The sequence below is a fragment of the Pseudophryne corroboree genome, chromosome 6 (genome assembly GCF_028390025.1).
Source record: "Pseudophryne corroboree isolate aPseCor3 chromosome 6, aPseCor3.hap2, whole genome shotgun sequence".
NCBI lineage: Eukaryota > Metazoa > Chordata > Amphibia > Anura > Myobatrachidae > Pseudophryne > Pseudophryne corroboree.
In genome coordinates, this window is record NC_086449.1 from 91965458 (window position 1) to 92500219 (window position 534762).

Genomic DNA, 534762 nt, shown 5'->3' on the forward strand with positions numbered 1-534762 from the left:
TAGGAATGTGTGGGTACTGCCGAAACTGGATCCCAGGGTTCTCCATACTGGCTTTACCTTTGCAAGAGATGGTCTCTTCAAACAAACCAGATCGGATTTCGCACATAGATGAGTCCAAACTGGTATTTGAGAGACTCAAACAGTGCCTATCACAGGCACCTGCATTAGGTATGCCAGATTATGGGAAACCCTTTGAATTGTACGGTACAGAGAGTGCTGGGTGTGCGGCAGGTGTTTTAACACAGAAACATGGTGATGCCAGCAGACCAGTAGCATACTACAGTGCACAATTGGACACTGTAGCACGGTCTCTCCCCACATGCTTGCGAAGTGTTGCAGCGATAGCTTTGCTAGTGAGTAAGAGCGAAGACGTAGTGTTAGGACACAACCTGACCATCCATACACCTCATGCAGTATCAGCCTTACTGAACTCCGCCCAAACCAGACATGTCTCATCGGCACGATTTACAAAGTGGGAATTAGCACTAATGGCCCCTGTAAACATCACTATAAATAGATGCAGCGCACTAAATCCTGCAACTTATCTGCCAAGTGTGCCTGGACAGGCACAAAGGGTGGAGGATGAGAATGATGGTGAAGGAGGACTTAGTGCATACACTGATACGCATGATTGTATGGAATATCTGAACCAGACTTTCACTGCGAGACCTGACATTAGTGACAACCCACTGGAAAACGTAGATTTTACCTTTTACACTGACGGTAGTTGCCACAGACAGACGGACACGGGAGACCTGTGCACTGGGTACGCAGTTGTAGACAACAGAAGTATCATAGAAGCTGAGCCCCTGGGCCCACCGCACTCAGCACAAGTGGCTGAGCTGGTCGCCCTAACCAGAGCGTGTGAATTGGCCAAGGGTAAGTCAGCTAATATATACACAGATTCTAGGTATGCCTTTGGAGTGGTACATGATTTCGGGGCCCTATGGCGCCTCAGAAATTTCATGACAGCAGCTGGCACACCCGTGGCGCATGCGACCCACATCAAAAGATTGCTATCAGCAATACAAGACCCCGACAGAGTGGCTGTTATCAAGTGCAAAGCCCACACTTACAGTCAAGACCCAGTGTCGCTTGGTAACAGCCGGGCAGATGAAGCTGCCAAGGCAGCAGCAAGCCACACTAACCAACATCACACCACTGATGACATTTAACACAATAAGCACACAACAACTCATTGAACTGCAAGATTTGTGTTCCCTGCAGGAGAAGTCCGTCTGGAAGGCGAAGGGATATGGAAGAGAGTCTTCGGGCCTCTGGACAGATGGGCACGGTAAGCCAGTGGCTCCCAGAGCATATCTTCCAAGCTTAGCTGAAGCGGCACACGGTCTGACTCATCTAGGTACAGAGGGTATGTGTAAGCTGGTGAGAGCCTACTGGTGTGCGCCAGGATTCTCTTCTCATGCGGGTAAGAGAGCAATGACATGTCTTACTTGCTTGAGGAAGAATATTGGAAAGTCAATACCAACAGAACCATCCCATATCCCTCCGACAGACGACCCTTTTCAGGTAATACAAATTGACTTCATACAGTTACCACCCTGTAGGAATTTAAAATATGTATTAGTCTGTATTGATGTGTTTTCCAACTGGGTAGAAGCGTTCCCTGCTGCCACAAATACTGCTACGTTCACTGCAAAGAAAATTGTGCAGGAATTTGTGTGTAGATATGGTATCCCTAGAATTATTGAAAGTGATAGGGGTACCCATTTTACAGGTGAAATCTTTCAGGTCATGTGCAAACTGATGGGTATTAATAGCAAGCTACATACTCCGTACCGGCCACAGGCGAGCGCAAAGGTGGAGAGAATGAATAGCACTATTAAGAACAAGCTTAGCAAAGTGATGGTTGAAACTGGATTGTTGTGGCCAGAGGCATTGCCACTAGTGTTGTACAGCATCAGAACCACATCCAGGTCACCACTTAACCTATCACCTTTTAAAGTTCTTTTTGGGCGACAACCTCACGTAATGATTGACCCCCAGGATGATTTGAAATGTAATAACGAAGTGACTGTGCAATATTTGGTTAGGATGAGCCAGCAGCTCAGAAATCAACAAAGAAATCTAAAGCTGGTGATTCCTGACCTACCAAACAGTAATTGTCATGACATTGAACCTGGGGATTATGTGATGATTCAAAATTTCTTACGCTCAGGTTGCCTCATAGACAGGTGGGAAGGACCATACCAAGTTTTGTTAACCAGCACAACAGCATTGAAGGTTGCCGAGAGAGAGACTTGGGTCCACTCGTCCCATTGCAAGAAGGTCGCTGACCCGGAGAAGACTCGTGACAAAGAGCAGGTGGAAGAGAACCTCGTATCACTAGAGTGCTTGTTCCGGGAAAATTGAAAGGCAGGACTGTTGAAAGGTATCTGAGCACGGAGAGTAACGAGAGTTAGAACGGTTGTCGTACCATTTTCTTTTTTCACCTCCCCCTGCATTTTTCCTTTCTTTTCTCCTTCTTATTTTCATCCTTTCCCCTAACGAAATGGATCGGTTACAAGAGACTGCGTTTCGGGTTCTGTTAGAGACTTTGGTTTTAATAAGGACAACTTGTTTTTGTGAGGGTCCCAGAGAGGTGGAGCAAGGATCTGGAGTGAGTTCTGATGGAGAGTATGGGTTGGTAGGACCCCAGGATCAGCGTATCACTTTCACCAAGGCTAGCATCAGAAAAAGGAAATCCACAAACCGGAACCCAACTCATCAATCACCAAAAATGTCATTTTATTGTTGTATGTACCGTTACATGTCTTCTGTTCATCTCTGTAGGGCTAGGTTAGTGAAACACACATAGTCATTAGATAATAGGGACACATAATTGCTCACACATATGGATCCCCACGATGTATCATCAGATAAATGTGCTCCCCATTTATCATATAGCTCGGTGGAGTTTGTTGGACCATGTACAGACCCTTAATACGGGATGAGAAGGAATATAATGAATACTTTGCAAAGCCTAGAAGCTAGTGATGCACGATGATACATCCCCCTCAGGCAGTTACTCATACATACACGTTTTTCCTATCACACTAGGCCATCCATTTCTCACCTATGACCTTTTCTCCCTCTTCCAAGGTACATACTCGCCCATTGTAAGGGTGGACTGTCGAAGTCGGAAAATATTGCAATACACACACCACATGCAAACACCACACAGATGGCATCCATATATGTACTTAGTCTGGCGTGCGTGCAGCATACTCGCAAATTGCGTACAATCACCTCCCACGGGAGTGCGCGTACGGGCGTGGTATGAGCAATTACAGAAAGATTCTTACTTGCAATGGAAATTAATGCAGTACATGCCACAGCCTGTGTCGAGTCACTGTTCACACACACACTAATCTAACCAAACATGCACATCTTTCCAACACAATGTCTTGGTATTCCAATGTTTGAACAGACCCCCTGGTCTGTGAAGAAAGATACACACAAACCAAACTGTCATTGTTTAATGGAAACCAGAACAATGGGAGACAAATATCCCAAATAGATACACACAAGCTTGTGGTTACAAATTATTAACTACAGGCAGCCTGCAGTAACACTTGTGTGTGTGTATATATATATATATATATATATTTATTTTTGTGTGTATCTTGAGAATGGATGGTCATTTTATGTGTAGGATCATGTTGCTTGAAGATAGCATGACAGGGTAATCTAATGAACATGAAAATATCTGTTACACATTGCATGTTTCCCAAACTTGGTGCACACATTGCACATAGTCTGCCCTTTCCCCTCATGCAACTTTTACTTATTTGCAAGGCACAACAAGGGAATTATACACCTTTACAGTATACAAGGGGACAGTAACTGATCAGAGCATCATGCATGGTATCTATGTGTTCGGATAATTATGAGTAATAATCCGGTGTTGGTTTGGAGAAGATCGCATGTCGTTGCGAATAGTTATTCGCAATGGCAGATTAAAGGTATATTTGTGTTTATTATGTACTTGGTATGCGGCTGGAATCCAGAGCTACACACCCCTGGATCAAGGCATCGCCCATCTCTTCAAACCGACCAATGACCTCTCCAGTACTGTAAACGACCATCCCTCCAACCAATCAGTGGAGAGCATACAACCCCATTGTATTGTATTTTGGGCAAGGGTATATAAACCTTGCACCTGGGCCGGTCGCTCTCTCTCTGCTTTTTAAAAGACTCATAGGTCATCTTGCCAGATCGACTAGAGGACCGGATCCGGGTTGCGCAGGCGAACAAAGCGTACGTATCATTGGGTGTGACTCTCTCTCTGTGATTGAATTGTATTGTGTTGTACCATTATATTTTAACTTATTGTAAACCCCTTTTACAAATATATTATTACTTGTTGCTGCTTTGGACCACAACATACAATCAAATACTGGTGTCGCATTCAGTTTCTGTTGAGCGTTTGTATAGTATAATTGCCACACCTAGAGCTGCCTCGTGCTCTCAGCGTGTCGGTCTGTGTGTATGCACTGAGTGTAAGCTGCACGGCTATTCCGGCGTGTGTACGCTAACTGGGGACAGAGTATTTATTACAGCAGCCGCAGCGGCTTCAGTTACAGTGTGCAATAGGGGTTAGTGGCTGTTTTTCCAAGAAGTCTATCGAACTTCTCAGTCCTCAGCATGACGGTGGACTGCAAAGCCTGGACGAAGGTCAGGTGGGAGCAAGACTCCGGCATTTCAGCAACGTCTGGGTGTCGTCTGGCCTGGACCCCTGGATACAGGATATTGGGTCCCGGGGGTACAGGCTGGAGTTTCAAACTCTCCCACCTCACAGATTCTTCAAAATCCGAAAATTGATAGTGTCCGCGGTCATTGTTCCAATTCACCTCATCAGTTGACCAAAGGTTACTATTCGAACCTTTTTGTGGTACCGAAGCCGAATGGTTCAGTAAGGCCAATTCTGAACTTGAAATCTTTGAACCCTTATCTCAGGGACTTCAAATTCAAGATGGAGTCTCTGAGGGCAGTTATCTCAGGACTGACGGAGGGGGAGTTCTTGGTGTCCCTGGACATCAAGGATGCGTTCCTCCCCATTCCCATTTGGTCACCGCATCAGGCTTATCTCAGGTTTGCACTGTTAGACGATCACTATCAGTTTCGGGCACTGCCGTTCGGTCTCTCTATGGCACTCTCATGGCACCGAGGGTCTTCACCAAGGTGATGGCAGAGATGATGGTTCTCCTCCGCAAGTAGGGGGTGAACATAATTCCATATCTGAATGATCTGCTGATCAAGGCATCATCCAAGGAGAAGTTGTTAAGATCCATTGCTCTCACAACGCATCTGCTCAAGGAGCACGGTTGGATTCTGATTCTTCCAATGTCTCATCTGGAGCCAACAAGGAGGCTTTCTTTCCTAGGGATGATCCTCGACACGGAGGTGCACAGGGAGTTCTACCGGTGGAGAAAGCATTGGTGATTCAAACTATGATCAGGGATGTCTTGAAGCCTGCCAGGGTCTTGGTTCATCAGTGTATCCGCCCAGTGGTGGAACCAGCGAGCGGTGGGCCCATGTGCGACAAAATGGCTTGCCCCCCCCCCCCCCCCATCCCATCCAAGTCCACCCCCTCAGCCCTGGAGAGGATCTGGTGAGGGGAACCTGCTCAGGGAAGTGGATACCTAGCAACAGTGCCGTAACTAGACATTTTAGCACTGTGTGCAAGAAACGGCATTGGAGCCCCACCCCTGCATGGAAAACGGGCAGTGCGCGCCGTAGGCGCGCGCAAAAATACATAGTGGCGTGGCTTCGTGGGGATGGGATGTGGCCACAAAATAATACCAATTCATAAAACGGTGCACAGTAGTCTCCATTATTCAAATTACGCCGCACAGTAGCACCACTACACCAGGTAGAGACCCTTTTACATGTTACGGCGGACAGATTCCTCTTTTTACACATTACAGCAGACAGCGTCCCCTTTTTACACATTACGGCAGACAGCGTCCCCCTTTTTTACACATAACGGCAGACAGCGTGCCCTTTTTACACATAACGGCAGACAGCGTGCCCTTGTTAAACATAGCGGCAGACAGCGTACACTTTTTTCACATAACGGCAGACAGCGTGCCCTTGTTACACATTACGGCAGGCAGATTCCCCCTTTTTACACATTGCGGCAGACAGCGTGTCCTTGTTACACATAGCGGCAGACAGCGTACACTTTTTTCACATAACGGCAGACAGCGTGCCCTTGTTAAACATAGCGGCAGACAGCGTACACTTTTTTCACATAACGGCAGACAGCATGCCCTTGTTACACATTACGGCAGGCAGATTCCCCCTTTTTACACATTGCGGCAGACAGCGTGTCCTTGTTACACATAGCGGCAGGCAGATTCCCCCTTTTTACACATTGCGGCAGGCAGATTCCCCATTTTTACACATAGCGGCAGGCAGATTCCCCATTTTTACACATTGCGGCAGGCAGATTCCTCCTTTTTACACATTGCGGCAGGCAGATTCCCCATTTTTACACATAGCGGCAGGCAGATTCCCCGTTTTTACACATTACGGCAGGCAGATTCCCCATTTTTACACATAGCGGCAGGCAGATTCCCCATTTTTACACATTGCGGCAGGCAGATTCCCCCTTTTTACACATTGCGGCAGGCAGATTCCCCATTTTTACACATAGCGGCAGGCAGATTCCCCGTTTTTACACATTACGGCAGGCAGATTCCCCATTTTTACACATTGCGGCAGGCAGATTCCCCGTTTTTACACATTGCGGCAGGCAGATTCCCCATTTTTACACATTGCGGCAAGCAGATTCACCATTTTTACACATTGCGGCAGGCAGATTCCCCATTTTTACACATTGCGGCAGGCAGATTCCCCGTTTTTACACATTGCGGCACACAGTCCCCCTTTTTTGTAGGAAAGAAAGAAAAAGAGAAAGAAAGAAAGAAAGACAGAAAGAAGAATTATACTTACCCTCTCCGCTGGCTCAGGCTCCTCGGTGCAGCGTCAGACGATTCCCGGGCAGTAGAGAATGAGGAGGAGGGAGGTGGAGGAGGGAACCGCAGCAGCGCTGTGTCATTGGTGGAGGTGCTGCTGCTGCTGCCCCTCTGCTTCACTATAGGCTGTTCTCGGAAGACAGCCTATAGTGAAGCAGAGGGGCAGCAGCAGCAGCGCCTCCACCAGTAACAAAGCGCTGCTGCGGCTCCCTCCTCCACCTCCCTTCTCCTCCTTCCCCCGTCCGTGCCGCTGCTCCTCTCCTCTGTGGGCGGCTGTGCGCTGCGGGCAGTGGTTGCCCGCAGCGCACAGCGGCATGTAATGAGTCAATTTGACTCATTACATGCTTGGGCCCCTGGACAGAGGCGGGCCCCAGTGCAACGCACTGCTTGCACTGGCGGTAGTTCCGCCTCTGTATCTGCCTTCTGAGGAAGATGGTTGCCTCCTACGAGGCTCTGCAGCAGGCCCGGCGCTACCCGCTCAGCGAAGGGATGCAGTGCAGGGAGGCGCTGGGAGGAAGAGGCGCTCCCCCTGCTCTGCATTCCTTCCCTGCGCTGCGCCGTCCTGACACCCGTGCTGCTGCTGCTGCCAGCTGCTGTGCGGCTCTGGCAGCATGAAAAGCCCACTCCCCCCCTCCCCTCACTTGTGTGTCAGTGGCTCGGTAAGTATCAAAGGAGGGGGCGGAGCTACACGGACCGGAATGGGCGGAGCTAAACGGGACAGAAGGGGCGGAGCTACACTGACCAGGCTGCTGCAGTGCTGTACTGAGGGAGACAGTGGCTTAGGTAAGTGGAGGGTGACAGAGAAATGTGTGTGTGTGTGTGTGTGTGTGTGTGTGTGTGTGTGTGTGTGTGTGTGTGTGTGTGTGTGTGTGTATATATGGTGGGTGTGTATGTGTGTGTCTATGTGTGTGAATTGTGTGTGTGCGCACACGTTTTATGGACGCTACTACTGGGGGGGTGCATTACGTGTAAGGACGCAACTACAGGGGGGGCATTACATATAATGACGCTACTACTACTACTACTGGGGGGCATTACGTATAACGACTCTACTACTACTGGGGGGCATCACATGTAAGGACGCTACTACTACTGGGGGGGCCATTACGTGTAAGGACGCTACTACTACTGGGGGGGCATTACGTATAAGGATGCTACTACTACTGGGGGGGCCATTACGTGAAAGGACGCTACTACTACTACTGGGGGGGGCATTACATATAAGGACGTTACTACAACTGGGGGGCATTACGTATAAGGATGCTACTACTACTGGGGGGGCATTACGTATAAGGATGCTACTACTACTGGGGGGGCATTACGTATAAGGACGCTACTACTACTGGGGGGGCATTACGTATAAGGACGCTACTACTACTGGGGGGTGCATTACGTATAAGGACGCTACTACTACTGGGGGGCCATTACGTATAAGGACGCTACTACTACTGGGGGGGCATTACGTATAAGGACGCTACTACTACTGGGGAGGCATTATGTATAAGGACGCTACTACTACTTGGAGTGCACTACGTATAAGGACGCTACTACTACTGGGGGGTGCATTACGTATAAGGACGCTACTACTACTGGGGGGCCATTACGTATAAGGACGCTACTACTACTGGAAGGGGCATTATGTATAAGGACGCTACTACTACTGGGGGGGCATTATGTATAAGGACGCTACTACTACTGGGGGAGGCATTACATATAAGGACGCTACTACTACTGGGGGAGGCATTACGTATAAGGACGCTACTACTACTGGGGGGTGCATTACATATAAGGACGCTACTACTACTGGGGGGCCATTACGTATAAGGACGCTACTACTACTGGAAGGGGCATTATGTATAAGGACGCTACTACTACTGGGGGGGCATTATGTATAAGGACGCTACTACTACTGGGGGAGGCATTACGTATAAGGACGCTACTACTACTGGGGAGGCATTATGTATAAGGATGCTACTACTACTGGGGGTGCATTATGTATAAGTAAGCTACTACTACTGGGGAGGCATTATGTATAAGTAAGCTACTACTACTGGGGAGGCATTATGTATAAGGACGCTACTACTACTGGGGGGGCATTATGTATAAGGACGCTACTACTACTGGGGGGGCATTATGTATAAGGACGCTACTACTACTGGGGGGGCATTATGTATAAGGACGCTACTACTACTGGGGAGGCATTATGTATAAGGACGCTACTACTACTGGGGAGGCATTATGTATAAGGACGCTACTACTACTGGGGGGGCATTATGTATAAGGACGCTACTACTACTGGGGGGGCATTATGTATAAGGACGCTACTACTACTGGGGGGGCATTATGTATAAGGACGCTACTACTACTGGGGAGGCATTATGTATAAGGACGCTACTACTACTGGGGAGGCATTATGTATAAGGACGCTACTACTACTGGGGGAGCATTACGTATAAGGACGCTACTATTACTGGGGAGGCATTATGCATAAGGACGCTAATACTACTGGGGGGGGCATTATGTATAAGGACGCTACTACTACGGGTGGGGCATTATGCATAAGGACGCTAATACTACGGGTGGGGCATTATGCATAAGGACGCTAATACTACGGGTGGGGCATTACGTATAAGATAAATAAGATTGTGCTACATTTTGGCGTAATTTTAAATGAGGTTACTATTGTGTTGCCATGCCCCTTACTTGTGAGACCACACCCCTTTTCCCGGCGCGCGCCAAAGGATTATGGGAGGGCGCAAATTTATAGTTTGCAGGGGGGCGCCGAACACCCTAGCACCGGCCCTGCTCTGCAGTATGGAAGGTTTCATGCTTGATCCTTTCAACTGGATCTCTTGGACCAGTGGTTGGGATCTTACCTACACATGCACCAGAGGATACGTCTGTCTCTGAAAGCCAGGATTTCGCACCTCTGATGGCTACAACTACCACACCTTCTGGAGGGCCGAAGGTTTGGAGTTCAGGACTGGATCCTTCTAACCACGGATGCAAGTCTAAGAGGTTCGGGAGCAGTCGCTCAAGGGGAGACCTTCCAAGGAAGGTGGTCGAGTCAGGAGTCCCTTCTTCCAATAAACATCCTGGAACTAAGAGCCTTATTCAATGACCTTCTTCAAGCAGCACACCTTCTACAGGATCGGGCTGTTCATGTGCAGTCGGACAAAGTGACCACAGTGGACTTCATAAACCGACAAGGCGGAACGAAGAGCAGGGCTGCAATGTCAGAGGTGACAAAAATCCTCCTCTGGGCAGACAGGCACGCTGTAGCGATGTCAGCAATCTTCATTCTGGGAGTAGACAACTGGGAAGCGGACTTCCTCAGCAGACACGATCTCCATCCAGTAGAGTGGGGCCTCCACCCAGAGGTGTTCGAGGAGGTAACCGGTTGGTAGGGGGTTCCTCACATAGACATGATGGTCTCCAGCCTCAACAAGAAGCTGTGGAGGTACTGTTCCAGGTCGAGGGACTCACAGGCAGTGGCGGTGGATGCACTAGTAATGCCGTGCGTGTTCACGTCAGTGTATGTTTTCCCTCCACTTCCTCTAATTCCAAGAGCTCTACAACTCCAGGGCCCCTATCTCTTTGGGAGGATCTTCTACTGCAGGTGCCGTTCGCTTATCAAGACTTACAATGGCTACGAATTATGGCATGGCGGTTAAGCGCCAGATCTTAGCTCGGAAGGGTATTCCGAACGAGGTTAATCCTACCCTGATACAGGCTAGGAAGGGGGTAACATCTAAACATTACCATCGTGTTTGGAAAAAATATGTTTCTTGGTGTGAATCCAAGAAATTTCCTGCTGCAAGCAGATGTGGATATGGGCCTGAGATTGGGCTCCATCAAGGTCCAGATCTCAACTTTGTCCATATTCATCCAGAAACAATTGGCTGTCCTCCCTGAGGTTCAGACCTTTTTGAAAGGGGTTCTGCACATCCAGCCTCCCTTTGTGGTGCCAACGGCACCCTGGGATCTTGATGTGGTGTTACATTTCCTGCAATCGGATTGGTTTGAGCCTCTACAGGAGGCTGAAATCAAGTTTCTCACGTGGAAGGCGGTAACTTTGTTGGCCCTGGCTTCGGCTCGATGTGTGTCGGAATTGGGGGCTTTGACCTGTAAAAGTCCCTATCTGGTCTTCCATGAAGATAGGGCAGAACTCAGGACTCGTCAACAGTTCCTTCCTAAGGTTGTGTCGGCTTTTCATATCAACCAACCTATTGTGGTGCCAGTGGCTACTGACTCCTCAATTGCTTCAAAGGTCTTGGATGTTGTGAGGGGTTTGAAGATTTATATGAAGAGGACGGCACGTCACAGAAAATCTGACTCTCTGTTTGTCCTCTATGATCCCAAGAAAATTGGGTGTCCTGCTTCTAAGCAGTCGATTTCCCGCTGGATAAGGTTCACTATCCAGCATACATATTCTACGGCAGTATTGCCGTGTCCAAAATCTGTTAAGGCCCACTCTAGTCGTAAGGTGGGTTCTTCCTGGGCAGCTGCCCGGGGTGTCTCGGCTGTACAGCTTTGCCGAGCAGCTACTTGGTCTGGATCGAACAAGTTTTACAAGTTCGATACTTTGGCCTCTGATGACCTCAAGTTTGGTCAAGCAGTTCTGCAGGAACCTGCGCTCTCTCTCTCTCCTGTTCTGGGAGCTTTGGTACATCCTTATAGTACTAGTATGGACCCCAGCATCCTCTAGGACGTAAGAGAAAATAGGATTTTAATTAACTACCGGTAAATCCTTTTCTCGTAGTCTGTAGAGGATGCTGGGTGCCCGCCCTGCGCTTCTTTATCCTGCAGTGGTTGTTTGGTTCAGTACTGCCTGGTTCCTAGGTAAGTTCTGCGTTCTTTACTGTTTCAGTACTGTTTCAGCTGTTTGCTGATTTTTCCGGTGTGTTGGCCGGATTTGCCTTGTTGTGTGCTGGTATGAATCCCGCCACTATCTGTGTATTTCTTTCTCTCAAAGTATGTCGTCTCCTTGGGCACAGTTTCTAGACTGAGTCTGGTAGGAGGGGCATAGAGGGAGGAGCCTGCCCACACTGTTAAACTCTTAAAGTGCCAATGGCTCCTGGTGGACCCATCTATACCCCATGGTACTAATATGGACCCCAGCTTCCTCTACGGACTACGAAAAAAGGATTTACCAGTAGGTAATTAAAATCCTTTTTTTTTTTTTTTTTTTTTTACCTGTATCAAAGGAACTAAATACCCTGTTTGAAGAACCGTGGGTTAATCCTGATAGGAAATTTCAAATCCCTAAAAGGTTGATATCATCTTTTCCTTTTCCTCCAGAGGATAGGAAAAAATGGAAAAATCCACTGATAGTGGATGCATCAGTATCCAGGCTATCATGGAAAATTGTATTGCCTGTCCCGGGTGCAGCCTCCCTAAAAGACATGGATGATCGTAGAATTGAGAATACACTCAAATCTTTGTATACAGCTGCTGGGGTGGCCCAGAGACCCACTATAGCATGTGGGTGGATTACTAAGGCCATTGCCAAATGGTCGGGTAACCTAATTGAGGGGTTAGGTACCTTGCCTCAGGGGAAGATTATTTTACTCCTGCAACATATACAGGACTCTGCGAATTTTATGATGGAAGCAATAAAAGAAATAGGCTAGCTTAATGCAAGCGCCACTGCTATGGTAGTGTAAGCACACAGAGGTTTATAGCTATGCCAGTGAACTGCTGACGCGGACTCCAGGAAAGGCGTGAAAGGCCTACCCTTCACAGGAGAGAACTTATTTGGAGATGAACTGGACAAATGGGTCTCTAAAGCTACTGCAGGTAAGTCCACGTATATTCCTTCTGCAGCTCCCCCAGCCAGAAAGGCCTACTCAGGACCTAATCTACAGTCCTTTCAGACTGCCAAATTTAAGGGTAAATCCAGAGGTTCTTCTACAGCCACCAGAGGTGCTAGAGGTAAACCACAAAAACCAGCCACTGCCGGTTCACAGGAACAGAGCTCAGGCTCTGCTTCCTCAAAGCCTTCAGCATAACGGTGGACCGCGATGCCTGGAGGACTGGCAGGTTGGAGCCCGGCTGAAATTTTTCAGTCACATCTGGACAACATTATGCCAGGATCCCTGGATAATAGATCTTATTTCCCAGGGCTATAGACTGGAGTTTCAGGAGCTCCCACCTAACAGATTCTTCAAATCAGGCTTACCAGTTTCACAGGAAGCAAGTATAACTTTGCAGGTCACCATTCAAAAACTGGTACAGACTCAGGTCATCGTTCCAGTTCCACCTCATCTGCAACACAAGGGATATTATTCCAACTTGTTTGTAGTACCAAAACCGGATGGTTCGGTAAGACTGATTTTGAACCTCAAGTCGTTGAACCCGTACTTACGAGTGTTCAAATTCAAGATGGAGTCTCTGAGAGCGGTGATCTCAGGTCTGGAGGAGGCGGAATTCCTAGTGTCTCTGGATATCAAAGATGCGTACCTTCATATTACGATCTGGCCGCCTCATCAGGCTTATCTATGGTTTGCACTGCAGGACTGCCACTACCAGTTCCAGGCCCTGCCATTTGGTCTCTCCACTGCGCCGAGAGTGTTCACCAAAGTGATAGCAGAGCTGATGTTTCTTCTCCGCAGACAGGGAGTGAACATAATTCTGTACCTGGATGATCTTCTGATAAAGGCACCGTCCAGGGAGCGGCTGTTGCACAACATTCACCTCTCAACAGGATTGCTTCTGAATCACAGGTGGATTCTTACCTTACCATAATCTCACCTGGAATCGACGCAGAGCCGTCGGTTCCTGGGAATGATACTCAACACAGAGTCTCAGAGAGTGTTCCTTCCCTTGGAAAAGGCAATGGTAATCCAGTCAATGGTTTGGGTTGTCCTCAAGCCAACCCGGATATCGGTGCATCTGCGCATTCGTCTTCTGGGGAAAATGATGGCCTCTTACAAGGCAATTTAGTACGGAAGGTTTCATGCAAGGCCCTTCCAGCTGGATCTGTTGGACAAATGGTCTGGATAGCATCTTCACATGCACCTGAGGATCCGTCTGTCACCAAAACCCAGGATCTCCTTTCTGTGGTGGCTACAGATTTCTCACCTAGTCAAGGGTTGAAGGTTCGGGATTCAGAATTGGATTCTGCTAACCACAGTCGCTAGCCTCAGAGGTTGGGGAGCAGTCACCCAGGGGGTGCAGCTTCAGGGAAGATGGTCAAGTCAAGAAGTCATCCTTCCAATCAACATACTGGAACTCAGGGCTATATACAACTCCCTTCTGCAAGCCTCATCTCTTCTTCAGAATCAGGCCATTCTGGTCCAGTCGCACAATGTAACGGTGGTGACGTACATAAACCGACAGTGCAGAATGAAAAGCAGAGCCGCAATGTCAGAGGTGTCAAGAATTCTCCTCTGGGCGGAAAACACGCTGTGGCATTGACGGCAGTCTTCATTCCGGGAGTAGCCAACTGGGAAGCAGACCTCCTCAGCAGACACGACCTGCACCCGGGGGAGTGAATCCTTCACTCGGAAATGTTCAGGTGCTTGACACGTCGATGGGGATATCCACAAATCGATATGATGGCCTCTCGTCTCAACAAGAAGCTCAAGAGGTATTGTTCCAGGTCGAGAGACCCACAGTCAGTGACGGTAGATGCTCTGATGACTCCATGGGTCTACCAGATAGTATACCTGTTTCCTCCACTTCCTCTGATCCCAAGAATTCTAAAAAGAATAAGAAGGGAAAAGGTTCAAGCAATACTCATTGCTCCGGACTGGCCAAGAAGGGACTGGTACGTGGGCCTTCTGGGGATGCTCCTCGAAGATCCGTGGCCTCTGCCTCTTCATGAGGATCTTCTGCAACAGGGCCCATTTATCTATTAAGACTTACCGTGGCTACGTTTAACGGCATGGAGGTTAAACGGCTGATTCTAGCCAGGAGAGGGATTCCTGACAAGGTCATCCTGACTATGATCCAAGCCAGGAAAGGGGTAACGTCTAAACATTACCACCATATGTGGAAGAAGTACATCTCCTGGTGTGAGAGCAGACAATATTCCACGGTGGAATTTCATCTGGGACATCGCCTGCTTTTACTGCAGTCAGGAGTGGATGTGGGCCTATGCCTAGGCTCCATTAAAAGCCAAATTTCGGCCTTGTCTATTTACTTTTAGAAACAATTGGCTTCTCTCCCTGAGGTCCAGACGTTCTTGAAAGGTGTTTTGCACATCCAGCCTCCCTTTGTGCCTCCCACGGCACCTTGGGATCTCAATTTGGTGCTGCAGTTCCTTCAATCAGACTGGTTTGAACCGTTACAGGAGGTTGACGTAAAGTACCTTACGTGGAAGACCATCATACTGTTGGCCTTGGCTTCAGCAAGATGTATGTCGGAGCTAGTGGCGTTGTCTTACAAGAGTCCCTACTTAATTTTCCATGAGGACAGAGCTGTTTCTTCCTAAGGTTGTGTCCGCTTTTCACATCAACCAACCTATTGTGGTTTCGGCTGTGACGGACACCTCTGCTTCTTCAAAGTCTTTGGATGTTGTGAGGACTTTGAAGGTGTATGTAAAGAGAACAGCTCGTCACAGAAAATCCGACTCGCAGTCTATTGCACGCTGGATCAGGCTCACTATCCAGCATGCTTATTCCTTATTAATCTTTATACAAATAAATACGTATATACAGTTACATGGCACCAACATGAGTAGGTACACCCAGGTACCAGGGTACCACATATGAACTGCTGGCATGCTCCCAATCCCTTTGTTACCTGTGAATAGACGGGTGTCTATTCACTGCGGAGCTCCTAGTAATAAGGGGCCTACCAACTGATCCCCCTCCCCCCCCCCCCCGCCACCAAACACCACCACCCACTGTGGGGCAGTGCGGCCCGCTGGTGGGACAGTTGCAAAAAAATGGTACTGCCTTTTTTATGAACATCAGGATGATTTTGAGGAAATATTTTTTTCGCTGCATCCCTAACTTGTTTTTGCGAATAGCGTCCGTGAGTCTCTTCCTGCACTTTTTTCCGCTCTTTTGTTTTCATGCGGTCTGAGCTGCAGGAACAGTGTCATCACACCTGAGATCAGCTGGCAGAGCAGGGCCAGGTTGATTAAGCACGGAGATGGACTGACACAGTTCTGACGGGGGGAGGGACTAAGGAGTACGGGCATGGTTCACATTCCATAGGCTCACTTGTGGTAGGATGTTATTGAGAACTGGTAACATCAAAGTGTACCTCCATGAAACCGCCTGAGAACACAACTAAACAATAAACAGATTTTATTGTACGGGAATCTGTAGTCTCTTTTCTGTACAATGGGATATACCCAAAGTTAGTTTATCACAGAAGATCAGCAATTACACTTACAACAGGAAATGCTCCGCCTGCTGCTGCCAATCTTTATCAGGTGCTGATGTTTAGGTCAAGTGACAGGTTAACCTATGATAATTGGACACTATCCTCTCCTGACTGGAAATAGGTTGGTTAAGTACTTATATCTGACATCTATATATATAAAAGGCAAATAGCACTGACATCACAAAATTTCCTGAACCAAGGGCCTAATTCAGACCTGATCGCTAGGGTGGGTTTTTTTGCATCCCTGTGATCAGGCAGTCCCTGCCTACAGGGGGAGGGGGAATGCTGGTGTGCGATCGCATGTGTAGAGAGCTGCACAAACAAAAGTTTATGCAGTCACTGCACAGCCCAGGACTTACTCAGCTGCTGCGATGATCGGGACCGGAGCTAACGTCAGAAACCCTCCTTCGAAATGCCTGGATCCTCCTGCGTTTTTCTGGACACTCCTCTAAAACGTTCAGTTGCCACCCACAAATGGCCTCTTCCTGTCAGTCATCTTGCGATCGCCCGTGCGATCGCTTTGATCATACCATCCTGCCTCTTCCTGGTGCTCCCCGTAACTGCAGACCAACGCACCTGCGCATTGCAGTGCATATGCATGCGCAGTTCAGACCTGAGTGCCCATTGTGCGAAAATGCACAGCAGCGATCGTGTCTGAATTATTCCCTGTAAGGCTGGACTTTCTTGCTAGTGGCAGTTGCAGAGCAGTCCATTATTCAAATAGGGGAGCCACACCCAGCGATGTTTGACAGTGTTTAGTGGTGGCAGTTGATGTGTCTCCCCTATTTGAATAATGGACTGCTCTGCAACTGCCACTGGTAAGGAAGTCCAGGAACAGAGCATTGTGTCCGCTCCCTCTGCGACTTGGTATCGCCGGCACCATGCATTCTTTATTAGTGATGAGCGGATTCGGTTTTACTCGGTTCTCAAAACGGCATCTTATTGGCTCACGGATGTCACGTGTTTTGGATAGCCAATAAGATGCCGTTTTGAGAACCGAGTAAAACCGAATCCGCTCATCACTATTCTTTATAGCCCTGGCTGGGTGGGCTGTCTTAGCTCTCCTCTGTGAGGGGGGATTCCCAATAATCATCTCACCCCTTTTAACACCTTTGTGGGTGGATTTTAGAAAAATCCCTTCTTAGTGGGTGCCTAAATTACAAAAGCAAGCTACTGTCCAAATCTCAAGTTCCTAGTCCTTATGATTCAGGAGATTTTGTGATGAGTCAGTGGTATTTGCCTTTTATATATATATAGATACATACAGGGCTGCCAAGAGAAATCCTGGGCCCCGGTACAGTAACCTCCCGGGGGGCCCCCTGCAGGGGGTGTGGCCACACCCTGTTATTTGCATGGCTGCACCACTCTAGGGGCATGTCTAGCACGAGATGTCCCCACTCACATACCCCCAACATGACCCTCTCCAGGAGGGAGAAAATGCTCTACTTCTGGACTTAATTTATGATTGCCGGCACCTGTGTTGAACAGGTAATGGATAAGAAAGGTGTTTCACTACAGGTGCAGGCAATCATACAGTAAGAAGGAAGTCCAGAAGCAGAGCATTCCTGGAGAGGGTCATGTTGGGAGGTACAGTATGCACTCACAGGAGCATGACATACCTCCCACCAGTTTGGACAAAAATGTTCACTATTAGGATGGTGGGACAGTCACATAAAAGCTGCAATGGTTGCAGAGCGGATTCCCTGGAACACCATCAGTTTGTGAAAATGGATAATCCATTGTAATTTTGGGATAAAGGATGTGATATAGCATGTAAGTCATACTTGCCTACCTGACCCTCTCCATGAGGGAGAAAATGCTCTGTTCCTGGACTTTCCTGGTAATGTATGCCTGCATTAAAGGATACCCGGTTGCTCCCTAGCTACAGGAGAGGGAAAAGTATTGCAGTTTTCAAAGTTCCATCAGAAATCGAAATCTCAACATCCAAAAAATGTACAGAGACTTCATCCAACTGATAGGTAAATTTAACTACACTATCTGTGTTATTATGAGTGTCAATCAACTGTTGCAACAATTGAGGAGGGCCATTCCAGAAAATCAAAAGGTCGTCTATGTACCTTCTGTAGAAATACAGAAAGGTACCGTTGTGGCTGTCAAATAATTCTCCTTCAATTTTAGACATAAAGGCATTAGCGTACGATGGGGCCACTGGGGACCCCATCGCACAGCCCGCTTGTTGCAGATACAAAGAACCATTAAAGGAAAAATAATTGCGTGTAAGCACCAGCGTTAACAACTGTATAAAGAAATCAATTGCCGGACCATGGTAAAGGGGATTATTAGTTATCAATTGTCTAACAGCCTCCACACTTGCATCATGCGGGATGCAGGTGTAGAGGCTGGTGACATCAGCACTACACAACACAAGCCCAGTAGGTACATTTGTTAGCTGACACAAATCATTAAGTAATGCTGTAGTATCCCGTAAATAGGATGAAAGACCCTGAATACAGGGATTTAAATAAATATCCAAAAAAACAGATACAGGATAATACAACGAATTTCTGGCCGACACAATTGGTCGGCCAGGCGGCTTCAGCAAAGACTTGTGAACCTTCGGCAGTGTATAAAATAAAGGAACCGTAGGAAAGTCCACAGTCATAGCCCTCAATTGTGCTTCAGAAATAATGCCACTATTCATAGCTGACAATAACAAGCTATCTAACTCTGCTTTAAATTTGACAGTCGGATCATTAGGTAACAACACATAAGTACTTGCGTCACTGAGTTGTCTTCTGCATTCACTCATGTAATCGGACAAGTCCTGAACTACAATGGCGCCGCCTTTGTCGGCATTGCGAATTATCAGGTCAGTCCGTTTGGATAAATCATTCAATGCTGTTAATTCAGAGCCAGTAAGATTATTATGATGATAAGAGGGAACAGCTGATTGATAATTATGTTCCATTAGACGAGAGAACGTCCGAACGGAGGAGTTCCTGGTGACCGGATCAAACCTGGAGCGGGGAGTCAATTTCCTCAATTTTTCAGGTAACAGGATTGCCGTAGATGAATTCTCTTGTGTTCCAAAATATTCCTTAAGATGTAAAGTCCTGTTAAATTTATAAAGTTCCACTTTAGACTGAAAGGGATCTGCTCTCACTGTTGGCACAAAAGTTAATCCCTTTGATAGAACACTAAGTTCAGAATCAGTAAGTGGTGATGATGATAAATTAAAGACAAGATCTGTTACCGTCGAGGTGGCCGCCGTACGTAGTTCCCTTTTATTCTGCCCCGACCTCCTCGTCCGCGGCCGGACGTTGGTTGGTGTGATGAACTGGTGGTTACCCCTAAAGGGTAAGATCCTGCAGTGGTATTAATAGAAGATGACTGATCAGATTCACTGACCGATGAGCTGGAGGCAGTGTTCTCATGAAAACGCCTACGGGATCGCTGTCTCCTGGCATGTTGGTGGACGTCATTGTTGGTATTGGTATTGTTCAACCATGAATAAACACGTCTCTGTTGGTAATCAAGCTGTACCTTATATAATTTTTCTTTTTTAAACTTAATGAGATCACGCTTATATTGATCCATTTGGACAGATAATTTATCAAACCAATTGGTACTAGTGTCCTGAGACAATGTTGAACGATGTAGTGTTTCAAATGAAGCCAATTGCTCCTTAACAAGGTTCAACTCACGAGTGGACTCCTCTACCACTAGAAGTAACAAATCCATGGAACATTTGTTCATGATCGCAACCCACCGGCGACAGAACGGTATGCTGTACCGCCCTATCGTCAGTGTGTTGCAAATCCTGAACCCTCGAGGTATTTGATTATTGCGATAATAGTCAGACAGACTAATTCCATGATAAGTAAAATCACATTCACGTTGTTTAAGCCTCAACCATTGACGGTATAGTTCCTCTGAAGTAGACACGGCTGCATCATCATCTAATTTTCGTGTAATTAATATAGCCTGTGCCTCTGCATGCGAAAAGCGAAACCGTTCACGGGCATCTTGCTGGGCCAACTCCCATGCTGCATCCATATCTAAACCACCTTCAGCCATGGTAGTAAATATTAAGTGTCATTCAATGATTATAGAAATGTAAATTCCAGATATCCACACAGTGCAAATAAAAAACAAAAAATTATGAAAAGATGTTTGTCCTGAGATACGACTTGAAACACTTCCTTAGGTGCCTTGGCTAGAAAGACTGTGTTTCCCCATAGCAGTGGGCGACAACACAAGCTTCAAAATATGCATACCAAAGAACCCGGCACTCACTGTGGGGAATTCCAATTAAGGGCTGCGGTGCCTTCCATAAGTCCTCAATAGACCCAAATACAAGTAGCGGTAATGGCGGCACTCCACAGACTTCAAGTAAGTTTAAAACAGCTTGTACTTTATTGCGTCCTACGCCGTTTCGGGTAACAACCCGTCGTCAGGGACAATCGTACACAGAATAACAAACATTTACAAGGAATATATACCTCACCAAACAATCAATGCATCACCGCATATCAACTGTCACCCGGCGCCGCTGACGCTCAGCCGTCGTCTCTATACTCAAGACGCGGAATAAAGACGTCAGTATTCGGAGCCCGAGACAGGTGGATCAATTAAGGAGGTGAATTAACCAATTCCTAAAACATACTAAACATACAGGTGTATCAATAAAATAATAAAAACCTCCTACCAAATACAAAGAAAAAACATACAACATACATAACTGGAATATCATGTATAACAATACAGCATTAAATATCAATAAATCATATTAGTGAGCAGCATGAAGAGAATCCCTTTCTAATATCAGTGCAGTGATATGTTACTATTTATTATAGGAAGTCAACATTTCAGTTTATTCAACTTTAATCATAGTAAGTCCTGAAAGTTGTGTGGTATTTCTGCATATACTATATGTGTGTGTGTGTGTGTGTGTGTGTGTGTGTGTGTGTGTGTGTGTGTGTATTAGAGATGAGCGGGTTCGGTTCCTCGGAATCCGAACCCGCCCGAACTTCAGTTTTTTTTACACGGGTCCGAGCGACTCGGATCTTCCCGCCTTGCTCGGTTAACCCGAGCGCGCCCGAACGTCATCATCACGCTGTCGGATTCTCGCGAGGCTCGGATTCTATCACGAGACTCGGATTCTATATAAGGAGCCACGCGTCGCCGCCATTTTCACACGTGCATTGAGATTCATAGGGAGAGGACGTGGCTGGCGTCCTCTCCGTTTATAGAGATTCGAGAAGAGAGTGAGACAGAGAGAGACACAGTAGTAATTTTGGGGAGCATTAGGAGGAGTACTACTACTACTAGTACTTGCTGAAGTGATAGAGATAGTGTGATTGTATTATCTGACTTGTGGGGGAGACACTGACAGTGGGGAGCAGTTAGAGTCTGAGAGCAGGACTCAGGACTCAGGAGTACATATAACGTACAGTGCACACTTTTGCTGCCAGAGTGCCACACTGCCATTGTTTGTGACCACACTGACCACCAGTATAATATATATTGTGATTGTCTGCTTAGGACTCAGGAGTACTACTTGCAAGTTGCTGATAGTGTGACCAGTGACCTGACCACCAGTTTAATAATCACCACCAGTTTATGAGTTTAATATATATATATATATATATATATAATTGTATATAATATATATATATATAATATTGTATACCACCTAGCACCTACCCGTGTTTTTTTTTTCTTCTTTATACATACTACTATAGTAGCTTACTGTAGCAGTCTGCGGTGCTGCTGAGCTGACAGTGTCCAGCAGGTCCGTCATCAGTCATTACATAATAAATATATATACCTGTCCGGCTGCAGTACTAGTGATATTATATAATTATATATATATATATATATATATTGATTTCATCTCATTATCATCCAGTCTATATTATCAGCAGACACAGTACGTTAGTCCACGGCTGTAGCTACCTCTGTGTCGGCACTCGGCAGTCCATCCATAATTGTATACCACCTACCCGTGGTTTTTTTTTTTCTTTCTTCTTTATACATACTACTATAGTAGCTTACTGTAGCAGTCTGCGGTGCTGCTGAGCTGACAGTGTCCAGCAGGTCCGTCATCAGTCATTACATAATAAATATATATACCTGTCCGGCTGCAGTACTAGTGATATTATATATACATATATATTGATTTCATCTCATTATCATCCAGTCTATATTATCAGCAGACACAGTACGGTAGTCCACGGCTGTAGCTACCTCTGTGTCGGCACTCGGCAGTCCATCCATAATTGTATACCACCTACCCGTGGTTTTTTTTTTTCTTTCTTCTTTATACATACTACTATAGTAGCTTACTGTAGCAGTCTGCGGTGCTGCTGAGCTGACAGTGTCCAGCAGGTCCGTCATCAGTCATTACATAATAAATATATATACCTGTCCGGCTGCAGTACTAGTGATATTATATATACATATATATTGATTTCATCTCATTATCATCCAGTCTATATTATCAGCAGACACAGTACGGTAGTCCACGGCTGTAGCTACCTCTGTGTCGGCACTCGGCAGTCCATCCATAATTGTATACCACCTACCCGTGGTTTTTTTTTTTCTTTCTTCTTTATACATACTACTATAGTAGCTTACTGTAGCAGTCTGCGGTGCTGCTGAGCTGACAGTGTCCAGCAGGTCCGTCATCAGTCATTACATAATAAATATATATACCTGTCCGGCTGCAGTACTAGTGATATTATATATACATATATATTGATTTCATCTCATTATCATCCAGTCTATATTAGCAGCAGACACAGTATGGTAGTCCACGGCTGTAGCTACCTCTGTGTCGGCAGTCGCTCGTCCATCCATAATTGTATACCACCTACCCGTGGGTTTTTTTTTTCTTTCTTCTTTATACATACTACTATAGTAGCTTACTGTAGCAGTCTGCGGTGCTGCTGAGCTGACTGTGTCCAGCAGGTCCGTCATCAGTCATTACATAATAAATATATCTACCTGTCCGGCTGCAGTACTAGTGTGATATAATATATATTGATTTCATCTCATTATCATCCAGTCTATATTAGCAGCAGACACAGTACGGTAGTCCACGGCTGTAGCTACCTCTGTGTCGGCAGTCGCTCGTCCATCCATAATTGTATACCACCTACCCGTGGTTTTTTTTTTCCTTTCTTCTTTATACATACTACTATAGTAGCTTACTGTAGCAGTCTGTGGTGCTGCTGAGCTGACAGTGTCCAGCAGGTCCGTCATCAGTCATTACATAATAAATATATCTACCTGTCCGGCTGCAGTACTAGTGTGATATAATATATATTGATTTCATCTCATTATCATCCAGTCTATATTAGCAGCAGACACAGTACGGTAGTCCACGGCTGTAGCTACCTCTGTGTCGGCAGTCGCTCGTCCATCCATAAGTATACTAGTATCCATCCATCTCCATTGTTTACCTGAGGTGCCTTTTAGTTGTGCCTATTAAAATATGGAGAACAAAAATGTTGAGGTTCCAAAATTAGGGAAAGATCAAGATCCACTTCCACCTCGTGCTGAAGCTGCTGCCACTAGTCATGGCCGAGACGATGAAATGCCAGCAACGTCGTCTGCCAAGGCCGATGCCCAATGTCATAGTACAGAGCATGTAAAATCCAAAACACCAAATATCAGTAAAAAAAGGACTCCAAAATCTAAAATAAAATTGTCGGAGGAGAAGCGTAAACTTGCCAATATGCCATTTACCACACGGAGTGGCAAGGAACGGCTGAGGCCCTGGCCTATGTTCATGGCTAGTGGTTCAGCTTCACATGAGGATGGAAGCACTCAGCCTCTCGCTAGAAAAATGAAAAGACTCAAGCTGGCAAAAGCACCGCAAAGAACTGTGCGTTCTTCGAAATCCCAAATCCACAAGGAGAGTCCAATTGTGTCGGTTGCGATGCCTGACCTTCCCAACACTGGACGTGAAGAGCATGCGCCTTCCACCATTTGCACGCCCCCTGCAAGTGCTGGAAGGAGCACCCGCAGTCCAGTTCCTGATAGTCAGATTTAAGATGTCAGTGTTGAAGTACACCAGGATGAGGAGGATATGGGTATTGCTGGCGCTGGGGAGGAAATTGACAAGGAGGATTCTGATGGTGAGGTGGTTTGTTTAAGTCAGGCACCCGGGGAGACACCTGTTGTCCGTGGGAGGAATATGGCCGTTGACATGCCTGGTGAAAATACCAAAAAAATCAGCTCTTCGGTGTGGAAGTATTTCAACAGAAATGCGGACAACATTTGTCAAGCCGTGTGTTGCCTTTGTCAAGCTGTAATAAGTAGGGGTAAGGACGTTAACCACCTCAGAACATCCTCCCTTATACGTCACCTGCAGCGCATTCATAATAAGTCAGTGACAAGTTCAAAAACTTTGGGCGACAGCGGAAGCAGTCCACTGACCAGTAAATCCCTTCCTCTTGTAACCAAGCTCACGCAAACCACCCCACCAACTCCCTCAGTGTCAATTTCCTCCTTCCCCAGGAATGCCAATAGTCCTGCAGGCCATGTCACTGGCAATTCTGACGATTCCTCTCCTGCCTGGGATTCCTCCGATGCATCCTTGCGTGTAACGCCTACTGCTGCTGGCGCTGCTGTTGTTGCTGCTGGGAGTCGATGGTCATCCCAGAGGGGAAATCGTAAGACCACTTTTACTACTTCCACCAAGCAATTGACTGTCCAACAGTCCTTTGTGAGGAAGATGAAATATCACAGCAGTCATCCTGCTGCAAAGCGGATAACTGAGGCCTTGGCATCCTGGGTGGTGAGAAACGTGGTTCCGGTATCCACATTACTGCAGAGCCAACTAGAGACTTGTTGGAGGTACTGTGTCCCCGGTACCAAATACCATCTAGGTTCCATTTCTCTAGGCAGGCGATACCGAAAATGTACACAGACCTCAGAAAAAGAGTCACCAGTGTCCTAAAAAATGCAGCTGTACCCAATGTCCACTTAACCACGGACATGTGGACAAGTGGAGCAGGGCAGGGTCAGGACTATATGACTGTGACAGCCCACTGGGTAGATGTATGGACTCCCGCTGCAAGAACAGCAGCGGCGGCACCAGTAGCAGCATCTCGCAAACGCCAACTCTTTCCTAGGCAGGCTACGCTTTGTATCACCGGTTTCCAGAATACGCACACAGCTGAAAACCTCTTACGGCAACTGAGGAAGATCATCGCGGAATGGCTTACCCCAATTGGACTCTCCTGTGGATTTGTGGCATCGGACAACGCCAGCAATATTGTGTGTGCATTAAATATGGGCAAATTCCAGCACGTCCCATGTTTTGCACATACCTTGAATTTGGTGGTGCAGAATTTTTTAAAAAACGACAGGGGCGTGCAAGAGATGCTGTCGGTGGCCAGAAGAATTGCGGGACACTTTCGGCGTACAGGCACCACGTACAGAAGACTGGAGCAACACCAAAAACGCCTGAACCTGCCCTGCCATCATCTGAAGCAAGAAGTGGTAACGAGGTGGAATTCAACCCTATATATGCTTCAGAGGTTGGAGGAGCAGCAAAAGGCCATTCAAGCCTATACAATTCAGCACGATATAGGAGGTGGAATGCACCTGTCTCAAGCGCAGTGGAGAATGATTTCAACATTGTGCAAGGTTCTGCTGCCCTTTGAACTTGCCACACGTGAAGTCAGTTCAGACACTGCCAGCCTGAGTCAGGTCATTCCCCTCATCAGGCTTTTGCAGAAGAAGCTGGAGACATTGAAGGAGGAGCTAACACGGAGCGATTCCGCTAGGCATGTGGGACTTGTGGATGGAGCCCTTAATTCGCTTAACAAGGATTCACGGGTGGTCAATCTGTTGAAATCAGAGCACTACATTTTGGCCACCGTGCTCGATCCTAGATTTAAAACCTACCTTGGATCTCTCTTTCCGGCAGACACAAGTCTGCTGGGGTTCAAAGACCTGCTGGTGAGAAAATTGTCAAGTCAAGCGGAACGCGACCTGTCAACATCTCCTCCTTCACATTCTCCCGCAACTGGGGGTGCGAGGAAAAGGCTCAGAATTCCGAGCCCACCCGCTGGCGGTGATGCAGGGCAGTCTGGAGCGACTGCTGATGCTGACATCTGGTCCGGACTGAAGGACCTGTCAACGATTACGGACATGTCGTCTACTGTCACTGCATATGATTCTCTCCCCATTGAAAGAATGGTGGAGGATTATATGAGTGACCGCATCCAAGTAGGCACGTCACACAGTCCGTACTTATACTGGCAGGAAAAAGAGGCAATTTGGAGGCCCTTGCACAAATTGGCTTTATTCTACCTAAGTTGCCCTCCCACAAGTGTGTACTCCGAAAGAGTGTTTAGTGCCGCCGCTCACCTTGTCAGCAATCGGCGTACGAGGTTACTTCCAGAAAATGTGGAGAAGATGATGTTCATTAAAATGAATTATAATCAATTCCTCCGTGGAGACATTGACCAGCAGCAATTGCCTCCACAAAGTACACAGGAAGCTGAGATGGTGGATTCCAGTGGGGACGAATTGATAATCTGTGAGGAGGGGGATGTACACGGTGATATATCGGAGGATGATGATGAGGTGGACATCTTGCCTCTGTAGAGCCAGTTTGTGCAAGGAGAGATTAATTGCTTCTTTTTCGGTGGGGGTCCAAACCAACCCGTCATTTCAGTCACAGTCGTGTGGCAGACCCTGTCACTGAAATGATGGGTTGGTTAAAGTGTGCATGTCCTGTTTATACAACATAAGGGTGGGTGGGAGGGCCCAAGGACAATTCCATCTTGCACCTCTTTTTTCTTTAATTTTTCTTTTCGTCATGTGCTGTTTGGGGATTGATTTTTGGAAGGGCCATCCTGCGTGACATTGCAGTGCCACTCCTAGATGGGCCAGGTGTTTGTGTCGGCCACTAGGGTCGCTTATCTTACTCACACAGCTACCTCATTGCGCCTCTTTTTTTCTTTGCGTCATGTGCTGTTTGGGGAGTGTTTTTTGGAAGGGCCATCCTGCGTGACACTGCAGTGCCACTCCTAGATGGGCCCGGTGTTTGTGTCGGCCACTAGGGTCGCTTATCTTACTCACACAGCTACCTCGGTGCAAATTTTAGGACTAAAAATAATATTGTGAGGTGTGAGGTATTCAGAATAGACTGAAAATGAGTGGAAATTATGGTTTTTGAGGTTAATAATACTTTGGGATCAAAATGACCCCCAAATTCTATGATTTAAGCAGTTTTTTAGGGTTTTTTGAAAAAAACACCCGAATCCAAAACACACCCGAATCCGACAAAAAAAATTCGGTGAGGTTTTGCCAAAACGCGGTCGAACCCAAAACACGGCCGCGGAACCGAACCCAAAACCAAAACACAAAACCCGAAAAATTTCAAGTGCACATCTCTAGTGTGTATACAGTGCTTGCACTTACATCATACTTGCCTACCTGATCCTCTCCATGAGGGAGAAAATGCTCTGGTCCTGGACTTTCCTGGTAATGTATGATTGCCATCACCCGTGGTGAAACACCCTTCTTATCAATTAACTAGCTCACCACAGGTGATGGCAATCATACATTACCAGGAAAGTCCAGGAACAGAGCATTTTCTCCCTCATGGAGAGGGTCAGGTAGGCAAGTATGATGTAAGTGCAAGCACTGTATACACACACATATATAAACACACACACACACACCCACACACACACACACACACACACACACACACACACACACACACACACACACACACACACACACACACACACACATATATAGTATATGCAGAAATACCACACAACTTTCAGGACTTACTATGATTAAAGTTGAATAAACTGAAATGTTGACTTGCACATTAGTGGTCATCAGCAGGATATATTGTTACATTAGTAAGTTCTGAGAGTGCCACAGTATTTCTACTTATACTACCTGTCATCCCACTAAGGGCACCCAGGAAATTGCGCAGTATTTTGGACAGAGTGCCAACCCTGGGGTACATTTACTAAGAATCGTATTTTCCAGAATCATGTCCAAGTTCAATCACGAATGACATCGACAGTGTAAAATTGCAACTTTTTGAATTGATTACGATGGATTTACTAAGCTGTCGTATTCGGGTTTTTCTTTTCTTCCGATGTCGATGTCATTCGTGGTTTTTTACCTATTTTTACGGCAGTGATTAGCAAAACACTGCCGACTTTTTTTACAATCAATCTCGGCCGGATCTGTGTGATCCGTGCTGGGGTTTTTTTTTTTTTTTAAATTAAACACTGTAAAATCATTAAAAAAAATGCGTGGGGTCCCCCCTCCTAAGCATAACCAGCCTCGGGCTCTTTGAGCCGATCCTGGTTGCAAAAATATGGGGAAAAAAATGACAGGGGTTCCCCCATATTTAAGCAACCAGCATCGGGCTCTGCGCCTGGTCCTGGTCCCAAAAATACGGGGGACAAAAAGAGTAGGGGTCCCCCGTATTTTTAAAACCAGCACCGGGCTCCACTAGCTGGACAGATAATGCCACAGCCGGGGGTCACTTTTATATAGTGCCCTGCGGCCGTGGCATCAAAAATCCAACTAGTCACCCCTGGCCGGGGTACCCTGGGGGAGTGGGGACCCCTTCAATCAAGGGGTCCCCCCCCCCCAGCCACCCAAGGGCCAGGGGTGAAGCCCGAGGCTGTCCCCCCCCATCCAATGGGCTGCGGATGGGGGGGCTGATAGCCTTTGATGTTAAAGAAAAGATATTGTTTTTAGTAGCAGTACTACAAGTCCCAGCAAGCCTCCCCCGCATGCTGGTACTTGGAGAACCACAAGTACCAGCATGCGGCGGAAAAACTGGCCCGCTGGTACCTGTAGTACTACTACTAAAAAAATACCCAAAAAAAGACAAGACACACACACCGTGAAAGTATAATTTTATTACATACATACACACATACATACATACTTACCTTAAGTTCCCACGCAGGTCGGTCCTCTTCTCCAGTAGAATCCAAGGGGTACCTGTTGAAGAAATTATACTCACGAGATCCAGGGGTCCAGGCTCCTCGGCAAATCCAGGGTTAATCCACGTACTTGAAAAAAAAAAAAAACCGGTGTCCCGACCACGAACTGAAAGGGGACCCATGTTTGCACATGGGTCACCTTTCCACGAATGCCAGAAACCCACTTTGACTTCTGTCTAAGTGGGTTTCTGCAGCCAATCAGGGAGCGCCACGTTGTAGCACTCTCCTGATCAGCTGTGTGCTCTTGTCCTCACTGACAGGCAGCACACGGCAGTGTTACAATGTAGCGCCTATGCGCTACATTGTAACCAATGATGGGAACTTTCAGCTCAGCGGTGACGTCACTTTAGGTCAACCGCAGGGCAGAAAGTTCCCATCATTGGTTACAATGTAGCGCATAGGCGCTACATTGTAACACTGCCGTGTGCTGCCTGTCAGTGAGGACAAGAGCACACAGCTGATCAGGAGAGTGCTACAACGTGGCGCTCCCTGATTGGCTGCAGAAACCCACTTAGACAGAAGTCAAAGTGGGTTTCTGGCATTCGTGGAAAGGTGACCCATGTGCAAACATGGGTCCCCTTTCAGTTCGTGGTCGGGACACCGGTTTTTTTTTTTTTCAAGTACGTGGATTAACCCTGGATTTGCCGAGGAGCCTGGACCCCTGGATCTCGTGAGTATAATTTCTTCAACAGGTACCCCTTGGATTCTACTGGAGAAGAGGACCGACCTGCGTGAGAACTTAAGGTAAGTATGTATGTATGTGTGTATGTATGTAATAAAATTATACTTTCACGGTGTGTGTGTCTTGTCTTTTTTTGGGTATTTTTTTAGTAGTAGTACTACAGGTACCAGCGGGCCCGTTTTTCCGTCGCATGCTGGTACTTGTGGTTCTCCAAGTACCAGCATGCGGGGGAGGCTTGCTGGGCCTTGTAGTACTGCTACTAAAAACAATATCTTTTCTTTTACAACAAAGGCTATCAGCCTCCCCATCCGCAGCCCATTGGATGGGGGGGGACAGCCTCGGGCTTCACCCCTGGCCCTTGGGTGGCTGGGGGGGGGACCCCTTGATTGAAGGGGTCCCCACTCCCCCAGGGTACCCCGGCCAGGAGTGACTAGTTGGATTTTTGATGCCACGGCCGCAGGGCACTATATAAAAGTGACCCCCGGCTGTGGCATTATCTGTCCAGCTAGTGGAGCCCGGTGCTGGTTTTAAAAATACGGGGGACCCCTACTCTTTTTGTCCCCCGTATTTTTGGGACCAGGACCAGGCGCAGAGCCCGATGCTGGTTGCTTAAATATGGGGGAACCCCTGTCATTTTTTCCCCCATATTTCTGCAACCAGGATCGGCTCAAAGAGCCCGAGGCTGGTTATGCTTAGGAGGGGGGACCCCACGCATTTTTTTTTAATAAAATAACAACTTTCCCACCCCTTCCCACTGATATACATGCACGGATCTCATGGATCCCTGCATGCCTATCCAATCACGGAAAAAAAAAGTAGGTCTGTTTTTTTTTAGCACTTTTTTACGAGTTGTAATTTTTCACGGCAGTGTTTGTTTGTTTTTTGCTTTGCACTTCTTAGTAAATGACCGAGATTCATACTTAAACAGCCGCGTTTTGACCGATGGTGTATTCATTCGTAATTTTTTACCTGAACTTGCAAAAAATTACGAATGCCCTCATCACTGCCGTGATTAGTGCTTAGTAAATTACCGAGATGACACTTTGATGAAAAAACGGCATCTCGGTCAAAATCGGGAGCTTAGTAAATTTCCCCCCATGAGATTATATATATATATATATATATATAAAAGAAACGGGGGGATAGGGGTACCGGCGACAAGTGTGGCTAAAAACACTGGTTTTATATGCTTTAAAAACGCCAAAAGATGTTATAAAATTATAAAAGTAAGTTTTTAATATATACGAGAGTAAAAGCAGTTTCAAAAAATGATTTTTAAAATACAAGAAAAAATTCTTCCCAAATAAAACTACTGAGAAATAAAAGGATAGGAATTCAAACTTAACTTGAGAACAGTGGGTGGTCAGTACAGGCCCAACGCGTTTCGTCTCAGCAGACTTCTTCAAGGGGTACATATAGATAGATAGATTTTGAAAAAATACCCCCAAAATTTTATTTTAAGCACCACCATGACCACACTCCAGCCTAGCAGTCAGCAGCGTGTGCTAGGCTTAGGAGAAGAGCTGTAGCTGCTGCTGCCAGTTAAGGGGGAGGAAGCCCGGGGTCTTCACTGGGCCCCTCCATCAGACCTGGGCCCGGGTAATTTGTACCCTCTTCCCCCCTCTCTCGGCACCACTGGATATATACAGTATACTGTATATAGTATCTATTGTCTTTGTTTCTGCATGTGGCCCTCACATCCATACACACACTCTCATCTAGGCATAAACAACAAAGGGACAATTGCATCCACATTCAGGAGTAAATCGCAGTAAATATTTTCCATTTATATAAAACGCTGAAAATGGTATTTTCTAAGTTTTGCATGCATTTTCAGTCTTAGAACATCCCACCCACAATATGGTGATGCATTATGTTTGGGACTCTGCTAGAAAAAACCAAATGTTGGTGTATCATATGACGTTAATGTGTGATACATAAGGTGTTGTACCTTTACCACTTAACTGACTCATTATTTTTTAAACTGTTCAGAAATTGTTTTTTTTTTTATAAGTGAAAAAAGTGAAAAAATTTGTTTTTGCGATTTGTATAATAATCGGTTTCTTACAAACATCGGAACATCGGTTGGCACCATCAGAACATCAGAAACATTGCAACCATCGCAACTTTCATTATAGCATCCGCGCAGCCACCATGTACACTTGGGGTGTTAAATTACACTTCCCCAGTGGTTGCTACTGCCTGCAGCCGCCGGGTGGGGCGTCCTGTAGTGCTGACCAATCAGCAGTGATTGGCAGCACTGCAAACATGTCCTGAGAGATTTAGATTTGGTGGGGCGTATTCAAACTGAAATCTAAATTGCAGTGTAGAAATTAAGCAGCCAATATTTACCCTGCATAGAAACAATATAACCCACCCAAATCTAACTCTCTCTGCACATGTTACATCTGCCCCACCTGCAGTGCAACATTGTTTTGCCTAATTGCTGACTCTTTTGGTTAAACTTGAATAACCCCTACTGTCTACCTGACTGGTCGCATCCTGTCTGACCAGATCCAATGAGGCACTTGCTAGTGTGGTCGGACCATGCATTCCAGGCAAGTGGTTAAAGGTCACCTGGCCGACACTTTGTGTGGTGGCCTGAAATTAATAACCTGTGGCCCTAGTGATGGGGTCTGAAAGCTGTTTAAAGTGCGCCTCCCACTGCTCCTTGCCAACTAATTCATATCAAATTTACCAGTCCATTTATACCCCTTTCACACCGCAAAAATAACCCGGTATTGACCCAGTATATTGTCAGGCCGCTTTGCGGTGTGAAAGGGGCCATGGACTAATTCCCGGGTCGCCTCACCTGTTAATTCAACCCAGTACGTGAATTTGCCACCTGTGCGCTACTGCTAAAGTGCAGATTATCCACTGCACACTAGGCACATGAAGTCACAATATCCCCCTTCCAATAAAGAGGGGACGGAATAGTATGATAGAGGTGGAGACTTACGTTCAGCCCTGAGCTTGTTGGGTGGGAGGTATCTCCCCGTCCCGCTGCTTATACTATGAGATGTTTAACATTACCCCACCCCACAAGCTCAGGGCTGAACGTAAGTCTCCACCTCTGTCATACTATCACAGGTGGCAAATTCACGTACTTTGATACATACCCTTGTACTCAGGAGGATCACTTGTACACTGTGCGCTCAGATTAATTTTATGCTAGATCAGCTTGTGCGAATAAGAGGTTAAAATGCGCTCCCTGTAAGCCACTGGTGTATTATAACATCCTCTCTTTATGTATTGATTCATTCATTGATTTATTCCTATGATCCACTTATGTGGAATGAGCCACTACTGTGAAGCCACAAAGTTACATAGCATATCACAAGTGTAACTACCATCTTTTTTTTTTTACAAACCTGCTCCTTGGTAAACAATTTTGTTACATATTCATGCTTGGCTGAGACTGTCAATATTTGGATAGTTTACTCTTTATTTAAGGGCAACAATTGTTACAAACAGATTTCATCAGTACTACAGACCGATCTGCATACAGCAAATTCATATATTCCTGATTTATAGGAACGGGGGCGCCACCTTTGGAGCACACCCACCTTTCTGATTCCCGACTCTCATTGGTGATTTGGGGGACGCTCTCCCATGGCAGTTTTTCAACTGGTGGGACATTTGGTCACCATCTAACACCAACAGCAGATCCCCTTTTTCTCCATTCTTTGAATACTTCCTTCTGAACTCTCATCAATGATTCGGGAGACGGACGCATGTACATACTCATAACCTACTATCATACCTCACTGCTTGTGCCCAATCTCGTCTGATCTTGGAAGCTAAACAGTAGAGGGCTGGGTCAGTACCTGGTGGGTGACTACCAGGGAAGACTCGGTGCAGTAGGTTGAAACTCTAGGAACAACTCGGTGGCAAACGCAGGATTTCTAGAGGGGGGTTTCCAAATGCAGTACACAGTCTCCCACTCTGCGGAACATTGGAGCAGGAGTCTGAGGGGCGTGGTAGAAGAACCTAGTAACGACTCTGGACATTAATGTAACCATTGGTCTTTGTATACACTGGATACTGTATGGAATACAGGATTAATATTTAATATATTGTGTATAGTATATGCTGTATCAAACATATTTAAATCATATAAATAAGATAAGTGGTCAGGAAAAGGTTAAACATGCTATAATAAATAGATAAATACACAAACATAAAAGAACCAGTACTGCACTTTCTAAGCACACATTCTCCCTCCTCATGGTAAGGCTCCTGTCTCTTCTTCCTAGCAGCTATTCTCGGGTCCAGTGCACTGAGTGAGGACTCAGATCCACACACACAGCAAACTTGGTAGAAGTTGCTACCACTGGACATGTGCATCAGCTCTGCTCTCTTCCTTAAACTGCATGATGTGGCGACAGTTCTAGTATTCGTATTACAGTATATACCATTGCTATTGTTTTCATAATTTGAGCCACTTGCCAAGAGGAGGGGGGTCTCTGGGCAACCAGAAACCCCCCTGCGTTTGCCTATGCAACTCCAGTCTAACATTGAAAGTAGAATCATACTTTTTCTTTTATTTGTTCTCTGTGACTCCCGTTAGCCTATCACTTATCAGTCCTACTAATTTATAGTGGTGCTAATACACAGCTCATATCTGGTCCCTTATTCACACTTTTTACGGGGCCTCTTCCCGCCGGGATCTCCCAATCACTAGGGAACAGACACTTCGGACGATTTACAGTCCTACCGCCAATCGCCTTTTTAACCACTGTTGTGTTATGTGTATGTTATGTCCATGTGTTGTAGGAGATTTATATTTTAAGCAACTTTATTAAAAGTGAAGTTTTAATTTTCTTATCTTCATATCCAAGCCCACAAAGAAGTCTTCTTTCTTCTTTATGCTAAAAGTGTTATGAACCACAAGTAGTGGTTCATTCCTATTCTATGTTTATAGTTGTCTTGCAGGCCAGGATTTCCCGTTGCTCTGGTTTGAGAAGACTCTTGTTTGCTGCCGGTGGTGAGTCTGTGTGATTGCAGCTTGTTCCCATGTGTTCAGCCTAACCTGTCTGTTGATTGCACCTCTCAGTTGTGCAGCAGGGCAGCTGCACGACATAATTAATTAAGACTCTCTGTTATATTCTGGCTCAGTGCAATTCACAGACGCTGGTGATATTTCCAGAATTCCAGAGTTCTTGAGTTCTGAGCTAGTCCCTGCCAGTTCCTGAGCTCCTGTCTAGCAGTGTCTGTCTAGCTGGTTCCAGTGTCGGTTCCAGTGTCTGATCCCGTGTCCTGCCGTGAAGCGTTCCTGTCCAGAAGTCCTGTGGCTTTGTCTGTGCCTGGTCGAGTATCTGGCTTCTTGGTGTCCACCGGTCTGTCGTTTGGGATTCTGCCTGTCCTCCGGTTCTGAGAGTCTGTGTCGGCTACATTGGGGGTTCTTGTCCGTTTGCCAGTATTGGTACCGGTTCCGTGAGTAGCGGCTTTGCCGCGTCCGTCTGCCTAGGCCGCAGTATTCTTTGGTTATATTTTGTTACTGGTGTTTTGCAGAGGGTTCTGCTTATGCTGTCACCGCCGGTACACAACAGTATTGTGTCGGCGAGTGGACAGCATTTTCTTTGTTGTTCTTTTCCTTTGGCGGCGTGCCGCACATATATTTAGTTTTAGGGTTGTTAGTAGCCCCTAGCCTTCTGTTTGCTTTAGTTAGAGGTCCCCTTGTTATTATCCTGTCTCGGTTCACGCCTTGTCTCACTCTAAGACCTGGGGGCATCGAAGTTGGGCAGACCTAATCCGCCCTTCAAACGCGGAAGCCGTGGGCCCAAGAAACCATAGTCACTCAGGCGTGAACTGACCACACGGGTGAAACAATGGAGGTAGGGTGCTAGGGGCTATTTCCACACCACACCTTATTTCAGCATCACGTTCTGGTGCTCTGGACTCACTACGCAACATCTCCCTTGTTCTGAGCACCAGGAACCTAACAAAAAGGTGTACAGTAATTTATTACTGACTTCTGGGTGCACCACCAGTTCAATTTAATATGGCACTCTGCCAAGACATCTAAGATACACTGGTAATAGTATCGTTTGTAGTGATTATACACCTGTGCGGAATTAAATCCAGTTCTCTAGTATTATACACCTTATAAGTTGCTCTGTTTCTCTATTACCCATGACACTTCTTCTCTATTACCCATGACACTCCAGGGGTATAAGTACTAAAGGTCAATTTTCATAAATTTATATTGATTTAAATCAGTGGAAATCTATCTAAATGTTGTGCTTCAAGGGCTAAAACACACATTTACTAACAGATATTTCTTTTTTAAATTCTAAATATTAGTGAATGTGTGTTTTAGCCCCTGAGACACAACATCAATTTACATAGATATGCAAAACGACCTTGAGGAAATATACCCCCAAGTATCTTAAGTTTCTTTAGTTGCGATCAATTGCATATAGGACAGCCAATTGTTCGAAGAGTTAACATGTTACAATATAAAGCACTTTCATTTCTTTTAATTCACCATCTTTACTTAACCACTTGCCTGGCATGGTCGCATCAGATGTGACCATGCCTGCAAGTGCTTTATCTGACCTGGTCGCACAGGATGCGTCCAGTCAGATAAACTGTGTTAGCAGCGGCAGGGAAGGGAAACTTCCCTCCGCTGCTGCTGTCAGAGGGACCAGAAGGTCCCTTTGCATCCCTGCACTCTCCCCTACCGATTGCTGTGCTGCTAATCATTGCTGATCGGTCAGCACGGCAGGATCCCCAACCCCCAGTGGCTGCAGACAATAGCAGCTGCTGGTAAGTGTAAATCATCGTCCCCAAGCCGCCCCTGTGTACCTGTCAGCTGTCGGGGCTCTAAAAACTAAAGTCACGATGGTCGCGATGTTACCAATGTTCCGATGGTCATGATGTTCCCAATCGATGTTCCAATATTTGGGGGGGGGGGGGGGGGGGTTATAATTTTTTTTATTACTAAAATTATTTTGGATATGGTTAAATTCATGTTCATTATCTGATTCACATTAAAAAAAACCAACACTTTCTGAGCAGTTTTTGGGAAAAAAAAGTCAGTTAAAAGGTCTATAATCAATAGGTAGACCACTAATGGTAGACATGTAAAAGGTCAACAGGGTCAAAAGGCGTAAAGGGTCAAAAGGTCGACATGTAAAAGGTTCACAGGGTCAAAAGGTCGACATGGCAATGATCAATGCACATATGGTCCACACAAGTTTTTTTAAATTATTACATTTTTTCAGCTTTTTCATACTTTATCATCCATGTGGACTACCATTGGGAATAATAACCTGTGCCGAGCGCAGTGGTAGCGGAGCGAGGCACCTTGTCTGAAGCATGTACACTAATGGGGCTTGTTTGTGGCAGAGAAGTGCCAAACCCCCCCCCCCCCCCCCCCAAAAAAAAAATAGTGTCTACTTTTTTTGTGTTGACCATTTTCATGTCAACCTTTTCTACTATCTATTCCATGTCGACCTTTTGACCCGTCAACCTAATGCATGTCTACCATTAGTGGTCTACCTATTGACTGTAGACCAGAGCTGGCCAAACCAGTCCTCGAGATTTACCAACAGTTCACATTTTCCAGATCACCTAGCTGGTGCACAGGTGTAGTCATTACTAATTAAGATGTGCTGCATTCATTCCTAACTGACAATTCTACAGATCTCCAGGAGGCCTTGAAAACATGAACTGTTGGTAGATCTCAAGGATCGGTTTGGCCAGCCCTGCTGTAGACCTTTTTAGTGTAGCTCTAATAATCCATACCCACTTATGCACATGTGACTTAAAAGTCTGCCTATACAAGCGCCATCTTGTGGTGCCAGAATATAAGGCAACTTTAAAAAAAATATAAATCATCCTTTATAGATAACATACCACAAGTACTTTATTGCAGTGGATTGCCATGGAAGTCCTGAAGATGAAATTCACTTACTCTGAGAAAATTGTCACATTGAAGACAATTTTCACCTGAACTGGGTTACCCAGGTAAATCCGCAGTGATAACATATGGCACTGCATTATCAGGACAGTGCATTAAACACTTCACTACAGCCCAGTTTTGCCCAGCTACTAAAGGGTTAGAGGGGAGGTTCATCAACATATTTAATCTGTCCATCAAGTAAGTCCATGGATCATGATCACATCATGCAACATAAAATAGATAATTTCCTAATTGCTAACTGGAATGCATATCATGCTACTACTGGTCAACCCCCACCAGTGCTATTTGTTAACAGGTCCTTAAGACCACATTGGGACTTATTAGAATCCAATGTAATCAAGAGAGTTCATAATAACTCAAATCGATAAATATCAAAACTAGAGATGAGCGGGTTCGGATTTACTCGGTTCATAACGCCAGAATTATCGCCATTTCTTATTTTCTGGATTTTTCTTATTGGCTAACCAAAACACATGACGTCCGATAGCCAATAAGGAGATTCGGGTAAATCTGAGTAAAACTGAACCCGCTCATCTCTAATCAAAACCCGCTAGAATTATTGTGTGTGGCCAAGGTGTTTGGTCTGTGATTATTGGGACAATAAATGGCAGCTGGGTAATATAACATTCAGGTCGGAACCTCAAATGTACATGATGGCTGTTCAAGGCAGTGTGTACACCAAATTCTATTTGTTCAATGGAAAACAACTGCAGTTCCAAAGCCAAAACCACTTTCTGAACAAGACGTGGTCATTGGAACACCCACAAGATATTATGATACAGACTGTCTCCCAACCGGGTACCCTCAGAAAGGCATCAGTTACTCAATAGACCACTTAGAGTCAGGGCCATCTTAACAGCAGTGTAGGCCCCTGGGCAAAGCAATGCACTGTGGCCCCTACCCATCCTGCAGCAGTAGGGGTGGGAGTTGCTATCAGTGGCAGCTTTGATGTCCTGTGGGTGGTAGGGGGTGTTCTGTCTTCCGCTAAGCATGTAGAACCTGGAGCAGTAATTTCTGCTAATTACTCTTTTACTGCACAGATGATGGGGTGGGAGGGAGAACATGAAACTGTAGAAGGGGCATTGGGCTTAATGAAGGGGCCCCGATACATAACTTACAGGTTGGTAGGGCAGGGTTTAATACACAGGGGAGGGATGTATAGTGGAGTGGGCTTAATATTCATCATTTTCTGGTGGGAGGGCAGCTTGCTTGACTGCAGATATCTCCAGTTCCTGGAAATAGATTTCTTATCTTTCAATGCGGTAAAACACTAGAGAGAGTCCCACCTTTCAGGAGGTAATGGGGACTTGGGATCAGAGTTCAGGAGCCATAGCAATCCACTGATGAAAATATAAAACTCCATACCAGGCGTGTGGAGCTGGAACAGGGACCAGCTGCTGGAAGTCTGATATGTCTGGTTCTGGGCATAGTAGAGAAAAGCTGCCAGTGTCCACCGAAGGGGGAGAGTCCCAACTTTTGTAGTATACCTTCAGAAAAACTCAAATAGAAACTGAGATATCTGGCTGAGAAGATCAATTAAGAGGCTTGGATTGGGACCACTGCTTAGAAGTTGGATATCTCAGGTTCCCTAGGGCCGATTTGAAAACATCTAGTACCCCTGAAAAGAGGGGACCCTCCACTATCAGCATAGGGCCATTAGTCTCCTAGAGCCCTTGGGCAAGTGCCCATTAAGCCCATACGAAAAGACGGCCCTGAGTCAAAGAGTCTGTAGCAGTGACTGGCGAGAGTCGCGCCTGAGGGTTGAGGTGGATCTGGGGATGCCTCAGGTGTAGGGGCTGATGTGTATATGAACCTGGTTGGCAGTATGGGATTCCTGGACATGCAGGGTACCCTTAGCACAGGCGCCCGAAGGCGTGACCAAGACGACAGAGGATTAAAAGTAAGTTCTTTATTTTGCACACAGTTCAATAATCACAACGGCAGTGTGGAGAAAGGATCAATGCTCAGCAGTTAGAATTCACAGTGTAATTATAGCAGCACAGTTCCTCAGATACGGTAGTAGCAAATATGCTGTTTGGTGTAGTACGATATTAATATACTGTAGGCACAGTCTTGGAAGACACTGAGATGGTATTGTCCATAGATGTTAACAGCTAACTACTGTACTGATGAGATGAAATTATACTGACCAGAGGATGACGCACTGGAAGCTGGAGTCAATGGCAGAGCACCGAGGTAGGCTGTGAGCTGGAGGACTGCCGAGGATGCTGAGTGGAACTGGCACAGGTGGTGAGAATACAGTGGAACTCACCGATGTTGATAGAGTTCGATGCTGAGACACCGATGATGATAGAGTTCTATGTTGGGGCACCGATGGTGATCTGAAGGTGATGTAGGAACACCGCTGGTGACTGGAAACGATGTAGGAACACCGCTGGTGACGAGATGATGTAGGAACACCGCTAGTGACTGGAAACGATGTAGGAACACCGCTGGCAACAGGAAGCCTTGGTTCAGGTTACTTATATCTGCTGGGAAGCAGGGATTGTTGTAGCAATCGGAGAGGATTCTGTGTGCAGCGAATTGGCTGTGGAAAGTCATGTGATTGACACAAACATGGCTGCACCCATGTTTGGCTCTGGAGGGAATAGTTTGTTTATAAACAGCGTGTAGACGCTTATAGTAATGGTGGTGGAGGCCGTGGAGAGCAGGAGACACCATCCACTAGGACAGGAGGAACATGCTGGATAGCTGTCATGTCAGGGTCGACGGCATCACTGAGGAGAGACCGTGGAGATGCCGTGCAGTGTGCTGCACACAGACAGCGCAGATGGAAACCAGGCTTGGAGCGCAGGGACAGTCTCAGAAAGCACTTGGATGGTGAGTGTGTTTATTTACCCGGATCGTGAAAGCGAGGCCTGAACCACTTAATTGGCTAATATTTAAAAACAAAACATAAATTGTACATTTTTTTAATGACTGAATTAGGTTAAAACATTGATTTCAAATATATCCAGCATGATTTTATTTAAAAAAATCAAGTTTAAACATTTTTGTAAACATCTGTTTTAATCATCAATGACAGACATATAGGTCCACTAATGATTGGAACATTGCGAATTTACATTTTCCTGGCATCTGCTCTTTTCTGCAGCTGTTGGACGAACACAGGGAAGGCAAGGGCTGCATTTTACATTTTCCCAACAGCTGCTAATATCTGCAGCCGCAGGGTGGGCTGTGCCACCGAGCTGCTGGAACAGCAGTGATCGACTGCATGGCAGCCACTGGGGGAGGGAACCAGGAAGGGAGAGAACGGGAGGTCTCTCTGAGAGTGACAGCTGCTGGAAGAAGGTGTTCCAGCAGCCTCACAGAAGGCGTTACTGACTGGTCACATCTTATGCGACCATTCCAGGTAGGTGGTTATGAGTGTGCAGTTTCAACATGAGGTGACTTGTCAATATGGGTCCTACAAGCGTCATCCCAGAAGGTGTGGTATTAAAGATCTACGGCTATTAGATAGTAGGTTGACATGCATTAGGTCGACAGGATCAAAAGTTCAACATGAAAATGGTCAAAACAAAAAAGGTCAACACAAGTTTTTAATGTTTTTTTGGTGTCATTTTGTATGTTTCAGCATCTGTGACCCAATAAGTGGTAACGTAGACCCTCGCTTCGCTTGCCATGCTCAGGCAAGGTTTCTATTCCCAATCAAAGTTCACATGGAAGATATACAGTACCAAGCAAAAGTTGAACAAAATGTGAAAGCCGCCCCTAAAAAATATTGTGCCAACCATTGCCATGTCGACCTTTTGTGCCTGTTGACCTGGCTACCTTTTGACCCTGCTGACCTAATGCCTGTTGACCATATGGTGATGACCTAATGACCATTTAGACAGTGTCTATCCATAGTCCGGAATCCATCCCAGAGAGGCATCGAAGGCCATCCCAGAGACTAGGCTGGTTATTTTGTGGGTTAAACTTACAGCTAAATATCTGCATTTATGATTATTTAATATCTTATGTTGATTATCCATGTCTTGTCTAAGAAGGGAGGAGTGTATTGTATTGTGTACTATATGGCTGCTGAAGTGGTTGTCACATACTCTATCTGTGATCTTCCCATTTGGTTGATTAGGAACTACATAGGTTACGGAGTGATAGGCAACATGATATCCCTCAAAAGGGCTGCACATCACTTTTAAGGGAAAATGTATCAAGCCTTGGAGGGAGATAAAATGGAGATGTTGCCCATAGCAACCAATCACCTTCTACCTGTCATTTCATAAAATGTGATAGATGAATGGTAGATGTAAGCGGATTGGTTGCTATGGGCAACTTCTTCACTTTATCTCTTAAAGGTTTGATACATCTCCCCTATAGACTAAGTGATATATTTAAGCAAACAAAGAGACAATTGTCTATTACAATATATCAGCAGACATGTTAAACAAGTGTTACAAGCTATGGACAAACAAATCTGGCAATAAAGCAGGAAAGAGCTGGGGCCACAGCTGAAGGTTCGGAGGGCGGCATGTGGGCTATGGGTGTCTGATGTCCATCACAGGGGTAGTAGGTTCTGTGTCATCCACTATGAAATTCTGATGCTATCTTTTGTCTCACACTAACCTCTCACTAGTGTGGTGTCTTGGGACGGTTGGCCTGTGATGACTTGGGGGGTCCGGTGCCCTGATCATGAACCTTAGTGTTAGATGAGGTCACCTGGTCGTGGTTGGTGAGCCCATATATTTTTGCCCAAAAATGATGCAAAGTACTTCAATTTTGTTCAGAGTTTATTATAATCATTCTGATTAGCAGTGCTTAGTACCATAGTGTGCATCTTGTTACTTTTTGCCACAGCAGAAGTAATCTCCATGCAGCACACACCACTGAAAGCCCATGCAACACAATAAAATGAATATCACACCTTGGTTTAAAATCCTTTTTTATTCTTATAATACAGTTTTGGTATAATCGTTCTAGCACCATATAAAACTTTTGTTTTATTTATAAAAAATAAACAACCAAAATTGTTGTATTTTGCTCAGTACCTAGTAGCAACATATTTAAACACAAGACTAGATATAACAGTGGTCTATGTCCTGTTCTATACCAGACAGCAGCACCAATCACAGTGCTAGCTTTTAGCATCATGTGACCTAGCGACAGCAAATTTAGAGCCTGGTTTCACTTAAAGGGGAACTATCACTATTTTTTTTTATTCACTCAAACCAAGGGAAGCAAATAGTCAGGATCCCATCCCTGAGGTGCCTGAAGAAATCAAAATGTATTTAATCTTTCTTCTTAGACACTCTTACCCAAAAAGGTCAAAGTGTTGAGAACTCAAGTTGCAGAGGGTGGAAGAATTGGCTATTGTGAGGTCTCTGGGTAACTTCTATGTAATATAGAAAGACATAGTGATAACTCCTCCTTTAAATAAAATTGAAGATACAATGTAAATAGTTGCCATTCGGTCCACTTAAAGAAAACTGTTACTAAAGTATTCATGTGAAGACCCTACAGCCACTGGTTTCAGCCAATCACCCAAGGATCAATGCAGCTTGAACATAAAAACGCAGGGAGTAATGATCCCCATGGTAAACAAATAAAACAATCCACCTTTCTTTTTTGCAAATGTACTATTTTACAAATGTTGCTCCTTGTGTCTTGAGTTTACAGTTACCATAAGGCTCAACGGCCCCTATGTTTCCATCAATGCAAATTACATTATAATGTGGTGAAGACTGGTGAGCTCTTCAGCTAAACACCACTGATTTATCAGCTCCAAACTTTACAATAATATAGGTAAACTTGATTAGAAATCGTAAAATATATCTGTTTTTGATTTGGAGGGAAACCATTGCTTCTCTGAGCAACAGGTATATCTTCACGTTTCCAGGAGGGTGAGGTGCGAAACTCTTAGCCATTGAATATTGGCATCTGCAGTTATTCATTCTTTTCTAAGTGTTTCCCTACAAGGTCAATGAACATTTTAGACGTAGTTTTCCTATACATAAAGCCAGACTTCTGTTTTATATAAGAGCACCGTTGCTGGGGACATAAACTAGGCAGCAGTTTCTTCCTCATCCACAGTTCTGTGTCTCCATTTGTTACACATATTGCATTTGCTCACACCCTGCTTCATAATTGTATTCAATGACAGTGTGCTGATAGCAAAACACTGTGTCGGCAGCCATTTTGTGAGGCTTAGAGAATATTCACAGGAATGTGGCCTATCAATCAACTCCAATCCAGAGCCACAAGATGGCTGCTCCGAGCCCTCTATCAGTAGTGTGTTATGTATATATGGTGACAATTTCCATAGGTTTCATAATCATACTTATAATAATCAAATCAAACAGATGCGTAAAATACATGCAATTTTAATACATATAATATTAGATGGACAAACACCTACTCTTCTCCTCACTTACTCTTTGGACGGTTTTGCATTTATCTTAATTAGAATTATGTTGTTGTTTTTTTATTGACTTTTGAGGTTGGGTTGCTAAACTGCTCCTTTAGAACTTCCCAAAGACCCTTCGATCCAGGGATGAAATGATACTTCAATCTTCTATCAGCTGGCACCCCTTTAGTACTTTTATTCACACCTGTAAAACTAAGTTATGGGTTAAAAATCTGAAGGGACATGGTTCTATCTAGATATTAAGCTCATAAAATAGTTTTTGGGTAGAAATTGGTTGAGGCATTGAGATGTTCAGCTGCTGAGATAGCTAATGGCTATACTATAGGGATCCGGTCTTTAGGTAGACAGTAAGTAGGTTGACACTGTCTAGGTCGACCACTATTGGTCGACATGGTTTCTAGGTTGACAGGGACTCAAGGTCGACATGTTCTAGGTCGACACGACAAAAGGTCAACGTGAGTTTTTTAAAAAAAAAAACATTTTTTTCAACTTTTTCATACTTTAAGATCCACGTGGACAATTGGGAACGGTAACCTGTGCCAAGCGCAGCTGTAGCGGAGCGAGGCACCTTGCCCGAAGATGCAAGGGACACTGTGCACTAACTAGAAACCACGTCAACCAATAGTGGTCTACCTAGACACTGTCAACCTAAGTCTAATCTACCTAACATACCACACCCATACTATAAATGCGTCTGTATATTAGTCTGCTGTGAAATACTCTGAAGTCATTGGAGAATTTATGAGGAGCAATTATATTGTGGGGGATAATTAGGGCAATACGTGGCTTTCCAGAGGGATGAAAGACTATTAGGAACATTAAAATGGTACGTAACATTATAGAACATAATGATGGATGCTAGGAAGATTTAAGAGGTGTTAAATGGATAAATATAATTTAATTTGTCCTTTACTTTTATAGAGCCCATTTTCAAGATTAATAGGGAATTTGAAAATCTATACACATACAATATACAGTACACTTATATCAGTGTAGTTAGTGACACTATTCTCTCCACTGATAACCGAGAGTCTCAATACAAGACAATCTCTTTTATTTGAGGTAGGTGTCACTAACTTATTATACCTTTGCAAATCGAGGGTCTTGGTTTGCAGATACATAATGAGTGTTTAACATTCAAATATAACATTTTTACAATCAGAGTAAGGGGGAGGCAATGTTCAGTGTATGGCTGAGGATGGCTTAAGCCAATCAGAGCACTTTGTTTCAGCAAATCCCATGAGTGGGGCACCAAAAGAAACATCCTGATTGGACAGTTATGCTCCAGTGCAAAATCAGGAGTGCTTCCAATTTCGGGGACAGAGAATCCTGTGTAATGAGTAGATCTAACCACACACACCAGAGACGACCACAGCTTTCTTAGCAACTGCATAAAGACCATCATACCTCAGACCTTTTCCACTTTAGAGACGGTGACATGTACACCGGACAAGCGAGATCTCCAGTGCCATAATTATCCCCTAATGAAACCCTACAAGGGTGGGCACTCATTGGAAACACAAATCAAAAATCCCCTGCAGTAGACAAAAAAAAAAAAAGTAAAAATAAAAAATATTTATAACAAAAAAAAACGTAAATAAATCTTTGCCAATGATGACCAGTGGAAGTTGCTTAGTCCGTTAAACCATGAAACTCAAGTTCTTTTTGTTTTCTTGAATAGCAAGATGATTTAGGAGTCTTTTATTTAAGTGTTTCTCTAGCCATTAAAGCAGATTGGCCCCAGCTCAAACCCAAACTTCTGGTTGCTGTCTCCAAAGTCGCTGACGGCTAGGTCCCTGAGGGGTAGATGTTCCACCTTGTAGGTGTTGATCTCAAGCACCGTTCGTTCTACACCCTTTCGAAGCTGTTGAAATTGAGAGGGAGAATAAATGATAAGTTACAATGACTTTTGGGTGAATATAAACAGTAACCTGTCCTGTTCTTCATCCGTTATCGTCTTTATTATTGCCTAATGCCACGGCCATTCTATGGTATAATCAGATGCTCTTCTATTACATGTTTTATTGTCCAATATCCAGTTCTGGTTTAGGCTATATATGTACTTGTTTAGGCTAAATAGGCTGTGGGGTCAATTTACTAAGATGGGAGTTCTATTTAAGATGGGATGTTATCCATATCAACCAATCAGATTCTACGTCTCATTTATCTAGCACCTTCTAGAAGATAATATATGGAATCTGATTGGTTGCTATGGGCAACATCCCATCTTAAATAGAACTCCCATCTTAGTAAATTTACACATGTATGTTAATCAGTGTTGTTAAAAAATGTCATAACATGAAATGTAACTAAAAAGTAACAATACAAATAAACAAATAGGTAGACTATAGACAGGCCATGTCGACCAGTGCTTCTCAAATCCAGTCCTCAGAAACTCAAACAGGCCATGTTTTCCAGGCCTCCTCACAGAATCAGATATGAAATACTTACAACCATCTGTTGATCAGTCAGTAATGACTACACCGGTGCTCTAGCAAAGAGATATAGGAATCATGCATTGTTAGCATGTCCTGGGGACTGGATTTGAGAATCACTTATGTAGAAGATAGAGTATTTAAAACATTTCTTGATACTTAAACTATTCTTCCTGAAATCATTCAATGAATACTCAGAATGACACTGCCTGGGTCCGAATATAGATCTGTCACTTGAGTCTCCGTCTGCTTGGAGAGGAGAGATGGACGAGGTAAGAAAATATCGAACATAGGCTGAGTACAGAAAGGGCATGTTCACGTCACTGCGGCAGACCTACATGGAGATGCTATTATGTCTATCAATAGCCGTCTCAGTTGCATATGACTGAAGGTACACTCTAGTGATGATAATGACCACTGCAAGCTCGTAGTAGCTTCTGATTGACTAATCACAGGTTCACATCTGAAGCTGATCGTGTGTACGTTATTTGTACACAGGGGTCAGGGTCAGTGTACCAGAGATGCGCTTCTTACAGTTAGGATTCCACTCCCTGTAGCAGCCTTGTTGCATCCTCATTCTCAGCTACTCCAAGAGATTATATATACAATTATGCCTAACACAGGGGAATAAATATATTATCTTTGGGTACAGACTATAAGCAAATCTAGGGGTTTACCACTAGTCACTACATCCCACGTAATGATGAAGGTTCATGCTACCAATTAGGAAGAGATTAGGGGGCTGTTGGACTGAGACAAAAACAGCGGCATGCTACTGAATGTTCTGTAGGCTCTTCTAGCAGGCTTAAAGTATCATTTTACATAGTTACATAGTGAGTGAGGTTGAAAAGAAGCAAAATGACCATCGGGTACAACCTGTATTCTGTGTTAAGCTGTGCATATTATAATGCACCTGCCGAAGTAACGGTTTAGTATCAATTGACAACTATGGTTCTTACCAATCCCAGATATATAATGTCACTATGTTAAGAGCTGGATACTTTTTCCAGTTAGAAATTTGTCCAATTTGCTTTTAAATTTATTACAGAGTCCGCCATTATTACCTGTTCCGGCAGGGAGTTCCAAATCTTTATTGCCCTTACCGTGAAGAACCCTTTCCTATGTTGTGTATGGAATTTTCTCTCCTCTAGCCTCAGTGGGTGCCCATGTATCCTATTCAGAGTTCTTTTAGTAAACAAATCCCCTGCTAACTTCTTATAGTGACCCTTTACATATTTGAAGATATTAATAATGTCTTTCCTCGTACTCCAGAGTCTCTAACCCTTTAATCAATTAAGTAGCTCACCTTTGAACTCTGTCTAGCTCCCCTATATTTTTTTTATAATATGTTGCCCAAAATTGAACACAATATTCCAGGTGGGGACGCACCAAAGATTTGTACAGCGGCAGGATTACATCCTCGTCCCTCATCTCAATGCCCCGTTTTATGCACGCAAGCACTTTAGTTGCCTTCTTTGCTGCATTTTGACATTGTGTACTGTTGTTAAGCCTATTATCTATGAGCACCCCCAAATCTTTTTCCGCCACAGTTACCCTATATTTTCCCCATTTAGAGTGTAGGATGCAAATGTGTTTTTTAACCCAAAATGCATAACTTTGCATTTCTCTATATTGAACTTCATTCTCCATTTAGACGCCCAGGTTTCAAGTCTAAATAAGTCATTTTGTAGAGAATCCACATCACTTTCTGAATTAACTTGCACAGTTTAGTATCATCTGCAAAGATTGACACTGTGCTTTCCAGGCCTATTCCTAGATCATTGATAAATATATTGAACAGTAGCGGGCCAAGTATGGACCCTTGCGGTATTCCGCTGACTACTGGTGCCCAGCTAGAGAACATCCCATTGACCACTACACGTTGTACTTTGTTATCCAGCCAGTTACTTATCCATGTACAAATAATATATCCTAGGCCAAGTTCCCTTAATTTGATGATCAGTCTCCCGTGAGACACTGTATCGAAGGCTTTTGCAAAATCTAAATAGACCACATCCACTGCTTTTCCCTGGTCAAGCTTCTCGCTCACTTCCTCGAAGAAGCTAATTAAGTTAATCTGACATGATCTGCCCCTTAAAAACCCATGCTGACTTTTGCTAATAATTTTAGTAGTATGCAGATAATTCTCTATGCTATGCCTCAAAATTCCTTTCAATATTTTACCCACTATAGAGGTTAAACTAACTGGTCTATAGTTACCAGGATTATTTTTAGTTCCCTTTTTAAATAAGGGCACTACCTCAGCTATGCGCCAATCCTTTGGTACCATGGCCTGATCTAATAGAACTATAGAAAATCAAGTATAGGGGTTTTGCTAGCTGTGACCTAAGCTCCATAATAACCCTCGGATGAATGCCATCTGGCCTGGTGATTTATTAATCTTTATTTTGCTTAATCTCTCCAGGACTACTTCCTCACTTAAAAGAATATCAAGCCTAGGGTCATTATCTTCACTATTGTTATGCACTACTCTCACCGTCTGATCCTCCCTGGTGAATACGGAGGGAAAAAAATTGTTCAGTATTTCCGATTTTATTTTGTCATCGTTTATCAAAACTCCCAGTTCATTTTTTAATGGGCCTACCCTCTCCTTCTTTAGCCTTTTACTGTATATGTACTTATAAAAAATTTTAGGGTTGGTTTTACTCTCTATGGCGATTTGCTTTTCGTTTACAATTTTAGCGGCTCTTATTTCCTTTTTGCATCTTTTGTTGCATTCCTTATAATACAGGAATGACTCCTCCCCACCATTGGATTTAAATGTTGAAAGCACGCCTCTTTTTAGCCGTTGCTAATTTGACCTCCTTGTTAAGCCACATTGGTTTGTGTTTAGTACTCCTGCGTTTACTGCTCATGGGAATGAATTTGTGAATATTGCTATCAAGCAACCCTTTTAAAGCATCCCGTTGTGTCTTAATAATTTTTTTTAGATATTAGTCAATGCCCCTTATTTACACCCCCCCCCCATCTCTTGGCCTTGTCTCCTGCTCTTGTCTTTTACATAACATAGTAACATCGTTTCTGAGGTTGAAAAAAGACAATTTGTCCATCAAGTTCAACCTATATGTGGTCTCCTATGCTGTATTATTTTTTAAGACTAATTTCGTCTGTTTCAAAGTCGGCCATTATGTTTATTCCTTATTCCTCTTTTTTAATAACTATAGTGTGTGACTACGCACCATAACCCTGTATATCCTTATCCATTAGGAATTTATCTAGCCCATTCTTAAAAGTGTTGACTGAGTCCGCCATTACTACTCTCTCAGGCATGGAATTCCAAACATGTATTGTCCTTACTGTGCAAAAACCTTTTTTGCCTCTCTGTGCAAAATCTCCTCTCCTTTAACCTAAGCATGTGTCCACGTGTCCTCGGTGCTGATCTTACAAAAAACAGGTCCTCTGCAAGATCTGTGTATTATCCCCTTTTATATTTGTAAATGTTGATCATGTTCCCTCTTAGTCTCCTCTTTTCCAGTGTGAACATGCCTAGCCTTGCAAGCCTTTCCTCATATTCCAGCATCTCCATCCCCCTAATTAGTTTGGTCGCCCGCCTCTGAACCTTTTCTAGTTCCAGGATATCCTTTTTGTAGTATGTTGCCCAAAATTGTGCACAGTATTCAAGATGTGCACAATTTTGGGCACCATACTACAAAAAGGATATCCTGGAACTTTTTGCACCACTCTCGACTGATAACATTTGAGGTCTCAGTGAGTTCCTATTGACTCTGGGCTCACTAGCATTGGGTATGAATGGAGTGATGAAAAGAGCTGGAGGCAGTACCACTACCCACACAATCACAAGCACTTTGCTAGGGCTGGCAACCATCATATTCATCCAATAATTGGCACCCACAAATAATATGGCTTTCTCAGGCATATATGCCTCTGTATTCCAGTCTGCATGTTTGTGCAATTGTGTCATTGACAGTACTCAGCATATGTTGGATGGCCCCCTTGTCCTGCCCCTGGTCTTCCCTTCCATGCACAATTAGGTGTAATTGCAAGACTATGAAAACTGGTGAACTTTCCCCCTACATGCCCTATCGGCCTGTTTCTGAGTCGCACACACAGTAATGCATTTGAAATTCCCAATGACTACAGCGATTGTAAGTTCTATGCGATTATTCTGAGCCATACAAATCTTTGCACTTGCAGCATCCCCAGCTCTCTATCGGTGAGAGCATCACTATCAGAGGCACTTGCACCATGTATATACTGTACTAGGTGTATACTCATGTCTCAGAATAGGATGTAACTCTGGCAGCAGTGCATGCCCACACAGGGCTGCCATCATAAATTGTGGGGCCCAAGACTGACAAAATAGACAGGGCCCCTCCCTCCCGAAAGAAAAATATTCTGCAGTATTGCTCCACCCCTATGTGATGTCATACATTGTGATGTTAAATATAGGTGGAGTGTTGCAGAACTGCAGGAACGGTTTACAGAGAGCTGATACTCAGCTAAGTCTTGTTTTAAGAAGTCCTCCTTGCGCATCATCCTGCTGTTGATTCACAGATTGGTGTAACTCTACAGGTATTGGTGGTAGGAGCCAGGGGTGGGCCCCTCTCTCTGTAAGGGCCCAGGACACCAGTCCCCACAGTATCCCCCTGATGGCTGCCCTGTGCCCACAACACACCCTCAGAATGTTTCAACATGGGAATGTCCCAGTGCTGCCCAGTTGCCACCCAGTAATGACCATTTAGCATTGCAGAGAAAAGTTTAATATGTATATGAGTCAGAATCGCTCATAAGTGCTTAAACGTTGCAAATACAGCCTACACCCCATGCGGATTGCTAACAATTACTAGTTGTAGCCTCATTCAGATATGTGTACGACTTGGAATCAGGCCCTAGGTGGGAGCAATCACCAAATTCACCTGGTTCCATAGGAGGACAAAACAAACACTATGTTTGCCATGCTTATGGAGAAGACATTAGTCCTGCTATAGATCTTATGTACTTACTTCACACCCATCATATAATGCCTTTAGTTCGGGTGTACGGCTGTAGGAGAGAACTTCCTCATTGTCTGCTCGGAACTTTATCGACCGGTCGTGGTTTCCTTTTGACAAATCATACCAAGCCAATGACTGCTGGCAATTATAGGTGAAGTTCTGCCGGCCTACAGCACTCAGCAGTTTCAAAAATGTCATCTGCACCACGTGGACGGGGTTACCATCGGCGTCAATGTACTGGAACTGTAAGGATCACAGGGGTTCAAATTTATTCTCCAAGACAAATATTACTGCAATGCTCAAAGGGCTGGTGCTACAGGAGAGGTGTGTCCTTTGCTGTGCTCTGTGTGGTACACATTTTTCATAGTAAGGGACTGTTACATGAAGCCAAGCAGCTCACAAGAAGGAGTATAGGGAGTGGAAATTCTCAGCTTCAGGTAACGGGGGGGTCGCAATAGTGATTGAGACGCACGGTCTCAGAAATGTATTGGAAGTGTACTGGGAGGTGACTATTCAGATGTATAGATATGTGTTGTTTTATGGGAGTGTCGTGGGCATGTCGCATAACTGGTTGCAAACTTGGACAGTTAATCTCTTACATTGGGGGTCTGACTATGGAGATTGTGCCCCTAGCATGGGGCAGGTGCACTTTTTGATGGTGAGTCTGATGGTAGTATCTGGAAACTCACCCTGCGGGATTATTGTGTCTAAAGTACACTTGCCAACTGTCACATGCTGCGGTTGAGCCGGATGACAGGACGTTGGGACTTCAAGTTGAATACATACTGTTCATTTGAATGTGTGTGTTCACACACTGCGGCTATTGAAATCACGTTGTGGCACTGGCTGGATCCTGTCTGTGGCAGAATAGGAGCCATGTGAACACAAAACCCTCCTACCCAGGGGCGTATTAAGCGAGGAGGGGGCCTGTGTGCAGACTCCGGGTGGGCCCCCTCCTCTCCATGGCGCTGTAGGCTCCAACACTGCGCCGGAGCCTACTGTGCATGCGCAGGTCTCCGGAAACATGGCGCCCGCCATGTTCCGGAGACAAAATTTAAAGTGTGCATGCGCTGCGGCCATTTTGGAGTGGGTTTTGTGCTCGACGGAGGCGACTGCAGCGTCCGACGCTGGACTCCGGAGAGGTGAGTACTAAAATATGGGTGCAATGTGTGCGGTGTGGGGCCCGTGTGCACCGCACACATTGCACTCATTATAGAAACGCCAATGCTCCTACCTGCCAAGCGGGTCCCGCTGAACGGGACCTGCTAAAATGCTTAGTGTGTCCTCAGCCTAAAAGTCCAAACCCACAGGTGGTCATAATGTAGATGCAGCATTAATGATTAGTTATTCTAATGTGAATTGCCTGTATGCTGGCCATGTAGCTTTTAGAAGGTAAGCAGACTATCGTGGTAAGACAGCTCCCCCCCAGCTCTTAGGGGGAGATGTACTAAGCCTGAAAAGTGATACATTTCACGGTGATAAAATGCTAGCCAATCAGCTCTTAACTGCCATGTCACTGGGTGTGTGTCTGAAAAATGACAGGAGGAGGGGCGCCAGAATGGTTTGAGGTTGGGGGGGGGGGGCAGAAAAACATACATATTGGCGCTCCTCTTAATCCCCATCCCCAGTGCGGGGGGAGGGTGCTTACCTCTGATACCCGCGGTGACTTGTCCTTTAAACAGCCTGCTGCCGCACAGCTGTGCGCTGTCCAAGCCGGCTCTTCACTGATGCATTACTGGGAGGAGGCGTGGCCATGCTGAGCCTGCTGGAACATCCACGCCTCCTCTTCGTAATGCACCAGTGAAGAGCCGGCTATGACAGCGCACAGCATAGCACGCTGCGGCTGTGCGGCAGCAGATTGTTTAAAGGACAAGTTACCGCGGGTATCGGAGGTTATCGCTCCCCCTCCCCACCTGCGCCTTTGTCATATATTATTCTGGCGACACTGGTTAGGAGCCGATTGGCTGGTACTTTATCAGTGTGATATTTATCACTTCTCAAGGCTTAGTACATCAGTGAGAACTGCAATGTACTGTATTGCGACTGTAAACATACAAATACTGAGAAATGCATGTTGTGAGTAATTGTTTATAGACCTATTCAGTCTAGGAACAGGATTCATTTACCTTCTTTCCTCTTTTAAAAGAGCTGTACCAATCTCCTGGGGCTTCTTTGTTCCACGCTGCAACTTTAACCTAGTGATATAAGCAAACATTAGTAAGATCACTTCAGAGTGAGAGCTCAATTTCTTATTATTACACATATGGTAATATCAGCGGCATGGAGAGAGGGGGGTGGGGGTAATCTGGGGGCTTCGCTGGGCCTGCACCTGTTAGGGGTGTCATGGCCCCCTTAGCATGCGCCACAGATTTTTGGTAGTCTACTGAGGTTCCACCATAACAAAGGAACGTACTTCAACCCACTTCTAGTACCGGGCCTAGCCAATCTCTTGGTGGCCACCATATGACATAAGATAGATTCTCTGCACAAAAATGCATCAAACTTTACTTATACTCATCCTACTGTATAAAACCAGGCACACTGTGTGTATATATATATATAATATATTATTATGTTGACCCTTATATTCTACACCTTTGTATAAATTGGGATATATATATATATATATATATATATATCCCAATTTATACAAAGGTGTAGAATATAAGGGTCAACATAATAATAACAATAAAAGCAAAAATAGAACAATAAAACTAACAATAGGACAATGAAATAATACCAGTAATAAAGAAGGATAAGAAAGAAAAAATAAGGAAGAAGTAGAAGAAGAAGATACACAAATGAAACAAGACTACAGTAGAAGAGTCACTGATTCAGATATTAATTAAACACAAAGCGGGGAGTTCAATTCCCAAAATCAATGCTGTGCGATGTTCTGCCGGCAGCGCAAGTTTTCCTTCGCACCCCATGGAGGTACTTAAGTGTGTGGTATGTATACAGTGATACACATCATGTTGAATTGAATTTCCCCCAAAGCAAAAGATTAAAACATAATCCCACTTTGAATGGTCCCCAAACTTCTTAATGCTAGATATTGAACCGTATAAATCTTACCAAGCATAGTGGAAAATGTAGTTAGAAGATGCCAGATACTGTATCTGCTGAGGTGAGCAGTTATCTTATACCCACACACAGACCACAGCTGGGAAACTAATGGCTGCTGCCCCAGGAGATAAATGGGCAGATAACGTTTGATTTCACCAACCATGCATGGCCAATATGTAAGATGACCCAAGAATTGGGACTGGATGTAGACGATGACATAGGAAAATTCACACCTCTATTTTGTTATACTGACCGACTCAAACTTTTTGTCTGGGAATAGACAGGTTTCCCCACCAGCTGTAAAATTGCAGAAGACTTTGAAGGCATCTCTGTTACAGCCCTGGTTTGGATCGATCCAGTAGTCTCCTAAAATGTAAATAAAGAATATACAATGACACAAATTTCTCCTATTAACTCATCATATAGCTAAATATATAACTCCATATAAATCTTTCCCTATAACTGCTCGAATTAATAATTAATAATAACAATTTTATTTATATAACACTCTTTTTCCAACAGGACTCATATAACCTATCCCTACAACTCCTATTACTCCATGTAAGCTTTCCCTATATCTACTCCTATTACTCCATATAACCTCTCCCTACACCTCCTCCATAACCTCTCCCTATATCTACTCCTATTACTCCATGTAACCTCTCCCTATATATATCTCCTCTTATTACTCTAGATACCCTATCCCTTTATCTACTCCTATTACTCCATATAAGCTCTACCTATATCTCCATATTACTCCATATAACCTCTCCCTATATCTCCTCCTATTACTCCATATAGCCTCTCCCTATAGCTCCTCCATAATCTCTCCCTATATCTCCTCCCATTATTCCATATAACCTCTACCTTTATCTACTCCTATTACTCCATATAACCTCTCCCTATATCTCCTCCTATTACTCCATATAACCTCTCCCTATACCTACTCATATTACTCCATATAACCTCTCCTTATTGTATATCTCCTCCTATTACTCCATATAACCTCTCCCTATATCTACACCTATTACTCCATATAACCTCTCCCTGTATCTCCTCCTATTACTCCATATAACCTCTCCCTATATCTCCTCCTATCAATCCATATAACCTCTCCTTATTGTATATCTCCTCCTATTACTTCATATAACCTCTCCCAATATCTCCTCCTATTACGCCATATAACCTATCCCTATATCTCCTCCTATTACTCCATGTAACCTCTCCCTATATCTCCTCCTATTACTCCATATAATCTCTCCCTATAACTCCTCCTATTACCCAGAGCTGGCCTTAGCTATAGGCAGGCTAGGCATTTGCCTAGGGCATCCAAGCATGTCTAGGGGCAACCAATCATGTCCCTGCAGTATTTCATGTTGGGAAGGACTGTCTGCAAACTATTTCATACTTTCTAAATGTATTCAATCAGTACTTGTATACACTGCTGTTTACATTTGTCAAATAGAATGCACACTGTCACTTGAACTCCCTCCGACATGCTTGAACTCCCCTGACTTGTGAGATCTTAGACAGCAGAAGCCCAGTAGTAACTGCAATTCCTGGACCTGTGACATTTTCACTGACTATATAAGGTTATGGCTCCTTATGATACCACATGTGTATTGTGGAAGACTGCTCCACATATATCTGACATTACCTATACTGCTTGTGCACATGGGGGAGGGGGACCCTGCTATCCTGTGTCCCTTATCCCTGTGCAAACCCCAGGTGTCTCCAGGGCAGTGTTCTCCCCACACTTTATTTCTCAGTCAGTCCATGCCATAAAATTTCCTTGCCATCCAGCACTGTAACGTGGTCAGTGAGTTGCATTGCGCTATTTCTATATGAAATGTCAGTGCAGTTACGTGCGGTGAGGGTCAATGGCTGGGGAGGCACTGCCTTCTCCAGTACATCCCCAGCAGCAAAAGAATACAAACCTCCAGGCCTACTAGCACCCTGAGCGAGATCTTTTGCTCCTAGGAAAGTGAACATGGCCTTGCAACTTGATATTGTATTATCAAATTACAAATATATATACCGTATTATCACCCTCCCCAACACACACACAATTGGCAGTCTTACACATAATGTCCACAGTAGTGCTCCTTACACCTAATGCCCCCAGTATGGTGCCAGATAAACGTAATGCCCCAACTATAGTGCAAGTTGCACATAATTCTCCTTGTAGTGCCAGTTACAAGTTATGCCCCCTGTAGTGCCAGTTACACAAAATTCTCCTTGTAGTGCCAGTTACAAGTAATGCCCCCTGTAGTGCCAGTTACACATAATTATCCTTGTAGTGCCAGTTACAAGTAATGCCCCCTGTAGTGCCAGTTAAACATAATTCTCCTTGTAGTGCCAGTTACACATAATTATCCTTGTAGTGCCAGTTACAAGTAATGCCCCTGTAGTGCCAGTTACACATAATTCTCCTTGTAGTGCCAGTTACAAGTAATGCCCCCTGTAGTGCCAGTTACAAGTAATGCCCCCCCATAGTGCCAGTTACAAGTAATGCCCCCCATAGTGCCAGTTACACATAATTCTCCTTGTAGTGCCAGTTACAAGTAATGCCCCCTGTAGTGTCAGTTACACATAATTCTCCTTGTAGTGCCAGTTACAAGTAATGCCCCCTGTAGTGCCAGTTACACATAATTTTCTTTGTAGTGCCAGTTACACATGATTATCCTTGTAGTGCCAGTAACAAGTAATGGCCCCTGTAGTGCCAGTTACACATAATTCTCCTTGTAGTGCCAGTTACACATGATTATCCTTGTAGTGCCAGTAACAAGTAATGGCCCCTGTAGTGCCAGTTACACATAATTCTCCTTGTAGTGCCAGTTACACATGATGCTCCTTGTAGTGCCAGTTACACATAATTCTCCTTGTAGTGCCAGTTACAAGTAATGCCCCCTGTAGTGTCAGTTACACATAATTCTCCTTGTAGTGCCAGTTACAAGTAATGCCCCCTGTAGTGCCAGTTACACATAATGTTCTTTGTAGTGCCAGTTACACATGATTATCCTTGTAGTGCCAGTAACAAGTAATGGCCCCTGTAGTGCCAGTTACACATAATTCTCCTTGTAGTGCCAGTTACACATGATTGTCCTTGTAGTGCCAGTAACAAGTAATGGCCCCTGTAGTGCCAGTTACACATAATTCTCCTTGTAGTGCCAGTTACACATGATGCTCCTTGTAGTGCCAGTTACACATAATTCTCCTTGTAGTGTCAGTTACAAGTAATGCACCGCCATAGTGCCAGTTACAAGTAATGCCCCCCGTAGTGCCAGTTACAAGTAACGCCCTGCGAGGTCACATCCCTTGTAGAGATGAGCGCCTGAAATTTTTCGGGTTTTGTGTTTTGGTTTTGGGTTCGGTTCCGCGGCCGTGTTTTGGGTTCGAACGCGTTTTGGCAAAACCTCACCGAATTATTTTTGTCGGATTCGGGTGTGTTTTGGATTCGGGTGTTTTTTTCCAAAAACACTAAAAAACAGCTTAAATCATAGAATTTGGGGGTCATTTTGATCCCAAAGTATTATTAACCTCAAAAACCATAATTTACACTCATTTTCAGTCTATTCTGAATACCTCACACCTCACAATATTATTTTTAGTCCTAAAATTTGCACAGAGGTCGCTGTGTGAGTAAGATAAGCGACCCTAGTGGCCGACACAAACACCGGGCCCATCTAGGAGTGGCACTGCAGTGTCACGCAGGATGTCCCTTCCAAAAAACCCTCCCCAAACAGCACATGACGCAAAGAAAAAAAGAGGCGCAATGAGGTAGCTGTGTGAGTAAGATTAGCGACCCTAGTGGCCGACACAAACACCGGGCCCATCTAGGAGTGGCACTGCAGTGTCACGCAGGATGGCCCTTCCAAAAAACCCTCCCCAAACAGCACATGACGCAAAGAAAAAAAGAGGCGCAATGAGGTAGCTGACTGTGTGAGTAAGATTAGCGACCCTAGTGGCCGACACAAACACCGGGCACATCTAGGAGTGGCACTGCAGTGTCACGCAGGATGTCCCTTCCAAAAAACCCTCCCCAAACAGCACATGACGCAAAGAAAAAAAGAGGCGCAATGAGGTAGCTGTGTGAGTAAGATTAGCGACCCTAGTGGCCGACACAAACACCGGGCCCATCTAGGAGTGGCACTGCAGTGTCACGCAGGATGTCCCTTCCAAAAAACCCTCCCCAATCAGCACATGGTGCAAAGAAAAAGAAAAGAAAAAAGAGGTGCAAGATGGAATTATCCTTGGGCCCTCCCACCCACCCTTATGTTGTATAAACAAAACAGGACATGCACACTTTAACCAACCCATCATTTCAGTGACAGGGTCTGCCACACGACTGTGACTGATATGACGGGTTGGTTTGGACCCCCCCCAAAAAAGAAGCAATTAATCTCTCCTTGCACAAACTGGCTCTACAGAGGCAAGATGTCCACCTCATCTTCACCCTCCGATATATCACCGTGTACATCCCCCTCCTCACAGATTATCAATTCGTCCCCACTGGAATCCACCATCTCAGCTCCCTGTGTACTTTGTGGAGGCAATTGCTGCTGGTCAATGTCTCCGCGGAGGAATTGATTATAATTCATTTTAATGAACATCATCTTCTCCACATTTTCTGGATGTAACCTCGTACGCCGATTGCTGACAAGGTGAGCGGCGGCACTAAACACTCTTTCGGAGTACACACTTGTGGGAGGGCAACTTAGGTAGAATAAAGCCAGTTTGTGCAAGGGCCTCCAAATTGCCTCTTTTTCCTGCCAGTATAAGTACGGACTGTGTGACGTGCCTACTTGGATGCGGTCACTCATATAATCCTCCACCATTCTATCAATGTTGAGAGAATCATATGCAGTGACAGTAGACGACATGTCCGTAATCGTTGTCAGGTCCTTCAGTCCGGACCAGATGTCAGCATCAGCAGTCGCTCCAGACTGCCCTGCATCACCGCCAGCGGGTGGGCTCGGAATTCTGAGCCTTTTCCTCGCACCCCCAGTTGCGGGAGAATGTGAAGGAGGAGATGTTGACAGGTCGCGTTCCGCTTGACTTGACAATTTTGTCACCAGCAGGTCTTTCAACCCCAGCAGACCTGTGTCTGCCGGAAAGAGAGATCCAAGGTAGGCTTTAAATCTAGGATCGAGCACGGTGGCCAAAATGTAGTGCTCTGATTTCAACAGATTGACCACCCGTGAATCCTTGTTAAGCGAATTAAGGGCTGCATCCACAAGTCCCACATGCCTAGCGGAATCGCTCCGTGTTAGCTCCTTCTTCAATGCCTCCAGCTTCTTCTGCAAAAGCCTGATGAGGGGAATGACCTGACTCAGGCTGGCAGTGTCTGAACTGACTTCACGTGTGGCAAGTTCAAAGGGCATCAGAACCTTGCACAACGTTGAAATCATTCTCCACTGCACTTGAGACAGGTGCATTCCATCTCCTATATCGTGCTCAATTGTATAGGCTTGAATGGCCTTTTGCTGCTCCTCCAACCTCTGAAGCATATAGAGGGTTGAATTCCACCTCGTTACCACTTCTTGCTTCAGATGATGGCAGGGCAGGTTCAGTAGTTTTTGGTGGTGCTCCAGTCTTCTGTACGTGGTGCCTGTACGCCGAAAGTGTCCCGCAATTTTTCTGGCCACCGACAGCATCTCTTGCACGCCCCTGTCGTTTTTTAAAAAATTATGCACCACCAAATTCAAGGTATGTGCAAAACATGGGACGTGCTGGAATTTGCCCATATTTAATGCACACACAATATTGCTGGCGTTGTCCGATGCCACAAATCCACAGGAGAGTCCAATTGGGGTAAGCCATTCCGCGATGATCTTCCTCAGTTGCCGTAAGAGGTTTTCAGCTGTGTGCGTATTCTGGAAAGCGGTGATACAAAGCGTAGCCTGCCTAGGAAAGAGTTGGCGTTTGCGAGATGCTGCTACTGGTGCCGCCGCTGCTGTTCTTGCGGCGGGAGTCCATACATCTACCCAGTGGGCTGTCACAGTCATATAGTCCTGACCCTGCCCTGCTCCACTTGTCCACATGTCCGTGGTTAAGTGGACATTGGGTACAACTGCATTTTTTAGGACACTGGTGAGTCTTTTTCTGACGTCCGTGTACATTCTCGGTATCGCCTGCCTAGAGAAGTGGAACCTAGATGGTATTTGGTAACGGGGGCACACTGCCTCAATAAATTGTCTAGTTCCCTGTGAACTAACGGCGGATACCGGACGCACGTCTAACACCAACATAGTTGTCAAGGACTCAGTTATCCGCTTTGCAGTAGGATGACTGCTGTGATATTTCATCTTCCTCGCAAAGGACTGTTGAACAGTCAATTGCTTACTGGAAGTAGTACAAGTGGGCTTACGACTTCCCCTCTGGGATGACCATCGACTCCCAGCGGCAACAACAGCAGCGCCAGCAGCAGTAGGCGTTACACGCAAGGATGCATCGGAGGAATCCCAGGCAGGAGAGGACTCGTCAGACTTGCCAGTGACATGGCCTGCAGGACTATTGGCATTCCTGGGGAAGGAGGAAATTGACACTGAGGGAGTTGGTGGGGTGGTTTGCGTGAGCTTGGTTACAAGAGGAAGGGATTTACTGGTCAGTGGACTGCTTCCGCTGTCACCCAAAGTTTTTGAACTTGTCACTGACTTATTATGAATGCGCTGCAGGTGACGTATAAGGGAGGATGTTCCGAGGTGGTTAACGTCCTTACCCCTACTTATTACAGCTTGACAAAGGGAACACACGGCTTGACACCTGTTGTCCGCATTTCTGGTGAAATACCTCCACACCGAAGAGCTGATTTTTTTGGTATTTTCACCTGGCATGTCAACGGCCATATTCCTCCCACGGACAACAGGTGTCTCCCCGGGTGCCTGACTTAAACAAACCACCTCACCATCAGAATCCTTCTGGTCAATTTCCTCCCCAGCGCCAGCAACACCCATATCCTCCTCATCCTGGTGTACTTCAACACTGACATCTTCAATCTGACTATCAGGAACTGGACTGCGGGTGCTCCTTCCAGCACTTGCAGGGGGCATGCAAATAGTGGAAGGCGCATGCTCTTCACGTCCAGTGTTGGGAAGGTCAGGCATCGCAAACGACACAATTGGACTCTCCTTGTGGATTTGGGATTTCAAAGAACGCACAGTTCTTTGCGGTGCTTTTGCCAGCTTGAGTCTTTTCAGTTTTCTAGCGAGAGGCTGAGTGCTTCCATCCTCATGTGAAGCTGAACCACTAGCCATGAACATAGGCCAGGGCCTCAGCCGTTCCTTGCCACTCCGTGTGGTAAATGGCATATTGGCAAGTTTACGCTTCTCCTCCGACAATTTTATTTTAGGTTTTGGAGTCCTTTTTTTTCTGATATTTGGTGTTTTGGATTTGACATGCTCTGTACTATGACATTGGGCATCGGCCTTGGCAGACGACGTTGCTGGCATTTCATCGTCTCGGCCATGACTAGTGGCAGCAGCTTCAGCACGAGGTGGAAGTGGATCTTGATCTTTCCCTAATTTTGGAACCTCAACTTTTTTGTTCTCCATATTTTATAGGCAGAACTAAAAGGCACCTCAGGTAAACAATGGAGATGGATGGATTGGATACTAGTATACAATTATGGACGGACTGCCACGGTTAGGTGGTATAAAAAAACCACGGTTAGGTGGTATATATTGTAATACAATTATGGATGGACGGACTGCCTGCCGAGTGCCGACACAGAGGTAGCCACAGCCGTGAACTACCGCACTGTACACTGGTTGATAAAGAGATAGTAGTATACTCGTAACAACTAGTATGACTGACTATGACGGTATAAAGAATGAAAAAAAAACCAAGGTTAGGTGGTATATATTATAATACAATTATGGATGGACGGACTGCCTGCCGACTGCCGACACAGAGGTAGCCACAGCCGTGAACTACCGCACTGTACACTGGTTGATAAAGAGATAGTAGTATACTCGTAACAACTAGTATGACACTATGACGGTATAAAGAATGAAAAAAAAACCACGGTTAGGTGGTATATATTATAATAATACAATTATGGATGGACGGACTGCCTGCCGAGTTCCGACACAGAGGTAGCCACAGCCGTGAACTACCGCACTGTACACTGGTTGATAAAGAGATAGTAGTATACTCGTAACAACTAGTATGACTGACTATGACGGTATAAAGAATGAAAAAAAAACCACGGTTAGGTGGTATATATTGTAATACAATTATGGATGGACGGACTGCCTGCCGAGTTCCGACACAGAGGTAGCCACAGCCGTGAACTACCGCACTGTACACTGGTTGATAAAGAGATAGTAGTATACTCGTAACAACTAGTATGACTGACTATGACGGTATAAAGAATGAAAAAAAAACCACGGTTAGGTGGTATATATTATAATACAATTATGGATGGACGGACTGCCTGCCGACTGCCGACACAGAGGTAGCCACAGCCGTGAACTACCGCACTGTACACTGGTTGATAAAGAGATAGTAGTATACTCGTAACAACTAGTATGACACTATGACGGTATAAAGAATGAAAAAAAAACCACGGTTAGGTGGTATATATTATAATAATACAATTATGGATGGACGGACTGCCTGCCGAGTTCCGACACAGAGGTAGCCACAGCCGTGAACTACCGCACTGTACACTGGTTGATAAAGAGATAGTAGTATACTCGTAACAACTAGTATGACTGACTATGACGGTATAAAGAATGAAAAAAAAACCACGGTTAGGTGGTATATATTGTAATACAATTATGGATGGACGGACTGCCTGCCGAGTTCCGACACAGAGGTAGCCACAGCCGTGAACTACCGCACTGTACACTGGTTGATAAAGAGATAGTAGTATACTCGTAACAACTAGTATGACTGACTATGACGGTATAAAGAATGAAAAAAAAACCACGGTTAGGTGGTATATATTATAATACAATTATGGATGGACGGACTGCCTGCCGACTGCCGACACAGAGGTAGCCACAGCCGTGAACTACCGCACTGTACACTGGTTGATAAAGAGATAGTAGTATACTCGTAACAACTAGTATGACACTATGACGGTATAAAGAATGAAAAAAAAACCACGGTTAGGTGGTATATATTATAATAATACAATTATGGATGGACGGACTGCCTGCCGAGTTCCGACACAGAGGTAGCCACAGCCGTGAACTACCGCACTGTACACTGGTTGATAAAGAGATAGTAGTATACTCGTAACAACTAGTATGACTGACTATGACGGTATAAAGAATGAAAAAAAAACCACGGTTAGGTGGTATATATTGTAATACAATTATGGATGGACGGACTGCCTGCCGAGTTCCGACACAGAGGTAGCCACAGCCGTGAACTACCGCACTGTACACTGGTTGATAAAGAGATAGTAGTATACTCGTAACAACTAGTATGACTGACTATGACGGTATAAAGAATGAAAAAAAAACCACGGTTAGGTGGTATATATTATAATACAATTATGGATGGACGGACTGCCTGCCGACTGCCGACACAGAGGTAGCCACAGCCGTGAACTACCGCACTGTACACTGGTTGATAAAGAGATAGTAGTATACTCGTAACAACTAGTATGACACTATGACGGTATAAAGAATGAAAAAAAAACCACGGTTAGGTGGTATATATTATAATACAATTATGGATGGACGGACTGCCTGCCGACTGCCGACACAGAGGTAGCCACAGCCGTGAACTACCGCACTGTACACTGGTTGATAAAGAGATAGTAGTATACTCGTAACAACTAGTATGACACTATGACGGTATAAAGAATGAAAAAAAAACCACGGTTAGGTGGTATATATTATAATAATACAATTATGGATGGACGGACTGCCTGCCGACTGCCGACACAGAGGTAGCCACAGCCGTGAACTACCGCACTGTACACTGGTTGATAAAGAGATAGTAGTATACTCGTAACAACTAGTATGACTATGACGACGGTATAAAGAAAGAAAAAAAAATACCACGGTTAGGTGGTATATAATTATACAATTATGGATGGACGGACTGCCTGCCGAGTGCCGACTGCCGACACAGAGGTAGCCACAGCCGTGAACTACCGCACTGTACTGTGTCTGCTGCTAATATAGACTGGTTGATAAAGAGATAGTATACAACAATATACTACTATACTGGTGGTCAGGCACTGGTCACCACTAGTCACACTGGCAGTGGCACTCCTGCAGCAAAAGTGTGCACTGTTTAATTTTAAATTAATATAATATTATGTACTCCTGGCTCCTGCTATAACAACCTGCAGTGCTCCCCAGTCTCCCCCACAATTATTATAAGCTTTTATACATTGATGTGCAGCACACTGGGCTGAGCTGAGTGCACACAGACTGAGTCACACTGTGTGACTGCTGTGTATCGTTTTTTTCAGGCAGAGAACGGATATAGCAGAGAACGGATATATTAAATAAAAGTTAACTTAACAACAACTGCACTGGTCACTGTGGTAAACTCTGTCTGCACAATCTCTCTCTCTCTCTCTCTCTCTTCTAATCTATTCTAATGGAGAGGACGCCAGCCACGTCCTCTCCCTATCAATCTCAATGCACGTGTGAAAATGGCGGCGACGCGCGGCTCCTTATATAGAATCCGAGTCTCGCGAGAATCCGACAGCGTCATGATGACGTTCGGGCGCGCTCGGGTTAACCGAGCAAGGCGGGAAGATCCGAGTCGCTCGGACCCGTGAAAATAAAGTGAAGTTCGTGCGGGTTCGGATTCAAAGAAACCGAACCCGCTCATCTCTAATCCCTTGTACAGGTGCCCTCACCCATCCTGCCACCCCAATCTCACAAAATGCAATCACGGATCTAGGGAGCTGCATGGGCGCACACACTGACTGCAAGCACACCAGCAAGCAAAAGTAAGTTTTATAAAAAATAAAAAAAAGCTACTAGCATTACTAATGTGGGGCATGTATGTAAGGTGCATTACTGTGTGGAATTATGTGTATTATGGGCATTACTAATGTAAGGCATACTGTATGTGTAAGGTGCATTACTGTGTGGAATTATGTGTATTATGGGCATTACTGTTGGGCATTTTGCAGGGTTGAACTGGCCCACAGGTGCACAGGGTAACACCCCGGTGGGCCCCACTGCCTGAGTGTTGCTGGGTCAGATGCAGAACTAGCGACGGTGCCTGGGGGCACCAGACAAAATTTTGCCTAGGGCATCAAATTGGCTAGGGCCGGCTCTGCTATTACCCCATAAAACCTCTCCCTATATCTCCTCCTATTACTCCACATACCCTCTCTCTATACAGGTTGAGTATCCCATATCCAAATATTCCGAAATACGGAATATTCCGAAATACGGACTTTTTTGAGTGAGAGTGAGATAGTGAAACCTTTGTTTTTTGATGGCTCAATGTACACAAACTTTGTTTAATACACCAAGTTATTAAATATATTGTATTAAATGACCTTCGGGCTGTGTGTATAAGGTGTATATGAAACATAAATGAATTGTGTGAATGTAGACACACTTTGTTTAATGCACATAGTTATAAAAAAATATTGGCTAAAATGACCTTTAGGCTGTGTGTATAAGGTGTATATGAAACATAAATGTATTCTGTGCTTAAATTTAGGTCCCATCGCCATGATATCTCATTATGGTATGCAATTATTCCAAAATACGGAAAAATCCGATATCCAAAATACCTCTGGTCCCAAGCATTTTGGATAAGGGATACTCAACCTGTATCTCCTCCTATTACTCCATATACCCTCTCCCTATATCTCCTCCTATGCCGGGGAGTGGGAGGTCATCGTACGCGGAATGGGGGGGGGGGTACGATGTGGCGGCGGCGGTAAGAAGCCCATAGGCTTCTATAGGGTATCGCCATAAAAAGATGGCGATACCCTAAGGGACGAAAACGCAGGGGCCGGGGGCTAGTACATATGAAAATGCAGGAAAACGGGGGTTTTACCGCATTTTCCCTTTAGTACATCCTGCCCTATATCTCCTCCATAATCTCTCCCTATATCTCCTCCCATTATTCCATATAACCTCTCCCTATTCCGCCTTCTATTACTCCTCTTCCTATACATCCTCCTATTACTCCATATACCCTCTCCCTATAGCTCCTCCTATTACCCATATACCCTCTCCCTATATTTCCTCCTATTACTCCATATTAGATATCCCTATAACTCCTCTTAATCCAATCTCTCATTTAACCCTTATACAAGACAGTCTATGATGTTACTTACCATCTTTGTAAGTGGGGTGACACAGTTGGAGTTCTTTACATGATCTTCCTGGGCTGTCTTTGGACCCCACAGGCCATCTCATCTGATCCACCTCCACTTTAAGAGACCCTAGTGTGGCATAAACTTCTTCCATTCCATCTGCCATATAATCAGGTGATGCTTCATCAGCTTGTAGACCGTCAGAGTATCGGCGCCTTTTCCTGGTTGGTTCAAATGTGTTGTATGGGTTAGGCTCTACCATTTGAGCTGGGCGACCCTGGTTTGAGTTGTACAGTGCAAACAGTTAAAAGATGTTTCATTACAAATAAACAATAATTTCACTCCTGTAAAACGTCCGACCGATACCATAAGACAGAACTTCAACACTTGTGAAAATGTATTTGAAACAAAACAAGGCTAATGTTTCTGATGAGTTATCACACTATGCGGATCAATTTAATAAATATGAAACATTATAGGGATTTTACTGTACTTCTGGCCAACCTCATTGATATAATCTATTCCCCATGTATGAAATAAAGAGGTGTTCTCTAGAAGATGTCAGCCACTGTTGACCTTCCGTCAGCTGATCTAATGCCCATAATATACCAGGCAAAAAGTAAGAAACTCAAGAGTCCATATTTGAGGGAGGTGGGAGACTCTTCATCACAACTAACTTGAAATTACAGGTTACACTGGACTGCTCTGTGAGATAGGTAGTGGCGGATATAATGTGAAACTATTGAAGCTTAAGATTCAGGGCCCCTAATCCCAGTGGGGCCCTGAAGCAACTTTTTTTATTGAGTGAATTTTTCAATGAAATCGATGGAGATTATTAAGTGTGTGTTATTAAAATTAGGTTATTCGAGTGATAGAATCATCACTTGTCTCGCTTGTGCATTTTAACACCAAAAATCAAATTTTCACCTCTTGTTTTTATGTACTGTATCGTCACCAATAACATCATCACAACCAGGCTTCTAGTATAGCATAGCTGTTATTACAGCTTGGATGCGCGTTACTTAGTACCATGGGAGCTACTGGGAGTTGTAGTCTAGCTCTGTAAATAGCGTGAAACATGTAACTGTTTTAAACTACAATTCATAACAGCTTGCAGAACCTATCTTTGTGACAGTCCCAGGATTAGCAGAGCCTGAGAGGGCCCGTCCTAGAAAGGAGGCTGGGAGCAATGAAAGGTGAGAAGGAGCCCAGGACAAGGAGGCATCTAATACGGTGCTTTTGCTGACACTGAGTGGTGTGTGCAGTCCTTGCAAGGGCAGCAATGCCCTTTGGACCTTGCTGGTTGTTGCCCTATTGTTGCTAGTTGCGGAGGGGCCCCCCATGACAGTTCAAGCTTTAGGGCCCCAAAAATGTAGATCCGCCACTGGAGATAGGGTAGGCCCACCAAACGCACCTGAGCTACTGTAGCTGCTGATAAGAAGTCCATCTGTTTGGGACAGTGGCAACTGGTAAAGTTGCACTCACTATGTGTATATCTTCTGTGCAGGTTTGGCCACTGTATGTGCTGTCTCATATTTTAAGGTGGAGAACTTTTTTCAGCTTTTTAAAAAAGTTTACTGACTACCTGCGCTGCAGTACCCATGGTAACCTGCTAACCTAGTCCCATATAAAGGTCCAGCTATATACCTACACCAAAAAATATTAGTTATATAACTTACCGGTGGCCCAGGAGGTCCTGCTGGTCCTGTATCTCCTCTAATTCCGATTCCCCCCTGGAGAAAGAACACCAATTAGCAGTGGTTAGAATTTATTTTGTTCTAGGAAATGTGAATAAATCCTAAAAGCCAGGTATCCTTTGTCCCAAAATCTAAACTGCTATCACCCAGCTCCTTACAAGATCCAGCTGACTCCTAGCCTATCCAATTGACTCGCTATTTACACAAGTTTTTGTCAAACCTGCTCCAGGATACACTTTGATATTAATTTAATTATAAATGTGCCCCTTATTTCCATGGAGTCAATTGTAGAAGATTAATGATGCAACTTTCCACCTGATGACCAGGCAGTGCCCATGGTGGGTTTTGTATTTCTAGCCCAGTAAATCATCTTGGTGGGACCAATCATATGCAATCTTATTTCCAAGGACATGTCAAGGCTTTGAGCATTTAACTTGTAAATCTATGTTCTAGGCAATGTTAATATTACAAGAATGCCTACACGCATAGAACCACTTCTATTGTTATCTGACCAATTCATACTGGGTATATAAATCTTCTAAATCTATAAAAGGTAGACTGCCTATATATACTTAAATACAACTTACCGTGTTACCTTTTGATCCTTTTTGCCCTGCAGGACCCTGTAAAACGAATCAAGAATTACTAATATAATTTACTACATGATCTAATTTCCTGTTATGTCTACATCTAATCTAAATCCAAATACTAATGCAAGCTTCTTAGATCACTTCATGTACTGTAACTCTTAGTTATTGGTCTACCATTGTGTCCACCCATATATTCTGGTAGCCTCAGATCTAAAGTTAATGAACATCCATACCTATCTTAGTAATAAAACATCAAAACCACATTCTAAACATTCTTTTACCATTTATACGTCTAGAAGTGTACAAATTTAACCCTCCCACCCTCACATCTGTCTTTTTAGCTGCCAGAATGCCCTGTTTATACAATAAACCAAATGCCTCTCTGTCTGCTCCACCCAATAACTGGACATTACCGATAGGCCGCTGGGTCCAGGTGGTCCATTTGTTCCTAATGGTCCCGCCATGCCCTTGAAAAAGCAAGAGGAACAAGTTATTTTTGTTTCCAATAAGTTAGGTTATGTAAATAGATGTGTTAATGGGTTCTGTTATCATCATCATCATCATCATCATCATGTGATACGTACACTGTCTCCCTTAGGTCCTTGTACACCTTGGATTCCGGCTGGCCCTCTATCTCCTTTCTCTCCCATCTCTCCTGGAGGTCCGATTAAGCCAATAAGTCCAGCATGGCCCTTGAGTGAGGGAAATATGTTAATATGTGCTACATTCCTGTTTTCAAAAAAGCCCATTTAGCAATAAGATTATTAGGGCAGGACATGTTCTGTTTTTGCCTGAGTCTCATAGTGGTGCCAGCAAAAATTGAGGGAAATTTCCCCCCAGTAATATTTAACTCAAACTGTCCTTGGTTTTAGAACTTGAGGAGAACGTCAGTGACGCTATGTCTACTAAACCACACATGAAACCTTACTAAACCACACATGAAACCTGTAGATGCATATTGTGTACAAGTTGCTACATCCCAGGATAAATGTCCAACATTTCACACTCAAAGAAACAGTAGCATGGTGGATTTGTATAATGTACTATTGGATTTATTAACATGGATTTATTGATATGGAATACAGTATTAATATTTAACACTATAGATTGTCTATAGTATAGGCTGTATGAAATATATTTAAATCATATAAATAAGTATTTAGGAAAAGGTTAAACATACCATAATAAATAAATAAATAAATAAATACACAAACATAATAGAACCAGTACTGCACTTTCTAAGCACACATTCTCCCACCTCATGGTATTGCTCCTGTCTCTTCTTCCTGGTAGCTACTCTCTGGTCCATTGCACTGATTGAGGACTCAGAGCCACACACAGTGCAAACTTGGTAGAAGAAGAAGCTACCACCACTGGGTATGTGCAGCAGCTCTGCTCTGTCCCTTACACTGTATGATGTGGAGGCAGTTCTAATAATCATATACCATTGCTATTGTTGTCATAATTTGAGCCATTTGCCAAAAGGAGGGGGGTTTCCAGGCAACCCCCTCCTGGGTAAAATATATCTCCCTACCGTAAATAGCCGGAAGCTGGAAAATGCGGACTGCTGATGGCAGCTCATTCTGATTTGAATCTGCCCCTTAGTTTAGTAAACACTCAAGTTATTTCAGTAATATTATTTCATCAGTACTACTCCCATAGATTAATGTCCAGTAGTGCCTCTTTGCTATTTTGGTATGCCTCTTAATCCTGTTAGTTTGTGTCTATCCACTAATTTGTGCTCTCAGTGATGTCATAAGTATGTAGTGAAATGATAGCCTGAGTATTAATTCAGCCTATAAAATAAGGATTCCACTTTAACTGAGTTTCAAGTGCTAGAATTAATAACTGTATTACAGCTATATATCTCAGGGAGTTCTGGGAACGCCCCCTGAGTGATAAAAACAGGGGTGTGTCACAAGGCCACGTCTCTTCCTCCGGAAGCCTTGACCCCTTATTTGGAGCGGCCATGCCTTCGGTGCATGCTGATTTGCACTGAGTGACACCACTGCTTCTTGTTCACAATGGCCCTCATTCCGAGTTGATCGCTAGCTGCTTTCGTTTGCAGCTCGGTGATTAGTAAAAAAAGCGGCACTTCTGCGCATGCGTATGGGGTGCAGTAAGCACGCGCGACGTACTTTCACAAAAGCCGATTCAGTTTCACACAAGGTCTAGCAACGCTTTTCAGTCGCACTGCTGGCCGCAGAGTGATTGGCAGGAAGTGGGTGTTTCTGGGTGTCAACTGACTGTTTTCAGAGAGTGTGTGTAAAAACGCAGGCGTGTCGGATAAAAACGCAAGAGTGGCTGGGCAAACGTAGGCGTGGCTGGCCGAACGCAGAGTGTGTTTGTGACGTCAAAACAGGAACTAAATAGTCTGAAGTGATCGCTAGCTAGGAGTAAGTCTCGAGCTACTCAGAAACTGCACAATCTTTTTTTGTAGCAATGCTGCGATCCTTTCGGTCGCACTTCTGCTAAGCTAAGATACACTCCCAGAGGGTGGCGGCCTAGCGTTTGCACTGCTGCTAAAAGCAGCTAGCGAGCAAACAATTCGGAATGAGGGCCAATGTGGGAATCATAATGGAAATGCCATGGGCTTAACTAAACAAAACTCCTCGTACACAAAGCTGATAGCATAAAGAAGCCTAGCTAAACTAAGGTACACTCCTCCTACACACAGCGGGAAGCAGAAAGGAGCCTAGCTGAACTAAGGTGCACTCCTCCTACACACAGCGGGAAGCAGAAAGGAGCCTAGCTGAACTAAGGAACACTCCTCCTACACACAGCGGGAAGCAGAAAGGAGCCTAGCTGAACTAAGGTGCACTCCTCCTACGCACAGCTGGAAGCAGAGAGGAGCCTAGCTGAACTAAGGTGCACTCCTCCTACACACAGCGGGAAGCAGAAAGGAGCCTAGCTGAACTAAGGTGCACTCCTCCTACACACAGCGGGAAGCAGAAAGGAGCCTAGCTGAACTAAGGTGCACTCCTACACACAGCGGGAAGCAGAAAGGAGCCTAGCTGAACTAAGGTACACTCCTCCTACACACAGCGGGTAGCAGAGAGAAGCCTAGCTGAACTAAGGTACACTCCTACACACATTGGGAAGCAGAAAGGAGCCTAGCTGAACTAAGGTACACTCCTCCTACACACAGCGGGAAGCAGAGAGGAGCCTAGCTGAACTAAGGTGCACTACTCCTACACACAGCAGGAAGCAGAAAGGAGCCTAGCTGAACTAAGGTACACTCCTCCTACACACAGCGGGAAGTAGAAAAGAGCCTAGCTGAACTAAGGTACACTCCTCCTACACACAGCGGGAAGTAGAGAGGAGCCTAGCTGAACTAAGGTACACTCCTCCTACACACATCTAGAAGCAGAAAGGAGCCTAGCTGAACTAAGGTACACTCCTCCTACACACAACGGGAAGCAGAAAGGAGCTAAGCTGAACTAAGGTACACTCCTCCTACACACAGCAGGAAGCACAAAGATGCCTAGCTGAACTAAGGTACACTCCTCCTACACACAGCAGGAAGCAGAGAGGAGCCTAGCTGAACTAAGGTACACTCCTCCTACACACAGCAGGAAGCAGAAAGGTGCCTAGCTGAACTAAGGTGCACTCCTCCTACACACAGCGGGAAGCAGAAAGGAGCCTAGCTGAACTAAGGTACACTCCTCCTACACACAGTGGGAAGCAGAAAGGTGCTTAGCTGAACTAAGGTGCACTCCTCCTACACACAGCGGGAAGCAGAAAAGAATCTATCTGAACTAAGGTGCACTCCTCCTACACACAGCGGGAAGCAGAAAAGAATCTAGCTGAACTAAGGTACACTCCTCCTACACACAGTGGGAAGCAGAAAGGTGCCTAGCTGAACTAAGGTACACTCCTCCTACACACAGCGGGAAGCAGAAAAGAATCTAGCTGAACTAAGGTACACTCCTCCTACACACAGCGGGAAGCAGAGAGAAGCCTAGCTGAACTAAGGTACACTCCTACACACATCGGGAAGCAGAAAGGAGCCTAGCTGAACTAAGGTACATTCCTCCTACACACAGTGGGAAGCAGAGAGAAGCCTAGCTGAACTAAGGTACACTCCTCCTACACACATCGGGAAGCAGAAAGGAGCCTAGCTGAACTTAGGTACAGTCCTCCTACACACAACGGGAAGCAGAAAGGAGCTTAGCTGAACTAAGGTATACTCCTCCTACACACAGCAGGAAGCAGAAAGGTGCCTAACTGAACTAAGGTGCACTCCTACACACAGCGGGAAGCAGAAAGGAGCCTAGCTGAACTAAGGTACACTCCTCCTACACACAGCAGGAAGCAGAAAGGAGCCTAGCTGAACTAAGGTACACTCCTACACACATCGGGAAGCAGAGAGGAGCCTAGTTGAACTAAGGTACACTCCTCCTACACACAGCGGGAAGCAGAGAGGAGCCTAGCTGAACTAAGGTGCACTCCTCCTACACACAGCGGGAAGCAGAAAGGAGCCTAGCTGAACTAAGGTACACTCCTCCTACACACATCGGGAAGCAGAAAGGAGCCTAGCTGAACTAAGGTACACTCCTCCTACACACAACGGGAAGCAGAAAGGAGCCTAACTGAACTAAGGTGCACTCCTCCTACACACAGCGGGAAGCAGAAAGGAGCCTAGCTGAACTAAGGTACACTCCTCCTACACACATCGGGAAGCAGAAAGGAGCCTAGCTAAACTAAGGTACACTCCTCCTACACACAACGGGAAGCAGAAAGGAGCCTAACTGAACTAAGGTACACTCCTCCTACACAGCGGGAAGCAGAAAGGAGCCTAGCTGAACTATAGTACACTCCTCCTACACACAGCGGGAAGCAGAAAGGTGCCTAGCTGAACTAAGGTGCACTCCTCGTACACACAGCGGGAAGCAGAAAGGAGCCTAGCTGAACTAAGGTACACTCCTCCTACACACAGCGGGAAGCAGAAAGGTGCCTAGCTGAACTAAGGTACACTCCTCCTACACACAGCGGGAAGCAGAAAGGAGCCTAGCTGAACTAAGGTGCACTCCTCCTACACACAGCGGGAAGCAGAAAAGAATCTAGCTGAACTAATGTGCACTCCTCCTACACACAGCGGGAAGCAGAAAAGAATCTAGCTGAACTAAGGTACACTCCTCCTACACACAGCGGGAAGCAGAAAGGTGCCTAGCTGAACTAAGGTACACTCCTCCTACACACAGCGGGAAGCAGAAAAGAATCTAGCTGAACTAAAGTACACTCCTCCAACACACAGCAGGAAGCAGAAAGGAGCCTAGCCGAACTAAGGTGCACTCCTCCTACACACAGCGGGAAGCAGAAAAGAGCCTAGCTGAACTAAGGTGCACTCCTCCTACACACAGCAGGAAGCAGGAAGGAGCCTAGCTGAACTAAGGTGCACTCCTCCTATACACAGCGGGAAGCAGAAAGGAGCCTAGCTGAACTAAGGTACACTCCTCCTACACACAGCAGGAAGCAGAAAGGAGCCTAGCTGAACTAAGGTACACTCCTCCTACACACAACGGGAAGCAGAAAGGAGCCTAACTGAACTAAGGTGCACTCCTCCTACACACAGCGGGAAGCAGAAAGGAGCCTAGCTGAACTAAGGTACACTCCTCCTACACACATCGGGAAGCAGAAAGGAGCCTAGCTAAACTAAGGTACACTCCTCCTACACACAACGGGAAGCAGAAAGGAGCCTAACTGAACTAAGGTGCACTCCTCCTACACACAGCGGGAAGCAGAAAGGAGCATAGCTGAACTAAGGTACACTCCTCCTACACACAGCAGGAAGCAGAAAGGAGCCTAGCTGAACTAAGGTACACTCCTCCTACACAGCGGGAAGCAGAAAGGAGCCTAGCTGAACTAAGGTACACTCCTCCTACACACAGCGGGAAGCAGAAAGGTGCCTAGCTGAACTAAGGTGCACTCCTCCAACACACAGCGGGAAGCAGAAAGGAGCCTAGCTGAACTAAGGTACACTCCTCCTACACACAGCGGGAAGCAGAAAGGTGCCTAGCTGAACTAAGGTACACTCCTCCTACACACAGCGGGAAGCAGAAAGGAGCCTAGCTGAACTAAGGTGCACTCCTCCTACACACAGCGGGAAGCAGAAAAGAATCTAGCTGAACTAATGTGCACTCCTCCTACACACAGCGGGAAGCAGAAAAGAATCTAGCTGAACTAAGGTACACTCCTCCTACACACATCGGGAAGCAGAAAGGAGCCTAACTGAACTAAGGTGCACTCCTCCTACACACAGCGGGAAGCAGAAAGGAGCCTAGCTGAACTAAGGTGCACTCCTCCTACACACAGCAGGAAGCAGAAAGGAGCCTAGCTGAACTAAGGTACACTCCTCCTACACAGCGGGAAGCAGAAAGGAGCCTAGCTGAACTAAGGTACACTCCTCCTACACACATCGGGAAGCAGAAAGGAGCCTAACTGAACTAAGGTGCACTCCTCCTACACACAGCGGGAAGCAGAAAGGAGCATAGCTGAACTAAGGTACACTCCTCCTACACAGCAGGAAGCAGAAAGGAGCCTAGCTGAACTAAGGTACACTCCTCCTACACAGCGGGAAGCAGAAAGGAGCCTAGCTGAACTATAGTACACTCCTCCTACACACAGCGGGAAGCAGAAAGGTGCCTAGCTGAACTAAGGTGCACTCCTCCTACACACAGCGGGAAGCAGAAAGGAGCCTAGCTGAACTAAGGTACACTCCTCATACACACAGCGGGAAGCAGAAAGGTGCCTAGCTGAACTAAGGTACACTCCTCCTACACACAGCGGGAAGCAGAAAGGAGCCTAGCTGAACTAAGGTGCACTCCTCCTACACACAGCGGGAAGCAGAAAAGAATCTAGCTGAACTAATGTGCACTCCTCCTACACACAGCGGGAAGCAGAAAAGAATCTAGCTGAACTAAGGTACACTCCTCCTACACACAGCGGGAAGCAGAAAGGTGCCTAGCTGAACTAAGGTACACTCCTCCTACACACAGCGGGAAGCAGAAAAGAATCTAGCTGAACTAAAGTACACTCCTCCAACACACAGCAGGAAGCAGAAAGGAGCCTAGCCGAACTAAGGTGCACTCCTCCTACACACAGCGGGAAGCAGAAAAGAGCCTAGCTGAACTAAGGTGCACTCCTCCTATACACAGCGGGAAGCAGAAAGGAGCCTAGCTGAACTAAGGTACACTCCTCCTACACACAGCAGGAAGTAGAAAGGAACCTAGCTGAACTAAGGTGCACTCCTCCTACACACAGCGGGAAGCAGAAAAGAACCTAGCTGAACTAAGGTGCACTCCTCCTACACACAGCAGGAAGCATAGAGGAGCCTAGCTGAACTAAGGTACACTCCTCCTACACACAGCGGGAAGCAGAAAGGAGCCTAGCTGAACTAAGGTACACTCCTCCTACACACAGCGGGAAGCAGAAAGGAGCCTAGCTGAACTAAGGTACACTCCTCCTACACACAGCGGGAAGCAGAAAGGAGCCTAGCTAAACTAAGGTGCACTCCTCCTACACACAGCGGGAAGCAGAAAAGAATCTAGCTGAACTAATGTGCACTCCTACACACAGCGGGAAGCAGAAAAGAATCTAGCTGAACTAAGGTACACTCCTCCTACACACAGCGGGAAGCAGAAAGGTGCCTAGCTGAACTAAGGTACACTCCTCCTACACACAGCGGGAAGCAGAAAGGAGCATAGCTGAACTAAGGTACACTCCTCCTACACAGCAGGAAGCAGAAAGGAGCCTAGCTGAACTAAGGTACACTCCTCCTACACAGCGGGAAGCAGAAAGGAGCCTAGCTGAACTATAGTACACTCCTCCTACACACAGCGGGAAGCAGAAAGGTGCCTAGCTGAACTAAGGTGCACTCCTCCTACACACAGCGGGAAGCAGAAAGGAGCCTAGCTGAACTAAGGTACACTCCTCATACACACAGCGGGAAGCAGAAAGGTGCCTAGCTGAACTAAGGTACACTCCTCCTACACACAGCGGGAAGCAGAAAGGAGCCTAGCTGAACTAAGGTGCACTCCTCCTACACACAGCGGGAAGCAGAAAAGAATCTAGCTGAACTAATGTGCACTCCTCCTACACACAGCGGGAAGCAGAAAAGAATCTAGCTGAACTAAGGTACACTCCTCCTACACACAGCGGGAAGCAGAAAGGTGCCTAGCTGAACTAAGGTACACTCCTCCTACACACAGCGGGAAGCAGAAAAGAATCTAGCTGAACTAAAGTACACTCCTCCAACACACAGCAGGAAGCAGAAAGGAGCCTAGCCGAACTAAGGTGCACTCCTCCTACACACAGCGGGAAGCAGAAAAGAGCCTAGCTGAACTAAGGTGCACTCCTCCTACACACAGCAGGAAGCAGAAAGGAGCCTAGCTGAAATAAGGTGCACTCCTCCTATACACAGCGGGAAGCAGAAAGGAGCCTAGCTGAACTAAGGTACACTCCTCCTACACACAGCAGGAAGTAGAAAGGAACCTAGCTGAACTAAGGTGCACTCCTCCTACACACAGCGGGAAGCAGAAAAGAACCTAGCTGAACTAAGGTGCACTCCTCCTACACACAGCAGGAAGCATAGAGGAGCCTAGCTGAACTAAGGTACACTCCTCCTACACACAGCGGGAAGCAGAAAGGAGCCTAGCTGAACTAAGGTACACTCCTCCTACACACAGCGGGAAGCAGAAAGGAGCCTAGCTGAACTAAGGTACACTCCTCCTACACACAGCGGGAAGCAGAAAGGAGCCTAGCTAAACTAAGGTGCACTCCTCCTACACACAGCGGGAAGCAGAAAAGAATCTAGCTGAACTAATGTGCACTCCTACACACAGCGGGAAGCAGAAAAGAATCTAGCTGAACTAAGGTACACTCCTCCTACACACAGCGGGAAGCAGAAAGGTGCCTAGCTGAACTAAGGTACACTCCTCCTACACACAGCGGGAAGCAGAAAAGAATCTAGCTGAACTAAAGTACACTCCTCCAACACATAGCAGGAAGCAGAAAGGAGCCTAGCCGAACTAAGGTGCACTCCTCCTACACACAGCGGGAAGCAGAAAAGAGCCTAGCTGAACTAAGGTGCACTCCTCCTACACACAGCAGGAAGCAGAAAGGAGCCTAGCTGAACTAAGGTGCACTCCTCCTATACACAGCGGGAAGCAGAAAGGAGCCTAGCTGAACTAAGGTACACTCCTCCTACACACAGCAGGAAGTAGAAAGGAACCTAGCTGAACTAAGGTGCACTCCTCCTACACACAGCGGGAAGCAGAAAAGAACCTAGCTGAACTAAGGTGCACTCCTCCTACACACAGCAGGAAGCATAGAGGAGCCTAGCTGAACTAAGGTACACTCCTCCTACACATAGCGGGAAGCAGAAAGGAGCCTAGCTGAACTAAGGTACACTCCTCCTACACACAGCGGGAAGCAGAAAGGAGCCTAGCTGAACTAAGGTACACTCCTCCTACACACAGCGGGAAGCAGAAAGGAGCCTAGCTGAACTAAGGTACACTCCTCCTACACACAGCAGGAAGCATAGAGGAGCCTAGCTGAACTAAGGTACACTCCTCCTACACACAGCGGGAAGCAGAAAGGTGCCTAGCTGAACTAAGGTACACTCCTCCTACACACAGTGGGAAGCAGAAAGGAGCCTAGCTGAACTAAGGTGCACTCCTACACACAGCGGGAAGCAGAAAAGAATCTAGCTGAACTAAGGTGCACTCCTCCTACACACAGCGGGAAGCATAAAAGAATCTAGCTGAACTAAGGTACACTCCTCCTACACACAGCGGGAAGCAGAAAGGTGCCTAGCTGAACTAAGGTACACTCCTCCTACACACAGCGGGAAGCAGAAAAGAATCTAGCTGAACTAAGGTACACTCCTCCTACACAGCGGGAAGCAGAAAAGAGCCTAGCTGAACTAAGGTGCACTCCTCCTACACACAGTAGGAAGCAGAAAGGAGCCTAGCTGAACTAAGGTGCACTCCTCCTACACACAGCGGGAAGCAGAAAGGAGCCTAGCTGAACTAAGGTACACTCCTCCTACACATAGCGGGAAGCAGAAAGGAGCCTAGCTGAACTAAGGTGCACTTCTCCTACACACAGCGGGAAGCAGAAAAGAACCTAGCTGAAATAAGGTGCACTCCTCCTACACACAGAAGGAAGCATAGAGGAGCCTAGCTGAACTAAGGTACTCTCCTCCTACACACAGCGGGAAGCAGAAAGGAGCCTTGCTGAACTAAGGTACACTCCTCCTACACACAGCGGGAAGCAGAAAGGAGCCTAGCTGAACTAAGGTACACTCCTCCTACACACAGCGGGAAGCAGAAAGGAGCCTAGCTGAACTAAGGTACACTCCTCCTACACACAGCAGGAAGCATAGAGGAGCCTAGCTGAACTAAGGTACACTCCTCCTACACACAGCGGGAAGCAGAAAGGAGCCTAGCTGAACTAAGGTACACTCCTCCTACACACAGCAGGAAGCATAGAGGAGCCTAGCTGAACTAAGGTACACTCCTCCTACACACAGCAGGAAGCAGAAAGGAGCCTAGCTGAACTAAGGTACACTCCTCCTACACACAGTGGGAAGCAGAAAGGTGCTTAGGTGAACTAAGGTGCACTCCTCCTACACACAGCGGGAAGCAGAAAGGAGCCTAGCTGAACTAAGGTGCACTCCTCCTACACACAGCGGGAAGCAGAAAGGAGACTAGCTGAACTAAGGTGCACTCCTCCTACACACAGCGGGAAGCAGAAAGGAGCCTAGCTGAACTAAGGTGCACTCCTCCTACACACAGCGGGAAGCAGAAAGGAGCCTAGCTGAACTAAGGTACACTCCTCCTACACACAGCGGGAAGCAGAAAGGTGCCTAGCTGAACTAAGGTGCACTCCTCCTACACAGAGCAGGAAGCAGTAAGGTGCCTAGCTGAACTAAGGTACACTCCTCCTACACACAGCAGGAAGCAGAAAGGAGCCTAGCTGAACTATAGTACACTCCTCCTACACACAGCGGGAAGCAGAAAGGTGCCTAGCTGAACTAAAGTGCACTCCTCCTACACACAACGGGAAGCAGAAAGGAGCCTAGCTGAACTAAGGTACACTCCTCCTACACACAGCGGGAAGCAGAAAGGAGCCTAGCTGAACTAAGGTACACTCCTCCTACACACAGCGGGAAGCAGAAAGGAGCCTAGCTGAACTAAGGTGCACTCCTCCTACACACAGCGGGAAGCAGAAAATAATCTAGCTGAACTAATGTGCACTCCTCCTACACACAGCGGGAAGCAGAAAATAATCTAGCTGAACTAAGGTACACTCCTCCTACACACAGCGGGAAGCAGAAAGGTGCCTAGCTGAACTAAGGTACACGCCTCCTACACACAGCGGGAAGCAGAAAAGAATCTAGCTGAACTAAAGTACACTCCTCCAACACACAGCAGGAAGCAGAAAGTAGCCTAGCCGAACTAAGGTGCACTCCTCCTACACACAGCGGGAAGCAGAAAAGAGCCTAGCTGAACTAAGGTGCACTCCTCCTACACACAGCAGGAAGCATAAAGGAGCCTAGCTGAACTAAGGTGCACTCCTCCTATACACAGCGGGAAGCAGAAAGGAGCCTAGCTGAACTAAGGTACACTCCTCCTACACACAGCAGGAAGTAGAAAGGAACCTAGCTGAACTATGGTGCACTCCTCCTACACACAGCAGGAAGCATAGAGGAGCCTAGCTGAACTAAGGTGCACTCCTCCTACACACAGCGGGAAGCAGAAAAGAGCCTAGCTGAACTAAGGTGCACTCCTCCTACACACAGCAGGAAGCATAAAGGAGCCTAGCTGAACTAAGGTGCACTCCTCCTATACACAGCGGGAAGCAGAAAGGAGCCTAGCTGAACTAAGGTACACTCCTCCTACACACAGCAGGAAGTAGAAAGGAACCTAGCTGAACTAAGGTGCACTCCTCCTACACACAGCAGGAAGCATAGAGGAGCCTAGCTGAACTAAGGTACACTCCTCCTACACACAGCGGGAAGCAGAAAGGAGCCTAGCTGAACTAAGGTGCACTCCTCCTACACACAGCGGGAAGCAGAAAAGAATCTAGCTGAACTAATGTGCACTCCTACACACAGCGGGAAGCAGAAAAGAATCTAGCTGAACTAAGGTACACTCCTCCTACACACAGCGGGAAGCAGAAAAGAATCTAGCTGAACTAAGGTACACTCCTCCTACACACAGCGGGAAGCAGAAAAGAATCTAGCTGAACTAAAGTACACTCCTCCAACACACAGCAGGAAGCAGAAAGGAGCCTAGCCGAACTAAGGTGCACTCCTCCTTCACACAGCAGGAAGCAGAAAGGAGCCTAGCTGAGCTAAGGTGCACTCCTCCTATACACAGCGGGAAGCAAAAGGAGCCTAGCTGAACTAAGGTACACTCCTCCTACACACAGCAGGAAGTAGAAAGGAACCTAGCTGAACTAAGGTGCACTCCTCCTACACACAGCGGGAAGCAGAAAAGAACCTAGCTGAACTAAGGTGCACTCCTCCTACACACAGCAGGAAGCATAGAGGAGCCTAGCTGAACTAAGGTACACTCCTCCTACACACAGCGGGAAGCAGAAAGGAGCCTAGCTGAACTAAGGTACACTCCTCCTACACACAGCGGGAAGCAGAAAGGAGCCTAGCTGAACTAAGGTACACTCCTCCTACACACAGCGGGAAGCAGAAAGGAGCCTAGCTGAACTAAGGTACACTCCTCCTACACACAGCAGGAAGCATAGAGGAGCCTAGCTGAACTAAGGTACACTCCTCCTACACACAGCGGGAAGCAGAAAGGTGCCTAGCTGAACTAAGGTACACTCCTCCTACACACAGCGGGAAGCAGAAAGGAGCCTAGCTGAACTAAGGTGCACTCCTACACACAGCGGGAAGCAGAAAAGAATCTAGCTGAACTAAGGTGCACTCCTCCTACACACAGCGGGAAGCATAAAAGAATCTAGCTGAACTAAGGTACACTCCTCCTACACACAGCGGGAAGCAGAAAGGTGCCTAGCTGAACTAAGGTACACTCCTCCTACACACAGCGGGAAGCAGAAAAGAATCTAGCTGAACTAAGGTACACTCCTCCTACACACAGCGGGAAGCAGAAAAGAGCCTAGCTGAACTAAGGTGCACTCCTCCTACACACAGTAGGAAGCAGAAAGGAGCCTAGCTGAACTAAGGTGCACGCCTCCTACACACAGCGGGAAGCAGAAAGGAGCCTAGCTGAACTAAGGTACACTCCTCCTACACATAGCGGGAAGCAGAAAGGAGCCTAGCTGAACTAAGGTGCACTCCTCCTACACACAGCGGGAAGCAGAAAAGAACCTAGCTGAAATAAGGTGCACTCCTCCTACACACAGCAGGAAGCATAGAGGAGCCTAGCTGAACTAAGGTACACTCCTCCTACACACAGCGGGAAGCAGAAAGGAGCCTTGCTGAACTAAGGTACACTCCTCCTACACACAGCGGGAAGCAGAAAGGAGCCTAGCTGAACTAAGGTACACTCCTCCTACACACAGCGGGAAGCAGAAAGGAGCCTAGCTGAACTAAGGTACACTCCTCCTACACACAGCGGGAAGCATAGAGGAGCCTAGCTGAACTAAGGTACACTCCTCCTACACACAGCGGGAAGCAGAAAGGAGCCTAGCTGAACTAAGGTACACTCCTCCTACACACAGCAGGAAGCATAGAGGAGCCTAGCTGAACTAAGGTACACTCCTCCTACACACAGCGGGAAGCAGAAAGGAGCCTAGCTGAACTAAGGTACACTCCTCCTACACACAGTGGGAAGCAGAAAGGTGCTTAGGTGAACTAAGGTGCACTCCTCCTACACACAGCGGGAAGCAGAAAGGAGCTTAGCTGAACTAAGGTGCACTCCTCCTACACACAGCGGGAAGCAGAAAGGAGCCTAGCTGAACTAAGGTGCACTCCTCCTACACACAGCGGGAAGCAGAAAGGAGCCTAGCTGAACTAAGGTACACTCCTCCTACACACAGCGGGAAGCAGAAAGGTGCCTAGCTGAACTAAGGTGCACTCCTCCTACACAGAGCAGGAAGCAGTAAGGAGCCTAGCTGAACTAAGGTACACTCCTCCTACACACAGCAGGAAGCAGAAAGGAGCCTAGCTGAACTATAGTACACTCCTCCTACACACAGCGGGAAGCAGAAAGGTGCCTAGCTGAACTAAAGTGCACTCCTCCTACACACAACGGGAAGCAGAAAGGAGCCTAGCTGAACTAAGGTACACTCCTCCTACACAGCGGGAAGCAGAAAGGAGCCTAGCTGAACTAAGGTGCACTCCTCCTACACACAGCGGGAAGCAGAAAATAATCTAGCTGAACTAATGTGCACTCCTCCTACACACAGCGGGAAGCAGAAAATAATCTAGCTGAACTAAGGTACACTCCTCCTACACACAGCGGGAAGCAGAAAGGTGCCTAGCTGAACTAAGGTACACGCCTCCTACACACAGCGGGAAGCAGAAAAGAATCTAGCTGAACTAAAGTACACTCCTCCTACACACAGCAGGAAGCAGAAAGTAGCCTAGCCGAACTAAGGTGCACTCCTCCTACACACAGCGGGAAGCAGAAAAGAGCCTAGCTGAACTAAGGTGCACTCCTCCTACACACAGCAGGAAGCATAAAGGAGCCTAGCTGAACTAAGGTGCACTCCTCCTATACACAGCGGGAAGCAGAAAGGAGCCTAGCTGAACTAAGGTACACTCCTCCTACACACAGCAGGAAGTAGAAAGGAACCTAGCTGAACTAAGGTGCACTCCTCCTACACACAGCAGGAAGCATAGAGGAGCCTAGCTGAACTAAGGTACACTCCTCCTATACACAGCGGGAAGCAGAAAGGAGCCTAGCTGAACTAAGGTACACTCCTCCTACACACAGCGGGAAGCAGAAAGGAGCCTAGCTGAACTAAGGTACACTCCTCCTACACACAGCGGGAAGCAGAAAGGAGCCTAGCTGAACTAAGGTACACTCCTCCTACACACAGCGGGAAGCAGAAAGGAGCCTAGCTGAACTAAGGTACACTCCTCCTACACACAGCAGGAAGTAGAAAGGAACCTAGCTGAACTAAGGTGCACTCCTCCTACACACAGCAGGAAGCATAGAGGAGCCTAGCTGAACTAAGGTACACTCCTCCTACACACAGCGGGAAGCAGAAAGGAGCCTAGCTGAACTAAGGTGCACTCCTCCTACACACAGCGGGAAGCAGAAAAGAATCTAGCTGAACTAATGTGCACTCCTACACACAGCGGGAAGCAGAAAAGAATCTAGCTGAACTAAGGTACACTCCTCCTACACACAGCGGGAAGCAGAAAAGAATCTAGCTGAACTAAGGTACACTCCTCCTACACACAGCGGGAAGCAGAAAAGAATCTAGCTGAACTAAAGTACACTCCTCCAACACACAGCAGGAAGCAGAAAGGAGCCTAGCCGAACTAAGGTGCACTCCTCCTTCACACAGCAGGAAGCAGAAAGGAGCCTAGCTGAGCTAAGGTGCACTCCTCCTATACACAGCGGGAAGCAAAAGGAGCCTAGCTGAACTAAGGTACACTCCTCCTACACACAGCAGGAAGTAGAAAGGAACCTAGCTGAACTAAGGTGCACTCCTCCTACACACAGCGGGAAGCAGAAAAGAACCTAGCTGAACTAAGGTGCACTCCTCCTACACACAGCAGGAAGCATAGAGGAGCCTAGCTGAACTAAGGTACACTCCTCCTACACACAGCGGGAAGCAGAAAGGAGCCTAGCTGAACTAAGGTACACTCCTCCTACACACAGCGGGAAGCAGAAAGGAGCCTAGCTGAACTAAGGTACACTCCTCCTACACACAGCGGGAAGCAGAAAGGAGCCTAGCTGAACTAAGGTACACTCCTCCTACACACAGCAGGAAGCATAGAGGAGCCTAGCTGAACTAAGGTACACTCCTCCTACACACAGCGGGAAGCAGAAAGGTGCCTAGCTGAACTAAGGTACACTCCTCCTACACACAGCGGGAAGCAGAAAGGAGCCTAGCTGAACTAAGGTGCACTCCTACACACAGCGGGAAGCAGAAAAGAATCTAGCTGAACTAAGGTGCACTCCTCCTACACACAGCGGGAAGCATAAAAGAATCTAGCTGAACTAAGGTACACTCCTCCTACACACAGCGGGAAGCAGAAAGGTGCCTAGCTGAACTAAGGTACACTCCTCCTACACACAGCGGGAAGCAGAAAAGAATCTAGCTGAACTAAGGTACACTCCTCCTACACACAGCGGGAAGCAGAAAAGAGCCTAGCTGAACTAAGGTGCACTCCTCCTACACACAGTAGGAAGCAGAAAGGAGCCTAGCTGAACTAAGGTGCACGCCTCCTACACACAGCGGGAAGCAGAAAGGAGCCTAGCTGAACTAAGGTACACTCCTCCTACACATAGCGGGAAGCAGAAAGGAGCCTAGCTGAACTAAGGTGCACTCCTCCTACACACAGCGGGAAGCAGAAAAGAACCTAGCTGAAATAAGGTGCACTCCTCCTACACACAGCAGGAAGCATAGAGGAGCCTAGCTGAACTAAGGTACACTCCTCCTACACACAGCGGGAAGCAGAAAGGAGCCTTGCTGAACTAAGGTACACTCCTCCTACACACAGCGGGAAGCAGAAAGGAGCCTAGCTGAACTAAGGTACACTCCTCCTACACACAGCGGGAAGCAGAAAGGAGCCTAGCTGAACTAAGGTACACTCCTCCTACACACAGCGGGAAGCATAGAGGAGCCTAGCTGAACTAAGGTACACTCCTCCTACACACAGCGGGAAGCAGAAAGGAGCCTAGCTGAACTAAGGTACACTCCTCCTACACACAGCAGGAAGCATAGAGGAGCCTAGCTGAACTAAGGTACACTCCTCCTACACACAGCGGGAAGCAGAAAGGAGCCTAGCTGAACTAAGGTACACTCCTCCTACACACAGTGGGAAGCAGAAAGGTGCTTAGGTGAACTAAGGTGCACTCCTCCTACACACAGCGGGAAGCAGAAAGGAGCTTAGCTGAACTAAGGTGCACTCCTCCTACACACAGCGGGAAGCAGAAAGGAGCCTAGCTGAACTAAGGTGCACTCCTCCTACACACAGCGGGAAGCAGAAAGGAGCCTAGCTGAACTAAGGTACACTCCTCCTACACACAGCGGGAAGCAGAAAGGTGCCTAGCTGAACTAAGGTGCACTCCTCCTACACAGAGCAGGAAGCAGTAAGGAGCCTAGCTGAACTAAGGTACACTCCTCCTACACACAGCAGGAAGCAGAAAGGAGCCTAGCTGAACTATAGTACACTCCTCCTACACACAGCGGGAAGCAGAAAGGTGCCTAGCTGAACTAAAGTGCACTCCTCCTACACACAACGGGAAGCAGAAAGGAGCCTAGCTGAACTAAGGTACACTCCTCCTACACAGCGGGAAGCAGAAAGGAGCCTAGCTGAACTAAGGTGCACTCCTCCTACACACAGCGGGAAGCAGAAAATAATCTAGCTGAACTAATGTGCACTCCTCCTACACACAGCGGGAAGCAGAAAATAATCTAGCTGAACTAAGGTACACTCCTCCTACACACAGCGGGAAGCAGAAAGGTGCCTAGCTGAACTAAGGTACACGCCTCCTACACACAGCGGGAAGCAGAAAAGAATCTAGCTGAACTAAAGTACACTCCTCCTACACACAGCAGGAAGCAGAAAGTAGCCTAGCCGAACTAAGGTGCACTCCTCCTACACACAGCGGGAAGCAGAAAAGAGCCTAGCTGAACTAAGGTGCACTCCTCCTACACACAGCAGGAAGCATAAAGGAGCCTAGCTGAACTAAGGTGCACTCCTCCTATACACAGCGGGAAGCAGAAAGGAGCCTAGCTGAACTAAGGTACACTCCTCCTACACACAGCAGGAAGTAGAAAGGAACCTAGCTGAACTAAGGTGCACTCCTCCTACACACAGCAGGAAGCATAGAGGAGCCTAGCTGAACTAAGGTACACTCCTCCTATACACAGCGGGAAGCAGAAAGGAGCCTAGCTGAACTAAGGTACACTCCTCCTACACACAGCGGGAAGCAGAAAGGAGCCTAGCTGAACTAAGGTACACTCCTCCTACACACAGCGGGAAGCAGAAAGGAGCCTAGCTGAACTAAGGTACACTCCTCCTACACACAGCAGGAAGCATAGAGGAGCCTAGCTGAACTAAGGTACACTCCTCCTACACACAGCGGGAAGCAGAAAGGTGCCTAGCTGAACTAAGGTACACTCCTCCTACACGCAGCGGGTAACAGAAAGGAGCCTAGCTGAACTAAGGTGCACTTCTACACACAGCGGGAAGCAGAAAAGAATCTAGCTGAACTAAGGTGCACTCCTCCTACACACAGCGGGAAGTAGAAAAGAACCTAGCTGAACTAAGGTACACTCCTCCTACACACAGCAGGAAGCAGAAAGGTGCCTAGCTGAACTAAGGTACACTCCTCCTACACACAGCGGGAAGCAGAAAAGAATCTAGCTGAACTAAGGTACACTCCTCCTACACACAGCGGGAAGCAGAAAAGAGCCTAGCTGAACTAAGGTGCACTCCTACACACAGCAGGAAGCAGAAAGGAGCCTAGCTGAACTAAGGTGCACTCCTCCTACACACAGCGGGAAGCAGAAAGGAGCCTAGCTGAACTAAGGTACACTCCTCCTACACACAGCGGGAAGCAGAAAGGAGCCTAGCTGAACTAAGGTGCACTCCTCCTACACACAGTGGGAAGCAGAAAAGAACCTAGCTGAAATAAGGTGCACTCCTCCTACACACAGCAGGAATCATAGAGGAGCCTAGCTGAACTAAGGTACACTCCTCCTACACACAGCGGGAAGCAGAAAGGAGCCTTGCTGAACTAAGGTACACTCCTCCTACACACAGCGGGAAGCAGAAAGGAGCCTAGCTGAACTAAGGTACACTCCTCCTACACACAGCGGGAAGCAGAAAGGAGCCTAGCTGAACTAAGGTACACTCCTCCAACACACAGCAGGAAGCATAGAGGAGCCTAGCTGAACTAAGGTACACTCCTCCTACACACAGCGGGAAGCAGAAAGGAGCCTAGCTGAACTAAGGTACACTCCTCCTACACACAGCAGGAAGCATAGAGGAGCCTAGCTGAACTAAGATACACTCCTCCTACACACAGCGGGAAGCAGAAAGGAGCCTAGCTGAACTAAGGTGCACTCCTCCTACACACAGTGGGAAGCAGAAAGGTGCTTAGCTGAACTAAGGTGCACTCCTCCTACACACAGCGGGAAGCAGAAAGGAGCCTAGCTGAACTAAGGTGCACTCCTCCTACACACAGCGGGAAGCAGAAAGGAGCCTAGCTGAACTAAGGTGCACTCCTCCTACACACAGCGGGAAGCAGAAAGGAGCCTAGCTGAACTAAGGTACACTCCTCCTACACACAGTGGGAAGCAGAAAGGTGCTTAGCTGAACTAAGGTGCACTCCTCCTACACACAGCGGGAAGCAGAAAGGAGCCTAGCTGAACTAAGGTGCACTCCTCCTACACACAGCGGGAAGCAGAAAGGAGCCTAGCTGAACTAAGGTGCACTCCTCCTACACACAGCGGGAAGCAGAAAGGAGCCTAGCTGAACTAAGGTACACTCCTCCTACACACAGCGGGAAGCAGAGAGGTGCCTAGCTGAACTAAGGTGCACTCATCCTACACAGAGCAGGAAGCAGTAAGGAGCCTAGCTGAACTAAGGTACACTCCTCCTACACACAGCAGGAAGCAGAAAGGAGCCTAGCTGAACTATAGTACACTCCTCCTACACACAGCGGGAAGCAGAAAGGTGCCTAGCTGAACTAAAGTGCACTCCTCCTACACACAGCGGGAAGCAGAAAGGAGCCTAGCTTAACTAAGGTACACTCCTCCTACACACAGCGGGAAGCAGAAAGGTGCCTAGCTGAACTAAGGTACACTCCTCCTACACACAGCGGGAAGCAGAAAGGAGCCTAGCTGAACTAAGGTGCACTCCTCCTACACACAGCGGGAAGCAGAAAAGAACCTAGCTGAACTAAGGTGCACTCCTCCTACACACAGCGGGAAGCAGAAAAGAATCTAGCTGAACTAAGGTGCACTGCTCCTACACACACACACAGCAGGAAGCATAGAGGAGCCTAGCTGAACTTAGGTACACGCCTCCTACACACAGCGGGAAGCAGAAAGGAGCCTAGCTGAACTAAGGTACACTCTTCCTACACACAGCAGGAAGCAGAAAGGAGCCTAGCTGAACTAAAGTACACTGCTCCTACACACAGCGGGAAGCAAAAAGGAAATTCCATAGTGAATTGAATAGTAATTACATTAGTTTGACAAAATTCCAATAATGGTCAAAAATATAAAAAGGCCCCCAATTTAAAAACTTCCCTGGTTAATAGTTATATACCCCCCAAGAAAAGAGACGGTATGTTTTTAACTCAAGGTTTCCATCGCTGTGGTATGTGTATCTGTTGTAGAGAAGTACCAAGCGATGGGATGAAAAAACTTGAATCCGTGTATATTAATGGAAAAAATTTCAGAATTAGGGATTTTATCACTTATGTAATGTTAAAAATGTTATTTATTTTATTGATCGTAAATGTCACCTTTTTTATATAGGTCGAACCACCAGACCCCTTAAAATACGTTTAAGTGAACACTGCAGTAACATTAAGAAAAGTTTGGAGTCTCATGCCCTGTCGAACCATTTTAAAATGCATCACAAGAGCTCCACAGGAGGGATAGCTAGATTTGGAGCTATTAAGGTGGTGAAATGTGGGCCCCAACACCGGGACATTGCCACACTGTTAGCTAAAAGTGAGATGCAGTTTATTTATGAATTTAACACTTTACACCCTATGGGTCTTAACAATGATTTCGAACTGAAGTGGTTCATGTAGGGTTTTTAATTCAGTTTGTTTCATATTTGTATTTTAGATTGTATAGTGTGTTTTATTTTATGTATTTTTCTATTTTAGAATCATTTATACAATTTTGTTAACTACATATTATTGGGACCACCAGATGTATATGCTGGATGAATGTTTCGAATTATAAGGGACCAAAACTAAACACTCGTAGCCGTCTACAACGGGTTTGTTGACAGCGTAACCATGGCAGTGTGCACTGGAACGTGCTTCCAAGAGAGACGGGCTGTGCGGCTAGTCGTTATGACAACTTGACCAAGGACGCCGGAACCGGAAGTGACGTTCCGCTGGATCCAGTTACCATGGAGACAGAATCACAAACTCCGGGGGCGGAAGTGACGGAGAGGAACTCCCGGTTGCTATGGGAACCCGGCGGCGTGTATACGCGACGACAGGTGAAACCTGTTAAGAAGCTGTCTGTGATTGGCTATAGAAACATTTAAAATCCGGATGATGTGTGTGCAGCTAATATCCAGCCTTGAAAAAGACTCCAGGAACAGGAGTTTAAACGCGTCGGCGTATTCCATCTGTGGTCAGCGCCTACGGTGGTCTGCATTTTCAAAAACCAGAGGACTTTCCAGCTCCTGCCCGGGTGGATTTTGGAAATTAAAGAACTTGTTTGAGAACTTTTTTCGGGTTCTCGGACGCTCTGGTAATTGCTCTGCATATCTCCTTGTGGCTGTCACACTTGGAAAATTTTATTATTCTGCACATTTTATTGTGACCCTGTATTGTGATTGTCCATGTCTCTTGTATGTGTGTATATGTTATTAAATTACTGTACTGCACATGTGGTTTCCCTCTCCCCTCTGTTTTACATGCTATCACATTAAGAGGAGGAAGTGTGAGGAGCGGGAACTGGACTTTCACGTCGACCTTAAGGGTTGTATATTTGTTTTTGGTTTTATACATTCTGCATGTAAGTACTTTGACACTTATTGTACTTAGGCGCCTGATGGTACCCGTAGCCAAAATTTTTCTTTGTTTAGTAATGGTCAAAAATAAGACCACAGCAAGAAAATAAATAATAATAAGCTTAATACACAGCATCAGGGAAGAATTAGTCAACAGTGCTACAATTTTTTCATCATGGAGTCCTCACACTTTTTATAGGTGTAACAAGCTGGCAGTCTTGATGTTCTTGGCACTGCCATTTGCAGACCAAAACGAAGCATCTGATGTAAAGTGTGGAGTCCATTGTGTACAGTCAAATCACATAGAAAGGAAATTGATACTTTCACAGAGCAGAAAGGAGACTGCCACTGAGATTACCAATATTTGTTATAGAGAGCTGAAGTCTAGAAGTACATCTCTGACAACTAGAGGCATGGTTACTGTACATGAGAGCTGGGCCCTGTTCCATATTTATTATTCTCTAATGATAGAACATGAGGTTCTTACCTTATCCCCCTTAAATCCAGGATCACCTTTAAGGCCAGGTAGTCCGGCAGGGCCCTAGGGAGACAAGAGAATCATTTATGTCTGCAGTAGAATTCCAGCTTATTTGGTAGCACAGAAAAATTATTTTGTATCACAAAATAATTTAAACAATGCAAAATATATTTTATTCTACAATCTATCTGGCAATAACAAAAATGGTGTTTTGTGAAATACAGTTTGTAACACCAAATTCTTCATTTTGTATTACAAAAGTATTTAGTAAAAAATAAATTAAAAAAAAGGTAAATTCCCTTCTCTAAGCTCTACATGGAGGACCATACGCATGGACCTAAAAGTGTGTGTTTGTGCAGTGTGTGTGTGTGTGTGTGTGTTTATGTGTACGTGTGCGTGTGTGTATGTGTTGTACAGCACAGCTTAACTCCACACCTGCTATATTTTATATCTGCTGATACTTACCATAGGCCCAGGAGGTCCTGTCTGACCAGGTGGCCCAAGAAGTCCTGGTTCCCCCTGTATTGATAAAGATAAATTGGATTGAATACATGTATACAAACAATGCTGTGTACAGTATATAGAAGCCAGGCCAGGACCTAAATACCAACATGGTTTATATTACAGATGAGAAAACTATTTGTAACATGATTAACTTAGCTCACTGGAAATGCTGTTTTTGAGGTGAATTTCCATATAAAACTGATTTTACAGTACACAAAGTGATAGGCTACATTCTCATTGTTAGGTGGCCATATGAGTGGAGATTGGGGTCACCACAAATTGCTACACATGTACGTAAACCAACCATCTCCTGACCAACATTTCATGAGGGTAGACCAGGTCAATGAAGACTGCAGTTGGACAACTTGCCTGAGTGCCCTATTTGGTCCCAAGTGGTGACAACTAAATGTGTCCAATTTGGAAACACTCACAGCTCTGGTCATTTGAAGCCAGAGGTCAGAGATATCAGTGTATGAGCAGTATAACAGTATATCACCAGTATAGGTCATTCTGATTACATAATAACTCTATGGTCACTTACAGCAGGTCCTGGAATGCCCCTGAGACCCTGAGAACCATGTTTCCCAGGTGATCCTTGTGGTCCCACTGGCCCTGTCTTTCCTATGAATCCTTCAGTTCCAGGCTCCCCCTGTTAAACATAAAATGTAATGAATATTCATTAAAAATAACAATGGTGCTACTGTGTGTTATAAAATGTCATTGTGGTTCTAGTCATACCTTTGCTCCTTTTTCACCCTGCCGACCTTCTTTGCCTGCTTGCCCCAATTGGCCCTGAACAAAATAAGGCATTCAGCATATTCGGACAGAGAAAGAGGCATCTAGACACAGGACTAATGACACCGGGACTTACCCTTCTCCCAGGTGGACCAGGTGGTCCAGGTTCTCCCGAGGGTCCAGCAGGTCCCTGTAGTAAACAGAATATGAAATTGTAGTATTACCCCAAATGAGTCAGCTTGTCGTCTAGTCAGTAAGCCTGCCTTCCAGTAAGTGACATTAACTTACAGTCAGTGGAATTTCCACTAAATGAATGAGTCTGCCTTTAGTGGGCGACAATGTACTAAAGTGTAAAGGACTTCCAATGACTGGCATTGTATGCTAATGAATGAGCCCACCTTCCAATCAGTGGCACTGTATGCTAATGAATGAGCCTGTATTCCAATTCGTGGCATTGCATGCTAATTAAACAGTTTGCCTTCCAATGAGTGGCACTGTATGCTAATGAATGAGCTTGCAGTCCAATGAGTGGCATTTTATGCTAATGAGCCAGAATACCTTCCAATTGGTGGCACTGTATGCTAATGAATGAGCCTGCCTTCTAATGACTGGCATTGTATGATAATGAATGAGTCTGACTTCCGATGACTGCATTGTATGCTAATGAATGAGCCTGCAGTCCAATGAGTGGCATTATATGCTAATGAGTCAGTATGCCTTCCAATGAGTGGCACTGTATGCTAATGCATGAGCCTGCCTTCCAAAGTGTGGCATTGTATGCTAATGCATGAGCTTGCCTTCAAATGACTGTCATTGTATGCTAATGGCTAAGCCTGCTTTCCACTTAATGGTATTGTAATTTGATTATTGAGGGTAAATGTTAGTGAATGGCTTTGTCTTCTGTTAAGTAAGACTGTCTTCCATACTAATAAGTGAAACAATTCTAAGTGAGACTGTTTGTTATTGAGCATAAGAAATGTCAAATAAGTTAGTTTGATTTTCATCGAATGACATTGCTAAGTGATGTTATCATGTTGGCATACATACTCACAGGATTGCCACTTTCCCCAGAATCCCCTTTCGCTCCAGGTATTCCATCAACTCCCTGAGTAGAAAGCAAAATTCTTGCTACACCACTCACATAGTATAACAGAGTAAGTACACACCAGTCTACTGTCCATTGACTTCAACAGAACGAACAAAGTCTTACCGGTGCACCAGCCTCTCCTCGTGGTCCAGCGTCTCCCGGAAAACCAATAGGTCCCTAAAATGAATAGACATGTCCATCAACCAAAGAGAGATTAGTGTTTATTAAGCAAGATGTAATAGATGCGCAAAATCATGGCTTCTTTTAAACAAGCAAACATGTTTGACGAATGAGGGTCTTTCAAGGGTTTGATGTTCTCTTAGTGATAATGGCTGTCACCAGGGCTCATCATGGTATGAAATACAGTAAATAGCACTAGTCTAGTCACATACACATACTGTACCCCATATACATACAACCCACATGGGATTAGAGGTATCAGGTATATGGCAGAAACCAAGCAGTGAGAACCCCAAGTGGTTGAGGTGAGTTCTCATATGAACCTATTCTTGTGCACCTATGGAACTCACCGGATTTCCTTTGGGTCCATCTTCTCCTGGACGTCCCTTTTTACCAGGTGTACCAGCTGCACCAGAGGATCCAGATTCCCCCTTCTCACCACCATCACCTTTGCTTCCCTAGAAGAGTCACAGCATTTAGCTATTTTGATGTAGAAAGCCAAACAAATGTTATACTGTATGTTGTCTTCCTCTTATACTGTATGTTTTCACCTTATATTGTATGTCTTCCTCTTATACTGTATGTTTTCACCTTATATTGTATGTCTTCCTCTTATACTGTATGTTTTCACCTTATATTGTATGTCTTCCTCTTATACTGTATGTTTTCACCTTATATTGTATGTCTTCCTCTTATACTGTATGTTTTCACCTTATATTGTATGTCTTCCTCTTATACTGTATGTCCTCCTCTATTGCTGTACAGTATCTCCTTATTTTATAAATTATGTTCTCTTATATTGTATGTCTTCCTCGTATACTGTATGTCTTGCTCTTATACTGTATGTTTTCACCTTATAGTGTATGTCTTCATCTCATACTGTAATGTATGTACTCCTCTTATACTGTATGTCCTCATCATATACTGTATGTATTCCTCTTATACTGTATCTCCTCATCTTATACTGTATGTCTTCATCTTACACTGTATGTCCTCCTCTTATACTGTACTGTATGTCCTCCTCTTATACTATATATCTTCATCTTGATTATTATTATTTTTTTTACAAATAACTTTAATACATTTATAAGGTCTTCTTGAAATACAACCAAGGTAATTCCAAGATGCACAAAAGCCAGTGTTATTCAACTGAATTCCTGTCCTATTTTCTAAGTTTTTAAGGTCATTTACAAAGCATACTGTTGTGCAAATATATGAAATATGTTACTTCTTATATGAAATATGTAGTTATGCTCATATGTCTGTAGTGCAATCAAATGACTGATGAATGGCTGGATGATAAGGTCTCAGTGATTGTATGATGTGCAAGCTACTAAAAAAAGGCGGTCGACCAATGAGTGGAGAGGTTGCACGGTTGACAGCTGCAGTGGTAGTAAGAAGCAGGCTGATGAGTGGGCTGGCTGATTGTATAGATGACAGGGGAATGCAATTATTCTATAAAATACACCAACTTATCAGTGTGCCGATCATCGACCCTGTTGTAGATGGTCAGTAGTGTGTTCCTAAAGGAATAGTGAGGTGTAGACATATAAACATCAATATCAGCTTGTGTACCTGTTAAGTCTGTCTATTATATATATGACATATGCCATAATAACCCTCCATTCATCATCTTACTCTCCCACCTACTCACCGGGGGACCTGATTCTCCTGGTTGGCCTGGATCTCCGCCCTCCCCAGCTTCTCCCTGCATGAACCAAACAAGAGATGCTCAGTAGATCATGAAGAAAGACATATAATAATTCATGTCATAGTTTTAAGCAATGGGTCCCTGACTGGCATTATTATGAGTACCATACATGATGGCACCATCATTAATACAACTGGATGAATTCATTTACCTTTGTGAACTTTTTGTTGCAGATTTCACAATGGCTGACATTGATAGACGATGCGATAGTTGGGGGCTGTACTTATGCAGAGGGCTACATGCAATCCAGGCATGAGGAAAAGGTTCAGATCCAAGAGACAATAGATACACTCTACTAGAGAATGTACCTATCCGATGAAAGGGAATGCTGTATATTCTTCATATTCATCTACACTTTCCATAGGTCCTTTGTATATGCTTTGTATCGCTCTACACATCTGACAGCTTATTGTCTACATTGTTTAAATGATTCCAGAGACCATTATATACATTTTTCAGATTGTTCTGCACATTCTTCATATCACCCTACATATTCTTTAGATGGCTGTATCCACTGTATATGTTGCTCTCTATATTCTTGTTATTTTTTAAAGTCAGTGTATTGCATACTGTTCATATAGTATAGATTCCATAGGTGGCTCTGTACATTCTTCATATTGTCCTACACATTATTAAAATTGTTGCATTCATTGCATTGGTGCCTTTACACATTCTCCTGCTTGTGCAGATTCCTTAGACCACCCTGCATATTGTTTATATTGCCCTAAACCAGGGGTGGAGAACCTCCGGCCCGCGGGCCGTATAAGGCCCGCGAAGCCGTTTACTCCGGCCCACCCGCTTCTGTCAGTGAGACACGCCACTGCTCAGTCCGGCGGCAGCGTGTCTCAGCTGTCAGGACAGGGAGAAGAGCGCGGCGATGTTGGATGACGGCGGCGGCGTGTAGGACTTCAAACTAGCCGCCGCTTCGTGAGCCAATCAGAGCTCGTGGACCGGCAGCCAATCAGGAGCCGCGGCTGCCGGCCCGCGAGCTCTGATTGGCTCTCGCACCGGCGGCTGGTTTGAAGTCCTACACGCCGCCGCAACCCGACATAGCCGTGCTCTCCTCCCTGTCAGCAAGCAGCGGTAAGCAGCACGGGGGGGGCATCTGTATACCTGGAACTGTGGGGGCATCTGTATAGCTGGCACTGTGGGGGCATCTGTACAGCTGGCACTGTGGGGGCATCTGTATAGCTGGCACTGTGGGGACATCTGTATAGCTGGCACTGTAGGGGTATCTGTGTACCTGGCACTGTGGGGGCATCTGTATAGCTGGCACTGTGGGGGCATCTGTATAGCTGGCACTGTGGGGGCATCTGTATACCTGGCGCTGTGGGGGGCATCTGTATACCTGGCACTGTGGGGGCATCTGTATACCTGGCACTGTGGGGGCATCTATATACCTGGCACGGTGAGGGGCATATGTATACCTGGCACGGTGAGGGGCATTTGTATACCTGGCATGGTGAGGGGCATTTGTATACCTGGCACGGTGAGGGGCATTTGTATACCTGGCACTGTGGGGGGCATTTGTATACCTGGCACTGTGGGGGCATCTGTATACCTGGCACGGTGGGGGGCATATGTATACCTGGCACGGTGAGGGGAATATGTATACCTGGCACGGTGAGGGACATTTGTATACCTGGCACTGTGAGGGGCATTTGTATACCTGGCACTGTGGGGGCAATTGTGGATCTGGCACTGCACTATTGGGGGCATATGTGTATCACGTCCCATTTTAACTGGCCATACCCATTTTTTTTGGGCGCGCACGCGCCTTCGGCGCGCACACACAGTACCTCTAAGGGGCAGGGTAATTTTTTTTAAATTGAGAATTTTTGTATGGCCCCCGAAGGATTTTATAAATATCCAAATGGCCCTCGCTAGAAAAAAGGTTCCCCACCCCTGCCCTAAACAATCCATGGATCATGCTGTACATTCTTTATATTGTACTATGTATTCCATCAGTCTGTACAGGCTTCATATTGTCCAATACATTTCATAAGTTATTCTGTGCCTTCATTATATTGTCCTACACATTCCATATGTAGGTCGTTCCGTGCATATTGTCCTACTTAGGATACTTACTGTGTATATTCTTCATATTGTCATACACATTCCCATTTATTATACTGTCCTACACATTCCTTCAGTCGTTCTGTACATTTTCCATATTGTCCTATACTGTACATTCCTGGATCGCTCTATGCATTCTTCACATTGTCCTACTCATTCCATAGATTGAACTGTATATTCTTGATCTTATCCTACACATTTCAAAGATCGATCTATACATTTTTGATATTGTCCTATACATTCTATAGATCACTCTGTACATTCAATATATTGTCCTACATCTTCCATAGATCATTCTATGCAGTCTCATATTATCTGATATATTCTATAGATTGCTCTGTACATTCTTCTCATTATCCTATAAATTCCATATCTGTTAGGAACTCTAGTGCTATTTGTGTGAGACCCCTAGAGCTGGTGAGAGGGTTTTCTGCCCCCCGCTGTTCCCTCAGTACACGATGCTTACACAGGTACTTAGGTTGCCGCCTTGACTTAAAACTCTAGCAGTAGGGGCTCACACAACAGCCTAGAGACCACAAGTAACAGACTGGGGTACACTCACAGGAGCACAGTAAGGTCAGATATGGGTCGGGATCTCAGCCAGGACAGGTGAGGCACTGCGTGATGGAAGACAGTACTGAGTAGATGACTTGCAGGCACTATACTGATGGTAAGCGGACACATTGCAGTTGGTATATCTCCACAGGTTGAGAGCAGGTACACTGGAGTGTTAGGAAAGGGGTTAACACACTAGGATTGAAGGTGGACACAGGCAGGGCAAGGGCTTGGACACGTTTAAGTAACAAATCCGTCAGAGTATCCACAGCACAGGCAAGGTCTGCGACAGGGACCAGCAGCTTATATAGGCAGGCACAAGCTATAACCAGCACTAGAGAGCTGGGTAAAGTGTCTTATAACAGTTACCTAAACCAATGGAAAGTGCTGATCTGGGACTGTCAAACTAATTACAAATACCATGCAGCTGCAGCGATACACGTAGGCAGGACGGCTGTGTTGCTCGGCAACCTGAAATGCACTAGCTGAGTGGTGCCCCGGTTGCCTGGTGACGGACAGGGACCGGCAGCCCTTTCGGCTGGAAGACGTGACATCCCCGGTGGCCAGGCAACAACCGGGACTCGCAAGGGGAACATGCCGTTCGGCAGCTTGTGACAATATCTCACTCTTTACATTCATTATATAGTCCAACACATTTCACAGACCACTCTGTACATTCATTTTATTGTCCTACATATTTTATAGATTATTCTGTAAATTTTTCAAACTGTCAATATTATGCAGGAGATTATCCTGACACCAAACACCAACCTTTTCTCCCACAGCTCCCGGCTGCCCCACGCCACCTGGATTTCCTTGGGGTCCCTGAAAAAGTGAAACACAAGAGGTCGGCCTGGTGTAATTTCACTCATTTATTATCTAAAAAGTAAGACAATACACTTACATCACCACCATTGGGACCCATGGGACCTCTAGGGCCTACTGTTCCAGGGGGACCCTGTAATGAGATAATAACATTTATGTTAAACTCTGTTAGTTAAAAAGATACTTTATCCTGTATCTATATACAGTAATGCACATACCATTGGTCCAACATATCCACTCTCCCCCTTCTCTCCAGGAGGTCCAGGCATACCCTGTAATGAGACAGGTGTGGTAATGTTAAAGTGGATGGAAACACAAACCATAGTCCTTCTGTCTCATCATGAACCAGTTTTGTCAACCCTTAATGACTTTTATTTTAGTAAAAGACAATGAATTAAATAAGTCACTCACCTGCAACCCTCTTGGACCAGTTACACCAGGAACACCTCTGTGACCTTCATCTCCCTTTTGCCCTTGCATTCCCGGTTGACCTCTACGCCCAGGTTCTCCATCTTGACCCTGTGCAGAACCATAAGCAATGACATCTTCAAACTCAACACTTTGAGAGAAGCATTCTCATGATAACAGATACTCTTATCACGAGGCAACATTCAGAGACCACTTCAACAGAGTGCTTATCAAAGTGGAAGTTACAAAATTTCTAAAGGTACTTATAAGTTTCTGTGGTATCTCTGGGTGAGAGGGTGGTGTTCTTCTCCGCAGAGTGACTGTTAGTGAGTGCCCGACAGTAAGTGGAGTGTTTAATTTTTTTTTAAAGTTAGGGTAAAGAAGAAAGGAAGATGGATGAGGTAGACAATACTTACTGCTTGTCCAGGGTGCCCTATTGGACCTTGGATACCAGTAGATCCTGGGGGTCCCTATGAAGAGAACAGACAAAAAATTTAGTTTTGTTTAAATAAATAAATAAATACCTTCATTAAAGTTTCTTCCTCATTAAGGTTTCCCATATGCAGCCTTTCCATAGCCTCTCCCATGACTATCTGAAGCCTTTTCTATGTGTCTCATTCACAAACTTTTAAAGGTATCACTTCTGCAATATATCCCATAAATTCTATCCAGATTCTCCCATTTCTCCTATTTGTAGCCTCTCCCATGTCTCCCATCTGTAGCCTCTACCATGCCTCCCATCTGTTTCCTCTCCAATGGAAAAGGAGAGGAGACATGGTAGAGGCTACAGAAAAGTTTAAAGGATCTTTCTATGAACAGTGATGATTTCTTCATGTACCATCTTCATACCATCCTCTTCCATGCCTCCCATCTGTATCCTCTCCCATGTCTCCCACCAGTATCCTCTCCCTTGTCTCCCGTCTGTATCCTCGCCGATGTTTCCCATCTTTAGCCTGTCCCATGTCATTTATCTGTAGCGTCTCCCATCAGTAGATTCTCCCATGTCTCCCATCAGTAGCTTTTGTCTCATGCCTCCTATCTGTATCCTCTCCCGTCATTAGCTTCTCCTATGTCTCCCATCTATAGCCTATCCTATGTCTCCAATCTTTAGCCTCTCCCATGTATCACGAGTAGTTTCTCCCATGTGTCACACCAGTACTTTCGCCTATGTCTCCCATCCGTCTCCTCTCCCATGTCTCCCATCTATAGTCTCTCTCATGTCTCCCATTAGTAGCTTCACCTATGTCTCTATTCAGTAGCCTCTTCCACGTCTCCCATCAGTAGCCTCTCCCAAGTCTCCCATATTTAACCTCTAACACATCTCCCCCATGTGACATATCTGTACCCTCTCCCATGTCTCCATCTGTAGTCTCTCCCATGTCTCCTATCTATGGCCTCTAACATGTCACTTATCTGTATCCTCTTCCATGTGTCCCATCAGTAGCCTATCCCATCAGTAGCCTCTCCCATGTCTCCCATCAGTAGCCTCTCCCACATCTCCCATCTGTAGCCTCTCCCATGTCAAATATCTTTATCCCCTCCTGTGTCTCCTATCTGTAGCCTCTCCCATGTGTCCCATCAGTAGCCTCTCCCGTGCCTCCCTTCACTAGCCACTTCAATGTGTCCTATCAGTTGTCTCTCCCATGATTCCCATCTTAGTCACTATGTCTCCCATCTATGGCCTCTCCCATGTAACTTATATGTATCCTCTCCCATGTGTCCCATCAGTAGCCACTCCCATCAGTAGCCTCTTTAATGTCTCTAATCAATAGCATCTCCCATCAGTAGACTGTCCCATGTCTCCTATCAGTAGTCTCTCCCATGTCTCCCATCAGTAGCTTCTTCCATGTCTCCCATCAGTCGACTGTGCCATTACTCCCATCTGTAGCCTCTCCAATGTGTCCCATCAGTTGCCTCTTCCATGTGTCCCATCAGTACTGTCCTATGTCTCCAATCAGTAGCCTCTCCCATGTCTCCCATCAGTAGACTGTCTAATGTCTCCAGTCAGTAGCATCTTCCAGGTCTCCCATAAGTAGTATTTCCCATGTATCCTATTAGTGTCTCCCATCAGTAGCCTCTCCCATGTCGCTTAATTTTATCCTCTCTCATTTCTTACATAGTTCTTATTTCACACATACAAAGACCCCACCACATATATCATATAAACTTCCTTTACTGCTAGGTTTGGTGAGGGCAGTATATACACATATACTTACTGATTCTCCCTTGTCTCCTTTGCTTCCTTTCTGTCCAGGCCCGCCAACTTCTCCCTAATAAGAAACAAAAATTAATTGAGGTAGCAATTGTGTATAAGATATGTTCTTATAGAAATTATGCAGATAGTTGCTGGCATGTTAGTTTGTATCTCCAGTCTGGTTACTTTTATATACAGTGGAAAATATGCATCTTCCTACATACCTTATCTCCATCATCCCCGGCTGGCCCTGGGGGACCAGCAGGTCCAGGAGGTCCAAGGCTTCCCTGAGAGCCATCCTGGCCAGCTCCTCCCACAGGTCCTTTCTCACCCTGTGTGATTATACAGAAGATGAGATTAGTCACATGAAGGTTTTATTCATAGCCCGGTGTTCTATGCAATTGGCATAATCCACCTGTTCTGTCATTAGCATCAGTCTGATGAGACCTTTTTTCACTTTTGCTATTCAGATTTAAACTGGAGATATGCCCAAAATGTCACTTTGCTATTCAATTACTTACTGGATTCCCCTTCTCGCCACTTGGCCCCGGGGGTCCCTGTGCCCCAGGACGTCCTGGAAGGCCAATTCCCCCAGCCGCTCCGGAAGGACCCCTCTCTCCTGGTGGACCCTGTGAATAGTATAAAGGTGACATTGTAAAAAGGATATAGAGAAAGCAGTGGCTGAAGACACAGGCAGTGGACATATGGATGACTGGCGTAGAATGAATGATAAGTTGTACTATAGGCAAATGAGGCAACATGAAGCAGGAGGCTACACCAGAAGTGGTCTGGCGGGCTCTTGGGTAGTGTTATAGGAAGAAGAACGCATATGACTAATAATAGAAGGTATTACAGCAATTATTGAATAACTATATACCACACAATAGTATTCTGTGGCTACATACCGTAGAACCTGGCAAACCAACTGGACCTTCTCCTCCTTTCAAACCAGCAGGACCCTATAAAGAACAAGACAAAGTGAATGCAGAAGCTATAACTTATAATATATATTGTTACTGGGTAACAATAAGACTCATAATTATTCCAATGGTTAAGCAGTGATCTTCTCTCAAAATACCATTTAAAAACAATAAAGCTGTAACCAAGGACATGTCTATCAAATAAATACTTTTTCAATAGCCCAATAATATTCTTGCTGTGATGTGAGACCAGTAATTCACCTGTGATATGGAGCAGTTATTAGATATGAGGGAAGCAGGCAATTCTATTGCAATCAAGTTTCAGAAACTTCATATAATGTAACGTTCAAGTGCTTTATGACTGCAGAGCGTACTGTACATTATGGTATAGAAGCGGATGAGGAGGCATCTCTTAATTATTACAGCTGATTGCCGACTGCTAAAGTTTTCTGTTCCGTTACTTTTACATTTATTTCTGAGATATTATCTATTTCTGCCGCCTCGTACTCCTGGCCCTGTCACCAGAATGCCCCTATCACAACCTAATGAATCTAACACTTATGTTTTCACAGCAAAATGGTGCACTGTCTGTAGATGCTTCACCCCAGGTTTATCTTTCCAGTGGTTTCAAACTATCTTAACTTCATTTGGCTTCAAATACAAATCAAATGCTTGGGTGGAAGACAGGCTAAATCCTTTTGATAGGTTTGTTCCCCATGTACGGCTGAATTAAATAAAATGCCAACTTTGAGAAAGATGTTGGGAAGATGTCCTTATCCCACTGCATTGTCCTTACAAGATTAATTCCTTAACTCAGTGGTTCTCAAACTGTGCGCCGTGGCACCCTGGGGTGCCTCAGGATACTTGTAGGGGTGCATTGGATTGATGGTCCAGGACCAATTTTAATTATTTATGGTCAATATACAGTAATAGGCACAACCGGTGCTGTTGGCTGTCAATCATAAAATATATGGACAAGCAGAAGCAAATCCTGACCCTCACCACAGAATTGAAACCAAGGATAAACACAATTTACTTAACTTAATATTTCTTTCTAAATTTCTCAATAAGAAACTTTTGGCCTAGGGGTGCCGTGAAAAAAATTCTGATACTCTACGGTGCCATGACTCAAAAAAGTTTGGGAACCACTGACATAACTGTATGTGACTGAATTTGGGGAGGCATCCAAGTTTTGTTAAGTGTACTTTACGTTTGATTACCACTCACTAAACCCTGATCTAGAATCTTGTACTTTCCTGCACTCTCCCTTCCTCCTCCTCATCTTTACCATACACCCCATTCTACAGTTTATTGTGTTGCTTGCAAGGAAAAGGTTTCAGCAAAATGAGTATGTAGACATAAAAGGAAATGCTATGTGTAACTGGTGTGCACTGCACACTAACAACAAACAGAGAGCTGGAAATATGTAAATGAGTCTTACCCCTTCCCCACCAATACCCCTTGCTCCGGGAAATCCTCGTAAGCCCTGAGGCCCGGCTTTACCGGGAATGCCGGAAGGACCAGGATCACCCTATAATGGAAATTCATAGTTGATACTGTTAACAGGTTGGTCATATTAAAATAGTACAAAAAAAAAAAGAAGAAAAACGTAATTACAAATATTATAAGCATATGGAAATAGGGTCTACCAAAATAAGTAATAGTCGCATCTATCAAGGTCTGTTACATTTTTTAGCACTGCTAGGTGTTGTTAATCAGATTAGTATTATCTTGTTAGTAGAGTTCTTATACTTTGAGTGTTTACGTTTTAGAGACTTAAAAAACACAAAAACAACATTTAGCCATAAACAGTAATGTAATAGGAAATTATACTGCTGCAGGCTAGACATGGGGTATCTACACTTTGCCATCCAGGCAGAATTAACACTGAACAGGTTCGCTTGTGGAATGCTAATTTCCAGCAAGGTTTTCTCTTGACAACTGTCTCTCGTGATGTTACGATTTTATGATGTACTGTCTCAGGTGACATTAACTATCACACATGGTAAGGATGAAGGGTGGCACTCTCACATATCAATCTGCACCTTCTACTGCAAGAGACACCACGACAGGCAATGCATAGTTATTTTTTTCAGATTGTCTGTTATAGGTGAGGAATGACAATGAAAAGAGTTAGACTTGGTACACACTTATAGGCCCCTACACACTGGCCGATATTCTGAAAGATATGAACGATCTTGTTCATAAATGAACGAGAACTCGTTCATATCTTTCAGTGTGGAAACTCCAGCGATGAACGATGTGCGGCCCCGCGCTCGTTCATCGCTGGTCTCCCGTCGGCTGTGCATGCAGGCCAATATGGACGATCCATATTTGCCTGCACTTCAATGCAGCCGCGTGACGGGGGGAGTAAAGAAACTTCACTCCCCCCGTCACTGCCCCCCCCCCCCCCCCCCCGCCGCCGGGTCGCTCGTCGGCCGTATCGGCCGTCGGGCACCTCGGCGGCGCATCGGGAAATGAGTAGGGCCCAAAAGCCGATATCGGCACGATTTGTCGTTCCAATACTGATCATCTAATGTGTACCCGTGATTGCGCGCTCCCATTGGTTGTGTGCGACATCTTCCGGTTGGCCGGGCTGCATGGAGAGCTAGAAGATATTGTGTGCAACCCGGTGCAGTGTAATAAAGCAGTGGTTCTCAACCTCGGTCCTCAAGTACCCCCAACAGTTAATGTTTTCCAGGTCACCTAGCTAGTGCACAGGTGTATTCATTACTCACTAACACATTTTAAAAGACCCACAGGTGGAGCAAATTATTTCACTTGCAATCCTGTGAGGAGACCTTGAAAACATGAACTGTTGGGGGTACTGGAGTTGAGAACCACTGTAATAAAGGACAGAAATAGATGTAATTCTGCCATTCATTATATCGCTAGTGTGAACCAACAAGCTGGCATGGTGCGGTGTGAAGGGAAATTGCCCCAACCATCGGCCCCATCATCTAAGTGCGTACCCAAACCTTAGAGAGAGCTTTAATCTGCTCTGTAGTCACCTCCATGTCTTTATTAGCCATACAGGCTGTCAAGGTCATGTGCCTTGGAGGTCTCCTGATTGGGGGCAGCTCTGGTGATCCCCCATATCAGAACAGATTAGAAATGGACAAGAAGAGATAAGTCAGACGTGTGTTCTACTTTATGAGCAAAATAATTGCCTTTAATTTTTTCATGAGAATGGAATCTAGGGTGGAGAGAACACGGTCACAGGGCCAGATGCATTATCGCTTGGAAAGTGATAAAATGGAGGGTGAAAAAGTGCCAGCCAATCAGGTCCTAACTGTCATTTTTTAAACACAGCCTGTGACATGGCAGTTAGGACCTGATTGGCTGGCACTTTTTCTTTCTCCATTTTATCACTCTCCAAGTGATGATGCATCTAGCCCTGGTCTTGAATGGGGTTTTATTTCCTATTACAGAGATTAAACACCAATGTACCACAATATGGAGGGTGTGACTACTCAGATTTGCCGACAGCAACATTAGCTCTATATACAGAGCTGGCCCAATCTGTAAGAAGCATGTTCTGTGCTATAAGCATGAGTAAAGACAACTACCATGACTATACTGTCACTCAGCACAACACCAAATAAAGGTTTTTAAACCATCACGTAGGGCCGGATGTAATAAAGTCTGCATTGGCTGACAGTGCGGGTTCTTGGTCGAATTTAGATGTTTTTTTAAAGCGGCAATCATTTACAAGGAATAGTATTGCCTTGAACATGATTGCCGCTTTAAAAAAATGTCAGAGTTCATCTGGGAACCCGCATCTCTGGCCAATTCAGACTTTATTACATTCGGCCCATAATGCTTGTCTCTGCAACTTTGTCTTAAAAATATCAGGAACTTTGGCAATCACCTATCTCTACTGTAGGAAATACAGAAACTGTCAGAGAACATCTTTCTTTGTAAGTTACTTGAACCACTGCTGAATCTGCCTCTTGTCTCCTCTTTGCATAAAATGTGATATGCATAGGAAAGGGAGGTGATAGATGGAAAAAAAAGAGAATAACTTTAATGATAACTAACTCTACTGTGTTGGCCTAGCGTTCATCTGTAGGTCGCCTCCCAGCAATAGAGGTGACCTACATAAAAACCCATAATGGTATAAAGTAGCTACATGCTTCTCAATATACTGATATTGTATTACGAAGTTCGAGTTGGCCGGGGGTGCGGGTACCTGGCCGAACTTGGACGTTTTTTTAAAGCAGCAATCATTTACAAAACATGGTTTTGCATTGAACATGATTGCCGCTTTAAAAAAAACCCCATCAGAGTTCGGCCGTGATCCCGCACCTCTGGCCAACTCAGACTTTATTACATTCGGCCCATAATGCTTATCTCTGTAACTTTGTCTTAAAAAGTTCAGGAACTTTGGCAATCACCTATCTCTACTCTAGGAAAGACAGAAACTGTCAGAGAACATCTCTTTTTTTTTTGTAAATTACTTGAATGACTGCTGAATCTGCCTCCTGTCTCTTCTTTGCATGAAACGTGATATGCATAGGAAAGGAAGGTGACAGATGAAAAAAAAAAAGAGAATAACTTGTAGGTCGCCTCCCAGCAACAGAGGTGACAAAAATAAAACCCATAATGGTATAAAGTAGCTACACACTTCTCAATATACTGATATTGTATCATGAAGACTACAGGTAATCTTATCTAAATGTATCGCTTGCTAGAGTTTAGCAAACAAATCTATACTCCAGAAACCCTCCTGGTTCACACTTTGGATCATACCTTGGCACCTTCTCGCCCAGCTGCCCCAGGCAATCCGTGTTCCCCTGGTGATCCCGGTGATCCTGGATGACCCCGCTCTCCCATAGGGCCTGTTTCCCCAGAATTGCCCTATATATGGAGAAAACATAAAATGACAGGCCGGTGGGTTTCATGAGACAAAGAAAATCCTTTGATAATGTAATATATACATAGCTTGTTACCTATCCCTTTATTATATTGATATAGAAACTGTAGTTTTTCAACCTTCCAATATATACCTTGGAGAAAAATGTATTTCTACGACTGAAATTGGATTAAATAATTTTTTTGCCATTTTGCAAAAAATAAAATAAATGTGTATTCCACTTCATCACATCAAAACAGAGCTTAGAAATTCCCTCCTCCAAATGTCACTATACTGTACCTACTCTCACCTATACAGTGCACACTAGTACACCCTTGCACATCCGTACCAGAGCCTACACTACTCTCACCCATACAGTGCACACTAGTACACCCTTGCACATCCGTACCAGAGCCTACCCTACTCTCACCTATACAATGCACACTAGTACACCCTTGCACATCCGTACCAGAGCCTACCCTACTCTCACCTATACAGTGCACACTAGAACACACTTGCATATCTGTACTAGAGCCTACCCTACTCTCACCTATACAGTGCACACTAGAACACACTTGCATATCTGTACTAGAGCCTACCCTATTCTCACCTATACAGTGCACACTAGTACACCCTTGCATATCTGTACTAGAGCCTACCCTACTCTCACCTATACAGTGCACACTAGTACAACCTTGCACATCTGTACTAGAGCCTACCCTACTCTCACCTATACAATGCACACTAGTACACCCTTGCACATCTGTACTAGAGCCTACCCTACTCTCACCTATACAGTGCACACTAGTACAACCTTGCATATCTGTACTAGAGCCTACCCTACTCTCACCTATACAGTGCACACTAGTACACCCTTGCACATCTTTACTAGAGCCTACCCTACTCTCACCTATACAGTGCACACTAGTACACCCTTGCATATCTGTACTAGAGCCTACCCTACTCTCACCTATACAGTGCACACTAGTACACCCTTGCATATCTGTACTAGAGCCTACCCTACTCTCACCTATACAATGCACACTAGTACAACCTTGCACATCTGTACTAGAGCCTACCCTACTCTCACCTATACAATGCACACTAGTACACCCTTGCACATCTGTACTAGAGCCTACCCTACTCTCACCTATACAGTGCACACTAGTACAACCTTGCACATCTGTACTAGAGCCTACCCTACTCTCACCTATACAGCGCACACTAGTACAACCTTGCATATCTGTACTAGAGCCTACCCTACTCTCACCTATACAGTGCACACTAGTACAACCTTGCATATCTGTACTAGAGCCTACCCTACTCTCACCTATACAGTGCACACTAGTACAACCTTGCATATCTGTACTAGAGCCTACCCTACTCTCACCTATACAGTGCACACTAGTACAACCTTGCACATCCGTACCAGAGCCTACACTACTCTCACCCATACAGTGCACACTAGTGCACCCTTGCATATCTGTACTAGAGCCCACCCTATTCTCACCTATACAGTGCACACTAGTACAACCTTGCACATCTGTACCAGAGCCTACCCTACTCTCACCTATACAGTATACACTAGTACACCCTTGCATATCTGTACTAGAGCCTACCCTACTCTCACCTATACAGTGCACACTAGTACACCCTTGCACATCCGTACCAGAGCCTACCCTATTCTCACCTATACAGTGCACACTAGAACACACTTGCACATCTGTACTAGAGCCTACCCTATTCTCACCTATACAATGCACACTAGTACACCATTGCACATCTGTACTAGAGCCTACCCTACTCTCACCTATACAGTGCACACTAGTACACCCTTGCACATCCGTACCAGAGCCTACCCTATTCTCACCTATACAGTGCACACTAGAACACACTTGCACATCTGTACTAGAGCCTACCCTATTCTCACCTATACAATGCACACTAGTACACCCTTGCACATCTGTACTAGAGCCTACCCTACTCTCACTTATACAATGCACACTAGTACAACCTTGCACATCTGTACTAGAGCCTACCCTACTCTCACCTATACAGTGCACACTAGTACAACCTTGCACATCTGTACTAGAGCCTACCCTACTCTCACCTATACAATGCACACTAGTTAACCCTTGCATATCTGTACTAGAGCCTACCCTACTCTCACCTATACAATGCACACTAGTACAACCTTGCACATCTGTACTAGAGCCTACCCTACTCTCACCTATACAGTGCACACTAGTACAACCTTGCATATCTGTACTAGAGCCTACCCTACTCTCACCTATACAGTGCACACTAGTACAACCTTGCACATCCGTACCAGAGCCTACACTACTCTCACCCATACAGTGCACACTAGTACACCCTTGCATATCTGTACTAGAGCCCACCCTATTCTCACCTATACAGTGCACACTAGTACAACCTTGCACATCTGTACCAGAGCCTACCCTACTCTCACCTATACAGTACACACTAGTACACCCTTGCATATGTGTACTAGAGCCTACCCTACTCTCACCTATACAATGCACACTAGTACACCCTTGCATATCTGTACTAGAGCCCACCCTATTCTCACCTATACAGTGCACACTAGTACAACCTTGCACATCTGTACCAGAGCCTACCCTACTCTCACCTATACAGTACACACTAGTACACCCTTGCATATGTGTACTAGAGCCTACCCTACTCTCACCTATACAATGCACACTAGTACACCCTTGCATATCTGTACTAGAGCCTACCCTACTCTCACCTATACAGTGCACACTAGTACACCCTTGCACATCTGTACTAGAGCCTACCCTACTCTCACCTATACAGTGCACACTAGTACACCCTTGCACATCCGTACCAGAGCCTACCCTATTCTCACCTATACAGTGCACACTAGAACACACTTGCACATCTGTACTAGAGCCTACCCTATTCTCACCTATACAATGCACACTAGTACACCCTTGCACATCTGTACTAGAGCCTACCCTACTCTCACTTATACAATGCACACTAGTACAACCTTGCATATCTGTACTAGAGCCTACCCTACTCTCACCTATACAGTGCACACTAGTACAACCTTGCACATCTGTACTAGAGCCTACCCTACTCTCACCTATACAATGCACACTAGTTAACCCTTGCATATCTGTACTAGAGCCTACCCTACTCTCACCTATACAATGCACACTAGTACAACCTTGCACATCCGTACCAGAGCCTACACTACTCTCACCCATACAGTGCACACTAGTACACCCTTGCATATCTGTACTAGAGCCCACCCTATTCTCACCTATACAGTGCACACTAGTACAACCTTGCACATCTGTACCAGAGCCTACCCTACTCTCACCTATACAGTACACACTAGTACACCCTTGCATATCTGTACTAGAGCCTACCCTACTCTCACCTATACAGTGCACACTAGTACAACCTTGCATATCTGTACTAGAGCCTACCCTACTCTCACCTATACAATGCACACTAGTACACCCTTGCACATCTGTACTAGAGCCTACCCTACTCTCACCTATACAGTGCACACTAGTACACCCTTGCATATCTGTACTAGAGCCTACCCTATTCTCACCTATACAGTGCACACTAGTACACCCTTGCACATCCGTACCAGAGCCTACCCTACTCTCACCTATACAGTGCACACTAGTACACCCTTGCATATCTGTACTAGAGCCTACCCTACTCTCACCTATACAGTGCACACTAGTACACCCTTGCATATCTGTACTAGAGCCTACCCTATTCTCACCTATACAATGCACACTAGTACACCCTTGCACATCTGTACTAGAGCCTACCCTACTCTCACCTATACAATGCACACTAGTACACCCTTGCACATCTGTACTAGAGCCTACCCTACTCTCACCTATACAGTGCATAGTAGTACAACCTTGCACATCTGTCCCGATATCCACTCTGAGGACCATTCACTACTCTTGCCAGTGTCACATATCTTCTCATATCCCTCTACATTGCAAGCTCTCTCTCTCTCTCTCCCTCTCTCACTGTGTCTATGTATCTGCATTATTTAGTCTACATAGTACAGTATGTTTTATATATGCCCTGTTTTCCTGCCTGCTGCTATGAAACACTATTGGACAAAGCCATAACTAGAAATTTCAGTGCCTGGTGCAAGAAGGAAAACTGAAGCACCCCATGTCCTCATTTGTAACCATATGATTCTAAAATATGAATTCCCAGAGCTTCCCCTGAGATTTGTACCCTGGAGTTCACCCTTCATGCAAAGCTCAACTTACAGCCCTGCTATGAGGCCTAACAAATCACCATCAATAATGATGCTCACTGCTAGTTCTAGAAAAATGAATTCCTCAGCAAAGAGATATTACTTCTACAAATACATTAACACACCTGTGGTATTCTCTCTACAGTGGACATCAAATATGGTTGGTGAAGTTCTTCTGTAATGTTTCATCACAGCTTATCTGTACTCTCGGAGTACAATGTAAATACTATTAAATTTGTTTCTTTATATAGCAGACATACCTGTGGTCCCACAACTCCAGCTGGCCCCGGAAGACCTGTTTTGCCTTGAAAACCCTGTTAAGTAGAATATAAAAGAAGGATGTTGATGGAAGAGAAGAGGAAATTTGATCGGCACTGAGAAATCCTACATTAGAAATCCCCGAGGATGGGGCTGCCTTAGGACAATGACCATAATGTTATGCTTGAGTGCTTACAAGGAGAACCCAATTATCAAAGCTACCACATGGGGAGGATACATGGACCAGCAAAGGTTTTATCACAGAATTAATCAATTATATCTGACTCATTTTGATAAAACATTTAACAGAAGAATATTTTTAGACCACAGGAAGCAGGAGGCAGCACATAGTTTATCCCAGACATCCCTCTCCTCTAGATTTGTACCACAACGCTTTCCGATATGACTACACACATAGGTGACCAAACTGGACAAGATCTGACCACCTGGTAGTTAACGATCTTCTTCCTGTCATATTTGCCAATATGTCTGATAATGATCCAGTTTCCTTTGGATCGGATTATGATCAGGCATGGATATTGTTTTGTGTCCAGAAAATCTGCAGTGTCTGACCGAATGCCCAATATCAGCTGGAATACTGTAGCACATTCTCTCGGTATTAGACTGTAAGTTCATGGGCAGAGTGACATCCACCCTCTGTTTCATTTGTGGGCCAAATGATCCCCTTAATGTACAGCACTGCGGTATGTGCTGGCGTTTCACAAATACTAATAATGTAATACTGCTACTACTATATTGTCATAACAATAATATTACTTTAAGATACAAATCCTCAATGTGTAATGCAGGTGCGCCACCAACTATAAACAACTTCTCAAGTGAAGCCATTCCATACATTGATTTCTGCATCATGGACATTATTATTGTAACTATGTTAAAAATCTTATCATTAAAAATCTAAAATGCTTTAACCCAGAAGATTGAGCAGGGAAAAAAAATTCAGACTGATTTCTCCTTAAATCAATCACTACAGAAGAAGATTTCAGGTTGGAAACAAATTAATGATCTTACTGGCTCTCCTCGCTGGCCGGCATGTCCAGGTAAGCCGTCTTTCCCCGAAGGACCCTGATGAGAAAACATAGACATCACATCACGTGTTAGGGAAAAAGAGGGTGAATAACTGTAACGTTATATAAAAAAATCAAAATAGACATAGAACAGACAATATTATCACAACACAGTGGGCCTTTAATGCAGATACTATGTAGACCCTGATTGCACTGAGCTGTATAGTTATACTGAGTATCTGTAGACTGATAACGATGACTCGTAATGATAGTAAGCTAAGAAGATGAGCCGGGAGGCACTCGATATCCTGGCTGAGCCCATAGTGGTAACGTCATCTAACTGCTAGGTACTATGTTGTCCAGATTCAAAGTAGCCTCCACTTACATTTGGTCCTTTAGGTCCTGCAAAGCCGACTGGTCCGATAGGCCCCATTGGTCCCTGGGAATAAAAATAAATAAATAAATAAATACATAATAATAATAATAACAAACTAATGCAAAAACAATAAATATATAAATACATCTGCAGAAGCAATTCTTACGGTGCATACGCACGGAGCGATTTTGACTGAGCGATTTACCTTGAACTGGCAGTAGGCGATTTTGACTATCCTTACCAACGATTTTGACTATGGGCGATTTTGACTAACTCATTTAAATAGGGGGATGCTTTTACTTTTCCAGCGACATAGTCAAAATTGACTTGCCTCCACAGTCTATTTTTCCTAGCGATAGCGACCTAGTGGGGATGCGCATCACTATCGCTCGCTGTGTACATACGGAGCGATATTCACTAACTTTCTTAGCGCTTTTGACTATATAGTAAAAATCACTGAGCCATATCGCTCTGTGTGTACACACCTTTACACAATGGAGAGAAGAATTTCTGCAGGTTTACCTTTGGAAACCCCTCGGGTGAGGTTAATGTCCCATGGACCTGACTTTGAGTTGTACACAAAGTAGAGATGAGCGGGTTCGGTTTCTTTGAATCCGAACCCGCACGAACTTCACTTTTTTTTTCACGGGTCCGAGCGACTCGGATCTTCCCGCCTTGCTCGGTTAACCCGAGCGCGCCCGAACGTCATCATGACGCTGTCGGATTCTCGCGAGACTCGGATTCTATATAAGGAGCCGCGCGTCGCCGCCATTTTCACACGTGCATTGAGATTGATAGGGAGAGGACGTGGCTGGCGTCCTCTCCATTAGAATAGATTAGAAGAGAGAGAGAGAGAGAGAGATTGTGCAGACAGAGTTTACCACAGTGACCAGTGCAGTTGTTGTTAAGTTAACTTTTATTTAATATATCCGTTCTCTGCTATATCCGTTCTCTGCCTGAAAAAAACGATACACAGCAGTCACACAGTGTGACTCAGTCTGTGTGCACTCAGCTCAGCCCAGTGTGCTGCACATCAATGTATAAAAGCTTATAATAATTGTGGGGGAGACTGGGGAGCACTGCAGGTTGTTATAGCAGGAGCCAGGAGTACATAATATTATATTAATTTAAAATTAAACAGTGCACACTTTTGCTGCAGGAGTGCCACTGCCAGTGTGACTAGTGGTGACCAGTGCCTGACCACCAGTATAGTAGTATATTGTTGTATACTATCTCTTTATCAACCAGTCTATATTAGCAGCAGACACAGTACAGTGCGGTAGTTCACGGCTGTGGCTACCTCTGTGTCGGCAGTCGGCACTCGGCAGGCAGTCCGTCCATCCATAATTGTATAATTATATACCACCTAACCGTGGTATTTTTTTTTCTTTCTTTATACCGTCGTCATAGTCATACTAGTTGTTACGAGTATACTACTATCTCTTTATCAACCAGTGTACAGTGCGGTAGTTCACGGCTGTGGCTACCTCTGTGTCGGCAGTCGGCAGGCAGTCCGTCCATCCATAATTGTATTATTATAATATATACCACCTAACCGTGGTTTTTTTTTCATTCTTTATACCGTCATAGTGTCATACTAGTTGTTACGAGTATACTACTATCTCTTTATCAACCAGTGTACAGTGCGGTAGTTCACGGCTGTGGCTACCTCTGTGTCGGCAGTCGGCAGGCAGTCCGTCCATCCATAATTGTATTATAATATATACCACCTAACCGTGGTTTTTTTTTCATTCTTTATACCGTCATAGTGTCATACTAGTTGTTACGAGTATACTACTATCTCTTTATCAACCAGTGTACAGTGCGGTAGTTCACGGCTGTGGCTACCTCTGTGTCGGCAGTCGGCAGGCAGTCCGTCCATCCATAATTGTATTATAATATATACCACCTAACCGTGGTTTTTTTTTCATTCTTTATACCGTCATAGTCAGTCATACTAGTTGTTACGAGTATACTACTATCTCTTTATCAACCAGTGTACAGTGCGGTAGTTCACGGCTGTGGCTACCTCTGTGTCGGCACTCGGCAGGCAGTCCGTCCATCCATAATTGTATTATAATATATACCACCTAACCGTGGTTTTTTTTTCATTCTTTATACCGTCATAGTGTCATACTAGTTGTTACGAGTATACTACTATCTCTTTATCAACCAGTGTACAGTGCGGTAGTTCACGGCTGTGGCTACCTCTGTGTCGGCAGTCGGCAGGCAGTCCGTCCATCCATAATTGTATTATAATATATACCACCTAACCGTGGTTTTTTTTTCATTCTTTATACCGTCATAGTGTCATACTAGTTGTTACGAGTATACTACTATCTCTTTATCAACCAGTGTACAGTGCGGTAGTTCACGGCTGTGGCTACCTCTGTGTCGGCAGTCGGCAGGCAGTCCGTCCATCCATAATTGTATTATAATATATACCACCTAACCGTGGTTTTTTTTTCATTCTTTATACCGTCATAGTCAGTCATACTAGTTGTTACGAGTATACTACTATCTCTTTATCAACCAGTGTACAGTGCGGTAGTTCACGGCTGTGGCTACCTCTGTGTCGGAACTCGGCAGGCAGTCCGTCCATCCATAATTGTATTACAATATATACCACCTAACCGTGGTTTTTTTTTCATTCTTTATACCGTCATAGTCAGTCATACTAGTTGTTACGAGTATACTACTATCTCTTTATCAACCAGTGTACAGTGCGGTAGTTCACGGCTGTGGCTACCTCAGTGTCGGAACTCGGCAGGCAGTCCGTCCATCCATAATTGTATTATTATAATATATACCACCTAACCGTGGTTTTTTTTTCATTCTTTATACCGTCATAGTGTCATACTAGTTGTTACGAGTATACTACTATCTCTTTATCAACCAGTGTACAGTGCGGTAGTTCACGGCTGTGGCTACCTCTGTGTCGGCAGTCGGCAGGCAGTCCGTCCATCCATAATTGTATTATAATATATACCACCTAACCGTGTTTTTTTTTTTCATTCTTTATACCGTCATAGTCAGTCATACTAGTTGTTACGAGTATACTACTATCTCTTTATCAACCAGTGTACAGTGCGGTAGTTCACGGCTGTGGCTACCTCTGTGTCGGAACTCGGCAGGCAGTCCGTCCATCCATAATTGTATTACAATATATACCACCTAACCTTGGTTTTTTTTTCATTCTTTATACCGTCATAGTCAGTCATACTAGTTGTTACGAGTATACTACTATCTCTTTATCAACCAGTGTACAGTGCGGTAGTTCACGGCTGTGGCTACCTCTGTGTCGGAACTCGGCAGGCAGTCCGTCCATCCATAATTGTATTATTATAATATATACCACCTAACCGTGGTTTTTTTTTCATTCTTTATACCGTCATAGTGTCATACTAGTTGTTACGAGTATACTACTATCTCTTTATCAACCAGTGTACAGTGCGGTAGTTCACGGCTGTGGCTACCTCTGTGTCGGCAGTCGGCAGGCAGTCCGTCCATCCATAATTGTATTATAATATATACCACCTAACCGTGGTTTTTTTTTCATTCTTTATACCGTCATAGTCAGTCATACTAGTTGTTACGAGTATACTACTATCTCTTTATCAACCAGTGTACAGTGCGGTAGTTCACGGCTGTGGCTACCTCTGTGTCGGAACTCGGCAGGCAGTCCGTCCATCCATAATTGTATTACAATATATACCACCTAACCGTGGTTTTTTTTTCATTCTTTATACCGTCATAGTCAGTCATACTAGTTGTTACGAGTATACTACTATCTCTTTATCAACCAGTGTACAGTGCGGTAGTTCACGGCTGTGGCTACCTCTGTGTCGGCACTCGGCAGGCAGTCCGTCCATCCATAATTGTATTACAATATATACCACCTAACCGTGGTTTTTTTATACCACCTAACCGTGGCAGTCCGTCCATAATTGTATACTAGTATCCAATCCATCCATCTCCATTGTTTACCTGAGGTGCCTTTTAGTTCTGCCTATAAAATATGGAGAACAAAAAAGTTGAGGTTCCAAAATTAGGGAAAGATCAAGATCCACTTCCACCTCGTGCTGAAGCTGCTGCCACTAGTCATGGCCGAGACGATGAAATGCCAGCAACGTCGTCTGCCAAGGCCGATGCCCAATGTCATAGTACAGAGCATGTCAAATCCAAAACACCAAATATCAGAAAAAAAAGGACTCCAAAACCTAAAATAAAATTGTCGGAGGAGAAGCGTAAACTTGCCAATATGCCATTTACCACACGGAGTGGCAAGGAACGGCTGAGGCCCTGGCCTATGTTCATGGCTAGTGGTTCAGCTTCACATGAGGATGGAAGCACTCAGCCTCTCGCTAGAAAACTGAAAAGACTCAAGCTGGCAAAAGCACCGCAAAGAACTGTGCGTTCTTTGAAATCCCAAATCCACAAGGAGAGTCCAATTGTGTCGTTTGCGATGCCTGACCTTCCCAACACTGGACGTGAAGAGCATGCGCCTTCCACTATTTGCATGCCCCCTGCAAGTGCTGGAAGGAGCACCCGCAGTCCAGTTCCTGATAGTCAGATTGAAGATGTCAGTGTTGAAGTACACCAGGATGAGGAGGATATGGGTGTTGCTGGCGCTGGGGAGGAAATTGACCAGAAGGATTCTGATGGTGAGGTGGTTTGTTTAAGTCAGGCACCCGGGGAGACACCTGTTGTCCGTGGGAGGAATATGGCCGTTGACATGCCAGGTGAAAATACCAAAAAAATCAGCTCTTCGGTGTGGAGGTATTTCACCAGAAATGCGGACAACAGGTGTCAAGCCGTGTGTTCCCTTTGTCAAGCTGTAATAAGTAGGGGTAAGGACGTTAACCACCTCGGAACATCCTCCTTTATACGTCACCTGCAGCGCATTCATAATAAGTCAGTGACAAGTTCAAAAACTTTGGGTGACAGCGGAAGCAGTCCACTGACCAGTAAATCCCTTCCTCTTGTAACCAAGCTCACGCAAACCACCCCACCAACTCCCTCAGTGTCAATTTCCTCCTTCCCCAGGAATGCCAATAGTCCTGCAGGCCATGTCACTGGCAAGTCTGACGAGTCCTCTCCTGCCTGGGATTCCTCCGATGCATCCTTGCGTGTAACGCCTACTGCTGCTGGCGCTGCTGTTGTTGCTGCTGGGAGTCGATGGTCATCCCAGAGGGGAAGTCGTAAGCCCACTTGTACTACTTCCAGTAAGCAATTGACTGTTCAACAGTCCTTTGCGAGGAAGATGAAATATCACAGCAGTCATCCTACTGCAAAGCGGATAACTGAGTCCTTGACAACTATGTTGGTGTTAGACGTGCGTCCGGTATCCGCCGTTAGTTCACAGGGAACTAGACAATTTATTGAGGCAGTGTGCCCCCGTTACCAAATACCATCTAGGTTCCACTTCTCTAGGCAGGCGATACCGAGAATGTACACGGACGTCAGAAAAAGACTCACCAGTGTCCTAAAAAATGCAGTTGTACCCAATGTCCACTTAACCACGGACATGTGGACAAGTGGAGCAGGGCAGGGTCAGGACTATATGACTGTGACAGCCCACTGGGTAGATGTATGGACTCCCGCCGCAAGAACAGCAGCGGCGGCACCAGTAGCAGCATCTCGCAAACGCCAACTCTTTCCTAGGCAGGCTACGCTTTGTATCACCGCTTTCCAGAATACGCACACAGCTGAAAACCTCTTACGGCAACTGAGGAAGATCATCGCGGAATGGCTTACCCCAATTGGACTCTCCTGTGGATTTGTGGCATCGGACAACGCCAGCAATATTGTGTGTGCATTAAATATGGGCAAATTCCAGCACGTCCCATGTTTTGCACATACCTTGAATTTGGTGGTGCAGAATTTTTTAAAAAACGACAGGGGCGTGCAAGAGATGCTGTCGGTGGCCAGAAAAATTGCGGGACACTTTCGGCGTACAGGCACCACGTACAGAAGACTGGAGCACCACCAAAAACTACTGAACCTGCCCTGCCATCATCTGAAGCAAGAAGTGGTAACGAGGTGGAATTCAACCCTCTATATGCTTCAGAGGTTGGAGGAGCAGCAAAAGGCCATTCAAGCCTATACAATTGAGCACGATATAGGAGATGGAATGCACCTGTCTCAAGTGCAGTGGAGAATGATTTCAACGTTGTGCAAGGTTCTGATGCCCTTTGAACTTGCCACACGTGAAGTCAGTTCAGACACTGCCAGCCTGAGTCAGGTCATTCCCCTCATCAGGCTTTTGCAGAAGAAGCTGGAGGCATTGAAGAAGGAGCTAACACGGAGCGATTCCGCTAGGCATGTGGGACTTGTGGATGCAGCCCTTAATTCGCTTAACAAGGATTCACGGGTGGTCAATCTGTTGAAATCAGAGCACTACATTTTGGCCACCGTGCTCGATCCTAGATTTAAAGCCTACCTTGGATCTCTCTTTCCGGCAGACACAGGTCTGCTGGGGTTGAAAGACCTGCTGGTGACAAAATTGTCAAGTCAAGCGGAACGCGACCTGTCAACATCTCCTCCTTCACATTCTCCCGCAACTGGGGGTGCGAGGAAAAGGCTCAGAATTCCGAGCCCACCCGCTGGCGGTGATGCAGGGCAGTCTGGAGCGACTGCTGATGCTGACATCTGGTCCGGACTGAAGGACCTGACAACGATTACGGACATGTCGTCTACTGTCACTGCATATGATTCTCTCAACATTGATAGAATGGTGGAGGATTATATGAGTGACCGCATCCAAGTAGGCACGTCACACAGTCCGTACTTATACTGGCAGGAAAAAGAGGCAATTTGGAGGCCCTTGCACAAACTGGCTTTATTCTACCTAAGTTGCCCTCCCACAAGTGTGTACTCCGAAAGAGTGTTTAGTGCCGCCGCTCACCTTGTCAGCAATCGGCGTACGAGGTTACATCCAGAAAATGTGGAGAAGATGATGTTCATTAAAATGAATTATAATCAATTCCTCCGCGGAGACATTGACCAGCAGCAATTGCCTCCACAAAGTACACAGGGAGCTGAGATGGTGGATTCCAGTGGGGACGAATTGATAATCTGTGAGGAGGGGGATGTACACGGTGATATATCGGAGGGTGAAGATGAGGTGGACATCTTGCCTCTGTAGAGCCAGTTTGTGCAAGGAGAGATTAATTGCTTCTTTTTTTGGGGGGGTCCAAACCAACCCGTCATATCAGTCACAGTCGTGTGGCAGACCCTGTCACTGAAATGATGGGTTGGTTAAAGTGTGCATGTCCTGTTTTGTTTATACAACATAAGGGTGGGTGGGAGGGCCCAAGGATAATTCCATCTTGCACCTCTTTTTTCTTTTCTTTTTCTTTGCATCATGTGCTGATTGGGGAGGGTTTTTTGGAAGGGACATCCTGCGTGACACTGCAGTGCCACTCCTAGATGGGCCCGGTGTTTGTGTCGGCCACTAGGGTCGCTAATCTTACTCACACAGCTACCTCATTGCGCCTCTTTTTTTCTTTGCGTCATGTGCTGTTTGGGGAGGGTTTTTTGGAAGGGACATCCTGCGTGACACTGCAGTGCCACTCCTAGATGTGCCCGGTGTTTGTGTCGGCCACTAGGGTCGCTAATCTTACTCACACAGTCAGCTACCTCATTGCGCCTCTTTTTTTCTTTGCGTCATGTGCTGTTTGGGGAGGGTTTTTTGGAAGGGCCATCCTGCGTGACACTGCAGTGCCACTCCTAGATGGGCCCGGTGTTTGTGTCGGCCACTAGGGTCGCTAATCTTACTCACACAGCTACCTCATTGCGCCTCTTTTTTTCTTTGCGTCATGTGCTGTTTGGGGAGGGTTTTTTGGAAGGGACATCCTGCGTGACACTGCAGTGCCACTCCTAGATGGGCCCGGTGTTTGTGTCGGCCACTAGGGTCGCTTATCTTACTCACACAGCGACCTCGGTGCAAATTTTAGGACTAAAAATAATATTGTGAGGTGTGAGGTATTCAGAATAGACTGAAAATGAGTGTAAATTATGGTTTTTGAGGTTAATAATACTTTGGGATCAAAATGACCCCCAAATTCTATGATTTAAGCTGTTTTTTAGTGTTTTTGGAAAAAAACACCCGAATCCAAAACACACCCGAATCCGACAAAAATAATTCGGTGAGGTTTTGCCAAAACGCGTTCGAACCCAAAACACGGCCGCGGAACCGAACCCAAAACCAAAACACAAAACCCGAAAAATTTCAGGCGCTCATCTCTAACACAAAGCCATTTGTGCAATGTAAAAATGGGATGTGTAAAATGTGCCTCACTGGGAGGCTCAGAAAGTGCTCCTGTATTGTGAGTTGAGCGTTATCGCCCGCTCCTGTGTTGTGTTACTGTAAGCATCTTGTGCTTGGAGCGGTCGTTAGGCTGTTCACGTGTAAGTGTAGTAGAGTGTAGAGATGGGTCATCCATGGCTTTTAGAGGTGCATCAGATATTTATTTACATGTCTCTGTAAGACACAGCTTGTGTGGTATATCATGTTGTGCCTAAGGCAACTGATCCAGTTGGTATTGATGATTATACCCACATGTTTGTGCCTCTATATGCTGGATTTTAAGTTGCACTTATATTAAGATTACTCAAGATACAGCCCCAGATATCTAAACTTACAGACCCATTTTCCGTTTAGCTCCACAACTAAATATTTTTCAGGTGTTCTGCAGGCATCACACGTTGCTGTGAGGACACATTACAAGAAGAATGGTCAATGCTGAATAGTGAACAACGCACAGACCAAAGTACAGGAGTTTATATGTACTGCCTGTTTTTGTGTCGGTGTCCCTATAGTCACCATTCTGATCATTTCATTGGCTACAGGTTCAATCAGAGCGGCTACCCCCCAGCCTGCAACCAGACAGTGACTGCTGATTGGTGGATAGCTAGAACCGTAGGAGGGTGTAAGTTGTAATTTTTTATTTATTCCCGTGAATGGGTGGATGTGAGTTGTTGCTGTTTCATATATTGTTTTAAGGGCTACTGATGTGAGAATAGAGGCTCTTTTAGATGTTCAGAAATGTTCTTTTGCAGCCGCTTTCACATGTAGGATTATGATTCCAGCCATATTGCATTTAACCCATTCCATTTGCTAACAGAATATCATCATGCCTAAAGGATCTTGGTGCCTGTGAACAGGACCACCCATATAAATTACAGGCCACCTGACAAATTTTGATCCTTGTGCCACCTCTCCTTGATAGATGAGTTTCAAAATGTTTGATCTCAATCTCAATATCTAATTAATAAAATTACATTTAGAGCAATCATCCTAAAGAATATTGGAGCGGTTAAAAAAAATAAGAGGTTGGTTATTAAAACACAGGCAAAGTTTCTTAACAATGTAAACTTCATGCAGTAATAGTTATAGAGATCTTTTTTATTTGCTTAAATGCCCCCAAATCTTCCTCTACTGGGTAAAACCATGTGGACTGCGGGTGGGGGGGAGGGGCAGATAGAACATGTACAGCGAGAGTTAGATTTGGGTGGGGTGTGTTCAAACTGAAATCTAAATTGCAGTGTAAAAAATAAAGCAGCCAGTATTTACCCTGCACAGAAACAAAATAATCCACCCAAATCTAACTCTCTCTGCACATGTTATATCTGCCCCACCTGCAGTGCACATGGTTTTACCCATTAGAGGAAAATATTGTTTTGCAATCAACCTTGAATTAAGCCCTATGTGGACATGTAGGCCACATTTACTCAGATGTCTCAGTAATGATATTACATCCCATTTTATACAATTATTCTCCTGAGATGTAACCTCTCCTGGGATCAGCAGTTAATGTACTGTAAGTAATTCACTCAATGGATGAAATGAATTGACTGAAGCTCATGTGAGGTGAATAAATTACAACGTGGGATGATTAAACAAGATCATTACACTGTCCAGGAATTAAACATTACTTGTATAACACAATCATTTGGATGTTTAGACACAAAATGAGTGACAACTGTTAGGACACTAAAGATTAACACTAACAAAAAGCCATCCTTGTATGATACACATTGTATCTGTACTCCAGGGAGTTCACTGTCTCCTCTATGACTATTCTATAACATATTTTTAGCTTTAGACCTCCTGGACTTGTCATGCACACAGTAATATTTTCATCCACCGGCAATTATAGAATTTCCACTACTCTCCCTGTAGTGTGTGTCCTGATGTCACTGCTATGTGAGTGCATTGTCATACATGAGTAAAGGTGCATACACACGGTGTGATACTGACTATGCATGATTTTGACTATGCGATATAGGTAATGTGCGATTTTGACTATACTTTAGTACTAGATAGTCAAAATTGACTTCATAGGCTGTATTTTCTTGCGATACTGATCCCGCAGGACCGCACATCGGTATTGCAAGCTGTGTACACATGGGTGGTCATTCCGAGTTGATCGCTAGCTGCATTCGTTCGCTGCGCAGCGATCAGGCAAAAAAACTGCACTTCTGCGCATGCGCGACGTACTATTACAACTAACGATGTAGTTTCACACAGGGTCTAGCGAAGCTTTTCAGTCGCACTGCTGGCCGCAGAGTGATTGACAGGAAGAGGGCGTTTCTGGGTGTCAACTGACCGTTTTCAGGGAGTGTTTGGAAAAACACAGGTGTGCCAGAAAAAATGCAGGCGTGGCTGGGCGAACGCAGGGCGTGTTTGTGACGTCAAAACAGGAACTGAAAAGTCTGAAGTGATCGCAAGTGATGAGTAGGTCTGGAGCTGCTCTAAAACTGCACACAAAAACTTTGTAGCCGTTCTGCGATCCTTTCGTTCGCACTTCTGCTAAGCTAAAATGCACTCCCAGTGGGAGGTGGCATAGCGTTTGCACGGCTGCTAAAAACAGCTAGCGAGCGATCAACTCGGAATAACCACCATGGTGCGATATGTGCTAACGTTTCTTGGGATTTTGACTACATAGTCAAAATTGCAAGGATATATCGCACCGTGTGTATACAATTTAAGATGAGCAGGTGGCCTGTGGGGAGAGACGATGAGCATAAAATAGGGTACTGAATTCTAGGCTCAGACAGAATTACTTAGTAACACTTCAATGAAAGCTAGTAAAATTTGTTGGGCTGCCTGGTAATGAGTATGAATATGCACCAATTAGTGCTGCTTCCTGGTAATTTATTTTTTTATAGTTTCTTATAAAGCACAGCATATTCCGTTGCACTTTACCATTAGAAATGAGTATGAATATGCAGTAATTAGTGCTGCTGCTTGGACTTGCATGTTGATGCCTGGAACTGCAGTTTCTTCAATGTGTGAATACAGTAGAAGACAATGTGCATGCAGGCTGACCTCAGATATATGCTATACGTGGTCGGATACATATAGGATACAACCAGAACGGGACTCACCTTCTCACCAATAGCTCCTGCTACACCATCATGGCCAGCGTCTCCCTGCACAAAGAGCAAATGGTCAGTGGATTCCCGTACAGAGTGCTAGGCATCCCTGCCCAATATCTGTCATTAACTGAAGATTCAAGTATCCACTTATACTATTTATAATTCCACTAATGCTGACAGTGACATGATCATGACAGAGCTAGCTTGAATAATGTTCTCCTGTTTTCCATGCAGATACAATATCTTCCATCAGGTACCCTCCAGTGTTTCTTCCCATGAGACTCTTTAAGTTTCATTGCACCTCACTTGTAAGACAGTAATGAGCCTGTCTGTAGCAACAATCGTGACCATTTAATGGGCTAACATATCTCAAAGAATAAGAACTAGTTTGTTATGGATCACTAATGGTTTCTAGCAGAGTAGCCTCAGATACTGTCTGATCCCAGACAGTGACCAGCCACAGACGGTGACCGTCTTCAGATTGTGACTGGCCTCTGATAGTGACCAGCCTCAGATAGTGACTGGCCTCATTCAGTGACTGGCCCCATTGATCGGCCTCAGGCAGTGACCAGCTTCACACAGTGACCGCCCCCAGACAGTGACTGGCCCCAGTGACTGGTCTCAGACAGTGACTGACCACAGTAATCGGCTTCAGATAGTGATGGGCCTCAGACAGTCACTGGACACAGAAAATGCCCGGCCTAACATATGAGACCATACTCAGATAGTGATCAGCCTCAGATACATACCTCCCAACATGACCCTCTCTAGGAGGGACAGAATGCTCTGCTCCTGGACTTCCCTCTTAATTTAAGACTGCCATCACCTTTCTTATCCCTTAGCCTGTTCAACACAGGTGCTGGCAATTATACATTAAGAGAAAAGTCCAGAAGCAGAGCATGCTGTCCCTCCTGGAGAGGGTCATGTTGGGAGGTATGCAGATATGAGACCAACCTCAGACAGTCACCGGCCTCAGATATGAGTCCAGCCTCCAATAGTGACTGGCCTCAGATATGAGACCAGCCTCAGATGGTGACCGGCCTCAGATATGAGACCAGCCTCAGATGGTGACCGGCCTCAGATATGAGACCAACATTAGATAATGACCGGCTTCATATATGAGACCAGCCTCAGTTAATCACTGGCGTCAGATATGAGACCAGCCTCAGATAGTGACCAGTCTCAGATATGAGACCATCCTCAGATAGTGACCAGCCTCATATATGAGACCAGCCTCAGATAGTGACTGTTCTTCAGACAGTGATTTGACACAGGAGCAGAGCAAGGTAATCCATTAGCTAAGGGAGGGACTGTGGGACCCAGATTACTCTAACTTGTATTTGCTGAGGGGCTAAGAAGGCTCAAACCAGTATCTTCGCTATGGTCTGCTGGATTTTTAATGGGGCTCTTCACAGAATATGGGCTGTGATGTACAGTATGTAATATGTCTATTAAGGCAATTATTAGGATATAGCTGTCTAATACTTGCCTGCATTGTAAAAATATCAGACATGTGAAGGTAACGCAGAAAATGTGCTTGAAATGCTGGAACTTCCAAGAATAGTGCATAGTCTTCCAACGCTGCAATCATGGTAGACAGAAACACAGGAATGGGGGAACACTCACCTTTAGCCCTGGTTTTCCAGTTGGGCCTCTCTGACCTCTTTCTCCTCTTGTGCCCTATACAGAAAAAAACGATAAACAGAATTGTAATTAGGAACTGTGACTGGCAATCTGTAGGCACATTGTGTCAGTGTGTGTGTGTGGTACTATTGGTTCAGCTGGCAATATGTTCCCCACTCTATATCATTGTTATCATAAATGTTCTTATAATAATACCCTGCAATGAATAAAACACATATCAATATATTTCAACTCTCACAACACATTTACCCATGCACATCCCCCCATTTCCCAAATGTAACCAGACACCTACAGTAAAACTACTGACTCCCCCAAAGAAGTCCATTCAGTTAGCAGCTTGGCCGCAAAGCGCCGTTCCAGTATAGCACATTGGGGATGGCAATATTGCTAATCTTTCCTTGCATCCCATAGACGTGCTCAGGAAAAGTCGTAATGCTAAGTCTAACGTAATTGACAGATGTGGGCGCAACCAGCCATTGTAGGATGTTCAAACGGCACATCACCACTAACTGAATCAGTCCACTACAATTATGTTATATAAGAGTATAGACCCTGCTGGGCACAGTGCTATAGTGGTCATGCCGCAGGGTAGGCATCATGTCATCCATGCCTATGTTCTAACAAACTAAGACACTTCTCTCTTTTTTCCACTTGCATTAATACCATTAGTTTCATATCTACCTTCATTTGTAATAATACATAGTATAAGATCTGCTTACCGAGGGTCCCCGCTGCCCGGCTGTTCCAGGCTGCCCGCCTCTTCCCTGAAGAATGAAACATAACATTATAGTAACAGTACACTGTGTTTATAAGGGACATATTACTCAGGCCTACACAATTGTCACTGAAATTCTCTGTCATTTGATGGCTTATTCTTATGGGTTTTGGCATGCTGATTTCAAGTATGACCACCAAATTTCTCCATCACCCAAGGTTTTTTGTTACACAGTGACTGCAAAAATATGGGGAAATAGGCAATAGCACAATAATACGTATTCTGGTTAAAACATATTTGTAAAAAAAAAATTGTATAATGCACATTTACAATTCCTTTCTCACAAAGCTTCTTTTGGTACTTTTTCTCTTGTAGACAGCTTTCGTCTTTGTGCAGCATCCAACAGAAGTCCACAATCATGTTGACGTTCCACCTAACCTGGCATCATCAATATCTTGATGAAATCTTTCCCCTGTTCTTCATTTACAGCACCAAGATTATGGGGAGATAGTCTAAATGCGAATTCAGGAAGTGTCCCTTTAAATTCACTGAGCAACCCCTCCTCCTATTACCCTTCTTTGCTCCTTCTTCAAAACTTGATCAAATTTTAGCATAAAAATGTTCTCATAGCGCTATAATTACATTTTTGTTTTAAAGCTTAATATAGTAATTCTGGAAACACTGAAATAAAAATGTGAGTTTTGAGGAAAGATGGTACATGATGGAAATTTTTTATTATGTTTTTTGAAAATAGCACCCAAAAACCTTAGAAAATCAACTATTGTTTTTAGACAACTTTTACATTGCAGGCCTGTGTTATTGGTGTACTGTTTATTATACAGGTTGAGTATCCCATATCCAACTATTCCAAAATACAGAATATTCCGAAATGCAGAATTTTTTGAGTGGAGTGAGATAGTGAAATCTTTGTTTTCTGATGGCTCAATGTACACAAACTTTATTTAATACACAAAGTTATTAAAAATATTGTATTAAATGACCTTCAGGCTGTGTGTATAAGGTTTAAATGAAACATAAATGAATTGTGTGAATGTACACACACTTTGTTTAATGCACAAAGTTATTAAAAATATTGTATTAAATAACCTTCAGGATGTGTGTATAAGGTGTATATGAGACATAAATGCATTCTGTGCTTAGACTTAGGTCCCATCACCATGATATCTCATTATGGTATGCAATTATTCCAAAATACGGAAAAATCCGATATCCAAAATACCTCTGGTCCCAAGCATTTTGGATAAGGGATACTCAACCTGTACCATCCAAAGTAGGAAATGTAACAACAACAAAATTAAGAAATATTCTTAAGGAAATCATAGGTGATGTCCACACAAATAAAGGATAGCACCCCCTCTTTATAATGTCCATTTTACCATGCCAATATTACATCACTAGATATATTGTTAACCAACAGGGCAGCAGACAAGTAGAGTGGTTTGGAGACAGATGGGGACATGTACTAAGCAGTGATAAAAGTAGATAAGTGAGCCAGTGGAGAAGCTGCCCATGGCAACCAATCAGCAGCTCTGTATACTTTTACAGTATGCAAATTATGTTACGTCAATGCTGATTGGTTGCCATGGGCAACTTCTCCACTGGCTCACTTCTCCAGTTTTATCACTGCTTAGTACACGTCCTCCAGAGTTTCTATATTAAAGACTGTTCCCCCAACTGCAGCCTCTTTTCCAAGACATTCCTTCCCTCCTTCTTTTGTCTGTGTTTAGGTGGCGTGAGTCAGCATCTGATCAGAAACCATGCTGTGCCAGCAGCGGTATACTCTCCTCTTCAGAAGGCCATTAGCTGATTTCCACCATGTACGTAGGTCAGCAGCACCACTTTGCCAGGTGGGTCATTCGGAATGATAAGAAAGAGTAGGCAGAAACCATTTGTTGGCACCTGTTTGGGTGAAAGTGTGGCCGCAGCTGGATTGCAGGCCCTCAGTGCAAGAGCGTGATCTGCCTGCTTTCTCCTTGCCACCATACGAGTTGCAAGTAGTAATGTTAGCAATAAATTGATGACCAAATTTAACGCCAGCCCTTGTCGTCTGTGTGATTATTTATTAGAGTTTATACTTGTATGACACTGTCTAGTAAATACATAGACAGCACATGCCTTTATAGTGTTTAATCATCTTGCTAACAGATAAGCAGTGTCGGTCTGGGGCATGAAGGAACCACCAGGGAATGCAGTGGTAGGGGCCCAAGTTTAAGGGCTGCGGGCAGCCACCAGAGGGTGCACGTCCAGCCACCACAGAGGGACTTGGCCAACCATTAGAGCGGACATGCAAAGAACAGGGCCCCATTAAACGGAAGGGGCAGGGGTGTGTCAGAAATCTGATTGGCAGGAGGGCTAATCTTAGTGTAGTTTCCATAGAAACAAACCAAGCTCCCAAATTTATCAATGAACCTGCTTCACCTCTAGAGGAGGGGGTTGGGCCCTCAGGCAGCGGAGCCTACAGGGGGTTTCCCCTCTACACCTGTCATCCAGTCTGACCCTGCAGATAAGTCTCTTTTATTAGCTTTCTACATAGAAATCCTCTTGTCATTAGGGGCAGATGCAATCACCCATTCTGTTCCCTGGCACACAATAAACTGCAATCTGCTGGAAATACTGACAAATTACCAGTATTGCGGGGTGAACTTTGAACGGCAAGCTGGGGAAATAGGTTTAACATTAAATACAGTCAATGTTACAGACTAAAGAATAGAAGCCGATCAGTATGAAATATTAACTGGAAAAAGACAGGACCTGGGGAAGAAAATCTGCTGAGGTTGGTCATAGATTAATAGAGGCATCTACAAAGGAAAGTGTAATGCATAACAGCCAGCCGGGCAGTGTACTCAGATTCCTCTGCAGCACATCTGTCCACAGGACTCCTGCACAGGAAATAGGCACAGTCTTACTACTGTCTGCTAGCTACTGTATAACGCCACTTGTACACAGCATTAACATAGAATTTGACGGCAGATAAGAACCACTTGGCCCATCTAGTCTGCCCCTTTTTTTTAACCTTTAGGTAATCTCAACCCTTTTTGAACCTTAATTCTTTGTAAGGATATTTATATGCCTATCCCAAGCATGTTTAAATTGCTCTACAGTCTTAGCCTCTACCACCTCTGATGGGAGGCTATTCCACTTATCCACTACCCTTTCTGTGAAGTAATTTTTCCTTAAATTTCCCCTGAACCTGCCTCCCTCCAGTTTCAGTGTATGTCCTCGAGTTCTAATACTTCTCTTCCTTTGAAGAATGTTTCCCTCCTGAACTTTGTTAAAACCTTTGGTATATTTGAAAGTTTCTATCATGTCTCCACTTTCCCTTCTCTGCTCCATACTATACATGTTAAGATCTTTTAGCCTTTCCGGGTAAGTTTTGTGATGTAGGCCATGCACCATTTTAGTTGCCCTTCTTTGTACACTACACTCTCTAATGTATTTATATCCTTCTGGAGATATGGTCTCCAGAACTGGACACAGTATTCCAGATGAGGCCGCACCAATGACCTATACAGTGGCATTATTACTTCTCTTTTTCTGCTACTGATTCCTCTTCCTATGCAACCAAGCATCTGACTTGCCTTTCTCATTGCTTTGTTGCATTGCTTTCCTGCCTTTAAGTCACTTGAAATAGTGACTCCTAAATCCCTTTCCTCCTCAGTAGTTTCCATTATAGTACCCTTGATACTATATTTAGCCTTTGGGTTTTTAAGACCCAAGTGCATGATTTTGCATTTTTTAGCATTAAACTGTAGTTGCCATGTTCTTGACCATTTTTCAAGTCTAGCTAGGTCATCAAACATTTGTTTTACCCCTCCTGGTGTGTCTACCCTGTTGCATATCTTTGTATCATCTGCAAAAAGGCATACTTTCCCTTCAATACCATTTGCGATGTCGCCAACAAAGATATTAAAGAGAACTGGTCCGAGTACAGATCCCTGGGGTACTCCACTGGTAACATTTGCCTCCATAGATTGCACTCCATTTACTACAACTGTCTGTTTCCTATCCTGCAACCAGTTTCTTATCATTTTAACTATTTTATAATCCACCCCCACACTTTCAAGTTTATTTATCAGTCTGCGATGTGGGACAGTGTCAAATGCCTTACTAAAGTCTAGATATGCTACATCTACAGCTCCCCCTTGATCTATTTTTTTCATCACAGAGTCAAAAAAGTCAATAAGATTTGTTTGGCATTATCTCCCACCAGTAAATCCATGCTGTTTTGGATCCTGTAAGTTGTTTGAATTAAGATATTCCACAACTCTTTCTTTTAGTAGTTTTTCCATTACTTTCCCTACTACTGATGTAAGGCTTACTGGTAGTTACTTGCTTCTTCCTTGCTTCCACTTTTGTACAGTGGAACTACATTTGCTCTTTTCCAGTCCTCTGGAATGGCACCTGTATTTAGTGACTTGTTAAATAATTCGGTTAATGGTGCCACCAGCACATCTTTTAGCTCTTTTAGTATCCTTGGGTGTATCCCATCTGGCCCCATTGATTTATCCACTTTTAGTTTTGAAAGTTCAGTTAGGACCTTCTCCTCTGTAAATGTACTTTCATCTACCTTATTTTTATGAATGTCCTTGCAACTTAACTCTGGCCCCTTCCCTTCTCCTTCTGTAGTAAATACTGAGCAAAAATAATGATTTAGGTGATCTGCTATTGCCTTGTCTCCCTCCACCAAATTCTCACTCTCTGGCCAGTATTTACTAAAAATCCAAGTTTGTCTGATTTGTGTTTTTTTTTCTAAGTCCCAATCCGGGAATTCACTAAGCACCAATCTCGGCAGTGTTTGGACTATTCGTAATGGTTTGAATGACAACGTTCAGAAATACGAATGAATAGACCATCGGTCAAACACGGCTGTTATTTCATAGAATACGGGCATTCACTATTCATTCGTATTTGGGTGTTAGTTTCTGAGTGCTCAAGTGCGGGTCTGTTTTTTTTCGATTCGTTAAAAAAAGCAGCAAAAAAATAGACCTGCTTTTTCCAGTCGAGTTTGGATAACCATGCACGGATCAGTGAGATCTGTGCATGGTTATCTATGGGAAAGGGTCTGTTTAGTGTAGAAACTGGGAAAAAAAAATTGCGTAGGGTCCCCCCTCCTAAGCACAACCAGCCTCGGGCTCTTTGAGCCGGTCCTGGTTGAAAAAATATGGGGTGAAAAATGACAGGGGTTCCCCCATATTTAATCAACCAGCACCGGGCTCTGCGCCTGGTCCTGGTTCCAAAAATACGGGGGACAAAAAGCGTAGGGGTCCCCCGTATTTTTGAAACCAGCACCGGGCTCCACTAGCCAGGTACATAATGCCACAGCCGGGGGACACTTTTATACTGGTCCCTGCGGCCCTGGCATTACATACTCAACTAGTCACCCCTGGCCGGGGTACCCTGGAGGAGTGGGAACCCCTTAAATCAAGGGGTCCCCCCTCCAGCCACCCAAGGGCCAGGGGTGAAGCCCGAGGCTGTCCCCCCATCCAAGGGCGGCGGATGGGGGGCTGATAACCTTGTGAAAAAATGTGAATATTGTTTTTAGTAGCAGTACTACAAGTCCCAGCAAGCCTCCCCCGCAAGCTGGTACTTGGAGAACCACAAGTACCAGCATGCGGTTGAAAACCGGGCCCGCTGGTACCTGTAGTACTACTACTAAAAAAATACCCCCCAAAAAACAGGACACACACACCGTGAAAGTATAATTTTATTACATACATGCACACCTACATGCACACCTCCATACACACATACTTACCTATGTTCCCACGAGGCTCGGTCCTCTTCTCCATGTAGAATCCTTGGGGTACCTGTGAAAAAAATTATACTCACATAATCCAGTGTAGAATCAGACCTTTGTATAATCCACGTACTTGGCAAAATAATAAAATGGAAACCCGACCACGCACTGAAAGGGGCCCCATGTTTACACATGGGACCCCTTTCCCCGACTGCAAGGACCCCCCCTGACTCCTGTCAAAGAGGGTCCCTTCAGCCAATCAGGGAGCGCCACGACGTGGCACTCCCTGATTGGCTGAAGGGACCCCCTTTGACAGGAGTCAGGGGGGGTCCTGGCAGTCGGGGAAAGGGGTCCCATGTGTAAACATGGGGCCCCTTTCAGTGCGTGGTCGGGTTTCCGTTTTATTATTTTGCCAAGTACGTGGATTATACAAAGGTCTGATTCTACACTGGATTATGTGAGTATAATTTTTTTCACAGGTACCCCAAGGATTCTACATGGAGAAGAGGACCGAGCCTCGTGGGAACATAGGTAAGTATGTGTGTATGGAGGTGTGCATGTATGTAATAAAATTATACTTTCACGGTGTGTGTGTCCTGTTTTTTGGGGGGTATTTTTTTAGTAGTAGTACTACAGGTACCAGCGGGCCCGGTTTTCAACCGCATGCTGGTACTTGTGGTTCTCCAAGTACCAGCTTGCGGGGGCGGCTTGTTGGGACTTGTAGTACTGCTACTAAAAAACAATATTCACATTTTTTCACAAGGCTATCAGCCCCCCATCCGCCGCCCTTGGATGGGGGGGACAGCCTCGGGCTTCACCCCTGGCCCTTGGGTGGCTGGAGGGGGGGACCCCTTGATTTAAGGGGTTCCCACTCCTCCAGGGTACCCCGGCCAGGGGTGACTAGTTGGGTATGTAATGCCAGGGCCGCAGGGACCAGTATAAAAGTGTCCCCTGGCTGTGGCATTATGTACCTGGCTAGTGGAGCCCGGTGCTGGTTTAAAAAATACGGGGGACCCCTACGCTTTTTGTCCCCCGTATTTTTGGAACCAGGACCAGGTGCAGAGCCCGGTGCTGGTTGATTAAATATGGGGGAACCCCTGTCATTTCTTCCCCCATATTTTTTCAACCAGGACCGGCTCAAAGAGCCTAAGGCTGGTTGTGCTTAGGAGGGGGGATTTTTTTCAGAATTTTTAAGACTTTAATCAACTTTTTAAGGTACACAATGAAGCCCTGCACGGATCTCACTGATCCGGCTGGGATTCCTTGTGTTTTGTCAGGCAGTGTTTTACTCATCACTCCCATAAAACACTGCCTGATATTATGAATCACATCGACATCGGAAAAAACAATTGTGCAAAACTCGGCAGCTTAGTGAATGATCGTATCAGGATTCAAAAAGTTGCAGTAAAATGCACCCGATACCATTCGAGTTCAAACACCCTTCAAAACGGCCAAAACACGAATCTTTGTAAATATACCCCTCTGTCTTAAGTCTTATTATTCCTCCATTTGATTTTCTCCTTTCATTTATATACTTAAAAAAAGTTTTGCCCCCTTTATCTACTGACTGAGCCATTTTCTCCTAGGCTTCTGCCTTTGCACGTCTGATCACTTTCTTAGCATCCTTCCGTCTGTCAAGATACACCTCTTTGTCATTATTATTTTGGGTCTGTTTGTATTTCCTAAAAGCCATCTTTTTTGCTTTCACACTAGTTGATACTTCTTTTGTGAACCACACTGGCTTCCTTTTCCTGGTGCTTTTCCTAACCCTTTTGATACAAAGGTCTGTTGCCCTTAGTATTGCACTTTTCAGTTTTTCCCAGCTCTCCTGCACCCCTTCCAAGTTCCTCCAGTCCACCAATGAATCACTTAAACATCTCACCATTTTGCAAAGTCAGCATTTCTAAAATCCAACACCTTTGTTTTTGTGTGACAGGAGTTGGACCCTGTCTTTATACTAAACCATACTGCTTGATGATCACTGGATCCCAGGTGCTCACCCACATATATGTCTGATATCCTGTCACCATTTGTAAGAATTAAATCTAATATTGAGTCTTTGCGAGTGGGCTCCCTCACCAATTGCTTGAGAGATGCTCCCTGTAAGGAATTTAGAAATTTGCCACTTGTAGCTGAACTTGCAAAGGACCCCTCCCAATTTACATCAGGTAAATTAAAGTCTCCCATGATTATGACTTCTCCCTTTAAAGCCATTTTAGAGATGTCCAACAATAGGTTCCTGTCCAAATCCTGCCCCTGGCCTGGTGGTCTATAGATCACCCCAATGCGAATAATGTCCTTCTCCCCGGTTTCTGTGGTGACCCAAAAAGCCTCAGTTTTGTCCTCAACATTTTGTATTAAAGTAGCATTTATGCTTTTTTTCACATACATTGCTATCCCTCTTCCTATTCTTCCCATTCTTTCCTTCCTAAATAAATTGTATCCTGGTATAGCTATATCCCAGTCATGATTCTCATTGCACCATGACTCAGTAATTGCGACAATATCCAGGTTATCCCTTGTCATTATCGCAATTAGCTCTGGAATTTTGTCTCCTACGCTCCTAGCATTTGCACACATAGCTTTAAGAATTTTTTCTGTGCATCTGTTATTAGTAGCCATGTCCAGACAGTACAAAATAAATGTCAAGTTTAAAGTTGAAATTACCTGTTTGGTGATATTGTTCAGTGTTTGGTTTTTTTTTTTTTTCACTAATCAGGAATCACACTCTGTCCTTTACACCACGACTACAACTCACTATATGTAAAGATATAGTACACCTGTCCACAATGGCCAAATGGCCAAAGGAGGTAAACACCAGATAGCATGCAGTAATAAACTGTTTCACTGAACAACTTCCCCACACATGCAATGCCAATTACAAGCAAATCATTACATCAAAAACATACATGAGTTTGCATAAGAGAGAACTGTAGTGAGCAGATTGGGGCTGTCTTTTCTTGGTTTTAAAGACATATAATATGCATAAGATGAATTACATACTTTTGAGGCATTAAGGCAGTCCACATGTCATAGTTTTGGTGTGTTGTTGTTTCCCCTCTGTTTTCCTTCGGTTTAACGCATTGTACCCCTGTCGGGATTTCAGCGTCAGTATTCCGACCGCCGGAATCCCGAGGGGCGGTATTTTAAACACATACCGTACAGAACTACTGTGTTTGCATGTAGATATTTTTACCATGCAAAACTCTGAAAACTGCCCCTTAGCAGACATACAGTAGCAGCAGTGACATCTGCAGGCAATAAGCAAGTACTACATACTAAGAAAAGCTGTACCCCAACAAAACACATATTATCAATCGCAAGTGTACACAACTTATTAGAACTCATACAATGCCTGGCAGATAGTCCTCCCTGACAGGTGTTTGTGCCCCTCTGTTTAATGCCGGTGTTTTATTCTGCTCTCTACAAACATTTCCATCCAAAGGAAAGACTTATGGGAACTCACCCGCTTGCCTTTTTCACCAATCAAACCAATTGGACCAGTGAATCCTGTTGAGCCCTGTAACAAGATATTGTTAGTCAGCACCATGTCATCCCAACACCCTTCCAATGGCCGCAGACATGAAGGGTCTTTATGATGCCCCAACATCCTGGCCACTGTATACTGCATGTTACCCATATAAATTATGTAATATAATAATTTAAAACAATTTCTTTATGTGCTGCTTGCCAGTCATGGTATAAACACTGGCATACAAAATAACAGAACCTCTATAGGAAATGTCTTCATCCATTAGAGCTACGAGATGTAACTCTGCTTAGGCGTGCCATGCATGAGAAGGCTGCTTGGGCACATTTACAGTACTTAGGTAGTTTCTCCCCTGCCCGCATGAGCAGACATTACACTACAGCCCCAATGCTGGCCTGCCAGGGTGTTTGGCCTCATTGACCTATCTCAAGTACATACTGTATGACCCAAAGTACATCTGTTTTGTAGTTACAATGTATCCATATTTATTCTATTTGTTAAGAAATTATAATTACTCTGCACTGTAATAAAAAAACAGTGATGTATATTATATGACCATTACTTGGTTTGTTTCATTTGTTTATTTATCTCAAACAAATGATAAACTGGGTGATTTAAACACAAGTTAAGGCTTTCAGAGAACCACTAGCCACCAACTCAAAAAAACTAAAAATAAATAATGATAATAATAATAATAATAATAATAAAAATAACAGGAATCATTGATAAGCAGGCAAACAGCTTCATAAACTTACCAGCCAAATGCAAAGACCCTCTGCTTAAATCTGTTATACCTTATTTGAAACTCACTTCAATTAGTCAATCTCCAAAGTATTATATTCCACCGCATCCCCAACATCTGTTTAAACTACTTTGAACTATAGACCTGAAAGTTGAAGCTTCTATGTGGTCAAAGTCACATTAAATATGTTACATTCCCCGCTGAGGTAGAGACATGCAACCTATCTAGGTCAGGGGTGAATGGGATCCATATGAAAAGACACACTTACTTTTCCACCTTGACGGCCAGGATATCCGGGTAGACCTGGAACTCCCAACTTTCCCTAGTGACAGAAAATACACAGTGTGTCATCATCAACATAACACCATTGGGTGTACACTGTAACAGGGATGGCAGCTGCTTGGGGTTATGTAAGATTGAAAAGAACTAAGGATTATTGAATAGAAAGAGTCTACTTCCCTCATTGGGGTATACCAACTACATCCTAGGGTCATGCCAATTGTATTCTGGGGCTATGCCAATTATATCCTTATGTCAATATACACAAAGGAATTATGGATGGACAGGACAGAGTAGTGGATCAAGGTCATTGATTTCTTTGTCATTCTTGCAGGACCACTGCGTATACATGATCTTGGCATGCTCATATCTATAAAGTGCAACTGAAGAGGCAAACGGATAAAGGGTTTATAAAAGATAATAAACTCATTATATCAGGTGCAAATCCTATAAAAATGATATGCTGATCATTTACAAATAGAAACTTTTTGTATGCATAAAGGTGTTATATAACAATTCTTTGAAAAATTAGTTTTTTATGAACTAGGGATCATAGTAACAATGGTATTTTAAATGTTGGTAGTCTATTACTGAGATATTTTGTGGATACAAGGTCTATGTCAAATTCTTAAGTTCTAATTGATCTTTAATAGTAAATATCTCAGTTTCAATTAAATGTAACATAACTCTGTCATCCACTCGCCCCTACAATTCTCAAATGTGATTACACCATATAGGTGCAAACATCATATATATGGTCTGGTTCTGTGAATTAGCCAACCTTTTCTCCAGGATTGCCCAATCCGCCAAGCTCTCCCAAGGGCCCAGATTGGCCCTTTGGCCCTTCGGGACCATCCTCTCCACGCACTCCAAGAACTCCGGGATCCCCCTACAAATGGCAGCAATAGGAAGACACATGGATGAAATGGGAACGGTATTAAAAACAAGTAAAGAGAAAATGAATAAACTGATCAGTGTATCATGAAGACTTCTGTTACCCGGTGTCTACTGGCCACATCACTCATCTCTCAGCAAGTCCCCTTTCTGGAGTTCACTATTGTGTAACCTATGTTGTTCAAAGTCCTCTATCTCCACCCACCCTAGAGATTGGGCAGTAGGGTAGTTGTGCACTGGCACTTGCTGTACCCAGAACCTGGCATTCCCTGCTTATCAAGCTAAATGCTCTGGCAGTATAAAAGTGGCTGTGTACTAGCAGCTTTATAAATGAATGTTGAATATTAGTGGCCTGAAACCACTCACTATTGTGAGCAACCACAGTGCTTTTTTATCTATGGAGCAACATATGCAGCTGAAATTTCATCCATACAGCTCAGTCTGCCTTAATGCCAGTGATACAGACAAGAGAGGACTGGAAATGTCCTACCAGCACATCAGCATCAGAGAGTGACTTAATGCATAGTGTTCAATGTAAGCTTTCTATACACAAGTATTGTATGAATTTATCAATGCTCCTTCCTTTCTCACTCGAGTTTACATGAGTTTCCTGGAATAACAGTCCAAATGAGTAACTAATGGATGGTGATTAGGTGAACAGAGTGTCAGAGACGGGCTGGCATGCTGGCTAGGTGTACATCCCAATAACCGATCCACCGATACCCGGACATACCCGGACAGAGACAGACAGACAGACTCACAGACGGACAACCCTGCCCCTCATCTAATTATCTTACTCTGTCTCCTTTGATCCCAACATCTCCCTTGAAGCCAGGGAATCCATCTTCTCCCTGTAACAGAGTAAGTAGTACAGTCATTTAGAGGTCCCTTTTATAATGATATTAACTGGGCAGAGGGTTCTTCTTGGTGGGGCAGGTGTCAGGGTGCCACAGAGCAGGCATCTGCCTGGAGCCCCCGACATACAAGGGGCTCCACAGACCAAAATCTGCTCTGCTCCCGGGGTAAATGCCACATGTAATAAGCCACTTTATTTACCTTGATTTTATTATTTCTTTTGAATATTACATACATGTATGATATGCACACATGAATATAGTGTTACACATATAAATACAACAAGATGCAGAACAGAAACACCACTTATTAACAGTTTGCCTTCATTTTCAGGATGGCAGACATCTTGCAGAAACAAACAATTTCTCCTTGGCAATCCCTATCACTAGTCTACCAGAGGTCACCTCTCCATTACACCAGTCACCCTGACCAGTGATCGCTCCATCTACAGGAACCAGCACCTTTATAAAACCTAAACTCCAACCCAGCTCTATCTCAATTGGCTGACCTATTTCTTTTCTCTGAGTCTGGCAGTTCCCTATTTCCCTATATAACGCTGATAAGCTCAGGTGTCCTGTTAGACTTTTTTGAATTCAGTCCCGCCCTGAAGTCTGCCAGCAGGAGTGAGAGTAGAATCTCCTCCATATACCTGTGATAAGTCCCTTACTTTGCCACATGGGAAAGAACAAGGGAGGTCATTCCGAGTTGATCGCTAGCTGCATTTGTTCGCAGTGCAGCGATCAGGCTAAAAAACGGCAGTTCTGTGGTGCAACGCGCACGCGTGGCATACGGGCACAACGAACAATGTAGTTTTACACAGGATCTAGCGATGCATTTCAGTCGCACTGGTGGCCGCAGAGTGATTGACATGAAGTGGGCGTTTCTGGGTGGCAACTGACCGTTTTCAGGGAGTGTGTGGAAAAACGCAGGCGTGCCAGGAAAAATGCAGGCGTGGCTGGGCGAACGCTGGGCGGGTTTGTGACGTCAAATCCAGAACTGAACAGTCTGAAGTGATCGCAAGCGCTGAGTAGGTTTTGAGCTACTCTGAAATTACACAAACATTTTTTGTAGCCGCTCTGCGATACAACCGTTCGCACTTCTGCTAAGCTAAAATACACTCCCAGTGGGCGGCGGCATAGCGTTTGCACGGCTGCTAAAAACTGCTAGCGAGCGATCAACTCGGAATGACCCCCAAAGCTCCTTGTAAGTGTGAGAGAAAAGATTAGTTGCTGCATAATACATACGTCAAAGTGTGTATTTGGAAGACTCATACTGGGAAATTAATTTGTCAATAGCTAAAAAAACAGATGGAGTTAGCAGTCCTATCATATGTAGCTGATGGCTGAGACAATAAGGAATATGAATATAATGAATGCTTTAGATTCACAGAATTTAAGTCAGTCCTGTGAAACCTGATCATAAATGATCTGGCCACTGGTGGCGAGCCATATACAGTCTTCATAAGACTAATGATGGAAACCCAACAGGGTGAGAGAAAACATCCTGTAGGGCTGCTCCTCTCCCAAATGAAAAACTTCCACAAAGTAATTTGGAAATTGTAGCATTTGGTGGCAAATCCATTGATCTCAGGGCACAACTATGTAAGATGGAAACATTTCCATGGTGTACTTTACTGGGTTCCAGGTTTTAGTTTTTACTTATCTGAAGGTTTGAGGCCTCAAACTGTTCCCTGGCTGCACCGTACTTCCTGGACCACCCACTGACTGACGGGCATCAGAGCATCATACAAAGTGCAATCCATAGGTCAGCCCCAAGCACTAGGGAATTGTTCATGTACTTTATTTGGTGTTTTGCATGTAATGGCAATTTTAGTGGAACCAGTCAGAACAGCAGAGAAGTGAGAGAGAGCACAAAGATTAACGATCCCTATACATTCTCAATTTGCAGAGCACTTTGGTCATATCAGGGAATGCAGCATGAGAAGATTCCTGCAATACGCTTATCTGGACCAGCCCATAAAGTAGTATGTGTTAGAGGGGTTGTTTGCTTGAAAAGATAATTTTACTACATAGAGCAGATGGATTAAGGAGAAAGCTGAGCAAAGAATGGTGGATAAATCCAAGACACGTCCAAACTCTAAAGGGATAAGTAGCAAATGTTGGTAGCCACAGTGAGGGACACCCACCAAAGCTCTCTTATAAGGAAGTAGAGGGCTGTTTAGATGCAGTGAATACCACTTTATCATATTACTCTCTGTTCTTTCCTAATGTTTAGTAATATGCATTTTCCTCCTGGGTACTCGATTCCCTGCTCATACTCCGGCTGCTTCCTCCTGTGCTTTCTTTTTGGTCTTTCCGGACCATCTATAAAGCAGAATATAATAATCTCATCTAGTCGACTTACCTTCTCTCCTTTGCTTCCCTTTACCCCTCTCACACCGAATGCTCCCTGAAAAATAAAAGTCAGACAGCAACATCAATTTACTAAGATATCCCACATGAACAAATGTAGGAAGCAGACCTATTTCTCACAGGGCGAAGAGCCTCACTGTGGGCATATTATTTCACTGATGAGAAGCGATGAATTAGAGATGTGCGCCAACCCCCTTGTTTTGGTTTTAATTCTAATTCATCATCGTGTTTTGGTTTTGGCAAACGCAAGTGTTTTGGTTGCGATTCAGTTTTTGGTTCAGTTAAAAATCGATAATCATTGATAAAAATCGATAAAAACAGGTAAAATTATGTAATTTTGCAATCCAAAAATCCGAATTCTGAACTGCAGGAAGATTTGAACCAGGATTCAGCTTGGATCGGATCTTCTCAGGAGAACCTGATTGAGTTTTGGTTTGGCTCGGATCCATAAAATTTGGTTGGATTCAGATTTCTGGAGAACTGAACTGCACATCTCTGCAATTAATTTGCCTCTCTTATGTTACTTGTTAAAACATACTAGCTCAGGTGTTACAGTAACTGTCGATTACAATCAACATGTCTAAATCAATCTTGAGTGATGAAATGGACAATTAAAACATATTCCATGGGATATTACACTGCCTGTGATAACAGCTGCCTCATTATCAGTGGCAAAGATGTACATATATATAATAGAGATGAGCGGGTTCGGTTCGTTGAGATCCAAACCCCCCAGAACTTCACCTATTTTACACGGTTCCGAGGCAGCCTCGGATCTTCCCGCCTTGCTCGGTTTAGCCGAGCGCGCCCGAACGTCATCATCCCGCTGTCGTATTCTCGCGAGATTCGTATTGCATATAAAGAGCCGCACGTCGCCGCCATTTTCACTCGTGCATTGGAAATGATAGCGAGAGGACGTGGCTGCGTTCTCTCAGTTTCTGTATTCAGTGTGCTGCAAATATCTGTGCTCAGTGTGCGCAAATATCTGTGCTCAGTGTGCTGCAAATATCTGTGCTCAGTGTGCTGCAAATATCTACGTTCTCTGCATGAAAACGCTCCATATCTGTGCTGCATTGTAGTATATAGTAGGAGGACAGTGCAGAATTTTGCTGACCACCAGTATATATATATAGCAGTACGGTACAGTAGTCCATTGCTCTACCTCTGTGTCGTCAAGTATACTATCCATCCATATCTGTGCTGCATTGTAGTTGTGCGCAGTATATAGTAGGAGGACAGTGCAGAATTTTGCTGACCACCAGTATATTTAGCAGTACGGTACATTAGTCCATTGCTCTACCTCTGTGTCGTCAAGTATACTATCCATCCATATCTGTGCTGCATTGTAGTTGTGCGCAGTATATAGTAGGAGGACAGTGCAGAATTTAGCTGACCACCAGTATATATATAGCAGTACGGTACATTAGTCCATTGCTCTACCTCTGTGTCGTCAAGTATACTATCCATCCATATCTGTGCTGCATTGTAGTTTTGCGCAGTATATAGTAGGAGGACAGTGCAGAATTTTGCTGACCACCAGTATAGAATTTTGCTGACCACCAGTACGGTACAGTAGTCCATTGCTCTACCTCTGTGTCGTCAAGTATACTATCCATATCTGTGCTGCATTGTAGTTGTGCGCAGTATTATAGTAGGAGGACAGTGCAGAATTTTGCTGACCACCAGTATATATATATATTTATCTCTGCATCATGTGCTGTTTGGGGACTATTTTTTTAAGTGCCATCCTATCTGACACTGCAGTGCCACTCCTAGATGGGCCAGGTGTTTGTGTTGGCCACTTGGGTTGCTTAGCTTAGCCATCCAGCGACCTTGGTGCACCTCTTTTTTTCTTTGCATCATGTGCTGTTTGGGGACTATTTGTTTAAGTGCCATCCTGTCTGACACTGCAGTGCCACTCCTAGATGGGCCAGGTGTTTGTGCCGGCCACTTGGGTCGCTTAGCTTAGTCATCCAGCGACCTCGGTGCAAATTTTAGGACTAAAAATAATATTGTGAGGTGTTCAGAATAGACTGGAAATGAGTGGAAATTATGGTTATTGAGGTTAATAATACCATGGGATCAAAATGATAGAGATGAGCGCCTGAAATTTTTCGGGTTTTGTGTTTTGGTTTTGGGTTCGGTTCCGCGGCCGTGTTTTGGGTTCGACCGCGTTTTGGCAAAACCTCACCGAATTTTTTTTGTCGGATTCGGGTGTGTTTTGGATTCGGGTGTTTTTAAAAAAAAAACACTAAAAAACAGCTTAAATCATAGAATTTGGGGGTCATTTTGATCCCATATTATTATTAACCTCAAAAACCATAATTTCCACTCATTTTCAGTCTATTCGGAATACCTCACACCTCACAATATTATTTTTAGTCCTAAAATTTGCACCAAGGTCGCTGGATGACTAAGCTAAGCGACACTAGTGGCCGACACAAACACCTGGCCCATCTAGGAGTGGCACTGCAGTGTCACGCAGGATGTCCCTTCCAAAAAACCCTCCCCAATCAGCACATGACGCAAAGAAAAAAAGAGGCGCAATGAGGTAGCTGACTGTGTGAGTAAGATAAGCGACCCTAGTGGCCGACACAAACACCGGGCCCATTTAGGAGTGGCACTGCAGTGTCACGCAGGATGTCCCTTCCAAAAAACCCTCCCCAATCAGCACATGACGCAAAGAAAAAAAGAGGCGCAATGAGGTAGCTGACTGTGTGAGTAAGATTAGCGACCCTAGTGGCCGACACAAACACCGGGCCCATTTAGGAGTGGCACTGCAGTGTCACGCAGGATGTCCCTTCCAAAAAACCCTCCCCAATCAGCACATGACGCAAAGAAAAAAAGAGGCGCAATGAGGTAGCTGACTGTGTGAGTAAGATTAGCGACCCTAGTGGCCGACACAAACACCGGGCCCATTTAGGAGTGGCACTGCAGTGTCACGCAGGATGTCCCTTCCAAAAAACCCTCCCCAATCAGCACATGACGCAAAGAAAAAAAGAGGCGCAATGAGGTAGCTGACTGTGTGAGTAAGATTAGCGACCCTAGTGGCCGACACAAACACCGGGCCCATTTAGGAGTGGCACTGCAGTGTCACGCAGGATGTCCCTTCCAAAAAACCCTCCCCAAACAGCACATGACGCAAAGAAAAATAAAAGAAAAAAGAGGTGCAAGATGGAATTGTCCTTGGGCCCTCCCACCCACCCTTATGTTGTATAAACAAAACAGGACATGCACACTTTAACCAACCCATCATTTCAGTGACAGGGTCTGCCACACGACTGTGACTGATATGACGGGTTGGTTTGGACCCCCCCCAAAAAAGAAGCAATTAATCTCTCCTTGCACAAACTGGCTCTACAGAGGCAAGATGTCCACCTCATCATCACCCTCCGATATATCACCGTGTACATCCCCCTCCTCACAGATTATCAATTCGTCCCCACTGGAATCCACCATCTCAGCTCCCTGTGTACTTTGTGGAGGCAATTGCTGCTGGTCAATGTCTCCGCGGAGGAATTGATTATAATTCATTTTAATGAACATCATCTTCTCCACATTTTCTGGATGTAACCTCGTACGCCGATTGCTGACAAGGTGAGCGGCGGCACTAAACACTCTTTCGGAGTACACACTTGTGGGAGGGCAACTTAGGTAGAATAAAGCCAGTTTGTGCAATGGCCTCCAAATTGCCTCTTTTTCCTGCCAGTATAAGTATGGACTGTGTGACGTGCCTACTTGGATGCGGTCACTCATATAATCCTCCACCATTCTTTCAATGGTGAGAGAATCATATGCAGTGACAGTAGACGACATGTCCGTAATCGTTGTCAGGTCCTTCAGTCCGGACCAGATGTCAGCATCAGCAGTCGCTCCAGACTGCCCTGCATCACCGCCAGCGGGTGGGCTCGGAATTCTGAGCCTTTTCCTCGCACCCCCAGTTGCGGGAGAATGTGAAGGAGGAGATGTTGACAGGTCGCGTTCCGCTTGACTTGACAATTTTCTCACCAGCAGGTCTTTCAACCCCAGCAGACTTGTGTCTGCCGGAAAGAGAGATCCAAGGTAGGCTTTAAATCTAGGATCGAGCACGGTGGCCAAAATGTAGTGCTCTGATTTCAACAGATTGACCACCCGTGAATCCTTGTTAAGCGAATTAAGGGCTCCATCCACAAGTCCCACATGCCTAGCGGAATCGCTCCGTGTTAGCTCCTCCTTCAATGTCTCCAGCTTCTTCTGCAAAAGCCTGATGAGGGGAATGACCTGACTCAGGCTGGCAGTGTCTGAACTGACTTCACGTGTGGCAAGTTCAAAGGGCATCAGAACCTTGCACAACGTTGAAATCATTCTCCACTGCGCTTGAGACAGGTGCATTCCACCTCCTATATCGTGCTCAATTGTATAGGCTTGAATGGCCTTTTGCTGCTCCTCCAACCTCTGAAGCATATAGAGGGTTGAATTCCACCTCGTTACCACTTCTTGCTTCAGATGATGGCAGGGCAGGTTCAGTAGTTTTTGGTGGTGCTCCAGTCTTCTGTACGTGGTGCCTGTACGCCGAAAGTGTCCCGCAATTTTTCTGGCCACCGACAGCATCTCTTGCACGCCCCTGTCGTTTTTTAAATAATTCTGCACCACCAAATTCAAGGTATGTGCAAAACATGGGACGTGCTGGAATTTGCCCATATTTAATGCACACACAATATTGCTGGCGTTGTCCGATGCCACAAATCCACAGGAGAGTCCAATTGGGGTAAGCCATTCCGCGATGATCTTCCTCAGTTGCCGTAAGAGGTTTTCAGCTGTGTGCGTATTCTGGAAACCGGTGATACAAAGCGTAGCCTGCCTAGGAAAGAGTTGGCGTTTGCGAGATGCTGCTACTGGTGCCGCCGCTGCTGTTCTTGCGGCGGGAGTCCATACATCTACCCAGTGGGCTGTCACAGTCATATAGTCCTGACCCTGCCCTGCTCCACTTGTCCACATGTCCGTGGTTAAGTGGACATTGGGTACAACTGCATTTTTTAGGACACTGGTGAGTCTTTTTCTGACGTCCGTGTACATTCTCGGTATCGCCTGCCTAGAGAAGTGGAACCTAGATGGTATTTGGTAACGGGAGCACACTGCCTCAATAAATTGTCTAGTTCCCTGTGAACTAACGGCGGATACCGGACGCACGTCTAACACCAACATAGTTGTCAAGGCCTCAGATATCCGCTTTGCAGCAGGATGACTGCTGTGATATTTCATCTTCCTCGCAAAGGACTGTTGAACAGTCAATTGCTTACTGGAAGTAGTACAAGTGGGCTTACGACTTCCCCTCTGGGATGACCATCGACTCCCAGCAGCAACAACAGCAGCGCCAGCAGCAGTAGGCGTTACACGCAAGGATGCATCGGAGGAATGCCAGGCAGGAGAGGACTCGTCAGAATTGCCAGTGACATTGCCTGCAGGACTATTGGCATTCCTGGGGAAGGAGGAAATTGACACTGAGGGAGTTGGTGGGGTGGTTTGCGTGAGCTTGGTTACAAGAGGAAGGGATTTACTGGTCAGTGGACTGCTTCCGCTGTCACCCAAAGTTTTTGAACTTGTCACTGACTTATTATGAATGCGCTGCAGGTGACGTATAAGGGAGGATGTTCCGAGGTGGTTAACGTCCTTACCCCTACTTATTACAGCTTGACAAAGGGAACACACGGCTTGACACCTGTTGTCCGCATTTCTGTTGAAATAGTTCCACACCGAAGAGCTGATTTTTTTGGTATTTTCACCAGGCATGTCAACGGCCATATTCCTCCCACGGACAACAGGTGTCTCCCCGGGTGCCTGACTTAAACAAACCACCCCACCATCAGAATCCTCCTGGTCAATTTCCTCCCCAGCGCCAGCAACACCCATATCCTCCTCATCCTGGTGTACTTCAACACTGACATCTTCAATCTGACTATCAGGAACTGGACTGCGGGTGCTCCTTCCAGCACTTGCAGGGGGCGTGCAAATGGTGGAAGGCGCATGCTCTTCACGTCCAGTGTTGGGAAGGTCAGGCATCGCAACCGACACAATTGGACTCTCCTTGTGGATTTGGGATTTCGAAGAACGCACAGTTCTTTGCGGTGCTACTGCTTTTGCCAGCTTGAGTCTTTTCATTTTTCTAGCGAGAGGCTGAGTGCCTCCATCCTCATGTGAAGCTGAACCACTAGCCATGAACATAGGCCAGGGCCTCAGCCGTTCCTTGCCACTCCGTGTGGTAAATGGCATATTGGCAAGTTTACGCTTCTCCTCCGACAATTTTATTTTAGGTTTTGGAGTCCTTTTTTTTACTGATATTTGGTGTTTTGGATTTGACATGCTCTGTACTATGACATTGGGCATCGGCCTTGGCAGACGACGTTGCTGGCATTTCATCGTCTCGGCCATGACTAGTGGCAGCAGCTTCAGCACGAGGTGGAAGTGGATCTTGATCTTTCCCTAATTTTGGAACCTCAACATTTTTGTTCTCCATATTTTAATAGGCACAACTAAAAGGCACCTCAGGTAAACAATGGAGATGGATGGATACTAGTATACAATTATGGACGGACTGCCGAGTGCCGACACAGAGGTAGCTACAGCCGTGAACTACCGTACTGTGTCTGCTGCTAATATAGACTGGTTGATAAAGAGATGTCGTAGTATGTATGTATGAAGAAGAAAGAAAAAAAAACCACGGTTAGGTGGTATACAATTATGGACGGACTGCCGAGTGCCGACACAGAGGTAGCCACAGCCGTGAACTACCGTACTGTACTGTGTCTGCTGCTAATATAGACTGGTTGATAAAGAGATGTCGTAGTATGTATGTATGAAGAAGAAAGAAAAAAAAACCACGGGTAGGTGGTATACAATTATGGACGGACTGCCGAGTGCCGACACAGAGGTAGCCACAGCCGTGAACTACCGTACTGTACTGTGTCTGCTGCTAATATAGACTGGTTGATAAAGAGATGTCGTAGTATGTATGTATGAAGAAGAAAGAAAAAAAAACCACGGTTAGGTGGTATACAATTATGGACGGACTGCCGAGTGCCGACACAGAGGTAGCCACAGCCGTGAACTACCGTACTGTACTGTGTCTGCTGCTAATATAGACTGGTTGATAAAGAGATGTCGTAGTATGTATGTATAAAGAAGAAAGAAAAAAAAACCACGGTTAGGTGGTATACAATTATGGACGGACTGCCGAGTGCCGACACAGAGGTAGCCACAGCCGTGAACTACCGTACTGTACTGTGTCTGCTGCTAATATAGACTGGTTGATAAAGAGATGTCGTAGTATGTATGTATGAAGAAGAAAGAAAAAAAAACCACGGTTAGGTGGTATACAATTATGGACGGACTGCCGAGTGCCGACACAGAGGTAGCCACAGCCGTGAACTACCGTACTGTACTGTGTCTGCTGCTAATATAGACTGGTTGATAAAGAGATGTCGTAGTATGTATGTATAAAGAAGAAAGAAAAAAAAACCACGGTTAGGTGGTATACAATTATGGACGGACTGCCGAGTGCCGACACAGAGGTAGCCACAGCCGTGAACTACCGTACTGTACTGTGTCTGCTGCTAATATAGACTGGTTGATAAAGAGATGTAGTAGTATGTATGTATAAAGAAGAAAGAAAAAAAAACCACGGGTAGGTGGTATACAATTATGGATGGACTGCCGAGTGCCGACACAGAGGTAGCTACAGCCGTGAACTACCGTACTGTGTCTGCTGCGACTGGATGATAAATAATGATATAAAAAATATATATATATCACTACTGCAGCCGGACAGGTATATATATTATATAATGACGGACCTGCTGGACACTGTCTGTCAGCAGAATGAGTTTTTTATAGAATAAAAAAAAAAAACACCACACAAGTGAAGTCACACGACGAGTGTTTAACTTTTTCAGGCAATCACAATATAGTATACTACTAACTATACTGGTGGTCAGTGTGGTCAGGTCACTGGTCAGTCACACTGGCAGTGGCACTCCTGCAGCAAAAGTGTGCACTGTTTAATTTTAATATAATATGTACTCCTGGCTCCTGCTATAACCTATAACTGGCACTGCAGTGCTCCCCAGTCTCCCCCACAATTATAAGCTGTGTGAGCTGAGCACAGTCAGATATATAATATATACATAGATGATGCAGCACACTGGGCTGAGCAGTGCACACAGATATGGTATGTGACTGTCTTGTACTCCAGGCTCCTGCTATAACCTATAACTGGCACTGCAGTGCTCCCCAGTCTCCCCCACAATTATAAGCTGTGTGAGCTGAGCACAGTCAGATATATAATATATACATAGATGATGCAGGCATGCAGCACACTGGGCTGAGCAGTGCACACAGATATGGTATGTGACTGAGTCACTGTGTGTACCGTTTTTTTTCAGGCAGAGAACGGATATATTAAATAAAACAACTGCACTGCTGGTGGTCACTGTGGTCAGTCACTAAACTCTGCACTCTCTTCTACAGTATCAGCCTCAGGTCAATCTCTCTCTCTCTCTCCTAATCTAAATGGAGAGGACGCCAGCCACGTCCTCTCCCTATCAATCTCAATGCACGTGTGAAAATGGCGGCGACGCGCGGCTCCTTATATAGAATCCGAGTCTCGCGAGAATCCGACAGCGTCATGATGACGTTCGGGCGCGCTCGGGTTAACCGAGCAAGGCGGGAAGATCCGAGTCGCTCGGACCCGTGAAAAAAAACATGAAGTTCGTGCGGGTTCGGATTCAGAGAAACCGAACCCGCTCATCTCTACAAAATGACCCCCAAATTCTATGATTTAAGCTGTTTTTGAAAAAAACACCTGAATCCAAAACACACCCGAATCCGACAAAAAATTTCCAGGTAGGTTTAGCCAAAACGCGTCCGAATCCAATACACGGCCACGGAACCGAATCCAAAACCAAAACACAAAACCCGAAAAATGTCCGGTGCACATCACTAGTATATAATACATGTCTCCACTTACCTTAACACCGCGAGTTCCTGGATATCCAATAGGACCTGGAGAGCCAGGAAGACCCTAGTAGCAAGAGAGGGAAAATAGATGTGTATTTTGTCTTTAAGTAAATAAAAAACTTTTTGTTATCTGGAGCTAGTCACAGACACAGGACTGCTACTTCCACCCCCCAATTTTTTTTAGAAATATAATACCTGATCTCAATTCTTAAGCTCAATCAGCCAGCAACACCAACATTATGTTTCCTAATGACTATTCCAATAGCTGGGAGCATTAAAAGCGTGTACCAAAACGTAGTTACCCAAAGCACAGAGCCCAAACAGACAGCTCCCCAAAGTTACACAACCATCCAACACCTTAGAGCAACTAAACATCTCCAGATGTAACGACTCGAACTTCCAATCAAAATCCTTTATCTGTAAGGATGTGAGAGTCAACTGCTGACCTCACTTATGAAGAACATTAGCTGCTCCCCATAATTAGCTTTGGTTGCCTCCACTGAAGCTGCATGGACTGTACAGTGCATATTAGTTGGGTGATTACTCTTTGCTCCTGGGTGTTGACAGTACTCTGAGGCAGAAACAAAGACGGGTTGGGGTTAAAATGCTGGCATTCTGATCAGTGTCTGGATTCCGGCATCAGTCTTTTGACAGCCGGGATCCCGACCACCAGGGGATCCTGACCGGATTCCCCTGTTTACACATACCTGGGATGAAACCTTGACTGACTCAGAAATCACCTGAAAATGTCCCCATAATACAGTGAGCAACTGAAGATTGCCAAAGCATTCTATTAAAACCATAGGATGAGGGCCTATGTCTACCAGCTCAGAGCCGGTATAATTGCCAGGCCTGATTTGGTAAAACAAGAAATGTCCCTATGAATGGGACCTCTTCAACCCTGTATGTAATTTCTATAACTTCACTAATATTATTTTTGCTCTGCTACTCCAAACAATGTGTCCCCTCTGCCCATCTGATGCAAACTTTTACTTCTCCACAAACACCACCACCTTCTCCTGCTGACCCATCTATACGCACAACACCACCAAATATAAGGTGTGCTGGGCCTCGGCCACTTGATCCTTCATACATGAGACCATGTACATGTTATACCTTTATTTCAATATTTTACCAACTTTATGAAAGTCTCTCCAACTTGAATACTCACTTGAATCCCCTTTTCCCCAGCAGGTCCTTCTCTTCCGGGATGTCCCTAAGAACAAGTGACAGTAACATAAGCATTGACTACATAAGCAGTGGCTAAAGCTACAATGACTGCTCACATGCTCATTCTGTAATACTAAGCTAATTCTAAAAGCAAGACCTAAAAAGGACATTTTGACGCACAGTCACACAATTTGGCATCAGTGAACGTTGTTTCCTCCATCCTTAGGTTAAGTTGTGGATTATTTGTTTGGACGTCTCTGTAGGCATCTTTTCCATCGGCAAGACATCTGTTGGTTGCTATGGGGCTCACAGAGGCACCACCTCATATACAGTAGCTACTGTATATACTGCAGCCTTACAGCCATTAAGAACATCTTCTGGTAATAACTACATTAACACAACTGAGTATACGCCACAAATAAGTATTTTTTTGTGTTTTATTTGGCTGTTGTTCCTCATGGAATATGTATTAGATCTATTTGGAACACATCTCCTTGATGACTGACACCTAATTCTTTTCATGGTTCTAATACTATATATCTACTAAAGCTTCTAAAAATGAAAAGTGGTGGCGTTGCCCATAGCAACCAATCAGAGTCTGTCTATGATTTTCAAGGATGCAAAAGAGAAGATAAACAGAATCTGATTGGTTGCCCATCACCACTTTTCATTTTTAGAAGCTATAGTAAATATACCCCTTAGCATCCTAGTTGGGAGTGCAGAATGATGTCCTGTATTTACAGAAGAACCTAGGCCAAGTTGGGCCAATGCACAGTAGGTGCCAGTAGCATCTGCCAAAAGGCTGACACCTCTGCTCTGAAAATACGAATATGAGATCAACATGACTGTGTCCTTCCTAAAATAGAAAGCGTGACTCTTTGTCATACTGTTTGGTCTCTGTGTGCTAGGCCTCTCATTACCTCATTCCCGGGTGATGATCCATTGCAGCACATTAAAAATAAATGATTACAAATAATGTGTATTTGATGAAGCTTGGAATGAAGTCAGCGTGGGTAACACATGACCACATGCAATGAGACATAAAGTACATGATGCAGAATATCAATCAGACACACGCAAGGCGAATACACAGCATTTGGTACATTTAGAGGTTTATTACAAAATTGTTTCATATAGAAACTAGCACCACAAAACCAGAACCTAAAGATATCCACATGTAACCTTTATCCTCTGTGCATTGTGCTGACTAACCTACAGTATATACAGTATCAGTGTATGACGCAACACAGGCCTTACAAACCAGACTTAGAATTCCGGCCTCTTCTCACCCATTGGCGTATGCAGCACATTTCATTAGAGTGTGCACCCAGGCAAATCCAGAGAGGGGTACTCTGCACCAAGAGGCAAGCCTGGCACCACCCATGGGTGGGTCTTGTACTATATTCATGTCATCGATCCCCCTCTCATCAACGTGTCCCTCTAATCTCCCCCTATATCATGTCTCTCCCAATATATCCTCATATCTTCATATCCCCATTAACTCTGTCACCTCACTTACCTATGTCCATAGCAGGGAATGAAGATCAGAGGCTCCACTATGTTCCTTTGTACTGTGGGTTACTGAGTGACTTACCCACTGACACTATTATATCATCTGACTGCTGATGGCACAGAGACAGCGTCCAAACACAGCCCACACCCTACATGTGCCTGCCTAAGTACTCACCGGAGGCCCTTCCGATCCGGCCAGACCTGATATGCCCTGCTTTCCTGGCGGACCCTGCACAGAGAGAGACGATAGAGACATTGATTGTGTTTTCTTTAATGGTTATCACCAGTTATTGAAGGAGAAAGTGTATATTATTCCATAGCTACATATCACACTGTCATTCTTCCCTGCACCCCGTTCATTTTATACATATCACTCCACTACAGGATCCCTGTCAGTTTTCAGGTTTATTTTACTCATCTCCACTCCATTTATTTTTTTTGCAATTTCTCTCTTGTTCATCGACTTTTCTGATCCTTTATAAATCCTCCATTAACTGATTTTTACAACAAGTACCCGGTACAGTAAAATCCATGTCTTGTTGTAATCCATCTGGGGGACTCTGCTGACTCTGGATATAGAGTCTGGACACTGGAACAGGCACTTAAATAGTTACCTAAACTGAACTGAAGCTTCTCCCCCTCTATACCATCCCACCTACAACACAGCATTAGTTTTTATTTAATTGCAGGGCACACAGCCTTAGAAATACCATTGAAAACTGTTATAGGTCTCTCATCATTACTGAAAATACATCCCCATACAGAATGTATTACTTTGTTTTAGCATCGACATACAGGGAAGACTGTATGGTGACCAGCACATGTAACACTTCAATAACATAACATGGAGGATTAACAAACAAGAGTGTACAAGTAGAGCTCATAGAGAAAACCACTCAGTGATGGCTTAGGATACACTGCCACCTACTGTTCCTCCGGAATAGCTTCTCAGGTCATTCTCAGCCTGCAGCTGTTGCTAAATGCCAACACAGCCTTCTTATGTATCCATCAGTCAAACCTTTATAATGTACCTCTTCACAGTGACAAAAAAGAACTAAGATGTATAGATAATATGTATAAGTGTTTGGACTTACCTTCTCTCCTGGCATTCCGATAGGACCCTGAGATCCTGGTAAACCCTGCAATGACATTATTGAAATAAGGAGCTGTTTACCACACAAAATATACTTTTTATGTTGTCTACATAGTCTAAATGGATTTTGATCTGTATGCCAAGGCAGCTGCACAATGGAGAATTATTAAACTAAAGAGAGAAGTAATGGATTTTTTTATATGTAGTTCCTCACCCAAGTTACTCCCATACTTATATAACGTGGTGATGTCATGAAGTGGGCGTAACTTTGCTGTACAGCATTCAACATATTTAGAAGTGAAGTATTACAGGTTGAGTATCCCATATCCAAATATTACGAAATACGGAATATTCCGAAATACAGAATTTTTGAGTGAGAGTGCGATAGTGAAATCTTTGTTTTCTGATGGTTTAAAATACCTCTGGTCCCAAGCATTTTGGATAAGGGATACTCAACCTGTATATTATAAAACACGGATGTATTTTATTTATCTCATCATTACAGATCTACCAGTTTCCTTTACTTAATGATGGCAAATATCCCCCCAGATAAGCTCTTCAGTTGGTCTTCAGTTGGGTTTGTAGTTACTCACATGAGGTCCCGGGTTTCCCTGCTGTCCATTTGGCCCACTCTCTCCTTGAATACCCTGATTGATAAAACAACACACAGTATACGTAAGACAGGTTTGCTAATCAGCATAGGGAGTGAGTAATCATACATTATACAATGTAGTTTATGTAGGACATGATGTGAGGAGGTATATTTCCTTATGCTTGCCAGAAAATATGTCACATTAGCCATCTACTACGGCACACCTCTTATAGCAGGGCCGCAACTAGGGGGGTGGGCGGGGGGCGCATGCCCCGGGTGCCGGACTCTAGGGGGCGACCTAAAGCTTAATTAAAACTTCTGCTCCACTTTCTGTCCGCCCGCTGGTAATCACGGACGAGAGGAGCTGCGCACATACAAGCTACAGTTGCACACTGACAGACTACGGAGTTGTCAGCATGCCGCACCTCCCTCCCTCCACCCGCCGGCCGGGACCCTACACTTCCGGCCAGAGACCACGGTGACTATGGAGACTCCAATCCCTCCCCCCACACACACACGCTGGCTGGGAAACTGCACTTCAGGCTGCCTCTGCACGTCCATCAGATAGGTGCAGTCAGTCAGCCCACACACTGCAGCCAGATAAGGTACTTTATTATCACCTCACTGTCCCTGAGGTCAGTGAAGCATCAAGCTGCTGCCATTAACTGTTGCATTACATTTTATGGGGACACTGTGTTTAATATAAGTTGGGGACACTATGGCATAATATTGGGATGCTGTGTGGCATATGTGGGGACACTGTGTTCCATAATATGGGGATGCTGTGTGGCATTATATGTGGGGACACTGTGCGGCATTATATGTGGAGACACTGTGTGACATTATATGGGATTGCGGTGTGACATAATGTGGGGACACTGTGGCATTATGTGGGGACACTGTGTGCCATAATATGGGAATGCTGTGTGGCCTTATATGTGGAGACACTGTGCGGCATTATATGTGGAGACACTATGTGACATTATATGGGAACGCTGTGTGACATAATGTGGGGACACTGTGGCATTATGTGGGGACACTGTGTGCCATAATTTGGGAATGCTGTGTGGCCTTATATGTGGGGACACTGTGCGGCCTTATATGTGGGGACACTGTGCGGAATTATATGTGGGGACACTGTGTGACATTATATGTGGGGACACTGTGTGACATTATATGTGGGGACACTGTGTGACATTATATGGGGACTCTGTGTGACATAATGTGGGGACACTGTGTGGCATTATATGGGGATGCTGTGTGGCATTATATGTGGTGACACTGTGTGGCATTATATGGGGACACTGTGTGACATAATTTGGGGACACTGTGGCATTATGTGGGGACGCTGTGTGCCATAAGTTGGGGATGTTGTGTGGCATAATGTAGGGACACTGTGTGGCATTGTATGGGAACATTCTGTGCCATAATGTAGGGACGCTGTGTGGCATAATGTGGAGATGTTGTGTGCTATAATGTGGGGACACTGTGTGGCATTATATGGGTACGCTATGTGCAATAATATGGGGGTGCTGTGTGCCATTATATGGGGACGTTGTGTGCCATAATGTGGGGACACTGTCTGCATAATGTGGGGTGACCTTGTGTGGGATATTATGTGGGAACACTGGCATAATATTGGGACACTATGGCATAATATAGGGACACTGTGATGTATGGGGTACCCTATGTGGCATAATGTAATATTTAATGAAAAGTCACAGTCTGTAGTTATGCCGCGGGGGTGGGGGGCGCCAAGTTACTGCCTTGCCCCGGGTAACAAAAATCCTAGTTTTGGCCCTGCTTATAGTGTAAGCTCTACTGGGCAGGGTCATTGTTACTTTGTTATATGCCATAGTATGCCACGTATTTGTATCTTGAACCCCTGAATGTACAATGCTGTGTAATGTGATGCCACTTTATAAATAAAGAGAAGTAATGATGTACTTACTTGATTTCCCTTTGCTCCTGGAGCTCCATCAATACCACTCACACCTTGTTGCCCAGGTGGGCCGGGAGGCCCCCGGGGACCCACCAAGCCACGTGCACCCTGTAATGAAAGGTGCATCATATTAACTACTTGGATATATTAATATGAACGTAAAACCTATGGCAATGTGGCATAGACAAGTGAATTGTCCATGCTTTTACATTTATTCAAATAAGTGGGGGCAGCCATATTGTTAGCTCTAATATCATGTATAGATGCATACTTGCCTACCTGACCCTCTCCATGAGGGAGAAAATGCTCTGTTCCTGGACTTTCCTGGTAATGTATGATTGCCATCACCTGTGGTGAGCAAGTTAATTGATAAGAAAGGTGTTTCACCACAGGTGATGGCAATCATACATTACCAGGAAAGTCCAGGAACAGAGCATTTTCTCCCTCATGGAGAGGGTCAGGTAGGCAAGTATGATAGATGTCAGGGGAACACTACCACAGAGACTAAATGACATTTACACACCAGAAATTGGGGAATAGTGGTTTATCCACTGCAGTGTAATGTCACCAGTCTTAGCATGTTATGCTGCCCACAGGCATACTGCATACCTCCCAGCATGACCCTCTCCAGGAGGGACACAATGCTCTGCATAGGTGCTGGCAATCATTCATTATGAGGGAAGTCCAGAAGCAGAGCATTGTGTCCCTCCTGGAGAGGGTCATGTTGGGAGGTATGATACTGAGACTTGTCCTGTCCATGAAGTCTTACTATAGAAGAAGTGGCATAACTGATAATATGAGACCGGGGAGGAGGTATTCCAGATATGCCCTATGGCTGGGAATACTGAGTAACTCCAGCTTACATGCTTATGTTCTCTCACACAATAGATCTCTATAAGAACTGATTAGTGTTGGGGACGGTTGTCTCTTGCAGCTGACAGTCACAGAGTCTCTTCTAGGCAAAGTAAGTAGTGTCACCCCCTGCAGGTGTCAGTTATGTTCATAGTTCTCACATCAAAAGATCACCTAGCTATAAATGTAATAGAAAGACCACTTACTGCCTCTCCAGGGGAACCGGCCGGTCCAGATGGTCCATCAGAACCCTGAGAACACAGGAGAACATCAACACATTGGAACACTACAATACTGTAAATTAAGTATTTTGAATAGTAGTTATGATAGTTAATCATCTAGACCAGGGGTTCTCAAACTCGGTCCTCAGGACCCCACACAGTGCATGTTTTGCAGGTAACCCAGCAAGTGCACAGGTGTATTAATTACTCACTGACACATTTTAAAAGGTCCACAGGTGGAGCTAATTATTTCACTTGTGATTCTGTGGGGAGACCTGCAAAACATGCACTGTGTGGGGTCCTGAGGACCGAGTTTGAGAACCTGTGATCTAGACCATAGGTTCTCAAACTTGGTTCCCGAAACAGTGCATGTTTTCCAGGTATCCTCAAAGAATCACAAGTGAAATAATTAGCTCCACCTGTGGATCTTTTAAAATGTGTCAGTGAGTAATGAGTACACCTGTGCACCTGCTTGGTGATCTGGGTAATGTGTCAGTGAGTAATGAGTATACCTGTGCTCCTGCTGGTTGACCAGGGAAATATGTAAGTGAGTAATGAGTACACCTGTGCACCTGCTGTGTGACCTGTCAGTGAGTAATTAGTACACCTGTGCACCTGCTAGTTGACCAGGGAAATAATAATAATTATATTTATATAGCGCTCTTCTCCAATGGGACTTAAGGCAAAATATGTAAGTGAGTAATGAGTACACCTGTGCTCCTGCTGGTTGACCAGGGAAATCAGTAAGTGAGTAATGAGTACACCTGTGCAGCTGCTGGGTGACCTGCCAGTGAGTAATGAGTACACCTGTGCACCTTCTCGTTGACCAGGGAAATATGTGAGTAATGAGTACACCTGTGCACCTGCTGGGTGATCTGTGTAATGTGTCAGTAAATAATAAGTACACCTGTGCACCTGCTGGTTGACCAGGGAAATATGTCAGTGAGTAATGAATACACATGTGCACCTGCAAGGTGACCTGGGAAACATGTCAGTGAGTAATAAGTACACCTGTGAAGCTGCTGGGTGACCTGGGAAATGTGTCAGTGAGTAATGAGTACACCTGTGCATCTGCTGGGTGACCTGGGTAATGTGTCAGTGAGAATGAGTACACCTGTGCACTTACTAGGTGACCTGGGAAACGTGAGCTATCCGGGGTCCTGAGGACTGAGTTTGAGACTACACTGTAAGGGCATGCATTGCTTCATAGCAGTCTGCGTAAAGTTCAACCAAAAAAGCTAAACATTTTGTACCATATATAAAATCACAACTAAAAATAAAAAACTGTGGATGATCTATAATTCTAAAATAAAATTCTTACTTAAATCATGCTATTAAGATTTAAGATCTCATAGGTGTAATTTGTTCTAGAATGATACACGCTACTGCACAGGTTCTCAAACTCGGTCCTCAGGACCCCACACAGTGCATGTTTTGCAGGTAACCCAGCAGGTGCACAGGTGTATTAATTACTCACTGACACATTGTAAAAGGTCCACAGGTGGAGCTAATTATTTCACTGGTGATTCTGTGAGGAGACCTGCAAAACATGCACTGTGTGGGGTCCTGAGGACCGAGTTTGAGAACCACTGCGCTACTGAAATAGTTTACTGGTTACTATGGGTTACAGAGTTCATGTACCTAAGTATATATGTCTTACAGTTTATATGTCTTTCATTGTGTTACATACATTGGGACTTCAATGAAAACTGGTGCATGAGTAACCAATCAGATACTTGCTGTCATTTTCCAGTACATTTTGGAAGGTTAAAGCAAATGAATGAATTGTTACTATGGTTATAGCATCTCTCTTGCTCAGGTACCAGTCCACAATTACAGTATTTAGAAATGTGCGGACCACTCCTACGGACACCCCCCCCCCCTCCCCATTTCTTCCTGTATTGTACTGGCAGCAATTGCCTTTCATTTGCATTTTCCAACATGCGTCATGTTTGTTTAAAACCAAGGGCGCTGGGAGGGGGTGGGGCAGGTACTGATTACCCAGGCCTGGACTTGTTTGGGGGGACCAGGGCTACCCACAGAAGTGGAGTGTGAACAATCTTTAGAGTCGATCTTTTTCCAAGTGAACGTGGTCATGCCCACAATTGGCTAGGACTCCTTTGGAAGCAATCAGCTGGAATGAGGGATATGTGACCTGTACCTCTTCCCAGGATGCAGGGATAATATTTACAGGAGTTTATACATACATAAACCTCACTTGTACATTATACAGTGATTAGGGCTTAGTAGCGAACACTCAGACATCTAACTATAAAATCTGTAAATATACATCCAAATGCCCCTGAAGACATACAGGTGATACTTCTTTATATTATTATATAACACATAACCCAAAATGGATTTTACCTTTTCACCATTACTTCCAGTTTGACCAGGAGGCCCCTGATTTCCCAGGTCTCCCTGTGGTAGAGAAAAGAAAAAATGGTATCAGAACTCACGGCAGGACATCGCAGCCTAAAATCAGGACACACAGAGTCTCATGATGTTTCCATGGGCAGACCATCGCATATTCTGGGATAAAACTGCTTCATCCGCCATGTAGTTGCAGATATGATGTCATTTCCTCCACAAACTTCAGGATGGGAGGCCAGAGACAGATTTATTCAGCACCAAGCTCTTAAATTCTTATAGTGCCCATGGCTCCTAGTGGACCCGTTTATACCCCATGGTACTAAATGGATCCCAGTATCCTCTAGGACGTAAGTGAAATACCATTAATCCTCTATACTTACCCTGTGTCCCTTGTCGCCTGGAAGTCCCGGCAAGCCATCAAATCCACGATCACCCTAGACCAAGAAGAACAGTGATGAATCTCTGATATAAATGCAATCTGTCCTTTCATGATCATCAACATAGAGAAGTGCATCTTCTGCCTACATACTGCGTACAGGAAGTCCTGGGAATTCTCACTTTTGGTTCAGCCTCAATCACCACATCCCCAGGGACTTTTTTCTACATGAATAGTGGTGGGGCAGGCAGAAATGATGCACTATTATAGCCAACATCTACCTCCTTTGCCCGCAGCTGCCAGCCTTTCTCTGAATAATACACAGACCAGAGAGGCACTTCTAGAGATGGTGGTCCCCAGATCCTCCTCACATTCAGCAGGCACCTGGAAGTTCCAGGACAGTCACACACTGTAGCCACCAGCTGTTGACCACCTTCATGAATAGGTATGTGAATGGGGGTGAGGGGAGTGTGAAATTTAGCTGCAGCTCTGTGCAATGTGGCCAAGTGTCCATCCAGTGAGGTTGAGCACTGTAAAATGTGCCTGGGATCTATGTAATATAGCTGGTGGTCTTAGCAATGCACCTGGGGTCTGCACAAAGTGATTCTTCTTAGACATTGCAGTGGTACTACCAAAGTGGGAGTAATGACGGCTGGTGAAATGTGATGCACTGGCTACTACAACATGGGGGGGAGTGGGGGTCTAAGATGATTATAGAATGGGGACAATGAGTGCTAGTACTATGGAAGTAACTAAATGCTGATACAATTCAGGGGGAGCTTATTGTTGCTACAATCTGGGGAAAGCTAACTGCTGGTACAATGGTTCAGTGTCAGCATAAGGCAGAGAACATTAATTCCTATAGGGGGAGATGTATCCAGCCTAATAAAGAGTGGAGGAATGAAAAAGTTGCCCATAGCAACCAATCTCCTGCATAGTATTTATATATATATAAAATATAAAATATTATAAAATATTATTTTACTAGAGCTGTGGTCACCAGATGCAGTATAAGGAAAGCAACTCCTGCCCATGCAGCAGCCTTTTCTACTAGGGGAGAGATTTATCAAAGACTGAAGAGAGAAAAATTGTAGAGAGATAAAGTACCAGCCAATCAGCTTTGTCATTTTTCAAACAGCCAGTAAAATGACAGTCAGAAGATGATTGGTTAGTCTGCTGTGTGTGTAGAGCTAAGCGTGCAATCAGCACACCAGACCAGAGAGCAGCAGCCAGCAATAAGAGACAGGGGTCTTAATATGGGGTGGGAGAATGTAAGCTTAGAAAGCTCAGTTCACACTTCTACTGGTTACATAATGTATGTATAATTATCATGGGAAGTTTAACCTTTTCCTCAACACTTATGCTTTTTATTTTAAATAAAAAATTATAGTTGCTGCAAGTACAGGGTTTTTTTTTATTATACAGTAGACCAGCTACAATGTAAATTATTAGTATTGCATTACATACACTATATATTTATGTGTGTGTGCTTGTGTTTGTGTGTACAGGGTCAATGCTAGGTTCTTTTGCTGTTCTCCCAGACTCCAGTACTTGCAGAGCAGGGTATTTGGATATTGCCTGCAATTTACAATAAACTGGTCTGCACAAGTACACTGCTAAGATTTGCGCCTACCTTGATTCCAGTTTCCCCAGGTAAACCACGGCCGCCATCTGCTCCTCCGCGCCCCTGAGAGACAACAAAGAGAAGATGAACGCGGCCAGTCTGAGAAAACTAGTATTTAATACAGAATGTAGGATGAGGGGAAAGAAGAAGACGCAAAGGCAGGAGTGACTGAGAGAGGCAGAATGGAATGGGGGATAAGAGAATGAGAGAGAAGGAGGTGGGAGCAACAGGGATATTTAAGTGATAGGCAAAAGAAATGAACATGGAGGTGATGATATTAATATACATAGAATGTAAGAGCAAGATTGACACTTACTCTTTTACCAATCTTTCCAGGGGGTCCAATGATGCCTTGAAAACCACGTGGGCCCTGGAACCATAAAGTAATAATTCAAATACTTTCAAAAAGGGACAATATGCAATGGAGTTATCTTCCCACCATAATACTGAAGACCACCCGATACAAGCAGTATAAAGCTATGCAATGTGGCAGACAGGGGGCACTGTGCACATGTGCATTGTACCTGGGGTCTGTCTGTGCAGTGGTGGTCTATGCTGGGAGTATGGGTGAGAGAAACCTCTAATAGAAAACATTTCTCTTGCCATGCGGGAGACAGGTGGCACTGTGCAGTGTTTACGAACACCTGTGTAATGCACCTCAGGGTCTGCAGGGTTATGTAATGAGGCTCGGTGCCTATACTCCCTCCAATAGGTGATAATGGCTGGATAATGACTTATTGCCACAATTTAACCAAAAATATATGTGAGAATGGCCCAGAACGGTAATTATTAACCTTAAGGGGTCAATTCAATTTGGTGCGAGTTGGTGCTAGTCGGCTTGGGGAAGCCGTTTTCATGGCAAATTCGCAATATGAATTGCATTTGCAATCCAATTCCAAACTCGTATTGTGTTTTTTAAGAAAATTCAAATTTTTTTGTGCTCATTCCCCTGAGGGTGTGAAAAGGTAAGCAAAATCTTTATTGTAAGGTAAAAATGTTGGGACTTGCTTCAGAACACGTAATGACTAAGGGGTCTATTCATGAAGCAGTGAAAAGAGTGGAGAAGTGAGCCTGTCGAGCATCTTTTTTTCTACTTTTTTAATTTTTAATTTACTTCCTTTGTTATGAAATAAAATTATTTTGCTTTTTATAAATTTTTTACTTTAAAAAAAATGCAAAAATCAGCCATTTGACATCTTCATGGCCACTAACCGCCTTCTTCTATATTATTCTGTTAACTAAGTTGTCACTTTTTGGGGGTCCAGGAAGCTCTCCCCACTTTATCATGCACTTCTCCCAGATCACATTTAGTTGAAAATTTGCATCCCCTGGCCGCGACTACCGAAGTGCGAAGACCGCGGATTTTGTGAAACAAACTCACATTCGCAGACTCGCACTTAATTGGACTGACCCCAAGGTATCTCTTCCAACAAAAACAGGCCTAAGGACATGGATACTCTCACTCCTACAGCCATTTGATATAACAAAACAAGGACTATACAGATTCTCACCTCCAGTCCTCAAGCACCAACAGCAGACCATGGAGGTCATTCCGAGTTGTTCGCTCGTTGTCGATTTTCGCTATACTGCGATTAGTCGCTTACTGCGCATGCGCAAGGTTCACAGAGCGCATGCGCTTAGTTATTTTACACAAAAGTTAGGTATTTTACTCACGGCATAACAAAGCTTTTTCATCGCTGTGCTGATCGGAGTGTGATTGACAGGAAGTGGGTGTTTCTGGGCGGAAACTGGCCGTTTTATGGGAGTGTGTGGAAAAACGCAGACGTTCGAGTTCCAAAACGCGGGAGTGTCTGGAGAAACGGGGGAGTGGCTGGGCGAACGCTGGGTGTGTTTGTGACGTCAAACCAGGAACAAAAAGGACTGAGCTGGTCGCAATGGCTGAGTAAGTCTGGAGCTACTCAGAAACTGCAGGGTAATCGTTACGAGAAAATTAGCAGAGCTTTCGTTCGCAATTCTGCTATGCTAAGATACACTCCCAGTAGGCGGCGGCTTAGCGTGTGCAATGCTGCTAAAAGCAGCTAGCGAGCGAACAACTCAGAATCACCCCCCATGTTTCCATTACTTATGCACAGTTCAGTTAACTTATACCCCTTTTAGACCTCCAGAGGCGGGTCGCGCCCGGGTGTTTCCAAGATGCGACCCGCCTCAGTCCCCTCGCCGTTGCTGTTCCTAACTTGGCATATTGCCGGGTTGGTGACATCAGCGGTGACGGTGCTTAGAGATCACATGACCTCCAAGCGCCACCCCTCTACACAGCGTGAATAGGAAACGGGTTGGCGCAACACGGCTCCCCGTTTACACAGCACAGCCAGCCAGGTCGAACACGTGTTCAACACTGCTCTCTACCCGAGTTGGAATACCGGGTCACTCAACCTGGATTATTCCAACCAGGCCCTTTTAGACCGCACAGCAACACGGGTTATGTGCGCTCATATGCAATAACCCGTGTTAGAAGCTGGCGGTCTAAAAGGGGTACTATTTTGCTGGGTCAGTTTTTATCCCACCTGTTCCCACAGACAGCAATCTCAAAACATGACTTGTTGGGGTACTTGAGGGTTGAATGTTAGAACTACTGCCCTAAAGTAAGAAATGTAAGAAAGCTGAAATCACTTACCGGAGGTCCTGATTCCCCGAAATCACCCTTCAGACCTTGTGAACCAGGAGCACCCTGGAATATAAGCACACATTACAAGCTTTCAGTTGTTTCTCAGTTCTGGCTCTTCTGTAATTATTAATAAACAGAAGGAACACAAATATTAATATGAGATGAAAGGAAACATCATTACAACCCCTCATAAACATACTTACAAGAGGACCTGACCGTCCCGTCATCCCTAGTGGCCCAGGTGGACCTTTCATAGCCATCTGACAATGGAAACAATGACATTAATCAGTAATACGCATGGATGCAGCTTTTAGGAAAAATCCTTCAACCCAAAAAATTCTCCCCAGGACACGGCACCTTGGCTTGCTGCAGGATGGACTGCGCCTGTGCTTCCTGAAATGACACCGTCTGTCCTCTGCCATCACCACCGCCATACTGGAACTATACAAGAGATAAGCGTCACATTATATGTTACGTTGTATTTGGTTATTATAGTGCAACATAAATTTCATGTTCAGATCTTTATGTTCTTGGCCCCCGTGCTAAATAGAACGAATATGAAAAGGAGATACAGCATGTGGCCAGCAGTCAGCAGGACCTATGGCACCACTATTCTTTAGCAAACCACATGTGGGAGTGATAACCTTGTCCCCTACAAGTAATGGAGGATGAGAACTGCCCTTATTGTCTCCAAAGGCAATTGGTGACCGCTTATCTCTCCTCACATATCGAACGTATTACATATGGCGACCTGAGATTGGTTTACACACTTCTCCGATGTTCTCTAAACTGTGCATGTGCCTGATTCACAGAACGTGGCCACTTGGGTGTAAGGAATGGGCAGCGATGACCAGTGTTCCTGAGAATGGGAGGGTGTTAGCCCCGTTTTCTGGAAGTGGTGAAGCCAATGCATCTTCTCTTGCAGATTTACTGGCCCAGGCTACGGAGCGGAAACGGCCATTGTGAGCAGCCTTAGTCTCACTCAGATGGTCGATGCCACGACCGATGGTCATGTAGGTGATCCGATGCTGCGTCTTTGGAAGCACTTGTATCTGTGATACCAGCAGTGGGTGTTTTTTGTCTGTAGATGACTAATGCAGCATTTATATGTTTTTGCATTGCAGCTGCATCCAAAGATGCAGCAGCAGATGCAAAGAGCATCCAACTCCGAATCAGGCCGTACGGCAGCTGTAACGTTACTGGCCTGATGCTATGGGGCCCATTTATCAACGAGTTTTAGCTATTTAAAACTCATTGCATATGATAAATGGTGCTTCAGCCAATCGGCTCCTGTCATGTTTGAAAAATGACAGTTGGAAGCTTATACTGTATGTACTATAACGCTTCACAGATGGCAACTGCTCTGGTGTAACTCCATAGAGTTTGCAGCCAAAATACATGGGTCCTGCCATTACTGTAGATTAATACAAAGGAATCCACAAAGCAATGAGAGCGCTTTCTCCAACAACTTCAGATCTACAGAGTATTTATTTATTTGTTTTGTAATAAATTATGTATTTGTTCTTCATTATGTCCCAGTGAGTGACTATGAAATCACTGTATAATTAATAATCTCATTAAGGCAATTCACAGAGGGGAGATTTATCATCATTGCCTTGTGCAGCACATTTCATTAGGGTGTGCACCCAGTGAAATCTAGAAGGACTCTATAGGGAGGGCCATTGATCATCAACGGTTCTCTTATAACAATTGATGGTTTGTAGCAGATTTCTTTGCCATCAATAAGGAAAGTCCAATGCCTCCCACTGGCAGCAGAGGTCCAATGCATGAGTTGCATCCTGTGCGGCCACCAACCACCAATGGTTCAGTCATCAATGAATTCCTACTGATGGTTAAAAAGTATCAATCATCGATGGTGTGCGCCTGGATGAACAACCCTAAGATACTGGGTGGGATGTACTAAAGTGAAAATGCGGTCGAAAACCCCATTTTCTGAGTTTTTACCGGATTTTCGTATGTACTTAACTCCGTCCGCCAGGTCTCTGCCGTGCAGGGTAATGCCAGCTTTTGCTGGCGTTACCCTGTAGAAGCCTATGGGGCTTCTTCATCAATGCAATGTGGAGAGGGGTCCATAGGGATGGCCATAGACCATCGATGATTTGAAATAATCGATGATCTATGACTGATGTTGAATACTTTTACCATCAATGGGGGAGAACCAGATGGTTTCCCGTTATCGATGGTTCAATGCTACCAATTGTTTTCTCTCTCAAAGTGTCAGGGCACGGGGCTTAGCCACTCCCCTTGACCCTCACAAAGCCATGCCCCCGGGCTCTGATTGGACCACATTTCATTGTACAGTAATGCAGGGGTGACCATCAGATGTTTTTTTACACCATCAAGGTTATTCATCAATGGCACCATTGATAGTGACCATCAATGGATAACCCACCGATAGCCATCCCTAGGTTTCCGTCATGGAACCCTCCCAGCATACCCTGCAGCCGCCACTGGTCTGCACATGGGCAGGTGGACTCCCGGGTCATAAACCCGGAAGTCCAGCAGCCGCAGCGCATCGCAGCTCTGATTGCAAGAGCTGTCCTTCGCAACACTAATCAAATATGTTAGTGCATATGCGATTAGTGTCAGCGCGGTGTGTAGCAGGATGTACCACAAAAGGTTGGTACATCCCGCCCACTGTCCACAGCAGGGGTGTGTTTTACACGACCCAGAGGCAAGCACTGTTTTAATTTCACCATCGCGTTTCCCAATCTCCCCCATACTGTATCCCACATGAATCCCACCAACTCGGTCACTTACTTATCTATAACTATATAATGTCACACAATACTGTCCCTAATTCAGATTATGCCAAATAGGACTGTATGGTGCATTTTATATAGTATAACTCACTGCACTGCTCCAGTCTCTGCTCTTCTGGGGGTGGGAATAAGTATGGCGTGAAATGAAAGAGAGAACGTCGTTACATCTTGTAAGTCACTGAGAGGAGATGTATCAAACCTTGGAGAGAGAGAGAAAAAGTACCAACCAATAAGCTTCTAACTGCCATGTTACAGGCTGTATTTAAAATATATGACATGAGCTGATTGGTTGGTACTTTATCTCTCTCTCTGCTTTATCTCTCTCCACGGATTGATAGATATCCTCCTAAGTGACTTATTTGCTGACACGGCCATCTTATCAAAATGCCAGCGGCATCGGTGACTGAACCGACAAGCACAAAAACAGGATCCGACATTAGGGTGGTCACAACCTAGATCCTATGTGTGTACATATACTGTATGTGCCATGTTAGTTACACGTAAACCTCTGCAGTGAGTGTGAAAAATACCAGCTGTCCAATTTATTACCCAGAATCCCACAGCATCAGGTTCTACTTACAGGCAGCATCACTGTGTTCCCAGGTGGCCCTAGGATTCCGTCAGCTCCATTGAGGCCAGGTCGCCCTGGAGGACCCTGTAAAAACAGAAAAAAAAGACGGGTAGGCTGTCAGTCACGGGAAGAGTGTGGAGAAGTCGGCATCATGTACTGACATGCAGAGTGGTGTGGTGCTGGAGGGTAAGTAAGTGAGGATAAAGGAGCACTGCACACATAGCTCACATTACATGACATCACCATGTAGAATCCTCTCTCAGCTGAAGACCATACATCACTCAGATATGTCTCGGTTCTAGTCCTCACTACAAGGAGTGTCATTTACTGGCATGTTACGCTGGAGTAAAGCCTTCTGTTCTCCAGAACACATGGCTGTTTTGTTTATGGCCCCATGTGACTGGTTGGATCTCTGCAGTTCCAGGAGATGTATACTGTAGGTGTGTTTGACCTCAGATGATTCCTTTTCAGACAATGTGCATGCTTCATATCCACAAACCATACAGTACAGTACTTGTAGTTGCACATACCCCATTCACACCAAATGTATAACCCGGCTATTGCTGGGGCAACCCAGGTCCAGGTGTGGTGTGAAAGAGTCTACCCAGGTGTGACTTTATGCTTATTGGACCTTCCCTCCTGGATCTCCCATAGAGAGGGCGAGGGATGATGCAAATCATGTAATTATGCTGCAATTTTCTAGGCGAGTCGGCGTGGTCCCTGAAATTTTGTGGGTCTACAAGGCGTGCCGAGAGAGTAGTCGAGGGCGGTATAAAGACTTTTAATGCAGCATGGATTTATTTTACCGCTGCGATTTAGAGTTGAGACCTTGTAGCTTCCTTCTCCATATCCACAGGTTTTACATTTGTCCCACGGGCTGCAACATGGTTTTGCCAATCTGCAATGTTGCACCTTTGGATTTTCTCCTAACTTTAAATGAGGCCCATTGTACATATTTGACCATCTTACTTGATAACACAATCATGCCCATCTCTTTATATACCTGTCGTCTGAAACGTAGGTATGACTAATAGGGATATAAGGATTGGGAATAAAGAAAGAAAGACGACCCTGGGCCTGATTCCGAGACAGACTTTAGCAGCTGCACATGGGTCATGACCGAGACCCCGTATGATTCAGAGTCATATCTCACTTGTGGCTGCATGAACATAACTGGGGGCAATGGGGCATTCACATGTAGGCTAAGAAAGCTATTCACAGTTGTCACATGCAGAGATTTAGCTGATTTCAGACGGTTCTCTTGAACCAGCTATAGGCCGGGTGGTGTAAACCCGCACTGACGGTGATGGCCACTACTTCCACAAGTGGAGGGCAGGAGCGATGCGTCTGCAAAAATGCATGCCACTCTGCTTATGTATCAACATCCTGCACACGGGCCCACATCCTGCACACGGACCAACATCCTGCACACGGGCCAACATCCTGAACACGGACCCACATCCTGCACACGGACCCACATCCTGCACACGGACCCACATCCTGCACACGGACCCACATCCTTAACACGGACCCACTTCCTGCACACGGACCAACATCCTGAACACGGACCCACATCCTGCACACGGACCCACATCCTGCACACGGACCCACATCCTGAACACGGACCCACATCCTCTACACGGACCAACATCCTGCATACGGACCAACATCCTGAACACGGACCCACATCCTGCACACGGACCAACATCCTGCACACGGACCCACATCCTGCACACGGACCCACATCCTATACACGGACCAACATCCTACACACGGACCAGCATCCTGAACACGGACCCACATCCTCTACACGGACCAACATCCTGCACACGGACCAACATCCTGCACACGGACCAACATCCTGCACACGGACGCAAATCCTGCACACGGACGCACATCCTGCGCATGGATTAACATCCTGCATACGACAAACATCTTGCACACAAGACAATATCCTCATGTATTTCGAAGCATGTAATGCGACCACATCTATGGTGGTGCAACTCTGAATCATACATTCTGTGGCAGCTGTATCAAGTCTTGGAGAAGTGGAGAAGATGGGCAAAGTACCCAACTAGCTTTTTAGCTTACATTTATCTAGCACACACTGAAGCTGATTGGTTACTTTGGGCAGCCGCTCTACTTTATATCTCTCCAAGGCTTGATACATCCGTAATTATGTGTCTATGACCAAAACAGCAATGGATTTTGGACATACACGGTTTCAGTAAATAAAACAAGTACAAATATGCTGCAACCCTGTGTTTCCAAAACTCGTGCCTCTATGCTCTTCTTGCTTCTCCTCTTACCGAGGTGACGTCACCATCTCAGCCGCTGTTGTGGGAGGGGGGAGTGCAAACTCCTCCCTCCATCAATCCCTGCCATTGCCACAGTGCATCAGCCTAGTGCTAGCCTAGTGCTGATGGGCTGTGTGTCACCTCTCGGCCGGCTCCACTGTGCATGCCCGGGATCTCGTATCCACTGTGAGATTTCCAGTGTGCAGCCCGGCTCCAACCAGCCGCTGCAGGTATGTACACATACCGCCAGGTAAATCCCTGCCGATTGTAAGCAGCAAAAGTGTGCTTATCATTTTCTAATACATCTGAAAGATTTTCTGTTGCCAACTTGCCATACAATAGTACGGTGATGGCGAAATTGTTAAATGTTTGCAGATAACATAGAAAAAGGAGATTTTTCTCTACATTATCTGCTTCATACACACAGGGGTTAGTTGTGTCAGATAGCGCTCCTTATAGCACATGTGACACTTACGCCCTTCTTACAGTACTTCTAAGTCCTCTTCCTCTATCAGTCTCATACTTGTTTCCAATCACACATGAAACTCTGCTAACCAGTCTCTTCCATACCTGGACAGCTCTAGAGGATTCATCCGCAACAGCCATCCAACAATACCCCTCTGACGCCGAGAATGAGCAGAAGTTGGGCCACTGGTGATCATTAGGGATGGCGATCATTAGGTCAACATGAGTTAGGTTGACATGCATTAGGTCGACCTGATCACTAGGTCAACATGGTCATTAGGTCGACACGTTCTAGGTCAGCATGGAAAAAGGTTGACATGAGTTTTTCACAATTTTTTTCATTTTTTGACCTTTTTCATACTTAACGATCCACGGGGTAAATTTACTAAGATGGGAGTTCTATTTAAGATGGGATGTTGCCCATAGCAACCAATCAGAGTCCAGGTATTATATTCTAGAAGGTGCTAGATAAATGAGAAGTGGAATCTGATTGGTTGCTATGGGCAACTTCCTATCTTAAATAGAACTCCCATCTTAGTAAATTTACTCCCACGTGGACTACAATTAGAAATGGCAACTTTGCCGAAGCATGGCGAGCACACTAATTGGAATTAACAGTCACTTTACGAAGAAAATGACACCAGAAAAAGTTAAACTTGTGTCAACCTTTTTCCATGTCGACCTAATGACCATGTCGACCCAATGAATGTCGACCAAACTCATGTCGACCTAATGAACCACACCCGATCATTGGTTGGAAGGCTTTTGAGTCTGAACCATTTCCAGCTGCCATGGAGGGAACACATTGCTGACCTGGGGACGGGGGAAGGGTCTGGGTCTATCATGGGTCCCTAACATGGAGCTCACACATTTCTACATGGCGTGAGGAGTGTGCTTTTACTTTGTAAATATAACGATCACTTCTCTACATCTCCACTCTGTAGAAAACGTGACACATCTCCCCCTATATCTACTGGGTCACACTGTAAACAATGTTTTCACAACAATTGCAATAGGGAAATATGTTGTTGTCAAGCATTACAGTGGATGTTCTTGCTATTGTATTACATAGACTAATTGCACTCAGGGCCGTCTTAACAGGAGTGTGGACCCCTGGGCACAGCAATGCACTGGGGTCCCTACCAATCCTCCATGGGTGGGGGTGCTATCAGCGGCAGCTTTGATGTCCCGTGGGAGGTGGGGGTGTTCTATATTCCGCTCAGCATGTAGGACCTGGAGCAGTAATTTCTGCTAATCACTCCTTTACTGCACAGATAGAAGGTGGGAGATGGGACGGGAGGGAGAACACTAAACTGTAGAAGGAGGCATTGGGCTGAATGAAGGGGCCCAGGTACATGACTTACAGGGTGGTAGGGGGTGTTTAATACATAAGGGAGGGGTCGATAGTGGAGTGGGCTTAAATTTCATCATTTTCTGGTAGGAGGGCAGCTTGCTTGACTGCAGATATCTCAAGTTCCTGGAAAAAGAATTATCAGCTTTGAATGGGATAAAAACCCACCTGTCAGGATGTACTGGGGACTTGAGTATCAGAGCTCAGGAGCCAGAGCAATCCACCAACAAATATATAAAACTTGATATTAGGTGTGTGGAGCTTGAGCAGGTACCAGCTGCATGAAGGCTGATATCTCTTGTTCTGGGCATAGTAGAGACAAGCTGCTAGTGTCTACCGAAAGTGGAGAGTTCTAGCTTTTGAAATTTACCCTCAGAAAAACTCTAAGTCATACAGAGCCTGAGATATCTGGCTGGGAAGAGCAATTAACAGGCTTGGATGGGGACCACTGGTTCTCTAGGACCGATTTCAAAAATCTGGTACCCCTGGAAAGAGGGGACCCTCAGCTATCAGCCTAGGGCCCTTATACTCCTGGGGCCCTTGGGCAAGAGCCCATTGAGCCCATACGAAAAGACGGCCCTGATTGCACTAAATAGCCTTGATGGGGGACTCATTTTAACAATACACATGGGAACCCCTATGAATGCAGATAGTAATGTACAAGTTCTCCTCTCCACACCATTACACATATGGCCACAATGCACTTTTATATTATTGTCATGTGACTTTTAAAGCTCCTATGAGACTATGAGACTTGTGTACTCTTAGGTCCAAAACATGGTGAAGAGTCCTATTGTTTAGTGTCATTTATTGCGGCCAACAATTCAGTGAACAGAACAGTGGGGGTAATTCAGACCTGATCGTAGCGGCAAAATTTTTAGCTTTTGGGCAAAACCATGGGCCTAATTCAGACCTGATCGTAGCCCTGCAAAATTTTGCAGGGCTACGATCACGCACACTGACATGCGGCGGGACACCCAGCACAGGGCTAGTCCGCCCTGCATGTCAGGCCTGCAAAAGTACTAAAGCATCGCACAATGCATGCTGGCCGGGAGCTACCCGTCGCTGCCTGGGTCGCAGCGGGTGTGTGTGACGTCACGCAGCCGCTGCAGCACGCCCCCACGCGGTCCGGCCATGCCTGCGTTGGCCACACCGCGCACACAAAATGGCGGCCAAACACCGCCGTGCCGCCCCCTTCCGCCCATGAACACCTCTGCCTGTCAATCAGGCAGAGGCGATCGCTAGGCAATGACAGCTGTCGTCTGTCAGCCATGCGCCGGCGCACTGCAGCGCCGGCACATGCGCACTTCTGACCTGATCGCTGCGATGAACGGCAGCATGCGATCAGGTCAGAATTACCCCCCCCCATGTGCACTGCAGGAGGGGCAGATATAACATCTACAGAGAGAGTTAGATTTGGGTGGGGTGTGTTCAGACTGAAATCTAAATTGCAGTGTAAAAATAAAGCAGCCAGTATTTACCCTGCACAGAAACAATGTAACCCACCCAAATCTAACTCTCTCTACACATGTTATATATGCCCCCCCTGCAGTGCACATGGGGGTCATTCCGAGTTGATCGCTACCTGAAAATGTTCGCTGCGCTGCGATTAAGTAAAAAAATGGCACTTCTGCGCATGCGTATGTGCCGCAGTGCGCACACGCGACGTACTTTCACAACGGCAGATGTATTTTCATACAAGGTCTAGCGAAGCTTTTCAGTCGCAATGGCCGCCGCAGAGTGATTGACATGAAGTGGGCGTTTCTGGGTGTCAACTGACCGTTTTCAGGGAGTGCTCGAAAAAACGCAGGCATGCCAGGAAAAACGCAGACGTGGCTGGGCGAACGCAGGGCGTGTTTGTGACGTCAAATCCGGAACTGAATGGTCTGAAGTGATCGCAAGCGCTGAGTAGGTCTGAAGCTATTCAGAAACTGCATAATATTTTTTTGTAGCCATTCTGCGATGCATTCGTTCGTACTTCTGCTAAGCTAACATACACTCCCGGAGGGCGGCGGCTTAGCGTTTGCACGGCTGCTAAAAACTGCTAGCGAGCGATCAACTCGGAATGACTCCCATGGTTTTGCCCAACTGCTAACAAATTTGCTGCTACGATCAGGTCTGAATTACCCCCAGTAACTATAAAATCTCCAACCACAAGGCGGTGCTGTTTCATAAAGTCACAACAAGCAGCTGATGAATGGAAAAATTAGTTCTGTATGCAGTTAAGCACTATTGCATTCTGAGCGTTCAGTCTCACCTATTGTCCTATCTTATAGCCCCTTTGTAAAGGTCAATGCCTACTATGTATTTTACTGTATTATAATAATAATAATAATAATAATTACAACAACAATAATGAAATGCCTGATCTGATCTATTGCTGTACATGCTGCACACACAGGCCAGGAATTGCACAGTATAAGTTGTGCTCAGTCTATGTCCAGCAGCGTGACTGGCAGACTGACAGCTGGGACTGTATCAACCAATCACACGGCAGGAAAGCAGCCGTATAGAGTTTAATCTGTCCCTATCCCAGATGCAGCAGCTGTTAACAGCTATGGACCAGACCCTGCAATTACAGAAAAAAAGCAGGCAGGAGGTTGTTATTATTGCTATGCATGTCCTATCAGCGAAAAAGAAATTAATTCAAGCTGTGTTTGTCTTTAACACAGTCCCATATTGAAAATATCCATTTGGCGTGTTATGTGAGCCTTGTGCTCGGGGATGTCAGACCAGCTCTGTAAATGCGTGAGTTACCTTCCTAGACTACATGGCAGCACTGTAATGCGTTCATATATAAACTGCATGTAAATGCCATCTATCCTATGGGGCACGTATGTGAACCAATTTATAGTATGACCACTATATCTATTGTATGGCTGATCAGCAGGGCCGGTGCATGGTCTCTCTACACCCTAGGCAAAGCTTCAGCCTAGCGCCCCCTAATCTGCAAAAAAAAAAAAAAAAAAACCCCAACGCACACCACCTCATCCCAGGGGGGAGATGTAGATAGCCACTAGGTGGGCTGGGGTGAATTGCATCATTATACATATACAGGGAAAGGGGACAACACTTTTAGTGTTAAAATATATTGTAAACAAAATCACACAATATACTTTCACTTTACAGTAGTTGAGTGCCGTCTATTCTTTATATATTGTATAATACTATATATGGGGTGTGGTGGGGATATTTAAATAGGGATGGGTATGGGATGCCACCAGTCAGATCCCGAGACGGCATCCCAACAACCATAATCCTGACCTTTTGAATGAAATGAATAAACCTTCCCTTAACCCTCCCTCCCCACAGCATAACCCTAACCAGGGCCGGATTAAGGTCTGTGGGGGACCCTGGGCAACAAATTTGTGGGGCCCTCACACACTGTCCTCCCAACTGCAAAAAAAACATCAGAGTAGGAGTACAGCATTTACCTGTCTCCTCTCCGTCCTCCTCGGTAGCTGAGTTGTTCCTTTACAGCTGTGGCCGCCGAGGAGCTTCACTCACTGCAGTGTGAAGTCTCGCGAGATAATGTCAAATCTCGCGAGACTTCACACTGCAGTGAGTGAAGCTCCTCGGCGGCCGAAGCTGTAATGGAACGTCTCAGCTGCCGAGGAGGACGGAGAGGAGACAGGTAAATGCTGTACTCCTACTCTGATGTTTTTTTTGCAGTTGTGAGGACAGTGTGTGGGGGCCCCGGGACAACCGCCTCTTCCACCCCGCCGTTAATCCGGCTCTGACCCTAACCCTCCCTGGAATACTAACACCAGCTGTCGGGATTCCAGCTTAGGCATTCTGACAGGTGTCGGGATTCCAGCAACCAGCATCCCATCCACCGGGGTGCCAACTACATCCTTTTAATTGTATAGGTATACATACATATATACGCACAGACATTAATATATTTGTATGCTCCTTGTTGTGTTCCATCCCCTATTTGTAATTTCATTACTGATGAGTATACAGAGACATTCTTCAGTTTTTTGCTGGATGAATTCAGCGGTGCCCTCCAGTGGCTGGCGCCCCTAGACAGCCACCTAAAGCTGCCTAGTGGTAGAGCCGGCCCTGCTGATCAGGTGATCCTACTGGTGATTACTAATATAAAAGGGACAGTTGATGCTTTTGCTCTTTGTCAGCAAGAAATAGAAGGTACCAGCCTCGTATCTGCCGCAATGAAAGCCGACCTTTTAAAATTATTGCGAGTGCTAACATTAGGTCCACCTTATGACTTAAAAATCCTATGCATAGACATGACAGCAGGCGCCAAAAATATCGGGGGTGCTCGAGGACCGACATCGCCCACACAGCTGGCTCCTATGTCTGCTGTCATTGACTAGTGTTGCAGGGATGAAGCTCCTGTGTGATCACAGTCAGCACAAGCTGCGATTATGTAAAGCAAGATAGACCTATTATAGAAGAGTTATCATATCTTTCTTATAACATATTTAATATGTAAAATATATATTGTCTGGGTGGGCACTTACCCTCTCACCAGGGTCTCCAGGTGGTCCAGGGGGGCCCAGAGGTCCGGCTGATCCTGGTTCCCCCTAGATAAGGGACATATAAATATATATATGCATAAAAGAATGACACATGGTAAACGTCCAGAAAATAGAGGACAGACTATGATAAAGGCTACTGTATAACATGTACACATGGAAAAGATTTCAGGTTTTCACGCAGATTTAAATAACTGAAACGTTGTGCATGGATTCTAAACAGCCGATATTTAGACGTTTTAATTCTCCTACTTTCCTCAGCTTTTTGTCAAAGTAAGGAACTCAAGGTGTTTGGTTTTATTACCTTGATCCCAGTAGATAATAACAGAATTAGTGAATTACCATTCACATTTTTTTCTTTTGCCTCCAGCTGGTACAATACATGTATTTTAGAATTGCATCTAATTATTTACTCTTGAGCTGGAATTCTCACATGAGGTGTATACAGTACAGTATGTTTAGTTTTGGGAAGATGCAAGTCTGAGTTCAAAGCCCCCTTCCCCTTCCCCACCTTTCCTATTCATTAAAAATAAAAACTGGCAAGCCAGGATTACTTTTTCAAGAGCAAAACAAAAATGCAGTAACTTTGTATCTGGAACAAACTATGCTGCAATACAGGTGGGGAAAATAAATTTCATTTCTCTCTTTCTTTTTTGCTCTTTTTTTTTGCATGCAGGGTAGATACCGGCTACTTTTGCATGCAGGTCACAAATACCGGGCAGTTTTATTGTTACACAGCAATTTTGATCAGGATTTGGACACGCCCCTCTCACATCTACATTTCTCTGCACATGGTCCACCTGCCCCCCCCCTGCAGTGCAGCATGGTTTTTGTCAACCTGCAAAGCTACTTGCTCTTTTATGCTGAATCAGACTCATTGCATTTAATATCATGTCTAATACAAGATGTAAATGGATGCAAAAATAAAAATTATTGTACCAAATGAAAGTGTACATATTTTAGTTTTTTGCATGCATTTAGCTTATGTTGCCTCTGTTGTGTACCCTTGTTATTCAATTCCAGTGTATCTGTATAATTAATTATCTGAATAAAAGTGGATGAAAAATGCCATAAAATGCACTAAGAAAAGTTTCCACATGCACTTGGCTTGAACGAGACAACAACCTGTCAGTTACAGGTGTACAGAGTTGGTCTGTAGATAACCACCCGCCTGTTACAGGTGCACAGAGTTGGTCTGCAGACATCAACCCGCCTGGTACAGGTGCACAGAGTTGGTCTATAGACAACCACCCACCTGTTACAGGTGCACAGAGTTGGTCTGTAGACAACCACCTGCCTATTACAGGTGCACAGAGTTGGCCTGTAGACAACCACCCACCATTACAGGTGCACAGAGTTGGTCTGTAGACAACCACCCATCTGTCACAGGTGCACAGAGTTGGTCTGTAGATAACCACCCGCCTGTTACAGGTGCACAGAGTTGGTCTGCAGACATCAACCCGCCTGTTGCAGGTGCACAGAGTTGGTCTATAGACAACCACTCACCTGTTACAGGTGCACAGAGTTGGTCTGTAGACAACCACCGACCATTACAGGTGCACAGAGTAGGTCTGTAGACAACCACCCATCTGTCACAGGTGCACAGAGTTGGTCTGTAGACAACCACCCGCCTGTCACAGGTGCACAGAGTTGGTCTGTAGACAACCACCCGCCATTACAGGTGCACAGAGTTGGTCTGTAGACAACCACCCATCTGTCACAGGTGCACAGAGTTGGTCTGTAGACAACCACCCACCTGTCACAGGTGCACAGAGTTGGTCTGTAGACAACCACCCGCCTTTTACAGGTGCATGTTTAAATAATACCAATTGACTACAATGGTAAAAACATCTAAATGCAAATTAAACATGCACAGAAGTGAAATGGAAGTTTAAGTGCACTTTTACTTGATTTACATTAAACAGCATTGAGACCACCACTGCCCAGTGCCTACATAGCCTTAGTGCTGCAGAGAGGCTATAACCAGATGGCTGTTACCTACGGCGGTTATCTAATAGCTTCCAAGATTATGGAAGCAGTGTGATTTTGGCGAGTTCTAAATTTAAAAAGGCAGTTAGTTATATGGAAAACCCACCACTATAACTGATTGCCACTTTAAATCTAGCGGCAAATTTGCCAAACTTTCATTGGTTTTGTAAGCTTGGACCCTATTGCATAACCTCTATGCCTTGCTGTAGAAACATTTTATTTATTTATTTAAGAATCCTATTAAAGTGAATGGAGATGTGTTCTGTGGGGCATACGTGAAGCAGTGTGAATTGGCATACTAGAAAGGCCCTTGCCTCTTTTGGAAATGTTATATTAGTATGCATTGTGCTGATTAATTAATTCATCCTGATATTGGTTGGCTGGTTGGTTGGTTGGTTGGTTGGTTGGTTGGTTGGTTGGTTGGGTTTTCAAAAACTGTTTTCAAAGAATCTTATTATAATTATAAGGATATGATACTAAAGCAATTTGAGTATTTCCTTGATAATAATTTATTCATTTACAGCAAACTAAAGGGGGAAATGTATCAACCATTCTAAGGAGAATGTGGAGGTGTTGCCCACAGCAACCAACCAGATTCTAGCTATCATTTATCTAGTACATTCTATAAAATGACAGCTAGAATCTGATTGGTTGGTTTGGGTAAAACCTTCACTCACCATCTATAGAAAGTTTGATAAATCTCCCCCTAAGAGAGCAGTACAGTGAGAGAACAAGGCAGCAGTTTAAAGTTCCACTGAGTATATAACATCCAGAACGATAGATGTTTTTCAACTTTTCATAATGAAATATATATGAATAGAGGTACTGCAGGATACTGCATTATATTTTTCAAGGATAATAGCAAATATTTGCATGCAGTTTTTATAATGTATAATTCCTATGTAAACATTTATCAGGCGCTGGTTATTCCATTATTCGCTGGAGAGCACTTTATTTTACTTACGGAATATCCAGGGTATCCTGATGGGCCCTCGATCTGTGTGCCCTGTAATAATCGTAAAACCATTTTCAATATTAAGTACATATATAAATGTATTCTGTAGTCATATTGCCTCTTACGAATCTCTACTCACCGGTTCTATTATAGCTGGTTCTCCTTTCTCTCCCTTTAGACTCTGACCTTCCTAGAATGGAACCAGAAGTGAAATTGAATGCGGTCAATAGACACATGGCAAGCTATACACCTATGCGGAGTGATGGTCTAATTTGGGAGGGCTTTGCATTGAATGTCTGAAGAGCACATTGTGGTTTGGATTAATATATGAAACAGAAGGATGGAGTTGGTTCCTTTGCTCCATACGTAAAGAGGAGCAACCTCAGTAGCTGCCCAATCTATCTTTCTCCAAACACAGCACATACAAGGTCTAAAAGGGCAAACATTGCCCTGATGAGACAGTAGAACTTCTAGACATATTGTAAATTGGTTTTATGACTTTTAAAGGATTTTAGCAGACAAAAAATAATCTAATTACCAACTTTCCTCTACTCCCAACTACCTGTACTGAATTGTGCATATATCATCATTTCAGATATTGCAGTTTGGGATAACTTGCCCCTTTCAGCCAAGCATGGGGTCTTATCTCAATGTTAACAACAATGGGTAGAGGAGATGCAATTAGAGTCATGGCCAGGATGTACTAACAGCAAAATGCGGATTGACAGCATTGGGGGTACATATGGGGGGCGCCAAGCTCTGGAAAGGAGAATTTTACGGAGCTTGTTCCTGATAGGTAACACCATTTATAGATGACATTATTACTTATAGAAACCTACGGGCTTCTTCTGCGTTATTCCTTGAGAGGGATCCAATAGGACCTTTCCCCGTGTCACCCATGTCTTGAGCATGCGCTGATCCACGACCGTGCAAGTGTAGTAGGACTCCTGGGTCATAAATCCAGATGTCTTCTCAATGAAAAGGACATCACTTATCGGAAGAGCTGTCCTTTGCAAAAATAATTCTAAATCTACATGTATGTGGTGTTAATAAACCCTGATATGCATGAGGTAAGTGGCGGGATGTATTGAATTTAAAATGTGATGCTTGATACATCCCGTCATATAAATCTAACACAGTGTTATTTTCTTATCTGTTCTCAGGATGGAGGGAAGTTCTATAGGGTGTTTAGCTTTGTAGGGTGCTCGTTGTTTTCTGTCATGGGACCCTATAATTCTACTAGGTGGGAGGATGTTAAGTGGTGACTAAATACTTACTGTGTGTGGGTAATCATATCCTCTAAGAATTACTATGTGCAATAACAATTTTAGTAATATAATTTTCATATACAGTGCATCCAGAAAGTATTCACAGCGCTTCACTTTTTCCGCATTTTGTTATGTTACAGCCTTATTCCAAAAAAGGAATAAATTAATTCTTTTCCCTCAAAATTCTACACACAATACCCCAAAATGACAACGTGAAAAAATATTTTTTTTTTAGATTTTTGCAAATTTATTAAAAATTAAAAAAACTAAGAAATCACATGTACATTAGTATTCACAGCCTTTGCTCAATACTTTGTTGATGCACCTTTGGCAGCAATTACAGCCTCAAGTCTTTTTGAATATGATGCCACAAGCTTGGCACACCTATCTTTGGGCAGTTTCGCCCATTCCTCTTTGTAGCACCTCTCAAGCTCCATCAGGTTGGATGGGAAGCGTCGGTGCATAGCCATTTTGAGATATCTCCAGAGATGTTCAATCGGATTCAAGTCTGGGCACTGGTTGGGCCACTCAAGGACATTCATAGAGTTGTCCTGAAGCCACTCCTTTGATATCTGGGCTGTGTGCTTAGGGTCATTGTCCTGCTGAAAGATGAACCACCGCCCCAATCTGAGGTCAAGAGCGCTCTGGAGCAGGTTTTCATCCAGGATGTCTCTGTACATTGCTGTATTCATCTTTCCCTCTATCCTGACTAGTCTCCCAGTTCTTGCCGCTGAAAAACATCCCCACAGCATGATTCTGCCACCACCATGCTTCACTGTAGGGATGGTATTAGCCTGGGGACGAGCAGTGCTTGGTTTCCTCCAAACATGATGCCTGGCATTCACGCCAAAGAGTTCAATATTTGTCTCATCAGACCAGAGAATTTTGTTTCTCATGGTCTGAGAGTCCTTCAGATGCATTTTGGCAAAATCCAGGTGAGCTGCCATGTGCTTTTTACTAGGGAGTGGCTTCCGTCTGGCCACTCTACCATACAGGCCTGATTGGTGGATTGCTGCAGAGATGGTTGTCCTCTGGAAGGTTCTCCTCTCTCCACAGAGGAATGCTGTAGCTCTGACAGGGTGACCATCGGGTTCTTGGTCACCTCCCTCACAAGGGCCCTTCTCCCCCGATCACTCAGTTTAGACGGACGGCCAGCCCTAGGAAGAGTCCTGGTGGTTATGAACTTCTTCCATTTACGGATGCTGGAGGCCACTGTGCTCATTGGGACCTTAAAAGCAGCAGATATTTTTCTTTACCCTTCCCCTGATTTGTGCCTTGAGACAATCCCGTCTCGGAGGTCTACAGACAATTCCTTTGACTTCATGCTTAGTTTGTGCTCAGACATGCACTGTCAAGTGTGGGACCTTATATAGACAGGTGTGTACCTTTCCATATCATGTCCAATCAACTGAATTTACCACAGGTGGACTCCAATTAAGCTGTAGGAACATCACAAGGATGATCAATGGAAACAGGATGCACCTGAGCTCAATTTTGAGCTTCATTGCAAAGGCTGTGAATACTTATGTACATGTGATTTCTTAGTTTTTTTATTTTTAATAAATTTGCATTAATCTCAAAAAAACTTTTTTCACATTGTCATTATGGGGTATTCACCCAAAGAAGGCTTACTTTGTGGTGCACTCTTTTTTAATAAAATGTGTTAATGTTATAATATTAAAACTTAACATTTATTGAGAATATTAAAATAAAGTAGTCAAAAAATTAGGACACACAAACAGAGCAGGTTCATCATAATATGGTTTACACCTGCTATAACAAAAAATATAGTCAAGGTATATAGATAATCAATTCATAATAAAGATAGCTTATAATTAATTTCGTAGTGGGAATGACCCATACAATAGTGATTGCAAAAATGTGAAAAAAGTGAAATATCAATGAAATAATATTACGGGTTACTCCAAATTTCCAGAGATCTTTTTTGTTAGATAATTAGATCTCATCCTGAGAATGTATACCCGTTGTGGCGGCCTCTGTCTATTTTATTAGTGTACAAACCCTTTTTAGAGAGAGTAATGGTCCTCCAAGAGGACAGGAATGGCTCAAATACACGATCCAGCAATCTATAATAGTTGATATTGCACCTACTACATCAAAAAAATAAAAAAATCAATCAAGGGATAATAAAATAACAATTGTATCTTAATAAACAATACACGTTTGTAAATCAGTTTCTTGATTGTCCAGGTTGTAATTGCATTTACATCTCCCAATTACATGTAGTGACTGCTGTCACTAATACAGAACTAACATAGTAACAATTCATTGAAAAACATCAGATGTTAAATCTGTTAGTAGTACCAACATTGTTTCATAGTGATATATATCTTATTGCGAGTAAGTAGGCTGCTCACTCTTTTAAGATCGTATAGAAAAAGTAAACAGATCCCGGCACTATGGAGCTTATTCCCCTTTCTGCTTTCGTCTCATGTGCAATTGGTGCAGTGAATGAGATCGATGAGAGTTCGGGTCATATAGTGTGCCGGGGTAGAAGAAAGAAGTGCGAGTTGCTTCTGCTGTCCCAAAGAGAACCCCTATCCCCCTGTTGTGTCGCCACAGTGCAGGAGCAATAGGAGAACCGATGTGGATGAGAGAGCCGCTCTGAAATTTGAAGGATGCGTGCATGTATCACCTTATTTGTATGCACGTTCAAATACAGAGAGCCGCTTACGCGACCAGACTTCGGGTCGGGCTGAGAATTCCACAGCCCCGGAGACAGTGTATATCTGGTGTACCAATTAAGTGATCTAATCAATAGGTGTACATGACCTATAATAACAGGGGTTATGATGTGATTAAATAATTCAGCAATCAGTAACAAATGGCATCAAAATAGCATCAAAGAGATCAATCAAACAATAATCAATTAATAATCAATATCTTTATAATCAAAAACATATGTCCATTTATCGATTTGTTAATTATAGTCCTGTTACCGGATTGCATGGGGTTTTCTATCACATCTCTGATTGTGACCCATTCAAGGTTAACTTAATAACAATTTTTCAAAGAAACAACCAGTGATATTATATTTGTTGGTACCAACAGTGTTAAATAGTATGGTTAATCCTGCTGTAAAACAGTAAGCTGCTAGTTCATATAGATATCAATAAGTAGGAGATATACAGGTCCCAGCACTGTCAGACTACTTCCCCTTTCTGCTTTCGTTTCATGTGCAATAAATTGCAGTGAATGAAACCGATGAGAGTTCAGGTAACGTCTTGTGCCAGGATAGAAGAAAGAGGTGCGAGTTGCTTCTGCTGTCCCAAAAAGAGCCCCTACTCACCTGTTGTGCCGCCACAGTGCAGGGGCAGTAGGGGGACTAGTGTGGATGAGAGAGCCGCTCTGAAAATTTAAAGGAGCGTGTGTGAGCCACCATTACAATGTACAATCAGATGCAGAGAGCCGCTCACGTGACCAGACGTCGGGTCGGGCTGAGGATTCCACACCCCCGGAAACAGTGTGCGTCTGGGTATGCCGATGACGTACGTTTCACTAAGGCTTGTTCACATCGTTATTAAAAAAGAGTGCACCACAAAGTAAGCCTTCTTTGGGTGACGACCGTCTATGATCGTCCTTCCCTTTTGTCCCTTCTCAGATTATATTTGCTTACTGGTGCACCTCCAGCCCAATTTAATTGGAATGAAGGTATCCAATCCTTTCAATTGTTTTTCTTAACTTGGCTGGTTACTATCTAATTAATTAATTGTATATCCTTAAATTAATACTGTTTAATAGCCTGTGCATGGCCCCTTGAGACTATACGTCTCTTTCTCCCTCTTTTGAACATTATGGGGTATTGTATGTAGAATTTTGAGGGGGAAAATTTATTTATTCCATTATGGAATAAGGCTGTAACATAACAAAATGTGGAAAAAGTGAAGCGCTGTGAATACTTTCCGGATGCACTGTATACAGGTATATAGAGGCCAAATGTTGTTATTTCCATGGCTTTAAATAGTAAAGTAGAAAGAAATAGAATGTGACGTAAAGAGGACATAGGAAATGATAAACTGTAGTTATGTGACAATTAAAAATGATGGGGTATGAAATAATTTTTTTACCTCAGATCCTGCCCTTTTGGTGTCCACCTCTCCACGCGCTACAGGGCCATACCTCTCCCGCCTCTCCTCATCATCCTCATCATCGTACTCCCTCATCTCATAGTCATCATCTTTTCGGCCATCTTCTTCTCCAGGTACATACTCTTCGATCAGCTCCTGTGTGGAGCAGTGATTGGATCATTTTTATATATATATATATATATATATATATATATATATATATAATGCGTATATTCTTATGGAGGCGGACCTTGTTACGCACCTCATAGTCTGTGGCATTGGTGCTAACATTCACAGTTGACATTATAATCTCTTCTTCAGGGGATGGTGTGTAGTAGTAGTCAGGGAAGTCGTATTCTGAGAACAGTGGGTCATCTGTAGGACGTTCCCTTTTTTCCTTGATGATATAATGAACATAGTAAGTTAGTATTATTGCTTTAGGGGCAGTAAAAGCTGAGCAATTTCTAGAAGGAACACTGAGGACATCTCAAGGTCACCTCCTGTAAAAATGATTATATATGGGAACTGGGCAAATCAACTAATGGGATATAGAAACTTGGTAGTTGTAACATTATAACCCCCACAAAAAATTAAATGTGTACTTAGAATGCTATTATTGCCTGGGAGCTGGCAAAAAACCCAGCTCCCGGGCAGTGTTTATCTCAGTTTCAGTGGTAGCCTAATGATGCCGGGGAGGAGCTTCAGTAATATGCAACCAAAGGCTGTCGGAGTAGAACCCTAATGGTCCATCGCCAAAAAACATCAAAAATTTAGTATATAGACTACGACAACTAACACAATCTAGAGATGGTGATGTTAACTAATGGGGACAACTTCTAGTAAGTAGGGCCAGATACACTGAGAATAAGGCGGCCTGCAGCCTGCAGTGTTATTTAGCAGGGGATCTATGATATCTCCTACATTAGACTTGTTAAAAGACTCTGAAACCCAAATCATAAGGAAACAGATTTACGGTAAAAGGGGCTTGATTTATAGGCCCCTTAGTCTTTCATACTGTAGCTACACATTTTCTTAACTGGGTACAACTATGATAAATGAATGTTAGTGGGATAGTTAATCTCTGTTTATTGCAGGAAGAAATGAAAGTCCCTAAATTACCACTTTTGTCAGTGATGTCAGCTATTTTACATGAAGAAGAATGCCTATATGGGCAGATCCTATAACCTAAGGAGCCTGCCCAGATGGAACAATAAAAAATGGGCAATGATTCCTGCCCGCCCCCTATAACCCAATGGTACTGCCCAGATGGGCATATAACAAATGGTCCATGCTTCCTGCCCAGATGGGCATATTAGTAATGGTCCATGTTTCCTGCTGAGATTCTATAACCTAATGGTCTTACTCAGATGGGCATATAAGAAATGGCCCATGCTTCCTGCCCAGTTCCTATAACCTAATGGTCCTGCCCAGATAGGTATATAAGAAATGGCCCATGCTTCCTGCCCAGATCCTATAAGACAATGGACCTGCCCAGATGGGCATATAACAAATGGCCCATGCTTCCTTCTCCGATGGGCATATTAGAAATGGTCCATGCTCCCTGCTGAGATTCTATATCCTAATGGTCCTGCCCAGATGGTCATTTAATAAATGTCCCATGCTTCCTGCCCAGATCATGTAACCCACTGGTCCTGCCCAGATGGGACATATAAGAAATGACCCATGTTTCCATAACAGATCCTATAACCCATTGATCCTGCCTAGATAGGCATATAAGAAATGGCACTTGCTATTCAGTATTCAGTATTATTATTTTGAGTGCAAATAAGTGACATGGGCCCTCATTCCGAGTTGTTCGCTCGCTAGCTGCTTTTAGCAGCATTGCACGCGCTAAGCCGCCACCTACTGGGAGTGAATTTTAGCTTTCCAGAATTGCGAACGAAAGATTAGCAGATTTGCAAATAGAAATTTCTTTGCAGTTTCTGAGTAGCTCGAGACTTACTCTGCCACTGCGTTCAGCTCAGTCAGTTTCGTTCCTGGTTTGACGTCACAAACACACCCAGCGTTCGCCCAGACACTCCCCCGTCTCTTCAGACACTCCCTCGTTTTTCCCAGAAACGGCAGCGTTTTTTCGCACACACCCATAAAACGGCCAGTTTCCGCCTAGAAACACCCACTTCCTGTCAATCACACTCCGATCACCAGAACGATGAAAAATCTTCGTTAGGCCGTGAGTAAAATAACAAACTTTTGTGCTAATTTACTTGGCGCAGACGCACTGCGAACATTGCGCATGCGCAGTTTGCGACTAATCGCACCGATGCGAAGAAAAATAACGAGCGAACAACTCGGAATGAGGGCCATTATTAGGTCAGTTTGGTTGAAAATGACCAAATTGCGCAGACAAAATGAGTGCGCCCATGGATATCTTCGATATATTCTACTATTGTTACTGTAACTATGCTCCGCTAGAATATTGGTGATTCAGCTCGTCCTCTCCCAAGTCTCCCTCCACTCTACTGAACTAACTACATCCTATAATGAATGCCCATTACTTATGGTGTACAGGATCACTGCACAGTTCTCTCCCACCATCGTCGTGTCGCTGCGGGAGGTGAGAACAGCAATTTCAGCCATTATGACTAATTGTATGTTACTAAGATTATTTTCTTTTTATTTCAAACTTGTCATTACTTCAGTGGAAAATGTGCACCAGCCCATTATAAATGAGTTGCCCAGTGAGGCCAAACTGAGATGTCCTTGGTTACAGTGCCTTGCTGAAATGGCTTAGCCCATACGACAAGTTACAGACACGTCAACGGATGAGTGGTGAGATGAGATGGATCTTGGCGGATGACATGGGAATTCTCATGCTTCTTTAGAATAGTTAGTGCCAGGATGGGAATGTGGAAAACAGATGTCAAACATTGTGAAGAAAAAGCAATGTTATAAATCTCATTTGGGCGAAAGCTGTGAAAACAAATCACTGATTGGTCAGTTCCATTGAGCTACCCCAGATTAACCCTCAAAGGTGACCTATGAATATCACAAAGAGGTTGCACCTCCATTGGTGCTCATTGTGGCTTCCTACAGAAGCCCTTGTCCTTTATCTTGCACTGATCAGCTTTGAAAAGGACAAACAAGGAGCGATATACGAGTTCCCTCTATGGTTAATTAAGTAATGTTTAATTGCGTGGGTGGTGTATGCTCCACTGCTTTCTGTGCACTATGTATTAGAACAAATTATTGGCTACATGCAGTTATTTCTCTATGTTCCCTGTAATTATTTTATGTTGCTACACAAGGCATCCAGAATGCCATTACTGACCCATAATACATGTCTCTGACCTGCATCAGAAGACTCACATGAGGTGTATATTGTGTGTATTTGAATCCACATTACTATTCCAGCTATCACATATGGAGCACTATTCCTTTTATAAACTAAAAGGTTATTAGAAGTCACCAGACAGGTCACGAAGGTCCATGGTAATGTCCCATATCATAGATTACACCATAGTATACTTCCTATAATACCAAACAGTATGATGATGTCCTCCCTGTCATATTATAATAGGTTTAAGGGGAAGATATATCAAAACATGGAGAGAAATAAAGTGGAGAGAGATAAAGTACCAAATGTCATATATATATTTTAAACACAGCCTGTAACATGGCAGTTAGGAACTGATTGGCTGGTACTTTATCTCTCGCTGAGATTTGATAACCCCCTCCCTCCCTCTTTTTTTTTTTTTTGACGGGGTGACTGGTGTGATTACCGTCTGCAAAATCAGGATTTATCAGTGGATGAAGTTAGTATTGGATGAGGTGAAATGGAGACTGTACTAATGGTGTCATACTGTTAATGATTAATAAAAGCCATTTTCATATCGCCCATTCAGGACATCTGGTGGGCTGTAGCTGCAGACTCCAGACACTGACAAGCATACCAGGGGTACGGTTACCACGTGGTGAGTGACCGTCTGCGGTATGGATGAGGTAGTATATCCTTGTGTTGGGCTAATGACAGTACTGGGCATTGGCTGTGTCTGCTCAGCTACAGATTTTTTCTTCTTCTTTTTGCCCTTTCTATCCTTCTTTTTACCTTTCCTGCCCTTTTTTCCAGGGGCAGATTCCTGGACACTCTGTGGGGCCAAGAGAAGCATCAGCAAGAACAATGAAGAAAAAGAGAGTTATACACCGAATGTAAGATAAGTCCTGCAAGCATTGTACTGGAAAAGAGAGGTCAGCTGATCACCAACAGGAGGAGCTATAGCAATAAATTCATACAGGAAATTTTTGAAGAGTTATACAAACCATATATTTTTGACTTCCTGGCTGTCACCTCTGTGACAGGGCAGCGAGGTGGGAAGTGCAGGGACCAAGTGGGTGGTGCAGGTAAGTGAGTGGATTAGGGGGGGGGGGCAGGGCCGGTGCAAGGTTTCTCAGCACCCTAGGCATTTCTGCCTGCTGCCCATTCCCCCTAACCGCCCTTCAGGTGAAAGGCATGCTGCTGGTCTCCCCCACCCCCGGTCTGTTGCATGGCTGCTCTCTTCTCCCCATCTCCCCAGTCTGTATGGGTGCCTGCAGCTCTCACCCCCCCTACACTCTGTTAAATGTCTGCTGTTCTATCTCCCCCACCATCTGTGTGCATGCCCCCCCCCCCCCCCAGACTGCTGCTCTCCCCCTCTTTCCTTATCAAATGCAGAAAGCGCGCTGTACAGCCAACTTACCTGCAAGCTGCGATGCAGAGTGGTCTGTGAAAGAGCCTGGAATGAAGAGCAGCACCACGTCACCCCCAGCCAGGACATCAGAGCTGTGAAAGTTACTGCCTGTGCCGGGTGAAGATGGAGCTGGAGGCTGCAATACGGGAGCTTGGCAGTTGCGGCTACTGTAAGATATGACTGCCGCGGGGATTGTGGCGGCTGTGAGAGGTAGGACCATGCTACTTTTTCCAGGCAGCTGTAGCAGGCCGCCCCCTCAGGTTCCGGCGCCCCTAGGCAGCTGCCTAAAGCTGCCTAGTGGAAGCTCCGGCCCTGGGGGGGGGGGGGGGGGGACATAGCACCATGATTGCATCATCGTGACCCTGCTACACGATTTCCTGTCCTTGTAAAGCAGGGGCCGATTGTGTCATCAAGCTGGTGTCAAGGGGACCCATTCAAGATTTAGGTGTCTCCCAGACGTTCCGGATGGCTAGGCAAGTATGCTACAAAGAGGCTATGGAGTAATAGGAAAAGGCTATAATATAGGTACTAATAAGATAAGATATTAGGGGTAGTTATATGAAGTAAATCACGGATTATACTGTAGGTAGAAGTTATATGAAAAAGGAGATATAGGGAGATATTACATAGCGTCATAGGAGGAGATATTACGGGCATATTATGTGGAGTAATAGGAGGAGATACAGGGAGAGGGTATATGGAGTAATAGGGGAATATAGGGAGAGGGTGTATGGAGTATTAGGAGATATAAGGAGAGGGTATATGGAGTAATAGGGGGATATCGGGAGAGGGTATATGGAGTAATAGGAGGATATAGGGAGAGGGTATATGGAGTAATAGGAGGATATAGGGAGAGGTTACATGGAGTATTAGGAGATATAAGGAGAGGGTATATGGAGTAATAGGGGGATATAGGGAGAGGGTATATGGAGTAATAGGAGGATATAGGGAGAGGGTATGTGGAGTAATAGGGGGATATAGGGAGAGGGTATATGGAGTAATAGGAGGATATAGGGAGAGGGTATATGGAGTAATAGGAGGATATAGGTTGAGGGTATATGGAGTAGTAGGACTAGTTGTATATATTAAGTATCAGGAAGAGCTATGGTAAAATGTGTTGAGCCTTAGAACTAATGACAATACATGAAGCATAGAAGTTACAGTATGTGCGCTGTGTATGCGGCGCTGACAGCAGGGGACAGAAAGTGTTGGCTGTCTCTGGATCTCCGGCCAGGGATTGGCCTTGTGTGATTCCTGGCACAGGGGACTCCCCAGTGGATGTGTAGCAGCGCGTTAAGCTGAGAAGGAGGGAAAGCTCTTGCTCTGTGGCAGATACCCAGCAGGTGCAGAGAGGGAGAGTGACCTTAGCAGAGTGTGACCGATCCCCCTGGCTGCCATCCAAATGCTCTTACACTGAAGGGTGGGAATCTGTGTTCCCAGTATACTGTATACTAAACATCTACTACAGCAATATTTATGCTGCTCCCTTCTACATTATATTACTATTTTGTATTATTAAATATGTGACATAGTATTCAGGTATTTTTGGAGGATAACTGCGAGATAGAAGAAATATCAGATCACACAGATAAATGCATAAGGCCCAGATATAGAGAGGGGACAGTGATATACAGCACTATCACTATATCTATAGCCACAGAGTGAGGAGCTTCTAGGTGGCACTTACTGACAATACAGACGTATACCCACTGTAGCTGTGCAGGCTGGGTATGAGATTCTGGTGAACGGGATGCTGGCTGTCAGGATACCGACGCCGGCATCCCGATGTTAAAGATGCCGACAGTGATGAGTTAAGGCTTCTAACTCCCCAGCCTACCCCCCAACCCTCCAACCGCAGCCTAACCCTAAACCTCCCCCTTTTATGCCTAACCCCAACCTCCCCACTTACCGCAGCCTAACCCTAACACCCCCCTCCACTTAGTGGTTAAACCTAACACCCCCTGATGGTAAATAACCCTAACCCTCCCCCTTCCCCGCAGCCTAACCCTAAACTCCCACCCCCTGCAGCCTATCCCTACCCCCCCCGGGTGCGCCTGAAGCTACCACCCCCCCCACCCACCCCCATCGCAGCCTAACCCTAACCATCCCAGCTATGCTTACCTTCGGGATTCGGGATTCCGGCATCTGTGTTCTGACAGCTGTCGGTATTTCGGCTTCGGTATTTCCGCTGCCAGGATCCAGACAGCCGGGATCTTGAACGTAGCCCAGCTGTACAACCCATAGACAGGACTGCAGGGGGTAATGCCCGTGAGCCCTCTCACCTAATAAATGTTGGTTGAAATCTCCAACTCATACGTAAGTAGGTGAGATACAACTTTAATACAGTATGGGGTATATTTATTAAATGTCAGTTTTTATTTATGTTTATTTCTAATCTATGAAAATAGATCTAAATCGACGTTGTGTATTAGGGGCTGAAACACGCATTTACTAACATTTAAAAACCAATTGCAAAAATCATCTGTTAGTAAATGTTAGTTAGTTAGTAAATGTGTTTTAGCTGCTAAAAACACAACATAGATTTAGATTTGTGTTTTACCGATTTAAAATACCGTATATACTCGAGTATAAGCCGACTTTTTCAGCACTTTTTTTTGTGCTGAAAAAGCCACCTCGGCTTATACTCGAGTCAGTGCAGGCAGAGGCAGAGCAGTGTGAAGGAGGGACATGGAGCGCACAGCGCGCGGCGCTCCTGTGTCCCTCCTGCATCTCCGGCGGCAGCAGCGGCGGTTCTATTACAGGAAATACCCGTTCGTGACCTCTGATCACGAACCGGCACTTCCTATAATAGACCCGCCGCGGCCGCCGAAGATGCAGGAGGGACACAGGAGAGCCGCGCACGCTGTGTGCTTCGTGTCCCTCCAGAAGACAGCGCGGGATCGACGGAGGGGTAAGTAACAGCACTGTGGGGCATACCTGGCACTTGGGGAGGGAACGTATCTGGCAGCACTGTGGGGGCATATCTGGCAGCACTGTGGGGGCATATCTGGCAGCACTGTGGGGGCATAACTGGCAGCACTGTGGGGGCATAACTGGCAGCACTGTGGGGGCATATCTGGCAGCACTGTGGGGGCATATCTGGCAGCACTGTGGGGGCATATCTGGCAGCACTGTGGGGGCATATCTGGCAGCACTGTGGGGGCATATCTGGCAGCACTGTGGGGGCATATCTGGCAGCACTGTGGGGGCATATCTGGCAGCACTGTGGGGGCATATCTGGCAGCACTGTGGGGGCATAACTGGCAGCACTGTGGGGGCATATCTGGCAGCACTGTGGGGGCATATCTGGCAGCACTGTGGGGGCATATCTGGCAGCACTGTGGGGGCATATCTGGCAGCACTGTGGGGGCATATCTGGCAGCACTGTGGGGGCATATCTGGCAGCACTGTGGGGGCATATCTGGCAGCACTGTGGGGGCATATCTGGCAGCACTGTGGGGGCATATCTGGCAGCACTGTGGGGGCATATCTGGCAGCACTGTGGGGGCATATCTGGCACTATGAGGGCATATCTGGCACTGAGGGCTGTGTACGGCTAGAGCTGCATTTCCCACCCTAGGCTTATACTCGAGTCAATAAGTTTTCCCAGGTTTTTGTGGTAGAATTAGGTGCCTCGGCTTATATTCGGGTCGACTTATACTCGAGTATATACGGTAGATGAAAATCAATGAAAATTTACCCTTAATAAATATTGGTATGGATAACAGGGTCAACCCTAATTAAGTCAACAGTTATTAGGTCGACCACTATTGGTCGACATGGCAAAGGTCGACATGATGAAAAGATCAACATGGTCAACAGGTTGACACTGGGAAAAGTTGACGGACAAAAGATCTACACTGGAAAAGGTCAACAGGGACAAAAGATTGACAGTGGAAAAGGTTGAAATTATAAACAGTCGACACAAAAAAGGTCAACACACCATTTTTTCATTATTTTGGTGTCGTTTTCACCGTCACAGCACATGGAACCTTAATTAGTGTACTGCGTCCACTTGCTTGGCTCGCTTCACTTGCAAAGCTTCGGGCAGAGGTTACTATTCCCAATTGTAGTCCAAGTGGATGGTAAAATATGAAAAAGTTGGAAAATGCCCCCACAAAAAAAAGCTGTGTTGACCATGTGCATCGATTATTTGTACCTGTCAACCTTTTGTACCTGTCGACCATAAGCACTGTTGACTTTTTATGTGTCGACTTAATGACCATATCGTCCTTTTGTCCATGTTGACCTAACGCATGTTGACCATTAGTGGTTGACCTATTGATTGTCGACCTATTTAAAGTCGACCTATCATCCTGACACTAATAAATGTACCCAGATATGTCCATTGTATAAGATAAATGTAGCAGAGGAATATGGGTCTGAGAACTGAAGTCATGCAGCTCAGTGTTGTGTGGCCGCCACTATTATCTCTCATTATTTAATTACAGGTGATATAAATCTAATAATTGTTCAGAGCATCCTGGGTGAAAAGGGTATGATCCTGGAACTGTTTATGAGATGGAAACAGCACATTTGTGAGAGGTGCTGTTTCCATCTCATCTCATGAAATGACGGGGTTGAGCTGACATGCAACCCGTCAATGTCAGACTGAGCTGCTTGTTTGGGAATGCCGGCGGTGACATCACTGAACGTTATCATTGAATGATAACGTTCAGTGTGTACGAACTATATTTTGTTAAAATTATATCGTTCAACGATATAGTCGTCCATCGCTGGCAATTCCGAATAGCCTAGTGTGTACCTGCATATAGATAGATAGGTATCAACAGATAGATAGATAGATAGATAGATAGATAGATAGATAGATAGATAGATAGATAGATAGATAGGAGATGAAGAAAGAGACAGGTAAAGGGCATGAAGATGAAGAAGGACACTTTTCCGCAGCCTACTGCCTGGGCGCCATACACATCCACTTTCGGTACATTAAACGGAGTAATTGAAATAAATTATTTTACAATAGAGCTAATACCAGTAAACATTTCTCCCATCCATATCATTAGCAGGGAAGGAAGAAACCTGGGAAGGGTAGACATAAGTTAACATTCCCTACATTGTGTTCTGATATGGGAGATGTTACAAAAACATTCATTCTGATTGTATTCATAGCGGAAGTACAAATAATCTTTCTTGTAACCTATCCCTGAATGTATGTCTGTACATAAAGCAATTATTCCATTCATTTGTGATTTCATTCACGGGCCTCAGTCTCCGAGCACTCTTTCCATGCTGCTGAGCTGTGAGACAGAGGCTCTGCTCCCCTGGGTCCCCATGACACATCTGCCAGGCCTACTTTCCTCATTGCCTCCCAGCAGTACATGCCAGTGTCCTGACTCAGACGTGTGTGAATGAGATACAGCCAGACCCAGCCCTGTAGTCCAGCTGTTACCATTCCATCTGGGGCGGCCCGGACATCCCATCTGCTTAATGAAAACCCTGGCTCAGTGTTCAGGGGCTACTCCTGCCAAAAACCTTTCCATTTCACGCCTACTTGGACTGGTGGGAACTGAAACGTCTTCGCTGCTTATCCAGTCGTGTGTAGGTTGGTGACTTATAGATAATCCATTGCCAAATAATTGTCTGTTCCCAAAAGTTTTCACTTAACTTTTGATTTACAAATGAACCGATGTTTCTATTCACTTGCATGCCAAATAAATATTGCTGCAGTATTTCAATGTGTGTTTGTATAATATATACATATATATATTGCTTATTATGTAGTAGATCAGACCGATACCACAGGAGATTACAATGTACCTATGAGAAACCTGCTGGTGATGTGCTGAGGGGGTTTCTCAGCCCCCGGCATTCTTACCTGGTCAGGGAATTGTGGGTCCTGAGCTTGTACGGCGTAGATGAGGGCAGCGTCACAGCTGGGCATGTAAGTACTGCAATAATCATAGGCTGCTCTGGGGTCATCAACGATCAGCAGCTGTTGGATGTCGCCCTGCAAAGATAACAGCGAGAATCCATGTGTGAAATACAGACACTGGGGTCAATTTACTAAGGTGGGAGTTTTTATAGAACTGGTTATGTTACTTATAGCAACCAATCAGTTTCTACTTAACATTTATCTAGCTGCTTCTAGAAGATAATAGAATCTAATTGGTTGCTATGGGCAACATCACCAGTTCTAAAAAAAACTCCCACCTTAGTACCCTACTGATTCTGGGAGTAAACCAGGGCACAATACACACAATGCAGTATAACAAAAACTAACTCAGGATCAACGCACAAAAACATACATAAAAATAACTATTGCAAACTTTTTGTGCATTTATTTGTAAAAGCAAGCTGAACTGTACTGTCTTACCCTTCCTTCAATGTGGGCACAGGTCTGTTTACTAAAACAAAGTAAGTTTGTAGTTGATCTCTCATTGCTTCCATATTGCTATGAAAGTCCATCCCACATCCATATACAGGTTGAGTATCCCATATCCATATATTCCGAAATACAGAATATTCCGAAATACGGACTTTTTTGAGTGAGATAGTGAAACCTTTGTTTTTTGATGGCTCAATGTACACAAACTTTGTTTAATACACAAAGTTATTAATAAAATCGTATTAAATGACCTTCAGGCTGTGTGTATAAGGTGTATATGAAACATAAATGAATTGTGTGTATGTACACACACTTTGTTTAATGCACAAAGTTATAAAAAATATTGGCTAAAATTAACTTCAGGCTGTTTGTATAAGGTGTATATGATACATAAATGCATTCTGTGCTTAGATTTAGGTCCCATCACCATGATATCTCATTATGGTATCTAATTATTCCAAAATACGGAAAAATCCGATATCCAAAATACCTCTGGTCCCAAGCATTTTGGATAAGGGATACTCAACCTGTACTGTATAATCATAGTATAAAATAAAGTCAGCGGTTGGCATCTGTCTGTTTGTTCGGGCTAATCTCGAGAGCTATTGGATTTTGATGTGGTTTTAACAATTCTATAGAGCATTTGTCAAGGAAGGTTTAGGTGTATAAAACATTAATCTATGACAGAACAAAGGGTGCCGAGCAGTGACCATTTTATTGAAGTAAGTCAAATTATAAACAACTGTTGTCTTACGCTGCCTAAACCATTAAAGATATATCAGAACGATGTAGAGATTGAAACGTATTATCCAGTTTCTCCAGAAAAACTGATGTAAGTCCTGTTTAGTAAATGACTTGGTGCTCTCCAAATTCAGTGCCCAAATACAAATGTATTATTGAGTAGACAGAGTAGTGAATAGTGAAGAAGCCGTTCATTACCCAACAGAATTTCTAAATTCTTTACAAACTTCCAGCATGCCACCACACAAACTGATTTTAAAATTGGGGGATCCTAATATATTATTACGTAATCTAAACCCGCCTAAATTATGCAATAGTGATTTATATAATCTGCCCAGTGTGTAGTAATACATGTTACAGCCAGTAGCGTCTCTTGCCACAGGCAAGCAAGATTTTTGCCCGGGACGCAGCTGTCCCAAGGGCGCCGGCGTCGTGACAAGAGCTGCTACTAACTGGGGTGGCGGCGGCGGTGGTTAAGAAAAGGTCCACTCCACGAAGGGAAACTAGACGCCAAGTGAGGTAGCGTCTAGTTCCCGCTACTGGTGCCTGCCGTGCGGTGCGCCTGACGTCATCACACACCGCACAGCATTGTGGGAGCGGCCGGAGATGGAGGGAAGCAGCGGTCGGTAAGCAGGAGCAGGGCTGGTATTTTTTATTTTTGGTAAGCGGCGCTACTAGGGGCACAGCTACTGGCGGGCACAGTAATGGGGGCAAAACTAATGGGGGCACAACTACTGAGGGTGCAGTACTGGGGGCAAAACTACTGGAGGCACAACTAATGGGGGCACAGCTGCAGGGGGCACAACAGCTACTGGAGGCACAACAGCTACAGGGGGCACAACTCTACAGGGGGGCAAAACTACAGGGGGCAAAACTGTGACCATGCCCCTTCCCTATGAAGCCACGCACCTATCTTTGACGCGTGCCGCAGTCACTCACTAACCCTATTTGGGTGGGGTGGGGTTTGGGGGCACCAAAGGAAACTTTCGCCCTGTGTGCCACAAGGTCTAGAACCGGCCCTGGTTACAGCTGTAGTATGGCTACTATTTGTCAGTTTACGTACAGTATTAGCCTTTTTTACACATCAGAAAACCAGAGCATGTCTAGAGTCAAAGTATTTCTGTTATTAAGGGAATGATGTATCAAGCAGTGGAAAAAAAGAGTGGATCAGTGGAGAAGTTGCCGTATCAACCAATCAGCAGCTACCTAAAGCCATTCAGCAGCTACCTATCATTTTATAGAATGTACTTGATAAATGCTCAAAAAAAAAAGTCAAAAGCTTTGGTCCACGCCTCCACTCTTTTCACTGTTTAATACATCAAATAAATCTTTATCACTACACACAACCGGCCACCTCCAGAGAAACACTGTGTGACTTTATTGTACAGATTGACAGATGTGTCTACATACACGTATACTCAAATTGTGCCAAATAGCCCCATTTGGGGTGCCACAGACTGGTGACAACGCCACTCCATGCCTCTCACCACAGGTGTCTTCACAAAATATGCATCTTAGGGGTCTATTCATGAAGCAGTGAAAAGAGTGGAGAAATAGACCAGTGGAGAAGTTGCCATGACAACCAATAAGCATCTCCTTTACATTTTATAGAATGTACTTGATAAAGGCTTCCTTCAAAGCTGATTGGTTGCCACTCCACTGGTCCATTTCTCCACTCTGTTCACTGCTTCATGAATAGACCCCTACATCACATCACTAATGCAACAAAATGACAACTCTTGGGTACCCTGGTCCCTGGTGTTGGCCCTTCATGCAGTTGCTGTGTGCAACCCAGTCACCAGCATCTAAGTTGCACCAAGTGTCTCTCAAACCGATCGCAACAGCACCCTTGTGCGTACACTCTGTGCAATACATGCATCGCAGTTGCAAATAACAGCAACAACAAGAACATCGGCATTGGATGCGGCACAGCATGCGGGTTATGCCCCCCTGAGCTGGCTCCAAGTGGGATAGCAAAGAGAAGTCAGCAAGCTGGGAGAGGTAATAGAGCAGAACCGCCAGTGCCATAACCTCTGGCACTGGCGGGAGGGACGCTCAGGTCACGGTCACTAGCCAAGGAAAATAAGGAGCATACAAAGCTGAGTAACTTTCTGTGGCCAGGACAACGCACCAATAGCGACAGCATTGATCACATGATTGCAGGTATAAGTAGCAGGGGCCCTCATTCAGTATGGAATGCAGGAGCGATCCTCAGCGCAGTTTCCTGATACTCAGGAAACTGCGCATGCTATAAGCTATAGAGGGGAAGTAAGCTTGCCTTACCAATTGTCACAATAAAAACATAAAAAAAAACACCTGATCATTTAAAGTTAAAAATATAGAGAAAAATCGGCAGGAAAAAGTCCTACAAAATAATAAACAATAATGACCAAATCATTAGAAACAGTAATGAGCTGTCCCTAAATACAAGTACATTTGGAAATGCTCCAGAAATCTGCATCCACTTGAATTTTGTGGATTCCAGTCCGAATCTTCTGAGGAGATCTAAACTGAGTACTGGCTCAGATCTTCCCGTGGTCCAGAATTCAAATTTTAAATTAAAATTTTGGGTTTTATATTGCAAAAATCAAATGATTTTAGCTGTTTTTATTGATTTTTATCAATGATTATCAATTTTTTTAATCAATTTAAAACTGAACTGAAATCCGAATCCAAGAGAGTGGTTTTGCCAAAACTAAAACCAAAACATGTAGATGAATTAGAACCAAAACACGGGGGTCCGAGCACATCTCTAGTTTATTCACTCCTGTATAACATCATGTGACTTTTCCGAATATATTGCTTCATCTTTCCGTCTTTCTTATTAGATTTTTTCAGCCATTACTTTATGTAAGATGGTGAATTTGTTAATTTTCTTGTGTGCATTATGGCCCTCATTCCGAGTTGATCACTCGCTAGGTACTTTTAGCAGCCGTGCAAACGCATAGTCGCCGCCCACGGGGGAGTGTATTTTCACTTTGCAAGAGTGCGAACGCGTGTGCAGCCGAGCGGTACAAAAACATTTTGTGCAAAACAAGACCAGCCCTGTAGTTACTTATTCTGTGCGATGATTGCTGCGATGAAGGTCCCGGAATTGACGTCAGATACCCGCCCAGCAAATGCCCGGCCACGCCTGCATTTTTCCAAACACTCACAGAAAACGGTCAGTTGACACCCATAAACGCCCTCGTCCTGTCAATCTCCTTGCATTCGGCTGTGCGAATGGAATCATCGCTAGAAGCAGTGCAAAACAACGATGCTCTTTGTACCCGTACGATGCGCGTGCACATTGCGGCTCATACGCATGCGTAGTTTTGCCATTTTTTTAAATGAACGCTACGCAGCGAACAACAGCAGCTAGCGATCAACTCGGAATGAGGGCCTATGTTAGATGCAATTGTATACTAAAAGCAGCTTTGTATTATCACAGGTTAGTGAAAATAAACAGGTTAGTGAAAATAAACTCTGCCTGATGAACGCAGAAGGACAAAGCTATATGTTTGGTAAAAGTTGCAGGCAGATATGTACAAACCAATATATTAAAGTCGTCACAAGGTGGGAACCGTCTTCTGGATCCTGTAGACGTATAAGACCTGAAACTATCTTTCTAACTGAGTTTTCATCACCAACATTTTCTTTGTTGTAATAGCAGTGGGCCTGCTTCTGCTGACTAAGTGCATAAGATCTTCAGAAATCAGCTTCCTTTCTCCATATGCACGTCTCATACTAACACGGAAGCCTGGCTACAGTACATACCCACCACATATCCATGAGACAAAGCTTTTTTATAGGGATGCCTTTCAGTGGGTTAACCATCAATGGTAATCATCGATGGTACCATTAATGGTTTACCACAATGGTGCAAAATTGTTCCTCAACCACCCACTGATGGTCATCCCTGATTTTCTCTTTACTGGGCTGCAGGCCAATCAGAGCCATGTGCCAGGGCTGTGCTCCGTGTCCTGGCATCTTGTAGAAAAAAAAACCAACCATAAGTGGTTTTATACCATTGATTGTCGGAAGACATTCTGGTTCTCCCCCATCAATGGTAAAAGTATTCTCCATTGGGTATAGATCATTAATGATTTTGAATCATTTATGGTCTACTTTTCTGTGGGTTTGTAAGATAGCTGCCAAGTTGCCATCCAGAAAAAACAATTTACCTGAGAGATTCGGCCACGCATGGTGTGGAAAGAGCCAAAAAATGAGATAAAACAGAAGTTAAATCATTTTAGACGGGAATCAAAAATTTTATTTTTGTAAATGTCTTTATAAATGTTTTTTTCGTTCTTTCTCTGAATGGCACCACTTTCAGCATGTGTGAGGAGCTGAGGTCATGTTACAGCACATGTGATAGGCTGAGGTCATACAGCACATGTGATAGGCTGAGGTCATACAGCACATGTGATAGGCTGAGGTCATATATCCCAACATTTTCATGTCACTCTCTGGAAGAGTTCCTGGAAGGGAAATGCACGTGTCATTCTTGGGGGCGGAGCTGAATGGTTTGTACTGAGTAGAGGGGGCGGGAGTAAGGTGACGCAAATCTCTAAGAAACCGCCATAGCTCCTCTCATCCCGCCCATTTCACTAGGAAGTAGCGGGATGCTGGAGGGTTACACACTCTCCCCAGAGTACATGGGGACTCAGGGAAATTCTGTACCCCCCAGACGTTGCATCCAAGTAGGCAGGCATGGCTCTGGACCTCAGGTAACTGTATAATTAGGCTTGCCATTCCATACCTTTAAACCGGGACACTCATGAATTACACAGGTTCTGTAGTTGGCTGACTTCAAGCCTCCATTTCACCTGGTTTTAATCAGCTACAGAACCTATGTAATCCATGAGTGTCCTGGTTTAAAGGGATCGTATGGTAAGTCTACGTATAATGGTCCTTTACGTGGTGGCTGAGCGGTACACAGTCTCTTTTACAGTAACCTCTGACACAGTTTCCAGAAAAGTTCCCAAAGTCTCTACAGTCAGAATTTGGTGTCATTTTAAAAACTGTGTAATTTGTAACATCATAGATCCAAGGCCTATTGTACTCTACTGTTACAGAACCAGCCCCCCTTGTAACACTACATACTTACATACTGCAGATGTACAGTAGAAGCAGCACTGATAGTATATACTACAGATGAGCCTCTCGTCACATTCCCCCCCCTCCCCCCTTATCCTGTATGATCTCCAGGTCTTGCTGATCCTTATGTGCTGTTCCCATACACCACAGCTGCAGCTGACAAATAGCACTGATTCGCCGTGGGCATTAAATAAAAATAAAAAAAAGGGCCGGAAAATAGGAAATGCATCCAGGCTGGACCTCAGCCACAGGAACATCTGAGACTTTTCTCATTAACCCCAGCCTTAGCCAGAGAGGTCCACTTGTCAGTAATCGGCTTTGCTCCTCCACTTGTGGCAGCGCCAATCACAGACACAGAAAGTGGCAAGTGCCGTCTGTTAATACACGTTGGTCTCTTCTTTACATAATAATGGAATTTATATTTTTATGTCATAGGGCCTGATTCAAAGCTGGAACCAAAATGCTGTGGTAGCTGCCATTCAGTACACAGCCGCTGTGCGTATATATGCAAATGCCGCAGCCACCGAGATCTGTGCTAAGACGGCCAATGAAGGGGTCTGTAAGAAGATGCATATCAGTCTATAATCAATCGTCCTAACCCTATAGGCTGGCAGAATGGCTGTTGCTAGTTAGAAGTTGGAGCATTTATAACTGCGTACGAGATTGTCACAGCAGACTGTGATACGCCCCTTAAACACGCTTGCGTGTGAGTGGCCAACTCCCACTGCAACTCACAAAGGCTCCCTGACTACAATCACTTGCAGATAAATCCTCGCTGCACAGGACCAACCTGGCACATGCACAGTACGGATGATGTAATGGTTAGCATTACTGCCTCACAGCACTGAGGTTGTGGGTTCAATTCCCACCACAGCCCTAACTGTGTGGAGTTTGTATGTTCCCCCTGTGCTTGCATGGGTTTCCTCCAGGTACTCTGGTTTCCTCCTACAATCCAAAAATATACTGGTAGGTTAATTGTCTCCCTGTCAAAAATGATCCCTACTGTGTGTGTACATGTGATAGGGGACATAGAATGTATCCTCCACCGGGGCAGGGACAGATATGAATGGTCAAATATTCTCTGTAAAGCGCTGTGGAATATGTGTACGCTATTTAAATAGCTTGTAATAAATAAATAAATGCGCAGTGTGACTTAGGTGCATGCTCCACTACATCCAACATTGCATACATTTTTGAATCAGGCCCATGGTAAATAACTGCTCTTTGCTGATGGTTTTGTTGGAACCCTACTCTGAACTTTAGGACTCTGCAATCTCCCCATTTTGAGCTATCTCTTCTAGGGGTGGACTATTTCACCCTGGGTAGTCCTACGCAGTGCGCCCAAGATGGCTGTCGCACCTGGTACCTTGTGAGGGTGGAAAATACAACCCTTGGAAGTTATTACCGAAAATGCCTACACCCATCCTGCATTATACTTTCTGTGTGCTTAAGGTTTTCTTTTATGTCTGTGTGGCTTATCTATTGCTGTATTACTTAAATCTTCTGTATTATGTGCCTTGTTTTTGATGTCTGTAAAGCGCTTTGAGTCCTGTTGGAGAAAGAGCGCTATATAAATAACATTATTATTATTATTATTATTATTATTATTATTATTATTATTATTATTATTATTATTAGGTCTTCATTCGTCTTGTATCCCTATGACGAGACTATTTTCTAAATATTAGTCTTGTCCGGCACGCTTGGACCTTATAGCACTGCCAGATAAATGATAAATTAATATTCCTTTTATGTATTTACTGTACATTAGCTGCCAAAATCTTCCTAAAAGGGGAACACAGTTGCCAAGGCAACCGAGGATGCTACATATAAATTAAAAGTAATTAAAATTGGCGCTATGTGCAACTGATAAAAAAGAAAAAAAAAAGTTACATAGGTATTTACAGCACTCAGATGCTGCCCAAACAATAACAAGACCTGGAGTCTTGGAACAAATACAGAATATAAGAATACAGTGCTGTTATTGAGTTGCTATATAAAAACATATGTATGTATATTTATTAATATTAATCACCATAAAAATACAATTACAAACATTACAAGGTCCATAAACACAGAAACGTGAGAATAAATGAATAATAAAGATTATTGCTTATTAAGTTTCTGTGTTTCTGTGTTTGTCATTGTATTTTTACGGCTATTGATATTAATAAATAGACATACTGTATGTGTTATATAGCAACTCAATAGCTGCGCCTAATTCCTTTATATTATGCAACATAAAGACAGGCAAATGGAAGACAGTTGCTGACTGCCAGCATCACATGTCACGAGCACAGAAGGGGTAAAAGCCGCATCAATAGGGAACTAAGGGGCAGATGCATCAAGCCTGGAGAAGAGATAAAGATGTGATAAAGCAGTGATTAGCGCAGGGTGATAACGCACCAGCCAATCATTATGAATTTGAAAAATGACAGTTAGGAGCTGATTGGCTGGTGCGTTATAACCTTGCACTTATCACTTCTTTATCCCATCACCAAACTTTATACAGCTGACCCATCACGCTTATTTCCTATTAAACCAAAAATTTATAAGGTGAGCTGGAATCCTAATTCTGACTGTTCTAACGGCTATAAATAAACACACGTGTGAATTCATAAAAATGATATATTTACTTATATACTGTAAAAACAGCCCATAATATAAATGCAACGTATACAGACACTAGACTGCATAGATGCCATGGGTCTAATAAAACCTGACATACAGCTTAATGATATATTGCAACCTGAGGTTACCAATTTAAAAACATCTGTCTGCTGTTGCATCCAAAAGTAGTATGTCCAATAAATCCTCCAGTTAGAGGTAACAGATGTCTAATTTTTCATCAGCATAAGCATTAAGGACCCTTTATATTACGTTTAGATTATACAGTTCGGATGGTGTAATGGTTAGCGTTACTGCCTCACAGCACTGAGGTCATGGCCTCAAGAGCCACCATGGTCCTGACTGTGTGGAGTTTGTATATTCTCCCCATAGTTGTGTGAGTTTCCTCCCACAATTCAAAAATACACTGGTAGGTTAATTGGCGCCCCGCAAAAATGAACCCTAGTGTGTAAGTGTTCACATGTGTTTAGGGCCAAGTGGGTCTTCTCCGCTGTCAAATTCTTTGGGGTCATTTTACTAAGATGGGAGTTCTATTTAAGATGGGATGTTGCCCATATCGACCAATCAGATTCTACTTCTCATTTATCTAGCAACTTTTAGAAGATAATACCTGGAATCTGATTGGTTGCTGTGGGCAACATCCCATCTTAAATAGAACTCCCATCTTAGTAAATTTACCCCGATGTTTCTCAGTGATCTCAAGATCTCAGTTAGTCATAAGTGATTGAGGTGGAGATGTATCAAACCTTTGAATGAAATAAAGTGAAGTTTCTCTTACTAACCATTCAGCTTGTAGCTCTCATTTATTTAGCACAGTCTAAGATGTCAGAAGCTGATTAGTTGATATGAAACATGTCCACCTGTTCCGCTTACAAGGTGCAGGATAGTAGCATATGTGTAGCTGACACATGCCCCCAGGTCAGTCCTCCTTATGGCCCCCATATATCAGGTGGTCTATTTCTCCAACTCCCTAATCTACATGATAGCAGATTATTAAGGGGGACATGTACTAAGCAGTGATAAAAGTGGAGAAGTGAGCCAGTGGAGAAGTTGCCCATGGCAACCAATCAGCATTGATGTAACATTTATAATTTGCATACTATAAAAGTATACAGAGCAACTGATTGGTTGCCATGGGCAACTTCTCCACTGGCACACTTCTCCACTTTTATCACTGCTTAGTACATGTCCCCCTTAGTCTACAAAAGCTGTACTCCTCCTGCCAAATGAAGGTATTGAAGGCTCACTCAAAAAATGGCAAAGGATGAGAGGTCCAGGCAGCATAATGACAGTCAGGTGATCACACAGCTATAAATCTGACGTGTTTCTCTAGAGTCTAGTAAACCTTGTGATCTTAACTCATAGTTCATGACCTGGGTGTCATGATGATGGGACCAAATGACTTTCCCGACCTATACACTACTCACTAACAAACTCATTATCAATCTTCATTTAAAGAAGAGCAACAGTCAGTTTCTGAATATCTTTACTCCAAAATCTTTTTATGGCCTAAAGCTAATAAAACGTTTTCTACATTATCCAATATATGTAGCCTGTAGAATACGTCACTAAATAGGGCTGTCACGGCATTTCTGATGGATGAGCTGCAGCAATCAGCGATTCTCCCATTGAAATTTGCCTCAACAACCTGTTAAACCCCCTCTCATTTCGAACATCTTCCATACTGCCCTTGTACATAGAAACAAGGACGTAGCTACCATAGGTGCAGTGAGTGCAGCAGCTATGGGGCCCAGAGCTGAGAGGGGCCCATGTTCCCTGTCAACGTTACCTGTGTTATATACATTTTTTTTTACCATAGGGTGGTACACAGGGCAAGGACGTCCCTTACGTAGTGAACTACTCGGTGCAGCACCAGCAGAAAAGCGGCGTGGCTTCCAGGAAGTGGGCGTGACTTCACACGAGGAGCGGGGCTTTGCGTTCTGACCCTGTTTTCCGTCACTTGGGGGATTTGGGAGGTGCGGTCTGCCTCCCGCAAAGTGCTGTTTCTGCGGTGACGGCTCCTACATAGTGACAGGAGCCAAGTGCTGCATATAATGTAACAGTGCAGCACTCGGCTTCTGTCACTGAGCCGGCATTTTGGTGTCACCCCTCAGTGGGTGACACCTGGTTGCAGGCCACACCCCCCGCACCCTCCTTGTGACGCCACTGACACAGGGGGACTTACAACTTTTGCAATATATCATCTAGTTACCTAGTGGACCTGCTGATTGTAATGTGTTATAAAATGAACAGGAGGGCATTATAATGTTACATAATATGAACTGCGGCACTGTAATGTGGCACAGTATGAACGGGGAGCACTATAGTGTGGAGTAATATGAACTAGAGGAACTGTGAATTGGGGTACTGTGTTGCAATGTATACTGGTGACCATACAATGTGAAATAATGTGAACCAAGGCACCTCTATGGTTCAGAAAATGAACTAGGGCACTATTATAGGGCATACAAGTTAGCAATTGCTGCGGAGAGGTGTCTTTCTAGAAGCATTGGGTCAGGGGCCCCTTCAAAATGTTGCTATGGGGCCCACAACATTCTGGCTACGCCCCTGCATAGAGACATTACCTCCTCCTGGACTTAGGGAGAGATGTACTAAGCCTTGAAAAGTGATACCTTTCACAGTGATAAAGTACCAGCCAACCAGCTCCAAACTGTCATTTTCCAAACCCAGTCTGTAACATGGCAGTTAGGAGCTGATTGGTTGGTACTTTATCACTGTGTAATTTATCACTTTTCAGGGCTTGGTACATCTCCCCCTTAGTAATGTAATAACCTCGGTGGGTCCTGGGGAAAGCACCCACATAGTGTTACTAGTTGTCCCGCTGCTGTATGCTGAGGCCTATTATTCCCAAGTCCCTTCTATATAGCCATACTTGCCTACTCTCCCAAAATGTAGGTAAGTCTGTATATAGCTAGTACCAGAGGAAGGCTGTTTGTGATTATTATTGCCCTGCCTAGACCAGCCTGTGAACACCCTCTGGGTGATTGTAGCCCTTTCTTCAGGGTAATTGTATTCTATTCAGCAGGGGAAGCATGGAATAGGAGTGTGGTTCCAAAGGGCTGGTTCGGGGAGAGATAAAGGAGAGTTGTAGCTTTATCCCAAGGAACCAGCCTCTGGCCACACGGGGCTGGAGTTCCTGTAGTCTTTGGACCCGCTGGATAGGAGTTTCTGTCCTTACTGACTGGATTTGCATGTTTTGTGTGCAGGCCCCACTGAATGCATTTACCTCAGAGGTGTGATTGATGCTGGGGATTACAGGGTCTAATGGACCGAGCACCGAAAAGCCACAGCAGGTGAGCTAGAAAAAGCCCAGAGTTGACATGGCCAAGATTTTGCAAAGTGAGGCCACAAAGGATTGTTAGATGTATTGGATTATAAAGGACTCTGCAGAATTTGTGAATCTGCCAGTATTCACACCGTTTCCTTTAGGCTTACTCTATGTACTAGTGCAGGCATGTCCAAACTGCGGCCCTCCAGCTGTTGAGAAACTACACATCCCAGCATGCCCTGACACAGCTTTAGCATTCACTGACAGCAAAACTGTGTCAGGGCATGCTGGGATATGTAGTTTCACAACAGCTGGAGGGCCGCAGTTTGGACATGCCTGTACTAGTGCATTGTTTATATGGACACTACATAGCCACGTGAGAGCCTAAGCAGTCAGTATCATATATAGGGGTCTATTCATGAAGCAGTGAAAAGAGTGGAGAAAAGAACCAGTGGAAAAGATGCCTATGGCAACCAGTCAGCTTTGAAGGAAGCCTTTATCAAGTACTTTCTACAAAATGTAAGGAAGGTGCTGATTGGTTGCCATGGGCAACTTCTCTACTTGTCTGTTTCTCCACTGTTTTCACTGCTTCATGAATAGACCAAAGAGTCAGTTGTGAGTATGGGGTCTATTCATGAAGCAGTGAAAAGTGTGGAGAAGTGAGCCAGTGGAGAAGTTGCCCATGGCAACCAATCAGCATTGAAGTACCATTCATAATTTGCATACCATACAATTGTATGGAGCAGCTGATTGGTTGCCATGGGCAACTTCTCCACAGGCTTACTTCTCCACTATTTTCAATTCTTCATGAATAGACCCCTCTGTCGTACTATATATATTTCCATATTTAACTGTTTTTTTCCAGTTCTTGTAGCCACTAAAATTGCACCAAGACTGTGTATTTATTTCTCTATTCTGTCTTCATGTATATTATTTACACCAGTGCCTTGTCCATATAGACCGTTGAGCGTACCTGTGAGTACATATGGAACATTTATTTCTTCTCCAAGCCTAATTGGGCAGAAAATCACTACCCGCCCTCACCTCAGAGGTGCAAGTTTTCCTTGGATATTACATTGTGTTGGAACAAACTGCCCTTAAATCACTTGATATCATGCAAGTTTGATATTTTGTTCCTCGGCTAGATGTGAGTGAAGTTAATGTTCAGTATCGCTAATTGAGAACATTTGTCACATCTGACACAGTTCCATCTTACTGGACAAAAGTAAACTTAAAACAGGAGATGTTGTTTACACCAGATTTGTATCCAAAGCAAAAGCTGCATCCCAGCCAAAGCAGAATAAGATGCTTTATACTATAAAAGCCAGACAACAATATTATGTAGAACTGGATATGCGTAAGGTGCATACACACTAGGCGATAATAGTAAACAACATCGATCATTCTGCCCTTCCTGAGAGATGTCGTTTACTATATTGGCCAGTGTGTATGCCGCCCCCGAGCGATGTGCGGCCCCGCGGGTTGTTAATGACCCTTGCAGTCAGCCGTGCATGCAGCACAATTTGGTCTGTCGTCCGAAAGCTGAATGCACAGCCCAGCCGCGGCGTGATGTCACTGAGCGAGATTGTTGTCATATCGCTCAGTGTGTAAGCATTGACGCTGACCACCCCGACAGGGAAGGGAACACATTAGGCAACATCACTCATAGAGCACATCGCCTAGTGTGTACCCATGTTTAGACCAGTGGTGGGCTACCTGGTGCTTGCCTACAGCTATGAAACTATAAGTCCCAGCATGACCTCTCAAACAATAGATCCTTCTGTAGCTGCTGTGGAAAAAGTCTCACCTCCCAACTGTCCCGATCTCTGAGGCTTAGTAATGAACTGAGGGGGTATCCCACTGTTTTTATAATCAGGTCTTTTAAGTTGAGTGGCGGGACTGTTGGGAGGTAGTGGATTCTGCTTGTATCATGAGTGTTTTTAGGGGGCCAGCACACCAGAATGTGATGTATCCGGCCCTCATTTTTGTGTACGCCCCACCATTTCTTAGTGTACACACATAGGGCCTGATGTAGACATATTGGAAACTGGAAAAAAAATAATCACATTTTGCACAGTATATAAAACGAATGAGGGTTTGTGTTGTGCGGAGGAGAATTTATTTCAAATAAAGAAAAAATTATGTGTGTGTGTGTGTGTGTGTGTGTGTGTGTGTGTGTGTGTGTGTGTGTGTGTGTTTTTGCAGCAATTTTACATTGGGCACTACATGTCCCAGCAAACCCTGGATACCAAATCCTGGCCCTTGTAGTTCTGCAAGCTCTTTCAGCCATGAGTATGCTGGCACTTTACAAAAGTACAACTAGCAGCATTCCTAAGCACTTCAAGGCTGCCAGGAATTGCTGGGCCATGTAGTGTACAAATGTAAAAATTATTTAATATACTTTTTTTACTTATATCACGACTTCACACACATAGGAGTAAATTTACTAAGGTGGGAGGTTTTTTTTTTAGAACTGGTGATGTTTCCCATAGCAACCAATCAGATTCTATTGTCTTCTAGAAGCAGCTAGATAAATGTTAAGTAGTATCTGATTGGTTGCTATGAGCAACATCACCAGTTCTTAAAAAAACTCCCACCTTAGTAAATTTACCCCATACTGTTTACAGAAATAAAAGCACAATACAGTACAGACAGGTTGCGCTGATGAATACAGAACGTGTCAATGTAGACAACCTAAAAGTAGGATTGTTAGGTACCTGTGCAAGCAGATGAGTTTATCTTACATATTGCATCTTGACCGCATCCCATACTGGTATGGCAATCTGAATAATGTGAAGCTCCATTATGTATGACCATGTGAAAGAAATCTAGAGTAAGGTTTGCTGACTTAAAATCTCTCACGCCACTCCCTGCACGCTGGCTCTGCAGCCTGACAATGGTGTGCAAGGAGTCATGCGTCAGACAGAGTTTTGTTTTCCCCATGTGAACCAAAGTATTTAGAAGAAAGGAGCGGGGAGAGAGAGAGGAGAGAACGGATACAGGATTAGTAGTCGGTGTTTAGACTTCTTTCCTGCAGTGTAGAGCGGCTGTATAGAGATATCTGTCAGCAATAGAGGTGTAAGTGGAACACAGGGTTATGATGAGTAAACAGTAAATCAAAGGGACATCTGAAAGTTTCTTAACCAAGAATTAATTAGGAGAGAGAGAAAGAGAGAGAGAGAAAAAGAGAGAGATGGAGGGAGAGAGAGAGAGAGAGAGAGAGAGAGAGAGAGAGAGAGAGAGAGAGAGAGAGAGAGAGAGAGGAGAGAGAGAGAGTTCGTGGCATATATGTAACATGTTATATTGTTTGGGGATTGGTGATGAAACCTATTTCCCGTTTAGTTTGTCAGGGCTCAGATTTAGTGCTGCTACTCTGGGACCCAGCAGCTGTGGTAGTTGCTGATGTAAGCAAACAATAAAAAAAGCTTTGTACTATATACAGTGTCACAACAGATATAAATCCGCACAGTAGTTATCATTGATGGTTAGGCTTATTCACATTACACCACATTATATGGGGCAGATGTATTGAGCCTCGAGAAGAGATAAAGAAGCGATAAAGCAGTGATAAGTGCAAGGTGATAATGCACCAGCCAATCAGCTCCAATATGTAAATTCACAGTTAAGAGCTGATTGACTGGTGCATTATCACCTTGCACTTATCACTGCTTTATCACTTCTTTATGCCTTCTTCAGGCTTCATACATCTGCCCCTATTTTCTGCATTCTTGCCCATAATAATCAACAGTTGTAAACTTTTCTTTCTGTCTGCCCTTTGTGTAACGATTTCTAGAGTTCTCTGTGTGTGCGTGCTTGGAAAGATGTCAGCTGAAGCCAGGTGAAAATTAAGTAAAGTTTATTGTGGAAAAAGTGGTGGTAAAAATAAATATAAACTGGATGCTTGATTACATGGAACAAAACACGATAAATGGAATATTTCAGGTTAAACATAGATGCAAAATAAACATGAAGAAATCCGGGTTTAAATCAAGCAGGGGAAAAATAACATACCAAAAATGAAGTGATCAGGCAGGAATGGAAACAAACTGCAAATAATAGTCCAGAAATGTAGATGTTGAACTGGCAGGGTAAGAAGTCCAGAAGCAAGGCACATGCGTTTTAGCAAACTGCAGGGAAGTCTCCAAGAAGCAAATAAGGCAGAATCTGGACAGGGTTACTGGAGAGAGCCCAGTCTCACTCCATACAGAACCGCAATGATCTGCAACTAAGTGCCTGTGAGCTGGAGTTAAATAGCAGCAGGGTGTTGGGCTCCAGGTGCACACAATCAGGTAATTACCCTGCAGAGGCAGTGTGCAACTGCCATTCAGACCTGAGGCAACAAGTGAGACCCCTAGAGGCAGGAATGAGGTAATGCAAGGCAAAACAAAACACAAATATTCCTAACATTATCCCCCCCTTAAACAGGCGGATTCCAGACGCCTCAAAGTTCACCTTCTCTTCTTTTTTCCTTTTTTCTTTCTGGGTTGCCTAACCCTATTTGAAGGTGTCACAAAGACACTATTAGGCAATACAGGTCCATCAAAAACGAGTCTCGGATCATCCAGAAGCTCACTCTCAGAGTCGGAGCCACCACCCAGCGGTAGAACTGACCTCTTATTTTCCTGGATGGAATCAAGAGCGGATGGTAAACTTGTAGATGTTAAACTTGCCGAGCAATCTGCGTGAACACCTAGAGATACCTGCCCACATCTGAAAAACTGAGGGTGCTCCCCAGACTGCAAAGGCAGGTTCTCAGAGGGGCACACCTTAGTAGATTCATCTAGGAGCGTGAGGACAGTTGGTGGACTGAATCTTTCGGTCACAGCCTTGAGGAAACCGGGCAAATCTTGTAACACTGGATCTCCCTTATCTATAAGACCATTTACCCACTTCAAGGCCCTCCCTCTGAATCTCATACATACGTTAGCAATGATATCAATAGGGGACAAGTCATCAAAACTCAGATAATATCTGAAGAGAGCTAAACAGTGAGAGATATTTCCATAAAAGTAAGGCAGATCCTCGGGCAAATCTTGGATCTCGGGCATGGCAGGCACCTCTATCTGGTGTTGGACAGGCGGAACCCCCTCCTGGGGCTGGGCAGGCGGAACCCCCTCCTGGGGCTGGGCAGGCGGAACCCCCTCCTGGGGCTGGGCAGGCGGAACCCCCTCCTGGGGCTGGACAGGCGGAACCCCCTCCTGGGGCTGGGCAGGCGGAACCCCCTCCTGGGGCTGGACAGGCAGAACCCCCTCCTGGGGCTGGACAGGCAGAACCCCCTCCTGGGGCTGGACAGGCAGAACCCCCTCCTGGGGCTGGACAGGCAGAGCCCCCTCCTGGGGCTGGACAGGCAGAGCCCCCTCCTGGGGCTGGACAGGCCTTGGCCGGACCTCTGGCAAGGTGGACACCTCTCGGACCTCTGGCAAGGCGGGCACCTCTCGGACCTCTGGCAAGGCGTGGACCTCTGGCAAGGCGGGCACCTCTCGGACCTCTGGCAAGGCGAGCACCTCTCAGACCTCTGGCAAGGCGTGGACCTCTGGCAAGGCGGGCACCTCTCGGACCTCTGGCGAAGCGGGCACCTCTCGGACCTCTGGCGAAGCGGGCACCTCTCGGACCTCTGGCGAAGCGGGCACCTCTCGGACCTCTGGCGAAGCGGGCACCTCTCGGACCTCTGGCGAAGCGGGCACCTCTCAGACCTCTGGCGAAGCGGGCACCTCTCGGACCTCATGCCGTGAGGCAAGGGCAACGGGGACCTCATGCCGTGAGGCAAGGGCAACGGGGACCTCATGCCGTGAGGCAAGGGCAACGGGGACCTCATGCCGTGAGGCAAGGGCAACGGGGACCTCATGCCGTGAGGCAAGGGCAACGGGGACCTCATGCCGTGAGGCAAGGGCAACGGGGACCTCATGCCGTGAGGCAAGGGCAACGGGGACCTCATGCCGTGAGGCAAGGGCAACGGGGACCTCATGCCGTGAGGCAAGGGCAGCGGGGACCTCATGCCGTGAGGCAAGGGCAGCGGGGACCTCATGCCGTGAGGCAAGGGCAGCAGGGACCTCATGCCGTGAGGCAAGGGCAGCAGGGACCTCATGCCGTGAGGCAAGGGCAGCAGGGACCTCATGCCGTGAGGCAAGGGCAGCAGGGACCTCATGCCGTGAGGCAAGGGCAGCAGGGACCTCATGCCGTGAGGCAAGGGCAGCAGGGACCTCATGCCCGAAGGCAAGGGCAGCAGGGACCTCATGCCCGAAGGCAAGGGCAGCAGGGACCTCATGCCCGAAGGCAAGGGCAGCAGGGACCTCATGCCCGAAGGCAAGAGCAGCAGGGACCTCATGCCCGAAGGCAAGGGCAGCAGGGACCTCATGCCCAAAGGCAAGGGCAGCAGGGACCTCATGCCCAAAGGCAAGGGCAGCAGGGACCTCATGCCCAAAGGCAAGGGCAGCAGGGACCTCATGCCCAAAGGCAAGGGCAGCAGGGACCGACACCCCTCCTGGAGTCGCTGGGCCGGACACCCCTCCTGGAGTCGCTGGGCCGGACACCCCTCCTGGAGTCGCTGGGCCGGACACCCCTCCTGGAGTCGCTGGGCCGGACACCCCTCCTGGAGTCGCTGGGCCGGACACCCCTCCTGGAGTCGCTGGGCCGGACACCCCTCCTGGAGTCGCTGGGCCGGACACCCCTCCTGGGGTCGCTGGGCCGGACACCCCTCCTGGGGTCGCTTGGCCGGACACCCCTCCTGGGGTCGCTTGGCCGGACACCCCTCCTTTCGAAATTTGAGCACCACAGTGGCATAACTGAGCAGAATTTGGCACTATGGCAGAATGAGGAAAGCTCTTTTTATGTTTGCGAGCAGGACATAACTGAATAAAATGTCCCGACCTGCCGCAATAAAAACAGAGCTTCTTATCCCTTCTATGTCTCCTTTCTTCCTCAGAGAGACTGGGTCGTGGAAAACTCCAAAACTTGCCTTTGCTTACGCTAGAAAAACAGCAGCCAGAATTGAGTACCAGACTGATCTTTTCCCCTTTTTTCCTGCGTCTCCTTAAAGGGAGCAGGTAACCTTACTGAATCTTCAGGCAGAGCAGACAGTATCTCTGAAGATAGGATTTGAATACCCTCCAGTTTCTCTCTGAAATCCACCAGCAATGCAGAACTCAAAAACGGCAAAAACTTGAGAGGCAGGGAACCTTTCTGAAGTGAAGCCATTTTATGAGACTCAGCTGAATCAAAACAAAACTCCTGCACACGTTTATTTTTGCAGATCATTCTGTAACGATTTCTAGAGTTCTCTGTGTGTGCGTGCTTGGAAAGATGTCAGCTGAAGCCAGGTGAAAATTAAGTAAAGTTTATTGTGGAAAAAGTGGTGGTAAAAATAAATATAAACTGGATGCTTGATTACATGGAACAAAACACGATAAATGGAATATTTCAGGTTAAACATAGATGCAAAATAAACATGAAGAAATCCGGGTTTAAATCAAGCAGGGGAAAAATAACATACCAAAAATGAAGTGATCAGGCAGGAATGGAAACAAACTGCAAATAATAGTCCAGAAATGTAGATGTTGAACTGGCAGGGTAAGAAGTCCAGAAGCAAGGCACATGCGTTTTAGCAAACTGCAGGGAAGTCTCCAAGAAGCAAATAAGGCAGAATCTGGACAGGGTTACTGGAGAGAGCCCAGTCTCACTCCATACGGAACCGCAATGATCTGCAACTAAGTGCCTGTGAGCTGGAGTTAAATAGCAGCAGGGTGTTGGGCTCCAGGTGCACACAATCAGGTAATTACCCTGCAGAGGCAGTGTGCAACTGCCATTCAGACCTGAGGCAACAAGTGAGACCCCTAGAGGCAGGAATGAGGTAATGCAAGGCAAAACAAAACACAAATATTCCTAACACTTTGTTCCAAATGTTGCAAGCAATTGGCTGATATTTGGACCACTGACACATGAGAAACAGGTTACAACAAAAACCAAAATTCTAAATGCCCAAATCAAGTCATTCATTTTTTTTTCAATGTGCCTTATAGGTGGTAGTGACTAAAAAGTGCATTGATAGCAGAACTAGCCCATAATATAGTATTGGTAAGCTGTGAACAAGCCCTTCTGAGGTGCAAGCTGTCTCAAGATTTAAAATAATTAATTGGAATAAATCACACATGTCGGGATCCGGAACACCGGGATTCTGAGCAGATCCCCTCCTTAATCCCATCTGTTTCTGAATAAACCCCACCCATATCTGAATAAACCCCACCCATATCTGAATAATGCCTGCCAATATCTGAATAAACCCCATCCATATCTGAATAAACCAACCCTGCTTCTGGTTTTCCTACCTGTTTAGGAATAAGTCATACCCTTATCTGCAGAAACCAGGTCCGTATTTGAATAAAGCACACCAATATTTGAAGACAGCACATCCATATATACATAACCTGTGAACAATGCTGTAATATCTGTTCCCACTAACCAGATTGTACTTTTGTGGCCTAAGCTTGGAAGTGATTAAGGGTGGGATGTAGTAACATGCAGTCATGACCATATTCCCCATATACATATCAAGCTCAGATAAAGCAGAACGTTCCTGAGCTTGTACCAAATAGGCAATGCCCATGGGCTTTTCTCCACATACTTCCCCGAGAGGGTTCTCATAGGTTTGGACGGATAATGGGTGTCGAGTCTTCCAGATGTGAATGCTGGCAGGGATGGTTTTGGCTGGATGTCTTTGTCACTTTGTGGGTGGACAGCATTAACCTTTATGAGACAATTATATTGGGGTGCAAGGGAATATCCTACAGTATGTATTTCATTTTATCATTAGTTGCAAATCAAGGCAAAACTGCATAAACATGAAGAGTAGAGTTTATTTCCTTACAAACACAACTAAATTACCACAACAAAGTTTAGCCAAATCAGGTTTAACGGTGGAACAGGCCACTTAGTGGGACGTGACATTCTGGCAAAGTAGTCCGAGTCTCGCTTTTACCTCACATGACATTCTGTGAGAACAGTGGCAATAAAGCAATCACTTGTAGTATGCATTTACCAAAAAATCTATAGCTGTGGAATCTTAGGATCACTTAACTGTCCCATGAAACTGGTCGGAACAATAATAGTTAGTTTTCCATTTTATTAATCTCCATTGCTTGTAGCATACTTGGGATGGGTTGGCGGCTGGTAAACATCAATATATTTAACTTTATTTTACACACTTAATGAATGTAATGTGTACAGCACTAAATAAAAAAGTTAGAGATGAGCGGATTCGGTTTTACTCGGATTTACTCGGTTCTCAAAACGGCATCTTATTGGCTCACGGATGTCACGTGTTTTGGATAGCCAATCAGATGCCGTTTTGAGAACCGAGTAAATCCGAGTAAAACCGAAACCGCTCATCTCTAAAAAAAATGCTTTAATACTTTTGTTCTGATTATTCCATCCCTAGATGGCGTTTACAGAAAAGGTATCACAGTGGTATAAGTACTGTCATAATACTTAATAAGTCCCCCATATGCAAAGATGCACAGACTGAGCTACAGTAACTCCATTGAGAGAGCAATTTAATAACTAGTCCTGTTCCATAAGACCCTTAAGTCTGGGATCTGTCATTTAATGTAACACGTTATAGGTAGAGACCTTGACCCAGGGTATTCTGAGAGTAACAACCACAAACAATAGCCTAAGTTGTTACAAAAAGGCACAAAATACAGTACAGTCAAAACAGATATACTGTAATATATCTTCTGTGCCCCACACAGGAAAGTACAGCTCAATATAGATGTGATAATCACCAATCACAGAGATGCACAATACATACAAATATAAATATAATATTAGGTGCTCTTTCACTAGGGTAAAATCCAACCTGTAGTTATCTAAAAAGTCCAAATATACTGTAGATGAGACCCCCTATAATGAAATAATGGTCACTTTATACAAGATCCAATCGTATAGTCACTTAAATAGTCTACAGTGTATTCAGGCTTTTTAGATGACTACATGTTGTATTTTACGATAGTGAAAGAGTGCATAATATTATATATATTTTTATACAAAATACAGTATACAAAAACTCAATACATAAAAACTAAATCAAAATTAAAATATATTAAATATGAAACCTCCTGTAATTATGACTTGTGTTTCCTTAGCGTAAAGATATCTGCACAATTTTTATTTTTTTTAAATGTTGTTTTGAGTCACCAGTATTGAAGCTCCTATTAAAAAGTTTTGATTTTGCAGTTTCATGCAGTTACCACGCCAGCCACAGTCACATGGCACATAGGGCGCTTAATACATCAGCATGTGCATCTCTATGATGTGGTGGTCGCAAGGTGCTATAGAAGCATTTAAAACTCTGGCACATTTCGGTGATTGTCGGCAATTGAATACCTCACATAATGTAGTTAGCAGGGAGTCTCTGAAGGCAATCCTCCTATTTCTTTTGGCATCAGGTGACCACCAAGGAGTTCTATGACTGACTGGCTCTCACGCAGAGATCTAGTTAAACTATCCCTCTAAAGAGCAGAAACCAATGCTTCCTAGTGTGAGATAGGTATTTTTGGATTGACAACCATCTATAAAGCGGCCATCGAACTTGGAAAAATGATAATCAGCTTCGTGTTACCAGTGTCACGATCCGGGTATCTGGACGCCATTACTTGCCTTTTAGATGCCTTCTGAAGCTGGCTCAGCATTCCAGGGCCGGATCTCATCTGTGTTCCTGATGTCCACACTCTGCATATCCCTCCTGTCACTCTGAGACGCTGTCACAGCGGCGCCATGTTTAAACCTAGTGTGGCGTCTCCCGTCCTCCGCGGCCTCCGCCGCCGCTCCTGTGTTCCAGTATGCAGGTTGTCAGAGTGGTGCTCCATGCCTGCCGCGGCCTCCGCTGTCATCCATGTGTCTCAGTGTGCAGTTGTCAGTTTGGCGTCTCCTGTCCTCCGCGGCCGGCGCCGCCATTGCTGCTATGTTTCCACATGGTTTTCCAAACCAACTTTCCCTCCAGTACTAACATGGGCGCAGCCATGTTTGTTCCAGTCACATGTTCAATCTCCACCAATCCGCTGCACTATGAATCTGCATGATTGGCCAGCCAATGCCTGCCCTGCAGCAGGTATAAGTATCCTGTGCCTGAACCAGGGGATGGTCAGTGCTTTGAATGTCAAACCTTGTTCCAGTCTCTCTCTCCTGTGGTTGTTTCTCCAGGTTCCAGCTCCTGTCTCCAGCATCCACTACGAGACCCGCACCTGCCTTCCATCCTGCGGTGCAGCCTGACTCTGCAGCCCTCCGTGGCTATTCCAGCTTCCAGCTATTAATCCATCTGCTTCCAGCGGTCAGCTTCCAGCAGTATCCCGTTTCTTTAAAGTGCCGGTGTTATTCCAGCGGATCCCTACTTCCCAGCAGTATCCACTACCACCGGTAACCTCTTGTCTACTCTTCTGTTTCCACGCTCCCTAGCATCTTACAGTATCCTCTCCGTGTCTTCAATAGCTGGCTGGTTCCATCCAGCATCCACTCCGTGTCTTCATCACCTGGCTGGTTCCATCCAGCATACACTCCGTGTCTTCATCACCTGGCTGATTCCATTCAGCATCTACTCCGTGTCTCTACCACCTGGCTGGTTCCATCCAGTATCCACAACAGTCTGTTCAAGTTACCAACTACATCTATACTTCTACTGGCGTGTTCCTCGGCTATCTTCACTACTACAGCCAGGCCTGGTAAGGTTATTCCATCAAAGGACTTTAACATCTATTTCTCAACCTACCAGTGCTCTGTGATACCTCTCATGGTTATAACTGATCCAGGAACTGTATTATTTGCCATTTGCTTTTATCAACTGTGAATACTGTTGTTTCTACACGGAGTCTGTTAATAAAACTTTTATTGACTTTTAACCTGGTTGTCATGGTCACACCTTCGGGTAATCCTTCTACACTTACATGTCCAGGGGTCTGATTAAACCTCCCAAATTTAATTCCATTTCAGCCCCTACAACTGAGGCTTCCTCCTGTCAGCCTAAACCCTCAGTTGTGACAGTAAGCACTGACCGTATGAATCCAGTAGGAGACCAGGATCAAGCGGCCAGGCCGATGCAAGAACTGGCAGCCAGACTCGAACATCAGGAGGCTGCACAAGGCCACATCATCCGCTGTCTCCAGGATCTCTCTACCCGACTGGATGGGATTCAAACGAACCTCCGTGGACCTGGCACATCCGGTGCATCCACCACAGTGACACCAGCTGTAACCCCACCCACCTTACCCATTTCTACTCCACGTCTTCATCTTCCAACGCCAGCGAAATTTGACGGATCTCCAAGATTCTGCAGGGGATTTCTCAACCAATGTGAAATCCATTTTGAGCTACAACCTGGCAATTTCTCCAGTGACCGTACTAAAATTGCCTATATTATTTCCCTTCTCAGTGGCTCAGCCCTTGACTGGGCATCACCTTTATGGGAGAAGTCTGATACCCTGTTGTCTTCCTATACTGATTTTATAGCTACATTCAGGCGCATCTTCGACGAGCCAGGCCGGGTAACCTCTGCTTCATCGGAGATTCTCCGTTTACGCCAGGGAACACGTGCTGTGGGACAGTATCTCATACAGTTCAAGATCCTGGCATCCGAACTGGCATGGAACGACGAGGCCCTGTATGCTGCATTCTGGCATGGCTTATCAGAACGCATCAAGGATGAATTAGCTACCAGAGACTTGCCTTCTAAGTTGGATGAGCTAATTTCACTATGCACAAAGGTTGATCTTCGTTTTAGAGAAAGAGCAACTGAGCGAGGAAGATCATCTATTCCAAAGTCTTCTGCTCCTCCTCCTCGTCAACCGTCTCCATCCAAAGATGAGCCCATGCAAATTGTCCGTTCCCGTCTATCTCCCGCTGAGCGCCGAAGACGTCTCTCTGAGTCAGCTCCGTCTCACGCTATCAATGCTTGTCCCAAACGTCCGGGAAACTCCAAATCCTAGCTCGCCAAGGAGAGGGCCGGCTAGGAGTAATGATCTCCTCTCCATCTCCTCATGATTGTAATCTCCCAGTCTCGCTTCAAATTGCGCAACGTTATAGGAACGTCATTGGCCTCCTTGATTCCGGAGCAGCTGGGAATTTCATGACCGAAGCTTATGTTAAACGGTGGTCCCTAGCCACCGAGAGACTTCCTACGTCTATTTCCTTGACTGCCATGGATGGCAGTAAGATTTTTGACGCAGTTATTTCTTTAAGGACTCTACCAGTTCGTCTGAGAGTAGGAGTTCTTCATTCAGAATTTATTTCCTTTCTAGTGATTCCAAGAGCCACACATCCAGTGGTTTTGGGCCTTCCATGGCTCTGTCTTCACAATCCATCGATTGACTGGATGACTACGCAGATACTAGCATGGGGTCCCTCCTGTGCTGAGACCTTTTTGTCCAAAGTGCTTCCTGTTTGTTCTTCCTCCCCCAGGTCGTCTGATGTTCCACCTGCTCCATATCAAGACTACACAGATGTGTTCAGTAAAGCCTCCGCTGATATTCTTCCTCCTCATAGAGAATGGGACTGTCCAATTGATCTCATCCCAGGGAAGGTTCCACCTCGAGGCCGAACTTATCCGTTGTCCCTTCCAGAGACGCATTCCATGGAGGAGTACATCAAGGAGAACCTGGCGAAGGGTTTTATTCGACCTTCCTCTTCTCCAGCTGGCGCAGGCTTATTTTTCGTTAAGAAGAAGGACGGTGGCCTGCGGCCGTGCATCGACTACAGAGGTTTGAACGACATTACCGTTAAGAACCGTTATCCTTTATCCTTGATTACAGAGCTCTTCGATAGAGTTAGCGGAGCAACCATCTTTACAAAGTTGGATTTGAGGGGTGCCTACAATCTCATCCGGATCCGTGAGGGTGACGAGTGGAAGACCGCCTTTAACACCCGGGATGGACATTATGAGTACCTCGTCATGCCCTTCGGATTGAGCAACGCTCCAGCTGTTTTCCAGCATTTCGTAAATGAAATCTTCAGAGACATCCTGTACCGCCATGTCGTGGTTTATCTAGATGATATCCTTATCTTTGCCAATAATCTAGAGGAACATCGCTTCTGGGTAAAGGAGGTTCTGTCCCGTCTCCGTGTCAATCATCTCTATTGCAAATTAGAGAAATGTGTTTTTGAAGTCAAATCCATTCCGTTTCTAGGTTACATTGTGTCCGGTTCCGGACTAGAGATGGATCCTGAGAAACTACAAGCAATCCAGAATTGGCCGATACCCCTAACCCTCAAAGGGGTCCAGAGGTTCTTAGGGTTCGCCAATTACTACAGAAAGTTTATACGAGACTTTTCCACCATTGTGGTGCCTATCACTGCTTTTACCAAGAAGGGTGCTAACCCGTCCAAGTGGTCTGAAGAAGCTACGCAAGCTTTTCATCTATTAAAGCAACGGTTCATCTCTGCACCAGTTCTGAAACAGCCCGACATCGACTCTCCTTTCATCCTTGAGGTGGATGCCTCCTCCATTGGAGTAGGAGCGGTGTTATCCCAGAGGGCTACAGATGGTCATCTGCATCCTTGCAGTTTCTTCTCCCGGAAGTTCTCCCCAGCTGAGCGCAACTATGCCATTGGCGACCAGGAGTTGCTAGCCATCAAGCTCGCTCTGGAACATTGGAGATATCTGTTGGAGGGAGCTTCCCATTCAGTCACTATACTTACCGACCACAAGAATCTTTTATATCTGAAAAGCGCACAATGTCTTAACCCTCGTCAAGCCAGATGGGCACTTTTCTTTTCCAGGTTCGACTTTAAACTCCAGTTCTGTCCGGGTTCTCAGAATCGCAAGGCTGATGCCCTTTCCCGCTCATGGGAGCAAGAAAATGAGTCAGAGTCTTCGGACAAGCATCCTATTATTAATCCGTTGGCATTCTCCACGGTAGGGATGGACTCTACGCCTCCACCAGGGAAAAGTTTTGTGAAGCCGGTGTTAAGGAAGAAGCTCATGCATTGGGCCCATGCTTCCCGTTTTGCCGGACATACAGGCATCCAGAAAACCCTTGAGTTTATCTCTAGGTCCTAATGGTGGCCAACTCTGAAGAAGGACGTCATGGAGTTTATTGCCTCTTGCCCAAAGTGTGCCCAACACAAAGTCTCCCGCCAGTCGCCTGCTGGGCAATTGGTTCCATTATCTGTTCCCCGTCGACCGTGGACCCATTTGTCGATGGACTTCGTTACAGACCTGCCTATGTGCAACAAGTTTAATACCATCTGGGTGGTAGTTGACCAGTTCACCAAGATGGCACATTTCATACCTCTCACCGGTCTTCCGTCAGCTTCCAAGCTGGCTCAAGTGTTTATTCAAGAGATCTTCCGACTTCACGGTCTTCCTGAAGAGATCATCTCTGATCGTGGTGTACAATTTGTAGCCAAGTTTTGGCGAAGTTTATGTCAAGCCCTCCAAGTCAAGTTAAAGTTTTCTACAGCTTATCATCCTCAGACCAATGGTCAAACCGAGAGGGTGAATCAGGACTTGGAGGCCTTCCTCCGCATTTATGTGTCTTCCTCTCAAGATGACTGGGTTCAACTCCTTCCTTGGGCCGAGTTCAGCCACAACAATCAATACCATTCCTCATCTTCTTCAACACCATTCTTCATCAACTATGGATTCCACCCTAAAGTTCCAGAATTCCAACCGCTTCCAGCAACTTCTGTTCCAGCAGTGGATGTCACCTTGCGTCAGTTTTCTAACAACTGGAAGAGTGTGCGAGCGGCCCTGCTCAAAGCCTCGTTCAGGTACAAGAAGTTTGCTGATAGAAAGCATAGAGCGGTTCCTGCTCTCAAGGTGGGTGATCGTGTGTGGTTGTCCACCAAGAATTTGAGGTTGAGAGTTCCCAGCATGAAGTTTGCACCTCGTTACATCGGTCCTTCAAAATTGAACAAGTCATCAATCCTGTTGCCTACAAACTCCAGTTACCTCCCTTCCTGAAGATACCCAGGACATTCCATGTTTCCCTGTTGAAACCACTGATCCTGAATCGGTTTCATTCTGCACTTCCTCCAGCTCCGAAAGTCCAAACTCAACGGGGAGTTGAGTATGAAGTGGCCAAGATTCTGGATTCACGTTTCCGTTACGGTCAATTGCAGTATCTTATTGACTGGAAGGGCTATGGTCCTGAAGAACGCTCTTGGACCAATGCTTCAGATGTCCATGCTCCTGCCTTGGTCCGGAATTTCCACTCTAAGTTTCCTCAAAAGCCGAAGAAGTGTCCTGGGGCCACTCCTAAAGGGGGGGGGGGTGCTGTCACGATCCGGGTATCTGCTGGACGCCATTACTTGCCTTTTAGATGCCTTCTGAAGCTGGCTCAGCGTTCCAGGGCCGGATCTCATCTGTGTTCCTGATGTCCACACTCTGCATATCCCTCCTGTCACTCTGAGATGCTGTCACAGCGGCGCCATGTTTGAACCTAGTGTGGCGTCTCCCGTCCTCCGCGGCCTCCGCCGCCGCTCCTGTGTTCCAGTATGCAGGTTGTCAGAGTGGTGCTCCATGCCTGCCGCGGCCTCCGCTGTCATCCATGTGTCTCAGTGTCCAGTTGTCAGTATGGCGTCTCCTGTCCTCCGCGGCCGGCGCCGCCATTGCTGCTATGTTTCCACATGGTTTTCCAAACCAACTTTCCCTACAGTACTAACATGGGCGCAGCCATGTTTGTTCCAGTCACATGTTCAATCTCCACCAATCCGCTGCACTATGAATCTGCATGATTGGCCAGCCAATGCCTGCCCTGCAGCAGGTATAAGTATCCTGTGCCTGAACCAGGGGATGGTCAGTGCTTTGAATGTCAAACCTTGTTCCAGTCTCTCTCTCCTGTGGTTGTTTCTCCAGGTTCCAGCTCCTGTCTCCAGCATCCACTACGAGACCCGCACCTGCCTTCCATCCTGCGGTGCAGCCTGACTCTGCAGCCCTCCGTGGCTATTCCAGCTTCCAGCTATTAATCCATCTGCTTCCAGCGGTCAGATTCCAGCAGTATCCCGTTTCTTTAAAGTGCCGGTGTTATTCCAGCGGATCCCTACTTCCCAGCAGTATCCACTACCACCGGTAACCTCTTGTCAACTCTTCTGTTTCCACGCTCCCTAGCATCTTACAGTATCCTCTCCGTGTCTTCATTACCTGGCTGGTTCCATCCAGCATCCACTCCGTGTCTTCATCACCTGGCTGGTTCCATCCAGCATACACTCCGTGTCTTCATCACCTGGCTGATTCCATTCAGCATCTACTCCGTGTCTCTACCACCTGGCTGGTTCCATCCAGTATCTACAACAGTCTGTTCAAGTTACCAACTACATCTATACTTCTACTGGCGTGTTCCTCGGCTATCTTCACTACTACAGCCAGGCCTGGTAAGGTTATTCCATCAAAGGACTTTAACATCTATTTCTCAACCTACCAGTGCTCTGTGATACCTCTCATGGTTATAACTGATCCAGGAACTGTATTATTTGCCATTTGCTTTTATCAACTGTGAATACTGTTGTTTCTACACGGAGTCTGTTAATAAAACTTTTATTGACTTTTAACCTGGTTGTCATGGTCACACCTTGGGGTAATCCTTCTACACTTACATGTCCAGGGGTCTGATTAAACCTCCCAAGTTTAATTTCATTTCAGCCCCTACAACTGAGGCTTCCTCCTGTCAGCCTAAACCCTCAGTTGTGACAACCAGTACAAGATACAAAACTCACCGTTTAAGAAAAACTGCCTTTGGAATTTTACATTTAACATTCAATATTAGAAATCTATTAATCTTGGAATGTAAACACACCACCGGGGACTTGAGTGGAATGTGCTTTCTCTGAGCTAAGGCACCGTGGAGGAAGCAGGATAGTATTGTGGTTTTATACGATGAACATGAGGAATTTTGAATAATGGAACTTGATACTCTAAATCTCTTTTAAACATTTTAATACAATTAATAAAATTAACTAGCAGATGTTTTTTTTTTTTTTTTTGGCTTCTATGTCACTGAAATATCTAGCATGTTGCTGATTTGTTTCTTAATTATGTACAGTTTCCTTTGAAACACCCTACTGAAAAGTTTAAAAGTTTGATAGAATAGAACTGGTTTGATGGCCACAAACATGTTTGAGAGGTACACATTTCTATGGGAATACAGCATCCCCCTCAATGGATCCTGATTCGACTTTGCAGTTGAAAAGTAGCAGCTTGTGTTTGCCGTTCGTGTTTATATTAGTATTTACAAACTTATGTATCTTTAAATACTATATAAAATATATTGTTTTAAACAATAAAAAAGTGTTCGTTGTTCAAATTGCACAGTCGCTGAGGTTTGTCATTCACGCTCAGAAACAGATAAAAGGTGTCAGTTTCTGCCAGAACTGGATCAAATATGCTTCAGCTTGTTTAATTTGCTGGAATTTTGCATACTATTTTTAATAAATATAATTAACAAAAAAATCTGCTTTTTATTTATTATAGATTCAATGGACCAGTTTGAGAAACAGTTTGCTGCTGGTTGAAGCATCTCTACCTACGGGCAAGGTGTATTTTTTTTTATATAGAAGAAATCAAAATGAAAACCAGCAACATGAGTAAATCAGCTGACAAATGTCATTCATGCATCACCCCGGTATTGCAGAAGTCTGGGCATTCAAAACTGATATGGCATGGGAGGCAATATTGTGTGTCTGAGGGACATTATATTTCTATACAGCTTGGGGAAGTGGCAGTGTACAGTATACATTATGGTAGGTAATAGTAGGAATAAAGGGTCACTAATGCTCTCTGATTATATATCAGTCACTGTGAAATACACTGTATTATATGGCGGTCACTGATATTCTCTGTATTATATGGCGGTCACTGATGCTCTGTGCATTATATGGCAGTCATTGATACACTCTCTATTATATGGTGCTCTCTGTTATATGGTGGTTACTGATGCTCTCTGCGTTATATAACAGTCGCTGATGCTGTCTGTAGTATATGACGATCACTGATGCGCTCTGCATTATATGGTGGTCACTGATGCTTTCTGTATATTATTATTTATATGGCGCCACAAGGTATCCGCAGTGCCCAATTACAGTGTACATAAACAAAATATTAAAACAGGAAAATAGTGACTTACAGTTGAAGATAATATAGGACAAGTACAGGTTAAATAAACATAGCTACAGTAGCAGATGTTATATGGTAATTACTGTGATGCTCTCTGTATTATATGGCCATCGCTAGTGTTTTCTGTATTATATATATATGGGTGCAACTGTGATGCTGTCTGCATTATATGATGGTCGTATACTGGAGGTAGAGGATGACTGCTATTTCCTTGTGAGGAAAGGAGTTGGCAATCTGATTTTTTTTCCCTGAGTAAGAGAAAGCCTAGTTTCATCTTTGTTTAAACCCATATTTAATTAAAAGAATCAGGAGACATTTTTAGAACTGAAGGAAAAATTATGTTCACACTTCACACTTTATCTGTACCTCACAACATTTATCTCTCTTGGAAATCCTGATAAATTAGGCTGCGTCCCACCCAAATCATTCCCTGAACTGCACATTCCGTGACTATTTTCTACAAGGAATCGCCCCTTTTCTGAAAGTTTCCTTTTGACCTCTATCAAGACTGACCTGCAAAAATCTGATCTGTTGGGAGGTACGATTAATGTGATATAGAACAGATGAGAAGGAATAAGCAGCATTATATGGAAAAGAGCATCCGAGAGGCACAGGCCACACACAGCCACCGCAAGCGTTACCTGAATGGCTGCATTACTAACCAATGTGCCACAAGCTTCTAGCAAACCATATGTCAGGAAAATTATTCAGCTCGTAAGAGGTTCCAATGTTGACATTAAATCGCCAGAACCAGTTTATCTCTAACCACAACTGTTCTTTGGTCTTGGCTCTAATCCTATGTGTAGATCATGTTTTCCTGGGACTTACTTTGCATAAAGCAGGCCAAACATCACCAGGCTTCATCAGTGATTAGATCAGATCTGCTGATAAAAAAGAATAATTGCCAGGCATTGATGATCAGCGATCCATTGAGGAATCTGTGAAAATTCTGCATGTATAAAATTCCAGATTTGCTGATCCCAATTATTTTTTGGTCGGGATTGGCAAATCGGGGAAATCCAACATGTTGGATTACCCCGATTCCCCATCTCTGGCGTCGGTGGATCAGGGAATTGACTCAATCCGCCACTGATGTATGGTGCTGCAGGGCCACACTTAGGTGTGTGCAGAGTGTGCTCCGCACATAACGCTGCAGGATGGGGGGCACTGTTGGCAGCACTTTGTTTATTTAATTATTACCAGTTTTTTATATAGCGCAGCAAATTCCGTTGCGCTTTACAACTGGACACAGAAGATAAAACTGGGTAAAAACAAACTTATGAATTATCTAATTACTTTCAATTGCAGATTCCCCCCTTTTTGAAGCCCAGCATCTCCTGACAGCGCCTATCTTTTACCCCCACCCCTTTTATCACTAATACCTATACAGCATTCATGGATTTTACTTGATATCTCTTTGTTGTGCAGTCGCACTGTCCTTTGTTACATTTCGGGATGCTGATATGCCCGGGATTTTAACCCGTAGCATATGACATTACAGCCAGACACTTTATTAATTGAACTATCTGCCCATGCATAGAATGCTAGAGAATTCCAAGTTGGAGAGTTTTAGCTATTTGAAGCTTACCTTGTACTGTGTGAAGGGGTGATCAGCGTTATGGCTGGGCAGATCTATTTAGTGTGTTGCTGCAAGGAATTGGATATGTGGCTGCACACTGCATGGATCTGCTCGATTATGGCTCTGGTTATTTTTTTTTTACAGGTAAAGGTAGCTTCATATAGTTAGAAATCTCATAGCTTTTATGCAGGATAAAGTAGCTCGGTGGGAGGGGTGTTTGGCTGTAATAGAGAAGGTTGTGGGTTTGAGTCCTGGGGGTGGCAGTGTATTGAAATGTGTTATTTACTGAGGAGTATTGTGACTGAATGTGGTAAGCTCTCGGGTTGAGTGCATGAATGTGGTATAAAGAGGATTTGTTTACAAATCCACTTTCTTGCAGTGTTCTATAAATGTGCGTGTGTGAGTGTGTGTGAAAGGGCATCATAGCTTGGGCTTTTATTGGAATCAATTTTGTCATGCCCCTTCCCTGCGAGGCATGCGCCCTATGTTCCTATTGAAAAAATGGGGGCGGGGTGTGTGTGTATGTGTGGTGCTGCTTATAACACTTTGCTGATGGCCTGTGCCAGTTGTGTCTGGTTTTGATTTTTTTTCCTGTGATCTGTTGCTCTCACTGTAAAAACAGCAAATTGAGCTTTTCCATTGTATGCAATATGGTAATATGGTATCCTAGTCTGCAGAGTATTCCATAGAATTCAGTGCAGGCAATTTAGACAAATATCTTGATAATTAAATTTTAAAATTACAGTAATTAAAAAGCCAGTAAAGGCTAAAGAGCTGAGAGATTGAAGAGCCTGTCACTAACCTGTTCAAACTGGATGTATTATATCTGAGATTTGCGTCACCTGTCTTTGCTAACAAGTTAACCCCATATCTGATGGGGGTGCGGTCATGTGACCGCTCCTCGGGATCCCGACGGTCACTATGTCGACACTGGAATCCCGAGCGTTCACAATGCCGCACGATGGAATGCCGACACACAGGGTCTACTCCCACTCATGGGTGTCCACGACACCCATAGATTGGGAATCAGTGTTTTAGATGTTTGTTACATGCTTATTGTTGGTCCTAAAGGTACCCTATCATTACCTGACTGTGACATCATAAGGTACAGTGTGTGGGATGTGGTTGTTTCTCTCATTAATACAGCCTTGGTGAACAGTGGGTGTCATACAGTGTGTCTGGAAGATACATAACTTGTAGATACTTAAACCTTAAACAGCTCAGTGTAAAACATTGCTACTTTACAACTATAATTCAGCAGAAGATACATCTCACACTAGGGACCAGAAGCCTTTTGAAGAAGCTCAGTCCCAAACTGTTCACTTTGCATAATAATATCGACTATAAAATAATGAAACAGAATATCACTCAGACTGGAGTCAAACCATTATTTAACTCATCTGGATTAAAGTGTTAGGATTAGGGATTAAATTGATTGATTATACTGTGTGCTCAAGCTGGGATATCCTTAAAACTTGGATTGTTAAGGTGACTTGAGGACCAAGTTTGAGAAACCCTGTGCTATATAATAAAACACTCGTTGTATAAAGGTTCTGAACTTAATTTGATGTAATTATTCTAGAATAAAGTAATAATCCATCATTTGCAAATATACTTATCCTAAAGTAATGAAATCAAATAAAGTCCAAAGCCTTTTTTACTACATTTATTTGATTGTTCCGCCTACTATATATAGTATACTGTATGTATATAAGTTTTGTGATAATAAAGAGGCATTTATTGTTTTAGTTTTTTGTGCAGTACCTTTGGCATGAATGTACTGTATATAATCATATATAAAACACTGCAAATGAATATAAAAAATGTGATATAATTGAAATGCAGAGCAGGTTTGTTTGTGATTTATTGGCAGTTATTTATTTAGCGCACACATTTTACGCAGCGCCCCACGCAGATTATTCTGCTGAATACAGAGCCCTATTTCTCCAGGAAACACAACTCTTGACGCAGTGGATCCTGTGAAGATAGAGACCCTCTGGCCAGCTGGAGCTCTGACCTCTGACCACAGAGATGTTTAGGATCCCAGCCCGATAGCTTCTGCCAATATCAACAGTTCTGGAGAGGAATCGGATACAGGAAGATGAGAGATTTGAGGTTTAGGCTGATATATGAGAAGTAATAAGTGACTATAGTAAAAGCAGTTATGTGGAGTAATAGGATGGATTACAGGCAGTGTAGGGGCCCATGTTTAGGGGTGTAGCCAGTCTCCAGAGGGGGTGTGGCCAGTTGCCAGAGAGATTTGGCTAACCATTAGAGAGTGCATAGCTTGGGCCCCTTGATAAATATATATAGTAATTAGTGCTAGTGCATGCATGATAATGTACACTATAATCTTCTGCAGTATAAGGTAACATATGTATAATATGTAATTCAAGTGCACAGTCTGGAACCCGATACAGTACCTAGAGGAAGAGGTGCGGGGCCCAGACAGTCCCACTGGGGTTTCCCCTGTGGCCCAGTCCGACCCTGGTTACAGGCACCAGTTATGTGAAGCAATAGACAGAGTAGGAAGAAAATGGCATGTAAAGGAATAAGGAGAACTTCTGGGATCCTTACAAACCAGAGAGAGACGTCCCAGACTGGCAAATAAGTCACAGTCTTCCCGAAGGGGCATTTGCCTGTCTGTAAGGTGTGTGGGGGTGTCTCATGATTACACAGATTGCACCATTAAGCACTTCTCACCACTGTGGAGGTAATTATAATAAAGGTCAAAGCCACCTGGGACCCTTTCTCATCGGGAATAATGCTGATGGCACTTCCTCTAAGATTCTTAGATAATGTGATGTTATGTTACTGGCCCTGTAGGGAGAGGGCCAATAACCAGCCACCCCCACCCCCACAAGTGAGTTAAGGGCCATTAACTACTACTAGTTGGTCAGGGGTCTCCCCCAGCCAGTGAACTACTGCCTGGGGGAGACCCCTGACCAACATATGAAAACAATAAATAAACTTAATTTAAAAAAGAACAACAAATCTTAAAGAAAAATCTGTGTAGAAAAAAAACAATCCATAAACCAGCACTGTCAGACGCTTAAGTCTAAAAACAGGAAACCCCTGTGACCCCCCCCCCCCCCCTTCACAGCTGACCAATCACAAGCATTTTCCCACATTGGCTGATAATGATTGGCTGCTGGTGGAGGGGTATTGTAGGAATTCCCAGGCTTGGTTATTGCTGTGGTATGTGGTAGTATATGGCTGAGATTTTATAATACTGATGCAATTTGGACATTGACAGATCAAGCAACAAGAGCAGGTTATATTTTATATTTAATAAAATGTAAATGCAGGTTTGGGAAGGGATGGACTGAATTAAATATTATTTAAAACTACACGTGTGGTTTTAGTGTATTGTTTTTACTGTTTTGCTATATCGACCATTATTCAGAGACCACTCAGGGGGATAAGATGCTACGATTACACAGATTTTCTGTGGCTCTAATGGCCCATACACACGGTGAGATTCGGGCTAAGCCCGACTCTCACTATGCAACAGGGGCTAGGTCGGCATCGCAAGCACATGCGTGTGCTTGCGATACTGACTATGTGCGATTTTGGCTAAGTGTCAATTTTAACTATCTCTTCTATAGAGATAGTCAAAATTGACTTGCCTGCACAGTCTATCTAGGCTTGCGATGCCGACCGCGTGGGACCGCGCATCGGCATCGAATCGGGATCGCAAGGTAACTTTCACCTTGCGATCTGCACTATTTTTTTCTTACGATTTTGACTATATAGTCAAAATCGTAAGAAAATATCTCACCGTGTGTACACACCATAAGAGGCAAATAAGTTTGTTTATAAATATTTAAAGAGGAAAAAACGATTTGGGGTGGTATCCAGTTAGCCGTGGCTAATTGACTCGCCCCAGACTATCCTATTAGCCCCGAAGCCAGCGCTTATAGGGAAGTTCGTTTCAACTATCCATTTTTTACCCAATTGCAGCCATAAAAATGCACAGGCTTTTCACAGATCCTACGTATTTTCTTGTGATATAGGATAATTTGATGCACCAAAATTTTTGGGCTCTAATTGAATAGCACGAATAGACCATTGTATGGCAAATTAGGTGTGGATTATTAGATCTCCACTATAAAGGTCTATAGTCAATAGGTCAACCACTAATGGTAGACAGGCATTAGGTCGACAGGGTCAACAGGTCGATGGGGTCAAAAGGTCGACATAGAATGAGTAGACAGTAGGAAAGGTCAATAGGGTCAAAAGGTCAACATGTAAATGGTTGACATTAGAGATGAGCGCCTGAAATTTTTCGGGTTTTGTGTTTTGGTTTTGGGTTCGGTTCCGCGGCCGTGTTTTGGGTTCGAACGCGTTTTGGCAAAACCTCACCGAATTATTTTTGTCGGATTCGGGTGTGTTTTGGATTCGGGTGTTTTTTTCAAAAAACCCTAAAAAACAGCTTAAATCATAGAATTTGGGGGTAATTTTGATCCCAAAGTATTATTAACCTCAAAAAACATAATTTACACTCATTTTCAGCCTATTCTGAACACATCACACCTCACAATATTATTTTTAGTCCTAAAATTTGCACCGAGGTCGCTGTGTGAGTAAGATAAGCGACCCTAGTGGCCGCCACAAACACCGGGCCCATCTAGGAGTGGCACTGCAGTGTCACGCAGGATGTCCCTTCCAAAAAACCCTCCCCAAACAGCACATGACACAAAGAAAAAAAGAGGCGCAATGAGGTAGCTGTGTGAGTAAGATTAGCGACCCTAGTGGCCGACACAAACACCGGGCCCATCTAGGAGTGGCACTGCAGTGTCACGCAGGATGGCCCTTCCAAAAAACCCTCCCCAAACAGCACATGACGCAAAGAAAAAAAGAGGCGCAATGAGGTAGCTGTGTGAGTAAGATTAGCGACCCTAGTGGCCGACACAAACACCGGGCCCATCTAGGAGTGGCACTGCAGTGTCACGCAGGATGGCCCTTCCAAAAAACCCTCCCCAAACAGCACATGACGCAAAGAAAAAAAGAGGCGCAATGAGGTAGCTGACTGTGTGAGTAAGATTAGCGACCCTAGTGGCCGACACAAACACCGGGCACATCTAGGAGTGGCACTGCAGTGTCACGCAGGATGTCCCTTCCAAAAAACCCTCCCCAAACAGCACATGACGCAAAGAAAAAAAGAGGCGCAATGAGGTAGCTGTGTGAGTAAGATTAGCGACCCTAGTGGCCGACACAAACACCGGGCCCATCTAGGAGTGGCACTGCAGTGTCACGCAGGATGTCCCTTCCAAAAAACCCTCCCCAATCAGCACATGATGCAAAGAAAAAGAAAAGAAAAAAGAGGTGCAAGATGGAATTATCCTTGGGCCCTCCCACCCACCCTTATGTTGTATAAACAAAACAGGACATGCACACTTTAACCAACCCATCATTTCAGTGACAGGGTCTGCCACACGACTGTGACTGATATGACGGGTTGGTTTGGACCCCCCCCAAAAAAGAAGCAATTAATCTCTCCTTGCACAAACTGGCTCTACAGAGGCAAGATGTCCACCTCATCTTCACCCTCCGATATATCACCGTGTACATCCCCCTCCTCACAGATTATCAATTCGTCCCCACTGGAATCCACCATCTCAGCTCCCTGTGTACTTTGTGGAGGCAATTGCTGCTGGTCAATGTCTCCGCGGAGGAATTGATTATAATTCATTTTAATGAACATCATCTTCTCCACATTTTCTGGATGTAACCTCGTACGCCGATTGCTGACAAGGTGAGCGGCGGCACTAAACACTCTTTCGGAGTACACACTTGTGGGAGGGCAACTTAGGTAGAATAAAGCCAGTTTGTGCAAGGGCCTCCAAATTGCCTCTTTTTCCTGCCAGTATAAGTACGGACTGTGTGACGTGCCTACTTGGATGCGGTCACTCATATAATCCTCCACCATTCTATCAATGTTGAGAGAATCATATGCAGTGACAGTAGACGACATGTCCGTAATCGTTGTCAGGTCCTTCAGTCCGGACCAGATGTCAGCATCAGCAGTCGCTCCAGACTGCCCTGCATCACCGCCAGCGGGTGGGCTCGGAATTCTGAGCCTTTTCCTCGCACCCCCAGTTGCGGGAGAATGTGAAGGAGGAGATGTTGACAGGTCGCGTTCCGCTTGACTTGACAATTTTGTCACCAGCAGGTCTTTCAACCCCAGCAGACCTGTGTCTGCCGGAAAGAGAGATCCAAGGTAGGCTTTAAATCTAGGATCGAGCACGGTGGCCAAAATGTAGTGCTCTGATTTCAACAGATTGACCACCCGTGAATCCTTGTTAAGCGAATTAAGGGCTGCATCCACAAGTCCCACATGCCTAGCGGAATCGCTCCGTGTTAGCTCCTTCTTCAATGCCTCCAGCTTCTTCTGCAAAAGCCTGATGAGGGGAATGACCTGACTCAGGCTGGCAGTGTCTGAACTGACTTCACGTGTGGCAAGTTCAAAGGGCATCAGAACCTTGCACAACGTTGAAATCATTCTCCACTGCACTTGAGACAGGTGCATTCCATCTCCTATATCGTGCTCAATTGTATAGGCTTGAATGGCCTTTTGCTGCTCCTCCAACCTCTGAAGCATATAGAGGGTTGAATTCCACCTCGTTACCACTTCTTGCTTCAGATGATGGCAGGGCAGGTTCAGTAGTTTTTGGTGGTGCTCCAGTCTTCTGTACGTGGTGCCTGTACGCCGAAAGTGTCCCGCAATTTTTCTGGCCACCGACAGCATCTCTTGCACGCCCCTGTCGTTTTTTAAAAAATTCTGCACCACCAAATTCAAGGTATGTGCAAAACATGGGACGTGCTGGAATTTGCCCATATTTAATGCACACACAATATTGCTGGCGTTGTCCGATGCCACAAATCCACAGGAGAGTCCAATTGGGGTAAGCCATTCCGCGATGATCTTCCTCAGTTGCCGTAAGAGGTTTTCAGCTGTGTGCGTATTCTGGAAAGCGGTGATACAAAGCGTAGCCTGCCTAGGAAAGAGTTGGCGTTTGCGAGATGCTGCTACTGGTGCCGCCGCTGCTGTTCTTGCGGCGGGAGTCCATACATCTACCCAGTGGGCTGTCACAGTCATATAGTCCTGACCCTGCCCTGCTCCACTTGTCCACATGTCCGTGGTTAAGTGGACATTGGGTACAACTGCATTTTTTAGGACACTGGTGAGTCTTTTTCTGACGTCCGTGTACATTCTCGGTATCGCCTGCCTAGAGAAGTGGAACCTAGATGGTATTTGGTAATGGGGGCACACTGCCTCAATAAATTGTCTAGTTCCCTGTGAACTAACGGCGGATACCGGACGCACGTCTAACACCAACATAGTTGTCAAGGACTCAGTTATCCGCTTTGCAGTAGGATGACTGCTGTGATATTTCATCTTCCTCGCAAAGGACTGTTGAACAGTCAATTGCTTACTGGAAGTAGTACAAGTGGGCTTACGACTTCCCCTCTGGGATGACCATCGACTCCCAGCGGCAACAACAGCAGCGCCAGCAGCAGTAGGCGTTACACGCAAGGATGCATCGGAGGAATCCCAGGCAGGAAAGGACTCGTCAGACTTGCCAGTGACATGGCCTGCAGGACTATTGGCATTCCTGGGGAAGGAGGAAATTGACACTGAGGGAGTTGGTGGGGTGGTTTGCGTGAGCTTGGTTACAAGAGGAAGGGATTTACTGGTCAGTGGACTGCTTCCGCTGTCACCCAAAGTTTTTGAACTTGTCACTGACTTATTATGAATGCGCTGCAGGTGACGTATAAGGGAGGATGTTCCGAGGTGGTTAACGTCCTTACCCCTACTTATTACAGCTTGACAAAGGGAACACACGGCTTGACACCTGTTGTCCGCATTTCTGGTGAAATACCTCCACACCGAAGAGCTGATTTTTTTGGTATTTTCACCTGGCATGTCAACGGCCATATTCCTCCCACGGACAACAGGTGTCTCCCCGGGTGCCTGACTTAAACAAACCACCTCACCATCAGAATCCTCCTGGTCAATTTCCTCCCCAGCGCCAGCAACACCCATATCCTCCTCATCCTGGTGTACTTCAACACTGACATCTTCAATCTGACTATCAGGAACTGGACTGCGGGTGCTCCTTCCAGCACTTGCAGGGGGCATGCAAATAGTGGAAGGCGCATGCTCTTCACGTCCAGTGTTGGGAAGGTCAGGCATCGCAAACGACACAATTGGACTCTCCTTGTGGATTTGGGATTTCAAAGAACGCACAGTTCTTTGCGGTGCTTTTGCCAGCTTGAGTCTTTTCAGTTTTCTAGCGAGAGGCTGAGTGCTTCCATCCTCATGTGAAGCTGAACCACTAGCCATGAACATAGGCCAGGGCCTCAGCCGTTCCTTGCCACTCCGTGTGGTAAATGGCATATTGGCAAGTTTACGCTTCTCCTCCGACAATTTTATTTTAGGTTTTGGAGTCCTTTTTTTTCTGATATTTGGTGTTTTGGATTTGACATGCTCTGTACTATGACATTGGGCATCGGCCTTGGCAGACGACGTTGCTGGCATTTCATCGTCTCGGCCATGACTAGTGGCAGCAGCTTCAGCACGAGGTGGAAGTGGATCTTGATCTTTCCCTAATTTTGGAACCTCAACTTTTTTGTTCTCCATATTTTATAGGCAGAACTAAAAGGCACCTCAGGTAAACAATGGAGATGGATGGATTGGATAGTTTACTAGTATACAATTATGGACGGACTGCCACGGTTAGGTGGTATAAAAAAACCACGGTTAGGTGGTATATATTATAATAATAATACAATTATGGATGGACGGACTGCCTGCCGACTGCCGACACAGAGGTAGCCACAGCCGTGAACTACCGCACTGTACACTGGTTGATAAAGAGATAGTAGTATACTCGTAACAACTAGTATGACACTATGACGACGGTATAAAGAATGGAAAAAAAACCACGGTTAGGTGGTATATATTATAATAATAATACAATTATGGATGGACGGACTGCCTGCCGACTGCCGACACAGAGGTAGCCACAGCCGTGAACTACCGCACTGTACACTGGTTGATAAAGAGATAGTAGTATACTCGTAACAACTAGTATGACACTATGACGACGGTATAAAGAATGGAAAAAAAACCACGGTTAGGTGGTATATATTATAATAATAATACAATTATGGATGGACGGACTGCCTGCCGACTGCCGACACAGAGGTAGCCACAGCCGTGAACTACCGCACTGTACACTGGTTGATAAAGAGATAGTAGTATACTCGTAACAACTAGTATAAAGAAATATATAAAGTATAAAGTATAAAGTATAAAGAAAGAAAAAAAAATACCACGGTTAGGTGGTATATATTGTAATACAATTATGGATGGACGGACTGCCTGCCGAGTTCCGACTGCCGACACAGAGGTAGCCACAGCCGTGAACTACCGCACTGTACTGTGTCTGCTGCTAATATAGACTGGTTGATAAAGAGATAGTATACAATACATACAACAATGAATATACTACTATACTGGTGGTCAGGCACTGGTCACCACTAGTCACACTGGCAGTGGCACTCCTGCAGCAAAAGTGTGCACTGTTTAATTTTAAATTAATATAATATTATGTACTCCTGGGGGCTCCTGCTATAACAACCTGCAGTGCTCCCCAGTCTCCCCCACAATTATTATAAGCTTTGCCTTTTATACATTGATGTGCAGCACACTGGGCTGAGCTGAGTGCACACAGACTGAGTCACACTGTGTGACTGGCTGCTGCTGTGTATCGTTTTTTTTCAGGCAGAGAACGGATATAGCAGAGAACGGATATATATTAAAATAAATAAAAGTTAACTAACAACAACTGCACTGGTCACTGTGGTAAACTCTGTCTGACTCTGCACAATCTCTCTCTCTCTTCTAATCTAATTTCTAATGGAGAGGACGCCAGCCACGTCCTCTCCCTATCAATCTCAATGCACGTGTGAAAATGGCGGCGACGCGCGGCTCCTTATATAGAATCCGAGTCTCGCGAGAATCCGACAGCGTCATGATGACGTTCGGGCGCGCTCGGGTTAACCGAGCAAGGCGGGAGGATCCGAGTCTGCTCGGACCCGTGAAAAAAACATGAAGTTCGTGCGGGTTCGGTTTCAGAGAAACCGAACCCGCTCATCTCTAGTTGACATAAAAAAGGTAGACACCCTTATTTTTGTTTTTTGGGTGTTTTTTCACTTTTCTGCCACAAACAAGCCTCATTAGTGTACCACGTCTCGAAGCGCGCCACGCTTTGGGCACGGTGCCTTGCTCCGCTCCCGCTGCGCTCGGCACAGGTTACTATTCCCAATCACAGTCCACGTGGATTGTAAAATATGAAAAAGTTTTAAAAAATTTATTTAAAAACGGTCGATCATTTGACCCTGTTGACCTTTTGACTCTGTCGACCTAATGCATGTCTACCATTAGTGGTAGACCTATTGATTGTAGACCTTTTTAGTGTAGATCTATAGTCCGGATACCCTCCACAAGTGGGGTGGGACAAATGTGACTATCTATTCTCCAGGACAATCACTAACCTGGCTCAAAAGATTTTTTAAACCTGTGCAGAGGCATCCTAATCTCTCGTCTAGGTATAAAAGGTCGACAGGTTGAAAAGTTTGATATGACAATGGTCGACCAACACACATGGTCAACATATATTTTTAGGGCTTTTTACATGTTTTCCCAACATTTGCTTGATTCACTATCCACGAGGACTATGACTGGGAATGGTAACCTGCCCAAAACGTGGCGAGCGAAGCGATCTGGCAAGGGTACACGTTTCTACTGATGGTGGTCACATACTACACATACAAGATTTGACCTAAACAATTTAAAACATTTGTGTCGACCATTTATGTGTTGAACATTGTCATGTTGACCTTTTGACCCTGTTGACCATTTGCCCCTGTCGACCTTAATCAATGTTGACCTTTTATCTGTTGACATTTTGTACCTGTAGACCTATTGGCCAGGATGTAATGAAGTCTAAGTTGGGGCGGCCGTGCGGGATGCCATCCAAACTCTGACTGCTTTTTTAAAGGGGCAATCATGTACAAGCCTAAACCTTGCCTTGTATAGGATTGCCCCTTTAAAAAAAATGTCCATGTTTGGTCATCCCAGCCACTGTACCTGTCGACCTAATGCATGTCGACCATTTGTTTTTGACCTAATGACTGTCACTCTAAATACTGTAGATCTTTTATACGACACCCAACATGCTTTGTTACACATACAGTTACTTGTTTTGTTTTTTAAACTTTACTCCCAAGTCACAATCCAGCTAAATAAAGAATGTGAGGCTATTATTATAGTAAAAATGGATTAGGGGTTAGTTAATAAGTTTGGAATGTTTGGACTTCCAGCCGCTGATATGTGTATATCTTTTAATTGCAGCTGCAGACTGAAGCTGAATAGCACAGGACCACTTATAACAATCACCTAACTTTATATTACCTAAACTCTTTGTTCTGTGATCATTCCCCGAAGCCTGTCTCATTTGTCCTGTCACTCACTCCACTTCCTTTCTTTCCATCCTAATCGCCTTTATTAAGTACCAGAAAATGTACAAGTCCAGGCAGATGTCCGTGGTAATTCCTATCCCACGCCTTTCCCCAGTGAGACGCCCCCTCACACACTGCTGAACACTGTCTGCACCACAACAAAAACGCAGTGCATGGGAAACAAACATAACACAGCTCCGCATTGCTGGATCTCACTGGGGATTCAATGGCTGATGCTGCTGAATGTTTGTTTCCGAGCTTACAGAAACTGCTGACCATTCTAAGATAGATGTTCTCTGATTGCTATGTGGTTACAACTGAATGTCCCAAGTCCTGGGACACTTTTATCTGCAGAGAAAGCCTAGACATGGTACTGTCCCACGGTTGTATCATCCTCCCCTCTCTCACAATGTGGATATCTTAGTTAAGCTAATAGCAGGGCAGGAGTTATGAAACATATCTGTTTAATCTAACCACAGACAGAACAAACAGAATGAAAAGCTTACAGTCAGCATTCGGGAACATTTCAGGTTACATTATATCCCTATCACGTAATCTTAGGAAAGAGGTAGCCTTCAAGCTCTGTGCTGTGGGCCTGATTCTTGTTTGTAAGTAAAGGGGAAACAAAAGCAAATTCCTTTGTGTCTGGAACAAACCATGTTGGCATGCAAGTGGAGCAAATACATTTATATTGTTTCTGTGCAGGGTAAATAAATATTGGCTCCTTTTGTATGTAGCCAAAAAAAAAAGCTGTTGCATTGCAACATGGTTTTGCCCAGTTGCTTCCTTTTTTGCTTTATTTACAAACATAATTCAGGCCTGTAGTGAGCACAACTGTATAATGCAGTGACGTGTGGTGAGATAAAATGGCTGCGGAGGCAGGGCCAGATTAACAATGGGGCGTATGGAGCTCCACAGATAAAAGTAGGCCCCTCATCCTGGCAGCAGGATGATGACCAGCTGCATGGCCGACCAAACAACCAATTATAAATCATAAGTATTAAAGTATTGTTTTTGTATTAGGGAGACAGTGGGGCTAATGGTGTATAGGGTGTTGTCGAACTCAGAAAATATTACAGTACACACACCACGTACAAACACCACACAGATGGCCTCCGCGCGCGTACTTGTTCTGCCGTGCGTGCACATATTCGCAAATTGCGTACGGCCGCTCACGCGGTCGTGCGTGTTAGAGCGTGGTATGAGTAATTACGGTAGCATTTGTACTAGCATGGAAAAGCCACAAAAACATATCATATATTAAATCCACATAGTGCACAATGTACACATAGCCCACATGCACCGCACCAGCTATTTATACTTGTTTAAATGGAACAGCAACAAAGGGATTCACCTTTACAGGATATGAGGGGACTGCATTAGGTTATAAGGTGGTGTTTCGTATCCAACTGTAGGGTATTTTAAGGGCAACATTCCGGTAGCAGTTTGCAGAAGATAGCGTGCTCCTGCGCATAAATATGTGCAGGAACAGAATATTACTATTATACTGTATTTACTGTATTCTGATATTCGGCGGGAACCCAGTGGAGACCAACTGCAATCACACCTGGAACGGACATCGCCCACCTTTTCATATCAACCTATGACCCCTCCTGTACTGTAAACGCCCAACCCTTTGACCTATGGATGAAGAGGTTACAGTTTCTATTGTATTGTGTTTAGACCAAATGTATAAAAGCCAAAGCAGCCTAGCCGGTCACTCTCTCTCTGAAGGGTCATCATGCCTGATTGATCTGAGCACCGGGACCGCATGGCGCTGGCAAAACCAAACGTATGTACCCAGGGGTGGATTGGGAACAAAAAGCGGCCCTGGAAAAATTTGTACTAGTGGCCCCACATGGGCAGCACCAGAGGTGTAAGGTGTAGCCATGGGCCATGGCAGCAGCACCCTCCCCCCAATAATTTCCAGATAGTGGGCTTGTCCAGCATCAAGGGGGAAGTTAAAAAGAAATAAAATTAAATATTATGAGCACATTATATGATACATCTTCAGAATTTAGGGAACTATATAATTCTTTAGAAAGATATATTTTTATGCTTATTACACCAACCGTATCCCAATCACTATTCACTCAATCTTATATGTCAGCCAAGCAGGCAGACAGAGCATACACTAGATCATCTGCAATCACAGGCTAAGTGGCAACGTAATTTTCATATATGCAAATTATTTTGCATCTTATTCATTATGTCTATAAAAAGGACCACATGTTCTCAAACAAAACAGTCTCCACGGGTGTATCGGCCCACCGGGAATCTTCCCTGTGAACCCTATGGCCAATCCGCCTCTGTATGTACCATTGCATTGTAGCCTCTTTTCTGTTAGTATGATTGTATTGTTGTTGTAACCGCCTTTTATCAATTATATGTTGGTGGATCGGATCCCAACATCTTAAATACAATTGGTGTCGTGTCTCCTCCCTGCTAAGGTTATAAGTGTACTTCAGGCACACGTGTAGCTGCATTGTGCTCACGGCGTGTCGGTGTGTGTGTACGCTAAGTTAGTAAAAAGTACGTATGTTAAAGATTACATCCAGCAGCCACAGCTGCTCGAATTTCAGTGTAAAAGGTATTGTTTTTTTCTGTCCTGTATCCAGCAGCCACAGCTGCTCGAATTTCAGTGTAAAAGGTATAGCTTTTTGTCCTATATGCAAATCAGCATTCACAATTGGGGGCGCGTCCGGTTCACTACATAATCACAGACTTGCAGCTAACAAAACAGACTTTGATCTATCAACAAAGGGTGGGGACGCATCTTAAGATAAACCTTTTTCTGGTTGCTTGGGTGTTCCTAAACCCTATTATTCTGTGTTGTTAGATCACGTCTGTACTGCAGTCTTAAGGGATGCTAGTGTGAAACCTGGACACAGGAAAATAGCCGTTTATTATCTCAGTGTAATAAAGCGTACACAGGGCGTACCGATACTTTGCATACCCTCTCATATTGTTGCCACAGGTATAGTTTATTAGGTCATTTTAGACCTGTGTGAAATCGGATACATTTGCTATATAGATAAATTTGAAGTAAATGTATTTAAGGGAGTAAATATAAAAACACAAAACGCAGTTCTGGCCCAGTCGTAAAGGGTTATACGGAACAAGTGTGGGTTGTGTTTGTGAGCGGTTATAGTTTGTAATGCTCACATTTATAGAGACTGTGTGGTTTGTTTTATTGCGGACGCACATTTGTACACGTGGTCCGGACAAAGTACAGGAGAGCGTCGTAGCGTAAAAGGCACGCTGGTCGCGTGTTTACGCAAGGTTGCGTAGGAGTACGGACGCTAAGTACAAAGCACATGATATTTATTCAATTAAAGGTGGGATAGTATACATTTAATACAATCGCACATAACTATCCGATTTCAAAAGGCAGGTTACCTTAAATAATTTAGTTTAAAAACTGTGAGCACCTCTGGGGTAAAGTTGCTGACCTGAGGGAGTAAAAAAATTTCTGTACAGAAAAGAAAAACAAGGTGTATTTGAGTGAGTGAAAGTGGAGTGAGAAGATTTGAACCCCGGAAATTCGGGTCCCGTGGGTACACCAAGTAAGTAGAGACTTGGTGCGTGAGGCGGCTGACTTACGTTAATAAAGGTAGAGATAATACACAAATCGTGAGGTGATTTGTAGAGGGACGTGATATAGAATTGTGCATTGTGCAGAAGTATAGAAATTGTGAATTGAAGTTTAAAGGTTTTGTATTACGCTCCGGCTGAGGATCGCAGCTTGTGTCTTCGATTCCAGTAGTCGTAGGGCGGATAGGTAACAAGTACCTATACGCTGTGCGATTGGACCTCATGTTTGTGGGTGCGATACATAGCGCAACTTGATACCCCTTTACGAGCTTTTGCGTAAAATCGCTTTATCATTAGCGCTGTGTAGAGCATACGCAGGTGTGATTTGTGTACGTCAAAAAAAGGGAAGTTTTCGCTGGTCTCTATCAGGAAAATCTTCAACAGCTGATATTCACTTGAAAAGGTAAGTTACTCCACAAAATTTCCAGTGAATAGAAGCTAGTTAGGGCCTCACTGGGTACGCGGTGGTCACTATTAGAGTGAGTCGTGGTACGTCAGCGGAGAAGGAGCGAGTGAAAGCGCTAGGTGTCTTTCACCGTCTATTTGCGGTGTGCATTGGGGATTGCGTTTATTGGCAAAAAGTCTGCGATGGGATCCAATTGCACAAGTAGTGGGCGTTTGGTAGCTAGGGTATAGGCTGAAGAAGTGGGACCGAGAAGGTCAGAAGTGCGGCCGAGAGGGTCAGCAAGGTTTATTATGTGTGAAAAATATGGTTCACACACGGAGGCTTTTTGCAATGAATGGTTACGTATGACTGCGGAAGATAAAACCCCATTTCCAAGGGTTGGCAGCTTTGAATCAGAGGTGTTACAGAACATAAGGATTAAAATATGTCTGATTAAATCCAGAAAACAAAGGGTCAGACATACAAACTGTTTAAACCTGTGGCAGCAAGAGGGGGAGGTGCAGAAGGAACTGGCTCGCACAGCAAGTTCCAAACCTAGCGGGAAAGCAATTGCGAGCGCACCAGCACCATATATTGATGGGGAGAAATTGGCTACAAGCAATGGTACATCAGTAAAAGATAGGAAAGTGATTGATAAATGTGTTAACCCTAACTCTAACCCTTGCCAGTTGTATCCCATTCTAAACTTTCCCCAGGATTGTGAGCAGGAAGATGAGCCCAGCACGATATAGGCACTCTCTCTAGCAGCCACCATACAGGACACCCAGGTGGGCACGACCCAACCACCAAGAGCAGTAGCGATGCCCCCCAGTGGAGGGGTGAGTGAGGTTCTGTCCACTGGTAAGTACGGTACCACACACTATGCAGAGACGATAGCTCCCCGCATTGTAGAAACAAGTCAAAATGATATAGTTGAACTAAATCCTGTCAGGGTGATTGCAGTCCCCAACGGGAAGACTGACAGTGAGGGAGTGACTCCCATCAGGAACATTGCCATGCATTGTCCTTGGTCCCGAGCAGAGTTGAGGTCAATTAAGTCAGAATTCCCCGATCCCAGAAAAGATCTAGTCGGATGCCAGAGATTCATTAAAGAGTTAGGTAACGCCCACTAAACCACAAATAAAGAATGGCGAACAGTGCTACGGGTGTGTTTACCCTCAAATATTGACATCGTGAAATTCATAACGGATTGTAACTTAGATGCAGAGGTACCTCTCACTGATGAATACAATCAGGAGAATGTACGGCAAATCAACCTGCAATTAGGAGTGTATTTCCCTACTATTGTTAAATGGAATAAAATCTTCTCCATAAGACAAAAAGAAGGTGAAATGGCATCCGAATATTTCTATCGAGCACTGCAGGAAATAGCTAGATACACTGGGATCGAGGATATTAAGGATAATGCACATCACAGGGAGGTAGCTGTCTCTGTGATAATGGACGGTTTAAAGGAGGCACTAAGGACAAGGGTGCAAACCTCTCTACCTAATTGGAGAGGTATCTCGTGGCTGCATTGAGAGAGTCCGCTATCGAGCACGATCGGAACATCAGTAAACACAGGGAGTCGCAAGGGGATAAGCTGATGATGGTAAGTATACAGGCTCCTAAAGCAAAACCCAATCAGCAAAAACCCCAGACCCCTGATGGTAAGTCTCGTCCAATAATATGTTTTTATTGTAATAAGGAAGGACATTTTGCAAGGGACTGTAGGAATATAGGGACACATAATGTATACAGACCCCCTAGACCTGAATACGAACCACATTACAATTCACATAATTGGGATCAGGGACCATATAGAAGAGATTACGAGCCACATAGAGGGGAAACAAGGAGGCACCCACCAAGGAGGGACTGGCAGGTCTCTGAAAAATCACAGCTACCCCCTCACATATTGTAGCTGCCAATGCGCTGCGGGAGGGTCCCATTACACAATAGGGGTTGGGCCACACCTGTAGTCTGCAGCCAGTGAAGTTGATTGCTAGCCTTGGTAGTGAACCTGAGGTCACGGTTGATGTAGCTGGTGTACCATTACCTTTCCTTGTAGATACAGGGGCGGCCAGGTCAGTGTTGAATTCCACAACAGGTGTAAAAACCACGGGTAAAACAATTTCGGCAATGGGAGTAACAGGAACAGTGCAACAATACCCTTTGAGTAGACCTGCAGAGATTACGATAGGGCCCTTGCAGACAAAACATTCCTTCCTGCTGACTGCATCGGCTCCGACTAATCTACTTGGCAGAGACTTATTGTGTAAAATGCGGTGTGTCATATACTGTACTCCTGAGGGTGTCTTCTTGGATATACCCGAGAACCATGCTCAAGAAGTACAAGATATATTAGACACCCCTCAAAGACTAATGTCGCACTCTACTGTTATAGACACGTGTCCATCGCAGGTAGAGGAAATGATCTCACAAATACCGGGTTCCCTATGGACCAAAGATGGACAAGACACTGGATTGATGGCGAATGTAGCTCCAGTAGTAGTACAAGTAAAAGATGGCAGGATAGCTCCAAAAATCCCTCAGTATCCTCTGAAGCCAGAGGTAGAGTTAGGAGTGTACCCTGTCATAGAGCGACTGTTACAACAAGGCATCCTAGTCAGGACGTCCAGCACAGCCAATAGTCCCATCTTCCCTGTGAAAAAGAGTGAGGGGAGGGGTTACAGGGTAGTGCAGGATCTAAGGGGGATAAACAAAATAGTTGAGAGCCAATTCCCCATAGTGCCCAATCCAGCTGTCATCCTTATGCAAATTCCCTCTACCGCAAAATTCTTCACTGTCATTGACCCCTGTTCTGCTTTCTTTTCTGTCCCTCTTCACCCTGACAGCCAATACCTCTTTACCTTTACTTACAGGGGAGTACAGTACACCTGGACTCGTCTCCCCCAAGGTTTCATTTACAGCCCGAGTATTTTCTCCCAGGCCTTGCATGACTGTTTGCAATCCTTTCAACCTGAGAGTGGATCAGTGCTAATACAATATGTTGATGACCTGTTGTTGTGTTCTGACTTACTCGAGTCGTCCTTGTCAGACACTAAACAGCTTCTGTTTCATCTTTCCCAGACAGGACACATGGTTTCAAAGGATAAGCTGCAGTTGTGCCAGACCAGGGTTAAATACTTGGGACATTGCTTGACACAAGGACTTAGGCATCTGACCGCTGATAGGATACAGGCGATTTGCAACATGACTCTGCCACAAACTCAATAACAGATCCGCACGTTCCTCGGAATGTGTGGGTACTGTCGGAACTGGATTCCGGGGTTCTCCATACTGGCATTACCTTTGCAGGAGACGGTCTCTTCGAACAAACCAGAACGGGTCTCCCACACAGAGGAGTCCGAACTGGCGTTTGAGAGACTAAAACAGTGCTTATCACAAGCACCTGCATTGGGTATGCCAGATTATGAAAAGCACTTTGAATTGTACGGTACTGAAAGTGCGCGGCAGGCGTTTTAACAGAGAGACATGGTGATGCCAGCAGACCGGTAGCCTACTACAGTGCACAGTTGGACACTGTAGCACGGTCTCTCCCCACTTGCTTGCGAAGTGTTGCAGCGATAGCTTTGCTGGTAAGTAAAAGCGAAGACGTACTGTTAGGACATGACTTGACCATTCATACACCTCATGCAGTATCAGCCTTGCTAAACTCCGCCCAAACCAGACATGTCTCATCTGCTCGGTTTACAAAGTGGGAATTAGCACTGATGGCCCCTGTAAACATCACCATTAAGAGATGCAGCTCACTAAATCCTGCAACTTACTTGCCAAGTGTGCCTGGACAGGCACAAAGGGTGGAGGATGAGAAAGATGGTGAAGGAGGATTTAGTGCAGATACTGATACGCATGATTGTATGGAATACTTGAACCAAACTTTCACTGTGAGACCTGACATTATTGACAGCCCACTGGAAGGAGTAGACTTTACCTTCTACACTGACTGTAGTTGCCACAGACAGACAGAATCGGGAGACATGTGCACCGGTTATGCAGATGTAGATGACGAAGGTATCAGAGAGGCTGAACCCCTTGGCCCACCACACTCAGCACAAGTTGCTGAGTTGGTCACCCTGACCAGAGCATGTGAGTTGGCCAAAGGTAAATCAGCTAATATATACACGGACTCTAGGTACGCCTTTGGAGTGGTGCATGATTTTGGGGCCCTGTGGTGCCTCAGAAATTTCATGACGGCAGCTAGCACACCTGTAGTGCATGCGTCCCACATCAAAAGACTTCTGACAGCAATACAGGAACCAGAGTGGCTGTTATCAAGTGTAAAGCACACACTTACAACCAAGACCCAATCTCACTTGGTAACAGCCGAGCAGACGAAGCTGCTAAATCAGCAGCAAGCACAACCACACGAACTAACATCACATCACTGATGACATTTGAAACAGTTAAGATGAAACAGTTAATTGAAATGCAAAATTTGTGTTCCCTACAGGAAAAGGCAGTCTGTAAGGCGAAGGGGTATGGTCAGGAGTCCTCAGGACTTTGGACAGATGGACACGGTAAGCCAGTGGCCCCCAGAGCATATCTCCCAAGCCTAGCTGAGGCGGCACACGGTCTTACTCATCTAGGAAAAGAAGGTATGTGCAAGCTGGTAAGAGCCTACTGGAGTGCACCAGGATTCTCTTCTCATGCAGGTGGGAAAGCAATGACATGTCTTACTTGCTTGAGGAAGAATATTGGTAAGGCAATACCAACAGAGCCATCCCATATCTCTCCTACAGACGGACCTTTTCAGGTAATACAAATCGACTTCATACAGTTACCACCCTGTAGGAATTTGAAATATGTGTTAGTATGTATTGATGTGTTTTCCAACTGGGTAGAAGCATTCCCCGCTGCCACAAATACTGCTGTGTTCACTGCAAATAAAATCGTGCAGGAATTTGTGTGCAGATATGGTATCCCTAGAATGATTGAAAGTGATAGGGGTACCCATTTTACAGGTGAAGTTTTTCAGGTCATGTGCAAACTGATGGGAATTAATAGCAAGCTGCACACTCTGTACTGACCACAGGCGAGTGCGAAGGTAGAGAGAGTGAACAGCACTATTAAGAATAAGCTGAGCAAAGTGATGGCTGAAACTGGACTGCTGTGGCCAGAAGCTTTGCCACTAGTGTTGTACAGCATTAGAACCACACCCAGGTGACCGCTTAGCTTATCACCCTTTGAAATTCTTTTTGGTCGACAACCACATGTAATGATAGACCCCCCAGGATGATTTGAAATGCAATAATGAAATAACTGTGCAATACTTGGTTAGGATGAGCCAGTAGCTGAGAAATCAACAAACAAATCTAAAACTGGTGATTCCAGACCTACCGAACAGTAATTGTCATGACATAGAGCCTGGGGATTATGTGATGATTCAAAAAATTTTACGCTCAGGTTTCCTCACAGACAGGTGGGAAGGACCGCACCAAGGCCCTCATTCCGAGTTGTTCGCTCGTTAGATTTTTTCGCAACGGAGCGATTGGTCGCAAACTGCGCATGCGCAATGTTCGCAGTGCGCCTGCGCCAAGTAAATTAGCACAAAAGTTTGGTATTTTACTCACGGCCTAACGAAGATTTTTAATCGTTCAGGTGATCGGAGAGTGATTGACAGGAAGTGGGTGTTTCTGGGCGGAAACTGGCCGTTTTATGTGTGTGTGCGAAAAAAACGCTGCCATTTCTGGAAAAAACGCGGGAGTGTCTGAAGAAACGGGGGAGTGTCTGGGCGAACGCTGGGTGCGTTTGTGACGTCAAACCAGGAACGAAACTGACTGTACAGATCGCAGTGTAGGAGTAAGTCTCGAGCTACTCAGAAACTGCTAAGAAATTTCTATTTGCAATTCTGCTAATCTTTCGTCTGCTATGCTAAGATACACTCCCAGAGGGCGGCGGCAGCGTGTGCAATGCTGCTAAAAGCAGCTAGCGAGCGAACAACTCGGAATGAGGGCCCAAGACTTGTTAACCAGCACGACAACACTAAAGGTCGACGAAAGAGAGACTTGGGTCCACTCGTCCCACTGCAAAAAGGTCACTGACCCGGAGAAAATTTGTGACAAAGAGCAAGGTGAAGAGAACCTTGTATCACTAGAGTGTTTGTTCCGGGAAAGCTGAGAGGCAGGACTGTTGAGACGGCACCTGAGCATTTAGAACAGCAAGATCAAAGGCGGTTGTCGTACCAGTTTTCTTTTTTCACCTCCCACTGCATTTCCCCCTTTCTCCTCCTTCTTATCTCCCTTCTCTCCCCCTAACGAAATGGATCTACCCCAAGAGGCTGCGTCTTGGGTTCTGCTAGTAATCCTGTTTTTAACCAGGACAATCTGTTTTGGTGAGGGTCCCAGAGAGGTCAAGCAAGGATCTGGAATGGGTTCTGATGGCGAGTACGGATTTGTAGGGTCTCAGGAGCAGCACATCACTCGAGTAAAGGCTGGTATCAGTAAGCGCTCTGGTAGTCATAAAGCTTGGAGGCAATGTGAGGGGTTATTGTCTGACGAATATTGTATTTGTAGAAATTGTGAGAACATAGTCGAAGATGGGTGCATCCAGAGATGCCAGTCCAACATTAATATCGACATGGACCGCCATCCGTTGAGTGATTACCACTCACTAGTGGGTAAGGTCTTAAACCAGACAGAATGCTGGGTGTGCTCACAGGTACCTCAAGGACAGAGTAAATCAAGATTAGTACCATACCCTTTAGCAATAGATGAGGTTCTCGAATTACGGGGTGGGAGACCGGTGGACAAGAAATTCAATATATCTAGGCCCCCTAGCTTGAAGCTCCACCAGTATCATGTAGATAGGTCCCTGTTGTGTTTTAATATTTCGAATTTCCAAAAACAAGGAAATTGCGAAGTGACATGGAATAACCAGACAATGACCTTTTCGCACAGAGCTGATAGGATACCTATTGACTCTGAACTTGTACGCAAGATAGCCAACAGTGGGAGGTATTTTCGGTATCGGTATACATGTGGAAGCAAGACCATGTGGGTTGGAAAAGTATCGCAGGGGTATTGTGCCCATATCATCCAGCCCGATCCTTGTACTGAGCAAATGAGAGAACTAGGGATTGGTTTCTTTGCATGGAAAGTTTGCAATATGGTGATGTTACATTTTGTCCCCTACATTCTCCCAGATGATGCCTATTTTATATGTGGGAGGAAAGCGTACAAGTGGCTCACTCCGAGCTCTGAGGGATTGTGTTATATTGGGAGAGTACTACCAGAGGTCATGACCATAACCCACAACAAAATGAAAGACGTTCACCGCGGCGCTCAGACTCCTTATACTCATACTCACTATGAACACATCATCAAGAGACACCTCATAGATAGGGCAGGGCATGCAGACTCTGATTTGATCCATGAATCCACTGGGATTCAGTTCCTCTTCGCATTAGATATCACCTGTACTGCCAGAGGAACTATAAATTATAGGTACATCCATGCGCTAGCGAACTTGATAGATAATATCACTGAGATGTATGATGACACCTTCAGGTATACGAGAAGGGAGTTACAAGCCTACAAGAAGGAACTGATCCAGCACAGGATGGTCCTTAATTACGTTACAGCCGTGACAGGTGGGTATTGTGTTACCCTGGCAACTCAATACGGCGTGAAGTGTTGTACGTATATCACGAATAGCACTGATGACCCCACGGAGATCATCGATCACAAGGTGGATGAGATCTTACAGTTGAAGTGGGAGTTCAGGAGGAAGCACAACCTTACCTTAGCGACTGTGGGTAATGAACTGACCAGCTGGGGCTCATGGTTGAACCCACACAAATGGTTCTCAGGGTTAGGTGAGTGGGCTCAAAATGTCATTATGAGTGTGGGAAAGTTTCTCCTTTGTATCCTGGGAGTCATCATAATTATTGGTCTGATATTCAGGTGTGTTCGAATTCTAGCGCGGCGCAAACATGGCACAAATTTGATGAGTCTAAGGAGCGAGAGCGCTGTTACAGCAGCAGATTTAATTTATGACCCCTCTATAGAAACTGTGATATGATAAGGATTGTAAAATTAATTTCATGGCCTGTTTCTTTCACCAGTTTTTCTCTGTCTCCCCCTCTGCCCAGATACATCCAACCGGAAAAGACGTCAATCCTACCCAAATGTTTATGTGAATGTATATATATATATATATATATATATATATATATATGTATGTCTTTTCTTCATCTCTGCAACCCTCAGTTAAATGGCACACATAGTCGACAGGTGTTATCCACATATAATAGCATTCACATATGTTCCCCCTCCATGTATCATCAACTAAATGTGCTCCCCATTTGTTGGAATAAGAAGCCGAAAAGAGCTCGGTAGTGTTTGTTTGTCCATTTACAGAACCTTAATACGGGATAAGAAGGATTTAATGTATACTTCGCAATACCTCGAAGCTTACTTAGAACATATACGGCATGATTTTACATGCCCCTCAGACATGGGTTCATACATACATGCTTTTTACTATCCCACTAGGCTATACATTTCCCACCTACAACTCTCCCCGATCATCCAAGCTTTTGTATATATTGTATTGTATTAGGTAATATTTTTCTGTTTATTAGTTAAGAGTGGCAGTTATTGATGACTGCCAAAGGGTGGACTGTCAAAGTCAGAAAATATTACAGTACACACACTACGTACAAACACCACACAGATGGCCTCCATGTGCGTACTTCTTCTGCCATGCGAGCACATATTCTCAAATTGTGTTCGACCGCTCTCGCACAATGTACACATAGCCCACATGCACCGCACCAGCAATTTATACTTGTTTAAATGGAACAGCAACAAAGGGATTCACCTTTACAGGATATGAGGGGACAGCATTAGGTTATAAGGTGGTGTTTGGTATCCAACTGTAGGGTATTTTAAGGGCAACATTCCGGTAGCAGTTTGCAGAAGATAGCGTGCTCCTGCGCATAAATATGTGCAGGATCAGAATATTACTATTATACTGTATTTACTGTATTCTGATATTTGGCGGGAACCCAGTGGAGACCAACTGCAATCACACCTGGAACGGACATCGCCCACCTTTTCAAATCAACCTGTGACCCCTCCGGGATCCGGATTGAAAGTCGACAGTAACTAGGTCGACAATGTCTAGGTCGACCACTATTGGTCGACAGTAACTAGGTCGACAGGGTGTCTAGGTCGACAGGGTCTTTAGGTCGACAGGTCAAAAGGTCGACATGAGTTTTTCACAATTTTTTTCTTTTTTTTAACCTTTTCATACTTAACGATCCACGTGGACTACGATTGGAACGGTAATCTGTGCTGAGCGAAGCGGTAGCGGAGCGAAGGCACCATGCGAGGGGACGCGGTGCACTAATTGGGGTTCCCGGTCACTCTACGAAGAAAACGACACCAAAATAACATTAAAAACTCATGTCAACCTTTTGACCTGTCAACCTAGAACATGTCGACCTAAAGACCCTGTCGACCTAGACACCCTGTCGACCTAGCTACTGTCGACCAATAGTGGTCGACCTAGACATTGTCGACCTAGTTACTGTCGACTTTCAATACCACACCCGACCCCTCCTGTACTGTAATCGACCAACCCTTTGACCTATGGATGAAGAGGTTACAGTTTCTATTGTATTGTGTTTTGACCAAATGTATAAAAGCCAAAGCAGCCTAGCCAGTCACTCTCTCTCTGAAGGGTCATCATGCCTGATTGATCTGAGCACCGGCACCGCGTGGCGCTGGCCAAACCAAACATATGTACCATTGCATTGTAGCCTCTTTTCTGTTAGTATGATTGTATTGTTGTTGTAACCCCCTTTTATCAATTAAATGTTGGTGGGTCGGATCCCAACATCTTAAATACAATTGGTGTTGTGTCTCCTCCCTGCTAAGGTTATAAGTGTACTTCAGGCACACGTGTAGCTGCATTGTGCTCACGGCGTGTCGGTGTGTATGTACGCTAAATTAGTGAAAAGTAAAAGATTACATCCAGCAGCCACAGCTGCTCGAATTTCAGTGTAAAAGGTATTGTTTTTTTCTGTCCTGTATCCATCAGCCACAGCTGCTCGAATTTCAGTGTAAAACGTATAGCTTTTTGTCCTGTATGCAAATCAGCATTCACAGTGTACATGCCCACATGGCTCTGACCACATTCACACAGCACTGGTCACTGCTCCTTCGCTTCTCAGTATAGGCCCTTGCACATTTTCAGCTCCAGGCCCATGTGGCCCTTAATCCGGCACTGTGCGGAGGCATTGGCTAGTATCAGAGCCAGATTAACACACTATATATGAGCCCAAGGGTTCATCTATGCATTATACAAAGATGCAGCAGTATACACTGCTGGAAATTTGGTGAGTTTTGATTATCTGTCATAGACCAGTATACTCCAGAGTTTTTGCTATAAAAAATATTAGAATAATACAAAGATGATATTTATAATTTATCCTTATATTTCTGCAAATGGAGGTGGGGATTTGGTCAGGATTAATGGTGTCCTCAATTCTGAGAAATACAGGCAGGTACTTATCCATCATGCAATAAGATCAGGGAAGCGTCCAATTGGCTCCAAATTTATTCTGCAGCAGGACAACGACCCCAAACATACAGCCAATGGCATTTAGAACTATCTTAAGCATAAAGAAGAATGAGGAGTCCAGGAAGTGATGATAGGGTCCCCACAGAGACGTGATCTCAACATCATTGAATCTGTCTGGGATTACATGAAGAGACAGAAGGATTTGAGCATGCCTTCATCTACAGAAGATCTGTGGTTAGTTCCTCAAGATGTTTGGATCAACCTCCCTGCCGAGTTCCTTCAAAAACTGTATGCAAGTGTACCTAGAAGAATTGATGCTGTTTTGAAGGCGAAGGCTGGTCTCACCAAATATTAATTTGATTTAGATTTGTCTTTGAAGTTTGCTAATTGATAAAAACTATTAACACTTCTATTTTTGAAAGCAATCTTACTTTGCAGCATTTTTCCCACACCTGGCTACAACTTGACAAGTACTGTATATATATATATATATATATATATATATATATATATATATTTATCAATTTTAGCGATTTTAAAGGAATCCAAAACTGAACCAAAAACCAAATCCGAGTCAAAACACTGGAGTGTGGTTTTGCCAAAACCAAAACACGATGATGAATTTGAACCAAAACCAAAATACGAGGTTTGCACACATCTCTAGTTTTAAGGTGTTTATTTATGAAGCAGAGATAATCTCTTTTTCTGCATTTTTATAACTGATTCTCCCCATTTTAGAGAAAACATACTGTAGAGCTATTACTGATTTATTTTTCTTTTGCAGTCCCACTATTTTCACGGTGTACAGCGTCGCTATAGTCTACTATGGGGACTGGAGATTCTGATCAATTTATCTAAATATGGCATTACCCTATACCAGAGGCGTCACTTACTTGTAAAACACCCGGTGCAGTCGCGGGTAAAAAAGGGGGCGTGGCTTCACAGAAGGGGCGCGGCTTCGCATCCCAACCCCCGTTATCGGCACATTGTGGGTTCGGAGGATGCGGACTTCCCCCAGAGACGGATGAATCTGCAGTTCTGGCTTCTGCACTGTGACAGGAGCCGGGTTGCAGCACGTTATGATCTAGTGCAGCATCCGGGTCCTGCCACTGAGGAGCCGGTACTTTGGTGTCACCCCCCAGAGGGTAACAACCGGGTGCGGCCCGCACCCCCCGCACCCACCTTGTGATGCCACTGCCCTATACCCTACAATGTGGGACCGCAAAACTAGAGAGGGTTATGTCTCACTATAAATGCGAGACCAGCACATATTCCTTGACTCCACACTGGTAGGGGCATAAGTAAAGGTATTTAGAAGTGTAGATGTTGCCCATAGCAATTAGATCATCCTAGAAGATAATGGACTAGATGCATCATCGCTTGGAAAGTGATAAAATGGAGAGTGAAAAAGTGCCAGACAATCAGCTCCTAACTGCCATTTTTCAAACACAGCCTGTGACATGGCAGGTAGGAGCTGATTGGCTGCAACTTTATCACTCTCCATTTTATCACTTTCGAAGCAATGATGCATCTAGCCCAATAGCTAGAATTTGATTGGTTGCTATGGGCAATATCTCCACTTCTAAAAACTTGTACTTTAGTAAATATACCACGTAGTGTTAGGCTGCCAGTTAGGGGCAGAAAAATACCAGATTGATATATTACGTAGAGAGGTATTTAGCAAAGCATGGACCAACCAATCAACTTCTAACTTTCATTGTACAGGCTGTGTTTGAAAAATGGCGGTCAGGAGCTGCCAGCAGTTACTAAACAAAATAAAGCCAAAGTAGCAGAACAACACTTCCTAGAGGGATAAAAAAAAATTTAATCATACAGACATCTTTAAAAAAAAAAAAAAAAAAATGAAATAGTGGTAAACAATATTGCATTTTAGAATGTTTTATTCAAAGATGAAGACATATTTTGATATTTTTTCGCATGTAACTGCCATCCTGAGACAGAACATGTATCGTCACAGGAAGTCGTCGCTTTGTGGTAAACCAATCTGTATTGGGCAAAGCTATAACACACATGGATTATGACACCCAAGCGGGAAGTCATTTGATATAGCTTTGATATTGCTGATAGTTACTGGTAACATCCAGATCTGCTTAGCAGCTGAATTCAAGTAATATATGATGTATTGTAAAACTCTTGAACCATAACTCAGTAAGTGGAGATTATAAGTCACAAGAGAAAGAAAATGCAAAGCTCCACTGATGTCTCTCCTGAAATTCCCCTCTCATAAATAGTATAATTAGAGGATGTGCCCAGGTTCAGACACGCCCACGAGTGTACAAGAAAAATTCCTGGTGGGAACACATTGCCTGAGGGTCCCTCCCTCTTCTCTAAGGGTCAGGTTCCAGACCGTGCACTCATCGTACATTGGGGGTAATTCCAAATTGATCGCAGCAGGATTTTTGTTAGCAGTTGAGCAAAACTATGTGCACTGCAGGGGAGGCAGATATAACGTGCAGAAAGAGTTAGATTTGGGTGGGTTATTTTGTTTCTGTGCATGGTAAATACTGGCTGCTTTATTTGTACACTGCAAATTAGATTGCAGATTGAACACACCACACCCAAATCTAACTCTCTCTGCACATGTTAAATCTGCCTCCCCTGCAGTGCACATGGTTTTGCCCAACTGCTAACAAAAATCCTGCTGCGATCAACTTGGAATTACCCCCATTATTACTCTACTAGAGGGCCAGTAACTTGGTGGACAAGGACCATGGATGAACTTGGGTGATTGGTATGTTTCTATAGATATGCCCTCATGCCATTCAAAGTGGGCGGCCCAGACTCATTTCTATCCTGTCCATTATAAAGGGGTACTGTTCTTTGCAAGCTTAATATATTCCCTCGCTCTAATGGTTGGCCAACTCCCTCTGTGGTGACTAGTGACAGCCCAGCTGGTGGCTGGTCATACCCCTTAAGCTTGGGTCCCTACCAGTGCCTACCCTGGTGGACCTATCATGCCCTAGTCCATCATTGGACATGCCTGCCTTCCTTTTATATATAGAAGATAATGGACCTGCTTCCGAGTTCCATGTACTGTAGTCGGAATGTGGACGCATGTCATGATATTTAGCAGTGACATGGGGGGAGCCATATCAAAAGGCTTCTATTTTGCCAAGATTTGAACAATAGAGAACTGGATCCGAAATTATACACCAAAAAATCTGAATCCGAAATGATGTCAGCTTTCAACACAGGTGCATATGCAGGACAGAGCTGATACAGTGCTGTGTGATCATACCCTTCATCAAGGCCTGGACCAGAAGCCTTTGCTGCAGTAGTGGGAGACAGGTTTTATGAACAGGCCGACGCAGTAGAGGGAGAGTGGTTCAAAATTGTATTTTGGCTGAAATGTATTTAAGATTTCAGATTTTCCTCAGTTTAGATAACATTTACTAAGTCTAAAACATTTAATAATAATTATATGGCATATACAATTTGCAGAATAAGAAAATTAGGTTGTGAGGGGAAACACCTGACAAAATGGTTGCTAATCCTGACGATTTACCTCAAACACCTCCTCGTCAAGTAGTCGTGTCCCAAAGAGGGTAACGCCATCTGTGCTAATGATGGGATTGTCCCCTCGGTCCAGGAAATGGGTCTGTCTCTTCTCACAATCAAGTAGCATGGTCACATTTTTTCCTTCAACGCTTAGTGCAATCCGATGCCACCTATAGGAAAGGATCAGACAGGGACCTCACAATTTATACAAGTTTAATATGTACAACTGAATGGATTTATTCTCAGGCATTTTAGATGACAGACCAACAGCTAGCGCAGATAAATCTATTGTAGGGAAATATAATGGATAAACAAAGAGTTGCGTCAATGTTTCCATAATGTCTGCTGTTAGAATTTTTTTTTATGATAATCTCCTGATAGTAGGCAACCAATATAGCGGCTGCCGCTTAGCTATACACAGAGATCATGGCTGCATATAATATCATTTGCTGACATACTGAAATAATCAATAAAGGCAAATAAAATACTGTTTATAAAGGTACCATATAGGCTAGATAAAACAATCTTAATAAAAAAAAAATACAGGTGCAGGATTTGGTCACATGACCACTGAAAGGCTCATTCTGAAGAAAGAGTGCCAGGGTACAATTTTACATTTTAAAAGGACAAATTAAAATAACTTTGAAGTTTAAAGATAAAAAGGCAGATGTGACGGACCATCTGGTCGTTACCCACAAAGGAAAGCCTATTAGCAGTTATAATGTCTATTATCCTAATGTAATGCATAACACCCCTAAGTCAGACTGTTAGCATGCAGCTACTTGTCATGCATAGTTCTAGTAATCGTATTATTAATGGAGATACTATTAATTGGTGGACAAAACAGGTTACTTTCAGGTGGGTGTGAAGCCCTGTTGCATAGGGGGAGATGTATCAAACCTTGGAGAGATATAAAGTACAAACCAATTAGCTTCTAAGTGCTGTGTTACAGGCTGTGTTTTAAAAATGACTGTTAGGAGATGATTGGTTGTTACTGAATCTCTCTCCAAGCTATGATAATAAATCACCCCTTATTGAGGTTACTAGTGCCTAATGATAAGTGGCAACATTCCCACCAACAAAACGGCTGCTGACACTGTGTAGCCAAAAGAGACACTTATTTTCTTCCCGGGACCACAGAGATTTATATACTCCTGTCATTTTTTAAACACATGATAGTTAGGAGCTGATTAGTTGGAGCACGATGATTTAAGATTAGTAACAAGTTATAACAAGAATATCACTCGTTGTTAAATCTGCACCTTAAAGTTAAAAATGTTCAAAAGAAGAAACACTAAATAATTGTGGTATAATACAATCTATGGGGGTCATTCTGACCCGTTCGCACGCTGCTGTTTGTTGCAGCGGTGCGAACGAGTCAGTTCTGTGCATGTGCGCTGACCACAATGCACACACGTGTCATTGCCCGGTGATGGGCAACGACAGGAATAACGACGAAAGCGATCGCTGCCGCGATCGCTAGAAGAGTGCCAGGCGGAAGGCATTCCGGGGTGTCAACTGACCGTTTTCTGGGAGTGGAGCAGCAAACGCATAATTTCAGTGATCCTGCCGTATAATTGCAGTGGTACTGGCGTATAAGTCCAGTGATCCTGCTGTATAATTCCAGTGGTACTGGCGTATAAGTCCAGTCCAGTGATACTGCCGCATATGTCCAGCGGTACTGCCGTATAAATCCAGTGACCCTGCCGTATAATTCCAGTGATCCTGCCATATAATTCCAGTGATACTGCCGTATATGTCCAGTGGTACTGCCGTATAAATCCAGTGATACTGCCGTATATGTCCAGTGGTACTGCCATATAATTCCAGTGATACTGCCGTATATATATACCCTGTTGCAAAGCGGATTACTGAGGCCATATCAACTAAGCTGGTGTTAGACATGCGTCCGGTATCCGCCATTAGTGCAGTGGGACTACAGTGCCACTCCTAGATGGGCCAGGTGTTTGTGCCGCACACTTGTGTCGCTTAGCTTAGTCCTACAGCTACCTCATTGCACCTCTTTTTCTTCTTTGCATGATGTGCTGTTTGGGGACTAGTTTTTTTAAGTGCCATCCTGTCTGCCATTGCAGTGCCACTCCTAGATGGGCCAGGTGTTTGTGCCTCACACTTGTGTCGCTTAGCTTCGCCATCCAGCTACCTCATTGCACCTCTTTTTCTTCTTTGCATCATGTGCTGTTTGGGGCCTATTTTTTTATCTGCTATTCTGTCTGCCACTGCAGTGCCACTCCTAGATGGGCCAGGTGTTTGTGCCGCACACTTGTGTCGCTTAGCTTAGTCATACAGCCACCTCGGTGCAACCTTTTGGCCTAAAAACAATATTGTGAGGTGTGAGGTGTCCAGAATAGACTGGAAATGTGTGGAAATTAATGGTATTGAGGTTAATACAGGGGGATACGGAGCTCTCGGATGCGGCAGCGTCTTGGTGAGGACGGCTAAATCAAGTTCCCCGTGTACCGCAGCACTGCTCTCCATCTATCGCTGAGGCTCTGGTGTTCAACATCTCCCTGGCTAACGGGACAGCACCAGGGAGCAGGAATCGAAAGCTCCTGACCAGTGATAACAGGTGCACTTATTTTCATTCATTATAACATTTGCTCACATTGGCTGAACAACGCATTTTAACCCGGGTCACGGGTAACAACCTGTGGGCACGCCACTGTGAGCTAGTTATTTGCAAAATATCCTGCAGTTGCACATTCTAGTGTGTATATATTGTTCTCTGCTCAAACCTGAGACTCCCGTGTTAACATTGGTAATTGAACCTTCATTATACGTTTCCAACTGGTGCTCTAATCAAACACCAGGTGTCTAGATATACCACATTGTGTATTAATACTATTGTGATGTTTTAATATTGTATCACACCCCCGGGAGGTTGTTGCATTGTATTTTATGTGTATTTTTATTAAATGTTTCATACTACATGATTGTTAAGCGCCACTTGGTCTTCTTTGGTATTTTTGTGTATTAAGGGATTGGCTGCTGACAATCATATTGCAGTTTTACTCACCTAAGTGCTCAGTGTACTCCCTTTTTTCTTACCCAGGATCAAAGTTAACCCCAAATTCTGTGATTTTAGCTGTTTTTTTTGTTTGTTTTTCAAAAATCATCCAGATCCAAAACCAAAACCAAAACACGAAAGGGTGGTTTTGGCAAAACCAATCCAGATCCAAAACACAAGCATGGAACAGAACCAAAACCAAAACACGAAAAGTGCCCGCCGCACATCTCTAAATTCATAATAAGTTATCTTATTGATGGGACCCAAGACTAAACTCACAATGTATTTATGTTTCATATATACCTTGTACCCATAGCCTGCAGAAATTTCATACAATATTTCTAATAATTTTGAACATGAAACAAAGTTTGTGTACATGAAACCATTAGAAAGCAAAGGTGTGCTCTTAGTTGTGCTCCAAATTTTTTTGATTTCAGAATATTTTGAATATCGGAATTTCAGATATGGGAGACTCAACCTGTATATATCTATATATTAACAGCAGATTGATGACTTTTATGAGTGACATTTTCTATGATGTTGTTGTCTGAGCAGAGACAAATTAAACCACTTGGTCCACAGATTTGTAGAATTATATTGGCACTGTAATTGGTTGCTTCGTTTCGGAGTTATGGCAAAACATCCACCTGCCATTTAGAATGCATCACCATTGTGCTCTGGAAAATGTGACAGTTGGTGAACTCTCCCTGTACCCCTGCTGGAGGACCTGGAACATGTGACCTTCTGGTTGGTCTGGAAACTGTGACAGTTATTTGCAGCCACCCAGTAAGCAGGGATTTTTAGACTCCGAAGGGATGGAAAGGGGTAAAATGTTCCACCCACCAAACCTTTGCCCAGTTGAAAGTGGGCACATCAGCTAGTTACTTTTATTTCCTAGACAAGCAATCACAGAGCTGCTCTAAGATAAAGACTTGTGTTTCTCTGTAAAATGCTGCAGAGTTTGGGGTCGGTGCTGACTATATATAAGGCCAGTAGCGGATCTTGCCACGGGCAAGCAGGACTTTTGCCCGGGGCGCCGCCTTCCAGAGGGCGCTGGCGCCATCCGGAGGGCGCTGCACCGTGGCAAGATCCGCCACTGCTGCCCGCTGTGTCCCCCGTCCGCCTCCGCTGCCCGCTGCCGTCCCCGTCCGCCTCCTGTGAAGGCAACTAGACGCTATGCATCTAGTTTCCCTTCGTGGAGAGTAACTTTGCTGAGCGGTGCGCGATGACGTCATCGCGCACCGCACAGCAAAGGTCCTCTCCACGAAGGAAACTAGACGCATAGCGTCTAGTTTCCCTTCGTGGAGAGGACCTTTTGCTGTGCGGTGCACGATGACGTCATCGCGCACCGCTCAGCATTCAAGCGGCGCTAGCAATGTACAGGGGGCGTAACTGACCACGCCCCCTGTATTAGGTCACGCCCCTTTTCCTGCCCGGGGCGCAGAGCGCCCTTGAACCGGCCCTGTATAAGGCCCACCTCTTGGGTGTATTGTGGACAGCATAACCTCTTTAATAAATAAGGGGTGAATTCAGTTGTGCCCGTATAATGTCCTGCCAAGAAAAAAGGGCTTTATCACAATTTTTTTCCATATGGTTTTCTTCAGGCAATTCAAGCCTGCTATGTTTGCCTGAAAAAAATCTTGTTTTTTGTGTGAAAACACATAGGATCCTGATGTTTCATGACTGTGGTTGTGGAAAAACTGCACTTATTGTAGATTTTGGGCATAATTCAGACCTGATTGCTGCTGTGTGCAGGGCCGGATTAACAATGGGGCGGGTGGAGCTGCAGCTCCAGGCCCGCCCATGAAAATAGGCCCACAGGACTCCCTGCTGTGCAGCCAGTGTTGACAGGTGATAACAATATCCTGTCACTGACTCTCCACTAACGGCAACAGCCTAGCTCACCTGCCAGTCCCAGGGCCGGATTAACAATGGGGCGGATGGAGCTGCAGCTCCAGGCCCCCTCTTCAAAATAGGCCCACAGGATCCCCTGCAGATGGAAACAGGAAAAAAATGTTTTCCTGATCAGTAGCCGTCTGATGTCCCGCCCCCTTGAGATAAGGCACAAGCGCCGGCCAGCGTGCAAGACAGCAGCAGCCAGTAGCGGACTTGCCTGCCTGGAAGTCGGGTGACTTTCTCTGCCGAGACCGGCTCCTGCTGCTTGCTGAATGTTAGGATTTTTTTTTATCTCAAAGGGGCGTGGTTACGGACCCGTGATTAGGCCACGCCCCCGACTGTGCCTGGTCTGTCTTTATGCACCCCTGCTTTCTTCTTCTGTGTCCCGCTTGCTCAGTAACGGGGTGGGTGAGGGGCGAGCAGTGTGTGTGCATACGTATGATGCCTGGAGGGGGTAGGCTGGCTTTGTGTGTAGGGGGGGGGGGGAGAACAGGCTGTGTGTGTGGAGGGACTTGGGGGGGGGGGCGCAAGCTGTGTATGTGTGTGTGTAGGGACTGGGGAGGGGGACAGGCTGTGTATGTGTAGGGACTGGGGGGGTGAACAGAGTGTGTGTAGGGACTAGGAAGGGGGACAGGCTGTGTATGTGTAGGGACTGGGGGGGGGGGGTGAACAGAGTGTGTGTAGGGACTGGGGGGAACAGACTGTGTGTGTGTGTGTGTGTGTAGGGACTGGGGGAACAGGCTGTGTGTGTGTGTAGGGACTGGGGGGGAGGGACAGGCTGTGTATGTGTGTGTAGGGACGACAGGCTGTGTATGTGTGTGTGTGTAGGGATGGGGGGAAACAGGCTGTGTATGTGTAGGGACTGGGGGGGCAGGATGTGTGTGTGTAGGGACTGGGGGGGAACAGGGTGTGTGTGTGTGTGTGTGTGTGTGTGTGTGTGTGTGTGTGTAGGGACTGGGGGGGGACAGGCTGTGTGTGTGTAGGGACTGGGGGGGCAGGCTGTGTGTAGGGACTGGGGGGGGTGGGACAGGCTGTGTGTGTGTGTGTGTGTGTGTGTGTGTGTGTGTGTGTGTGTGTGTGTGTGTGTGTGTGTAGGGCATAGGTGCCGATTCCGTGGATGCTCGGGCCCAGTAGCACCCACGGAAAATGATGAGCATCCAGTGCCGGCGCTCAGGGCAGCAGGCCCAGGGCACCGTACTGCACGGACAGCACAGCGGCAGCAGCACACTACAGCCCTGGGAGCTGCCTGTATTCCCGGATGTGGCTCCCAATCCCCACTGCCCTGGAGCAAAGGTGACGGAGAATAGGCACGGACCAGTTAACATCCTAGGTGCGGATTGGCCAAGGCTCCTCACTGGGAAGATTTTGGCATTTGGCCCCGTCCCCCTGTTTGATCACTCTCGTTAGATGGACATTTACTACCTGCCGTCGGCTCTGCACCTCCTGCTATGGGATGGGAAACTGGAGGAAAATCCTGTAAATCTTCTGGGGGTATGTCTCAGCCGTTTACTAGGTACTGTGTAAGCAGTTGTGGGGTGCCATGTTGGGGTGCCATGTTGACTATGTTTATACAAATATGGGGTTTTGTTATTAATGTGTACAGTCTTTTGTTGCAAGGCATATGTGAGACCCATAGTTGTTCTTGTTTAATTTTTCATTTCAATTTACCCTCCCTCTAAGCGTCCCTCCCTCTTAGCGTCCCTGCCCTCACCCTCCCTCCAACTCCCCCTCAGCGTCCCTGCCCTCACCCTTCCTATAACTCTCCCTCAGCGTCCCTGCCCTCACCTTCCCTGTAAGTCCCCCTTCAGACCCCCTGCCCTCAGCCTCCCTCCAACTCCCCCTCAGCGTCCCTGCACTCACCCTCCCTCCAACTCATCCTCAGCGTCCCTGCCCTCACCTTCCCTGTAAGTCCCCCTTCAGAGCCCCTGCCCTCAGCCTCCCTCCAACTCCCCCTCAGCGTCCCTGCACTCACCCTCCCTCCAACTCATCCTCAGCGTCCCTGCCCTCACCCTCCTTGTAACTCTCAGCGTTCCTGCCTTCACCCTCCCTGTAAGTCCCCCTTCAGAGCCCCTGCCCTCAGCCTCCCTCTAACTCCCCCTCATCGTCACTGCCCTCACACTCAGCCGAAGAGGGGGTGGGGGGGTGGGGTTGATTTTGCTGGGTGTTGGATGCCACGCTTCAAGGTGCTGGCGCCGCTGTTTGTCATAGTGTGATAGGCGCAGCGGCAGCCGACAGAAACAGAGCAAGGAGAGCGCCTCTCCCATCCGGCGCCTCCCTGCTTTTGCAGAACCTGCTGAGCGGCTTGCACCAGGCCTGACAGCGTGTATATATAGATAGATATAGATAGATATAGAGTGAGAGAGAGAGAAGAAAGAATGGAAGTGTAATACCACCAGAAAAATGTATAACCTGCATCACATGCTGTAGTAAAGGCTAGGGCATGGGTCTTCAACCTGCGGCCCTCCGGGTGCTGTGAAACTACACATCCCAGCATGCCCTGCCACAGTTTTGCTATTAAGGCATGCTAAAACTGAGGCAGGGCATGCTGGGATGTATAGTTCCACAGCAGCTGGAGGGCCGCAGGTTGAAGACCCATGGGCTAGGGTGTGGATCATAGGGTCGACCACACTTAGGTTGACCACTATTAGTAGACAGCGACTAGGTCGACACCCGAAATAGGTAGACGCGGTCATTAGGTCGACATGGAAAAAGGTCGACATGAGTTTTAATTAAAAAATTGCTATCGTTTTCTTCGTAAAAGTGACCGGGAACCCCAGTTAGTGCACCGTGTCCCCTCGCATGGCTGACAAGGTGCCTCGCTCCGCTACCGCACGGGTTACTATTCCCAGTCGTAGTCCACGTGGATCGTAACATATGAAAAAGTTTAAAAAATAATTAAAAAAAACCCTCATGTCGACCTTTATCCATGTCGACCTAGTGACCATGTCGACCGAATGCACGTCGACCTAATTACTGTCAACCTAAGTGTGGCTGACGTACAGACCGGATACCGAAGGCTATGAATTATATATTCACCTAAAGTGTCAATGCTTTGATGCCGTTCTGGAACAATTTCAAGACCACCAACAATCACACAAGCCGCTCTCAAAGCAGAAAGTACCGGCATTTACTTGTCGGCTTGAGATCGGCTGCACTAATTATCGGCAGTCTTGAAAATGGTCCGGAAGGGGACTGAAACATTGATGCCGACATTGTGAACATGTAAATATTCTGCAGAAGCTGACATAGTCCATGCTGACATTTCAAAAATGTTGACATCATAACTTCTGACATTGAAATTGTTGACATGCTGACTGCATCCCATAAATACAATACCACACTTAAGTGCACAAATCATTATACACAACACAGCTGCAGTGATGCGTCGCAACCAAAATGTTGCCTTTAAAATTAAAACGTGCCATACTCTGTAATCAGCAAATGTGATTCCGCGCCTCTGCTTACCTGCTACAGCACGCAGACACTAGGGGCATTTACTAAGGGTTCTAACAATGAAAAGTGGTGAAGTTGCCCATAGCAACCAATCAGATTCTGACTATCATTTATCTGGGATGCATTAGAGAAACGATAGACAGAATTTGAATGGTTACTATGGGCAACATCACCAATTTTCATTTTTAGAACCTTTAGTAAATGAACCACTAGGACCCAGGATGGCTTTGACTCAGGCAAAGAACAATGGTGGTCATTCAGAGTTGTTTGCTAGCTGTTTTCGGTCGCAGCGCAGCGTTTAGTCAAAAAAGCGGCACTTCTGCTCATGTGTAAGTGCCGCAATGCGCATGTGCGACGTACTTTCACAACAGCCGATGTAGTTTCACACAAGGTCTAGCGACGCTTTTCAGTCGCACTGCTGACCGCAGAGTGATTGACAGGAAGTGGGTGTTTCTGGGTGGTAACAGGGTGGTAACTGACTGTTTTCGGGGAGTGTGTGGAAAAACGCAGGCGTGTCAGATACAAACGTAGGCGTGCCTGGGGTAACGCAGGCGTGGCTGGGCATACGCAGAGCGTGTTCGTGACGTCAAAACAGGAACTAAATAGTCTGAAGTGATCGCAAGCGCTGAGTAGGTCTGGAGCTGCTCAGAAACTGCACAATCTTTTTTTTGTTGCCGCTCTGCGATCCTTTCGTTTGCACTTCTGCTAAGCTAATATACACTCCCAGAGGGCGGCGGCTTAGCATTTGCACGGCTGCTAAAAACTGCTAGCGAGCGAACAACTCGGAATGAGGGCCAATGTGTGGCGGGCCCTGCATGAGTCACAAACCCGCTGTTGCTGGTCACAACCCCTGCGGCGGTACACAATAGGCCCTTCATAAATTTCAGCTCCAGGCCCATGTGGTCCTTAATCTGGCACTGGCCAGTCCGCACCCTCCCCTCCTCACTCCCCGATCAGCAGGAGAAACATGAGAAATCCACGGAGCAATCTGAAGCCCCGCCCCCGACTACCGAAGCCCCGCCCCCACCCTGACGAAACTCCGCCCCCTGTCCGCCTCTGTTGCTGGACCGAACACCCTTTTCCCCTGCTAGCTTAGGCTGCGGACACTATACCCCCACGGCCAACACACACTCTCCAGAGGCTGCCACCACGGACACTAGCACCCTCCTCCCTGCTGAAGGCTGCAGCTGTGGACTATATAACTCCTGCCTGCTGCACAGAGCTACAGCCCAGTGACGTTTGAAGATACTGGGGAGAGGCATTTTCGGACTCTGTGCTCCTGATGTCATGAGGCTGCCAGAAGACAGCAGCCCTGGAGTCAGTCACACCTGCACCTTTCTGTGTTGGCTCCACCTTCTAAAAGTGATCTCTGCTTTCTTACTCAGTGCGGATCCCACTCACAGCTTAGGTAAGTGTGCACACAGTAGCCTGCACTTTTCCTTTATCCCCCCACTTACACCCCTCACTTCAAGTGTGTGTTTTGTGGCCATTCCCCAACTTCTACTTGATCCAGTGCTGCTCTCTCCCCTCCCTTTCTCTCTATATTCCCTATCCCTCCCCCCCCCCACTCCCCCCTCCACTCCCCCCTCTCCCCTTCCCCTCTTTCCCCTTCCCCTCTCTCCCCCCTCTCTCTCCTTGTATCTCCCTCGCTCTGTCTCCCTCTCCCTGTCTTTCTCTCTTCCTCTATCTCTCTTTTTGTTTTGTTTTTTATCCACGCCTATTTTTCGGTTGTAAAACATCAGGAATGGCGTATCGGAATCTCTGCGGCCTGCCCTGCTGCTGCCGCTTCCTGTGACTGAGGGGAGGAGAGCGCAGAGCGCATCTCTCCTGCCTCTCACTGTGTCCCAGTCTCTGGCAGCCACTTAAAATTAGCTAGGCTGTCAGCCAAGCAGAGCTCTCTGACCAGCAGCGGCAGCTCCTGATTGGCTTACAAGCTGGTGCCATATTTCAGATGGCTGCCAGAGATGTGACACACTGACTCAGTGAGAGGCACGAGAGACACGCACTGCGCTCTCCTCTCCTCCCCTCCCCTCCTCCCACACGGGAATCGGTGGCAGCAGCAGCGGAGGTAAGCACTATACGGGACGCATTGTGTATCCGGCACTACTGGGAGCATTGTGTATCCGGCACTACAGGGAGCATTGTGTATCCGGCACTACTGGGAGCATTGTATAACGCACTACTGGGAGCATTGTGTATCCGGCACTACTTGGAGCATTGTGTATCCGGCACTACTGGGAGCATTGTGTATCCGGCACTACTGGGAGCATTGTGTATCCGGCACTACTGGGAGCATTGTGTATCCGGCACTACTGGGAGCATTGTGTATCCGGCACTAGTGGGAGCATTGTGTATCCGGCACTACTGGGAGCATAGTGTATCCGGCACTACTGGGAGCATTGTGTAACGCACTACTGGGAGCATTGTGTATTCGGCACTACTGGGAGCATAGTGTATCCGGCACTACTGGGAGCATTGTGTAACCGGCACTACTGGGAGCATTGTGTAACCGGCACTACTCGGAGCATAGTGTATCCGGCACTACTGGGAGCATTGTGTATCCGGCACTACTGGGAGCATAGTGTATCCGGCACTACTGGGAGCATTGTGTAACCGGCACTACTGGGAGCATTGTGTAACCGGCACTACTGGGAGCATTGTGTAACCGGCACTACTGGGAGCATTGTGTAACCGGCACTACTGGGAGCATAGTGTATCCGGCACTACTGGGAGCATAGTGTATCCGGCACTACTGGGAGCATTGTGTAACCGGCACTACTGAGAGCATTGTGTAACCGGCACTACTGGGAGCATTTTGTAACCGGCACTACTCGGAGCATAGTGTATCCGGCACTACTGGGAGCACTGTGAATCCGGCACTACTGGGAGCACAGTGTATCCGGCACTACTGGGAGCATAGTGTATCCGGCACTACTGGGAGCATTGTGTATTTGTTTATCTGACACTACTGGGAGCATTGTGTATCCGGCACTACTGGGAGGATTGTGTAACCGACACTACAGGGAGCATTGTGTAACCGGCACTACTGGGACCATTGTGTATCCGGCACTACTGGGAGCACCGTGTATCCGGCACTACTGGGAACATTGTGTAACTGGCACAAGTGGGAGCATTGTGTAATCAGCACTGCTGGGGGCATTGTGTATCCGGCACTACTGGGAGTATTGTGTAACTAGAACTACTAGGGACATTGTGTATCTGGCACTGCTGGAGGCAGGGCCGGATTAAGGATGGTGGGGGCTCAGGGCAATGGAGGTTGTGAGGGCCCCCACTATGTACATTGCTGGCAAAGCCCAGCTCCCACCTCGGCTGCTCGCCCGCAAGAGACACTAACCCCCCCCCCCCTCGGCTGCCCGCAAAGCACACCCCGTCTGCCTGCAAGAGACACTAACCCCCCCCCCCCCCCCAGGACACCCGCGGTAGGCTGCCCGCTCGCACGAAACACTAACAACCCCCTCGGCCATACCTCCCAACATGACCCTCTCCAGGAGGGACACCACGCTCTGCTCCTGGACTTTTCTCTACATTTAGAATTGCCGGCACCTGTGCTGATGCTGAACAGGTTAATGAACAAGAAAGCTGTTTCAGCATAGGTGAGGGCAATTATAGATTAAGAGGGAAGTCCAGGAGCAGAGCATTCTGTCCCTCCTGGAGAGGGTCATGTTGGGAGGTATGCCCCTCGGCTGCCCTGCAAGGGGGCACCCCCACGCTGGGAGTGAACTGCAGCGTCGTGATGAATGAAGGGTGATGATGGTCAATAATCATCACCAGTGGCGTAAGTTCGTCACAGTCGCCCGGAGGCAAGATAAATATTGGTGCTCCCCTATTTCCTATATTAAGATAAATATATGTATAATTGTGTGCGTGTGTATGTGTGTGTGTGTGTATATGCAGTGTTCTGAAAAAAAATTATATACTGTTTTAATACATTTAATTGTCTTTTATTTTAAATCACAAATTTCTTAGCAGTCATACCCATGACCTGTTACACTAACATCAGACACTTACTGATGGAGCTATTTGCTCCTGTATGGGAAGCATGAGAATTCTTACTATATGACGCAGGGCCGGTTCAAGGCCGCTCTGCGCCCCGGGCAGGAAACGGGGCGTGGCCTAATACAGGGGGCGTGGCCAGTTACGCCTCCTGTACATTACTAGCGCCGCTTGAATGCTGAGCGGTGCGCGATGACGTCATCGCGCATCGCACAGCAAAAGGTCCTCTCCACGAAGGGAAACTAGACGCGTAGCGTCTAGTTCCCTTCGTGGAGAGGACCTTTGCTGTGCGGTGCGCGATGACGTCATCGCGCACCGCTCAGCAAAGGTACTCTCCACGAAGGGAAACTAGACGCGTAGCGTCTAATTCCCTTCACAGGAGGCGGGGACACAGCGGGCCGGGCAGCGGAGGCGGACGGGGGACACAGCGGGCAGCAGTGGCGGATCTTGCCACGGTGCGGCGCCCTCCGGATGGCGCCAGCGCCCTCCGGAAGGCGGCGCCCCGGGCAAAAGTCCTGCTTGCCCGTGGCAAGATCCGCTACTGATATGACGTTACGTGTAATTGTCAGAGAAGTATCTTCATATAGTTAAAATTCTCATATTTCCTATACAGGAGCAAACAGCTTCATCAGTAAGGTGTCTGCTTCCAGTGTAATAGGTCGTGGTTTCTAATCCTGGGTGTGACCCTTGTTAAATGTGTATATTCAGTATAATAAAGAGGGTGTGAATTGTAAGGTGCAGGGACCAGTGAGGAAGTCGGCCAATGAGAAGACAGCGGCAGCTATCAAATCAATTCAATGGTGTCACAGAATGGGAGGAGAGGTGCCCCCTTCAGAGCAGGAGCCCGGCGGCAGATGGCTCCGTTGCCTCCCAGAGTTCTGCCTCTGATCATCACTCTTCAGCGGTGCCGTGGATAGTACATCTTCTCCACTGTCTCTGGTTCACACAATATAAAGGGAGCCAGGTGGACATAGGCGGGAGTAAAGAACAGAGAAGGGAGGCTTGTGGCCGAGCTGTGCCTTGTGTGGTGTTTACCCAGGAATTCTTCCAGTATGGTGCCTGACCAGGGCTTCTGCCAGAGCCCAGCACTGAACAGTGTGAATCCCAATAAGTTCTGATTATAGATTAATACCATAGATATACTTGCTGTCTGTTTTATTTCATTCTACAGGTCATGTTGTGTAGCTGTGACGTTGTCTGTATTTTATGGTGGTAGTTGGAGTTCTCTCTTTTATGTGGGACTTATTACAATGTTCTTTGTATTGTATGGAGGTCATTTGGGTGCTTGGTGTATAACATGACAGGCACTACGGTGCTCTCTGTTTTATCAACGGCCACTGATGCTCTGCTCTCAGTATTATCTAGCAGTCACTGTAATGCATTCTATATTATACAGTATTCACTTCAGTGTTCTCTGTATAATATGGCTGCTACTGCAATGCTCTCTGTATTACACGGTGACTGTAATTATCTCTGCATTACAGTGGCTAGGTATGCAGGATGAACACTAACAGAAACATGGAGAAATGACAACACAGGCCACGCCCATATATCACTAGTCATACCGCCACACGCATGTCATACCGCTGCAGCGGCACACAATAGGCCCTTCCTGAGTTTCAGCTCCAGGCCCATGTGGACCTTAATCTGGCACTGGCTGTGTGTTTTCGCAGGCATGCCCAGACCGTGCGGGGGGCGGGCCACGGCGGCTGTGTGACATCACACGCAGCCGCTGCAACCCAGACAGCGACGGGTAGCTCCCTGCCAGCGCGCAGGTGCTGCGCAGGTATGGAGCTACTCGTCAAGTAAAAAAGCATCGCCACTGTGCAATGCTTTTGTACTTGTGCGGGGGAGTTGGTAGGGCCAGACATGCGGGGCGGACTAGCCCTGTGCTGGGCGTCCCCCTGCATGTCTGAGTATATGATCATAGCCGTGCAAAATTTTGCACGGCTACGATCAATTCTTAATTAGGCCCTTTGTTTTGGGACATCAGAGGGGCCTGAAAAAAATGCCCAATAAATGCCAGTTTCAGGACTAATTGGATAGCCCCCCTAAGATGCAGATGTAGCAATAGAGGCGGACTGGGTTCTGTATGGGTTAGTGTGAGATATATTGTTATCTTTGTCATTCTCTGACACTATTAGATCCCCAATAATAAGAATTAATTTTATAATTTTTTAGTTACCATTACTCATTTATGCTGTAGTAGTAGTACTACTATTACCACTGAGCTGCCTACCAATACAGTACATATATTGCTACCGCAGCACCCTCTTGCCAAGGGTTAGGCACCATCGGGTGGGTGGTTAGGTTTAGGCACTGATTGGGGAGGATTAGAGTTAGCCTGCAGAAAGGGGGGGTTAAGTTTAAGCACTAAGGGGGGCCTAATGTTAGGCACTAAAGGGCGAGGTTAGGGCTAGGCTGCGGTAAGGGAGGGTTAGTGTTAGGGGGGAGGGAGGTGGGGGGTTTCAACACCTACTTCACCCCTGTCGGGATCTTGACCAGAGGGATGTCGGCGTCAGTATTCTGACCACCAGCATCCCGTCCGCCAGGATCGCATACCGATCCCATGTGGGCTGAGCAAAATGATGCAAAAACTGCAGGAGGCATCTTCAGTAAAATGTAGCCAATTGCTGGCATGAGCCATCTTAACATATAGGCACACTGGCAGCTGCCCAGGGCCCCACAATCCTAGGGGCCTTTTTCAGCAGAAGCAGGTGGTGGTCACACAATCAGAGCTGTGCGGTAACATTCTCTACCTTCCTCCCAGCCTGCAGCCAGACAGTGAATGACTGTCAGCATGCTGATTGGTGGATGGCTGGAGCTATCCACCAGTCAGAGTGCTGACAGCCATACACTGTATGGAAGCAGGTTGAGAGACTTACTCGCAGGAGGAGGTAAGTTATGATTTTTTATTGATGGGTCGGTAGAGACCCCAGTGCATTGCTTTGCCCAGAGCCTACAATGCTATTATGACGGCCCTGCACCCGATTATCTGCGTGAACATCGGACATCTGAGTAACCCCTCAATTTACTCAGGATGTTCTGTGAAATCACGCTGTCGGGGGCAATGAAGCTTTGGCACACTGAGAAAACTGGGGAGAGTAAAGAAATTGTCCATAGCAACCAATCAGTCATTTTAAAGACTGTGGGGTCTATTTACTAAGCCTTGGAGAGAAAGCACTGTGGACAGTATACACAGGTGAGCAGTATATACTGCTGGATATTTGGTGAGTTTTGATCAGAAATGTGCCTCACCTGTCATAGGCCAGTGTACTCCAGAGTTTTCACTATATAAAATGAATAGATAATACAAAGAAGATCAGTTTAATATCTTCTTTGTATTATTCTAATAATTTCTATAGTAAAACCTTTGGAGTATACTGGCCTCACCTGCCTCACCTGACCGCACGTCACTGACTAAAGATGGCTAATAGGTTGCTATCAAATATAGGTTTCCACTTTAAATACCCTATGTTCTCAATAATTCCCTCCCTTCCCCATGGTAGTATTTGGTGAGGTCCTGCACCATGAGCTACAAGAATTTCCCCTACTAAGCAGCATCCCAGAATTAACATACAGTATGCTTACTAATGCAGCCACCAATGTTGAAGGTGTTGGCCAAGCCCCCTGCTGTGTCTAAGTGCCAAGATAAACAGATTGAATGGCGGGGAATTCTGGGGAAAGGAATCACTTGAAAAATATACTATTATTGGGAATGGAGGGGATTCATTGTAAGGTACATTTTCCAATTTCAGAAACTGGATTCCTCAATCCCAATAACTGTGTGTATGGTCTCTCCACCTGGAGCTCCCTTCTTCTATGCTGGAAGTGGTGGCTTGTATATCACTACATGTGCAGAGGTGGATAGAGTCGAACATTCCAGGGGATCCCCCCTATGCAATGTCATGTCGGCAATGTAAGTCCAACAGCGGAAACTATTTGGTGAGAGATTGTCTGATTCCAGTTGAATAAAGTGGTGGTATGATGACTATGTTGGGAAGGAGGTGGACCTGACAGATGTTTCTGCAGACTGTGTCCTGTATTAGAGGGATGTGTTATTAGAGGTTTCCTAGGTTAAAGGGGAGATGCCATCATTATACAGTTACAGGAATGGACCATACATTTATTTATAAAGAACCTCTATCCATTTCCATTACAATATCCTCTGTTTCCTTTCACAAGTAATTCCTATGTTTCTAAGAACCCTTCATAGTAAGTCAAACATCAGATGGTTAGAAGGGTGCATTCCCAAAGCCAGTGTGATGAAGGGGTGGATTATTAGATCTACACTAAAAAGGTCTACAGTCAATAGTTCTACCACTAATGGTAGACATGCATTAGGTTGACAGGGTCAAAAAGTTGACATAGAAAAGGTAGACAGTATAAAAGGTTGCCAGGGTCAAAAGGTCGATGTGGAAATGGTTGACACAAAAAAGGTAGACACAAATTTTGTGGGGTATGTTTTGTCACTTTTCTGCCAAAAACAAGCCCCATTAGAGTACCACATCCCCTCGCATGGCTCACTTCGCTCGCCATGCTTCATGCAAGGAAACTATTCCCAATTGTAGTCCACGTAGATGGTAGAGTATTAAAAAGTAAAAAAAAATGTGTTGACCATATGTGTTTCGACCATTGTCATGTCGACATTTTGACCCTGTCAACCTTTTAAATTTTCTACCTTTTTACATGTCAGCCTTTTGACCCTGTTGACCTAATGCATGGCTACCATTTATGGTCGACCTATTGACTGTAGATCCTTTTAGTGTATATATATTGCCCGGACACCGTGATGAAGTATGGTGGCATCTCACACAACCAGCCAGTAGTCATGGATTTACCTGATTATTTTACTGCGTGAACACTTCAAAATGTATGTAGCATGCATGTAAAATGGATAGCATTGCAGCAATTTAAAGCCCCAGGACAAAAAAAACCCACCAGTTGGCGCCCCTGAGATAGCAAACCATCAAATTGTACAAGACGGAAGATCAACAATTCCCAGCAACATTTACAATTGGGAGTCCAGCATGCTAATAGTGCAGATGAATACTCACTTGCCATCGGCCAGGTTGATCTTCTTAAAAAAAGGGTAGTTTTCAGGAGTTGGATGTCCATGTTGATCTTCATACACAAAGACGGGGGAGCGCCCAATCTCCACACCCAGTTGCTGCACACCCTTTTCATTGTAAATGGAGAGTAGGAAGAACTGTGCTCCCTTTTTTACTTTGAGAGTGATAAGAATGGAGAAATCTTCTGGGAATGGGTTATCTGTACCAATGGAAGAGATGAGGTTCAAAGCAAGAAAAAGAAGGTACAACAACCTCTGGCATTACAGTAAATAATGTCATAGTAAACAATCATGGACATGCAGATCTTATACAGACAAACTTATTCTTCCTCTTCTTTCTATAAATCTTCAACATCACTATTATTATGCACCTGAAGGATGGAGAGAAGCCCACCTCCAATTTTGTGTTTATATTTATTACACAGTGTAACCTTCAAAGTGCGCCCAACATGGCTGCCTCATCTGGAACGCTTGTGGATGGGATGAAAAATACATAGACCTGGTGGTTTTGTTGGTACCTTACTCTGAACTTTATTACTCTGAAATAACCCCCATTTTGTGTCATCTCTTCTAGGGGTAGACTATTCCACCATGGGTAATCCTACTCTGTGCGCCCAAGATGGCTGACGCACCTGGTACCTTGTGAGGGTTGAATACACAATCCTTGGAAGTTATTACCCAAAATGCCTACACCAATCATGCATTATGCTTTCTTTGTGCTTAAGGTTCTCTTTCGTGTCTGTGTGGCTGATCTATTGCTGTATTACTCAAATTTTCTGTATTATGTGCATTGTTTTGATGTCTCTAAAGCGTCCTGCTGGAGAAAGAGCGCTATATGAATAAAATTATTATTATTATTATTATTATTATTATTATTATTATTATTTTCTAAATAGAAATACAGACTATTAGATGAGTTAAGAGGTTACATTCTGGCTGTCTCTATGTTACACTGAATCATTTAAAAAGTATGTAATAGTGATTAGGAGATGAATGGGGACCATGGATTTAGGATTTACTGTACACCTTCCGTCTATGGCATTGTACACTAGACATAAATACTAGTATAACCCACCTGGGTATAACTGTTTGGTTGGGGCACTAAAGTGAGTTCTGTTCTCCAATTGGAAAGCGATGTCCGTCTCCTCAATTCCTTGCCTCTGCGTACAAAGTCCAGCTGCTAACGCAACTCCTTCAATTTCTTCATTGAGTTCCAGAGCTTTTAAGACGTCAACCGGAGATTCTAGTAGAGTAAAAGTAATAAAGCTATCAAATAACAACAATATTGGACTGATTGCAAAATGTATACATAAAAGTCTTACATTTTCCTGATATATGTTATAGCTAAAGTCAAAACAGCTAAACTGTAACATAGTTCTTAAATTGCCCCATGTAGTACAATTAAATGTTCAATAGTACGGTCACTGTTGGATGATAAAGTGCAGAATGGCATGGTATGTTCCTCTTGCTGACCTCTGTTACTATGGACTGTGAGACATTAAATTGTAGCAGTTGGTCACATAAAACTGGTGCAAAGTAGAGATCTACTTATTGGAAAAAGAATACAGGTTAATTCTAAGGGTGGCTCATTACTTAATGTTATCCTACAGGTTTAAGCCATATTTTGTGGAAGTTGGTATGGTATTTGTTTAATCAGTGTAACCACAGACAGTAACAGTGGCAAATCCTAGAGCTATTGAGAGCTGAATGTAAATTGGGGATCATTGTCTCTCCAAGATGCACTTGTTTCACCCATCCTCACAAAACTCTCACTTGATATTGACGCCCTATTAACCACATCTTTACCTTTCTCCTCCCTTTTTTCTCCAAGTTCCTTGAGAGGACTGTTCATTCATGACTCTGAGTTGATTTCTTTATTCCCACTCCCTTCTTGACCCTACTCAATTTGGCTTCTGTCCTCTCCACTCTACTGAACTGACCTCACTAAACTCACCAATGACCTGTTCGCTGCCAAAACGGTCACTTTTCCATTCCCATTCTTCTTGACCTACTGTATCTGCTGCTTTTGACATTACATCACTCTGTGAATCTCATGGATCGTTCCTTTTCTGTCCTTTCCTGTCTCAACCTCAACTTCCACATCCCACCTCTTCCTCTACCTGTTAGCATCCCCCAAGTCTCTTAACCTTGGGCCATCCCTCTTGTCACTGTACACCTCCTCCCTTGAAAACTCATGAGCTTCTTCAGGCTCCAATACCACATTTTATGCCAATGATATTCAAATCTAACGTCCCTTCCATGGCCTCTCTACCTCTGTTCTCCCTCATGTCTATTCCTGCCTCTCATCTATCTCATCCTGGATGTACCAGTGTTCTCAAAATAAATATGGTCAAATCTGAACTCATTCTCTTCCCCCATTCCAGGGAGCCATCATTTCACTCTCTTGCCATTAGTGTGCTTACTTGGCGAGCATAAGAGCACCCTAATAAATACTGTATCTGAACTGAATTCTGTCTAGACTCCCTCCTAGTCCCTGCACTCCTCCTGTGATTGCTCCACAACTTCTCGCTGGTTACATCCTCTCATGCTCATTTCCAAAACTTCTCTTGCTCAGCAGCATTTCTCTTGGAACTCACCTGTTGCCAAGCTTGCCTGCCCTCAATCTTGCCAGCTTCAAATGGGCACTGAAAACACACCTCTTCATCAGTGTCTACCATCACCTCCTTCTAATTCTCACCTACTCCCTTATTTCCTGCCTTATGCCTCTCCCATTTCACCCTCAAAATATGGACTGCTACCCTTAGCATGTAAGCTCTCACGGGCACGGCCCTCCTTCCACGTTACATCCATAGCACTATCATTGCTTCCTGTGGTCTTTGTCTCTTGTCTCCTAGTGCCTTTCAGCAACTCTTACTCTCTGTTCTTGCCCTTTTACTGGGCACATTTTCACTGAGTGATGAACTTTTGCTTTGTGTCATTCCAAGATCATCTATTTGTACAATGTACTGACAATGTATGTCATGTTGCAGTTACTCTACCATTGTTATGTCAGTTTCTCTGTTTTTGCATTTTCCCGGCATGGTGCTGCAGAAACTAAATAAAAGATAATAATAATAATGTTCCTGGTTTAGAGACCAGCCACCTGCTGGGGTGGGATAATGGAGCCACGTTGTATATTATATATATTCCATTGCACTTTACTCGAGAGAAATAAAACTAGACAGGGTAATAACTAGTGATGTGCACCGGAAATTTTTCGGGTTTTGTGTTTTGGTTTTGGATTCGGTTCCGCGGCCATGTTTTGGATACGGACTCATTTTGGCAAAACCTCCCAGAAAATTTTTTGTCGGATTCGGGTGTGTTTTGGATTCGGGTGTTTTTTTACAAAAACCCCTCAAAAACAGCTTAAATCATAGAATTTGGGGGTCATTTTGATCCCATAGTATTATTAACCTCAATAACCATAATTTCCACTAATTTCCAGTCTATTCTGAACACCTCACATCTCACAATATTATTTTTAGTACTAAAATTTGCACCGAGGTCACTGGATGGCTAAGCTAAGCGACACAAGTGGCCGACACAAACACCTGGCCCATCTAGGAGTGGCACTGCAGTGTCAGGCAGGATGGCAGATTTAAAAAATAGTCCCCAAACAGCACATGATGCAAAGAAAAAAAGAGGTGCAATGAGGTAGCTGTGTGACTAAGCTAAGCGACCCAAGTGGCCTACACAAACACCTGGCCCATCTAGGAGTGGCACTGCAGTGTCAGACAGGATGGCAGATTTAAAAAATAGTCCCCAAACAGCACATGATGCAAAGAAAAAAAGAGGTGCAATGAGGTAGCTGTGTGACTAAGCTATGCGACCCAAGTGGCCGACACAAACACCTGGCCCATCTAGGAGTGTGAGGTAGCTGTGTGACTAAGCTAAGCGACCCAAGTGGCCGACACAAACACCTGGCCCATCTAGGAGTGGCACTGCAGTGTCAGACAGGATGGCAGATTTAAAAAATAGTCCCCAAACAGCACATGATGCAAAGAAAAAAAGAGGTGCAATGAGGTAGCTGTGTGACTAAGCAAAGCGACCCAAGTGGCCGACACAAACACCTGGCCCATCTAGGAGTGGCACTGCAGTTTTCTAGCGAGAGGATGAGTGCTTCCATCCTCATGTGAATCTGAACCACTAGCCATGAACATAGGCCAGGGCCTCAGCCGTTCCTTGCCACTCCGTGTCGTAAATGGCATATTGGCAAGTTTACGCTTCTCATCAGACGCTTTTAATTTTGATTTTTGGGTAATTTTACTGAACTTTTGTAGTATACTTGACGACACAGAGGTAGGTAGAGCAGTGGACTACTGTACCGTACTGCTATATATATACTGGTGGTCACAGCATCATTCTGCACTGTCCCCTCCTACTATATACTGCGCACAACTAAAATGCAGCACAGGTATGGATGCATAGTATACTTGACGACACAGAGGTAGGTGAGCAGTGGACTACTGTACCTTACTGCAATATATATATATATATATATATATATACTGGTGGTCACAGCAACATTCTGCACTGTCCCCTCCTACTATATCCTGCGCACAACTAAAATGCAGCACAGGTATGGATGCATAGTACACTTGACAACACAGAGGTAGGTAGAGCAGTGGACTACTGTACCGTACTGCTATATATATATATATATACTGGTGCTCACAGCAACATTCTGCACTGTCCCCTCCTACTATACTGCGCACAACTAAAATGCAGCACAGGTATGGATGCATAGTATACTTGACGACACAGAGGTAGGTAGAGCAGTGGACTACTGTACCGTACTGCTATATATATATATACTGGTGGTCACAGCAACATTCTGCACTGTCCCCTCCTACTATACTGCGCACAACTAAAATGCAGCATAGGTATGGATGCGTAGTATAGTTGACGACACAGAGGTAGGTAGAGCAGTGGACTACTGTACCGTACTGCTATATATATATATACTGGTGGTCACAGCAACATTCTGCACTATCCCCTCCTACTATACTGCGCACAACTAAAATGCAGCACAGGTATGGATGCATAGTATACTTGACGACACAGAGGTAGGTAGAGCAGTGGACTACTGTACCGTACTGCTATATATATATATACTGGTGGTCACAGCAACATTCTGCACTGTCCCCTCCTACTATATACTGCGCACAACTAAAATGCAGCACAAGTATCGATGCATAGTATACTTGACGACACAGAGGTAGGTAGAGCAGTGGACTACTGTACCATATTGCGATATATATATATATATATATATATATATACTGGTGGTCACAGCAACATTCTGCACTGTCCCCTCCTACTATACTGCGCACAACTAAAATGCAGCACAGGTATGGATGCATAGTATACTTGACGACACAGAGGTAGGTAGAGCAGTGGACTACTGTACCGTACTGCTATATATATACTGCTATATATATATATACTGGTGGTCACAGCAACATTCTGCACTGTCCCCTCCTACTATACTGCGCACAACTAAAATGCAGCACAGGTATGGATGCATAGTATACTTGACGACACAGAGGTAGGTAGAGCAGTGGACTACTGTACCATACTGCGATATATATATATACTGGTGGTCACAGCAACATTCTGCACTGTCCCCTCCTACTATACTGTGCACAACTAAAATGCAGCACAGGTATGGATGCATAGTATACTTGACGACACAGAGGTAGGTAGAGCAGTGGACTACTGTACCGTACTGCTATATATATATACTGGTGGTCACAGCATCATGCTGCACTGTCCCCTCCTACTATATACTGCGCACAACTAAAATGCAGCACAGGTATGGATGCATAGTATACTTGACGACACAGAGGTAGGTAGAGCGGTGGACTACTGTACCGTACTGCTATATTTATACTGGTGGTCACAGCAAAATTCTGCACTGTCCTCCTACTATATACTACAATGCAGCATAGATATGGAGCGTTTTTCAGGCAGAGAACGTAGATATTTTCAGCACACTGAGCACAGATATTTGCAGCACACTGAGCACAGATATTTGCAAGCACACGGAGCACAGATATTTGCAGCACACTGAACACAGAAACTGAGAGAACGCTGCACGTCCTCTCGCTATCATCTCCAATGCACGAGTGAAAATGGCGGCGACGCGCGGCTCCTTATATAGAATACAAATTTTGCGAGAATCCGACAGCGGGATGATGACATTCGGGCGCGCTCAGGTTAACCGAGCAAGGCGGGAAGATCCGAGTCTGTCTCGGAACCGTGTAAAATGGGTGAAGTTCGGGGGGGGGGGGGGGGTTCGGATCCTGAGGATCCGAACCCGCTCATCACTAGTAATAACAGACAAAGAGGTAAGAGGGCCGTGATCACAAGCTTACAATCTGAAGTAAATGGGAATTGATACACAATGATAAGTGCTGTATGTTGCATAATGGTCCATCCAGACTGGAGCGGTTATTGGTATGATCCAGTCTCTCAGGAGTGTGGGCCTGGGGACAACAGCAGGATGTGCAAGTGAGTGAAGAGAAAGTACGTACTGTAAAGTGATGTGTGGACTGTATAGAGGCAGTGCAATTGGGTAGCACTGCTTATGGAGGTTATGTGGGTAGTTCCGGAATATGATAAGCTCCCAGAAGAGGTGAGTTATTAGGGAACAGATGAAGGTTTGGAGACTACAGGAAAGTTGTATTGCGCATGGGATGGCATTCCTGAGAATGGGTGCAGCCATAAAAAAATTCTTGTAACTGTTGAATATACAGTATAGATCTAGTAATTGCCACAAATTAGGTGAGCATCTATGTAGAATACGAGTTTAGAAAATTATAATTTGATATTTTTATTAAATTGTTTGGTCATAAAGTAATCACAATTGTTCTCTTTTGCTTGTAGCCTTCTTAAATTGGCCTGCATTATTTTTATATTGGAACATCTCTCCGTACACACCCAATCGTGTTCTTGCATTTTATATACAGATAATTATAGCAATTCCCTCATAGACTGTCATTATGGCCTCAGTACTGTAAATAACTGACCCGCCACTCCTGTTCAGGAGAAAACACCTCTGGGAAGTATCATTTCCATACAAGCCCTAAATAAGTTTTATCACTTCACAACTGAGATTTACAGCACATCTTTTACTGAGACAACATTTATATATGAGTGCAATTCATCTTTGTTATTACAGGATATGGTATGGCTACAGAAACATCCTGCTGAATGTGAGCTGAACTTATTCATATCAACACTATGGGGAATAGATAACAAGGAATCTATTACCACTACCGGTATATATAATACGGGTGTGGTATGGAGGGTCGACAGTAATTAGGTCGACAGTGTCTAGGTCGACCACTATTGGTCGACAGTAATTAGGTCACCAGGGAAGCTAGGTCGACAGGGTCTGTAGGTCAGGATGATCTAGGTCGACAGGTCAAAAGGTCAACATGAGTTTTTAATGTTTTTTAGGTGTCGTTTTCTCCGTACAGTGACTGGGAACCCCAATTAGTGCACCGTGTCCCCTCGCATGACTCACGTTCGGGCAAGGTGCCTCGCTCCGCTACCATGGCGCTCGGCACAGGTTACTATTCCCAATCGTGGGCCGCGTGGATCGTTAAGTATGAAAAAGTTCAAAAAAAGAAAAACTCAAGTCGATCTTTTGACCTGTCAACCTAGAATGTGTCGACCTATAGTGGTCAACCTAGATGCTGTGAACCTAGTTACTGTCAACATAGAGACCGGATACCATATAATACACAGCGACGCTGTCCCGCACCGATTGAAAGAGTAAAAAATTTACATGATACCAAAACATTAATTATTCAAAAGTCAGTAAATGCTTTAATTCATTAAAGAAATAATTATTCCTCTACTGCACCTTGCTGTTACCATCCTGATATGGTGATAGTGATCAAACTGTAGGATCAGCGCTGCAATCCCTATGCTTTGCATAAAGAAGCTATCGCCAAAAGCGTTCGGCAAGGCATGGTAAATAAGGTGACGCCCCTATCTCAAACAAAAACACATTTTGTTGGATTTATTAGTCTTCTCCCTTTGATAATTACACTCCTAGCTGCATTATAATAATGGACAGCTACTGAAGACTTTCTGTAAAGTGACCTAAATAAGATACTGGAACTGGCAGTGCCGTAACTAGACATTTTGATGCCCTGTGCCAGAAAAGAAATTGGTGCCCCCTCCCCCCATATTCGAAACAGGAAGATCGCATGCCACAGGTGCGCTCCAAAAATAAAGGGGTATGACTTCATGTGGAAGGGGAGTAGCCACAGAATAGTTACCATTTCACATTACATCATACAGTATTGTCCGTTATACCCATTACACCATACAGTAGTTTCCTTATACATATTACACCACACAGTAGTGTCCCTTATATACGTTACACAACACAGTAGTACCACTCAGACACATGACACTGCACCAGAGTGCTCCTTATACACATTGCACTGCACAGCAGTGCTCCTTATACACATTACAATGCACAGTAGTGTCCCTTATACACGTTACACCACACAGTAGTGTTTCTTTTGTACATTACTCCACACAGTAGTGTCCCTTATACAGATTACACCATGCTTGAACTGAAAAGGAAAACACCTGCGCCACATCTCTGCCTCAATTAGGTTCCTCTGCAGAGCAGTCACTTTAAGTCGGGTTCCGTTGCATAACTTGGGCATGATCAGAATGCCAGCTTTCAGTATGCCAAGTGTCAAGCATGTATTTTTTTTTCTTTATTGCTCCTCTCCCTGAAGTCACATCGAGATCATACATACCTCAGTTTCTTTCTAGGTCACTAAGCTACACAGTAGTGAAAACACAATCCACTTTCATCCACTAATTTTTGCATGATGCCGAAATGAACAGACAGACATAGTTCATAAACAGTCCCTGGAAGTATATTCTCAAAAGAATTGCTATGTGCAGACACAACCCTTACATGAGCTATATTATATGTATAAATTCAGCAGTTACAGTTGACAAACATTGTTTATTGAAGGATGAAAAGGAAAGCCAACAGAGATGCAATATCAGCTCACTACAACACAGTGATAGGGAGAGACAGTATAAAGTACAACCAGGGAAGAGTCCGAATCAGCTCCACCAACATAGCGCTAGGGACTAGGAAGTGACTGGGTAATGCACATTCAAGGGTCAACTCCATTACTTCTGCCTACGGCTGTATGGCAAGTTTGTGTAGGTGCCAACTATAATTGCTATTTGCATCCAAGTGATTTTAAAGTTGGCTGGGCTACAATCAGCCCCTAGCCATTCAGAAGAGTAGAGCGTTGACAGGTCTATACCAAGGGCGTAGCTACCATAGGTGCAGGCAGTGCAGCTGCTATGGGGCCCAGAGCTAAGAGGGGCCCACCTTTCCTGTCACAGTTCCATGTGTTATATACATTTTTCGCCATTGGGTGGTCCTTTCAAACTTTTTCCTTGGGGCCTGCAATATTTCTAGGTATGCCCCTGGACCTGCTCATTGTAGTGTGGTGTATGATAATGTTATATAATATGAAAAGGGGCACTGTAATGAGGCACAATATGAACGAGGAGCACTATATATCATAGTGTGAATTGGGGGTACTGTGCAGTTACAGTATAATGTGTACTGGCAGCTCTGAAATGTGACATGGGGTGAACTTAACCACTACTGCGATTCATAAAGAAACTAGGGCACTACTATGGGGCATAGCATTAAATAAGGCTCTTCTATGGTTCAGAAAATGGACTAGGGCACTATTATAGGGCATAAAATTAACAACTGCTGCAGAGAAGTGTCTCTCTGGAAGCATTGGGATGGGGGCCCTTCAAAATGTTGCTATGGGGCCCACAAAGTTCTGGCTACGCCCCTGGTCTAGACCAAGCTTTAGCCAATCAAATCATTAAATCATATACACAGCTACATATCACTCGGATAACTTGTACAGACTACGGCTCACCGTATTGCCGCACCATTTAAAAAAGTTTTTAGAACTTGGAAAATATAAACATCCAGATACAATCTTTTCTGACATCTAAACAGAGGAGAACATTCTGTGGTCTCCATAAAAACATATAATACACAATCGTCTCGTTGCGCCAATAACATTGTAAATAACAGCCTTTTCCCACGCTAACTAGAGATTATTCTAAGAAAAAGTCCAAATAGATACAAAACAGTCATTATAATGGATCTTGAATGGTTTTGTGTACAGTGGTTATTAACAGCATCATTGGTTTGATAATTCAACTAACGAGCACCAGAAGGAGGCACCTGCCATTTATATCAGCCAACATTTATACATAGGTACGGCAATAGAAATGTATATAAATAAATCTACAGAGCCGTAATGGTGTGAAAGAGGAATGGTGACGTGCAAAGAACGACCCCACACACAGTGCACCATCTGCTCAAGTAAAACAGGCTTAAATGTAGGCAAGCCACAGCCAATAACATGTAATTCACAAAAGCCTAGATGGGCCCCAGTGTTGCTGAGAGGGTGGAGAGGGAGCAGGCACTATTTACCCTGGCCCAGGGCAGATTGGGGGTCCCAGTGGGGTCCCAAGTATTCCCCCCCCCCCTACTTGGTAGCTGCAGCTGCAGCTCTCCTCCTCAGGCTAGCTTATGCTGCTGTGTGCTGGGCTGCAGTGTGACCTGGGAAGCACTAAAAGTACAATTATTTTCTAAGGGTGCAGGGCCACACCTCCCGTGGTTAGGCCATGCCCTCTAAAAAGTACGTGGGCCCACCCAGGCTCTCTGCCAACCCATCACCAACAAGTCAAGGCCTAGATGGTAGCCAACTGCCATCCCAACACCAACAACTCAAGGTCCATATGGGAGCCAACTTCCAGACTATCATCAACAACAAAATGCTTAGATGGAGCAAACTGCCATCCCATCACCAACAACTCACGACCTAGATGGAGCCAACTGCCAGCCTATCACCAACAACTCAAGGCCTAGATGGAGCCAACTGCCAGCCTATCACCAACAACTCAAGGCCTAGATGGAGCCAACTGCCAGCCTATCACCAACAACTCAAGGCCTAGATGGAGCCAACTGCCAGCCTATCACCAACAACTCAAGGCTTAGATGGGAGCCACCTGCCAACCCATCACCAACAACTCAAGTCCTAGATGGTGGCCAACTGCCATCCCAACACCAACTCAAGAACCATATGGGAGCCAACTGCCAGCCTATCAACAACAACTCAAGGCTTAGATGGAGCAAACTGCCATCCCATCACCAACAACTCAAGGCCTAGATGGAGCCAACTGCCAGCCCATCACCAACAACTCAAGGTCTAGATGGAGCCAACTGCCAGCCTATCACCAACAACTCAAGGCCTAGATGGAGCCAACTGCCAGCCCATCACCAACAACTCAAGGCTTAGATGGGAGTCACGTGCCAGCCCATTACCAACAACTCAAGGCCTAGATGGAGCCAACTGCCAGCCCATCACCAACAAGTCATGTCGCAAAACAGAATGAAAAGTAAATAATGACAGTTGCTCAATGATAACCTAATATACAGATACAACTCATCAAGTGTCTTCTCTTATACCCAGAGGCGTAACTAACGGAGAGTCAAGCAGGGCACGTGCCCTGGGCGCCTTGGCAGGCCCAGCAGGGGGGCCGGCGCTGCTGGCAGCCAAGGCATCATGCCCACTGGCCCCCGCTAGTATTGCTTTGCCCCGGGCCATCTCCCATCCCGCTGCTATGTGAGGGGAGGAGAGCGCAGCGCCTCTCCTGACCCTCAATGTGCTCAGTGTCTGGCTAACAAGATACCCGCCGCCGGAGACCGGACTTCATAGAAACATAGAATTTGACAGCAGATAAGAACCACTTGGCCCATCTAGTCTGCCCTTTTTTTAACCATATTTTTATCTAAAAACTTATATGATCCTTATTTCTTTGTAAGGATATCCTTATGTCTATCCCATGCATGTTTAAATTGCTCTACTGTCTTAGCCTCTACCATCTCTGATGGGAGGCTATTCATGGAGCCTTGAGGGGCAGGAGTGGCGCTGCGCTGCACTCTCCTCCCCTCACATAGCAGATAGCAGCAATGAGCGGGGGGGACGGTTAATATGTATCTAGCACTGTGGGGCTATGTGTATCTGGCACTGTGGGGCAATGTGTATCTGGCACTGTGGGGGCAATGTGTATCTGGTACTGTGGGGTAATATGTATCTGGCACTGTGGGGTAATATGTATCTGGCACTGTGGGGTAATATGTATCTGGCACTGTGGGGCATTTGTGTATCTAGCAATGTGGGGCAATGTGTATCTGGCACTGTGGGGCAATGTGTATCTGGCACTGTGGGGCTATGTGTATCTGGCACTGTGGGGCATCTGTGTATCTGGCACTGTGGGGCAATGTGTATCTGGCACTATGGGGCAATGTGTATCTGGCACTGTGGGGCAATGTGTATCTGGCACTGTGGGGAAATGTGTATCTGGCACTGTGGGGAAATGTGTATCTGGCACTGTGAGGCAATGTGTATCTGGCACTGAGGGGCAATGTGTATCTGGCACTGTGTGTACTGTGTAAAAAGGGGACTCTGCCTGCGTACTGTGTAAATAGGGAACTCTACTGCCGTAATGTGCAAAAGTTGAATGAAGGTAGGTGATAGTGTGCTGACAGACGACACAAGGGGTAGGTGATAGTGTGCTGAGAGACGATGTGGGGGTAGGTGATAGTCATGTTGGCACGCCCCATTTTCAGTGGCCATGCCCCTTCTGGTATGTGACCACGCCTCTTCTGGTATGTGACAACGCCCCTTCTAATGCGTGGTCACGCCCATTTTTCTGGGCACGCACACATAGTTGATTTTATGGGTATTTTTTTGGGGGGGGCGGCGCCACTCATCATCCTGCCCTGGGTTTCAAAAACCTTAGTTATGCCACTGGTTATACCTCTTTCAGACAGAAACTGAAATTACCAGGTGAAGCAGTTCTACCCGGTAATTTAATGAAAAGTACAGGTCCTTTTTCTGTGTGAAAGGTTCAATAAACGTTGAAATTCCCGGGACTTCGACCCTGGAACTTCGACCCGGGTTGACCCTTTCACACAGACAAAATACCTGTGGTGATCCACAAATGACCCGGTAATTTGCTTGTCTGTGTGAAAGTTGGGGGGTCAGTTAGAGACTAGCAACACGACCCGGCACTGAAATGCCGGCTAATTGCTGGGTTTTCTGTCTGAAAGTGGTATTAAAGTCACTGTGAGGAGCAATAAGCCCTGTAATGAGGAACCGGGGTCTCATGGTGCATTCTGGGTAATAGATTCTACAGCTGTACATGTTTCTAGCAAGAAATATAATTGCTACTACTGCAGAGTTTGTTCTCTGTTGTTGTTATTATAAAGTTATCTAACAGCCTGGGTATATTGCAGTGTATGATGTGTCTGAGAGATGATGCATTGTTAGGGGATTAGTGATTACAGATTTACACTTATTACTGGTGTTAAAGGATTATATAACAGTCATAATACCTGGATGGTGTTAAAACTACAACTGCAGAATTAGTTATTTATATCAGCACAGTGATCATTTGTGGCATAAAATGTTAATTAACAACAGTTTCACCTAGCAAAAAATTTAATTACAGAACATTCATTTCTAGGTTTATCTCGCACGTAAACCAGTGCAATCAAAAAACATGTAAAACAAAAAAATGACTGATTTATTCATAGTTGCAGATATTTTTATAGTGTCCTCTTGCAGGCACAACTGTGAGGTGCCGGGGGCACGGCGTGTATTGCATCACTGTAACCCTAGCACTGTTACTCGGTGCCATGATTCACATATTTGGGCAATGTGGGTGGGGCCATGATGATGGAAATAACTGCAATCACGTCATCAAGTCCTCAAACTGCTCAATTCATTAAGGAAGTTCATCAAACTGAGAGAAAAGTCATACAGTGCATTCATCCTATGGCGAGCGCGCATAGAGACACAAAACGGATGGAGAAGCACAGTCTCAGAAATGCATACCTCCCAACTTTTATTGGATGAGATTAGGGAGACTCCATTGTGAGGTGAAAGGGGCGTGGCTTCATGGCAACGCCGCGACCACCTGCCACGCCTCCTGTTTTTGTCACAGTGGAAGCATGGCCAGCGCTCTGCGAGCTGCTGGCATGTCCCCAGTCCCTTTGTCACCTTTTCACAGCTGCTTTACAGCAGAGTGGTGAGTAACAGGAGCCTCCCAACTGCCCCACCACCACCGTGGGACACTGCGGCATGCGGGTGGGACAGCGGGACAGTCCCCAAAAAACGGGACTGTTCTGCGAAAATCGGGACAGTTGGGAGGTATGAGAAATGTATTGTAGACGTATTGGGTGTTTGGGGCAGTGACTGGTGGGTACAGACATACCCTGTCTTATGTGGGGATACGGACATTAGGGCGACAACACTTAGGTCGACAGTCATTAGGTCGACCACTATTAATTGACATGCATTAGGTCGACATGAGTTTTTAACTTTTTTCCCATTTTTTGAACTTTTTCATACTTTACGATCCACGTGGACTACGATTAGGAACAGTAACCTGTGCCGAGTGCAGCGGTAGTGGAGCCAGGCACCTTGCCCGAAGCATGCGAGGGGACACGGAGGACTAATTGGGGTTCCCCGTCACTTTACGAAGAAAACAACACCACAAAAAGTAAAACAATTTTTTCCAAGTCGACCTAATACATGTCGACCTAGTAACCATATTGACCTAATGCATGTTGACCAATAGTGGTCGACATAATGACTGTCGACCTATGTGTATTCGACCTCTTGACCCATACCCCCTTATGGGCGTGTTATGGGAGTGTAGTGGGTGTATCACAGAGGTGGTTGCAAACTCAAATGCTTAATCGCTCACGTTAGCAGCCAAACTCTGACTGAGAATCTGCACCTAGCATGGGGATCATGCAAAATACAATCTGTATTGAGAATTTTTAGCCCCTAAGGTAGGATGTGTTATATTATGTATTATTCAGAATGTTGACATCACATGGTCTGAATAGTGGGCCTAATTCTGTGTTGATCGCAGCAGCAATTTTGTGAGCAGTTGGGCAAAACCATGTGCACTGCAGGGGGGGGGGGGGGGGGCAGATATAACATGTGCAGAGAGAGTTAGATTTGGGTGGGGTGTGTTCAATCTGCAATCTGATTTGCAGTGTAAAATAAAGCAGCAAGTATTTACCCTGCACAGAAATAAAATAACCCACCCAAATCTAACTCTCTCTGCAAATGTTATATCTGCCCCCCCCCCCCCCCCCTGCAGTGCACATGCTTTTGCCCAATTGCTAACAAACTTGCTGCTGCGATCAACTCAGAATTACCCCCATTGACATAATTTCAACATTGCCAGAATGGCAACATTGTGAATGTCGTAAAAAAAATCGGCATTTTGACCATTCAATTTTGCATTCACTTAGCCCTAATCCTAACTCTAACCTTAACCACAGCCTAACCTTAACCCTAACCCTAAAATCAACTACTGACATTCTGAATGTCGGCATTGTGACTCCACACTATGGGGTTGATGTATCAAGCAATGAAAAGATTGGAGAAGTTGCCTATAGCGACCAATCAGAATCTACCTATATATAGAAAATACCAGTATATAAAATGGAAAAAACAAAACGTGCTGACTTTGTGTGGAGTAAGACAGGCGTAAACGCTGAATGTATGAATTAGTACAATACAGTACGTGTGAAACATTCAGCAATATGGAAAGGCCAGTCCAGTGGTTCCCAAAGTTAGGAGTATATGTATCAAGCAGTGAAAATAATGAAGAAGTTACCTATAGTAACTAATGAACTTCCACCAATAATTTTGTAGAATGTACTTGATAAATGATTCCTCAGAGCTTATTGGTTGCTATGGGCAACTGCTGCACTGGTCCACTTCTCCACTGCTTGATATACACCAACCCCTATATTTGTAACAGCATAGATTGCATTGGGAATAGGAACCAAAGAGCCTTATGGAGATCTAACTAATATGGCTTATTTGTTATCTTGGTTCATGCACAAATGGGTTGTGATAGTAACCAATAGAAAGTAACTGCCAGATTCTAACGTGCTGGTTGCTCCGTGTTACAGCACATTTGTACATATTGCACAAATCAGCACCTGCTGCTCATAGCGCTTTCTGACTACACCCAGGACAGGATTATGAGGGGCACTAGGGAAGCTATCTTGTGGGGGCCCTTACTGACATGCTTGCTTTGTTATTAAAAAGTATATTGTGCAAATACTGCCAGCACCACAAATGTAGTGCCCCCAGTTCACATTATCGACATGATTTAGAGGTGCACGTGCTGTAAGTCGCATGCAATGCCGATATAAACATGGCTGAACGATTATTTGTACATCAAATTCAGAAACCCCCTATGGCGCATAATTACTCAGAGTGTCCACACAAAGGCGCTGTTACACTCGGAAGAAATGGGATCAGAGACCCCTATGGCGCATAATTACACAGAGTGTCCACACAAAGGCGCTGTTACACTCGGAAGAGACGGATCAGAGACCCCTATGGTGCATGCATTACACAGAGTGTCCACACAATGGCGCTGTTACAATTGGGTGATAGAGAATCAGAACCCCCTATGGCACATACATTACACAGAGTGTCCACACAAAGACGCTGTTACACTCGGGTGGGACGGAATCAGAAAACCCCCTATGGTGCATGCATTACACAGAGTGTCCACACAAAGGCGCTGTTACACTCGGGTGGGAAGGGATCAGAAACCCCCTATGGCGCATACATTACACAGAGTGTCCACACAAAGACGCTGTTACACTCGGAAGAAATGGGATCAGAGACCCCTATGGCGCATAATTACACAGAGTGTCCACACAATGGCGCTGTTACACTCGGAAGAGACGGATCAGAGACCCCTATGGTGCATGCATTACACAGAGTGTCCACACAAAGGCGCTGTTACACTCGGAAGAAATGGGATCAGAGACCCCTATGGTGCATGCATTACACAGCGTGTCCACACAATGGCGCTGTTACAATTGGGTGATAGAGAATCAGAACCCCCTATGGCACATACATTACACAGAGTGTCCACACAAAGACGCTGTTACACTCGGGTGGGACGGAATCAGAAACCCCCCATGGTGCATGCATTACACAGAGTGTCCACACAAAGGCGCTGTTACACTCGGAAGAGACGGATCAGAGACCCCTATGGTGCATGCATTACACAGAGTGTCCACACAAAGGCGCTGTTACACTCGGAAGAAATGGGATCAGAGACCCCTATGGTGCATGCATTACACAGCGTGTCCACACAATGGCGCTGTTACAATTGGGTGATAGAGAATCAGAACCCCCTATGGCACATACATTACACAGAGTGTCCACACAAAGACGCTGTTACACTCGGGTGGGACGGAATCAGAAACCCCCCATGGTGCATGCATTACACAGAGTGTCCACACAAAGGCGCTGTTACACTCGGGTGGGAAGGGATCAGAAACCCCCTATGGTGCATGCATTACACAGAGTGTCCACACAAAGGCACTGTTACACTCGGGTGGGAAGGGATCAGAAACCCCCTATGGTGCATGCATTACACAGAGTGTCCACACAAAGGCGCTGCTGCACTCGGGTGGGAAGGGATCAGAAACCCCCTATGGTGCATGCATTACACAGCGTGTCCACACAAAGGCGCTGTTGCACTCGGGTGGGAAGGGATCAGAAACCCCCTATGGTGCATGCATTACACAGAGTGTCCACACAAAGGTGCTGTTGCACTTAGGAGAGACAGGGTCAGAAATGGGGTAGAAATGTGATGGCCATTCCTGGGCAGTGACCTGTACCATCTCATGGGCGTGCTAAGGGAGTGTTGTGTACGTGTCAGTGAGTGCAGCTGCCATCCCAGATGCACAGCCACAGCCATAGGAGGCCGTGGTCACACAGAGCAACTGCACTTGTCATAGGCTTGGTACAATTGTGGATGGTACAACCAATGGCGGCGGTGTTACATCATGCGGAGAAGGTGACAGTGGGCATCTCAGTGCTTGCAGGCACAGGCATCTACACCAGGGGAGGCTGATACACGCATTTACTTATCATCACAGCCATGACACCGACAACATGCGCAAGAGCGGAGAAAGCAGCATCCACCTCTGGCTCAGACCCTATTCCACACAGAAACCCCACTTCACATGCACCACATGCCCCCATGCTGCTGATGTAGCTGTATGTGAGATTCCGCCCTAACCTCCCTGTTGTAAATCTACTTCTGAATATACCATAGCAGCAAACTGGTCACCTGTCTTGTGTTCATGGTCCACAACAGTATGAATACCGTGTATACCAGTGACCCCTTATTTCATATGGTTTGTATGTGAGACTTCCAGTCATTTCTAGTTGTAGACGAGACAGGGCCTGGTTCTGTACTGTACATGGCTGAATTCAAAGAGAAATAAAGCAGACTTAAGGGCAGATGTATCAAAGCTTGGAGAGAGAAAGTGGAGAGATAAAGTACCAGCCAATCAGCTGCTAATTGTCATGTTGCAGGCTGTGTTTGAAAATTGAAAGGAGCTGACTGGCTCGTACTTTATCTCTCTCCACTTTCTCTCTCCAAGCTTTGATGAATCTCCCCCCCTATTGTTTTAGAAATATAAGTAAAACAATTGCTAATGTAGCTTATACACGCACAAAAGAAACTGTAAAATAATGGGCACTGCTGGAAGGACCCCGGCTCTGTAGGAAGTACAAAGCTGGCTCTATGGAAACGCACATTGCTTTTAGTGACTGACCAAGGAGTATTTGTGTGAATGTCTCCTTCTTGTCTGGGTATGTGCCTGAGAGATAATGCGATGCCTCAGCGCTGTGATAAGGTACAAGTGACCTACATTACAGCTTCTGTGGAGACGCTTCTTTTTCCTTATGACTGGAGTTAGGAATGTAACAATAGTGGGCGTAGGGAGAGCCATTACTATCGGACCCAAGGCTTGCTGCATCAGCACAGAAAGGCGGAGTAAGAACAGGTGACTCTGTATTCATTACAGAAAGCAACAGTCTACAAGCTATTCCCCACATTATTAGTGCATTTAATACAATGTATTTAATACACTAGTATTGTGGCAAGTAGTTTGTGGATTGTCCCTTTCTATCAGCACACTTCCTCGCAGTGGATCATGTGCAGCAGATTCAGTGTGCAGAGCACCATGGGAAAAAGAGAGGCAGAGGTCAGGAGCGCTGTAAGAATGAGCTTGCCAGCGTCAACTAGAAGCACTCTGTGCAAAATATGAACTGGAGGCACTGTGTGACATAATGTGAGGTGGAGAAACTGTGTGACATATTGTGAACTGGAGGCACTGTGTGACATAATGTTAGGTGGAGGCACTGTGTGACAGATTGTGAACTGGAGTCACTGTGACATAACGGGAAGTGGAAGCACTGTGTGACATAATGTGAGGTGGAGGCACTGTGTGACATATTGTGAACTGGAGACACTGTGTGACAATGTTAGGTGGAGGCACTGTGTGACAGATTGTGAACTGCAGGCACTGTGTGACATAATGTGAGGTGGAGAAACTGTGTGACATAATGTGAACTGGAGACACTATGTTACAAAATGTGACGTGGAGGAACTGTGTCATAATGTGAACTGGAGTCACTGTTACAAAATGGGAAGTGGAAGCACTGTGTGACATAATGTTAGGTGGAGGCACTGTGTGACATATTGTGAACTGGAAGCACTGTGTGACATGATGTGAGGTGGAGGCACGGTGTGACATAATGTGAAGTGGAAGCACTGTGCTACATAATGTGAAGTGAGGCAATGTGTGACATAATGTGAAGTAGAAGCACTGTTTGACATAACGTGAAGTGGAGGCAATGTGTGACATAATATGAAGTGAACTGTGTAACATAATGTGAAGTTGAAGCACTGAGTAACATAATGTGAGGTGGAGGCACTGTGTGACATATTGTGAACTGGAAGCACTGTGTGACATGATGTGAGGTGGAAGCACGGTGTGACATAATGTAAAGTGGAGTCACTGTGTGACATAATGTGAAGTGGAAGCACTGTGTTACATAATGTGAAGTGAGGCAATGTGTGACATGGGGGGTAATTCCAAGTTGATCGCAGCAGGAATTTTGTTAGCAGTTGGGCAAAACCATGTGCAATGCAGGGGAGGCAGATATAACTTGTGCAGAGCGAGTTAGATTTGGGTGGGTTATTTTTTTTCTGTGCAGGGTAAATACTGTCTGCTTTATTTTTACACTGCAATTTAGATTGCAGATTGAACACACCACACCCAAATCTAACTCTCTCTGCACATGTTAAATCTGCATCCCCTGCAGTGCACGTGGGGGTCATTCCGAGTTGTTCGCTCGCAAGCTGCTTTTAGCAGCTTTGCACACGCTAAGCCGCCGCCTACTGGGAGTGAATCTTAGCATATTAAAATTGCGAACGAACGATTAGCAGAATTGCGAATAGACACTTCTTAGCAGTTTCTGAGTAGCTCCAGACTTACTCGGCATCTGCGATCAGTTCAGTGCTTGTCGTTTCTGGTTTGACGTCACAAACACACCCAGCGTTCGCCCAGGCACTCCTCCGTTTCTCCAGCCACTCCCGCGTTTTTCCCAGAAACGGTAGCGTTTTTTCACACACACCCATAAAACGGCCAGTTTCCGCCCAGAAACACCCACTTCCTGTCAATCACATTACGATCACCAGAACGAAGAAAAAACCTCGTAATGCCGTGAGTAAAATTCCTAACTGCATAGCAAATTTACTTGGCGCAGTCGCACTGCGGACATTGCGCATGTGCATTAGCGACTAATCGCTCCGTTGCGACAAAAAAATAACGAGCGAACAACTCGGAATGACCCCCATAGTTTTGCCCAATTGCTAACAAACTTGCTGCTGCGATCAACTCAGAATTACCCCCATAATGTGAAGTGGAAGCACTGTTTGACATAACGTGAAGTGGAGGCAATGTGTGACATAATATGAAGTGGGGACACTGTGTGACATAATGTGAAATGAAGGCACTGTGTGGCATAATGTGAAGTAGAGTCACTATGTGACATAATGTGAAGTGGAGACAATGTTTGACATAATGTGAAGTGGAGAGAATGTGTGACATTATATGAAGTGGGGGCACTGTGTGACATAATGTCACCAGGACGCACTGTGTGACATAATGTGACCTGGAAGCACTGTATGAAATAATGTGAAGTAAGGGATCTCTGACATAATTGTTACCTGGGGACACTCTGTGCCATAACATAAAGTTTGGGCACTATGCAGCATAATGTGACCTGAAGCCACTATGGAGCATAAAATGAACAACCCCGATGACGAGAGTTGTCTCACTAGAAGTACTGGTGTCCCTTTTAGGAACATCAAAAAGAAATATGAACTTGTCAAAAGAGTGATACATCTCGAATGTAATAATATAACATAATATATAATATACTCTGTATCTTCAAGTAGTGTCTGCATTCACAGCAAATACAATATTTTCCTGGGGTATCACACAATATAATGGCTTGGAAGCATTTTATTCTTGTCAAAAATACATATAAAAAATGGGGATGCACTCACCATAGAAGTTTGTCTTTATTGTAGCATAGCAGCAAATAGAAAAATACCAATGTTTCTATCCCCACGGGACCTTTGACAAAATGTTGGTGTTTCCCTATTTGCTGCTGTGCTACAATAATTAATCATTTATATAGTACAATTGGTGAGTGAACCCCCATTTTTTCTATCTATCTATCTATCTATCTATCTATCTATCTATCTATCTATCTATCTATCTATCTATCTATCTAATATTGTTTTTAATTTTTTAATTTTCCCACCAAGAATTCCAAGAAACTTTTTTTTAATTATTTCACAGATGTCAAAAAAGTAAAGAAAAAAGAATGGAATAAAAAGCCATAAACACTGAAATAGGATCTGCTCAGTTGTCATAAAATGTTAGGAGTTTACGTGCCAAAGTGAGTGTTAGATTTGTTTAACTCTGAACTTATATAACAATACTGTAGCTTAGTAAGATTGGCAGTGATGTAAATGGGTTTGAACAATGTTACTAAGAATACAAAGACAACTTAAGTTATATCAAGTCCAAAACTGTCAGACCGCCTCACTCCCTGATGAGGTGGCCTCACTCCATGATAAGGTGGCCTGACACCCGATGAGGTAGCCTGACACCCCGATGAGGTGACCTCACTCCCTGGGGAGGTGGCCTGACTCTCAGATGAGGTGGCCTCACTCCCCAATGAGGTGTTCACTCCCCTATGAGGTGGTCTCACTCCCCCATGAGGTGGCCTCACTTCCTGATAAGGCGGACTCACTCCCCTATGAGGTGGTCTGCAGATAAACAGTTGTAATAAGCTGTGACTGACACAACTCAATGCCTGCTCTTTGGCAACGTTCAGGAGACAACTAAATCCTGAGGAGCTATATTGGACTCGGTATCCAGTCTCTAGGTCGACCACACTTAGATCGACAGTCATTAGGATGACCACTATTAGTCGACATGCATTAGGTTGACACGGTTTCTATGTTGACATGACAAAAGATCGACATGAGTTTTTCACAATTTTTGAACTTTTTCATATTTTACAATCCATGTAGACTACGATTGCGAACGGTAACCTGTGCCGAGTGCAGCGGTAGCCTGAAGCATGGAGAGCGAAGTGAGCCATGCGAGGGGACACGGTGCACTAACTAGGGTTTCCAGTCACTTTACGAAGAAAACGACACCAATTTTTTTAATGTCGACCTTTTGTCATGTCGACCATGTTCATGTCGACCTAATGCTGGTGTCAACCTATTTTGGGTGTCGACTTAGTTACTGTCAACCAATAGTGGTCGACCTAGTCACTGTCGACCTAAGTGTGGTCGATCCTATGAACCACACCCATTGGACTCATAGAAGAATAGATCAGACTCCTGGGTGAATATTTGTGGTGGGTTTGATCATATCCATGTTCTGATCATTAGAGCTCTCCCATTCTCCCTTATGGCAGTGCCCGCTTAGTGACATGCCATTTGTGATGGCATCTCTATGGAGAAGACTTCCATGTTTTGTTTTGTTTTTGCCAAGTACCAGGATGCCTACGTTGGACCGAAGAGGAGCTGTCCTGTTTTGTTGTTTTTTTTGTGTGGGAGGGTTTTGTATTTTTGTGGTGTAAAAACAGGTGCCAAGACATGTTTGCTCTAGTGGTTCTCCAAGTGCTGGCATGCCCTGTCTTTTATTTTGGGCTCCAAGTCATGCTGGTAACTGTAGTGCATCAAGGACAAAATTTATTTATTGTATTTGATCACATTATTAGTCTGGTCACCGATACAGGATGCTTTTGGCACTAGGCTGGGTATACCCTGGTGCCAAGTGGCCTTGGTCTAGCCTAGATGAATTTATGGTTGGAGGATCCCAACACTGCAGGTCCACCCCAGCCATGTTTCCACCAGCCCTGACTGCTAAAGCTAGGTCCTACTGTTGTGTGTGCCTACCCCCACATCCCTAGTTATTTCACAGCCGACCTAGGCTTGAAGGCCTAGATCTGGTTAGCAATTTTGGGGAGTGGGAAGACTCACACGTCTTTTTTTTTTCCAGGAATGTACAGCAGTGTATAGTACCGTGCTTGTAAACAGCAATTCATTTGTATCAGCATTGTGGTGGAATAGGGGTTTAAAAACTAATGGGGAATCATTGGGGATTGATGATGGGTTCTTTTTAGAATTTCAACTCATTAAATTACTTCTTAGTGGCCTCGCCCCCAGCTGCAGAATGGCGCTAATTACAGCATTGTACATGGGGAAGCAGGACCGAAGGCAAACTGCGACTCCATGTCCCCTGCACCACTCACCTGGATGTCCCCCCAAGGTGCGTGGTCCCTTGCAGAGCTGTTGGCTTTTTGATTGTAATCTTAGCTCTTTTTCCGATGTGTTAATAACTCCAGTCAGACTCAGTACAGATGTATTAATTCAACTTTTACTAAACTCGGGGTTCAGTGCACTTTATATGCTGTTTTCAGCAAATTACAGCACATGCATTATTGTTTCTAGTACCCGGGAGGTTTCAGTTCACGGGATATGACCTATAAGTGAGTTCCCATGGTGTATGGGGTGGGTCACCATGTTCCTCATTTGCAAAACTATATTGTTCAACCAATTAATGAGCTAATTATAAGTGTCGTTACGCAATATTATATTGAGAATATTCCTGTTTTGTGTCAGCTGTAGTGTAATAAACATAGGTTACTAATCATTTTATCAAGATATATTAATTACAGGACTTTATGAGCCGTAATATACACCAGTGCATTATTAAGAATCTTCATCATCAGCGTTTTCAACCCTATCTACAGGCTTTATTATGCTCTTTTTAGTGGACATTTTTTGGGTGTAATTTACACCTAATATGTTCCTGTACTACTCTTCATCAATGGCCAACCCCAATGATTTTTTTCTCTTTTTCAGTCATAATAAGGTGAGAAATTGAGTGATAAATCCATACAGTATCTCTGTCTGTGATTCACATAATAGGCGTAAGTCTGGTCTTGCCTGGTGAAGCGCTGGGCTGTTCCTAGACCCCTTCCCTTATAAACAGCTCTTGAAGGCCGCATGCACCTGCCTCTGAGGTACATATAGCACAGCAGGGGTCTCCATCACACATCTCTCAAATGTCTGGGAACTGTAACAAAAGTTCTGATGGGGCGATCCTTTGAAATTGACGCCCTCCCACTGTATCGGGGCAGCTAATAGGTATGTTATAGGCATAACTCCTGCTAATCCTAATTTTGGTCAGACGTGGGCTCCACAGCAATGTGAGTAGATTGAGGATTGTCCTGAATTTGCACTTTGAAAAGTACAGTATAAGTTTTATCACTCCCCAGAAATGTGAGATTATTATAACCAGATGTGGAAGATTTATAAAAGAAAGACAGGTTCCTTATCTCTCTGTAAGGCCTCCAGTGTGAAGATAGGCTGCACGTTAATTTATTTGGTTCAGGCCGGAAAAGGTCTTCCTTCACCGTGGACAGAGGAACACGGCGGAGGAAATGTAATAGGGTGTGAGAATCAGAAAGTTACAGTTTTTTGGGAGAATTCTCCTGTTTTTTTAAAGTAGCAATTATTTACATGGCAAAACCAGGTTGATTTTGCCATGTAAATGATTGGCACTTAAAAAATACAAAAAAAAAAAAAAAACAGGACAGGAGAACTCTCCCAAAGTCTCTCACTTTCTGGTTCTCATTAGAGATGAGCGCCGGAAATTTTTCGGGTTTTGTGTTTTGGTTTTGGGTTCGGTTCCGCGGCCGTGTTTTGGGTTTGACCGCGTTTTGGCAAAACCTCACCGAATTTTTTTTGTCGGATTCGGGTGTGTTTTGGATTCGAGTGTTTTTTTCAAAAAACACTAAAAAACAGCTTAAATCATAGAATTTGGGGGTCATTTTGATCCCAAAGTATTATTAACCTCAAAAACCATAATTTACACTCATTTTCAGTCTATTCTGAATACCTCACACCTCACAATATTATTTTTAGTCCTAAAATTTGCACCTAGGTCGCTGGATGACTAAGCTAAGCGACCCTAGTGGCCGACACAAACACCGGGCCCATCTAGGAGTGTCACTGCAGTGTCACGCAGGATGTCCCTTCCAAAAAACCCTCCCCAAACAGCACATGACGCAAAGAAAAAAAGAGGCGCAATGAGGTAGCTGTGTGAGTTAACATAAGCGACCCTAGTGGCCGACACAAACACCGGGTCCATCTAGGAGTGTCACTGCAGTGTCACGCAGGATGTCCCTTCCAAAAAACCCTCCCCAAACAGCACATGACGCAAAGAAAAAAAGAGGCGCAATGAGGTAGCTGTGTGAGTAAGATAAGCGACCCTAGTGGCCGACACAAACACCGGGCCCATCTAGGAGTGTCACTGCAGTGTCACGCAGGATGTCCCTTCCAAAAAACCCTCCCCAAACAGCACATGACGCAAAGAAAAAAAGAGGCGCAATGAGGTAGCTGTGTGAGTAAGATAAGCGACCCTAGTGGCCGACACAAACACCGGGCCCATCTAGGAGTGTCACTGCAGTGTCACGCAGGATGTCCCTTCCAAAAAACCCTCCCCAAACAGCACATGACGCAAAGAAAAAAAGAGGCGCAATGAGGTAGCTGTGTGAGTAAGATAAGCGACCCTAGTGGCCGACACAAACACCGGGCCCATCTAGGAGTGTCACTGCAGTGTCACGCAGGATGTCCCTTCCAAAAAACCCTCCCCAAACAGCACATGACGCAAAGAAAAATTAAAGAAAAAAGAGGTGCAAGATGGAATTGTCCTTGGGCCCTCCCACCCACCCTTATGTTGTATAAACAGGACATGCACACTTTAACCAACCCATCATTTCAGTGACAGGGTCTGCCACACGACTGTGACTGAAATGACGGGTTGGTTTGGACCCCCACCAAAAAAGAAGCAATTAATCTCTCCTTGCACAAACTGGCTCTACAGAGGCAAGATGTCCACCTCATCATCATCCTCCGATATATCACCGTGTACATCCCCCTCCTCACAGATTATCAATTCGTCCCCACTGGAATCCACCATCTCAGCTCCCTGTGTGTTTTGTGGAGGCAATTGCTGCTGGTCAATGTCTCCACGGAGGAATTGATTATAATTCATTTTAATGAACATCATCTTCTCCACATTTTCTGGATGTAACCTCGTACGCCGATTGCTGACAAGGTGAGCGGCGGCACTAAACACTCTTTCGGAGTACACACTTGTGGGAGGGCAACTTAGGTAGAATAAAGCCAGTTTGTGCAAGGGCCTCCAAATTGCCTCTTTTTCCTGCCAGTATAAGTACGGACTGTCTGACGTGCCTACTTGGATGCGGTCACTCATATAATACTCCACCATTCTTTCAATGGTGAGAGAATCATATGCAGTGACAGTAGACGACATGTCCGTAATCGTTGTCAGGTCCTTCAGTCCGGACCAGATGTCAGCATCAGCAGTCGCTCCAGACTGCCCTGCATCACCGCCAGCGGGTGGGCTCGGAATTCTGAGCCTTTTCCTCGCACCCCCAGTTGCGGGAGAATGTGAAGGAGGAGATGTTGACAGGTCGCGTTCCGCTTGACTTGACAATTTTCTCACCAGCAGGTCTTTCAACCCCAGCAGACTTGTGTCTGCCGGAAAGAGAGATCCAAGGTAGGCTTTAAATCTAGGATCGAGCACGGTGGCCAAAATGTAGTGCTCTGATTTCAACAGATTGACCACCCGTGAATCCTTGTTAAGCGAATTAAGGGCTCCATCCACAAGTCCCACATGCCTAGCGGAATCGCTCCGTGTTAGCTCCTCCTTCAATGTCTCCAGCTTCTTCTGCAAAAGCCTGATGAGGGGAATGACCTGACTCAGGCTGGCAGTGTCTGAACTGACTTCACGTGTGGCAAGTTCAAAGGGCATCAGAACCTTGCACAACGTTGAAATCATTCTCCACTGCTCTTGAGACAGGTGCATTCCACCTCCTATATCGTGCTCAATTGTATAGGCTTGAATGGCCTTTTGCTGCTCCTCCAACCTCTGAAGCATATAGAGGGTTGAATTCCACCTCGTTACCACTTCTTGCCTCAGATGATGGCAGGGCAGGTTCAGTAGTTTTTGGTGGTGCTCCAGTCTTCTGTACGTGGTGCCTGTACGCCGAAAGTGTCCCGCAATTCTTCTGGCCACCGACAGCATCTCTTGCACGCCCCTGTCGTTTTTTTAAAAAATTCTGCACCACCAAATTCAAGGTATGTGCAAAACATGGGACGTGCTGGAATTTGCCCATATTTAATGCACACACAATATTGCTGGCGTTGTCCGATGCCACAAATCCACAGGAGAGTCCAATTGGGGTAAGCCATTCCGCGATGATCTTCCTCAGTTGCCGTAAGAGGTTTTCAGCTGTGTGCGTATTCTGGAAAGCGGTGATACAAAGCGTAGCCTGCCTAGGAAAGAGTTGGCGTTTGCGAGATGCTGCTACTGGTGCCGCCGCTGCTGTTCTTGCGGCGGGAGTCCATACATCTACCCAGTGGGCTGTCACAGTCATATAGTCCTGACCCTGCCCTGCTCCACTTGTCCACATGTCCGTGGTTAAGTGGACATTGGGTACAACTGCATTTTTTAGGACACTGGTGAGTCTTTTTCTGACGTCCGTGTACATTCTCGGTATCGCCTGCCTAGAGAAGTGGAACCTAGATGGTATTTGGTAACGGGGGCACACTGCCTCAATAAATTGTCTAGTTCCCTGTGAACTAACGGCGGATACCGGACGCACGTCTAACACCAACATAGTTGACAAGGCCTCAGTTATCCGCTTTGCAGCCGGATGACTGCTGTGATATTTCATCTTCCTCGCAAAGGACTGTTGGACAGTCAATTGCTTACTGGAAGTAGTACAAGTGGGCTTACGACTTCCCCTCTGGGATGACCATCGACTCCCAGCAGCAACAACAGCAGCGCCAGCAGCAGTAGGCGTTACACGCAAGGATGCATCGGAGGAATCCCAGGCAGGAGAGGACTCGTCAGAATTGCCAGTGACATGGCCTGCAGGACTATTGGCATTCCTGGGGAAGGAGGAAATTGACACTGAGGGAGTTGGTGGGGTGGTTTGCGTGAGCTTGGTTACAAGAGGAAGGGATTTACTGGTCAGTGGACTGCTTCCGCTGTCGCCCAAAGTTTTTGAACTTGTCACTGACTTATTATGAATGCGCTGCAGGTGACGTATAAGGGAGGATGTTCCGAGGTGGTTAACGTCCTTACCCCTACTTATTACAGCTTGACAAAGGCAACACACGGCTTGACACCTGTTGTCCGCTTTTCTGTTGAAATACCTCCACACTGAAGAGCTGATTTTTTTGGTATTTTCACCAGGCATGTCAACGGCCATATTCCTCCCACGGACAACAGGTGTCTCCCCGGGTGCCTGACTTAAACAAACCACCTCACCATCAGAATCCTCCTGGTCAATTTCCTCCCCAGCGCCAGCAACACCCATATCCTCCTCATCCTGGTGTACTTCAACACTGACATCTTCAATCTGACTATCAGGAACTGGACTGCGGGTGCTCCTTCCAGCACTTGCAGGGGGCGTGCAAATGGTGGAAGGCGCATGCTCTTCACGTCCAGTGTTGGGAAGGTCAGGCATCGCAACCGACACAATTGGACTCTCCTTGTGGATTTGGGATTTCGAAGAACGCACAGTTCTTTGCGGTGCTTTTGCCAGCTTGAGTCTTTTCAGTTTTCTAGCGAGAGGCTGAGTGCTTCCATCCTCATGTGAAGCTGAACCACTAGCCATGAACATAGGCCAGGGCCTCAGCCGTTCCTTGCCACTCCGTGTGGTAAATGGCATATTGGCAAGTTTACGCTTCTCCTCCGACAATTTTATTTTAGGTTTTGGAGTCCTTTTTTTACTGATATTTGGTGTTTTGGATTTGACATGCTCTGTACTATGACATTGGGCATCGGCCTTGGCAGACGACGTTGCTGGCATTTCATCGTCTCGGCCATGACTAGTGGCAGCAGCTTCAGCACGAGGTGGAAGTGGATCTTGATCTTTCCCTAATTTTGGAACCTCAACATTTTTGTTCTCCATATTTTAATAGGCACAACTAAAAGGCACCTCAGGTAAACAATGGAGATGGATGGATACTAGTATACTTATGGATGGACTGCCGAGTGCCGACACAGAGGTAGCTACAGCCGTGGACTAACGTACTGTGTCTGCTGCTAATATAGACTGGATGATTGATAATGAGATGAAATCAATATATATATGTATGTATATATAATATCACTAGTACTGCAGCCGGACAGGTAGATAATATATTTATTAGGTAATGATGACTGATGACGGACCTGCTGGACATTGTCAGTTCAGCAGCACCGCAGACTGCTACAGTAAGCTACTATACTATAGTAGTATGTACAAAGAAGAAAGAAAAAAAAAAAAAACACGGGTAGGTGGTATACAATTATGGATGGACTGCTGAGTGCCGACACAGAGGTAGCTACAGCCGTGGACTAACGTACTGTGTCTGCTGCTAATATAGACTGGATGATTGATAATGAGATGAAATCAATATATATATGTATGTATATATAATATCACTAGTACTGCAGCCGGACAGGTAGATAATATATTTATTAGGTAATGATGACTGATGACGGACCTGCTGGACACTGTCAGCTCAGCAGCACCGCAGACTGCTACAGTAAGCTACTATACTATAGTAGTATGTTCAAAGAAGAAAGAAAAAAAAAAAACCACGGGTAGGTGGTATACAATTATGGATGGACTGCTGAGTGCCGACACAGAGGTAGCTACAGCCGTGGACTAACGTACTGTGTCTGCTGCTAATATAGACTGGATGATTGATAATGAGATGAAATCAATATATATATGTATGTATATATAATATCACTAGTACTGCAGCCGGACAGGTAGATAATATATTTATTAGGTAATGATGACTGATGACGGACCTGCTGGACACTGTCAGCTCAGCAGCACCGCAGACTGCTACAGTAAGCTACTATACTCTATAGTAGTATGTACAAAGAAGAAAGAAAAAAAAAAACCACGGGTAGGTGGTATACAATTATGGATGGACTGCCGAGTGCCGACACAGAGGTAGCTACAGCCGTGGACTAACGTACTGTGTCTGCTGCTAATATAGAGTCTAGACTGGATGATAAATTATTGATAATGAGATGAAATCAATATAATATCACTAGTACTGCAGCCGGACAGGTACTATATATACTTATTATGTAATGACTGATGACGGACCTGCTGGACACTGTCAGGTCAGCACAGCACCGCAGACTGCTACAGTAAGCTACTATAGTAGTATGTATAAAGAAGAATGAAAAAAAAAAAACCACGGGTAGGTGGTATACAATATTATATATATATATATATATATATATTATATACAATTATATATATATATATATATATATATATATATATATATATTAAACTGGTGGTGATTGATTATTAAACTGGTGGTCACTTCAGGACAGGTCACGTTGCAACTTGCAACTAGTACTCCGAGGCCTAAGCAGACAATCACAAAATATATTTTTATACTGGTGGTCAGTGTGGTCACAACAATGGCAGTGTGGCACTGACTCTGGCAGCAAAAGTGTGCACTGTACGTTATATGTACTCCTGAGTCCTGCTCTCAGACTCTAACTGCTCCCCACTGTCAGTGTCTCCCCCACAAGTCAGATAATACACTTACAGTCACACTATCTAATCTATAAATATCACTTCAGCAAGTAGTATAGTAGTATACAGTAGTACTCCTCCTAATAATGCTCCCCGAAAATACTGTGTCTCTCTCTTCTCTAAACGGAGAGGACGCCAGCCACGTCCTCTCCCTATGACTCTCAATGCACGTGTGAAAATGGCGGCGACGCGCGGCTCCTTATATAGAATCCGAGTCTCGCGATAGAATCCGAGCCTCGCGAGAATCCGACAGCGTGATGATGACGTTCGGGCGCGCTCGGGTTAGCCGAGCAAGGCGGGAAGATCCGAGCCTGCTTGGACCCGTGTAAAAAACCTGAAGTTCGGGCGGGTTCGGATTCAGAGGAACCGAACCCGCTCATCTCTAGTTCTCATACCCTATTACATTCTCCCCGGGTAAGTCTGTCTGAGGGGACCACATCACTGGTGCACCTTACCATATACTTGCCGACCAGGCTGCCCCCTCCTCCAGGAGCAACCTGGCCGATGTATAGGGGGCATGGCTGACAGGGCTGTGGGCTGCAGGGGGTGGAGCCTTGAGGATGCATCATTGTGACTCTGCCCCCGCTCTACAGTGCCCAGAAATCAGGCACTGTACAGCAGGGGGGGGGGGGGGGTTGGGGGGGGTGCGAATCGTGTCCTCGCCTTCCCCCCTGTACTGCCCACTTCCACTAACAGCAGAAGCGGAGTGCAGGGGTGCATCTAAATCTGGGGCACTTGCCTGCCTTTCCGGGGGGCTGGGAGGGTCACCTGATTTTCGGGAGCCTCCCAGTCGTACTGGTAGGATAGGCAAGTTTGCTTAGCAGCCTACCCAGTCTTCACTCTCATGAATTAGGTTCAGTCCACAAAACTGTTGCCTGTGTGCAGGTGACTCGGTGACTGACACTTTAATTTCTAGGGGAGAAAATGACAGTGAACTATTGTGCTCAGTGGCGTCTGCAGATCACTTGTAGCCCAATGATGGCACTGTGCATTAGGGCTACAGAGATTGTTGTCTATCAGCTGCGGGCTCACCCCACACCTTCACTGTGCAGCATCCTACATACACTTCACAGATGAGAGGAGCATAGAGGTCGGCAGAGAAGGGGTAAACCATTCCTGCGCTGCCGTCTCCTCTAACGCTCTGTAGTTCTGCATTGTGTAAAGCACAGAACATGTTGTGACTTCTCTGAACCTTGACCCACAATAGCATGCTTTTGTGTCTTTAGAGAAATAAAGAAATCTGGTAATAAGCATTGGATCTTCTTCTGAAAGCCAGCACACTGCATGTATTGTTACTGGTTTCCAGTTACCGCCTGCAGCGTTCAATGCTCTCCTGAGTGAGACGCCCATTGTTACAGCTAAAACTGCTGTAACTGTATATACCAGCGAGAGCCAATGATGCAATGTATTTTCATTGGTTACACAGTTACCACCAATCCCAGGCATTAAGGCCAATTATGTTAAGAAAAAGCAGGTTCTATGTAATACAAATATATATATATATATATAGATATATATATATATATATATATATATAGGGCTTTTCGGGCCTGGTCCTAAGTCAGATGCACCCATGGCTGTGTCTGCACCTTTTGCCAGTCGCGTGTCTGGTGCTACAAAGCCATCCCTGGTGTACATGCGAATGTGCAAGGACTGAGACGTCCACAGTCAGCGTCCATATACGCACCATCAGTGGCCCCAGCGGGCTAGTCCGACACTGCGCACCATTGAAACTTGCACCTGCCCTACAACATCTCAGTGCATCTGCGTACCCTCCTACCTGCCACCATCCTGGAATACAGGGGTCTATTCATGAAGCAGTGAAAAGAGTGGAGAAGTGAGCCATTGGAGAAGTTGCCCATGGCAACCAATCAGCTGCTCCGTACAATTGTATAGTATGCAAATTATAAATGTTACTACAATGCTGATTGGTTGCCGTGGGCAACTTCTCCACTGGCTCACTTCTCCACACTTTTCACTGCTTTATGAATAGACCCCCCCTGAAACATTTCTGAGACCACTTGTCTGTAATTTAGACGCATGCACAGAAGACAAAAATTGCTCCACTGAGCTCGGCATCACCGCTGCCTCCAACGTAGTATCAGGCCCTGTCAGTGAATATGGGAGTTTTAACAATTTTGTTTCGCCCAATACAAGAAAGGGATTACTGGCACAGATAGCATTGTCATAGCCCTGATGGCTTCCTCCGGTGAAGGCTTCTACATACTGTACCTTTGCATGTAGAGCTCTACTTAATAAATATCACCATAGTAAAAGTACCGTCCTGGTTATTTTTTCAGGATTTTATTTAATGATTTATTGGTACAATATATTTCTTTATTAATATACTGTTTTTAATACCTAAAATAAAAATATTACGGATGTTGTAATGGTTAGCATTACTGCCTCACAGCACTGAGGTCATGGGTTCGATTCCCACCATGGCCCTAACTGTGCAGAGTTTGTATATTCTCCCCGTACTTGTGTCGGTTTCCTCCCACACTCCAAAAATATACTGGTAGGTTAATTGGCTCCCAACAAAATTAAGCCTAGCATGAATGTGTGTGCGTGTACATATAATAGGGAATATAGATTGTAAGCTCCACTGGGGCACGGACTGATGTGAATGGCCAAATATTCTCTGTAAAGCGCTGTGGAATATGTGTGCACTATATACATAACTAATAATAATAATAATAAAATATTTAGTAAACCTCTACTGAGCATACATTGTCCACATTAGTGGAACTGAGAGTCAGATCTGGGCTTCCAGTTACAGTGCGCAGGTGTACACCTCTAGGGATTAGCCCAGCCAAGCAATAAGGTAGCCACTAGTCCTGGGCAGTATCACTGAGGTATTTGCCTCAATGACATTTTCTCCATAAATTATGGTGCTAAATTATTTTTTATTTTAGAGGAATTTTTTTAACTGAAATAAAAAACCTTACTTATTACCGCTACCATGGAGCTCACATTGGCCTGTTTATTAACAAGAGGTTATATGACTTATGATCATGATAGAAAACCTCATCTTGCCCTTCATTTATTGATGAATGGTTGCCACAGCGGCAGAGTGATTACCCCTTGCCTCGGCGATGCTAACTGGCAGCAGTAAATGTTAATAAAGTACTTTGCCAGGCCAGTATCTGGAGATATGCCTTGCATGTGAGTGAATCAAGTAGGGCTTTTCTTCATTTGATAAATAAGAATCTTTAATGATAAATAGGCCTCCAGTTACTAACATGAGCGATAGTAATACTGAATTCACCAGGTTCACTTCCTAGGCACTAATTCCAGAATTTCAGACTAAAGGTCTGAGCTGGATAAAGCCAATGGGGACGGCCAGGGCAGCCAGATCTGCTACTACCTCATGATAATGAGAGTATCAGAACAACTTCATGTACTGTATACACAGTAGTCGCACCGGCCAGCATGTTGCATCTGCAAGCGCAGTTATAATTATTATTATTATCATCATCATTTACAAAAGCCCCATGCTGTGTGCAAAAGAACCATCAAATTCAGATGCCCCTTTCGTCGCATGCAGAACTCTGCCTACAGGTCCTAGGCTGACGTGCTGTGGAGGCTTCCAGGGATGGACGGAGGGGGGAGTTTTCACGCCCCTACTCCAGAAAACAAGATGCTCATACATCTTGTTGCTATTGTGCCTGTATAATACATCCACCCCTGATTTCTGACTGAAGAAGTGTTATCAAAGCGTACCCCTCCAATGCATAACGTAGTCCTTAGGCTGCTCCTCCATCCCCCTGCCCCATGCCTTGGACATCTCTGCTTTGCTCACATACCACCATCAGGCTTCTACCTGCTTGCTTGCACCTCATGTCATCTGTCTGTTGCCCCTCCCCACTAGATTGTTAGCTCTTCAGAGCAGGGCCCTCTTTCCTCTTGTCTAAGCCCTCTTCTTGACACATTTCACTCAGCGACCATCTTTACCTGCTTTTTCTCCTGCTGGTAAATGGCCCCTCTCTATCTATGGCTGCCAGCCCCAAGTAATACAATGATTACTCCTTCGCTACTTACATCTAAGCTGTATTATGTTTTGAGAATTGTGCTGCTCTTTGTTACCTGCACTCCATTTTTGTTATTTATTTACTGTTATGTTAAGTTTTGTCTCCCTGTACTGTCCTTTGTACGGCGCTGCGAAACACTTGTGGCGCCCTATAAATAAAATGTAATAATAATAATAATAATAATAATATGCAGCATTCATGTGACACTACCCTACTAGACTAAACATATATTGTCTTGGACTGCTGGGTAGAAGACACATGTACCTACGTTTTCATTGTGTATAACAGAAACTTTTATAACTAGTAACCAGAGCCGTATTAATGTCTGAGGTTTGGATAACCTCTGCCCGACAGAGGTGAGCTGGACGAGGTGGGCAGGCCAGTATTTTTGGCCAAAAATATGCAAACAACCTCTTATATTTAATTGTAATAGATATTTCAATGTTGAGTAGTGCATCTGGGATCAGTATGAGATCTCGGTGGTCAGGATCCCAGTGGTCAGGAGACCGACACCGTGATGCTGACAGCCGGGATCCCGACGGTGAGTGCAGCGTGTCCCCTCGCGGGCTGGTTGTGCTCGCCACACTTCGGGCTCGGTGACGACCCCTCATGTGGTGGCTTGAACCACCACCCAAGTGGGGGAACCAGCCGGCGATAGGTTCTCCTACCGCTGGTATTGCAGCTTGTGTCGAGATTCCGGCGTCGGTATATTGACCGCCGGGATCCCGTCTGGTGGTCAATTGACTGCCTCCCATGCATCTGCACCCATTTTCTCTACTGATAAGAGAGGACCCACCACAGGCACACCTTGGGATTTGTGCATGGTGTGTGGTATGGTTCCCCCTTTTCCCAGATGCCTGTGTGCACTACACATCCTGCACCCATCATAGATACAACACTGCTTGTAACCTGTTTAAGAGAAAGGACCTAGAACAAAACTGTTCCCAATACTGAACTTGCAAAGGTCGATGTCTTATCTCTACTATAACTGTATTTATCATGCAGAGGTTTGTGTATGTCTGGTCTTAGATAATGGACTGGATGCTGTTGGAGAAAGTGACATCATATAATAAATGCTACTGTATATGGATGATCCACATTCTGCCCTACTTAGCTATTAAGGCAACATGCCAATTAATGACTTCATGACAACTATGAGCTCATTAGTGACATTTCACAGAGAAAAGATGACACATGGCTAGTGCAGAGAAGGGGCAGTGTGTGACTGGCCACCAGCGCACTGGGGCAGCTCCAGAAGCTATTTCCTTCAGCTAGACAACTATTTTAAGAGATCACGTTTACTAGGGGGAAAATGAAATAATGTAAATGGTATTTATTCAGCAATTTGGACCTGCATATTTAAAAGCACTTTCTCCACACCCTGCTGAACTGACCCCACTGCAAATAAACATAACATAATATACTACTAAAGGACTAGTATTATATTATATTATATTAAAAAGGATAATATTACAGATTCATATAAGCCAAATGTAAAAATCTTTCACTTCACTGGGGCAGCCATTTTGTGGGCTGAACCTGTTGGAAATAAGTGTGTATAAGCATGAGGATATAGCAAAGTGTCTGTACACACTAATGAATGCCTTCAAACTACGAACAGCCCAGTTACTTAACCAGTGGAGTGGTTTTATGCACTATAAAACAGGTACAGCCGTACTCACTGTTATACACACTGTTAGATTTATGACACCATGCTCCGCTCAAGCTCTGCTCAATCTACCAGTGTGTATGGGTGTGGTATAATAGATAGTGTCTAGTTAGACAGTCAGTAGATAGACACCACATGTTAGACAGTCAAGAGGTCGACAGGGTCAAAAGGTAGACATGAAAAAAGTAGTCAGTACAAAAGGTCAACAGGGTCAAAAGGAAGACAGGGTTAAACGGTCGACATGAAAATGGTTGACACCATATTTTGTTTTGCATTTTTGGGGTTTGTGTGGATAGTTTTGTCATCTGGGACCCTAATTGTAGAAAGTCATGCCCTCGCAGGGTTCGATTCGCTCGCCATGCTTCAGGCTCGGTGGCCTGCTGCACTCGTCACAAGGTTTATAACCAACTCTATGCCGACATGGATGGAGAAGGTATGAAAAAGTCCAAAAACATGTAAAAATAAAGTGTCTACCTTTCTCATGTCGACCATTTTCAAGTTGACCTTTTGACCTGTATACCTTTTGACCCTGTCGACCTTTGGTACAGTCTACCTTTTTTCATATCGACATTTTGATCCTGTCAAAATAATGTCTGTCTAACATATGGTGTCTATCTATTGATTGTCTAACCAGACACTGTCTATCTATCATCCGGAAACCTTACTGGAAACCAGTGAATGAGACACACCTCTCATTCCTTCAGAATTGATAGTCTGCCATCCCATGACTGGTTCAGTCTGCATTTATAGGCCTTATTCTCATATATATATTCTGCCAACAAAAGCCTTGCTATCCATTATTCACACTACCTGTGCACTTTAAGGGTTATCGCTTCTGTGATTTTACTTCTTTTTTCCCCCCTTACAATTAGATTGCTTTGCTGCCGGAGGCACCCTATTGAAGCCCGTTTCTGCAAGGCCATGACGAGCCCAGACCTGCAACAGATTAGCAGCTGAGGAGAAAGCTCTGCTCTAAGATCAAACCATCCATCCCTTCTAATAAATACATCTTTTCATGTTGGAAATTCCTCTTTCACCTCAGTTTTCCCACTCTCTTTTCCTCAATAATCCTTTGTTTAATATCATAGAAATACCAAATGCCAGTGTTTCATTTGTGGCTGTCAGATGCATTGTTTGGAGGCCGTGTGCCAAGATGTGATCACATGTGCGGTATGCAGGAAATGACCACACTGCCTTTGCTGACAACCATTATATGGAAAGGACAGTTACAGGATGTTCAAACATGACCCTGGGAACTGAACCAAAGCAAGATTCTCCATGACCCAAGTAACACTTAGTTCTGTGATAAGATATGCCAAAGTTTCTGTGGAGCCATCACTTACAGTGGAGTCTCTCATCCACAATGCAATTTGTACTTAGCTGGATAATGACTCATTAATTATTCATAATTTTGCTCACAACATACAGTTCTAAATAACATTTAAAAATTACCACAGGCTTTCCCTATATTCCCCCTGCTATATACCTACATATGACAACTCTCAGAGCTGATCATAGATGTGCGAAAGAACGCACATCTACGATCACAATTTCTGACATGCGGGGGGGGGGACGCCGAGCACAGGGCTAGTCCACCCCGTATGCCAGCCAGGCCCTACACCCCAGCACACGTGTGAAAGCATCGCACAGCGGTGGTGCTTTCGCACCTGGCGAGTAGCTCCCTGCCTACACAGCCTAGCTGCAAAGGCAGGCGGCTACCCCCAATGTTTTTGACCACAGATGCCATGTTTTTGCCGTCATGCAGCCACCATGGTCCGTCCCACAAATGGTCTGGACACGCCTGCCTTATCCAGACCGCACGCCTCCAATGCTGCCATTATGCCCCGCCAACAACGCCGACACACCCCTCAACCGCCTTTGCCTGTCAATCAGACAGAGGTGATTGCACCAGTGAAATGCCATCGCATGTCATTTGTGCGCACGTGCGCACGCGTAGTGCGACTTCTGCACATACGCACACCTAGCCGGACACCAGACTGCGAGTGCTGCTGCAGTGTTCCTGTCTGAATCACCCCCTATGCTCTGGGAGAATCTCAGAGAAGCATCAAGGTGGAAAGAGTGTGTGTGTGTGTGTGTGTGTGTGTGTGTGTGTGTGTGTGTGTGTGCGTGTGTGTGTTTGTGGAGGGGGGGAGGAGATGGTGCTCTAATCCCATTATCACGGGGCCCCACCTCCTGCTGTACAATGCTGTGTTTTGCTGCATTGTACAATGGGTGGGCTGGGTCTCAATGACATGAGTCGATGCAGATCACGTCATCAAGCTACCGGTCTCAGCATCATGCTGGAGACTACTCTACTTTCTCAATAGTCCGGGAGAACCCCACCAATCTCCTGAGAGTCTGCCAGACATTCCCAGGGTGTAGGCAAGCACAGTACGTAAGAGCCCAGGACCCCAGTCCCCACAGTCCCCCCATGATGGCTGCCCTGGATACCCATATGGGGTATGGTGCTCTAATCCCATCATCACAGGGCCCCAACTACTGCTGTACAATGCTGTGTTTCGCTGCATTGTACAATGGGTTGGGTCTAAATGACATGAGTCGACGCAGATCACGTCATCAAGCTCCTGGACTGGGCATCATGTGGGAGACTACTCTACTTTCTCGATAGTCTGGAAGAACCCCCACCCCTCAAACCTGAAACTCCTGAGAGCCTGCCAGACATTCCCAGGGTGTAGGTAAGCACAGTACGTATATATATATATATACAATACCTCCTACATAAACTGTTTAGCAGTGCTCCTCCCAGTGACTTTAGGAGGATGTGGTAGTTATGCCTCTGTATATTGTATTATCAACAAACATCGGCAGCTATGTCATCTCTGTCCTTTTCGTGATCTGAATGAAGGGTTTCCAGTCAATTCCTCCAGCCAGCTACTGTATACAGCGTTTTCAGAAATGAAGCATTTGGATGTGACAGGGAAAGAACATTTTCCTGTGTGTCACTGATGGAGAATGTCACCAATTCATTAGTAGCATTGTGACTTCCCCCAAGAATCATGCCACACTGTGGAACTTTGCAATGACCCCAGCATTACGTATGCTGCCCATTCATGTGTGTCCAAAATGACCATCAGTGATAGACATGTTATTGGGATGGATGAGATGTCAGTTAGGGCTGGCAGAACATGAGGCTGCATGATGACCATGATCCGTGATCACAAAATGATCTAATGCAAATCAGTCATTGATGCCACAGGCCATGACTGTGTGGCTGTTGGGCACTGGATAAGCCATGACTTATGAATGATCCAGAATCAGAGCACATACCCAGATATCAGAAGACGTGCTGGTGTACATGCATAGCTCAGAAAGCAGATCATGATAATTCTACATTCTCAACATGGCAGGTGCACATACAGTACTGTATACTTGTTCATGCATAGAGAATGTATAAGGAGAAACAGAATTACATACAGGACACAAAATATCAATTGTAGCGCCAACCACAACAGGGATCATTTACACAACATACTCAACAACACAATACTCAACAACTCATTTACACAACAACACAAAATGCTTCAGTGCTCCACTCAGCCCTCATCAACAAAGTGGCAGACTACCTGTTACCCACCCATATGCCATGCTACCCACTCATACCCTCTGCCAACCACCCATAAGCCCTGATAACCACTCATACTCTCTGCTACACACCCATACGCCCTGCTACACACTCATACCCTCTGATACACACCGATATGCCCTGCTACCCACTCATACCCTCTGCTATCCACCTATAAGCCCTGCTACCCACTCATACCCTCTGCTACACACCAATAAGCCCTGATACCCACTCATACCCTCTGCTACAGACCCATATGCCCTGCTACCTAACCATACTCTCTGCTACCAACCCATATGCCCTGCTACCCACTCATACCCTCTGCTACCCACCCATAAGCCCTGCTACCCACTCATACCCTCTGCTACAGACCCATATGCATTGCTACCTACCCATACTCTCTGCTACCCACCCATATGCCCTGCTACTTACCCATACTCTCAGCTACCCATACTCTCTGCTACCCATACATATACTCTGCTATCTACCCATACTCTCTGCTACTCATACATATGCTCTGCTACCTACCCATACTCTCTGCTACCCCTACATAAGCTCTGCTACCTACCCATACTCTCTGCTACCCATACATATGCTCTGCTACCTACCCATACTCTCTGCTACTCATACATATGCTCTGCTACCTACCCATACTCTCTGCTACCCATACATAAGCTCTGCTACCCATCCTTACTTCCTGCTACCCATACATATGCTCTGCTACCTACCCATACTCTCTGCTACCCATACATATGCTCTGCTACCAACCCTTACTTACTGCTACTCACCCATACTCTCCACTACCCACCCATACTCTCTGCTCCCCACCCATACTCTCTGCTCCCCATACATATGTTCTGCTACCTATCCATATGCTCTGCTACCCATACATATGCTGTGCTACCCACCCTTACTTCCTGCTACCCATACATATGCTCTGCTACCCACACTTACTTGCTGCTGCTCACCCATACTCTCCACTACCCACCCATACTCTCTGCTCCCCACCCATACTCTCTGCTCCCCATACATATGCTCTGCTACCTATCCATATGCCCTGCTACTGCACCTACTTTCTGCTCCTGGGTGAGTCCTCTGCACACCAGATGTGCCCCACGGTGTGCAGAGAGGTGGGAAAATCTGAAGGAAAATGTAAGTGTAATATTTATGTATGGTATGTATAGGGGACCGCAGCTAATATCAGCCGCAAAAGCAGCCCCCATAGATTTTTGTGGGGGCCATTAAAATGCCAAATTTACCAGGCTCTGAAGGATCTTTGACAATGGCCGTTTGCACATGGACAGACTGATAACGACATGTGCAGTAGTGTGTTCGGGTCTCAAATCTGGAAGTAGTGATCACATTAATGATCACTTTACTTCTAACACATCACAGGGATGGGCTCCTGTTGGACCCCTGTCCCTACATTTATTTAATGGTACATTGGGGTGATACTTATTTTCTTATTGCCACAATTAAATTTAATTGATTGCTAATTCATCAAGATTAAATATGCTCCTTATTAACTCAATTAAGAATGTAACTTGTATGAAGAAAAAAATAATAATAATAATCTGAAAAACGTCACAAAAGCTAAAGCAGTGGTTTTGTAGAGATTAGTCAAACAATTTGGGACATTGGCAGATTCTGGTTGGCATCGCCTCGCAGAATTAAATAATAAGCTGTTTTTACAAATCGCTTGCACATCAAACAGAATAGGGAACATACTGTTAAGGAAAATGTAACCCAGGCAGCACAATACCACGCAGTTCAGATTACAGATAGTGCCTTAGCTCCTAGTTCTCCGTCACCTACAACCTTCTAAACAGGTGCCAAGAAAATTCCCAAAGGAAAAAAACTTTCCTCTGTGACTTAGCCACACCCCATCATGATGCAATCATTTCCCCGGCACTATATTGCTATGGCTCTGCCCTGATTCCTAAAATGGTGTTGTTGGGAGGTATAGTTTAGTCAGTGTTACTATTAGTAGTACCACCCTTGTATATTAGTAATATATAAGGCTTAGTCAGCGGTGCAAGTATGCGGGTACGCTCGGGTACGGAGTACCTTTAAGAATTTTACAGCGGCTATGCAGTACCACCTGCCACACACTTTGCCATTACCACAATTATAATGTGCCACAAAGCAACAAGACCATGGTGCTTGGCAGCATGATGGCTCCTCCCACTTTATCAGGGTTACTGGGAGTGCGACAGTGGCTGTATTTTCTTGTTATAATGGAGGCATTACTACTGTATATATTGTTATTAAATTGGGGGCATTACTATATATTTCTATTATACTGGAGGTATCTCACTATATATTTCTATTATACTGGAGGCATTACTATAAATTTTTAGCCTTGCCTCTAGAATCCACCCAAAAAAGGGGCTGTGTCACATGGACACGCCGCTAGTGTCATGTAGCCACTCCCACTAGCAGCATGTGGCCACGCCCCTTCACAACACATGACCACACCCATTTTACAGCACTCAGTACCACTAAGAAAATATTTCTACTTGCACCACTGGGCTTAGTGGAGTAGCTAAGGCTATAACTGTATACAGTGAGACTTGTTACAGTATATTGAGTGCAGAGAAAGAGCTGTCCTGGGAAAAGGATTCAAACTGCTGGGGGTAAGTAGTGAAAAGGCCACCTGATTGGACAGGAGCTGTGGCCAATAGCATTAGGTGCTACATTCACGCCATATGTCCCGTCCTAGCAGACTGAATTCTTAGAAGGGGATCAATCCACCATTGCTGACAGCTTTTCTCCATCTGCAGACAAATGTGGTTAGTGTACTTCAACAGACTAGTTCAGCTTAAAAAAAGGGCCAACTTATGCCCTAACAGACAATAAAATAATAATTTTAAATTGTTACATTTTCTGATGGAGGAAGAATTGCGTACTATTTTGTCAATGCTGGGCCCCATAATTCCTGTTCATGTTTAGAGGAGTAGGACACAATATATTCTATTAGTCAAATGGTAGAGACAAGGCGCCGGATGTAATGCCATCGAGTTGGCCGAAGTTGCGGGTTCCAGCCGAACTATTACTTTTTTTTTAAAGCGGCAATCATTTACGGGGCATAATGCCTTGTAAATGATTCCTGCTCTAAAAAAGTCAGCGTTCTGCTGGGAACCCGCACCTCCGGCCAACTTGGATGTCATTACATCAAGCCCAAGTACTCAGAAACCAATTATAGAGAGGAATCATAGTAATTCAAAACTATGTGAGCAAATTTGGCTGCATTCCTCCAAACGCCAAGCCTAACACTACTTCAGTTTGATCATGAACCTTCGATTTCGATTAGAGTTGTTTCTTTGATCATTTAATTTCCCTCCCACCCCCCTCCCCCAATACCACAGAAAAGCTACATCCCATCAATATCACTTCTTGGGTGAAAAAAAAATCAAACACAAGAAATAAGTACATGAGTGATTCAAAGGCTCTAGAATGTTCTAGAACTTTAGGAATTCATAAAGCAGTCAACCAGTCCTACAGAACATTGATGACAACTAAATGTACAGAGTTATTCCTTAACATATTTATCTCCAGATAAGCGTTTAAATGTATTTATTTATTAACAGTTTCTTATATAGCGCAGCAAATTCCGTTGCGCTTTACAGCCGAACACAATGACAAGACAAAACTGGGTAATAACAAACAGTCAGTGGTAGGAAGGCCCTGCTCGCAAGCTTTCAATGGGGAAATAGATATTGATACACAAGGATAGATGCTATCTATTGCATTGTTGTCCACCAGATTGAAAAGGGTCTTGGTGGGCTGCATGATCTCACAACACAGCAATGATGAACCAGGGTCAGGAGGAAGGCAAAGTGAAGAAAGAGAAAATATATAGAGGATATGTGTGGACTGTACTGTGGGGATATAATTGGATAGGAAAGCTTATGAAGGTAATGTGAGTGGTTCTGGAATTTGGTAAGCGTGTCTGAATAGGTGAGTTTTCAGGGAATGCTTGAAGGTTTGGTGACTAGAGGAGAGTCTTATTGAACGCGGTAGGGCATTCCACAGAGTGGGTGCAGCCCGAAGAAAGTCCTGCAATCGTGCACGGGAGAGAGTAATGAGTGTGGATGAGAGACATAGATCTTGTGAAGAGCAAAGGGGACTGTACTTAAATGGGTACTGTACTGTATATCACCATCCTCGGAATGTCCAAAAATATTTTGTTGTATGCACAGTCCTCTTGCACTTCTTATCGGACTGTCATCTTGTCCACAATCTCTGGTTACAAATCAGTAGTCATACTGAAACTCATTTGACCAAATACATACTTGTTAGTTCGGAAAGGGCATGTTAGGCGTTCTCCCTTATGCATAATGAATACCGTGAGTTCCATAGATCAAAAACCATGCTCTAGCCCTAGATATGACCTACTGTCCTGGTACGTCAAATATGTAAAGAAAAATTGGACTGGGTGGACACTATTGTAAAAGCAAATTCAGGGCCGTTCTTTGAAGTGTGGGAAAGTTACATTGGCATTCTTCCTAAAACTATACAAACTCAACTCCACAATTCTCTGAAACATACTTCAAGTAACTTAAGTTAAGGGGCAGTGACCCACTGAATCCCATTTGAGCATATAATTGATCCTTCCCTCAGGAAATAGAGGGAGTTGCCGCAAATGAAATGTGGCCACCACATGCCATAGGCAGTTAAATAAGGGCTGGACACTACAACGCAGTGCCTAATGCCCAGCTCCTCTGTGTACCCAGCATTTTTTTTTCTTTATGAGGCAAACTGTGTCTAACAAGTGATATTGCTGACAGAACAGTTACAATAGCTTTAAAATAGACAATATACAGCAACTCATTATTTTTAGAAATCCCTGTACCAAGCAGAGTTGGATGTAAACACACTTTTTCAGCACAGGATGCTTCCTTTCACACTACTTATGTAAGAGCCGTATGGCAAATGTAATGGCTTATATTACAGTTTTCTATTACCGGGAGTCATAAGTGTCAGACAAACTGCTCTTACTCAGTGATACTTTGAAGTGGGCCGCTTTGTAGTGTTGTCTCGTTTTTTTTCACCACACAGCAGACATGCAAATAGTCCCATTCCCAACACAATAATGGACAGAATCAATTCTGGGACTCTGTAACTTTGCAGTTATGTTCCGTAAGTCTTTTCAGAATTAGGTATATAAACACAGTCAAACCTGACCACTTCTCTAATATAATTAAGGTACTATAATAAAGGATTTCTATAAACTGTAATATATTAATATTGTTAACCCTCTTTTCATCTATTTCATAGTTACTACTAGCCCACGTAATATCTGTTATCCCCACTATCTGCTTAGAACTACTTACTAACAATACTTAACAATGTAAGACATATTGGCCCTCATTCCGAGTTGTTCGCTTGCAAGCTGCTTTTAGCAGCATTGCACACGCTAAGCCGCCGCCTACTGGGAGTGAATCTTAGCTTAGCAAAATTGCGAACGAAAGATTCTCTAAATTGCAATTAGAAATTTCTTTGCAGTTTCTGAGTAGCTCGAGACTTACTCTGCCACTGCGATCAGTTCAGTCAGTTTCGTTCCTGGTTTGACGTCACAAACACACCCAGCGTTCGCCCAGTCACTCCCCCGTTTCTCCAGCCACTCCCGCGTTTTTCCCAGAAACGGCAGCGTTTTTTCACACACTCCCATAAAACGGCCAGTTTCCGCCCAGAAACACCCACTTCCTGTCAATCACATTACGATCACCAGAACGAAGAAAAAACCTCGTAATGCCGTGAGTAAAATACCAAACTTCTTAGCAAATTTACTTGGCGCAGTCGCAGTGCGAACATTGCGCATGCGCAATTAGCGGAAAATCGCTGCGATGCAAAGAAAAATACAGAGCGAACAACTCGGAATGAGGGCCATTGTTCACACGAAATACAGCTATTGTCAGATTATTAATGTTACTCAACTACAACACTAATAAAGTCCATTGAGCAGGCCTTTGAAACGTTGGTGCACTTATTTGACATGTCTGCGGAAAACCCGGGTTTTATTATTAAATTCAACAACTAATGATAGATTTCAAGTCTCAATTCTAGGTCCAAAGGGCTGGATACATAATACAATATATGGTCACAGGAGCAGTTCAACTCACACTGTACAATAGCCCTGGCTACCTAGTCTTTTGAGTAATGTTTCCTTTTTTGGTGACGGGGAGTTAACCAGCGATAGCTTTGAGGGGTATCACGATTTTTTGCCACAATCTATTAGCCAATGGTGCAAAGACAGTTTACAGGATGACTGCAACCGGCAAGATAAGAATTTGCTTTGCCTCAGACATACAGGTACATATTCTTTTAGCGGTTACTGGTATTGGCCGCCTATAAATATACATATAACGACACAGAAAATTATATCAGATCATGTGGTGTCCTGCTAAGGATGGGTTCATTTTATTAACAGGTATAATATATATATAGGCACAAACCTCCCTGTATTTGATAACCCAGGTGCACAGTAAAAACACAACATAAGTAGTGTTTGTATAGAAAAAGAAAAAATTCAGTCACTCAAAAGGGACTTGACAAAAAGAATAAAGTGAAGGTTCAGCAACAACGTCCCTTAGTCAGACCAACTGCTCCAGTGCCCTTTGGGTTCAAATAAGTACAAACCCACATACACACAGCTGTGTGTATGTGGGATTGTATATATATATATATATATATATATATATATATATATACAGAGAGAGAGAGAGAGAGTCAATAATTATGCAGTTATATATATGTATGCACAACAGAACGACGGCACTCCGGACTAACGAACAGACTCAGACCAGCGTAATTTCAATCAACATGTCAGCACCTTTTATGCGCTTTTGTCAAGACCAGCATATATACAGTGTAATGAATTGTCTATATAATCTTATGGGTTAGCGAAATGAGAGCTCCTTTTCTCTCTTTAGGTTGAGTAGTAAATGTCTGCTATAGAAACGTCTTATGTATGATGACTGAATTCTCTTCACTGTTCTGTGGTGTGATTGATGGATGAACACCAACCAGCCTCTTAATCCACAAGCAGATGTACTTCTGTGCAGCACTGGACAGCTCCCAGACACCCAGCAGCAGGTTCAGTCTCTCCTGTAGCATGTGCTGTAGCGCAGTGCACGGTATCAGCTGCAATACCTCGCATAGCGGGGTATTATACTCATATGTTCCAAACTGCCATATACATGCAGAGGCCGAGAAGGGATAAGGCACACCGTAGATGGAGACAAAACACAGTAATAACATCTTTATGTAAAAGGAGAACTGAATTGTAGAATAATTATACAGAGGTTAAAACCTCAAGGCTGGGGGGTGTCTTGTGGGGCATCGTGTGGTTAAATTTGCCCTAGGGTGTGTCTGTATGTGTTTCCTATTTAAGGCTATGGCCGACTGGGCCAAAGACTCGTTGTTGCTGTCTTCCTATACACCCTCCCTCCCCCATTATGGGCTTACAGCAGTCGACTTGAGTGCTACATACTTTGGAAGGTAGATGCTAGAATAAAGAGGGCTGAAGGACCTCTGATGTCAGGGGGAGGAGTTAGGCCACCAGGATAGTTCTTTCACTATCTACGCCACCGACTACTCCCTTTAGTAACCTGGTTACTAGCTCAAGCCTCAAGCGTGGCAAGCAAAGCGAGCCCACAAGGGTACATTTCGGGTACCCTGATCAGGTCTAGCTCCTCCCCCTGGTGACATCAGAGGTCCTTTCTCCAACTTGGTTTTAGCCATAACCCTTTGGTAATGGCAGCGGGCTGGACTCTGCTGTTATTGGCTGGTAATGGCAGTGAACAGGACTCTCCTGTCATTGGTTAGGCAAATCACTGTCTTGAACTTTCTGCCAATAACAGAGCTCCTGTCAGAACATAAGCTCCACCATATTGGCAGAAAGTTCAGGGCACTGAAGTGCCCAATCACAACAGAGTGCGGCAGTTGCGACACTGTCCACTACCAGTGCCCGATCCGTGTGGGACAATAGCTGTGCATCATGGCCCTCATTCCGAGTTGTTCGCTCGCAAGCTGCTTTTAGCAGCTTTGCACACGCTAAGCCGCCGCCTACTGGGAGTGAATCTTAGCATAGTAAAATTGCGAACGAAAGATTAGCAAAATTGCGAATAGATACTTCTTAGCAGTTTCTGAGTAGCTCCGCACTTACTCGGCAACTGCGATCAGTTCAGTGCTTGTCGTTCGTGGTTTGACGTCACAAACACACCCAGCGTTCGGCCAGACAATCCTCCATTTCTCCAGCCACTCCCGCGTTTTTCCCAGAAACGGTAGCGTTTTTTCGCACACACCCATAAAACGGCCAGTTTCCGCCCAGAAACACCCACTTCCTGTCAATCACATTACGATCACCAGAACGAAGAAAAAACCTCGTAACGCCGTGAGTAAAATACCTAACTGCATAGCAAATTTACTTGGCGCAGTCGCACTGCGGACATTGCGCATGCGCATTAGCGACTAATCGCTCCGTGGCGAGAAAAAAATAACGAGCGAACAAATCGGAATGAGGGCCCATGTGTAAATCTGGTGTGCCATTTGAGTGTCAGATGTACTGCAATGTGGAAACAACCAGTGTAATCCTGCCCACAATCAAGTCGTCTGTACCCTTGGCCACTGGAATGTGTCCTTTATGAACCAGTACAGTATGAGAGGGAGATTGTGGTCTGGCCACCAAAAACAAATAAAAAAAGAATAAAAAAGAATGTTGCGCAGAAAAGACATTGCCCAGCTGATGCAACTCTCCTTCCATATCTCAGTTATCACTTACATTTGTCTTAGCCTATGCTGCACCATTAGACCGTTGAATCACACACTAAGACATATGGCTGTAAGAGATCAGAGATTACACTGAAGATGCTTTTTGCTGTCAAAGAAAGAATGAATGGTAACTACAGCTAATCCTGGATTTCCTGATTCATATAAGAAGTTAGTTTTACTCTGACTTATTACAGATGATCTTGGCAAGACAACAAGAACTTGGAGCTGTCTTCCGCATTCTTACAATCCATAACTTCCTTTAGAGCCATGGGGTTTTACACTGCAGATCAGGTACTAGAACCAATAATGCAGCACCTACGACAATGGAGTTTTGCAACCAATGCTACTAATCCATGTACAAAATGTGCCAGGGCACTATTACCAAATGATAGGCCTGCCTATGGTCCTTCTCTCTGGATAGACTCCAATAACTCTTACTGTTCAGTTTTGAATGTCAGGGAGACAGGGAGATAAGATCTTAATTGAATGACCAGAGAGGTTAGTTCTCTCTTTTATTGAGCACCTACTACCATGGGAACAGGAGTAGCGATGCCCAGGGACTAACAAGAGACTGTTAGAGTTGAAAGGACTGGCTGGTGACTAACTATCAATTATCAAGCCCGGATAGAATGATCCATAGAAAACTCAATGGGGGGAATTAAAATGTTTGAAAAGTCAGTTGGGTGTCTTTTTTTCCCTATCTAATAGACAGAAAAAAACAGACACCCAACCGACTTTTCAAACAATTGAATATCCCCCAATGACTCTATACCTCTGCTCTTATGTGCGCCTGAGTCGTAAACTTGCTATTTTCATTTGTGCAGAGAGCCACAATAAGCCCGGTGTTGTGACAAGGCCAACCACTAGAATGGCCTATGGTAGTTTGTGAACTTCCTTCTGGAGGTTCTCATCTTCATCTAGAGCTGGGCGTCCAAGGCTGAAACTACTGTATTCAAATAACCTATGAGCAATTTTTGGTAATGAAGCAAATAACAGCCTGACACAGGTCCAAGATCACCAATGATGATCTCTTTCTTGATATAATAATTTACTGTGGAATTTGGTTTCATAACCAAACATCTGTTTGAAAATATTATCATGTTTCATGCCACTCCAAATGTCACTAAAGCTGGGTACACACCTTCCACAGTACACACTGGGTGGATTTGAGGGTACACACGATGCAATGGTTGTAGCGATCTGTTGTGGAGTACTGGGCATGCCCCCAACATGCTGAAAGATGGGAGTTTGATGTGCAGACATGCCCCCTTACTGCAACGCCATGCTCCCCTGCCGCATGATGCAATTTTCTACTACTTTCCTCCATCCCGTCCACTCAGACCTTCATCCCCATGAACCTAGTATATGCCAGCATTCAAAATTGGACAAGTAATAAGCTACATGGTGCTCAGTGGTCAAGGGATGAACCAATCTCCGTCATTTTGACTACCAAGTGCCTATGCACAGAGGTGCCGAGAGAGGGGGGGAGAGGGTACAAATTACCTGGGCCCAAGTCTGATGGAGGGGCCCAGTGGGTGCCCAGGTTCCCACTCCCATCTCATCTAGAAGCAGTAGCTGCAGCTCTTCTTCTCAGCCCAGCACACACTGCTGTATGCTGGGCTGCAGTGTGGCCAGGGAAGTGCTTAAAATAAAATTTGTTTCTGTATTTTTTACTAAGGGTGCATGGCCACGCCTTCTGTGATTAAGCCATACCCCCTAAAAAGTACCTGGGCCCTGCCAGGCTCTCTACTGCCCTGGCTGGGAGGCATGCCATGCTCCTTTGAGTGAGTGCTTCTCATGTGCTAGACACGCCCCCCCAAAGAGGTGTGGCCCTGCCCCCAGCATGCTGTGGCCCCTCCCTCCAGGGGTGGCGTGGGGGCCCAGGAAGTTGTTGTACCGGGGCCCAGGATTTCTCTTGGCAGCCCTGCCTACGCATAGCACTGCCTTGGGTTCTTAATATTCATCTTCTACTTTCTCTGTAAGAAAACCTAATCACTGATCTCTAAACACGCACTAAAAAACTGCATTGCTGAGAGATAAATTACATAGTTTTCCTGGTGACCCCCACAATGACTCCCAGACAATATTTATGTATTGTGATATGCAGTAAAACAGCCAAACTTCAAGACAATCAGTGTTGGCAAAGAGCCGAACCACCGACTGAACAGGTCTTGGACAAATCAGGCAATTTGGTGGAATTTTTTTAATCCATTGCAGACTCATTTGTGAAACACTACACCTCCCTAAAGGCCATACACCATGAACGTGCACATTAATCACAAATAAATAAATGTGGATTGAATTGCTCCAATGCGTGATATAAGGAGCTTTCTCCTTTATTTCCACAGAACAGGAAATTTCTCATCACTCCTTGGTCCAGTGCATATATATATCTCTTGGGTCATAAATTGTTAGATAAGGATCCTGACGAGACTTCAAAATTTGTTCTATAGAACATTTAAAATAGATCCTAGTTGGTGTTTTCTGCTAACAGAGAAACGTCCTTCCTATTAAATAGTCGTGAGGGAAACGTTACCATTACAATGTATGACGTAAGTATAGATGCAGAGATTTCTCAGGCTATATAGCTATTGTGTTACTACAGTGCACTGTGACCGGGACAGTTTTCCTGCCTAGTTAGCATCTAGATACAAAACATTTGGGGTAATTTTGAGTTAATCGCAGCAGCAAGTTTGTTAGCAATTGGGTAAAACCATGGGGGTAGGGAGGCCAATCCCGGGATCGGGATCGTCGGGATCCCGGGATTTGGACCCCAAAATGCCGGGATTTGAATCCCGGGATTGGAGCATCCAATCCCGGGATTCACGGGATTATACTGCGCATGCGCGGCGGCGGGAGGGTGGGTGTGTAAGTAATAGTACTTACTAACATTAGGCGGGCGGCAGCCATGAATAAGTTGAACGCGGCGGCACTACAAATGTAGCGCCGGCCGCCAGCCAATCAGAGCTGGCGGACCGGCAGCCAATCAGGGAAGCTGCAGCGGCAGCCAATCAGGAGCGACTGCTGCGGCCGCTTCCCTAATTGGCTGCCGGTCCGCCAGCTCTGGTTGGCTGGCGGCCGGCGCTTCATTTGAAATGCCACCGCGTTCAGTGTGTTAATGGTTGCCGCCCGTCTAATAGTAAGCACTATTACTTACACCCACCCTCTCTCCCTCCCTCCGTGCATTCAGTGGTGCTCCCTACAGCCTTCCTCCCTCCCGCGCCGCTACCAACCCTCCCTGCCGTGACCTACACCCTCCCTTCTGAGTCCCGCACCGCTACCTACACCCTCCCTACCTCCCGCACCGCTACCTACACCCTCCCTACCTCCCGCACCACTACCTACACCCTCCCTACCTCCCACGCGGCTACCTACACCCTCCCTACCTCCCGCACCGCTACCTACACCCTCTCCCTCCAGCGCTGCTCCCTACACCCTCCCTCCTGAGTCCCGCACCGCTACCTACACCCTCCTGACCTCCCGCACCGCTACCTACACCCTCCCTCCAGCGCTGCTCCCTACAACTTTCTCTGATCCCTACTGCAATCCCGGGATCCCGGGAATCCCGGGATTGACCGTTTTTCAATCCCGAATCCCGGGATTGAAAAAACGGCCCGGGATTGGCCTCCCTACATGGGGGTGATTCTGAGTTGTTCGCTCGCTAGCTGCTTTTAGCAGCATTGCACACGCTAAACCGCCGCCCTCTGGGAGTGTATCTTAGCTTAGCAGAATTGCGAATGAAAGATTAGCAGAATTGCGAATAGAAATTTCTTAGCAGTTTTTGAGTAGCTCCAGACTTACTCAGCCATTGCGATCAGCTCAGTCCTTTTCGTTCCTGGTTTGACGTCACAAACACCCCCCCGTTTCTCCAGCCACTCCTGCGTTTTGCAACTCGAACGCCTGCGTTTTTCGGCACACTCCCATAAAACGGCCAGTTTCCGCCCAGAAACACCCACTTCCTGTCAATCACACTACGATCAGCACAGCGATGAAAAAGCTTCGTTATGCCGTGAATACCTAACTTTTGTGTAAAATAACTAAGCGCATGCGCTCTGCAAACATTGCGCATGCACAGTTAGCAAATAATCGCAGTATAGTGAAAATCGGCAACGAGCGAACAACTCGGAATCACCCCCCATGTGCACTGCCGGGGGCGCTGATATAAAATTTGCAGAGAGAGTAAGATTTGGGTGGGTTATTTGTTTCTGTGCAGGGTAAATACTGGCTGCTTTATTTTTACACTGCAATTTAGATTTCAGTTTGAACACACCCCACCCAAATCTCTGCACATGTTACACCTCCCCCCCCTGCAGTGCACATGGTTTTGCCCAATTGCTATCAAAAATCTTGCTGTGATCAACTTGGAATTACCCCCATGGTTTTGCCCCACTGCTAACAAAGTTGCTGCTGCGATCAACTCAGAATTAGGCCCTTTGTTACCCTTATAACACAATGCAGATCAATCAGATTTCTTTTAGGCAGACCTGGGCACATGCTGAATAACATTATTTCCTATGATCACCAGAATAAGGACACATGTACTAAGCCAGCTTGGAGAGAGATAAAGCGGAGAGAGAAAAGTATCAGCCAATCAGCTCCTAACTGCCGTGTTACAGACTGTGTTTGAAAAATGAGTTAGGAGCTAATTGGCTGGTACGTTATCTCTCTCCACCTTATCACTCTCCAAGGCTTAGTAAATAGACCCATAAATCCCCTGTCCTGATACCGGGCTTAGCTGCTGAGGAGCTTTAAAAGTCATATATGGGAAACATGATTCTCCAGTTCCATTGATCCCCTTCCCTGCTGAGGGGCTTTCTCAACCCTGTGCTGAGCCTACGGTGTCATTTTAACACTTTGTGTCAGATTTCAACATCAATGTCATTTTTTATAGCCTATGATTATACCTTGTTTTTATCAGACGTTAGGAAAAATGAAAATACCATTATATTTTAACCATTATACCTCCTCACGCAACCCATAAACTAGTAAGTGGCTGCGTTATTTGAAGGAGGGGACCCTTCTGTAGTGTAGCTGAGCGCTGTCATGCTAAGTGACACCACTGTGTCTGTGTGACTCCGGCTCCCCACCAGTGGAGCACATGTCAGTAATATTGGTATTTTTTTAAGTGCTTAGTGGGACTCATCATCCACAGTACTGCTGTTTATGCGGAGGCCGAGTCAGTCCCACTCAGCAAGGGGATTTAAAAACTAATTTCTCAAATCTGTTAAAGACTTATAATCATTCCCATATGGAGCCATTACAAAGGCAGGCTCTGTGCCCGATGCCGAGTTGGATGTAAAGTGGTCACATGTGCTCCTGCACTGTGCGCACAGACAAATACATACATCCGCCCCTCTGCAGAGCTGTACTCATCGTGTAGTGCGTCTGCCCCCTATCTGTGTGCTTCATATGGCACTAGCCATCACCATTAGTGTACCTGCCCCCTATCTGTGTGCTTCATATGGCACTAACCATCACCATTAGTGTGTCTGCCCCCTCTCTGTGTGCTTCATATAGCACTAACCATCATCATTAGTGTACCTGCCCCCTATCTGTGTGCTTCATATGGCACTAGCCATCACCATTAGTGTGTCTGCCCCCTATCTGTGTGCTTCATATGGCACTAGCCATCACCATTAGTGTGTCTGCCCCCTATCTGTGTGCTTCATATGGCACTAGCCATCACCATTAGTGTGTCTGCCCCCTATCTGTGCTTCATATGGCACTAGCCATCACCATTAGTGTGCCTGCCCCCCATCTGTGTTCTTCATATGGCACTAGCCATCACCATTAGTGTGCCTGCCCCCCATCTGTGTGCTTCATATGGAGCTACCCATCACCATTAGTGTACCTGCCCCCTATCTGTGTGCTTCATATGGCACTAGCCATCACCATTGGTGTGCCTGCCCCCTATCTGTGTGCTTCATATGGCACTAGCCATCACCACTAGTGTGCCTGCCCCCTATCTGTGTGCTTCATATGGCACTAGCCATCACCATTGGTGTGCTTGCCCCCTATCTGTGTGCTTCATATGGCGCTAGCCATCACCATTGGTGTGCTTGCCCCCTATCTGTGTGCTTCATATGGCGCTAGCCATCACCATTGGTGTGCCTGCCCCCTATCTGTGTTCTTCATATGGCACTAGCCATCACCATTAGTGTGCCTGCCCCCCATCTGTGTGCTTCATATGGCGCTACCCATCACCATTAGTGTACCTGCCCCCTATCTGTGTGCTTCATATGGCACTAGCCATCACCATTGGTGTGCCTGCCCCCTATCTGTGTGCTTCATATGGCACTAGCCATCACCATTAGTGTGCCTGCCCCCTATCTGTGTGCTTCATATGGCACTAGCCATCACCATTGGTGTGCTTGCCCCCTATCTGTGTGCTTCATATGGCGCTAGCCATCACCATTGGTGTGCTTGCCCCCTATCTGTGTGCTTCATATGGCGCTAGCCATCACCATTGGTGTGCCTGCCCCCTATCTGTGTGCTTCATATGGCACTAGCCATCATCATTAGTGTACCTGCCCCCTATCTGTGTGCTTCATATGGCGCTAGCCATCACCATTGGTGTGCTTGCCCCCTATCTGTGTGCTTCATATGGCGCTAGCCATCACCATTAGTGTGCCTGCCCCCTATCTGTGTGCTTCATATGGCGCTAGCCATCACCATTGGTGTGCTTGCCCCCTATCTGTGTGCTTCATATGGCGCTAGCCATCACCATTAGTGTGCCTGCCCCCTATCTGTGTGCTTCATATGGCGCTAGCCATCACCATTAGTGTGCCTGCCCCCTATCTGTGTGCTTCATATGGCGCTAGCCATCACCATTGGTGTGCTTGCCCCCTATCTGTGTGCTTCATAAGGCGCTAGCCATCACCATTAGTGTGCCTGCCCCCTATCTGCTTCATATGGCACTAACCATCACCATTAGTGTGCCTGCCCCCTATCTGCTTCATATGGCACTAGCCATCACCATTAGTGTGCTTGCCCCCTATCTGTGCTTCATATGGCACTAGCCATCACTCTTAGTGTGCTTGCCCCCTATCTGTGTGCTTCATATGGCACTAGCCATCACCATTGGTGTGCCTGCCCCCTATCTGTGCTTCATATGGCGCTAGCCATCACCATTAGTGTGCCTGTCCCCTATCTGTGCTTCATATGGCGCTAGCCATCACCATTGTTGTGCCTGCCCCCTATCTGTGTGCTTCATATGGCACTAGCCATCACTATTATGCTGCTTTCACATCGCAAAACCTGCTTTTGAAATGGTATTTGAAACGGTTCTTAAAACGGGTCTGAGCAGTTAAACCCCTTTCACATCTCATGTTGTAACCAGTAAATTACCATTTCATTACCGTTTTGGTACTTTTCACACTGAACCCGTTTCACCCATAGAAAACAGTGGTTGTCATTATAAATGGACTTTTCTGGCCCACACATTATTAATAATCATTAGTTAATTCATTATTAATAATTTGGATAGTCGTACGATGGAACCCAGCAGCTTGAAGCATTTTTGCTATGTTTTTATATATGAGGGTATCCTTGACTGTCCCAGTAATTTGGCAGCAGATTTCCTCATCCCCTCTGATCCTAAAGCAGCTCCCTCACCTCTTCATCACTCCAATTAGACATTTTATAATGGCTTTGCAGTCTAAACGTTTATAAAGCCACTCTCACATGTGTCTCCTGTGTTTTCCAAGCTGTTTCCTGGTTGTGGCTGCTGACATCACACATGGAGACAGCCTATGACCTGCTGGGGCTTGCAAATACCGTTTCAGACCCTTTCACACTGCACAGTGAAATGGGACTGAAACGGGTAGGACCCTTCTTTTTTACCGTTTCAAAATACAGGTATTTTGAAAACGGTAAATTGAAGGGGACCCTTTCACATCGCAGCTTGACCCATTTAGGAAGCCAGTTAAAACGGCAAAATACCGGGTACAAGCTGCGGTGTGAAAGGGGTATTAGTGTGTCTGCCCCCTATCTGTGTGCTTAGATTCGCACTAGCCATCATTAGTGCACCTGCATCAGCCTACACTGGATGTGAAGGCTACACCTGGAAACAGATGCATCTATGCTTTAGTCCAACTCTATGTAGTCTTTAGTTTCATTGACATGCCCTCGCTGACCTTAGCCTATGTCAAATCAGCCCATTACAGCCCAGTAATGCCTCATCAGTCATAATATGAGATGCCTCTGAAACACCCTGCACTTTTACTTGTGTGCAGTCACTTCCAGAACATATGCAGTGTGCAAACAGCCAAACACACAAGACACACTCCACAGTCAGGCATACATTCAGCTCTGTCTCCTTTACCTCTAACACGTCTGACATTACAGGCGATTACAGGGCAGCCCACTCTCCCCAGTGACTCTTGCTCTGGCTGCTGAACCTATGACACAAAGCAATCAGATGTGACCCCGAGGTGACAGGAGTCTGCATTAGGAGGGACACACAAAATGTACCTCTTTACTGTCATTATCTGTCCTAACAGAGCCCTCGCCGTCCCTCACAGCACTGCACATTACATACAGCAATATAGTAATGCTTCCTATTATAAAAACTAACCATTACATCTGATACACCGCCCATGCAAATTCCCAGGATATCATCACAAGCTTACGCTCACAGTTTCACCATAGCTAGCACCTAGAAGCCATAACAGAGCCTCATATATACACGTTATCCGGACTATAGGTCGGCCATGAAAAAGGTAGACCACTAATGGTCGATATACATTAAGTCAGCTTGGTCAAAAGGCTGACATGTAAGAGTTGGACAGTGGTTATGGTAAACAGGTACAAACGGTTGACAGGTTGAAATGGTTGACACGCATATGGTCAACACACCTTTTTGGATTTTTTTTAGCAATGGAATCAACTTTTTCATACTTTACCATCCACGTGGACTATAATTGGGAATAGTAACCTGTAGGCACCTTGCCCGAAGCATGGCGAGCAAAGCTAGCCATGCGAGGGGACGCAGTACACTAACTGGGGTTTCATGTGCTTTGACGACGAAAACGACACCCGAAAAACATAAAAATGCTGCATCAAACTTTTTTCCGTTAACCTTTTGATGATGTCGACCTTTTCATGTGTCGAACTATTGGCTATGTCGACCTGTTCTTCTGTCTACCTTTTTTATGTCGACCCTGTCAAACTTTTGACCCTTTTGACTTAATGCATGTCGACCATTAGTGGTCAAACTAATGACTGTAGACCTTTTGCTTGTAGATCTAATGATCCACACCCAGTATACACCACATATTCATTCCTCTCTAAATAAATCCCATTGTGCCCTTCTCAGACAGACATTAAACAAATCACCTGATACGTTGATATTAAGTGGCCGATTCAATTGTTGCTGGTGCCCTCTGCTGGGTGTCTATGCTGATGGGTGTCTTTTGGAGCTATTCAATTGTGTCTCTGATAGACGCCCAGTTAATGCGCCTGACCCTTTGTACCACAGTTTCATTATTTATCTTGTACATTAACACTTCCAATCGGCATACAGTGCAAATGTGCCAAGGTAAAAGTCATAGGGACAAATGTAATAATATGTCCTCAGCGTTACTATGAGACATCTTATATCTCGCTTATTGCAGTGATGCAGGATGTCTTAGTGCTGAAATGTATTACATAAAGAGTCACCGGAGAGGTGTTACAGTAACTCATCTGTGACCTCTCTCCAGCTGACACGACATGGAATGACTCCCAACACTCAAGGGAGATGTACTAAGAAGCGATAAGAGTGGAGAAGTGAGCCAGTGGACGTATCAGCATTGACGTAACATTTATTATTTGCATACTATAAAATTATACAGAGCTGCTGATTGGTTGCCATGGGTAACTACTCCCCTGGCTCACTTCTTCACTCTTTTTACTGCTTAATACATATCCCCCTAGTCTCTGGCAGAGAACTGGATATGAGCGATGATATCGGAAGGGACGGCGAGATAGGTAACACATAGTGACAACATCAGGTGGCTTGGTAACAAGCGATGGAAAGCTCTGCTTTCTGATGCATAGTAAGTGCCTATAACGTGGCATTATTAGCAAACACCTACTGTGCCACTGAAGTAACATATGTTCTGTCTACCATCTGCCTCTTCATACAACTCGGAGAAGCAGCGATAATCCCTTTTTCAGGAAAAATACCAAAAACATTGGTGGTCTATGCTTCATACATTCGCTCCATAGAATCTTAAGAACATAAGGGTGACTGAGCAGTGCTGCGGTGGATATATAAGCCGGTCATACAGCACCAATACTCAATCAGCTGCAAATGACGGGCTCTCAGGACACATTTCACATTCAACTCTAAATGAGGCCCAGAAAATCAGTTTAAACATGGGTGCATGCTCTACGCCCATGATTGCCAAGCATTAAACCAGATAAGCACATTTTCCTCTATGAGACAGCAGTTGCCAGGTTTCTATGAAATCTATGTGAAAGTTTGTGATAGAGTAGGACTTGCGGTGAAATGGGGTCCCGTGGAGTGGGCCGCAAGCTTACATGCATTGTACAATTCATAAACCAAAACCCCATTGTTTATTTAGATGTATATTAAAGCATTAAGGTGAATGAAGCTGCTTAGGAGAGTGCTGGGTTCTCTGTTTGGTATATTTGAGTTCGGTGGTCACAGCCCACCGCACCCCAACCCCTGGGAATGGCGAGTGCAGTGGTTCCTCGTGTTTATATATATATATATATATATACATATATATACTGAGTATCCCATATCTATACTATGTGGGGACCCCAGGGTGGCAGCCCCTGTTGTCCTTACCTTAATCCTTTAGCCAGGCTTGTGTTTTCTGTGTAAAAAAAAAAAAACCCTCTGCGTGTTTTTTCCCCCTGGTTTGGCTAGTATACACACTCTGGCAGCTGCAGGGCATGCCCCCAGTCTCTCTCTTCCACGAACAGATGTCACATGAGCAGCGGGTGAGTGGACCTTTGTAGCAGGGGCATAGCTAGGGTGGAGCACATGGAGTGGCGGTGATAGAAGGTGCTGCAAAGGGCTAGCTGCTGCACCAGGGCCGGCCCTGGCAGTACGCCAGGTACAACACTGAGGAGGTGCTAGCTTTCTGTAACAGCTGGGACTCAGGGGTCTATTATACTAAGCCTTGAAGAGAGACAAAGTAGACGGAGATAAAGTACCAACCAGTCAGCTCCTAACTGTCTTTTTTCAAGCACAGGCTGTAACAGGGCAGTTAGGAGCTGATTGCCTGGTACTTTATATCTCTCAACTTTATTTCTCTCCATGGCTTAGTACATAGAAGCGAGGCACTTTGCCCGAAGCATGGCGAGCGAAGCGAACCATGCGAGGGGACGTGGTACACTAATGGGGCTTACTGTGGCAGAAAAGTGACAAAACACCCCAAAAATAATAATTAAAAATGTCTACCTTTTTGTGTCGACCATTTACATGTCGACCTTTTGACCCTGTCAACCTTTTGACCTGGTTGATCTTTCCTACTATCTACCTATTCTATGTCGACCTTTTGACCCTGTCGGCCTAATGCATGTCTACCATTAGTGGGAGACCTATTGACTTTAGACCTTTTTACTGTAGATCTAATAATCCACACCCACTAACCCCAACCCCATCCAGGTAGCTGGTGTGTACATTAAAACCTGTAGCTAGCTAAACATCATACGTTTAGGAGTCATTGCTTGTCGGCAGACGGGGAACATAGGATCCAATCAGGCCACCTTAACAGACTTGGACAAGCAATGCACTGCGGCCTCTATCCACCCATTCACAGGAATACATAAAACAAATCATAACTTGTCCCTCCTGCAGTCCCGCGCCGTCTCTCAGCATGCCTCCATACAGTGCATGACTGTCAGCAATGTGGTGGATAATTCCAGCCATCCACCGGTCAGCATGCTGACAGTGTTACTGTGATGCTACTGATCAGTATTGTGTGTTCACACGTTTAATGACATTAACACGGACATGCCATGGGTATGTATCCTATTCTAAGCTCAGCATATGCAGACATTCATCGGGGCAGTGTCGGACTGGGGAATGAAGGGCCCACCGGGGAAATGCAGTGGTAGGGGCCCATGCTTAGGGGTGTGGCATTTCCAGAGTTGGTGTGGCCAGCCGACACAGAGGCTTGGCTAACCATTAGAGAGTGCATGGTCTGAGCCCCTTGATAAATATACATAGTAAGTACTGCTAGTGCATGCATTATAATGTACCAGATTAATAACAGCAATGCACTGTAGAAAATACACCACAGTCATATGTAGAATAAGGTAACATACAGTATGTATAATTCAAGTGCACAGTCTGGAACCTGATCCTTAGAGCAGGAGGTGGGGCCCCCAGGCAGTGGGGCCCACCGGTGGTTTCCCCTGTACCCCTGTGGCCCAGTCTAACCCTGCATCAGGGTCAGTTGCATTTCTTCCATCAAGGTCAGGGCTGGTGCAAATGCTGCCGATAGTGAGAATGGCTGCTCTCAATGTCAGCAAATGTGTGCATGGGATTCTGGAATTAAGACTGCATTATTTGTGACTCAGAATCAAGCCCTATATATATATATATATATATATATATATATATAGGTATGACAGTATCTAGGTATGACATTAAATTAATAAGACAGTAGAAATGTGTGATTGTATAGTGATATGACAGTATATATGTATGACAGCATAGTATGACAATATAGTGGTATGATAGTATATAGGTATCACAGTATAGTAACAAGACAGTATTAAGGTAACATAGTAACATAGTCAACGAGGCTGAAAAAAAGACAAAATGTCCATCGAGCTCAACCTGTATTATATTTCTTACACTAATCTGTATGTCATTATAGTATAACTATAGTGACCCAAATGAAGTTATGTTTTAAGTCTAAATAACTACTATAAATTGTGCATTTTATAAAAAATACTCTTCCCTTAAATGCTACTGTATATACTTCAATATTTCTTTCAGCTATAAATTTATCTAATCCATTTCTGAACATATTGACTGAGTCCACCACTACTACCTCCTCTGGCAGAGAGTTCCAAATTTCACTGCCCTTACTGTGAAGAACCCTTTCCTTCATTGGGTATGAATTTTTTTCTCCTCTAAACTCAGAGGGTATGACAGTATATACTGTAGATATGACTCTCTAAACATAATGTGCTGTAGATCACAAAAATAATCATTTACCACAACCAGCAGAAGCATGGGGTTTTATACACATCTTCAGCACTGTGGGGTCCCATGCCCATGTATACATGGGGGCATCATGCCTCTACACTATTCTTCTCTCCATAACTCTGTGGGTCCCATGCCTATAGAACATGGATGTACCATACCTGGCTACAGAACTCCATGGTTTATGTGCAGTACTGTGCGGCCCATGTTCAATACTGGGGTAGTGGGGTTAGGGGTCATAACTGGAGATGATGCAGCTCATGCACTTGCCTATGGAAGCACTGACACCCTGGTAACAGCAAGTAAGGAGGTGTAAGACACAGCACACAGCTCTGTTTTATATCAAAGACTGGAGGATGTCAAGAAGGGTTCTGTTCTTGCACTAAGGGACTGATTTATCATATACTGCATTAGGGGGTGATTCAGCATCAGCCGCAGAAGTGCGGAAATCGCTATTTGCCGATTTCCGCAGTTCTGCGCATGGGCACACGGGCGGCACACTGCATGCTAGTGAAAAGAGTTGGAGTTTTGCTACTTTTAGCAAAACTCCAACTCACGCTGAATTAGGCCCTAAATAATCTGTGGTTATGATAATACTGAGTACATTTTCAGCTGGTAGCAGAAGGGACAGTTTACACAATCTCTCTGCTTCCGTCTGCACTTCCAACGGCCTGGGCATGTATCTTGGGGGGCAGATGGAGTGATCTGGATGGTTCCTCTCTAAATGAATTGCTGATACAGTAGCCCATAGGCTACCATGAGCTAACATCTCTAGGGGCTCCGAAAATGCCTAAATATATCCCGCAAATACTCTTTAATAAATATTCCCCTAAATGCTAAAATTTGGAGTTAAGTCTATAATATAGGGATAACTGATAAAGGACAGCACTGATTTGTCAAGGATTTATCAATGAGTATGTGGGGTGATTGCTACTTGGTACTACATACCAGACAGGAAGTCCAGGGTGGGTAAGCAGGGAGGAGTGATGACTTGATTTGTGTCATTATGCCATACTTGCCTACTCTTCCGGAATGGGCGGGAGGCTCCCGAAAATCGGGTGACCCTCCCGCCCCCCCCGGAAGAGCAGGCAAGTCTCCCGATTTTTTAGGGGCCCCCCTGCCCGGCCGCCCACTTAGTGAGTAAAGTGGGCGGTCCGGGCAGTCGATGACGCGATTCTTGCTGAATCGCGTCATCATAGCATCGCCCCCTGCTGTATAATGCCGGTAATCGCGGCATTACATAGCAGGGGGCGTGGCTTAAATTAAGTGCCGCGATAACCCCTCCCCTGTTCCGCCTCCATCCGCCCCATTTTTCCTCTGCCCCGCCCCATATCTGTGTCATAACCCCGCCCCACCCCCCTGCTGAGCCGACCTGGCTGCTCTCTCCCGGAGAGAGCAGCCAGGATGTCGGCATGTATGCATTATGCCCCGCCCATCACAGAGCAATGATGGAGTATGAGAAGTGGGATCCAGGAAGGGAGCCTACTTCCTGAAATTCAGGGGTTTCCCGGACATTCCGGGAATGCAGGAGTGTGTATTCTCCTATAATTTTTGAGTAAGCGAACCCCTTTTATGTGGACTTGCCATCTACACATAGTAGGGGCAGCTGAATCAACACTCATCAGCGTGCAGCCTATCGTCTCACTAGGAAATTCCCATGCCCCATTTGTAGAAACCAAGGAATACAGGACCTTATTCAGCTTCAGTTGCAGTTTTGCTAATTTAGCTTAGCTGCTTGCACTTGCATGCTGGGCGCCATCCAAGAACACAAGGCAAGGCCACCCAGCATGCTAATGGATGTCAGAGATGCGATCACAGTTAAAAAGCGATCGCATTGCAGACCCCGTAAAACAAGGGATGCGGCAGGCACAGCACAGACGTCTTTCCCATTGCAGTGGCCTCCTGAACGGGTGTGGATCATTAGATTGACAGTGTCTAGGTCGACAATGTTTAGGTCGACCACTATAGGTCGACAGGGTTGGAAGGTCGACAGGGTTCCTAGGTCGACAGGTCAAAAGGTCGACATGAGTTTTTTGTGTGTGTCGTTTTCTTCATAGAGTGACCGGGAACCCCAATTAATGCACTGTGTCCCCTCGCATGGCGAGCGAGCTTTGGGCAAGATTACAGTTCCAATCGTTGTCCACGTGGATCGTTAAGTATGAAAAAGTTCAAAAAAGATAAAAAAAAAACAAAAACTCATGTCGACCTTTTGACCTGTCGACCTAGCACATGTTGACCTAGAAACCCTGTCGACCTTCCAACCCTGTCGACCTATAGTGGTCGACCTAAACATTGTCGACCTAGACAGTGTCGATCTTCAGACCGGATCCCTCGTGAACGGCCCGTCCCCGTTTTCAATCAGGCAGAGACGTTCACATCAATGTGATGCGATTGCATTTCCTGGCCTGTGTAGTGGCAAGAAAATCAGGAGAAGGAAATCGCATTGCATGAGCCATGCTTTCCGAATGAGAGCCACAGTTGGAAGTTGCAAAGTGTGTACCTGACAGATAATACTCCTGTGGAACCCTGATCTGTGTAGGGGACTATACAGATGGATTTATTACCTATCCTTATTCCTGTTTGCATTGCACGATTGATTTATTGCTGCTAATGTCAGGCAGACTGAAGTCGGGCAAGATCTTTCATGCATTTCCTGAAATGAACAACTGGATTTTTTTCTCTAGAAATACATTAAAGGGAAAATGCTCACTACAGGCTTCAGTCATGATTCATGGGGATAGAATTGCCCCAAGTGCTCTACAAAAAGCTCTCTGTCCGACAGCTTTTTATGTATGGAGACATATGTTCTAGTGATTCCTTTTATTTTAATGTTCTTTTTTTCTGACATTCATGAAATGCGAGAATATATATTTCAATCTCACTTGTTTCTGTATCAACCAAAATGCCACATAGGCCTGTCAGACTTTTTGTTAAGGTTTTAAAAAAATCCAACAACCTTTTCTATGAATCATGGTAATCAATGATGCTGTATTGGTCCACTAGCCCTTGAAGCATCTGTGGGTGATCGAGGGCCCCCAATATTTGTGCTGCTAGCAGTCATGTCTCTTGGAACCAGTTTTTATCCATATGGTGGATATGTGAGAATCTGCAGTCATTTAAAATGACTTGCCTCACTTGCCTTGAGGTACCCAAGCAAGCAGTGATCCTATGTTGAGCATGCAGAATAAAGATAATTCTTAATTATGATTGGACACTCACATGCAGGGTTGGACTGGCCCACAGGGGTACATGGGGGAAACCCCCGGTGGGCCCTACTGCCTGGGAGCCCATCTCCTCATCTAGAGGTCAGATTCCAGACTGTGTATTTGAATTATAAGGTACATATGTTATCTTATACTGCACAGGACTATGGTGTATTTTCTACAGTGCACTGCTGTTATTAATCTGATACATTATCATACATGCACTAGCAGTATTTACTATATATATATATATATATATATATATATATATATATATATATTTATCTATCAAGGGGCACAGCCCATGCAGAATCTAATGGTTAGGCAAACCAATATGGAGGCTACAGCCCAAAACATGGGCACTTACCAATGCTTTCCCCCTGGTGGTCCCTTCATGCCCCAGTCAGATACTTCTCACATGGTGATATATCTTGGTAGCACGGAAGATGTAATGGTTAGTATTTTTACCTCACAGGAGTGAGGCAGGGACTGATGTGAATGCCAAATATTCTCTGTAAAGTGCTACGGCATATGTATGCACTACAGTGGCAAACGCAGGATTTCTAGAGGGGGGTTTCCAAATGCAATCCATAATCTCCCACTCTCCGGAGCAAGTGCAGGAGTCTGGGGGAGCGGTAGAAGAACCTAGTAATGACCCTGAGCATTGGTACTTTTTATACATTTGATACTGTATGGAATACAGTATTAATATTTAACGCTATAGATTGTCTGTAGTATAGGCAGTATCAAACATATTTAAACAATATAAATAAGCTAAGTGGTCAGGAAAAGGTTAATCATGCCATACTATATAAATAAACAAACAAACAAACAAACAAACAAACATAATAGAACCAGTAGTAGACAGAAGTACACTTTCTAAGCACAGATTCTCCCACCTCATGGAAAGGCTCCTGTCTCTTCTTCCTGGCAGCTACCCTCATATTATATACCATTGCTATTGTTATAATTTGAGCCACTTGCCAAGAGGAGGGAGGTTTACAGGCAACCAGAAACCCCCCCCCCCCCTGTGTTTGCCTATGCACTATATAAATAACTGATAATAAATAATATTGCCGCTCACAAGCATTTTCTACTTGAGAAATCTTTTATACAAAAAAAAAAATGTCTGCTATACACATAATAATTGTAAGAGTGCATAAAATATGATCGCATCTTGTAGAAAACCCTTGCATGTGGAGGAATCTTAAAACAGACTCCAAATTGTAACAATAAATGTGTGGAAAGATTTCTGCACTAAGTAATTATCCTCTAGATTTCGTCTTCTTCTACTCTGCAGCTGTCATGTGTAGACCTGACTGTCTATGTTCTTATAGGAAGAGCTAGCCTACACCACTGTCACTAACACGCTACAGCAGAAAATTAATCTGTAACAGATGAGACCATATCATAGTGCAGAAAACTCAAATATCTACAAAAGTTTGAGCAAAATCATCAGAATGTACAGTATGAATGGGATGTCCCTATAACACACACAGGTGACAAAGGAGCTGGGAAACTAACAGGTGGCGAATATTTAACTGTTGCTAAACTAAAACGTAACTGCTGTTAATGGTGTTGTAAAGCAATAATGAGCGCTCGTTCTAAAGCTACAGGTCACATTGCCCAATGCAAGTTTACAAAACACTTTCTGCTTCTGGAACTAGCCTGCAGTGTTGTAGGATTATTCCCCTGGTGTTCTCAGTGTGGCTATACTGCTCTGTGACTACTGTATGTGGAAAGTTATTTATTGTAGTGCAAACTGTATTCGCCGTATAGTCCTGGAGGAGACAACATCTTTTAAAATAACCTCTGGCCTCAGATCCGGGTGTAGTTATGATGTTGACATTTGACATGGAGCTTACAGTCTGAATTCCCTAAAACATAATCGTACACACCCATACACACTAGTATTTATTTTTCAGAATCCAATTACCTACATTGACATACTGTATCCAATTAGTATTTTTTTTGGGGATATAATGGGCGGGTTTCAAATCTTCTATTGCCCCCGATCTCCCGTCTAAAGTGACGGGAGATCGCGGGGTGATATTCTAATTACTCCCGTTTTCGATCTGACGCTCCCATAAGAGACGGGTTTAGCCGCGTAAAGCAGACATGGACGCGATCGTGAAAAGTCCCGTTTGGACGTCCAAATGGGTCACTTTTCACGCATTTCAGCTCGCCACCCTTAGTGATCCGAGCTGCGTCTTACGTCAGAACATCTCAACCGAGGACGCTCGGTTGTACCAGCCCACGAGAGAGCTAAAAACTACTGCATTTAACACTGGATTCTCTAGATTGGCACTGGGAACACTGATCTCCATTTGTGGAACTGAATATTACGTCTGCATTGCAATAGTGAGTGGATTATCCTTACACACACAATCCATCTACGGCAGAGGTTCTCAAACTCGGTCCTCAGGACCCCACACAGTGCATGTTTTGCAGGTAACCCTGCAGGTGCACAGGTGTATTTATTACTCACTGACACATTTTAAAAGGTCCACAGGTGGAGCTAATTATTTCACTTGCGATTCTGTGAGGAGACCTGCAAAACATGCACTGTGTGGGGTCCTGAGGACCGAGTTTGAGAACCTCTGATCTACGGTCTTGAAAAGTACTCATGTCCAGGACACATTGTAACTTATTATAGTTACAACCACCACAATTTGCAACAGTTGCTGCTCTCTCAGACACTATTATCTGTTTTAATATCAAGCCATATAATTATTCCACGATCTGTTTTTTTTTTCACCAATATATATGGTTTCTGTTGACTCATAGGGGGTAATTCCAAGTTGATCGCAGCAGGAAATATTTTAGCAGTTGGGCAAAACCATGTGCACTGCAGGTGGGGCAGATATAACATGTGCAGAGAGAGATAGATTTGGGTGTGGTGAGTTCAATCTGCAATCTAAATTGCAGTGTAAAAATAAAGCAGCCAGTATTTACCCTGCACAGAAACAAAATAACCCACCCAAATCTAACTCTCTCTGCAAATGTTATATCTGGCCCCCCTGCAGTGCACATGGTTTTGCCCAACTGCTAAAAAATTTCCTGCTGCGATCAACTTGGAATTACCCCCATAATAACCAATGGCAATTCAGTGTATTAAGCATATTATATATATATATATATATATATATATGTTTTTAATTCATTGTGGATCCTCTTTGTTTTAAATGAAAGCTATCATTAAATTATATAGTTATGTCAGCTCTTCATTCGTATATTTGTTCCCACTCCCATAGCACAGCCGTTTTTTTATTCCTTTACTTTGCTCACAATTCAAAGGCATACACACTGTGCCTTTACGGTAGCACATAGCGGAAGTGGAACATCATTTATTTATTATTATTTCTCACAGAGGCGCTATTCAGCAGTGATTTGTTCTTCTTGTTTTGTTAACGTGCTGTGTAACGCATGCGCCGTACGAGTTTTTAGGAATTTATGCGCACATGCAGGATTCCAAAATCACACAACTACATAAACACCAGCATTGCGTGCGAGTCTGATTCAGGCTCAGAGACAGAAACATCCACGGCCACTTTTCCGTATAGCCACTGTGGACTATTTACTAGATTATGAATGTATATGTCCCTGCCTGCATGCTTTACGCAGGCAGCTGTGACTCCGCCCACAGCTGCAGCTGTGAACATTAGTATTGGGATTTATATCCAATACACACTGGGTGCAAAGGATCCATCAGGAGACCGACGGCTACATCCCGGCCTCTCTAAATCCCGACAGTTGGCATGCCAACTAACCGGGACTATTCCCACTTGTGGGTGTCCACGACACATATAGAGTGTGAATAGAACATGTGGTGAGCGCAGCTCGCCACCGAGCTCGTTGTGCTCGTCCCACCCCCTCCGCCGGCATTCTACTCCTCGGGATCCCAAGCGCCGGTCACCCATACCCAACCCATCTGAAACACAGCGGGTGCTGTTTCTCATGGTTTATTGTTTATTGAGTTATAGATCCTCACACGTACCGTACATTTGAACCATGAATCCTCTTGTTCTTCATTCTAGCTGTCTGAGGCCCCACCACATCTGCTATTATGTTTTAAAACGTAGGTGTTTTATAAAAGAAAAAAGGGACAAGAAATGCAATTAAGACCTAAAATTACAGCTAAAAAATGTGTTTTACATATTTTTGTGTTGCTTGGACCTGCAAAGCACAGAGGTATTTCCACCCCGGAGCACTGAATGCTACAGGAGGAATTACAGCGGTGGTGTCAGCCGCACAAGCCTGCGAGATATTGCATTTTGTAAACAATATGACAGGCCGCTCGGCTGCTTTACATTAATCTAACCATGTTGGAATAAAAAGGACTTAACATTTCTCTGGAAACCAATTTAACTTCTAAACATCAAGGCAGAGTCTGAAAGGAGGATTTGTCTGTGTAAGCCTTTGTGCTACACAATGATCAGACAGTGCAGGCTCTGGAAATCCGTTTATATCACATCACCCTTTATGAGCTAAATAATGTTTCATGAGATTGAATTATACGTGTCCGATAGGAAGTTCTCTGCTGTAAGGCATTTCAGACTCATTAACGTTATGCCACCCAGAACTGTATTTACCAACCAGGCAAAATAGTCCCATACCCAGGACCAGATTATTGGAAGGCTACATAGAAAGGGCTTTGAGCTAGTCAGTAAATGGCGACTTTTGCACGCTACCTATTTCCGACCGGCGTGGCCCCAATAATATTAAATGCAAGGCATGCATTGACTTCTCTTGAACTTTATTGCTCTTTAGAATGTAAGCTTTCATGAGCAGGTCTCTCAACCCTCATCTGCTTATCCTTCTCTTACTTAAACCCCCTCGATGGCATCGAATCCCGCGGTTTTTGCCACTCTGATACTTTTGTCAGTGTTAGTCACCCTGTACTTGTCCTATATTATATTCAACTGTAAATCAACTGTAAATGTCCCGTTTTGATTTTTCTTTTATGTACCATGTAATTGGGCGCTGCGGATCCCTTGTTGCGCAATATAAATAAAGGATAATAATAATAATAATAATAATACATTTCGGCATCAAAAACAACAGTGCTACTGCCAAGTCCTGGAAAACCACCTGTTTATCCAATTATAAGCTAATTTAGAACAAGGTATGATATTGAGAAGCACACGCATGTATCATGCAGAAGTTAATTTAGCATGTACAGGTTGAGTATCCCTTATCCAAAATGCTTGGGACCAGAGGTATTTTGGATATCGGATATTTCCGTATTTTGGAATAATTGCATACCATAATGAGATATCATGGTGATGGGACCTAGAGTGCATTTATGTTTCATATATTCCTTATACACACAGCCTGAAGGTCATTTTAGCCAATATTTTTTGTAACTTTGTGCATTGAACAAAGTGTATCTATAGTCACACAATTCATTTATGTTTCATATACACCTTATACACACAGCCTGAAGGTCATTTAATACAATATTTTTAATAACTGTGTGTATTAAACAAAGTTTGTGTACATTGAGACATCAAAAAACAAAGGTTTCACTTTCTCACTCTCACTCAAAAAAGTCTGTATTTCGGAATATTCCGTATTTCGGAATATTTGGATATGGGATACTCAACCTGTAATAATGTTGTCTGGCGCAATATCACCTGTAAAATGTGCCCAGATTGCACCACATTTTCTCTCTTATGAGTGAGGTGATAAGAGAGGAATGTGGAGAGAGGCAGGTTTGTTTTTCTTTACCAGGTGGAGTGGGTCATGTTGAGGGTCAGCGTTCCTAAATGTCCCTGTTGGCAACAACATTTTAAACTTGTCACTAACATTGCTCTTTGACCCCAGGTCAGTCTACCCTCTGTACATGTTACAACCATATGGTCGTAGGCCTGTGATCTCAGGAGAGACTGAGCCTATGACACAGGTCACTGTCAGTTATACTTTGAAAGTCTTTAGGTATTTATATCTGTTTCTTCCATTGCTTTTTAGATTTATCGATTTTTGTCTCTTCCATCTTGACATGTCTGCCTAGCTGCAGTGCACATGAAACAACCTTGCACACACGTGTTGATTTAAATGCAATCACATGGGCAACGATTGGATTTATGGATAGATTTATCAATGGGAAATATTCCCTTTTTCCAGTGTAAATGGATGTTTTAACCAAAGTTATACCCTCCACGGAGAAACTATTCGCCAGGCATGTGGCACTGCAATCCTCTGATCGCTATCACCGTCTAGGATGGAAATAGTAGGGCTGGATGGTAGAACAAAATGCTTTGTTTAAATAAAGCTTTGGTAAAAAAAAAAAAAATCTATTTTGTACCATTTTATTTGGTTATGGCCTTATTCTTATAACTTTTTTGTTCCTTTCACACACATATGCATCTAGACGTGCCAGTAAAGTGAAAAGCTCAGCCATGCAGCTGTAGCCAGTATAATCCGGGAGGCGGGTATCACTCAGCTACCCATGCAAAATGTTCATAGTAAATTAATGTTATGGAAATCCTATTCAAGAAAGCCTAATAGATTAATAAATATGCCTTTTAGTACTATAAATGCATTGCAGATATGCCTTCGAGGTCCAACTGATTCTTTGTAGGTAAAAAACATGGCTGTGTAGACAATATTCTTGAAAGAACATTCCCGCAAGTAACTGAGTAGCAAAATAGCTGCAGGAAAAAAATGAATTCAAGAAAAATATGTATATACAAATCTGCTTCAATGAGGCCAAATTTAATTATGATCACATCCAAATGTTACCACCAGGGACGACGACGGGGGGGTCAAAGGGGACACCTGTACCAGGCCCCAAGGAACAGAGGGGCCCCAAGGATATGCTGCCTAGTGTCCTGCGTGGATGTGAGCCGTCTTGTCCAAATAGGGCATCAAGGTATATATAGGTGGTGTTGGCGCATCCTCAGAGTGACAGGAGCCTCTCACACACAGTGACTGTGCGGCACGAGTGTGTACCCGCTCTTCCGGGTCCAGCTCTATTGCAGGCAGTTACGGGACATGGCAGCAGCTGGCCGGTATTCCCATGCTCCGAGCCGGACTCTTCCGATGGGGTCTGTTGTACAGTATTCGGGTCTGGGTACTGGGGAGTGCAGCGCAGGTGAGTCTCTCCCTGGGGTAAGAGTGGCTTGGTTAGGGGATACAGGGCTTTGGGATGGGGTGAGTGAACTGGGCATGTAGCATGGAGTCATTGGGGAAAGACTGTGGTGTGTGTGGGGGAGGAAGGAGAGATATACATATTTATATATATAAATAAATAAATATACACATATATATTTATTTATTAACAGTTTCTTATATACAGTAGCGCAGCAAATCTCGTTGCGCTTTAAAATCTATCTATCTATCTATCTATCTATCTATCTATCTATCTATCTATCTATCTAATCTGAGTTATCACTGTACCGGGCTCCAATATTTCTGTTGCCGGACCTGGTTACCACAGTTATTCTATCAAAATTGATTCCTGTTGTCCGAGGTAAGTGATTGTTGTTATATGAAAGCTTGTTGCACATTTGAGCCATGGACTTTACTTTGTTTATTTGTACATTACACAACCATCCTTTACTGTTCTGCCCACTGCCCCTACTGGGAATTTCCTTCTGTGTCCTGTAGCCGTGGCTCTGGTTGTGTGATCTGTGTCTCTCCTTTGCCATTTCTCTTTCTTGTGTTATTCTCATTGTTTTTGCTTCATGTCACTGAAAATGTTAAATCTACAGAGGGTTCCCTCTTCTTTTCTCACGGGTGATCCCTCACAGACCAATGACGTCCACCACCTCCCCTTCAGAATGTGACTGTGAAACCTGGGCAATTAGCCAACTGCTAAACAAGTCAGCTAGGGAGGAATAGGGATGGTCTATGGGGAATGAGGGCTCTGTGAGGATTAGGTCAGTTTGATAAGAAATATAGATGAAAGAAGAAGACAGTGTGGTAAGAAACAGCGCAGAATGGTGAGAGAAAGCACAGTTGTAGTAAAGAATAGGTCAGAATGGTGCAGCAAAGGGCTAGAGGTGGTGGAAGAGGCAAGGTGGTGAGGGTTAAGTGCAAGCATATCAATAAGCCAGAATGGTGAGGGAAAGGACTAATGTGGTAAGGAATAGGCCAGAGGTTGAGGGTAAGGGCAAGCATATCAATAAGCCAGAATGGTGAGGGAAAGGGCTAATGTGGTAAGGAATAGGCCAGAGGGTGAGGGTAAGGGCAAGCATATCAATAAGCCAGAATGGTGAGGGAAAGGGCTAATGTGGTAAGGAATAGGCCAGAGGGTGAGGGTAAGGGCACGCATATCAACAAGCCAGAATAGTGAGGGAAAGGGCTAATGTGGTAAGGAATAGGCCAGAGGGTGAGGGTAAGGGCAAGCATATCAATATGCCAGAATGGTGAGGGAAAGGGCTAATGTGGTAAGGAATAGGCCAGAGGGTGAGGGTAAGGGCACGCATACCAATAATCCAGAATGGTGAGGGAAAGGGCTAATTTGGTAAGGAATAGGCCAGAGGGTGAGGGTAAGGGCACGCATACCAATAAGCCAGAATGGTGAGGGAAAGGACTAATGTGGTAAGGAATAGGCCAGAGGGCGAGGGTAAGGGCACGCATACCAATAAGCCAGAATGGTGAGGGAAAGAGCTAGTGTGGTAAGGAATAGGCCAGAGGGTAAGGGTAAGCATATCAATAAGCCAGAATGGTGAGGGAAAGAGCAAGTGTGGTAAGGAATAGGCCAGACGGTGAGGGTAAGGGCAAGCATATCAATAAGCCAGAATGGTGAGGGAAAGAGCTAGTGTGGTAAGGAATAGGCCAGAGGGTGAGGGTAAGGGCAAGCATATCAATAAGCCAGACTGGTGAGGGAAAGAGCTAGTGTGGTAAGGAATAGGCCAGAGGGTGAGGGTAAGGGCAAGCATATCAACAAGCCAGAATAGTGAGTGAAAGGACAAGTTTGGTAATTAATAGGTCAGAATGTTGAGGGTAAGGATGTGTAGTAAAGAATAGGCCAGAATAGTGAGGGAAAGGATGGGTGATAAGGGGTCAAAATGGAGATGGAAAGGGTCAGAAAGACAAGGGAATGGGACAGTGGGGTGATGAGTAGGTCAGTAAGATGAGGAAATGGGATAGTGCAGCGAAGGTAGGTTAGTAAGATGAGTGAATGGGACAGTGGGGCAAGGGGTAAGTCAGTAAGATGAGGTAATGGGACAGTGACCGAGGGGTAGGTCAGTAAGATGAGGGAATGGTACAGTGGGGCGAGGGAAAGGTAGCATTTGTATGATGAGAGATCCAAAAAGTATACATGAAAAGCAGGAAATTACCATAGAAGGAAAAGAAAGAGTATAGTGAAATCTACAATAATAAAGGAGTATGGCTGTGTACAAATGGCAAAATGTATCAAACTTTCTAAAGAGTGGAGAAGTTGCCCACAGCAACCAATCAGCATCTAGCTAGAATTTATCAAGTACATTCCATAAAATTATAGGTAAAAGTTGATTGGTTACTGTGGTCAACCTCTTCTCTGAAATTCTTCGTCAATAAATAGGACTTGCATGAATAGATGAGACTGAGTTATTTCCAACCATGACTCAAAGGTTCACTTAAACTATAGTAACTAATCAGCAATTAGCTTGTATCTGCCAGGCACAGGTTAGACATGGAAAGCAAATTTCTGATGGTTTTATATCTGATTTGCACCACTGAGCAATGTTTGTCTATAACCTTGACTGCCTGAGATGAATAAGAGAACTGCAGAGGTGTGTATAGTTTAATCTTCGCATACTTGGCAGTATTTTCTAACAATTTCCTGGGACATATTGCTTCCAGGCATGTGAGCCTGTACATGTTGTATGCAGAGACTTCTATGCATATAGTATTGCTACCTAACATGACCTGACCGCTGGCCATAGTCATATTATACACTATTACATTCTATACCGACATGAAATTGCAGCATCTAATATAACCTGACCATTGCTCATAGTCATGATATACAGTATTACACTCTATACTGACATATAACACTGCACCAGCTAATATAATCTGACTGCTGGCCATCGGTAGCGGCTAGAACCCCTTCTGGTAATGTAACCTCTGACCTCATCAGACCACGTGAACCATGGGACATACCATGTGACCTGCGATGGCAAAGTTGGTGGGCTAGCAGTTTTACTATCCACGTCAACGTCTAACCCAAAGCGTAGTGAGTGAAGCGAGCTCGCAAGGGTACACTTTGGGTCCCATGTTCTAAACCTTGCTCCTCTCCCTGCCGTCACGGTTCATATGGTATTTCCCATGGGTCATGTGGTCTGATTTCGTCTGAGGCTACATTAACTGTAGGGGATATAGACACAATCCCTGGACATAGGGGGTTAATCAGAGTTGTTAGCAAACCAGAAAAGTTAGTAATTGGGCAAAACCATGTTGCATTGCAGGTGGGTAGGTGTAACATGTGCAGAGAGATTTAGATTTGTGTGGGTTATATTGTTTCTGTGCATGGTAAATACTGGCTGCTTTATTTTTACATTGCAATTTAGATTTCAGTTTGAACACACCCACCTAAATCTAACTCTCTCTGCACATGTTACATCTGCACCACCTGCACTGCAACATGGTTTTGCCAAATTGCCAACTTTTTTGGTATGCTAACAACTCTGAATAACCCCCATAGTCATAATATATTACATTCTAGACAGACATGTGACACTAAACCATCTAATATAACCTGACTGTTGGCCATAGTCGTAATAATATATTACACTCTATATAGACATGTGACACTACGCCATCTAACCACTGGACATAATTATAATACACTTCTAGTACATGCTGTAAAGACAGAAGTCCCTGCACCATCTAACATGACCTGACTACTGGACATCATCACAATACAATTCTATTTTACTCTACAGAGAACATGATGACACTATCCTATCTAACATAACTTGACCACTGGACATATTAATCATAATATATTTCTATTACACCCTATAGAGACACGTGACACTGCACAATCCAATATTACTGGACCACTGGATATTGGGCCTAATATATATTTGTAAGTAAAGCAAATGATCAAGCAACTGGGCAAAACCATGCTGCACTGCAGGTGGGGCAGATTTAGGTGTGGTGTGTTCAAACTAAAATCTAAATTGCAGCGTAAAAATAAAGAAGCCAGTATTTACCCTGCACAGAAACAATATAACAGTCTGAAAGGGGTATAAGCCAAATACCGGGTTGATTCTGCAGTGCTGGGTGTTATTTCACATCGGGGCTAATGTGTTTTCAAGATTTTGCTATGAGGCCCCCAAAGTTCTACTTATGCCCCTGAATATAAGCCACCCAAATCTAAATCTCTCTGCACATGTTACATCTGTCCCATCCGCACTCCGCAGTGCAGCATGGTTTTGCCCATTAGTGTGCTTTTTTTGCTTTACTTACAAACATAAATCAAGCCCATAATTACAATACAATCGTGTGCAAACTGAGGACCTGATCCGGATTTGTGCGCAAACTCGATGATTTACGTACAAATCCAAAGGTTAGTCGTCTGCACATGCAGCATTTTGGGGGTGGACTTGCTTTGGCATCTGGCACCATTCTTCAAAACGGGGGAGTGGCACCCCCATTTTGTAGGCATGCTGGGGCCAAGGTTGCGATGGTGATCCGATACTGCGTCCTCAGACTCAGCACTCGGATCTCGCAGATGCATGCAGGAGGCTGCTATCACCTACAGACGCCTCCTGCTACATTCACATTTTATTTGTACGGAATTGCACAGCCACAGGGAAACAACTGTACAATTCCATAGAAATCAAAATCAGATCTTGAGTTACTCAGTGGAATAGGCAAAGGTGCAACTTTAGACACAACTCTTTGAGTTCCAGTTTTGCTTTACCATTCGTACCATGTGGGCGACAGTCAGCTCATTCTGCTGCATGGTCTGACTGGGTTAGGACCAGAAACAAGTATGGACAAATTCTGCCCACGGAATGTTGACATTTCACAGCCAAATGCAGAATAAGGGGAATATTTTGAGGAAAATGTAGAAAATTATGCTTATCTCAGCAGTTATGTAGCGGGTACGGGTGTGGTTCATTGCGTCGACCCTAACTAGGTCGACAGTCATGAGGTGGACCACTATTGGCCGACAGTGACTAAGCCGACGGTTAACATGGTCATCAGTCGTTTTCTCCATAAAGTGACCGGGAACCCCAATTAGTGCACCGTGTCCCCTTGCTTGACGATTGGCTCGCCATGCTTCGCCGCACTTGACACAGGTTACTATATTCCCAATCGTAGTCCACGTGGATCGTAAAGTATGAAAAAGTGAAAAAAATTGTAAAAATTGTGAAAACTCATGTCGACCTACTGACCATGTTGACCTAAAGACCATGGGGGTTATTCCGAGTTGATTGCTAGCTGCCGTTGTTTGCAGCGCAGCGATCAAGCTAAAAATCGGCATATCTGCGCATGCGTATGCACCGCAATGCGCACGTGCGATGTACGGGCACAAAGTCCTTTGTGGTTTTGCACAGGTTCTAGCGAAGCTTTCAGTTGCACGGCACAACGCAGGATGATTGACATGAAGTGGGCGTTTCTGGGTGTCAACCGACCGTTTTTAGGGAGTGCTTCGAAAAACGCAGGCGTGTCAGGGAAAACGCAGGCGTGGCTGGGTGAACGCTGGGCGGATGTGTGATGTCAAAAGCCGTCCCTCCGTCGTTAGAAACAACGCACACGAAGAGTAAGTCCAGGGATGGTCTTGTTTTGCACAAAATGTTTTTGCATGCGCTGTTCTGCACAAGCGTTCGCACTACTGCAAAGCGAAAATACACTCACCGGTGGGCGGCGACAATGTGTTTGCACGGCTGCTAAAAACTGCTAGCAAGCGATCAACTCGGAATGACCCCCCCATGTCGACCTAAAGCATGTCGACCAATAGTGGTCGACCGAATGACTGTCGGCCTATGACCGATACCAGCTGGTACACTATCCCATTGTATATTTATCACAGTGCCAAATGGTTTTATATATTCCACTTTGTTCTCAATTATGGTGATGCCAGTGAAAAAAAAAACAAATACTGTACACAGGCCAATAGGGAACCACACAGGGTGACTCGGTACCAATTCAGTAGGGGGCCCCATTGCCCTCAGTACTGCTAATGTTACAGCATTTCCCTGGGGTCTCCATGGAGATAGAGGCTATAGGTCTCAAGCCAGTCTCAGTTATAAATTCAAGCAGCATCTTCGCTTAGCAACATGGAATTCAACTAAATTAAAAAGCACTTAGCAATTCAACATATTTAACTTTGGTATTTTTCACAGGGCAAATATCCCAGTGGACTGGATTAGTCTGTTATTAACATCATTCCAAGCTTTAATCACGCACATGTAAACAGAACTTGTCATAAATTTATTGACCATAGAAAATTGATAGAGACACGGGTAATGTTCCAAATGTTTGTGCTACTCTATGACATTTATATACAAAGCTCACAATTTGTTCCATATTTTCAGTTCACGTCTGTCACCTATTCATAGTGTAGGCAGCCATTTTGTAGACTTAACAGATGTTTTACAAATAAATAACTATAACATTGGAGATGCAGGCATGAAATCGTAATTGACAACAATTTATGATGTTGACATGGCTAAAATGTCGACATCTGAAAAATGTTGACATGAACAGAATGTCGACATGTGAAATGTTCACATTTGTATTAGAGATAATGGGCCTAATTAAGACCTGATCAGATCAGCAAATTTCTTCTCCAATGGGCAATACCATGTGCACTGCAGGGAGGGGGGCAGATATAACATGTGCAGAGAGAGTTAGATTTGGGTGGGGTGTGATCAAACTGAAATCTAAATTGCAGTGTAAAAATAAAGCAGCCAGTATTTACCCTGCACAGAAACAATATAACCCACCCAAATCTAACTCTCTCTGCACATGTTATATCTCCCCCCCCCCCGCAGTGCACATGGTTTTGCCCATTAGAGAACAAATTTGCTGCTGCGATCAGGTCTGAATTAGGCGCAGTGTTAGCTTTAGTGTAAGCATTTGGGTTACTGCTAGGGTTAGCGTTATTGTTAGCATTGTTGATATGTAGTTAAATGGTTAACTGTGATGTGCTGTCTCTTAACTGTGTGTATTGTGCATGACTCATCTGTCTAAATAACATCATGACTGAGATAATATTTTCACTAAACTTAAATGTCAGACTGTCTAGACTGCAGGTGCAGGACTTGTTTACATGCCTCTATAAAAGTATCTGCATGTGCACAAGTCTGTCACTGTGTTATTGGAGCACCAAAGTGCTGTATGGCTGTACAGTTCTTAGCCCAAAAGAGATTGATACCTTATCGTATTGACTGCTGTTTGTCTTCTATCACCTGTATCCAGTTATCTTCAAGAGAAGCTACTCTGGTTTGTAATAAATGTGTGGACTAACCTTCTTGCTCACATACACTATGCACCTACCAACTTCTAGGCATCTACCAATAAGCGGTAGCCTCATGCCTCAGCAATGGCACTATTTAGCTGAATGAATACATAAGAAATATAATCCTTGATTTGCTAGAAACAGCTCTGGTCATCACCTCTCATTAAATTATGCATGTTTATGTAAACCAAATACTAGAACTGCAGAGTTCTTAATTTGTTTTAATTGGATGTTGTTTCAGGGACAAGTGCACTTTTGTAAAGTCCAGTCAACTAAGAGAAGAGCCATGATTTACCCAAGAGAAGAGCAATGGTTACTTCAGCATACTAATTGAGCTGGTTAGTATGCTAATTGACCCAGTTAATATTTTAATAGTGGCTTTGGCTATTCCTCTGCTCAGTGCTCTGCACAAGGGAGTAATGTAGCAAAGAGCAAGGTGCTGTTAGGAGACTGAGGCCCCTATTTAATTAGTGTCGGATTTGCTGAATAGTCAGAAAAACTGCACTTTTTGACTTTTTTTGGTCAAATTTCAATTCAACCTATTCAATTAAAGTGCCGTTTTTCTGACTGTCGGAAAATCTGACAGTTGTCGAAAAACACGTGGATCAGCGATTTACTGTTGAAACCACGTGTTTGTCGAATTTGCGGCCAAATTCAACAGTTTTTCTGTCTGTTTTCGACACAACTAATAAAAAAAAAACTGTAAAGGCATGTCAAAAACGGATCCAAAAACTGTTGAATTCAGAGGCAAAACTGTCGAATTCTGCTGCAATTGAATGGGGGGTGTCGAATTAGTACCATTTATCCGACGAGTCTGAAAAATCGGCACAAATTGAATAGACCCCATAGAAGGAATTATTCTAGTGTTGTGAGTAGGGAATATGAGCATCAAGACAATGGTCTTTCTAAAATCCTTTGAAACACGTCACTTGAAATCTCCAGCTAAGAAGTAGATGGACTACAAAAAAAAAGTAGACAATTTGAAGGCTGCAGAAAAGTATATCACGATAATATTTTATTAGCAACCAAGAAATATTTCAAGTTCAGTTTAATTGTATAAAACGAGTGCTTGACTTCACTTTGCCCAGAAGCAATGTCTCTTCTAAAAATAATGTTCTTTCCTTCCTTTTGTTATGGCTACAGTATTTTGCCATTTTCTCCCTTTTGATGGATAAAGTGTTGACATGTAGTTCTTACAATATGTTGTGATGCCTGTCCAAACATATATTTTATAAAACGTAAACTAAAAATATATGGGGTAATGCACCTTGTGAATTTTAAGTATATTTATTATCATGTAAAAAATAAATAAAAGAAACAGCGCTATATCCAATTTCAACTGATTAACTGATATGTCACAAAGTGATCTAAAACAATTTTAATAAAGAATTTATAACCGTTATTCCAGTAAAATTGTCTCAAGATAAAATCAATGTATATAAAGCATATATCTCATGATGATATGTCAAGGCAGCAAAAATAGAAACATCAATGGATGCAAAGCAAAATTGCAATACTTATTTTACACCCCCTTTGTGGTCATATTATGTGGGTTCACAAATAAAGTCCTGTATATAAAATCCGTGTGTAACTTGACTGGGATCATAGATACTGTCCAAAGGTGAATATAGTTACCGGTCCATGAGGTATTTGTAAAGGGAAAAGTCCACTTAGCGTAAATCCTGTTCGATGGCAAGAAGGAGGCGCATTTGTTGGGGTCCCTTAACCTTCAGTACTTGGGCCGTACACAATAAGAAATCCACCGTCGGAATCCCGTAATCGTATAGAGTCCTTTTAGTGGCCCACTGACCAGGGGTAATGCAGATCCTTTACCACAATATTTATTATCATCTTCATCAACGTGATTAATTTATAGGGCACCAAAGATTTTGTAGTGTCAGCCAATCATTTATAGATATAACGTACATGAATCACACTTACCTACTTAACTTACCTACTTTTTAAATCTTCTCTCTGGGAGAAGCCCAGAAAGGAGACGCTGCTTGACCCTTCAGGGGGTTGGCCCAGATTGTCATTTCCCTAGTCTCTGCTCCCAAAAGGCAGCGATATGCAAGTCTGCTGGAAGAGGCAGGGCTAAATTATGTGAACTCTCATCTTTTTTCGTCTAAGGACCCGAATCCGCTCATCACTTTTAGCCTCGCCCCCTCCATTCGCCGCCAGGATTCCTTTGTTAATCTCCTTATACTGCTCGCTTCACCAGGAAGCAGGTGGGATGTGGGAGATGCGACCACTCTTCCGTGGGTGTGGGGGATTGCCCAAAAAATTGGGAGTCTCCCGCAACTTGCGGGAGAATAGGGATGTGTGACATAAATATAATAAACACAGTACAGATGCATGAATACAGTTAAGCAGAATAGCACATACATAGAAAGTCAGGAGCTAGCTCAAATACAGGTGCTGTATATCCATCATGTGAGTAAAGAAACAGCTGAAGGTTTAGCTTAAAATATGAAATAAGGGATGTACGAGGTGGACAGACATGACATACGGGGTAGAGTACACTATATTCCAGAGGGAGGGGGTACTGATAGACAGTAGCGGCTCTTGCCAGGGGCAAGCAGGACTTTTGCCCGGGGCGCCGCTGTCCCAGGGGCGCCGCCGCCGTGACAAGAGCCGCTACTAACTGGATGGTGGCGGCGGGTTTGAAAAGGTCCTCTCCGCAAAGGGAATCTAGACGCACAGTGAGGTAGCGTCTAGTTTCCCTTCGCGGAGAGGACCTTTCTGTGCAGCGCTATGGGAGAGACGTCATGACGTCTCCCCCATAGATCAGAGGAGCGACGACGGCGACTGAGACAGTGCCGTGGTCGGGAACAGGAACGGGGCTGGTAAGTTTTTTTTATACAACTAATGGGGGCACAGCTGCAGGGGGCACAACTAATGGGGGCACAGCTGCAGGGGGCACAGCTGCAGGGGCACAACTATTGGGGCCACAACTAATGGGGGCACAGCTGCAGGGGCACAACTAATGGGGGCACAGCTGCACGGGACACAACTAATGGGGGCACAACTGCAGGGGGCACAACTAATGGGGGCACAGCTGCAGGGGCACAACTAATGGGGGCACAGCTGCAGGGGGCACACTAAGGGGGGCACAACTTCTGGGGCCACAACTAATGGGGGCACAGCTGCAGGGGGCACAACTACTTGGGCCACAACTAATGGGGGCATAGCTGCAGGGGGCACAACTATTGGGGCCACAACTTATGGGGGCACAGCTGCAGGGGGCACAACTAATGGGGGTACAGCTGCAGGGTGCACACTAAGGGGGGCACAACTACTGGGGCAACAACTAATGGGGGCACAGCAGCTACTGGGGGCACAACAGCTACTGGAGGCACAGCTGCAGGGGGCACAACAGCTGCAGAGGGCACAACACAGAGACTGTCGGCACAGCTCTACAGGGTGCCCAACGCTACAGAGGGCAAAACTACAGGGATCAAAACTGACAACGCCCCTTTCCTATGAAAGGGCGCCACAAGGTCTAGAACCGGCCCTGCTGAGAGACATACAGTAGGTGCAAATAGGACATGAGGTTGGAGAGAGAAGAGGAAGCGGACATTAGGGTCTAGAGGTAAGGTAAGCAAGAAAGATGAGGTGAGTTAGGGGGAGCATTTCAAGTATTGTAGGTTGGAGCAGTGTGAGACAAGTTTTGGACACAGGAGTGGAGGAGGTTATAAGATTCAAAAGGGCCTATTTATCAAGACATATTTGCGGGATATCCCCTAAAAACATGCATTCCCCATTTTAGACTGAAAAATAAGAGCTCTTAGGGTTCTTTGCCTAATGGCTGAATTTACCAAGCTCCAGAATGCAAAGCATCTAGCCCAATACATTTAGGTAATTTAATTGTTATTGCTATAATAAGGTACATTACACAATTCTAATTATCAGGTTTAAACCCCACTAATTAATAAATATTCCCCAAAGAGAGTCAGAGGTGGACTAAGGGGCTGAGCTGGGGTGTATCTCATGACAAGGTAGATATATATGGAGGAGTAGCATTAATAAGGAACTTTTAGGTGTCAGTCAGCAGCTTTAACTGAATTCTGGAACAAATAGTGGAGAGTGACAGAAGCAGGACAGCCGATAAAGAGTAGCGAGAGACAATGGTAGAGAGAGTTACAGAAGTAGGACAGCCAATAAGGAGTATCAAGAGACAATGGTGCAGAGAGTTACAGAAGTAGGACAGCCGATGAGGAGCAACGAGAGGCAATGTTGGAGAAAGTTACAAAAGTAGGACAGCCGATGAGGAGTAGTGAAGACAATGGTAGAAAGAGTTACAGAAGTAATACAACCGATGAGGAGCAGCAGGAGACAATGGTGGAGAGAGTTACAGAAGCAGTACAGCCGATGAGGAGTGCCGAGAGACAATGGTGAATGGTGGAGAGAGTTACAGAAGCAGGACAACCGATGAGTAGCGAGAGATAATAATAGAGAGTTACATAAGTAGGACAGCCAATAAGTAGTAGCAAGTGACAATGACGGAGAGCATTACAGAAGTGAGACAGCCGACGAGGAGCAGTGAGAGACAATGGTGGAGAGAGTTACAGAAGTAGGACAGCCGATAAGGAGTAGCGAGAGACAATGATAAAGAGCGTAACAGTATTAGGACTGCCGATGAGGAGCAGTGAGAGGCAATGGTAGAGAGAGTTACAAAAGTAGGACAGCTGATGAGGAGTAGTGAGAGACAATGGTAGAAAGGGTTACAGAAGTAGTACAGCTGATAAGGAGTAGCAAGAGACAATGGTGGAGAGAGGAACAGAACCAGGACAGTCGATAAGGAGTATCAAGAGACAATGGTAGAGAGAGTTGCATAAGTAGAACAGTTGATGAGGAGCAGAGAGAGATAATGGTGGAGTGAGTTACAGAAGCAGGACAGCCAATAAGGAGTAGCAAGAGACAATGGTGGAGAGAGTTACAGAAGTAGAACAGCCAATAGGGAGTAGCGGGAGACAATGGTGGAGAGAGTTACAGAAGTAGGACAGCCGATGAGGAGTAGTGAGAGCCAATGGTAGAAAGAGTAACAGAAGTAGTACAGCTGATGAGGAGTAGCAAGAGACAATGGTGGAGAAAGTTACAGAACCAGGACAGCCAATAAGGCGTAGCGAGAGACAATGCTGGAGAGTGACAGAAGTAGGACAGCTGATGAGGAGCAGTGAGAGGCAATGGTGGAGAGAGTTACAGAAGTAGGACAGCTGATGAGGAGCAGTGAGAGGCAATGGTGGAGAGGGTTACAGAAGTAGGACAGCTAATGAAGAGCAGCAAGAGGCAATGGTGGAGAAAGTTACAAAAGTAGGACAGCTGATGAGGAGTAGCAAGAGACAATTGTGGCGAGAGTTCCAGAAGTAGGACAGCTGATGAGGAGAAGCGAAAGACAATGGTGGAGAGAGTTACAGAAGCAGGAAAGCCAATAAGGAGTAGCGAGAGACAATGGTAGAGAGAGTTACAGAAGTAGGACAGCCAATAAGCAGTAGTGAGAGATAATGGTGGAGAGAGTTACAGAAGTAGTACAGACGATGAGGAGTAGCAAGAGACAATGGTGGTGAGAGTTACAGAACTAGGACAGCCGATGAGGAGCAGCAAGAGAAAATGGTGGAAAGAATTACAGAAGCAGAACAGCCGATAAGGAGTAGCGAGAGACAATGGTCGAGAGAGTTACAGAAGTAGGACAGCCAATAAGGAGTAGCAAGAGACAATGGTGGAGAGAGGTACAGAACCAAGACAGCCAATAAGGAGTAGCGAGAGACAATGGTGGAGAGTGACAGAAGTAGGACAGCTGATGAGGAGCAGTGAGAGGCAATGGTGGAGAGAGTTACAGAAGTAGGACAGCTGATGAGGAGCAGCAAGAGGCAATGGTGGAGAGAGTTACAAAAGTAGGACAGCCGATGAGGAGTAGTGACAGACAATGGTAGAATGAGTTACAGAAGTAGTACTGACAATGAGGAGTAGCAAGAGACAATTGTGGCGAGAGTTCCAGAAGTAGGACAGCTGATGAGGAGCAGCGAAAGACAATGGTGGAGAGAGTTACAGAAGTAGGACAGCCAATAAGGAGTAGCAAGAGACAATGGTGGAGAGAGGTACAGAACCAGGACAGCCAATAAGGAGTAGCGAGAGACAATGGTGGAGAGTGACAGAAGTAGGACAGCTGATGAGGAGCAGCGAGAGACAATGGTGGAGAAAGTTACAGAAATAGGACAGCTGATGAGAAGCAGCGAAAGACAATGGTGGAGAGAGTTACAGAAGCAGGACAGCCAATAAGGAGCAGCGAGAGACAATGGTGGAGAGAGTTACAGAATTAGGACAACCGATGATGAGCAACGAGAGGCAATGGTGAATGATGGATAGAGTTACAGAAGTAGGACAGCCGATGAGGAGTAGTGAGAGACAATGGTTTAAAGAGTTACAGAAGTAGGAAAGCCAATGAGGAGCAGTGAGAGACAATGGTGGAGAGAGTTACAGAAGTAGGACAGTCTATGACGAGTAGTGAGAGACAATGGTAGAAAGAGTTACAGAAGTAGGACAGCCGATGAAGAGCGAGAGACAATGGTGGAGAGAGTTACAGAAGTAGAACAGCCGATGAGGAGTAGCGAGAGACAATGGTAGAAAGAGTTACAGAAGTAGGACAGCTAATGAAGAGCGAGAGGCTATGGTGGAGAGAGTTACGGAAATAGGACAGCCTATGAGAAGTAGCGAGAGACAATGGTAGAAAGAGTTACAGAAGTAGGACAGCCAACGAAGAGCGAGAGGCTATGGTGGAGAGAGTTACGGAAATAGGACAGCCTATGAGAAGTAGCGAGAGACAATGGTAGAAAGAGTTACAGAAGTAGGACAGCCAACGAAGAGCGAGAGGCTATGGTGGAGAGAGTTATGGAAATAGGACAGCCTATGAGGAGTAGTGAGAGACAATGGTAGAGTTACAGAAGTAGAACAGCCGATGAGGATTAGCGAGAGACAATGGTAGAAAGAGTTACAGAAGTAGGACAGCTGATGAAGAGCGAGAGGCTATGGTGGAGAGAGTTACGGAAATAGGACAGCCTATGAGGAGTAGTGAGAGACAATGGTAGAGTTACAGAATTAGGACAGCTGATGAGGAGTAGTGAGAGACAATGGTAGAAAGAGTTACAGAATTAGGACAGCTGATGAGGAGTAACAAGAGGCTTGTTATGAGCATAAGGCCACACACAGATCTCTAAGGTGACTTAGAGGCTTATTTATGCGGTATTTCCCCCAGAAAATATGTGTTTTCTGGGGGCATCTGTAAATTATTAGGATCCCCAAGACGTAACAAGGACAAACTGCAGCACATATTTTAAATAGCTGCCACGATACCTTCATTTCCAATAGCAGAAGCAGCCCTCATAGATTAACAAAGCTCTGCAATGTAAATCATTCAACAATTTGTCCCTGGTAGCTAAAGCCTTCTCCAGATGACATTAACTGACAGAGTTCAGTAGGAACGCTCGCTGATAATGACTACCACACATATACAGTCAGCAAACAGCACATGCGCAATAGTGCGCCAGGGTCTCGGGAGAGAAGTTACATGATCACATTAACCCATACTTGCCGATATTTCAACTCTCCTCTCCGGGAGATGACCGGACAGGAGAAGCAGGTGGGCGGTGATGAGGGAGGGGCCAAGCTGATTACATCAGTAGGCCCCGCCCACCCACCGGGAAAAGTCTGTAATTGGGTAAAATTTACGTAGGGGTGGGACTACAATGGCGCGATTAGCATATGATCGCATCATTAGGCTCCGCCCCTCCACCGGGTCCGTGATTTTGCTGTGTTATTCTCCCTGTTTTTCTCACTTCACTAGGAAGTGGGCAGAATGCGGGAGGGGTGGCCACTCTTCCGGGGGCTGCGGGGGACTACCCCGAAAACCGGGTGTCTCCCGCAGAATCCGGGAGAGTAGGTAAGTATGCATTAACCCTTTATAGTCTTATGTGTCACTTTTCTTTACTTTAAATGTACAATAACTTTTTTCTTTTTGTACAGGTGTGCCCTCGTACAACTAACCTTAATATACCATACAGCGAGATGCACAACACAACTGACCCACTCCAATAGAGTTGAGAAGCATTTGTTTCCTTGAATGTTGCATCTTATTTGCATCGCAGACACAACAAGCACCGCTCACAGTGTACCAGAGATGCTGCAACCTCAACCACACAGGAAGTAGTTTTAAATATGTATAAAGTTGTACATGAAGCACAATGGAACTTGGCGCGAGAAAAAGAGAGATGGATAAAAAGTACCAACCAATCAGCTTCTGTCATTTTACAGCCTGTGTTTAAAATATAACAGTTTGGAACGGATTGTTATCTTCCTTCTTTCTAATCTCTCTAAAGTTTGATACATCTCCACCACAGTATTATTATAAACCAAGCAGACATAGGGGTCTATTTACTAAGCCTTGGATGGAGATAAAGTGAACAGAGATAACTTACCAGCCAATCAGCTCCTAACTGCCATTTTTCAAACGCAGCCTGTGACATGGCTTATAGGGCAGATGTATTAAGCCTGGAGAAGTGATAAAGAAGTGATAAGTGGAAGGTGATAACACACCAGCCAATCAACTCCTAACTGTCATTATTTACAACCATGTTTGGCTTGTGCGTTATCACCTTCCACTTATCACTTTTTTATCACTTCTCCAGGCTTAATACATCTGCCCCTGTGTGTTGTGAAACCAGCAGTCCTACATATGTTTATTAAATTTTTCTATAACACTAGGGGCCAGATGTACTAAGCCTGAAAAGTGATAAATATCACAGTGATAAAGTACCAGCCAATCGGCTCCTAACTGTCATTTTTCAAACACAGCCTGTAACATGGCAGTTAGGAGCCGATTGGCTGGTGCTTTATCACAGTAATATTTATCACTTTTGAGGGTTAGTACATCTCCCCCTAGAACTGCTGACGGGACATTCTTGTCCCATTTCAAAAGTTAAACACCTGTCTCTCTTCTAATTATTTTCGAGGGAAGGTAGGGGTTTTGAATAAAAAATAATTGCTCTCAAATGCATAGTTTCTGGGGGAAAAAACCCTAATACCTAAAACTGCAGACGGGGAGTTTTTTGTCCCATATATAAAAATTCAGCCCTATTGGTCGTTATACATCGTTAGTGGTCGTTAGTTTTGTCATACAAAGAACATGATTGGTGAGCCGTACGTCAACTTCTTACCTTAATCATTTTGTTGATTTTACGTTTTCTACATGTTACGGGCCTACATGGGGGGTCATTCTGACCCGTTCGCACGCAGCGGTTTGCCGCTGCGGTGCGAACAGGTCCGGAATACGCATGTGCGGCGGCCGCACTGCACACGCACGTCGCGGACAATGTAGAAAGCGGTCGCAGAGACGACCGCAAGAAGATTGACAGAAAGAAGGCGTTCCTGGGCGTCTCCGGACCGTTGGCAGCTGTTTTCGGGGAGTGGAGAAGAAAACGCAGGCGTGTCCAGGAGAACGGAGGGCGGATGTCTGACGTCAATGCTGGCCCCAGCATCACAGAGATCGTCGCACAGGGTAAGTATGTCCAGGGCTAGTCTTGATCTGTGACATTTTTTTAGCTTAGCAGGGCTGCACAAGCGATCGCAGCCCTGCTAAGCTAAAATACACTCCCCCATAGGCGTGGACTAGTTGTTTGCAGCAGCAAAAAGTTGCTGGCTGCGGTCAACTCGGAATGACCACCATAGTCCAAACAGAGCACCATCTAACACTATTTAGCACTGTAACTTTCTGAGATGACTCTACTTTATGTTTAAAGTAAAAATCAAAAATATGTTATTCGATCATCAGAGGTTCTCTACCTTGCAAAAGACACCCTTCTCTTACATACAAAAGATGAGTAACTGGCCCAACACATGTGTGATTACAGGTGGGATGTTTTTGTCACGGCGGCGGTATTCAGGGGTTCGCAAAGTGATAAAAATGAAGTATCTTTTAAATCTGCATATAACAGTAATTTAATTTAGCTGTCCTTTTACAAATCATTGTCTCCTTTTCAAAATCTCTCTGGAGGTTGCACAAAAGGTACGGCTGCTAGTAGTTATAGGCTCACACATATCAGCATGTCATGTAACTGCAGAGGGTGGAGGATGAGGGAGAGGACTATACAGCAGACAGAGCTCAGGTGGGCTTTCCATAATGTGGCATTTGCTCTCAGAAATCAATGTGACTTTCTGCAGTATTTAGAGCTGGGTTGAACCGCTACTATCCATCTCCTTGTGAAAGTAGCTGTCATTACTATCAGTGCACATTTACCCCAGTCCTATCTTTGGTGCAAGAGATCCGACTGGAGCCAGATGGATCTCTGCGTATGCATGCATAACTGTGTACAGCCTACAATTCTGTCGCCATGCCCATGCCACACCTATCCTATGTGCAAATGTCCAGTTGTGGCCTGGTTATACCAATTAAGCCACAATTGAAGATTGCTGTTATGGTGCCTTGAGGTTGATGCATCAGTCAGTGAAAAGAGTGGGAAAGTCGACCAGGAGAGCAGTTGCCTATAGCAACCAATAAGCTTCGCAATAACATTTATCAAGTACATTCTACAAAGTCATTGGTAGAAGCTGATTAGTTGCTATGGGCAACTTCTCCATTATTTTCACTGCTTGATACATCAACCCCTAAATTTGGGAACCACTGGACTGGACTTTCCATATTGCTGAATGTTTCACACATAGTGGGGTATTCAATTAGTGCCGTTTTTTCAACCAGTCGAATATAATGACACTTTTTGCCCGTTTTTAGGTCGAATTTACATTTACGTCGACTGGTTGAAAAATCTGCACGGGCGAAAACCACATGGATCGGCGGATTTGTCCCCAATCCACATGTTGTGTCGATAAGCAGGAGTTTTCAAAAGTTTTTAGGTCCGTTTGGGGCCTATGCCGATTCGCCCCCCCCAAAAAAAAACGAGAAGCATGGGCGAAAATGTGCGCTATTGAATACACTGAGGTTGAATTAGTGCAGATTTTCCGACTGTTGGAAAATAGGTACTAATTGAATATATCCCATACAGTATTGCCCTAATTCATACATTTAACATTTATGCCTGTTTTTACTCCACACAAAGTCAGCACGTTTGTTTTTTTCCATTTGCTATAGTATATGTAATACCGCTTTCAGATCGCAATGCCGCGTCCCACCCGGAAATTGGAAATGGGTCTTTCCCGGGTGGGACCCAGCATTGGAAACTACACACCGCGATCCCGACCCAGCAATATGCCGAGTTGGGTTGCCACCTGGGGGCGGGACAGAGCCGGCATCGGGGGCGGGTGCGGAGGTGGCACTGCGAGATAACATCATCTCCGCGCCGCCTCTCCCTATGCAGGGAACGGGTCCCGGGTCGCATCGTCCTGGGTATCACAGCAATATCACATGGCAGTTGGGTAAAACTTCTATTCCATAAAATAACTTTCAGCATATTATTTAACCAGGAACGTGGCTCACAGGGACTCACATCAATGTTTTATTATAACTAAATTACTTACAGAAGATAAGCAGTTAACACCTGCACTGGGCTCACATTACCTGGGAATATCAATCAGTGATTACTGTTAAACAGTGACAAGCCGAAAAATGTTCCTGCCTGGATAGTGGATAGTGCCGGTCTCTGGATTCTATGTTCTGTTAACTCTGCTCAATCAAAGGTCTTCTTAAAATGAGAACTTGCGTCCCTGTCACTCAGACTTTACCTCACTGAGAACTGCTGTGTAATAATAGCGCTAGGAGGAATTAGCAACGACACATACTGTAGAAAACAAACGTCTTCATAAATCCCCTGGTATTCTCCCTCTGGACCAGTGCTGTCCACATTTTTTCATGGAAAGGGCTGTATATCTGTCATACATGTTTGCACGCATATGCCATTAAATTATGATGTCATGCAGTACAGTATATTGGGATTCCTATAATATACAGACTAAAGCATACCTCCCAACTTCTGAAGCTGGAAAGGAGAGACACCTTTGGCTGAAATTAGGGGGCGTGGCTTAATGGCTGGGGCGTGGCCTTGTTGGTAGGGGCGTGGTCACGCGGCAAGTGCCGCGGTTGCAGGCCACGACCCTGTTTCCATCAGTATGGGGGCATGAACAGCGCTCACTGAGCTGCTGGCCATGCCCCCTGTCCCTCTGTGTCGGGAAATAGACGCTGTGCGCATGCTCAAAATCCCAACATGAGTTTTCATGTTTTGTGTGTGTCAGTGTTGACATAGATCGATATGGACACCGTCTAAGTGTACTGCGTCCCCTCGCATGGCTCGCTGCACTCCTCACACTATTATATTCCCCCACCAGGTCAGCTGGGATGGTAAAGTATGAACAAGTATGTTTTGGGCAAAAATTGCTTAAAAACGCGTGTCGGCATTTTAACATGCCGGTATTCTGACTATGTCGGCATTTTGAATGTGTCAGCATAATGAATGCCGGTATTTTGACCGTTGTAGTATTTTGACTGTCGGCCAATGGCGGTCGGGATTATGACTGTCGGCATTGTGTCCGTCTGTATATCCACTGCTACCCATAGGAGGTGCTACATCAGATATCGAAGACGCGCATTAGACCGGCCAGGCCTAAGCAGAGTTATAGTGTGCACAGAGCTTCCAGCTCTTATCAGAGCCCATTCCCCGGCAAGAGAATATGGCTAAATTCAAACCAAAATATAATTCTCACATTGCAGATGTAATCGTTATTGTCATATCCACACTGCATTAGACATTGTAGCATATGATAAATAGGCCCATTAGTAAAAAACTAAATATACATTATATATTAAAGCCAAGGGAATTAAAATAGATGACAAGAATTGCATATATGGGGAATAATACTATGCAGTTGGTCAATATGAAAAGTAGAGACAATTCCAGTAATTATAAATCTCCAGGTAAAAAACTTTAAAAGCTGGGAGTCTCCCTGGAAATCAGGGCCTATTGGCGACTGTGATTGTAGTACCAGACAGCAGGAGGGGTGGTCTTCTGTTTGCCGGCGGTCGGGCTCCCGGCGCTCAGTATACCGGCGCCGGGAGCCCGACAGCTGGAATACCGACAATCATTTTCCCTCGTGGGGGTCCACGACCCCCATAGAGGGAGAATAAAATAGTGTGGCGCGCTTAGCGCGCCACCGTGCCCGTAGCGTGGCGAGCGCAGCGAGCCCGCAAGGGGCTCATTTGCGCTCGCCAAGCTGTCGGTAAGCCGGCGGTCGGGCTCCCGGCGCCGGGATGCTGGTCGCCGGGAGCCCGACCGCCGGCCAGCCGTAGTGAACCCCAGCAGGAGAGCGGCAGGTTTTCCGTCCCAGGATAAATAATACCAAATGCTCATATTGTCACCACCTATTACATGAACAATACCTGGTGTAGTATGAAATGGGTGTGGATCGTAGGGTCGGCAGTACCTAGGTCGAAAGTCATTAGGTCGACCACTATTGGTAGACAGTGATGAGGTCGACACCTGAAATATGTCGACACGGCCATTAGGTTGACATGGACAATGTCGACATGAAAAAATTTCGAAATGAGATAAAAAAAAAATAATTGGCGTTGTTTTCTTCGTAAAGTGACCTGAACCCCAATTAGTGCACCATGGGGGTTATTCCGAGTTGATCGCAGGCTGCAGTGCTAAATTTAGCACAGCTACGATCATCTTCCCTGACATGTGGGGGGGCGCCCAGCACAGGGCTACTCCGCCCCGCATGTCAGTGCTGCATCCCCCCCCCCCCCCCCCCGCACAAATACAAAAGCATTGCACAGTGGTGATGCTTTTGTATTTCAGGAGTAACTTGTTGCTGCGCCGTGGCCCGCTCCCCCCAACGGTCCGGCCACGACTGCGTTGGCCGGACCGCGCCTCCTAAACGGCGGCTTAACGCCGCCGTTCAGCCCCCTCCCGCCCAGCGACCACCTCTGTCTCAGAGGCAATTGCTAGGCAGCAACGACTGCCATGCGCCGGCGCAATGCGGCGCCGGCGCGTGCGCAGTTCCGACTCGATTGATGTGCTGCGACAAACTGCAGCGAGCGATCGGGTCGGAATGACCCCCCATATCTCCTCGCTCGCCATGCTTCGGGCAAGGTGCCTCGCTCTGCTACTGCTGCGCTCGGCACATGTTATTATTCCCAATCGTAGTCCACGTGAATCGTAAAGTGTGAAAATGTAAAAAAAAAAAATTCTAAAATTTTCAAAACTCATGTTGACCTTGTCCATGTCGACCTAGTGACCATGTCGACCAATAGTGGTTGACCTAATGAGTGTCGACCTAAGTGCTGTCGACCTAAAGAACGGATACCGTATGAAACAAATTGTGGAATAACATACTGTGCAATCTCTGAGACAGAAACTCCCTCAGATTCTCCTAGTTGATTAAACAGGAAACAGATACAGATGTACAGTAGTGCTTCACTAGCAGGAGTGCCCTGTGATCAGCGACCCCTGGTGACTTCAGAGCACGCACTACCCGTGTGTCTGCTGCTCCAATAGGGCTCCCACACTAGGGGGGTCATTCCGAGTTGATCGGTAGCTGCCGTTGTTTGCAGCGCAAGCGATCAGGCTAAAAATCGGCATATCTGCGCATGCGTATGCACCGCAATGCGCAGGCGCGTCGTACAGGTACAATGAGCATCGTGGGTTTGCACAGAGTCTAACGAACATTCCTGTCGCACGGCCGAACGCAGGAAGATTGACATGAAGTGGTCGTTTCTGGGTGGCAACTGGCCGTTTTCAGGGAGTGTTTGGCAAAACGCAGGCGTGGCTGAAAAAACGCAGGCATGGCTGGGCGTTCGCTGGGCAAAGCGAAAATACACTCCCCGGTGGGCAGGGACAATGCATTTGCACGGCTGCTAAAAACTGCTAGTGAGCGATCAACTCGGAATGACCCCCTATGGGTATGGGTTGTTGGGTCGACCCAACTTAGGTCGACCACTGAGGGTTGACATTGCCATTAGGTCGACATGCATTAGGATGACATGGTCATTAGGTCGACCTGTAGTAGGTCGACAGGTCAAAAGGTCGACATGAGGTCTTTGACTGTTTTTGGTGTTGTTTACTCCGTAAAGTGATGGGGAACCCAAATTAGTGCAAAGTGTTCACTCGCCATGCTTCGGGCAAGGTGCCATGCTCCGCTACCGCTTCGCTCGGCACAGTTTACCGTTCCAGTCGTAGTCCACGTGGATCGATAAGCATGTAAAAAAATAGAAAAAAATATTTTTTGGGGGGGAAAAACTCATGTTGACCTTTTGACCTGTCGACCTAGTACATGTCGACCTAACGCACATGTCGACCTATTGCCAATGTCGACATTCAGTGGTCGACCTAATGAGTGTCAACCTAAGTTGTGTCGACCTAACGACCGTAACCACACAGTATGGAGCTGCTGTTCTGTCTTCTGACACCAGTTCTGTATGACTGGCTGATAGCACCAGGACATGCAGCAGCTGGTATAGCTGGTCCCATAAGTGTCATCAGGTAGAAGAGGAGCAGGCCAGTGGATGATCTCAGGGCAGGGTCATAATGTAGCCCTAACCAGTTGTCAGAAATGCCACATAAAAACACTCAGACCCCTGGTGGCTAGGTTGCAAAATGGATGATTTGGGTATGCACTGCACATGTGAACAGTTTGCACCATTAGGGTGCCCACACACGGCACGATATAGCTGCCAATCTGATGAATTGGAACAATATAGCGGCTATATCGTGCTGTGTGTGGGCATGATTTCGTTGGTGCGTGGTATTGTCCGCCTGCGTCGCTGATCTTTCTGCATGTTCAAAAGATCAGCGATGCTGACGGACAATCCCATGCATCGCTATGCGTAGGAGGGCCGGCATAGCAGGCAGTTCGCCCCGTGTGTGGGGACCACCCGTTATATCGGCCTTCGGACGCTCCGTAGAATCGGCTCCACATGACGCTTCGTGTGTGGGCACCCTTATATTTAAATTGTGCTTACGACATCAGCATGCGGGGAGCTGAGTGGTGAGTCAAGGGCATCATATGTTGTATATCTGTAGAGTTGCTGTTCAGAGTCACATCTCCGTGTGCCCATGAGCCAGCTAATGGCTGCCATGTCTTCTCAGCAGAAGCATCAGCATGCGGGGAGCTGAGTGGTGAGTCAAGGGCATCATATGTTGTATATCTGTAGAGTTGCTGTTCAGAGTCACATCTCTGTGTGTCCATGAGCCAGCTATGGCTGCCATGTCTTTGCAGCAGAAGCATCAGCATGCTTTATGTTGGTAGCACATAAGGTATCCTGAGATCATACTTGCTGAATTTGGGGAAATCCCCAGAACTTCCAGGAGAGCAAGATTACCTCCCGCACCCCGCCCACTCCTTAGTGAGGTAGGCAGGACAGGGGGCAAGATGACGCCATTCTCAGCAAATAGCTTCACCACAGCCCTGCGCCCTCTGTGTGAAGCTACGCTTTGCAGCACTGTGCCACGGAGGAGCGGGCCCAAAATTAAGCCATGCCACCCAGTGACCACCCACATCTACCCTCTGGGAAATTTCCTGCAGGTGAAAGGAAAAAAATGTTGGTATGTCTGACATACGTGCAACTAAAACTACAGATGTGGCTGCGTCTCTGTTCATATACCTACTTATTGACATGCAACGCTACATGAAGCCTTGTGTGTGATACCACACACGGGATATTTGTCTGCAGTCTAGCATATAACACAGGCAGCTACAACTGCACATAATAAGAGTGTAACAGACTTTTCCTTTCCATCCTGAAACATGTTACACATGCTTCACATTTCTCCCCATTCATTGCAACCTGTCTGTACAACGTGGATAATTGGGGCTTCTGCTGGGAGGCTTTAAATGTGTCCACTCAACTTTCTCTACAGTCTCATAGTACTTCTCCTGTGTCAGGCTGGGGCATAAAGGGCCCACAACTGGAATGCAGTGGTCTGGGCCCCTTGATAAATATCTATAGTAAATACTGCTAGTGCATGCACGACAATGTATCAGATTAAGAACAGTAATGCTCTGTAGAAAATACACCATAGTCCTGTGTAGCATAATGTAACATGTATAATGTATAATTGAAGAGCACAATCTGGAACCTGATTTCTAGAGGAAGGGATGGGCCCCAATGCAGTGCGGCCCATTAGGGCTTACCCCTGTACTCCTGTGGGCCAGTCCGACCCCGTACCTCTCTATCTTCTGGCTTCCTATAGTGAACACTTCAGTGTGTTTAGAGTTGCTCTTACTGACAATGTGGTACATTAATATAAACAGTTACACCAAAGTACTCTACAAAAACCACTTACCATCAAATGAATGGGCCAAAATGCCCCGTACTCAGTATACTGCACCGAGAGACATTATAGATGCCCCACAAACAGGGCCAAGCTCTTATTCTACACCATGTCTGACCAGATGTAGTGCACTATCAATGTCAGTGTTCTAGCTATGATATGGAAAATTGGAAATGTGTGTACTAATACTAGTCTTTGGAGCTCACCAGAGATCTGCAGAGCATTGCATTATTCCATCTCTCTGTAACATTCTGCAGAACATTTCATGCACAGGATACAGGAATACAGTATTTCATTTCAACAGGCATGTTGCTCTCCAGCTGTTGGGGAACTAGAAGTCCAAGCATTGAATGCCAGACAAATGCTGGATTCCTTTCAGGGTGGATTTGTGCTGAGCAGAGGCAGTTCACACCTGGCTTCCCAGCTATAGAAACATGCTGGGACTAGTAGTTCCTCAACAGCTGGAGAACCACAAGTCATTCGGACTGATTGTGACCTCTAACTTCCTGAACTTCTGCAATTGGCAAGGGATCTCTGTTCCTGCATATCACTGCATACATGATCCCTTCTCATGCCCCTTACATATCACATAAATACCTGACATTGGCATCCTATAGATCTGCACCATAACTCATTAGAACATATGTGTTGCTGTTATCAGAACTTTTAAACAACGACATGTGTGTCAGTATGTAGACTTATAGAACTGCATACAACTTGTAATTGGACTATACAGTACTTAAGCTGCAGAGAATTCTCTTTTGCAAGTCTCCCAGGTCTGTAGTGCATTGTGCCTTGTATTACACATCTGGATAATGCCAGATCTGTGCCCCCCACCCATTAGACAGTATGCAATGTCATTTACCAATTGCTGCACATAGTTCATTTGATTTCTACACCACATGCAATCCAGCACTTTCCCTTACATGACAAGGCATCAGCACTGTACCTGTTCTCACTGAGTGGTATCCCTGCAGGATCAGGAGCACTAAGGACACTTTCCAGCAATCCCACCTTAGAATCCACCTTGCCATAGCGCAGAAGGTAAAGCACGTCTCTTCCTACTAGTACACACGGGGCATGGGAATGTAATCCGGAGTCACACAGTTATGTATCCATGTGTGTGGAGGGAAGGGAGAGAGATGAGTGCTGGGCTTTGGTTTGATTCTCTCTCTGTGGTATCAGTTTTCTCCCAGTAAGTGCTGTCTGGCTGTGTGTCCTCTTCTGTCTGTCCCTCCCTCTCACTCGCTCTCACCCCCTCCTTCTTTTCTCACTATTCATCTGGTGCAGACTTTCTTCAGTCCCCCCAATCTTTCACCCTTTTCTTTTGTCACCTTATTGTTTTATCCTTCCTTCTTCTCCCTGCTAATCTGTCTGCCCTCACATATTTCATCTCTTTAGTGTCACCTCACATCCAATCTCCCACTGTCTCCCCGTCCTCATCCTCGTCTCTGGGTTTATTTACGGATTGGATCAGCTATTGGTGGTCATTCTGAGTTGATCGCTAGCTGCATTCGTTCGTTGTGCAGCGATGAGGCTAAAAAACGGCATTTCTGCGCATGCGTATGCATCGCAATGCGCACACGCGACATACTATTACAACGAACGATGTAGTTTCACACAGGGTCTAGCGAAGCTTTTCAGTCGCACTGCTGGGCGCAGAGTGATTGACATGAAGGGGGTGTTTCTGGGTGTCAACTGACCGTTTTCAGGGAGTGTTCAAAAAAACGCAGGCTTGCCAGGAAAAACGCAGGCGTGGCTGGGCGAACGCAGGGCGTGTTTGTGACGTCAAAACAGGAACTGAACGGTCTGAAGTGATTGCAAGCGCTGAGTAAGTATTGTGCTACTTTAAAACTGCACAAAAATTTTTTGCCGCCGCTCTGCAATCCTTTTGTTCGCACTTCTGCTAAGCTAAAATACACTCCCAGTGGGCGGCAGGATAGCGTTTGCACGGCTGCTAAAAACAGGTAGCGAGCAAACAACTCGGAATGACCACCATTATTATAGGTGCTTTCTTTCGATGGGAAATAGCGCCAGCACTCAGAAGAAAAAGAGCCGGTACTCACCTGAAGTTACAAGTTGATACAAGAATTATAGCAGCTTTCACACTCTGGATAAGTGCACAGATGCTTAATTCTATTTATTTCTGATGTGAATTCTTTCATTTCTTCCTGTTTCTGGAATTATTCAATATTAGACCCACTACGAGGTGGCGGCACCGCACCCCTGCCGCGTATCACCACAAATAAAGCCATGATTATTATTGCTATTACATTTTATTAATAAGTTGTCAGAAGTGTTCCTTTGCCCCATATATAGGGGACAGAACGAACAACAAGCGTAATTAGTACATACTGCGGATGAGCTGTACATTGCTCCACAACATGAAAACTCTGGTATAAGACAAGTGCTCCCATGAGTCATCATTTTACCAGGACGTTTCATTAATAGTTTTTGTATATTTGGCAGCGAAGTTGAAGAAAGTGATAGCAAGTAAGTACCATGGTAGGCACTGTCGGGGTTATTATTATTATTACATTTTATTTACAGGGCGCCATAATTGTTTCGCAGCGCCGTACAAAGGACAGTACAGGGAGACAAAACTTAGCATTACAGTAAATAAATAACAAAAATAGAGTGCAGGTGACAAAGAGCACCACAATTCTCAAGACATAATACAGTTTAGATGTAAGTAGCGAGGGAGTAATCATCGTACTACTTGGGGCTGGTGGCCATAGATAGAGATGAGTCTTTACCAGCAGGAGAAAAAGCGGGTAAAGATGGTCGCTGAGTAGGAGAGAGCTGCGAGTGAAATGTGTTGAGAAGAGGGCTTTGACAACAAGAGGAAAGAGGGCCCTGCTCTGAAGAGCTGACTATCTAGTGGGAAGGGGCGACAGATAGATGACATGAGATGCAAGCAAGCAGGAGGTAGCCTGATGGCAGCATGTAAGCAAAGCAGAGATGTTCAAGGCAGGGGGATGGAGGAGCAGCCTCAGGACTAGGTTATGCATCGGAGGGGTACGCTTCCATGGATAGGTGGGTTTTCAGTGCCCGTTTGAAGCTTTGCAAGGTAGGGGAGTCTAATGGAGCGGGGGAGCGCATTTCACTGAAGGGGTGCAGCACGGGCAAATATTTCCTCTGGTCCAGTACAGATACGGGTGTATCAATCTAACTCATATCCTCAATGGTTGGAAATAAGACACTAGTTCAGGACTTAGGGGGAGATGTACTGAGCCTTGGAAAAAGATGGAGAAAGTTAAAGTACCAACCAATTAGCTCCAAACTGTAATTTTCACACAGCCTGTAACATGGCAGTTAGGTGCTGATTGGTTGGTACTTTATCTCTCTCCAGTTTATCACTCTCCAAAGCTTAGTAAATCTGCCCCTTAAGCTTTAAGTAAAGTGATCGATTTAGAACCTCATTAATAATCTGCACCTTAATTACTGCAGTACTAATATTTAGATAGAGAGGAACAGAATCCTATTAGTAATGATTCTCCCAAATTCCAATGCAGTGTTACAATCTCGTCTCGCTCAGTTTTTTAAATTGTTGCCTGTTTTTGGAAAGCAATGCGACCGTTTGTGACAGTAGCTGTCATCACTATCCGCGAGCATTTGCTCCATCCTTGGTGCTAGAGAGCCCTCCAAAATCAGATGGATCTCTGCGTATCCTGACACACCCACAACACGCCCACTGAACATGTGACCGTTACCACTGTATACAGCCACTTAGCTGCAGGTGAAGATGTGTGCTGAGTCGCGTACTACTGCTAATCTGTACGTGGTCAAAGTTGCGGATGCAGACTCAGTTGTTAAAAATGGCGATATACGCAGGCAAAGCTACTCTGCATCAGCTGTAGTAAGGACGGCCTTCTCTCGGCCCAACTTCTCCCATGCCACCATGTTGCCCAGCACAGTCAGACACTCTGGCACAAAACTAGTGCCACTCCAGGTTAGGGATGGCCATCGGTTCACTCACCATCAATGGCTGTCATCGATGGTGAAGCTGTGAGTGACCATTGATGGTAACCAACTGTACCATGGGAGTCCATCGATGGTTTAACCCACCAATGGTCATCCCTGTTCTTTCAGTGACTGGCTAATGGCCTTGCAAAAAAAAAAAAGAAAAAAAAAATATTTGTTTATGCTGTGCCATCGATGAAGGGAAATCATCTGGTTCTCTCCCATCAATGGCAAAAGTATTCGACATTGACCATAAACCATCGATGATTATGAATCATCGATAGTTGATGGCCATCCCTACTCCGGGTGTCACCAAAGAGGAGCTTGCACTATGTGACCGTAATTTTGCACATTGTAAATCCCCTTCTAGGTGTTGATATCGACATACAGTATACAGTAGCGAGAATACTCTGCTGAAAATTAAACACAGGCAGATACATTTCTATTTTATCATGTACAATAATATATCTGGCAAGCCACATGCAAACACGTTTTCTGTTGAGTGCACATGTTACATTTCTCCAAATCAGCCCTGCACTGGAAATGGTTTACATAGCACATTTCTTGAGCATGAAATAAACCTTCAGATAATACAGCAGAATATAGGCAGGAAACTGTTTACATGGCAAACGTTGAATTGCACAAGTATGGAAGTTGGGAGTACTATAGGACAAATCCGCTACGATTCCACCCTTTTAGAACTATACATTGTAGAATTTGGTGGTTGTCCAATAAAAACAAACAACTGCATTATTCCCTGAATACAGAGTTCTGTGCATCGTAAATAGATGTTCTCTCTCCCTGGGCTGAGGTTTTGGTGACAGTTGCTGAATCTTCTTCCCATGAAATTAGATTTCTGTGCATTCATCATCTCTTTCCCTGGGAGAGAGTTTCGGTGACAGTTGCTGACTTCTGTTACTGCTGACATGAGGTCGCTGTACACACTCCAATGCATATTCTCTCTGACATGTATCTTTTTCTCCCTGTAACTGAGCAGTTTTTGTGAGCAGTTTTTTGGCATTGCGCAAGCATTGATTCTCTTTCAGATGCTGCCAGGAACTGCCTCTGTTTTCCATTTGTAGTGACTCTACAGATTGATGACACAATGGATCACCTGTGTGTTTTCCCACATGGATGGTGTAAGCAACTTAGCAACAATGCTGGAAACAATAGTGTTTTGTTGTAGCTGGTGGGTTGCAGTAATCGGGTACAATGTGTAAGAAGGAAGGGAAAGGATATAACAGGCAGCAGATGGCCACCTGTGGCACTCCAGGATGTCCTGTTGCAGTTTTGCTGTTAGGGCATGATTAAGCTGTGGCAGGGCCATGGTTGCCGACTTCTGGTCTGTCCCCTCCAGGTGACAATGCTGCTGAGCCTAATGGCATTGTGATCCGTGGTGTGGGCCAAGGTGATGCGATTATTACCATCCACTTCACTCAGGGAAGTGGGCAAGGGCAGGCGGCCATGGACAAACCGCGGGAGACTTGCCTGACCCAGAGCACCACCTGAGATTTTGGAGTCTCTCCGACTTTCCAGGAGAGTAGGCAAAAATGGGCAGGGTGTGTTGGAATGTGTGGCATGGATTGTGTATACTTAACGCAATGGTGTATATTAGATTTTAACTAATAAGTTAATAATGCTGGGGTGCTATTTATAGCTCCACCTAATTGAGAGACAACTATTTTATAAGGTTTACCTGTATTGGTACAAAGACAACTTAAACTTAAGGTACACATAAAAAAAATAATATATAATTTATCTTGTCACATGCAAGAACAGCAGCAGCCTCTGTACTACTTACACCAGGGACGTGCAGTCAGGGGAGGCAGGGGAGGCAGTGCCTCCCCTGTCATTAATGATTAAGATAATACAAAGAAGATGCATATGACACATATTCTGTGTCATATGTATCCTCTTAATATTATTCTTATCATTGCTCCTCTCTTTATGTGTTTGGGAGGCACCGATCGTGGTGCCTCCCGTTGTCACTGGGGAAAGGTATGGGAGCGGGGGGGCGGGGGCGGGCGGGACTAGCCATGGGCAGTAAAAGCCCATTGAAAATATATGGGAAAGTGGCACCATTAGAGGTGCCGCTTTCATACAGGGACGTGCTTTCAACCTATGAAAGCACTTCTCTGTCAGTGAGGCCACAGTGATTGGCCAGCGGATCCGTCACTGGATCCGCTGTCAATCACTGTGTGGGCGACGCTGGCGGAGGAGGTGCGGGCGGCGGGATGCGGCGGTGGTACGGGCGGCAGGATGCAGTGGTGGTGCGGGCGGCAGTGGTGCGGGCGGCGGGGGTGCGGGCGGCGGAAGTTTACCTTTAGCCTGCAGAGTTTGGCAGCGGAGCGGTACCAGTTTCAAAAATGGCGCCTCAGCGTAATTTTTGAAATTCAAGATGGCCGCCGCGAGCCAATCACGGCTCGCCGCGTCATCGCCCCGCCCCCTCCGGATGACTTATATAAGTCAGCGCGAGGCAGAGGAGCGTCAGTCCGACGGCGGAGGAGGAGCTGTGAAGAGCTCCTGAAGAAAGAAGACACCGAAAGTCCTGGATGGGCGGCGGCTATGCAAAAGAGCTTAGCAGCCGCCGCCCACCAGGTGAAGACGCTGGAAGCCCTGGGGATGTGGCGCCCCCCAGGTGAAGACGCAGGAAGCCCTGGGAAGGCGGCGGCCACGCAAAAGAGCTTAAAGGCTGCCGCCCCAGGTGAAGATCCAGTTTAATAAAACTTATTTTTAAGACGTGTGGTGTTTTATTTTAATATTTTCTTCACAGGTGGACTACAGGTGCCAGCGGGCCCTTTATGTCCGGGCATGCTGGCACTTGTGGTTCTCCAAGTGCCAGAATGCTGGGGCAGGCTTGCTGGGACCTGTAGGCCACCTGTAAAGAACAATATTAACATACAATGAACCCCACAACCACTGGCACCAGGGGTGCGGGGCATAGCACTGGGCTATCAGCCCAGTGCTGTTTATTGCTTGGGAGGGGGGACCCCATTTTTATTTTTTGGGGTTCCCACTTTCCGAGGAATTCCAACCCTGGGCTGACTGGCTCGGGGGGATGATTAATGTTATGGCAGGTGGACCCCACACTGAGTGTCTCCCCTGCTATGGCATTACTCCCCCTGGCTGGTTCTGCCTAGTGCTGGTTTTACTGATGTGTCGGGGGACCACACTTTTTTTTTCCGGGGGGGGGGGGGGGAGGCTTGTTAGCTGCCAGTGCCTCCCCAACCAGTGACCTCACCGCATGTCACTGACTTACACACTGGGACAGGATGCCTGGAGGACTGCCTGGTTCTGCTGCTGCACAAGAGGGAGACCTAGTGATGTCATTGTGCTCTGGCTGCGGGACCCTCTGACAGATGGTGGCCCATGGTACAGTATCGTCTGCACCACCCCCTTATTCTGGCCTGAGGTCTCTGTAAGCTCACATAAATCAATTTTCTAGTTTCCCCGCTGGTTTTCTCTAATGCTTCCTACCCTATTACAACTTCTCTCTTGGGGGCATATTTACTAATTATCGTCCTAGTAATTGCTATTTGCAGCAAAAACAAATTGAGTTCTGCCGAGATGCAGGCATCCCAGCAAATTGTAAAAGTATAGTGATCATTTTACTTTCCGTTCCCGGCAGCCGCCACACTACTGTGCATGTGCTTTCTGCTGTTCTCTTTGCGATATGTAGCCTATAGGCAGGGCCGGTGCAAGGTTTCTCGGCACCCTAGGCAAAACTTTTGCCTACTGCCCCTTCCCCCTACCCACCCTTCAGATGAAAGGCATGCTGCGGCTCTCCCCCACCCCCAGTTTGTTGCATGGCTGCTCTCTTCTCCCCATCTCCCCAGTCTGTGTGGGTGCCTGCAACTCTCACCCCCCCGCCCCACTCTGTTAAAAGTCTGCTGTCCTATCCCCTCCACCATCTGTATGCATGCTGCTGCTCATCCCCCCCAAACTGTGTGCATGCCTGCTGCTCATCTCCTCCCCCCCCCCCCCCTCAGTGGACTCAAATGCAGAGAGTACACTGTGCAGCCACTACCTGCAGGCTGCGATGCAGAGTTGGGACTGAGTAGTCTGTGAAAGAGCCTGAAATGAAGAGCAGTGCTGCATGTCACCCCCAGCCAGGACTCCAGGAGCTGTCACAGTTACTGCCTGTGCCGGGTGGAGGTGGAGCTGGAGGCTGCAATACAGGAGCTTAGCAGTCACGGCTACTGTAAGATACGAGTCCTGGGAGGATTGCAGCGGCTGTGAAATATAGGACCACGCTACCTTTTTCATGTAGCTGTAGCTGGCCGCCCCCTCAGGTCCCGGCGCCCCTAGGCAGCTGCCTAAAGCTGCCTAGTGGAAGCTCCGGCACTGCCTATAGGCCACAATAGATAACGCAAACTTCAGAAAAGATATCCCGCAAATAATAATTGATAACAAGGCCCCTTTCTCTTTCATCTTTACTGTGGCATTCTTCATCGCTTTTTGTGTGCCATATCCACTTTTCATCCACTAATTTCTGGGAGAAATTCTAATTCATTCATCTTTCCGATACAAGATTTATTCACTGACCGTTCCAGCTGTCTCATCTGTCATCTTAAGCTCTCTCATAACCCCCTGGGTTTATTTGTTCTATCTCTCCTTCTGTTGTCCACCTCTCCTGTGCCATTTGTGGTCTCATTCACTTGCCTTCCTTTTTTCACTTCTGATTCTGTCACTAAACTGTCATATATGGTTTCTTCATTCATCTTTCCTATTATGTTTATTTCATGTATTCCTGCCCTTCATCTGCTATACCACTTACTTGTGGTCTGACTCTCTGTCATTCATTCATCTTTCCTATTCTGGTTCTTTCATGTACTTCTGCCCTTCATCTGCTATACCACTCACCTGTGGTCTGACTCTCTGTCATTCATTTACCTCTCCTATTCTGGTTCTCTTTCATTCACGTACTGTATGTTTCATCTGGTATTTGGTTCTCGCCTTTAAAATATTATAATCTCACTCGGTATAAACCTACCTAAGTGCAATATCAGTATTTAGTGTATTATATCCTGCAATGATCACGTGTATCTATTTGTCCCTGTAGAACAACCGTTATTGCCAGTTTACAGCAGAAAGCTGTATTAGAACAACAGCTGCAAACACTTTGCAAGCAGCACATTTTTTATTCAAGGATTATGCGCCATCTATAGGATTCCACTGGATTTATAAAGGTGCTTAAAATATGTTACATGCAGCAATTCTGCATCTCCTATATAATAGCCCAGAGTGACTGTGTGTATAATGCTGGGCGTGGCTAGGAACTCTCATTGGGTTAGCAGCAGGTCTATCATACCCAGTCCACAGCTGATTGGGCAAGAAATGCCCTCCCAAACATGTTGCATCCAATGGGAGGCTCTGCCCTTTGGCTGCTGTGTGTACCCAGAGCAGGATCAACAATGGTGCTGCTGGAGCTGCAGCTCCAGGTCCACACCCCAAAATAGGCCCACTGCATCTGCAGCAACATACCCTCCAACAATTTACACATAAAACATACCTCCCAACTGTCCCGATTTTGGCGGGACAGTCCCGTTTTTCACGGTCTGTCCCGCTGTCCGACCCGCGGGTCACAGTGTCCCGTGAGTGGGGGGGCAGTTGGAAGATCCCTCCCTGTCACTCACTGCTCTGAGGAGAGCAGTGGTGAATAGACGCAGTGCGCATGCGCACAGTGTCTATTCCTGGCAGAGAGGGACAGGGGGCATGGCCAGCAGCTCTTACAGCGCTGTCCATGCCCCCATAATGATGAAAACGGGGCGTGGCTTGCGGCACTTGCCGTGAGGCCACACCCCCTGTTCGGTAAGCCATGCCCTCTAATTTCGGGTGTGCGCCTTCGGCGCGCACTGATGTCCATCCTCGGATGCCGGCAAAGTTGGGAGGTATGCATAAAAATCAGTACAAATTAGAAAAAGGGCATGGCCACGGTTAAAGTGGAGTGGCCATGCCCCTTTTCCTATACTGTCAATGAAAGTTTGGAGAGCCGCCACCGCCGCCGCCCTCTGGGAGTGTATCTTAGCTTAGCAGAATAGCGAACGAAAGATTAGCAGAATTGCGAATAGAAAATTCTTAGCAGTTTCTGAGTAGCTCGAGACTTACTCCTACACTGCGATCAGCTCAGCCCGTTTCGTTCCTGTTTTGACGTCACAAACACGCCCTGCGTTCGGCCAGCCACTACCCCGTTTCTCCAGACACTCCCACGTTTTATCCTGGCATGCCTGCGTTTTTCCGCACACTCCCTGAAAACGGCCAGTTTCCGCCCAGAAACACCCACTTCCTGTCAATCACACTCCGACTTCAACAATGAAAATTCTTTGTTCGGACGTGAGTAAATCTACTAAGTTTTGTGCTAAAATACTTAGCGCATGCAGGACTATTGGCTTTCCTGTCTAAGGAGGAAATTGACACTGAGGGAGTTGGTGGTGTGCTTTGCAGGAGCTTGGTTACAAGAGGAAGGGATTTAGTGGTCAGTGGACTGCTTCCGTTGTCACCCAAAGTTTTTGAAGTTGTCAATGACTTCTGATGAATGCGCTCCAGGTGACGTATAAGGGAGGATGTTCCTAGGTGGTTAACGTCCTTACCCCTACTTATTACAGCTTGACAAAGGCAACACGGCTTGACACCTGTTGTCCGCATTTCTGTTAAAATAATTCCACACCGAAGAGGTGATTTTTTTTTGGAATTTGACCAGGCATGTCAATGGCCATATTCGTCCCACGGACAACAGGTGTCTCCCCGTGTGCCTGACTTAAACAAACCACCTCACCATCAGAATCCTCCTGGTCAATTTCCTCCTCAGCGCCAGCAACACCCATATCCTCATCCTGGTGTACTTCAACAGTGACATCTTCAATTTGACTATCAGGAACTGGACTGCGGGTGCTCCTTTGAGCACTTGCAGGGGACGTGCAAATGGTGGAAGGCGCCACCTCTTCCCGTTAGTGATGAGGGGGTTCGGTTCCTCGGAACCCGAACCCCCCCGAACTTCACCCATTTTACACGGTTCCGAGGCGGACTCGAATCTTTACGCCTTGCTTGGTTAACCCGAGCGCGCCCGAACGTCATCATCCCGCTGTCGGATTCTCGCGAGATTCGTATTCTATATAAGGAGCCGCGCGTCGCCGGCATTTTTCACTCGTGCATTGGAGATGGTAGTGAGAGGACGTGGCTGGCGTTCTCTCAGTTTCTTTGTTCAGTGTGCTGCAAATATCTGTGCTCAGTGTGCTGCAAATATCTGTGCTCAGTGTGCTGCAAATATCTACGTTCTCTGCCTGAAAAACGCTCCATATCTGTGCTCAGTGTGCTGCAAATATCTGTGCTCAGTGTGCTTTATTGTGGGGACTGGGGACCACCAGTATTATATAGTAGGAGGACAGTGCAGAGTTTTGCTGACCAGTGACCACCAGTATTATACTGTCACAATCCTGACTGTAGGTTTTATATTTGGTGACTTACCCCTGCCATCTGTCCTGGATCCTGTGTCTTTTCACTCACGGAGTTAAACAGCTTGTCAGTTTTCCTGAGTTCTCTGCCTGAGAGGTAATAGTTAATTAGCTCCACCTGTGGTGATCTCCTGTGTGAGGCTGAATTCAGTAATCTAAAAGCAAGCATCCTGTGTTTTGCAGAAGTCCAGGCTTCAGTGTTCTCTTGGCCTGCTAGGCCTCATTCTACATCACAGCCTTGGCTAGAGTAGTCACATGACAGTGACATCACCTAATCCTGCCCACCAATCATCAAGGACCAGGAAGTATAAATCAGGAGGCTGAGTTGGAATCTGGGCCAGTTCCTTGTGTCACATACAGCCTTGTGTGGGTCTTAAGCTGAGCTCTCTAAAGGTAACCTTTGTACCTAAGTTCCTGTGGAAACTCTGTTCCCTTGTTACCGTTTGGTTTATTTGTGTGTTGCCATTTGATTTCACCATTTCCCTGAGTCTCAATGTAAAGGTACAGCTGCAATGTTTCGTCTTAAAGGCACAGTACTGAATTCCGTGTTCTCCACTGAAAACCACAGCTGTCGTGTTTCAGTTTTACTACTGTTGTAGTTGGGATCTCCAGGGCTCAGTACCTCGTGCCTCAGCATCTCCGTGCTTCCAGCATCTCCGTGCCTCAGCATCTCCGTGCCTCAGCACCTCCGTGCTTCCAGCACCTCAGTATCTCTGTGCCTCAGCATCTCCGTGCCTCAGCACCTCAGTGCCTCAGCATCTCCGTGCCTCAGTACCTCCGTGCTTCCAGCACCTCCGTGCCACAGCACCTCCGTGCCACAGCACCTCCGTGCCTCAGCACCTCAGTACCTCCGTGCCTCAGTACCTCCGTGCCTCAGTACCTCCGTGCTTCCAGCACCTCAGCATCTCCGTGCCTCAGCACCTCAGTGCCTCAGCATCTCCGTGCCTCAGTGCCTCAGTACCTCCGTGCTTCCAGCACCTCCGTGCTTCCAGCACCTCCGTGCCACAGCACCTCCGTGCCTCAGTACCTCCGTGCCACAGCATCTCCGTGCTTCCAGCACCTCCGTGCCTCAGCACCCCTACGCACCCCAGTGTCTCTACGCACCCCAGTGTCTCTACGCACCTCAGTGCCTCCACGCACCTCAGTGCCTCCACGCACCTCAGTGCCTCCAAGCACTTCAGTGTCTCCAAGCACCTCAGTGTCTCCAAGCACCTCAGTGTCTCCAAGCACCTCAGTGTCTCCAAGCACCTCAGTGTCTCCAAGCACCTCAGTGTCCGCAAGCACCTCAGTGTCCGCAAGCACCTCAGTGTCTCCAAGCACCCCGTGCCCTTTAGCACAATTATACCTGGTATTCTTCACTGATTCATCAGTGCCTTTCCAGTTCTGTCTTTCAGGAGACCTTCAGCATGCCTCCTGTCTGCCGACCTAATCCTGCATGAGGAGAACCTAGATTCGGCCATCTCTGCTGCGGTTCCTCTTCCCAGTCTCCGGAGGAAACCCAGAGTCCACGGCATTTCCAAACCAGGTCAGTGGTAGTATTCACATAATCCTCCAGTCGCCCGCACAGACTTCACTACACCGGGTTCACAAAAACCTCAGTCATGACAGTAGGAACTGGCCACATGGACCCGGCCGAAAGTGTTAGTCTGACGCATGACCTCCTAAGCAATATTGCAGGACGCTTGGAAGGCCTGGAGTCGACTCAGCATCGATTGGCACAGTGTCTGCAGCGGAATTCGTCCTCCAGAGATTCTATGACCTTCTGCTCTAAGACTCCTGACCAACTGCAGATTTTCTACCAGATGTTACTACAGTTACAAGAACTTTTGTCTAGTATTCTCTCTGTGATGCCTGATCTCCTCAGGAATACTACCAACGTTGTTGATCCTGTTTTGTCCCATCCAGTTAATAGAGTCTCTTCCTCTGCGCAAGGGAAAGTTTTTCATCAGAGCTATCCACGGCCCAAGCTCTCTGAAGCTGAACGTCAGCGGCGTAAGGAGCTACATCTCTGTCTTTACTGTGGAAATTCTGGTCATTTTGTTAAAGACTGCATTCTTCGCAAGCCAGGTAATAGTGACAAATCTCAGTATCATAGTGCTTATGTCTACAAGTCATCCACAGTATCCGATTCTTCTGCTGCTGACGGGGGTATCAAGAAGGCTACTCTTCTGAGAGAGACTCAAATTTATGACTGGGGTCCGGTGGTTAAAAGACCTTATCCCAAGTTGGGTGTCCAGAGAAGAATGTTCAAGCCATTTACAGTCATAGAGGAGTCCGTGTCCACAGACCCAGGAGGGGCGTTTTCAGAGCGTCCAGCCCCAGGAGGGGCGTCTTCAGAGCGTCCAGCCCCAGGAGGGGCGTCTTCAGAGCGTCCAGCCCCAGAGAGTCTTCAGAGTGCTTCCCAGCCAGTGAGTCTTCAGAGTGCTGCCCAGCCAGTGAGTCTTCAGAGTGCTGCCCAGCCAGAGATTCTACAGAGTGCTGCCCAGCCAGAGATTCTACAGAGTGCTGCCCAGCCAGAGATTCTACAGAGTGCTGCCCAGCCAGAGATTCTACAGAGTGCTGCCCAGCCAGAGATTCTACAGAGTGCTGCCCAGCCCCGTGAAGAGGGGGCTCTTGCCTCAGCCCAGCCCCGTGAAGAGGGGGCTCTTGCCTCAGCCCAGCCCCGTGAAGAGGGGGCTCTTGCCTCAGCCCAGCCCCGTGAAGAGGGGGCTCTTGCCTCAGCCCAGCCCCGTGAAGAGGGGGCTCTTGCCTCAGCCCAGCCCCGTGAAGAGGGGGCTCTTGCCTCAGCCCAGCCCCGTGAAGTGGGGGCTCTTGCCTCAGCCCAGCCCTGTGAAGAAAGGGCTCAGCCCGTCCCGGTTCCAGCCGGTCCAGCAATACTCCAGGCCCTGCCTGGTCAGTCCGTCCCGGTTCCAGCCGGTCCAGCAATACTCCAGGCCCAGCCTGGTCAGTCCGTCCCGGTTCCAGCCGGTCCAGCAATACTCCAGGCTCCGCCTGGTCAGTCCGTCCCGGTTCCAGCCGGTCCATCAATACTCCAGGCTCCGCCTGGTCAGTCCGTCCCGGTTCCAGCCGGTCCAGCAATACTCCAGGCCCAGCTTGGCCAGTCCGTTCCGGTTCCAGCCGGTCCAGCAATACTCCAGGACCAGCCTGGTCCGTCTCCTTTGGCTCCAGCCAATTCAAGTATCCTTGGATCCAATCCAGTCCTACTCGTCCAGCCAAAGCTTTCTTCAGTTTCATCCTCTAAGCTTTCGTCTGATGGTTTTCCACCTATTTACTTTGATGGAGATTTATTGCAATATGCCGCTCTGGTTGAACAATTTCTCTCTCGGATGGAGTCTGATCCTTCAGGTGCAGTAACTCTTTCCAACGTTACTCGATATCTGTTCCTGGCATTCAGAGGAAGAGCTTTGGAGTGGGCCAACATGCTCTTTGAGAGTAATGATCCTGTGTTCCATGACTTACAGACTTTCAGTAACGCTGTAGTTAAAGAATTTAGTCCTAAACCTTTGGAATCTGCATCAACGAAGGTCCTAAATTCTTCTGTATGAATTTCTCAAGTTCCTCTAAGATTCAAGATGGGTGTCCGGAGTCCACCCTTGAAGAGGGGGATACTGTCACAATCCTGACTGTAGGTTTTATATTTGGTGACTTACCCCTGCCATCTGTCCTGGATCCTGTGTCTTTTCACTCACGGAGTTAAACAGCTTGTCAGTTTTCCTGAGTTCTCTGCCTGAGAGGTAATAGTTAATTAGCTCCACCTGTGGTGATCTCCTGTGTGAGGCTGAATTCAGTAATCTAAAAGCAAGCATCCTGTGTTTTGCAGAAGTCCAGGCTTCAGTGTTCTCTTGGCCTGCTAGGCCTCATTCTACATCACAGCCTTGGCTAGAGTAGTCACATGACAGTGACATCACCTAATCCTGCCCACCAATCATCAAGGACCAGGAAGTATAAATCAGGAGGCTGAGTTGGAATCTGGGCCAGTTCCTTGTGTCACATACAGCCTTGTGTGGGTCTTAAGCTGAGCTCTCTAAAGGTAACCTTTGTACCTAAGTTCCTGTGGAAACTCTGTTCCCTTGTTACCGTTTGGTTTATTTGTGTGTTGCCATTTGATTTCACCATTTCCCTGAGTCTCAATGTAAAGGTACAGCTGCAATGTTTCGTCTTAAAGGCACAGTACTGAATTCCGTGTTCTCCACTGAAAACCACAGCTGTCGTGTTTCAGTTTTACTACTGTTGTAGTTGGGATCTCCAGGGCTCAGTACCTCGTGCCTCAGCATCTCCGTGCTTCCAGCATCTCCGTGCCTCAGCATCTCCGTGCCTCAGCACCTCCGTGCTTCCAGCACCTCAGTATCTCCGTGCCTCAGCATCTCCGTGCCTCAGCACCTCAGTGCCTCAGCATCTCCGTGCCTCAGTGCCTCAGTACCTCCGTGCTTCCAGCACCTCCGTGCCACAGCACCTCCGTGCCTCAGCACCTCAGTACCTCCGTGCCTCAGTACCTCCGTGCCTCAGTACCTCCGTGCTTCCAGCACCTCAGCACCTCCGTGACTCAGCATCTCCGTGACTCAGCATCTCCGTGCCTCAGCACCTCAGTGCCTCAGCATCTCCGTGCCTCAGTGCCTCAGTACCTCCGTGCTTCCAGCACCTCCGTGCTTCCAGCACCTCCGTGCCACAGCACCTCCGTGCCTCAGTACCTCCGTGCCACAGCATCTCCGTGCTTCCAGCACCTCCGTGCCTCAGCACCCCTACGCACCCCAGTGTCTCTACGCACCCCAGTGTCTCTACGCACCTCAGTGCCTCCACGCACCTCAGTGCCTCCACGCACCTCAGTGCCTCCAAGCACCTCAGTGCCTCCAAGCACCTCAGTGTCTCCAAGCACCTCAGTGTCTCCAAGCACCTCAGTGTCTCCAAGCACCTCAGTGTCCGCAAGCACCTCAGTGTCCGCAAGCACCTCAGTGTCTCCAAGCACCCCGTGCCCTTTAGCACAATTATACCTGGTATTCTTCACTGATTCATCAGTGCCTTTCCAGTTCTGTCTTTCAGGAGACCTTCAGCATGCCTCCTGTCTGCCGACCTAATCCTGCATGAGGAGAACCTAGATTCGGCCATCTCTGCTGCGGTTCCTCTTCCCAGTCTCCGGAGGAAACCCAGAGTCCACGGCATTTCCAAACCAGGTCAGTGGTAGTATTCACATAATCCTCCAGTCGCCCGCACAGACTTCACTACACCGGGTTCACAAAAACCTCAGTCATGACATATACGTTCTCTGCCTGAAAAACGCTCCATATCTGTGCTGCATTGTAGTATATAGTAGGAGGACAGTGCAGAATTTTGCTGACCAGTGACCACCAGAGTTATATCAGTACGGTACAGTAGTCCACTGCTCTACCTACCTCTGTGTCGTCAAGTATACTATCCATCCATACCTGTGGTGCATTTAAGTTTTTGTGCATAGTATATATATAGTAGTAGGACAGTGCATAATTTTGCTGACCACCAGTAGTGCATAATTTTGCTGACCACCAGTATATAATATATATCAGTACGGTTCAGTAGGCGACTGCTCTACCTACCTCTGTGTCGTCAAGTATACTATCCATCCATACCTGTGGTGCATTTAAGTTTTTGTGCGCAGTATATATATAGTAGTAGGACAGTGCATAATTTTGCTGACCACCAGTATATAATATATAGCAGTACGGTACAGTAGTCCACTGCTCTACCTACCTCTGGGTCGTCAAGTATACTATCCATCCATACATGTGGTGCATTTAAGTTTTTGTGCACAGTAAATATATAGTAGTAGGACAGTGCATAATTTTGGTGACCACCAGTATATAATATATAGCAGTACGGTACAGTAGGCCACTGTGTCGTCAAGTGTTTGTGTTGGCCACTTGGGTCGCTAAGCTTAGTCACACAGCTACCTCATTGCACCTCTTTTTTTCTTTGCATCATGTGCTGTTTGGGGACTATTTTTTGAAGTGCCATCCTGTCTGACACTGCAGTGCCACTCCTAGATGGGCCAGGTGTTTGTGTCAGCCACTTGGGTCGCTTAGCTTAGTCACACAGCTACCTCATTGCGCCTCTTTTTTTCTTTGCATCATGTGCTGTTTGGGGACTATTTTTTTAATCTGCCATCCTGTCTGACACTGCAGTGCCACTCCTAGATGGTCCCGGTGTTTGTGTCGGCCACTTGGGTCGCTTAGCTTAGTCACACAGCTACCTCATTGCGCCTCTTTTTTTCTTTGCATCATGTGCTGTTTGGGGACTATTTTTTGAAGTGCCATCCTGTCTGACACTGCAGGGCCACTCCTAGATGGGCCAGGTGTTTGTGTCGGCCACTTGGGTCGCTTAGCTTAGTCATCCAGCGACCTCGGTGCAAATTTTAGGACTAAAAATAATATTATGAGGTGTGAGGTGTTCAGAATAGACTGGAAATGAGTGGAAATTATGGTTATTGAGGTTAATAATACTATGGGATCAAAATGACCCCCAAATTCTATGATTTAAGCTGTTTTTGAGGGGTTTTTGTAAAAAAAAACACCCAAATCCAAAACACACCCGAATCCGACAAAAAAATTTCAGGGAGGTTTTGCCAAAACGCGTCCGAATCCAAAACACGGCCGCGGAACCGAATCCAAAACCAAAACACAAAACCCGAAAAATGTCCTGTACACATCACTACTTCCCGTCCAGTGTTGGGAAGGTCAGGCATCACAACCGACACAATTGGACTCTCCTTGGGGATTTGTGATTTAGAAGAACACACAGTTCTTTGCTGTGCTTTTGCCAGCTTAAGTCTGTTCATTTTTCTAGCGAGAGGATGAGTGCTTCCATCCTCATGTGAAGCTGAACCACTAGCCATGAACATAGGCCAGGGCCTCAGCCGTTCCTTGCCACTCCGTGTGGTAAATGGCATATTGGCAAGTTTACGCTTCTCATTAGATGCTTTTAATTTAGATTTTTGGGTCATTTTACTGAACTTTTGTCTTTTGGATATTACATGCTCTCTACTATGACATTGGGCATCGGCCTTGGCAGACGACGTTGATGGCATTTCATCATCTCGGCCATGACTAGTGGCAGCAGCTTCAGCACGAGGTGGAAGTGGATCTTGATCTTTTCCTATTTTACCCTCCACATTTTTGTTATCCATTTTTTAATGTGTGGAATTATATGCCAGTAATATAATATATCAATAGCAATGGCGTACTGTACCGTACTGCTATATATATACTGGTGGTCAGTAAAATTCTGCACTGTCCTCCTACTATATACTACAATGCAGCACAGATATGGATGGATAGTATACTTGACGACACAGAGGTAGAGCAATGGACTACTGTACCGTACTGCTATATATATATATACTGGTGGTCAGCAAAATTCTGCACTGTCCTCCTACTATATACTGCGTACAACTACAATGCAGCACAGGTATGGATGGATAGTATACTTGATGACACAGAGGTAGAGCAATGGACTACTGTACCATACTGCTATATATATACTGGTGGTCAGCAAAATTCTGCACTGTCCTCCTACTATATACTGCGCACAACTAAAATGCAGCACAGGTATGGATGCATAGTATACTTGACGACACAGAGGTAGAGCAGTGGACTACTGTAAAGTACTGCTATATATATATATATACTGGTGGTCAGCAAAAATTCTGCACTGTCCTCCTACTATATACTGCGCACAACTACAATGCAGCACAGATATGGATAGTATACTTGACGACACCGAGGTAGAGAAATGGACTACTGTACCGTACTGCTATATATATACTGGTGGTCGGCAAAATTCTGCACTTTCCTCCTTCTATATACTATGCACAACTACAATGCAGCACAGATATTGATAGTATACTTGACGACACAGAGGTAGAGCAATGGACTACTGTACCGTACTGCTATATATATACTGGTGGTCAGCAAAATTCTGCACTTTCCTCCTTCTATATACTACGCACAACTACAATGCAGCACAGATATGGACAGTATACTTGACGACACAGAGGTAGAGCAATGGACTACTGTACCGTACTGCTATATATATACTGGTGGTCAGCAAAATTCTGCACTGTCCTCCTACTACATACTGCGCACAACTACAATGCAGCACAGATATGGATAGTATACTTGACGACACAGAGGTAGAGCAATGGACTACTGTACCGTACTACTATATATATACTGGTGGTCAGCAAAATTCTGCACTGTCCTCCTACTATATACTGTGCACAACTACAATGCAGCACAGGTATGGATGGATAGTATACTTGACGACACAGAGGTAGAGCAATGAACTACTGTAACGTACTGCTATATATATACTGGTGGTCAGCAAAATTCTGCACTGTCCTCCTACTATATACTGCGCACAACTACAATGCAGCACAGGTATGGATGGATAGTATACTTGACGACACAGAGGTAGAGCAATGGACTACTGTACCATACTGCTATATATATACTGGTGGTCAGCAAAATTCTGCACTGTCCTCCTACTATATACTACAATGCAGCACAGATATGGATGGATAGTATACTTGACGACACAGAGGTAGAGCAATGGACTACTGTACCGTACTGCTATATATATACTGGTGGTCAGCAAAATTCTGCACTGTCCTCCTACTATATACTGCGCACAACTACAATGCAGCACAGGTATGGATGGATAATATACTTGATGACACAGAGGTAGAGCAATGAAATACTGTACCGTACTGCTATATATATACTGGTGGTCAGCAAAATTCTGCACTGTCCTCCTACTATATACTGCGCACAACTACAATGCAGCACAGGTATGGAGGGATAGTATACTTAACGACACAGAGGTAGAGCAATGGACAACTGTACCGTACTGCTATATATATACTGGTGGTCAGCAAAATTCTGCACTGTCCTCCTACTATATACTACAATGCAGCACAAATATGGATGGATAGTATACTTGACGACACAGAGGTAGAGCAATGGACTACTGTACCATACTGCTATATATATACTGGTGGTCAGCAAAATTCTGCACCTGTCCTCCTACTATATACTACAATGCAGCACAGGTATGGATGGATAGTATACTTGATGACACAGAGGTACAGCAATGGACTACTGCATAGGTTCTCAAACTCGGTCCTCAGGACCCCAAACAGTGCATGTTTTACAGGTAACCCAGCAGGTGCACAGGTGTATTCATTACTCACTGACCCATTTTAATAGATCCACAGGTGGAGCTAATTATTTCACTTGCGATTCTGTGAGGAGACCTGCAAAACATGCACTGTGTGGGGTCCTGAGGACCGAGTTTGAGATCCTGTGGACTACTGTACCGTACTGCTATATATATACTGGTGGTCAGCAAAATTCTGCACTGTCCTCCTACTATATACTACAATGCAGCACAGATATGGATGGATAGTATACTTGACGACACAGAGGTAGAGCAATGGACTACTGTACCATACTGCTATATATATACTGGTGGTCAGCAAAATTCTGCACTGTCCTCCTACTATATACTAGAGATGAGCGGGTTCGGTTTCTCTGAAACCGAACCCGCACGAACTTCATGTTTTTTTTACGGGTCCGAGCAGACTCGGATCCTCCCGCCTTGCTCGGTTAACCCGAGCGCGCCCGAACGTCATCATGACGCTGTCGGATTCTCGCGAGACTCGGATTCTATATAAGGAGCCGCGCGTCGCCGCCATTTTCACACGTGCATTGAGATTGATAGGGAGAGGACGTGGCTGGCGTCCTCTCCATTAGAAATTAGATTAGAAGAGAGAGAGAGATTGTGCAGAGTCAGACAGAGTTTACCACAGTGACCAGTGCAGTTGTTGTTAGTTAACTTTTATTTATTTTAATATAATATATCCGTTCTCTGCTATATCCGTTCTCTGCCTGAAAAAAAACGATACACAGCAGCAGCCAGTCACACAGTGTGACTCAGTCTGTGTGCACTCAGCTCAGCCCAGTGTGCTGCACATCAATGTATAAAAGGCAAAGCTTATAATAATTGTGGGGGAGACTGGGGAGCACTGCAGGTTGTTATAGCAGGAGCCCCCAGGAGTACATAATATTATATTAATTTAAAATTAAACAGTGCACACTTTTGCTGCAGGAGTGCCACTGCCAGTGTGACTAGTGGTGACCAGTGCCTGACCACCAGTATAGTAGTATATTGTTGTATGTATTGTATACTATCTCTTTATCAACCAGTCTATATTAGCAGCAGACACAGTACAGTGCGGTAGTTCACGGCTGTGGCTACCTCTGTGTCGGCAGTCGGAACTCGGCAGGCAGTCCGTCCATCCATAATTGTATTACAATATATACCACCTAACCGTGGTATTTTTTTTTCTTTCTTTATACCGTCGTCATAGTGTCATACTAGTTGTTACGAGTATACTACTATCTCTTTATCAACCAGTGTACAGTGCGGTAGTTCACGGCTGTGGCTACCTCTGTGTCGGCAGTCGGCAGGCAGTCCGTCCATCCATAATTGTATTATTATTATAATATATACCACCTAACCGTGGTTTTTTTTTCATTCTTTATACCGTCATAGTGTCATACTAGTTGTTACGAGTATACTACTATCTCTTTATCAACCAGTGTACAGTGCGGTAGTTCACGGCTGTGGCTACCTCTGTGTCGGCAGTCGGCAGGCAGTCCGTCCATCCATAATTGTATTATTATTATAATATATACCACCTAACCGTGGTTTTTTTTTCATTCTTTATACCGTCGTCATAGTGTCATACTAGTTGTTACGAGTATACTACTATCTCTTTATCAACCAGTGTACAGTGCGGTAGTTCACGGCTGTGGCTACCTCTGTGTCGGCAGTCGGCAGGCAGTCCGTCCATCCATAATTGTATTATTATTATAATATATACCACCTAACCGTGGTTTTTTTTTCATTCTTTATACCGTCGTCATAGTGTCATACTAGTTGTTACGAGTATACTACTATCTCTTTATCAACCAGTGTACAGTGCGGTAGTTCACGGCTGTGGCTACCTCTGTGTCGGCAGTCGGCAGGCAGTCCGTCCATCCATAATTGTATTATTATTATAATATATACCACCTAACCGTGGTTTTTTTTTCATTCTTTATACCGTCATAGTGTCATACTAGTTGTTACGAGTATACTACTATCTCTTTATCAACCAGTGTACAGTGCGGTAGTTCACGGCTGTGGCTACCTCTGTGTCGGCAGTCGGCAGGCAGTCCGTCCATCCATAATTGTATTATTATTATAATATATACCACCTAACTGTGGTATTTTTTTTTCTTTCTTTATACCGTCGTCATAGTGTCATACTAGTTGTTACGAGTATACTACTATCTCTTTATCAACCAGTGTACAGTGCGGTAGTTCACGGCTGTGGCTACCTCTGTGTCGGCAGTCGGCAGGCAGTCCGTCCATCCATAATTGTATTATTATTATAATATATACCACCTAACCGTGGTTTTTTTTTCATTCTTTATACCGTCATAGTGTCATACTAGTTGTTACGAGTATACTACTATCTCTTTATCAACCAGTGTACAGTGCGGTAGTTCACGGCTGTGGCTACCTCTGTGTCGGCACTCGGCAGGCAGTCCGTCCATCCATAATTGTATTATTATTATAATATATACCACCTAACCGTGGTTTTTTTTTCATTCTTTATACCGTCGTCATAGTGTCATACTAGTTGTTACGAGTATACTACTATCTCTTTATCAACCAGTGTACAGTGCGGTAGTTCACGGCTGTGGCTACCTCTGTGTCGGCAGTCGGCAGGCAGTCCGTCCATCCATAATTGTATTATTATTATAATATATACCACCTAACCGTGGTTTTTTTTTCATTCTTTATACCGTCGTCATAGTGTCATACTAGTTGTTACGAGTATACTACTATCTCTTTATCAACCAGTGTACAGTGCGGTAGTTCACGGCTGTGGCTACCTCTGTGTCGGCAGTCGGCAGGCAGTCCGTCCATCCATAATTGTATTATTATTATAATATATACCACCTAACCGTGGTTTTTTTATACCACCTAACCGTGGCAGTCCGTCCATAATTGTATACTAGTATCCAATCCATCCATCTCCATTGTTTACCTGAGGTGCCTTTTAGTTCTGCCTATAAAATATGGAGAACAAAAAAGTTGAGGTTCCAAAATAAGGGAAAGATCAAGATCCACTTCCACCTCGTGCTGAAGCTGCTGCCACTAGTCATGGCCGAGACGATGAAATGCCAGCAACGTCGTCTGCCAAGGCCGATGCCCAATGTCATAGTACAGAGCATGTCAAATCCAAAACACCAAATATCAGAAAAAAAAGGACTCCAAAACCTAAAATAAAATTGTCGGAGGAGAAGCGTAAACTTGCCAATATGCCATTTACCACACGGAGTGGCAAGGAACGGCTGAGGCCCTGGCCTATGTTCATGGCTAGTGGTTCAGCTTCACATGAGGATGGAAGCACTCAGCCTCTCGCTAGAAAACTGAAAAGACTCAAGCTGGCAAAAGCACCGCAAAGAACTGTGCGTTCTTTGAAATCCCAAATCCACAAGGAGAGTCCAATTGTGTCGTTTGCGATGCCTGACCTTCCCAACACTGGACGTGAAGAGCATGCGCCTTCCACTATTTGCATGCCCCCTGCAAGTGCTGGAAGGAGCACCCGCAGTCCAGTTCCTGATAGTCAGATTGAAGATGTCAGTGTTGAAGTACACCAGGATGAGGAGGATATGGGTGTTGCTGGCGCTGGGGAGGAAATTGACCAGGAGGATTCTGATGGTGAGGTGGTTTGTTTAAGTCAGGCACCCGGGGAGACACCTGTTGTCCGTGGGAGGAATATGGCCGTTGACATGCCAGGTGAAAATACCAAAAAAATCAGCTCTTCGGTGTGGAGGTATTTCACCAGAAATGCGGACAACAGGTGTCAAGCCGTGTGTTCCCTTTGTCAAGCTGTAATAAGTAGGGGTAAGGACGTTAACCACCTCGGAACATCCTCCCTTATACGTCACCTGCAGCGCATTCATAATAAGTCAGTGACAAGTTCAAAAACTTTGGGTGACAGCGGAAGCAGTCCACTGACCAGTAAATCCCTTCCTCTTGTAACCAAGCTCACGCAAACCACCCCACCAACTCCCTCAGTGTCAATTTCCTCCTTCCCCAGGAATGCCAATAGTCCTGCAGGCCATGTCACTGGCAAGTCTGACGAGTCCTCTCCTGCCTGTGATTCCTCCGATGCATCCTTGCGTGTAACGCCTACTGCTGCTGGCGCTGCTGTTGTTGCCGCTGGGAGTCGATGGTCATCCCAGAGGGGAAGTCGTAAGCCCACTTGTACTACTTCCAGTAAGCAATTGACTGTTCAACAGTCCTTTGCGAGGAAGATGAAATATCACAGCAGTCATCCTACTGCAAAGCGGATAACTGAGTCCTTGACAACTATGTTGGTGTTAGACGTGCGTCCGGTATCCGCCGTTAGTTCACAGGGAACTAGACAATTTATTGAGGCAGTGTGCCCCCGTTACCAAATACCATCTAGGTTCCACTTCTCTAGGCAGGCGATACCGAGAATGTACACGGACGTCAGAAAAAGACTCACCAGTGTCCTAAAAAATGCAGTTGTACCCAATGTCCACTTAACCACGGACATGTGGACAAGTGGAGCAGGGCAGGGTCAGGACTATATGACTGTGACAGCCCACTGGGTAGATGTATGGACTCCCGCCGCAAGAACAGCAGCGGCGGCACCAGTAGCAGCATCTCGCAAACGCCAACTCTTTCCTAGGCAGGCTACGCTTTGTATCACCGCTTTCCAGAATACGCACACAGCTGAAAACCTCTTACGGCAACTGAGGAAGATCATCGCGGAATGGCTTACCCCAATTGGACTCTCCTGTGGATTTGTGGCATCGGACAACGCCAGCAATATTGTGTGTGCATTAAATATGGGCAAATTCCAGCACGTCCCATGTTTTGCACATACCTTGAATTTGGTGGTGCAGAATTTTTTAAAAAACGACAGGGGCGTGCAAGAGATGCTGTCGGTGGCCAGAAAAATTGCGGGACACTTTCGGCGTACAGGCACCACGTACAGAAGACTGGAGCACCACCAAAAACTACTGAACCTGCCCTGCCATCATCTGAAGCAAGAAGTGGTAACGAGGTGGAATTCAACCCTCTATATGCTTCAGAGGTTGGAGGAGCAGCAAAAGGCCATTCAAGCCTATACAATTGAGCACGATATAGGAGATGGAATGCATCTGTCTCAAGTGCAGTGGAGAATGATTTCAACGTTGTGCAAGGTTCTGATGCCCTTTGAACTTGCCACACGTGAAGTCAGTTCAGACACTGCCAGCCTGAGTCAGGTCATTCCCCTCATCAGGCTTTTGCAGAAGAAGCTGGAGGCATTGAAGAAGGAGCTAACACGGAGCGATTCCGCTAGGCATGTGGGACTTGTGGATGCAGCCCTTAATTCGCTTAACAAGGATTCACGGGTGGTCAATCTGTTGAAATCAGAGCACTACATTTTGGCCACCGTGCTCGATCCTAGATTTAAAGCCTACCTTGGATCTCTCTTTCCGGCAGACACAGGTCTGCTGGGGTTGAAAGACCTGCTGGTGACAAAATTGTCAAGTCAAGCGGAACGCGACCTGTCAACATCTCCTCCTTCACATTCTCCCGCAACTGGGGGTGCGAGGAAAAGGCTCAGAATTCCGAGCCCACCCGCTGGCGGTGATGCAGGGCAGTCTGGAGCGACTGCTGATGCTGACATCTGGTCCGGACTGAAGGACCTGACAACGATTACGGACATGTCGTCTACTGTCACTGCATATGATTCTCTCAACATTGATAGAATGGTGGAGGATTATATGAGTGACCGCATCCAAGTAGGCACGTCACACAGTCCGTACTTATACTGGCAGGAAAAAGAGGCAATTTGGAGGCCCTTGCACAAACTGGCTTTATTCTACCTAAGTTGCCCTCCCACAAGTGTGTACTCCGAAAGAGTGTTTAGTGCCGCCGCTCACCTTGTCAGCAATCGGCGTACGAGGTTACATCCAGAAAATGTGGAGAAGATGATGTTCATTAAAATGAATTATAATCAATTCCTCCGCGGAGACATTGACCAGCAGCAATTGCCTCCACAAAGTACACAGGGAGCTGAGATGGTGGATTCCAGTGGGGACGAATTGATAATCTGTGAGGAGGGGGATGTACACGGTGATATATCGGAGGGTGAAGATGAGGTGGACATCTTGCCTCTGTAGAGCCAGTTTGTGCAAGGAGAGATTAATTGCTTCTTTTTTGGGGGGGGTCCAAACCAACCCGTCATATCAGTCACAGTCGTGTGGCAGACCCTGTCACTGAAATGATGGGTTGGTTAAAGTGTGCATGTCCTGTTTTGTTTATACAACATAAGGGTGGGTGGGAGGGCCCAAGGATAATTCCATCTTGCACCTCTTTTTTCTTTTCTTTTTCTTTGCATCATGTGCTGATTGGGGAGGGTTTTTTGGAAGGGACATCCTGCGTGACACTGCAGTGCCACTCCTAGATGGGCCCGGTGTTTGTGTCGGCCACTAGGGTCGCTTATCTTTCTCACACAGTCAGCTACCTCATTGCGCCTCTTTTTTTCTTTGCGTCATGTGCTGTTTGGGGAGGGTTTTTTGGAAGGGACATCCTGCGTGACACTGCAGTGCCACTCCTAGATGGGCACGGTGTTTGTGTCGGCCACTAGGGTCGCTTATCTTACTCACACAGCGACCTCGGTGCAAATTTTAGGACTAAAAATAATATTGTGAGGTGTGATGTGTTCAGAATAGGCTGAAAATGAGTGTAAATTATGTTTTTTGAGGTTAATAATACTTTGGGATCAAAATTACCCCCAAATTCTATGATTTAAGCTGTTTTTTAGGGTTTTTTGAAAAAAACACCCGAATCCAAAACACACCCGAATCCGACAAAAAAAATTCGGTGAGGTTTTGCCAAAACGCGGTCGAACCCAAAACACGGCCGCGGAACCGAACCCAAAACCAAAACACAAAACCCGAAAAATTTCAGGCGCTCATCTCTACTATATACTGCGCACAACTACAATGCAGCACAGGTATGGATGGATAGTATACTTGACGACACAGAGGTAGAGCAATGGACTACTGTACCGTACTGCTATATATATACTGGTAGTCAGCAAAATTCTGCACTGTCCTCCTACTATATACTACAATGCAGCACAGATATGGAGCGTTTTCAGGCAGAGAACGTAGATATTTGCAGCACACTGAGCACAGATATTTGCAGCACACTGAACACAGAAACTGAGAGAATGCAGCCACGTCCTCTTGCTATCATCTCCAATGCACGAGTGAAAATGGCGGCGACTCGCGGCTCTTTATATGCATTATGAATCTCGCGAGAATCCGACAGCGGGATGATGACGTTCGGGCGCGCTCGTGTTAACCGAGCAAGGCGGGAAGATCCGAGGCTGCCTCGGAACCGTGTAAAATGGGTGAAGTTCGGGGGGGGGGGGGGGGTTCGGATCCCGAGGAACTGAACCCGCTCATCTCTAATGATAACAATAAAGATCAGTTGAGTGAAGAGCAGGAGCTGCAACCAAATACTACCACTGCAGCTACTGCCACCAGTCATAATGATACCATAAAAGAGATAAAAAATATATATATATATATATCACGGGAGCGCTTAATAATAGAAAATAGACATTTATTTAATACATCTGACAAATTTAAAAACAATGGCCCTCATTCCGAGTTGTTCGCTCGTTCTTTTTCATCGCATCGCAGTGAAAATCCGCTTAGTACGCATGCGCAAAGTTCGCACTGCGACTGCGCCAAGTAACTTTACTATGAAGAAAGTATTTTTACTCACGGCTTTTTCTTCGCTCCGGCGATCGTAATGTGATTGACAGGAAATGGGTGTTACTGGGCGGAAACACGGCGTTTCAGGGGCGTGTGGCTGAAAACGCTACCGTTTCCGGGAAAAACGCAGGAGTGGCCGGAGAAACGGTGGGAGTGCCTGGGCGAACGCTGGGTGTGTTTGTGACGTCAACCAGGAACGACAAGCACTGAACTGATCGCACAGGCAGAGTAAGTCTGGAGCTACTCTGAAACTGCTAAGTAGTTAGTAATCGCAATATTGCGAATACATCGGTCGCAATTTTAAGAAGCTAAGATTCACTCCCAGTAGGCGGCGGCTTAGCGTGTGTAACTCTGCTAAATTCGCCTTGCGACCGATCAACTCGGAATGAGGGCCAATATAACATAAGGTTGACATATATACCATATAACAAATAAAAAGCTGTTTTAAATATAATAAACACAATCGACTCTGGAAAAGAGTTCCAAATTAACCTTAAGGGTATAGTAGTCCCTTGTGGAATATTTGAAAGAAATAAGACGGTACGTTGATATTACGGGTTATTTGAAGTCTTTTTCTGACAGAGAGTAGACCTCTGAATGCTCACCTCCTTAATACTTAGATGCAAATTGTTAAAGCAACTCCATGAGTGTATAGTGGCAGGCAAACCACATGCAGACTTCCTCCGTTGTTTCAATATAGTGTTGCTGTATAGGAGAGGGCAGAGGGAGGGCGCCGGGACGATGATGTGACGTCTGTGGCACTATGCTCCACCTGTGCCTGGAGCGGCACTGTCAGTGTCCAAATAGCCGTGATGATTCAGGCATGTAACGGTCTCTCTTACCGGATCAGTGCGTTCCTCAGTCGTGGTAGATGTATAATATATGCTCATATAACGGCACCGTTGCTTGAGGCGACTGTTTGTTGCCCGGACTGGGAACTGATCCGTTGAGACAAACTGTGTAATAAACAGATTGAAAGCTCCTTAAGCGTTTCTCCACTCCTATGTCACGGTGGTTTTGTCAGACGATACCCTCTGACGAAACCACCGTGACATAGGAGCAGAGAAACGCGTAAGTAGCTTACAAGCCGTTTATTACACAGTTCGTCTCAACGGATCAGTTCCCAGTCCGGGAAACAAACAGTTGGCAAACTTGTTTAAGTGAAGAAGTAATCCGAGAGAGACTAAGCAAAATTAAGGTTAATAAATCACCTCGTCCTGATGGACTTCACCCGAGGGTTCTTATGGAGCTTAGTTCACAACTAGCACGTCCCCTATACTTGATTTTCAATAGTTCAACTAGGTCAGGCATGGTACTGAAGGATTGGCATATACCTGAGGTAGTGCCATTATTTAAATAGGATCCAAAAATCTTCCGGGTAACTACAGACCAGTTAGTTTGACGTCAATAGTGGGGAAAATATTTGAAGGAATTCTAAGGGACAGCATACAGGAGTATCTACAGACCACTAGAATTATTAGCAAGAACCAGCATGGGTTTGTGAGGGACAGGTCATGTCATACTAACTTAATTAGCTTCTATGAGGAAGTGAGCAAACATCTTGATCAGGGAAAAGCAGTGGATGTGGTCTTCCTAGATTTTGCAAGTGCCTCACAGGAGACTGATCATCAAATTAAAGGAGCTTGGCCAAGGTATAACTATTTGCACAAGGATAAGCAACTGGTTGGATAGCAGGGTACAGCGAGTAATGGTCAACGGGAAGTCCTCAACCTGGTCCCCAGTAGTCAGCGGAATACCACAAGGGTCTGTACTCGGTCCACTACTGTTCAACATATTTATCAGAAATAGGCCTGGAAAGCACAGTGTCAATCTTTGCAGATGATACTAAACTATGTAAGGTAATTAACTCGGAATTGGATGTGGAGTACTTGCAGAATGATCTATCTAAACTTGAAACCTGGCCGTCTAAATGGAAAATGAGGTTCAACACAGACAAATGCAAGGTTATGCATTTCGGGACTAAAAACAAGCTTGCAGCCTACATATTAAATGGGGAACGACTAGGTAAAACAGATTTGCAAAAAGATTTTGGGGTAATCATTGATAATAGGCTTAATAACCATACACAATGTCAAAGCGCAGTAAAGAAGGCAAGTAAGGTGCTAGCATGCATAAAACAGGGAATTGAGACAAGGGACGAGGATGTAATTCTGCCGCTGTATAAGGCATTGGTACGTCCGCACCTGGAATATTGTGTTCAGTTTTGGGCACCACTGTATAAAAAAGATATCAGTGAACTCGAAAGGGTTAAAAGGCAAGCTACTAAATTGATAAAGGCCTAGAGGGACTCGATTATGAGGAAAGGCTTACTAGGTTGAATATGTATACACTAGAAAAGAGGCGTCTAAGAGGGGATATTATTAATATCTTCAAATATGTAAAGGGACATCACAAAGAGTTATCAGAGGAATTATTTATTAAAAGAACACAGTTTAGGACACGTGGGCACTTGCAGCGGCTGGAGGAGAGAAAGTTCCGAACGCGACGGAGGAAAGGGTTCTTCACTGTTAGGGCAATTAGGATGTGGAATTCCCTGCCAGGGAAGGTGGTAATGGTGGACTCTGTAAATGGATTTAAAAAAGGAATGGATACATTTCTGGATTAAAATGATATCCAAGGTTATAATATTTAAAATATCAACATGGTTAATCCGGGGGTAACATGATTTATAGTAGTTAACTAGTCATAAAACATTACTTCAGCGGGTATATAGATTCATCACAACTTAATACAGGTTGAACACGATGGGCAAATTGCCTCTTTTCAACCTCAATTACTATGTTACTATGTTACTATTGAATAAATGCCTATTTTTTTTTATTATTAAGCGCTCCCTTGATATATATATATATATATATATATATATATATACATATATATATATATTATCTCTTTTATAGTATATGCATTGTTTGGCACTCCAGTATTGCTATTTGGGAGCAGCTTAACATTAATTATAATAGTTATTTTTATACAATAAAACGGAGCAGGAAAGGTGGCTGTATAAGCGCTAGGGATTTCTTTGGTGCATGATGATACCAGCCCTTCAATGTCATCTACTAAAGCCGACATCCAAGGGTATAGAGGGTTTAAGTCAGGGCATCTGAATTTTTTTTTTTTTTAAAACAATATTGTACATTGGTAAAGGAAAAACATTTCTAATAAAGGGAAAGTTTACTGCAGAAAAACATAAAATTAGCAACATGCCATTAACCACGCATGAGTGGTCATTCTGCAATTGTCAGTGAGGCATCTTCTTCTGTCTCTTATGATGATGCAAGCCCTTCTCATTCAGAGTCTAGAAGAGGTGTTAAAAAATTAAAACCGGAAAATCAGAACTGAAACCCCCCACTAACGTAGTAGAACAAACTGTGTGCTCAGAAACGTCACAAATCCCTGAGGAGAGTCTAGGGGTTAGCCATGTGTGAGTCTGACATATCTCATAATGTCCTCATATTGAAAACTCTTCCACATATTCTGCACCATCTGGGGAGCAGTACAAGTAAATAATGGTTATAAGGACATAATAGAAATTGAGGATGCGTGTAGAAGTGAAACAGGATGAGGATGTTGATGTTGTTTGTGGAAGTCAGCCACCAGTGGCTGCAGTCAAGGGCATAGCTACCATACTGTAGGTGTAGGGAGTGTAGCTGCTATGGGGCCCAGAGATTAGAGGGCCCCACGTTAACTGTCAAAGTTACCTGTGCTCTATACATTTTTCACCATTGAGTGGTACACAGGGAGACTTACAACTTTTGCCTTGGTACCTACAATATAGCTAGTTATGCATCTGGACCTGCTCGTTATAGTGAGTTATAAAATGAACTGAAGGGTATTATAATATTACATAATATGGACTGCGGCACTGTAATGTGGCACAGTATGAAATGGAAGCACTATAGTGTGGCATGATATGAACTAGAGGAACTGTGAATTGGGGTACTGTGTTGCATAATGGGTACTGGTGTCCCTACAATGTGAAATAATGTGAACTAATGCACTACTATGGTTCAGAAAATGAACTAGGGCACTATTATGGGGCAATTGCTGTAGAGAGGTGTCTCTCTAGAAGCATTGGGTCAGGGGCCCCTTCAAAACATTGCTATGGTGCCCACTAAGTTCTGGATACACCCCTTGCTGCAGTTCTTGCCCACGATAAAAAGAAAGTGATTGTGATACCTTGGCATAAGACCAAAAAAGCAACCTCTTGGGTGTTGGATAATTTTTACCCAAATCTCGGCAATGTTTGTGAATGCATCTGCTTCAGTTGTGAGGCCAAAGTTAGTAGAGGTAGGGAGGTTAACTATCTAGGCAACTCCTCCATGTTACATCATTTGCGGTGAGTTCATGAAATTAATTTTACAGGATTATAATGTAATACTCTGATCATCAACCTTCTCATTAGTGATAAGAGGTAGTCTTTCCAAAAATTGGTATGGGGCTGCCCAAACAAACCAAGCACTTCAGCCACTAAAGCGGCAACCCCTGAAGTGCTTGGTTAGTTAAACTGTGCATGTCCTAGTTTTTAATATCTAACATAAAAGTAGTGGTAGGTCCCAAATACAATTCCATCTTGCAGCACTTTTCTTTTCATAATGGGCTGTATTTTTGGAATGCATTGTGGATGGTCTCATTTATATAGACAAATGTCACCTCTAATAAACGGAAGGTTTACTGCTGAAAATTTTGAAATTGCCAACACTGGAATCCACCATTACAGAAGACTGTTGCATTGGGTGGCAAAGGGTTTCCTCACAGAATTGGTAATTTTTCACATTTCATTAGTTGCTACTTCAAATGTTTTTTTTCAGTAGCTTGATTGAAATATATAATATTCTCCAGTGTGCTGGAGTAAGGTACATTCCCCTTCATCTCTCTATGTTATAGCTTCTTGTGTAGGTTTTGATGACTTGTTGCTGCTTCTCCATTAGCTGAAGCATATAAATTCCACCTGGTCACTACCTGTTGCATCAGTTGGTGGCATGGGAAATGGAACTGTTCTTGCAGCCACTGCAATCTTTTACATGCAGCTGTTGAATGAATGCTGAAAATGTCCAGAGATTTTCTGGCCCACAGACAGCATCTCCTGCACGCACCTGTCATTTTTTTAAACAATAATTTTATTGTTTTTATATTAACATTTTGAAGGAATAGGTTACAAAAAAACAAAACGTTCTGAAACACCAACTTTATCGTGTGGGCAAAACATTCGACATGTTCAAATTCAACCGGTTGCAATGCTCTCTCATGATGTTACATGTGTTAATGGAAATGACAAATCCTCAAGTCTTAGCGGGGTAAGCCATCTTGCTATGACATCCCTGCTATTAAACTGGTATGCCTCTTAGTGAAGCCGGTGATACAGAGAACAGCCTACCTGTAAATGGCTGGCATTTAATATTACATACTGCTACTGCTTAAGGTAATACAGACACCCAGTGGGCTGTCATAGTCATGTAATCCTTAGTTTGACCACTACAGCTTGTCCACATAGAGTATATGTGTTTAAGTGGATACAATGGCATTTGTAGGCCAAGAATTAGGTTTTTAGTTTTTTTTAACTTCCAGGTACAAGCAAGGAATTAATTTTCTGGTAAAATGAAATTGAGATGGAAATTGGGAACAGGTACACAATTAAAGTTGCATTGATGGCCTGTTAGCCAAACTACCCCCTCCTCCCTCATAAATTGTCTCAGTCAATCAAACAATTATATTAGCTAACTAATATATCCTTATTTCTTTCTTTCGCAGAAACTAGGGCAGTATGGATAATATAATGGTAGCATTACTGCCTCACAGCACTGAGGTCATGGATTCACATCCCATTATAGCACTAACTCTGTGGGTTTGTATAATCTCCCCATGGTCATGTGGTTCCGCCCTGGGTGCTCTGATTTCATTCCACGATCCAAAAACATACTGGTAGGTGAATTGCTGACAATGAAAATATTAACCCTAGTGTGCAATAGGTTAGCCAGGTGCTTCTTTTCTGCTGTCAAATTCTAAGCTAATCCTTCTTTCTTTTTGCAGCAACTCAGAAGAGAAAAAGTGATGAAAGCAGAATGTTCAATCACTGCAGTCCCCAATGCCGCCCTTGATTAACATTTTCGGAATTAAACACTTAAACTAAATTAACTTACGAATCAATCCTTCCTTCCTTCTGATCTAGTTCTTGATTAATGAAAACATTCTTAGTTTCACTTTTCTATGGGGTCATATAGTTTATTAAACTGCCACCCTGCCTGCCATTACAGTGCCACTCTGTTTCCTATAGAGTATGTGCCATGTTTGAATTTGAACTGCAGTGTGTGTGTGTGTGCCACCCATTAGCTTAGTCATCCAGCTAGGTTGGTGCAACCTTTCGGCCTAAACTGGATGAAAACAATATTGTGACCTATGAGTAGAGATGAGCGCCGGAAATTTTTCGGGTTTTGTGTTTTGGTTTTGGGTTCGGTTCCGCGGCCGTGTTTTGGGTTCGACCGCGTTTTGGCAAAACCTCACCGAATTTTTTTTGTCGGATTCGGGTGTGTTTTGGATTCGGGTGTTTTTTTCAAAAAACACTAAAAAACAGCTTAAATCATAGAATTTGGGGGTCATTTTGATCCCAAAGTATTATTAACCTCAAAAACCATAATTTACACTCATTTTCAGTCTATTCTGAATACCTCACACCTCACAATATTATTTTTAGTCCTAAAATTTGCACCTAGGTCGCTGGATGACTAAGCTAAGCGACCCTAGTGGCCGACACAAACACCGGGCCCATCTAGGAGTGTCACTGCAGTGTCACGCAGGATGTCCCTTCCAAAAAACCCTCCCCAAACAGCACATGACGCAAAGAAAAAAAGAGGCGCAATGAGGTAGCTGTGTGAGTAAGATAAGCGACCCTAGTGGCCGACACAAACACCGGGCCCATCTAGGAGTGTCACTGCAGTGTCACGCAGGATGTCCCTTCCAAAAAACCCTCCCCAAACAGCACATGACGCAAAGAAAAAAAGAGGCGCAATGAGGTAGCTGTGTGAGTAAGATAAGCGACCCTAGTGGCCGACACAAACACCGGGCCCATCTAGGAGTGTCACTGCAGTGTCACGCAGGATGTCCCTTCCAAAAAACCCTCCCCAAACAGCACATGACGCAAAGAAAAAAAGAGGCGCAATGAGGTAGCTGTGTGAGTAAGATAAGCGACCCTAGTGGCCGACACAAACACCGGGCCCATCTAGGAGTGTCACTGCAGTGTCACGCAGGATGTCCCTTCCAAAAAACCCTCCCCAAACAGCACATGACGCAAAGAAAAAAAGAGGCGCAATGAGGTAGCTGTGTGAGTAAGATAAACGACCCTAGTGGCCGACACAAACACCGGGCCCATCTAGGAGTGTCACTGCAGTGTCACGCAGGATGTCCCTTCCAAAACCCCCCCCCCCCCAAACAGCACATGACGCAAAGAAAAAAAGAGGCGCAATGAGGTAGCTGTGTGAGTAAGATAAGCGACCCTAGTGGCCGACACAAACACCGGGCCCATCTAGGAGTGTCACTGCAGTGTCACGCAGGATGTCCCTTCCAAAAAACCCTCCCCAAACAGCACATGACGCAAAGAAAAAAAGAGGCGCAATGAGGTAGCTGTGTGAGTAAGATAAGCGACCCTAGTGGCCGACACAAACACCGGGCCCATCTAGGAGTGTCACTGCAGTGTCACGCAGGATGTCCCTTCCAAAAAACCCTCCCCAAACAGCACATGACGCAAAGAAAAAAAGAGGCGCAATAAGGTAGCTGTGTGAGTAAGATAAGCGACCCTAGTGGCCGACACAAACACCGGGCCCATCTAGGAGTGTCACTGCAGTGTCACGCAGGATGTCCCTTCCAAAAAACCCTCCCCAAACAGCACATGACGCAAAGAAAAAAAGAGGCGCAATGAGGTAGCTGTGTGAGTAAGATAAGCGACCCTAGTGGCCGACACAAACACCGGGCCCATCTAGGAGTGGCACTGCAGTGTCACGCAGGATGTCCCTTCCAAAAAACCCTCCCCAAACAGCACATGACGCAAAGAAAAATTAAAGAAAAAAGAGGTGCAAGATGGAATTGTCCTTGGGCCCTCCCACCCACCCTTATGTTGTATAAACAGGACATGCACACTTTAACCAACCCATCATTTCAGTGACAGGGTCTGCCACACGACTGTGACTGAAATGACGGGTTGGTTTGGACCCCCACCAAAAAAGAAGCAATTAATCTCTCCTTGCACAAACTGGCTCTACAGAGGCAAGATGTCCACCTCATCATCATCCTCCGATATATCACCGTGTACATCCCCCTCCTCACAGATTATCAATTCGTCCCCACTGGAATCCACCATCTCAGCTCCCTGTGTACTTTGTGGAGGCAATTGCTGCTGGTCAATGTCTCCACGGAGGAATTGATTATAATTCATTTTAATGAACATCATCTTCTCCACATTTTCTGGATGTAACCTCGTACGCCGATTGCTGACAAGGTGAGCTGCGGCACTAAACACTCTTTCGGAGTACACACTTGTGGGAGGGCAACTTAGGTAGAATAAAGCCAGTTTGTGCAAGGGCCTCCAAATTGCCTCTTTTTCCTGCCAGTATAAGTACGGACTGTGTGACGTGCCTACTTGGATGCGGTCACTCATATAATCCTCCACCATTCTTTCAATGGTGAGAGAATCATATGCAGTGACAGTAGACGACATGTCCGTAATCGTTGTCAGGTCCTTCAGTCCGGACCAGATGTCAGCATCAGCAGTCGCTCCAGACTGCCCTGCATCACCGCCAGCGGGTGGGCTCGGAATTCTGAGCCTTTTCCTCGCACCCCCAGTTGCGGGAGAATGTGAAGGAGGAGATGTTGACAGGTCGCGCTCCGCTTGACTTGACAATTTTCTCACCAGCAGGTCTTTCAACCCCAGCAGACTTGTGTCTGCCGGAAAGAGAGATCCAAGGTAGGCTTTAAATCTAGGATCGAGCACGGTGGCCAAAATGTAGTGCTCTGATTTCAACAGATTGACCTCCCGTGAATCCTTGTTAAGCGAATTAAGGGCTCCATCCACAAGTCCCACATGCCTAGCGGAATCGCTCCGTGTTAGCTCCTCCTTCAATGTCTCCAGCTTCTTCTGCAAAAGCCTGATGAGGGGAATGACCTGACTCAGGCTGGCAGTGTCTGAACTGACTTCACGTGTGGCAAGTTCAAAGGGCATCAGAACCTTGCACAACGTTGAAATCATTCTCCACTGCGCTTGAGACAGGTGCATTCCACCTCCTATATCGTGCTCAATTGTATAGGCTTGAATGGCCTTTTGCTGCTCCTCCAACCTCTGAAGCATATAGAGGGTTGAATTCCACCTCGTTACCACTTCTTGCTTCAGATGATGGCAGGGCAGGTTCAGTAGTTTTTGGTGGTGCTCCAGTCTTCTGTACGTGGTGCCTGTACGCCGAAAGTGTCCCGCAATTCTTCTGGCCACCGACAGCATCTCTTGCACGCCCCTGTCGTTTTTAAAAAAATTCTGCACCACCAAATTCAAGGTATGTGCAAAACATGGGACGTGCTGGAATTTGCCCATATTTAATGCACACACAATATTGCTGGCGTTGTCCGATGCCACAAATCCACAGGAGAGTCCAATTGGGGTAAGCCATTCCGCGATGATCTTCCTCAGTTGCCGTAAGAGGTTTTCAGCTGTGTGCGTATTCTGGAAAGCGGTGATACAAAGCGTAGCCTGCCTAGGAAAGAGTTGGCGTTTGCGAGATGCTGCTACTGGTGCCGCCGCTGCTGTTCTTGCGGCGGGAGTCCATACATCTACCCAGTGGGCTGTCACAGTCATATAGTCCTGACCCTGCCCTGCTCCACTTGTCCACATGTCCGTGGTTAAGTGGACATTGGGTACAGCTGCATTTTTTAGGACACTGGTGAGTCTTTTTCTGAGGTCTGTGTACATTTTCGGTATCGCCTGCCTAGAGAAGTGGAACCTAGATGGTATTTGGTAACGGGGGCACACTACCTCAAGAAATTGTGTAGTTCCCTGTGAACTAACGGCGGATACCGGACGCACGTCTAACACCAACATAGTTGTCAAGGCCTCAGTTATCCGCTTTGCAGCAGGATGACTGCTGTGATATTTCATCTTCCTCGCAAAGGACTGTTGGACAGTCAATTGCTTACTGGAAGTAGTACAAGTGGTCTTCCGACTTCCCCTCTGGGATGACCATCGACTCCCAGCAGCAACAACAGCAGCGCCAGCAGCAGTAGGCGTTACACGCAAGGATGCATCGGAGGAATCCCAGGCAGGAGAGGAATCGTCAGAATTGCCAGTGACATGGCCTGCAGGACTATTGGCATTCCTGGGGAAGGAGGAAATTGACACTGAGGGAGTTGGTGGGGTGGTTTGCGTGAGCTTGGTTACAAGAGGAAGGGATTTACTGGTCAGAGGACTGCTTCGGCTGTCACCCAAAGTTTTTGAACTTGTCACTGACTTATTATGAATGCGCTGCAGGTGACGTATAAGGGAGGATGTTCCGAGGTGGTTAACGTCCTTACCCCTACTTATTACAGCTTGACAAAGGCAACACACGGCTTGACACCTGTTGTCCGCTTTTCTGTTGAAATACCTCCACACTGAAGAGCTGATTTTTTTGGTATTTTCACCAGGCATGTCAACGGCCATATTCCGCCCACAGACAACAGGTGTCTCCCCGGGTGCCTGACTTAAACAAACCACCTCACCATCAGAATCCTCCTGGTCAATTTCCTCCCCAGCGCCAGCAACACCCATATCCTCCTCATCCTGGTGTACTTCAACACTGACATCTTCAATCTGACTATCAGGAACTGGACTGCGGGTGCTCCTTCCAGCACTTGCAGGGGGCGTGCAAATGGTGGAAGGCGCATGCTCTTCACGTCCAGTGTTGGGAAGGTCAGGCATCGCAACCGACACAATTGGACTCTCCTTGTGGATTTGGGATTTCGAAGAACGCACAGTTCTTTGCGGTGCTTTTGCCAGCTTGAGTCTTTTCAGTTTTCTAGCGAGAGGCTGAGTGCTTCCATCCTCATGTGAAGCTGAACCACTAGCCATGAACATAGGCCAGGGCCTCAGCCGTTCCTTGCCACTCCGTGTGGTAAATGGCATATTGGCAAGTTTACGCTTCTCCTCCGACAATTTTATTTTAAGTTTTGGAGTCCTTTTTTTACTGATATTTGGTGTTTTGGATTTGACATGCTCTGTACTATGACATTGGGCATCGGCCATGGCAGACGACGTTGCTGGCATTTCATCGTCTCGGCCATGACTAGTGGCAGCAGCTTCAGCACGAGGTGGAAGTGGATCTTGATCTTTCCCTAATTTTGGAACCTCAACATTTTTGTTCTCCATATTTTAATAGGCACAACTAAAAGGCACCTCAGGTAAACAATGGAGATGGATGGATACTAGTATACTTATGGATGGACTGCCAAGTGCCGACACAGAGGTAGCTACAGCCGTGGACTACCGTACTGTGTCTGCTGCTAATATAGACTGGATGATAATGAGATGAAATCAATATATATATATGTATGTATATATAATATCACTAGTACTGCAGCCGGACAGGTAGATAATATATTTATTAGGTAATGATGACTGATGACGGACCTGCTGGACACTGTCAGCTCAGCAGCACCGCAGACTGCTACAGTAAGCTACTATACTATAGTAGTATGTACAAAGAAGAAAGAAAAAAAAAAACCACGGGTAGGTGGTATACAATTATGGATGGACTGCTGAGTGCCGACACAGAGGTAGCTACAGCCGTGGACTAACGTACTGTGTCTGCTGCTAATATAGACTGGATGATTGATAATGAGATGAAATCAATATATATATGTATGTATATATAATATCACTAGAACTGCAGCCGGACAGGTAGATAATATATTTATTAGGTAATGATGACTGATGACGGACCTGCTGGACACTGTCAGCTCAGCAGCACCGCAGACTGCTACAGTAAGCTACTATACTATAGTAGTATGTACAAAGAAGAAAGAAAAAAAAAAAACCACGGGTAGGTGGTATACAATTATGGATGAACTGCTGAGTGCCGACACAGAGGTAGCTACAGCCGTGGACTAACGTACTGTGTCTGCTGCTAATATAGACTGGATGATTGATAATGAGATGAAATCAATATATATATGTATGTATATATAATATCACTAGTACTGCAGCCGGACAGGTAGATAATATATTTATTAGGTAATGATGACTGATGACGGACCTGCTGGACACTGTCAGCTCAGCAGCACCGCAGACTGCTACAGTAAGCTACTATACTCTATAGTAGTATGTACAAAGAAGAAAGAAAAAAAAAAACCACGGGTAGGTGGTATACAATTATGGATGGACTGCCGAGTGCCGACACAGAGGTAGCTACAGCCGTGGACTAACGTACTGTGTCTGCTGCTAATATAGGCTGGATGATTGATAATGAGATGTAATCAATATATATATGTATGTATATATAATATCACTAGTACTGCAGCCGGACAGGTAGATAATATATTTATTAGGTAATGATGACTGATGACGGACCTGCTGGACACTGTCAGCTCAGCAGCACCGCAGACTGCTACAGTAAGCTACTATACTATAGTAGTATGTACAAAGAAGAAAGAAAAAAAAAACCACGGGTAGGTGGTATACAATTATGGATGGACTGCCGAGTGCCGACACAGAGGTAGCTACAGCCGTGGACTAACGTACTGTGTCTGCTGCTAATATAGACTGGATGATTGATAATGAGATGAAATCAATATATATATGTATGTATATATAATATCACTAGTACTGCAGCCGGACAGGTAGATAATATATTTATTAGGTAATGATGACTGATGACGGACCTGCTGGACACTGTCAGCTCAGCAGCACCGCAGACTGCTACAGTAAGCTACTATACTCTATAGTAGTATGTACAAAGAAGAAAGAAAAAAAAAAAACCACGGGTAGGTGGTATACAATTATGGATGGACTGCCGAGTGCCGACACAGAGGTAGCTACAGCCGTGGACTAACGTACTGTGTCTGCTGCTAATATAGACAGGATGATTGATAATGAGATGAAATCAATATATATATGTATGTATATATAATATCACTAGTACTGCAGCCGGACAGGTAGATAATATATTTATTAGGTAATGATGACTGATGACGGACCTGCTGGACACTGTCAGCTCAGCAGCACCGCAGACTGCTACAGTAAGCTACTATACTCTATAGTAGTATGTACAAAGAAGAAAGAAAAAAAAAAAACCACGGGTAGGTGGTATACAATTATGGATGGACTGCCGAGTGCCGACACAGAGGTAGCTACAGCCGTGGACTAACGTACTGTGTCTGCTGCTAATATAGAGTCTAGACTGGATGATAAATTATTGATAATGAGATGAAATCAATATAATATCACTAGTACTGCAGCCGGACAGGTACTATATATATTTATTATGTAATGACTGATGACGGACCTGCTGGACACTGTCAGGTCAGCACAGCACCGCAGACTGCTACAGTAAGCTACTATAGTAGTATGTATAAAGAAGAATGAAAAAAAAAAAAACCACGGGTAGGTGGTATACAATATTATATATATATATATATATTATATACAATTATATATATATATATATATATATATATATATATATTAAACTGGTGGTGATTGATTATTAAACTGGTGGTCACTTCAGGTCACGTTGCAACTTGCAACTAGTACTCCGAGGCCTAAGCAGACAATCACAAAATATATTATTATACTGGTGGTCAGTGTGGTCACAACAATGGCAGTGTGGCACTGACTCTGGCAGCAAAAGTGTGCACTGTACGTTATATGTACTCCTGAGTCCTGCTCTCAGACTCTAACTGCTCCCCACTGTCAGTGTCTCCCCCACAAGTCAGATAATACACTTACAGTCACACTATCTTATCTATAAATATCACTTCAGCAAGTAGTATAGTAGTATACAGTATAGTAGTACTCCTCCTAATAATGCTCCCCAAAATACTGTGTCTCTCTCTTCTCTAAACGGAGAGGACGCCAGCCACGTCCTCTCCCTATGACTCTCAATGCACGTGTGAAAATGGCGGCAACGCGCGGCTCCTTATATAGAATCCGAGTCTCGCGATAGAATCCGAGCCTCGCGAGAATCCGACAGCGTGATGATGACGTTCGGGCGCGCTCGGGTTAGCCGAGCAAGGCGGGAAGATCCGAGCCTGCTCGGACCCGTGTAAAAAACCTGAAGTTCGGGCGGGTTCGGATTCAGAGGAACCGAACCCGCTCATCTCTACCTATGAGTTGGTCAAAATTGAGTGTAAATGACTGGAAGTGAATGCTAATGAAGTTAATAATGTTGTAGGCACAAAAAAGGCCCAAATGATGTGATTTTAGCAGTTTTTATAATTTTTTGAAAAAAAATACAGATACAATACCAAAACCTGTGAGGGCGGTTTTGGCAAAACCAAAACACAAAGTTAATACAGATCCAAAACCAGCACACATCTCTAGTTTGCATCTAACGTTCCATGATGCAGTGCCCGTGGCTTTTTTCCATGCCAGGTGCAATTGTGTTTTGTATACAGACTTGGTTGCACAAGTGTTGTATATCAAATTAATCAGTACAGTCTAAGACATATTTTGGGTGAAAAAGACGTAAAACAGATGCCCAGCACTAGCGGAGTAGCACAGGACATGGCGGCTCACGTGCAACAAAAGACTTGCACCACATGGAATATTGAGGCTAGGTTTGAGAGGACACAGATGTGTATATATATATATATATATATATATATATATCTATCTGCAGAATGATAAGCAGTTTCATTTTGATACATTGGGGGATATTCAATTGTTTGAAAAGTCAGCTGGGTGTCTGTTTTTTCCTATCTAATAGACAGGACAAAACAGACACCCAACCGACTTTTCAAACATTTGAATTCCCTCCACTGATTCTGATTTTACTATCTCAATTTTGAACTGCAATTCAAACGGAATGAAATATGTCACATAGTATTCATTACACCTTTTATTTAATTAATCCAAGGCTAATTAAATTTGAAAAAAAAGAAGTATATTTAAAAAATGAGGGGTTTGAATCAAAAAGTCAAAGTGGCACTAATATTAAGTGCAACACACCCCAGGCATTGCACTTAATATTAGTTTAAGGCTAATTAAATTTTCTGGCCAAATCCTACTAAGAAATTGTGTTTTGCAAATGTCACTGCCTCATAATTTGCCTCCCCTCTTTCTGTCATTCACTACCCCAGTGTGTTGACATACTAACATCCAGCATATGCTTATACCTCCCGACTTTCCGAAGTTTGGAATTGGGACAAAGGAGCATGCTCCGAAAATTAGAGGGTAGGAGACAGGTTGGGGCCGTGGCCTCGTGGGAAGTACCATGATCACGGGCCCCCATTTTTGCCGCTCTAGGGGGCATGCCCAGCCCTCTGTGAGCGCTGATATGCCCCCTGTCTCTCTCTCCCGGTGAATAGATGCTGTGCACATGCCCTGTAGCGGGTGAAAGAGGGTCTCCCAGCTGTCTGGGGGGCACCGAGGGACACTGCGACCAACTAGGGTCGCAGAATGTGCCGGGCTTAAGACTTTGCTTTAAATTTTAGACAGATCGTGTATTTAAGTTTCAGTTTTCCAGGTACCTTTAAAATGTAACAATCAATTATTTGATCCCTATCATTTAGGTTAAATAACAGATATGGGGGTCATTCCGAGTTGATCGCTCGCTAGCTAGTTTTAGCAGCCGTGCAAACGCTATGCCGCCGCCCACTGGGGAGTGTATTTTAGCTTAGCAGAAGTGTGAACGCTTGTGCAGCCGAGCTCTGCAAAAACAGTTTGTGCAGTCTCTGAGTAGCTCTGAACCTACTCAGCACTTGCGAACACTTCAGCCTATTCGTGTCCAGATTTGACGTCATACATCCGCCCAGCGAACGCCCAGCCACGCCTGCATTTTTTCAGACACGCCTGCGTTTTTGCAAACACTCCCTAAAAACGGTCAGTTGACACCCAGAAACGCCCCCTTCCTGTCAATCTTCTAGCGGCCGTCAGTGCGAGGAAAATCTTCGCTAGAACCTGTGCACAACCACAAAGAGCTTTGTACCCGTACGACACGCATGCGCTTTGCGGCCCATACGCATGCGCAGAAATGCAGTTTTTCCACCTGATCGCTGCGCTGCGAAAATCAGCAGCGAGCGATCAACTCGGAATGACCCCCATAAAACTAGGACATTTTAGCTCTGGATTAGCAGTCTTAGCGGGTTTTTCTAGCTGGCGCATCTGCTGGAAAAATAGCTGTTTTGTAAATGTATTTAAACCACCTTTCTAATTGTTGTATTGTAGCCGTATCATTAGTTGGAAGTGACAAAGCTGTACTTGGCAGTGTCTTTGAACTGCAGTTGCCCCATAATTATATTACTGAGCAGCATTGCATTCCAGGAACAGGAAGTAGCTGAGAACGCCTGGCTGTGGCACTGGCAGAGAGGAAGATATACTGCTGGCTTACCACTCAGTGCAGATATGCAAGTCTGGACTAAGGGGGCAAGGCGGATGTCAGGGCTTTCTGTATGGGGATTCTGGGGGCTCTCTGAGCTCAGGGTGATGGCAGTGGTTGTGCTCAGTGTGGCTTTCTGCCCATTGTTCTCCTGGATGCTAATATGGCCTTTTCTCCTGAAATAATTGCATAGATTAGATACACACTTACTGTATTTGCCCTAAATTAGAGTGCCCCTTCCCTCTCACGTCCCACCTGTCCGGTCACTGGCGTGCATAAGTGTCAGATGCTTGCAGGTCTGTAATTGCGCATGTTCATGTGTCTATATACTGTAGCATGCGCATGGTGATATGATGCAAGGTATGCTACACAAACTGGCATAGTACTAAGCCTCTGAGGGTGATAGTGGCATTATGGGGTAGAAGTGGTATCAGCGCTTCTCCTCCATGTATCAATTAGATGTGTGTGAATAGGCGCCCCTGTCATTATCAGCGCTGCCAGTGGGCCACCCAATGTATGTATGGTCACCACCTACAGCAATCAATTTTGGCATATGCAGTAGTCGTTTCCCCATCACCACAGCAGGAATAGCTCTGTCCCTGTCTGTGGCAGCTGCAGGCTCTGGGCTGCATGGAAGATTCTGCGATTATGGTGAGATCTCGCGCATGCCCAGTGGAGCCGGCCAAGAGGAGAGACACAGCGCATTGGCACTAAGTGGATGCGCTGTGGTCTCTGGCAGGTATCGCCGGAGGGGGGAGTTTTCACTCTACCACTCCAGCATCCAAGAAGTTCATACATCTCATTGCTACTGCTTCCTGCTTTGCCTCGGTATAGAGGCGAAGCAGGAAGCGCTAATATAATACATCTACCCCAAAGTACCAGCCAATCAGCTCCTAACTGCCATGTTACAGGCTGTGTTTGAAAAATGACAGGACTCGCAGTGGCCGCTCCAGAGGAAGGGCTGCAGTGCAGGTCAGCTCAGATTTCAAATGGGGGAGCCACACCAACTGTCACCGGCTGCCATATCAAACCGAGGGGCAGATTTATTAAGCTTGGTGAAGTGATAAAGTGGAAGGTGATAACGCTCCAGCCAGTCAGCTCCTAACTGACATTTTTCAAACCCAGCCTGTAACATGGAAGTTAGTAGCTGATTGGCTGGTGCGTTACCACCTTCCACTTTATCACTTCACCAAGCTTAATAAATCAGCCCCTGACTTGCTGACAGTTGGTTACACTTGCCTACATTTAGGCTGCTCACTCCGGGAGGGAGCAGCCAGGTCACAAAGGAGGTGGCATGGAGGAGGTGGAATGGGGGTGTGGTGACGCAATTGCGTCATCATGGTCCCGCCTCCTGCTTTACAATGCCTACATTACCGTCACTGTAACGTGGAGGGCGGGCTACGATGACGCTCTTTAGCACGAATTGCGTCATCTCCCCGCCCCCTTCTGTGTGACATGTTGCCGCGCAGCCGCCAGAAGCCAGGGGATGAGGTAAGCGAGGGGGATGCGGAGGGGGTGTACAGCATGCGGGAGGCTTGCACACTTCCCTGGGGGGCCGGGAGTGCCACGCGATTTTTGGGAGTCTCCCGACCTTTCCGAGAGAGTAGGCAAGTATGCATTTGGTGTGGCTCCCCTATTTGAATTTTGAATTGAACTGCAGCCACACCTGTGGAGCCGCCTTTGCCACAGGAGCAGGTTGGTTGGTAGTTTATCTCTCTCCACTTTCTTTCTCACTAGAGCTTAGTACATCTGCCTGTAATTCACCTTGGAAAGGGAATCACAGGATGGTTACCCATAGGTGAATATTTGGGAACTAATGAAAAATTAGATATAAAGAAATTGATTTATCAGCAAATACAATTTGAATTAAAAGAAAAACTTAGAAATAAATTAAACCCATTTGGTCTGAAACAGGAGTAAATTATTTGCAAATTGATTCAAAGTAAAGTAAATTCAGAATCCCATTCTTATGAATAATTCAGAGCGTTGACCAGCAGGAGATTTACTTCTCACCAGTCTGGCTGGAATGAGCCATAGGGATCAGGACAATATCCAGGAAATTAAATATCCCTTTACTTTTGGCTGTCTGCAGGCCGTGCTAAGACTTGTAGTTCCACAGCAGCTGGCTCGCCACGGTCATAGACAGTACTGAGGATAGCGGAACAGCCTCATGCGCTCCCCTTATTACCATTACAGTACTGACACTCCTACTACGTTATCTTACCAGGTCGCAGGGTAAAAAAAAGGGGAATTTTACGAATGCAGCAAATGTCAAACTGTTCTGTCTTGAACAGGAATTCATCACCCAAGGCAGAAACATGGAAAAACTTAACCCACCAGCAGCCAGACAGCAAGGACCTGTAAGATGTGTAATTTATATGTTACCTCTACCTGACATCCCCATTTTTTGGTCCATAAATAATAAAATATGTTCCTGCTATTTTTTTTTTTTTTTTAGGCTTTCTTTAAAGTCTAACAATTTATTAGATAAAACAAAAAGTGAACACTGCTGATTTACGGTCTGATTCAGAGATGTACGCTGATGCATTCGCATAGAATGCACGAAAATATGTTAATGCTGCAGCCACCTGGAAATGTATTCAGATGCCTGCCGGCAGCCGCTCAAATCTCAGTGTCTGTGCATAAGGACGCAGCATCCGTCGCAGATCATTTGATTAGTGAAGATCTTGGTATCTTTATGGTCGTACAGCATCATACCTCCCAACTGTCCCGATTTTCGCGGGTCAGTCCCGTTTTTTGGGGACTGTCCCGCTGTCCCACCCGCGGGCCGCAATGTCCCGCAGTGGGGGGGCAGTTGGGAGGCTCCTGTCATCGCTGCCCTGTATAGCAGAGCAGCGGTGAATAGACGCTGTGCGCACTGGAGTCAGAGGGAGAGGGGCCATGCCAGCAGCTCACTGAGCGCTGAGCATGTCCCCATAGTGCCGAAAACGTGGCGTGGCTCGCGATCGCGGGTCCTCCACGAAGTCACGCCCCCTTTTCTTTGGTCACACCCCTTTTTCGGGAGCGTGCATGGCTTCGCCACGCGTGTGTCCCTCCTTGGAAAAATGAAAAGTTGGGAGGTATGCAGCATGGCCACAGGAAGTAACACCCCGGAGCCCTATCTACTGCGCACAGGATCAGAGTTGCAGGCTGAGTAATGCCCGAAAAAACATGTGCCATGTGCTCGAGTGTGAGTCACCACTAGTGGGAAACGCAGGATTTCTAAAGGTGATTTCCAAATACAATCCACAATCTCCCACTCTCCAGAACATTGGAGCAAGTGCAGGAGTTTTGGCAAGTGGTAGAAGAACCTAGTACCAACCTTTTTCTCTAATGGGCAAAACTATGTGCAGTGCAGGTGTGGCAGATGTAACATGTGCAGAGAGAATCAGATTTGGGTGGGGTGTGTTCAAACTGAAATCTAAATTGCAGTGTAAAAATAAAGCCGCCAGTATTTACCCTGCACAGAAACAATGTAACCCACCCAAATCTAACTCTCTCAGCACATGTTATATCTGCCCCACCTGCAGTGCACATGGTTTTGCCCATTAGAGATAGAGTAAAGATTTTGCTGCTATGATCAGGTCTAAATTAGACCCATAGGGGTCATTCTGACCTGATCGCTAGCTGCAGTTTCTTGCAGCGCAGCGATCGGGTCGGAACTGCGCATACGCCAGCGCTGCAGTGTGCCGGCACATGCCAGCTGTCGTTGCCTAGTGATCGCCTCTGAGGCAGAGGTGGTCGCTAGGCGGGAGGGGGCTGGACGGCGGCGTTAAGCCGCTGTTTAGGGGTCGCGGTCCGGCCAACATAGGCGTGGCCGGACCGTTGGGGGGGCGGGCCACGGCAGCTGTGTGACGTCACACACAGCCGCTGCGGGCCAGCAAGCGATGAGTAGCCCCCAGCCAGCACGCTAAAGCTGCGCTGGCCGGGAGCTACTCTTGAAGTGCAAAGGCATCGCCGCTGTGCGATGCCTTTGCACCTCTCCTGGGGGGGGGGGGGGGGGGGCGGCACTGACATGCCCTGTGCTGGGCGTCCCCCCACATGTCAGTGTGAATGATCGTAGCTGTGCTAAATTTAGCACAGCTACGATCAACTCGTGATGACCCCCATAGTGTTGCTGGTATGAGATCCATGTCACAGATCCTGTCCTGCTTATCTTTTTAAGTTTGACTGGAAATCTCACACTTCGGTAAATGGACATGAAAACAATAAATACAGCAAGGCGAGCTTAAAATAGAGTCATATACATATAAATGTGATCTGAGGTGAAACAAGGTCCTATGAACTATAAAATATCTGTTGTTGGCGGTGCTCCAGGTCTCGGAGAAACAAGATCACTCAGATTCTGTTTGATATCAGCTAAGGACACTCTTTTGGAAATGATTCCAAGTACCTCCTCAATCATCTACACCCATCACTCATCTCTATAAGAAACTTCCCTTTAGCATCTACTACTGTATCTGCAACCAAGGGCCCGATTCTGAGAAGATGATGTACGTAGTGGAGCCATGTTTTGCCTCCGCGCATGTGTATAAGTCGCACCGAGCATGCACTAGATGGTCTTGCGACAGTGGTTGCCATGAGGATTTATTCACAAAGTGACAGGGGACGCTTGTGGGTGGTAACTCAAATGCAGATGTGTTGCAATCGTTTCTAGGCCGTGTCACATCCTGTGATTGCAAGCAGTTACTATGAAGATCGATAATCGACTGATGTGTGTCCGATGTCGGCGTCTTCGTACGCAAGTCGTGGATCTCAGGTGCCTCCAGTGAGCTTCTAAATATAAATCCTGGTGGTTGCGACATTTGCATATTTTTGCACAGCTGCTGCATAAGGGATCGCGACTGCAAAGACATTTGCGTCCATCCTTAAATTCAGCCCCAAGGAGCGCAGATAGTTTAACATAGAATTTCCTGTTTCCACACGTGACTAGAGAGTAGCGAAATTTCCAAAGCTCTTGGCGGATTATGTTTTCCACTTGTGTTCTGCATTTAGCCACACAAAATTAGCACATTTTGTTGTCACTGGGCCTGATTTTGATTTGGAAGTAAAGCAAAAATAGGCAAGTAACTGTGCACCTGGACAAAACCATGTTGTACTGCAGGTGGGGCAGATATAACATGTGCAAAGAGAGTTAGATTTTGGTTTGGTTCATAATGAAATCTAAATTTCAGTGTAAATATAAAGCTAACATTTGTGGGCTGCATGCAAAAGCAGCCGGTATTTACCCTGCACACAAAGCATATAAATGTATTTGCTTCCCTTGCATGGCAGCATGGTTTGTTTCAGATACAAAGTTACTTGCTTTTTTGCTTTACTTGCAAACATGAATCAGGCCCAGAATTTAGCTTACCATTTCCATAGTCTTACCTACCTCCACTACAACATTCAGCTGAATTAGTGTATCATTGCTTTGCTAGTGTACCCATAGGCGTAACTGTAGTGGGTGCAAGGTGCCACTGCTATGGGGCTCAGAGGCTTAGGGCATACCTCCCAAAATTGAAAACTCACAAGTCGGGATTCTTAAAAGGGGTGTGGCTTTACATGGATGTCACAATTGCAAGCCACGCCCCCCCTTTGTCACTGTGGGGGCATGCCTAACGCTTTGTGAACTGCTGGCATGCCCCCAGTCCCTCTGTCTCCGGTGAATAGACGCTCTGCACATGCGCACTTCATCTATTCACTGCTGACAGAAGACTCCCAACTGCCCACCCTCCCCACCGCGGGACACTGCGACTTGCAGGTGGGACAGCAGGACAGTACCCAAAAAAACGGGACTGTCCCGCGAAAAATCAAGACAGTTGGGGGGTATGTTAGGGAGAGTTGAACCCAGGTTATAAAGTTGCATACCAATTTCCCAGATTTGCTGCTAAGCAACTGGGTTTGATCCATTGCCCAGCCTGAATTTTGTGACATTACATTTTCAGTGAGAGGAGTGTTAAGTGGATATTATAATGGTAAGGCTGGGAGTATGAGCCCTTTAGCTTTAATCTTCAGATAGTTCACAAATGACACAAAATAACAATAATTATACAAAATAATAAATGGATTTGATAACAAATTGGCACAGTTACCCCTTGTCCTGATTATGAGGCACAGTTCTCAACATATGCATCTGTCCCTAATTTATGTGCCGTAGAGGTCTTTATTAGTGATGAGCGGGTTCGGTTCCTCGGGATCCGAACCCCCCCGAACTTCACCCATTTTACACGGTTCCGAGGCAGACTCGGATCTTCCCGCCTTGCTCGGTTAACCCGAGCGCGCCCGAACGTCATCATCCCGCTGTCAGATTCTCGCGAGATTCGTATTCTATATAAGGAGCCGCGCGTCGCCGCCATTTTCACTCGTGCTTTGGAGATGATAGCGAGAGGACGTGGCTGCGTTCTCTCAGTTTCTGTGTTCAGTGTGCTGCAAATATCTGTGCTCAGTGTGCTGCAAATATCTGTGCTCAGTGTGTTGCAAATATCTACGTTCTCTGCCTGAAAAATGCTCCATATCTGTGCTGCTTTGTAGTATATAGTAGGAGGACAGTGCAGAATTTTGCTGACCACCAGTATATATATAGCAGTACGGTACAGTAGTCCACTGCTCTACCTTTGTGTCGTCAAGTATACTATGCATCCATACCTGTGCTGCATTTTAGTTGTGCGCAGTATATAGTAGGAGGACAGTGCAGAATTTTGCTGACCACCAGTATATATATAGCAGTACGGTACAGTAGTCCACTGCTCTACCTCTGTGTCGTCAAGTATACTATGCATCCATACCTGTGCTTCATTTTAGTTGTGTGCAGTATATAGTAGGAGGGGACAGTGCAGAATGTTGCTGTGACCACCAGTATATATATTGCAGTACGGTACAGTAGTCCATTGCTCTACCTCTGTGGCGTCAAGTTTACTATGCATCCATACCTGTGCTTCATTTTAGTTGTGCGCAGTATATAGTAGGAGGACAGTGCAGAATTTTGCTGACCACCAGTATATATATAGCAGTACGTACAGTAGTCCATTGCTCTACCTCTGTGTCGTCAAGTATACTATGCATCCAGACCGGTGCTGCATTTTAGTTGTGCGCAGTATATAGTAGTAGGGGACAGTGCAGAATGTTGCTGTGACTACTAGAGATGAGCGCCTGAAATTTTTCGGGTTTTGTGTTTTGGTTTTGGGTTCGGTTCCGCGGCCGTGTTTTGGGTTCGAACGCGTTTTGGCAAAACCTCACCGAATTATTTTTGTCGGATTCGGGTGTGTTTTGGATTCGGGTGTTTTTTTCCAAAAACACTAAAAAACAGCTTAAATCATAGAATTTGGGGGTCATTTTGATCCCAAAGTATTATTAACCTCAAAAACCATAATTTACACTCATTTTCAGTCTATTCTGAATACCTCACACCTCACAATATTATTTTTAGTCCTAAAATTTGCACCGAGGTCGCTGTGTGAGTAAGATAAGCGACCCTAGTGGCCGACACAAACACCGGGCCCATCTAGGAGTGGCACTGCAGTGTCACGCAGGATGTCCCTTCCAAAAAACCCTCCCCAAACAGCACATGATGCAAAGAAAAAAAGAGGCGCAATGAGGTAGCTGTGTGAGTAAGATTAGCGACCCTAGTGGCCGACACAAACACCGGGCCCATCTAGGAGTGGCACTGCAGTGTCACGCAGGATGGCCCTTCCAAAAAACCCTCCCCAAACAGCACATGACGCAAAGAAAAAAAGAGGCGCAATGAGGTAGCTGTGTGAGTAAGATTAGCGACCCTAGTGGCCGACACAAACACCGGGCCCATCTAGGAGTGGCACTGCAGTGTCACGCAGGATGGCCCTTCCAAAAAACCCTCCCCAAACAGCACATGACGCAAAGAAAAAAAGAGGCGCAATGAGGTAGCTGACTGTGTGAGTAAGATTAGCGACCCTAGTGGCCGACACAAACACCGGGCCCATCTAGGAGTGGCACTGCAGTGTCACGCAGGATGTCCCTTCCAAAAAACCCTCCCCAATCAGCACATGATGCAAAGAAAAAGAAAAGAAAAAAGAGGTGCAAGATGGAATTGTCCTTGGGCCCTCCCACCCACCCTTATGTTGTATAAACAAAACAGGACATGCACACTTTAACCAACCCATCATTTCAGTGACAGGGTCTGCCACACGACTGTGACTGATATGACGGGTTGGTTTGGACCCCCCCCAAAAAAGAAGCAATTAATCTCTCCTTGCACAAACTGGCTCTACAGAGGCAAGATGTCCACCTCATCTTCACCCTCCGATATATCACCGTGTACATCCCCCTCCTCACAGATTATCAATTCGTCCCCACTGGAATCCACCATCTCAGCTCCCTGTGTACTTTGTGGAGGCAATTGCTGCTGGTCAATGTCTCCGCGGAGGAATTGATTATAATTCATTTTAATGAACATCATCTTCTCCACATTTTCTGGATGTAACCTCGTACGCCGATTGCTGACAAGGTGAGCGGCGGCACTAAACACTCTTTCGGAGTACACACTTGTGGGAGGGCAACTTAGGTAGAATAAAGCCAGTTTGTGCAAGGGCCTCCAAATTGCCTCTTTTTCCTGCCAGTATAAGTACGGACTGTGTGACGTGCCTACTTGGATGCGGTCACTCATATAATCCTCCACCATTCTATCAATGTTGAGAGAATCATATGCAGTGACAGTAGACGACATGTCCGTAATCGTTGGCAGGTCCTTCAGTCCGGACCAGATGTCAGCATCAGCAGTCGCTCCAGACTGCCCTGCATCACCGCCAGCGGGTGGGCTCGGAATTCTGAGCCTTTTCCTCGCACCCCCAGTTGCGGGAGAATGTTAAGGAGGAGATGTTGACAGGTCGCGTTCCGCTTGACTTGACAATTTTGTCACCAGCAGGTCTTTCAACCCCAGCAGACCTGTGTCTGCCGGAAAGAGAGATCCAAGGTAGGCTTTAAATCTAGGATCGAGCACGGTGGCCAAAATGTAGTGCTCTGATTTCAACAGATTGACCACCCGTGAATCCTTGTTAAGCGAATTAAGGGCTGCATCCACAAGTCCCACATGCCTAGCGGAATCGCTCCCTTTTAGCTCCTTCTTCAATGCCTCCAGCTTCTTCTGCAAAAGCCTGATGAGGGGAATGACCTGACTCAGGCTGGCAGTGTCTGAACTGACTTCACGTGTGGCAAGTTCAAAGGGCATCAGAACCTTGCACAACGTTGAAATCATTCTCCACTGCACTTGAGACAGGTGCATTCCATCTCCTATATCGTGCTCAATTGTATAGGCTTGAATGGCCTTTTGCTGCTCCTCCAACCTCTGAAGCATATAGAGGGTTGAATTCCACCTCGTTACCACTTCTTGCTTCAGATGATGGCAGGGCAGGTTCAGTAGTTTTTGGTGGTGCTCCAGTCTTCTGTACGTGGTGCCTGTACGCCGAAAGTGTCCCGCAATTCTTCTGGCCACCGACAGCATCTCTTGCACGCCCCTGTCGTTTTTTAAAAAATTCTGCACCACCAAATTCAAGGTATGTGCAAAACATGGGACGTGCTGGAATTTGCCCATATTTAATGCACACACAATATTGCTGGCGTTGTCCGATGCCACAAATCCACAGGAGAGTCCAATTGGGGTAAGCCATTCCGCGATGATCTTCCTCAGTTGCCGTAAGAGGTTTTCAGCTGTGTGCGTATTCTGGAAAGCGGTGATACAAAGCGTAGTCTGCCTAGGAAAGAGTTGGCGTTTGCGAGATGCTGCTACTGGTGCCGCCGCTGCTGTTCTTGCGGCGGGAGTCCATACATCTACCCAGTGGGCTGTCACAGTCATATAGTCCTGACCCTGCCCTGCTCCACTTGTCCACATGTCCGTGGTTAAGTGGACATTGGGTACAACTGCATTTTTTAGGAGACTGGTGAGTCTTTTTCTGACGTCCGTGTACATTCTCGGTATCGCCTGCCTAGAGAAGTGGAACCTAGATGGTATTTGGTAACGGGGGCACACTGCCTCAATAAATTGTCTAGTTCCCTGTGAACTAACGGCGGATACCGGACGCACGTCTAACACCAACATAGTTGTCAAGGACTCAGTTATCCGCTTTGCAGTAGGATGACTGCTGTGATATTTCATCTTCCTCGCAAAGGACTGTTGAACAGTCAATTGCTTACTGGAAGTAGTACAAGTGGGCTTACGACTTCCCCTCTGGGATGACCATCGACTCCCAGCGGCAACAACAGCAGCGCCAGCAGCAGTAGGCGTTACACGCAAGGATGCATCGGAGGAATCCCAGGCAGGAGAGGACTCGTCAGACTTGCCAGTGACATGGCCTGCAGGACTATTGGCATTCCTGGGGAAGGAGGAAATTGACACTGAGGGAGTTGGTGGGGTGGTTTGCGTGAGCTTGGTTACAAGAGGAAGGGATTTACTGGTCAGTGGACTGCTTCCGCTGTCACCCAAAGTTTTTGAACTTGTCACTGACTTATTATGAATGCGCTGCAGGTGACGTATAAGGGAGGATGTTCCGAGGTGGTTAACGTCCTTACCCCTACTTATTACAGCTTGACAAAGGGAACACACGGCTTGACACCTGTTGTCCGCATTTCTGGTGAAATACCTCCACACCGAAGAGCTGATTTTTTTGGTATTTTCACCTGGCATGTCAACGGCCATATTCCTCCCACGGACAACAGGTGTCTCCCCGGGTGCCTGACTTAAACAAACCACCTCACCATCAGAATCCTCCTGGTCAATTTCCTCCCCAGCGCCAGCAACACCCATATCCTCCTCATCCTGGTGTACTTCAACACTGACATCTTCAATCTGACTATCAGGAACTGGACTGCGGGTGCTCCTTCCAGCACTTGCAGGGGGCGTGCAAATGGTGGAAGGCGCATGCTCTTCACGTCCAGTGTTGGGAAGGTCAGGCATCGCAACCGACACAATTGGACTCTCCTTGTGGATTTGGGATTTCAAAGAACGCACAGTTCTTTGCGGTGCTTTTGCCAGCTTGAGTCTTTTCAGTTTTCTAGCGAGAGGCTGAGTGCTTCCATCCTCATGTGAAGCTGAACCACTAGCCATGAACATAGGCCAGGGCCTCAGCCGTTCCTTGCCACTCCGTGTGGTAAATGGCATATTGGCAAGTTTACGCTTCTCCTCCGACAATTTTATTTTAGGTTTTGGAGTCCTTTTTTTACTGATATTTGGTGTTTTGGTTTTGACATGCTCTGTACTATGCCATTGGGCATCGGCCTTGGCAGACGACGTTGCTGGCATTTCATCGTCTCGGCCATGACTAGTGGCAGCAGCTTCAGCACGAGGTGGAAGTGGATCTTGATCTTTCCCTAATTTTGGAACCTCAACATTTTTGTTCTCCATATTTTAATAGGCACAACTAAAAGGCACCTCAGGTAAACAATGGAGATGGATGGATTGGATACTAGTATACAATTATGGACGGGCTGCCGAGTGCCGACACAGAGGTAGCCACAGCCGTGAACTACCGCACTGTACTGTGTCTGCTGCTAATATATAGACTGGTTGATAAAGAGATAGTATACTCGTAACTAGTATGTATGTATAAAGAAAGAAAAAAAAACCACGGTTAGGTGGTATATACAATTATGGACGGGCTGCCGAGTGCCGACACAGAGGTAGCCACAGCCGTGAACTACCACACTGTACTGTGTCTGCTGCTAATATATAGACTGGTTGATAAAGAGATAGTATACTCGTAACTAGTATGTATGTATAAAGAAAGAAAAAAAAACCACGGTTAGGTGGTATATACAATTATGGACGGGCTGCCGAGTGCCGACACAGAGGTAGCCACAGCCGTGAACTACCGCACTGTACTGTGTCTGCTGCTAATATATAGACTGGTTGATAATGAGATAGTATACTCGTAACTAGTATGTATGTATAAAGAAAGAAAAAAAAACCACGGTTAGGTGGTATATACAATTATGGACGGGCTGCCGAGTGCCGACACAGAGGTAGCCACAGCCGTGAACTACCGCACTGTACTGTGTCTGCTGCTAATATATAGACTGGTTGATAAAGAGATAGTATACTCGTAACTAGTATGTATGTATAAAGAAAGAAAAAAAAAACACGGTTAGGTGGTATATACAATTATGGACGGGCTGCCGAGTGCCGACACAGAGGTAGCCACAGCCGTGAACTACCGCACTGTACTGTGTCTGCTGCTAATATATAGACTGGTTGATAAAGAGATAGTATACTCGTAACTAGTATGTATGTATAAAGAAAGAAAAAAAAACCACGGTTAGGTGGTATATACAATTATGGACGGGCTGCCGAGTGCCGACACAGAGGTAGCCACAGCCGTGAACTACCGCACTGTACTGTGTCTGCTGCTAATATATAGACTGGTTGATAAAGAGATAGTATACTCGTAACTAGTATGTATGTATAAAGAAAGAAAAAAAAACCACGGTTAGGTGGTATATACAATTATGGACGGGCTGCCGAGTGCCGACACAGAGGTAGCCACAGCCGTGAACTACAGCACTGTACTGTGTCTGCTGCTAATATATAGACTGGTTGATAAAGAGATAGTATACTCGTAACTAGTATGTATGTATAAAGAAAGAAAAAAAAACCACGGTTAGGTGGTATATACAATTATGGACGGGCTGCCGAGTGCCGACACAGAGGTAGCCACAGCCGTGAACTACCGCACTGTACTGTGTCTGCTGCTAATATATAGACTGGTTGATAAAGAGATAGTATACTCGTAACTAGTATGTATGTATAAAGAAAGAAAAAAAAACCACGGTTAGGTGGTATATACAATTATGGACGGGCTGCCGAGTGCCGACACAGAGGTAGCCACAGCCGTGAACTACCGCACTGTACTGTGTCTGCTGCTAATATATTGACTGGTTGATAAAGAGATAGTATACTCGTAACTAGTATGTATGTATAAAGAAAGAAAAAAAAACCACGGTTAGGTCACTGGTATATACAATTATGGACGGGCTGCCGAGTGCCGACACAGAGGTAGCCACAGCCGTGAACTACCGCACTGTACTGTGTCTGCTGCTAATATAGACTGGTTGATAAAGAGATAGTATACTACTAATATTATATACTGGTGGTCAGGTCACTGGTCACTAGTCACACTGGCAGTGGCACTCCTGCAGCAAAAGTGTGCACTGTTTAATTTTAATATAATATTATGTACTCCTGGCTCCTGCTATAACCTATAACTGGCACTGCAGTAGTGCTCCCCAGTCTCCCCCACAATTATAAGCTGTGTGAGCTGAGCAGTCAGACAGATATATAATATATATAGATGATGCAGCACACTGGCCTGAGCCTGAGCAGTGCACACAGATATGGTATGTATGTGACTGAGTCACTGTGTGCTGTGTATCGCTTTTTTCAGGCAGAGAACGGATTATAAATAAAAGTGGTGGTCACTGGTCACTATCAGCAAAACTCTGCACTGTACACTACTGAGTACTCCTAATGCTCCCCAAAATTAGTAAATCAAGTGTCTAAACGGAGAGGACGCCAGCCACGTCCTCTCCCTATCAATCTCAATGCACGTGTGAAAATGGCGGCGACGCGCGGCTCCTTATATAGAATCCGAGTCTCGCGATAGAATCCGAGCCTCGCGAGAATCCGACAGCGTCATGATGACGTTCAGGCGCGCTCGGGTTAACCGAGCAAGGCGGGAAGATCCGAGTCGCTCGGACCCGTGAAAAAAAACATGAAGTTCTGGCGGGTTCGGATTCAGAGAAACCGAACCCGCTCATCTCTAGTGACTACCAGTATATATATAGCAGTACGGTACAGTAGTCCACTGCTCTACCTCTGTGTCGTCAAGTATACTACAAAAGTTCAGTAAAATGACCCAAAAATCTAAATTAAAAGCGTCTGATGAGAAGCGTAAACTTGCCAATATGCCATTTACGACACGGAGTGGCAAGGAACGGCTGAGGCCCTGGCCTATGTTCATGGCTAGTGGTTCAGATTCACATGAGGATGGAAGCACTCATCCTCTCGCTAGAAAACTGCAGTGCCACTCCTAGATGGGCCAGGTGTTTGTGTTGGCCACATGGGTCGCTTAGCTTAGTCGCACAGCTACCTCATTGCACCTCTATTTTTCTTTGCATCATGTGCTGTTTGGGGACTATTTTTTTGAAGTGCCATCCTGTCTGACACTGCAGTGCCACTCCTAGATGGGCCAGGTGTTTGTGCCGACCACTTGGGTCGCTTAGCTTAGCCATCCAGCGACCTCGGTGCAAATTTTAGGACTAAAAATAATATTGTGAGGTGTGAGGTGTTCAGAATAAACTGGAAATGAGTGGAAATTATGGTTACTGAGGTTAATAATACTATGGTATCAAAATGACCCCATATCCAAAACACGGCCGCGGATCCGAATCCAGAACCAAAACACAAAACCCGAAAAATTTCCGGTGCACATCCCTAGTCTTTATATTAGAATACAGCTGAATTGTATAATGATGATCATGTACAAACATAAGCAGGGTTGGACTCGACCACAGGGGTACAGGGGAAATCCCCAGTGGGGGTGGGGGGGTGGGAGGGGGGACATCTCCTCCTCTAGGGATCAGGCTCCAGACTGCGCACTTGAATTATACATTATACATATGTCACCTTATACCAGGACTGTGGTGTATTCTCTACAGTGTATTGCTATTATTAATCTGGTACATTATCATGATGCACTAGCAGTATTTATTGACTATATTTATTTGTCAAGGTGCCCAGACCATGCACTCTCTAATGGATAGCGAAGCCTCTGTGGAGACTGGCCACACCCCTAAACATGGGCCCCTGCCACTGCATTCCCCCGGTGGGCCCTTCATGACCCAGTCCGATACTGGGTAAGGCTGCCCTGTAATGTGGCATAAATTGAACTGGAGGGCACACAGTGGCTTATCTTTAATGGGTGCAGTGTGTGCAGTGCACACGGGCCCCTCCATAGCCGCCAGCACAGTTGGTGCTCTGAGCAATAGAGAGAATCTGCACTGTGCCAGAATCTAAAGCGCTTGTGCAGGTCTCCGTAAAAATGGCTGCTGCGCCATTTTCCCAGACACCTGCACAAGCGTTGTAGTCTCTCTAGTGCTCAGAGCACCAACTGCGCTGCCGGCTATGGAGGAGGAGGGGGCCCAAATGCGGAGACTGCACACGGGTCCCCTCCTCCGTAGATATGCCCCTGAGGGCACAGTTATGTGTCACAATATGAAACAGAGACACTATAGTGTGGCAGAATGCGGTTAGCATACCGACTGTCGACACCCATGGAGTATAGAACCTGCATCGAGCGTAGCAAGGGGCTTCATTGCACTCGCCCCCCTGCCGACATTCTACCGCTCGGAATGCCGATGTCGGTATACTGACAATTGGCATCCCGTGCGGCGGGATATCATACTGAACCCTGTGTGGCATAATATAAAATGGGGCACTAAATAATAATGTGAATTAGGGATACTGGGGATTATTTAGGTTTGTTAGCAAACCAAAAAAGTCAGCAATTGTGTAAAACTGCATGATGGGGCAGATGCAGATTTGGGTGGGTTATATTGTTTCTGTGCAGGGTAAATACTGGCTGCTTTATTCTTACACTGCAATTTAGATTTCAGTTTGAACACACCCCACCCAAATCTAACTCTCTCTCTGCACGTGTTACATCTGCCCCACCTGCATTGCAACATGGTTTTGCCCAATTGCTGACTTTTTTGGTTTGCTAACAACTCTGAATAACCCCCACTACGTGGCATAATGTGTACTGGCCAGCCTGCAACGTGACATCACGTAAACTAAGGAACTATGGGGGTAATTCAGAACTGATCGTAGATTTGGTAATTGTAGCAAATCTACGATCAGTTTCTCTGACATGCGGGGGGACGCCCAGCACAGGGCTAGTCCGCCACGCATGTCAGGTCCCCCCACGCCCCCGCACAGGGGCAAAAGCAGCTCCCTGCCTGCGCAGTCTATTCACCACGTTCTGGGTCACAGCGGCTTTGTGACATCACACAGCCGCCAAGGCCCGCCCCAGCAACAGTCCGGACATGCCTGCATTGTCCGGACCGCACCCCCCAACGGCGTTCTAATGCCGTTGGCACGCCCCCTCCTGCCCTGCGACTGTCTCTGCCTGTCAATCAGGCAGAGGCGATCGTTCATAAAATATCCAGGGCACTAAAATGAGGCATAAAATTAACAACTGCTGCAGAGAGGTGTCTCTCCCATGAGTGTGAATAGCCCTCGCGCAGCTGTCGGCATTCTCGGCGGTCGGGATCCCGGTGTTAGTATTCTGACCACCAGGATCCCGACCGCTGGGATGTTAACTACATCCAGTATTCAGGGCCGGCCCGCCCGTTACGCGGAGTACACGTACGAGTAAGGCGCCACAGTGAGGAAAGCGCCGACAGCCTGCACTACGCACGCTCCATCACGCCACACCCAGCCGAAGCTGCTGTCTGACTCCTGCCCGGGTGCCCGCTCGCCCGCCCCGCGCTGTCAGTGGCTCTCTTCTCCTGCGGGGCGTGACTGCGGCCATACTATGCTGGCCGCCCAAGCCCGCGCCTCTGTCTGTCAGAGGTTGCCTAAGCCTGAGGAAAAGCTGCTGCTGTAGCGCTGTGCCCCCTCCCTCCCGAGCTGTCTTCCTACGGGGAATGGGGTGGGCGGCCTGCGGCTTGAGCCCGAGCCCGAGGAAAAGCCTGTCTGCATGCTGACCCTGGGCGCCGCCGCAAGCACCAAGAGACTGACCTGCGGAATGGTGAGTGCATCTGCCCTGTGCCCCCAGCAGGCTGTGTGGGGTGGTGGATGGGCTTACTGTAGGGGGTTCCAGCATCGCTGTTTGCGGTGGACGACTGAGGGGCTGAGGATGCACTTTGTATAACGTGCTCTACCTGGTGCATTGTGTATAACATGCTCTACCTGGCGCATTGTGTATAACATGCTCTACCTGGTGCATTGTGTATAACGTGCTCTACCTGGCGCATTGTGTATAATGTGCTCTACCTGGCGCATTGTGTATAACGTGCTCTACCTGGTGCATTGTGTATAACGTGCTCTACCTGATGCAATGTGTATAACGTGCTCTACCTGACGCATTGTGTATAACATGCTCTACCTGGCGCATTGTGTATAACATGCTCTACCTGGTGCATTGTGTATAACGGGCTCTACCTGGCGCATTGTGTATAATGTGCTCTACCTGGTACATTGTGTATAACGTGCTCTACCTGATGCAATGTGTATAACGTGCTCTACCTGACGCATTGTGTATAACATGCTCTACCTGGCGCATTGTGTATAACGTGCTCTACCTGGCGCATTGTGTATAACTTGCTCTACCTGGCGCATTGTGTATAACGTGCTCTACCTGGCGCATTGTGTATAACGTACCTGGCGCATTGTGTATAACGTGCTCTACCTGGTGCATTGTGTATAACGTGCTCTACCTGGCGCATTGTGTATAACGTGCTCTACCTGATGCATTGTGTATAATGTGCTCTACCTGACGCATTGTGTATAACGTGCTCTACCTGGTGCATTGTGTATAACGTGCTCTACCTGATGCAATGTGTATAACATGCTCTACCTGACGCATTGTGTATAACATGCTCTACCTGGCGCATTGTGTATAACGTGCTCTACCTGGCGCATTGTGTATAACTTGCTCTACCTGGCGCATTGTGTATAACGTGCTCTACCTGGCGCATTGTGTATAACGTACCTGGCGCATTGTGTATAACGTGCTCTACCTGGTGCATTGTGTATAACGTGCTCTACCTGGCGCATTGTGTATAACGTGCTCTACCTGATGCATTGTGTATAATGTGCTCTACCTGACGCATTGTGTATAACGTGCTCTACCTGGTGCATTGTGTATAACGTGCTCTACCTGATGCAATGTGTATAACATGCTCTACCTGGCGCATTGTGTATAATGTGCTCTACCTGGGGCATTGTGTATAACGTGCTCTACCTGGCGCATTGTGTATAACGTGCTCTACCTGATGCATTGTGTATAGGAGGTTCTACTTGGTGCAATGGGGGTAATTCTGAGTTGATCGCAGCAGCAAGTTTGTTAGCAATTGGGCAAAACCATGTGCACTGCAGGGGAGGCAGATATAACATTTGTAGAGAGAGTTAGATTTGGGTGGGTTATTTTGTTTCTGTGCAGGGTAAATACTGGCTGCTTTATTTTTACACTGCAATTTAGATTTCAGTTTGAACACACCCCACCCAAATCTAACTCTCTCTGCACATGTTATATCTGCCCCTCCTGCAGTGAACATGATTTTGCCCAACTGCTAACAAAATTGCTGCTGCGATCAACTCAGAATTAAGCTGATGGTGTATAAGCGGCACTACTGTGTGGTGTAATGTGAATTGGCACTATTATAAGGCCACACCCCTTCCCCACGAAGCCACGCCCCCAATTTTTGCAGCGCGCCTTAGGCGCGCACTGTCTATTCTTTGCAATCTAGGAGGTGGAGCACCTATTCACTTTCTGCCGAAGGGCACTAAAATGTCTAGTTACAGCTCTGGTACAGGGTGTCCTGCATGCTACACAGCCCAGCAGCATTGTCACCACCCTCCTCCCCTTGCAACACTTTTGTAGTGTCCAAATCAAGTCTGTATTTTTATATTTTAATCATTAATAAGATTAATAAGAACCTTCATATCGATGGGACACAGAAAAGGACAGGTAGGACCCCAATTTTTAAAAGTGAGTGGTCCCTGGGACCCACTTTTTTATGGGCTCAGTGCGATCACTGCTCCCTGTCACCCCAGCCTTCCCTGTCACCCACTATCTCCATCGCCTCTGCCACCCAGTCACGCACTTTCTCCCTGTCATCGACAATCTCTCTGTACCCCTGGGGGTACTATTGTGTGGCCACGCCCCTTCCTTGTGAGGCCACACCTCTTTTAAAATTTGATCCCATCAAGGGGCGCTAAATTCTAAATTCGCTTACCCAAAAAATTTAGCTCGGGCCGGCCCTGCCGTATTGCCCTTGTTTTCTGGGAGTGTTGCTTTGTCCCCAGCAGTGTGAATTCTGCGCAGCCTGAGGGTTATTCAGATGGCCAATGTTCACACAAGTGATCTGATGCTACAAGTTTGGACACAGCAGTGGATCACACAAGCCGCCTCCTGTTGCTTTTGCAGATTTTCCAAAGACACAGCTGCTATTACGTAATACGTACTGCTCCCATCTCTGAATCAGGCTCAGGGTTAGCTGATAATATTAAATGAAAGTGATGACGGTCACTGGATGAAGTAAACTGCTTGTGATTGGCTGCTTGAGATGCTCCGCCTTCATTGCCTGGTGTTTATTAATGATGCATATTCTTGAGCAACCTTTTTGGGTTTTCCAATGTCAGGTTTGTCTTGTATCAGAGAGGTTTTAGCAGTTAAAATTTTGCAGAATTCCAAATGCCTTTGTTGAACATAAAATGGTTTAAAACCAGGGCCGGTTCTTGGGCGCTGTGCGCCCCGGGCGACAATAGGGGGCGTGGCTACGTACAGGGGGCGTGGTCATTTACACCCCCTGTACAGACTGAAATGATGTGCGGTGCGCGATGACGTCATCGCGCACCGCACAGTAAAGGACCTCTCCACGAAGGGAAACTAGACGCGTACGCGTCTAGTTTCTCTCCACAGCGGCAGCGGGGGGCAACGGGCAGCAGCGGATATTGCCCTGGTGCGGCGCCCTCCGGATGGCGCCCTGCGCCCTCCGGAAGGCGGCGCCCCGGGCAAAAGTCCTGCTTGCCCGTGGCAAGATCCGCTACTGTTTACTACTGCCCACAGGCCCACTCTTCTTTTAAAACACCCCTGACTCAAGCATAATGGTCTGCAACGTGTTCCTGTGGTAAAGCGGGCACATATGCTGCAGTTTTCTGACCATGTTGCATCTCAATCACAGCTTGCCTAGAGAGGTGGATCAGGGGCAGGTGATTGTAGGTTGATTACAGTATGGGCCTCTGTGCGCAAGTGTAGTACGCTCGCTGGATATTAGATGTGATGAGACAAGGCTGCATCCCAAATACACTACGCAGGAGGCTTACTGTATCTGTTGTAAGTACAGAGGGGCTGGCGTAATGAAAACTATAGCATCGCTATCTCGCAGCTTCTGATTGGCTGTTTGCATATCGACCTCTCCAGCGGATACTAGCTCATTTATTAACGTGGCAGCTATATTAATCCCAGTTTTTCCCAGTGCTTAGCCCATTTTGTTGTTCATTTCTTTTTATGCCGCACCCACACAAATGATACCTTGTCAGAAGATATTGCGGTTGTAGAAAATACCACATTTAAAATGTCCCAAAAAATCATCAGTGCTTTCCTCTGTGGTTAACCCTTTGATATAGCCTATATTACCAAGCAGGGGACAGAGCCATTCTCTGGTGACTTTGATGGGGATTTGGCTTATGTCCGCAGTATTGCTCTGCCACAGTTTTCAGCAGGGGCTGTGAGAGGAACCACAGGACCCACAAGAACATTGGCTACACAGGTCGTCCTCCCTCCCCCTAAGAAGTCATTGTTAGGGTGACATTTTACCCTACCCGATGACTCTTTTCTTAATAAACTAATCAGACACATTCCCAGTGCCCACGTTACCTGTTTCTTCATCTCCTTCCCCTGGATCCAGCCCAACAGTCACTTTGAATTATTTCTTATAATGCACAGTTCTGAGAGGAGCATTAGTGAAACATAATACATAGAGATAAATACACGCTGGAAGGATGATATAACTCCTGCTGACTGCAGATCCCTCACCTGTTGGCCCTTCATGCCTTAGGGTCCCCGGGCAGGAAAGATCTGTACTATTTTCAGAGGGCTTTTAAGGCCTGCTGCACCTTGTTTATGATGAGGTATGATGTATAGGAAATATAAGAGAAAGGTGTGGATAGCAGATAGGGTTCTAGGGGGGCAATTCAGGTTCCAAGTACAGATTCAGTGTGGAACGTGATGGGTTAATGCTACACCTGTGTATCTGCTGCTGGAGATGTATTAGGACAAAGAAAGTTATAACTGCTTAGATCTTTATTAAGGAGAACAGCTCATAGATCTGCCTTACACAACTGCATGTATAGAATTCTCTGTAAATCAGAGAGGGATTAGGGGATAACTTGGTACGCTGCACCCACCAGCCTCCCCAGTGTGTATGTTTTACGCCGGATTATGTGATGCTGCCTCAGGAAAGATCTGTCCGCAGTATTTTGGAATGCATAAAGTCGGGTACTTACAGTAATAAAACTCATTCTATTTTTAATGCTCACTGGCCTGGAGCGTTTTAGTAAAGCAGCCACATCTGCTCTGTATCTGCACCTGATCTTGGGCTACTTAACTACATAGAGATTTCAGTATTTATGTTGGTATTATCAAGGCGGAGATATCAGTTGCATAAAACTATTTATTTAACTGTATTTTTTGGATGTTGCATGCATCCATTCACCGCTGCTCTGCAAGGGAAGGTATTCAATTTGCCGGCTGTCGGGATCCAGGCTGTCAGGATACCAACACCAGAATCCCGACACCTAGTGAAATACAGGCGATCAGAATCCTGACCGTCGGCTGGAATCCCCACTCCACCACCGAAGGAGGAATATAACCCTGTGGTGACCAAAAATTGCCACTGGCCCGAAGTGTGGCAAGCGCAGGGAGTCCGCAAGGGGACACCCTGCGCTCGCTGCCGGTATCCCGGTGTTGGTCTCCAGAACACCGGGATATCCTACTGATACCCTCTGTACAATGTGTCCTGCAGGGAGAGCCTGATAATGTGTCCTGCAGGGAGAACCTGATAATAGCCCTCATTCCGAGTTGTTCGCTCGCTAGCTGCTTTTAGCAGCATTGCACACGCTAGGCTGCCGCCCTCTGGGAGTGTATCTTAGTTTAGCAGAATAGCGAACGAAAGATTAGCAGAACTGCTACTAAATAATTCTTTGCAGTTTCTGAGTAGCTCCAGACCTACTCCTAGATTGCGATCACCTCAGTCCGTTCAGTTCCTGGTTTGACGTCACAAACACGCCCTGCGTTCGGCCAGCCACTCCCCCGTTTCTCCAGCCACTCCTGCGTTTTTACCTGGCACGCCTGCATTTTTTAGCACACTCCCTGAAAACGGCCAGTTTCCGCCCAGAAACACCCCTTTCCTGTCAATCACACTACGATCACTCGAGTGTAGGAAAAACGTCGCACGAGCTTGTGTAAATCTACAAAGTTTTATGTTAAATTACTTAACACATGCGCGCTGCATACCATGCGCATGCGCATTTTCCACCTAATCGCTCCGTTGCGAAAAACGGCAACGAGCAAACAACTCGGAATGACCCCCAATGTGTCCAGCTTGGAGAGCCTAATAACAAGTCCTGCAGGGACAGTCTAATACATAATGTGTGACACCCAGGTAAGTATGAGATATAACCTGGATTCACTTCTTATTAGAACTTGGTGTATGAATGATGTTCCCAATCAGTGTCGACTTGGGACATGAAGGGCCCACCGGGGGAATGCAGTGATAGGGGACCATACTTAGGGGTGTGTCCAGCCTACAAAGGGGGTGTGGCCAGCCTCCACAGAGGCTTAAAATACACAATAGTTTAGTGCAGTGTAATGCAACATATCTACCATATATAATACAAGTGCACAGTCTGGAACCTGATCCCTAGAGGAAGGAGTGGGCCCTCAAACAGTGGGGCCTACCGGTGGTTTCCCTGGTACCCCTGTGGGCCAGTCTGACCCTGTTCCCAATACAAGTTTCACTGCTGTCTCACAGATGGCCTAATTCAGACCTGACTGCAGCAGCAAATATGTTCTCTAATGGGCAAAATCATATGAACTACAGGGGGGGGGGGGGGAGGCAGGTGTAACATGTGCAGAGAGTGTTTGGGTGGGGTGTGTTCAAGCTGAAATCTAAATTGCGATGCAAAAATAAAGCAGGCAGTATTTACCCTGCACAGAAACAATATAACCCACCCAAATCTAAATCCCTCTGCACATGTTATATCTGCCCCCCTGCACTGCACATGGTTTTGCCCATTAGCTAACAAATTTGCTGCTGCAATCAAGTCTGTATTAAGGGGGGTACACACGGAGCGATTTTGCTTAATTTCTAAGCAATCTGACTAGATTGCTTAGAAATGAAGCACACATTCGCTCCGTATAGCGATAGCAATGCGCGGCCCAGCGCATCGATATCGCCAGTTCTAGATTGACCTGCATATGTGCTTAGTGGGGAGGGGAGAGAGTGTGCTGAGCGTTCTGTGCTAGATCGCTCAGCAAACATCTCCCCGTGTGTACCCCCTTATGGCCCAGAGAGATGAAGAGGTGTACAGTCAGGGGTGTAGCGAGGGTGGCTCCGGTGGAGCGCGAGCTCCGGGCGCCAGAAAAGTTAGAGGGCGCAAAGCTTGCCCCGCCACTTCACCCTCTATACCATGTGCTGCTGTACAGGCAGCCGCAGAGCAGGAGGAGGAGAAGCAGAGAGGCGCACACTGGGGGTAATTCCAAGTTGATCGCAGCAGGAAGTTTTTTAGCAGTTGGGCAAAACCATGTGCACTGCAGGGGAGGCAGATATTACATGTGCAGAGAGAGTTAGATTTGGGTGGGTTATTTTGTTTCTGTGCAGGGTAAATACTGGCTGCTTTATATTTACACTGCAATTTAGATTGCAGATTGAACTCACCACACCCAAATCTAACTCTCTCTGCACATGTTATATCTGCCTCCCCTGCAGTGCACATGGTTTTGCCCAACTGCTAAAAAATTTCCTGCTGCGATCAACTTGGAATTACCCCCACAGACTCAGACTCAGAGACTAGGTAGGGAACAGGGCAGGCCAGAGGTGACACTGACAGCCAGCACATGCTGGAGCTCAGCCCGCCCTCTTGATATGTCCCACTGTCCTACTACACCACTCTCTGCCCCGGCTGCTGCAGCACCTCTTTCTGCCTTGGCTGCTGCAGCACCTCTCTCTGTACCAGTTGCTGCAGCACCTCTTTATGCCTCAGCTGCTGCAGCACCTCTTTCTGCCCCAGGTGATGCAGCACTTCTTTCTGCCCCGGCTACAGCAGCACCCCTCTCAACACCTGCTGTTGCAGCACCTCTCTCTGCACTGGTTGCTACAGCAGCTCTCTCTTAATAGATGCTGCAGCACCTTTCTCTGCCCCAGCTGCTGTTGCAGCACCTCTCTCTGCATTAGAAGCTGCAGAGTATCATTAATAAGCGGCTCTACTGTGGCATAACTTGTATAAGTGGCTCTACTTAGGTGTAATATGTATAAGCGTCTTTACTGTGGTATAACGTGTATAAGGGGCTCTACTGTGTTGTGTAACATGTATAAGGGGCTCTACTGTGTTGTATAACGTGTATAAGGGGCTCTACTGTGTGGCATCATAAAGCGATGCCCCTATATTATTCATAGGGGGGCTCCCAAAGTAAACTCTGGCCCTGAGATCCACAAGAATCTAGAACCTGTCACCAATTTAGGATTTTAAAATGTTTTTTTTTTTTTTCAAATGTAACATGCACCCAATTAATTACAGGGGAGGGGGCGCCAAAACATACCCTTGCTCCGGGCACCATGGCACCTAGCTACACCTCTGTGTACAGTATGTATAGACAGAAGACTATTGTTGCAGCTTGGCTGAAGTAATATATATTGATTTTATTGACTTAGGTGTACATTTACTAAGCAGTGATAAGAACGGAGAAGTGAGCCATAGGAGAAATTTCCCCATCAACCAATCAGCAGCTCTGTATCATTTTATAGTATGCAATTATAGATGTTACTTCAGTGCTGATTAGTTGCCATGGGCAACTTCTCCACTGGCTCACTTCTCCGCTCTTATCACTGCTTAGTAAATGTACCCCTTAGTATCACTTCTGAGTGAAATGAAGAAAAGTTCCTAATTATTGCAACAAACATATATTTATTTGCAGCAGTTACAATGTCCAATATAGACAATACAATCTATATTACAAATATGCACTTGAGACAATCAGAATTATATTTATTTCACTGGAAGCTCAGCAGGGTAGTCTTCTTTGGCCGGAAGAACCTCTGGTTAGTTGATACAAACATTTATACCTTACAATAAAGGCTTGGTAATATTACAGTATTCTTATAAAAAAAAAAAGGCAGACAAATGACTTGTTTCAGCAATATTTTTCAAGAAATAGTACAGTGACTTATAATTACTTTCATCTTTGGGCCCCGTAACATAGGGTAACGCAGTTCGGCGGAATTACTCTTGGTGGTTCACTTCCTGGAAACAACGTTCATTCTGATTTTATATCCACAATATGTGTCTCCAACATGAATATCAAATGGGTAATTTGGGGAACTACTAAGCTTTCCCCTAGGGTGAAGCTAATGTTGCCCCTTTCTGAGTAGAAGTAGTTGTCCTCTCTGTTACCCTCTCTCAATTGAGACTTTGTAGTTTCTTTAGTCAATTAGCCACTAAGGGGGCTATTCAGTAAAGATTGCAAATTCTGCTTTTTAATTGCATGCTTTGGGCCGCCCATCGCAGGGCAAGGCTGCCCAGCATGCAGCCAACCCACTGCGATCACGCTGAAATTGTGGATGCCTTCTGCCGGCACAGCCTGGTTGCGACGGCAGGAGACCCGCCGGCATTCTTTAGTTTGTATCGACTGCAGCGACACCGAAAATGCAGACGACATACCCCTTGTTCACGACATCACGCCCCTGCTTGCTATACGTCAACCCCACAATGCTATGCGTCACCCCCACAATGCTCTGTTTCGGCCTAGAAAACGGAGCTTTGCCACCTCGCGAATGCCTCTGCCTCTGACTGAGAAGGTTTAGCTGACTGAGGATTTTGGCAATTGTATCCTGTCACTGCTAGAAGCTATTAATTTACAGCAAGGTTTTTCCTTGCCAATGTGGCTCCCAGTTCGAACACATAAAAATTAGTGATGAGCGGATTCGGTTTTACTCGGTTTTACTCGGTTTTACTCGGTTCTCAAAACGGCATCTTATTGGCTCACGGATGTCACGTGTTTTGGATAGCCAATAAGATGCCGTTTTGAGAACCGAGTAAAACCGAGTAAAACCGAGTAACACCGAACCTCGCTCATCACTAATAAAAATGCCAAAAAAATGTGCGCGCCCCCCACCCCAGGAAAGGGGGCATGGTCTAGCAACAAATGGGTGTGGCATTGCTGAAATGGGCGTGGTCTTGCAGGAAAATACTACCTTACACCATATTATGCCCAAAACAGTAATGCCCCTAGCACCACATTATGCCCACGCAGTAATGCCTCTTGCACCATATTAAGACCCACACAGAAATGTCCATTGCACCTAATTATATCCCACATGGCAATGTCTTTTGCACCATGCCTCACTTAGTTATAATGCCCCTTAAAATCCTTTAAAATTGGCACTGTACCTGCTCATTGTCAAGAGGTTGTTTCAGGCTGCTGAACGGCTAGCCTGCTGCTGCTGCCAATGCCGATGTATCCCCCCTGACACTGCTGTGCCTTTATCTGCCTCCTCCCTCCTTGCTCCATCTATTAAATGTCCCTACCAAAATGGCCACTTCCTCCTCTAGCATCCTTCAAAACTGTCCTCTCTCAGGCAGCGGCCATTTTGGGAGCGCCATTTTCACAGTATTCTATGCAGCCAGCCTGGCCCATCTGTCTCACAGTAATTCCATAAAATGTATAATGGAACTGCTGGTCCAACTGAATAAATGTTACTGTCTGTCTAGTAGGTTACAGCTATGTAGCTATCCTTGTAAGCAGCAACTGGTCTAGACTGTACCTTTCTAAGATAAGGGATGTCTCTACTACTGATGGTACCCTGCTGTCAGTGTGATTAGAGTTGTGGGGCCACCAATTTCCCTTTCAGACACTCGTGTTAGTCCTGTATTGAGGATGGGGTGCTGATAAAGTGCTCACTGTCTCTCTGTTTGTGGTGCTGTAGATCCTGGCACTCTGAACACTGAGGGTCTGGCCAGCTGTGATGCAATCCACTGCCAAGAGCTGTCTCTCACTTCTGCTGCTGTCACTCACATGGACCTCCTCTGTCAGTCTCCACCCTGCGCTCTCTTTACAGCTGCTGCAGACCCGTGACCCACCTTCAGTTAGTGTGGCTTCTTGGGACTATTCAGGCACTCCGTGGACCCCTCAGCCCTTACAGCCTTCTCTGCTCACTGCTAGACGGTGACTCAAGATGGCCGCCTCAGCACACCAACCATCTCTTTTTTTTAACCTGGCAGTTTACTGACCCAGCGCATCCTCGCTCCCTCCCATGTGACTCTCAGTGAGCCAGCAGTGTCCCCGTGCCAGATTCAGCTTGGGATATGTCTTTAACCCTTTCCCTACTGCTTTTTAAAATGCGTTCAGTCAGGCTGCACTTTGTAGGATGGAAAAGGCCACAAAAGTCCATAACACATCCGTGGCAGCTCTGATGGGATGCCACAAATATGTCCAGACAATGTGTCCTACATGGAGAGTATAATGTATCCAGAGGTGTAGCAAGGTGTCATGGTGCCTGGAGCAAGGTATGTTTCGGCGCCCCTCCCCTGTACTGAATTGGTGGCATGGCCACCAGGGCCGGTTCTAGACCTTGTGACATCCAGAGTGAAAGTTTCCTTTGGCGCACCCCCCCCCCCATCCATAAGGTAAGCACAGTGCCTGGAGTAGTTGTGCCCCCTGTAGCTGTGCCCCCAGTAGGTGTGCCCAGAGTAATTGTGCACCCTGGTTTGTGCCCCCTGTAGATTTGCCCCCAGTGGATGCGCCCCCTGTAGCTGTGCCCGGAGTAGTTGTGCCCCCTGTAGATTTGCCCCCAGTAGATGAGCCCCCTGTAGCTGTGCCTGGAGTAGTTGTACCCCCTGTAGCTGTGCCTGGAGTAGTTGTGCCCCCTGTAGATTTGCCCCCAGTGGATGCGCCCCCTGTAGCTGTGCCCAGAGTAGTTGTGCCCCCTGTAGATTTGCCACCAGTAGATGTGCCCCCTGTAGCTGTGCCCGGAGTAGTTGTGCCCCCTGTAGATTTGCCCCCAGTGGATGCGCCCCCTGTAGCTGTGGCCGGAGTAGTTGTGCCCCCTGTAGATTTGCCCCCAGTGGATGCGCCCCCTGTAGCTGTGGCCTTAGTAGGTGTTCCCCCTGTAGCTGTGCCCCCTGGTAGCGCCGCAAACACAAAATAAAATAAAAACAAAACTAAAAATACTCACCTGCCCGCTCCTGATTCCCGATTGCTGCTGGCCGCGTCTCCGCCGTCCGTGCGTGTGACGCGTGACGTCACACACAAGTCACGGACCGGAGGGGATGGGAGATGGGAGGAAGGGGAGGGACAGATTTGAAACAGCTCGGGCTTCCAGCTGTCAGTGACTGACAGCTGCGGCTGCGAGCTGCTTGCAGCCAGGCAGAGGTTTCAGCGGAGTCGAGCTGCGGCGCCCTGTACTGTCTTGGACGCCTGGAGCTCGAGCTCCTTCGGAAACGCCCCTGCTTATACACACAATGAACCCTGTAGTAATGCTGCTTATACACAACGCCCCCTGTAGTAGTCACAAGGCCTGCTGTAGTAGTGATGCTTACACATGTAACACCCCCTGTACCAGTGTTGCTTACACATAAAGCCCCCTGTACCAGTGATGCTTACACACGTAATGCCCCCTGTACCAGTGCCGCTTACACACGTAATGCCCCCTGTACCAGTGCCGCTTACACATAATGCCCCCTGTAGCAGGGATGCTTACACACGTAATGCCCTCTGTAGCAGTGATACTTACAAGTAATGCCACCTGTACCAGTTACGCTTACATGTGTAACGACCCCTGTAGCAGTGACGCTTACACCCGTAACGACCCCTGTAGCAGTGACATACGCGTAACGCTCTCTGCAGCAGTGCCGCTTACACGTAATGCCCCCTGTAGCAGTGATGCTTAAACGCGCAATGCCACCTGTACCAGTGACGCTTACACAAAAGGCCCCCTGTACCAGTGACGCTTACATGTAAAGCCCCCTGTAGCAGTGACACACGCGTAACGCCCCCTTTAGCAGTGCCGCTTACACGCATAATGGGGGTCATTCCGAGTTGATCGCTCGCTAGCTGTTTTTAGCAGCCGTGCAAACGCTATGCCGCCTCCCACTGGGAGTGTATTTTAGCTTAGCAGAAGTGCGAGCGAAAGAATCGTACAGCGGCTACAAAATATTTTTGTGCAGTTTCAGAGTAGCTTCAGACCTACTCAGCGCTTGCGATCACTTCAGACTGTTCAGTTCCTGTTTTGACATCACGAACACGCCCTGCATTCGCCCAGCCACGCCTGTGTTTTTCCTGACACGCCTGCGTTTTTCCGTTCACTCCCTGAAAACGGTCAGTTGACTCCCAGAAACGCCAACTTCTTGTCAATCACTCTGCGGCCAGCAGTGCGACTGGAAAGCTTTGCTAGACCTTGTGTGAAACTACATCGGCCGTTGTGAAAGTACGTTGCGCATGTGCATTGCGACGCATACGCATGCACAGAAGTGCCCTTTTTTTGCTTCATCGCTGCGCAGCGAACATTTTCAGCTAGCGATCAACTCGGAATGACCCCCAATGTCCCCTGTAGCAGTGATGCTTACACACATAATGCCCCCTGTAGCAATGATGCTTACACACGTAATGCCCCCTGTAGCAGTGATGCTTACACATAACGCCCCCCTGTACCACTTACGCTTACACACGTAACGCCCCCTGTAGCAGTGACGCTTACACGTGTAATGCCCCCTGTACCAGTGCCGCTTACACGTGTAATGCCCCCTGTAGCAGTGCCGCTTACACGTGTAATGCCCCCTGTAGCAGTGATGTTTACACACGTAATGCCCCCTGTACCAGTGACACTTACATGTAATGCCCCCTGTAGCAGTGATGCTTACACACGTAACGCCCCCTGTAGCAGTGACGCTTACACGTAACGCCCCCTGTACCAGTGCCACTTACACGTAATGCCCCCTGTAGCAGTGACGCTTACACACGTAACGTACTCTGTATCAGTGACGCTTACACACATTATGCCGCAATCATACATACAGACACACCACATACACACACATACATACTGTACATACATTACACACATACACAGTCACACAAACATATACAGTACACAGATACTGTATACACACACACACACACACACACACACACACACACACACACACACACAAAGTTTTCTCTCACTCAATCTCCATCTCTGCACTGTGATAGGGGAGGGGGAGAGGAGGCTTCATGCTGCAGGGCCGACACCGCTGCCAGGCGCCCTCTGAAGTTTCCTGCATCTGTAGCTTGCGCTCCACCGGAACTGCCCTCCTTACGCCCCTGGAAAGGGGAGGGAACTTTTAATAAGAAAATTCTATTAGTTATTAAAATGACTGCTAAAAACATCCATGTTACTAATATGAAATTCCTCTGGCCTTTAGTAGTATCTGCTGTTTACTTCCAACAAAACTATAAAACATGAATATCTATCTATCTATCTATCTATCTATCTATCTATCTATCTATCTATCTATCTACACATGAGAGAGATTTTTATATAAATATAATATAAATTTATAAGTGTACATATAGTAAATATAAGTACAACATTGTTAAACTAGTTCAACTTATATACTGTATGTATGCTTAAAAAAACATTTAAGCATATACTTTTCGTAAAATAACACATTTTACAGGTGTAACTACAAGAACAATCATGGCCTATTGCAAAACTCACTAGTAAAATCAGGATTTTGGTACTTACTGATAAATCTCTTTCTCCGATTCCACAGGGGACACTGGAGAGCAGTCTCAATAGGGATATAGTAGGCAGTAACTGGGAGCTGGCACTTTAAAACTTTAACAATGTGGCTATCTCCTCCACCATTATGTCCCCCCTCCAAGCCAGTCTATCTAAAACTGTGCCCGAGGAGAGCTGGAAGAGATCAACATTAAAATAGAGGAGGTTATTATTATTATTATTATTACATTTTATTTATAGGGCGCCACAAGTGTTTTGCAGCGCCGTACAAAGAACAGTACAGGGAGACAAAACTTAGCATAACAGTAAATAAATAACAAAAATGGAGTGCAGGTAACAAAGAGCATCACAATTCTCAAAACATAATACAGCTTAGATGTAAGTAGCGAGGGAGTAATCATTGTACTAGTTGGGGCTGGCAGCCATAGATAGAGAGGGGCCATTTACCAGTAAGAGAAAAAGCAGGCAAAGATGGTCGCTGAGTGAAATGTGTCAAGAAGAGGGCTTAGACAAGAGGAAAGAGGGCCCTGCTCTGAAGAGCTAACAATCTAGTGGGGAGGGGCGACAGACAGATGACATGAGGTGCAAGCAAGCAGGTAGAAGCCTGATGGTGGCATGCGAGCAAAGCAGAGATGTCCAAGGCATGGGGCAGGGGGATGGAGGAGCAGCCTAAGGACTACGTTATGCATTGGAGGGGTATGCTTTGATAAATAGGTGGGTTTTCAGTGCCCGTTTGAAGCTTTGCAAGGTCGGGGAGAGTCTAATGGAGCTGGGGGTGCAGCACGGGCAAAATCCTGAAGTCGTGCATGGGAAGCAGTGACCAAGGCAGAAGAGATGTGACGGTCATCAGCCGACCGTAGTGGGCGGGAGGGAGTATGAAGGGAGAGGAGGTTGGAGATGTAGGGAGCAGTGGAATTAGAGATGGCCTTGTATGTGAGGGTGAGGAGTTTGAAGAGGATTCTGTAGGGGAATGGGAGCCAGTGTAGATTTTGTCGAAGGGGAGTGGCAGAAGTGGAGAAGCGGGAGAGGAAGATAAGCCTAGCTGCAGAGTTGAGGACAGATTGGAGGGGAGCGATGTGGGAGCAAGTGAGGCCAGTGAGGAGCACATTGCAGTAGTCAAGTCGTGAGATGACCAGTGAGTGGATGATAAGTTTAGTTGCACTCTGGGAGAGAAATGGCCTGATGCGAGCAATGTTGCGTAGCTGGAACCGACAAGATTGCGCCAGAGCTTGGATGTAGGGTGCAAAGGAGAGGGAGCAGTCAAGAGTGACGCCCAGGCAGTGGAGTTGGGGAACGGGGGAGATGATAGTGTTGTCAGTGATAGAGATATTTGTAGGGGGTGTTGCTCTGACTAGGGGAAAGATAATAAGTTCAGTTTTGTCCATGTTGAGCTTCAGAGAGCGCTCAGACATCCAGGAGGAGATGGCAGAGAGGCAGCTGGAGACCTGAGAGAGGACAGAGGGGGACAGATCAGGAGAGGAGAGGTAGAGTTGTGTGTCATCAGCATAGAGGTGGTATTGAAGGCCAAAGGAGTTAATGAGCGCACCCAGGGAAGAGGTGTACAGGTTAACTAAGCCATGTAAAACAGGGTAACACCAAGGAACCCTGGAACCCTATAACCGTAGAGAAAGGTTAACCTGAACAAAACAAGCAGTCACCCAGTGACATGCGAACCGTGAAATGAAAAAGGAGGAAACAGCGCTGGGTGGGTGTCCATTGTCCCCTGTGGAATCGGAGAAAGGTATTTATTGGTAAGTTTCAAAATCCTGATTTCTCCTTCATCCACTAGGGGACACTGGAGAGCAGTCACAATGGGGACGTCCCGGAGCTCCCAAGATGGGAGGGAGAGCGCTGAGAGTCCTGCAAAACCGCCCGGACAAACTGTGACGCAGAGGCCGCAAAAGTGTCAAACCTGTAAAACTTGACAAACGTATGTCGGCCCGACCAAGTAGCAGCGCGACATAAAGTAGTCATGGAAACCCCGAGGGCGGCCGCCCACGAGGGACCCACAGAACGTGTAGAGTGCACCGAAATGGAAGATTGAGGCTCTTGAGAAGCCGCCAAATAAGCTTGTCTGATGGGCAGCCGAATCCATTGGGACAACGTCTGCTTAGAATCCGGCCATCCACGACGGGCAGCATCGTACAGAACAAATAAGGAGTCAGACTTCCGAATAGCCGAAGTCCTATCCACATAGATTCTGAGCGCCCTGACAACATCCAACAATCTCGAATCCGGTGAGTCCGCCGAGGGGGCCGGAACCTCAAGTGGCTGACTGATGTGAAAATCAGACACCACCTTCGGGAGAAAAGACACGCGAGTACGAAGCTCAGCCCTATCCTCATGAAATACCAGGAAAGGAGGTCGACAAGAGAGAGCCCCAAGTTCCGACACCCGTCTGACAGAAGCCAGAGCCAGGAGAAAGACCATCTTCCAGGTGAGATATTTAATCTCCACTGACTCCAGAGGCTCAAATAACGGAGACTGCAGAAAAGAGAGGACCAGGTTGAGGTCCCATGGTGCTGTCAGAAGGCGAAAGGGAGGTTGTATTCGTCGAACCCCCTGAAAGAAGGTCTGAAAGTCCAGCAGCAAGGCTAATTTCTTTTGAAAGAAAACCGAAAGAGCAGAGGTCTGAACCTTTAGTGAACCCAGTCTTAGCCCTGCCGAGAAACCCGCCTGTAGAAAACTGAGAACGCAGGCTAAGTGAAAAACCGAAGGGGGAAATTCTCGTCGTTCACACCAGGCCAGACTTCTGAGCCTGGAGCATAGTAGGTATAACCGTACGAGGAATCCCCTTCATTTTCAAGATGGCCTTCTCAACAGCCACGCCGTCAAACATAGCCTGCGTAAGTCTGGATAAAGAAAAGGACCCTGCTGTAGTAGATCGTCCCACAGTGGCAGGGGCCAAGGCTTCGCTACTAACAACAGCTGTAGGGCAGAGTACCAAGTCCTGTGCGGCCAATCTGGAGCCACCAGGAGGACAAGCGCGCCTTCTCGCTTGATGTGTTGCAGAACCCGAGGCAGCAACGGGAAAGGAGGAAAGAGTTAAACGAACCGGAAGTTCCAAGGAGCCGTGAGGGCATCCACAGCCCCCGCCGCCGGGTCCCGCATCCGAGAGTAGTAAAGAGGCAGTTGATGGTTCAGGCAGGACGCCATGAGGTCGATCTGTGGTCTTCCCCACCGGCGGACCAGCTGACAAAACACCTGGAGATTGATTGACCACTCCCCCGGGTGCATGTCCTGGCGGCTGAGATAATCGGCTTCCCAATTGTCCACTCCTGGAATGAATATCACCGACAAGGACAGATCATATTCCTCTGCCCAGAGGAGGATGTTGGTGATGGTTGATGTACGCTACCGTTGTGGCGTTGTCGGACTGAACTCTGACTACCCGACCGCGAAGCAGGTGATGTGCCTGAAGTAGGGAGTTGTACACCGCCCATAGCTCGAGAATGTTTATGGGGAGAGCGGATTCGTGCATCGACCAGCGTCCCTGAAACAGACGTTGTACCCAGGCTTCCCTGAAATCCCACAGACGAGCTCCCTTTCATGTGGTGGGAGTGGTGGAGGACTTAACCTCTGGCTGGGCTGAGGCTGTGGAACCTCTGCCTCTGCCCCTACCTATATGGCCACGGGAGACGGAAGCTCCGCCCCTGGCCTGGAAACCTGGAAGGGGCACGAAAGGACCAAAAAGAAAGACCCGTATAGGGCCTCCGAGAGGCTGGAGCAGCAGAGGGAAGATAAGTCGACTTACCTCCAGTGGCCTGAGAAATCCAGGCATCCAGATCCTTTCCGAATAGGGCCTCTCTCGTAAAGGGCAACGCTTCTGCTGCCCTCTTGGACTCAGCATCCGCCTGCCACTATCGCAGCCAGAGAGCTCTGCGGGCCGAAATTGCCAAAGCGGAAATCCTGGCTCCGAGGATACAGACATCCTTGAAGCCTCGCAAAGATAAAGGGCTGATTCGCGAATGTGTTCCGCCAACGGTATCAGCTGATCCGGAGGTAAATTGTCACGTAGTCCTGAGGATAATTGTTCCGCTCAAGCTTCCATAGACTTGTTGACCCAACAACCTACCTACGCCGGGCGATGTAAAACCCCCGCCGCCGAGTAAATAGTCTTCAAGGTGGTTTCCAACTTCCTATCAGACGCTTCCTTCAGCGAAGTCGCTCCATGAACCGGCAGAACCGTCTTTTTGTCACATAACAGGGAATTCTCTGACTGTCCCTGAGTAAACTTTGCAGAACATTTCTGACATTGGAAAACTTTTTGTGCAGCCTTGGAACCTTTTCCAGCCATGGCAGCCCCTGTCACCCAGCCACATACTCACACACACAGTAATAGGCAAAAGGGGGGGGGGGGGGGAGCAGCAGAGGAGAGCAGCCACACCAGCCCTTTGAGCCCTGCACGGAACTGTGCAGTATCAGGCACGTTTAATAAAATAAGAATTTACTCACCGGTAATTCTATTTCTCGTAGTCCGTAGTGGATGCTGGGAACTCCGTAAGGACCATGGGGAATAGCGGGCTCCGAAGGAAGCTGGGCACTCTAGAAAGATTTCAGACTACCTGGTGTGCACTGGCTCCTCCCACTATGACCCTCCTCCAAGCCTCAGTTAGGATACTGTGCCCGGACGAGCGTACACAATAAGGAAGGATTTTGAATCCCGGGTAAGACTCATACCAGCCACACCAATCACACCGTACAACTCGTGATATGAAACCCAGTTAACAGTATGAAACAACTGAGCCTCTCAACAGATGGCTCAACAATAACCCGATTTAGTTAACCATAACTATGTACAAGTATTGCAGATAAACCGCACTTGGGATGGGCGCCCAGCATCCACTACGGACTACGAGAAATAGAATTACCGGTGAGTAAATTCTTATTTTCTCTGACGTCCTAGTGGATGCTGGGAACTCCGTAAGGACCATGGGGATTATACCAAAGCTCCCAAACGGGCGGGAGAGTGCGGATGACTCTGCAACACCGAATGAGAGAACTCCAGGTCCTCCTCAGCCAGGGTATCAAATTTATAGAATTTTGCAAACGTGTTTGCCCCTGACCAAGTAGCAGCTCGGCAAAGTTGTAAAGCCGAGACCCCTCGGGCAGCCGCCCAAGATGAGCCCACCTTCCTTGTGGAATGGGCATTGACAGATTTTGGCTGTGGCAGGCCTGCCACAGAATGTGCAAGTTGAATTGTACTACAAATCCAACGAGCAATAGTCTGCTTAGAAGCAGGAGCACCCAGCTTGTTGGGTGCATATAGGATAAACAGCGAGTCAGATTTTCTGACTCCAGCCGTCCTGGAAACATATATTTTCAGGGCCCTGACCACGTCTAACAACTTGGAGTCCTCCAAGTCCCTAGTGGCCGCAGGCACCACAATAGGCTGGTTCAAATGAAACGCTGACACCACCTTAGGGAGAAACTGGGGACGAGTCCTCAATTCTGCCCTATCCATATGGAAAATCAGATAAGGGCTTTTATAAGACAAAGCCGCCAATTCTGATACTCGCCTGGCAGAAGCCAATGCCAATAACATGACCACCTTCCACGTGAGATATTTCAGATCCACGGTTTTTAGTGGTTTAAACCAATGTGATTTTAAGAAACTCAACACCACGTTGAGATCCCAAGGTGCCACAGGAGGCACATATGGGGGCTGAATATGCAGCACTCCCTTTACAAATGTCTGAACTTCAGGTACTGAAGCTAGTTCTTTCTGAAAGAAAATCGATAGAGCCGAGATCTGTACCTTAATGGAACCCAGTTTTAGGCCCATATTCACTCCTGCTTGCAGGAAATGCAGAAATCGACCTAGTTGAAATTCCTCAGTTGGGGCCTTTTCGGCCTCACACCATGCAACATATTTCCGCCATATGCGGTGATAATGATTTGCTGTAACCTCTTTCCTGGCTTTAATAAGCGTAGGAATGACTTCCTCCGGAATGCCCTTTTCTTTCAGGATCCGGCGTTCAACCGCCATGCCATCAAACGCAGCCGCGGTAAGTCTTGGAACAGACAGGGCCCCTGCTGTAGCAGGTCTTGTCTTAGCGGCAGAGGCCACGGGTCCTCTGAGATCATCTCTTGAAGTTCCGGGTACCATGTTCTTCTTGGCCAATCCGGAACCACGAGAATTGTGTTTACTCCTCGCTTTCTTATTATTCTCAATACCTTTGGTATGAGAGGCAGCGGAGGGAACACATAAACTGACTGGTACACCCACGGTGTCACCAGAGCGTCCACAGCTATCGCTTGAGGGTCTCTTGACCTGGCGCAATACCTCTCTAGTTTTTTGTTTAGGCGGGACGCCATCATGTCCACCTGTGGACGATCCCACTGATGTACAATCATTTGGAAGACTTCTGGATGAAGTCCCCACTCTCCCGGGTGGAGGTCGTGTCTGCTGAGGAAGTCTGCTTCCCAGTTGTCCACTCCCGGAATGAACACTGCTGACAGTGCTAGTACATGATTTTCCGCCCATCGGAGAATTCTTGTGGCTTCTGTCATTGCCATCCTGCTTCTTGTGCCGCCCTGTCGATTCACATGGGCGACTGCCGTGATGTTGTCTGACTGGATCAGCACCGGCTGGTGTAGGAGCAGGGATTTTGCTTGACTTAGGGCATTGTAGATGGCCCTTAGTTCCAGAATATTTATGTGAAGGGAAGTCTCCTGACTTGTCCATAGTCCTTGGAAGTTTCTTCCCTTTGTGACTGCCCCCCAGCCTCGCAGGCTGGCATCCGTGGTCACCAGGACCCAGTCCTGAATGCCGAATCTGCGACCCTCCAGAAGATGAGCACTCTGCAGCCACCACAGAAGAGACACCCTGGTTCTTGCAGACAGGGTTATCAAGCGATGCATCTGAAGATGCGATCCGGACCACTTGTCCAACAGGTCCCACTGAAAGATTCTGGCATGGAACCTGCTGAATGGAATTGCTTCGTAAGAAGCTACCATCTTTCCCAAGACCCGCGTGCAGTGATGCACCGATACCTGTTTTGGTTTCAGGAGGTCTCTGACTAGAGAAGACAACTCCCTGGCTTTCTCCTCCGGGAGAAACACTTTTTTCTGGACAGTGTCCAGAATCATCCCCAGGAACAGTAGACGTGTCGTCGGGACCAGCTGTGACTTTGGGATATTCAGAATCCAGCCGTGCTGGTTCAGCACTTCCTGAGATAGTGCTACTCCCACCAACAACTGTTCTTTGGACCGTGCCTTTATTAGGAGATCGTCCAAGTACGGGATAATTAAAACTCCCTTTCTTCGAAGGAGTATCATCATTTCCGCCATAACCTTGGTAAATACCCTTGGTGCCGTGGAGAGTCCAAACGGCAGCGTCTGGAATTGGTAATGGCAATCCTGTACCACAAATCTGAGGTACTCCTGGTGAGGATGGTAAATGGGGACATGCAGGTAAGCATCCTTGATGTCCAGGGAAACCATGTAATCCCCCTCGTCCAGGCTTGCAATAACCGCCCTGAGCGATTCCATCTTGAACTTGAATTTTTTTATGTACATGTTCAAGGATTTCAAATTTAAAATGGGTCTCACCGAACCGTCCGGCTTCGGTACCACAAATAGTGTGGAATAGTAACCCCGGCCTTGTTGAAGTAGGGGTACCTTGATTATCACCTGCTGGGAATACAGCTTGTGAATTGCCGCTAGCACCGCCTCCCTGTCTGAGGGAGCAATCGGCAAGGCAGATTTTAAGAACCGGTGGGGTGGAGCCGCCTCGAATTCCAGCATGTATCCCTGAGATACTACTTGAAGGATCCAGGGATCCACCTGTGAGCGAGCCCACTGATCGCTGAAATTTCTGAGGCGGGCCCCCACCGTACCTGGCTCCACCTGTGGAGCCCCACCGTCATGCGGCGGACTTGGAAGAGGAAGCGGGGGAGGACTTTTGTTCCTGGGAACCTGCTGTCTGTTGCAGCCTTTTTCCCCTACCTCTGCCTCTAGACAGAAAAGATCCTCCTTTTCCACGCTTGCTTTTCTGGGTCCGAAAGGACTGAACCTGATAAAATGGCGCCTTCTTAGGCTGTAAGGGAACATGGGGTAAAAATGCTGACTTCCCAGACGTTGCTGTGGAAACTAGGTCGGAGAGACCATCCCCAAATAATTCCTCCCCTTTATAAGGCAAAACTTCCATGTGCCTCTTGGAATCTGCATCTCCCGTCCACTGACGAGTCCATAAGCATCTCCTAGCAGAGATAGACAATGCACTTACTTTAGATGCCAGCCGGCAAATTTCCCTCTGTGCATCTCTCATATATAAGACTGAATCTTTTATATGGTCAATCGTTAGCAGAATAGTGTCTCTGTCTAGTGTGTCAATATTTTCTGACAGTTTTTCTGACCATGCAGCGGCAGCACTGCACATCCAAGCTGACGCAATAGCTGGTCTAAGTATAATGCCTGAGTGTGTGTATACAGACTTCAGGATTGCCTCCTGCTTTCTATCAGCAGGCTCCTTAAGGGCGGCCGTATCCTCAGAGGGTAGTGCCACCTTTTTTGACAAACGTGTGAGCGCTTTATCCACCCTAGGTGGTGTTTCCCAACGTGACCTATCCTCTGGCGGGAAAGGGAACGCCATTAGTACCTTCTTAGGAATTACAATTTTTTTATCAGGGAAAAGCCACGCTTCTTCACACACTTCATTTAGTTCATCTGATGGGGGAAAAACTACGGGTAGTTTTTTCTCCCCAAACATAATAACCTTTTTTGTGGTACCTGGATGTAAATCAGAAATGTTTAACACCTCTTTCATTGCCTCAATCATGCAGTGAATGGCCCTGACAGGCATTAGGTTTGACTCATCGTCGTCGACACTGTTATCAGTATCCGTGTCGACATCCGGGTCTGCAAACTGAGGTAGCGGGCGTTTTAGAGCCCCTGACGACCCCTGAGGCACGTGGACAGGCACGAGCTGAGATCCCGGCTGTCCCACATTTGGCATGTCGTCAAATTTCTTATGTAAAGAATCTATACGTGCACTCATTTCTTTCCATAAGTTCATCCACTCGGGTGTCTGCCCCACAGGGGGTGACGTCCCTTCAAAATGCATCTGCTCCGCCTCCACCTCATTATCCTCATCAAACATGTCGACACAGCCGTACCGACACACCCCACACACACAGGGAATGCTCAACAGAGGACAGGACCCACAAAAAGCCCTTTGGGGGAACAGAGTGAGAGTATGCCAGCACACACCAGAGCGCTATATATATACAGGGACTAACTGAGTTATGTCCCTAATAGCTGCTTTTTATATAATATATGTATATATACTGCCAAATTTAATGCCCCCCTCTCTTTTCCCTCTTACTGTTACTGTATATTGCAGGGAAGAGCCAGGGAGCTTCCTTCCAGCCGAGCTGTGAGGGAAAAATGGCGCCAGTGTGCTGAGGAGATAGGCTCCGCCCCTTTTTCGCGGCCTATTCTCCCGCTTTTTATGGAATTCTGGCAGGGGTATTTACCTCATATATAGCCTCTGGGGTTATATATTGAGGTATTTTAGCCAGCCAAGGTGTTATTATTGCTGCCTCAGGGCGCCCCCCCCCAGTGCCCTGCACCCTCAGTGACCGGAGTGTGAAGTGTGAGAGAAGCAATGGCGCACAGCTGCAGTGCTGTGCGCTACCTTGGTGAAGACTGATGTCTTCATGCCGCCGATTTTCCGGACCATCTTCTTGCTTCTGGCTCTGTAAGGGGGACGGCGGCGCGGCTCCGGGACCGAACACCAAGGACTGGGCCTGCGGTCGATCCCTCTGGAGCTAATGGTGTCCAGTAGCCTAAGAAGCCCAATCCGGCTGCAAGCAGGCGAGTTCGCTTCTTCTCCCCTTAGTCCCTCGCTGCAGTGAGCCTGTTGCCAGCAGGTCTCACTGAAAATAAAAAACCTAAGTCTATTCTTTCTAAGAGCTCAGGAGAGCCCCTAGTGTGCATCCAACCTCGGCCGGGCACGAATTCTAACTGAGGCTTGGAGGAGGGTCATAGTGGGAGGAGCCAGTGCACACCAGGTAGTCTGAAATCTTTCTAGAGTGCCCAGCCTCCTTCGGAGCCCGCTATTCCCCATGGTCCTTACGGAGTTCCCAGCATCCACTAGGACATCAGAGAAACTATAGATGCCTCACACGATCCCCCAGTGCCCCACCATACACCCCACTGCAACTGCTCACTGTGTTCAGATAAAGCTGCTGAACCTCCGTGCAGCGGTGTGAAAATGGCCGCCAGCGCGCGCTGAGCTGCAGGGGCTGTTAGGAGCTGAGAGCCCATAGCGGGATTAAGCCCCCCCCCCCCCACACACACACATTATGGTGCCCAATTCAAACATGCAAAGGCGCCAGCGGTAATCGTAGCGGGGGGAGCCGGCAAAGTGAGACGATGCCGGGGGTAATACTTACCTCTGCCGCGATGCCGGTCCTTGTGCTGACGGGGTGGCCCCGACATGCGCTGCACGCAGCGGTGTCCGACCATCCCCAGAGAACCAGTGCCTCTTCAGCCGGGGAACCAGCCTAAGCCGCACGCAGCTGCGATGGGACCTCGCCGGCAGCTCCCATGATGCAGACTGGCAGAGGCAGAACTGCCAGTCTGTGAAGAAAGAAGAAGAAAAAAAATATGTAAATAATAAAAGAATCTTTAGGAGTAATCCCAAGAGTGACTAGCTCGCTTGGGCACAAAATAAAGACTGGCTTGGAGGGGGGACATAGTGGGGAGGAGCTAGCCACATTATTAAAGTTTTAAAGTGCCAGCTCCCAGTCAGAGCCGGATCAAGGCTTTGGGGGGCCCGGGGCACTTCAAACAGCGGGACCCCTAAGAATTGGGCAGGCAATTTATTTATATATATAAATATATATATATATACACACACACACACACACACACACACACACACACACACACACACACACACACACACACATAAAGCCAATTTTATAAACAGCAGCATAATAAAAAAAACAACATTATGACAGCATGATGATTAAAACAAATAAAATAAAAATACAGCCAGCTTACTGTTTTTCTCTGCAGCTGGCACACTGCTTGTGACAAAAGAGAGCTTGCTCTTCCATGCACGCTGGCTCCACACTCTACTCAGTGCCAGATTAAGGTCCACATGGGCCTGGAGCTGAAACTCAAGAAGGGCCTATTGTGTGCCGCAGGGGGTGCGACCAGTGCTGTAGGGGTGAGGTTCAACCATCCCAACCTCCCTCACCTCTTCACATATAAAAGGCCCTGTTAACCACACACACATTTTGGTAGGCCAATATTTGTTACCCATGGGGTGGTCATATATCACATCACCTTTGTTCATGCACATGTGTTGCTGCCTTTAATACACTACACTACAGTACTTCACCTACCACCCATTGAAATACGTCTTGCCCATCAATCTGTGTTGTATCCAGAACTTTTTACAATGATTAGATACCATCTCTCAAACACTCCCTGATCCACTGACATAAGGACTTTATACTAATGTTACTATTGCTGACATTTTTTTTTTACTTGTCCTCTGTCCTTTCATTTGTCTGATTGCTTCCCTCTATGTCTATTTGTTGTGTGTTGCTTTCACTCCTTTACCAGTATTGCTTTCCCTGTCCCTTGTATGTTTTATATTATGCTACAGTACCTCCTCATTTGTAAATACTGTATTGTGCTCTTCCCACTTTCATCTGTATTTCCATTAATGTCCTCTTCCTTCTCATCTGTTCTGTGTTGTGTACCTCCCTTACCCCTCCTCTTCATCTGTGTCTGTCCACTATTATGTCCATTTTCATAATTGTGTCCAATTTCCTCCTCATTTGTGCCCAGTATTGTGCTCTCACCCCCGGCCCCTGCCCCTCTTCATCTGTGTCCATTATTATGATCTCTCCCCACTTCTCTGTCAGTTATTGTGTTTCTCTCTCCTTTCTTCTACTCTGTGTTCATTTTTATGCTCTTGTACCACCTTCTCCTGATAATCTATGTCCTTTATTATATACCCTCTCCTTCCATTGTATCCATTATTGTCCACTCTCCCTCCACTGCTCTTCCTATGTCTCTATTTTGGTGCTCTCTTACAACCCCCACTGTCCATTATTATGTTTATCCCCTCTTCTCTGCAGTAACCATTATTGTGTGCACCCCCCCCCCCCCCCCGTGTGTCCATTGTGGTGTTCTCTCCCACCTCCTGTGTGTTGTGTGTCCATTATGATGTCCACCTTCCCCTCCTCTGCATCCATATCTATATTCTCTTCCCCCTTCTTCCTCATGTGTCCATTAGTCTCAAACCCCCCCCCCCAACAAATCTGTGTCCATTACTGAGTGTGAGTGTGTGTCCCTTATGTTTTACTCTCTCCCATCAGAGTACTGTAGTTTACTTACCCTTTTTTCTCTTCTTTGTTCCTCTGTCTCGGCTCCCCATTCAGTCTTCCATTTCCGCGGGTCTTCTCCTCACCGACATGAGCTGGCAGGTCAAACTTGGCTGCTGCCATCAGTACAGTTTGGGTGCTCCCGGCGCTGTGATAGTCAGGATGCAGGGTCGTTTCTTCGGTCAGCAACTGTGTCAATGGCACACATAGGATCCAGCGCTCGCCAGCAACTGTGTGTGACATCATCCGGTGCAGCGGGGTTCAGACACACTACGCAGCGCAGGGGGAGGGCTCTTGCAGAGAGGGCTTTTGCGATGCCCTATGAATCTATAATATGCTGGTCTGAGACGCGGAAGAAGAGGTTGTCCCGGGCGGGTGGTGGGCAGGGGAGGCTTAGTGCACCTTTACACCATTGGACAGCTGAGCCGTCGCTCAGCTGTCCTGAACTTCTATGCGGCGCTGGAGCCGCTGTTGTTCGGTTGCCAGGGCAACCTGTAGGGAGCCGCCGGAGGAGCGCAGCGCCGCAGATCGGAGGTACGATCTGTGTGCGGGTGGCGGGGGGCCATTTTATAAAAAGGGGCCCGGGGTACGTACCCCCAGGGCCCCCCTCTTAATCCGGCTCTGCTCCCAGTTACTGCCTACTATATCCCCATTGAGACTGCTCTCCAGTGTCCCCTAGTGGATGAAGGAGAAAGCTGGCAAAAATGAGTTATGAAAAGTTTCAGACAATTTACATGAAAAACCAATGATACATAAGGTTCCCATTATTTTTCAATAGAAGTTAGAAAAGTTTTGAAAAAAACTTGAAAAGTACTGTATACAGTAATTTAGCGGAAAAAAACCTGAGAAATGAAAAACTTACATACATTCAGACAATACTTAAAAAAATGCGAAAAGTATAGAAAAGTGAAATTAATCTCTTTTTTTAATGCAAATAACTGTTGACACATCAGGCCCCATATCCCCTCTCCTCCTGCTCTCTGCTTCTATCCCCTCTGCTGCTATCCCCTTGGTTACTGCTCTCTGCTGCTTTCCTCTCTGCTGCTATCCCCTTGGTTACTGCTCTCTGCTGCTTTCCTCTCTTCTGCTATCCCCTTGGTTACTGCTCTCTGCTCTGGCCTCTGCTGCTATCCTCTTGGTTACTGCTCTCTGCTCTGGCCTCAGCTGCTATCCCCTTGGTTACTGCTCTCTGCTGCTTTCCTCTCTGCTGCTATCCCCTTGGTTACTGCTCTCTGCTGCTTTCCTCTCTTCTGCTATCCCATTGGTTACTGCTCTCTGCTCTGGCCTCTGCTGTTATCCTCTTGGTTACTGCTCTCTGCTCTGGCCTCAGCTGCTATCCTCTTGGTTACTGCTCTCTGCTCTGGCCTCAGTTGCTATCGCCTTGGTTACTGCTCTCTGCTGCTTTCCTCTCTTCTGCTATCCCCGTGGTTACTGCTCTCTGCTCTGGCCTCTGCTGCTATCCTCTTGGTTACTGCTCTCTGCTCTGGCCTCAGCTGCTTTCCCCATGGTTACTGCTCTCTGCTGCTTTCCTCTCTGCTGCTATCCCCTTGGTTACTGCTCTCTGCTCTGGCCTCTGCTGCTATCCCCTTGGTTACTGCTCTCTGCTGCTTTCCTCTCTTCTGCTATCCCTGTGGTTACTGCTCTCTGCTCTGGCCTCTGCTGTTATCCTCTTGGTTACTGCTCTCTACTCTGGCCTCAGCTGCTATCCCCTTGGTTACTGCTCTCTGCTCTGGCCTCAGCTGCTATCCCCTTGGTTACTGCTCTCTGCTGTTTTTCTTTTGCTTTACTCTTTGCTGCTATCCACTCTACACTTACTCTCTGCTGCTATCCCTTTACTGATCTCTGCTGCTCTATCTGATCAGATAGATGACAGTAATCACGTCGACATTCCGAATGTCAACACCACAATGTTGACATGAGATTGTAGACACGGTTCAAACTGTGGACGGGCACCACGTCTGCATCCTCAGAATGTCAACATGACCACAATGTTGACATCTGAAATATCGCTATGTTAAATTTTTACATTCTCAGAATGCCAATAGTTAAGTGCTGGTTGCAGGCAGAGGTTAGGGTTAGATTGTGGGGGAGGGGGAGGGTTAGGCTCCACGGGGAGGTTTAGCGATATGTATTAGAGATTAGTTGGGAAAATACTCACCAGAACATCGCTGGTGAAATGTCACCACCAGAACCGCTTCTGATTTGACTGCCAGGACCCAGAAGAAGATTCTGCAGCTGCTGCCAGGTGAAGGTAAGACACTGCTAAGCTACTAGGGATGGTTTGCCAACATCATGTCAACATATCATCCATGTAGATATGATGAATGTTTACATGGTCACTGTCAACATGCTAAGCATGTTGACATGTTGCATGTTGACAATTCAACCATGTCAACATTCTCCTGTTGATATGATGATTTGTCGACATAACTTGTTGAAAAATCATACCACACCCTTCCATGGGTGGTCTTCAGTATGCCGACTGACGGGATCCCGGCGCACAGTATACCGGCGCCGGAATCCCGACAGCCGGCATACCGACACTTATTCTCCCTTGTGGGGGTCCACGACCCCCCTGGAGGGAGAATAAAATAGCGTGGCGAGCGCAGCGAGCCTGCAAGGGGCTCATTTGCGCTCGCCACACTGTCGGTAAGCCGGCGGTCAGGCTCCCGGCGCCGGTATGCTGGTCGCCGGGAGCCCGACCGCCAGCATACCATACTGAACCGCCTTCCATACCTCCCAACTGTCCTCATTTTGGGGGGATAGTCCCATTTTCCAGGGACTGTTTCACTGCACCCTAATGGCACGCGCAAATGTCCATCCTGCAGCCACCGCAAAGTTGGGAGGTATGCACCTTCTCCTGCTCTCTGCTGTTATCCCCTCTTCTCCTCCCTGATGCAATCACTCTTCTCTCCCCTAACATTATCCATATTCTTCCCCTGCTACTATTACTCTTCTCCCTGAAGCTCTCCCTTCTTCTCCCCGATTCTGTCCTCTTCTCCCCACTAACATTATCCATTATTCTTCCCATGACACTATCACCTCTCTTCCCTGACGCTCCTCCTCCCTCTTCTTCCCCTGACACCATCCCTTCTTCTTCCGCAACCACCATTCCCTCTTCTCACCCCTTACTCTATTCTCTATTCTCTCTCTTCCTCCCAAGACCCTATCCCATTTCCTCATCCCTGTCACTATTGTTCTCCTTATTCTATTAATTCTCATTTTTCTCCCCTTTCTCTATCTCACTGCAAATTTCCCCTGAGATATTTTTTGAAGATATATTTAACTCCAATCCAGCGTCAATATACAGAGAATTAAATATGAAAATGTGCACTAGGGAAAAGCTATAAATGTTTGATAGATTTACTGTTGAAATAAAGAATAGTCTGTGTGGGAAATATACACTAGGGTCATAAACATTTTATAGGCAAAAGTAAATATAGATGCCAAATCTGACAGTGAATCCTCCCCAATCTGCATGCTGAGACTTGACCACCAATGTGAGATTATAGAAAAAAATCTAAATAGCAAGTCTACACCTCTGTAGCCACAACCCGCACTTTGTAATGAAGTGGTCCATCTGAACTTGGCAATAAACAGACGTTTTTTGCATGGTTACACAAACACATCTGCTCAGAACAGAACCTCTGAATGTGTACAGTCTACATGGATATGATTGACATTTAAATGGTCTAGGTAATGACTTTGGTTTCAACCATGCTCAGACCTGGTCCAAGAGGGTAATTAGTATTGGGTAGGTCTGTCCTCTGGCATATGCACATGTGGTATTCCGGGAATGCTGTGAAGGTTGTGCAGGGGAAACCAACAGGTATGTAAATGAGGGACTGAATACGGCATGTTCCATTTAAAACCGAATATTGTGCACTTAAGTGTTATGTGTACGTTTATACCTGTATTATGACTGTAAAAAGTTATTAGTGTCAGGAAAGATAATTTGACAATGGATCTCTACCTATATAGTTTATGTGACAATACAAATTGGTAGGTAGCTTATGAGGTTGTCGCAAGACTCTTATTTAGATTATAGGGCTTAACACAAGGCAGAAATGTCTTTACTGAAGTTTATATCACAGACAGCATACCTTCACCTCTATTCTGGCTGCTGCAATGTCCTAAATTGCTGTCCCCGCACCTTGAGGTAACTGAATCCAGGAGATTGCTGTAATCTCTTACTGGTAGCACCCATCCATATAGACCCCACACCTTCTTTTCCTGCAGAACCTTCTCTTAGAGTAATTATTGTAATTCAGTTAAACTCCATATCAGGTGCTAGAAAAGGGGAGAGGTCACAACAAACAGCAGACAGAGAAGGGGGGTGCTCCCCCCCCAATATCCCCCCAGCACACCGACTATTAACTGTAACAATACTTGAACCTATCTGGTAATAGAATTTCAGTGATATTGGTTACATGCATTTGTAAAGACATGGTTAGCTGCTGAGCAGTGTCAAGGCTTCTCCGATATCAGCAGTCCTAACACTACATAATGATGGCCATGAGATTTGCCAACAGTAAGGCCTCATGATAAAGGCTCATACAAAACTGCGATTGTGGAGGGCGGGGAGGATGGCCAGAGTTCCGGTGGTGGTGGGCACAGTGGGGCAAGTGGGCCGTGCAGGTGCTGGTGGCGCCCCCTCTACTGGCCCTGCTTGCAACCACCTAGTTATGCCACTGGTCTTAAGAGCTTGTTTGAAGTTTTGTAGAGGGATGGAAAGTCTGATGGGGAGAGGTAGAGAATTCCAGAGATAGGGAGCAACACATGCAAAATGTTGTAGGCAGGAATGGGAGGAAGTAATCAGTTGGGAGGAGAAGCTGCATGCATTTGTGGAGCAAAGAGGACAGTCGGCAATGTAAAGGGAGAGAAGGTCAGAGATGTTAGAGGGAGAGAAATGGGTGAGAGCCTTATAAGTGAGGGTGAGAAGCTTGAATTGAATTCTGAAGGGGAAGGAGAGCCAATGTCGGGCTTAGTAGAGTGGAGAGGTGGAATAGTATGTTTGGCGAGGAAGATAAGCCGAGCAGCAGCATTGAGAATAGAGTGGAGTGAATAGAGGCCAGATAGGATATTACCCAGTAGAGGAGGTGCCACCAGCAGCTGCACGCTCGCCCCATTGTGGCCACCGCCACCAAAACTTTGCCCTACACAATCACAGTGCCCCCAAGCCATCCACCCGCCAGCCCCCCACCATGCCATGTCTGCTTGCTGCTAGGAGTATACTCCCTTTCTAATGAACATAGTGCCATACCTGGTAGCGGACAGAATGTTGTGCCAGGGCTGCAGTCCGGGTCCCAGGTGTTTGCGGGGCACACATGCCAGCACAGGACGCTCAGGTGCAGTGCTGTCTCCCTGACAGCATCTGCTCGCAGCTCTTGGGAGTAAATGGCGAAGGCCAGGGAGGAGGGAGCCAATGGTGAGACTTGCTGTGGAAGAGACCACTGACCCCTTCTGTGCCAGACCGCAGTGATCTGGATACGCATTATTGTCATGCCGGACCTTGCACACAGTCCCCGACTGGTCCCGGCTTCTAGCTCCTGTCTCCCATATGTTAAGATTAAAGGGAGGGGAGGGAGGGGGGGGGGTGACACACAAGAAGGGCCTAGAAGTGTGTGTGTGGGGGACACACAGAGAGGCAGAGTATGATTGCGTGCTGAGTGACGATGCAGGGGGAGATGATGGTGTGCTGAGTGGTGACGTAGGGGGAGGTGATGGTATGTTGAGTGACACTGACAATGCAGTGGGCGGTAATGGCGCGCTGAATGACAATGCAGGGGGAGGTAATGGTGTACTGAATGATGATGCAAGGGGAGGTGATGGTGTGCTGAATGACAATGCAGGGTGGGAGATGGTGTGCAAAGAGATGACTCAGGAGGAGATGATGATGTGCAGAGAGATGATGCAGGGGGGAGATGATGGTATGAAGAGAGACGACACCAGGGGAGGTGATGGTGTGCTGAGTGATGACGCAGGGGTAGGTGATGGTGTGCTGAAAGACGTCGCAGGGAGAGGTGATTGTGTGCTGAGTGATGACACAGGGGGAAGTGACAACGCAGGGGGTGGTGATGGTGTGCAGAGAGATGACGCAGGGAGGTGAGGGTGTGCTGAGAGAAGACGCATGGGGGAAGGTGATGGTGTGCTGAAAGACGATGCAGGGGGTAGGAGATAGTGTGACTGAGAGACGACACGAGGGGGGAGATGATAGTATGACTGAGAGATGCAGCGGGGAGATGGTGTGGCTGAGAGACGCAGGGGGAAGATGGTGTGGCTCAGAGACGCAGGCGGCAGGATGTGACACAGGGGCAGGATGTGAGTCTGGTTGAACCGTTGTATGATGCTGACCTTGTTAATATTCTTACACAAACAGGCATCTTCTGGGCGATGTTATCTCCTACATTAATAGTGAATACCATCTGAAGGCGCCGTCTGCTTTAGAGGATACATTTCTTCAGAGGTTTCACATTTTGAGAAACCATCATATAGGTAACATGCATGTGGAATGAAAATAATGTTCCTAGTGTTATGTGAAACAGGTGGCATCTCATGTTGGCACGCCCCATTTTTAGTGGCCATGCCCCTTCTGGTATGTGGCCACGCCCATTTAATTATTTCTTTGGGGGGGTGTCATTTTTAATCTTGCCCTGGGCTCCAAAAAACGTAGTTACACCTTTGCTTAATACCACTTCTTCATAAAAGCCCAGGGCCGAAATTTACTAAGATGGGAGTTCTATTTAAGATGGGATGTTACCCATAGCAACCGATCAGATTCTACTTCTCATTTATCTAGCACCTTCTAGAAGATAATACCTGGAATCTGATTGGTTGCTATGGGCAACATCCCATCTTAAATAGAACTCCCATCTTAGTAAATTTACCCTCAGGTGTCTCTCATCCTAAGCCTTTGTTCTATGCCCACTATATACCTTATCTATGTCACCCTTGTCCATCTGCCCCTCCCCTTTAGAATGTACGCTTTCACAAGCGGGGCCCTCTTCCATCATGTGCTTTCCTATTCTTACCTACTCCTTACAACAGCACCTAGCCCTCAGTTTTGGCCACCCTGATGCTTTTTCAGTGTCATATCCGTTGATGCAGCAATATTTATATACCAGTATACTTATCCTTCATTGTCTTGTACTGTATGTAGCTGTTTTTTTTGTTTAGTTCATTTGTTTATGTACTAAACAAAAAAAACAGCTACTTACATTACAAGACAATGAAGGATAAATATACTGGTATATAAATATTGCAGAGTCCCGATCACTATGGCCAGTAGTGATTAGGCATCTGGCGTCCCCTCCTCCTCACCTAGCGGCTGCAGTGCAGCCTTGCACTATGATACCGCATGGCAGCACCCCTTTCTGTGAGCTGCCCCATCAGACATAGGCCTACTTCCCTTGGATGGGATGCCGCAACTGCCACTCCTAGTATAGCATGCTGCTTGGGCTGGTACTTGGCTCCTGCTGGCATTACAGCTGCCCCAGGCTGTGGAGCTGCACTAATACAGTCGTCGGAGAGGAGGAGGTGGGAGCAGAGGAGTGGCTGCAGGTCCCAGCCCAAGCTGAGGATCAACCTACAGGCCTGCAGGCAGCCTTCCTGGGAGCCCTGGCATGAGCAGGGATAATGACCTGCCTCAAGATAACAAATCCCTCTATGTAGGTGTGATGACCGCACAGAAGTACTTGCAGAGATGGTCGGTGGCTGCCTTCAGGTGAGTGCTCAATTCCCTTGTGCCAGTCCCCCATACAAGCCTGGCAGCTCACAGCTGGGCACACCAGCAGGGGCACCATCCTCACTGACTCCATGGTGCGGGGGTACTACTTGTCCATGGGCTGCTCTGTGTGATCTTCTGTGATCTACTACTGTGGGCATTAGTTGAAGAAGCAGTACTACTACTGTGTGCATTATGCATATAAGCAGCACTACTACTGTGGGCATTATGTGTAATGGGCACTACTGCGGGCATTATGTGTATTAGCAGCACTACTACTGTGGGCATTATATGTAAGGGACACTACTACTGTGGGCATTGGGTGTAGAAGAAGCACTACTACTGTGTGCATTATGTGTATAAGCAGCATTACTACATTGGGCTTATGTGTAAGGGACAGTACTGTGGGCATTGTGATTAAGGGGCACTACGGTGTGGCGCAACGTATGTAAGCATAACATATGTAAGGGGCACTAGTGTGTGACGTAACATGAATAAGGAACACTATTATGTCTGCCTCACTGGCCCAGTCCTCTTACGGACATGCCCTCTTTTGATTGGCTATTCCCCCTTTCCTGGTGGGCACACGCTGCACACTAGAGTGAACACTAAGGGGACATTTACTAAGCAGTGATAAGAGTGGAGAAGTGAGCTAGTGGAGAAGTTGTCCATGGCAACCAATCAGCACTGAAGTAACATCTATAATTTGCATACTGTAAAATGATACAGAGCTGGCGATTGGTTGATGGGGCAATTTCTCCACTGACTCACTTCTCCGCTCTTATCACTGTTTAGCAAATGTCCCCCTAAATCCCTTTACATTTTCCATACCCCCATGTCAGAATTCCCACTTCAACCACTGTAAATAATAATAATAATAATAATAAAAAAAAAAATGTCAGCGTAAGAGATGTCCTTGTGGAAGGACATCATGTATAGAGCAGAGATTTTGTTCAGAATAGTACCTAAAAATTAGGGAAGAGATGTAAAAAGGTGCAGTAATGGTTGAAGTTTTTGTAAGTTATGAATAAGGAGGAAGGAAGGAAGGAAGGAAGGAAGGAAGGAAGGAAGGAAGGAAGGAAGGAAGGAAGGAAGGAAGGAAGGAAGGAAGGAAGGAAGGTGTACAGTTTATTATTATGCCCCATTAGTTGTGTTTTTTCTCCCAAGTTTTGTCCGACTTCAGTAATCGGGTTTGATGTATCTACACAAGAGGTGATAGTGCCTGAGTAATGAGCAGCAGTAAGATCTGGGTCAGTGAAGGCACTGAAGGAGGCTGTGGAAAGGATCAAGACTGTCACAGATATGGTGCATATCTATATTGTAAAGATTCCTGCGTAACTGTCTATGGTGGAAATTGACTAAGGTCCCAAATTCATTCGAATCCATTCGAGTTTGTCTTGTTTTTTGTAAGTGTCATCTCGGTAATTTACTTAACACTAAACTTGGCAGTGTTTTGCCCCTTTGTTTTGTTTTTCACAGACGACTACACAAATATGAATGAATAGACCATCAGTCAAATGCGGTTGTTATTCAATACAACATGGTAATTTACCAAGGATTCGTATTTATGAATGCGTGCGGAAACATCTTAAACTCGGCCGCAAAAGGCCTCGATTCGTAGAAATGAAGACATTCCAAATAGTACTGCTTTTGGCTGGCGTGTTTAACATCTGGGATTACTCTCCAATTACTAAGGTGCGTGTTTAACATCAGGGATTACTCTCCAATTACTGATTTTGTAAATAGTGTAACATTTTACATTTGTTATAGTGTTTTTTTTTAACATACCACTTTTTACTGTATGCATTATACATTTCACTCTAAAATAAATGCAATTAAAGTTTTTCAGAACAATATAATAGCACAGTATTCTATGTGTACATTTTTTTGGGAGTATGTTTGGCCATGTTTTTTATTCTCCCTAAGGTGTTTTTTTAAAAATGTAAAAAAAATATTCAATTTTACCACTCTTTTCTATACCAATACTTAACCACTGCTGCATGTGTCATATATGTGGCTGGAATTTTACAATGCATGTTATATACTTCAACGACTGTACTCAAATTACTATAGTACGACTGTACTCAAATTACTATAGTACGACTGTACTCAAATTACTATAGAATTAATTTACAGACACTGTTTTCTTTTTCTCATTGGTTTTTGTTTGGTCAACCAAAAATTGGTACATTTGAAATAAAAAAATAAAACCATGACCTAAATTGCGACCATAACATGTAAAATGCTATTTGCATAAATTTTTCTATGTCCATTCCAAACAGAACAATCTTCCAACAAATTATTTTTCAGGTTGTCCTCTGGAGCTGGAAGTCCCTTTTCCACTCATGTCTGTTCGTGTTCGTGCAGAACGCCTTGATGGTGAGGTTGCAGGTGACACTAAGGGGGTTGTACCTGTAGAACTGGTGCTTGTTTGTTCAGAATGTTGAGTTAGATGCTGTGTAAGGTTTGTAAGAGTGACATTTAAGTCTCTAGTGGCTGTTGTGTGTGTTTCCATGACGCGGACCATGCTCTCTTGTGTAGTTTGGGTATATTTTAATATATGCACGTATGCTTGATGGCACCTCTGGTTCTCATCCATTAGTCTTTGTAATGAGTCTAGCATCCTGTTGTCTGCCCTCATTAATTCCAGGGTTTTAGCCATTCTGGTGATTTCTTTATTTTGTCTGCTGTTGAATCTGCAGAAGCTTACGCAAACAATCATGGTTATTTGCCTGTTGGGTGGACCAGCTGTCCAAAAAACCTGTTTCTGAGACTGAGGTAGTGGTGTGGTTGGGTTTATGCCGTGCAGTGTCAGATTGGGGCATGAAGGGCCCACCGGGGAAATGCAGTGGCAGGGGCCTATGTTTAGAGGCTTGGCAAACCATTAATGTATGGTTTGGGACCCTTGATAAATATATATAGTAAATACTGCTAGTGAATACATGATAATGTACCAGATTAATAACAGTAATGTACTGTAGTGAATACACCATAGTCCTGTGCAGTATAAGGTAACCTAAGTACAGTATAGTGTATAACTCAAGTGCTCAGTCTGGAACCTGATCTTTAAAGGAGGGGGTGGGCCCCCAGGCAGTGGTTTCCGCTGTACTCCTGTGAGCCAGTACCCCTGTGGTTTCCGCTGTACCCCTGTGAGCCAGTCCGACCCTGATGCCGTGTTCAGGTGTCCTCTGAGTGGGAGGAGTTCACATATGTGTAGTAGTTGGGTCAGGCGGTGGTATTGGTGTCAGATTTAATGTAAATGTCTGTTCATTGTCAGGTTGCTGCACTTGGGATGGCTGAGTTTACTGAAGAATGGTGTCCCCTGAAATGAGAGACCAGTTGTGTGTAAATATTTTTCCACCTAATGATGAATATCCTATGTGTTTTGCTTCCTAGGGCTAAAATTGGTAATTAACTTTAATACGTAAATTGTGGATGTTGTCCTTATCCACATTTTCAAATGTTTGTACACTTTTGGGTCATTATTTTGAAAAATTATATTCTGCATATGATTGTTTGCTATGGACAACATAAACACATCCATTTTATCAATATAAGTGTTTAACACCATAATGAGACGTTTGTTAGTGGTGCATTATTTACATCACCACTTTGTCAATAAGTTCCTCCCTTCAAATGTAAAACTACAATGTATGACTTATGGTAAAATGTGTGTGTGTGTGTGTGTGTGTGTGTGTGTGTGTGTGTGTGTGTGTGTGTGTGTTAAAGTATGTGTACTATTTGGTTTGTAATTTGTTTACTCACCAGGCAGGTGTGGCAAATGTGGTGATATTGGCTGCGGACTGTCCAGGAGTTGCAATGGTGGCACGGCTAATGCCTCCAACATGCGTCGGCGTGGTGGTGTGACGTGTACTGATCTTGATGACACACCCAGATTGCGTTTCCTTGGTGGCAACATGTGTGGGAATGGACCTAACAAATATAAAAATTATTGTATCGTATCCAAATTGATGTGATAAGAAACCCAATGCTAATGTACTTACCAGCTTCCTCAGCATCCTCAGCTTCAGTAGGGGTGGAGATTGGGCCAGAGGCTCTTTTGGAGTTTTTGAACACTGTAAATGGATATGGGGGGTCATTCCGAGTTGTTCGCTCGTTGCCGATTTTCGCAACGCAGCGATTATGTGGAAATGCGCATGCGCATGTTACGCATCGCGCTTGCGCTAAGTACTTTCACACAAAATTTAGTAGATTTACACAAGACCGACCGACGTTTTTTCATCGCTGGAAGGATCGTAGTGTGATTGACAGGAAGTGGGTGTTTCTGGGCTGTAACTGGCCGTTTTCAGGGAGTGTGCTAAAAATTGCAGGCGTGCCAGGTAAAAACGCAGGAGTGTCTGGAGAAATGGGGGAGTGGCTGGCCAAACACAGGGCGTGTTTGTGATGTCAAACCAGGAACTAAACAGACTGAGCTGATCGCAATCTAGGAGTAGGTCTGGAGCTACTCAGAAACTGCAGGGAATTATTTAGTAGCAGTTCTGCTAATCTTTCGTTCGCAATTCTGCTAAGCTAAGATACACTCCCAGAGGGCGGGGGCCTAGCGTTTGCAATGCTGCTAAAAGCAGGTAGCGAGCGAACAACTCGGAATGACCACCTTGAAGCATTTAACTAATGATTTTACATTTTTAATTTAAAAAATATGTTGCTACTAATGAATCCAAAACTGATGTTTTGCAAACTTGTATTTTGATTACAATCAAACAACACCATTATACAAAATGTTTGCTTAATTTTAAGACACTTATAACACATAATGTGACTAACCAGGTTTTTTTTGTTTTTTAAAACACCACGTATCTATCATTTTGAAAACATACAATGCAGATTTAAATACAGTATGGTAGGAATATTATTTATGCACAATACCCAAATAAGATAATAAGATTGGTTTGCATCATTCTACAACAAAAGCCATTACAAAGATTTCAACAACTGACCTTAACATACTGAAATGATAAACCTCTAAAAAAAAACAACAACCTGGCAAACATAGATATATATGGGTGTTGTCAGCATCCAAACTGATAACATATATTTGAAAAAGCATACTCGAATATTACAGAAAAATACATTAAAATAATGCACAGTACAAAGCATACTAATCTACAGTATATTTTATAATTAGTGCTGCTTCAAAATGAATAATTTTTTTTTTACCAGCCTCCTTGGGCCGATCTGTGTCCCAGACATAAGTTCCCCTCACTACTACCGGAGGAATCAGGTTCTGCAGGGGCTCCTCATACTCTAAATAAGAGGCCACAAAAGGACGCCCACCTCCTGTTTGGCGTGTAGACTTGGCCTCTTTGGCCATTTTGGCTTTCACATGGAGCTTAATGTCATAAAAGCGCTTTCTACAGGTCTCCTCTGTTCGCCTCAACAAACCCTCACTATTGACATCATCAACCACCTTATTCCAGATGAGTGTTTTTTTACGGGGCCACACCTTAGCAGACTCTGGGCCAAAAAGCTGGCGATTATACTTCATAATCACCCACACTATGGCCACATATTCATCAAAAGTAAACTTAACATTGCGCCCTGTCTTGGTCCTGGTTCGTGGCTGAGGAGCCACATCACTCTCACTAGAGGAGTCAGGCGCTTCCTCTGCCACCTCCTCCACCTCTCCCCCCTCACTAATATCCTCCACCTCACTAATCTTCTCAACCTCACTAACCAAATAACACAGAATAATCAAAAATAAAGACAAACAAAACACACTTCTCCACTACCTCTACACAGCGCGCACACACACACACACACACACACACACACACACACACACACACACACACACACACACTGACAAGAGACTAAATGAAAAAATACACAGAAAATAAGAAAAACTACTAAATAACAATACAACAATAAAGACAAGACAACTTTTAAACACAATACAGCAATCAGAAATCGAAATACAACAATCCACAAAACTCACCAACTCCTCACACCACTATCTCTCACCTCTCCTTTATCTAAACCCACGAGGTGCGGATGGTTTGGGTCATATTCAAGGGTTAAAGTGAGCCGGAACAGGGTGGAACTGCGTTCCGTCAGTTCCGCCACCTCCGGCTCACCTCACCCGATGTATCCCCGGCGCCGCAGGGAGATGCCGGGAGCCTGCTGAGATTGTGTTACCAGCGGACGCCTGTCTCCCTGCACAGTGGCAGCCGGAGGCAGGAGCTCAGTACTGAGCTCCGGCTTCCGGCTCTGTCAGTGCGCGCTATGGGAGAGACGTCATGACGTCTCTCCCATAGTCCCAAGGAGAGGATGCCGAGATCAGACACGGGAGCGGGGCTTGGTGAGTATTGTGTGTTGTTTTTGTTATTTTTTAATTTGTGTAGTGGCGCATCTACTGGGGGGCATCTACTGGGGGCATACTACTGGGGGGCATTACTACTGAGGGGCATCTACTGGGGGCAAACTACTGGGGGCATTACTACTGGGGGGCATCTACTGGGGGCAAACTACTGGAGGACATTACTACTGGGGGGCATCTACTGGGGACAAACTACTGGGGGCATCTACTGGGGGAAAACTACTGGGGGGCATTATTACTAGGGGCAAACTACTGGGGGACATTACTACTGGGGCAAACTACTGGGGGACATTACTACTGGGGGGCATCTACTGGGGGCAACCTACTGGGGGGCATCTACTGGGGGCAAACTACTGGGGGGCATTATTACTGGGGCAAACTACTGGGGGACATTACTACTGAGGGGCATCTACTGGGGGCAAACTACAAGGGGACATTACTACTGGGGGGCATCTACTGGGGCAAACTATGGGGGGGTCTACTGGGGGCAAACTACTGGGGGGCATTATTACTGGGGGCAAACTACTGGGGGCAAGCTACAACAGGGCAAACTACAAGGGGGCAAGCTACTGGGGGCAAACTACAAGGGGGCTAACTACTGGGGGCATAACTACAGAGGCAGTACTACTGGGGGTGTAACTACAGGGGCATTAAATACTACTTGGGGGCATTACTACTGGGGGCTAAACTACTGGGGACATAACTACAGGCGCTAAACTACTTGGGGGCATTACTACTTGGAGGCATTACTACTGGGGGCTAAACTACAAGGCGGCATAACTACAGGGGCTAAACTACTGGGGGCATAACTACAGGGTCTAAACCACAAGGGGGCAAACTACAGGGGGGCATTACTACTGGGGACATTACTACTGGTGGCTAAACTACAAGGGGAAAACTACTGGGGCTAAACTACTGGGGTCATTACCACTGGGAGGCTAAACTAAAGGGGGGGTAAACTACTGGGGTCATAACTGCAGGGGCATTACCACTGGGGGCATAACTGCTGGGGCTAAACGACTGGGGGCATTACTACAGGCAACATTACTACTGGGGGCAATACTACACAGGAGCATTACCATTAAGGGCATTACTACTGGGGGCACTACTAATGAGGGCATTGTAAAGGGGGCACTTCATAAGGGGCATCACTCCTGAGGACATAAGGGGCACTACTACCGGGGGCATCGCATAAGGGTCACCACTTCTATGGGCTCTATAGTATAGATGTGCATCGGGCATTTTTAGTGTTTTGTGTTTTGGTTTTGGATTCGGGTCCGCGTCGTGTTTTGGATTCGGACGCGTTTTGGCAAAATCACCCTTTCGGGTTTTGGATTCGGATGCGTTTTGGATTTGGGTGATTTAAAAAAAAAACCTCAAAAACAGCTAAAATCATAGAATTTGGGGGTAATTTTGATCCTATAGTATTATTAACCTCAATAACAATAATTTCCACTCATTTCCAGTCTATTCTGAACACCTTACACCTCACAATATTATTTTTAGTCCTAAAATTTGCACAGAGTTTGCTGGATGACTAAGCTAAGCGACCCAAGTGGGCGGCACAAACACCTGGCCCATCTAGGAGTGGCACTGCAGTGTCAGACTTAAAAAAATAGTCCCAAACAGCACATGATGCAAAGAAAAAAAGAGGTGCACCAAGGTCGCTGGATGGCGGTCGCTGGATGGCTAAGCTAAGCGACACAAACACCTGGCCCATCTAGAATTAGACTCCAGTATCATGTGAATTATAAGGCAATATCACTCGAATTATTCGTTATAATCAATGGAATTATTGGTCCAAATCACTGGAAGAAAATTACAAAATTACTAGAATTAAAAGCCAGTATCACAGGAATTATTTGTTTTAATCAGTGGTATTATTGGTCCAAATCACTGGAAGAAAATGACAAAATCACTGGAATTAAATGGCAGTAATGTTGGGAATTACAGTATATCAAATGGCAGTACCCAGTGGCGTAAGTTCGTCACAGTTGACCGGAGGCAAGATAAATATTGGTGCCCCCCATTTCCTATATCAAGATAAATATATGTATGTATGTATGTATGTATGTATGTATGTATGTATGTATGTGTGCATGTGTGTGTGTATATATATATATATATATATATATATATATACACTGCTCAAAAAAATAAAGGGAACACTAAAATAACACATCCTAGATCGGAATGAATGAAATACTCTTATTAAATACTTTGTTCTTTACATAGTTGAATGTGCTGAAAACAAAATCACACAAAAATGATCAATGGAAATCAAATTTATTAACCCATGGAGGTCTGGATTTGGAGTCACACTCAAAATTGAAGTGGAAAAACACACTACAGGCTGATCCAACTTTGATGTAATGTCCTTAAAACAAGTCAAAATGAGGCTCAGTAGTGTCTGTGGCCTCCACGTGCCTGTATGACCTCCCTACAATGCCTGGGCATGCTCCTGATGACCTGTAACACTAACAGCAGACACTTTACTGATGGAGTTATTTGCTCCTGTGCAGGAAGCATGAGAATTCTAACTATATGAAGTTACGTGTAATTGTCAGAGAAGTAACTTCATATAGTTTAAATTCTCATATTTCCTATACAGGAGCAAATAGCTTTATCAGTAAGGTGTCTGCTTCCAGTGTAATAGGTTGTGGTTTCTAATCCTGGGTGTAATACTTGTAAAATGTGTATATTCAGTATAATAAAGAGGGTGCGATTTGTAAGGTGCAGGGACCAGTGAGGAAGTTGGCCACTGAAAAGACAGTGACAGCTATCAATTAACTTAATTCAATGGTGTCACAGAATGGGAGGAGAGGTGCCCCCTTCAGAGCAGGAGCCCGGCGGCAGATGACTCCATTGCCTCCCAGAGTTCTGCCTCTGGCAGTACCACTGAACATATACGGAAGTGTCAGACAGGATGGCACTTTTTAAAAAAATAGTCCCCAAACTGCACATGATGCAAAGAAAAGAGAAAAAGAGGTGCACTGACACTGAGCACTGACCAGTGATTCTGAGCACTGATAATACTACTGAGCAGTGATACTAAGCACTGATGATACTACTTAGCAGTGTTACTGAGAACTGACACTGAGCAGCACGATGCAGCACAAGACAGTGAGCTCTGACCAGTGATACTGAGCACTGATGATACTACTGAGCAGTGATACTGAGCACTGATGATACTACTGAGAACTGACACTGAGCAGCACGATGCAGCACAAGACACTGAGCACTGCCCAGTGATACTGAGCACTGATGATACTACTGAGCAGTGATACTGAGCACTGATGATACTACTGAGAACTGACACTGAGCAGCACGATGCAGCACAAGACACTGTACTAGTATTAGTAATGTAGTATTACTGAGCACCACAATGCAGCACAAGACAATGAGCAGTGATACTGAGCACTGATGATACTACTGAGAACTGACACTGAGCAACAAGATGCAGCACAAGACACTGTACTAGTATTAGTAATGTAGTATTACTGAGCAGCACAAGACAATGAGCAGTGATACTGAGCACTGATGATACTACTGAGAACTGACACTGAGCAGCACGATGCAGCACAAGACACTGTACTAGAGTTAGTAATGTAGTATTACTGAGCAGCACAAGACAATGAGCAGTGATACTGAGCACTGATTATACTACTGAGAACTGACACTGAGCAGCACGATGCAGCACAAGACACTGTACTAGTATTAGTAATGTAGTATTACTGAGCACTACGATGCAGCACAAGACAATGAGCTGTGATACTGAGCACTGATGATACTACTGAGAACTGGCACTGAGCAGCACGATGCAGCACAAGACACTGTACTAGTATTAGTAATGTAGTATTACTGAGCACCACGATGCAGCACAAGACAATGAGCAGTGATACTGAGCACTGATGATACTACTGAGAACTGACACTGAGCAGCACAATGCAGCACAAGAGACTTTACTAGTATTGGTAATGTAGTATTACTGAGCAGCACAAGACAATGAGTAGTGATACTGAGCCATGATGATACTACTGAGAACTGACACAGTGGGTAATTCCAAGTTGATCGCAGCAGGACATTTTTTAGCAGTTGGGCAAAACCATGTGCACTGCAGGGGGGGCAGATATAACATGTGCAGAGAGTTAGATTTGGGTGGGTTATTTTGTTTCTGCGCAGGGTAAATACTGGCTGCTTTATTTTTACACTTTAATTTAGATTGCAGATTGAACTCACCACACCCAAATCTATCTCTCTCTGCACATGTTATATCTGCCTCCCCTGCAGTGCACATGGTTTTGCCCAACTGCTAACAAAGTTCCTGCTGCGATCAACTCAGAATTACCCCCACTGAGCAGCACGATGCAGCAGAAGACACTGTACTAGTATTAGTAATGTAGTATTACTGAGCACCACAATGCAGCACAAGACAATGAGCAGTGATACTGAACACTGATGATACTACTGAGAACTGACACTGAGCAGCACGATGCAGCACAAGACACTGTACTAGAGTTAGTAATGTAGTATTACTGAGCACCACGATGCAGCACAAGACAATGAGCAGTGATACTGAGCACTGATGATACTACTGAGAACTGACACTGAGCAGCACGATGCAGCACAAGACACTGTACTAGTATTAGTAATGTAGTATTACTGAGCACCACGATGCAGCACAAGACAATGAGCAGTGATACTGAGCACTGATGAAACTACTGAGTGAGAACTGACACTGAGCAGCACGATGCAGCACAAGACACTGTACTAGTATTAGTGAGCAGCACAAAAGCACTCTGGAATTGTCACCATCCCAGATACCACTGTGACTGGAATGATGACCGATGCACAGTCACAGGACATTACTATCACAGCACCCTACAGCAGCAAGATGCAGCACAAGAGAGACACTGTACTAGTATTACTGAGCAGCAATAAGCACTGATACTGAGCACTGATACTGAGAACTGACACTGAGAGAACGTAGCCACGTCCTCTCTGTACTCTCTACAATGCCCGAGTGAAAATGGCGGCGATGCGCGACTCTTTATATGGAATCCGAATCTCGCGAGAATCCAACAGCGGGATGATGACGTTTTGTCTCGTTCGGGTTTTCCGAGTCAGGCGGGAATAACCGAGCCAGGCTCGGACCCGTGTTTGACACGTGGAGTTCAGGGGGGTTCGGTTCTCGGCGAACCGAACCCGCTCATCTCTACTCTATATAAGGGACACTACCATTGTGGGCACTACCAGTACAGTGGACATTGCATAAGGAGCATTACTACTGTGGGCATTGTATAAGAGGCGCTACTGCTGTGGGCATTATGTGTATTATGGGGGTGCTATCTACTGTGGGCATTATTACTATAGCTTGACCATGCCCCTTTCTTTTTGAGACCATGCCCCTTTTTTGTGGCTGCGCGCCATACCTTTGTTGCATGGGCGCCGTGAGGAGGGGGGTGAGTTCCACCTCCTCTCTAGGATCACTTTATCACTGGTCGTATTTATATGGCTGCACTTTGACACTCCCACGTATTCTACATAACCAATCATGCATCACATTCAAAATCTAAAGTAAATGTAAAAACTCGGCCGCACTGTCCACAAAACACTGCCGCACTTGAAAATTACGAATCATGCATCCAAATACCCATGTTCGGCAGAACACAGACACATGCGGCCGGAAAAAACACACCAGAAATACGAATGACATCGACATCGGAAAATACTAATATGACAAACACGGTAGATTAGTAAATTACGGATTTTAAATTAAAAAAGTTGCAATTTTGCACGGCCGATGTCAGTCGACTTCTATTTCGACTGAAATCGGCAGAAATACGAATGATAGTAAATTTCCCCCTATGTTGTTATACAGGAAAGGGATGTTGGAAGAGATGAAAGTACGCTATATTGACAAAAGTCATTGGACACTGACAGTAGATTGAGATTTTATTGACATCAGTACCTTGTAGGTCCATCCCGTGCAGTGATTACTGCAGACTCCCTTCTTGGCAAACTGTCCACAAGTTCCTGGACAACAGCATGTGGTATGCTTTGTCATTCCACCTTAAGGGCCTAATTTAGATCTGATCACAGGAGCAAAATTGTTCTCTAATGGGCAAAACCATGTGCACTGCAGGGGGGAGGGGGGGGGGGCAGATATAACATGTGCAGAGAGAGTTAGATTTGGGTGGGGTGTGCTCAAACTGAAATCTAAATTGCAGTGTAAAAATAAAGCAGCCAGTATTTACCCTGTACAGAAACAAACTAACAAACCCAAATCTAACTCTGTCTGCAAATGTTATATCTGCCCCCCCCCCCCCTACAGTGCACATGGTTTTGCCCATTAGAGAACAATTTTGCTGCTGCAATCAGGTCTTAATTAGGCCCTAAGTACAGTGACCAACTGCAATTTTGAAGAAGGGTTAGTTGCCTTAGAATGCACCCATCGCTCCAGTTCATACCAGAGGTTCACAATGGGGTTAAGATCTGCACTATGAGCTGGTTAGTCCATCCAGGTTACCGAAATTTCTGTATACCAGTCCAGCGTTGCTCTGGAAACATGACATAGCACAGACTACAATGATCCCCTTTTCAAACTTGGTTTCCTTCTTCCAGCAAGCCATTTCATTAGCAAATGATCTAATCATTGCCCCTCTACCCGTGTTATACCTCCGCAAACATGCATCTGTTTTGCCTACACATACCCTCCAACTGTACCTTTTTAATAGGTACAGTACCTTTTTTTCATGGTCTGTACCGATTTTTGGCTCTCCAAACGTCCATTGAAAGTATAGGAAAAGGGGCGTGACCATGCCCCCCTTTACCCGCAGCCACGCCCCTTTTTCGGATTTGTACCGATTTTTCTGTGTAAAATGTTGGAGGGTCTGCCTACATAGTGTATTAGGTTAATAATATATTTGTAATACATTCCCTCACTCCAATGTGACACTCACTAACAATGTCCGGTGGATTGGGTAGGTCCTGAGAATCGGGTACACTGCAACAGGACTGCTTTATCTTTTTACCTTGGCAGAGAGGTGAAAGCAACATAACCCCAGACTCAATAAGAATACAGTTTTAAATAAACTTCCTTTATTCAAGGAAACTATTTCTCAGGTAGCTTAGGTCAGTAAAGTCACAGAAACAGGTTTCCACAATACATTAAATGAGTAAATGTTTACAGATGTCATTCACAGAGCCGGCCATAGCTATAGGCAAACTAGGCAATTGCCTAGGGCATTTGATATGCCCAGGGGCATCAGCAGCTTCTGCTGATTAAAATGATATGCAGCATGCCTATATTCTGTGTGTAACATTTCATATGCAGATACAGCCACAGTCTCACACAGTATAAAGGCATGCTGTATATCATTTTAATCAGCAGAAGCTGCTTGTGCATCCTAGCCACATAACAATGCAAATAAGATGCATTTTCATTAAAAAATGTGCCCGACGTTAGCACTGAGGCAAGATTTATGAGGACACATCTGTATCCAAGCAGAGGCAAAGGTCACAGTGTTAGCAGCAGTGTGAGTGCTGTGTGCATGTGAGTGGGTTGGTTGTGCAGTAGTGTTCGGAATATGTGTAAGGAGCATTATGTGTGTCATGTAAAAATGCATTAATGTGCAACATATGTATAAGGGGCACTATGTGTCATTATGTGTATAAGGGCATTAATAATGTGTGGCATACAGTATGTGTAACAGGGTACTACTGTATTTGTCATTATGTGTATAGGGGCACTAACAATGTGCAGCAAATGTGTAGGGGGCACTATGTGTGTCATTATGTGTATTAGGGCATTAATAATGTGCGGCATATGTGTAAGGGACATTCTGTGTAAAAGGGCATTAATAAAGGTTGTCATAATGTGTAAGCACATTATGTTTAGAAGGACATTAATAATGTGTCTCATATGTGTTAGGGGCATTACTGTGTGGAATTATGTGTTTAAGGTGCTCTTCTATGTGGTGTTGCGTATAGAAAGGGTACTACTGTGTCGTCTAATGTGAATAAAGAGCAATAGGGTGTAGTGTAATGTGAATAAGGAGCAATTCAGTGTGATGTAATGTGAATAAGGGGCTCTACTGTGAGGAGTAACGTTTATAAGGTAAAGTGATACTACTGTGGGATGTAATATTAATTATGGAAACTATCGCATGATCAAATGTGAATAAAGTGCAGTACTGTGTGGCGTATTTGGAATTGGGGTTACTATTGTGTGGCCATGCCCCTTGCCAGCAAAAACACACCCCTTTTTGGGCTGTGCGCCAAATGTGCGAACTGTTCCTATTTAAAATATAGGGGGTACAAACACCAAAATAAGGACTGTTATGGCTGAGGGGTGATGGTGCTGGTAAAGAAGTGCAAGGTCAGAGGCGGAACCAGGGGTGGTGCTAGGGGGCACCAGCCAAAATCTTGCCTAGGGCATCATATTGGTTAGGGCCGGCTCTGGTCATTCACTTCACACCCACAAAAGATATAAAAATTTGTTATAAAGGAGCTAGTACTGTAAGGACGGAATTCACAGTTCTTAGTGTAACATTCAAAGTAAAAAACTTATTTCACCGCAAATTGTAATCCTATACAAATGTTACAATAAATATACAAAGTGCGTCTTCACTACAGAGAACTTAGCCTTCTGCCATATATTACCAAACAATATATAATTCTGATCACACAACACTAATATTAAAACTAAATTGTATGGATATATATATATATATATATATATATATATACATATTTATATAAAAGCAGGAATGTGCTTATCCTTTTCTTACTTAAACTTCTTCTATGGCACCAAACCCTGCGGTTTTCTGCCACCCTGATACTCATGTCAGTGTCGTCTGCTGCTGTAGATATGTCTATTTACCCTGTACTTGTCCTATATTCACACCCTCCAACATTTTACACATAAAAACCGAGGCAAAATAGTAAAAGGGGGCGTGGTCATGGGTAAAGGGGCGTGGCCATGCCCCCTTTCCTATACATTCAATGGAAATTTGGAGAGTCAAAAATTGGTACAAAGCCCTTTTTGGCAGGTACAGACCATAAAAAAAGCTACTGTACTTGACAAAAAGGTACAGTTGGAGGGTATGTTTATTGTCTTCAACTGTAAGTCACTGTTTTCCTGTGTTGATTATTTTGTTTATGTACTCTATACTTGGGCTCTGCGGAACCCTTGTGGCGCCACATAAATAAAGGATAATAATAATAATAATAATTATATATATATATATATATATATATATATATATATAGATGCAAAAATGAACCGTCACTCGTTGCCGTTTCCAGTGGTGTGCGGTGCCTTCAGTGGGAAATGTGTAGCAGACTTGGAATACTGCGGCACTCGTAATTGATGAAAAAAAGTACACTTTATTGAGTCAAGTCCATGATAAAAATGCCATACACGGCCAACGTTTCGGTGCCATGCACCGTTGTCAAGGCAGGCATGCAGAAAGGGACAAACAAAACATTTAAAATGCACTCACCTAAATAGATGATAAATCACTGCCCGGCGGGAGAGCCGGGTCCGGCGTTCGCATCCGCCCGCCTCGGCCTGCCGATGCGTCACATCCGGTAACGTCAGACGGCATCCGCTTTGGTTACCATGGCAACGCGTCCAGTTTCCCTGGCGACGCGTCTATTAGCCGGGCCAAATGCAGGATGTCTCTAACTCATCTCCCCGGCCCTCACCGCGGGCGTCTACAATAAAACAGAAATACATAATCACAGAATGGGAAAAATATGTTCAAATGCTAATGTTAAAGTGTGTATATAACAAATAACTCGTTACTGTGAATAATGTATATAGAGGATGGCAAGTGGTCACGCAGACCGTGGCAGCAACAATCTGTGGCTAGACCAATATCACAGAGGTTAACTTGAAACAACAGAAACAGGAAGTCCTATTCATGGGTAGAGACCAACTGCTGCGTCCACGAGAACGTGCTAATAATACTGCTATACCATGGAAAATGGCGTTCAACACCTCAAGCCCGGTCGTGCAAAGAGCCAGTCGGGCACTGTGGCCCATTGTCGCCACGGACAAGGACCTACAGTGCTTCAGACACAAGAAACCGATGGCCTGCTTTACCAGGGGACGGAACATACGCGACATGGTGGTCCACACAGATATCACCGGGTTCAGTCAGACACCGGCGGATCCGTACTTTATGACACGACCCCCTGGCTGCTACAAATGTCCAAGATGCACTACGTGTAACCACATGATTACAGGCAGCCACTTCAAAAGTCCACATACTGACCGCAGATTCAAGATCAATTTTGCGTTATCATGTTTATCAACACATGTTGTGTATATTATCATCTGCCCTTGTAATAAATACTACGTGGGCAAGACAACACGGACAGTCCGAGAACGCATGGTCTTACATCGTTCATCCATCAATAAAGCCCTGAAGACCAAGGAGGCGGACCAACCCGTGGCCCGTCACTTTCTCTCAGCAGGACATTCCCTGGCGCAATTGAAACACATCTTGATTGACCACATACCAGTGTCCCTTAGAGGTGGCGACAGGGATGGCAAACTGCTCAAATGTGAGAGCAGGTGGATCCATGTTTTGAATACCGTGGCTCCTCACGGTCTCAATGAACGCCTTAATTGGAATGTGTTTAGATGACAGCCTCGTTGTTAGGTTGTTCCATCATTCGTTTCCTATTAATAATGTTTTGTAACTTCACGTGATTTGGTTAGTGAGCACCTTTGATTTGTGTCACCCCCAGGTCCCTGTAAACTGACACGCATCGTAGCTAAGTTAACCTCTGTGATATTGGTCTAGCCACAGATTGTTGCTGCCACGGTCTGCGTGACCACTTGCCATCCTCTATATACATTATTCACAGTAACGAGTTATTTGTTATATACACACTTTAACATTAGCATTTGAACATATTTTTCCCATTCTGTGATTATGTATTTCTGTTTTATTGTAGACGCCCGCGGTGAGGGCCGGGGAGATGAGTTAGAGACATCCTGCATTTGGCCCGGCTAATAGACGCGTCGCCAGGGAAACTGGACGCGTTGCCATGGTAACCAAAGCGGATGCCGTCTGACGTCACCGGACGTGACGCATCGGCAGGCCGAGGCGGGCGGATGCGAACGCCGGACCCGGCTCTCCCGCCGGGCAGTGATTTATCATCTATTTAGGTGAGTGCATTTTAAATGTTTTGTTTGTCCCTTTCTGCATGCCAACGGTGCATGGCACCGAAACGTTGGCCGTGTATGGCATTTTTATCATGGACTTGACTCAATAAAGTGTACTTTTTTTCATCAATTACGAGTGCCGCAGTATTCCAAGTCTGCTATATATATATATATATATATATATATATATATATATTTATTTATTTATTTATTTTATATATATATCTTCTATACTTATGAGAAAGTTGTAATGGTTGTGTCTGTACATAATTTTTTTTCTTCCAAAAACCTATTCCTTGAGACTGTGTATGAACTATGGAGACAATAGGTGTTTTTGTTTGATTGTTTGTCTGTCTGTTCATTACTGCATCATGCGAAAACTATGGGATGAATTTTTATTGTATTTTTACTATTGTATAGCTTAGTCACCTAGAAAGACACTGAGGAATGTATTATCTCAATGTGACATCAAGGAGAGGATAAATAAACGAAAATCCAGATGCTTGACACTCGGAGTGTACAGTGTGCAGGATCCTCAAGCCAAAGATGACTATATGTATATAGAGAAATACAGGAAGGTACTTATCCATCATGCAATACCATCAGGGAGAGAGCTCCAAATTTATTCTGCAGCACGAAAATGACCCCAAACATACAACCAATGTCATTAAAAACTATCTTCATCATAAAGAAGAATAAGGAGTTTTGGAAGTGATTATATGGGCCCACAAAGCCCTGATCTCAACTTCATCGAGTCTGCCTTGGATTACAAGAAGAGACAGAAGGACTTCAGCAAGCCTATGTCACAAAACGGAGGTTTACAGCGTTTCCCAGTCGCACTTTGTCCTACCTGCGGCGCAGTCCAAAGCACTGTCCGCCATTCGCTGGTCCATCCGGCATCCCGCGCTGTCAGTCACAGCATTAATTTCAATATAGTTAGGCTTCAGCTCCTTCCCGGCCTGCTATACCTGAGTCCACTCTAAAGCCTAGCCTGTAGTACTGCATGTTACTTCCTGATCAGCTGATTGTGCAGAGAACTCTCAAACCAGATAGTGTTTCCCTGACATGTGATCCTTCGGCCTATCACCAGAGAGCAAGGGGTATTTATTCCAGCTTCAAGCACTGGGAAGCTGTCAGTGCTTTGTTGTCCTCAAGCCTGTAGAGAGCTCCTGCAATTTCCTGAGACAGTGCATTACCAACTTCAGCACTTTCTGACTCCTATCTCCAGGATATCTGCAAACCTGCACTGGTTAACTCATCTACAGGATATCTGGAAACATGCACCGCTGGTTATCTCATCTCCATGATATCTGCAAGCCTGCACCGCTGGTTGTCCTATCTCCAGTATACCTGCAAACCTGCACCGCTGGTCAATACAATCTCCAGTATATCTGCAAGCCTGCATCACTGAGTATCCTATCGAGCTATCCTGAACAGCTGGTTCAGTCCCAGCTCCCAGCTATCCTGAACTGCTGGTTCAATTCCAGCTTCCAGCTATCCTGTACTGCTGGTTCAATCCCAGCTTCCAGCTAGCCAGCTAACCTGTATTGCTGGTTCAGTCCCAGTTTCCAGCTGTCCAGCTATCCTGTACTGCTGGTTCAATGCCAGCTTCCAGTTATCAATCTCTTCCACAAGTGTCAATCAACTTTCATTGCACTGGAATCCCAAGTGTTCTAGTTCCCCGTAGTTGTACAAAAACTGTGGTTAGCCATAGACTTTAGCCGAACCTGCCACGCCTGCATGAGCAGGTCATATATCAAGCCCGCACTATTCCGTCCTCGGGACTCAAGCCAACTAGCTACTAGAACTTGTCTAGTTCCACAAGTACCAACAACCATGACAGCCTACATCCACAGAAGATCTGTGGTTCTCCAAGATGTTTGGAACAACCTTCCTGCCAACTTCCTTCAAAAACTGTGTGCAAGTGTACCTAGAAGAATTGATGCTGTTTGGAAAGCAAAGAGTGGTCACACCAAATATTGATTTGATTAAGATTTATCTTCTGTTCATTCGCTTTGCATTTTGTTAATTGATTGATATGTGTGTACCGGCAAACTGTGATGGTCTGGAGCAAAGGAAAATTGCCCCGACCATCAACACGATTGCCGGTCTTTTAGATGTGTATCCAGCCTTAAACTGCACAACCGTCTGACTTTGGATGAATCTCTTGCACCAAGTAAAGAGTTGGTGCAAATAAGCACTGAGAGTGATGTATGGAGGTGGTGCGGCCAAATAGATAATACATGTGAAGATTAGCATTTATTTCCAAACACACAATGTGGCCGCATCTTCATCCAACTTGCTTCCAATCCTGAATCAGCCTCACAGAGTACAAAGGAATATGTCACCTACAGTGCCTTGCTAAAGTATTCACCCCCTTTGCATTTTTCATGTTTTGTTGCCTCACAACCTGGATTTAAAATGGATTGTTTGAAGGTTTGCATCATTTCATTCACAGAACATGGCTACAACATTGAAGATGTTTTTTTTTTATTGTGAAGCAAACAACGAATAGGACAAAATAACAGAAAACTTCAGCGTGCATAACCATTCACACCCCTAAATTCAGTACTTTGCAGAGCCACATTTTGTGGCAATTACAGTTGCAAGTCGCTTTGGACAAGTCTTTATGAGCTTGCCACATCTTGACACTGGGTTTGTGCCCATTCCTCAAGGCAAAACTGCTCCAGCTGCTTCATGTTGGATGGTTTCCACTTGTGAACAGCAATTTTCAAGTCTGGCCACAGATTCTCAATTGGATTGAGATCTGGGCTTTGACTAGGCCATTCCAACACATTGAAATGTTTCCCCTTAAACCACTCAAGTGTTGCTTTAGCAGTATGCTTCGGGTCATTGTCCTGCTGGAAGATCAACCTCCGTCCCTGTCTCAAATCACAGGTAGACTGAAACAGGCTTTGATCAACAATATTACTGTATTTAGCACCATCCATCTTTCCCTTGACTCGAAAGTTTCCCAGTCCTTGCTGCTGAAAAACATCCCCACAGCATGATGCTGCCACCACCATGTTTCACTGTGGGGATGTTGTTCTTGGGGTGATGGGATGTGTTAAGTTTGCGCCAGACATGGCGTTTTCTTTGGTGGCTGAAAAGTTCAATTTTAGTCTCATAAGACCAGAGCACCTTCCTCCATACATTTGGGGAGTCATCCACATGCCTTTTGGCAAACTCAAAATGTCCATTTATTTTTAACACTAAGTAATGGCTTTTTTCTGGCCACTCTTTCATAAAGCCCAGCTCTATGGAGTGTACGGCTTATTGTTGTCTCGTATACAGATACGCCAGTCTCTGCTGTGGAACTCTGCAGCTCCTTCAGGGTTACCTTTGGTCTCTGTGCTGCCTCTCTGATCAATGCCATCCTTGCCCGGTCTCTGAGTTTTGGTGGGCGGCCCTCTCTTGGCAGGTTTTTTGTGTTACCATGTTCTTTTCATTTGAAGATTATGGATTTGATGGTGCTCCGGGGATCATCAAATATTTGGATATTTTTTTATAACCCAACCCAGACTTGTATTTCTCAACAACATTGTCCCTGACTTGTTTGGAGAGCTCCTTGGTCTTCATGGTGTGATGCCTCTTGCTTAGTGGTGTTGCAGCCTCTGGGGCCTTTAAGAAAAGGTGTGTTTATACTGACAGATCATGTGACACTTAGATTGCTCACAGGTGGACTTCATTTCACTAATTACGTGGCTTCTCAAGGTAATTGGTTGCACCAAAACTTTTGAGGGGCATCTAGCAAAGGGGGTGAATACATGTGCACATGCCAATTTTCAAATTTTTATTTATATAAATTATGTTTTATATAAATTTTTCTCATTTCACTTCACCAATTTAGACTATTTTATGCAGATCCATCACATAAAAGTCAGATTAAAATAAACAAATTACAGGTTGTAATGTAACAAAATAGGTTAAAATCCAAGGGGGTGAATACTTTAGCAAGGCACTGTATGTTTTTAATGGTACAGTACATGCTAAATATACTGTCCCAAAGATCTCTCACTATCTTAAGTGTATGCTGATGCTTTGTCATCTCTATTTCTGGGATTTCCATCTATGCGAGGTGCCCCTGTCCTTCTGTGCTCACTAATCACCATCAGTTGTCCTGTCTATGGGCCTGATCATCTGTGTATAAAATTGCACCACCAGATGAAAGCGGCCGTACAATTTGTCTAATTAAAATTCTAATGCAGCAGGAGACGGCTGTAGGAGATAGATGCCTTCAGTTTGCATTAGAGAGGATCCGATTGCTGAGTCTGAGGATGCAGCCTTGGATCATCATCGCAATGGTTTTAGGCATCGGGCAGCCTGCTTATGCTTAAACTTACCCAGGCTGGGAGTTGGATCCGGACACCCGGGTTCAGGAAGTCTGCCTCCGACGGTGCAGACCTAGACCCGTCATGCCTTCAAAACGAGGGCAATACTCCCCCGTTTTGAAGAATGGTGCTGAATGCAGCCCCCGCTCCTGTGGCGACATCACCTGCGCAGACTCCCAAACATTGTATTTGTACTCAAACCATCGAGTTTTCGTACAAATGTGAGTTAGGCCCAATATGCGTCCATGCTCATGCAGTTATTTAAAAAGTTTGGGGTCAATCCTATTAGCTGCGAAGGGTGCGATGTGCAGTTGCAAAATTGCTTGGAGCCCTATAGGGCAGCGAGCATTTTTGTGCGTATTCGGACCATCGCCGAGATCATCTCATCTAATAGGATTGACTCCTTTGTTTTAACCTACATTTCATTTGTGAAACATGATGAAAGCGATATAAAGAAACAAGAATGATCCTCGAATTAAAGTTGCAGTCTGATTATGAACCAGATTTTTTACATTACTTTGTAGAAAACGTTTTAAGTGATACATCAGGTTAATTCTTTACAAAACTACTCACTTATTCCTACTTGTCCAAACCACCATGTGTGTCTGTCCAAGAACTCCATACACTTTATGCAGATATTTGTCTGTTAGAGAAAATAGGAATAAAGGTAGCAGGAGCTGGTTCTGGTCATCTCCAGGTAACCAGGAAACTATTTGCCGGTTCCTGTGAGTATAGTCTCAATAAATGTCCCACTACAAAAGAAGAGATAGGTGGTATATAAATTACTTGGGAGGTAGAGGAAGGTGGAACATTAATATTTGTAAGATAGTGAATGATGATTTATTGGGAATGAAGAGGAATTGAATGATGAATTATTGCGCAGGTAGAGGAAATTGAATGATCAATTATTGTTAAGGTAGAGGAAAGTGAATGATGAATTATTGTGGAAGTAGAGTAAATCGAATTATGAATTATTGGGAAGGTAGAGGAAAGTGAATGATGAATTATTGTAGAAGGTAGAGGAAAGTGAATGATGAATTATTGTGGAAGTAGAGTAAATTGAATGATGAATTATTGGGAAGGTAGAGGAAAGTGAATGATGAATTATTGGGAACGTAGAGGAAAGTGAATGATGAATTATTGGGAATGTAGAAGAAAGTGAATGATGAATTATTGGGAAGGTATAAGAAAGAAAATGATGAATTATTGGGGAAATACAGGAAATTGAATGATGAATTACTGGGAAGGTAGAGGAAAGTGAATGATGAATTAATGGGTAGGCAGAGAGAGAGGTGAATGATGAATTATTGGTAAGGTAGAGGACAGTGAATGATGAATTATTGGGTAGGCAGAGAGAGGTGAATCATGAATTATTGGGAAGGTAGAGGAAATTGAATGATGAATTATTGGGAATGTAAAGGGAGGTGAATGATGAATAATTTTGAAGACAGAAGATGGTATGAGGAAATTAGATCAATGTTAATTATTCAGCAGGTAGATGATTTTTTGATGTGGTGGAGGAAGCTGTAATATTATTTATTGGGAGACAGATATGTAGTGATCATTATTTATTTTGACCTAGAGGAAGGACAAAATCTACATTTTGGGACTGTAAAGAGAGATGGAGGATATATCATTGGCAGGGTAGAAGAAGAACTATTGGACACAGAGAACGGTTTAAGTTGAACTATTGGTAAGAAAGGTGGAAGTTTCTTTGTTGGTAAGATAGACTATAAATGATTGGAAAGGTATAGGGGAGAATGATAAATGATTGAGGAAGCAGAAGGTGGAACTTTATTTAGTGTTCTTTAAGCCAGAAATCTTTCTCTTTTGCAAACTATGTACTTTATTTACAAAAACCACACCACAAACATTAAAATATCAGAAGCACAATGTGAAATCCTCTACAAGCCACGATTTCCACAAATGCGCGTTGATCTTTGCCAGAGATCATGGGTTGTGGAGCATGGTGGTAGCATTTGCAGAAGAGTAGAAGTTTGTCCTATATGAGTAGTTGGGTTGAGTGAAGGCATTCCTAATTACAATGTATGTGATCATGTCTGCTCCAACGGATGTAGGTAACATGTATCTCTGCCACCACTATGTGTTAGAGTTTGCCTTGGATGGTTTGATCCTAGAGTTACTGGTGTAGAGCAGTATATGACAGAAAGATGAGACTTTTCACCCTAACTAGAACATGATAGGACATTACCATGTACAAAGGAATGTGTCTTCAATGTTATTAATGGTATGTACTTAAAACACTGGCCGAATAATCTCTCCCTATCTTGTCTACATCTTTCCTTATAGATATGCTTTGTCCATCACCCTGTCTAGCTGCCAAATTATGTAAGGTCCATCTGCTTCTATCTGTCTGTGTTCTTTAGTCCCCGTCAGTCGACCTGACCATCATTTTACTGTGTGTTCTTATCTATGGAGTTTTCCTTAATAGACATTTGTTAAACATAATGAAAACAATATATAGAAACATTATTTTCGTGCTCAGTTACTGATCGAGGAAAGATTGAAACACTATACTAGCGACAGTTGTAGTCAGGAAAGGAAGTGGATTTGTGGCATCATTTTGCAGAAAGCTTTTTAATCGACTCATCAGGTTAATCCTCCACAAATTATACTCCCACTGGTGATTACAAACCTGTTACATTCATCACATTTGCTGGTCCAAGTTCCTGACTGTATCATTGTAGGTTATGTTTTGTTTGTTTTTTGTTATTATTGTAGTAGTGAGAGCAGGGTGCTAGGCTTCTTAAAAATAAATTTTAAGCCAACTTTGCATCCCCCATCACCAGTACTATATACATATCCTATATATGTGTTATTATATGTTATCAGGATTTTATGATTTATTGCATACAGTATTTAGTATGCCATGTGCATTCTCTAAACTCCGCTCCGCCAACCTCTTGCACAGAACTCATTTGCCTCATTACCTTTATTGTGCCGAAAATGTTAATCACCCCAAAAAGTGAAATTTGGGGTTGGCTCATGATGCCGGATATCAGATTGATTAAGCTTTTTAACATTAACCTGGTTCCGTAATTTCTGTTTAATTGTAGATACCAGAAAATGTATTAATTGGCCTATACACTGTATCACAGTCTAAGGTTTTCTATTATGTCTGTTTTAGTTTTTGCATTAATGATTTGCAGATTACTAATTATCCAATTTCTATGCAATATTTACTTAAATGCTGTGAGCGGATGCTGGGTTTATATCAGGCATTTCCCCACTCAGCACCAGCTTGTTAGCCTGAAGGCGGCCTTTTATGCTGATTTACATCTAATGGATTTTAATCTCCTAGGAAATTAGTAAGTAATGTAAGAGTCTTTTATTGTCAATTACCACAGTCGGGGCTATACATTGTAATGAACAAACAGAAGTGTGCCATCACAGCACGGCAGATGTAATACAGGGGTCAGCAGAGAGAGGAGGGCAGAGCATGGGGCAATAGACTGCATACTAATGATTAATACCATAACCGTGCATAACCACACCCTGACTCCGGCTCTCCCGGCCACCCCATGACGGTTGGTGCGATATAGAAGATCTACACTGTCTAGATAGACAGTCAATAGGCTGACCCCATATGGTCAATAACGCATTCGATTGACAGGTACAAAGGGTTTGATGAAATGTCGACAGTACAAAAGATCAATATGGTCAAAAGGTTGACAATGGTCAACACAAAAAAATGGTTGACATCTGTATTTGGGGGGGGGGGGGCACATCTTCATGTTCTGTGACTACCATCAGTACAAATGTAGACCTTTGTGGGCTCGCTTTGGGTAAGGTGGCTAGTTTGGCTACCGCGGGTTCACCACAGGTTATAATTCCAATTGTAGTCCACGTGGATAGTACAGTAAATCAAACAAATGTTGGGAAAAGATGTAAAAACAAAACAAAACATGTGCTGATCATTTGTGTGTCGACCATTGTCATGTCGTCCTTTTGAACATATCGACCTTTTGTACCTGTCAACCTTAAGCACTGTCGACCGTATGGTGTCGACCTATTGACTGTCTAACTAGACAGTGTGGCTCTATCATCCGAATACATGACAGTCAGACATAGTGGCCAAGGCAATTATGAAGGAAGAGGAGGGAACGTTCCATGTTTTGCTCCATATATGACTTGATGCATAGAGCCCATACGTGAAAGCTGTCTCTAATTTCCAGGGAAAGTCACAGATTGCAAAGATTTGCCCCCCGAAAAAGTTCCTATCTTTAAAATTGCCCAACTGCACAGATTTGCAAAAAGCGGCACTTGTGCGACCTATTCAGAGCTGCTCACTCCCCTTCATGTACCTGGGACTGATGCACCTGGAGAGCGACTGGGGCTCGGCTTCACTGTGAGGGCGTGAAAAATCCCAGTGACCCATAGCAACACATTACTGACCGGATAGTGCAGATGATAAGCAGCCAGGTGGATTGGAGCGTCCCAAATGTAAGGAGAACCTTATGCAAATATAACATAGAATGTTATGTTAACACTTGAAAATATATGTGCACGCTTCCTATACTCCAACTGAGTGTGAAGCATTCCCTCCTTGTGTAAAAGGAATGTGTACTGCAGGGTATAGATACTTTTAAAACACAATTGTAGCAATTTTCATGTGTTTGCCTAACGTGCGCTCTTAGTGACCAATCAGACGCTGCTGTCGTCATCATCATCAGTGTGCAACTTACACCAGCATTTTAGCACCTTCAACTCAGATCCTACAACTAGCTACATTTACAATGTTTCCATGGCCATTTCAGAAGCAATTCTCTTTTACACACCCACACTTTGCCCTCATTGTCCTTTGACTGTGGTGTCTACACGCCCACTACACGCCCACTACAACCCCTGTCCTGGTTTTCCTACTCATACACAGTCACAGATCGAGCGTATGCCCCAAAAATTATACAGAGGGCCAGAGTCGCACCCAGCGGTGCCCAGCGCTGTGGGCCTGTGGGCACGCAAACCCGATGATTTATGTACAAATCTGACGTTTATCAGACTGCGCAAGTGCATAACGAGTCTTGAGATATTCTCACAGCCCCCCCTTAGCTGCAGCATGATTGACAACTGGCGCAATTCTTCAACATGCCCCCATTTGTAGGCGTGCCGGGCACAGGGTCTGCATTGTCAGATGCAGACTACCTGAACTCAGCTGTATGGCTCCTTCGGACAGTCTGAGTAATCTCCGGCTCTTGCAAACTGACCGCGGTCTGCTACCATCGTGATTCGGGACCAACGGTTGCAATGGTGAACCATTACTGCGACCTCAGACGCAGCACTCGGATCTCATAGATGCATGCTGGAGGCGTCTATCTCCTACAGATGCTTTCTGCTGCATTTGCATTTTATTTGCATGAAATTGCACAGACACTTTCCTGTGCTTCCATGCGGCTGTACAGTTACATACAAATCTAAATCAGGCCCTGTGTCTTTTTCTAGTCTCACGTCTACAACTTTCCGCAAATATCACTACTAGTCCTTCCCTGGTGTACAGCCATGCGTCTTTATGTGCAAAGGCTGAGGTGCCCGCTTTGAGCACCTTCAGATGCAACCAGTGACGGCTCCAGATGTAGGGTTGCAGCGCAGTCCAAACTTCAAAAAGGGGAGTCACAATGCTGAAGGTGCCCATACACCTAAAGATTTATCTTCCAATTTGGCTGGTTGGAATGAAAATCTGGCAATAGATGGGAGCAAATGACATTTGACCATTTAAAATGGTCAACTGTCATTTGCTCCCATCCATGTTATTTGCTCCTATCCATTACAAGATTTTCGTCCAACCAGCCAGATTGGAAGATAAATCTTTAGATGTATGGGCAGTTTTAGACTAGCAGTTGGTGGATCCCCTATTTGAATTTTGAACTGTGCTGCAGACCCACCTCTGGAGTTGCTACTGGATGCAACCAAAGATTGAACCATCAAAAGTTGCACCAGTCCCATGTTAGGTGCAGATTGCCTGACAGAGTATGGCCTCCAATGTGAGTGATTATGCGTTTTGAGTTTGCAACCATGGACCATCGTCACATGTCTGAGACCACATGTCTCAATGGCAACTGCGACTCTGGATGCATGCCCCGTAGAAAAAAACTCACTCAGCTGTGTCCAGCAACGATAGTGCATCCGACTCAGAATGACACCCACAGTACGGAAATACATGCATGTTCTTTGAAAGGAGGTGCAAGATACCAATGAAAAAAAAGTATTTCTTATGCAAAACAATACTACATCAATTTTAAAGTTCAGTAAACATGCCAAAGGGCCGGCAGGAATTTTAGTTACTCAAGATCAGGCTTGGACTGGCCCACAGGGGTACAGTGGAAACCGCCGGTAGGCTCCACTGTCTGGAGGGCCCTCCTCCTCTAGGGATTAGGTTCTAGACTGTGCACTTGAATTATATATTATACATATGTTACCTTATGCTGCACAGGATTATGATGTAATCTCTACAGTACATTGCTGTCATTAATCTGGCACATTATCATGCATGCACTAGCATTAATTACTATATAAATTATCAAGGAGTCCAGACGAAGGTAATCTATAATGGTTAGCCAAACCTCTGTGGTGGCTGGGCACACCCCCTTTGGAGGCTGGCCACACCTCTAATTATGGGCCCTTACCACTGCATACCCCCGCTGGGCCCTTCATGCTCCAGTCCGACACTGCTCAAGATCCACCTAGATAGTACCGCACACGATATACAAATGACCCGGACTATTTTAACAAAGTACACACATTATTACTTACAGTCTTATACAGTTCTTGAGCAGATGCAGTTTGCAAGGTGTACTGATTGCATTTCCCCCACTGGTTCCACTTACAGTGTAACATTTTAATGTTTCAGGCTTATGTTAGTTCAAGCCTCAATAAAGGCTAGAAAAACATATACAGTATCTTTCATTTCTAAGAAAGAAAATAATACACAATTCTTTTCCTGAAAAGCCTTTGGGCATTTGGCAAGAAAATACTTTCTCCTGACAGATGCCCGCGGTAGACATGAGGTGAGGAGTGAGAGGCATAGCTAAGATCTGAATCCCTAAAGCAAAATGACCTTTATGCATTTTTTACATTTTTCCAACTTTTTTTTTTCTTTTAACTTGCTCCATGTTTTTTTTATACGTATGAACTAATTAATATTGTTATTGCTGTCCAACTAATCGGCCATTTGTCTATATAAAGTGTTGCTCATATGTTGAAAAAAAACTTGAGATCTATTGAAATGTCGAAGGGGTTAAAGGCCTAGTCACGCTGTAGAGAACAAGAGTCTAATTATACGGGCATGCTTAATAGGTAAACAGGTCAATTTCACATACGAGTTAAGGTAGCTAATGATCTTTAATGAGCCGAAACATCTGTATCACTTAGTCGCCAAGTGACCCATTGACAGAGAAGTTGTCCTGGAACCGGTGGAGTTAAGTAACTCTTTCCCAGCCTGTCTAAAAAGGGCAGAGGGGAATTCTAAAAGAAAGATTGATTTGTCCACATTTATGTTTCCAACACATTAAGCCTTTAGGCCCTTTGTCAGTACCAGCGGGGGAGAGCTGTAGTGGCCGATGAGACAAAAGATTGGTCTGTCTGCATTCTCTATCCAAAATGGTGTATCAAGGAGGGGAGAGGGTGTAATTCGGGTTGGTAAATGTCTACAAGACAATGAGACCTTGTTTCTGTCTCTCCAATAAGGCCCACTGGAAAATTCTTCCACAAAACACTTGTGGAACAACTCTAGCGAGGTCTCGGCCTACATTAGCCTAACAGATAATGGACGTCTAGAGTCTGCATTCAAACAAACAGTGGTTTATAGGCTGTAATCGTTGAAATGTCATAGGGTTAGAATGGCATCTTAAACTATAATGGAAAATGCTATGTAATAAACAGACTAAGTACTCTTACTGTTTTTGGCTGGCTGTGTCATATGGCAATACAGCTCATTGTAGCTGAGCATTTTTTCAGACCACTAACATCATTAACACTACAATATGTATATCAGATTGGCTCCAGTTGGTCACCTTAACATACATTGCAATGTATTTTCCTGTCCTGGTAAATCCTACACCAGACATCACTCAGATGTGCACATAGTGAAGGCTAGGCTTTTTTGTTTTCTAGCTATAAGAGATATTGCAATAAGTGGAACTACAGTACCATTCCCTGTTTTTAATATGCAGTTCAGCTTGGAGTGTAAATGGTATATTTGGTGAGAGCAAAGTTTGTGTACTTCTAAACTTACACCAATGGTTCTCTAACCCGATCCTCGAGGCACTCTAAAGCTGGGCACATACCTAGGCGATGTGGTGGCCCTGCAACTCAGTGATGGGACGTAATGATAGATTGCATCTCCGTACACACTACATGATCTACTATATGACAATAAGATTAAGGGGTCTATTTACTAAGCCTTGGATGAAGATAAAGTGCATGGAGATAAAGTACCAGCCAATCAGCTCCCAACTGTCATTTTTCAAACCCAGCCTGTGACATGGCAGTTAGTAGCTGATTGGTTGGTACTTTAGATTCTGTAAGAAAACACAATTTAAAGGTGAATCTTTAAGGCAACAAAATTCTCTGAGATCTATTTAGTAAATGTGTTAAGAAAAGGTTGAATTGCACAAAATGTGTCAGGACTGTGCTGCACATGGTGCACGTTGGTAAGCCTGATCAGATGTAAAGTGTCCCTAGAAACTATTTCCAATGTTGACAAACAGTCAACGCACATGTCAATCATAATTCAGAGCATTACAGTCATATGTGCAGTTCACGTTTAACTAATTACTATACAATACATAGCCAATTGTAGGAAGATTACTGCAGTCATCCTGACCACATTATGTGGCATCTAATACCCGAGACAGACCTCTTTCACGCCGCGGTGCTGACCCGGTTATATTCTCATCCGGATCTTCCAATGCTGTAAATGGGATCTATGTCAGGTGATCCCCAGGTTACCCGATTACACTACTCCTCTGACCTTTGGATTTTTGGGTCGCTGGAGCAAGGTTTTTTTCCTTTTTTTTTTGGGGGGGGGGGGGGTGTCACCCATTTACACCCTTTAACTGGGTATTTGCGGTGGTGTGAAGGGGCTATAAGTTAGAGAGAGCAAAGTGAGGACAGACACCAGCTATCACACTGCCACGGACGGGTACTCTTCAGATCAGCTCTAAATATTATTTAGGAGCTAGTGTTCTTCTAATCCTCTTTGTGGAGTGGTGCTCCCTCTGCTGGGCACATCAGGCAATGATCTTTCATTCAATGACATAAAACAACTTCAGGCCATTACACATAGGTGGTCATTCCAAGTTGTTCGCTCGCTAGCAGTTTTTAGCAGCCGTGCAAACACTATGCCGCCTCCCACTGGGAGTGTATTTTAGCTTAGCAGAAGTGCAAACGAAAGGATCGCAGAGCGGCGGCATAATTTTTTTATGGTACGCCTGCGTTTTTTCGAACACTCCCTGAAAATGGTCAGTTGACACCCAGAAATGCCCATTTCCTGTCAATCACTCTGCGGCCAGCACTGCGACTGAAAAGCTTCGCTAGACCTTGTGTGAAATACATCGGTCGTTTAAAAATTACTTTGTGCTTGCGCATTGCGCCGCCTACGCAGAAGTGCCGCTTTTTTGCCTCATCGCTGCACAGCGAACGAAAGCAGCTAGCGATCAACTCGGAATGACCACCATAATGTTGAAAGGAACAATCATTCTAGAAACGTTCGAAATTATGGCATAATGGGTCATGCGTATGGTTTATAATGGGGCATGCATAAAGTGGTTTACGCTGCCTATGGATGCTGAGCATAAAGTCTGTTCCCAGATATTATTATTGTATACTTGTACTTCTAATGATCAAACGTACAACAATCTCACACTGTACACACCTGCATTTATTGTAGCCACAAGCATCATTTATATAATAACATTGACATCACATCCCGAGGTGCAAAGACTTTCTAAACTCAGGCCAAGAATTTTAATTAAATGTGACATCCTGATATCAGGCCCACAGGCCCTGCGTGGTAGTGATTATTATTGCCTCTTGTTAGTTTACTCTCCGTGAATATCTTGAACATATTTGCAAAAAAAGAATACTGCATGTCTGTAGGGGAGAGATAGTCTCATTCATGCATCCAAACTACTCCTGTACTCACACCCAGTGGCGGATTTTGCTACGGGCACGCAGGATTTTTGCCCGGGGCACCGCTTTCCGGAGGGTGCCGCCACAGCAAGATCTGCTACTGGTGCCCCTTGGTGCTCGGTAGATGCGGTGCTGTGCGGTGCACCGCACTGCATTGTGGGAGCGGCACATAGACACTTGGTGTCATAATTGACCTCTAGTGTCTAATATGCGGTGCTATAGGAGAGACGTCATGACATCTCTCCCATAGATCAGAGGAGCGGCACCGGTGGCCGGAGACGGAGGGCAGCAGTGGTCGGGAAGCAGGAGCGGGGATGGTTAGTATTCATTTATTTTTATTTTTTATTTATTTTTTAAGCGGCGCAACTAGGGGGCACAACTCTACAGGGGGCACAGTACTGGGGGCACGGCGCAACTAGGGGGCACAACTGTACTGGGGACACAACTTTACAAGGGGCATAACTGACCATGCCCCTTCTCCGTGAAGCCACGCCCCTATTTTTTTGCCCGGGGTGCCAGAAAGTCTAGATGCGGCCCTGCTCACACCACACATACAACAAGGAGGATGAGGTGGGGACAGAGACCACTCCCCAACTTTTCCAGACCAGACAGAAAACAAGGAGTATGAGCCGGGAGCAGAGAACTCTGCTGGGCTTCTCCAGACCAGACAATGAAGAAGAACTGGAGGCAGAGACCTCTCCTCAACTCCTCCACACCAGACAGAAATCATGGAAGATGAGCTGGGAGCAGGGAATATGTGTGTACAGGCTTGAGGATACAACAGAGTTTCTGCACACACTAGCAGATGCCATACAACTATGAGCAGCCCACAAAGACAAAGGTTGCAGGCAGTGGCGTAACTACTGCCCCCGCAGTCCTCGCGGTGGCTTGGGGTCGAGGGGCTGTGGGGGCGCCACTGACTTTGCACAGATTGACATGCGGACGAGCGTCCGCATGTCAATCTGCGGTCTCCTCCCCTCCGCTGCTGTAAGGAGGGACACGGAGTGCACAGCGCGCGCCTCTCCTGTGTCCCTCCCTGGCTCTCCGGCCGGTCTAATAAAGGAAGTGCCGTACGTGAGCTCTGATTGGCTCACGAACCGGCACTTCCTTTATTAGACCGGCCGGAGAGCCAGGGAGGGACACAGGAGAGGCGCGCTATGCGCTCTGTGTCCCTCCAACACAAAGGAGCGGGGGGGGGGGGGGGGGGGAGCAGGCACTGTGGGGGAATATCTGGCACTGGGGGCATATACCTGGCACCGTGGGGGAATATCTGGCACTGGGGGCATATACCTGGCACTGTGGGGGAATATCTGGCACTGGGGGCATATACCTGGCACTGTGGGGGAATATTTGGCACTGAGGGGGCATATGTGACACTGTGGGGGAATATCTGGCACTGGGGGCATATACCTGGCACTGTGGGGGAATATCTGGCACTGGGGGGAGCAGGCACTGAGGGGGCATATGTGGCACTGTGGGGGAATATTTGGCACTGGGGGGAGCAGGCACTGAGGGGGCATATGTGGCACTGGGGGGGGGTATATGTGGCACTGGGGGCATGTACCTGGCACTGTGGGGGAATATCTGGCACTGGGGGCATATACCTGGCACTGTGGGGGAATATCTGGCACTGGGGGCATATGTGGCACTGGGAGCATGGCCCTAGCAGCAAGCACTACCCCCTAGCAACGAGCATGACACTCAGTGCATGAAACCCCTGGCAACAAGCATGACACCCAGTGCATGAAACCCCTGGCAATGAGCATGACACCCAGTGCATGAAACCCCTGGCAACGAGCATGACACCCTGAGCATGAAAACCCCGGGCACCGTGCATGGAACCAAGATCATGAAACCGCTGGCAACGAGCATGACACCCAGTGCATGAAACCCCTGGCAACGAGCATGACACCCTGAGCATGAAATCCCCTGGCACCGTGCATGGAACCAAGAGCATGAAACCCCTGGCAACGAGCAGGTAATTTAAAAGTAATTAGAAGCCTTACTGTAGAACTTAATGTGTAATGGGCATTACGGTGTGTGGCATAATGTATCACGGAGGACATTGCAGTGTGTGTCATAATGTGTCAGGCATTACGGTGTGTTGTATACTATATCATGGGCATTGTGGTATGTGGTATAATGTCTCAGGATCATTGCGGTGTGTGTCATAATGTGTCACAGACATTGTATGTGCTATAATGTATCAGGGGCATTGCAGTGTGTAGCATAATGTATAACGGGCATTGCGATTCCTGTCATAATGTGTCACAGGCATTACGGTGTGTGGCATAATGTGTTGGGGGCATTACAGTGTGTGCATATTGTGTCATGGGCATTATTGTGTGTGGCATAATGTCTAAGGGCCATTGCAGTATGTGGCATAATGTATACTGGGCATTACTATAAGGAGAAAAAATGACAAATAATGTAAGGGGCATGAATCAGGATTATTTTTCTTTCCTGTGGTGGCCAACGTCTGGGCGTGCAGGTTGCAAAACTGGCGTAGAAGGTAGTCTTTTCCTGCAATACCACGCCCCTTTACGCAAAGCCACACCCATTTCAATGAAGCCACACCCCCTTTTGGCGGCGCGCGCCTACGGGCGCGCATATTTGTCCCTGTACTAGTGCCAATTATGGGGGATTGGGGGGGGGGGGCGCCGAAGGATTTCTTGGCTTGGGGGAGAAAAATTTCTAGTTACGCCACTGGTTGCAGGTGCACAATTCAAACACTACCAATTTATTAATAATAATCATTGCAATAAAATTTAGCATTTTGAGCGAGGTTCTTCGCATAATTATGGCCATAAGTAACGGCTTGCCCACCGCGTCCAGGTGACCTCATTAGTCGGGCAAGTACCTAACATTTTGGGGGGTAGAAATCTAGGGCGCGGGACACTCCAAAATGAAGCAGCTGAGTGACCCCAGGGCAACACTAAGGTGAAAAATATATAGTGAAAAAAGTGAAGATAGGTTAATGAGAGAGGCTACTAAAAAACAGCAGGTGTAAATTAGTGAGAGGTAATGAAGTTAGAAATAAAGTAGTGAGAGGTAAAGTAGGGAGAAGTGAAGGTGGGAAATGAGTTACATTGAAACAAAACACACGATAGAGATGAAAGTAAATATGAAAATAAGTGTTAATCTGTGTTGCTCCTGAGGCCAAACAGCCACAGCAGTCATGGGGGACCCACACCCCGGAAATCCACCCCCATCTGTTAATCCAATATACATTTGTGCAGGACTCACCTCGCTCTGCATGCAGTCTAAGAAATGCCAGGAACCTAATTAAAACCAATACTCACTCATTTCCCACCTTCACTTCTCACTACTTTACCTCTCACTTCATTTTGCGGTGTCCCGCGCCCTAGATTTCTACCCCCCAAAATGTTACGGGGAAAAAACGGGGAAAAAAGCCCATAGTGTAGTAGTTTTTAGAGTAGTTTTTTAATGCAAACAAAACAAAAATACAATAACAAATGGACCCGTACAATGAATAAAAGATTAAAGGCTTATCTATCAGAGGAGTGGAATGTCTGCCCAGGCATTCCCGTATTTTTATTCCTGTATTTTTCCCGTATCTGGGAGAATCTTCCTTTTTAATAGGAGCCCTGAACTCCACACCACGGGAGAGGAACACCATAAAGGAACATACTATATGCAAGATCTACAAGTCCTGATGGTACTTATTTTTAAACTACCTTAGGTTGCGGATACACCACTGTGCTTATGTAATTGACACTGGGTGAATTATTCTTTCACTATTCATCACATTTGAAAAACGTTTTCTATACCAGCACACCTGTTATTGTTGTTTTGCAATATTACACTATTGCGGTTTTTAAATCTACTCACGGTCCACCCACGGAGTAACCGGGGAAGTAAGAAGATCGCGACCAGGAGAAGTTACATCCATTCTACAGGCTTGAACACACTTGAGATGCGGTACGCTTAGTATTATTCTAGCTTCACTTGGAAACCACACAACACAGAAGGCGCCGGGTTCTACCACTCTTTTATATATATATATATATATATATATATATATCATACTTGCCTACCCTCCCGGAATGGCCGGGAGGCTCCCGAACATCGGGTGACCCTCCCGGCCCCCCGGAAAGGTGGGCAAGCCTCCCGCTTTCCCCCTCGGCCGCCCGCAGCAGAGAAAAAGCGGGCGGCCCGAGGGGGTCCGATGACGCGATTCGCGCTGAATCGCGTCATCGTAGCTCCGCCCCCCGCCATGCAGCGGCTCGTTTCTCGGCACAGCACAGCGGGGGGCGGAGTCACGATGACGCGACCCTGATGTTACGCCCCCGGACCGCCCATCCTGCTGCCGGCCACGTCCCCGGAACGCCTATCCTGTGCCGGCCACGCCCCCCATACACCTACAACGCTGCCTCCTCCCGGAGGAGGAGGCAGCAAAGTAGGTAACTATGATATATATATATATATATATATATATATATATAGAGAGAGAGAGAGAGAGAGAGAGGGGTAAATATCAGGAGCACTCACCAGTCTTCATAAGCCTTTTTATTAGTAGCATCAGAAAATCAGCATATGGGTATCAACGTTTCGGTCCCATGTGGGGACCTTTGTCAAGATCGCAAGCGAGTGTGAGTAACCCACTTTTATACCCATATAGCCCTCGCCTTCATTAGGTAACAAGAAACACCTGTGTTATAATCAAAAATATATATACAAAAAGCGCTGAATATATCAGCACAGACAACACTTATAACAAAACAACATATATAGACATACACCACAGTTATATTAAAATCAATGTGTAAAAACTCACAGTAATATACTTAGGCAGCACAGCAGAGCGGTTTGCGTTCCACTGCGCCGTACTTCCTGTATTTGGAACGCATCTTCCGGTCACATGACCGGATGTACATGGTACTACAGAGTAAAGCATCAGGAAAGCGTCCCCATGGCAACCCGATCTTTCTAATACATATCGGACACTTTAATGCCACAATATTAGTCTTCCAATGCCAGAAGTACATACATAGATGCCTATAATAGCCAGTGATGTAACATTATATATCATATTATAATATTCAGCTAGCATAGTAGTATACTGTGAGTACACAATGAATGGAGTGCATCATATACCAGATATCCGCATGTGTCAATGTACAGATAATCCACCCAGGAGAAAAAAGAAAATACATATATATAAAAGCGTACAGTATTTGAGCGCATATATGTGTGCGTGCACACAAGTGCGCACACACACATACACACACCCCCAACAGCACGCACAGGAATACACATATATATATATATAAATTAATATTTAATTCAGACTACAAAACATATATCCCAATTAATTTAATTCAATCCCAACTGATGGGGCAGGACACAGACCATAATCCAGACCACAGACCAAAAAGCAAAAAATTATAAATAATAAAAAAAAAAAAATATATAAAAATAAACAAAAACTTAAGCAAAAACTTTAGCAAAAACAAATACATCGCATTAATCCAGAAAGATGCCATAATGTATGCCCTCATTCAGATCACGGGGCCGTATCGTGTCTAGTTGGTGGATCCACATTGCTTTACGTCGGAGTAGTAACTTAGCTCTGTCCCCACCCCTAATAATGGGTGCAACACGGTCAATTATCATGCACTTTAATGATGCCAGAGTATGGTGAGCCTCATAGAAATGCCTCGCAACTAGTTTATCAGAGTGTCCATCAGTCAATGCAGTCCTGATAGACAAACGGTGATTCGCCATCCTTTCACGGAATGGCCTGATGGTTTTCCCCACGTACATCAGGGAGCATGGACATACCAGTGTATAAATCACGAAGTCTGAGGTACAGCTCACCCCGTGACGGATTTTAATTCTACGTCCAGTGTGTGGATGATGAAAATATTCACCTGATGTCATACTTCTGCATGTCGTGCAGTTTATACAGCGGAAGCATCCGGTTCTCTGTGATCTAAGCCATGATTCATGCCCAGATGTCGGTAACCTAATAGGTTGCATCAGTATATCCTATAAGTTTTGTCCCCTTTTGAAGCCGATTAAAGGCTTATCTGGTAAGTGTTTGGAGAGTGCCGGGTCACTCTTAACCATCGGCCAAAGGTCCTTCACGGCATGCCTTATGGTGGGCCCAGCAGTGTCAAATGTCGTAGTAACCACAAATGGAGTTTGTGCTTTTTGTCTCCTCCTCATATAACCATTGGCAAAGATGTCTAAAGCTCTATGTAGGCATCTATTGATAACTTGTTAGCTGTATCCCCGCATGGAGAACCTTTGTTTAATTTCTTCCAATTGTGCCTGTGAACTCTCAGGTTCAGAGTTATTCCGCAGCACCCGAAGGAATTGTGAAACTGGTAGACTTTGTTTGAGAGAACCAGGATGGCAACTCCCAAAATGTAAAAGCGTATTACAGTCTGTAGTCTTCCTATATAGCCTGTATCCATACCCCATCTCAGTGGCATAGACAGTCACATCTAGAAAATTGACCTCCTCCCTGCTATGTGTCATAGTAAACCTCACAGGTGATTCCAGGTTATTCAAATAATCAACCATCTTCAGAAGGGCAGTCTCACTGCCTGACCAATAAAGAAAACATCGTTGATAAAACAACGATAGAAGCCGATACTATCCCCAAACAGCTGGAGGATGTGCGTGTTTTCGTAGGCGTCCATATACAGATTTGCGTATGCCGGTGCTATATTGCTACCCATCGCTGTCCCCGCCGTCTGGAGATAGTGTGGGCCTCCAAACTGAAAATAATTGCATGTCAATGTAAGTTCCAAAAGTTCAATCAGAAACTCAATAGGTGGTGGAGTGGTATGTAGACGAGCTAACGCCCGCCTAACCACTGCCACACCCTCATTATGAGGTATAATCATATATAACGAGGTAACATCCATCGTTACCAAGATCTTATGCTGTGATGTAGGTAAGGTGTTGACCATTCTCAAGAAATCACCCGTGTCCTGTAAATAACTCAAGGTATCTTTAACACAAACCTGTAAAAAGCTATCAAGATATTGTGCAATGGAGGAAAACAACGAATTGCGAGTCGATATTATCGGACGGCCCGGTGGTTTAACCAAAGTCTTGTGAATCTTGGGTAACTGGTATAGAACAGGGCAAATGGGAAATTCTGTCTTGAGAAAGGCCAACACCTCCTCACTAATCCAACTATTCATCAGTCCAGTATCTAGGACAGTGTCTAATCATTTTTTGAAAGCATCAGCCGGATCTCCACTTAACAATTTGTAAGTGTTAGTATCCGCTAATTGCCTAAGAGCCTCTTCATCATAATCCCTAGTGTTCAACATCACTACTGCGCCCCCCTTATCCGCAGGGCGTATAGTGAGCGAACTGTTCTCTCTGAGATCCTTAAGGGCCTGCCTCTCAAGGGGATTCAAGTTATATCTCATATGCTTTTGTCTCTTGAGTGAACTCTGAACATTAACGTCTAGAAGCCTGGTAAATGTTTTTATACTGGAATTCTGAGAGGGGGGATCGTGAACACTTATTTTCTTAAACGGCATAGTTGCACTATCCATTCTCCCTGCACCCTGGAACTTTTCAGTAAGCCTGAGTTTCCGACCTAATTTAAATCTATCGACTGACCACTGAAATTGATCAAATTTAGGAGTCAGTATAAAACTGAGCCCCTTCGAGAGTAAACTGAATACCCGTGCTTTGCTATGGAATTTCAAGTACAATGCCAATCTTTGTTTTGCCACACCTTTGGGCAGGCCTTCCCCGGATTGATGCTGACAAAAGGCTGGCGCTGAGGAGAATAATCTGCCTCCTTCTCTGCCCCATACTGCCTCTGATGCTGCCCTGCTCAGTGCTGTAAATGCTGGGATGACAGGCCAAGCTCTACTCGCTGTATGTTAAATATGTAAATTTTGCAGGGATAGGCTGACTCTATTCCAAAGGGCTCTAGGTTTCCTTGCTTAGCTTCTAGCTCTCCTTAGGGCTCCTCCTTTGAGGTAAAAAGGTAAACATTTTTGCACAACACTTATGGTCACTGGGAGAGCTGGGGGTACCCTTACACAGCAGATAAGCAGTTGCTAACCATCAAGCTTTCCTTTAATGCATTTAAGAGTCAAAATATCTATCTCCCCTTTCCTCCTATTGCTCTCTGAGAGTTTCGGTAATGTTTACTTCAAGTGACAGGTTAACCTCTGATAATTGATACACTATCCTCTTCTGAGTGAAAAAAGGTTGGTTAAGTACTTAAAAGGAAAATACCACTGACTTAAAAAAATCTCCTAAACTATATAGCTGAACTTCCTTGCCAGTGGCAGTTGCAGAGCAGTCCATTATTCAAATGGGGGAGCCAAACCCAGCGATGTTTGACAGTGTTTAGGGGTGGCAGTTGATGTGGCTCCCCTATTTGAATATGGATTGCTGTGCAACTGCTACTAACAAGGAAGTCCAGGAACAGAGCATTGTGTCCTCCCCCCCCCCACGACTTGTTATCGCCGGAACCATGCATTCTTTATAGCCCCGGCTGGGTGAGCTGTCTTAACTCTCCTCTGTAAGGGGGAAAAATTATCTCACCCCTTTTAACACCTTTGTGGGTGGAATTTTGAAAAATCCCTTCTTAGTGGGTGCCTACATCACAAAAGCAAGCTACTGTCCAAATGTCAAGTTCCTAATCCTTATGGTTCAGGAGATTTTGTGATGAGTCAGTGGTATTTGTCTTTTATATATATAGATATATAGTATAATGGGTACTTGAAATAAGGACTCTTAGGCAGGTTTTCTGGTTACACACAGTGGTGGAGATTTACTAAGGTCCTGATTTGATTTGAGTTTGCATTTTCAACTTGGAAATTTACTAAACACAAATCACGGCACTGTTGGGGAAATTTGTATAGAGATACACTGCTGTCTACACAAATACGAATCAATAGATAATTGGTTAAACATGGTTGTTTGTTCACCTATACCTCATACAACACGGGAATTTACTAAGAATTCGTATTCTCAAACACTGTCGAGAATAGTGCAAATATTGCAAGAAAAGCATGTTTTTTTTGTACAGAAATAGAACTTTCAAATATACCAGCTTCTGGCTGGTGTGTTTGGAGAATCATGCACGGATCAGTGATCATGCATGGATCCCTGCAGTCTGCAGTAGACCACTAGGTTAATTGAGGTCACCCACAAGAGTGACATCCATTAACTTTGCGATCTACCATAGATCGCAGGTTCCCACCATAGGCGGTAATGGGGATTTAATTCCCCATTATTGCCTATGCGCTCTGCCTGATTGACAGGCCAGGAGCGCATAGCCAATCAGGAGACCGCTATGACGTGGCGCTCCCTGATTGGCTGGCAGGTCCCCTGCTGACAGAAGTCATAAGGGTTCCTGAGGGTTTCCGCCATTCGTGGAAAGGGGATCCATGTGTAAACATGGATCCCCTTTAGTGTGTTAGACCGGGTTTTTGCATTTTATTTTTAACCCTGTGGATGCCTACTTGGAATGAAGAGGACTGTTCTACACTGGATTAGGTGAGTATAATTTTTTCAATTTACAGGTACCCATGGATTCTACTAGACAAGGGGACTAAGGGGCTCCGTGGGACACTAGGTAAGTATGGGTGAGTATCTAAGTGTGGTGCATGTATGTGTAATTAAAGCTGTACTTTCACAGTCTTTATTGTAATATTTCTTTTACAGGTGGAACTACAGGTACCAGCGGATCCTTTAATGCCCCGCATGCTGGTACTTGTGGTTCTCCAAGTACTAGCATGCGGGGAGGCTTGCTGGAACCTGTAGTTCTACAGGTAAAAGACAATATTAAATCTTTTTTTTAAACATGGGCTATCACCCTGCCATCCACAGCCCATAGATGGCAGGGATAGCCCCAGGCTTCCCCAGGCTTCATCCCTGACCCTTGGGTGCCTGGAAGGCGGGAGGGCTTTATTGGGGTGTTCCCACTCCCCCACAGAATCCCGGCCAGGGGTGACGTGTGTGTGTGTGTGTGTGTGTGTGTGTGTGTGGGGGGGTAATTCTACGGCTGCAGGAACCAGTATAAATGTGTCCACAGGCTGTGGCCTTATCTCCTTGGCTAGTAGAGCCTGGTGCTGGTTTCAAAAATATGGAGGACCTTTACGTCTTTTGTCCCCCATATTTTTGGAACCAGGGCCGGTCAAAGAGACCGGTGCTGGTTATAAAAATACTGAAAGATTGATCTCGACGGAAATCGGTTAAATCACGAATGTCAGTAAATTTACCCCAGTGTCTTTACTTGCATCAGACACTGATCACAGCATACTCAGGCTTAGGCCTGGAAACACAGGTGCATACACAAATAAGTCCAAACATAAAAGTAGATATCTTAGCACTCCTCGTGCTTAATGATCATCCTGCAGCAACAACCTGCAGCCACCATCCGCCATGCTCTCCTGGCACAGCCATCGTCCACAGTCCCTGGCACTACAAAACTGCATCCTACTCGCTGGCCTCTAACAGGCATCAGTGCAACGTGCAGTGGGAGTTTTAAACCCCTCTCCTGCTTCTCACTTCCTGTTGGCTCTGGGTGAACTGGAAAGCCCAGACTTCTATTTTACAACTTGGAGTTGGGCAATCCAGAAAGCCTGGAGTTCCAAATCTTCACTACAGCTGCAGAATGTGCAGGTTTTGTTTTCTTCTCCCTTGGTGGGAGCTGATTCCACTGGAATGTGAACAAATCAGGTGAGAGATCAAACCATATTAATGTATATCTACACACACACACTTGCACACACACTCTATGGCCAAAAGAATTTTGCAATACCTGTTAATTATTGAATTCAGATGTTTCAATCAGACTCCTTCTCATAGGTGTATAAAATCAAGCACCTAGCCACGCAGTCTCCATTTGCAAACATTTATGGTACAAAAATGGATCATTCTGGAGAGCTCAGTGACTTCAAGTGTGGTATTGTCATAGGATGCCACTTTGCAATAAGATGGTTCATGAAATTTCATCCCTGCTGGATATTCCACGGTCAACTGTAAGTGAAATTTTTAGAAATTGGAAGCATTTAGGAACAACAGCAAATCAACCACGAAGGCATGTAATATCACAGAGCAGGGTTAATGACTGCTAAGGTGCATGGTGCTGATTCCATCGCTGAAGAGTTCCGTACTGCCATTGACATTAATGTAAGCACAAAAACAGTGCAGCGGGAGCTTAATGGAATGGGTTTCCATGACCAAGCCTCACATCACCGAGTCCAATGCCAAAGCGTCGGATAGAGTGGTGTAAAGCACACCAACATTGGACTGTGGAGCAGTGAAAACGTGTTCTGTGTTTGGCAGTCATATGGGCGAGTCTGGGTTTGGCGTATGCTGGGAGAACGTTACCTTTTTGACTGCATTATGCTAACTGTGAAGTTTGGTGATGGAGGGATAATCGTATGGGGCTGTTTTTCAGGGTTTGGGCTAAGGGGGTCATTCCGAATTGATCGCTCGCTAGCAGTTTTTAGCAGCCATGCAAACACTATGCCGCTGCCCACTGGGAGTGTATTTTAGCTTAGCAGAAGTGCGAACGGTTGTTTTGCAGAGCCCCTGCAAAAAATGTTGTGTCGTTTCAGAGTAGCTCAAAACCTATTCAGCACTTGCGTTCACTTCAGACTATTCAGTTCCGGATTTTACATCACACACCCTCCCAGCATTCGCCCAGCCACACCTGCATTTTCCCTGGCACGCCTGCGGTTTTCCTAACACTCCCTGAAAACGGTCAGAAAGTGGAGAGAAAGTGGAGAAGCTGTCCAAAGCAACCACTCAAATTCTGTTATTTTATAGACTGTGCTAGATTAATTAAATAAGCTGTTGCTTTGGGCAACTTCTACAATTTATCGCTTTCCAAGGCTTGATACATCATTCTCACAGTGTGTGTACAGAGTGGACAATATAAGAACTGGATACTAAAGACCTGATCAGAGGTGCACACTGTTTCACTCGCAGCTGCGATTTTAGATGCAGTGGACTTGCACAAATATGCTAATGACTCAGCCGCTGTCTTGTGTACAGAGACGCCTAGTATCGATGTCTAAGATCCACCACTTATATACAAAAGATGCAACATCGGTAGCACCATCAAACTTCTGAACATCCCTATGCTGTCTCAGAATGTCCCTCTCAACTAAGACGCCAGGGCCAGTCCAACTGTTAACAAATTCACAGAGGCTGACTAGGATACACCTAGATAATGGTGGTGACACGCCCGCGTTTTTGTAGCCACCCCATGTTACCTTCCTTAAATGGTCACTACCCGTCACCCACTCTGTGTATAAATCCTCTGAGCATCTGCTGCTGTTAATTAATCGTTGTGCATGTGCAGTGGCCAAAACTCGGTGCCCTTCTCAGGATGGAAATTTTAGTGATTGTGTCCCAACATGTAAGTTTCTTCTATTTCTCTCAAATTGTAATATTGCCGACTTCCAGCGTTACAGTCTTTCCACTATTTCAGAGGTTTCACTGAAAAGTCCTGTTGGACTGCATCCCTGATGCAGCATTCCATATCTGTGCATTTGTGTTAGCACAAATCTGATTTGTTGCTGTAACCCACATGAAACATGCACATATCCAGGGCTGTTTCTAGCCAATTTGGCTCCCAGTGCGTGATTTACAAATGCGCCCCCCCCCCCCCCCCCATTGACATAAAAAAAATGCTCCCCCTCATAGATATTAAAAAATATAACACATTTGCGCGTGCTCTCCCGACAAGGGGGCGTGGCCTTGCAAATATGGGCATGATCTCATCTGAAAAGACTACCTTGCACCCCAGTTTTTGACCTTGCACCAACAGATCACGGCCACCACAGGGAAAAAAAATAAATTCCACCATATTAAGCCCCACACAGTAATGCCCCCTGCACCATATTATGCCACACACTGCTGTGCTCTTGATACATTACACTACAGTAAAGTTTCTAATTACTTTTAAATTACCTGCTCGTTGCCAAGGGTATCACATGCTGGGTGTCATGGTCATTGCCAGGGGTTTCATGCTCTGAGATCCATGTTGGTTGCCAGGGGTTCATGCTCTGGGACGGGTGTCATGATAGTTGCCAGGGCTGTGTAATGGGAGTTGCCAGGGCTGTGTAATGCCAGTTGCCAGTGCTGTGTAAATTACAGAGCCCTGGCAACTGGCATTACACAGCCCTGGTGACCGGCATTACACAGCCCTGGAAACTAGCATTACACAGCCCTGGCAACTGACATTACACAGTGTAATGTCAGTTGCCAGGGCTATGTAATGCTAGTTACCAGGGCTGTGTAGTGCTCTTTGGGGTGTTTACAGCGCTCGCTCGACCGCCTGCCAGCATCTCCCTCCTACTCCGCTCGCCCTCTTGCCCATTGCTCTGCTCTAGTGTTCTGGCTCCCCCTCCTCCACGTCATTAGTGCTCCGCTTGGGGGCAGAGTTTCGTGTGACGTCACGACGCAAACACGTCATTACATAAAACTCCACCCCCTGAGCGGAGTAGTAGTGACGGGGAGGAGGGGGAGCACCAGGAGCAGCCAAAGAGCCGCAACGGCACTCCGCGGACTTTAATATAAACCATATACTAAGACAAAGGGGTATATTCAATTAGCAGTGATAACGGACTTTTCACGTGAAAAGTCCTGTTTTCGCGCGAAAAAACAGACTTTTCCCGTGAAACGCAATTACAGCCTATTCAATTATCCAGGAAAATTTATCGGTGATCATTTTTTCACTAATTTCACTTCACCTACTAGTCTGAAGGAGGTGAAAACTTGGGAAAAGTCACTATTTTAAGGTAAAAATGTTTGGATATGGTACAGAACTCCTGGGACCCCCCCCCCCCCCCTTAATGACTAATTAGGCACGTTGAGGTTTTTAATTATTTTTAATTGGCCAATAATGACATGTCATTTTTGGGGTGAAAAAGTACAAAGTGATGGAAATTGGGGTTCAAGGTATGGGACAGGTATATTGGGGTGCTTTATGAGTGGGACAGGTGTTTTTTAGGCTTGTAGATGGGAGTAATCGGTCTGTTTCCACTTTTTTTAAAAGTACCCTAAAATGACCCAAATATATACTTATACCCATTTTCATGTACCCAAAATTTAATGAGAGCATTTATTTTGCTCAAAAAAACTTGCTTTCTATCATTTTTTTGCATTTAAAAAAAAATGCATATAACAGCCATTTCACACAATTTAAGTCCCCAAAAACTCTCTAATGTGATCTCTAATACACTTCTCTTCTGTTTTCCTATGTTAGTTCAGCATTTTTTGGGGTACAGGCTGATTTCCCCATTTTCACCTGCACTTTTCACTGCAAGAATTTTCACGTGAAACCCGTTTGGAATTGAATAGGTCGAAAAACGGAGCGTTTTCGCGGCAATTTTCGGCCGATTGCCACGAAAAATTTTCGGGAGAAAAATTGCCGCGAATTTGCGGATAATTGAATACCCTAGAAAGTTTCTAACATATTTTTATCTGCTTCCATAAACATACACCACTGTGAATATTAAGTCAGACTTATCAATACAACTAGGTTATTGAGCAGTAGTAACGAGATTTACCAAACAAATGGAAGATCGGGCGCTTTCAGGTGCTGTGTCTCTAATGCTGCTGCTATAACGTTTGGGGGTAGTTACACCCCAACCATATACTCAAAGAAACACAAGAAAAAATAGCAGCGCTAATTGTAGAGATGAGCGGGTTCGGTTCCTCGGAATCCGAACCCGCCCGAACTTCATGTTTTTTTACACGGGTCCGAGCGACTCGGATCTTCCCGCCTTGCTCGGTTAACCCGAGCGCGCCCGAACGTCATCATCACGCTGTCGGATTCTCGCGAGGCTCGGATTCTATCGCGAGACTCGGATTCTATATAAGGAGCCGCGCGTCGCCGCCATTTTTCACACGTGCATTGAGATTCATAGGGAGAGGACGTGTCTGGCGTCCTCTCCGTTTATAGAGATTCGAGAAGAGAGTGAGACAGAGAGAGACACAGTAGTAATTTGGGGAGCATTAGGAGGAGTACTACTACTACTAGTACTTGCTGAAGTGATAGAGAGAGATAGTGTGACTGTATTATCTGACTTGTGGGGGAGACACTGACAGTGGGGAGCAGTTAGAGTCTGAGAGCAGGACTCAGGACTCAGGAGTACATATAACGTACAGTGCACACTTTTGCTGCCAGAGTGCCAGCCACACTGCCATTGTTTGTGACCACACTGACCACCAGTATAATATATATTGCGATTGTCTGCTTAGGACTCAGGAGTACTACTTGCAAGTTGCTGATAGTGTGACCAGTGACCTGACCACCAGTTTAATAAATCACCACCAGTTTATGAGTTTAATATATATATATATATATATATATAATTGTATATAATATATATATAATATTGTATACCACCTAGCACCTACCCGTGTTTTTTTTTTTTTCTTTCTTCTTTATACATACTACTATAGTAGCTTACTGTAGCAGTCTGCGGTGCTGCTGAGCTGACAGTGTCCAGCAGGTCCGTCATCAGTCATTACATAATAAATATATAATATATACCTGTCCGGCTGCAGTACTAGTGATATTATATATACATATATATTGATTTCATCTCATTATCATCCAGTCTATATTAGCAGCAGACACAGTACGTTAGTCCACGGCTGTAGCTACCTCTGTGTCGGCACTCGGCAGTCCATCCATAATTGTATACCACCTACCCGTGGTTGTTGTTTTTTTCTTTCTTCTTTATACATACTACTATAGTAGCTTACTGTAGCAGTCTGCGGTGCTGCTGAGCTGACAGTGTCCAGCAGGTCCGTCATCAGTCATTACATAATAAATATATAATATATACCTGTCCGGCTGCAGTACTAGTGATATTATATATACATATATATTGATTTCATCTCATTATCATCCAGTCTATATTAGCAGCAGACACAGTACGGTAGTCCACGGCTGTAGCTACCTCTGTGTCGGCACTCGGCAGTCCATCCATAATTGTATACCACCTACCCGTGGTTGTTGTTTTTTTCTTTCTTCTTTATACATACTACTATAGTAGCTTACTGTAGCAGTCTGCGGTGCTGCTGAGCTGACAGTGTCCAGCAGGTCCGTCATCAGTCATTACATAATAAATATATAATATATACCTGTCCGGCTGCAGTACTAGTGATATTATATATACATATATATTGATTTCATCTCATTATCATCCAGTCTATATTAGCAGCAGACACAGTACGGTAGTCCACGGCTGTAGATACCTCTGTGTCGGCACTCGGCAGTCCATCCATAATTGTATACCACCTACCCGTGGTTGTTGTTTTTTTCTTTCTTCTTTATACATACTACTATAGTAGCTTACTGTAGCAGTCTGCGGTGCTGCTGAGCTGACAGTGTACAGCAGGTCCGTCATCAGTCATTACATAATAAATATATAATATATACCTGTCCGGCTGCAGTACTAGTGATATTATATATACATATATATTGATTTCATCTCATTATCATCCAGTCTATATTAGCAGCAGACACAGTACGGTAGTCCACGGCTGTAGCTACCTCTGTGTCGGCACTCGGCAGTCCATCCATAAGTATACTAGTATCCATCCATCTCCATTGTTTACCTGAGGTGCCTTTTAGTTGTCCCTATTAAAATATTGAGAACAAAAATGTTGAGGTTCCAAAATTAGGGAAAGATCAAGATCCACTTCCACCTCGTGCTGAAGCTGCTGCCACTAGTCATGGCCGAGACGATGAAATTCCAGCAACGTCGTCTGCCAAGGCCGATGCCCAATGTCATAGTACAGAGCATGTAAAATCCAAAACACCAAATATCAGTAAAAAAAGGACTCCAAAACCTAAAATAAAATTGTCGGAGGAGAAGCGTAAACTTGCCAATATGCCATTTACCACACGGAGTGGCAAGGAACGGCTGAGGCCCTGGCCTATGTTCATGGCTAGTGGTTCAGCTTCACATGAGGATGGAAGCACTCAGCATCTCGCTAGAAAAATGAAAAGACTCAAGCTGGCAAAAGCACCGCAAAGAACTGTGCGTTCTTCGAAATCCCAAATCCACAAGGAGAGTCCAATTGTGTCGGTTGCGATGCCTGACCTTCCCAACACTGGACGTGAAGAGCATGCGCCTTCCACCATTTGCACGCCCCCTGCAAGTGCTGGAAGGAGCACCCGCAGTCCAGTTCCTGATAGTCAGATTGAAGATGTCAGTGTTGAAGTACACCAGGATGAGGAGGATATGGGTGTTGCTGGCGCTGGGGAGGAAATTGACAAGGAGGATTCTGATGGTGAGGTGGTTTGTTTAAGTCAGGCACCCGGGGAGACACCTGTTGTCCGTGGGAGGAATATGGCCATTGACATGCCTGGTGAAAATACCAAAAAAATCAGCTCTTCGGTGTGGAAGTATTTCAACAGAAATGCGGACAACAGGTGTCAAGCCGTGTGTTGCCATTGTCAAGCTGTAATAAGTAGGGGTAAGGACGTTAACCACCTCGGAACATCCTCCCTTATACGTCACCTGCAGCGCATTCATAATAAGTCAGTGACAAGTTCAAAAACTTTGGGTGACAGCGGAAGCAGTCCACTGACCAGTAAATCCCTTCCTCTTGTAACCAAGCTCACGCAAACCACCCCACCAACTCCCTCAGTGTCAATTTCCTCCTTACCCAGGAATGCCAATAGTCCTGCAGGCCATGTCACTGGCAATTCTGACGAGTCCTCTCCTGCCTGGGATTCCTCCGATGCATCCTTGAGTGTAATGCCTACTGCTGCTGGCGCTGCTGTTGTTGCTGCTGGGAGTCGATCGTCATCCCAGAGGGGAAGTCGGAAGACCACTTGTACTACTTCCAGTAAGCAATTGACTGTCCAACAGTCCTTTGCGAGGAAGATGAAATATCACAGCAGTCATCCTACTGCAAAGCGGATAACTGAGGCCTTGACAACTATGTTGGTGTTAGACGTGCGTCCGGTATCCGCCGTTAGTTCACAGGGAACTAGACAATTTATTGAGGCAGTGTGCCCCCGTTACCAAATACCATCTAGGTTCCATTTCTCTAGGCAGGCGATACCGAGAATGTACACGGACGTCAGAAAAAGACTCACCAGTGTCCTAAAAAATGCAGTTGTACCCAATGTCCACTTAACCACGGACATGTGGACAAGTGGAGCAGGGCAGGGTCAGGACTATATGACTGTGACAGCCCACTGGGTAGATGTATGGACTCCCGCCGCAAGAACAGCAGCGGCGGCACCAGTAGCAGCATCTCGCAAACGCCAACTCTTTCCTAGGCAGGCTACGCTTTGTATCACCGCTTTCCAGAATACGCACACAGCTGAAAACCTATTACGGCAACTGAGGAAGATCATCGCGGAATGGCTTACCCCAATTGGACTCTCCTGTGGATTTGTGGCATCGGACAACGCCAGCAATATTGTGTGTGCATTAAATATGGGCAAATTCCAGCACGTCCCATGTTTTGCACATACCTTGAATTTGGTGGTGCAGAATTTTTTAAAAAACGACAGGGGTGTGCAAGAGATGCTGTCGGTGGCCAGAAGAATTGCGGGACACTTTCGGCGTACAGGCACCACGTACAGAAGACTGGAGCACCACCAAAAACAACTGAACCTGCCCTGCCATCATCTGAAGCAAGAAGTGGTAACGAGGTGGAATTCAACCCTCTATATGCTTCAGAGGTTGGAGGAGCAGCAAAAGGCCATTCAAGCCTATACAATTCAGCACGATATAGGAGGTGGAATGCACCTGTCTCAAGCGCAGTGGAGAATGATTTCAACGTTGTGCAAGGTTCTGATGCCCTTTGAACTTGCCACACGTGTAGTCAGTTCAGACACTGCCAGCCTGAGTCAGGTCATTCCCCTCATCAGGCTTTTGCAGAAGAAGCTGGAGACATTGAAGGAGGAGCTAACACAGAGCGATTCCGCTAGGCATGTGGGACTTGTGGATGGAGCCCTTAATTCGCTTAACAAGGATTCACGGGTGGTCAATCTGTTGAAATCAGAGCACTACATTTTGGCCACCATGCTCGATCCTAGATTTAAAGCCTACCTTGGATCTCTCTTTCCGGCAGACACAAGTCTGCTGGGGTTCAAAGACCTGCTGGTGAGAAAATTGTCAAGTCAAGCGGAACGCGACCTGTCAACATCTCCTCCTTCACATTCTCCCGCAACTGGGGGTGCGAGGAAAAGGCTCAGAATTCCGAGCCCACCCGCTGGCGGTGATGCAGGGCAGTCTGGAGCGACTGCTGATGCTGACATCTGGTCCGGACTGAAGGACCTGACAACGATTACGGACATGTCGTCTACTGTCACTGCATATGATTCTCTCACCATTGAAAGAATGGTGGAGGATTATATGAGTGACCGCATCCAAGTAGGCACGTCACACAGTCCGTACTTATACTGGCAGGAAAAAGAGGCAATTTGGAGGCCCTTGCACAAACTGGCTTTATTCTACCTAAGTTGCCCTCCCACAAGTGTGTACTCCGAAAGAGTGTTTAGTGCCGCCGCTCACCTTGTCAGCAATCGGCGTACGAGGTTACATCCAGAAAATGTGGAGAAGATGATGTTCATTAAAATGAATTATAATCAATTCCTCCGTGGAGACATTGACCAGCAGCACTTGCCTCCACAAAGTACACAGGGAGCTGAGATGGTGGATTCCAGTGGGGACGAATTGATAATCTGTGAGGAGGGGGATGTACACGGTGATATATCGGAGGATGATGATGAGGTGGACATCTTGCCTCTGTAGAGCCAGTTTGTGCAAGGAGAGATTAATTGCTTCTTTTTAGGTGGGGGTCCAAACCAACCCGTCATTTCAGTCACAGTCGTGTGGCAGACCCTGTCACTGAAATGATGGGTTGGTTAAAGTGTGCATGTCCTGTTTATACAACAAGAGGGCCCAAGGACAATTCCATCTTGCACCTCTTTTTTCTTTCATTTTTATTTGCGTCATGTGCTGTTTGGGGAGTGTTTTTTGGAAGGGCCATCCTGCGTGACACTGCAGTGCCACTCCTAGATGGGCCCGGTGTTTGTGTCGGCCACTAGGGTCGCTAAGCTTAGTCACACAGCTACCTCATTGCGCCTCTTTTTTTCTTTGCGTCATGTGCTGTTTGGGGAGGGTTTTTTGGAAGGGACATCCTGCATGACACTGCAGTGCCACTCCTAGATGGGCCCGGTGTTTGTGTCGGCCACTAGGGTCGCTTATCTTACTCACACAGCTACCTCATTGCGCCTCTTTTTTTCTTTGCGTCATGTGCTGTTTGGGGAGGGTTTTTTGGAAGGGACATCCTGCGTGACACTGCAGTGCCACTCCTGGATGGGCCAGGTGTTTGTGTCGGCCACTAGGGTCGCTTAGCTTACTCACACAGCTACCTCATTGCGCCTCTTTTTTTCTTCTTTGCGTCATGTGCTGTTTGGGGAGTGTTTTTTGGAAGGGCCATCCTGCGTGACACTGCAGTGCCACTCCTAGATGGGCCCGGTGTTTGTGTCGGCCACTAGGGTCGCTAAGCTTAGTCACACAGCTACCTCATTGCGCCTCTTTTTTTCTTTGCGTCATGTGCTGTTTGGGGAGGGTTTTTTGGAAGGGACATCCTGCGTGACACTGCAGTGCCACTCCTAGATGGGCCCGGTGTTTGTGTCGGCCACTAGGGTCGCTTATCTTACTCCCACAGCTACCTCATTGCGCCTCTTTTTTTCTTTGCGTCATGTGCTGTTTGGGGAGGGTTTTTTGGAAGGGACATCCTGCGTGACACTGCAGTGCCACTCCTAGATGGGCCCGGTGTTTGTGTAGGCTACTAGGGTCGCTTATCTTACTCACACAGCTACCTCATTGCGCCTCTTTTTTTCTTTGCGTCATGTGCTGTTTGGGGAGGGTTTTTTGGAAGGGACATCCTGCGTGACACTGCAGTGCCACTCCTAGATGGGCCAGGTGTTTGTGTCGGCCACTAGGGTCGCTTAGCTTACTCACACAGCTACCTCATTGCGCCTCTTTTTTTCTTCTTTACGTCATGTGCTGTTTGGGGAGTGTTTTTTGGAAGGGCCATCCTGCGTGACACAGCAGTGCCACTCCTAGATGGGCCCGGTGTTTGTGTCGGCCACTAGGGTCGCTAAGCTTAGTCACACAGCTACCTCATTGCTCCTCTTTTTTTCTTTGCGTCATGTGCTGTTTGGGGAGGGTTTTTTGGAAGGGACATCCTGCGTGACACTGCAGTGCCACTCCTAGATGGGCCCGGTGTTTGTGTCGGCCACTAGGGTCGCTTAGCTTACTCACACAGCTACCTCATTGCGCCTCTTTTTTTCTTTGCGTCATGTGCTGTTTGGGGAGGGTTTTTTGGAAGGGACATCCTGCGTGACACTGCAGTGCCACTCCTAGATGGGCCAGGTGTTTGTGTCGGTCACTAGGGTCGCTTATCTTACTCACACAGCTACCTCATTGCGCCTCTTTTTTTCTTTGCATCATGTGCTGTTTGGGGAGGGTTTTTTGGAAGGGACATCCTGCGTGAGACACTGCAGTGCCACTCCTAGATGGGCCCGGTGTTTGTGTCGGCCACTAGGGTCGCTTATCTTACTCACACAGCTACCTCATTGCGCCTCTTTTTTTCTTTGCGTCATGTGCTGTTTGGGGAGTGTTTTTTGGAAGGGACATCCTGCGTGACACTGCAGTGCCACTCCTAGATGGGCCAGGTGTTTGTGTCGGCCACTAGGGTCGCTTAGCTTACTCACACAGCTACCTCATTGCGCCTCTTTTTTTCTTCTTTGCGTCATGTGCTGTTTGGGGAGTGTTTTTTGGAAGGGCCATCCTGCGTGACACTGCAGTGCCACTCCTAGATGGGCCCGGTGTTTGTGTCGGCCACTAGGGTCGCTTATCTTACTCACACAGCTACCTCATTGCGCCTCTTTTTTTCTTTGCGTCATGTGCTGTTTGGGGAGGGTTTTTTGGAAGGGACATCCTGCGTGAGACACTGCAGTGCCACTCCTAGATGGGCCCGGTGTTTGTGTCGGCCACTAGGGTCGCTTATCTTACTCACACAGCTACCTCATTGCGCCTCTTTTTTTCTTTGCGTCATGTGCTGTTTGGGGAGGGTTTTTTGGAAGGGACATCCTGCGTGACACTGCAGTGCCACTCCTAGATGGGCCAGGTGTTTGTGTCGGCCACTAGGGTCGCTTAGCTTACTCACACAGCTACCTCATTGCGCCTCTTTTTTTCTTCTTTGCGTCATGTGCTGTTTGGGGAGTGTTTTTTGGAAGGGACATCCTGCGTGACACTGCAGTGCCACTCCTAGATGGGCCAGGTGTTTGTGTCGGCCACTAGGGTCGCTTAGCTTACTCACACAGCTACCTCATTGCGCCTCTTTTTTTCTTCTTTGCGTCATGTGCTGATTGGGGAGTGTTTTTTGGAAGGGACATCCTGCGTGACACTGCAGTGCCACTCCTAGATGGGCCAGGTGTTTGTGTCGGCCACTAGGGTCGCTTAGCTTAGTCATCCAGCGACCTCTGTGCAAATTTTAGGACTAAAAATAATATTGTGAGGTGTGAGGTATTCAGAATAGACTGAAAATGAGTGGAAATTATGGTTTTTGAGGTTAATAATACTTTGGGATCAAAATGACCCCCAAATTCTATGATTTAAGCTGTTTTTTAGTGTTTTTTGAAAAAAACACCCGAATCCAAAACACACCCGAATCCGACAAAAAAAATTCGGTGAGGTTTTGCCAAAACGCGGTCGAACCCAAAACACGGCCGCGGAACCGAACCCAAAACCAAAACACAAAACCCGAAAAATTTCAAGTGCACATCTCTAGCTAATTGGAATATTATAAACAATTGTAAAAAGAAAGATTGAGTGATGAAATAATTTTTCAATTTAATAAAACAAAAGTTTCGGCTTTATTAAAAAATGGATACATAATCCAAAATCAATTTAAGACAAATAAAAACAATGGATATGGGTCAAATATTGATAGCTGCCTATCACATTGACATCCGTTCCTTATTTTTGAACCTGGAACATATAGCAGATGGAGACAGACTGACAGCGCAGTCACACCAATACACTTTACCCAAAAACCGCTAGAGATGTAGTCCCTTAAGAGTGTCTCTGATGTTTTTACTCAAAACCAGCCAGGTTTGGGATCCTCATTTAGCACGGTGTCCTCTTTATAGAGATGGGGTAGATGGTGTTCCTTAGTCGTGAGATGTTTGTCTCGAATTTTCTGCAGATGGCAAAGTCCAGTGTTTGGTCCGGATGTGATACGGCAGTAAAAATGACGTGATTGTCGACCCAAGTAGCCTCCTTCTGACGCGTTTCGCTGCAGGCACTGCAGCTTTATCAAAGGTGACTTAGGTAGGCCACTAACAGGATATTTATACCTTAGGTAATTACCAAACAGTAAACAGCTGTTTCACTCAATCCTTCTATTTAATCAAATTACACATAAAAACATTTTTATTAACCCTTCTATGGGTTTACAATGTGCTCCTAGGACAGACTCAGATGTAAAAACTCTATTATTTAAAAGAATTTAATCCAAAAACGAATCTATTTATTATGGCCAAACCCCTATCTATTATAATACTTCCGGGTCACGGGGGCGTATGTTCTAATAACAAATATCTATTCACACCTCATATTTTCATAGATCTTAATATAGGGGTTATTTACTCACATGCCCTTACTCCAATCGGCAATGCGCTCGTGCAAAACTAACAAGAAGATTCCTTTTAGTATCATGTTCTCAATCGACACTACTGTTGTATTTCCGCTCCGTGGAGCGCATTTGCGTTCCACCATTCAGTTTAACGGAGCGTGTCCCTAGGCGTCATACGTCTTTCCGATCATGTGACACCCGCTGCCCCGATACTTATGGGAATCGTAGTAAAGTACAGAGTAGCGGGGTCCACATGACGGGGCGATCACGCCCGTTGGCATAGTAACTCACAAACAATTAAGTCAATCGTTGTGATCTGATTCTAGAAACAAATATTATAAGGATATAATTTGATATCATCTCTGTCTTTCCAAAAGTTTAATGATGAAAATTGTAAAAGAATATACAGAGTAGCGGGATAAACCTATTATATAACCCACATAACGGGACGATCACGCCCGTTGGCATAGTCACCAGCAAGCAGTTCAATCAGTTATTGTAATCTAGTTCTAAGAACAGATGTTATAAGAATGTCATTTAGTCACATCTCTTTGTTTCCGAAAAAGTGTAATAGTTCAGACATTTCTAGAGAACATTTAAAGAAATAGACATATTCCTTGATCGTCTCCTCAGCTCATATGTCTATAGTACTATACCTACAACTCTATTAGACCAGTTATTATGTTTATCATCACATTATTTCAATATACAGACATTAATAGAGACCAAGAGACTTATACATTAATTTCTCAAAGACTTCTTTCTTAATTTAAAGACTCCTATAGGCTGTATAGTTTTTTAATTATATTCCCATTATATTTAAATTCCTGGTCGTTAATCATTTGTTTTTATTATTATTATTATTGTTGTCCTAAAGAGTCATGTAGGGATCACTCCTTTCTCTAATGGGGAGAGTTCATATTTCTTCTTTTCAATATAGGAGGGAAAGGGAAAGAGGAGGGACGGGAGGGGGGGGGGGGGGGGAAGGGGGGGGGGGAAAGAAAATCTCATTTTGAATGGTTTGTACCCTTATATGCGGAGTGCAATGTGACCACATAGAATCTATTCTTTTACTGGATGAGAGCTTACTGTCTCTATTTAATGCAATTAAACCTCAAGCTAATTCGGGGAATGTGTTGGTTTTATGAATTCTTGATCATACTGTGTTTTCCTGTGGGAAGCAGTGCGATCCTATTTTGGCTCATTATTCCAGTATATACATATCACCAATCAGATCACAGTATTTAATTCCACTGCCTCATTGAGGCCCTCAGGGAATATACTGTTCATCTGATACATCCAAAAGACCTCCTGTCTACATAATCTTTTATATCTATCGCCCCCACGTGTAGTGTGGGGTATGTGTTCTAAACCCAAAAGTTTTAGACATTTTGGATCTCCACCATGAACATCATAGTAATGTTTAGGGACACTATGTGTCTGGATCTTATTGATGATGTTCCTCCTATGTTCTAGGAACCGGACTTTAAGTGTTCGGGTTGTCCGTCCTATATATTTTTTATCACACCCACATACCAACATATAAATGACATACGGAGTATCGCAATTGATAAAACTCCCAATTTCGAATGGCCTCTCAGATGTTTCAACCTTGATTATTTTTGTTCGATTGGAGATAGGGTTACATGTTATACATTTATTTTTCCCACATCTATAACAACCCTTTATTTTTTCTTGATGGTTCTTCAGCCAATTGTTATTCCCACTTATATCCTTATTGCTTTCTCTAATGATTTTAAGATGGCTGGGAGCTAGTAAATTTTTAAGTGACTTATTTTTACGGAAAATAAACCTAGGTTTTGAATTCAATATTGAGGACAGCTGTGGATCTTGTCTCAAAATCCCATAATTTTTTGAAATAATATTCCTGATCTCCGAGTGGCAATTATTAAATGTTGAGATAAATGCTATCTCATCCATGTAACCAATTTTATCTGTCCTCTTATCCTTGGGTACTAGGAGATCTTCCCTATCCTTCTGTCTAACTTCCTCCAAAGCTGATTTAATAAGTGATTTTGGATAACCTCTATTGAGGAACGCCTCCATCATTGTTTTGGCTTGTATATTGAAGGAGGTCAGGTCAGAGCAATTCCTTCGAAGACGTAAGAATTGACTTTTGGGAATGCTCTTTTTCCAGGGCATATAATGTCCGCTTTTAAAATGTAAATAAGCATCTGTTCCCACCTCCTTCATATAATTGGTGGTGGAGATTTTGTTTCCTCTAATCTCCAAGGAGATATCCAAAAAATTAATATTGTGAGGGTGATAGGTGTGAGTGAAAGTTAAATTAAAAGGGTTTGAATTTAAGTGAGAAACAAATGATGAAGCAGATGAAGCATCCCCATCCCAAATATTAAATAAATCATCTATGTAACGGCCATAGAGAACCCGCCCCGCGCCGAGACCGCCACCCCACACGAGCTGGTCTTCGACCTCGCCCATGTAGAGGTTGGCGTAACTCGGCGCGAACCTAGTTCCCATGGCCGTCCCCATCACCTGTAAATAAAAAGTGTCCAAAAATGTGAAGTAGTTGTGCCGTAATATAAATGATATAGAATCCAAAATAAATTGTTGGTGTAGATCAGTGAGATCCCTATCATCAGTGAGTCTTTTTGCTATTGCTTTAATACCTAAATCGTGTGGAATATTGGTGTACAAGCTTTGGACATCGAGTGTGAGAAACCCATAAGAGTCTCTCCACTCGATGTCTTTAACTAAATTTAAAAAATGTGTTGTGTCCTTGATGTGTGATTTGAGCGAAGTAACCCGTGGCTGTAAAAAAATATCAACATAGTGTTAAAGGTTGGACGTGAGGGAACCCACACCAGAAATAATAGGACGGCCAGGGGGTGCAGTGCATGACTTGTGAATCTTGGGGAGGTGATAATATATAGGAACAGTGGGGTGTGAACAGAACAAAAAATTAAATTCCTCCTTGGAGATCAGGTTATTACTCAAAGCTTGACCCAATAGGTCTTGGAGTTCTATCAAGAAACCTGAAGTGGGGTCTCTTGGTAGAATTTTATAAAAATCATGATTATCCAGTTGTCTTTTGGCTTCACTGATATAGTCAGACCTGTCCTGTATAATAAGCCCCCCCCCCCCTTATCGGCTTGTTTGATCACGATTGTGCTATCTTTCGTTAGCCTACGAATTGCTTGCTTCTCCCACTTATTGAGGTTGTCTGTTTTATGTGACTCTGGTGTTTTTGTGCACAGGTTTTTAAATTCCTCTAATGTTGTTTTGTAAAAGCTCTCTATGCTTGATCCCTTTGTTTTAATTGGATAGAACTCTGATTTGTTTTTCAGCTTATTTTTCATATTGATATCGAACAGTTTTTGGGGTTTCGGGGGGGTATCCTCGGAGCTCTCACCAAGAAGGTCGGTGAGTATTTCTAGGGCCCCCAAATCTTCCCCATCAAGAACTATGGGTGATGCTACATCCTTTTTCTTTAATAAAGTCTGCTTTGCAAAATACTTCTTCCGGCATAAAGTTCGGACAAACCGATTTAATTCTACAAATAAATTGAATATGTTGGGCGGTGTTGATGGGGCGAATTTTAAACCCTTATTCAACAATGCGATCTCGCTATCAGTCAGTTGTCTAGAAGAAAGATTGAATATATTTTTCTTTTGAGACATTTTCCTTTTTGATTTTAATCTCTTATATGCTTCCTTCCTCCCCCCTCTTCTTCCTCGAAGCTGACATTTCTCCTTTTTCTGGCTCTTTCTCTCTGCCAGTCCCTGTCTCGATCCCGAAACCTCCTTTTCCGCTGTTCTAAAAAATTACTTGACGGGTGGGAGGCATCAGGATATGACTTGGGTCTGGCTCCTAGTTCCCTATTCCCAGCAGGGGAACAATCCCCTTCAGAGTCTCTGTTTGTTGATGGATTGGACTCAATCCAATCTAGAGGACGTTTTGAAAAATGAGTTTTCATTCTCTGATCATATTTTGGAGTATCTCCTGGATGTTTTCTTTTGTCTCCCTTATAACGTGAGAAATAATCAGACTTTCTAACTGAAAGAGTATCATTAACAAAGTCTTTCTGTCTTTGGTTTCTATTTTTTCTATAAGACCTGACACTGTCAGTTCTATAGTCCTCAACATCTCGTTGGAATTTTCTATATTTAGTCTCTAATATTGTTTGCTCAAATTTATTCACCCTTTCTGTGACTACAGTGTCTCTATCCTTATATTCACTGCTTTGGCTATGACATTCTAATTTATTTTTAAGTGATTCAATCTCTGATTCTATACTCTTCAATTTCTCTGTTCTATAATCTATTACTATACCCATAAGGGACAATGAACATCGATCCAGTGTGGAATCCCATCTTTTTTGGTATTCCACACTGTCATGGAAGATTGAGGGCTTTGAGAGTCTCAAGCCTCTAGGTATTATCTTCTTATCAATATATTTCTGCATATTGACTGTGTCTAACCAGTGTCTTATTTCTGATTTTAATAGATCCTCTAATTTAAAAAAATCTCCTCTTAATTGATCATCATGATACCCTCCTTTTCTCTCCATTGGGCTATCCCATTTGGAGAGATAATCCTGTCTCCTACTGAGTCTGTCCGTAAAATTAGAGAAACAGCCCATGCTGCCCAATCAAAACTATGTGAGAAAGCAAAGAGATTTACCAAACAAATGGAAGATCGGGCGCTTTCAGGTGCTGTGTCTCTAATGCTGCTGCTATAACGTTTGGGGGTAGTTACACCCCAACCATATACTCAAAGAAACACAAGAAAAAATAGCAGCGCTAATTGGAATATTATAAACAATTGTAATAAGAAGGATTGAGTGATGAAATAATTTTTCAATTTAATAAAACAAAAGTTTCGGCCTTATTAAAAAATGGATACATAATCCAAAATCAATTTAAGACAAATAAAAACAATGGATATGGGTCAAATATTGATAACTGCCTATCACATTGACATCCGTTCCTTATTTTTGAACCTGGAACATATAGCAGATGGAGACAGACTGACAGCGCAGTCACACCAATACACTTTACCCGAAAACCGCTAGAGATGTAGTCCCTTAAGAGTGTCTCTGATGTTTTTACTCAAAACCAGCCAGGTTTGGGATCCTCATTTAGCACGGTGTCCTCTTTATAGAGATGGGGTAGATGGTGTTCCTTAGTCGTGAGATGTTTGTCTCGAATTTTCTGCAGATGGCAAAGTCCAGTGTTTGGTCCGGATGTGATACGGCAGTAAAAATGATGTGATTGTCGACCCAAGTAGCCTCCTTCTGACGCGTTTCGCTGCAGGCACTGCAGCTTTATCAAAGGTGACTTAGGTAGGCCACTAACAGGATATTTATACCTTAGGTAATTACCAAACAGTAAACAGCTGTTTCACTCAATCCTTCTATTTAATCAAATTACACATAAAAACATTTTTATTAACCCTTCTATGGGTTTACAATGTGCTCCTAGGACAGACTCAGATGTAAAAACTCTATTATTTAAAAGAATTTAATCCAAAAACGAATCTATTTATTATGGCCAAACCCCTATCTATTATAATACTTCCGGGTCACGGGGGCGTATGTTCTAATAACAAATATCTATTCACACCTCATATTTTCATAGATCTTAATATAGGGGTTATTTACTCACATGTTCTTACTCCAATCGGCAATGCGCTTGTGCAAAACTAACAAGAAGATTCCTTCAAGTATCATGTTCTCAATCGACACTACTGTTGTATTTCCGCTCCGTGGAGCGCATTTGCATTCCACCATTCAGTTTAACGGAGCGTGTCCCTAGGCGTCATACGTCTTTCCGATCATGTGACACCCGCTTACAGGTGATGGGGACGGCCATGGGAACCAGGTTCGCGCCGAGTTACGCCAACCTCTACATGGGCGAGGTCGAAGACCAGCTCGTGTGGGGTGGCGGTCTCGGCGCGGGGCTGGTTCTCTATGGCCGTTTCATAGATGATTTATTTATTATTTGGGATGGGGATGCTTCATCTGCTTCATCATTTGTTTCTCGCTTAAATTCAAACCCTTTTAATTTAACTTTTACTCACACCTATCACCCTCACAATATTAATTTTTTGGATATCTCCTTGGAGATTAGGGGAAACAAAATCTCCACCACCAATTATATGAAGGAGGTGGGAACAGATGCTTATTTACATTTTAAAAGCGGACATTATATGCCCTGGAAAAAGAGCATTCCCAAAAGTCAATTCTTACGTCTTCGAAGGAATTGCTCTGACCTGACCTCCTTCAATATACAAGCCAAAACAATGATGGAGGCGTTCCTCAATAGAGGTTATCCAAAATCACTTATTAAATCAGCTTTGGAGGAAGTTAGACAGAAGGATAGGGAAGATCTCCTAGTACCCAAGGATAAGAGGACAGATAAAATTGGTTACATGGATGAGATAGCATTTATCTCAACATTTAATAATTGCCACTCGGAGATCAGGAATATTATTTCAAAAAATTATGGGATTTTGAGACAAGATCCACAGCTGTCCTCAATATTGAATTCAAAACCTAGGTTTATTTTCCGTAAAAATAAGTCACTTAAAAATTTACTAGCTCCCAGCCATCTTAAAATCATTAGAGAAAGCAATAAGGATATAAGTGGGAATAACAATTGGCTGAAGAACCATCAAGAAAAAATAAAGGGTTGTTATAGATGTGGGAAAAATAAATGTATAACATGTAACCATATCTCCAATCGAACAAAAATAATCAAGGTTGAAACATCTGAGAGGCCATTCGAAATTGGGAGTTTTATCAATTGCGATACTCCGTATGTCATTTATATGTTGGTATGTGGGTGTGATAAAAAAATATATAGGACGGACAACCCGAACACTTAAAGTCCGGTTCCTAGAACATAGGAGGAACATCATCAATAAGATCCAGACACATAGTGTCCCTAAACATTACTATGATGTTCATGGTGGAGATCCAAAATGTCTAAAACTTTTGGGTTTAGAACACATACCCCACACTACACGTGGGGGCGATAGATATAAAAGATTATGTAGACAGGAGGTCTTTTGGATGTATCAGATGAACAGTATATTCCCTGAGGGCCTCAATGAGGCAGTGGAATTAAATACTGTGATCTGATTGGTGATATGTATATACTGGAATAATGAGCCAAAATAGGATCGCACTGCTTCCCACAGGAAAACACAGTATGATCAAGAATTCATAAAACCAACACATTCCCCGAATTAGCTTGAGGTTTAATTGCATTAAATAGAGACAGTAAGCTCTCATCCAGTAAAAGAATAGATTCTTTGTGGTCACATTGCACTCCGCATATAAGGGTACAAACCATTCAAAATGAGATTTTCTTTCCTCCCCCCTTCCCCCCCCCTCCCTTCCCCCCCCCCCCGTCCCTCCTCTTTCCCTTTCCCTCCTATATTGAAAAGAAGAAATATGAACTCTCCCCATTAGAGAAAGGAGTGATCCCTACATGACTCTTTAGGACAACAATAATAATAATAATAATAATAATAATAATAATAATAATAAAAACAAATGATTAACGACCAGGAATTTAAATATAATGGGAATATAATTAAAAAAACTATACAGCCTATAGGAGTCTTTAAATTAAGAAAGAAGTCTTTGAGAAATTAATGTATAAGTCTCTTGGTCTCTCTTAATGTCTGTATATTGAAATAATGTGATGATAAACATAATAACTGGTCTAATAGAGTTGTAGGTATAGTACTATAGACATATGAGCCGAGGAGACGATCAAGGAATATGTCTATTTCTTTAAATGTTCTCTAGAAATGTCTGAACTATTACACTTTTTCGGAAACAAAGAGATGTGACTAAATGACATTCTTATAACATCTGTTCTTAGAACTAGATTACAATAACTGATTGAACTGCTTGCTGGTGACTATGCCAACGGGCGTGATCGTCCCGTTATGTGGGTTATATAATAGGTTTATCCCGCTACTCTGTATATTCTTTTACAATTTTCATCATTAAACTTTTGGAAAGACAGAGATGATATCAAATTATATCCTTATAATATTTGTTTCTAGAATCAGATCACAATGATTGACTTAATTGTTTGTGAGTTACTATGCCAACGGGCGTGATCGCCCCGTCATGTGGACCCCGCTACTCTGTACTTTACTACGATTCCCATAAGTATCGGGGCAGCGGGTGTCACATGATCGGAAAGACGTATGACGCCTAGGGACACGCTCCGTTAAACTGAATGGTGGAACGCAAATGCGCTCCACGGAGCGGAAATACAACAGTAGTGTCGATTGAGAACATGATACTAAAAGGAATCTTCTTGTTAGTTTTGCACGAGCGCATTGCCGATTGGAGTAAGGGCATGTGAGTAAATAACCACTATATTAAGATCTATGAAAATACGAGGTATGAATAGATATTTGTTATTAGAACATACGCCCCCGTGACCCGGAAGTATTATAATAGATAGGGGTTTGGCCATAATAAATAGATTCGTTTTTGGATTAAATTCTTTTAAATAATAGAGTTTTTACATCTGAGTCTGTCCTAGGAGCACATTGTAAACCCATAGAAGGGTTAATAAAAATGTTTTTATGTGTAATTTGATTAAATAGAAGGATTGAGTGAAACAGCTGTTTACTGTTTGGTAATTACCTAAGGTATAAATATCCTGTTAGTGGCCTACCTAAGTCACCTTTGATAAAGCTGCAGTGCCTGCAGCGAAACGCGTCAGGAGGAGGCTACTTGGGTCGACAATCACGTCATTTTTACTGCCGTATCACATCCGGACCAAACACTGGACTTTGCCATCTGCAGAAAATTCGAGACAAACATCTCACGACTAAGGAACACCATCTACCCCATCTCTATAAAGAGGACACCGTGCTAAATGAGGATCCCAAACCTGGCTGGTTTTGAATAAAAACATCAGAGACGCTCTTAAGGGACTACATCTCTAGCGGTTTTCGGGTAAAGTGTATTGGTGTGACTGCGCTGTCAGTCTGTCTCCATCTGCTATATGTTCCAGGTTCAAAAATAAGGAACGGATGTCAATGTGATAGGCAGTTATCAATATTTGACCCATATCCATTGTTTTTATTTGTCTTAAATTGATTTTGGATTATGTATCCATTTTTTAATAAGGCCGAAACTTTTGTTTTATTAAATTGAAAAATTATTTCATCACTCATTCCTTCTTATTACAATTGTTTATAATATTCCAATTAGCGCTGCTATTTTTTCTTGTGTTTTATTGAGCAGTAGTACCTGGGGCTGGTGACAGCCAGTAACAGGCATGCTGGCTGCTGCTGCACTTGATCACACTGCTTTGGTAGCTGTGCACCCGTTCGCGCTGCACGTATGTCCGTTGCTCCTGACAGGGAGGAGGACAGTGAGGGGCAGACAGCCACCTCCTGTGCATATGATTGTGGAGATGCTGCGCATGTGCAGCAGGCCAGCAGCTCTGAATCCGAAGGTGGCCACTGCACTCAGTGTGGAGACGGAGACAGTTTCATGTCTCCGTCTGAGTCTCACATCTGAGTCTCCGACTCCAAAAAAATTTGGTTTGTGCGCTACGGGGGGTGGCCAATATTAGGTGGTGCTTCTGCCCATGAGGCACCCCCCTGTGCGCACGCCTATGTAGCTTACCAACCCGTAGCTCCCCCTCCTCCCTGTCATTAGCGCTCCACTCAGGGGGCGGAGTTTCACGATGTTGTGCCATAACATCACAACGCAAACGTGTCATTCTGTGAAACTCCACCCCCCCATCTGAGTGCTAATGACAGGGAGGAGGGGGTGCAGGCGGGCAGCGAAAAGTGCGGCGGCAGGCCCCACATGCGACAACACTCCTTGCCCGCCGCAAGAATAGGCACTGCAGATATCACATGGGCATGTCATTGCTGTGGGGCCCCTTTAGGGGGCCCACCTCTTGGGCATGACTCAATTGTACCCAGGTCATAAAATTATCTCCCAGGTTCCCAAAATTGCCCGTTAAGCACTGTGTGCTAAGCCTTGAGAGATAACGTGAACGGAGATAAAGGGGCAGATGTACAGATGGAGCCCTCCTCATCTATCACTTTAATAAGATTAACTGAGCCAGGGCATTTGGATTAAGGGGTCTATTTA

The 534762-nt window shown here is 45.3% G+C and overlaps 1 protein-coding gene, 1 long non-coding RNA gene and 1 pseudogene across 3 annotated transcripts; 2 read left to right on the forward strand and 1 right to left on the reverse strand.

Moving 5' to 3' along the window:
* The first annotated feature begins 33724 nt into the window (after positions 1-33724).
* LOC134937499 (5S ribosomal RNA) lies at positions 33725-33842 on the forward strand (annotated as a pseudogene).
* An 8796-nt stretch (positions 33843-42638) lies between these two features.
* Positions 42639-374504, reverse strand: COL5A3 (collagen type V alpha 3 chain). 2 transcript variants are annotated; one of them, XM_063931486.1, is made up of 66 exons: positions 374256-374504; positions 277005-277172; positions 275916-276129; positions 258478-258640; positions 195971-196102; positions 189358-189552; positions 185709-185843; positions 185447-185602; positions 180230-180280; positions 180100-180141; positions 177132-177194; positions 168544-168618; positions 165538-165621; positions 165384-165440; positions 165190-165243; positions 162871-162924; positions 162564-162617; positions 160935-160988; positions 160549-160602; positions 158167-158211; positions 157118-157216; positions 155168-155221; positions 154576-154620; positions 153657-153710; positions 151971-152015; positions 150810-150863; positions 141801-141845; positions 139379-139432; positions 138469-138576; positions 137677-137730; positions 136643-136696; positions 127423-127467; positions 126686-126739; positions 125069-125113; positions 113684-113737; positions 113303-113356; positions 112273-112326; positions 107622-107729; positions 104311-104400; positions 102855-102908; positions 102471-102578; positions 102174-102281; positions 101972-102025; positions 100172-100225; positions 99759-99866; positions 99566-99619; positions 99427-99480; positions 99294-99347; positions 95835-95888; positions 94531-94638; positions 94124-94177; positions 93965-94018; positions 93050-93103; positions 92917-92970; positions 92720-92827; positions 92140-92193; positions 91684-91737; positions 69898-70005; positions 69727-69780; positions 69311-69346; positions 68706-68759; positions 67048-67303; positions 55021-55133; positions 53828-53896; positions 51711-51944; positions 42639-46154 (listed from the first exon to the last, which is right to left on the reverse strand). In XM_063931486.1, exons 1-66 carry the CDS (start codon positions 374338-374340, stop codon positions 46008-46010), a joined length of 5418 nt encoding a protein of 1805 aa, XP_063787556.1. In that variant the 5' UTR covers positions 374341-374504; the 3' UTR covers positions 42639-46007. The 2 variants fall into 2 exon arrangements, with proteins under 2 accessions (XP_063787556.1, XP_063787557.1); XM_063931487.1 differs by lacking the exon at positions 189358-189552.
* On the forward strand, positions 264472-364334 carry LOC134936456 (uncharacterized). Its single transcript, XR_010180496.1, has 3 exons — positions 264472-264882; positions 356278-356374; positions 364056-364334. It is a non-coding gene; the product is annotated as an uncharacterized LOC134936456 (long non-coding RNA).
* Positions 374505-534762: the final 160258 nt, after the last annotated feature.

Coding starts and splice junctions, on each gene's coding strand:
- COL5A3 (XM_063931486.1), bottom strand. CDS start 374,340: ATGGCAAGGTGGATTCTAAGGTGGGATTGCTGGAAAGTGTCCTTAGTG. Junction 92,971..93,049: donor CTGGTCCACCTGGGAGAAGG/GTAAGTCCCGGT, acceptor TATTTTGTTCAG/GGCCAATTGGGGCAAGCAGG. Junction 51,945..53,827: donor CTTTTAAAAGAGGAAAGAAG/GTAAATGAATCC, acceptor TGATCCTTACAG/TTCCAGTACATTGACGCCGA.